Source organism: Geotrypetes seraphini, chromosome 12 (genome assembly GCF_902459505.1).
Source record: "Geotrypetes seraphini chromosome 12, aGeoSer1.1, whole genome shotgun sequence".
Taxonomy (NCBI): Eukaryota; Metazoa; Chordata; class Amphibia; order Gymnophiona; family Dermophiidae; genus Geotrypetes; species Geotrypetes seraphini.
The window spans coordinates 14,703,226-15,194,609 of NC_047095.1; the positions used below are offsets into that span (position 1 = coordinate 14,703,226).

At 43.4% G+C, this 491,384-nt stretch overlaps 6 protein-coding genes across 9 annotated transcripts; 3 read left to right on the forward strand and 3 right to left on the reverse strand.

The window, feature by feature from the left end:
* Positions 1-9,005: 9,005 nt before the first annotated feature.
* RTCA (RNA 3'-terminal phosphate cyclase) lies at positions 9,006-57,374 on the reverse strand. Its single transcript, XM_033916224.1, has 11 exons — positions 57,039-57,374; positions 56,818-56,918; positions 54,608-54,751; positions 43,885-44,008; positions 39,844-39,902; positions 36,228-36,369; positions 31,151-31,275; positions 25,781-25,839; positions 20,415-20,509; positions 20,171-20,275; positions 9,006-9,598 (listed from the first exon to the last, which is right to left on the reverse strand). The coding sequence occupies exons 1-11, from the start codon at positions 57,081-57,083 to the stop codon at positions 9,500-9,502; spliced, it is 1,098 nt and encodes a 365-aa protein (XP_033772115.1). The 5' UTR covers positions 57,084-57,374; the 3' UTR covers positions 9,006-9,499.
* A 56-nt stretch (positions 57,375-57,430) lies between these two features.
* Positions 57,431-116,336, forward strand: DBT (dihydrolipoamide branched chain transacylase E2). Its single transcript, XM_033916223.1, has 11 exons — positions 57,431-57,550; positions 77,202-77,322; positions 78,931-79,006; positions 86,267-86,448; positions 91,232-91,359; positions 93,967-94,210; positions 101,010-101,176; positions 102,167-102,244; positions 102,436-102,627; positions 108,438-108,509; positions 115,736-116,336. Exons 1-11 carry the CDS (start codon positions 57,500-57,502, stop codon positions 115,901-115,903), a joined length of 1,479 nt encoding a protein of 492 aa, XP_033772114.1. The 5' UTR covers positions 57,431-57,499; the 3' UTR covers positions 115,904-116,336.
* An 8,409-nt stretch (positions 116,337-124,745) lies between these two features.
* On the forward strand, positions 124,746-177,569 carry LRRC39 (leucine rich repeat containing 39). 3 transcript variants are annotated; one of them, XM_033915972.1, is made up of 9 exons: positions 124,746-124,846; positions 135,207-135,407; positions 139,589-139,694; positions 143,290-143,446; positions 148,912-149,048; positions 150,396-150,541; positions 155,140-155,292; positions 162,609-162,745; positions 176,699-177,569. In XM_033915972.1, exons 2-9 carry the CDS (start codon positions 135,280-135,282, stop codon positions 176,752-176,754), a joined length of 1,020 nt encoding a protein of 339 aa, XP_033771863.1. In that variant the 5' UTR covers positions 124,746-124,846; positions 135,207-135,279; the 3' UTR covers positions 176,755-177,569. The 3 variants fall into 3 exon arrangements, with proteins under 3 accessions (XP_033771863.1, XP_033771865.1, XP_033771864.1); XM_033915973.1 differs by lacking the exon at positions 124,746-124,846 and adding an exon at positions 130,906-131,126; XM_033915974.1 differs by lacking the exon at positions 155,140-155,292.
* Positions 176,546-202,898, reverse strand: TRMT13 (tRNA methyltransferase 13 homolog). The gene is made up of 11 exons (XM_033915971.1): positions 202,705-202,898; positions 199,862-199,908; positions 199,714-199,780; positions 196,513-196,572; positions 194,379-194,451; positions 190,685-190,791; positions 189,452-189,619; positions 187,625-187,697; positions 186,323-186,397; positions 180,686-181,091; positions 176,546-177,465 (listed from the first exon to the last, which is right to left on the reverse strand). Exons 1-11 carry the CDS (start codon positions 202,843-202,845, stop codon positions 177,276-177,278), a joined length of 1,407 nt encoding a protein of 468 aa, XP_033771862.1. The 5' UTR covers positions 202,846-202,898; the 3' UTR covers positions 176,546-177,275.
* On the forward strand, positions 202,897-378,563 carry SASS6 (SAS-6 centriolar assembly protein). The gene is made up of 17 exons (XM_033915970.1): positions 202,897-203,125; positions 215,537-215,597; positions 242,059-242,138; positions 248,863-248,967; positions 253,277-253,448; positions 257,757-257,834; positions 258,241-258,360; positions 267,840-268,031; positions 272,730-272,924; positions 273,029-273,118; positions 294,600-294,779; positions 302,803-302,884; positions 314,648-314,778; positions 328,628-328,768; positions 342,005-342,093; positions 349,462-349,556; positions 377,228-378,563. Exons 1-17 carry the CDS (start codon positions 203,061-203,063, stop codon positions 377,326-377,328), a joined length of 1,977 nt encoding a protein of 658 aa, XP_033771861.1. The 5' UTR covers positions 202,897-203,060; the 3' UTR covers positions 377,329-378,563.
* Positions 378,564-383,801: 5,238 nt separating this feature from the next.
* On the reverse strand, positions 383,802-467,644 carry MFSD14A (major facilitator superfamily domain containing 14A). 2 transcript variants are annotated; one of them, XM_033916599.1, is made up of 12 exons: positions 467,028-467,644; positions 450,976-451,071; positions 434,479-434,541; positions 427,643-427,770; positions 417,640-417,754; positions 410,383-410,601; positions 408,577-408,690; positions 403,052-403,123; positions 400,193-400,305; positions 399,692-399,789; positions 388,498-388,565; positions 383,802-385,136 (listed from the first exon to the last, which is right to left on the reverse strand). In XM_033916599.1, the coding sequence occupies exons 1-12, from the start codon at positions 467,106-467,108 to the stop codon at positions 384,930-384,932; spliced, it is 1,374 nt and encodes a 457-aa protein (XP_033772490.1). In that variant the 5' UTR covers positions 467,109-467,644; the 3' UTR covers positions 383,802-384,929. The 2 variants fall into 2 exon arrangements, with proteins under 2 accessions (XP_033772490.1, XP_033772489.1); XM_033916598.1 differs by having other exon boundaries at positions 388,498-388,658; positions 467,028-467,640.
* Positions 467,645-491,384: the final 23,740 nt, after the last annotated feature.

Here is a 491,384-nt window from a genome sequence, read left to right on the forward strand (position 1 = left end):
AAACTGTCCATCCCGTCTGGAGAGGGTATCCAGACAATAATGTGAGGTGAATGTGTGAACCGAGGACCAGGTGGCAGCCTTGCAAATTTCCTCGATTGGTGTTGATCTGAGGAATGCTACTGAGGCTGCCATTGCTCTGACCTTATGGGCTGTGACCTTACAAGGAAGTGATAATCCAGCCTGGGCATAGCAGGAAGAGATACAAGCCGCCATCCAATTGGAGATGGTGCGCTTTGATACGGGTCTTCCCAACTTGTTAGGGTCGAAGGAGACAAAAAGTTGAGGAGTGGTTCTGTGTGGCTTGGTGCGATCCAGGTAGAAAGCCAAGGCACGTTTGCAGTCTAGAGTGTGAAGGGCCGATTCTCCGTGGTGAGAATGAGGCTTAGGGAAGAATACTGGAAGTACAATGGATTGGTTGAGATGAAATTCGGAGACCACCTTAGGCAGGAATTTCGGGTGAGTGCGGAGGACCACCTTGTCATGGTGGAATACTGTGAAAGGTGGGTCCGCCATCAACGCCTGGAGTTCGCTGACTCTGCGAGCGGACGTAAGGGCTACAAGGAAAAGCACTTTCCAGGTGAGATACTTCAGAGGGGCCCTGTTGAGTGGTTCAAACGGGGGCTTCATGAGGTGGGAAAGGACTACATTGAGGTCCCAAACTACTGGGGGTGGTTTGAGAGGAGGGTTAACATGGAAGAGTCCTTTCATAAATCTGGCGACCACCGGATGGGCCGAGAGGGGTTTCCCTTGTAGGGGCTGGTGGAACGCCGCAATAGCGCTCAGGTGGACTCGTATGGAAGTGGACTTGAGCCCAGATTGAGATAGGTGTAGGAGATAGTCCAGCACGGAGGATAAGGAAGCTCGCTGAGGTTCCGTTGACTTAGAAACACACCATGAGGAGAATCTGGTCCATTTTTGGGAGTAGCATTGTCGAGTGGCGGGCTTCCTGGAAGCTTCCAAGACCTCCCTCACTTCTTGTGAGAATTGGTGAGGGGTTACGTTGAGAGGAACCAAGCTGTCAGGTGGAGAGCCTGCAGGTTGGGATGAAGTAGTGATCCTTGATGTTGAGTAAGCAGTGAAGGAAACACTGGAAGTAGTACTGGTTCCCTGCTGCTGAGTTGAAGTAGGAGGGAGAACCAAGGTTGTCTGGGCCACCGAGGAGCTATTAGAATCATGGTGGCCCGTTCGAGTTTCAGCTTGACCAGAGTCTTCTGGATCAGCGGGAATGGTGGGAACGCATATAGGAATAGTTTCCCCCAGTTCAGTAGAAAAGCATCTGCCTCGAGGCGATGAGGAGTGTAGATCCTGGAGCAAAACTGAGGCAGTTTGGCGTTGTGGGGAGCCGCAAAGAGGTCTATCTGGGGCGTCCCCCATTGCGTGAAAATTTGGTGAAGGGGGCTGGAATGGAGAGTCCATTCGTGCGGTTGTAGCAGACGGCTTAGTTTGTCTGCTAAGACGTTGTTCTCCCCCTGGATGTATACTGCTCTGAGTAGGGTGTTGTGGCGCACCGCCCAGTCCCAGACTCGTAGAGCTTCCTGGCAAAGGAGGGCCGAGCCCGTGCCTCCTTGCTTGTTGATATAATACATGGCGGCCTGATTGTCTGTGCGAATGAGGATTACCATGTCGTGGAGTAGGTGTTGGAAAGCTTGGAGCGCATTGAAGATGGCTCTGAGTTCCAGTAGATTGATTTGGTGTAGTCTTTCCGCACTGGTCCAGAATCCTTGGGTGCGGAGACCCTCCAGGTGGGCCCCCCATGCGTAGTTCGACGAATAGGTTGTGAGAACTTTCTGATGGGGGGGAGAGTGCATCAGCAAACCTCTGGATAGATTCGAAGAGGTCATCCACCAAAGTAGAGACTGCCGAAGAGCAGGTGTGACTAAGATGCGTTTGGATAGTGGATCGGACGATTGATTCCACTGTGATGCCAGGGTCCACTGGGGGATCCTGAGGTGGAGTCTGGCAAAGGGTGTCACATGTACTGTGGAGGCCATATGGCCCAGGAGCACCATCAGTTGTCTCGCCGGTAGGGTTTGGCGAGTAGACACCGATTGGCTGAGATGAAGAAGAGACTCCATGCGTTGCCGAGGCAGGAATGCTCGGAGTCGGGTGGTGTCCAGGACCGCTCCGATGAAGGGGAGGGACTGGGTGGGTTGTAGATGAGACTTGGAGAAGTTGATCTCGAAGCCCAAATTCTGGAGGAAGTAGGTTGTAGCCAAGGCCGCCGAAGTGACCTCTGGGGCTGACGGGGCCTTGATGAGCCAGTCGTCGAGGTATGGGAATACCTGTAGACCCCTGTCCCGGAGTGCCGCGGCCACTACCACCAGGCACTTTGTGAAGACTCTGGGGGACGAAGATAGGCCGAATGGTAGCACTCGATACTGTAGGTGCAGATTTCCCACCCGAAATCTGAGGAACTTTCGGGAGGCCGGGTGAATGGGGATGTGAGTGTAGGCCTCCTTGAGATCCAGGGAGCATAACCAGTCGTTCTGCTCGAGGAGGGGGTATAGAGAAGCCAAAGTCAACATGCGAAACTTCTCTTTGACCAGGGACTTGTTGAGGGCTCGAAGGTCTAAAATGGGTCGCAGGTCGCCCGTTTTCTTCGGGACGAGGAAGTACCGGGAGTAAAACCCTCGGTTCAATTGGTCTGACGGGACCGGCTCGACAGCCCGAAGCTGAAGTAAGGTTTGGACTTCCTGAAGAAGCAGGGCGGTCTGCGTCGAGCTTGAAGGATACTCTCTTGGAGGATGGTCCGGGGGGACCCGGTGGAATTGAAGAGAGTATCCTTCTCTTATGATGGTGAGGACCCATAGGTCCGTGGTTATGGCCTCCCATCGATGGTAAAAAAGATGGAGGCGGCCCCCTATGGGAGAGGCCGAGGTTATGCTCCCGGGGGGGGCGTCAAAAGGGCTGGGGAGCCTTAGGTACCGCCGGTGGCTGAGGTTTTTGCTGAGACTTCTGGGGAGGTTGTCTCTTCGCAGGCTGTCTCGCAGCAGGCGTTTGTCTGGGCATGTAACGCCGCTGGTAAATCAGGGGTGGCCTGGAAGGTCGAGACTGTTGAGGTTTGGGTTTGGGCCGCAGGATGGATTGAAAGGATTTTTCATGATCCGACAGCTTCTTGGTAACAGTTTCGATAGACTCATCGAACAGGTCAGCTCCAGCACACGGTACGTTGGCGAGTCTGTCCTGTAGGTTGGGATCCATATCGATAGTACGGAGCCATGCCAGGCGACGCATAGCTACCGCGCTTGCGGCGGCGCGTGCCGAGAGTTCGAATGCATCGAAGGAGGATTGCATCAGCTGGAGGCGTAATTGGGAGAGGGAGGCTACCACTTCCTCGAACTCGAATCGAGCTTGGTTGTCTATGAACGGAGTGAACTTGCGGAGCACCGGCAAGAAGAACTCCAGATAGGAAGAGAAAAAGAAGTTGTAGTTTAGCACCCGTGACGCCATCATGGAGTTTTGGTAGAATTTTCTACCAAATTTGTCCATCGTTCTCCCCTCTCGGCCCGGCGGTACAGAGGCGTAGACCTGGGAGGGATGAGAGCGTTTAAGGGAGGACTCGACCAGTAGGGATTGGTGGGAGAGTTGAGGGCCCTCGAACCCTTTATGGTGCACGATGCGGTATCGAGCATCGAGTTTGCTGGGGATCGCCGGTATGGAATACGGCGTTTCGAAGCACTGCATGAAGGTCTGGTCCAGTAATTTATGCAAGGGGAGCCGAAGCGACTCCGTTGGAGGGTTAGGTAAATGCATGGTGTCCAGATACTCTTTGGAGTATCGGGAGCCCGTGTCAAGGGTCACATCCAGGTCCTCCGCCATTTGTCGGAGGAATGATGAGAAGGACAATTGTTCCGCCAGCGTCGGTCTGTGGGACGGGCTGGAGGAGGAGGAGGCCTCCAGGTCCGTGGACATCGGGGAGTGACAAGGAGAATCGGGCGCCAGTGTCTCCTCGTACTCCGGGCCCCTCGGGGGGGACACCTCTGATGAGGAGTATCCCCTACGTTGCAGTTTTTTCTGCGGTGACACCTCCGAATGGCGTGAGGAGTGCCAGGATGAGTGTCTCGATCGGTGCCCGTCTCGGTGGCGGGACGGGGATCGGGATCGTCTGTGCATCGCATGGTCTCCCGAGGCCCCCAAGTGGATAGGGCTGGAAGCGGTGGATCGCAACTGGGTTTGCGATGCGGGTTCTTGCGATGCTACCCAAGTCTGGTAAGGAGTACGGAAGAACTCTTCCTGACTATGCCCAGGGCTTCGAGTATCGATCGGAGGTCTGGTCCCATGTTGGCGCGGAGGCGTAATGGGTTCTAATGGCGGCATATCGGTAATCGAGGTTTGCCGCGTGGGCATCGCCGCCCTCCCCCGTTCGTCCTCGTCGGTTGTCGAGGTCGAACGGTGTGGGGGAGGGGGAGGGGGCGGACCGCCCCTTTGGACCGGTACCGGGAGGTCACCCTGTATGGCAGCGATGAGCCCGGGTCCGATGGTCTGCATGAGCTCAACGAATTGAGCTTCCAGCGCGGACCGTAGCGAAGCCGATAAGGAGGGATCCGCACCGAAAGGGGGTCCTCCTGCACGGACATCGCGCTCCTTCGAGGCCGAGTGCTTCTGCTTAGTAGCTTTCGGCACTTTGATGACCATTGGTGGCACTGTGGAAGGAAGAGGTACCTGAACAGAGGAGACCGGGGCAGGCACCGACGTCGAGCTCGTGGATGGTGTCGGGGTGAGCGATGCCGGTTTCACCACACTCGATGCAGGAGTGGTCGATGCCGGTTTCGCCCGAACCGGGGAGGTATCAGATGAAGTGGAGGCTGAGGGATCCTTAGCTGCGTCCATCTTGAACATCGATTCCCACAATAGGCAACGCCGCTTGAAAGAGCGTGCCGTAAGGGTAGAGCAAGGCCCGCACGATTTCGGGATGTGGTCGGGGCCCAAACACTGCAAACAGCGCCGGTGAGGGTCCGTGAGTGAAATCGCGCGTTGGCACTTGCTGCACTTTTTAAACCCGGTGATTGGCCGGGACATAGGCCGGAAAATCTCCGCCGCTAGGTCGAAGCCAGTGGGCCTGAGCCACGTGGCCGGCCCGTTCGACCTGCCGGAGGAAATAATCTTCTTTTTTTTTTTTTTGAAAAAGAAAAGTACTGTTAACTGTAATTAAAAGAAAACGAAAACGCGGACAAGGAAGGCAAATTTAACTGAATTCAGCTAGCGCATGAAGAAGTTGAACTTCTCAGCTCCGCGGAAAAGAAAGAACTGAGGAGACACGCCCGGATCTCCGGGTAGGAAGGCACCGGCGCATGCGCGGTGCGGGCATCTAGAAACTTTAAGTTTCTACAAGCAACACGTGCTTGTGAGACGTCCGTACCGGGGCTCTGTCTGATGACATCACCCACTAGTGAGAATACCTGCCTGCTTGTCCTGGGATAATGAAGTAATGCTTCTGGGACAGGGTGGTAAAGAGATGAAGCCAGAAGTTGTAGATGTATGGGTGTAAACTTATTGGTCAAAAAGGAAATGACAGTATTAGGCGTAAAACTATTCAAGTCTGATTTGGCTACTTAAACTACATTGTTTAAAGCCAATGCTGACATCTTTTGCTTTTAGAACTGTAGTTCAGGGCATAATTATCTCCAGACTGAACTACTATAATGCACTGTACCTTAGAATAACTAAAACAAGAAGCAGTGTGTTACAGTTGGTCTAAAATGCACCAAAGTTATGGGCGTTGCAAGAAATGAGCACATAACCCTAGTCCTTCAGAAGTTGCACTGGTTACCAGTAGCACAGTGAGGCCAATATAAAGTCATCTTGATTGTTAATCAAACACTTTACCATCCAATACTATCTTTATATTTTAAGCAGTTAAAAAAAATGTTATACTGTCTCGGTAGAGCAGTGTTCAGAAAATGCCACATTCCTTGAAACATTGACTAACGTGTGATATGTTGAGACTAGAGCAGCTGCTTTTTGTGTGGCAGGTGTTAAAGTATGGAAAACATTGATAGGGCAATTACACCTATTTGCTGACAGATTGAAATAATAATAAAAAAAATCTATTGAAAATGAAACTGTTTGTATCTGCTTTCTTATAAGGAAAGATTTTCTATTTGTACAAATAACAGATAAAGTGGGCAAGAAATATAATGAAGACTCAGTTTTTTATAATGTTGATTTCATGTAATAAATGTTTTTTATGGAAACCATCTAGATATAGTCAGTATATACATTCTAAAAACAAGTAAATGCCCTCTATGACAGTGTTTTTCAACCTATGGACCGGCAGAAATAAAATAATTATTCTGTGAACCGGCATCGGTCCGTGGACCAGCGGTTGAAAACACGGGGCTAAGTCGTGGGCCAGACCCAGCCCATCTCTACCCAATCTCCACCCCAGACCCTGCCCCATAATAGTACTAATTGCACCTTGCACGTCTCTTGCCTCATCTGGAAGCCTGCCCTCTGATGTTGCAATGTCAGAGAGAAGGCTTCCGGTTCAGGCGCAGGATGCCCGTAGGAGCCAGTGCCCGTGGCTTTGTGCACTGAATCAGTTAGGAAGAGGGAGTTGGCTTGAAGATAACGCCGCATCAATCGCACCGTAGACCAGCGGTTGAAGAATACTGTTTTGGGCCTGATGCACGTGCTGGCCCTGTGGACCGGCAGGAAATTTCTGTGGACCAGTACCGGTCCATAGACCGGTGGTTGAAGAACACTGCTCTATGATGTTTGTCATCTTTATGTAAATCTTTTCTGGTTCTTCTTTATCTTTTTTTTTTTGGGGATGGGACAAGGATTTCACACAGTACTCCAGGTACAGACACAGCAGAGAAGCATAAAGGTAGTCTCAATTTTTTCACTATTCCTTTTTGAAAAATCCCTTACATTATACTTGCATTTTTGGCAGCTAAGGCCCACTGGGCTAGGAATTTCAAACGTATTGTTCCATTTGACTCTAAGATCTGTGGGAATCTCTAATTCAGAACCTAGCATTTTGTACCTGTAGTGGGATTCTCTTCCCTCTGTGCATTAGAGGCCAACCAAAATTGTCGAATTTGGTTTTAACAAAGGCCAAATCCACAGCCAAAATTGTCTCTTAGATTTAGCTGGAAACAAAGCTAAAAGCAAAACCATCGTGTGTGTGTCCCCCACCCCCGCTGTCTTATTTTAATTCCCAAGAACCATCCAATTCTAGGAAAACTCAAAAATATAAACTTGCCTTTCCTACTGTTAAAAAAATCAAAACTACAGGTAAGTTTTGCCACTCTTTTTGCCTTTTTGTTTCCAAAACTTTGGAATGAACTTCCTTCAAAAGTTAGACTTCTTCCTCAGTTACTAACTTTTTGGAAAATGTTAAAAACTTATCTATTCCAGAAATTTTTAACTGATTCTTCTATTTTAAATTAATGATTGCAGGGTTGAGACTCTCGTTCATACCTTTATTATGTTCGATGATTATTTTTGTTAACCGAGTCGGATTGGACTGGATTGGAAGATATAGAAGATATATCCTAGGCAACAGGTTTGGCAACATGTTTCCCAGCCATACTGTAGTTGCAGAAATGTTCACACCTGATGAAAGAAAAAGAGAATGCAGAAAAAGAATCCTACACAATCAGTGTCCTCTTCCTGATTGGCTGAAGAGCCTATAAATCAAAAATTCATCCTTGGGATGGATGGAAGCTGGGGAGGGTGGGAGGGAATTAAACACTAAAGAGACTTTTCTTAACTGCATCTAAAATACTAAGCTACACTAAAACACTTTTTATATAATACCCTAACAGAGCCTCTAAAGCAGGGGTGTCCAAACTTTTGGCTTCCCTGGGCTGCATTGGCCGAAAAAAATGTTACTGGGGCCGCACAAACGCGCGAACACTCCAGCAAGACAGAGGAGGGAGCCGGCAAGACGGTAAACACCCGGGGGCAGCAGAGGAAAACACTGCATCGCCCTCGACCGGGGCCGCACAAAATACTTCACGGGGCCGCAGTTTGGACACCCCTGCTCTAAAGGCTACATTACTGTCTAAACTGACTGCTGAAAAAGCAGAGTACTGAACTAAAACAGTTTAAAAGAAAGACACCTACTGAACCTACTTAAGCCCAAGTTTACCTTTTCCCCAAGTCTGAATGCTAGCAGGTAGGATATTCCAATGGAATTTTTCTTCCCCTAAGCAGATCTTCTTCCACCAAGCATCAGTGGAATTTGAGTAAGTAATCCTGGGGAACAGGAAAGTGAGAGGCTTTCCAGGGAGTAACTCAACTGTTGATAATTATGGGAACAGACCAAGAACCTTATTCTTGTCAAGAAAAGATTTGCAATTTACAGGAGCCTTGTTAACCAGCAAAAGCACCATACTTGATTAAGTAAGGATTTAAACATGGTGAATTCCCAGGTTTTTAGCTAGCAAAAAAAAAAAAAAAAAAATCAAGTCTCTCTTGGATTTTCCCTTCCTTGTTTCCCTGTCATGAACTTTAGTCTGGGCCCTTTGTTGGATGAATTGTGCCCATCTGGACTATGGACCGAGTTTTGCCCACCAACCAGTGACAACCAAGATCAACAGGTACCCAAACTTTCTTGCTCTCATCTGCTCCTCATGCACCGGACAACTCTTGAACAACTACCCTATTGTGCATTATTAAACCAGACTGCATCTCTCATGGTTTCACTCATTTTATTCTCTCTCCACTTATGCAGATGTTTTTACATTATTACATAGTTTGCAATTAGGTTACTGCAGACTCTCAACTTCCTCCGAGCATTGAATTTTTCCCATATGTTGAAAACGTTCACTCTCACTTACTTGTAAAATACCAACATCTATTTTATCACTCCCTCTCTGAGAAATTCCCTAAACCCTAGTGGTCCTGTTTGTAAGCTCTACTGAGCAAGTATTGTCTCTTAGATGTTGAATGTACACTGCTGTGTACCTCTAGCAACACTACAGAAATTAATAGTGGTAAAGTTATTATACGGGAAAGCTTAATAAAAGCAAAGTTTAATAAATATTCAATTCATGTATGTTTAAATTTGTTTTATTACTGTTTTAACAGAAATGTTTACAGTATGTAAGGGCAAAAGGTGTATTTAATCTCCAAACAATCTGTAACTGTCCAACATTGGAGCTCACCACAATGTAATTCTCTGATTTTATAAGTTTTCTGTAATATTTTATGGCAACGTGGTAACAAGGATAAACACATTCAGTTTGAGAGGGGAGAAAAACACATCTCTGTTTGTACTTTAAGATGCACTCATATGTGTACAGAAAATACAATATTTTCATTTTATTCTGTTGATGTTCCTGCCTGCTTGGTGGTTTGTTTTTTACTTAATATAAACAGTCAAAAGGAAGATCTTGAGAACAGTTCCAGCAACCAAGCTAACCTCTCACCATCATCTTCAAAAGTAAAATTCAATAAGATTTTATCTATCTCCCTAGTCACCATTTTCCAGGTTTGACAACTCAAATTTAGTGCAAGGCTCAAATGGGGCATGCTAAAAAAAAAAAAATTATATATTCAAATTAGCCATCCCAATTCCTTCACATTCAATAATATAGTTTTCTGTGTTGGAATCTTGATCTTCAGATTTTTGTACTGTAAATTTGGCCTGAAAAGAAACAAAAAAGCGTCAAGAACAACAATACTGATTAACATGTAAAGTTTTGGTGCCTTTAAGAGAGATATGGCTTTGGATTTTATTTCCATTCCAAATCAAGTTCAAGATAAGAACATAAGAATAGCCTTACTGGGTCAGAACAATGGTCTATCTAGTCCAGTAGCCCATCTTCACAGTGGCCAATCCAGGTCATTGTGGATATCCTGAAAACCTGACCTGGCTCCGGCTCTCGAGGACCGGAACTGCCTACCCCTGGTCTAGCTCATAGAGAGATTTTTCTCACCAACATAAAGTGGCCTAAACCACCATATCTGTTAGTGGTAGTTAATGTATGCAAATAGCTAATGCAGCACCTGAGCAGTTAGGGCCACCTAACTAAGAGAGAGAGCATGGAATAATAATAATAATAATTTTATTTTTATATACTGCCAAAGCCATGATAGTTTGAGGCGGTTTACAACAAGAGGCATTGGACAATCAGCAAAGTAGTTATAATACAAAGTGATCGAAGTAGTTACAATACAAAGTCGAAGAATTTTCAATGCAAAGTCACTGAAAATAAGGTACAGGTTGTTTTCCAATGTGCATCAAGGTAGTTATTATGCATTAACTTAACAAGGTAGATAACATGGTGCAGCAACACGTCGTCAATATGTGTTGCTAACTGCATCAGGTTCTCTCAATGGAATTATAACACTTAAAATTTTTCTTTTCTTTTTTTTCTTTATAAATTTTCCAATGCAATTCACAGCGAAAAATAAAACTTGGACTGTATCAAACTTATAGTACTTCAAAATAAACAATAGTATGAAACATCAGCATGAAACAATACATCATCTAGTCCACATTAGGAGAGAATCTACCTGAATTACATACTCATATTATTAACAAGCAAAATTAGAATCCCTTTAGTATAATTATCCCAAAAGAAAAATTAAGTAATGTAACAACTAAAACAGATCGGGAATTATGGTGACACATCGATCAATTCTTAAACTAAGTCAGTATTATTTCTTTTGTTGCTCTTGCAAATTCAGAAATTGCTCTATTTGTATGGGGTCCCCAAAAATATATTCCTTTTCTTGAAATTTTATAACACACTTAGAGGGAAATTTCAAGTAGAAAGTGGCTTCTAAAGCTAAAGCACAGTTACTTACCGTAACAGGTGTTATCCAGGGACAGCAGGCAGATATTCTTGACTGATGGGTGACGGCACCGACGGAGCCCCGGTACGGACAATTTTAGAGTGATTGCACTCTAAGAACTTGGAAAGTTCTAGCAGGCCGCTCCGCGCACGCGCGAGTGCCTTCCCGCCCGACAGAGGCGCGCGGTCCCCAGTTAGGATAAGCCAGCTAAGAAGCCAACCCGGGGAGGTGGGTGGGACGCAAGAATATCTGCCCGCTGTCCCTGGATAACACCTGTTACGGTAAGTAACTGTGCTTTATCCCAGGACAAGCAGGCAGCATATTCTTGACTGATGGGTGACCTCCAAGCTAACAAAAAGAGGGATGGAGGGAAGGTTGGCCATTAGGAAAACAAATTTTGCAAAACAGATTGGCCGAAGTGTCCATCCCGTCTGGAGAATGCATCCAGACAATAGTGAGATGTAAAAGTGTGAACTGAGAACCATGTAGCAGCCTTGCAGATTTCCTCAATAGGCGTGGAACGTAGGAAAGCCACAGATGCTGCCATAGCTCTAACTTTATGGGCCGTGACAGAACCTTCCAGTGTCAGTCCGGACTGAGCATAACAAAATGAAATGCACGCTGCAAGCCAATTTGACAATGTACGTTTAGTAACAGGACGTCCTAATTTATTCGGATCAAAGGACAGAAAGAGTTGGGGAGATGATCTGTGGGGCTTAGTACGGTCTAAATAATAAGCTAGAGCCCGCTTACAGTCCAAAGTATGCAGAGCCTGTTCTCCAGAATGCGAGTGAGGTTTCGGAAAAAAGACAGGCAGAACAATGGATTGGTTGAGATGGAATTCAGAGACAACCTTAGGGAGAAACTTTGGATGTGTACGTAGAACCACCTTGTCATGATGGAAGACTGTAAAAGGTTGATCCGCAACTAGTGCATGTAGCTCACTGACCCTCATGGCAGAGGTAAGAGCAATAAGGAAAAGTATCTTCCAAGTGAGAAACTTGAAAGAAGCGGTAGCCAAAGGTTCAAATGGAGGCTTCATTAAGGCGGAAAGAACTACATTGAGATCCCAGATAACAGGAGGGGCTTTAAGAGGTGGTTTCACATTAAAAAGACCCCGCATGAACCTGGACACCAAGGGATGAGCTGAGAGGAGTTTTCCATGAACTGGCTCATGAAAAGCAGCAATAGCACTGAGGTGGACTCTGATTGAAGTAGACTTGAGGCCAGAGTCAGACAAAGAAAGAAGATAATCCAACAAGGTCTCCACTGCAAGGGAAGTGGGATCATGATGATGAAGAAGACACCAGGAAGAAAAACGTGTCCACTTCTGATGGTAACATTGTAGAGTGGCCGGTTTCCTGGAGGCACCCAGAATGGAACGAACGGGCTGAGACAAAAGAGTATCATGAGAAGTCAGCCCGAGAGAAACCAAGCTGTCAGGTGCAGAGACTGAAGGTTGGGATGCAGAAGGGTCTCCTGATGTTGCGTAAGCAGCGAAGGAAACAGTGGAAGAAGAAAAGGCTCCCTGGAACTGAGTTGAAGTAGAAGGGAGACCCAATGTTGCCTGGGCCACCGTGGAGCAATCAGAATCATGGTGGCTCGATCCCTCTTGAGCTTGAACAAGGTTCTTAACATGAGAGGTAGAGGAGGGAAAGCGTATAGGAACAGATTGGACCAATCGAGGAGAAATGCATCCGCTGCCAGACGGTGAGGAGAGTAGAGTCTGGAGCAGAATAGGGGCAGCTGGTGATTGTGAGGAGCTGCAAAGAGGTCTATCTGAGGAGTGCCCCACTGAGCGAAGATGGACTGCAGAGTTAAAGGATTGAGTGTCCACTCGTGAGGCTGGAGAATTCTGCTGAGCTTGTCCGCCAAGGAATTCTGTTCTCCCTGAATGTAGATAGCTTTCAGGAATAGATGGTGATCTGTGGCCCAAGCCCAAATCTTCTGGGCTTCTTGGCACAAGAGGCGAGAGCCTGTCCCACCCTGCTTGTTGATGTAGTACATCGCAACTTGATTGTCTGTGCACAGCAGGAGGACTTGAGGAAAGAGAAGATGTTGGAAGGCCTTGAGGGCATAAAACATTGCTCTGAGTTCCAGGAAATTGATGTGATGCTTCATTTCCTGAGCTGTCCAAAGTCCTTGAGTTTGGAACTCGTTCAAATGAGCCCCCCAGGCATAAGGGGAGGCGTCGGTGGTGATGACAAGTTGATGAGGAGGTAGATGGAACAGAAGACCTCTGGAGAGATTTGAGGATATCAACCACCATTGTAGAGACTGATGAAGAGATGATGTGACAGATATGTGACGTGAGCAAGGATCCATCGCTTGGGACCACTGGGTAGCTAGGGTCCATTGAGGAGTGCGCAGGTGAAGATGTGCAAGTGGTGTGACATGAACTGTGGAGGCCATGTGACCCAAGAGTATCATCATTTGTTTGGCAGAGATGGAACGTTGTGGAAGCACCTGCTGACATAGAGATTAAAGCGTTTGAAGACGGTTGGACGGCAGGAACGCTCTCATGAGGACTGTGTCCAAGACTGCTCCAATGAATTGAAGTCTCTGCGTGGGGATGAGATGAGATTTGGGTAGATTGATCTCGAACCCCAGCAAACGTAGAAATAGGATGGTCTGGTTGGTGGCCTGAAGTACTGTTTGAGATGAATTGGCCTTTATCAACCAATCGTCCAGGTAAGGAAACACCTGAAGGTGGTGGGAACGCAGAAAAGCAGCCACCACAATCAGACATTTGGTGAACACTCTTGGAGAGGAGGCAAGACCGAAGGGTAGTACCTTGTACTGGTAATGACAACGATTGATCATGAAGCGTAGGTACTGTCTGGAGGCCAGATTGATCGGTATGTGAGTGTATGCTTCTTTGAGATCGAGGGAACATAGCCAGTCGCCTTGATTGAGAAGAGGGTAAAGAGTGGCTAAAGAGAGCATTCTGAATTTCTCTTTGACTAAGCATTTGTTGAGATCGCGAAGATCTAGGATGGGTCTGAGATCTCCTGTTTTTTTGGGGACTAGGAAATAACGGGAGTAGAATCCCTGCCCCTTTTGATCTAGAGGAACTTCCTCTATGGCGTTCAGAAGGAGGAGGGATTGAACCTCCTGAAGAAGAAGGAGTGTTCGAAGCAGACTCTCTTGGTAGACTTTGGGCAGGAAGTGTCTGAAAGTTGAGAGAGTAGCCGTGGCGGATGATGTTGAGGACCCACTGATCCGAGGTGATGGTTTCCCAACGGCTTATGAAAAGAGTAAGGCGTCCTCCTATGGGCTGCGGATGGTGGGCAGCAGGAGGGAGACTGGCTATGTCCTGGAGAACTAAGTCAAAAGGGTTGAGTGGATTTTTGTGAAGGGGGAGGCTTCACTTGTTGTTGCTGCTGTGCTGGTCTAGCAGCTTGTCTCTGTTGTTGCCTTTGACGCCTGGGTTGTTGCAGGGCCTGTGGTAAAGGACGAGCCACAAATCTACGCTGGTAGGCCGACTGCTGGCGAAAAGGCCTGGTAGGTGGGGTCTTCTTTTTTGTTTTGAGAAGAGTATCCCACCTGGTCTCATGAGCTGAGAGCTTTTGGGTAGTGGAGTCCATGGATTCTCCAAACAGCTCATCCCCCAGGCAAGGTGCATTAGCCAGTCGATCCTGATGATTGACATCAAGATCTGAAACTCTGAGCCAGGCCAGGCGACGCATGGCCACCGACATAGCCGTGGCCCGAGAGGTCAGCTCAAAGGTGTCATAGATCGATCTGACCATGAACTTACGGAGTTGTAAGAGCGATGAAGAAGTTTGGCGAAAAGCAGATCTTTTACGGTCAGGGAGGTATTTTTCAAAAGATGACAAATTCTGAATGAGATGCTTAAGGTAGAACGAAAAATGAAAAGCATAGTTCCCAGATCTATTAGCTAGCATCGCATTCTGATATAACCGCTTGCCATACTTATCCATGGCCTTACCTTCTCTGCCAGGAGGGACAGAGGCGTACACACTAGCCCCCGTGGATTTCTTTAAAGTAGATTCCACTAGTAAAGACTCATGGGGGAGTTGCGGTTTGTCAAAGCCAGGAATAGGTATGACCTTATACAAGGAGTCCAGTTTGCGAAGAGCTCCTGGAATGGTCAAAGGTGTCTCTAGATTTTTATAGAAAGTCTCTCGCAAAATATCATGGAGAGGCAATTTCAAGAATTCCCTTGGAGGCTGGTCAAAGTCCAGTGCATCGAGAAATGCCTTGGATTTTTTGGATTCAGCCTCCAAGGGAATAGAGAGAGAGTCGCACATTTCTTTGAGAAAAGAGGTAAAAGAAGATGCATCAGGCTTAGAGGACGGATCTAATACAGAAGGGTCCTCATCCCCTGACGAACACTCTCCCTCAGAGAGAAGCGGCTCCTCTGAATCACCCCACAGATCAGGGTCCCTCACCTGAAAACTACGATCCCGAGACTCCGGTGTGGAGGGTTCTAGGTGTCGAGTTTTATGAGTCGACTTACCAGACCTCTGTGAAACGGTACCGGGAGATGTCATCGGGCGTGCCGGTGTCGAAGTTTGCACCGCCTGGTGTAAAGACCTCGGTTCCGGAGCTAAAACTGGCATGGATACCGAGGGAGCTGTTTGTACCGGTACCGACAAAGTGGATGCCGATAAAAGAGGCTGTTCCACTGCCGGTACCGGTAGCTCAGACCGGACCGGGACTGGAAGGCTCGGTGTCAGAAGAGCAGGCAGGAGCTGCTGCAATTGCTCTTTAAGCTGAACTTGCAGGACGGCGGCAATTCGCTCATCCAGTGAAGGCACCGGTACCGCTTTTTTCTTCTGCGGTACCTTTGGTGCCGCTCTACACTCCGAAGAGGAACCCGAGGTCGAAGGGCTAACCTCAATCTGAGCGGAGCGCTTCCGTGGGCGCCTCGAGGTCGGCAGGATTGGGCTCGCTGCCACTGAGACCGGAGGGCGCTCCAGCGGGGAAGGCTTCTTAGCCGGCTTACCTGAGGAATGCGACGCCGGCGCGGTATCGCGCGGTGTCGATGAGGTAGGTGCCGACTGCATCGGGGCCGAAGTCGGAGTCGGTACCGCCGAATCCGACATCTCGGTACCAAACAATAACCGCTGTTGAATTTGGCGGTTTTTAAGAGTTCTCTTTTTCAGAGTGGCACAGCGGGTGCAGGTGGACGCTTGATGGTCAGGACCGAGGCACTGTAAGCACCAGTTGTGCGGGTCGGTGAGAGAAATGGGCCTCGCGCACCACTGGCACTTCTTAAAACCGGGTTGGGGGGGCATGAACGTAAAAACGGCTTCTGCCAAATCGAAGGCCGAGGCCTCGATGGTGGCAGCAGGCCCCGCTGGGGCGAACCCGAAAAAATGAGAAAAAAAGAAAAGAAAATTCTTCTCTGTTTTTTTTTTAAAGAAAATAAGTAAAGAAGGGAAAAATACCGAAAAAGTTTACGCGAGCGGGAAGGCGTTAGAGAAAAGTTTTCAACAGCCATTGAAAGTGCGTCTTCTTAGCTCCGCGGAAACTAAGAAACTGGGGACCGCGCGCCTCTGTCGGGCGGGAAGGCACTCGCGCGTGTGCGGTGCGGCCTGCTAGAACTTTCCAAGTTCTTAGAGTGCAATCAATCTAAAATTGTCCGTACCGGGGCTCCGTCGGTGCCGTCACCCATCAGTCAAGAATATGCTGCCTGCTTGTCCTGGGATAATACTCGAGATTTCAAAAGAAGAAATGCTTTTCTTCTAAGTTGAGTAGCTTTAGCCACATCGGGAAATATTAATACTATGTCCCCACAGAATTTTGTATTCTTGTTCTTAAAATATGTTTTCATAATCAAAACCTTTCCAATTCAGTTGAACAAGTCATCAGAAGGGTGGATCTTGTTAGCACCACATCTTGTGAATCCTCAAGAAATTCAGTTAAATCAAAATCTATTGGAGCTAACTGGTCCACCCCTCATTACATTGAAATCTTTTCTTTTTGTGGGATATAGTAAAAATTGGAAATAGATGAAGAATCTGTGTTTGGTAATCCCAGTATGTCCTTAAAATACTTTTGAAGTAAAATCTCTGGAGATAAGCGAGTCATTGGGAAATTAACAAAACGCAAATTCTTTGAACGAGATATTCAAGTTTGGAATAAATTATATGAGAATCTTTAACTGTAGAGGAAGACACCAACAATCTGTTATCCAATACTTTTAAATTTGAGTCCACATTTTCAAACTTTTGAACAACCTCTTGAGAAAAGTTTGCATTCTGATGACTTCAACAACCCCTCTACTCTTGAGTTAATCAACCATAGATCTTTTAAAGAAATATCCTGTGGGATCTCCTGGGCCCCTTATTCTACAGAACTAACTTCTTGTGATGAAATAATTTTAGGCATGTCTTTAAAGTTATTAAAGAAAATGTCTGAAGATCTAGGGATTCCCTTGGAGAAGTAGTGAGACTGTGTTCAGGACTCACTTCACTAGGAAATATTGGAGGGGGAGAGGAGTTATTTTCAAGGGACAAGTCAGCGTCTCTTTTACTGGAGTCACATTGGGTGGCCTGAGATGTCGATCCATAGGGCCGACTGGAGCAGGAGTCGAGCTTTTAAATTTAACTTTCATTTTCCCCTTACCACCATGTGAGGAGAAAAATTTTCTCTCACCATAAGCTTGATAGCTTCTCGCGGCTCCAAGGGGCCTTGTGTGCCCTTTAGGGCATGCTCCTTTGGCCATGCCCTGAAGCTGTGCGCTGCAATCACAGCATTCTTTTCACTCAGGAAAAAAAAGACCCAAGTGACATCAATCAGGAGTCTTGTCCTGTGTCTGCTAGCAAATTGGCACCATGAAATACCCCACATACTGAAAAGTTCACTCCACTGAACCCCAGAAGCAGGATACAGTCCCTCAATTCAAGAAGCAGTTAAGACATCTGAATTGGCTCAGTCATGGTATCCTTTTCACTCGGAGAAAAAAAAAGACCCAAGTGACGTCAATCAGGAGTCTTGTCCTGTGTCTGCTGTCAAATTGGTACTATGGAATACCCCACATACTGAAAAGTTCACTCCGCTGAGCCCCAGAAGCAGGAAACAGTCCTTCAATTCACACCAAGAAACAGGTAAGACCTCTCCACTTAAAATTTTTCACTGTGTTAACTATGTGGCTAACTGCTGAAAGCACCCCCGATAATTAATGTAGAAGTTTTACAATTATTGTATGTAAAGTTTGGCAATTACCATATGGTTACCTCAAATTAGTAAATAGTCCCTAGAATAGTCAGAGATTTTGTGCGGTTTTCTTTTCTGCTTAGTTCTGCCAAGACCTTGGTCTACAATGTACCTTTCTCCCCCCTCCCCCTTTACAAATCCATGCAGCAAGAGCCCTAACGTCCTTTAAATCTCTATGGGCTTTGGGGTAGTTATCGAAGTGGCGGCCACTAGTGTAGCTTTGTAAAAGGGGAGGTTTATTCTTTATCTATTGTTAATACCCTTCATAGTAACTGAAGATCATATTCTATGGAAATACCAGTTAAATCGGAAAATAGATCTATTGAAATCTGGAATGCTATGCCTTCAAAACAATTAGGATTTCCTGCATGGTGCCTTAGGAAGGACCAAGCAGCTCCCAAAACACAATGTTGCCTCGAAAGATATGAGGGTGGAAAAGGCAACACAAGAAGCTAGGAGGGATGGGATGTAGTGCTGCCCGATTCAGGGAAAAAAAATTTTCAATTCGATTTGGCCTCCAAATTGATCTTTTCCAATTCAATTCACTTTTCCTGCTCAATGGAGCATTTTTTTCAAAAGGTCTGGCAGGTTTATTTTTTGTAGCCTCTTCACTCACCCCCACCCCCCTTTGCCTTCTCCAACCCCATGTCGGTGCTGTGGTGTAAACAAAACAAAAAAGACTTTTCCTTTCTCTATTAGGTCCTAGCTCATGCTCTCACTGTCTAACACCAGCTCTGGCTCTCACTTTCTAACACCAGCTCTGGCAGGATACACACTTCAAATCTGACATATTGTAATCGCAAAACAGAAAATAAAATTATTTTTTCTACCTTTTTTGTCTGGTCATTTTATTATTCAAATCATGTTTGTCCCAGGATCTGGTTTCTGTTAACGCGCTCACCCGGGTCTCTTGCCCTTTTAATGTTTTCTTTTTTCTCCATGCTCACCATTCATCTTTCATCTCTTTACCTTCCCTTTCACTGCCATATTCAACATTTATGTTTCTTTCCCACTATCTACCATCTCTCTCTCTCTCTCTCTGCCTTGTGCCCTGGGTCAAACCTCTCTATTCTCCTCCATGCAGCATCTCTCCCTTCCTCCCCTCCTTTATCATATGCAACATTTCTTTCTTTCTCCCCATGCACCATCTCTCCCTGCCCCCTTACCCTATGTCCAACATTTCACTCTCTCTCTCTTCTCCATTCATGTCTCCATGCCCTTCACCATATGCAAGATTTATCCCTCTCTCCTCTTGCTACTTCTTTGTTGCATCTCTCCCTTCATCTCCTCCACCCCATGTCCAACAATTCTTCCTCTCCTCCCCCCCATCTGCAACAGCTTTTCATTCCTCCCTCCCATACCTTTGAGTAGCTGCCTTCCATCCCTCCTATCCTCCGGTGCTGCACTTCCCGATCGACACCCCCACCCCAAGACCTCAACTTTTGGGCCTCCCAAAGCAGCAGCAGCAGTGAACAGGCTGCTCGCGGCCTGCCAACCAGGACTTCCCACTGCCACATCATCAGCGACACGGCAGAGGGAATACCCCCGCAGGGCAGGTCAGGTGCAGCCTGTTCAGTGCTCTGCTTCTGCCTGCTTGACATTGCTGTTGCTGCTGTCATTTTAGGAGGTCCAGAGGTATTGTCAGGACTCACTCAAATCAGCAAGTCCATTTTTCCAGCAAACTAATCAATTCATTCATCGAAGTGAATCACTGAATCGATTTGAATCAGTGAATCAGGCAGAACTAATGGGAGGAGATGTGAGATTGAGAGACAATGGAGGAGCAATGATCGAGAGGTAAACAAATAAAGACTGAGAGAATAAGGAAAAAAATAGAGACATGAGAAATGAAACCAGTACAAAGGGACATGGTCTCAGTTTTAGCCCAATTTATTTCTGATGCCAACTCTTACCTCCTCTTTCCCAATTCACTCCAGACTCTTAAAAACTGAAAGGCCTGATGTCTCTCCACAACCTTACCTCCAAAGTTTGGTTTAGCTCAGTCTAAATGATTAAGTTACTGGAGGGATTAAAGAGGCAAAACACAGAAACACATAAACCCAATCAAAGATATCGGGTACAATTCTATAAGTTTCTGCGCATGCAGAACCAATGCAAACATGAGAAAGAATAAGGAAAAGGAATTAGAAGAGTAAATAAGACAGCCTCTTGCAGACACTCCACCTTCTTCTCCACAGTGAAACATTTAAAATTTTTCAACTGTTCTTACCTTTGTTAGCTGTTCCGCAAAGTGTATAGCAGTCTGAGTGTGAAGTGTAATTGCTCCTGTTCTCACTCTAGAGACACCATTGGCCAACGCCATGAAAATTATTAACTAGGGAGGAGGAAGATAGAGAAGCAAATGTAATTTCACACTATTACAACAATCTTTCCAAAATTATACTGTAGAAATCTTCCAAAATCAAAAGCACAGTCAAACAAGGAAAGACCTGGCCCTGCATAGTTGGCTTTACCTGGTCCTGAAGATACTCATCCACACAGCCACCATGCCGGAGGTTTCTCATCAGCATCTCGGCAGCTTCAATTCCAACTTTATCTGCTGAAACACCTATGGCAAAAACAGGAAATAACAAGAAAAGCGATTAACTGTAAAACTGCAAGGATAGTTGCAGTATCCTGCTGAAGCAGCTTTCATGGCTGGGGAGGGGACTTTTCCAAATGTGGTACAAGCAGAGTTTTCACACAGATACGACATCACGATTGGACACTCACGGAGCATTTTTAGCCTGATTTTCTTCAAACAGTTGCTCCCCATTTGGTTTATTACCTTAGAGAAACACCAGATACCGAACCCCTGAGGAAGAAGAGTTTTTTGAAACACGGATCGTGTCGGGTCCAAAATTTTAAAACTAAGTGAACCACATTTTCAGCCACAACCTTTTATTGACCTTAATAAAGTCCTAATATCCTGTACATCGTTTCTGCAGTTTCTTTTGGTTTTGTGTTGTTTTGACTATTACTGCAGACCTGTTGGGTTTTTTTTGTTTTGCCTAGAAGCAGAGGAACAAAATGCTCAGAACATGAATTGCAGGTTGTGCAAAATACTGCAGCCAGAATGATTACAGGAGTAGCTTGGAATGAGCATACTTTGCCAGAACTAACAAACCTGCACTGGTTACCAATTCAGTCAAGGATTGAATATAGTCTTGACGATTGTTCATCAGGTAATCTATGGGATGGTACCTTGGTATCAGGCGCAGACATTAAGACGGTATATGCCGTCATGATCATCGAGGTCAGAGTCAATGAGATTGTCAATTGAGGCACTTGGGGGGAAACACATTACAAGAGAACGCAAGCAACAGTTATTTCAGTAGCAAGTCCACATTTTTAGAATGGTTTGCCAGGCTATTTGAGATTGTGTAAGGTCTTTCAAGAAACAATTGAAAACTAATTTATTTGTACAAGTTTTTTTTTTATTAGAATGGAATGTTTTTAAGTGCAATTGATATAATATGATGTTTGTAAGAAAGATGCGAGGAGATAATGTTCTTCCTGTTACGAGTTTGTATGTGGTGGATTATGTTTGTTTTATTGTAATCCACATAGGCTTTAAGTCAGGGGTAGGGAACTCTGGTCCTTGAGAGCCGTATTCCAGTCAGGTTTTCAGGATTTCCCCAATGAATATGCATTGCAAGCAGTGCATGCACATAGATCTCATGCATATTCATTGGGGAAACCCTGAAAACCCAACTGGAATATGGCTCTCGAGGACCGGAGTTTCCTACCCCTACTTTAAGCAGAACAGAAATTTTAAAAATAAAATAAAAGCTAAAGCAGTCCAGGGCTAACTGTCTCTAAAAATATGTTACTGCACATTTCCCAGGTGAGCCACAGAGTAAATAAATCAATAGGAATGGTTTCTAGGCCACATACATCTTTGACACTTGACTGGTTTGATCTCCAAGGCCTCGTTTAAAAACATCAGATTTTTACTAGGGCAACTCCCATACAAGCATACCCAGATTTAAGAGAAAAGCTGTTATAAATTGTGATTAATTCTTAATGGCTAGAGAGCTATGAATTTACAGTTAAAAATATGTAATAAAATATTGGCATTATTGATGCTTATATTGTAACTATATAGTCATGGACATCTTTCTAGATTTGGAGCATTTTGCTTTCCTGGAACAGCATGCTGCACCGACACAAAGAGCAGAAAGAAGAGCTAGTCTGCAATCCTGAAAACAACAATAAAAGCAATCATCTGTAAGAAGCTACCATTCAAAACTAGACTGAAGTGTTCTAACAAAACAACAGTTAGGCTGCAGGCAATTCAAAGCTTTAATTGGCAAACAAACTCTTCTGACGTGGTGCTGCTAGCAAACAGAATATGAATTATCCCTACTGTAGCTGAATCAAACCTACATTAACTATACTCTATCAGTTCTTCATACCCCCTCCTCATTCATATTTTTGTTTATGCATGCTCAAAACAGTATTAACCTAACAGAATGAAGATGCTGTACCAAGATTCAGAGCTCCAAAACATGATCACCAACAGTAACAGAGAAACAGCACGCATAAAAAGGTGACAACTGAAATAGTGTGTGCTCATCCCTGCAGCGAGACTGCTGCTAGAAGCCTAAGAAATAAGAAGGGAGAGTTAGACTATACTGTACTCAATGAAAAGATAGATATAATAGGAATCTCTGAGGCACAGTGGAAGGAAGGTAACCAATGGGACACTGTCATACCGGGGTACAAACAATATCGCAGTGACAGGGTGGGTCGAACTGGTGGAGGCGTAGCTTATTATGTTAAGGAGGACCTTGAATCGAATGGACTGAAAATTCTACAGGAGCAGAAACACACCTTGGAATCCCTATGGTAGAAGTACCATGTATAAAAGTTAAAAGGATAGTGATAGGAGTGTACTACCATCTGCCTGACCAGGATGAATAGATAGATGCTGAAATGTGATTGGAAATTAGGGAAGCTAACAAACTGGGTAACACAACACTTTATACGGGTAAAATTTTTCAGCAGGATCTGAGCTGTCATAGCTTTGCTTTCCTGTCAGTGCCTAATCATTGATTGGCTCAGGAACCAACAGGTAAGGCTTGACAGCTCAGACTCCCACCCCCACAATTTTTTTTTTTTAAAAAGAAGACTCCAGCCTCCCTCCCTCCGATCCTCTCCAGTAATCCATGCCCCCTCCATCATACCAGGACACCCATGCTGAGACCCCTTAGATGCCTGACCCAATCAGGGCCTTAAGCCCCTTCCAGTGCATCCCAGGATGCACTGGGCACAGACCTAAGACCTTGATTGGCTCAGGCGCATAAGGCCCCTACCCTGGTTGGGGTTTTAGGCGTCTGAGCCGATCAAGGCCTTAAGCCCCTCCCAGTGCATCCTAGGATGCATCAGGAAGGGGAAGGCCCGACATTTTGAAGAGGTGGGCCTACCGGCAGGAGGGAGTGAGCATTGCTCTTGCCGGTCTTCATGTTTAAGTTAATGGGGGAGGGGTCAGAGGGAGGGGGATAGCCCACCTTCCTGCCAATTTTTCTTTTTTTATGGGCATAGATGTTGTACATGTATAAAAGCAGCCCCTGGTCTTCCTGACAGCTGGTTTAGCTGATTGGGGCAGGGGAATCTCCAATCAGCTGAACCAGCAGACAGAGAGATCAGGGGCTGCTTTTTTTTTTTTTTTCTTTTTAACAGGGCAAGCAGGAGGAGGAGCTGAGTAAGCACCTGGCACAGTTCCTCCCCTCTTTTACAGGCAATTCTCAGCACAAATAGCATGCATATAATTTGAATGCTATTGTGCTAAGCATCGTTAGTAAAAGAAAAAAAAAATTGCTCCCACCACGGTATTTTTTACTTTGGTGTCGGAGCTTTGTACTTCTGGGCCCTAGTTCTTAGTGAAGCACATAAATTGGTGTGGGAGGTAATGGTACTGAGGCCGCTTGATAACAGTCATCATAACATGATCAGATTTGATATAATCCCTGGAATAAGGTCACACAGGAAATCCAATCAAATAGCATTTAACTTTAAAAAAAGGAGACTAGGAAAACACAAGGAGAATGGATATTATTCAAAAATACCATCCTGGAATCCCAGTCTAGCTATATTCCATGTATTAAAAAACTTGGAAAGAAGACCACACAACAGTCGGTGTAGTTAAAGAGTGAGGTGAGTGAAGTTATTAGAGTTAAGAGAATCCTTCAGTGCTATGTGCGTAATCCTGGCAAGAATCCATATGAGGAGAGCCTATGGACTCCATCACAGCAGGTTTCTAGGCAAAATTTGTAGTTTTGAAGAAGCAGGGAATTTTAGAAGAAGAAAAAAAAAAAAAAAAGATAGCTAAAAATTCAAGATGGCAGCCCTCAAAAAATTTGCACCAAAATCACAATATTTTTCACACTTCCCAAAATGTAAAAATGGCGATTTTAGGATTTTTCAGGAGGAACACAGAAAAAACTCAAAACCCCACTTTTCCAACCTCTCCTGATGTCTCTCACAGGCCGCCAGCCTGTGTATTCACTGTGACATGACAGGATCTGTGCTGCAACCAGCTTTCAGCTCTCTCGCAGTAGCTAAATGAGAAAATTCACTGCCACAATGCTGGGAATGCTTCTACAAACCTGATCTTCAGGCTACCAGTCAGACTCCAATGTCTGACTACACCTCCACCCCTGTGGACCAATGAATGTGCACCAGGATGGGCAGAGACACTGCCAAGCCTCCTAAGGGTGCCTAACAGCCTGGGCTTTACCCCTAACAGTAAGTGAGACTACCTCAGGGACGGCCCTGAGCTCAAGAAAACTAAGCAGGCTGGATATCCTGAGCTCGAGAAAACTATGCAGGCTGGCTAACAGGTACCTAGTGGGATCAGCCTGTCAGCTGCAGACCGAAGTTTATAAATTTTCAAGCAGGCAAAGCTTCCAAATCGCTCCAAGCAATAAATTACATCAAATTAAAATAATAAAATGGGGAGAGCAGAACAAGCACTCTTGCAGGCACACGTGCAGACAGAAAGAACTGAAGGTGGAGCTAGAGAGCCCAGTGAAGTACAACAGAGGCAGAGTGAAAAATCCAGAGTGGATTCCTTCTGCAGTAGCACACTGCTATGGGGAAATAACTCTACTGTCTAGAACAGTGGTACCCAACCCTGTCCTGGAGGACCACCAGCCAGTCAGGTTTTCAGGACAGCCCTAATGAATATGCATGGAGCAGATTTGCATACCTGTCTCCTCCATTATATGCAAATATCTCTATTGCATATTCATTAGGGTTATCCCAAAAACCCAACTGGCTGGTGGTCCTCCAGGACAGGGTTGGGAACAACTGGTCTAGAATGTCTCAGCTATTGCACTGGAAATATATATATTTTTTAAAATATCACTATTTTGATTTCTCAATTAGGATCTTCTTTATTCATTTTCTGAGCAATTCCACTGAAAACTTGCATGACTTATCAAACATTATTGGGTCATGAATGGCCATCAGAATCATTATTCCATAAAGAGGATCAGTAATTAACTCAACTAAAAAAACAAGCTCTTGGTCACATCATCTAAATATGGAAATTTAAGACTGACAATGTACTGGTGGGAAAACGTTTTTAAAAAAATAATAAAGTGAGGAAGGCACCCTGAAACACAGCAAGTACATCAAAAGAAAAAAAGCAGCAGCATCAAAATTAGACCAGAGAACTGAAGGTATCCAGACACTAGTACCACATTGTCCAATGTTTCCAGAACCATGAACAAAACTATCACCAACAACTTCTGTCCTCACCAAGGCCTTTCCCAGACAGATTTTACAAAGCAGAACAGGCAGTCTTGCCATAACTTGGATTTTCTGTTCTTACCTCTTTTACCAAGAGAAGATCCAGCAAACACACAACCAGTTGAAGTCTCTGCAACAATACTAGGGAGGAAAACAAAGCCAGCAAGTCACTTTGTATGCGCATTACAGAAGGTTTTTAAACTAGATTTGAAAGATGCTTGCCCAACTTCAGCTCAGAAGAATATTTCTATTTCCTAATATTCAAATGTTAGGCTATAGGGTGGGAAGAACAAGTCCATGAGTGACACAATGCAATTGTATTTTCAGGATATTCACAATGGATTTGCATCAGTACTTCCTGGAATATCCTGAAATTTTAACTAACTTGTCACACTTGAGAATTGGACTTTCCTCTCTCTTGTCTAATTGTTCATATGCACACTGAGTGGCATAGCCTGAACTTAATTTTTTTAGGTTGTTAACATATTTGGGCACCAGGCAGTGTGGACCCCAAACTACATCCAGTTTCTTGAAAATTGGTTTGTTTCACTGTCACTGACTTAGTGGGCCTGACTCCAAAGCACAGGGGGCCACAGCCCACTCATAGCCACACCTCTGGTGCTCTGCATGGTTTATCATCCCATGCAATTTAATTTCACTGGCAGAGATTTTGTACAATTTTTTTGCCAAAGAGTTAAGTACAATGTAGCATGCATGCAATAGACAAAATTCTCAGGTAGATTGGGAAGCACAAAGCAGGCTGTATCAACCATCTTAGATCTCAGTTATTACATTATAATAAAAACAGGCACATATAAATTTTAATTTAAAAAAAAAAACCAAACCCACTTAAAAAAATACATTAGTTTAGCTTTTTGTTAAAAATAGTATTATTCACTTTGAAACTATTTTAAGTGTGTTTGGTTTTTTTGGTTTTAATTTATTTGGGGCGAGATTCCTAACCATGGCACCCTGTTTTTTGTATATATGATGCTGGCAGAGAAATGACTTGAGATTTCTACTCTACTGTGCCATCATATCATATGGTGGTCTTCCCTTTGCCATGAAGGTTGCTTTGAGTGGATCCCCATGTATGCTTGAATTCTACTTCTATAACCTTTACATCTGATTCAAGTATCCATCTGTAACTCACTGAAAATATATTTTCTCACTTTCCTTTTGTTATACATGACATTTCCCTTGTCCTTTTGTATTTTAGTTAATGTTTTTTCCCCAATTATTCTTCTGGAGCCTTCCAAGCATTTTAATAATTATATTATATCTTTCTTTTCTCTTCTATTTCAATATTAAAGTCTATTTTAATAATATTAATTTCAAGGCAGATTATCATCAATATAATCCCTAATAACAGATTAAACTACAAATTTATCTATACAGAATCATAAAACTGTCATATCAGATTCTCATTATCAATAACTGAAAAAATCCCCAAATAACCCACTTACCATTTAACAATCTCTCATATCAATGAATATCTATCTACTATATCCTAGAATGCTGCCCTCCAGTGGAGTGTGTGGCACAATGGTTAGAGCTACAGCCTCAGTACCTGAGGCTATGGGTTTAAATCTCAAACTGCTCCTCGTGACCCAGAGCAAGTCACTTAATCCCCCATTTGCCCCAGGTACATTAGGCAGAGTGTGAGCCCACCAGGACAGAAAGGAAAAAATGCTGAGTACCTGAATGTAAACCACTTAGGCTATAAGTGGTATATTCCGTATTTTTTTGCACTATTAGACACACCTAGGTTTAGATGAGGAAAACCAAGAAAAAAAACATTCTGAACCAAATTGTGTACTAATATATTTAATAAAATATACCAGGCTCTGCACCCAGCCCCCCTCACTCCCTGCCAGGCTCTGCACCCTGTTCCCCCTCCCTGCCAGGCTCTGCACCCAGCCCCTTTCCCTCCTTGCCCTGCCAGGCTCTGAACCAAGCCCTCTATCAAGCTCTGCACCCAGCCCCCTTCCCTCATTGCCCTACCAGTCTATGCAGCCAGCCTCTGCACCCTGTCCCCCCTCCCTGCCAGGCTCTGTACCCTGTCCCACCACCCTGCCCCCCTCTGGTGGTCTAGTGGTAGGCCGGAACAGGAGGGATCTGTCCCAGCCGGTTAACAATTTTTTTACATCCGCCCTGGCACCTTTTTAAATTCTGGTGGTCCAGCGGTGTGTAAGCAGGAGCGGTGTATCGGGATTCGTGAGAACTGACGGCAGCCATTCAAGGAGTGGCGTGGGGCCGGCTGGAGCGTGAAAAGCTCGCTCTTGCCTTGTGTGCTGCTGGCCGCAAAATATGAGGCAGCCATCCAGCGAGGGAGAGGGGAAAAGCTCACTCCTGCCAATTCACCGCTGGACCACCATAATTTAAAAAGGCACCGGGAGGGGGGGGGGGGGGAATTGTTATATTCACTCCATAAGACGCAAAGACATTTCCACCCACTTTGGGGGGGGGGGGGGGGGAGTGTGTCTTATGGAGCAAAAAATACGGTAAACACTAGAAATAAATAAATATATTACAATCTAAACTTCTGATCTATGGCTGCTTATTATAGATCTATTCTTCCCAGTTTACTTGTTAAAAATGAGACTTCAATCATTAAGTAAGTGAATGAAGAAAATCAACATACAAGATGTAGGAGGTGTTTTTGGGTTGCTTTTTTTTTTTTTGAGAATGTCATTATATAATTAGTGAAAGAACTATTAACTTTCAAGTTTATTGAAAATGTACTATCCTGCCAATTGTATAAAGGCAACTAGGTGGCTTACAATCTAAATACAGGATAGGAAAGAAAAGAAAAGGAGGTGGTCAAGACAAAAAAAGTACACCGGTAGGGGAAAGAACTATGATGTATTAGGATAGCCCACTGCTTAAGAGTACTAAAGCAGAAATTCTCTTTTTTAAATTGCATTTTGATAGCACACACAAAATAAAAGCTCTGACATTTGGCACCAATAATCAAAAGTGTAACTCTGCAATTCTAAGTTAGGCATATTTATACTTTTAGCATAAAGAACAAACAAAACTAGTCAGTCCTTCTCTGATCACAGCAAAACATTAAGACTTCACCAATATATGCAAGTATTGGAAGAAAAACACCTTAAAACAATATGCAAAAAGCTCTTATAAATAAAAAGGCTGATGCAGAAAGAAATCAGCTCAGCACGTGGCTCTATCACAAAACTATAGCTCCAAAATGCTGCTGCATGCTATAAGTAATGTGCATGCAAATTATTTCAAGTTTATAATCATGGTAGTAAATTCTAGAATCCTGCATTAATCCCCAATCTTACTACTACTACTATTTATTATTTCTATAGCGCTGAAAAGCGTACGAAGCGCTGTACATTCTAACACACAACAGAAAGTCCCTGCTCAGAAGAGCTTACAAGCTAATTTAGACAGGACATTTCAGGGTTGGGGAAATTATAGTGGGTATAGATATCTGACAATAGCGAGTGGCAGTTAAGAGTTGAAAGCAGTTTCAAAAAAATGAGCCTTTAGCTTGGATTTGAACACTGCCAGGGACGGAGCATGACATATTGATTGAGGCAGTCTGTTCCAGGTACACGGCCCTCCCACCCCTTGATGTGACCAGCATCAGCAGACTTCCCACCTCCCCAACAGACCAACCAGACTTTGGGCCCTCCCAATTTAAAAAAAAAATAATAATTGCCCTGCTGCTGCTGCCTTTCCCTTCCCCCTCTGACCTGAATTTTAAAAAGGTTCCTAGTATCTAGTGGGGATCTCTAATCCCTTGCCCAGGTATTCCCAATTTTCCCTTTATATAGTAGACTGGTTCCATCAGATGCATCCCAGAATGCACTGCATGGGTTAGGGCATGCTATTTTGGCAATGAAGGTTCAGAGGCAGGAACGAATGGGCATCACTTCTGCCTCATGTAAAGGAAAGTGAAAGGGGATGGGATTTGTTATACTGCCTTTCTGTGGTTACAATCAAAGCAGGTTACATATTATATACAGAGACTTATTTTGTACCGGAAACAACAGAGGGTTAAGTGACTTGCCCAGCTTCACAAGGAGATACAGTGGAAATCCTCTTGATCCCCTGGTTCTCAAGCCACTTCAGTAACCATTAGGATACTCTACCACATCAAGTAATGGTCGGGAGGGGGAGGCCTGTGCAATGGATTGGAGATCCCCACTGGTGCTGCCAGATTCAGGGAAAACGTTTTCAATTTGATTCAGACTAATTGAAACAATTTTGAGATTCGATTCGCTTTTCCTGCCCAGTTGGGTGTTTGTTTTTTTCAAATGTCCTGGTGGGCTTATTTTGTAACCTCTTCACCCACCCCATCCCCTTTGCCCTCTCTTACCCACGCTGGCATTGTGGTGTAAACAAAATAAAAGAGACACTTCCCCTCTCTGTTAGGTCCTAGCTCATACTCGCTAACACGAGCTCTGGCAGGATGCACATTTCAAATCTGAATATTGTAATCACAAAACATAAAATTATTTTGTCTACCACGTCTCCCATCTCAACAGATGATCAAGCTCTCTACATATCTATCACTCCACAAACCAGGAGAGTGACACTCATACCAGAACCTGTAATGTCAAGATCACAACACCAGATATGGCCAATCTTCTTTCCAAACAGCACAAAAGGCCTTCAGGTTGTGGGCAATCGATATGTATTTATTCCGAGACCCGACACAGGTCATGGTTTCAGTCTGTCTGCATCACGGGTCCATAGATATTTGTCAAATCTATGTGGGGCTGCCACAAACAGCCAGAGAAATGACATCATGAATGGATAACCTGCTCGGTCCGAACAAAATTCACTGCTTGAAAGAATATAGCAAATTCATGTCCATTATTTTGGCGCAGTTTGCTATGCTGGCGGTTTCTATCCAGTGCACTATATTGGGGCATTCGCTATATTCTTTCGAACAGTGAGTTTTGTTCGGACCCAGCAGGTCATCCATTAGCGACGTCATTTCTCTGGCTGTTTGTGGTGGACCCATGTAGAGTTGACAAATATCTATAGACCCCTGAAGCAGGCAGACATGCCAAAACATTGTCCATGTCAGGTCTCTTAATAGATACATGTTGATTGTCTACAACCTGAAGGCCTTTTGTGCTTTTTTTTTTTTTTCCCTCTTCTGAGGTTTGGTTTGTACTCTGTTTCCCTCAATCTTCTTTCCAAACCATATACCGCAATCATATGTCTACACGAACACAAACCAAAATATCTATGTCATGAACCCTAATGAAATAATGTAAATCCTGGACACGGCCAGGCTCTTCTAAATTGTAAATCACACTGAACTCCTTCTGGGACATATTAGCAATCCATAAATGCTAATATAATAAAATGTAATTCGTTTTGTGCCCCCTTGGTTTTTGGCAACATGAAACACTTTCGAAGTCCAGTACAGAATAAAATAATACATAGAGAATACGTGTTTTCTCACATTAATCCATTTCCATTGCCAACAGACTTCTCTTTTGGCTCCTGAACAGCTTGAATATTCACATACAGGTCCTTGATATCTTTTCTAATGCACTTCACTGCTGCTGTCGCCATATCTTTTGCAATCTGGTTTGGTAACAAAAACAACAAATCATTTTAATTGCAACGTCTAGAGGATTAGCTGTCTTAGGGGACCTTTTACTAAGATGCAGTAAAAAGTGGCTTTTAGCATACCCATACGCAGGTCTTTTCTGCATGCTAAAATGCCATTTTTACTGCAGCCATAAAAATGTGTAAGCACTTACTGCCACCCATTTTGTAAGCAAGTGCTTCTGCATTATCTTTGTGCTAACCAGTTAGTGCACAACAACTTAGATAACTGGTAACCTGTTAGTGCAGGGATGCCCACTTTCCAATCACGATGTCCCCTCCAAAAATAAAAATGTAGAAAAATATTGTGGCATGTGGCTAGCGCTTGCAGATTTCAATGTTACTGCAGGACCACTGAGCACATCAAGTGGTACTGGGTTTTTTGCTGTATTAGGGCCTAACGCAGCTTAGTAAAAGGACCCCTTAGTGTATAACATTACAACAGAGAGACTGCTGACATATTATAGACTGACCAATCTGAGGTGGGAACTTCTGAATTAAGTGCATTTAAATAATGTGGTTGCTATGTTTAACATATATAAAAACAAAATGTCAAAACATAATTTAGGTGAATTTACAGTTTAGTCTGTATCTAAATATTTTGCTCAGTTTTGTAAACTGACACGTGTTCACTGTGGTAAAAATAAATCACATAAGAACAAAAGAATTGCCGCTGCAGGGTCAGACCAGTGGTCCATCATAGAAACATAGAAAGATGACGGCAGAAAAGGGCTAAAGCCCATCAAGTCTGCCCACTCTACTGTCCCACCCCATTAAGTCAGAGTGCTGCTTGACCCACGTAGAGATCCCACGTGGATGTCCCATTTATTCTTAAAGTCGAGCACGCTAGTGGCCTTGATCACCTGCACCGGTAGTTTGTTCCAGTGATTTACCACCCTTTCTGTAAAGAAATACTTCCTGGTGTCACCACCAAATCTCCCTCCTCTGAGTTTGAGCGGGTGCCCCCTTGTGACTGAAGGTCCCTTAGGAAAGAATATGTCGTTTTCCACCTCGACACGACCTGTGACGTACTTAAATGTCTCAATCATGTCACCCCTCTCCCTGCGCTCTAGAGAGTAGAGCTGCAACTTGCCCAGTCTTTCCTCGTATGAGAGACCCTTGCGTCCGGAGACCATCCTAGTGGCCATTCGCTGGACTGACTCAGCTCGAAGTACATCTTTACGGTAATGTGGCCTCCAGAATTGCACACAGTACTCCAGATGAGGTCTCACCATGGTTCTGTACAGTGGCATTATGACTTCAGGTTTACGGCTGACGAAGCTTCTATTGATACATTCCATCAGTCGCCTTGCCTTGGATGAGGCCTTCTCTACCTGTTTGGCAGCCTTCATGTCTGCACTGATGATTACTCCCAAGTCCCGTTCTTCTGAAGTCATAGCTAGTGTTTCTCCATTCAAGGTGTATGTTCTGCATGGATTTCTGCTGCCGAGATGCATCACCTTACACTTCTTTGCGTTGAAGCCCAGCTGCCATGTCGAGGACCAGTTTTCCAACTTGATCAGATCCTGCGTCATACCATCTGTGAGATCGCTTTCACCTACTATATTACACAGTTTGGCGTCGTCGGCAAACAGCGCTACCTTTCCCTGAAGCCCTCGGGTCAAGTCCCTTATAAATATGTTAAAAAGGGATGGTCCCAGGACTGAGCCCTGTGGCACTCCGCTAGTCACCTCCGATGTCTTAGAGAGGGTGCCATTGACCACCACCCTCGTGCCCAGCAGTCTGCTCACGCGGCAGCCCTCTGTCAAAGACCAGCGCCTTGAGACTAGCCTTACACCTGCGTACGTTCCAGTTCAGCAGGAACTTATCTAACTTTGTCTTGAATCCCTGGAGGGTGTTTTCCCCTATGACAGCCTCCTGAAGAGCGTTCCAGTTTTCCACCACTCTTTCGTACGGAATCTATCCTTTTAATTTTAGAGAGTACCCTCTCGTTCTCTCTACCTTGGAGAGGGTGAACAACCTTCAGTACCTTGAATGTTTCGATCATGTCCCCTCTATTTCCTCTTTTCAAGGGAGAAGAGGCCCAGTTTCTCTAATCTTTTGCTGTACAGCAACTCCTCCAGCCCCTTAACCATCTTAGTCGCTCTTCTCTGGACCCTTTCGAGTAGTACCGTGTCCTTCTTCATATACGGTGACGCAGCATTCCAGGTGGGGGCATACCATGACCCGGTACAGCGGCATGATAACCTTCTCCGATCTCTTTCTGATCCCCTTCTTAATCATTCCTAACGTCCTATTTGCCCTTTTCGCCGCCACCACGCATTGCACGGATGGCTTCATCGACCTGTCAACCAGTACTCCCAAGTCTCTTTCTTGGGGGGGGGGGGGGGTCTCTCCAAGTAATGCCCCGGACATCCTGTATAAGATTTTTGTTGCTGACATGCATCACCTAACACTTATTCACATTGAACCTCATTTGCCTTGTCACGGCCCATTTCTCAAGCGCGTTTATGTCACGTTACAAATCTTTGCAATCCTCTTAATAACTTAGTATCGTCTGCAAATTTAATCACCTCACTCATCGAACCAATTTCCAGATAGTTTATAAATATGTTGAAGAGCACGGGTCCAAGCACCGAACCCTGTGGGACTCCACTGGTGATGCTTTTCCAGTCCGAATATTGTCTATTTACCTCCCACTCTCTTTTTCCTATCCGCCAGCTAGTTTTTAATCCACGTGAGTATTTCACCCTCGATTCCATGGCTTGCAATTTTTCAAAGTAGTCGTTCATGCGGTCAAGTGCATTCTGGAGATACGTCAAGGTCATCTCTGCTTTAATATACAGTAGAATCTCAGTTATCCAGCACCCATGGGGATTGGTGGATACCGGATAACTGTTTTTCTGGTTAATTGAGTGTGTGTTAGAAACGGTGTCTAACACACTCTCAATCCCCCCCCCCCCCATCCCAAAGCACAAGTTTGGCAGCGGTCCTGAGCCATAAAACCTCCTCCCTCCGTCCAGCCCTGACGTGGAATAAGTAGGTGGAGGTCCTGAGCAGCAAACCCCCTCGCTCCCTGCCTAACTTTCTCTTCCTTACTCAAAGCGCTGTGGTCAGCAGGAAGCAGTCTCAAAACAGACTGCTCGCAGCCAGCCCTGGCAGGGCCTTTCCTCTGATGCGTCGGAAGTGACATGGCCACGAGCAGACTATGTCTCCTGCTGACTGCTGTGCTTCGGGTAAGGAAGAGAGAGAGCGAGGGAGTTCGAGGCTCAGGACCGCCACCTGCTTCTGCCATTTCGGGGCTTGAGGGAGGGAGGAGGTTTTATGGCTCAGGACCGCTGCCAAACTGGTGCTTTGGGGCGGGGTGGGGGGGGGTAAATAGATAAAACATTACGGCATAAGTAAACTTAAGGGGAAAGAGTGTGGTGCAGTGGCTAAAACTAGAGCCTTAGCACCCTGAGGTTGTGGGTTCAAACTCATAGTGCTCCTTGTGACCCTGGGCAAGTCCAAAAGAAAACAAACCGTGGAGGAACAGACCACATCATACATGTAAAAGACTACCATGACCAGACACGGGCCGTGTTTCGGCTAGCAAGCCTTTTTCAAGGGTCCAGTCAAAGCAGGTAGTTCATTAAACGGAATTGATTGTAGTCAGAGTGAAGATCGAAACGAGTGCCGAGCTCTGCTGTGCAGTACAACTGGTGCATGCAAGTCACTTAATCCCCCCCCATTGCCCCATTATATATGTTGTGAGCCCACCGGGACAGAGAGGAAAAAATGCTTTGAGTACCTGAACAAATTCATGTAAACCGTTCTCCGAGCACCCTTGGGAGAACGGTATAGAAAATTGAAATAATAAAATAATGGTGTACCATCAAATTACACCTCCCAGCAGTCCTAGTGAATTTTGCAGGATATGAAATTACATTTGACACACTGTACAGGAACAAATCTACCTGTTAAATATAAGAAATGCTAGAGAAAACCAAAAGATCCATTTTAAAAGTGCTCACAAAAATACAAGAAATAGAGGAAAAAAATTGTAACGGTTAGACTTCTCCTTCCATAAAGACACATTTTCAGTCCTAATGGAATGATAAGAATACCTATTTTGAACATTAGTATTAAGTCTGGCTTATATTTACTTAGTCTATCCAGGAAATTATTTAAAACCACAGACGTTAGCGGATAGAGATCTGTAGCGTAATCACAGCCCTCCTCTTCCTTTTAGATTTACAGGGGTGTCCAACCTGCGGCCCAAGGGCCGCATGTGGCCCTGTGAAGTATTTTGTGCGGCCCTGGTCGAGGGCGATGCAGTGTTTTCCTCTGCTGCCCCCGGGTGTTTACCGTCTTGCCGGCTCCCTCCTCTGTCTTGCTGCAGTGTTTGCAGAGCCCCATTTTTTTTGGCCAATGCAGCCCAAGGAAGCCATAAAGTTGGACACCCCTGTTTCAGAATATCCTTGCTGACCTTTGAGTAGAATAGCTATGCAAATCGGTAACACTTATCTTTGGTAATCAACTCGTAGCAGCTGCTGTGCTTTTCAAAGACAACGGCGTCTCGAATTGAATAATATTTCATGCTGCAAAACCCAGATTGCATAGCTATTCTCTGGAAGCACAAGAATGTTGAAGTACTGTAGCACATTTAAAAATCACACTTTATTTTCATTGCATTTTCACATATTGCACACGCATGTTATTTCCCATGATGCTGTGTGTCAAGTGATTTATTAAGCCCTTGGGAAGTCTAAGCAATGAAAGAAATTGAACACAACCTTTACAGGGTGGACACTCTCGTTGCTTATGACTACACACCGAGGAAATACATTCACCATGCATAAATTCAATGTGATTGAGTTATTTTGTTCTTATGTGCCTCCAGAGTTACTAACTTATTTCCTTTGGATTTTTCAAATTGTGAGATTTTTACCTGGCTTAGGAGGGTCCCTATTCGTTGTGATACTTACTTTGTATGGCAGAACCCCAGCAACAAAGGCTCTTCCGTGGATCTTGGTAATGGCACCTCGCTCGGTTAAGTTAATTGGGCTCAGCTGTTTAACAGGTGACATTCGGACTATGATCTCACCACCTCCCCGAGGATAGTAGCCTCTGCAAACATACACAAAGATGATCAGATGAATACCTATATTAGTTGCTGTTACCATCTTTTAAAGAAATAAAAGAAAAACCACATACTAAACCCTTTTCTAACCTTTTTCCTTAGTAGCTTGCTTTGTCTTGTTCTGTAACCAATCAGATTATTTCTGTATTGGTACGATGTCTATAGCAGTGTTCCCCCAATTTGCAAAGCCCAAGGTGCACCAGCTTCTGCAGAGCAGGCAGTGTGGACATAGGAGAAGTCTTTTGAAGCCAGATGACCCCCCCCACCCCCCAAAAAGCAACAAAAGCCCCACCAGAAGCTGGAAGGACTCCAATGAGGTGGTTCAAGAGGATGTAGTGGAGCAGGTGCTATGTGCTGCACAAAGCAGGCCCCAGCTTGCCATGTCATATATGCTGCCTACTAATTTCCATATTCCCAGCCCTTGCTGTATCTAGGAAGGAGAGATACGTGCAACTACATGTGCTCAAAAGGAGCTACTGGTAGTGTCTCTTGTTACTATCAGGTTAATGGTCTGTTCCTGAGCATCTAGCAAGGTTAGGGTTTTTGTTTTTTTTGTGCAGCACACCTGATCGGGTCTCAAGATGCATCAATCTATCATAAAATAACAACTGGGAAACCCTGAAGGTCAAGAAGGTTTAAGGACCAGCAGGAGAATCCTGCCCTAAATTCACAGCCCGTTCTTAGAACAACTCATTGACTCAATTGCCATCAATATGCAACATTAACGACAAATGAGTTGAACAAGTCATTTTAGCAGCGAGTCCCCACAAGAAGTTTGAATAGAGAGTTACATAAAAGCCTATTTTATTCACTTAAATGTCACAAAGACTGAGCTCCCAGGTCATGCTCCAACTCTACGAGTATAAACTAATAGAAGACGCAGGAGGATTGTGATGACCTGCAACAAGACAAACACGCTCGAGTAATGGGCCGTGACATGGCAAATGAAGTTTAATGTGGATAAGTGTAAGATGATGCTTGTCGGTAACAAAAACCTTGTACACGAATACAGGATGTCTGGTGCAGTACTTGAAGAGACCCCCCCATCCCCCCAGGAAAGAGACTTGGTAGCTCTGGTCGAATGAAGCTGTCAGCGCAATGCGCGGCGGTGGTGAAAAGGGGGAACAGAATGCTTGGAATGATTAAAGGGATCACAAACAAATCACAGAAGGTTATCAGGCCGCTGTACCGGGCCATGGTGCGACCCCCACCTGGAATACTGCATCCAGCACTGGTCGCCGAACTTGAAGAAGGACATGGTACTATTCGAAAGGGTCCAGATAAGAGCGACTAAAATGGTTAAGGGGCTGGAGGAGTTGTCGTACAGTGAGAGATTAGAGAAACTGGGCCTCTTCTCCCTTGAAAAGAGGAGACAGAGGGGACATGATTGAAACTTTCAAGATAATGAAGGGAATAGACTTAATAGATAAAGACAGGTTGTTCACCCTCTCCAAGGTAGGGAGAACGAGAGGGCACTCTCTAAAGTTAAAAGGGGATAGATTCCGTACAAACATAAGGAAGTTTTTTTTCACCCAGAGTATGGTGGAAAACTGGAACGCTCTTCCGGAGGCTGTTATAGGGGAAAACACCCTCCAGGGATTCAAGACAAAGTTAGACAAGTTCCGGCTAGACCAGAACGTACGCAGGTAAGGCTAGACTCGGTTAGGGCTCTGGTTCTTTTCCTAAGGGCCGCCCCGGGAGCGGACTGCTGGGCAAAATGGACCACGGGTCTGACCCAGCAGTGACAATTCTTATGTTCTTATATTGCTATCTCTGTTTCAGTATGCCAGAGAGAGCATAAAATATCATGGTAACCTTATCTTACCATGCTCTTAATATGAAATTATTTCTTCTTTTAATAGTTTTTGGGGTTTTTTAAACAAGTTTTATTGAATTTTCACAATGGCAAATACAGCACAAGACAATACAACCAATACACCAGATAGCCAAATCCCCACCCAAAACAAACAGTCATACTGGTACTCTTCAGTATAAGGCAATACTATCCAACCCAAAATTTCCCCCTCCCTCTCCCAACCCCACCACCCTCCTCACACCCCCCTCACAACCCAACAAACGAGTCTCAAATATCAGATAACATGCGAGTGCAGCAAACAAAATACTCAACTAAAGAGGAAAACTACAAGCTTGATAGCCACTTCACATAAGGATCCCAAACCTTTAAAAAGGGGGAAGGTGGTGATGCATTAATAATGTCAATTTAGACATACGAAATATAAAATGTAATTTCCCCAAAAAGTGTTGCCTAGTGGCGGGTGCACCTGCTTCCACTTCGCAGCCAGCTGTAAACACATGAAAAGCCAGGGTCTGGCACGAACGAGTCAGCGCCCTACGGGGCATATGCAACAAAGCACAACCCATGGATTTACAAAATGACTTATGGAAGATCTCTGAAAGAGCATCAAATACCATAGCCCAGTAGGGAACCACTTTCGGACAATCCCACAAGATGTGCAGAAACGTACCCCGCTGCCCACACTGCCTCCAACACAAATCAGTCGTCTGTGGGAACATACGGAGCAGATGGACAGGGGTAAGATACCACTGGTAGAGCATCTTATATCCATTTTCCACCAGGGAACTAGCAATAGAGGTGTGCAGCAAATGTTTGAACAAAGTGGTCCACCATCGAGAAGCATATGTCTGGCCCAATAAAGTCTCCCAAACCTGAATATATTTAATGGGAGGGGCAGTTTGATTAGTTAGGGCCTTATAAAATCTAGTTATACAACCTCCACCACAGCTACCACTCATAGCCCATTCCAACAGTGTTTCCGGTAAGAGCAGCTCTCCTAAGGTCCTATGCTGGAGAAAATCTTTATATATTTTTTTTTCATTTCACTAATCCATGCTGGTTTTTTTGCAGACAAAAATGGGCAGAACAGTGATGTGATAATTTGAGCTTAATCTTTCCAAATGATGAGATAATTTTTCTAACATTGCTATTCCTTGAGGCAATATGATATTGAGAACTTTGGCCTTACCTCTCACAAGCCTAGCTCATTAACTAGCTTTGTCATAATTAGACAGAACAACTTGTGTAGTGATTATTACTACATAGAGGGACAGCAACATTACACAACAATTAGTATCAACTGCTGTCCAGTGAATTTACTACACACAGGAGCAGTACCCACCACCTTACGGGCATCATCAAGCAGAAAAACTAAAAAAACAAGATGGTGCTTATAGCATAAGAACATGAAGAAAAAAGGGTTGAGTTATGCTTTTCAAAGGCAAGCTTTTTGGGCACTTTCAAAATAATTTAGATTTACTCACTTTTCCAAAGTAGGATTCAAGGTGAGTTATACTGCAGATATACTAGGTATTTCCCTGTTTCATGGATGGTGGAGTGGCTCGCACTGGTTTCTACAGGTCTCAGCCCACTGTTCTACTCACTACGCTAATCTAATAGTTTGGCAAATGTTAAATGCCCTTACCTTGTTTTTATGTCACAGTCAAACCGCAAAGAAAACTTTTCCACAATTGATTTAAAGACCTGTGAAATAAGCAAACCATGGTATATAGATACATCAGTCAAAACTTGTTCCAACAACCAAGCTATCAAGTCTCACCACAACAAACATTTACAGGTCCTTTTAAGGTGGATGTGACCTAAGGTCAGTTGACCATTTTTATGGTTCTCTGTAATCTACAAAAACAAAATAAAACCAAAAACCAGAATGCACAATTTTTATTTTTTCTGCATAGAATTCTCAAGGGAGTATAGAAAACTTATGCAGTTATCATTTTCTGTTCTTACCACATTGTTTTATTGTTTTGTTTTTTTAATTAATTCAGTGCCAGCTAATGCACACTTGAAAAGGGCAAGTCAATGTCTGGCCATAAAGTATATGATTAGATTTAGGAGAGAGCCATTGAGAGAACAACCTAAATTTTTCTTGACTTTCTTAAACCAGATAATACTATCAGGAACAAGCCTCAGAAAATGGAATAATTTATCTCATACTGGAATTTCTTCCAAGAGAAGAAAAAGTTTTTTCTCTACTCTTGATGACATCACAGGCTTGAACCCATCCTTTTTACCATTATTTAGATTATCAGTTACTTAATTAATTGCTTTATGTCATATGAGATAAATTACTCTGTTTTCTGAGGCTTGTTCCTGTCAGTATTATCTGGTTTAAGAAAGTCAAGAAAAATGTTCTCTACAATTTAGGTTGTTCCCTCAATGGTTTTGTTGTTTTATATTTTACCATTTAATAAACCATTTAGTTTCAAAGATTTAGGAGAGGCCAGGAGCATTCTAGAATTGGACTCAAACATTTAAGCAGACAGCAGCAATATTCAGACACCATGCATATAAATGTACCAGTTTAGGGAGACTGTGCAAATAACCTAATTAAACAGATAAGCTGAAATTTAAATCTACCTCTTAAAACTTCCTGTGACCAAAATCACCACTCTGCTCGATTTCTGAATTAAATCACCTGTCCAGAGTTACAGTCAGGCAGCGTAATTAGATGCAGAATCACCAGCTGACCAAAATGCCAAGAGGATCACAGAATGTCTCATCAGAACGCACTGGAAAAGGGATAGCTTGGGCTCAAGCACAGAATCCAGGATCCTCCTTGAAAGAAGGGACCTTAAAACATGCCAGAGATAAACCCTGAGGGGGAAATTCTATAAACAGCGCCTAAATTTAGGTATTAGTAGGCACCCTACTGATACCTAAGTAACTGAAAAATGTAGTCAAAAACAGCAGGGTTGAAACGCCTAACGATGCCTAAATAAAAGGCGGACAGAATGCCAGCTGGAATCATGGCTAGGTAGCCACTTTGGGCCACAAAACACCAAAGTAGGCGTGGCCAACACCCAAAGTGGCGTTAGGCGATCTAAAGCAGCTATCTAGCTGCGAATCACGCCAAGAGAGGTGGCTGAAATGTAGGCCTGGAAAACCCTGGTCTACATTTCCGTTGTCTATCTTTGCCTAGATCGGAGCAGCCGTTCCTGGCAGGGAATTCCCCCTCCCCCATCAACTGAGCATCAGGGATTCCCTAAAGCCACAATTCTGTAATGGTTACAGAATAGCAGCTTTGGGTAGTCCCTGCCGTTCAGCTGATGGGGGAGGAGTAATTCCCTGCTGTGATCAGCTGAGAGCAGCCGCAGCAGGGAACCCCCAAACCCCACTGCAAGTTAGCCAGGAGGAGAGATTCTCACTCCCTCCTGTCAGCATTCCCCCCGCTTACATCCCTGGCAGGAGGGTTGCCCAAGCCCTCCTGCCGCCAATCCCCACTAACATCCCTGGTAGGAGAGATGCCCAATCCCTCCTGCCAGCACCCACCTGGACCCTCCCCGTAACTTTTTGTAGAAGGCCAACCGGAGGGATGTCCACTCAGATGGGAGGGGCCTTAGGGATCTGGCCAATTGGAATCTTAGGCCACTTCTAGTGCATCCCAGAATGCAATGGGAAGGAGGCCTAAGGCTCCGGTTGGCCGTTGGGCCTTAGGCACCTGGGCCAATCAAGGCCTTAGGCCCCTCCCCGGTACATCCCAGGATGCACTGGGAAGGGAAAGGCCCGCCATGCGGAAGAGGTAGGCCTGCCGGCCAGAGGGAGTGGGCATCCCTCTGGCTGACCTTCTACAAAAAGGTACGGGGTAGGGTTCAGGTGGGTTTCGGGGGGGGGGAAGAGGGTGCCGGCAGGAGGGATTGGGCATCTCTCCTACCAGGGATGTTAGTGGGGGTTGGCAGCAGGAGGGATTGGGCATCCCTCCTGCCAAGGATGTAAGCGGGGGGAGTGCTGACAGGAGGGAGTGGTAATCTCTCTTCCTGGCTGACTTGCAGGTGGGTTTGGGGGTTCCTTGCTGCGGCTGCTCTCAAATGATCATGGCAGGGGAATTACCCCTCCCCCATCAGTATAAACCACAAACTTTTCATGCTAGACTGCAGCAATGAGTTTTGTTTTTCACTTAACTTTACAATATGCGATGATTGAGTGGTGAGGCAATTTTCTTGGGGCTTCGGCTCCTTGTTTTGCCTTCGTGTCTGAGCATATTTTTGAGTTCTAAGAGTTTATGGCTTATGAATGTAAATTCCATTACTACTTTTATTGAGTGATTTTTTTTATTTTCATAAGCTTCTCTTTAATAACTCTTCCTATTACAGTACCAATTGTTTTGGTTTTCTCTGTACATAATTGGGCAGGAGGTATGCCCAATCCCTCCTGCCAGGGATGTTAGCAGCAGGTTGGGCGCCTGTTACAGAATCGTGACTTGGGGGAGTCCCTGAAACTCAGCTGATGTGCAGGGGGGAATCCCTCTGCCGCGATCGGCTGCTGCAGTCTAGCAGCAAAGATAAGCGGCTGAAATGTAGGGTTTTCCAGGCCTACATTTCAGCCACTTATCTTGGCGCGATTCTGTAACTGGCACCCTGGAATGATTGACAGGTGATCAGTTTGGGTGCAGTTACATAATCTGGCCCTGAGAGCCTGAGGGAGGAGTGCAGCAAGAAAATGGACTCAGGAAGAAGTAATAACATCAGCCATAGGAGAAAGAGGCACAACAAGCTGTGCATACACTGAAATTAGCTGGCTAATAAAACAGCAGGGAGAGCTCTCACTTACAGAGCCTGAAAGCGGGTTTTCAAAATGGCCATGGGTGCCAGCAACTGAGCCACAAGACTGCACGAGAACTCAATGGCCCTACTACCACTAATGCCAAATCTGAAAGCTCTAACACTGAGGGACATTCTGAACCTGCCACTGCTCTTCACTTCCCAGCAAGAAAGCAGCACTTAATAGCCCCAGCTGAGATTAAAAGGAAAAGAAACTTACAGGTGGACTCAACAGTATAAAGGGCTGACAGATCTGAAGCAGTTTGCAGTAGCTCAGAACTAATTCAGCTCCCTTCAAACTGTAGCTGCAAGCATTTAGGTGATACCAAAAAAATGTCCTTTTTTGTGAGGAAGGAGAATGAAGCAGCAGCATTGAGGGAGGATGGGGTGGGGAGAATCCTGGTGCCACCAAGTGTACCTCTTAAAGTAGGCACCACTTTGCCTACACACCCTCAGCTTCACTGATCTCAGAACAGGAGCAAAGTAGCAAAGTCAACCAGGAGCTTGTGAGAGACAGAGAATACAGACTGACATCTTGTGTGAAAGAGCTCAGGTTAATGCTCTCTATCTCCATCTGCTGGTAGATGGTCATAAACCACAAGTATTTGGATTCATTTTCTGCTGTGACAAGGAATACACCAATGTAGCACAAACAGCAGCAAAGGGGACATATTTTGTAGCAAACTATATGTATCCACAAAACAGCAGGTATCTTTAATACAACAAAACTGCAAAATCTTGAAGTTACTAATGTAAAAAAAAAAAAAAATGATAGAAAAAGTTATCAGAAAAAGCAAGAGTCAAAATTAAAATAGAAAGATGATATTTTGAATAATCTACTTGGCCTGACTACTTCAAGCATTTATCTAACATTCACCTACTGAAATAGGTAAGTAACTAAGCTGTACCATAGTTGTGTAGTCTATCTGTGGAGCCATCTCAGCATTTGTTCCACCTTTCAAATGCAGCTCAGAGGGGGAAGCTGCAAACAGCACACAGGGCATCGACACCTGCATGAGTAGACATACACTCCTGAAAAGAGATGGAAATGCAAACACATCAGGATGAGTTGGGGTGTTGTTGTTTTTTTTAAATATAGTCTGGATAAATCGAACCCTTTTCATGCAAGTGTCAAAAAGATTAAATGCAACTTAAATATTAAGACGCTACTTTTGCTTGTAAACGGTAATCTGGAAACAGTTCATTAATCCAGGAGTACCACAGCTAGTAGGCCAAATTCAAGCAGAAAAACTTTTCCCAAAACACTAGCAGAAATCTTGTACTGTAACTATGGCAAATTGTAACCTGTATATTATATATGTAACCTGTTCTGAGCTCTTTGTGGAGAACAGGATGGAAAATTAATTAAATAAATGAAAAGTTTGTGGTCTCTGCTTTCTCCTATATGTCTTAATAACGCAAAGGGAAGGGGATGCCCTGGAAGACAGAGAAATGTTGTCACTACACAAAATGAGAAACTCCATATGCAGCAGTTGCTACAAACTTCATTACTGGGCTATTTCTGCAATATTAGCAAATGGAGAAACAGGAGCAGAGGCACTGGAGGAGCATTTAGTTAGTGCCCGTCTGTCGTTTTATATCCCATCCTTCCGGGAGACCTCAGAACAGGTTACAAGTTTACATACATAGCAAAGCATGTTAAAACATAACATGACAAACATGGTGTGACATAGCATGATGAGCACCGTATGATTAAATATAGGATGGCACCTTAGAATGGCAAACAGTCTTATTGTGTAGTGGACATAGCACATGAATTTGTAGCATGGTAGACATGGTATGGCATATATAGTAAGAAAGATACAATGGTGACTTGGTAGGGTAGAGAATCATAGGATGGGCAATATAAAGTGCGACAGTTCATGGTATGGTGGGCAAAGTGCATCAGCGTTTGAGATTCGTGACAGCAGCTATTCTTTGTAAGGTTTGGGATTTTTCTTACTTCCCACAGCGGCTTTCCTACATCCAATGTTTTATGTCAGGCTAGACCAAAGATTCATTCAGCCCAGCATTCTCTCTCTCCAATGGAGGCCAATATGAGTCAATGGAAATAGCCAGCACACCTAATGAGGAAATCCCTTCCTTGTAGCTCACTCCCGAGGTAGTGGGGGGAGGTGGGGAGCTGGTTTTCCAAAGTCTACTTGGCTATCGTTAACTTTTTTCTAGCTGTGTCCTGCAAACTTTTCGGCCAGAACACACACTAAATCCAGTGCCCTGGCCAGAAGGCACCCGAAGGGCACAGAGGCCCATCTGGCCGCGACCCTGAACCTGTCACTTCGGTGGGGGATCCTAAAGGAGGGGTGAAGTGCGAGGAGAGAGGCCAGCGCAGGCCGACTACCTATAGGATGTTCTTCCCGCCGTGAGAGACATGTATATAAGCAGTCAGCCTGCGCCCCTCCTCCTTATCGGTGTCTTGTTGGGACACGCCTGGAATCTGCTGTGGCACACAGTTTGTGATACACTGCTCTAAATAACTGTCCAAACCTTTTAAACACAGTTTCCCTGCAAGCCATGAAAATGTACTCAGATTTGTTTTACATCTGCTAACTATTGGTTTCAAGAAGTGTCTCCTAGTAATGTAATGTAATGTAATTTATTTCTTATATACCGCTACATCCGTTAGGTTCTAAGCGGTTTACAGAAAATATACATTAAGATTAGAAATAAGAAAGGTACTTGAAAAATTCCCTTACTGTCCCGAAGGCTCACAATCTAACTAAAGTACCTGGAGGGTAATAGAGAAGTGAAAAGTAGAGTTAGAGGAAAAATAAAAATAAAATAAACATTTTAACAAGACAGCATTGATTTAAATCAGGGGTGCCCAACGCGTCGATCGCGATCGACCAGTAGCTCAGGAAGGCAACTCGAGTCGATCGCACTCGTGTTGCCGTCCTGATCTACGGGCCGATCAGCCTTCCTCTCCAGTGTTCTCCCTAGGGCCTTTTAGCTGGGCGGTCCGCCCAGCTGTCATCTGCCGCTGCTGAACATTAAAAAAAAACCCCAAAAAACCGGCTTGGAAATTTCAGCCCCTAGCGAACTTATGCTCCGGGCTCTAACGTGTGCGTGCAGGCTTCTCTTCTCTCCGAAACCGGAAGTTATGTCCGGGGGGGGAGGGGGGGAGAAGGGAAGCCTGCACGCACATGTTGAGAGCCCTGAAGCAAGCGTTCGCTACGGGCTAAGGCGGGAGACATGTTAGTGAAGCATTTCCTCTTCTTGCTGCCGGGTCCTGCCTACTTTCTGTTTCCGCGAAGGCAGGACCCGGCAGCATTTCCCCCAACAGTTCCTCGCGATGCTGGTCGGCCGAAGCAGGGAGAGGTTGGGGCGGCGTCGGCTTTTGGGCGTGTTATTGGCATCGGCTTTCGGGCCTGTTATTGGTGGCGGTTTGGGTCCTGGTCCCCGATGGCAGTTTGGGTCCCCGATGGCAGTGGCAGTGTCTTGGGGGAGGGCAGGGAGAAAGAAAGAAAAAGGGCAGGCAGGGAGACAGAAGGAAAGAAGAGAAACAGAAAAAAAGGAAAGGGAGGCAGAGAGAAAGAAAGGGCAGGGAGAGAGGAAGGAAAAGTTGGGGGAGGGAATGAGGTGTGGAGGAGAGGAAGCATACAGGCTGAAAGAAGGGAAGAAAGACTGGATGCACAGTCAGAAGAAGAAAGTGCAACCAGAGACTCATGAAATCACCAGACAAGGTAGGAAAAATTATTTTATTTTAAATTTAGTGATCGAAATGTGTCTCAATTTATATCTGCTGTCTATATTTTACACTAAGGTCCCCTTTTACTAAACCGCAATAGAGTTTTTTAGCGCAGGGAGCCTATGAGCTTCGAGAGCAGCGCTGGGCATTCAGCGCAGCTCCCTGCGCTCTAAAAACTGCTATCGTGGTTTAGTAAAAAGGGAGGGGGGTATATTTTTGTCTATTTTTGTATGGTTGTTACTGAGGTGATAGTGCATAGAGTCATCTGCTTTGACCTCTTTGAAAAACCCTGGAATAGGAATGATAATTAACATTTTCTATGCGTACAGTGTGCGTTGTGTTTTTTTTAAATTTTATTGTTGGTAGATCATTTTGACTTGGTCATTTTAAAAGTAGCTCGCAAGCCCAAAAAGTGTGGGCACCCCTGATTTAAATACTTTGGAAGGTAGAAGAGAGGAGAGAAAGGAATAGAAGCAGAAGGGGGAGCCGTTGAACAGTAGAATTCTGGAGAAATTTAAATGATAGAAATAGAACAAAACAAAGACAAAAGGCAAAACAATAGATAAGATTAAAGATAAATCATAAGCTGGAAAGAAAAATAAAATAAAACTTTGTCTTCAATCCACGGTTTCAGCGTCAGTGATGAAGTGGAGCAAGTAAGTTTAGGAGGAGCGATTGACGTTTCCAGAAAGGGCTTCTTCAGGGAAGAGACTTGGCAGACAGTCCCAGGATGCCTATTTCTCCTCCCCTGCGATGTTCTCCCATCCATGCATTCCCTCCCAGACACACTGCCCGTGCCCCAGCCGCTCCAAGGAGGCTACCCCAGATGAGGCCCACGGTGAATGCAGGATTCTCTCCTCTGCGGGAAAGCCGCCCGGAGCCGACAGTCGATCTTCTTAGCGGATTGCATGGGGGGAAGAGTTCACACTCTTGGTAGGATCGGGTCTGTGTGCTCTCGGTGGTTGTGGCTGGTCTCGTTGCTGCTTAGGTGTAAAAGCAGTTGATCTCCACTGCTGCTGATATTTAAAAGCAGGCAGATTGATCTCTCCAATGGACTGCAGGGGGAGGAGTTCACACTCCTGGCAGGATCGGGTCTGTGGGCTCTTGGTGGTTGCGGTAGGTCTCGCTGCTGCTTGTATGTAAAAGCAGTTGTTTTTCTACTGCTGCTGATATTTAAAGCAGGTAGATTGATCTCTTAAACGGGATATAGGGGGAGGAGCTCACATGCCTGGTTGGATCGGGGCAAGGGCTCCTATTATAGGCTGCTTAGGTGTAAAAGCAGTTGATCTCCTACTTCTGATAATATTTAAAAGCAAGCATATTGATTTTTCCAACGGAATGCTGGGGGAAGAGCTTACTTGTTTGGCTGGATCAGGGCAAAGAGCTCTCGGTAGTGGTGGCTGGTCCTGTTGCTGCTTAGGTGTAAAAAACAGTTGATCTTCCTAGTGGACTGCAGGGGGAGGTGGAGCTCACACTCTTGGCTGGATCGGGTCTGTGTGCTCTTGGTAGTTGCGGATAGTTCCGCTGCTGCTGAGGTGTAAAAGCAGTTGATTTCCCACTGTTGCTGATATTTAAAAGCAGGTAGATTGATCTCTCCAATGGACTGCAGAGGGAGGAGCTCACATGCCTGGCTGGATCGGGGCAAAGGGCTCTTGGTAGTGGTGGCTGGTCCTGCTGCTGCTTAGGTGTAAAAGCAGTTGATTTTCCTAGCGAACTGCAGGGAGGGTGGAGCTCATATTTTTGCAGGACCGGGATTGTGGGTTTTTGGTGGGTTGGTCCCGTTGATGCTTAGGTGTAAAAGCAATTGATCTCCCACTGCTGCTGATATTTAAAAGCAGGCAGATTGTCCAGGGAGAGGAGCTCTGCACTCAAACTGCCATCCTCCTCGCCTCCAAGTTCCTAGTCTGAGTACTATCTGAAATAGTAAATAACCATACCCTATTTACTCGTTCCATCCTACACATGATTTTATAAACTGCTATCATATGCCATCTTGGTCATGTCTTCTCCAAACTGAAGAGCTCTAGCTTCTATAGCCTTTCTTCAAAGAAAAGCTATTTCTCTAACATTTTAAACTACCTTTCTCTGTATATTTTTTGTGACCAGAACGGCACCCATTATTTGAGGTGGGGTTGCACCAATGCACCATGGATCAATAAAAACATGGAATTTTCTATTCTTTTCCAAATGGAGTGTTAGACTTTAATTGATTTTATTTTACTACCACTGCACATAAGAGTTAAGAATTCAATTTAATATCCTCAATGATTCCAAGTCCCTCTTCAGGGTGATTATTAATATGGAATTTATAATTTTATATATATATATATATATATATATATATATATATACTGTATAATTAGGATTACTTTACCCCACCCATATTTGGTTCATCTGCCATTTAATGTCCCTGTTCCCCATTCTGGTATAGTCCTTCTACAGTTCATCACAGTCCTGTTGTGGTTTTCTTTTTTTAATTAAAAGGCCTTTTACAGAAAAGAACACTAAACTTCATATTTGAATCAAGATACCCATATACTCCTCAATCTTGAGGACATTTCTGGAATCCCTTCTCCTAATTTTTGGATGTGATGAAGTGTTTTAATGGCAAATAGGTCTACATGTCCATCACCAATAATAGATGCTCCTTATATGTGTTCTGAAGGGAACCAATAAAGGCTCTACATACACAAGAAAAAGGTGACGGTGAGGAATATTAGACAATGCTTTGCTTTGTGACCTATCGGAGCCCTGAAGAGCTCAGGGATGCTCAGCAGCAGTAAGGAGCATCCTCTCCTCATGGCCAACTAGGCCTTGAACAAAGAGGCAGAGGGGGGTCTCCCAGGCCATATTGGCCTAATCTGTAAAGTGTGCCGAGAGAACAGGCTAGGGGAGGACTTGGAGCTCTCTAGCTGATTTTCAGCATAAAGTCTAGTGGAACTCACTGGAGTCTACCTGGAGACAGAAAACTGCAGTGGTGGGTTGCTTTCTGTGACCGGAAAAATGCATCCTGGTATTCACTACTTCCTTTGGAATCACTATGACAGGCTACCCAAACAGCAGTATATCAAGTGAAATCAACTAAACCCATGCTGTTCTGTAAGCTCCAGTGCACCATAAGTAGATAAGAATATATTGCAAAACAATACAGAATCTCTCATTTACTTGTGCTTTTCCCCAAGAGATACATATTTTGGAGGGGAGTGATTTTCGAGCTTCTTTCCTCTTCTTACCCACAGAGAGGTATAGATAAGAGGATTACTGCACAGATCCTGGACCTGTTTGGGCCGCCGCACGAACGGACTGCTGGGCACGATGGACCTCAGGTCTGACCCAGTGGAGGCATTTCTTATGTTCTTATGTCCTTCTATAACACAACTTTACAGTTTACCTTCTGAAATCCAAAGACGTATCAACTCACCTTTATCCACAAGGGTTTTTTTTTAAATTGTGTAAACAAAGGTTGGTAAGACAAGACTCCCCCGTTTGCTGAATCTATCTTGGCACTTGCCTGGCCTGGCATTGAAGTAAAAAGCACTTGGCACTTTATCTAGCACTTTAAGAGCACTTCAGCACATTATATAAAAAAATCTTTTTTTTGCACAGTTTGTACTTTTGCACAATCCATTGACGCTGCTATTGACTTTTATTCTTGTTCCATCATGGGTACGATAAAAAATGGTCGGATTTTTTAGACATTGCGATATACTATCTAATCATATGATTAGTTGCAGCATTATTGGAAACTGAATCATTATTTTGTTGGGAATGATAGATGTTTGATTTTAATATATTGGCTTGATAGCTAAAAGACATAATAAAGAGCTGTGATTTAATAAAGAACACTATTATTTTCATCACAGAATCTTAGTGATTTTCTCCCTACTAGTAAATTGCTAATAATCCATAGCCAATGTTCCTTCATCATTCAAGTTTCAAGTTTATTGACTTTTTAATATACCAACCATCACATAGTATCTGGCCGGTTTACAATAAGATTTATAAAAATTTTAAATATAAAATGTAGTGAGTGAACATTAAAACATAATTTGACTAACATGAACGTGTGGATAGGAGGGAAAGGGAGGGGGAAAGTTACATATTTTAGAGAAGAAAGGGAGAAGTAGGGATGGGAAAAAACATATTGGGTAGGATCGCTTTTTTAAAGCGGTTGGATGCATGAATTGGAATCGGAAGAGTTTATGAATAAAGTAAATGAGGAGAAGAGGGAAGAAAAAGAAAAAAAAAAATAAAACTAAGAAAAGGAAAATGCATCTTGAAATAGAAATGTCTTCAAATTGATCTTGAATTTGTCTAGATGTTGTTCTTCTCCAAGTTGTTGAGGTAAAGCATTCCATAATGTAGGGGCAACAACTGTAAAATTTATTTTTCGAGTATTATAGAATTCTTTGATAGAAGGGATTCGTAATAGTTTTTGGTCAGTAGACCTCAGAATTCGTGGAGAGCTATGGGGGATGAGAAGTTTATGAAGAAATAGAGGCTGGTTTGTAAGATTTATTTTGAAAATAAGCAGGATGACTTTATAGGTTATGCGGTGCGCGATTGGTAACCAGTGTGCATCTTTCAAAAGTGGAGTAACATGATCATATTTGCCTATTTTATAAATGAGTTTTATTGCAGTATTTTGTATTAATTGTAAACGGCGGGTTTCTTTTTGTGGGAGACCAGTATAGAGTGAGTTACAATAGTCTAAATGAGAGATGACAAGGGAATGTACTAGAATTGTAATTGCTTCTGTTCCTAAGATCGAGGTTAATGAACGGATAAGACGGAGTTTGAAAAAACAAATTCTTACAACTGAACTGATTTGGTCGTGAAAAGTGAGATCCTTATCGATTATGAATCCCAATAGTTTTATTTTTGTTTCCATTTGTATAGGAGTGGATTTAATAGCAATTTTATCTGGCAAAGATTCACTGTTTTTAATTGGTAGAAGTAGAGCTGAAGATTTTTCGATATTGAGAGACAATTTGTTAGTATATAGCCAGTCATGTATAGTGTCAAGTTTATGATTTATGTCTGTTACGTCTGAAGTATTAGAGGTGCTGATTGGGTGGAGAAGTTGAATGTCATCTGCATAGGCGAAAATAGTGAAACCAATAGATTGAGCTAGTGTGAGGAGAGGAGAAAGGAAAATATTAAATAGTAGTGGGGATAAAATAGATCCTTGTGGAACTCCGTAGGTCAGTGAGATAGGTTGAGAAATTTCATTTTTTACCTGTACTGAAAAACTACGTTCAGTAAAGTAAGAGATGAACCATTGATAAGCTGGACCTGAAATACCGCAGTCTTTGAGTCGATTTAGAAGAAGTGAGTGATCAATAGTATCGAAGGCTGCGGAAAGGTCAAGGGAAATAAGAAGAACCGATTTTTGGTGCTCATGATAGTAGTGAATAGTGGAGATGAGGCCTAGCAAAGACAGTTCGGTCGAGTGTGAAGAGCGAAAGCCTGTTTGACAAGGATGAAGGGCATTAGTTTTTTCAATGAATTCAGTCAATTGGGTATGGATGATTTTTTCTGTGAGTTTAGAGATGAGGGGTAAATTGGCAATGGGACGATAATTTTTTGGCTGAGAAGGGTCTAAGTTGTGCTGTTTTAATTTTGGAATTATAAGTGCTGTTTTCCAAGGAGTAGGAACTATGCGGTCAGAAAAGGATTTAGAGATCATTTCCCAGATAAATGGACCAAAGAAGGAAAAGTATTTTTTGAGGAGGAGAGGGGGTATGCTCTCTGTTAGAGTATTAGAAGTGTTAAGCGATTGAAGAATAAGAAGAAGATTAGCTAAAGAGGGCATTTTGAAATTTGAGCAGATGCTGAAGGAGAGGTAGGAGGAATCGTCTATAGAGTATGAAAGGGGAGGAGTAGGGGAAGGTCCTAAGTTTGACCTGATGTTTTTAATTTTGGTATCGAAGAAGAGTGATAACTCTTTTGCTGAAGGTTGTGCAGCTGTAGGAGTGAATTTCTTTTTAGAGTAATTGGAGAGAGATTGAACTAGATTGAAGAGCAATGATGAGTTACGGGTGGTAGAAATGAGTTTAGAATAGTATTCTTTTTTTGTTTGCTGTATGGAAATTTTGTACTGAGAAGCTTTTTCCTTATAGAGAATTAGAAAATTGTTGAGGCGTGTTTTGCGCCATTTTTGTTCGACAGAGTGAAGTTGTTGGCGAAGTAGGGTAAGTTTATTGTCAAACCAAGGTTGTTGTTTTTTGTTTTTTGAATCTGGTTTGGGATGGGTGCATATTTCTTGCTGAGGTGCTAGTAAGTCAATTAAAGATTTTGTAGAGACTTCCCAAAGGGAGAACTGTTTATCAACAGAGAGTGAAGAAAAGTCATTAAGGTTTAAATTGAAGGAATTTTGAATAGAGGGAAGAGGTATTTTATTAATATTACTGGGAGAGTAGTGGTTTTTATTTGTTTTTTGTTTAAGACAGGGTGAAAAGTCTGGGTAATCCATTTGCCAGTTAATTAGAATGTGATCAGTCCAAGGAAGAGGATGAAATTGAAAGTTTTTAAAGAGGTGACATAGGGAGTCAGGGCAGAAGACCATGTCAATGGTGTTGCCAGCGGAGTGGGTGGGGATAGAGATGAGAGGAGATAATGAAAGATCAGAGATTAAGGTTAAGAGCTCTGCGGTGTTAGAGTGGTTGGGAATATTAAAGTGTATGTTAAAGTCGCCTAAAATGATAGAGTCAGGATAGGCGGTATTAAAGTCTGAGATAGCAGAGATAAGAGAAGAAAAAGAGGTTTTAGTTATAGGAGGGGGGAGATAAATAAGAAGAAAATTAAAGGAGGGGGAGTATTTTAAAGTGAAGTGAAGGGATTCTACTGGAAAGTCTGAGTAAGAGATGGTGGTATTGGTCTGTAGAGGGATCGAGGTATGGAAGATAACAGCTATTCCTCCTCCCTTTTTATTTGGGCGGGGTTGGAGAATTGCCTTGAAATTAGGAGGACATGCTTGGGTCAAATATGCCTCCTCGCCATCGGTAAGCCAGATTTCTGTAAGACAAAGAATATGAAGGTTGTATTGGATAATAATGTCATGTATCAGATGATGTTTATTTTTAATGGATCGTACATTAATCAAAGCTGTGTTTAATTTAGGGGAGAAGTGATGTAAAGCCGGGTGAGAGTTGGGATTAGAGGAGATTGGAACAGTAATGTAGTTCCTGGGCCGAATAGTAGAAGAGTTAGAGGGGGGAAGAGATTTTAAGGGTCTGTGGCCCCAAATGGTAGGGATGGGATCCATAAATTTGGGGCTAGAGTGTAGAAATAGAGATGAATTAGAGTAGGTCAATGTTTGGGGTAATAAGAAAAGAATAGAAATGTAGAGTAAAATAAGAGAAATTCCAATTTGGGATATGGAGTTTAAAGAGATTTTGATGGAAGGAGTATTGTATGATGCGAAGGTAGGTACGGAGGAATGGATAATAGTTTGAAGTAGCTGCGCGGCGGCAATCTCTTTGAGGGAGAAGAAGGCCTGTCGAAATCAAAAAGGACATACATTAGAAGAAAAGCAAAATATAGACCAGGTAAAATGATAAAGAGGATAGGAAGAGTAGATATATATATATATAACAGACGTGTGAAGGAATCAAATAAAATAAGGGAAAATTAATACAGCAGAAGTAATACTTACTGAATGCAATAGGTAACAAGTAAAATCAGGCTAAAATTTAAATTAAACAGAGTAAGAGTAAAAATTAAGACATAAAACAATATATAAGGTAGTATTTAAAAAATATAAGATAAGCCGGTAGGCAGCAAGGTGCAAAGTAAAGTGGCGTGCGCCGCAAAGCAGATGATTTTATAGTCAACGCTACCGGTAATGGGGAGTGGGCGGAGTTGAAGCATTCAGTTGAAGCATTCCTTTCGCTACAAGACTTGCTTTAGATGAGCTGACTTACCCTGCTGTCTTTGTATCTGCTACATGGGTCCCACCCATAATCTTCCCAGGCGTGAAGAGGATTTCTGTTGATCCAATTTCTGCACCTTCAAGGTGACCATTGCATAAGTCTCGAATCATCTCCAATCCAGAGAGATGCTGAGGCCTTCAGGATCAAGAGTACAGATAAAAACATAAATAGCAACCCACCCACCACCTGCATAACATCATGGCATGTGGTGGAGCACAACTCTGTTCCTTTCCCACAATAAGCAGGATCAAAATTTTGATTTATAACTCTATCACTAATGAGAAGGAAAGGAAATCTCTCACAAGAGACATTCCAGAGTATAATCTCTGCAAATAATCCTGCTTCATGTTATAGTATAAAAGTTACATTTATTTACACATCAATGTATGGCTTATTTTATTTTCCTTCCTCTCAAAGCCAATGCCCACGGTAGAACAGATAGGGCCTTGACTTATGCCTGCAATGAGCAACCAGTGCTGTCAGCATATCCTGTCTTAAACATAAGACAGCTGACTGCTACATAGGGTCCGTACTTATGCTTGAAGTGGGCAGCAAGACCAGCTCAACCATTGGACCAGGGTGCCAGAAATAAAGGGCACCAAAATCCCTGGCTCCTGAGCTCACTTTCAGTGCTTCACCTGGTCCAAAGCTTTCTCTCCCTTCTCTCTCAAGCCCCACTCTCCTTCCCCTGCAGCCCTCTAAACATTACCGATAGCAATAGCAAGCTGCTCTAGGCCAACTCTGAGTCTTCCCTCTGCCATGTCCTGATAATATGAAATTGCAGGCTAGAAAGAATCACAACTATGGAGTAACATGAGCTCTCAAAAAAGAAGACATTTACAGATGTATATAATTATAAAAATTGTCATAAATATAAATGTCAAGATAAGCTTAAATGACATCAAAAATATCATATGATTCAAAAGTGTAAAATGATTGCACTTAAAAGTTAAAAGGAGAATAAACAGGATTATAAAAGTGAAATGAAAAACATTAGGCTTTCACATGGAAATGCACAAGTGACACAAACATTAAGAAGGTATCACGAGTATTTTTGTGTGATTTTTGTTATTCTTCATGTTTTGCTTTGGGCTTCTTTTAGATTACAATTAATCAAAAGCAAAAATAAAATAATGGAAAGTTACACTATTCACAAACAAATGAAATTATAGTTACAGAATCCAATGTCTGGTAACTGCATGCCTGTTTATTGAGTTTGAAATCAGTTGAAAATTTGATTTCAGGAAGCTTTTTACTCAGACAGGCAGCATATGATGGACTTCTAAACAGGGCTACTGTACTGTTGATATATTTAGAATTTTAAGGCTCTTTAACAAAATAAATAGCAACAGTATCATGATAAAATTAGTGTTTATAGTTTATTTATTTATTTTAAATTGTTGCATATTATTGGTGTAAATCACCTTCAGCACTTGATTTTTTTTTTTTGTAGAGAAATAAATACAATACATATATGCTACTAAACTTCCAGAAAATAGGCATCATGTGCAGAAGCCATTCTCTATCTTACAAAATTATCTGGAATCTGAAAATCTGAATTTTATAATTAAATATTACTATACCTGTGGAATGTGCTCTATGGTGTTTATGACTAATGTGGGGTGAGGGAAAGGTGAAGAGACTGCATATGAAAGGGAACACAACAAGAGGTGAACAGACTGCACACAGGAGAGACAAATGGAACTAGAAGCAGCATAACTGCACACAAGCACAACTTATGATGAGGTGGGATGGAGTGGGGGAGGCATTCAGAACAAGGCAGTTGCAGTCAAAGCAAAACATCCACACAGTACACCCTTATGTAGGATGTTCTTTTATCATATCCAAATGAAAGTATATAGGAAATAAAGTTTAATACTTTTAAAACTACAGTGCCCAGTTTTGCATTTTTACCAAATTTGTTGTGGGATGATCATAAAATTTTGAGGAAAATAGAGACCCGAGTGTTAACTGCGGGAAGGTCATTTATACCAAATACCTTAGCACTGGCCCTCACTGCATACCAGATATTTGGACACACACTGCACGTGGGTGGAAAGAATGAATGGAAAAGGAGAGTAGGCTGAAAATAAGTTACTGTACGGACGAATAGAGAAGAAAATCGCTACCTTATTTATGAAGAAAGAGAGGGAAAGAAGCAGACACGCACACAAATAAGCAGGCTATGTATGGAGACTTACCGGAGCCCGGGCGTGCTCCTGCCGGCGCGGATGCTGTGTACTCGTAGGGGGAGCCCCAGGAGACAACTCAGGGAAGTGCACACACGCAGGATCTGGCCGCCCTGGAAGAAAAAAAACAAAAACAAAACACCCAACAATCGCCGTTACAGCACGAGATGGGGTACGGGAGAGGCCACTGCAGACCCCGCTGGTCTTTTCCCGAGGCTTCGGACTCCACTCACCCCTTCCATAATGCCGCCGTCGATATCCAGTCTCCCCTCTGCCATGGCGGCGGCCCCTCGCGGACACTCCTCGAGCTCAGCTGCAAAGGCCCTGAGCGGCGGACGAGCACTAGGCTCTCGCGACAGCGAGCGGGCTGCGGCGCGTGAGCTCTTTCCCGGGCTCAGGAGCGCCGCTCTCCACTCGCAGAAGCGCAGACACCGCACGACGCACAGCCCGCCGCCGACCAGCTCAGAGTCCACCCCCGGCGCGCGCGCCGCAGTAACACGCCAGGGCCCCTCGACACATGCGCAGCACCGTCCCAGCAGCTTTTCAGTTTTACCAGCTGAGAATGAGATTCCCCAACCCAGCTCCCGGCTGCGCTGGGGGGGGGGGGGGAGGATGGGCCCGTGCATCTGTTTTTCATTGGTTATCTTGGAGGGGGTGTGCGCACCGCGCGCAAAGTCGTCATTTCCGGGATAAGATGGCAGCGGTGAGATCGCTGAGGCTCTCGTACAGGTCTCTAGGTTACCTGGTAAGGTTGGGAATACGCTGTAGCGAAGAAGAAGCGGAGTGCTGCAGAATTGTTCTCAGCTGAATGGGGTTGGGTGGTTGCAGGGGGAAGAGAGCTTGTCTGAATAGAGAGGCTGCTTGGGAAGTGCAAGAGGTTGTGGGAACACAGTAGCCGGGAAGGAGTAGTGATTGTGCCTAGCTATTGCCTGTAGTTATCTGGCATGTCTTAGTGACTAATAAATAATATATGAACTGACTTCGCATTCAACACAAACCTGTCTATGAAGTGTAGTCAATATGTTTTAAGTTGCTCAGAAATGTGAAACTCAACAAGGGGGGAACGCACCACCCTAGAGTGGGAACAGAGTTTACCTCCCAGTCATTGCAACTGTTTCTGTAGAGATCACACTTCAAGCCAGGATGTTGGTTAATAAAAATTATTACAGTCCTTGAAATGATATAAAGTATAGGATTTTCTCCTTTCTTCTTATACTTGTTTTATACTTGTCAGAACATCACTTATGCATGATTAATAGAATCATAACTTAGCTCAATGAGGGGTTTGGGGTCCCGACGCGGCCCCGTTTCGTGTCCTTCGTCAGGAGACCCACTCACGATTGCTGGAAAACTGGCTGTAGTCTTTTAAACTTCAGTTATGTTAAAGTTAGTGATACGACAACATTTCAAAACTGAAAAGCTCTCACACCACAAAGTGTATTCAAACTGCCAGTTTGAATACACTTTGTGGTGTGAGAGCTTTTCAGTTTTGAAATGTTGTCGTATCACTAACTTTAACATAACTGAAGTTTAAAAGACTACAGCCAGTTTTCCAGCAATCGTGAGTGGGTCTCCTGACGAAGGACACGAAACGGGGCCGCGTCGGGACCCCAAACCCCTCATTGAGCTAAGTTATGATTCTATTAATCATGCATAAGTGATGTTCTGACAAGTATAAAACAAGTATAAGAAGAAAGGAGAAAATCCTATACTTTATATCATTTCAAGGACTGTAATAATTTTTATTAACCAACATCCTGGCTTGAAGTGTGATCTCTACAGAAACAGTTGCAATGACTGGGAGGTAAACTCTGTTCCCACTCTAGGGTGGTGCGTTCCCCCCTTGTTGAGTTTCACATTTCTGAGCAACTTAAAACATATTGATTACACTTCATAGACAGGTTTGTGTTGAATGCGAAGTCAGTTCATATATTATTTATCAAAGCAATTTCTGACTTCTTCTAGTTTTCACTAGTGACATCCCCGCCATCTCATAAGGAAAATTATGTCTTAGTGACTGGCAAGAACGTGTCTTCTGTGGTAATTAGATTAACATATCTAATAGCATTTAAGTGAGTACATTTATTTTACACTGTTACCCATGTCCTTGGCTTCACTTTGTGGAGTTTCATCTGATTGTGTAGTCTGAAATACTGCAAATATGCTCTTTTCCACTTTAATTTTGTTATCTTCTTTTATTTTTATGTCAAATATTGATTTTGTGTTTTTTTTAAGATGGAGTCAGTATCGGGACAAAAGTTCTACCCAGAGCCACCCAATCAGCTGTTATCAGAGTACTGGCAGTATTCAGACTGGTGTTCAGATAACTAACCAGATAAAGTTAGGATACCCGTTTTGCTGGTCTAACTTTATCCGGGTAACATAGAAACATGATGGCAGATAAAGACCAAATGGCCCATCTAGTCTGCCCATCCACAGCATCCATTATCTCCTCATCTCCCTAAGAGATCCTGCATGCCAGTCCCACACTTTTTTGAATTCAGCCACAGTCTTTGTTTCCATCACCTCTAGTAGGAGACTATTCTACAAATCTACCACCTTTTTTGTAAAAATAAAAATTTTCTTAGATTACTCCTGAGCCTAGCACCTCAACTTCATCCTATGCCCTCTGGTTCTGGAACTTCCTTTCAAATTAAAGAGATTTGCCTCATAAGCATTTATGCTACATAGGTATTTAAACATCTCTATCATATCTCCTCTCTCCTGCATTTCTTCCAAAGTATACATATTGAGATAATTAAATTTGCTGATAACACAAAGTTTTTAAATTGCAAGAGGATTGTGAAAAATTGCAGGAAGTCCTTGCAAGACTGGGCATCACAATGGCAGGTGATGTTTAATGTGAGCAAGTGTAAAATGATGCATGTGGGAAAGAGGAATCCAAACTATAGCTACATGGTGCAGGGTTCCATGTTAGGAGCCACCACCCAGGAAAAGGATCTAGATGTCATTGAGGATACAATGAAACCTTCAGTTCATTGTGCAAGGGCAGCTAAGAAAGCAAATAGAATGTAAGAAATTATAAGGAAAGGAATGGAAAACAAAGATGAAAATTTTATAATGCCTTTATATTGCTCTAGGCTTCAGTAGTGTACTTCGAATACTGTGTGCAGTTCTGATCATTGCATCTCGAGAAAGATATAGCGGAATTAGAAAAGATACAGAGAAGGGTCACAAAAATGGTCAAAGGGATGGGATGACGTCTGTATGAGGGAAGGCTAAAGCAGCTAGAGCTCTTCAGCCTGAAGAAGAGATGGCTCAGGGAGAGATATGATAGAGGTGTATAAAATACTGAATGGAAAGGGAAGATGTGAATCGCTTGTTTACTCTTTCCAAAAATATTAGGACTAGAGGGCATGTGAGCTACTAAGTATTAGATTTAAAACAAATAGGAGAAAATATTTCTTCACTCAATGTATAATTAAACTCTGGAATTCATTGCTGGAGAATGTCCTGCCATCATTTGAAACTAAATATGTCCAAGACGGAGCTGCTCCTCTTTCCTCCTAAACCCTATGCTCCTCCTCCTTCTTTTTGCATCTCGGTAAATAATGCTGTCATTATTCCTGTCCCCTCTGCTCGCAACCTTGGAGTGGTCTTCGATTCCGACCTCTAATTTTCTACGCAGTAGAAGTAGAGAATGTGGTGAAAGCAGTTAGCTTAGCAGGGTTTAAAAAAAATATTTTGATAATTTCCATAAACAAAAATCTATAAACAATTATTAAGATGGACTTTGGGAAATCCACTGCTTATTTCTAGGATAAGCAATATGAAATATGTTTTACAGTTCGGAGCATGTGACCTGGTTTGGCTACTTTTGTAAATGGTATACTAGATTTGATGGACCTGTGATCTGTCCCAGTATGGCAATTCTTTAAATTAGGAATAAATACATTATAGATGAAAACTTTGTTTCTCAGATTCACATTTATTAATGATCACTTCTACTTTCAACAAAATAATTGTGAAACACACATAAAAATCCTTATTGTAATGAAACCAATATTGAAATAGAAAATGTTAGCATCATTTTAAATGTGATTTGTGCTTGTTTGTTTGAAACCAATTAGTTTATGTGCAATTCGTTCTCTCTAGTCAGTCTAGAATTGGAAAACAATTTTACTATAAGTGGCTGAAAACTATTAAACCTTTATTGTATTAATAAGAACATACATTAGAGCAAAATTAGACAGGAGGTTGTACATGCTAGGTTTATTTATTACATACATTTCTTGTCCAAAACCCAAGCATAGAAAGATGTACAAACTCAAAATGCAAAATTGATATATTTCAACTATTTTTAAAAAATGGTATGGTAACAAGCACTAAATTCACCAAAAGTTAACAAAAACAGATAGAGATAAAATAAAAAAGGTACCAAAAACAAAATAAGGATGTAATGTAATGTAATTTATTTCTTATATACCGCTACATCCGTTAGGTTCTAAGCGGTTTACAGAAAATATACATTAAGATTAGAAATAAGAAAGGTACTTGAAAAATTCCCTTACTGTCCCGAAGGCTCACAATCTAACTAAAGTACCTGGAGGGTAATAGAGAAGTGAAAAGTAGAGTTAGAGGAAAAATAAAAATAAAATAAACATTTTAACAAGACAGCATTGATCTAAATACTTTGGAAGGTAGAAGAGAGGAGAGAAAGGAATAGAAGCAGAAGGGGGAGCCGTTGAACAGTAGAATTCTGGAGAAATTTAAATGATAGAAATAGAACAAAACAAAGACAAAAGGCAAAACAATAGATAAGATTAAAGATAAATCATAAGCTGGACAGAAAAATAAAATAAAACTTTGTCTTCAATCCACGGTTTCAGCGTCAGTGATGAAGTGGAGCAAGTAAGTTTAGGAGGAGCGATTGACGTTTCCAGAAAGGGCTTCTTCAGGGAAGAGACTTGGCAGACAGTCCCAGGATGCCTAAGTCTCCTCCCCTGCGATGTTCTCCCATCCATGCATTCCCTCCCAGACACACTGCCCGTGCCCCAGCCGCTCCAAGGAGGCTGCCCCAGATGAGGCCCACGGTGAATGCAGGATTCTCTCCTCTGCGAGAAAGCCGTCCGGAGCCGACAGTCGATCTTCTTAGCGGATTGCATGGGGGGAAGAGTTCACACTCTTGGTAGGATCGGGTCTGTGTGCTCTCGGTGGTTGTGGCTGGTCTCGTTGCTGCTTAGGTGTAAAAGCTGTTGATCTCCACTGCTGCTGATATTTAAAAGCAGGCAGATTGATCTCTCCAATGGACTGCAGGGGGAGGAGTTCACACTCCTGGCAGGATCGGGTCTGTGGGCTCTTGGTGGTTGCGGTAGGTCTCGCTGCTGCTTGTATGTAAAAGCAGTTGTTTTTCTACTGCTGCTGATATTTAAAGCAGGTAGATTGATCTCTTAAACGGGATATAGGGGGAGGAGCTCACATGCCTGGTTGGATCGGGGCAAGGGCTCCTATTATAGGCAGCTGGTCTGACAGCCTACTCAAAAACAATCCTCATCAAGCACTGGAGCAACACCTATCAATCTGAAAAGCTGACTACTCAGTTGCAGTACACCTCTTTACAGTATGGCAGGCCAATATACTAAACTGCAAATCTTTTTCAAGGAAGAGACCTATGTTCATGAAAACTCACAGAAAAAATTTAGAAATATGGATGTTTAGGGGTTTTGCCCCAGTTTGTAAAGCATTTCCCAAAACTGGGCCTATTTTAGTAAACTGTTATATGTACATGTGAAATGTTGTATAGATTCCAGTTTGTATATTCAGGTAATATTTGCATGTGCAGGTGGATGATACATGGTAGAATGGAGCAACCCATGTGAGAGAGTTGGCAAATTGGACCACACAAACTGCCTTTTATTTATGCATGTGCAGAGCTACTTGGAGCAGTCCTGCTGTAAAGGAAACCATGGTGCTCTAAAGCAGTGATTCCCAACCCTGTCCTGGAGGAACACCAGGCCAATCGGGTTTTCAGGCTAGCCCTAATGAATATGCATGAGAGAGATTTGCATATGATGGAAGTGAAAGGCATGCAAATTTGCTTCATGCATATTCATTAGGGCTAGCCTGAAAACCCAATTGGCCTGGTGTTCCTCCAGGACAGGGTTGGGAACCACTGCTCTAAAGAATGTCAAAAGTAATGGACAACTGGGGCAATAGTACTGGTGAGGAGACCAGGCCCCATTAGTGGAAGAGATCTTGAGTCAGAGGAATGGCAAGGCTAGCATTGAGGTCTGGTTATATCCCCCATCTCCCTTTATCCTTAGTTACTGATGGGCTTTCTGACTAGTTCATAAATAATGATCTGTTTCAGGGCAAAAACATGCAAAACAGTCCAGTTTTTATAAATGTGCACACTGGTTTTCAATTCTATCTTGAACACCAGTTTTAGCATAAAATTACAACTAAACTTTAAGATGTGTGGTTCTCTGTTGCCTGCCAGACTCCATGGTTAATATTTGTATGCTCTGGAATTCAATTGCACGCTCTTCATAGTTCCAATATTTTGAATGCATAAGAGAGATAATGTATAAATCACTGTAATATGTTCTTTTTTTTTTTTTTTGTAGGGCTGCCCCTTCATATCCTCTATATAAACACAATTTGTTCCACCAGTAATTCAAATCCAGGGTTGTTATATGCTTTGAGTTATTAAAGCAAGGCCTCTTGAGAGGAATTCAAAACTCTAGAGCTAGAGTGCACAAGTTCAGCCTTTGAGGGCTGCAAATAAATCAGGTTCCCAGGAGATTTAATGAATATGCATGAGATAGGTCTGCATGCTTACTACTTCCATTGTCTGCAGAGCTCTCGTGCATATTCATTAGAGATATCATGAAAACTTGACCTATTGGTAGCCCTTAAAGACTGAAGTTGTACACCCCTGTTCTAGAGGGTACATAAATTATGTACTTATTTAGATACATACCACTCTACTTATGTACAGCTTAAAAAAAAAAAAAATCAGTGTCAGGATTTTAAATTGGATGCAGCCCTCAACAGCCAGCCAATGAAATAACTTTGTAAAAGAGTCACAGATCTTCAATATCTTGATGGCATTTATGACACATACAGCTGCAGTCTACTCCATTTGCAAGCGGTATAAGTGTTATGTAAACAAGGAAAGGAAAAGAGGATGGGATTTGCCTTTCTGTGGTTACATTCTGCCTTTCTGTGGTTACATTCAAATGGAGGGTTAAGTGACTTGCCCAGAGTCGCAATAAGCTGCAGTGGGAATTGAACCTAGTTAATTGTACTAGGCCAAGGGTAGGCAATTCCGGTCCTCGAGAGCTGGAGCCAGGTCAGGTTTTCAGGATATCCACAAAAAATATGCATGAGATAGATTTGCATCTCAAGGAGGCAGTGCATGCAAATCCATCTCATGCATATTCATTGTGGAGATCCTGAAAACCTGACCTGGCTCCAGCTCTCGAGGACCGGAATTGCCTACCCCTGTACTAGGCTACTCCAGCAACAAAACATCACAGTAAGTTAGTATAGGAGTTACAAATCATGACTTGTTCTTCTAAAGTCCACCTTTTTCAGATAAGAATGGATATGTCTAATGTACAGTTGGACAAAATTTATTTGGATTTAATTACCACCTCTTTCAAGAAATTCACTCAAGGTGGTATATAAGAACACAAGAATTGCCACTACTGGGTCAGACCAGTGGTCCATCATGCCCAGCAGTCTGCTCACGCGGCGGCCCTCTGGTCAAAGACCAGCACCCTAACTGAGACTATTCCTACCAGCGTATGTCCTTGTTCATTATGAACTTGTCTAACTTTGTCTTGAATCCCTGGAGGGTGTTTTCCCCTATAACAGACTCCAGAAGAGCGTTCCAGTTTTCTACCACGCTCTGGGTGACGAAGAATTTCCTGATGTTTGTGCAGAATCTATCCCCTTTCAATTTTAGAGAGTGCCCTCTCGTTCTCCCTACCTTGGAGAGAGTGAACAACCTGTCCTTATCTACTAAGTCTATTCTTTTCAGTACTTTGAATGTTTCGATCATGCCCCCTCTCAATCTCATCTGTTCGAGGGAGAAGAGGCCCAGTTTCTCCAATCTTACGCTGTACGGCAGCTCCTCCAACCCCTTAACCATCTTAGTCGCTCTTCTCTGGACCTTTTCGAGTAGTACCATGTCCTTCTTCATGTACGGCGACCAGTGCTGGATGCAGTACTCCAAGTGAGGGCGCACCATGGCCCGGAACAGCAGCATGATAACCTTCTCAGATCTGTTCGTGATCCCCTTCTTAATCATTCCTAGCATTCTGTTTGCCCTTTTCACCGTTGCTGCACATTGTGTGGCAGGCTTCATCGACTTGTCGATCAGAACTCCCAAGACCCTTTCCTGAGAGGTCTCTCCAAGTACCGCCCCAGACATCCTGTATTCGTGCGTGAGATTTTTGTTACCGACATGCATCACTTTACACTTATCCACGAAGATAATAGTAGCCAAATGTAATTTTATATTGCCCAGGGCTGACTCCCTAATTGACTTCCTAATTTATGGTACCTCTGATGGCTCTATGTGTAATTAGACTAATTAAAGATTTCCTGTACTGACTGAAAGCGTACAAGGCATTTCATCATCACTGTCAACATAAATCAACTACTTTGTAGCACCCTAACCTAAAAATAGATTAAATTAGTATATATGAAACTGGAATTATTAACACATTACCATTTACATTTAGTCGGAATCGGTACATTTTTTCCAACTGACTCAAGTAGCCGTATAATTGCTTCTGACCCTATGACTAACACCAACTCTACAGACCTGATATTGCTTTTCTCCTCCAGTTTTAATGCTTTGCTTTAGACATGTGAATGCAAATTTGATTCCAAAACATTCAGTACTTCTAAATGAACAGCAAACATTAGAAGTGATAAGGAGGTGATGTACCTGCAGTCCCTGGAGTCAGGTGTTTAAACTTTCAGTCAGATAAGAACAAACTAAATATACTTTCCTTTTCCTTAATGCAATACACTGAACTAATGAATAATTTTTGACTAGAAAAATGAAAAGTAATTGGAGCTGATCTGTTTGAAAAAGCTGCTGCAGGATGTATTCATTTCAGTCAGATTGAGGTTAGACTAAGAGGTAGTCTATGGTAAGGCATCCACCTGTAGCATCTCTGTAAATGGAGCGGGGTGTCAAACTGCAATCCTGAAGGGCCACAAATGAGTCAGATTGTCAGGGTATTCCTAATGAATACGTATTAGATACTGTATGTTTTCATGCAGTGCAAGTCTTCCTCTAAGAATATTCTTAAATCCTGACTGGTTTGTGAGCCTCCGGGATTGCAGGTCATTACCCCTGAACTATAAGATAGCTGATGCAGAAAGCAACCGATTACCGAAAGTTGAATGTTGGTTTTATGTGCTGAAGAATGCATAGAGGACGTGCAGGTGTTAACATGCGGGGAAAACACAGCCCTAAGCTGTATTACAAGGTACACTGATGAGGTAATTATGGTATTCCATGGTATGCAGAGAGTATGCTGCCCACTTTTAATAAGATAATTTTTCCATGAGGGTAGGGGTAGTGTAAATGGTTTTGCAGAGAGGATTTCTTGTCTATCACATTAAGAAACATAGAAACATGATGATAGATAAATGCTGAATAGCCTTTCCAATCTGCCTATCCACTATCTCCTCCTCCTCTCCCTAAGAGATCCTACATACCTATCCTATGCAATCTTGAATTCAGATACAGTCTTCTTCTCCACCACCTCTATCAGGAGATTATTCCATGCATCTACCACCCTTTCTAGAAATAAGTATTTTCTTACATTACTCTTGAGCCTATTGCCTCTTAACTTCAACCTATTCCCTCTCCTTCCGGAGTTTTCCTTCATTTGAAAAAGACTTGCCTCCTGTACATTAATGCCACTGAGATATTTAAATGTTCTCTCCCGCCCTTCCTCCAGAGTATACTGTACATATTAAGATCTCTAAGTCTCTCCTCTTATGACTTATGATTTAAAAAAAACACTAATCATTTATTAGAATGAGGGTGATATAATATTTACATTTAGATCTCTGTCTCCTTTTGCTCTTGTCTGTGATGTGAATTTTAAGATTTTTCGTGTACTCTAAGATGTGTATGTTAATTGTGAGCTGCTTTGGCTAAAAGCGGAATACAAATGTTTTAAATAAAATAGATAAACCAATTTTGTAGCAGCTCTCTGGACCAACTCCATCCTATTTATATCTTTTTGAAGGTGTGGTCTCTAAAATTGCACATGGTATTTCAAATAGGGCTTCAGAGACTTATACAGTGCCATTATCACCTCCCTTTTCCTACTGGCCATTCCTTTCCTTATGTACCCAAACATCTTCCTGGCCTTTTCTACCTGTTTTGCCACCCTGAGATCATTGGATACATTCATCCCCAAGTCCCGCTCTTCTGTGCACAGAAGTCCTTCCCCTTTTATATTATACCGTTCGCCTGGATTTTTGCAGCCCAAGTGCATGATCCTGCATTTTTTTAGCATTAAGTCTTAGTTGCCAATTATACCAGACCATTCTTCAAGCTTCACCAGACCCCGCCTCATGTCAGCCACACCCTTCAGGGTATCTATCCTATTACAGAGCTTGGTATCATCCGCAAAAAGACCAGAGTATTAATAGGTTTTTTGTTTTGTTTTGTTTTTTTATAATTCTTTTTTTTTTTTTTTTCAAATAAAGCTTTTATTGAAATATACACAAAATACATGAAATACAGTGTATATGCAGGAAAAACACAACAAAAAACAGCAGACTGCAAGCAAGGAAACACCAGATATGCTAGCAACAAGAAAAAGAAACATGTGCAATCCCCATACTCCAGTAGGAACAATCAACAACACCCACCAGCCCACAACCAAATCCCCCCCTCCCACCCCCCAGGGACGAAACACTGTACCCACAGCACCCAATAAGGTTATAGAGCTTCCAACCTAAGACAGAGAAAGGAATAGGATTAATGTCTCCCCAGTCCAAAATCCCCCCAGTCCAAAGTCCCCCAGCCCAGCCACAAGCTCAACTCAAAATCCCACTCCACCCCTACCAGACACTCCCACCGTAGCCCGAAATCGACACCAGATACGAGCATAGCCATGCTGCTTACCATTTCGTATGGCCGTTAATTGATAAAGAAGTTGCCAAGTAAGCAAGCGTTGTTCCACCATGTCCCACGTGGGAGGGTGCGCTTGGTTCCATAAGGAGGCCAAAGCCAACCGGGCAGCAGTAAACGCCAACTTACAAAACAAAGAATCTCCCCAGGCCAGGTCCAATTGATGCCAATACAAGAGGGCATGCCGCCAATCATCCGGAATCTGAAAATCAAGAATCCGGGACACCCGAGAAAAAACTTCAGTCCAGAACCCACGCACCCTCCCACATTGCCACCACATATGAAGGTAGGTACCCACCACCCCACAGCCCCTCCAGCACAGAACACTCACTCCACCCCGCCATCGAGCCATAACCTGCGGAGTATAGTACCAACGAAAAATAACCTTATATCCATTCTCAATCAGCAAAGCTGCTATACCCGCCGAGGAAACTTCTTTCCAGATGTCCCCCCAGGTATCCCAAGAAATAGCAGATCCCCAATCACCCTCCCAAGCCAACATATAGGAATGCGGGGTCCCCTGACAATTAAGGCACCTGTAGATAGCAGACAGAGCTCCCTTCCGGAGCACCGGGCCCAACAGCAGCTCAAAGGGAGTCTTACCACCCCTTAAGTCCCCAGGATGCCCGAGGACCGGATATAATGAACCACTTGCAGGTAAGGAAACAGATCCCGGATTCCGAAACCAAAGCGGCCCCGAAGCTCTGAATAGGGTCAAATACGACCCAAAACCGGATCCCACAATTGTCCCACACACACCAAGCCCCGAGACTCCCAAGTAGCAAACACACCCTCCCCCCGCCCCGGTGTAAAAGCAGGATTATGTCGCAACGGGGTGTACCAGGAATGGCGCCTTCCCATCAATAAACCTCCCCGAGTCTGATTCCAAACCCTCAGAGAAGTGCCAACCGAAGACAACTCTCCCGCCAGCCACACCCTACCAGGCAGCCACGGCCGATGTAACAATGGCACCCCTTCAGTTAAACATTGCTCTATCTCCACCCATGATTTCGGGTCCTGCGTCTGCCACTCCAAAAGGGCACGCAACTGAGCCGCCTGATAATATTTTACCACATTGGGAACCCCAAGCCCCCCATCACTCCTCCCCATACATAAAACTTTCCTGCTCACTCGTGGTCTCCGACCAGCCCAAATAAAGTCAAAGACATGCCGTTGAACCCCCTCTAACGTTCTCCTGCTCACCCAGAGCGGTAACACCTGAAATAAAAACAAGACACGAGGCAATATCATCATCTTCACTATTTCCACCCTACCCAACCAAGAAAAATACATATCCTTCCAACTACTCAAGTCCTGACGAATACGACGGAAGAGCGGAGGAAAATTGAGATCATAAAGATCCACTCCCGGCGGTCCAAAATAAACCCCAAGGTACCGCAACGAATGCTGCACCCACCAAAACGCGAACCGGTCCCGAAGGTAAATCACTCTATCAGGGGGCAAGTTAACATTAAGGAGCTCCGATTTCCCAACATTAACACAAAACCCCGACACTTGACCAAAAACCTCCAACTCACGCATAATAGCAGGTAAAGAATTCTCAGGATCCTCCACTGTGAACAAAAGATCATCCGCAAACAAAGACAACTTCCAGTCCCCTCCCGGCACAGTAACCCCCCTGATATCCTGATTCAACCGCACCCGCTGAGCCAGGGGTTCCACCGTCAGGGCAAAGAGGAGCGGGGAGAGAGGACACCCCTGACGTGTTCCCCATGCTAGAGAAAAAGTCTCGGAGTAGCCCCCATTCACCTTAATACAACCGACAGGACAAGTATAAAGAACACGGATCCAGTCCCGCATGCGCGGACCCAAACCCACAAAATCCAATACCCTAAACAAAAAAGGCCAGGAGACCCTATCGAAAGCTTTCTCAGCGTCGATAGATAGAAACACAGTCTCCCGCTGACCACCCCTAGCCCTTTCAAACAAATTATAAACCCAACGAGTATTATCCCCCATCTGCCTACCCACAACAAAGCCTGACTGATCCGGATGGATCAACCGGGGAATCCAGCTCATCAATCTGTCCGCCAAAATCCGCGTGAAGATCTTAGTATCCACCCCCAACAGAGAGATCGGTCTATAGGAAGCACACTGAAGGGGATCCTTCCCCTCCTTAGCCAACACCGTAACGCCCGCCAATCGCATGAAGAATGGAAGGGCACTATTCTCTTGCAAAGAATTAAGAAAACGCAACAAAGGAGGCAGCAAAATGTCCTGAAAGCGCTTATAGTACCTAACAGTAAAGCCATCCAGCCCGGGCGATTTACCAAGCTTCATAGAACGCAGCGCTCCATGAGCCTCAACCATCGTGAGAGGGCGGTCCAACCGCGCCACATCTTCCTACACAATCATGGGCAACTCCACCGAGATCAAATAGGCATCTAGGTCCTGCGAGGACCCAGTTGCTTCCGGAGTATAGAGATGGGAGTAAAACTCCACAAAACGTGTACAAATAGCATTCTCGGTCCGCAACAACTCTCCAGAAGCCACCCGAATCGCAAGGATCTGATTACGCGTCTGCCTCACCTTCAAACGATGGGCCACTAAGCGACTTGCTTTATTAGAAAACTCAAAATATCTCTGTTGTAGGAGCTGCAAATTAAGTTGCAAACGCTCTAAGTCCAACGCCTGGAGATCACGACGAGCTTGGAACAACCGTCCGCGCAGCTCTATATCCTAAGGCCTCCGCTTATGTAAGCTCTCCAACCTGCCAATCAAATTCAGTAAAGTCGCCGCTTCTTCCCTACGTTTACGCTGGCGGGCAGAAGCGAGAGCAATCAACTTGCCCCTAAGCGTAGCCTTTAACCCCTCCCAAACCGCTTCCATCGATGTCCCACACTCCGCATTCAGATCCAAATATTCCTGAAGCCACCCCTCTATTTGAGCCCCCACCTCCGGGTCATTTAGAAGACTATCATTGAAACGCCAAAATTTCCGTCCCGAACCACGCCCCTCCCCCAGAAACCGCAGCCAAATAGGAGCATGATCCGACCATGTAAGTGATTCAATCCCCGCTGATTCCACACAACGAAGCAAACTCCTCTCCACAAATACATAATCAATTCTGGAATAGGAGGCATGCATCCCAGAAAAGTAAGTATAGTCTTTAACCGACGGATGCAGCCACCGCCAGCAGTCCACCACATTAAGGGTAATCATCGCCTCCCGCAACAATTTATGATCCTGTCTCCCATAATGATCCGCCCTCCCCGAATTATCCAAATGGGGGGTCACCGTGAGATTAAAATCCCCCCCCAAGACCAGGGCACCCCCTTAAACCGGAGAATTCGAGGCACCAGCTCCCGAAAGAAGGCCCCCTGACCTTCATTAGGGGCATAAACATTAACCAGGGAGAACAAGCCCCCTTCTATCAAAGCCTCCAACATTATATATCTCCCCTGGGGATCTCTCACACTCTATGCACTTCACAACGAATCCCCTTACGAATAAGAATCCCCACTCCTCCCCTCTTGGAGATACCCACCCGGGAGGCCCAAAAAGCCTGGGGGAATCTGGAATCTTTAGCCAAGGATTCATGGGACTGAAGTAAATGAGTTTCCTGGACAAAACAAATATCAGCCCGTAGGCGGAGTAGCTCCCTATAGAAAGCCCGTCTCTTATTTGGGGAATTAAGGCCTCGGATATTATAAGAGACCAACCTACACCCCTCCATAATCCAAATAAAACAGGAAAAATACAGCCCCAACCCCACCATATTCGTCCCCATATCCCCCTCTCCCCCCCACCAACCCTCCCCCCACCCCCCTCCCCCAAAGTGAGAGTCCACAGATCTCCCACCAACATACAAGGAAATGAACCATCCCCATGGCCCCTTACTCAAACACCACAACCAAACACTAACTATCAATGCTACACCCCCATTAATCCCCCCAAATAAACACAGCAATCAAACAAACCCCTCAAATAGCAGTCCCCCTTCCTCCCCCACCTCAGTACGCTCCACCCCCACAGATCCCAGTTACATTACAAGTATATCACAGTTCCAGCACATATCACAGTAACATCCCCCCAATCCTCCCTCCTCCCACACCCCAGAACCAGACCATGAACATCCCCCACAAGACTCCCACCCAAAACCCAGGAACACAGCCTCAGGGGGTGAGTCCAGAAAATCCCCCACACAGGTGCGGAGGAAACAGAGTTAATACAGCATCAGAACAAACATTGTCTATCAGCCCTCAAGAGGGGCCACTCGAGGAAGAGGCAGTAGCACGAGGAGGTAGTCCTCCCCCTCGGCCTCCCCTTCCGCTCCGGGATCCACTCTCCACTCTCTGCCATCGGGAGGTGGCAGGGGCCCCCACACGGTTGGATACCGCTCCCACCGCAGAAGCCGCCTCCTCAGGGATCTCAATACCTGCTTGTTGCAGCAAGCCATGGGACTCCTGAACTGTGGTTACTTTAGTGTGTACACCATTGATGGAAATGACTACCCCAAAAGGATAAGTCCAGCGGTAGTGCAAATTGCTGCGCTGCAAAGCTTTAGTCACCTCCCGAAATGCCCGGCGTTTCTGGAGCGTGCCAGCAGCCAGGTCCTGATAGAACTCCAACCGATGGCCCTCCCAAGTGACCGTGCCCAACTCCCGGGCTCTGCGGAATATCTGTTCCTTAAGCACAAAACTCTGGAGGCAGAGCACAATATCTTTGGGTTGATCTGTGGTCCGGGGACCCAAAGCTCGATGTGCCCGCTCAAGACCCGGCTCCAGATTGTCGTCCTGCAGAAGCCAGCGAATCAGCTTGATAGTGGTAGCACGAACATCTTTATACTCCGGCAGATCAGGCAGGCCCCGCACCCTCAAGTTATTACGCCGGGTGCGGTTCTCCAGATCCTCGACCTTATCCAGGAGGAGTTGGTAGTCAGCAGAAGCAGTCTCTAAAGATCTTTGCACTCCAGTCACATTTTCCTCACAGCTATCCAGCCGCATCTCCACCACCTCTACCCTCGTGCCCACCTCCACCAGGTCAGTGCGCAGCTCCTGCACTGCCTCCCGGACTTGTACAGCTACAGCAGAGATTTCAGACTTCACCTCAGTAATCCAGCGCTGCATGTCCGCTTTCGTAAGCGGTTCCGGTGAGGCACATTCTTGCACAGGCTTTGCCATCATGTCGGCAACTGCCGCAATTGCGCCGCTCAGTCTCGCCGCCTCCCAACTACTAGTCTCCGGGCCCACGCCGCCACGTGCAGCCCGACCCAGTGCCTGCTCCATCGTGCGCTGGCCGGGTTTATCGCCGGGCAACTTTTTTCGCGTTGCCATGAGGTCCGCTGTCCCCTCCCTCGCTGCACCACCACCCGGGAGAAGAAAATCGCTCCTTTAACACAACTTAAAGATAGTTAGAACGCCGGCCCGAACGGAGCTCTCAGCTCAAGCTCCCATCCGTTGTTTTTTTTTTATAATTCTTTATTGATTTTCCATATTTCAATAGTGCAATACATGAATATATAACGCATAATACATCAATAAAAGCACATTCAACTTACAATTATATATAACCAATCCTTTTCTACCCCTCTCAATGATTATTCAATAAAACACAGCGACATAGATTTTCCCAGTAACCTTACCCTCTTCAGATTAATAATATTCTCCCACCCCAAGTGTAAATAGGAAATTTAGGAAACATCTGAAAACACACCTGTTCCTAAAGTATCTAGACAACTGATCCTCTCTTCTCTCTCCCCTCTATAGCAATTAACTTGTTCTATTGATCACTCTCTCCTCAAAAATGGATTTCCTGTCCTATTAACCCTCTTTCTTCCTCCCCTCTTAAAGTCAATCAATTTGTACCTTTGCTTAATCTTTGTAAACCGCATAGAACTTCACGGTATTGTGGTATATAAGCTGTTATTATTATTATTATTATTAAATACTCTAAGGTCAAATTAGGACAGAAATATCCCCCCTCCCTCCCTATCTTGGATGTGTATGAAAATAAACAAAAACTTGCTTATAATCAGAGACCTGCTATAAAGAAGTAACATATGATGCCAACGGGCCCCAAACCAATTTAAAAAGATTACTGTGCCCCAAACTTTCTGCATTCATTTTCTCATATCCATAGCTGGAGCACAGATTGGCCCACCAGAAAGGGAAATTCAAACGATCATAGTTTTTCCAGTTTCAGGTTATCATCTGTATGGCTATCCCAGTCACTATAAGGAAAAGACGGCATTTATATCGGTCTAAGGGGGGCTTAACATGTAATAATGTTCCGCATATGACCGCCTCATACTTCAGTGGAATTGATGAATCTAATATGATGTTAATTTTTCCCCATATTGACTTCCAGAAGTTGAGAATCAAAGGACAATAAAGAGGATTAACAGTTGTTATACCATTAAAATTTGTACTCATTATATCCAGCTCTGGAAAGAGACTGGAGGGGCAATGCAGAAAGCTTCATGGAAGAGCCATGCATGGATATCTGAGAATGTGGCTTCTTTCCGCTTGCATAACAAGACAAAACTATCTGGCAAAGTTTATTAAAGCCTTTAGAACGAAGCTCACTGTAAAAACTATGATGATGTCCTTGTTATCGTGGCAGCTTAAATCTCATGACCCAGTCCTCCTGCATTTGTTTCTGACATATCATTGATAGAGGTAACTTTACCGATTCATCTCAAGTGGTTCTTAAACCTGTCCTGGGGAAACACCAACCAGTCAATTCTCAGGATTTAGTCAATGAATATGCATTAGAGAAATATATACATTCTGCCTTCATTGCATGCAAACTTATCTAATGTGTATTTATTGTGGATATCCTGAAAAGCTGGCTGGTTGGTGTTCCCCTAGTGCAAATGAGACTGCAGCATTACACTCTTAATCTGGCTTGAAACTGTTGCTGGTTAAATTTCATGAGGAGGATAGGAGTAAAGGGATTAAAGCAAGGAGCACATGCAGCAGAACAGAGTAGAGAAGATTCATTTTCTCTGCTATTCTCCTCTCTCCTGTGTGCAACCAGCAGCACTGGAGGGCAAGAGGGGATGTACAAGCAGAGAATGAAATGGTGACAGAATTTGTTCCCGTCCCCATTCCTGCAGATAAGCGTGGGAAACCATCCCCATGTCATTCATTAAGAAGCGAGAGAAGAATCAGAGTATGAATGGGCACAGCCACTGACCCTCAAGCCATCTATTGAAGAATGCTGGTGAAGGACTGAGTTCAAGATAGACACTAAAGAGTGACATGGGATGTTTTCCCGCAGTTATCCACGGAGACGGTAACACATTCTGTCACTGTGTCATTCTCTGTTTCCTGCTTTAGTCTTTCCACCCAGAATTCCACTTACTGCTATATCTTCTGTCCCCTTGAGATCTATCTCATTCCCTGTTCATCCTCATGAGTTCTGTCCTTCTCCTTGCTCCATTCCTGCAAGCTCTGTTACTTAAAGAGTTTGAGGCTTGTGCTGATGAGGACAGAGTGTGCAGGGATGGGGCAGGGACAAATTTGTCCCTGTGTCATTCTCTGAGGGATGATGGGCTGGACTATTTCCAAACCAGCAGATCACTCTGCTTCCTGTATTTCAGATTCATCTGATATAAGGGAAGAGCGAGTCACCCTGAGCTCCATTAAAGATGAAATACTTTATGAGAAGGGAGGTTGAGGTGAATGCAGTGAGTGAATATTAGAGTAAGACCTAGTAAGCAGATGTAAATTCCTAGAGGAGAAATGATGCAAGAGGGAGTGAATGCTTCTGGGAGGTGTGATATTAAAAGTGGTGAATGCTGGGAACTTGGACTATCTATGCTATCTTTTATGACAAGAATAAGAGTTTATATTTTACAGCACAAATAAGGCCACATGTTGTACTATAGTACGTTCTCTTATTTTGTCTTGTTCCTTTATCTGGTTGCATTACTGTGCAGTTATCAATAAAAACTGTTGACCCTTAAAAGTGGTGAATGCTGGGAAAAGAAGGAGGGAAGGACTTCAATGCTATCTCCTTCCCTGTATCCCTGAGCAAGAACTGTGGATTGGACTGAGTAGCTTTCCCAGGGCTATCAATGCAGTCTGTTCTGCAGCAAGAGTAAGTGGACCAGAACCAGGGTAGGTGAGACTACAGGGATGAGAGAGGGCTGACATGGAAGACTGCATGACAGCCATGTGTGGGGGAGCGGTTGTGTGATATATTATGAGGGACCAGAGAAGGCATGCGAGTGCTATTGATGGGGCGAAAAGCGTTTGAAAGAACTGAGGGAAAGGAAAGGGAGAGTGAATATGAAATAAACCCAGAGATGGTGATAGGGTGGGGCAGGATAAAAGAAGCAAAAATGGGAAGAGAGGCTTAGGCCTTCTTTACCTCTTGCCTTTTCCTCTAAGTATAAATTTTATATAAGGACAGGTTGTTCACTCTCTCCAAGGTAGGGAGTACGAGAGGGCACTCTCTAAAGTTGAAAGGGAATACACTTCCCCCCTCCCCATTCGCGGTTCCTGCACTCGCAGTTTCATATAATCGCAATTTTTTTGGGGGGAGGGGGAAAATTTAAAAAACAGTCTTTTTTCCTCCCTGCCGCCTTCCCGGCCTTACCTGGTGGTCTAGAGGGTTTTCGGGACAGGAGCGATCTTCCTACGCTCCTGCCCCGTGCAGATCGCCATGAGGAAATGGCTGCTGGGAGTTCCCGTAGTCTCTCAAGACTATGTCGGGAACTCCCTACAGCCATTTCCTGATTAAGCCGCGTTAGGGCTTTAATGCGTGGAGTAGCGCGTGCTAGACCTTAATACCAGCATTGAGCTGGCGTTATTTCTAGCCATGTAGCACGGGTTTAGCGTGCGCTAAAATGCGTGGGCTAAAAACGCTAACACAGCTTAGTAAAAGGAGCGCTTAGTTTACTGAGGAATCATCTTTTATCTCAGGCTTCTACTCATTTTTAACTGCAAACTTCAGATGTAACTAAGTAAAAGTAGTAAAAATTGGTGAAATTGTTACTTCAGTAAAAGTAAAGCAGTACAGGAAGCAATTTTACAAGTAAGAATGACAAAACTTTTACTTAAATTCAGTAACTAGTTAACATTAATTTGCACCAGTCTTCCTGCTGGCTATTGCATGCAATCTAAAAAAAAAAAAAAGAATGAATTTATTTTGGGAGCACTGAACATCTTATGTGAATTAGGTTGAAGGATTAAATACAAGTGCATATATGAAATAGTTTCAGATTTACTGCACACCTAAGAAAGAGCTAATTCATATCTACCGCCATTTTAATGGCTCTCTTCTCTAGGTCTGTGTTCACCATATCAGATCTTGCAGTAGGCTGAAGCTTGCAAATCTAGAACACCTTAAATCCAACAAATCCACATTTAAATTAAGCCAGCAGCATCGATTATTTAGAGCAACAGCTGGTAAGTGCACGTGCCCTGTTTTCTTTTGCAAGCCTGATATACGTAGCCTTTGCAATGTACTGTTCAGATCATATATTTCAATTTTATTTTGTAGAGTGCAGAAATCAAGGCTCCTTATTGCAGTATACAATAAAATAATCAGCTTTTACAATTTAAAATGAAGAAACAAAAAAGTTCACTTCAAAGTGCTTCCTGCTAGGATGGAACATTTGTCCTGTGCTCTGTATTCCATATTGTATGTACGGTATATCATTTCCCAAATAAACACTTTTTCTTACAGCATTTCATAAATTTAGTGGTACGGGTATACAGTCTCTTATTGGAAATTCTGAAAACCAAAATGCTTTGAAAGCTGAAAATGTTTTTCATGAAGGTTGTGTATACACTAGAGCACATTTGGTGCCAAACATGCCCCAGTGCGACATATTCTAAACCCCAAAAAGCTGCAGATTCCCCTATGGGTAACAGTGAAAAGTAATGTAGAAGATGAACATTTAACAATTAGAACTGATAAGCCATGCAATATTTTCATTAAGCTCTTAATTCATAATCTTCCTGACTACCAACCATTCTGAAATTTAAAAAAAAAAAAAAATCCAAAATGTCTGGTCCCAAGGATTTCAGATAAAGGACTGTGTACTGTGTGTATGTATATATATAAGTGGAACCTTGGTTTATGAGCATAATTCGTTCCAGAAGCATACTCATAAATCAAATTGCTCGTATATCAAAGCAAGTTTCCCCATAGGAAGTAAGGGAAACTGCTTTGATTGGTTCCACCTCCCCCCCCCCCCCGAGGCTACCGGCGCTGCTCCATTTTCCCCCCCCCTTTGAGGAATCCAACGCTGTTCCAAACCCCTCCCTGCGATCCGGCTTCTCCCCCCTGCGAACCGGTATCCCCCCCGCTCGCATTGCCCCCCCCTCCACCGCAATCCTACTTTCCCCCCTCCCGAGCAGTCAATGACACCCTTTACCCGACTTGACACCAGTGCCGGTGCCCGAAGATCCTACCTCTTCTGGCGTGGCTGGGCGGTGCGTCGGAGATCCTCCTTCTGGTCTAGGCTGGGCTGGACTGGCTTTGAGCATTTGTGCATGCTCAAAGCCTTCTGGTCTGGTCTTCTGGAGAGAGCGAGACCAGAAGGCTTTGAGCATGCACAAATGCTCAAAGCCAGTCCAGCTCAGCCCAGACCAGAAAAAGGAGGATCTCCGACGCACCGCCCAGCCCAGGCCGCGCCAGAAGAGGGAGGATCTTCGGGCACCGGCACTGGTGCCAAGTCGGGTAAAGTGTGTCATTGACTGCTCGGGGGTGGAGGAAGTAGGATCGCGGTGGAGGGGGGTAACGCGAGCGAGGGGGATGCCAGATCGCTGGGGGGGATGCCGGATCGCAGGGGGGGTGCTCGTACAGCGAGGCAAGCTCAGTTTACGAGACACCAAGTTTGCGAATGTTTTGCTCGTCTTGCAAAACACTCGCAAACTGGTGCACTCGTAAACCAAGGTACCACTGTATAATATATATAATGTATATAATGTGACAGATCTTTGGAATGTGCTTTGCTTTGTAATATTCTTACATATCACATTGATTTTTTTTTTCTTATTTGTTTCCAGTTTCAAGTGTGCAGATAGTTCAGTTTAAGCTTTCTGATATTGGAGAAGGCATTACAGAAGTCACTGTGAAAGAATGGTAAGTTACTTTTCCAGTCCATTGGACCTGGCTCAGCATGTACCAATCACATCTCGCTGTTCATTGAACTTATTTTCCAGCTCTGCAGTTCCAGTGCAAGCAGCATGATTTAAACCATTAAGCTGTGAAACTAATTACTTCTGTTCATTGCCTTTTTACTGATCAGTACCTATCTAAAGTACATCTCTTATATTGCCTTTGATGTGAAAGTACCATGACAGTGTTAACATCCATGACGGAAGCACCCTGCTTGCTCCTTTTCTACTGAAGCAGCAGAGGCAGGGTCTCAGCCAGTGATTCTCTTCAGCTGGCAGGGCTTGGGCAAGAGGAGAGAAAAGCTGAGAAGAAATGCTTGCCCCCAGGCCATTCCTGGGCTGCCTCAAAATTGAATTTCTGGCTACATCCTTGGGCTTCCTCTTCCAACTTAACCAGCTCTCTTCCCAGCTCTTTCTTCCTTAGTCCTAGGCTTACTTCCAACAGTGTCTCTTCTTTGCATGCCAAGGCTTGCTCCCCACTACTTCCTCCCTCTTCCTATGTGGCCAACTTTGTGCTTCCCTCCTTTTTTAGCTGAGACTTATTTTGCCAACATGAGGAGGTCAACCTTTCCTTTCCTCCTCTTCTGACCATGCAAGCTAACCAGTGCAATTAAAGAATTCTACACTACAATGTGTAGTTGTATAGAATTGCAGCACAACAAAGAAAAATGGGGAGACCCAATGATCCACAATGAAAACAATCAACCGATTAAAAACAAAAACTGTGGATACAGATGTTCTGGAGATAATTTATTTAATTCAATTAAAAAAGTACAATGATAAAAAATGCTGTGATAAAAATCCAACCGGACCCTACACGATCCGTGTTTCGACGAACACGCCTTCCTCAGGGGTCCAATGGTTTGCAACCTCACATATAAAGAATTGGACTGAAAACAGTCAATTGTCTTTAAACATGTGAGCAAAGAACACCGCTAGCGTTTTTTTTGCTACTTCAGCTTGTCTGCGGTGTTCTTTGCTCACATGTTTAAAGAACTATTATATTTACCCCCTCCCCACCCCCACCGGTGCGCTGAATGCTCTGCGCTTCTCCAGACACTCATAGAGTTCCTATGAGCGTCGAGAGCAGCACAAAGCATTTATCACATCAGCCTGCATTAAAAACCACTATCATGGTTTTGTAAAAGGGGAGGGGAGTGGTGGTAATTCATTTTCTATACTGTCCTTCCAAAAAGAGCTCAGGATGGGTTACAGGTTAACATACATAATATACAGTTATTTAAATATACCAATAGATATACAGTAACTAGACATAAATGGTATATGCTTCTTTTCACAAATTTATTATCAGTTTGCTAAAAGTTGTATCCCCATTTCTTTTTGTCCTTATCTACTAAGCATTTTTCTACAGAGACAAATTAGTCCTTGGCCCCTACATCTCCTGGGAAGTGTAGTTCTCATTGAACATAAACCTGGCCTTCCTTGAGTTTCCTCATGGAGAAAGCCCCAAAGAACTCCCCCCCAGTGGCCTCTGAGCATATACCACCCCTATATCAGCCTTCTCTGGTCATCGAGCTCCCTCCTGTGGTCACTACCTTACATGGCAAGCCCCTTCCAAGTCACAATATAAATGTATGTAATACACACATTACACTGTGAACCAAAAATAATCTACACCAAAATGTTTTTTGACATGTCTTCCACGGAACTCGGCAGATTGATATGAAATTTAGGCCTTCTTTTATTAAGGTGCGCTAAGCGTTTTAGCACGTGTTTATCACATGCTAAATCAATGCACATGCTAACGCATCCATAGGATAACATGCACGCCTTAGCATTTAGCACATGCTAAAAAGCATAGTGCACCTTAGTAAAAGAGAGGGTTAGTGTGTCATGTCCTGAATGAAGTTGATGTAAAATGTTACTGGGTTAGACCAATGGTCCATCAAGCCCAGTATCCTGTTCTCACCACACCACAACTCTATTTATTTAATTCATTGTCTATCCCTTTGTCCCCAGTTTGCTCAGGGTGGTTAAAGGTTAACACAGTGGTCCCCAACCTTTTTGACACCAAGGACCACTTTTATAGAAGTAAATTTTTCCATGGATCAGTAAGGGGGGGGAGGATTTGGGGTGGGTTTGTAGGGCAGTTTTATACACAATATACATTAACAAAATAAATAAAAAAGGCTTTTCCTCTCTCTTTTAGGTCCTAGTTCACGCTTGCTGTCTAACACCAGCTATGGCAGGATACACATTTCAAATGTGACATGTAATCACAAAATAGAAAATAAAATTATTTTTTCTACCTTTTCTTGTCTGGTCATTTTGTTTTTCCATCATCTTGGTCCCGGTTTCTCTTTCTGCTTTTTGTCTATCTTCTACCAATTCTCTTTCCAGTGTCTGCTGTCCATTTTTCTTCTCTTCTCTACTGTTCCATTCTTTCCTTATGCCTGTCTCCAACATATTGATTTTTCCCTTTCAGCTTTCTTAACTTTTTCTTTTCTTTTTTACCTCTGTCCACTCAAATCTTGCCCTCTCTCACCCTTCTTCTTTTTAAATTTTCAGCTACCTCTCAATTCTCCATCTTCTCTCAGTCCCTAGCTCTCCCATTTCCGTCTCACTCCTTTCCCAACCTCCTATTTCCTTCTATCTACTCGCCATTACCACAGTCCTACCACTGTACTCACTGTTCTCTCACTAGTCATCCCCTTTTGACCTCATCCACATGGCTCACCACTTTCAGAACCCCCTCCCTCTCTCCACTGGTCAGGCTAAATCTCCATTCCCTTTCTCTCATCCCCCCATGCAGAAGAACCCCAATGACCCTGCCAACCCATCTCCCTGCGCAGCACTTTCCATCTCTCCCTCCCATCCCCCATGTGCAGCAGAACCCCAACGACCCTTCGAAAGCGAGGCTCCCACATACCTTCATTCTGAGAAATGCAGTGGCGGCAGCACTGAATAGCGGGCTGTGAGAGTATCCAACCCTCCTTCCCATCTCACCTCTGTTCTAAAAAGCACAGCGGCAGCAGCACTGAACAGACTGCTTCGCTGCCTTCCCTGCCAGGACCTTCCCTCTACCGTTGTGTCACTAATGATGTCATCAGTGATGTGGCGGCAGAGGGAAGGCCCCGAGGAAGACAGTGAGGCAGCCTGTTCAGCGCTGCCGCCGCTACGCTTTTCAGAATGGAGGTGGGATGGGAAGGAGAGTTGGATTCTCTCACGGCCCGCTGTTCAGTGCTGCTGCCGCGCTTTTCAGAACGGAGGTGGGATGGGAAGGAGGGATGAATACTTTCATGGCCCGACTGTCAGATGGCAGCGGCTGGGAAGTAGGGATGGATACTCTCGCAGCCTGGCTGTCAGAGGGCCACGGATAGGGGGTTGGAGACCCCTAGGTTAACATACATAATATATAGTTAACAGGTTACATTTGCCATAGTTGTAGTACTTTTTTTTTGTTTGTTTGTTTTGTACAAGATTTTGTCCTAACACGACACATACTAGGGATCCAAATCCCGTATCTGCAATATAGTTTACAGGTTAAAATTGTCACGGTTACAGTACAAGATTTAGCAATACAAGTTTTTATCCTAACGCAACACATATGGAGGAGCTTGTTTCATGGGAGTTAGGTGAACAGATATGTTTTTCTTGCTTTCCTAAAGTTGAGGAGTCCTTCAAGGGTTCTTATCTGCAGGGGCAGTTGATTCCAGAGGGTCGGTGTGAAGTCAGAGTAGGAATGTCATTTGGTGTGCAGTTGAAGGGTATGTCCAGGGGGCGTTTTGAGGCATATTTCATCCTGGAAGTGGAGGGACCTGTTCGGCACATACAGAGGAAGCTTGTCAGTCACGTAGCCCAGCGCCATGTCGTGTGAGGACTTTAACGCCAGCATCAGGCCCTTGAAGACAACGTTTGGCTACAGGCAACCAGTGAGCCAATGATAAGGCCTAAGAGACCGGATTGCGGGGATGGAGATTCTTTAGAAATCTGATTGCCGTGTTTTGTTTAAGCTGAAGACGTCATATGTTCTTCGCTGTGAGACCGTTGAATAGGGCATTACAGTAGTCCATGGTGGGAGAGGACTAAGGCATAGAGTAGCTGGGTGAAGTTAGACTCAGAAAAGTAGTTCTTATTTTTGGGAATTGTGAAAATGAATTCTGAACTGAATAAAAACACATCAAAAAGTTTTATGGTATATCTTGGAGAAAAATGTAAAGTCAAAAAGTAAGCAGATGTTTAAAGTGCATTTCCTTTGCACGAAGGCATGCCCTCAGCCTTGGCCTCCTTTGAGCTATGGTCTTGTCAACAACGCTCTGCTTCAGCTCAGCCCAAACAAAGATAAGGTGCTGTTTAAGGTCTTCAATGTCAGATATCTCTGTCTAGTAGACATGCTCCTGTATCAGTCCCCAGATTCAATAGGCAGCTTGGTTTAGGTCTGGTGAATTTGCAGGCCAGAGGTGAAGTCTAGGGTCTCCCGATGTAGCAGTTCTGTGGTGTCCTGTGCCCAATGTACGGGGCCATTGTCCTGTTGGAAGATAAAGTAGTCTCCCAACATGCAACAGATCACTGGCAAGAGCTTCTACGTCAAGAAGACATCCCAATAGTATGTGCTTTGATCTTAACCCCAGAATCAATGAAGAATAGATTGTGAATCTGAGTTTCAAGATTGCGACCGAGACCATGACTGAAAGTCAGGCAGGTCCATAGTAGGTGTTTGGCATTAATCTCACACTTCAGTGTTGTTGAAGGCATGTACAGTTGATCATTCTGTGTGTTAATTGGTGGAGCTACTATCTTTTTATCTGTAAACCAGATGAAGCTAATGCTGTGCGCTGAGCATGATTTTTACAACATTTTGATTTCAGATCATCATGAATTATCCTAATCATAGTTGTCTGGCTTATTCCTGCTTTTCTTGCTATTTGGCAAGTTCGGTGTGTTTGCAGCGTGTCCTCCTGGCTCAATACAAGATTGCGTACAACGTCAGTGTGCTTTTGTGTTTGAATCAAGCATGGTCGACTGCTGCTTGGCTTACGATCCACAGTGCCCATTGCTTGGATCAAGGCCGTTTTGTTCCAACCCTTCTGTGGGAACTCTTTCAACAATTGTCGACTGCTGTAACCTTTTAGCAGTATCAAGTTCTTTATCGGAATTCAATCTTTTGTAGTGAAAACCATTTTGATACAGAGACTGTTTACAAATTATCATCTGCTTCTGTATATAGCAACAATTCATTTTCACAAGGTAGTGTGTTGCATTTTGATGCGTATTTCATCCTGGGAGCAGAGGGACCTGTTCAGCATGTACAGAGGAAGCGTGGCCAGCGCCATGTCGTGTAAGGACTCAACCGCTAACAACAGGCTAAATTCAGGACATGACACACTAAAAAGAATTGGCTGAGTTCTGTGGAAGATAAAACAAAAAAACATTTTGGTGTGGTTTTTTCAGTTCACTCCCCCCCTCTTCCTCCTCCTTCCAGCCGCACTCATTTCTCTTCACAAAGCCACAGGTAGCAGCTCCTACACACGGCCTGCGGATGACCTGGAAGCCTCTGACGTTGGAGGGAGCTTCCAATGTCTGAAGGAAGGCTTCCGGGTCAGCCACGGGTCATGTGTAGGAACCACTGCCTGTGGCTTTGTGAATAGAAATGACTGAGACTGGAAGGAGGAGGAGAAGGGAACCAAAGAGAAGAAGGTAAACACCTGTGGGAGGGAGGCAGGGGGCACTTTGGGACATGAAAGAGAGGAGGTACATTGGGACACAGAAGGAAGGGAGGGAGCACAAACTTTGGACAAAGGAAGGAGGGAGGGACATGAACTTGGAACATAGAAGGGAGGGAGGGGAGCATGAACTTGGGACATAGGATTGAAGAATGGAGGGGTGAGAGAAAGATAATGAGGTGAGGGAGAGAATAGAAAGGGAGAATTGTTGGACAAATGTGTCTGAGTAAGAGGGAAAGGGAGATGGTGCATATGGGGAAATGAAGAAAGAGGAGAATTGTTTGGCATAGGGAGGGAGAGAGAAATATTGGACATGGTGGTGGGAGAGGCATGAGGTACAAATGAATGGGGAAGAGAGAGATCAGAGGGAGAAATGTTGGATGTGGTGATGGAGAGGGAACAATGGGATGGATGGAAAGGGATGCAAGAGGGGCCTCAAGGAGGTGGAGAAGGTGGGTCAGACTTTGGAAGGGAAAAAGAAAGTTTTCCACTACTCTTTACTCAAAGGGAAGGCTTCTGGGTCAGCTGTGGGCAGTGTATAGGAAACCAGGAAGGGGAAAGCTGCCATTTTGAAGAAGCGGGTCTGCCAGCAGGAGGGAGTGGGCATCTCTCCTGCCAAACTTTGCAACTAAAAGGTATGGAGGAGGAGGGAGGCGGTGGTGGCCACTAGACCACCAGGTGCCTTTTTTCGGAGGGGGCTCAGGGGGAAGGGAGCACTTTTATTTGTGCTGCTTTCTCTGCTGGTCGATCAGCTGAGCCAGCAGGACTCCCCAAATCCACCGTTCAGCAGCTTCAAAGCTTCCACTGCCGCTCAGCTGTTTGGGGCTTCCCTTGTTTGCTGAGCAGGTAGGGGAAGCCCCAAACAGCTGAGTGGCAGGGGAAGCCCCTTAGTTGCTGCAGCTTTGGGGAGTCCTGCCAGTGCTGATTGGTAGGCAAAACGAGCGGCAAAAAAAATTGACAGGGAGAATAGGGAAGAGCTGTGCCTAACGATTGCTCTACTGATCAGGCGCCTGGCACAGTTCTTCCCTCTTTTACAGGCACTGTTCTGAGCGAATAACATGCATATAATGTGCATGCTATTCGTGCTGAGCATCAGCTGTTAAGGGAAAAATCGCTCTTGCCACGGTAATGTTTACTGTGGCATTGGAGTGTTGTGCAGAGGTTTGTTTTGCAGCGACCTCGGTATCGGATCATTGCACTGCAATTACTGGGATATTCCTTTCTTCGGTTTAGAAATGTCTCGCCTCTGAGGCTCTAACATCTGCCCAAATCACTACTTTGGTCATAAACGCGTGTCTACCCAGTTCAGGCCCTGAAGAACAAGATTGAGAAACGCGCTTGGTTGCAAATGGGTCATTCTGTGTCAAAACAACCTTATTTACATCAATCAAAGCAAAACTAACATCAAATAAGTGCTTAAATAATAATGTGGGAATGACTGTGATAGTATTCTCAACTGGCTGATGCCTTAATCTATTTATACTCGCCACTGGAATTACATGGAGTTTAATTATGGTCTCATTCTTTCTATTTTCTTCTAGGTATGTAAAGGAAGGCGACAGTGTGTCACAGTTTGATAGCATTTGTGAGGTGCAGAGTGATAAAGCTTCAGTCACTATCACAAGCCGCTATGATGGAGTCATTAGAAAATTGTACTATAATGTTGATGAGACGGCTTTTGTGGGGAAACCCCTAGTGGACATAGAGACAGATGTTTTGAAAGGTACTTTCATTGTTTCAGTTTTATGTAATGTTTCAATGATCTCTCTCATTGTGAAAGTCCTAAAATCAAGAGGAGAATTTCATTTCTTAAAAAGTGCCAATATTCTTTCTATGGGCCCAGTACAAACCTCTGTTTACAAATCAAAACTGTTATTTGTTGGAATAATGGGTACTGGCCAGTGCTTCTATACTGAGCTTGGACCTTGAATTATCCAAGAAGCTTAATAAGAAATGGGAGGGCAGCCCTTGGTGGTGGGTAGGTGATGGGCAGTAAATTGTCTGCCTCCAAATTCCAGCTGCAAATGAGAATTCTTAGAGCCCCATTTGAATGAAGTCTTTTGATACAACAGAATGACATCATGGTTATAAGTGACAAGCTGAAGACAGTGATCTAAGCACCCAAGTTAGTGTCAAAGGAGATGGCATCTTTGTACTTTTTGCTGCATTATAAAACTCAGATAGCACATCATCTTTTTGGCTAGTTCTTTTTTTTTCTTTCCCAAATCTTTATTATTTTCAAAACTTACAGTAAGTGTAACCATAAATACCACATTTCATACATCAATAACACACACTTAATATTCCATTAATATCCATTACAGAATTAGTCCCCCTTCCCTCCTGAACAATCACAATGCAATCACATAAAATTTCTATAATGAACCCCAATATATCTAAATTTATTAATCTAACAGACCCCCATCCTCCCCCCTCCCGGATGTGCATGACATAGGGAAAAACATTAATTAATCATTACAGTATTTTGCTAATGGCTCCCAAATCTCCTGAAATTTCTTAAAATTCCCTTTCTGAATGGCTAATATTCTTTCCATTTTATACACATGACACAATGAATTCCACCAAAAACTATAATTAAGTCTCATCCAATTCTTCCAATTGCTCATAATTTGTTGTATGGCAACTCCTGTCATTATTAATAAAAGCCTTTTAGATGATATTTGACTTTTAGTTCTCATTGACATGCCAAAAAGCATAGTATCATAAGATAATGCCACTGGATTTTCTAATAAGCAATTTATTTGGCCCCATATTGATTTCCAAAAAGCCAAAATAAATGGACAGTAGAACAATAAATGATCTAAAGTCCCTGCTTCGAGATGACAATGCCAACATTTATTAGACTTAGAGCTGTCCAACTTTTGTAAACGAACAAGGGTCCATAATGCTCTATGTAACAGAAAAAAACAAATTTGTCTCATAGATGCTGACATTGTACATCTCATCCTCCAAGTCCAGATTCGTGGCCATTGAGAATTTGGCTAGTTCTAAAAACCAATATCAGAACCTAGAAAGACTGAAAGTTTCTCCAGGTCCAGTGCTTTCTCTCCTGGTGATTCTTCAGATTTTAAGGCCTTCGGATACCATGCCAACTAAGATGGTTAAGGGGCTGGAGGAGTTGTCGTACAGCGAAAGATTAGAGAAACTGGGCCTCTTCTCCCTCGAACAGAGGAGATTGAGAGGGGACATGATTGAAACATTCAAGGTACTGAAGGGAATAGACTTAGTAGATAAGGACAGGTTGTTCACCCTCTCCAAGGTAGGGAGAACGAGAGGGCACTCTCTAAAGTTAAAAGAGGATAGATTCCGTACAAATGCAAGGAAGTTCTTCTTCACGCAGAGAGTGGTAGAAAACTAGAATGCTCTTCCAGAGGCTGTTATAGGGGAAAACACTCTCCAGGGATTCAAGACAAAGTTAGACAAATTCCTGCTGAACCAGAACGTATTCAGGTAGGGCTAGTCTCAGTTAGGGCGCTGGTCTTTGACTGGAGGACCGCCAAGTGAGCGGACTGCTGGGCACGATGGACTACTGGTCTGACCCAGCAGTGGCAATTTTTATGTTCTTATTTGAGTATTTTTACTTGAGATTTAAAATAGCAGCAGTAGCAGACTTCAATTTTTTTCTCCAAAGCATTTGGTTCGGGTAACCATACCTCTAGTTTTCTGGTCTACAAGGTGATTGCGGCATTGGGAAAGATCACTCTGTCATTCCCTGACAACAGATGGCCCATCACTCATGAATTGCTCTTGCACCTGATAAGGGTTTTGCCAATACTAGAATATTCTCCCTTTGAAGAAAAACTGTTCAAAGCTGAATTTGCTCTGGCATTTTTTTAAAAAATTGCATTAAGAAAAGTGAGCTGCACGTATATTCCTCGGATGTACAATTATCCAGAGTCCTGTTGTTGAGTCACGTTCACTTGGAGGGCGACATATTGAGAGTAAGGGTGGCGTGCTCCAAGACTGATGAGCAAGGGTGAGGTCAAATGGTGGTTTTGCAAAAGGTGCTGGGCAATGTTATGTGCCACTACACACTCAACTAGGGATCAGGGTCTGTAAATTCTGCTTTTTTACTCAAATCAATACCCTATATGGAACTGACTAAAAACTCTGCAAAACTCTGTTATGTGCCCCATCACATTGCTGGGTGACTACCTAGAGGCCCAGCCTCCCGTGGGACGGGTGTTACTGGTCCATGAGTACAGATCCCACCTAACAAGATATTAGTTCCTGGCAGTCATGCACAAGGCTATAGCCCTGCTGGGAGAGGTACCGTCCTGATTTGGGACTCATTCGCTCTACATCGAGGTGGCTGCTAGCGCCAGAGTGGCTGGGTTGTCAGATGTGGGTATTCTGAGTCTGGGAAGGTCGTCATTGAGGGTTTATCAAGGTTTGAGGACCTACTATATAAAGACAAACTGCAATCCTCACAGCATACCCTGAAGAAAACCACAGCATGATGACTGAAACATTGATTCCAGGTCCTTTTCTTGTTCAGGCGCAACTCTGGGTAAGAGCGAACAAGAAAAGGACCTGGGTGTACTGATAGATAGGACCCTGAAGCCGTCGGCACAATGCGCGGCAGCGGCAAAGAAAGCAAACAGAATGTTAGGCATGATAAAGAAAGGAATCACGAGTAGATCGGAGAAAGTCATAATACCGCTTTATAGAGCAATGGTCAGACCACACTTGGAATACTGTGTCCAACATTGGTCTCCCAACCTAAAGAAGGATATAAAACTGTTAGAGAGGGTGCAGAGACGAGCAACGAAGTTAATAAGAGGTATGGAGAACTTGGAATATGAGGAACGACTCAAGAAACTAGGACTGTTCTCCCTTGAGAAGAGAAGGCTGCGAGGGGACATGATCGAGACGTTCAAAATGCTGAAAGGCATCGATAAAATAGAGCAGGAAAATAAATTATTTACATTGTCCAACACGACACGGACAAGAGGACATGGTTTGAAGCTAAGGGGGGACAAGTCCAGGACAAATGTCAGGAAGTTCTGTTTTACGCAGCGAGTGGTAGACGCCTGGAATGCTCTCCCAAAGGAGGTTATCAAGGAATCCACTGTGCTGGGATTCAAAGGCAAATTAGATGCACATCTCCTTATGAGAGGCATAGAGGGATATGGGTGACTAAAACTACATCAGGTGTATACCTGACTGGGCCTCCGCGTGTGCGGATCGCCGGACTTGATGGACCATGGGTCTGATCCGGAGATGGCAGTTCTTATGTTCTTATGTTCTGACAAGATGCAGCGAGACCGGGAATCCTGCAACAAGCATGATGCCAGCTGCAGACACCCTGAGAGTAAGCCACAAATTGATATCCTGCATCCCCCAAGACATGTGGATATTTTCTTCCATTTTGTCCCTGAATGCCTTGTTGAATTCAGTCAAGCCAAACCACTGAAGTGCTGATAAGCATCCAAAACAGAGTCCACATAAGCCAGCAGCAGCCCATATTGCTTGGGGTGTCCTGCAACCTCAAATGCTAGCTAATCTCAGAAAGGACCCGACTGGCTGGCCAACAACAAAAAAGGTTAGAGGGGGGGGGTCCGGGATGGGGTTAGGTTGTGGAGATGGCGCGGTATACAAACCTAAGGTTTAGTTTAGTTTGTGTTCCAGGCAGGAGGGACTGGGCATCCCTCCTTCCACTTTTGATCGGAGGGGGGGTATTCCAGGCAGGAGGGACTGGGCATCCCTCCTGCCATTTTCGTTTGGGGGGCAGCCACTAAACCTATCGTGGCAGGGAGATCTCTCGCCGCAATAAGCTCAGCCATGTCGCTGACTTAGGGAGGCGCATACAGCTGCCACACCCGCACCTAGCTTTAGGCGGGCTTGCGAGCCTCCCGGAGGCGCCTCCAATGTAGGCGGCCTGCCTTGGAAGCTTTTTTTTTTAAAAAAAAACCAACCAAAAACGTGCGTCCTGCTTGGCTGGTTAGACAGTGGTAGGACGCTTACAACGCATACAATCGGGAAGTTGTTTATAAAATCCGGCCCTTGGTGGCTACTTTATATTGGATGTTGCTACAAATGTAACTTACATACTCATTACAGCACAGTTACATATTTACCACCCTTGTCTGGTCTTTTTAAAGTTGGTGGCTTTTTTTATTAAAATGACTTTATAATTTAGTGTGCTGGAAATTCTTTGGTCCACCCCTACTTTGCTTCTTTTGGATTTTTTTCACATAGGTTTTTCTTTTTATCTTTTCTTCCCTTGTATCCAGAATAGTCTACAAATGGGCTTAGTGCAGCTTAGTAAAAGGGCCCCTGAATGAGCTGTTACACAAACTGCTATCTCTTAGGTTATCTTAATTTGAGAAGTGAAAGTCTGATGGCTGGCATTGAGCAGATCTGCTTCTTGCGTTTGACACTGTTCTTTGGGGTTTATTTACAGTAATTTGCAAAAAAATTACAGCAGTCTTAAATAGGACCATGCAGCTCATGGACTCCTATCTTTTCTCTTGACTTTCTAGATGTGGCCCCAGAGGAAGACATCATTGAGACGCCAGCCATGTCACATGATGAGCACACACATCAGGAGATCAAAGGCCATAAAACACAGGCAACACCAGCTGTCCGTCGCCTGGCCATGGAGAACAATGTGAGGCTGTAGTCGTTAACATTGTGGCTAGCTTCTTCCTGTATGAGCACTTATCAGAGTGCCTCAGCAGTAGAGAATGACATGGGGACAAATTTGTCCCCATCCCCGCAGGAACTCAATTTCCCTGTCCTGCCTCCGCAAGTTTTGTCCCTGTCCTGCCCCATTCTTGTAAGCTCTGCTTTAACTGCACAAACCTCAAACACTTACGATATTAAAGTGTTTGAGGTTTATATAGATGAGGATGGAGCTTGCAGGAATAGGGCAGGGCTAGGAAAAGAACTCGGAATGGGAAAATGAGTCCCCGCGAGGACGGGGAAAAATTTATCCCCGTGTCGTTCTCGACTCAGCAGCTTGTAAATGAGGCCATGAGAAGTCGGTGGCAGTAAAGAGGCTATAAAGTGGCAGAAATAACACGGAAAGGGTTGGGTGTGAGTGGATTATTTGATTATGAAAGCTGTGAATCCTCGTGGGGGTTTTGTTAATTGTGAAAGAAATATTGCCTTTAGTAATTAATTTTTCAGCTTTAATCTCTGTGGTTGATGAGGCCTCTGAAGGTCTTTCCAGGAACTCAGCTGGTATTTGAGTAGCTACTGAGCAACAGCTCAACAAGCAGCAATGTGGCGAATGTTATTCAGATAGCACGCTTCAGCTTTTTGCTCTGAATCTGGCTCCGATTTCCCACATCATGTTTACTCTGGGGTAAACGCAGACAAAGCAGTAGAACAAACTAGGAGTTGATTAAGAGATTTGATGCGGCTTGCTTGCTTTCAGTTGGGGGTTAGGGGACAAACCTTTTCCCTCACTTCATTGCAGTGAAACATTTAACTTTCTGAAATGGCACTATTTTTTGTGGAAACTAGTTTAGAGCTGTGATATGTGAAAATAGGTGGCTGCCCTGTGTGTGTATCTATGTTTGGTATGTGGGTTTTCACATCACCTGCTGAGAGATCGGGGTTTGCTCTGACTGTACATTATAGGATTTTCTCATTCTTTCCCATGGGATAGCACTGTTTCTAGTGCAGCATTCTAGAATTTCCTGTTTGAAAGCTAAATTTTTTTTATATCACCATTGCATATTAAAGGGGCTATTTATTAAAGCTTTATTCCCACTATGTCTCTATAGAAAAATGCTTAGTAAATAAGGGCAAAAAAGAAATGGGGGATATAACTTTTAGCAAACTGATAATAAATTTGTGAAAAGAAGCATATACCATTTATGCCTAGTTACTATATATCTACAGTATAATCTCATTATAATGGACTCGCTTATAACGGAATATCGTTTATAGCGGATGAGGTCCATTTGTCCCGGCTGTGCGCCTTTATGAACATGCGGAAAATCACTGCATGTAGCGGACTCGCATATAGCGGACTTTCGCATATAACAGACAAATAATTTGGTCCCCAGAGCCGCTTTTAGCTGTGGTTTTGTTTGGCTATAACAGACATGCAGGCTCTGCCTACAAGGCGCATGGCGTGCCAGTGATATAGTATCAAAATGCAGCCCAGAAGAAAATGACAGATCATTTTTCTTTCCAGTACAGTATGACATAACGCTTTAGAACAGGAGTGTCCAACCTTTTGGCTTCCCTGGGTCACGTTGGCTGAAAAAACTGTTTCTGGGGCCGCGCAAACACTGCAGCAAGACAGAGAAGGGAGCCGTCTTGGGAGCCATCAAGACGGTAAACACCCGGGGGGCAGCAGAGGGAAACACTGCATCGCCTTCAACCGGGGCTGCACAAAATACTTCACGGGGCCACAGGTTGGACACCCCTGCTTTAAAACATCTTTTAGTGTTCCTGATTTTGCAATCATTTCATGCCATACCAATGTTTTGCTGAGTTTTGTTATTGATGTTGCTGATGACTGTTGTTCATTGATTGTAATGTAATGTAATGTAATTTATTTCTTATATACCGCTACATCCGTTAGGTTCTAAGCGGTTTACAGAAAATATACATTAAGATTAGAAATAAGATAGGTACTTGAAAAATTCCCTTACTGTCCCGAAGGCTCACAATCTAACTAAAGTACCTGGAGGGTAATAGAGAAGTGAAAAGTAGAGTTAGAGGAAAAATAAAAATAAAATAAACATTTTAACAAGACAGCATTGATCTAAATACTTTGGAAGGTAGAAGAGAGGAGAGAAAGGAATAGAAGCATGATGAAGTGATGAAGTGGAGCAAGTAAGTTTAGTAGGAGCGATTGACGTTTCCAGAAAGGGCTTCTTCAGGGAAGAGACTTGGCCGACAGTTTGTACATTGTTTTAAGTCGACCTAAATAAAGTTTTTTAAAAAATGCAACTCTGGATATAACGGACTGTTTTTCCAGGTCCCTTGAAATCCGTTATAACGAGCTTATACTCTTGGTATATTTAACCAACTGTATATTATGTATTTTAACCTGCAATCTGTCCTAAGCTCTTTGGAGAGGATGGGATCAAAAATGAATTAAATTAAATAAATAAATAATAGCATAACACCTAAAGTGTCCCGTATCAGTTATTAGAAATTTATACTTTTAACTTTCCAGTCATACAGTGTTTATGAATTATGTGTGTATAAAGATAAGATATGTAATAGTAATATTTTTTTTTCTATCTTTTAGATTAAACTGAGTGAAATTGTTGGAACAGGAAAAGATCAACGTATCCTGAAAGAGGATATCCTTAACTTTTTATCCAAACAGACAGGAGCTATTTTGCCTCCATCTCCAAAACTAGAAATCATCCCACCTCCACCCAAGTCCAAGACCACTCCAGCCACACCAAAGGACAAGGCATTTCTCATGCCCACCCCTCTGTCAAAGCCTGCTGAGTTCACAGGCAAAGATAGAAGTGAACCTTTGAAAGGTACTCTTGCAATGGACAAATGCAGGGCCACTCATGGGTAAATCTTCTCTAAATGCCTCAATTAAGCCTTGCATTGTATGGAACTTTCACTAAGGATGGAATAATATATGCAGCCATGATATTCCAGTTAATTCCCTCTCTCAGTACTACTTCCCACCCCAAACACCAAGTAACAAACTTAATTTTTTGGGCAAACAGGCCGTAGATTTATTAAACAATTTAATAATGTAATAAATTCTGCATATGCAAACCAAAATTTAAACAATCCTTCCTTCATCTTCATTAATGTACAGACGAAGAAGAGTTTGGACAGTTTTCTGGAGGAAAAGTCCATAGTCTGTTATTGAGAAAGACATGGGGCAAGTCATTGAGAAATGAATGGGGCAAGGCTGAAAAATGGGGTAAGCCACTGAAAAATGAATGGGGCAAGGCTGAAAAATGAATTAGCATGGAATGTTGCTACTTTTGGGGTTTTGGCCAGATATGAGTGACCTGGGTTGGCCACCGTGAGGACATAGAAACATAGAAAAATGACGGCAGATAGGGGCCACAGCCCATCAAGTCTGCCCACTCCTGGAGATTACGCTCCTAATGACCCATCCTTAACTCCACCCTCTTAGGGATCCCACATGGCATCCCATTTACCCTTAAAATCTGGCACGCTGTTGGCCTCGATTACCTGTATCGGAAGCTTGTTCCAATGATCAACCAGGCTACTGGGCTTGATGGACCTTTGGTCTGACCCAGTGAGGCTGTTTTGTTCTTACAGGAAGTAAGCCTTTTTCAAATGAAGGAAAACTGTGTAATGAGAGAGCTTAGTAATTCTAAGAAAATACTTTTTTGCAGAAGAGGGTGGTAGATATGTAGAATAGTCTCCCAGTGGAAGTGGAGAAGATCAAGACTGTATCTGAATTCAAGAAAGCATGGAATAGACATGTGGGAATTATCAGGGACAGAAGTAGATAGTAAATGCTGCAGATGGACAGACAGGATTTTTTTTTTTTTTAAATTTAATTTTCTATACAGTTCTCCCAGGAGAGCTCAGAACGGTTTACATGAGTTTATTCAGGTACTCAAGCATTTTCCCAGGCTCACAATCCATCTAATGTGCCTGGGGCAATGGGGGGATTAAGTGACTTGCCCAGGGTCACAAGGAGCAGCGTGGGTTTGAACCCACAACCCCAGTGTGCTGAGGCTGTAGCTTTAACCACTGCGCCACACTCTCTCCATATGGGCCATTTGGCCTTTATCTGCCATCATGTTTATTCAGGTACTCAAGCATTTTCCCTGTCTGTCCCAGCAGGCTCACAATATATCTAATGTACCTGGGGCAATGGGGGGATTAAATGACTTTCCCAGGGTCACAAGGAGCAGCATGGGTTTGAACCCACAACCCCAGTGTGCTGAGGCTGTAGCTTTAACCACTGTGCCATATTCTCCCTATATGGCCCATTTGGCCTTTATCTGTCATTATGTTTCTATCTCAGTAGTTTGCTGAAGTGCCATTTGTACCATTGGACTAACTGGACTGTAACTATGCTCTCGAGTAGACGGTCAAAAAGACTGCATAGATTTTGCAGGAGAAGATTACTGAGGTTTATGAGACTGCTGCTGTTTTTGCTTCTTCTGCTGAGGTCTTGGAGTATTAAATTGTTTAGCAGGATAGCATCGCTGGTAAGACATAGATAGCTTAAAAGGACGTGATGTGGAAGACTTGGGCTTAGGCTTAACTAAAGAGTCCCAAGATTTCTCATGAGCGATGAGCTTTTGAGTGGCATTTTCAGTTGTATCTCCGAAAAGCTCATCCCCAAGACATGGTATGTTAGCCAAGCGATCTTGAAGATTAACATCCATGTCCACCACTCTGAGCCAGGTCAGCCTTCTCATGGCCAAGAACATAGAAGAAGCTCGAGAGGCTAGCTCAAAAGAATCGTAGGTAGATTGTACCAAATGCTGCCAGAGTTGTAGAAGAGTAGAAACCAATTGTTAAAATCCTTTAACATGATGACAAGGAAGATATTTTTGGTACATGGGCAATTGTTTAAACAATTGCTTCAAAAAGAATGTGAAGTGAAAAGTATAGTTGTTTACTCTACTGTTCAGCATAGCATTTTTATAGAGACTCCTACCAAATCAATCCATAGAGCGATTCTCTCTGCCTGGTGGAACCTTAGATGAGGTAGATTTTTAAAGTGTAGATTCTACCACTAAGGATTGGTGAGAAAGCTGGGCTTTATCATATCCTGGAGTAGAAGCAATTTTGTAAGTGGGATCCAGCTTTCTAGGGGCCACTGGCAATGATAAGGGAGATTCCCAGTTCCTAAAGAGAGTGTCTTTCAAAATTGCATGTATAAGAAGCTCAAGCACCTCCTTCGGAGGTTGCTTGATGTCCATAGTCTCCATATATTCAAATGTATATTTGGAGTCAGCTTCTAACTTGAGAGACATGTCTTTACCAAGTTGTCTGATGAAAAGAGAAAAAGAAAGAGACTCTTGAGGAGATGACTCTTTAGGAGATAGAGGTGGTGAACACTCAGGAGAGTCATCAACTTCTGTTGTTGAAGGAGAAGCCTCAAGAGAAGATTGAACATGGAGGTCAGAGTCCACAACTGTTGAATGAGATCTATGCCTCTTACGTCCCCGGTACCGATCCTGGGAAGGAGAAGGGATCTGATGTTTATGCTTTTCCGAATGTTTAGCAGAGACGTGCTTGGACTTGTGAGAGGACTTACTCGAATGAGAGCCTTGAGGAGAAGGCATGGAAGAGCTGCATCTAAAAGTAGTAGTTTTGGATGCATGCCTGGATGATGGACAGTGTCGAAGTCCAGGAGATGGCACTGAAGACTGAGTACTGATACCGGTATCCCTGGTATTGGTACACTCAGGCTGGGCCAGTACCGGCAGAGTCGGTGCTGGTGTTAGAAGATGGAGTCTCTAATCCATACTCCACTAGTTATGGTATCCCTCAAGGATCAATATTGTCACCACTCTTGTTCAATATCTTTCTTTCTCCCCTGCTTTGTATGTGTCAATCAATAGGATTCACCACTTTTACCTATGCCGATGATATTCAATTGCTGCATCCATTGAATCCAGACAACAAAAATGAAATAATTGATATAAATAAAAAATTAGGAGAAATTAAACAATGGCTAAACTCAAACATGTTAGCCTTAAATGTTCAAAAATCCAAAGCACTCTTTTTCCCTTGGAAAAAAGATATACACCTAAATTCTTCGTTTATTTTAGATAATGCACAAATAAACCTAGTAAGCTCCCTAAAAATATTAGGAGTTACAATTGATGATGGATTAACTTTTCATGAACATATTACAAATACAATTAGAATATCTTTTTTTAGATTGCGTATGATCAGATCAATTGCTAAATTTTTAGAGCCTAAATCATTAAACATACTTATTCACTCACTCATTATTTCAAAACTGGATTATTGTAATGCTTTACTATTAAATATCTCTCAGAAAGAGAAAAAACGTCTCCAGATAGTCCAAAACACAGCAATCAAATTAATACATAATTGTAAAAAATTTGACCATGTCACACCACTTTTTATTGAATCTCATTGGCTCCCTATCTCTCATCGTATTACAGTGGTGCCTCGCATAACGGTCGCCTCGCACAGCGGACGCTGCGCACAACGAACTTTATGTCGTGATCCGTATAACGTACTTCGTTTCACACAACGAAGTCGCCCGAGCTGCATCCTTCCGGGGTTCCTGCGGGGTTGGATCGCAGCGGGGTTGGTTGAGGGTAGTCTCCTTCTCCTTACCTGCCCTGTCGCAGCACACAGCCGAACGGAAATCTTCCCGATGTCAGCGCTGACGTCGGAGGGAGGGCTTAAGCAAAGCCCTCCCTTCCTCCGACGTCAGCGCTGACATCAGGAAGACTTCCGGTCGGCTGTGTGCGGCTGCGGCAGGGCAGGTAGGAAGAAGGCAATGGCGAACGAAAGAGGGGGGAGGGGGCGGTCCGCCCCGAAGAATGTGCACAGCTGGTCAGGTCCCCCGATCGACCGACAACAGGCCCGGCCGACAAACCTCCCTGCCCTGTAGCCGCGAATCTAAATTACCTCTTACAGCAGCTTCAATAATCCAGCTGCTGTAAGAAGGTAATTTAGATTCGCGGCTACAGGACAGGGAGATTTGTCCGACCGGGCCTGTTCTGTTGTCGGTCGGGTGCAAAAGCGCCACAAAGGTGGAGGCAGGGAGGGAGGAAAGGTGGAGTGGAGAAGAAAAGACGCTTAAGGGGGGAGAAGGCCGCTGAAAGCACATGTTGGAGCAGGGGATGAGAGGGAGGGAGAGAAGGGGAAATATTGGACAAGGGCAGAAGGGATGCTAAATCATAGGGTGACAGGCAGAGAGAACAACAGGAAAAAGAGTGGAAGCAATCTTGAACCCTGAGGGTGAGGGCAGAGAGAGGTGGTGAGATGATTGATCATGGGGAGAGGGACAAAAGGGAATAGAGATGGGATAGGAAGATAGTGGAAGTAAAAGGACAGGGAGATGTATGTTTTTAGATGTATCTAAATAAAAATAATAACAAAAAATTTATCTTTTTTATGTCATCTTAGCATATTTTATGCTGCAGAACGAATTATTTTTTTTTACATGTATTCCTATGGGAAAACGCGTTTCACATAACGAACGTTTCACATAACAAACTTGCTCCTGGAACCAATTAAGTTCGTTGTGTGAGGCACCACTGTACCTTTAAAATACTACTTTTAGTTTTTAAAACATTGATCTCAAATGAACCTCAATTTATCAATAGACTACTTATCCCATATTGTGCTCCTCGCACTTTAAGATCAACCAACCAAAATCTTCTAACAGTTCCATCACTAAAAATTATTGGAACTCGTCGTACTGATATTTTTTCTGTTATAGCCCCACAATTATGGAATAACTTGCCCCAGTATCTTAGAGTAGAAAAAGATTTGAAGCAGTTTAAAAGTAGCTTAAAAAGTTTCCTTTTTAAAGACGCATATAACGTATGAAACTAATTTTCCTAATTCTTCCTCAACTTATCTTTTTCCTCTTTTCTTTCCCTTACCTCATGTTTTTTTACCTTCAAATCCTTTTGTTTTTTTTTATACAATTGTAATTTTACCCTTCTTTCCTTATGTGTCCGTTAGTCTGTATAATTTTATTTTTAACATTGTATTAAATTTTAACTAACCTGTTATTTGTATTATTTTTTTGTAAATCGCTTAGTAAATTTAAATAAGCGATCCAACAAATCTAAAATAAACTTGAAACTTGAAACTTGAATAAATGGTCATACTTTGCCCAAAAGAACTGTTCAAATTGTTCTTTCAAAGTAGCTAGCGATACCTTTGGCATTGTCGCTGGTACCATCGGTGCTTCTACTTGATCCCTAGAAGGCACTGGTACCTTTGGCTTTGATGCTGGTACCATTGGTGCTGTGACTCGCTCCGAAGAGGATGACTCTGAAAAGGAGAAACCCCTAGATTTTTGAAGCAAGTCGCAAAAAGGGTCATCGTTTGGCCGGCATGACTGGACTCGATGCCTCAGTGGCCGACCCCATCTGGAAGACTGGTGACTTCCTGGTTGGCTTACCTGAAGGAGCGAGTTGTGACTCCGGAGTAGAAGGCAGTGCCAAGGAAGGTCGCAACGCCTTGGAAGACAGTGTCTTTACTGGCAGTGTTGTAGAATGTGGTGACGCGGAATGTGGTGCCTTTGCTTCTGGTACCTTTGAAATCGATGTCCGAGAAGTTGAAGGTGAAGATTGAACTTCTTCCATCATGGCACCGAACAATTGTTTTTGCTGAAGAAGGTGGTTTTTTAAGGTGCAGCTTTTTAAGGTGGAACAATGTGTGCATGAATCGATGCGGTGTTCAGGTCCAAAGCATTGTATACACCAACTGTGTGGGTCTGTCACCAAAATAGTTCTTTGGCACCTGCCACACTTATATTCGGTTAAAGGTCGGGACATGAAATTAGGAAACACCGCCTCAGCCAAATCGAACGCGAGAGGCTGAGGAGGGAGAAAAAGAGAAATTTACACGTAAGCGGGAAGGCAAGCACAAAAATGTTAATGATCGTTCAATGGCGCAACTGAACAGCCCAGAGGAAAACATTGAACTGAGGAGCCTATGTCAGGAGGGCACTCGCGCATGCACAGTGTAGTCGGTCACAAACTTTCTAAAGTTCTTAAAGTGGCGATGCACTTGGGACCTTCAGTACCAGGGCTTCATGGATGACATCATCCACATGTGAGAATATGCTGCCTGCTTGTCCTGAGTTAACTTCAGCTACTGCAAGTCTTGCTTCATGTTACTCACATAGAAAGGAGAGACTTTCCTCTCTCCAGGCTAGTAGCCTATCAGTTGAACACTGACATCATCCAACATCGAGCCCTTGGCTTGTGTACTCCAATCCAGTAATTCCAATCCAGTAATTCAAAATGTTATGCCACTGTTTTCACCACTACAAGGAATGAAGGGAGGAAACGCACCATGAAGGAGTGGGAAAAATGGTGATCCTTGCCTCAAGACAAAGTTGGATAAGTTCCTGCTAAACTTGAACGTACGCAGGTGAGGCTGGACTCATTTAGAGCTCTGGTCTTTGACCTAGGGGGCCGCTGCGTGAGTGGACTACTGGGCACGATGGATCACTGGTCTGACCCAGCAGTGGCAATTCTTATGTTCTCCCTGCCAGACCCTTTCCCCATTCTTTTTCTGGCCAGCCATGGGTATCGTAACACAGTGAAGGGGGATAGAGATGTTGAAGCTAACTGCTCTCTTTGATTTGTGTTACAGGGATCCAGAAGGCAATGGTGAAGACTATGAGTGCTGCCCTGAACATCCCACACTTTGGTTACTGTGATGAGATAGACATGAGCCATGTTGTCAAGCTGCGCAATGAACTGAAGGATGTTGTCAAGTCTCGTGGAATTAAACTCTCCTTTTTACCATTCTTTTTAAAGGTGAGGATTTGGTTGGCATAAGCTAATTATTACACATCCTCTCTTCTTTCTTTAGTTGCGGTGGCTAGTCATTGGTCTCTACAGCTGTTTTGTAAATCCTGTGGTTGTTTTACCTTCCCTCTGTCACTTCTACAAATAGCAGGTGCAAAGTACATGGCTGCTTTTAGTATACATTATTTCTAGCTAAGTAATAAGTGAAAGATACCCATATAGTTCCTTTTTGAATATTAGCTCCAAAATACTTGTGGTTACAGTACCTACATATTTTATAATTACATAGGTCTACTCAAAATTGTCCCCTCTTATCATGAATGGGTTGGTCAAAACTTATAAGAAAAAGTCAAAGTTTATATATAATAAGTGAATATTTTTCACCTCAGAAAGGGTGATGGGTAGGGGCTATCATTTTGGAGCTCTCTATCGAGCAAATCTAATGCTAGCTTTCAAGAGTGTAGTTGACAAATCTTTTGACAGTATCCAGACTAAGAAAAATACTTGCCAGTGGATCAGAGAGGGGGACTCTGTGCAGTAAAGAGTCTTTTTCTCACACTGAATTTCTTGTAGAAAAGCATACTGAAATAACAAAAGTAGTGGTAACATCTCTTTCCTGGTCAGCACATCCTGTTTAGCATGAAAAATGTTTTTCATGAATGGTGAAGAACTCAATGAGCTTGAAATGCAAAGTCTGAAAATGAATGATGGTGAAGGGACTGGTCAGCGCTTGATATAACACACAGGTTTCTAGTGTGTAGCCAAACATCTCCTCACTAGGCCATGCTGGATGGATACTTTACTGAATGTATTTCATACTGCTCAGGATTGCTGCATTGTAACCCTTCACTGATGAGATCAATATTTGTGCTTTGTACAGATTATGGAACACACGGCAACAAGATATGAAGAGGGTCTGATATGGCTGCATTTTGAGAGAGAGGATGCAGCCTCTTTGGCCAGAAATACATATGACACTAATAATGTTTTATTTTATAGGCAGCTTCTTTGGGATTATTGCATTACCCCATCTTGAATGCCTCAGTGGATGAAAAGAATCAGAGTGTCACATATAAGGTTTGTTTAATCATTTATTGTAGATGCAATGCCTTAAACTGAAAGTCTTGTCTTTGAACATATTATAAAACGATCTGTTTCTGGTCAGAAAACAAGTTCAGGTATAAAGAAACTAATTGATCCAGTCTCATACAAAAATATAATAAGTTGCTTCTGTTAGTTTGATATGAGTCTTTTGTGATTTGTTCTAGGCGTCTCATAACATCGGGATTGCTATGGACACACAGCAAGGCTTGATAGTTCCCAACGTGAAGAATGTTCAGGTCTGTAGTATTTTTGAGATCGCTGCTGAGGTCAACCGCTTGCAGACCTTGGGATCTCTGGGGCAGCTAGGAACCAATGACCTTACTGGTGGAACATTCACCCTTTCTAACATCGGAACGGTGAGTTAGTTATTGATGCCTCTATAGCAAAGAAGAAGGGGTTATAAACTGCTGTGAAAGTCTTCATTAGAGTATGTGTGTGTGTGTGTAAGCACCTGATATATTGTTTTTCAGTGGAGAGTTTGTTATATTTTGTGAGCACCTGATATATACAAAGTACTCCATGAATGCCTACTTCGGAAACTGAAGTACCATGGGGTGGAAGGAGACGTACACAGATGGATCAGAAATTGGTTGGCGGGTAGGAGTGAAAGGATCACTACTTGGACTGGAGGAGGGTTACGAGTGGTGTTCCACAGGGGTCGGTGCTTGGGACCGCTGCTGTTCAATGTATTTATAAATGATCTGGAAATAGGAATGAAGTGCGAAGTAATAAAATTTGCAGACGACACCAAACTATTTAATGGGGCTAGGACTAAAGAGGACTGCGAAGATTTGCAAAGGGACCTGAACAAGCTAGGGGAGTGGGTAATAAGATGGCAGATGAAGTTTAATGTAGAGAAATGTAAAGTCTTGCACGTAGGGAACAGAAACCTGAGGTACAGCTACACGATGGGAGGGCTGTTACTGAGTGAGGGTACCCAAGAAAGGGACTTGTGGGTAATAGTGGACAAGTGCGCAGAGGCCGCTAAGAAAGTGAATAGAATGCTAGGTATAATCAGAAGGGTATTACAACCAGAACAAAAGAAGTTATCCTCTCGTATCGGGCGATGGTGCGCCCGCATCTGGAGTACTGCGTCCAATATTGGTTGCCATACCTAAAGAAGGATATGGTGATACTCGAGAGGGTTCAGAAGAGAGCAACACGTTTGATAACAGGTATGGAAAACCTTTCATACGCTGGAAGATTGAAGAAACTGGGGCTCTTTTCCCTGGAGAAGCAGAGACTTAGAGGGGATATGATAGAGACTTACAAAATCATGAAGGGCATAGAGAAAGTGGAGAGGGACAGATTCTTCAAGCTTTTGAAAACTACAAGAACGAGAGGGCATTCAGAAAAATTAAAAGGGTACAGATTTAGAACCAATCCTAGGAAGTTCTTCTTCACCCAACGGCTGGTGGACACCCGGAATGTGCTTCCAGATGGCGTGATAGGACAGGATACGGTATTGGAGTTCAAGAAGGGATTGGACAATTTCCTGAAGGAAAAGGGGATAGAAGGGTATAGATAGAGGGTTACTAACAGGTCCTGGACCTGATGGGCTGCCGCGTGAGCGGACTGCTGGGCATGATGGACCCCTGGTCTGACCCAGTAGAGGCACTGCTTATGTTCTTAAAACCTCGGATTGCAAGTAACTTGGTATGCAAGTGGTTTGCAAGACAAGCAAAACATTTTATTAAATTTTAACTTGGAAACAATCCGCAAGATTCAACAGGCCTTCGGGGATGAAGCAATGTGCACCACACAGATAAAGGAGTGTACAACCGCTTTAGAGATGGCCACACATCAGTGGAGAGTGAAACATGTTCTGGTAGGCCCTCAACATCCAGAAATGAGATCATCATTGACCAAGTGAGGACTATGGTGATGCAGGATCATCAAATCACGATCAGAGAACTTGCAGATGAGGCGAGCATCAGCGTTGGATCCATTCATTCCATTTTGACTGAGGATTTGGGCTTCAGGAGAATTTCAGTGAAGTTCGTACCAAAGCTGCTAATGATCGAGCAGAAGCAACTCCGTTTGGAGATCACACAGGACATGCTGGAGACTGTGAACAGTGATCCAACTTCCTCAGCACAGTGATCACTGGCAATGAGTCCTGGGTTTATGGGTATGACCCAGAAACCAAGTTGATGTCATCCCCAAGGCCAAAAAAAGCAAGGCAGGTTTGCAGCAATGCTGACCGTCTTCTTTGACTCCAGTGGCATGGTTCATCACGAGTGTGTACCACACGCAACAACCATCACCAAGGGGTATTACCAAGAGGTTCTGCGTCACCTTCGTAACGCTGTGAGACGCAAATGGCCGGACCTGTGGGTAGCGGGCAATTGGCCGCTCCATCACAATAACGCACCTGCCCATTCTTCATATTTGATATGGAGTTTCCTGGCCAAACACAACAAACCTGTGATTCCTCAGGCTCCCTACTCTGCCGACATGGCTCCGTGTGACTTCTGGCTTTTCCCAAAGCTGAAAATGCCCCTGAAAGGGACCAGATTTCAGTCAAGAGATCATGTAGAATGCGACAGACCAGTTGCGAGCAATCTCAAAATAGGCGTTTCAGCGCTGCTTCTGACAATGACAGAACCGTTGGAAGAAGTGTGTGGCAGCCCAAGGGGACTACTTTGAAGGAGATTAGTATAAGATTGTTGTATCTGAATACGAGTATTTTTTATGAATAAAGGTCCGATACTTTTTGAACAGCCCTCATACTTGATAGAGTACACACAATTTCCAAAGTTGCTCTTTACATTGACTGCAAATTTTCAAAATGTGTTTGTGGATGGCAAACTTTGGTGTGTGTATGTGTATATATATGTATATATGTATGTATGTATGTATATGTATGTATGTATGTGTATGTATATATATATATATATATATATATATATATATGTACTAGCTTTATAGCCCGTTACATTAATGGGTGCTAGAATATATGTGTGTGTCTGTCTTTATTTCTTTCTCTCTCTGTCTCCTTAGCCACTTTTTCCTGTCCATTCTCCCTTCTTTTTACCTCCCCTATGTCCACCACCACCCCTTCACTGCTCCCCTTATCCAGCAGCAGCCCTTCTCCCTTTGTTTTACCTCCCCCCTGTCCATCAGCACCTCTTCATGCTCCCCCTGTCCAACAATAGGCATCCCTTCCCTTTTTCCCCCCTGTCCATCATCACCTCTTCCTGCTCCCTCTGTCCAGCAGTAGGCCTCCCTTAATTTCCCCCCCCCATTCATCAGCATCTCTTCCTGCTCCCCCTGTCCAGCAGTAGGCCTCCCTTCATTTTTCCCCCCCTGTTCATCAGCACCTCTTCCTGCTCCCCCTGTCCATCAGTAGGCCTCCCTTCATTTCCCCCCCTGTCCATCAGCACCTCTTCCTGCTCCCCCTGTCCAGCAGTAGGCCTCCTTTCATTTCCCCCCCTGTCCATCAGTACCTCTTCCTGCTCCCCCTGTCCAGCAGTAGGCCTCCCTTAATTTCCCCCCCCCCCCGTCCATCAGCATCTCTTCCTGCTCCCTCTGTCCAGCAGTAGGCCTCCCTTCATTTTCCCCCCCTGTCCATCAGCACCTCTTCCTGCTCCCTCTGTCCAGCAGTAGGCCTCCCTTCATTCCCCCCCCTGTCCATCAGCACCTCTTCCTGCTCCCCCTGTCCAGCAGTAGGCCTCCCTTCATTTCCCCCCCCTGTCCATCAGCTCCTCTTCTTGCTCCCCCTGTCCAACAATAGGCCTCCCTTCCTTTTTCCTCCCCTGTCCATCATCACCTCTTCCTGCTCCCCCTGTCCACGGGAGTTAGTACAGGGCCGGTCTCTGCCGTTCTCCCCAGAGTTTTTTATTTACTCGGATAGAGTCCTTGCCGCCCCCCCCCCTTCCCTTCCAGCATACCCGATTACGAACTCGGCGATTCAAGCAGCCTGTGCAGCAGTCTTCACATGCTGCTTCGGGTCCTTGTACTTCCCTGATTTACTCTGGCACGTCCCTGATGACATCATCAGAGACGCGGCAGAGCAAATCAGGGCAGTAGAAGGGCCTGAAGCAGCGTGTGAAGACTGCTGCACAGGCTGCTTGAATTGCCGGGTAGGTAGTCGGGTCAGCGGCAAGGGAAGGGGGGTGAGCGGCAAAGGACTCCTCTGGTCTGTTGCGGAGGGCGGCCCGGCTCCATTTCTCGATTCGTTCTGGAGAGGGGAGGGGGCAAATGCGCTGTGTTGGGGGGAAGGGTAGGCAGACGCGGGGACCGGGTTGTGCGCTCAGTAGATTTCACAGCTTATGTGGTGCCTGAGGTGCAGGAGAGGGAGCAGGTTGTGCGCGGCGGTGGAGGCCCCGACTGCCCCAGCTGCAGCTTCTTCGTTGTCGGTGATGTTGGAGAGGGATTGGACTGGTGAGGAGCTTCGGGGGCTGCTGCTGTTCTTCGCTTTTCCTGAGTGAGGCAGTTGCCATGTGTGACGTAAAAAGCGCGCATGCGCACTCGTGTGGCCACATCCCGACAGAAAAGGGATCAGGGAACACGCGTCGCGAGTGCGCATGCGCGGGCTAGCATTTTATTATTTAAGATGTATGTATGTATATGTGTATTAATCATATACAGTTACAAAATACAATAAGTTATTTGTGCCCTAGAAACATTTTCTATCTGAAGTTATACCAGGTCTTTTGCTACTGTAACTGTGGGCATGTAAATTTAAGGCAAGCCGATACCAGGTTACATAAGCTTGCTGTAATAGAATCTGGGTGCCCAGATGCCATTATAGAATATGGCACCACTGCATTGTGATAAGCAGTTCCTCTTGAAGCTGTGAATGGGGGCCTCATCAAGACAAAATTTGAAGTATTGGAATATATTGACGATAAGTGCTTTACCGAGTCATTGTTTTAAAATTGAGTTATATTGGATTTGTACACTATTGCATTGATTGCATGTACCACACAATGTTATTTATAATTTAAATACTTTATAAAGAGGTTTTTATGACTAAAGGCAGTCCCCAAGTTACAGACACCCAACTTAAGTACGACCCATACTTAAGAACGTGGTTGCGGCTTTATTTGATTTCACCGAGCAGTATTTCCAGTGACATAAGACTCCTACACTTCTTCTGTAGCAGATTAAGGAATGATGCATGGCCACATTAAGAGCAGTGTGTGGTTGTACATGCTGTACCTTAAAAGGAGCACTGATAGGAGCAGTTGGTCCTTTTGTCAGCTGAGAGCAGAGATAAGCAGCAAAATCTATAAGTTCTGAGTTACATACAAATCCAACTTAAGAACAGCTTCTTTTTTTTCCCCAAATCTTTATTCATTTTAACATATACATCAAGTGTACATTAAAATATGAACACAACATATTACATTATCACTTGATAATTCCATAACAATATATACCTAAAAGATTTATATCCCATCTCATATCTATACATGAATAATATAATTCCTATGTATATTAATCAATTAAATTATGCACATATATATTAAATTATCATAACCCACCCATCCCCCATCCCCCCATTCTGTCAATTATCATATAAGGAAAAAGAATAATAAATTAACATTGATCATTATGATAATTTATTATTGGCCTCCACACATCTTTAAATCTATTAAAATGACCATTTTGTATTGCAAGTAAACGTTCCATTTTGTACAGATGACACACTGAGTTCCACCAGAAGCTGTAATTTAGTCTAGAACAATTTTTCCAATTCAATGTTATTTGTTGTATCCCTACTCCTGTAAGGATTATCAAAAGCTTATTATTTACTGCAGATATTTGGCTTTTATTTCTCTTAAGAACAGCTTTAAAAACGTAACTTGTTCTTAACCCGGGATCTGCCTATAATTAAAATCTGAGGTCTTTTCTGCACTACATTACAACAAACAGGCTTGCTTTTTCTTGTTGCAGTTAGTATAGTTTCACTGTAGATTTGTCTCATTTTTGGGGTGGTGTTGGTTTTTTTTCTTTGAGACAAATCAAAAGTTGTGAGTGGTTCTTTGAGTGTGGGGCAACAGTTTATGTGAATGTGTGTGAACCTAAGGCTTTGCATGTGTACTTTTGAGAGACAATTAGAATCATGTGTTTTTTGGTAACAAAACTTTTATGTGAATATGTGTGATATAAAATTATTACATGGATTGTAACTAAATGATGTTATGATCTCTTTTAGATTGGTGGTACTTATGCCAAGCCAGTGATACTCCCTCCTGAAGTAGCTATTGGAGCTCTGGGGAAGATACAGGTTAGTTAAATTTTAAATGGAACTGTTCCCCTTCTGTCTTGGTATTACCTTTAATGGACTATGGGCTAGATTCACTAAGCAAACCGATCGTGTACCAATTGGTTTGCGACCCGATTTCCCTCCGACCCAATTCACTAACTGTGTACCGATCTGATCCTGAGCTGCATATGCAAATGAGGGGGAATGGCATTCAAATGTAGGCAGGCAGCGATTCACTAAACAAAATGAGGGACACCAACTGGATTGACCAATCCAAAAATAAGCGACTGCTGAGGACCAGTCACTCAGGTCCTTTCTAACTGCCCTGCTCTCTGCCCTGCTTCTCTGCACTCTGCCCTGATCTCCTGCTCTCAGCCCCCGACTTTCCAGCTCTGTCTTGCTGCCCTGTTCTGCCCCGATCTCCTGCTCTCAGCCCCCGACTTTCCAGCTCTGTCTTGCCACCCTGCTCAGCCCCGATCTCCTGCTCTGTTCAGCCCCGACTCGCCTGCCCTTCTCCGCAGTGTGAACCCGTGGTTTTAACCCATGAGTTTAAAGCGGGTTAAAACCATAGGCTTGCGAAGTAGAAAAAAAACAGTCAGCTAAATAAGTTAAAAAAAGTTTTAAAAAGTCAGCTAAATAAGTAAAAAATCTCTGCCGAGCACGAAGGGCCAGCGCATGTGCAGACCATCTATAGTCTCAAGGAAGATGGTCTGCGCATGGTCATGGATCGCTGTTCAGCGATTGGTGGGGGACGTGTCAATGATCATCCCCATTTGCACGCAGGCCTTTAGTAAATTCGTCGGCCTGCATTCAATCGCCCACGGATCGGGCACGGAGAGGCAGGTTAGTGAATCTAGCCCTGAAGCCTTGTTATCAGCAGTAGCTTAATTATATTTACATTTCGCTGTCTGAGATTTTCTTTTGATCAGCTAATATAATTGGATATATTGACTACCTTACAATGCAAGTTTGATGCTTTCCTGGTTTCACTATGGGCTAGATTCACTAACCTTACGATCCGTGTCCAATCCATGGGCAAGTTTGTTTATTTAAAACACATGCCACCTCCCTGATTATAGTTGATCAAAGCGGTTTCCAGTTTATTTATTTTTTTCCCAATTCTTTATTATTTTCAAAACTTACAGTAAGTGTAACAATAAATACGGTTTCCAGTTTAAAAAAAAATAACAACCATCCCTCATACATTCATGGCCACAAGTGAAAATAACAGCCTTTTTCCCCAAGGTGAAAACTATGTTTGGCTGAAATAATGATGGAACTAAAGCATAACCCTTGGATGTGCAATACCATTTTTTTTCTTATTCAGAGATGTTCACTGGTATCTGATGTAATAAATAGGCTTAAAAAGAAGCTGTGAAGAAACAGTAGTTTATGAAATGCTGATCAATACAAAAGAACAAAACAGAAAAGAAATCAATGATTTTTCTCTGCAGCGAACATTGTAGTACATGCATGAAATCCCAGTAGCCAGTTCAGCCAGAAATCCTTCTTAAAAAGAATGAATGCTATCGTTGTATACAGAAGCACTTTTAAAGGAAACGTGCAGGAGGGGCGGAGCCTGACTTCCACGGGGAAAGCACGCATGAGTTAACGGCTCCTCCACACCGCGCCCGATTATATTAAAAAAGTGCCTTTTTGGGGAAAAAAAAATTAAAGCCGCAGCGAAAACCAGCACTGCCTTTACCCGGGAACAGAATGTCGCCTCCGAAACCAACAAAATCGGAGTCTGCCGCACCCGCGCCCCTCGGGGGGAAAAGGCCTAAGCCCGATCCGAGCACGCCAAGCACGCCGGAGAAAATGGCGCCCAAGGGAGAGGAGGCTACACTTGACCTGCTCCTCCGAGAAACACGATCAATCCGATCGATTGTGCAGGAGCAGGTTGAAGAATCTAAACTGATTAGAGGGGAGATAGAAGCGCTAAATTCCCAGTTTGTAGATGCGCGCCACCGTCTTGATGCCCTGGAAGAAAAAACGGCGAATTTGCAGTCTACACAAGCCATGGTAAATACGCATGCAAAACTGATTACCAACCTGCAAAGAGATATTGAGGACCTTTCTAATCGCAGCAGGAGATCCAATCTGAGGATTATTGGACTACCGGAATCGACAGAGGGCTCTGATATGATTATCTTCCTGTCTGATTTCCTGCCTAAAATGCTAGGTCTAACCTTCTCTCCAGCACTGGAAATTGAACGTGCTCACCGCGTGCCCTCCCACCTCTCTGCACATGCTACTGCTCCTCGTCCCATAGTGGCAAAACTGCTTAGATTTCAACACACTCTACAGATTCTCACAGCTGCAAAAGCCAAACCCCAACTGCTTTACCAGGGCAAGAAGTTCTTCATTGTGCCTGATCTGGCTAAAACTACAGCATTAAAAAGAAAGGCTTTTTTATCTCACCGCCAGGAGCTTAAAGACATAGGTGCCAAATACGGACTGATGTACCCGGCCAGAATGAAAGTCACCTACAACAATCACACCACTTCATATACTGAGCCGGATGATTTAGTTGCTTTCCTTGATTCTTTGAAAATGCGCTGAAGAGGAAGGCTGCTGCTGGTTAATTTGTTTTTTCCCCTTCACAGTTACAAGTGTATTTACCTGTTTCTTTGACAGGCACATCTTTTTCATGTTTCTGATAATATTTGGGTGGGAGGTTTGCTAGTTGTCTCATCTGTGCTAGTTCCCTGTGCCCATAGGTGCACCCTTGAATTGTTATATTGTACGCATGGCAATGGAGTCCATTTTGACTGCATTACATGCTGATATTTCTAGCTGTCTCTCTTTTTTCTCTTTTCTTTCTCTGTTTTTCCCTTTTCTATTTTCTGACAGGAGTGTCCTTTATTTTTTTCATTATTATTATGCTGAATTTGTGCTTCTTCTGAGCATGGATAGTCTCTTCTGTATTATGATATTACATTTTGTGACCTATGACTGACCTACATGTTTTTTCTTTTAATGTGAATGGTTTGAACCACCCTATTAAAAGAAAAAAGATAACCAATTACGTTTCCAGTAAACACCCTGATGTTATATTTCTACAGGAGACCCACCTCACACCTGCTGCCGCTATGAAATTCCAAATTAAAGGATACTCCACTCATATATACTCACCTGCCACTCAGCGTAAAAAAAATGGAGTGTCAATATTTCTTAATGATAAACTTTCTCCTACTATTCACTCCTCTAAAACTGATACAGAGGGCAGATGGTGTTTGATTCATGCTGCGTTGCACTCGGTGGATTTTGTATTTCTTAATATTTATGCTCCAGTTTTAGATCATCCGGAATTTTTTCAAGATCTTCAGATGGAGTTGATGGGACATGCATCCTGCTCCTTAATACTAGGGGGCGACTTTAATCAAGTTCAGGATGTTTATACCGATAGATCTTCGTCCTGTAAACCTTCAAAATCCAGGTCCTTCGCAGCCCTACAGGCCCTTAAAGACACCTATTCGCTAGTGGACCCCTGGCGATTGCTCAATCCGAAGGGTAGGGAGTATTCTCATTTTTCACCGCCGCATAATACATACACAAGAATAGACTTCTTTCTTCTATCCTCTTCTCTAACTCATGACCTCACAAACACCATTATTCACCCGATCTCTCTCACAGATCATGCACCCATTTCTCTACATCTACTTCTCTCGGCACCCCGCAAAGATTCTCCTTCTTGGAGACTGAATAACACTTTACTTTTAGATACGGAAATAGCTGAAAAAATAAAATCAATTACCACCGAATTCTTTGAACTTAACTCTAAAGATCCTGAGGTTTGTCCTGCCATTGTTTGGGAGGCGTACAAAGCTACCCTTAGAGGTGAATTAATCAAAATTTCATCCTGGAAAAAGAAAAAATCCATGCAGAAAGAGAAGGAATTGGAATCCTCTATTAAAATGTTAGAATTACAACATATGTCTGATCACTTATATGATCCGGCCATGCATCAGCGTATCCAAAACCTTAAATATGAATATAACACCTTGATGTCCCATAACGCTAGGAGAGACATTTTTATTTCAACCTCGGGCCACTACTTAGGTGATAATTTGATGGGTCGTCCACTGGCCAGATATCTTAAAACTAAATCTAAACGCTTGCATATTACAGCTGTTCAAGACTCATCGGGGCTGATGGTTAAGACTAAATCTCTGATTTCCTCTCAATTTGAACAATTCTATACCACTTTGTATAAATCCGAACACTTAGTCTCTGACTCTGAGATAGATTCTTTCCTAGCTCCTTTGGACCACCCATCTTTATCAGAATCTGTAAAATTGGAATTAGACTCTCCTATTACTATACCTGAAATAGAAGCAGCAATTTTATCTCTGCCTAACGGCAAAGCACCAGGCCCAGATGGCTTCACTAATGAATTCTTTAAACAATTTCGGACTCTCCTGGCCCCTTATCTGCATACTTACTACGAATTTCTTCATTCTACCCCAGAAAAACAATTTAATTTTACCGAGGCCACTATTGTGGTTATTCCCAAACCTGACAGGGATCCCACTTTGGTTAAAAATTTTCGCCCCATCTCTCTTCTTAACTTAGATTATAAAATTATGGCAAAACTCCTTTCCCTGAGACTTAATAAAGCAATCCCTTCTCTAATCCATAAGGATCAAGTAGGATTTATTAAACAGAGATTTATCGGTGATAATTTACGTCTTTTTCACCACATTAATGCCCACGCTAAAACCCTCCCGGATCCTGTAATTGGCCTTGCTATTGATGCTGAAAAGGCCTTCGACCGTGTCGAATGGCCTTTTCTCTTTCGAATCATGAAGTGGTACAATTTTGGTACCTCCTTCACGTCATGGGTTGAAACCTTGTACCGACAACCCACAGCTCGCATTTTAATCAACAATTCTCTTTCTAATAAGTTTCCACTTCATAGAGGTACTCGTCAAGGATGCCCACTTTCTCCCCTATTATTCAATTTAGCTCTAGAACCACTCCTTTCGGCCATTCGTCAATGTCCCTTAATTAAAGGCATCTCCACTTCCTCTCGTCATGTCAAGTTAGTGGCCTATGCCGATGATGTTCTCCTCTTCATCCGAGACCCTACTAATTCCCTTCCTGCTCTTGTTGACATTGTCTCTCAATACTCCCTGCTCTCTGGATACTCAGTTAATTGGGAAAAATCAGAGATCTTCCCTCTTAATGATCATATCTCTCCATCGGATCTCGCTCAATTCCCCTTCCCTTGGTCACGTGGGGCTGTGAAGTACCTGGGTGTCTTAATACATAAAGATCCAATTTATGCTCAAGATCTCAACCTGACTAAAATTAAAAATTTAGTTTTGAACACGACATCCCGATGGTCCCCACTCTATTTGTCCTGGTGGGGCAGGATTGCTTCCATCAAAATGACTCTCGCCCCACAGATAAATTACACCCTTTCGATGCTCCCATCTTTATGTAGGAAGACATTTTTTCAATGGCTAGATAAAAAAATTTCTGAATTTGTTTGGAATAAGAAAAAGCCCCGTATTGCACTCACTAAATTAAAAGCCTCCAGAATACATGGCGGTTTAAACCTACCTGATTTTTATTTTTATTATGTAGCATCATTGGCCAAATACGGAGCATATTGGATCACTGACCCTTGTCCCCAAGATCCTCCAACCTGGTTTGAAATGGAGCGATTTCTCTGTACACCATTACATGTTTCCTGTTTGGCAACTATACCTGTTCCTCGAAATTTGAGAGGATACTCTCTGTTGAGTGCAACGCAGCATGCCCTCCATCTATTAGATGCAATAGCAGAAATTTCAATTAAAGACAGTCCATTCCTGTGTATCTGGAATAATCCCAAACTCCAACATAATGGAAAATCAATCTCATGGAAACGTTGGCAGAGGTCTGGGTTGTGGTTCCCTCATCAAATAATTAATCAATCCTCCATTGTTCCCTTTAACATACTCTGCTCCACTTACTCGCTACCCCACTCTACAGCTTCTCAATGGCTTATTCTCACTGGAGCGTTGTCTTCTTTGTCTCTACGATTTGACTTTGAATCATCCATCCACACTATACGCCACTGGTCTTCACTGGCTATACTAAACGGTAAAGCAATCTCCTTATTTTACAGCATACTAAGAGACAATTCCTTTATTTTTTCTTCCAATTCTATGAAACACTGGGAATCCATGCTAACGACCCCTCTTACGGACGTTGACTGGGATCTCTTTTGGTCTTCGACAAACCGTCCTCTCCTGTCCTCCAGAGTTTCACAGTCAATGTTCTTCGTCATGTGGAATGCAGTATGGACTCCTTTTAGGATGTGGAAGGCTAACCTCAAACAAGACTCTGTATGCTGGAACTGTATGAAAGAGACCGGAACCTTGGATCACATGCTTTTCCACTGTACTCCAGTTCGATCCTTCTGGGCTCGCATTTGGGTCACTATAAAACGTATCACCAACTGCTCGGATGAAATTTCCTTAGACATTATTATTCTTCGTTCTCAACACCCATGTTTTACTTTGTCAAACTGTCCTCCCAAACTCATAGATACTATGTTTGTGACTGCCATTATGCATATCTTAAAAAACTGGAAATCCTCTTCCTTATTGGACTATACTTTTTGGTGGAATTCTTTGAGTATGTACCATAAATATGAATCATATGAGAAGAAAAACATTGCTCGCTTTTCCATGAACATGGTACGATGTAATTCTCCTTGGAAATTCTTAGATTTTTATGTTCGTTCTGTTTCATAGACACTCCTGTCTCCTTCTTCCTCTTCTTGTCTTCCTTCCTCCATTCTTTTCTTTCCTTTTTCTTCCCTCCTTTTCTCTCTTTCCTTCTTGTTCTCTTATTGGCGGTTCAAGTATTATGAACTTCTTAAAAAGTTTTGACACGACTATAGTTAATTGCAATTGAAGTTGTACTATATTAAGTGCTTTAGACTTGATGTCCTGATTTTGAACATGTATTTGAAACGTGTATTTGGACCTGTACTTGGACTGTAACTTTTCACAAACATTAATAAAAAACATTGAACTAAAAAAAAAAAAAAAGGAAACGTGCAGGAGGTGAGGTTTGGAGAGAGAGGCATCTCTGTTGGTGAAAAAAGGAAGATGAACACACTGCAGTAAAATTTAGATGCCTCAGCAAGTCATAGAATTGATATTGCAGGCTGGAGGATGTATAAATTGGAGAATGCTGACTGTTTCATATTTCCCTTAGTCATTTCTCCTTTTTCATCTTATTTTCAGGTTCTTCCTCGATTTAATAGTAAAGGTGAAGTAATTAAAGTGCAAATAATGAACGTAAGCTGGTCAGCTGATCATAGAATCATCGATGGAGCCACTATGGCCCGTTTCTCCAATCTCTGGAAGTCATACTTGGAGAACCCTGCATCAATGCTGCTGGATCTGAAGTGAAGTTGCAGAGCACACCCTAGAGTGTCTTGATGTTACAGAGAACGTACAAGGAGCTGGCTTTGCTAGCAACTGGTCTTCAGTTCTCTTAATATTACAATTATGCCACCCTGTAGCTTTACGATTCAGACAAGATCCACTTTTGTGTCTCAAATACAGTGAAATGCGTTTATTCTACAGGGGGCTGTCAAGTTCTGTAGGAGTATGGTGCTGGGATTCGATTTGGTATTCCTAAAATTGATACCATACAGAGTGAGATGGGTCCTATGCAAACAGTTATTTTTTGATATCTGCTTTGAACTGACTTCTCTAATTAGGACATCTTAAATCCTGATTATAGTTGGTTGCAAAGGGACATTTATATTAATATACATAAATGTTTTCACCAGCCCAGTGACACAAACCATGTGTAAATAAAATCCTCTTTGTGGATCTAGCAATGTCTAGTGAGCTTTTGTTGTGTTCTCAGAATGCCTCCTATCAAGTAGTAATAAGAGAAATTCTGTTTTTTTTAATGCATTCAGGCCAGTGTCCTTGAGAACGACCTTCACATCAGACAGCATGTTAAAGCTGTCTAATAATTAGAACCTAGAGGCCAGTGTATTCAAATGCACAGAATAATATGTATTATCTTGAAATAAGGATTTCTATGCAAATGGAGCAGACTAACTTTTCTATTGAAAATTATCAATGCATTTATTATTAAGAAGATTATTGCAGTCTCTACAACTTTTTATAAAAATTAGTCACCTAGATTGAGAGACCTATTTACAGCATTTCCTTTTTTAACTCTTTATTTATGTTTTAACATTTTAAATATAGTTAACTAATACAAAAGCAAAACAAAAAAGAACCAACAAAAACCTGCAGAAAAGGTGTACAACAAGAAAACAAAACAAAACTGCAGGCTAATGTACAGGGTACAGGAATTTATTAAAATAATAAAAAAATGTTAAAAATAAGACAAATACATAAACAACAAAAATACATCCAAAAAACTGGTCCTAATGTTCATGCGGACCGGACCCAACACAGTCCGTGTTTCAAAGAAACACTTCTTCCTCAGGGGTCCCAAAGCCATGTCCTAAAGCCATGCTCGGTTTCCGAGGTACCGATTTTGCAAATGTTTTGCTCGTCTTGCAAAACACTCGCAAACCGGTGCACTCGTAAACCGAGGTACCATTGTACTAGTTAACAAGAAAACAAAACAAAACTGCAGGCTAATGTACAGGGTACAGGAATTTATTAAAATAACAAAAAATTTAAAATAATAAGACAAATACATAAACAACAAAAATACATTCAAAAAACTGGTCCTAATGTTCATGCGGACCGGACCCAACACAGTCCGTGTTTCGAAGAAACACTTCTTCCTCAGGGGTCCCAATCGTAGGTAGTTAGATTATCAGAAAACTAGATTGTATGAAAAAACAAAATCAAAAATAAGCTTGGAGATAACATGTGTAGGCCCAGCACAATGGAGCACGTATGGTTATCGCCAAGCTTACTTTTGATTATGGTTTTTTCATCCAATCTGGTTTTCTGATATTCTAACTACCTACGATTGGGACTCCTCAGGAAGAAGTGTTTCTTCGAAACACAGACTTTGTTGGGTCCGGTCCGCATGAACATTAGGACCAGTTTTTTGAAAGTATTTTTGTTGTTTATGTATTTGTCTTATTATTTTAAATTTTTTGTTATTTTAATAAATTCCTGTACCCTGTACATTAGCCTGCAGTTTTGTTTTGTTTTCTTGTTAACTAGTACAATGGTACCTCGGTTTACGAGTGCACCGGTTTGCGAGTGTTTTGCAAGACGAGCAAAACATTTGCAAAATCGGTGCCTCGGAAACCGAGCATGGCTCATAAGAACATAAGAACATAAGCAGTGCCTCTGCTGGGTCAGACCACAGGTCCATCCTGCCCAGCAGTCCGCTCCCGCGGTGGCCCAAAAACAGGTCAAGACTTGTCTGAATCATCAGAAGGGGCTCCCTTGCCACCTTGGTTTCTCATTTAAGTCCTGCCTTCCTATCGAAGTCCTAGCCCTCCGGTCTTGCACATGCATGACCAGGTTGGTTTATACTCATTACCTGGTTAACTTCCTATACTTGTGTTACATCCCAGCTCCTCCCTCAGTATCCCACGATCCCTTTATCCCTCAGGAATCCATCCAATCTCTGTTTGAATCCATGTACCGTACTCTGCCTGATCACTTCCTCCGGTAGCGCATTCCAAGTGTCCACGACCCTTTGGGTGAAAAAAAACTTCCTTGCATTTGTTTTGAACCTGTCTCCCTTCAGTTTCTCAGAATGCCCCCTCGTATTTGCTGTCCCCTTCAGTCTGAAGAATCTGTCCCTATCCACCCTCTCTATGCCCCTCATGATCTTGAAGGTCTCTATCATATCTCCCCTGAGCCTCCTTTTCTCCAGAGAGAAGAGCCCCAGCCTATCCAGCCTCTCGGTGTATGAGCAGTGTTCCAGCCCTCTTACCATTTTCGTTGCTCTCCTTTGGACTCTCTCAAGTACCGCCATGTCCTTCTTGAGGTGCGGCGACCAATACTGAACGCAGTATTCCAGATGTGGACGCACCATCGCTCGATACAATGGCATGATGACTTCCCGTGTTCTGGTTGCTATGCCCTTCTTTATGATGCCCAGCATCCTGTTGGCTTTTTTCGAGGCTGCTGCGCACTGTGCAGATGGCTTCAGTGATGCATCCACCAGCACACCCAAGTCTCTCTCGAGTCTGCTGTCTCCCAACAATACCCCCCTAATTTGTAACTGAACAACGGGTTCTTTTTCCCTATATGCATGACCTTGCATTTGTCCATGTTGAAGCGCATTTGCCATTTGTTTGCCCAGTCGTCTAGCTTGTCCAGGTCCCTTTGTAGGTCCTCACACTCCTCCCTGGTCCTAACTCTGCCGCACAGTTTGGTATCGTCTGCGAATTTTATAACCTCACACTTTGCCTCCTTTTCCAGGTCATTGATGAATATGTTAAAGAGTAAAGGCCCCAGCACCGATCCCTGTGGCACACCGCTCGTGACTCCCCGCCAGTCAGAATATTGACCCTTTACTCCAACCCTCTGCAGTCTACCCAACAGCCAGTGCTTGATCCATCTGTGCACATCCCCTCCCACCCCGTGGTTCCACAGCTTCTTATGTAGCCTTTCATGTGGCACCTTGTCGAAAGCCTTTTGAAAGTCGAGGTAAATGATGTCTATGGGCTCCCCATTGTCCACCCGACTGTTTATTCCCTCAAAGAAGTACAGAAGGTTCGTTAGGCACGACCTTCCCTTGCAGAATCCGTGCTGGCTTGTTCTCAGTAGGCCATTCCTCTCGATGTGCTCGCAAATGCCGTCCTTGATCATAGCTTCCACCATCTTCCCTATAATTGAAGTCAGGCTCACCGGCCTGTAGTTCCCGGGGTCACCCCTCGATCCCTTCTTGAAGATGGGTGTGACATTTGCCAATTTCCAGTCCTCTGGCACCTCACCAGTTTTCAAGGATAGGTTGCAAACATGTTGGATTGTGCCCGCTATTTCCTGTCTTAGTTCCTTCAGAACCCTTGGGTGGATCCCGTCCAGGCCCGGTGATTTGCCGCATTTTAACCTGTCTATCTGTTGGAGGACTTCCTCCCTACTTACCTCTATGTGCTCTAATTTTTCAGCCTGTTCCCCACTCATGAGCTCCTCTGAGTCTGGTATATTAGATGTGTCTTCGCTCGTGAAAACCGACGAGAAGAACGTGTTCAACCTCTCAGCTACCTCTTTATCCTCCTTAATCACTCCCTTCCTGTCCCCATCGTCCAACGGCCCTACCTCCTCTCTCGCTGGTCGCTTCCCCTTAATGTAACTGAAGAATGCCTTGAAGTTTTTCGCCTCCTTGGCCAGCCCCTCTTCGTATTTCCCTTTTGCTTTTCTAACCTCCCGGTGGCATTCACCAATTTACGAGCACCCCCCTGCACGTTCTGAACGTGAACTCGCAGGCCTTGAGCATGCTCAGATGCTCAAGGCCCAGCAGACGAGGAGTCCGATCTTTTAGAGTTCCCAGATGAGGGTAAGAAGCGGCGGGGGGGTGCCCAATTGTGTCGGGGGGGATGTCCGATCGTGTCGGGGGGGGTGCCCAATCGTGTCAGGGGGGTCGGATCGTGGCGGGGGGGTGCCCAATCGTGGCGGGGGGGGTCGCATCGTGGCGGGGGGGTGCCGGTTCGAGGCAGGGGGGGGTGCCTGATCGCAGGGGGGGGCTTTCGAGGGGAGCAATGCCGGTTCTCAGGGGGGGGAAACGCATCAAAGCGAGTTTCCATTATTTCCTATGGGGAAACTCGCTTTGATAAACGAGCATTTTGGATTACGAGCATGCTCCTGGAACGGATTATACTCGTAATCCAAGGTACTACTGTACAAGCAATCACAACTTATAATACTAAAGAGAAGGGGGAAAGCAAAGTTGCTTACTTATAACAGGTGTTTTCCATAGACAGCAGAGGTTGCATTACCCTGCTTGTCTATTTTCCTATCTCCCACTCCCCCTAGTTCTCAACCAAACCTCTCCTCCCCTCCCAACAAGCTCATGTTTTATTGTCACCTCAGCCTGGGTTCTTAATGGCCTTCAATGATAGTCTGCAATGGCAAAATTGTCATCCTCACTGCCTCCCCTCCTCCCCTGCTTTACAGCATGTCTTTTTTTGTGTGTGTGTCTTTTTTTAAGACAGGTAATATTCTTTGTAATCCCTTAATTAATCAAGTGTTCTAGCTATGGAGCACAAAAATTAGGGGAACAACAAAACCACAAGCAAAAATGCCAAAAATGAAAAGAATGGAATTGTCCAAAGATGAATGATGTGCATTAAAATAGTGTCCACAAACTTATCTGTGAATATGCAAATCTTTATTCTTCAAATATCAGCATAGTCCAATTAATGATTCAATGACTCGACATGTACATGTTTCGGCCAACAGGCCTGCCTCAGGAGTCTTAAGAATCACAGAAAAATTAAATGCTGTGTGAAACGTGGATGGTATTAATATTCCAATAAGATCTGGAAAAATCTGATATAAAGCCTCCTCAGATCTAAAAAACAACTCTTGGCGTGTGTGCGCTATTTGTATTTTTGTATTTGTTTTGTATTTGTATTTGTTTTTGTATTTTTTTGTATTTGTATTCTTTGTATTCTTTGTATTTGTTGTTTTTTTAGATCTGAGGAGGCTTTATATCAGATTTTTCCAGATCTTATTGGAATATTAATAGCATCCACGTTTCACGCAGCATTTAATTTTTCTGTGATTCTTAAGACTCCTGAGGCAGGCCTATTGGTCGAAACATGTACATGTCGAGTCATTGAATCATTGATTGGACTATGCCGATATTTGAAGAATAAAGATTTGCATATTCACAGATAAGTTTGTGGACACTATTTTTATGCACATCATTCATCTTTGGACAATTCCATTCTTTTCATTTCTAGCTATGGAGCAGCATACCAGTTACTCTGGCAGTAAATCCCAAAACCCAATCTACCCGCGATGTCAGAAAATAATTCAAGTTCTGTATTAAACACCTTCTCACCTTGGATGGGTAAAGTACCATTAAAATTTCATAGGAAATGAAGCTACATACAAGGTTTGCCTATTAATTTTGTGAACTCATCTTAGAAAAAGTGCCACATACCTCATTGCTGAATATCACTATGGTCACCTTTGAAGTACTCCCCTAGGGAAACTCTGCACCAACGTCAGTGCCTAGGCCACCCCTCAAAGCAATTTTGGAGCTCTTTTTCTGGAATGCCCATCAGAGCTGTCGTATTACCCTTGATATCCTGAATAGAGAGCAAGTCTGGCTGAGAAACTGCATAAATGAACCCAAACTTACAATGCATTCCGAAAATCAATTAAAATCGCCCTATTTGACAAATTCATTGACTAAAACAGACCACCCTCTCTCTATGATATTCCCCTCTGTAAACGCTATTATAATCTCACAGGAAGCTCCAATTTTCATGTATTCTTTACCCATGGAACTTAAATTAGTATGTAACTTTTCTATTTTAGGCTTCTTGTTATTCGCTGACTGTCCAGTCTTCTTTCAATGTGAACCGCCTAGAAGTCGCTTGACTATGGCGGTATAGAAAAATAAAGTTATTATTATTATTATTATGAATGTCATCCAAATGTCTTCCTTTCAATATTTCCTTTATCTTTGGGTAAAGAAAAAAGTAATTTAAGCTTAGAGTTTAGCCATCAGGAAGCAGGGAAGATTGCAGGGAAGACTTCAGAGTCATAAGGCAAGCAAGCCTCCCACAAGATACAATAGAGAACCCCATCCATATCAGCGGCTGCCTTAAAAGTGGCTACCAGGGAGCGATCCAAGATGGCCGCACGAGGAGTTGTTTGAGCTTCACTCTCCCTGAAGCTCCTTAAAATATCTCTGTTTGCTTTAAAATTTTGTACCTGGTTTGTAATGCCGAAGAGGAGGGGACGCAGCGCTGCTGGAGCCTCGCAGCGCTCCAGAACGGCCGTCTTCGGAAATATCGAGGAGCTGATGAGAATGCAGGGCACGCCGACAGCTTTGGGGAGTTCCCCGCAGGAGACACATGGTGGAGGCGCATCTATGTCGCTCTCCATGGGGCCGGAGACATCGCTGAGCCCCGAAGTGAGAGCACCTCCCCCACGCCCTCAGTCAACCAATTCCCCGCGAGAGGAGGTACTTCCTGAGGTCGGAGTTCACCTCCTCCCGGAGGCTAAGGAGAACAACGGGGGAACTGTGTTGCAGGACTCCCTGCCGGTGCAGAGGAGTCTGAGTGAGGAGACTGAGGAGGAAGCGCTGGGGGATGAGAGAATCCGACAGACTGCCATAGGAGACACGCTGCCAGTAGGTGAGCTAACCAAATTAAAATCAAAATCACAATTACAACTTTTTCAAATTGAGAAGCCCCGAGAGGTTACATTAGATTCTCTGTGGGATCTTGTGGCCAATTTGGCAAGATCTATAAATCCACAACTACAACAATTAGAAAAGAAACTTAATAATCATGAAATTGAGATTAAAAATTTAAAGACTGGACTTGAGGACTCAAATACTTCAATACAGAATGTCCACCAAGAATTAAAAGTCTCCCAACAAATTACTGAGACATTAATTAAAGACAATACTAACCTAAGAAGGAAGATGGAGGCAATGGAAAATTTATCTCGTAATAATAACCTCAGACTGATAAATTTCCCTAGGGTTTCTATGATAGCCCCAAGGGAAATGTTGAAACGCTATAAGACGGAAGTATTGGAACTTCCTGAAGAGTCATTACCACCATTTACGCAGGTCTATTATCTTCTAAATAAGACTCAACAACAACAACAACAGAAAAAGGGACCTGATTTAATGAATATATCTAATATTTTGGAAATGTCTGATAGAGAATTAGTGACCCCAGCTACCTTACTTTTGACAGTAGCTCTCGCACCAGATAAAAACTGGTTGCTGAGACTTTTCTTTAAAAATAAACAAAAATAATTTTTAGGTTGTAAAATTCAGATGTTTCCGGATTTGGCTAAGGATACGCAGAGAAGGAGACGAGAATTTTTATTAAGGAAACCTGGTGTTATATCTCTGGGGGCGACCTTTTACTTGCGACATCCATGTAAATGTGTAATTAATTATCATTCTCATAAATACGTTTTCTTTGAGCCATCTCAGCTGACAACCTTTCTCTCAACTGCATCTCTGGAGAAAGAAAGTGCTTAGTTTAAGAAAGGGTGCTTTAATCTCATTCAACTAGTTATTGCTTGGTTTAAATATAATTACCTTGATTCGCCTATTACCCCTCTTGGATCTAATTGAGGACTTGAGTAGAAATTTATGCTTATATTTGATATTCTTTTATATATGTTTTCAATTGTATTAATTTCATGCTGAATTTCCTTTCTGTACAAGTTTTATGTTTGATTATATTGAAAAAATTCAATAAATATTAACCCTTTCAGGACCATAAGGATCGTAGGCCAATTTTTGTGGTTTTGACGACATTTTTATGGTAAAAAGGGCTTGCAGATGCCAAAAAATTGATTTTTTTTGTGAAATATCATTATTTTTATTTTAAAAAATCACACTTCTGGCTTATGGACAGTGTGGCAAGTGAATCTTCTCGTCAATCTGGCAACGACGCTAATGAATGAATGTCGGAACCAGTTTGTTTACATAAAGGCAGTATCATATGGAATCCGTACATATCAAATTTAGAACTGTAGACTATCCCAATCAAAATTTATAGGATTTTAAAGTTATGGGACAAATATGTCCCTTGGTCCTGAAAGGGTTAAAGTTAAAAAAAAAAAAAAAGTGGCTACCGACTGCATGTCAATCATGCATCAGCGCTTGTTTCAGAATTGCGCCTATAGGGAAAGATAGATGCTGGAAATGTAGGCCAGGAATTTCTGTGCCTATGCTTGTGTGAATTGTACCTACATAGGCATTTTAGGCCACCTAACACCACTTCCAGCTTTGGCCATACTTACTTTGGCATTCAGCAGCCTAAAGCACCTATGTAGGCATGATTCCAGTGCCTTTTACTTAGGCGCTGGTAAGCACTTCAGCCTTGCCATTTCTAACAGCCATTTCTTCAATTAACTTAGGCGCCGATTTTAGAATTTCCCCCTAAGTGGCTTAGTGATTCATTATTAAATCACGGCAAATGTGTTATTTTCTGTGTTACACTGTTGCTATTTCCTTGCTGATCTCGGGAGCTAGATCCAAGGTGAACACCAGCTCCATACAGTGGAAAAGCTTTGATCAGACCATGTGACACTTTATGCTATTCCTAGCGTGGTTCTTGGTTAAAATTAGAACTGCACTGGCGTCGCATTTCATTTTGATGTGCCTTTAGTGAGGGTCTTTGTGGTTTTCATTATTTAACACTCAGCAGGTTCATCTGCAGATGCGAGGCACTAAGCTGGGTGAGTAACTGCATGTTTTGATTCCCACTGCAGCTCCTTGTGACTCAGGCAAGTCACGTAACCCTCCATTAACCCAGGTACAAAATAAGTGCCTGTATATAATATGCAAAGTGCTTTGACTGTAACCACAGAAATGTGGTTTACTGAATCCCATCCCTTTAGGGTAAGAGATTTATATACACAGTAACCCACCAATAAATGATCTGCAGATGGGACACAGAAAATTAGAACTGAATTTGTAACCTCATGCAAACGGACAATGACAAGAGTGCTTGGTTATTAAAATTCTCCTCATACCAGATTTAGAGCAAAATAACTCTGCATCAGCTGTCTAAAATGTGCAGGATGAATGCTTTCACTGTGTGAAACAGCAACAGAAGGGAACATTGCAACTGGGTTAAGGGCCCTGTTTACCCTTTCCCGGGATATGTGAACTTCTTCACAGTATCTAGGTTCAGTCGACTGACTTCCCCACTGGCACTAGCACTCTTGGAGTGGAGGCTAAGATTTCCCTGGGAAAAGGTTGCAAAGAGCTCTGCGCATCCTGTTCTGTTACATTAATTCTGCTCTGGAGTTGTGTAGCATTACATTTAACTAGAAGTCTATGAGAACAGTTTTCAAAGGAATCCAGCTAGCTAGTTAATTAAGGAAATACTTGGCTAGATCGAAGACTGTGAAAACTGACTATCACTAAGCAGCTAAACATACTTTGATAAATTTCCAATCCTTTGATGCCTTCCTGGTTTCACTATGGGCTAGATTCACTAACCTTCCGATCCGTGTCCAAATCCATGGGCGATTGGAGGTAGGCCGACCGATTCACTAACCATCTTCATGCAAATGGGAGTGAGCGCGGGCACGCCCCCCATCCGACAACATGGATCACTGGGTAGCAATCCCGATGCATGTGCAGACCATCTGTAAATGGTCTGTGCATGCTTAAAGAGCAGCGACCTTTTTTCTTTTTCTTTTTTTTACTTTTTATAGTGAGCCCAAGGTTAACCCGCTTTAAACCCGTGGGTTAAAACCACGGGCTTGCATTGCGGGGGAAGGCTGGGGCAGAAGCAGGACAGCGCTGTGCGGCAGCCTTCCCCCGCAATGCAAGCCCGTGGTTTTAACCCACGGGTTTAAAGCGGGTTAACCTTGGGCTCACTATAAAAAGTAAAAAAAAGAAAAAGAAAAAAGGTCGCTGCTCTTTAAGCATGCACAGACCATTTACAGATGGTCTGCACATGCATCGGGATTGCTACCCAGTGATCCATGTTGTCGGATGGGGGGCGTGCCCGCGCTCACTCCCATTTGCATGAAGATGGTTGGTAAATCGGTCGGCCTACCTCCAATCGCCCATGGATTTGGACACGGATCGGAAGGTTAGTGAATCTAGCCCATAGTGAAACCAGGAAGGCATCAAAGGATTGGAAATTTATCAAAGTATGTTTAGCTGCTTAGTGATGGTCAGTTTTCACAGTCTTCGATCTAGCCAAGTATTTCCTTAATTAACTAGCTAGCTGGATTCCTTTGAAAACTGTTCTCATAGACTTCTAGTCAGGGAGGCAGAGAGCAGATCGGGGCAGAGAGCAGGGCGGCAGAAGGCAGGGCAGTCGGAAAGGACCTGAGCGATTGGTCCTCACCAGTTGCTTATTTTTGAATCAGTCATCCCAATTGGTGCCCCTCGTATTTTTTTTGTGAATTGCTGCCTGCCTATATTTGAATGCCGTTCCCCCTCATTTGCATGCGCGGGCGCTGATCGGAGGATGATTGGGACAGAGATTAGTGAATTGGGTCGGAGGGAAATTGGGTCGCTAAGTGGTCTGAACTTGATCAGTGGGCTTAGCCCTATGTTGTCACATTTAGGAATGGGAAACATGAGTAGGAAGGGGTGGAGCGGCAAAGCATATGCCCATTTGATTTTCAAATATGCACACATATTCTCCAGTGTGTAGTGGACTCTTAAAAATAGCAGCTAAAATTAGATCCAATGTATATGAGTGGGAAATACCTACATACCTTTTAGCTGTGTGGATTAGTGAAAATTGCTCTCCAGATCTCAGATCCAGCAAGATATGCAGCTTCTGGAGAAAAAAAAGCAGTAGTTCCTGCTAGTTGAACCCATCTCCCCTGCATGGTGAGACAAAAACAACCTACTTTAACTTGTAACTAGAGTAGACTCACTGTTATCCGGAACTCAAGCAACAGAACTCTCAAGTAGAGAATGACACGGTGAAAAAATTGGTCCCCGTCACCGCCCCGTCCCCGTCTCACCATCCCCGTCACCGCCCCGTCCCTGTCTCACCATCCCCGTCACCGCCCCGTCCCCGTCTCACCATCCTCTTCACCGCCCCGTCACCGCCACTGCCACCCCATTCACCCGTCACCGCCACTGCAATCCCATTCACTTTTCTTTATTTACGTATAAAGGAAACATTCTTTAAAACTTTAAAACTTAGTTAAATATTAGTTAATAACTATACAAAAACAAAACACGCAGAGAAAAAATTAATTAATATAAATTCCCTGACTTCCCTGCACTGTCCCCCCTTGAAGGTCTGTCCCCATCCTGAAAGCCTGATGCCCCCCCCCCGATGTCCGATACATCCCTCCCCCCGAAGGACCGCCGACTCCCCAACAATATCGGGCCAGGAGGGAGCCCAAATCCTCCTGGCCACGGCGACCCCCTAACCCCACCCCGCACTACATTACGGGCAGGAGGGATCCCAGGCCCTCCTGCCCTCGACGCAAACCCCCCTCCCCCCAACGACCGCCCCCCCCAGCCGACCCGCGACCCCCCTGGCGACCCCCACGACCCCCCACCCCCCTTCCCCGTACCTTTGGTAGTTGGCCGGACAGACGGGAGCGAAAACCGCCTGTCCGGCAGGCAGCCAACGAAGGAATGAGGCCGGATTGGCCCATCCATCCTAAAGCTCCGCCTACTGGTGGGGCCTAAGGCGCGTGGGCCAATCAGAATAGGCCCTGGAGCCTTAGGTCCCACCTGGGGGCGCGGCCTGAGGCACATGGTCGGGTTGGGCCCATGTGCCTCAGGCCGCGCCCCCAGGTGGGACCTAAGGCTCCAGGGCCTATTCTGATTGGCCCACGCGCCTTAGGCCCCACCAGTAGGCGGAGCTTTAGGATGGATGGGCCAATCCGGCCTCATTCCTTCGTTGGCTGCCTGCCGGACAGGCGGGTTTGGCTCCCGTCTGTCCGGCCAACTACCAAAGGTACGGGGAAGGGGGGTGGGGGGGTCGTGGGGGTCGTCAGGGGGATCGCGGGTCGGCTGGGGGGGGCGGTCGGAGGTTCTTGGGGGGGGCGGTCGTTGGGAGGGAGGGGGGTTTGCGTCGAGGGCAGGAGGGCCTGGGATCCCTCCTGCCCGTAATGTAGTGCGGGGTGGGGTTAGGGGGTCGCCGTGGCCAGGAGGGTTTGGGCTCCCTTCTGGCCCGATATTGTCGGGAAGTCGGCGGTCCTTCGGGGTGGGGGTGCGAGTGGTCCTGCCGGGGGGGGGATGTATCGGACGTCGGGGAGTCGGCCGGGCAAGAGGGCTTGGGCTCCCTCTTGCTCCGATCGCGGGTGCGGGTGGGAGCGCGTGCGAGCGGTCGTTCGGGGTGGGGGTGCGAGCGGTCCTGCTGGGGGGGTGAATCGGGCGTCGGGCGGTAAATAGCGGTTCCTAGAAGGGGGTACATTGGCCCGCGGGGACAAACCTGTTCACTGTTTCCGCGGTCGGTGAATGGCCTTGTCCCCGTCACCGCAGCGACTGCTAGTTTTCTTCCCCGTTTTCGGCGGTGACCCGCGGCTTAAATGCGGTGGCCGCGGGTAAACCGTCACCGTGTCATTCTCTACTCTCAAGTAACCAGCAAAAAAAAAATTCTAATACTTTATATAAAAATGAAAATAAAATCAATTTCTGGCGGAAATTTAAGTGTAAACTTGGCACGCCACACCTGAGTATGCCCACGCTTTGCCTCTCATATGTCCAGTAATTTGTCTGGAACAGTTTATGGTATCCCCAAAAGTATGGAAGGTCTAACACAGGAGAGTCAAATCCACAATCACAAAATGCAAACTGCAAAGGAGTGGAATGGTCCAAAGGAGACTGGTGAACTCAAATGTATTTCACAAACGTCCTTTATTTCTTCAATAAAACACTTCAACGACTCGACATGTACATGTTTCGGCCAGAACGGCCTGCCTCCGGAGTCTTTTTCTCTTGTTGTTTAATCATATTCACATTCCACATACATTCAGCCGAACGTGATTCCATATGCATATCTAAACAGTAATAGTGCAACATGAAGTACAGATACAGATCCCTTTTTAAAGTTCACGAGCAAACAGGTAGTTATCACATTTCTTATTCTGCACAGCACTCCACAACTGAAATATCCAGTCATCCAGCTTCAGGAAGAGTCTCTCTGAGCTAGGAGGAAGTGACCTACCCGGTACCGCTCTCGAGACGCCACCGCTTGGTACGGCATAAATATGGGATACAGTATTAGGCCTATTTTAAATAGTAACTCTAAAGCAACCAGAAACTACATTTATCCAGCATCTACCAATCCCCATGGGTGCCAATTAACTGAGAGTCTCCTGAATGTATTTGTAACTATGACCTAACTGTATTAGTAACTGTACTGATTTACCTGTATTAACAACCCTCAAACTGTCCGTTGTAACTTCCTGGGTAACTAACCCAACCTCTTGTAATGTAATCCAGCCTTGAACCTCATCCAAACTACCTCAACCAGGCAAAGGAAAGCTCACACCCCATTCACACGTCCTCCAATCAAAGAAGTTAAGCAGAAAAAACTCTATGACGATCTCATACCCACCCAAGCAGCAAAACTAGACAACCAAATCTCCAATCTACTGATAACAACAGACTACAAGACGTTTAGAAAAGAAATAAAGACTACTCTTCAAGAAATCCCTGACAAAGTCTTAACACCACAAGTACCTTCCTTCCCCCCCCCATCTTCTTCCTAGCCCCCCAAATCAACCTGACCTTCTTTTTACCCTCTCTAAAAATAACCATCTATTACTCTTTTGTAATCAGCCTTGAACCGCAAGGTAATGGCGGAATAGAAATCTCTAATCTAATGTAATGTAACTGCATAGGTAAAGGCCAAATAGAAAACCTGATTAACATAACATAACATAACATTTGAAGTTCTGTTTGTGCTAGGTGAAAACAGCATGTCAGGAAGGGTGTTAAAGGCCAAGGCTTGCTGGAACCGTGCCTAGAAAAACGCCGTAAGTTTAGAGCAAGGTCTGAACTCTGAGGGCCTCAGACACACAGCATCTATATGATGTGTACCTGCAAAGAGGTTTGTCATCATACCACTGGCCATAACCTGCCAAACATGATTTTATGGGTTTTTAAAAATTTTTTTATCACATTCAAAATCGATATGCAACTTGATAAAGAAATGTACTATAGAAAAAGAAAAATTACAAGAAAATAATTACCCAAGCATTGTTAAATTATAATGACATGCACCGTTCTGACCACAAAAGGGGAGTAAAGCAAGAAGAAAACCCAAGATTTAATTTAATTTTAATTTAATTCTTATATAACGCTAATAACCGTGAGGTTTCTAAGCATTTTACAAAAATTATGCATTAAAAGATACAATAAATAAAAATAAATAAGATAGGTACTTGGAAATTCCCAAACTATCCCAAAGGCTCACAATCTAACTAAAGTACCTGAAGAAACAATTTATGAAAAGTAAAGATAAAAATATAAAGACAGAGGTAGAGATAGAGATAGAAATGAATATTCCAACAAGATGGTGGCCAGTTAGGTCATCTTCTGTGCTGTCTCCCTTGTCCCCTGCTTTTGTTTTTGTTTTATTTTGCCTTTGTTGATTTTTCTTTTAAATTTTTTTTTTGTTGAATTTTTGTTCTGTCTCTGCTGTTTTCATTTGGGATTTCCAGTCTCGTTGGTGTTTGCTTCTTTTGAGCTCACCTACCAATTTCCAGTTTGACAGTTGCTCCGATCTGGCAGCTGAGGGAGCCATTGCCTGATGCCTGAATGGTTCTATGGTGGCGGTTAAAAGTTGAAGAATTGGGTCCTGTTTCTTTTCGTGGTGGATGGGAGAGTTCTGGCTTTCGGCTCCTTGTGTTCATGTCCAGCCACTAGCGGAGAGGAGTGTGGGAGCACTGCTTCGCCCCCTCCTGAACCAGCATAGGACCAGCTCCGTTGAATTCAAGCTGCAACAACGGCGTGCTGAGGGCAGATGAAGATCTGGAATTAAATAAGAAAAAGGGGTCCTTTCACTAAGCTGTGGTAAGCGCTAGCCTGCATTCACCATAGTTTTAAATGTCTTACTATGGGACACACATAGGCAGTGGAACACTTTTTATTTGGAGTGGGCCCAAAAGTTCCACCCTAGACCTCTCTCTTCGGCTCCTGCTTCCCCCACCTACCTCCTCCTTGGCCGCTCTCATTTTAAATCTTCAGGCAGTGGCAACGAGTGAGCCTGCTGCCGTTGGCCTGCCCTGGAAGTCTTCATTCTGCAGCAACTAGAAGCTGCAGAATGAAGATTTTTGGGGGGGGTACGCTGATGGCAACAGGCTCACTTGTTGCCGCTGCCCGAAGATTTAAAATTAAAGCGATCGGGGAGGAGGTGGGTGGGGAAGGCAGGAGAGTCATCTCTTCTGACTGACTGCCAAATTTTTTTTTTTTTTTTTGGGGGGGGGGCATTCCGACACCCATGGGGACACACTCAGGCATCCTGCAGTAATTTCCTGATCTGCAAGCACAAACCACATGCTAAAAAGATGTTTTATTTTTATCAGAAAGGAGCCTTGTTTTGGGAGTCAGAGTGGGTGCAAGCTCTTCAGAGCAGGGACCATCTATTACATGTCAAAATGTACAGCTCTGTGTAAGCCGTTCAGCACTATATATGTGATAATAACATGTTTAGCATCAGAAATAGTGACCAAGCATTTACAAGGAAATTGCAACTGGTAATGCCCTCACGTAGACATAACCTCTTGATACATAGTAATAAATTTATGTCTTTGCTCTTGAATCAGAAAATATCCATATATTACCCATACATAGCGCAGATCTATGATTGAAAAATATATGTAATACATGATCTTTATGTTGTGGGAAGACAAAGAACACCAATAAAGTTGCCTGCATAATTTCTCCAAAATTGGAATGTTCTAGAACTAATTACGGTAAGTCCAAACCATCAGCAGATAACTCCAAATCATTCTCAGGCCAGGGTTTAATAAATCTCTCTGCTTAGCTGGTATATAATATAGTTTATTAATAGGTAGAAGTGCAATTTCACTGTTGCTACTTTCTTATAAACAAGATGGCAAACCCCACTTTAAAGAAGTGGAAAATCAGAAAACCACGCCCACTCAGGGGCAGAGCAAGACTTTCAATTCACAAGAATGCTGACCATTCAATATTGGTATTCAGTCCCATTGGTTCACAGGTGTTCTAAACAAAAAGCCACTTTTGCTCCTGTTGCAAGAGATATATCAGTCTCTGTTGCCCCCATGTTTATTTGAGGGAATATATTAAAGGGCAAATCATACAAAACTATCAAATGAATGCCTCATAGTTGTGCAATGTGTGATCAAAGGTGCCCTTACTTTCTTCCTTTACACACATTCACACAACGCAAAGTTTTTCCCCACATACAATCTGTTGCAACTGCACTTAAGTATGTAAACCATGAAAGAATATTTGCAAGTGGTTACTGATTTACAATAATATGTCTTTACCATCAGCTGGGTTCACAAAATAAGATACCTCCAGCATACTGTCACTGTGTCACATGATTTGCATGCACCGCATTTGTGATGCCCATTGCTGACCACTTCATCAGAGGGGACAGTCAATTCAGGCAACAATGCTGGTCCCAGCTCTTTCAAATTTTTGTGTCTGGAAAAAGCAACCCTCAAAGTATGCCCATTAAACAATGTGTGCGTTTTCATGATGTCCCAATTCTTTTGTAAGATCCCCGTACCTCCATTCCTGACTAGGTTAAGACATACTTATTTTAGTTTATATTGTGTTTTTTTATTCATTAGTTTTAATGCTTGTAATAGTTACTTAGGATTTACATAAGAACATAAGAAATGCCTCCGCTGGGTCAGACCTGAGGTCCATCGCGCCCAGCAGTTCGCTCACGCGGCGGCCCAACAGGTCCAGGACCTGTGCAGTAAATTTCTATCTATACCCCTCTATCCCCTTTTCCAGCAGGAATTTGTCCAATCCTTTCTTAAACCCCAGTACCGTACTCTGCCCTATAACGTCCTCTGGAATTGCATTCCAGGTATCCACCACACGTTGTGTAAAGAAGAACTTCCTAGCATTTGTTCTGAATTTGTCCCCTTTCAACTTTTCCGAATGCCCTCTTTTTTTTTATTTTCTGAAAGTTTGAAGAATCTGTCCCTCTCTACTCTCTCTATGCCCCTCATGATCTTGTAAGTCTCTATCATATCCCCTCTTAATCTCCTCTTTTCCAGGGAGAAGAGTCCTAGTTTTTCCAATCTCTCAGCATATGAAAGGCTTTCCATCCCCTTAATCAGTCGTGTCGCTCTCCTCTGAACTCTCTCGAATAACGCCATATCCTTCTTAAGGTACGGTGACTAATACTGGACAAAGTACTCAAGATGTGGACGCACCATTGCCCGATACAGCGGCAGGATAACTTCTTTCGTTCTGGTTGTAATACCCTTCTTGATTATACCTAGCATTCTATTCGCTCTCTTAGCGGCAGCTGCGCACTGTGCCGTCGGCTTCATTGTCATGTCCACCATCACCCCCAAGTCCCTTTCTTGGGTACTCTCAGTCAATAACATCCCTCCCATCGTATAATTATACCTCGGGTTTTTGCTTCCCACATGCAATACTTTACACTTCTCAACATTGAATTTCATCTGCCATCTCTCTGCCCATTCCCCTAGTATGTCCAAGTCTCTTTGCAATTCTTCACAGTCCTCCTTTGTCCGAGCTCCACTAAATAGTTTGGTGTCGTCTGCAAATTTTATTATCTCACACTTCGTCCCTGTTTCTAGATCATTTATGAATATGTTAAAAAGCAGCGGCCCGAGCACCGAGCCCTGCGGAACACCACTCGTGACCTTTCTCCAGTCTGAGTAGTGGCCCTTCACCCCTACCCTCTGTTTCCTACCTTCTAACCAGTTTCTGATCCATCTATGCAAGTCTCCGTCCACCCCATGGTTCCTCAGTTTCCGGAGTAGACGTTCATGAGGCACCTTGTCAAAGGCTTTCTGGAAATCTAGGTATATGATGTCTATGGGGTCTCCTCTGTCCATCTGTTTGTTAATTCCTTCGAAGAAGTGCAATAAGTTAGTCAGGCACGATCTCCCCCTGCAGAAGCCATGTTGGCTGGTTATCAGAAGTTCGTTTCTTTCAAAATGTTCATCGATGTTTTCTTTTATCAGTGCTTCCGCCATTTTCCCCGGAACCGAGGTCAGACTCACCGGTCTGTAGTTTCCCGGGTCACCCCTTGATCCCTTTTTAAAGATGGGCATAAAAAGGGCTCAAGGGGTGACCCGGGAAACTACAGACCGGTGAGTCTGTCCTCGGTTCCGGGGAAAATGGCGGAAGCACTGATAAAAGAAAACATCGATGAACATTTTATTATGTATGATGTTATTATTATATTGTATGCTGAGTACCTATTGTATAAACCGTTATGAACTGCTGGTTAGGCAGTATATAAAAATAAATTATTATAAATTATTATTATTATTATTATATTGGTATATATGGTGGCTTTTATTTTTTTATCTCACTTTTTGAAGATTTTGCTTTTGCATTCTGTGAGATCCCTCATCTTTTGACTGTATTGTCTTGCTTGAGGTACCCCCCTCCCCCCTCTCATTTTAAAGTCTCCTCCATCCCTCATCTTCCTATGAACGACCACTGTCTGTGTTTTAATAATGATCTACACATTCGGTACATATCAGGGGTCCTTCCATGGTGACACTGGATACATTCTCCCCATTTGTAAAATGCCAGGTCCATCACCACCTCCTTTGTTATCTCATAAACTAAGAGTGTATAATGTGATATTCTTTAATCTGTACTTCTCAAGCCAAGCGCATATAAATATATAGACAATTTCATTCTTCGAAGCTGGGCTACTGTCATATTCATGCTCTTTTTAGTTAGTTATGATTTAACTGCTTTTTTGAAAAAAAATTCACCCAAGGTGGGATAGGAGGGTGGCTCATAACAGTATGACAGGACTCAGTGCTAGACTGAGACTGGGATTTTGGGCCAAGATGTCACACTGCAAATATCTCTGCTAGTGTCTCCACTAGCTAGCAAACATAAGTAGACTTGATACCTCTCCTTCAATGCCATCAGGTCCAGAAAGAAGAAGATGAAGACATGACTCTGCTGAAAGCAGGAGTCCCTCTGCAAGCAGTGAGGAAGCAGCATGGCTACGACTACAGTTTGCATTGGTTCCTTTACTAGCGTCAAGGCACTTTGGGAGAAAAGAATACAGAAGCAAAAAGAAGAGCTGAGCACAGAACGAGAACACCGACAGAAGGCTTCTCTTTCAAAGTAAGTTCAGGAACAACAGTGTGGTGCAGTGGTCAGAGCTACAGCCTCAGCACCCTGCCATTGTTGGTTCAAACCCCATGCTGCTCCTTGTCACCCTGGGCAAGTCGCTTGGATGGATTGTGAGCCCACTGGGACAGACAGGGAAAATGCTTGAGTACCTGTATGTAAACCACTTTGAATGTGGTTGTGTAACTACAAAAAGGCAATATAGAAAACCCTATCCATTAACATTTAACTAGAGCAGAGGTGGGCAACTCCGGTCCTCGAGGGCCAGAATCCAGTCGGTTTTTCAGGATTTCCCCAATGAATATGCATGAGATCTATTTGCATGCACTGCTTTCAATGCATATTCATTGGGGAAATCCTGAAAACCCGACTGGATTCTGGCCCTCGAGGACCGGAGTTGCCCACCCCTGAACTAGAGGTATATGAAAAGTTCAACTAGGCCAGTGGTTCCCAACCCTGTCCTGGAGGACCACCAGGCCAATCAGGTTTTCAGGATAACCCTAATAAATATGCATGGAGCAGATTTGCATGCCTCTCACTTCCATTATATGCAAATCTCTCTCATGCATATTCATTAGGGCTAGCCTGAAAATCCGATTGGCCTGGTGGTCCTCCAGGACAAGGTTGGGAACCAGTGAACTAGGCATTGGCACTTAACATAGCAAGGAATTTAACAGAGCACTATCTTTATATATATCCTTCAGTCCTTGTACTAATTCTTCAACTTCTTCTAGAAATTACACAATTAGATATTCTTATTTTGTCTAAAGCAGTGGTTCCCAACACTGTCCTGGAGGACCACCAGCCAGTCGGATTTTCGAGATAGCCCTAATGAATATGCATGGAGCGGATTTGCATGCCTGTTATCTCCATTATATGCAAATCTGTCTCATGCATCTTTATTAGGGTTATCCTGAAAACCCGATTGGCTGGTGGTCCTCCAGGACAGGGTTGAGAACCACTGGTCTAAAAGGCATGTAAACCACTGGTTCCAAACCCTGTCCTGGAGGACCACCAGGCCAGTTGGGTTTTCAGGATAGCCCTAATGAATATGCATGGAGCAGATTTGCATGCCTGGCACCTCCATTATATGCAGATCTCTCTCATGCATATTCATTAGGGCTATTCTGAAAATCCGACTGACCTGGTGGTCCTCCAGGAGAGGGTTGGGAACCACTGATGTAAACAGTTCATGGTGAGCATTATACATTTAGATAAAAGTGTCTACCAGAGCAACACATTAGGGAGTTTATTCTAATCTAAACTCTCTTACTTGAGGTCCAGTCATAAACTTTAGAGATTTTTTTTAAAATTGGGCTACACAGCAACACTTTTCTCCTCATTCTATAATTTTATTTGCACATTTTCATGCTTAGTGCAGCACAGACAAAGATATGCTATGACAAAGCAGTTGCTGATTTCCTACGTTGCATGCATAGATATGCACCATGCTGTTTGAAAGCAGTTGTTATAACATTCCTTTTTGGGGGGGCAAATCGACATATGTTTTGGCATATTCTCTAGAGACTAAGATATTTTGACTCCTGAGCATTGTTCCCTCTAAGCTAAGCAGGAGTTCTCCACCTACAGTCCTGCACTGAGGGACAGACAAGCTCTGCAAGACTCCAGGCACCTCTGTCTCTAGAGATTGAAAACATCATAACTGAAGCACCACCCCTTACTGGCTGCAATGCAATTGGAGGACTCCTGCTCAGCTTAGAGTGAACAGTGCTCCTGAGGCAGAGGGTTTTCTGTTGAGTCCCTGTTGAGTCGTATTTATATCTTACTGATTAAACTTGGTTTCTTATTGAAAACCCATTGATCCCACTTTTTTGTTTGGGATACCTGTAATCTGGAGTGGGGTCCTCCTTCCCTTGTGGTTCTTTGTTCTCTTGGTTATAGAATAGCACCAGTTATGCATGTAACAGCCAATAATTGGCAATTATAGGAGTTACTTGATACTGATTGGCCTAATTTGCTGTGACACATGTGACTGCACTTAGGCGCTGTTCTGTAATCTTAGTGCCTAGTTCTATAGCACATAACTGCAAGAGGGTTGTGGATGTGGGCGGGGCATGCGCCGGGCAGGGATGTGCAAAGCAGTTATGTGCATAATACTGCATTGAGTTGTGAGCATTTATACCTGCCATAGAGCTAATGTATGGAGGAGCCAATGTATGAAGTTATGTGCATACGAGTAATTGTCAAACTAGAATTTGTGCTTAGTGCACACAGCATAGGTGCTTAACTCAAGCCAACAGAATTATTCCCTTTATGTCTCAGCAGGCTCTCTCTGTGAATTTTATGACAGCACACTTCTCTGTGGCTTCTTGTTGAGTGGTCTTCCACTAGGGCTTATTATAAATTTCCTGAGTTGTGTACTTGGCAGAATGCTTAGGGATACCACACTGAACTGGAAAAAAAAACAAAAAACCCCACACCAAAATATGTGTTTTTGTTGTATCTTCCACTGATCTCAGCTGATTCGTATGAAATTTAATGTGTTGTATCCTGAATGAAGTTGATATAAAATGTTGTAAATATTTCCCACCGCACCACAACACTACCTTGTGAAAATGAATTGTTGCTATGGGATATGCGCAGAAGCAGACGATAGTTTGTAAACAGTCTCTGTATCAAAATGGTGTTCACTGCAGAAGATTGAATTCTGATAGAGAGCTTGGTAGTGCTAAAAGGTTACAGCAGTCGACAATTGTTGAAAGAGTTCCCACAGAAGGGTTGGAACAAAAACGGCCTTGATGTGCTGCTATGTAATATCTGAGTAAGGGGCGCTGTGGATCGTAAGTCAGGCAGCAGACGACCACGCTTGATTCGCACAAAAGCACCTTGATGTTATACACAATCGTTTACTGAGCCAGGAGGACATGCCACAAACACACAGAACAACTCGCCAAATAGCAAGAGAAGCAGGAATAAGCAAGACAACTATGGTTAGTGATCTGAAATTAAAGTGTCTTAAAAACATTGTGCCCAAGAGTTAATTTTACACAACAAAGACACACGCCTGAAACAGTGCAAGCCGCTTTTGGCCAAGTATTCAGAGCACAGCGTCAGCTTCATCTGGTTTACAGATGAAAAGATGTTTACAGAATGATCACCTATGTGCTTTCAACAACACTGAAGTGTGAGGTTAATGTCATATGCCTACTATGGACCCGCCCGACCTTTAGCTAATCAGTCATGATCTTGGTCGCAATCTTGAAACTCGGATCTTTTCTTCATTGATCCTGGGGTTAAGATCAACTTTGCATAATACAGGGACATCTTCATGATGCAGCAGCTGTTGCCATTGATCTGTTGCATGTCGGGAGACTACTTTGTCTTCCAACAGGACAATGCGCCAGCACATTGGACAAGGGACACCGTAGAACTGCTACACCGGGAGACTCCAGACTTCATTGGTCCAGACATCTGGCCTACGAATTCACCCGTTGACTACCGGATCTGAGGGATGATACAGGAACGCATCTACCAGACAGTGATATCTGACATCAAAGACCTTGAACAGCACCTTATCTCTGGGCTGAACTAAAGCAGAGCATCATTGACAAGCCCATAGATCAGTGGCGGCCAAGGCTGAGATATAAATGGAGCGCACTTTGAACATCTGCTTGATTGAAACATTATTTTTGGACCTTACATTTTTCTGCAAGATATGCCATAAAACTTTTTCATGTGTTTTTATTCAGTTTACAATTCATTTTCACAAGGTGGTTTTGTGGTGTGGTGGGAAATATTTACAACATTTTACATCAACTTCATTCAGGACACACCGCATTAAATTTCATAAGGACTTGACAAAGTTCTGTGGAAGATACGGCAAAAATAATTTTTTTCAGTTCATAGTGTACAGTATATTTGTCTTGTTGTATTTTAAAAATTACATCCAAGTACCAAATACAAGATAATTAAGTAAGCTCCAGGGATATTCAGCCCTATTTATTTCCACCCCTCCCAATCTCTAAGGAGAGTGTTCTTGATGGATATTATTTATCTTGCTAATAAAGTAAACATTAACCCGACTAGTGCAAAGCTTCTTGCTACAGCACATTCTAGTAGTGCCAGGTGGAAAAGGTAGGCCATCCCCAGTGCTTCTCAGGTGCCAGATTGCAGGTTGGAAAACAACAGCATTAAATGATTTGTCTACCTTCCAGACTAGCACATGCATGGGAAGACAGAATCAGCTTAGCCAAACTCAAAACGAAGGTTATCAAGGAGGATGGAAGACTTATTTTAAAGATAGAAAAAGAAGAATGGAAGGTAATATTTGTCAGCTGTTACTGTTTAGCAATGATAATGATTTTAAGTGATTACAAATGTAAGGACATTGCTAAGCACCCTTTGGTGAAATGAGAGGGAATCACAAGCCCAGCCTATAGTCTCCTATCAGAAACAAGAAGATTAATAATTTATATAGCATGACTAGACAGATTTTGGTCACCAAACACCTGTATGGAAACCAATCATCTCATTAGTTTTAGTGGCTGAGGTAGAACATTACCCTTTCCTTTTTAGTGGTATGGGGGAGGCTGTGCGCTTATACACACAAACAGGAATTCAGGATCCTCAGTGGCTGGTCATGCAGTTCTGATATTTGGGCTATCTTGAAGCTAGCATTCTTTAGAAGTGTCATTCCATTGCAATATTCAGTTCAAAATGTTCTGTACAAATCTGATAAGAAGCAGAATACAGTACAGAACATTAATTGTTACGCTAGTATGGGGGATTACTTTTTGTGTCTTTTGGACATTCATAAGAACATAAGCATTGTTTCTGCCGGGTCAGACCAGGGGTCCATCATGCCCAGCATCCGCTCCCGCGTTGGCACCCAGGTCCATGACCTGTAAGTGATCTTTTGCCTAAAACTTTTTATTCCCTAATCATTTAATATCCTGTATAGTAACCCTCTATCTATACCTTTCAATCCCCTTTTCCTTCAGGAAATTATCTAATCCCATTTTGAAACCCATAATCGTACTCTGCCCTACCACCTCTTCTGGAAGCGCATTCCAGGTGTCCACCACCCTCTGAGTGAAGAAGAACTTCCTAGCATTTGTTCTGAATCTGTCTCCTTTCAATTTTTGTGAATGCCCTCTTGTTTTTGTTGCCCCCGCTAGTCTGAAGAATCTGTCCCTTTCTATCTTCTCCATACCCTTCATGATCTTATAAGTTTCTATCATGTCCCCTCTAAGTCTCTGCTTTTCCAGGGAAAAGAGCCCCAGCCTCTCTAGCCTTTCAGCATATGAAAGGTTTTCCATGCCTTTTATCATCCTTGTTGCTCTTCTCTGGATACTCTCGAGTATCGCCATATCCTTCTTAAGGTACGGCGACCAGTATTGAACGCAGTACTCCAGATGCGGGTGCACCATCGCCCAATACAGTGGCAGGATAACTTCCTTCGTTCTGGTATTGATACCTTTTTTGATAATGCCCAACATTCTGTTTGCCTTCTTTGAGGTCGCTGCGCATTGTGCCACCGGTTCATTGTTTTATCCACCAAAACCCCCAAGTCCTTTTCCAGTTTGCCTTCTCCCAGTACCATCCCCCTCATCATGTAGTTATACATCGGGTTTCCTTTCCCTATGTACAAGACTTTACATTTCTCTACATTGAAGCTCATCTGCCATTTATTTGCCCACTCAGTTTGTTCAGGTCCCATTGTAGTTCTTTACATTCCTCCACAGTTTTAACCCTACTGGAGAGTTTTGTATCGTCCACGAATTTTATAACTTCGCACTTCGTCCCTGATTCCAGGTCATTAATGAATATATTGAACAGCAGCGGTCCCAGCACTGACCTCTGCGTGATGCCATTCATGACCCCTTTCCAGTCAGAGTAGTGCCCCTTTATTCTTACCCTCTGTTTCCTGTCTGCCAGCCAATTTCTGATCCATCTGTGCACGTCCCCTTCCACCCCATGTATAAAACTCTAAGGATAAATGTATCAATAGTAGTATCTCTCATTTGAATCTTGATAAAACTCTTCTATGACCTTGAGAACTGTGGAACAGGCAAATGAAAATCAACTGTTTACTCTTCTAAAAGGTACCAACACTAGAGGACACAACTTTAGGGTTACCATATGGCTCCAGAAAAAGGATGATGGATTGAAACATCTGGGTTGTACTTCCACTGAAAGTAATGGAAGTAAAATCTGGATGTCTCAATCCGTCCTCCTTTTTCTAGAGCCATATAGTAACCCTACACAACATGAAACTACTAAAGTAAGACATTTAAAACTCTTAGAAGATATTTTTTCACTCAATGCATAGTTAGGCTCTGGAATTCATTGCCAGATGATAAGGTATGTAAAAGCAGTTAGCATAACTGTGTTTAAAACAGGTTTGGACAAATTCCTGGAGGTAAAGTCCATAACCCATCATTAAGGCAGACCTGCTTATCCCTGGAAGTAGGGGGCATAGCCATAGGGGTCCCCAATTTGTGTTTAGGGCCCCTGGCTAACAGGGGTCCTCATATTTTGCTTGTGGAACTGCTACCTCCACATTGGGCTTCAACACTACACATGCTCAGTTTATGAGTAGTCAAACAAGATGGAGTAAATAAGTCCAAACAAAGACTGGTGAACTCTAAATATTTCCCAAAATTCTTTATTCTTTATTTCAACTTTTGAGTCCATTTATGTTGAAATCTATATATATAAAATCGGAGGTATGTATGTGTGTATGTGCCGCGATCACGCAAAAACGGCTTGACCGATTTGAACGAAACTTGGTATGCAGATCCCTCACTACCTGGGGTGATATGTTCTGGGGGTCTCGTGGCCCACCTGCACACGTGGGCGGAGCTACAAACAGAAAATCAGATTTCACCCATTCATGTCAATGGAAAAAATGTACACAGCTGCCATTCTCACAGTAAATAAAAAACGGCTTGACCGATTTGAACGAAACTTGGTATGCAGATCCCTCACTACCTGGGGTGATATGTTCTGGGGGTCTCTTCACCCAAGAATTTATATGTTCTTGCTCCTGGAGGTGAAACTAAAAATGTTGTTTATAATCAAGTTTTGTGTTTGTTGTATTGTATTCATTTTGTCAAATATTTCACATTATAATTTGAATATTGTACTTTTTATAAAGCTGTAAAAATATAATTTCATTCACCACTATAAAGTATCTTTATTTGAATCCATTTACTTGCTATAATTAAATACCCGTGCAACGCCGGGGCGTCAGCTAGTAAAGAATAAAAAATTTTGCAAAATATTCAGAGTTCACCAGTCTTTGTTTGGACTTACCCACTCCGTCTTATTTGAGTGTTGATCTTGTGGGTTTGACTCTCCTGTGTTTTCCAGGTTATGAGTAGGCCAGCACAAATTGCTTTCCTAGATTTACCCAGACAGCTTATCGAGCTAAATTTAGAGATGCAGATTCAATAGTCTGACTTAAGTTATCTGGAAATCCACTTAAAGAGAAGCAGACTAGCAACCAAGTTAAGTGGATTTCTTACCGTAATTAGGACCTACTTGTTCAAGTTTCCAAGTTTATTATGTATTTGATTAATCGCTTATATCGATTTCTAAGCGATGAACAAAAGATAAAAATATTGGGTTACAATAATCAAAGGGAAACAAATTATATAAATATGACTGACAAGACAAAATTAATTGATACAGAAGGAAGGGGTAGGTGCAGAACTACAATTTTAAAAATAGTAAAGAAGACATAAAGGAAAAAACGTTAGGGAAGGGAAGTGCAATAAGCATGTTTCTTTATCATTCTGGCTTTCCCTGGTGGTTCCTCTGCTGTCCTTACCAGATTTATATCTGAGGGTTGTTCTGGTCTCCTTCCTGGTTTTATATCTGATGGTCTCTCTTCTGTCCTCTCTGACTTCAGACATTGCCATCTTCTGTAGCAAAACTGGACCATCTCCAGGAATGGCAGCTGCATCGAATAAATTTAACAAAGATTCCCACGTTCATTGGAAAGTTTCGTAATCTTCTTGTGTTGGATTTGTCCCGAAATTCAATTGTAGAGATTCCCAGAGAAATTGGTGAGTTGATTATTCTTCTTTGCGAGCTGCATGCTTTCCATAGTTGTATTAATTGCAGAACTAACAGTGCTCAAATGCTTTGATGAGGATATTCTCATGAAAACATCTGTAACCTGCCCCCATAGATCAGATGTCTTGAAGGACTCCTGAACTTTAGGAAAGCAATAAAAACACACCTCTTCACCTAACTCCCTTGCCTACGGGCAGTGGATTACAAAAAAAATGTATATTGATACTTGATCCTTAGTATGTGTTGCGTTTGGATAAAAACCTTGTATTGGAAAATCTTGCACTGTTAACTATGGCAAACCTGTATATTATGAGCTCCTTTTACTAAGGTGTGCTAGGGCTTTAAGCAGCGGAATAGCACACGCTATATTGCCGCGCGTGCTAGACCTTAACGGTTCTAGAAGCGTAGCGCACGGTGTAACATGCGGTAATTTCCTACGTGCACTAAAAACGCTAGCGCAGCTTAGAAAAAGGAGCCCTATGTGTAGTGGTATTAGATTCCTAGTATATGTCAAGTTAGAATAAAAAAAACTTGTATAAAAAACTTAGTATGTCCTTAGTATATACTAGTACTTATAATTTTGTATTTTATTCATTTTCACATCAAAGATCAAAAAGAGAAAACTTTGATACATGCAACAAAATACTTTCAAGAAATTATTATCAAGACATAAATTCCAGTACAATGATCATAGTCCACATTAGGGGAGAGTGAAATCATACACAATCAAGGGTAGTTGAATTAAAGAAAAACTAAACTTGGTCATATTGCATATGCCTCAAATATACAGGGTTCTTGGTTAATTACATTAGGGCCTAAGTAGTTATAATTATAGAGGGGTCAGGAGCCCTAATGGCAGCCTTACCTTCCAAGAAAAATTGCAATTGTTCTGGATCATAAAAGATATACTTATTTGTTTGGTAGGTAATACAATACTAGTACTTATATATCCTTACTTAGTACATACTTAGTATATACTTGGTATATATTAACACTTACAGTTTATTTAAGATTTGATAAAAACGCATATAAAAACCTAAGCGCTGTACATACTAAATCGAGTTCAGTATATTCATTAAAAATACAAGTAAATTATTTTACAAAGGACATAAATACTTACCTAACATTACATAGACAATGACTTATTAACACAATGAGTGACTGATATATGAGCAGTGGAAGGGAAGAACTACAATATTGTAAGAAAAAAAATTACATTTAAGGTAAGAACGAGAGGAAGTGGAGTAGCTTTGGTTGTGGTAAATTTGAAGGAAGGTCTAAGAAGGTCAGATGAAAACCAAAGTCAGGTTTCAAGTTTCAAATGTGTCCTTAAAAAGAAAGGTTATATATGTAACCTGTAAACTGTACCCTGTAAACTGTATATTATGTGTATTGGTATTAGATCCCTAGTATATGTCAAGTTAAGATTAAAAAAACTTGTATAAAAACTTGTGCTGTACTATGGCAAATTGTAACCCGTTAACTATATATTACACGTATGTTAACCTGTAACCCATTCTGAACTCGTTGGGGAGAATGGGATAGAAACCAAATTAAATACATAAATAAAATAAATACTTTATAACTTTTAATATTTCAATTTATTTTGGACACCCCATTTCGCCCTGTTTCTTTGGGCTTTCATCTCCATCAACACCAGACTGGAAATTGGGGCCACGTGCTTTAATTCACAAATATTCCATCCCGGTTTGTTTTGCCTGTTAGAGAATGACACGGTGACATAATTCATCACCGTTCCCGTCCCCGCAGATAATCGCGGGAAACAATCCTGTGTCATTCTTACGTGTCTATCTCAATCTCAGTCCTTCTACACCAACATTCTTCAAGGCAAGGCTTAAGGGTCTGTGGTTGAGCCCATTCATACTCTTGATTCTTCTCTCTCTCCTTGAATAATGACATCGAGATGGTTTCCCGCGGTTATCCACGGGGACGGGGACGGTGATGAATTTTGTCACCATGTCATTCTCTGTCATCTCTATGACAGTGCTCGGCCAGGGTTCATGCCCCGGAACTCCATTAAGATCCCATCCAGCCATTGCATATTACGACTGCCACTTACAGTATTAAAGCATTGCTGTGCACAGTACTGTAGAATGGGGATAAGTGTTCAGGTACAATATGTCTCTGACCCAAAGAATTTCCAATCTAATTGGGTACTGGAAGCAATGGAAGATAATAACTTTCCCAAGGTCACAAGGGATAATTAATGGTACAAACAAGATTTGCATCCCAGCTTCCATGGCTCTCTGTCCATTGCTCTCTATCCATTTGGCGATAAAAACATAAAGCTATGGATACTGATGTTCTGGAATTGATTTATTGTACACTCTTACACATAAAACCATAAAAATACAATGATAAAAGTCCAAACGGACCCTACACGGTCCGTGTTTCGGTGAACACGCCTTCCTCAGGGGTTCTAAAAGGTAGAGGTAATGATGAATAATGAGATAAAAAGGTAAAAAGATAAGAGGTGACGGTGGTGCCGACCATAGAGCATGCATATTAGTGTCTATATACTTGACTACAAGATAAAACGAGTGAGCCAAGTGTGATCATGCAATATAGGAAGGCTTGAAGCATCGACAAGAACATGAGAGGAAAGAAAGTGCCAAAAATGGCCCATAATGAAAAGAAGATGAGAAAATAAAGTACCATAGTGTATATTAGCGATTAAGATCGAGCGCTAAAATCTATAAAGTGCCTAAGAAAAACCATGGGAATAAAAAAATAAGTGGATAAAAGGACCATAATGCATGTTTAAATGTGGAAGCACAAAGGGGTATGTGACACAATGTAATGGAAAAAAAAGACATTATACATACCATTTGGCTACTTGTTCTCCATTGTATGATAAACATATCACTCAAATTTCATACCAGAATTCAAATCTGTGACCAACAAACTTTCCCGCCACATTTCAAATTTGTGACCAACAAACTTTCCCGCCAAAATTCAAATTCATGACCAACAGACCTCCCTGTTCTCAATCAGGTCAATAAATCCACTATATATAAAGACAAACTGCAGACCTCACAGCATACCCTGAAGGAAGCCACAGCGTGATGGCTGAAACATCAGTTCTACTTACCCAGACGCGGCGAGACCCAGAAAACAGCAACAATCATATCTCTTGAATCTCTCCTCTCTCTCCCCAGGAGCTGTGAATACTGCCTCTACAGCATCCCTGGCCCATCTGGGGAGAAGAATTTCTGAGCCTGGAATTGAACCCTAGTCTCTCTGCATAGTAGTATGCAATATTGTCACTTGGGAGCCCATGCAGAAAGTCTCACACCTAAATCCTGTGAACACCCTGACCTGCCCTTGCCCACGCTCCCTTTACAGTCACACAAGAGATAAGTTAGGTGCTCAGTTTACAGAATTGGGGTGTAAGTCAATTACATGCACACATGGCGCCTACATTCATTCTACCACAAAATTAGCACTTCACAAATATTGTGGCATGCTATAAGCAATGAACATACACATTACTGCCATGTTAAACTCAAGGCAGTAATCCACAGCTCATTACTAAATATCACCTTTCTGTCTGTGCTGGAGTGATGATTGGCTCAGGCACTGATAGGTGAGGTAATATTTAAAAAAGAACACATACAAGCATGTCAGGTGGCATTTTGCATTGACTCATCTTTGTGCTCAATGACTCATGATTTGTCAGATCTCCCCCCAACCTGACATCACTTCCTGCACCCAAAAAATTTCCCTGGCACCCTCCCCCCCCCCAGAATGCTGAAAATATCCCTGATGTAAAGAGGCACACCAACCTGACTGAAATAAAGAATAATGAAGATTCTCAGAACTAAAATGCGCCTTTAACGTGCTCGCTAAACCGATTCTAGCTGGTTTAGCATGAATGTATCTTAGCAGTAGATTATCAAAATGGCTTACCGTGGTCTTTTCTGAGTTTTCTAGCAAATGTAGTACAACGAGGTCATTAATATTAAAATGAGCACTCAAGCAATTCTTTATAATCGGCAAGTAATTCCCTGACCTCGTTAGGCAGACCTTCCTCTTTCCGGTGCATCCTGGGATGCACTTGGGAGAGGGCTAAGGCTCTGATTGGCCCAGGTTGCTTAAGGCCCCTCTTATGGGCGGGGCCTTAGGTATCTGGGCCAATCATATCCTTAGGTCTTTCCCCTGCGCATCCCAGGATGCACCAGCTGAAGCGGGGTAGGTGTCCCTCCAGCCAAACTTCCTGAATAAGGTAGGGAGGGGCAGGGGGGTCATTGGGGGAATGGGGGAAGTTGTTGGGGGGGGTTTGGGTGATGGGGTGGGAGTGGGCATCCCTCCCGCTATGTGTGTGTGGGGGATAGAGTTGGGTGATTCTGCGAGCACAGTAGGAGAGAGTGGGCATCTCTCTCAGTGTCAGGGGTGGGTGCCTGGAGGTTATGTGAGCATGGCAGGAGAGAGTGGGCATCTCTCTTGCCGCGATCTTTGATTTTTTTAATTTTTATTTTTAATATGGGGGTGTATTTTGCGCATGTGCTGATTGCTACCACCAGTGACTTATCTCAAATAAATTTAACGAGCCTATGTGGACATCTGCAAACCTCATTTGCATGTGGGGTCTTTTGAGAATGACTTGCCTTTTTGAAATTGTTACAATAGCAACCTCGGTAGCAGCCCATTGGATATTATCATGAAGTTTTGAGAATCTTCCCCCAAATCCCTAGTTTCTAGTAGAACATTCCACCAACCTTAAACTGAGGCAGGAGCGATGCCCACTTGCTTCTGCCTCTGGCACCATCATCATCAAAATGGCGGTCTTGCCCTGCGCTTTGCATCCTGGGATGCAATGAGTGGTGTCAAACTGTCATTTAAGAGAAAAATTCCTGGGGGCAGGAGTGCCACTACATACCAGAGATTCTTTTCAAGGGTTGGGGAGGAGAAAGGATGCCACTACACACCAGGGAATTTTTTTTAGAAGTGGGAGCAGGGAGGGGGCCGCTGATTACCAAAGCAAGTTAAAAAAAAAAATAGTGGGGAGGTCTGGTTTAGGGGGAGAGCTACTGCAGTTTCTTACAGAAAGTAGGATCATTGCAGAAAACAGACCAGGATAGATGCTTGGGCGAGAGAGAGAGAGAGAGATAGTGACGCTAGACACCCACTTCTCTTAAGTAATTCTTCTACGTTCCCCCTAGAATTGGCAAAATGTTTCCCTGTTCACAACGCACCTCATAAACTTTTTTTTTGGTGGGGGGCAGGGCATGGCTGCAGAATTATTAATGACCGCATTACCCTGCATTTTAATATGGTGTGTAGGTTTCTCTGTGAGTTAATACCATGCTGAAATAATTTCTGCATTGGTCTGCCAGTAAAATTAAGTGAAACCCATAGTAATACTTTCTGTATGGGCCCCTAGGACAGCCTATCAGCATCTAATAATGACTTTGGTTTGTATCCCATCATGCAGGGCAATTAATTAAACTCCAAGAACTGCTTGTTAGTTACAATAAAATTAAGGCAGTTCCAAAAGAGCTCAGCAGCTGTGAGAACCTTGAGAAGCTGGACCTGGCTGTGAACAGAGACATATGTGACCTTCCACAGCAGGTACATATTGAACATGCATTTGGCTATTTTACAAGTTAGAAGACTAAGCAGCACCAACCTTATTTGGAAAATCAAATAAGGCATGTTTTTAAGTATGTGCAAGTATAGCTATAGCAATGGCATGAGTGTTTGAGTGGGAAAGACTACAATTGGGCCAGATCTGGCGCATGCCTGGTTTCACACTGATCTGGTTATTTAGCCCATGAAGCAGCCAGTTGGCGAACATTGGCCAAGTCGGGCTCTGTGTTCAAAACCCTCCACTTTTGTTGCATAATAAAGGTGTTTTTGTATTAGTTTTGACTTCTGCAGTCTTTTTGTGGTCTGCTCACTGGATTTTGCCTGCCCGCTTGTTTTGGATAAAGTTAGGATAGCCGAAAATTGGAGGGAGGATAGAGTCAACCATATAATCCAAGAAGCCATTGAAGGAATTTATTTCTAACTGTTAGAAGTCTGCAGCCAGTGGGTGAGAGAGAGGGTAGACAAGTGAGGCATTGTTCTCTCTTACTTTCTATTCCTCATCAAATACATGGCCTACATTTTATTTTTTAAAAATTTATATTTTGCTCATTCCACTGTTCATAACGGATTAGAAAATAACATACACAATTAAGAAGGGAAAGATAGGTACACAAAGATGGATGGTGAGCAAAGAGAAAGAAATGTCAAATGAACAGGAGACCTGGCGAGTGAGTTAAGCGAAAACTGAGGGAAACAGAACCCAGAGCCTGGGACCAACATGACTTGAAAAATAAAATGACCAGATAACAAAAGATAGAAAAATAATTTTATTTTCTATTTTGTAATTAGAATATATGAGAATTGAAATGTTTATCCTGCCAGTGCTAATATTAGACATGGCTAGGACCCAGGGCAAAAATTTGGGAGGGGACCATAAACCCATACCATCTTCAACTTCCATCAGGGTAAGGGCTCTCTCTACACAGATAGCAGTTGCCCTAATTGAACTCCTTCACCTAACACCATCCCTGGCAAGTGTGATCTTTATATTTTGCTCTGTATAGGAGGAAATGGATCTTTCTATTTCTTTGGTGTTGTAGTACATGGAAAGTGTAGCTTCTTGGAATTTTGGCTTATGTTTATAATTTTTGGTCAGCTATTATGTATTTGGTATTTGTGTTTTGTGGAGCTTGGGTGAGGTCTGAGGTGAAGTTTGGGCAGGGTCTACAGTGGCGCTTTTGGGCCCATGAAACAAAACCATTGCCTATGGTTATAATAACTTGCTGGCTATTAGCAAAATATAGTTCCTTAATCATCAAACCTGAAAATGATTCTATCAATCAAGATCCTGGGATCAGTATTTTTAATTTTTGTTTTCTTGAACTCCAGCTCAGCAATTTAAAAAAGCTTTACCATTTGGACCTGAGTATGAATCAGTTTACCACTATCCCGTCTGCTGTCCTGAACATGCCAGCCTTGGAATGGCTGGACATGGGGAGCAACAAACTTCAACAACTGCCAGAAGCGATTGATAGGTACTATAGAGAGATACACAAGCAACATTTCTTGCATGGAAAGAATGAGAACTATTAACCTAAAGTGAAGGATATTATATATTGATGTGTGCATTAATCAGAAGTGACAATGATTTTTGCAAGAGCAAGGGATGAGTAATGAATTAGTAAATTAACAAACATGCACTCCTAGACTAGTTAATATCTGGAGAAATGGAAGGGGACATGAAAATTGTTTTCAGATCCCCTCCTGCCAAATTCAAAACTATATACCCAGTTAGAAGTGGCCGCTAATCAGTTAAACAGCATTTAACTGTGAAGATATAGTAGAACATAACCAGTTATTTCTGTTGAATACTCACGGTTAGTGGCTAAAGATTAACTGGCTATATCATGCAATAACTGGCAATATTCAGTGCTAACTGGCTAAATTTAGTGGGCAAATCGGACTGCCTAAATAGTAGTCCTATTCTTGCCTGTTATAATTTAATTGGTCATAGAAACATAGAAACATAGAAATAGACGGCAGATAAGGGCCACGGCCCATCCAGTCTGCCCACCCTAATGACCCTCCCCTGCCTTTACCCTGAGAATAGATCCCACGTGTCGATCCCATTTGGCCTTAAAATCAGGCACGCTGCTGGTCAGCATTAAATATTGACTTTTCTTGTTAAGTTATAGCCGATCAAAAAACCTCCGGATATTCAAATGCTGGTAACCAGAAATGGCCTGGCATTGAATATCCAGGCTCACCGCTGACTGGGCTGCCCCTCATGGCCTGAATATCGGGCCCAGAGTAATTATTCTAAAGTAAAGGTTGCCTCTGTGGAAATGGTCTTTATTTACCAATATTTTCAGCTACTATATTAGAAGACACCATAGAAACATTAAAATATGCTGCCCCTTTCTACACAAGCGGCACTGTACAAGTGCAAATACGGAGGAGTACAAATGCTGCTCCCAGCTCACCATCTCTTCTCATTGGCAGTGGCAAAGCAGGAGGGCAAGGGGAACACTCATGTGGCAAATTGCACAGAACAAAACTACAGCTTGTTATGATCCTGCGCACAACTATAATGGCTTCCGAGTCACCAAATGTTAGAATTACAGGATAGATTTATTCTAACAGAGCTGATGACCATCAGATCCATATATTAGACTGGAACAAAACAATTTTGGTATAACACATTTAATTGCATAATACAGAATAGTCAGTCCCAATACATTGAATTTCAACCCATAAGGCTTAATATTTCTCCCACTCTGTGCCAGTGGAGAATGTCTTGGAAAAATCAGACCCACAGTCTTTTTCAAGGGATATGAGCAGCTAAAGTTACACATCTGTGGCCTTTGCTTTGCAATATTACATGTTATAAAACCAGTAACTATAAGTATGTTCTATGATGTTTTTCATCATTTGATATAACTGTTATTATATTTTCTGTTGCATGTATTATAGCCCACCTTGAACCTTACTGAAGAGGTAGATGAGAAATTAAAGAAATAAAATTAAGTGTAATAGAAAATAATTGTTCTCCCAAGTTTGTGTTTACATCCTGAGTACTCCTTTTTAAGGGGCCCATTTACTGAAGTGCACTGTGTAGTTAGCGCATGAGTGCAGTAACCATTACCACACTTGCATGATAGCATGTATTACTTCCATACTCTTGTTACGGGGCATGGTATGAGCATATACTGCACAATGCAATCAGCATGTGGTACTTTACTGCATGCTGACACTATTGCAGTTAGTGCATATGTACTTACTGCCCCCTATAGATGAAGTTGTAAATTACTGCACAGTAAAAAACCTGTGTAGTAACTCTTTGGGAACATGCTGAGAATACCTCCAACAATTAGCTTGCGCTTACTGGATATTAGTTTTTGCATCTAATGTGTGATAATTGAAACACTTTATTGCACCCCAGATCCTAAATCTATAATATATACATACTTACATACTTAAAAGCATTCCTGTGTTATTGTGCCAATAAATGATAGTGATTTTATTTGCACTAACCTCTTGGACATACTATAATAAGTAATCCACACTTCTATTCTACATAATACTTTGTCACTTGCACAGATTAAATCTGTTGCATAGTGCATTTCTTTTGAAAAGCCATTCCAGTAATTCATTGTAATATTTGTTTTGTTAGATCTAGTTCAGAAACAAAACCAGCAGATCAGCATAAAAATATATATAAATTCTCAATTGCCCAACATGGCTTTGTTTGCCCCCTCAAGGGCTGCATCAGGGGATGAGACAAAAAAACAGGTCAGCACACTGTCAGGTCAGTAGCAGTCTAATTGTAAGCACAGCACTCTGCTCTTGGAGCTAAAACCCCTGGAGTGGATCTGAGAGATCACTTGCATATTTGTTTACAAAATAAGTACCTGCATATACCATATTTTTCGCTCCATAAGACGCACCTGACCATAAGACGCACCCTAGATATAGAGGTGGAAAACAAGAAAAAAACCCATTCTTACACAAATTCTCCCTGCCAGGATCTGGACTCAAACCCACACTCCTTGCCAAGCTCTGCACCCTGACCCCCTTCCCTGCCAGGCTCTGTACCTTGTCCCCCCTCTGGTGGTCTAGTGGTAGGCTGGGCACAGGGTGGACAGGGCAGGCAGGCAGGGGCCCCCCTGTACCTTTTTTTTAAAAAAACTTTTTTTTATATCCCGGAAGATGTGTCAAGATTGACAGAAGCAGGAGTCTCGGGCCGTTTGTTGTCCACATACTGGCTTCAGACAAACCGGTAAGGAAGGTGTCTTGTTAGCCCCCGGAGCCGTTTAACATTGTTCGCAGTTGCTGACATCCTTCTCTCAGTCAGCTGCAGCATCGAAGGGCTGCCCTCCCCCGATGGTACCTAGCATGGGCCCTGAGGGGAACGGGCCATTGGAAAAAAGAGTGCAGTGTCAGGGATTTGTTAGCCTCTGGAGCCGCTTGGTTTCTGACTGTTTTCTGGCTGTTTCTGCTTGTTTTCTGGCTGTGTTTGCTGACTTCTTTTCCTGTCAGTCAGTTGCGGCAGCGAAAGGTTACCCTTCCCTGGCAGTACCTAGCATGGGCCCTTAGGAGGAGGAGGTATAGAGGACGTGAGCAGTCTCAGCGCGCTTGTAGCACTTATAGTGCAAAGTGAAGTGCAGCCAGAATCAAGCTACCATCCATGGAGTCTTCACAGTGTCAGCCGGCAGGAGCGCGCTCTCTGCGCTCCTGCCTGGGCCACGCTGCTTTTTGAATGGCTGCCATCAGTTCTCACAGAGAACTTGCTCCTGACGGCTGACACACCACTGGACCAATAGGCTATTAGCTGAATTTTAAAAGGTATGGCGGGCTGGGGGGGATTTCGTTTAAAAAAGCAGTTTATAAAGGTATGGGGAATCCATGGATCCGTTTTAAAAAGCTGCAACGAGGGGAAGTTTTAAAAAAGTACGGGGGGGAGGGGTTCAAAATTTGTATCTTCGTTCCATAAGACGCACTGACATTTCCACCCACTTTTGGGTGGAAAAAAAGTGCGTCTTATGGAGCAAAAAATACGGTAATATGTAAACCACTTGGCCTGTAGCCAGAAAGGCGGTATATCAAATCCATCCCCCTTTCCATTTGTATACCACTTTTGAATTAAGAGCCCCTCTTACAAAAGCCACAGTAGCGATTGCCCAGCTGCAAATGCACCGAAGCCCATTCAATTCCTAGGAGCTTCGGTGCATTTGCTGCAGGAGAATCTCTCTTGCAGCTTTGTAAAAGGGGACCTAAGTGTCACAAACAGTTGTATAAAATGGTTTTCTTTTCACTTTAATTTTTTATTTTCAACTTAAATACAGTGTACTCACAGTTATCGGACATGAATATCAAACAGAAAATAGCACAGAGCTTCACAGTTGCGCTGAACCACCTTTTTGTACACATAAGAACATAAGAATTGCCGCTGCTGGGTCAGACCAGTGGTCCATCGTGCCCATTAGTCCGCTCCTGCGGTGGCCCCTAGGTCAAAGACCTATCTGCGTACGTTCCGGTTCAGCAGGAACTTGTCTAACTTTGTCTTGAATCCCTGGAGGGTGTTTTCCCCTATAACAGCCTCCGGAAGAGCGTTCCAGTTTTCCACCACTCTATGGATGAAGAAGAACTTCCTTACGTTTGTACGGAATCTATCCCTTTTTAACTTTAGAGAGTGCCCTCTTGTTCTCCCTACCTAAAACACCGTGTGTGCTTCGTAGAACTGCAGATGCATATTCATGATGTGCTTCGCAGCTATGTGGGTGGTCTACAGGATGGATCAGAGAGTGCAGGCTTTTCACTCAGAAACAAATATCCGGTCCTATATTTTAAGCAAATCATGTACAGGGGCCCTTTTTCCAAAGCATCAATAAGTGGTGTCCAATTATTGTGCCACTTATCTAACTAATATAAAAATTTATAAACTGATGCAGGTAGACTTATTGCGGTTTATTTGTCAAACACTAAATCTGAGTGATCTAGGCTTAAGGTAGATTTTCTTTCCAATTAGGAATTATTAAAGAATCAAATGCAGTAAGGGGTATGGCTATTCTTGTGTTGCAAGGGATAGTTTGCTTAAAAACGTGCATAACGCTCCACATTCTTCACCCAACAGGATGGAGAATTTGCACACCTTCTGGTTGCCAAGGAATGAAATTATGCATTTACCACACACCATCAGCAACATGAACAACCTGAGCATTCTTGTTCTCAGCAGTAACAAGCTGCGGGACATTCCTGTGTGCTTGCTGGACATGCCCAATCTGAGGTAATATGACCACATAACACATTTTGGAGAATGACATGGGGACAAATTCTCCCCATCCCCAGGGGATCTCTCTATTCCTGTCCCATTCCTGCAAGCTCTGTCCTCATCTACACAAGCCTCAAACACTTTAAAATCACAAGTAGCAACATTCTAGGGCTCAGATTGTGATGTCATAATGCCTCATTCCGCCAATGCCTAAGCTCCGTCCTCATCTGCACAAGCCTCAAACACTTTAAAATCATAAGTAGCAACATTCTAGAGTTCAGATTGTGTTGTCATAATGCCTCATTCCGCCAATGCCTAAGCTCCGCCCTCATCTGCACAAGCCTCAAACACTTTAAAATCATAAGTAGCAACATTCTAGGGCTCAGATTGTGATGTCATAATGCCTCATTTTGTCATTGCCTAAGCTCTGCCCTCATCTGCACAAGCCTCAAACACTTTAAAATCATAAGTAGCAACATTCTAGAGCTTAGATTGTGATGTCATAATGCCTCATTCCACCAATGCCTAAGCTCCGTCCTCATCTGCACAAGCCTCAAATACTTTAAAATCATAAGTAGCAACATTCTAGAGCTCAGATTGTGATGTCATAATGCCTCATTCCGCCAATGCCTAAGCTCCGTCCTCATCTGCACAAGCCTCAAACACTTTAAAATCATAAGCGTTCAAGGCTTGTGCAGTTAAGGCAGAACTTACAAGAATGGGACAGGGACATAACTTGTGGGGACAGGATGGAGATATTGAGATACCACAGGGATGGGGGCAAATTTGTCCCTGTGTTATTCTCTACAATATTATTTACAGTTACACTGGCTACCTATTTGTGCTAGAGTTTTGTTTAAATGTGCCTGTGTACTTTTTAAGGTCCTTCATGGGTTAGCTCCATCTTATTTGGCTGAACGCTTTATATTGGCGAATCATTCAAGAATAACCCATAATAGTAACTCTGTTGCTTTTAATTTAATTTAATTCTTATATACCGCTAATAACCGTGAGGTTTCTAAGCGGTTTACAAAAATGATGCATTGAAAGATACAATAAATACAAATAAATAAGATAGGTACTTGGAAATTCCCAAACTATCCCAAAGGCTCACAATCTAACTAAAGTACCTAAAGAAACAATTTATGAAAAGTAAAGATAAAAATATAAAAACAGAGGTAGAGATAGAGATAGAAATGAATATTCCATCAATTTTGTGGTGAATTTAGGGCTAGATTCACTAAGCCCAACAATCATGTCCCGACCACTTAGCAACCCCGACCCGCTTCACTAACCTTCCTCCCGAGTGTATCTGCACCCAATCCGATCCACGCATGCAAATGAGGGGAAACGGCATGCAAAGTAGGAAGGAAGCGATTCACTAACAAAATTCAGGCACACCGACTGGGCTGGCCGACCAAGAAATAAGTGACTGCTGGGGACCAGTCAGCTCACGTCCTTTCCGCTGTCCTACACATTCAAAGGGAAGGGCCGGAAAAAAAAGCAGGAGAGTCAGGGTGGCACGGGCTAGCGAAAAGTAGAAGCAAAATCAGCCACCGGGGATTTGAATGCCAAGCTGTAGGGGCAGATACTTTTTACTCTCCCATGTCCCAGGCCAGCCTGAGCCCCACAAGCTGCTCCCCAGCTCCACTCCCTGATTCAGTCAGAGCCCTTTGCCTTTCTTTCCAGAGTACATCGGAACAACTGCCCTTCCCCGCAGTGCAGCCCCGCTCTAAACGCACGGGTTAAAACCACGGGCTCGCACTGCGGGGAAGGGCAGGCTAGCCTGGGACTTGGGAGAATAAACGGGCTCATGAAAAATGTTTCAGCTCGCGATAAAAAGTAAACAGCCCTTCCTTGCGTGGAGAGCATGCGCAAACCATCTACAGGCAAACAAGATGGTCTGTGCATGCATCAGGATCGCTCTATAGCGATCTGTGTAGTCGCGGTGGGGCATGCCTCCAATCGAGCTGATTTGCATGATGAAGCATCGTGAATCAGTCAGCCATGAAGATTCAGCCACAGATCGGCCACGCAACAGGATATTAGTGAATCTGGCCCTTAGTCAATACTACATTGAGAAGTTGTTGGCATATCAATCAGTATAATATTGGAAAGAGCTAATTGATTATTCTCCTTTTGCTGCATCTTATTTACGGTAACCTTTAGATATCTTTTTGATATGGTACAGTCCCAATTGATGCATTGGTTATTCTTATTATAAATTGCTCAGAACTAATTTGTTAAAACTTTTTATTAGCTTTGAAGTTAAATGTACTTTATAGTTCATATGGTGTGAACTTTTTATTAGCGCTATGCTAGTTTTAGTGAATACATCTGGAAGAATAAGATAGGATGTGTATTTTAGAATGTATTTGAGTATGTTTTGTTTGTGTATGTTTTCTATTGTAACCTGCTTAGGTAAGAAGCGGGTAAGAAATTTTTAAAATAAATAAATCAATTACAAATAAAGGATGATGTAAATTAAGAATAGTCTTACTGGGTCAGACCAATGGTCCATCCAGCCCAGTGGCAAGTCAAATCCGCACAAGACAAATGTGCACAGTCAAACGTGCGCAGACATTTGAGTGTAAGATAAGGAAGCGTGACACAATTGCATGCCCAAGCCCAGTAGCCCTTTCTCACGGTGGCCAATCCAGGTCACTAGCCTGGCCAAAACCTAAAGGGTAGCAACATTCCATGCTACCGATCCAGGGCAAGCAGAGGCTTCCCCCATGTCTTTCTCAATAATAGACTATGGACTTTTCCTCCAGGAATTTGTCCAAACCTTACTTAAAACCAGCTACGCTATCCACTTTTACCACAGCCTCTGGCCAAGTGTTCCAGAGCTTAACTATTCTCTGAGTGAAAAAATATTTCCTCCTATTGGTTTTAAAAGTACAGGGGAACCTTGGTTTACAAGCATAATTTGTTCCAGAAGCACGTTAGTAAACCAATTTACTCGTATATCAAAGCGAGTTTCCCCATAGAAAGTAAGGGAAACTTGCTTGATTCGTTCCACCTCCCCCCCCCAGCCACCGGCGCTGCTCCACCCCACCCCACCACATCCCCAAAAGACCCCCAACCCCGAGGCCACTGGTGCGCTTCCACATTGCCCCCCCCCCTCACAAACAGAGAGAACGAGAGCCAGAAGGCCTTGAGCATGTGCAGATGCTCAAGGCCCAGTTGGAGGAGAGGCACGATCTTCGGGCACCGGCACCTCCTGTGAATTGGTGCTGCGTGCCAGTACCACATTGGGGGGTAAGCTTTCAGTTTGAGCGGGAGATGCCAGTTCACGTGGGAGGGGGGGGGCAGCATTTGTGGGAGGGGTGGGGCGATGCTGGTTAGCGGGCAGGGGGTTTGCGAGTCACGATTTGCGAGAATATTTTGCTCATCTTGCAAAACACTCGCAAACCGAGGTTTGACTGTGTTTCCCTGCACTTTCATCGAGTGTCCCCTAGTCTTTGTAATTTTTGACGGAGTGAAAAATCAATCCACTTGTACCCATTCTACTCCATTCAGGATTTTGTAGACTTCAATCATATCTCCGCCTCAGCCTTCTCTTTTCCAAGCTGAAGAGCCCTAACCTTTTTAATCTTTCCTTATGTGAGAGGAGTTCCATCCCCTTTATCATCTTGGTCGTTCTTCTTTGAACCTTTCTTTCTTGAGATAAGGAGACCAGAATTGAACTCAACACTCCAGGTGAGGTCACACCATGGAGCGATAGAGGCATTATAATATCTTTAGTCTTGTTAACCTTCCCTTTTTAAATAATTCCTAGCATCTTGTTTGCTTTTTTGTTGTCTACAATGATCCCCAGCTCCCTTTCTCGGGTGCTAACCCCCAAGGTTATTATTATTATAAAGGGAACACACCTAGCATTGCTATCACCCAGCCTGAAATTATCCCTTTGTGTGCTTAGATTGCAACTTATAAAGATTTCTCTGTTCCTGATCTTTTTTTTTTTTTTTTTTTACCACATCCAAAGGCAACATTTTTGAATCATAAAACAAAATATTTCAAAATGTCATAGGCAATTCCCAAATTACCCACATAATGCAGACTTTGCAGGTATTTTTACTCACAAAGAGTTCTTGCTATTCACAGGAATTAGGTTCCTAGAAAACCCTGTGAATACCAAAAACACAAATATGGACCCACTGATCCTATGGGAAAAAGGGGATTAGGTTCCAGTGTGACCCTGTTGACTGCACATTGTTGCTTCCTAACACCATAAACTTATCATTTCACGTACTGTTCTTGTAAAGAACAGCTTACATTTATAAATGCACAATTTTATAGGTATTTTATACTGTTCTTTTACAAAAAAAACAACAACCCAAAACCAACCAGTGTATGTAGTCTTTTTATGGCTCTATGAAGATCTTCATCCTCAGGGGAACACACTGTGTAAGCCTATGAATAGCAAGTACGGGTTACACTTTATTTTTATGTGAATAAGAAAATCTGTGCATATGGAACATGTGGATAATGAGAATATACTGTTTCATCTTTGTACAATATGTTCGAAAGGAAATTATATATCACATGTAATTCCACTTTAAAAAGTGCCCTGTTTTTTTTTTTTTCCAAAGAAAAGAACTTGAAGAGTGCAAACATTTTGCATGCCTTCCTTCCCTGAAGCTAAACACATCTCCATGAATTTCACCCAACACCCACATCCTTGATTGGTAGGAGGGATGCCCACTTCCTGCTAACACCCTGACACTCCATGATCAGTAGAAAGGATACCCACTCCCTCCTGCCGCTGGGCCCCCTCAAATCCACGTCACTCCCCACCTAATACCCCCATACCTTTGAAGGTGGCTGGCAAGAGGGATGCCTACTCCCTCCTGCCGGCAGGCCCATCTCTTCCAAAATGGTACATCCGAGGAGGGGCTTAAGGATCTGATTGGCACAGATACCTAAGGCTTCTCCCATAGGAAAGGCCTTAGGCACCTTGGCCAATCTGGGACTTAGGCCTCCTTCCCAGTGCATCCTGAGTTGCTCTCAGAGTGGCCTAAGACCACGATTGGTCCAGATAGCAAAGTCAACTCCCATGGGGAGTGTCAGAGGTTCAGGGGATCAAGGGGGGCCAGCTGCAGGAGGGATTGGACATTTCTCCAGCCGACTGGATGTGGGAGGGGGGGGGTGTGCATCCCTCCTGCTGATCGCAGGGGGTGGGATTGCCAGGGATATTAGGCAGTGGGAGTGGGCATCCCTCCTGCCGATCGCGGATGTGGGTGTTGCCGGGGAAGAGTTTGTGTGCTGCCAGCTCAGTTGATCACAGCAGGGGTATTTTCCCCCTGATCAGCTGAGCCATCAGGACTCCCTGACATTGCAGTTTCAGGGAGTCCTGCCGGCTCAGCTGCTCGGGAATTCTCTTGCTGCAATCAGCTGATGGCTAAGCCATGATTAAGGTATCTGTTCTTTACCGTTTGTAGTTTTTTTTATCATGACTGCAGGGCAGGGTAGATAGAGGATGTTGCAGTAGTCTAGAAGTCCTAGGACTAGGGATATTTGTATCTAATACCATCAACAGATGGGTAACTTGAATGAAGACTTTTCCCGGAGAAAGAGAATGACAGAATCAATTGGAAAGGCAAAGGTGCAGAACCACAAACACTACTAAATATTAACATACATAATTTAAAGTGTTTGAGCTTCTATCGGAAACCAATGCAGTTGTCTCAACAATGGAGTTCTTTCCAATTTGTTTGCCTGGCAGATCAATCTAGCTGCAATATTATGCAGTGTCTGCAGTCTCCTACATAACATCCTTGAACACCCAACATAAATGCTGATTTTTACAAAGCCACGGTAGAGGTTTCTACTGCGAGCCAGTAAGATAAATGCTCCGATGTTCATAGAATTCTTATGAGCATCGGAACATTTACTTTGGCGGCCTGTGATAGAAATCTCTACCGTGGCTTTACAAAAGGAGTCCAAAATAAAATTACACTAATCCAATTTGCTAATTATAAGGACAAGTACTATTACACTGAACTGGATAAAAATAGAAGTATTTTCATGTTCTGCACAATTGCCTTCGTTTCCAGAAAATCTGCTTGGTCAATTGAGCAACATGATTGTCAAAATTTAATACAAGATCACAGGAGATGCAAAGCACCCTCAATGTTGTTTCATTTTACAAGTACATGCTCTTTAAAGGGAATGCACGATCTACGGGTGGTGGTGTCAAAATCCCTAGCCAGATCATTTTTGTTTTATCAGCATTCAGCTTTCAACAATCATTTCATGACCACGATTCAACAACATCCATGGAAGCTCGTACAGATCATGCTGGAATTAAAGTTTTACACTTTATGGACATGAGCAGTGCAATATCATCTGCATAAATAAAGTACTTCCAGAACAACAAGAAATTTATTCAGAGAGCTCATGACAACATTGAAAAGAATAAGGACAAAGGAGACCCCTGTGAGACCCTGCTTACAGCCCTCCACAAATTAGATGGCAAGCTTGGATATTTTACTATACAGGTTCTATTTTCCAAAAAGCCATTTATCCAAGCAAATACTCTTCCAGCTAAACCTATTTCACTTAGCTTAGCATATTCAACAAGATGAAATGGTCTATGACAGGGGTAGGCAATTTCGGTCCTCGAGAGCAGGAGCCAGGTCAGGTTTTCAGGATATCCACAATGAATATGTATGAGATGGATTTGCATGTACTGCCTCCTTGAGATGTAAATTTATCTCATGCATATTTATTGTGGATATCCTGAAAACCCGACCAGGCTCCAGCTCTCGAGGACTGGAATTGCCTACCACTGGTCCATGACATCAAAGGCTGCCAAAAAGTTATTATGTCAGTGCTATTTATGCCCAGCCCTTGAGGGAAGCCAACAGATTTGGTTTCAGGATATGCCTAATGAATATTGTGAAGACCAAGTTCTTTAGGTCTTGAAACCTTCAACTTCAAAGCACACAGCAGAGAAAACAACTGTAGGAAACAGTCAGAAAGGATTTGCATCACAGACAGAATATGAAATAGGTCAGGGGTAGGCAATTCCGGTCCTCAAGAGCCAGAGCCAGGTCAGGTTTTCAGGATATCCCCAATAAATATGTATGAGATGGATTTGCATGCACTGTCTTCTTGAGATGCAAATCTATCTCATGCATATTTATTGTAGATATCCTGAAAACCTGACATGGCTCCGGTTCTTGAGGACCGGAATTGCCTACCCCTGAAATAGGTAAACATAAAGGGAGAAAACACATTTAACAGAGTTCAAATGACTTGTAAAACTATTGCTATATTTTGAATGGAAGGAGCCCTTGTCCTACATTCTTTTGCTGGTTTTCCAGATTTGTGAACTTCATGGATAACCCACTAGAACTGCAAGTATCGCTGCCTCCATGTGAAAGCCCCGAAGAGGAGGAGGAACGCGAGCTGTTCGGAATAGAGTTCATGCATGCCTACATCCAACAGTCCATAGAGCAACGTAAGTACATTTGCTGTGCCAAACTTTGGGCAATCATATGTAGATGTTTACTGCTTTGCTTCCCTTGTCAGAAAACAAAAATGAGCCCAGTATTTACAGAAGAGCACTTAACACAATGTAATGGCTTTATTGCTCTGGAATATTTCACAGCCAAAGACTTTTTCTTAATGAAATAATCTGTATAGTAAAATTGAGAGAGGCAGGAGGCACTTTATAGACTAATCAGTTTATTGAAGCATGACCTTTCAAGGACCAGTCACATCATCTCTATACCACTCTCACAAAAACTACCCTGACAATGTAGACTACTAAAAGGGCTGGTTTTTGTTTTTTTTTTTTTTTTTTTTTTTTTTTCATTATATTTTTATTTTCAAATTTCATAAAAAGTGTACATAATAATAAAATATATTTGATACATGTATGTTATCACTTTTATATCTATCACAATGTATATCTGAATTTGATTTTCCCCTTCACCCTCCCCCCACCCCTTCACCACTTTAATATAATATTTTCAAATTTTATAAAAGTATATAACATATTAGAATACAATTGATAATTATTCAATAATATATTTATATCTAATGCAATATATTCTGGATAAATTTTATTCATTTTCCCTCCCCCCACCCTTCTATTATCCCTTAATCATTTGTTACATTTTGTATCATATATTATAATATATTATATCTAAATTGTTTTCCTTACCCCCCCCTATATGTGTGTCATAAGAAGATCTCTAAAAGAAGAAAGGAAGAAAAAGTATTCTATTATTTAATCATTACAGTATTTTGTCAATGGCCCCCATATTTTTATAAATTTATTATATGTCCCTTTTTGTATTGATATTGTTCTTTCCATTTTAAAAACATGGCATATTGTATTCCACCAAAATGTATAGTTTAGGTTGTTGTAATTTTTCCAATTGTTAGTTATATGTTGAATGGCAACCCCTGTCATAATTAATAAAAGTTTATTATTTTCTGGTGAAATTTGACTTTTTTTTCTCATCATTGTTCCAAATAAAATTGTATCATATGATATTGCAATATGATTTTCCATTAATTTATTAATTTGTGGCCAAATTGAATTCCAAAATATTTTAATATAAGGACAGTAATATAATAAATGATCTAATGTCCCTGGTTCTAGATTACAGTGCCAGCATCTATTAGACTTAGAACTGTCTAGTTTTTGTAAACGAGTAGGGGTCCAAAAAGCTCTATGTAATAAAAAGAACCATGTTTGTCTCATAGATGCTGACACTGTACATCCCATTCTCCAAGACCAAATCAGTGGCCATTGAGATGCATTAATTTGATGTCCAATCTCAATGCTCCAAATGTCTCTTAGACCATTTTTTGGTTTTTTATTCAAATATCCAGATATTAATTTATACCACAATGCGGCTTGATGTCCCAGGAAGTCTGCTTTAAAGCATAAGAACTTTAAACTATATTGATTGTTTAATGATTTCCATTCAGGGAACCCAACCTGAATGGCCTGCTTCAATTGCAACCATTTAAAATTTTGTGTTTTATTAAGACCAAATCTATGTTGCAATTGTGAAAAATCCAGCAGTTTACCTTCTGAAATAATATCATCTAGAGATCTAATTCCTGCAATAATCCAGTTCTTCCAAAGGATTTGGGTTCCGCCTACTTTGATCTTGGAGTTTATCCATATGGATTGATTAGTTGATTTATATATTGGGATGGGTGTTAATTTATCAATAAATCTCAATGTTTTCCAAGTATCCATTATTATTTTATTTTCTCTGTATCTTTTAGGTATATTAATACTTGGTAAATGTACTAAATTTAGGGGAAACATAAGGCGCCATTCCAAATATAACCAATCTGGTGCATTATCTATAAGTTCTGGGAGGATCCAATACATACCCTGACGTAGAATATAGGCTTGATGGTACCTATAGAAATTTGGAAAATTTACCCCTCCCTCCTTAATTGATTTTTGTAAGGTTACTAAAGCTATTCTAGGTGTTTTACCAAGCCAAAGAAATTTTGTTAAAATTCTATTAAGCTTCTTATAAAAGGACCCCTGAAAATAAATAGGTATCATACTCATTTGGTAGCAAACCACAGGCAAGATCATCATTTTAATAGTTTGAACTCTCCCCCACCAAGATATATGTAATGGGTTCCATTGTTCACATAACTCCGTTACTTTTTTTAATACATATTTTTCATTTTCTTTTACCGTATCTTCAATTGTTTTTTTAACTTGAATGCCTAGATATTTAAATCCTTCTTCTTTCCATATGAATGGAAAAATATCAAATAATCCTTTTACACAGTAAACATTCAAGGGTATAATTTCAGATTTATTCCAATTAATTTTATAACCTGAAAATTTGCCAAACTTATCAATTAATTCCAATAAAGAAGATAAGGTAGACTCTGGATTTCTCAAATAAAGCAAAATATCATCAGCATAAGCCGAAATTTTATATTCCATATCTGAATATGGAATTCCTTGTATCTCCCTCGTTTGCTGTATTGCTAACAATAAGGGTTCTAATACAATATCAAATAACAAAGGAGACAAAGGACAACCTTGTCTAACTCCCCTCTGCAATTGAAAACCATCAGATATCTTATTATTAATATTTAATCTTGCAATCGGGAAGCTATACAATGTTTTTACCATTTGTATAAATCCAGAACCTATACCAAACCATTCTAACGCCTGATACATAAAATTCCATTCTACCCTATCAAATGCTTTCTCAGCATCTAATGAAACTGTAAATGCCGGTTCATCCATTTTTTTTGACAAGTTTAGCATGTGAAATAATAGTCTAGAGTTATTGGAGGAATGTCTTTTAGCAACGAAACCCGTTTGATGCATATCTATAATATGTGGGAGAGCTTTGGCTAATCTCAAAGCCAAAATTTTAGCAAAAAGTTTATTATCAACATTTATCAGAGATATAGGCCTGTAGTTCGAAACCAAAGTAGGATCTTTATTTGGCTTAGGTAAAACAATTATTATTGATTCAGCCATAGTACCTTTTATATTACCTTTTATAAGTTGTGTCTGATATAATTTTAATAAATGTGGGGAGAGGATATTTTGAAATGTTTTATAAAATTCTACTGTGTAACCATCACCACCTGGAGCGGATCCAACTTTAAGAGATCTCAATGCTGTTTCTAATTCTTTTAATGATATAGGTTCTTCTAAACTTCGTTTTATATGATCAGGAATCTTAGGTCCATTTATTAAATCTAAAAATTTTTTTCCATCTTTTTGTTTCTCCAAATAAGGTTCGGAGGAATATAGATCCTTATAAAAATTTAAAAATTGTTTTAATATTATATTTGTTTGATTTGTTATTATACCATTATCATCTTTTATTCCATTAATATTAGTTCTCCTTTTTTTTGCCTTAAGATAATTTGCTAATAATTTTCCCGCCTTATTAGAATTTCCATAATACATCGTTTGTTTGGAAAACAAATCTTTTCTTATCATTTTTGAAGTTAATTCATTATATTTACCTTTTACTTTCAAAAGAGTTTGCAAAACTTCATATTCCCATTTGCTTATCAATTTAGCTTCTAATATTTTTATTTCTTTTTCTAATTCTATATGTTGTTTTTTAATTTGTTTCCTAATAAAAGCTGAATATGATATGATATTACCCCTCATAGTTGCTTTAAATGCATCCCATACATTCTCTATAGATGTATCTTCCACTAAATTTATTTGAAAAAATTCATTAATTTGTGTTTTAAAATTTTCCAAAAATTTGTCATCTACAAGCAATGCATTATCAAATCTCCAAAGAGGTCTATTATTTTCTAATTGATCTAATTGTAATTCTATCCATATTCCTGCATGATCCGAAATGATAATAGGATCAATGGAGGCTTTACTCACTTGTTGCACTTTATTTGTTGAAACAAAAATATAATCTATTCTTGAAAATGATTTATGAACCTGTGAACAAAATGAATACTCCTGATCATTAAAATGAAGAATACGCCATATATCTTTCAAATCACATGATCGAACTAAATTATCTAGACCTAAAGATTTAATATTTTTACCTGGTTTTTTATCCAATAATGGATCCATTACAGCATTAAAATCTCCAGCCACCACTAAATTAGAGGCAGCCAGTGGTAATAACATATTTTGTAGCTTTTTGAAAAATTCTGATTGATTCGAATTAGGGGCATATATATTAAATAACGTCAGGGTATCATTTCCCATACCTATATCGATATGTATCCATCTTCCATGTGGATCTGAATTTTTTACCTTTATATTGGCCATACATTTTTTATTTATAAGGATTGCAACCCCTGCTTTTTTACCCACTGCTGGAGCAAAAAAACATTCTTTTATCCATCCACCTGATAATTTCTGTGATTCCTTCATATTAAGATGGGTCTCTTGCAGACAATAAATATCTGCATTTTGTTTTTTTAAATATGTTAATATTTTTTCCCTTTTAATTACGTGATTCAGGCCATTGACATTAATAGAATATATTTTAAAAGACATTATATATTTTAATACTTTTCATTATCTTATTCCTCCTCTCCTCTTTCATATTTAATAACCAAAAAATTTTCTTCATGACACACATATTTAACCCTAATGTATCTCCCTTAATTATTCTAATAAATATTCTTCTTATCCCTCCCTTTCCCACCCAATACATTGGCTGCTTAAGGATACACATTGGAACTATAATCCTAACATTCTCCCCATTCCAGGCAATCAATATTCAATTGTTTAAATAAATTTCCCTTCTATCTATCTATATTGATCTTTTATATTTATTTAATCATTTTCCATAACATTTTATTAATGTATCATTTTCCATTTAACAATATGTTAATTTGTATTTCCTTAGTATTATGATTTCAACATATAATTATTTTAAACTTATATGCAGTGTATTATTTAATAATTTTCATATATTCTGTTCTTTCTTTCATATAATTATTATTGTCTTTTCTTTGTGTTGTTTTCCTCCATTTCTTCAAATATTTCGATATGTTGTATTTCCTAATTTTTCATAGAGTCTTCAAAACCTTTTTAATATATTTTGTTAATATATCATAGGTTCTGGTTTAGAAAGAAACTCTTTTAGTTTTTCGGGATCCTCAAAATATAAAGACTTGTCTCCAGATGACACTCTCATTTTCGCTGGATAGTATAGACCATATTTAAATCCTTTTTCTTTGAGTAGAGGTCTCATATCTAGTAGTCTTTTCCTTTTAGTTGCTGTGTTTTTGGCGAAATCTGGTAAAAACCATAATCTTGATCCTTTATAATTTAAGTTTTTATCTTTTTTTGCAGCATTTAGTATCTCTAGTGCTTGTTGGTATCTCAACATTTTGAAAATGATTGGTCTTGGTCTGTTTTTATTTTCTAAATTTTTTATTGGGATTCTATGCGCCCTTTCAATTTCAATTGTTTGTTTCAAGTCTAATTGTAGAATTTTTGGAATTAAATTTTCAAGGAAAAGGATAGTATTTTTTCCCTCTAAATTTTCTTGTATTCCAAAGAGTTTGATGTTCTTTCTTCTTCCTCTATTCTCGTAATCCTCCAGTTGATCTTTTAATTTATTTAATTCCAGGTTGTCGTTTTTACATCTTTTTGATTCACATTCTATAATTTCCATTTTTGATTCTAGTTCAGTTGTTCTTTTGTTGTTAACTTCCATTTGTCTATGTATATTTAAAATTTCTTCTTTCATTTCAGACATATTAGTAATAGTTTCTTTCAGCATTTGTTTGATTTGTTTTAATTCTTCCATGACTTCAGCTTTGCTTAATGTGTCTGATTCTTCGATAGGAAGTGGTATCTTGCTTGGTGTTATTTGTTCTTGTTTCTGTCTTTTTGCAGATGTACCTGTCTCATTTTTGTTTTGTCTGGTACTTGCCATGTTATTGTTCTCTTTTCCTTGGTTATTATTATTTCTTGTATTTAAATCTTTTAGATTTGGTATTCTTAGGTTTTTAATCTCTTTTCTTCCAAGATTTTGTTATCTCTTTGAATTAGAAATTTTTCTTTTTAAGCTCTTTTCTTTTTCCTTTACCAATATTAGTTTGAAAATTCTTTTCTCACTTTCACTTTTTCAATGATGTAGGGGAACTCTTTTTTTTTTTTTTTTTTTTTCTCTCCTCTTACAAGCCCAATCGCAGCTCTGATTAAGGAGAGCAGCACTTTTTTAGAGTTATTTTTTCTATTTTGACCAACTTTAAGCAATTTTCTTCTGTTTTTTCTCAGCGTCTCTCAAATTCCTCAATATCTTGCTATTTCAGTTTTTTAAAGTTCCGTTGAACCTTTTTTTCTGTCTCCTCTCTCACAAGCCCAATCGCAGCTTTGTCAGAGGAAATTGATATTCATTTCAGTATTTGTTTTTTATTAGTAAGCTGATATTTATTTGTCTTCAGTGCTTCAGCACCCAATTTCTAAGAGAAAATGCAAGTCCTCCTCTCTCTCAATTTTTTTTTTAATCCCCTTTTTTATCAAAGAATAATCTTTTTTTTTCCAATATAACTGGTCAGAACACAAATTCCTTTTTTATAATTTTTCCAGTCAATATTGATCTTTCACTTGTACTTCGCGGTTTCAACGCTGCATTCAATTTCAATGAAACCGCCAAAATCACAAATGGTTCTCTGCCTTCCCGTTTCTTGTCTGCACTTATCTCACTTCAACTGCCGCAATTCAGGTTATATTTTTTTTTTTGGTTATATTTGATCAGATCTCAATCTGGTCTTTCACATTCATCAGCATCAGTATTGCTGCAAAGTCTCTCGAATCAGTTTAAACAAAATGAGTGAAATCAGCTACAAGAAAATATTTTACATTATCAGCTCAATCTTGGTATATGGGGCTAGATAACTCATGTTATCTATAATCCAGCATGGGGAGAGATGAGATGGATATACTGCCAGTTTCTTCTTTGCTTTATTTGGCATAAATCAGATGGCCCTCAAGACCAAATAACCTAGTTCAAGGAGATTTTAAGCCAGTTATAGATTTGTTGAAAGTTCTATCCTCATGCATTCTGGTACCTACAGTGCTGATGTAGAAGCATGGACTACAAATGCCATTGTGCACTGGGATAAAAATTAAATAAAGTAGGATTGGCCAGGACTGCCTCAAGGCAATCTAGATGAACATTCACCATCCTGCACCTTTCCTTCCCACTGTGCATCCCTCCCTTGATGAACAAAACCCACTGGCTCTGTATTCCCCAAGGGAAAATTCCAACCCCACTTTGTGCTCCAATTGTGACCCTCCCGCACCTCCTGCCTTCATTAATTTTTTTGAAAATTTGTTGTAAATGACTGGGTCCAGCATCTCTTCTCCCCCCTCCCTATCTCTCTCTTTTCATATCTCCATGTCCCCCCTTCTCCTCTCTCACAGTGCATCTCTCTCTTCTCCTTCCTGCCATGATCAACATCTCCCCCTCTCAATCCCCTACCATAGTCAGTGTGCCCCCCATTCTTTCATATCAGAATCCCATTTGTTCCCCTCCCCCATCTCCATTTTCTCCCTCCTCCCTGTTCAGTATCTTTCCTTTTCTCCCATCCCTCTTGGTTCAACATCTCTCCCTTCAATACCTTTCCTCCACCCAAAGTCCAGGAAGCCCCTCCTACTTTCCTCAGTGCACTTTCCAACTTGCATTTACTTCTAATCTAAGCACTGCTCGCAGTGGCAGGCAGTGAGTCACACAAGATGGATGCAACACCTTCCTGTTTCCAGCAAGGCAGGATGTATCAGAGGGAACTTCTTCAGGGAAGTTGCAGGCAGTGTGTGTATATTGGTGCCTGCCACTGTTGGCAATGTTAGGAGAAATTGTCTCTTAACTGCTAATTTTCAGTGTTTGAGTCTCTCAGACCATTCTTGATGAGTGGATATATGACCTCCTACCAGCAGAGGGGGAGATTGAGAATGACTGAGTGACTTCAGCTTATAAAGGGGTACAAGGAGGGAGAGTTGTTGCATTGAGGGGGGCAAGGAGAGGAAAAGAAGCTCTGAATTCAGAGTAAGGAGGAAGAGACATGCTGCATGGGGGGATATGGAGAGAGAAAGCAGCTCTGGACTTAGGGCAAGGATCAAGAGAGATACTGTATTAGAGAGAGGGCAAGGAGAGAAAAAGAAGCACTGAACTCAGATGGGCAAGGAGGGAGAGGTGATACATGGGGGCATGGAGAGGGAAAGAGGCGCAGGACTCGGAGGGGGGCAAGGAGGGCAAAAGGTGCTGCATCAGGGCAGGAGGGTGAGTAAGGAGGGAGAGAAGTGCTGCATTGGGAGGACAAGAAGGGAGAGAGAGGCTGGACTTGGGAGGGAAGAGAAAGATCCAGTGAGGAGACTGAGAATGAGGAAACTGGACTCACAGAGGAAGGGAGAGAGATACTGGATGTGAAGAGCGAGTGGAAGGAAAAGAAAACACAAGACACACTGGCCTGGAGGCAAGGGAGAGACCAAAATGGAGCCGAGCCTGATGAGGCTGAGTACAGAGGAAGGAAATGAGGGACTAGGTGGTAGATGAAAAATGGAGAGGAAACTATGAACAAACAAGTTGCTTATGCTTGATTCCAGGAATTTTTGTGTCATATTTTCTTTAAAAACATCTTACATTTTTATATAGCCCTGTGATGTTATCAAGATACTGCATCCTTGGGTTCCCCTTGCTTGTTTTCTTGCTGCTAATAATTCAGTCTATTATATTGTTTTGTTTTAATCTTTCCACAGCATTGCTTCGGCAAGAAGTGGTATCAAGGTGCAGTTTTCACTCTAATTGTTGACTGTTAGAGGGGATGGGGGAGTGGGATTGATGGAGGGAGATATAGTACACATATGATGACAAGGTTGCCTTGTTGTTTTATTGTTGTTTTCTTACAGAGTCATCAATAAAATTGTTGCAACAAAAATATCTTAAATATTAATCATGATTAATTGCTAACACACAATACAATTGTGATTAAATTTTTTAATCTTCCTTCGGCCCTAGATACAGTAGAAGCCCATAAATACTGAGTGAAGTGGAAATGGTAGACATGAACTGCTTGTCTACTCTTTCCAAAAACACAGAGGGAATGCAATGAAGCCACTAAATGGTAAATTTAGAACAAATTGGAGAAAATATTTTTTCACCCAATGTGTAATTAAACTCTGGAATTCATTACCAGAGAATGTGGTAAAAGCAGTTAGCTTAGCAGGGTTTAAAAATGTTTGGATAATTTCCTAAAAGAAAAGTCCATAAGCCATTATTTTAGATGGACTTCTGAAAATTCACTTTTTCTAGAATAAGCGGCATAAAATTTGTTTCACTCCTTTGGAATATTACCAGGTAGTTGTGACCTGGATCGACTACTGTTGTAAACAGAATACTGAGCTTGATGGACTTTTGGTTGGTCCTAGTATAGAAACGTTTATGATCTTATGTAAAGCTGAGGAAGTCAGGCAGAAAGAACTAAGCTTTTCAACCTAAGAAGAGAGTTGAACCATGCTGCCTGAGAAGAGAGCAGAGGTAATTAGACTGAAGAATCAGTGGAACCATCTAGCTTGAGCAAACATCTAATTAGTTTTGAGAAGACAATGGGATATCCAACTAGCGAAAACAGGAGACATATTCAACCAAAGACTAAAAGCTACAGGATTAGTCTAAAATATAGGTGACTGAGTGAAAAATTAAGAAGGCTGGTGACCCTGGTCATCTAGCAACACAAGAAAACTAAGGTTCGTGAAATAGCCAACTATTACTGGCTTTTACTAAACTGCAGTAGAGATTTTTATCACAGGTTGGCGAGGTAAATGCTCTGATGCTCATAGGAATTCAACGAGCATCAGAGCATTTACCTCACCAGCCTGCAGTAAAAAGCTCTATTGTGGTTTAATAAAAAGAGCCCTGTGTTATTTTGATAATAGAGCTGATTGCTAGAGCTATGCAAATAGCTCACTGAATGAACATAAGCAAAGGCTCCAAGTGGCCCAAAGGCCCAAAAACACAAAAGTAAAAAAAGAAAAGAAACTTGACTATTATGAAGGGATAAAAACAACTAATTATGACAAAAGGTGGAGAAAAAAATCCAAAGGAAAGGCACCAAAAAGGTAAAGATTTGATACACTAAGGAGAACTCGAAGCACAGCTTCTCAGCTCTGCGGAAATTGAAGAACTGAAGGTCAAGTGAGCCGACGCTGGTGGGAAGGCACCTACATGAGCGTGTTATGGGCAGTTCCTTAAAAATTTAAAGTGATGGTATCTGTCTGTGCCAGGTCAAAGGGTCTGGCCAAGCTGTAAAATGCCAGTCTTTCAAACATGCTATAGAGAATAATTGCCACACTCACTATCCATATAAAGGTAATTTATTAAATTCAGGAGGAAAAAGACTGAATTTAATAAGTGGATAGTGAGTATGGCAATTATTCTCTATAGCTATATGATCGCTTCACTCAGAAGGAAATTTTTCTCTTATTATTCCATAGACCAATATAAACTGTGAGTCTTTCAAACATGAGCATAAGAATTGCCATACTGGGACAGACCAAAGATCCATCAAGCCCAGTATCCTGTTTTCAATAGTGGTCCACCCAGGTCTCAAGTACCTAACTAGATCCCAAGTAGTAAAACAGATTTTATGCAGTGTCCTTTATTGGCTCAGTCACAGGATTTAGCTCTCTTGCTAAAATGGGAGCGTTTAGTGCCTCAAAATCTTCTGGCTATGTTTTGTTGTGCCTCTTATATTAGCAAAGTTGTCAATCTATAAGATCTCTGTACCATCTGACAGAGCTAACGCTCAGTTCAAGCTTGCAAGTCAGCCATTTTGTCAGCCTGACATGAATCTCCTTTTCCAAGCTGACAGTCTATGGTTTCAACAAATTAGCAGTTTATCAAGCTCGTCAGCCGAGAAATACAATGGTCTTCCTATCCTGGCCCAGTCTGCTTTCTCACCAAACTTGAATTGGTTATCTCTATTCTCTGTGAACAAGCAGGTATAATATTCTCACAGATGACCAATGTTATCTGGGTGCTGCATCCATGTCTAGAAAAACGATGGAATAGATGCGATGTCCATATTTTATTTTTGAAGGCCTCACTAAAAAATTGGAAAAGTAGAAGAAATGAGGATAGTGTTGAGAACCAAATGTCCATAAGCAAACTGGGTAACTGGGTGGGAGGACAGAGAGTGACGGGCTTTGGCACCACTGAGCATTCCCTAGACACGACTCTAAAATTACAATGGAAACTTTGCTCAATACAGGAGCCAATTTGGCTCAAGCCCATCTGGCGAACCCCTTGTTACCAGCTCAGGTATTTAATATTTGAGTTGTGGTGGAGAGGACATCGCACCCAGCCCTTTTGGTGGTAGGCCCTTGGCTATGCCACTAATTTGTGCAGTCCAGAAGTGCAAGTAATGTGGAGCAGCAAAAGGATCGTTGCTCTTTGAGGCAGCTAAGAGAAGTGTGGAAAATAGAAGGAACCAACAAATATCACTCACCTGCTTAAAAAGACATAAATCATGTCAGAAAGTTTGTCTTGCTAAGAAATGCAATTTAAGCCCTTTTAGACTGGTTTGGATACCTTCATAACTGTCTTACAGAGGAGTATATGGAAAGGGGGGTGGGTGGGAGGACTTGGACTACTGAGTGTCATCCAAACTCCAGTAAAGGTTTTATGGGCTAAATTTATCCCTTAGGACACCTTCAGCTCAACTGACACCCAGATACATCTGGGTCAAGAACTGGCTGAGAAGCATCAAAAAGAAGCTGCAAGTTTCCTCAATCATCCTCTGGGATACCCCCCATGGGAAAGGCTCTGAAAGCTGGCAGCTACTTCCTTCTTTAAGAAACATTTCTCAAGATAGTGGGGGAGAGGGCTGAACTATGCTATTCTTAATGGGGGGGGGACACCTGTAGATAAGGAATGTGCACCCCCTGGGGTAGGCATCAAGCTCTGACAGGCAAGCTGCTTGATTTTGGTTTCAATATGTGAATAGAGCAAAAACTGCTTCCTTTGGCTTTAATCTCAATTTTTTTTTCAGGGCCAGAAAACCAAACCCAAGAACTGCACAGTCACTCACCACTGTTAGGAGACTGAAAAATACTGGATGATCCAGGGCTGCACAGTATTTTATAAAATGAAGTCGCTCAGTAGTTCTCAGTCTCCCCCTCTGCTGACAGGAGGTCATAAACCCACTCATCAGGAATGGTCTGGAGAGATGATAAAGAAAAGCAAATTTGAAAGTACATAGAGGGTTGAAGGGAGGACTTATAGGATTTATGGTGGAGAGGTGGAAGGAGAGATGCTAGATTGTGAGGTGGAGGGGACAGAGGAAGGAAAAAAGGTGGATCATGGATGGGGAAGAGCATGAGAGATGACAATTCTTAAAATGATGCTGCCTTAAGTCAACTACCTAATTTGCCTAGTGCTGGCCCTAGGACTGGATATCAGCTTTCCTCCTTAAGCTGTCTGTTAGCTCAGGATATGTAGGAGAATATCTCATTTCAGACAGTTTTGTGGAGCTTATTTTGTAAAAGGTAATTCTTTGCTGCCTTATGCTACTAGTTCCATAATAGGATTTACAACTAAGATTTGCTCCATGTGCCAGTCTCCACAGGGAACACAGCAAGTAAAACCAAGATGTAGCATCAGACACATTCAGGCCCTGATTCTGCAAAGTGCCGTCCTGATTTTAGGCATCTGTAGACGTCCTACAGCTGTCTAATCAACCAATCGGGATGCACGTTTTTTAAAAAAATGCTCCCCAAGCAGGCCACCTATATTGAAGGCGCCTCCGGGAGCCTAAGGAGGCCCGCAAGACGCCTAAGCTCACCTAAGGGCCTTAGGCGAACCTAGGTGGCCCTACGCGTCTCCCTAGTAGAGGAAGAGACGCTTAAAATGTAGGCCAGCAAAATGCTGGTCTACATTGTAAGTAGACGCGGCCGCTATACTTATCGCAGCAAGGGATCTCCCTGTCGCAATAAGTATAGCGGCTGCGGCCGCCTGTCCGATCACCGGCAGGAGGGTACTGAAGCACTCCTGCTGGAATGCCACCCCCTCCAAACTCATAACCGTTGGCAGGAGGGTGCTCAACTCCTCCTACCGAAACACCCCCCCAAACTCGTAATCGCCAGCAGGAGGGTGCCCAACTCCTCCTGCTGGAACACCCCTCCAAACTTGTAATCGCCGGCAGGAGGGTGCCCAACTCCTCCTGCTGGAACACCCCCCCCAAACTTGTAATCGCGGCAGGAGGGTGCCCAACTCCTCCTGCCGGAAAGCCGGACCCCTCTGGACCCCCCATGCTAATGACCTCCCCCACAACTAACCTCCCTCCCCCAACTAACCTTTAAATGTTGGTCAGCTGGACGGGTCTTGCTGGACGGGTCCAGCCGACAGGCCCGCCTCGTCGAAATGAGACGGGCCCGCCCCTTCCCCGCTAAGTCTAAGGCCTGATTGGCCCAGGCTCTAGAAGCCTGGACCAATCAGGCCTTAGGCATAGCGAGTCCACCCATCCCCACTAATCCTAAGGCCTGATTGGCCCAGGTGCCTACGAGCCTGGTTACAGAATCATAGACACTGGTTACAGAATCGGGGTTAGTGTAGGCCTGATTCTGTATAGGTCACCTCTCCCGGGCGTCCTATACAGAATCAGGGCCTCACTGCCTAATGTTTATGCTTGCCTCCCTTTAGCAGAAAGTCAAATGTTATCCAATGACCCTGAGCCCAATGTTATCATGAAGAAATAACCAACTGTAAAAACCGTTCTATATATATTAAAAGAAGGAATCAACACTAGATGAAAATAAACCTCCTAACAGAATCTTTTCTTAATCCAGACGTACAATAGCTTGCATAGTATTTCTGTATAAATAAATGTCCAATATAAAAATAAACAAAACAAATGGTGTTGAAATAGCTAACATCTGAAAATACTGTTGTCTCTCTTTCAGGAAGGACAGATGCCTCCACAGTCGATGTAATGGTCACGATCAACAATGAGGAATAAACAGCATCTTTTGAGGCTACCAAGCTAAATTAAAATACAAGCAGTTTGAAGATGATATTCTAATACCTGCTAGTGACAATATATTACAGAACAAAACATTTATGACCAAAAAAAAGGAAACAATTAAAAAGGTCCATACTAAACAACGGATTGCCTTGTAATGTCCCAGAAGTTGTCTTAAGATTCAGAGAAGTACATAGAGAAAGCATTTTTCTCTTAATCGTGCATTTAGCTGTTGAATGTGCTGCTGAAAGATGTGGTTGAGGCAGTTGGCAGAGCTGGATTTAAAAGGGCTTCGACCAATCCATGGACCAGATGTGAGAAGGTCACCACTTAAATCTGAGAGTCAGCAACAAAAACAGGATCTACTCTTTGGGATCTTATTAAGTGCTTGTGATCTGAACTGGCTACTGTTGGAGATGGGATGCTGGGCTCAAGCAAGGAACCTCCAGCCTTAATACATATCTGTCAGCCAGATTTAAAGGATGCATAAAGCCGGCCTTTTGTCCACTACAGGAGTCTCAGGGCTGAGGTAGTGAGAGCTGAGCCGGGACGGCAGTCAGCAGTACATTTTCTAAGGACACCTGGGTATCCGTGTAATAACACAATGCAGCACTGTACCCCTTCTGTCTCAGGTACCAAAGCCGCCCATGATCAATCAGCAACTTACAGAGACGGCCTATCATTTCTCGCTCTTGTGCTGAAAGTTTCCTGGATAAAGCCAAACACAAACAAACAAGAATATTAAACTGTGGCAATCGTGCTCCTCTTATTTGACAGTGCTTTCTTTCAGTAATAAAATAACCTGAGATACACTTTAGTTTGTATTCTGCATCTGTCTTATTTTGTGAGAAATGTTTTTTAAATGGACCACAAAAGGAGCTCAAAAGCAATGTACCAGTTGTGCTAAGTGATAAAACAGACAGATATTTGTTATCATTCTTTTTTTCTCCATTATTTTATATCCCCACCAGCAAATGCCACAAATTCTCAGCCAGGGTCAAAGCATCAGGGTTCTTTCTGGAGCTCTGCAATTATGGGCCCTCCACCCAGGGCTATAAATACTGCCTTCACAGTCTCCCTCCTCCCCCTCCCCCCTCCCCAGCTGACCCAGAGAAAGAAGAGCAGAGTTAGGAATCCAACCCAAAACACTGCAACTCTTATGTTTGCTGCAGATATGAAAAGATTAGGTTCTTACCTCGGTAATCTTCTATATAGTGGACAGATGCTCCATTTCTGAACATGTGGCTCGCAAGAACTTTCTCGCAAGAATTCTTGTAGGGAGCTTCATCAGCATTCTTTGTTCCACCTCCCACCTTCTGAGCTGTCCTCCAATTCCTCAGTTTGTACCAAAGAACATAAGCAATGCCTCCGTTGGGTCTGACCAGAGGTCCATCGTGCCCAGCAGTCCACACATGCGGCGGCCCAACAGGTCCAGGACCTGTGCAGTAATCCTCTATCTATACCCCTCTATCTTCTTTTCCAGCAGGAAATTGTCCAATTGAACCCCAGTACCGTACGCTGCCCTATTATGCCCTCTGGAAGCGCATTCTAGGTGTCCAACACACGTTGGGTAAAGAAGAACTTCCTAGCATTCGTTTTGAATCTGTCCTCTTTCAACTTTTCCGAATGCCCTCTTGTTCTTTTATTTTCAAAAGTTTGAAGAATCTGTCCCTCTCCACCCTCTCTATGCCTTTCATGATCTTGTAAGTCTCTATCATATCCCCTCTAAGTCTCCTCTTCTCCAGGGAAAAGAGTCCCAGTTTCTCCAATCTTTCAGCGTATGAAAGGTTCTCCATATCTTTTATCAGACGTGTCGTTCTCCTCTGAACCCTCTTGAGTAACGCCATATCCTTCGTAAGGTACGGCGACCAATACTGGACGCAGTACTCCAGATGCGGATGCACCATCGCAGGATAACTTCTTTCGTTCTGGTAGTAATACCTTTCTTGATTATACCTAGCATTCTATTCACTCTCTTAGCGGCCGCTGCACACTGTGCCGTCGGTTTCATTGTCATGTCCACAATTATCCCCAAGTCCCTTTCTTGGGTACTCTCCTTCAATAACATCCCTCCCATCGTATAGCTGTACCTTGGGTTTCTGTTTTCCACATGTAGTACTTTACATTTCTCAATGTTGAACTTCATCTGCCATCTCGTCGCCCATTCCCCTAGTTTGTTCAAGTCTCTTTGCAATTCTTCGCAGTCCTCTTTAGTCCGAGCTCCACTAAATAGTTTGGTGTCGTCCGTGAATTTTATTATCTCATACTTCGTCCCTTTTTCTAGATCATTTATAAATATATTAAATAGCAGCGGCCCGAGCACCGAGCCCTGCGAGAAACCACTCGTGACCCTCCTCCAGTCCAAGTAGTGGCCCTTCACTGCTACCCTCTGTTTCCTACCCGCCAACCAGTTTCTGATCCATCTGTGAACGTCTCCTTCCACCCCATGGTTCTTCAGTTTCCGAAGTAGGCGTTCATGGGGTACCTGGTCAAAGGCATTTTGGAAATCTAATTATATGATGTCTATGGGGTCTCCTCTGTCCATCCGTTTGTTAATTCCTTTGAAGAAGTGCAATAGGTTCGTTAGGCACGATCTCCCCTTGCAGAAACCATGTTGGCTGGTTATCAGAAGTTTGTTTCTTTCAAAATGTTCATCGATGTCTTTTATCAGTGCTTCTGCCATTTTCCCGGGAACCGAGGTCAGACTCACCGGTCTGTAGTTTCCTGGATCACCTTTCAGAGCTCCTTTCTGGGATTTTGTGGCTGTGTCACGGCTGCGCCTTGCCGGGGATGCACTTGTGCTGCTTTCTGGCTCAAATCTAGATCTTTTTACTGACCTACGGATCAACTGGGCACTAATATCCCCCGAGGAACCAGAGGAGGCTAAAGCTAGTGGCTCTTGCCCCTCCTCACATGCTGCGCAGATGGCCATTTATCACAAATGTGGCATGAATTCAAGGTATCCTGGTCTGAGTCCATCACACCTATTTTAAGCAAAATTGAGGTTTTTAGAGGTAGATAAAGGCTTTTATTTTCAAATTGGGAAATCTAAGATGGCCACCGCAGCAGCAATTTTAGTTCCAAAAATGGCCCGAGGGAGCTACAATGGAGACTAACAATTAGCAATTTTAGGATTTTAGAGGTAGGGGAAATCTAACTCTAACCCCAGAACCCCCAAAAATTGATTTTAAAGAACCCCAATTTTGTTTGCCAAACTGTCAGTCTGTTTCTCACTGTGCCATGCAGTGTGCTGGGAGCTGCAACAAGCCTGGAGTCTATATTGCTTGTGTCTTCTGACTGGCTGGAGTCCTCCACCTCCACCGCATCATACCCACGTGAACGTGATGGAAAGCAGTTGGCCCCAATCCTAGAAAAACTGCCATGGAGCCACTCAGCCTGAGCTCAAGCCCACTTTGGACAAACCTGGGGCAAGTCTTACTTCCTGGGGAACAGTTCCTGAGCCCCCGAGCTATTAGTGCAGGCTGTCCAAGTGGGTGCACTGTAAAGCAGTCTGCCCCTAGAAAGCAGTCCCCTCGACTTCAGAGTATGTGCCTTCCTGCAGTCAGTTGTCCCACGAGTGGGATCCTCTGCAGCAACAAAAAAACCTCGCAAACAGTTAGCAAAAAAAAAAAAAAATTATAATAATAATTTAAATGAAAAGAAACATGAACAGACAAAGACAGGCTTCCTACTATCTCACTTGTAGAGAGACAATTGAGGAATCTAAGGATAGCCCAAAAAATGGAAGATGGAGTCAAAGAATGCTAAGAGAATCCTTGCAAGAAGGGATTGATTACCCACACGTTCAGGAATGGAGTATCTGTTGTACTAGAAGTTGCAGTTTAAAATCTAAGGGTACATATCATAAAGGCTGCATCTAGTTTGCTGGCTTTAATCTTTCTGATCTTTATTATTAACTAGCACCTACCCTTGCATCTGATCAGACAGGCCCTCCATATGCTCATATTCGATATGATGTTCTTCAGCCGTGTAGTAGTTGAGTTCAGAATTCCAGGTGCTGGGTGCTTCAGTTCCTGGTTTTTGCATCCCACAGGTGGCCCAACTGGACATTCGCTGATAAAGATTGAAGTCTTCTGCCCCAAGCCCAAGCGTGCAAAAAAATTCTTGCCCTACATAATGTTTCCAGTCACACTTATGATGGCAACACAATGCAATTACAATGCCAGTGACAGGAAACCAGCCCTCTGGCATAGTCTTTCCCTTATCCTCATCATCATTCTTGGTTGTTTCTATTTCTTCTGTCTTTAGCCGCTTTGGTAATGGCTCTTCGTCTTGGGATCCATAAGTTTCAACCAAACACCTAAGTGCAAGATCTGTAAACAAACAATTGTGGAAGAAAAGCAGCAGATATTAGTGTGACCAGTATACAAGCAGGAAATAAATGCCTGGAAAAGCACTGTTAAGCATTAATGGAAATGAACCCCATAACCAGTTATCATTAGACTTTCATTTTCAAAATAGTTATTAAATCAGGCCCCTCCCTCTTCTTCATAAATATTCAACACTAGTGTTTAAGCCTGTTAACATTAACGGGTGCTAATAAACCCTCCTTCCCTTACATATCCCCTATTTTCAGCCCCAGCTATAAACCCATTTTTACCCCCCCCCCAGCCTCCTTCTCCCATCTGTTCCCTTTCAGCCCGAGCCCCCTTTTCTCACCAGCAGCATTTCCCTCCCCACTCCACTTCCCTGTCCAGCAGCACCTCTTCCCTGCTCCCCCTGTCCCTCTTCCTTGCTCCCCGGCCCAGTAGCACCTCTTCCCTGCTCCCCCTATCCTTCTTCCCTGCTCCCACGGTCCAGTAGCACCTCTTCCCTGCTCCCCCTGTCCCTCTTCCTTGCTCCCTGGCCCAGTAGCACCTTCCGCTCCCCCTGTCCCTCTTCCTTGCTCCCCGGCCCAGTAGCACCTCTTCCCTGCTCCCCCTGTCCCTCTTCTCTGCTCCCATGGTCCAGTAGCACCTCTTCCCTGCTCCCATGGTCCAGTAGCACCTCTTCCCTGCTCCCCCTGTCCCTCTTCCTTGCTCCCCTGGTCCAACAGCACCTCTTCCTGGCGGACTGCATGTCGGGAGCGCTGGCTGCTCGGAGCTGCAGGCATCGTCCTGAGGGCCTGCTTTGCGGGCGGGCGTCCGTGGCATTTTCTTCAGTTGGCGCGCAGTGGTTGCATGGGTGGAGCTGTGCGCCGGGCCTTTTCGGCAGAGTCGGCAAGTGTTCTCGGGCTGCCTTCGGGGCTCCATGTCCGTGTTGCTTGTCTTGGAGGGTTGTATCGGGGCGGGGCTCCTGTGTGCAATTCCCTTGTGGTCGGCGCTGTTTTGGGGCTTCTGCTGGGCAGTGGCCTGTTGGCTTGGCATCGTGCGCGTGTGAGAAGTGACAGGGCGGCGAGCAGGGAGAGAGCTTGCCTGTGCTTCCTCCAGCAGTTGGTGAGCGAGGACGAGAGTGGCCAGATTGTTCCCTGCCGCCGCGTTCTAAAATAGAATCCGGCCACTGATCAGAAAACACGGCGGCAGGGAACATTATATAGGACTAGTTTTTTAGCTCGTTACATTAATGGGTGCTAAAATAGATGTGTAGACTTAGGCATTTCTTTCTTTCTCCCTGGCCCCATCTGTATGTCTTTCTTCCTTTCTGTCTTTCCCCCATGTCCAACAGCACCCCTTCCCTGCTCTCCCTTCCTTTTACCACCAATCACACCCCTCCCCCCCCAAGGAAAGCAAGATTGCTCCCTGGGCCCCTTCCCCAGCGCCCCCCCCCCACTCTGTCCTTTACCTAAATCAATGCACAATAGTTAACAGCTTCCCCAGCACACACCCTTCACCCAAAACAAAATGCAAGTATTTTTTTCCTGCCCAGCAAACTGCTTTTTTTAAAAAACAACAAACAACCTTTTCTTCCATGTTGGTGCCTTCGGCAGCAACCGTTAAATGCGCATGCTATTACCACGGAGGTGTTCCAGCTGTAAGGGTATTTTGCTCGTTAGAGTACTGCAAGATCTTTGAATTAAGTGAGAGTGGGTATGTGGTGCAGTAGCGGTATTTTCCTCCCCCTCCACGTCGTCCCTTACCAGATTTTTTTTTGTGTAAAAGTGTCCAGCGGCTTCTCTCAGGATCCCTGCCTGCCTCCCTTAGTCCCTTGCCGCCCCCTTCCCGCGGTCCCGACAAACATCCTTACTCCAGCAGGGGCCGCAGCACTCTAAACACGCTGCTTCATGGCCTTCTACTGGCCTGATTTGCTCTGCTGTGTCAGGCAGAGCAAATTAGGGCAATAGCAGGCCGCGAAGCAGCGTGTTTAGAGTGCTGCGGCCCCTGCTGGAGTAAGGACGTTTGTCGGGACCGTGGGGCGGGAAGAGAAGAGGAGCGGCAGCAAGGGACTAAGGGAGCCGAAGGTAGGGTCGGATGAGAGGCTGAACGGGGGTTCGGGTGTGCCGAGGAGAGGAGCGAAGACGCCGCCGCCGCCGACCGGCCAGAGAGATTCGCGCGCATGCGCACTCCTACCTGAGGTGCCCTACAGCTCATGGAAAACCGGCACACGCAGGTGGGAGTGCGCATGCGCGGCTAGAGCTTTATTATATTAGATGTATGTCTTTCTTTCTCTCTCCCTGGCCCTTTTCTTTCTGTCTCTCTCCCTTGCCCACTGTCTTTTTTTTTTTTTGTTTCTCTCTTTCTTTTCTTGGCTTCTGTCTGTCTATCTTTATTTCTGTCTATCTCTCTCCCTTTCTGTCTGTCTCTCTGTCCCCCTGTCTGTAGATCATTCTTTCTCTCTTTCTCCTTGGCTGCTGGCCGTCTGTATGTCTTTTTTTCTTTCTTTCTTTCTCTCTCCTTGGCCGCTGTCTGTCTCTGTATTTTTTTTCTTTCTCTCTCTCTCTCTCTCCTTGGCTGCGGGCTGTCTGTTTTTCTGGCATCCTGACTGTCTGTCATTGTTTCATTCTCTCTCTCTCTCCTTGGCCGCTGTCTGGATGGCTGTCTGTCTTTATTTCTATCAGTCTCTCTGACCCCTTGTCTGTTTGTCTTTCCTTCTGTCTGTCTTTCTCCCTTTCTGTCTATCTCTCTGGCCCTCTGTCTGTCATTCTTTCTTTCTCTCTGTCTCCTTGGCCGCTGTCTATCTGTCTTGTTTTTTTTCTTTCTCTCTCTGTCCTTGGCTGCTGGCTGTCTGTATGTCTTTCTGGCCCACTGTCTGTCTGTCTGTCTTTCTTTCTCTCTCTTTCCTTGGCCGCTGTGTGGATGGCTGTCTTTCTTTCTGGCTGTCTCTCTGCCTGGCCCCCTGTTTTTCTGTCTCTCTGTCTTTCTGCCTGACTCCTATCTTTCTTTCTGTCTCTGTCTGTCTCTCTGCTTGGCCCCCTGTTTTTCTTTCAGTCTGTCTCTCTGCATGGCCCCCTGTTTTTCTTTCAGTCTGTCTCTCTGCCTGGCCCCCTGTCTCTGTCCTTGGCCCCCTGCCTGCATTTCTCTGTCTCTTCTGGCCCCCTCTGTCTGTCGGCCTCCCAGCACACCCCTCCCTCCAAAGTAGCCCCCTTCCCCTCTCCCCCTCCACTTCCCTGAGCCGAAGTATATATTTTTTTTAAAATCTTATAACAGTTGCTGCACAGCCTCCTACAAAGCAGCACCGGAACCGAATGCCGGCGCTGCCGCTGTCAAACCGCCACCGCAACCGCCACTCTCCCGCCGATCCGACAAATGCGCCTGAAGCCGACCGCCGTTGACACAGCTCCACAGTCGTGCGCCTTCAGCCACAGCACGCGCCTCCAGCCCCTGCAAGCGCCGTGAGGGGTGAAATAGAATACTGCCACAGAAGCACACCTCACGGCGCCAGGAATCACGGATTTTCAAGAGTGCATGCGCGCTCTAGGGTTTTATTATTATAGATGATACTTACATTTTATTCTATTAATACTAGAACAGTGGGAAATGGGCTTCTGAATTCTAGGCCTGCAATGACAATAAAAAATGTGGCCAGTGGTAGCATTGTGGGTTATCAGGCACGAGGAACAGGTTTTGTTCCTGGATCTGGCTCCTGGCATACTGTGGGGTGAAAGGAGCAGTATGTGAAAATTGCTGTAGTCATGCTTCCTAGATGAGGAGCCTTGTCAAACTGACAAGAGAGGGAGAAACAATGAAACTTTCTCTACCCTTACCTATTGGGAATGGCAGCTTATAGAATAGGGGCTCTGGGTAGGCAGAGATCGTTAGAGGCTGGACATTTCCAGGAATAAGCAGAAAAGCTGTCTGGTTATACAGGATTATATATTTTTTAAATCTATGTTCTCACTATGACAGTACTATATTAAGGGGGTAATTTTATATCTATGCACATCATAAAATTATGCGCATAATCTTCTGCTTTGAAAATTAAAATCAGATGGTCCAAGGAAACTAAGCGTTTACATTTGTATCTGCCTGATGTTCAGCTTTTTCTTAACTGTTAACCGCAAGGATCCTCATGGTTTTGTGGTATAGAAATGCTATGTTATGTAATATTCTTAAAGGCAATTTGTGGTAATTCTGTCACAAACATGCATATTTCAAGTCAGATGCTAAATCTGAACAATGCCAAGTCACTATCAGAAAAGAGTTTCAAACCTAGAATCTGTCAAAAACATTCTCTTGATTGTCAACTGTATGTAAGAAAAACCAAAATCAGTCTCTCACCTTTAATATGTCGCAGGCATAACTGACTAGTTATACAAGAGAATGTCTCAGCTTCACAACCTCCAAAATAGAATTCCAGGAAAACTGAATGAAAGGCACCTTCCTATAATCGCTGTTATTTTATGCTTCGGTGTTCTGTTTCATCAGGCCCATATAAGTTTGTCTTATTTACAACATAATACTGAACAATCCTACTTGTTTTCCTACTGAAGTATTATGGATTTTATTTTTGCTTTTCTCAAGTTCTAGTATTTTAGATTTTTGTATGAAAGACTATTAGGATGGACAGAAAAGCTGATATAAATCAGGCGGGCATGATATAAGCCTCAAGTAATTTGTTCCATGGCTAGTAGGATAAAATGTGGTGGATTTAAAATTTTAGATTAACAAGCCCTATTTTCTTTCTAGTGTATCACGCCTTACAAATGCAAGGCCCTTTTACTAAGCTATGGTCTCGAAAGTGTACTTATTGCAGTTTAAAATGGCTACTGCAGGACTCGCTTAGATGGCCTGCAATAATTTTCTTTTTTTTCCAAATTTTTATTCATTTTTACATCTCACAACAAGTGTACAATAATATAACAATTGTTTCATATAGATCACTTGAAAATCTTTTCTATTATCATCATAAATTTAAGTCCCTCCCCTTCCACCAATAATATAATTCAAGCATATTATCCTACAATAATTTCTTAATAAGTGTGTGCTAAAACAAAATATTTTAAAAATTTGTTGGAGGGGGGCAGGACAGGGGGTAGAATAGGTGTTCCTGTGCTAATCAACATGCCCACATTACCATGCACTAATTAGGTAGCACAAGATTACCGCATAAGCCCTTACCGCCTACAAAACAGGTATCGATAAGTGCTGACTATATGCATTAGTATCACTACAAAACAGCTCACGCCTACCTGTTGCAGCACCACATAAATGTTTTCCAATTCCTACCACTGGCAGCTTTTCTTTCATGAGTATGGGGACTCGGTCTGAAAAACATATTTTCAAATTTACTACCTGAATGATTAATTCAGTACTGGGATGAAATAATCTTTTATTACAGCACAGATCCTTCTAACACAGAATTACTGATAGGTTTTACTTGATAGACAGTATACTAATTCATGCGTTACCCAAGGACAACAGTATGTTTTGTCCATCGATTTCTTTCAGTGTTTTCAAGAATATCTGGCATGGTTTAACACTAACCAACTGGTAACACTCTCCACCATGGTATTTTTTTTGTACTAGGTCATCAATTGTATCTTATGAGGGCTTAATTGTGTTATTGCTGTACAGTATGTCTGATAAATGTTTTAATTGGCTTTATAATTATATGCTCTATGTTTAACTAAGTAGCCACTTTGGCCCGGATTCTGTCACTGGCACCGTTGTCAGTGGCCGCCTTAAAAGCAGCCACCAATCACGTGTCAATCACGTGATGCTGCCAGGTACAGAATTGTGCCTCTGGCAAAGGTAGGCGCTGGAAAAGTAGGCTAGGGTTTTCCTAGCCTACATTTCTGGTGCCTACCTATGATGTGAATCACGCCTCTGTAGGTGCTTTAGGCCGCCTAACAGAGGCGTTAGTTAGTCTGGCATTAGTTACTCCTATGGTGGCATTAGGCGACCTAAAGAGCCTACAGAGGCGCGGTTCCGGTGTTGATTTTTTAGGCACCAGTAGGCGCATTGAAACAATTAAAAACATCATTTCAACCACGTTTTTTACTGAGTTTGGGCACACAGAAAACCAGCACCGTTTTAGAGAATCCATGCCTTGTACTTACAGAACGGTGAGTTATGAATCTGGAAGCCAATATTCAGCCATGGCATAGCCACTTAAAGTTAACCACATAAGGTCTCCAGGCAAGCTTTTAAATATTTTGCTAAAATAATGTCTCTTCTACTTAGCAGGTTAATTTTAGGCCAGGTATTTTAACTGCTTCCCCAACATCTCTCACCCATCTTCCATATGTAAGATTTGTTCAGGTAACTCGTGAAGTAACCCTGACAAATCTTTCCAACTATCAGCCTTCCAAGAAATAATAAATTTGATAAATGAAGCTAGAGGGCAAGTAAAACACATGGACAGCATGAAGTTCACATATGCCCAGCCAAACTGAGGATCACATGCACAAGGAGAAGAGATCTAACTCGTGTATAGTTTTAACATGAGCGGCCAGTATTTAAGCACAGCTATGGATGACAAATGGACTTACTTAAACATAAGTGCTGGATATCAATCCGTAGTCTTTCAAACACAGAGTCTCTGTTTGTGTGTTTACCATCTACCTGTGCAAACAAAACCATCAGTGGGATATTATGTAGTCTACGCACACTGTTCTATCACCAGACAGACAGGCTATATACCACAAAAATATTTTAAAAATATTTTCATGAAAAAGTAGAGAAAAATTATTTGATATTCCTCCCAAGAACAAGCTGCTAAGATACAGCTGTTTCCCTGGCTGAGATTCTTTTTTTTTTTTTAATTGGAGACCTCAGAAGTGTAAGTGCTGAGTTTTATTTGCTAATTTACTTTAGCTTTTTACTAAGGTGTGCTAAGCTTTAATGCAGGCTTAGAAACATAGAAATATGATGGCAGATAAAGGCCAAATAGCCTAATCAGTCTGCCCATCTGCATCATTCACTATCTCCTGCTCTCCCTAAGAGATCCCACGTGCCTGTTCCATGCTTTCTTGAATTTAGACACAGACTTGGTCTCCATCACCTTGACCAGGAGACTATTTCACACATTTACCACCCTTTCTCTAAAGAAGTATTCCTTTAGATTACTCCTCAGCCTATCACTTCTTAACTTCATTCTATGCTTGGTGTGCTAAAAAATGCTTATTGCTGACATTACCGCACACTAACTGGTTAATGCAGACAATGCAGGAACCCTTAGTGCCTCCTAAACAGAAGGTGGTAAGGGCTCCCACATTAAGGGCTCCTTTTACAAAGCCAAGGTAGTGATTTCCCCGCAGCAGATGCATCAAAGCCCATTCAATTCAATCTCTTAGTGAATTGGAAATAACTGGAGTCTAAGCTACAGCCTCAGCACTTTGAGGTTGTGGGTTCAAACCCACGCTGCTCCTTGTGACCCTGGGAAAGTCATTTAATCCCCCCATTGCCCCAGGTACGATAGATAGATTGTGAGCTCACTAGGACAGAGAGGGAAAACTGCTTGAGTACCTGAATAAATGCATGTAAACCGTTCTGAGCTCCCCTGGGAGAACGGTATAGAAAATTGAATAAATAAATAAATAAAAAATCTGACAGCTGTTCAATAACAAGTAGAAAATGACCTCTCTAAAAGAAGAATGAGACCTAGTTTTCAGGATTTCTAAAAATGAATATTCACAAGACAAATCTGCATATACAGTATATTTGAACCAAGAACTAGGTCAATTTACCTATTTGGCAATGCTAAAAACCAGGCCCATTTGGGGAACTAAAGAGCCAGAGTTTTCATAAGAACAATTTCCTTGATTTTCCTTGTCCTCTTTGGTCTTATTCCTTTATTTTTCTGCTATTTATTTATTTTGTTTTTTTCCAAATAATATTTTTAAAATAAAATACTAAGGGTGGGGTGGAAGAGGGCAATTCATCCCAGGTGGAGAAAGCTCAGGGGTGCTGGAGTGTTCATGGGTCTGCAGCTGCCTGTGCATGGCTCCATCGGCCCCTACCCTCTCTGACATCAACTTCTTGTTCTGGGGTGGGGGGACCAGCAGAGCCGATGGCTCTGCGCAGGCAGCCTGCGACCCCGGACTGATCCATGCACCTTCCCACTGCCTGGAGGAGGGGTTGCTCTGGCCAGAGGAAGGGGTGCTCCACTCCATGTTCTAGCCCTGCCAGGTTCGCTACTGATAAAAGTTTCCTATCCCAAAATCCCCCTTTCCCTATATCCATCATTCCGCTGTCTGTGTTGTACTCCTGCTTTACACCATAACACTTGTCATAAATGTTGACTTGACCCGAACTGTAAATCAAAACACAATACACGCCCAACCAAAGGGTGCTCCTCTTGGCAAATAGTCCCCTACCTTGAATCTTGTTGTTGCCCTTTCTACAAGCAGGAAGTGAGTACTGGCAGAATCTTGTAAGGCTTTTGCAACCCAGTGAGAGAGTTTCCCTCGTCCAGCTCCAAATTCAACATAACATCTCTTTGGCTTCAGTAAACCTAATTTATCCAGGTTACCTAAAATAGAAGCCTACACACCAAGGAGAGCACATGATGAGACACAGCGAAACTAGAGCTCTTGTATCATATCTACACAGCACCTTTGAAGGGTTTATTTTCTTTTTGTTAGGATAACAAAGCAGATTCCTCCACTATCTATAACCACACTTTGCAAAACCATGAGAGGAAATCATTGACTTCAGTTGTTTTACTGAACAAATACCCTATACCACCTGTCCAAAATAAGGCCTTTTCTCTTTGGTTGCAAAAATAATTTAAGGTGAGCTTTTCCTAGTTTTCGTGCTGGTTGGCGGTACAAGCAGTTTACAAAGCATGAGTAAGGTATTGGGGTTTAAGAAAGGATTGGACAATTTCCTGCTGGAAAGGGGGATAGAAGGGTATAAATAGAGGATCACTGCACAGGTCCTGGACCTGTTGGGGCCGCCGCATGAGTGGGCTGCTGGGCACGATGGACCTCAGGTCTGACCCAGCAGAGGCATTGCTTATGTTCTTATGTTATGTTAATATCAGATTCTGGAATGCTTTTCCTACATGTTCTTTTGTGGAATGAAGTTTACAGGTCTGGCCCTGTACATGTCCTGTTTTCTAGAAAAGTACATAGAGAGGCAAAGATCCGCAATGTTGGGCCTTTTATGATTTACTCATTTTGGAACTTTTAATTTTCAGTTGGCCAGTTTTATCACGTCCTGTTTCCTGCCAGATGTAGTATTTCCTAGCCATCCCCGTGGAATGTCCTTACATGCCTTTGTACATAATCAGGGAACAATACCTTCTTATAGAAATATGCTTGCCCTGTGGAAGGCCGCATACTGGTAAATGTTAAGCAGTACAGACTGATATTGATTAACTATTATAAATATGTCTGCTGTTTAAAAGACAAATCACCAGTCTTAGCAAAAGGGATGCTGGACATACTTTGTACAGAGCAACAAACAGACTGGCAACACAAAGATGTCATCGTTAAAGCCTACAACTGTGACAGATGCTAATCTATAAGGTAGGTAATTCACCAAGACTCCTGATTGTGAGTGCACAGAGATTGGAAAAAGAACCAGAATTCACTTCAGCACCCTACCTGCTGCTTCAAGTGCTTGAAAGCAGACTCTCCATTCTTTGGGTCATGTAAAGCTTCATGTAGTACTGGGTGTGAGAGTGTCCTCTTCTCTAAAGTCTTAGCAAATCCTGTTCATAAACACACAAAGAGCAACTGTATTACCATGTGCATTAAACTTTACAAACACCCAAAGTCAGGTAGACCGGGGTTGTTATAAGGCAAGGGCAAGAAAAGTAATCACCCTGTATGTCAGCTTGGAGATGGGAGGGGACCACACCCCCTTTTTGAATCAGCCTGTGAGCATGTAAGCCAAAAATGAAAGGAAAGCATCAAAAGCAACCCTTGACTAAAGCATCGTTTTCTTCGGTGTTTGTCCTGGGCACAATACACTGCTCCACCTACACTTGTGCAACACTCTGCTAGTGCTGGAGAGATTGAAGAATGAAAACCATATTAGAATCACTGTGCAAATCATAGAATGCAGAGCACTACAATGTAGGTGGGAGCGGTTTGGGGGACCTCCGGTAACAGGAGGGAATGGGCATCCCTCCTGCCTTTTTTTTTGGGGGGGGAGGGATTGTGGGACTTCAGTGGCAGGAGAGAGTGGGTATCTCTCCCACTATTTCTCTCCTGTGGGAGTGGGGGTGGGTGGTCGGCATGGCAGGAGGGAGTGGGCATCACTCCTGCCATTTCTTTCTTATGTGGTGGGGGGCGGCATGGCAGGAGGGAATAGCCTTCCCGCCTGCCAGTTTTCGCTAGCGCAGGGGTGGAGGTGGGATTCCTAGTGCTGCGTTTGTCGGGGAGGAAAGTCTTCGGTGGGGGTAGGGCTTTTCTTTTTTCTTCTATGGGCCAGATATTGTGCGTGTGTAACACACACAGCATCTGTGCCCAGTAAAAAAAAAAAAAATAGGTTTTCTGCCCCGAACAGATGAGTGGCAGGAGGCTGCTTTCGGGGCTTCTCTTGCTGGCTCTGCACTCACAGCGATCAATCGGATGGGAGAGTCGGGGATTACGATGAACCTCCGCGCAAACCATTTGCATGCAAACTTTTTAGTGCATCAAAAGCTCTTTTTGAATTGGCCAAAAACTGGATCGGAGAAGACTCACATGGACTTACCGATCCTCTTTAGTGAATGCAGCCACTTGACTGTTGCAGACTTTCCGAGCTGCATCTTTAGAAATTAGAGGGACAACTATTCCTGACAACATTAACATACTAAATCACACAGGACATCTCACCACCAAAGAAAAAAATTCAGGAGAACTGGAAGATGCAGTAATTACAGATGCCACCAGTGTGGAGGTGAAGTCTTATCCCTGGAATAGAGTGAAAAACCCTCAGGGGAGGGAGCTTTACTGGGCATCCACCTCGCACCACAGGGCACAAAATAAATCACACAGGAAGCAGCAGAAAATTTGATTTGGATGTCCATATTTTTAGCCCCCTACCTAGCTCTGCCCAAAACACACCCATACCACATGGGTGTCCCCTTGCTATATGGACTTACTGCAGTTTTATAAATCCATATCCTGGCTTTACAAAAATCAGGATTTGGACATCCATACAATATAGATGTCTAAATACCAATACATTAATAGAGCTTCTAAAATAAGAGCCTGTGTTAACAGTGTATCAGACTTACATAAGAAAAGAATTGTCAGCAAAACAACTTCATTACAAGCGTACTTCTGGAGGTCTTTTATGAGCCTTGGCTCTGAAGTGGCACCAAAGAGGCATTCCCCTTTGGGTATGCATCTGTGGCCAGGCATTGCAGCACGGCTGGCCCCTGGAGTTCTGGTTATGACATCTGCATGTTTTTCACTCTCTACTCCCCTCCTCTGGATTAAGACTTCAAAGTCTATGCCAGTAGTGTTTGAAGCCAGGCTCTCTTGGGGTCATAAGAACATAAGAATTGCAGCTGCTGGGTCAGACCAGTGGTCCATCGTGCCTAGCAGTCCGCTCCCGCGGTGGCCCCTAGGTCAAAGACCAGCGCCCTAACCGAGACCAGCCCTACCTGCGTATGTTCCAGTTCCTCAGGAACTCGTCTAACTTTGTCTTGAATCCCTGGAGGGTGTTTTCCCCTACGACAGCCTCCGGAAGAGCGTTCCAGTTTTCCACCACTCTCTGGGTGAAAAAGAACTTCCTTACGTTTGCATGGAATCTATCCCCTTCTCTCTCTTCAGTAGGTCTTTCTAGCTCGTTCCTCATTTCTAAGACATGTATTCAAGTATTCCTTAAAACAATATTTAAAAGCTGACATTATATTTTAATTCCCTTCACTATATCAACTGTTGCCTTTAACACGGACACCAAACTTTCAATAGCTGTTTTATAGCACAACATCCTTAAGACAGGAAAGGGATTTTGTTTTATTTTGTAAATAACTAAAGGCATTTTTATTTGGGGAAACTTTTATATACTGCTACCTCTATTCTGTATTTAATATTTGTATGTCACATCTATTTAAGATTGAAATGTTTGTAATTTTAATTATATGTATCTCTGTTTGTTTGTAAACTGCTTTAAACATGTGATAGGTGGGTTAAAAAATAATGAAATGAAATTTGATCAGAAAGCTAATTCATATGCATTAAATTAGAAAAGAAGAACAAAATGGCCCATTGACTTATTTTTCCTCTGTAAGACAGTTAACTCGATTTCCCCAAATAACCTTTCAAGAAGATCCAGGGTGGACCAACAAGATTTGATAGTAGTACTGAATATGGCAGTAGGGAAGCACCGAATTTGGGACAACCTAAGGTCTCTTACAAAGAACAGTTGTTTTAGTAATTAACACATTTGTTGGCTGAAGTTATAATTAGTTCCAGTGGAGGAGGAGTCTAGTGGTTAGTGCAGTGGCTTTTAATCCTGGCAAACTGGGTTCAATTCCCACTGCAGCTCCTTGTGACCTTGGGAAAGTCATTTAATCCTCTATTGCCCCAGTAGAAAACTTAGATTGTGAGCCCACTAGGGATAGCAGAAACACACGTGATGTACAGAAAACTACCACAAAATTGCCAAGAGGCTGAATGTCCTATGCACTTATTTACTAGACTTTTTTTTTTTTTTAAATTTAATATTTATTGAGTTTTAATAATTGACAATAGTTACAAGTCAATAAGCAAACATACACTGTACATTGAAATAAATCACTTTCCAAAATTCTTAAGAAAATCAAACTATACAAAGCATTGTTAGTCCACAATGTATATTGGAGATGAAGTTAAGGAAAAAACTGAAATAAAACATTTAGGAAATTAAATAAAAGACAATAAAGAGGCGATCTGACTGCTCTTGAACAATCTGCTGATAGTTTGGATTTGACTCAGATTTTAGAGAGATCAGATACTGAGATTCAGGTCCCAGCTACTTTAATAGTACAGTTTGCAATTGATTCGGATAGGGACTGGATGCTTAGGATGTTTTTTAAGCATAAAGATGTTCCGTTTATGACAAACATAATTAGGATGTACCCTGATGTATCTCGTCCAACCCAGAGAAGAAAACAGTTTTTGGTATTAAGACCTCAGGCTGTACAAATAGGGGCAACCTTTGTTCTAAGATACCCCTGTAAGTGTGTTATGACATTTGAAGGAAATAGATATGTATTTTATGAACCACAACAGTTATCTAAGTTTATCTCAGATAGAGAGTCATCATGAGCTTCTCTGTTTTCAAATTAGCTCAATTTACTAGACTTTTAACCAGACTCACCACTGCTCGCTTTCCTTAGCTTTCTAATCAAGTTCATTATTTCTTCCTCAGAAAGAGAAGAAAGAGATACTTGCTAAAAAAAAAAAAAAAAAAAAAAGAGAGAGAAAGATGCCAAGATTAATTAATTAGAACTGATTCATGCTTTCTACATTTAGGGCCTGACTCTATAAATAGCACCTAAATTGTTTGAAGTAGAGAATGATATGGGGACAAATTTGTCCCTGTCCCCACAGGAACTCAATTTCCCCGCAAGTTTTGTCACTGTCCATGTCCCATTCCTGTAAGCTCTGCTTTAACCACACAAGCTTGGAACACTTATGATTTTAAAGTGTTTGAGGCTTGTGCAGATGAGGACAGAACTTGCAGGAATAAGGCAGGGACAAGAAAAGAACTCTAAGAACTCTCCAGGATGGGAAAACGAGTTCCCTGTGTCATTCTCTAGTTTGAAGTCTTTAATGAGTAAATCTTTTGAATTTGTGGGAACCAAACTTTGGAATGATCTTCCTACTGAATTAAGGAAAGTTTCTTCATATTATATCTTTTGAAAATTTTTAATAACTCGTTATTTGCTGAGAACTTTGATGTGTTATTTTTAAATATTATTATCTGCCTAGAATCTGACTGAAGATTAGAGCGGGCTATAAATGTTATATAGAATAGAATGAAACGACACATACTGCATGTCATTCAAAGTTAGGTGTTATTTATAGAATCACATCTAAGACACTAGTAGGTGTCAGAAACCTGGGTGCCAGTACAGTACTCCCCTGATATTCGCGGGGGTTCCATTCCAGGAACACCTGCGAATGTTGAAAAACTGTGAATACGTTTTTTAGCAGGGGAGACAGGAGAGGGCAGCCAGAGCGCCGGTGAGTGAAGGAAATCACTCAAAGTATGCTCCGACCGCCTTTGCCTGTACTAAAGTCGGGCCTCACCAATCAGGAGCTGCTTTGACACGCAGCTCCTGAATGGTGAGGCCCGACTTTAGTACAGGAAGAGGCAGTCGGAGCATACTGCAAGTGATTTCCTTCACTCGCCAGCGCTCCATCTGAACTCTCCTGCCCGGTCATTCGCGGTCGGAAAATACCACGAATGACCGGGACCGCAAATTCGTGGGGGAGCATTGTATATTTAGGCCAGGGTTTTCTTGGCCTAAAATACTAGCACCTAATTCAATCCATGTCCAAAATCCACCCTTAACCACACATACTTTTCAGGTAGGTGCCTTGGTGTAGACGCCTACATTGACAACTGAACCAATTAAAAAATTAAGTTAATTGATTAAAATCAGCTAGGTATGATGATCTAGACGCTTGATTGTAGTCATCTTTTATAGAATCAGAGCCTTAGTGACCATGCATTTTGGTAATATTCACCATCACATCAGTATATCAGTATGTATTCTGCATCATTTTTTCAATCAAGTTCCTTACAATCAACTTGATGTATTTTATCTGTTCTATGTATTACTTCTTTCCCTGCCATGCCGTTATTTTCTGCATTATATTGTAAATGCTTTCTGTCTTTATCTGTTTTTAAGTCCATTATTCTAATTTGTATTTTATCTGTATCCCATGTATTAGCTCACTTTGTTGTGAATTGCCTAGAACTTTTTCGGTATGGCGGTATATAAGAAAAAAATTATTATTGTTATATTGGGCAGGTTTTGCAAAATACAGATGAAATACACAACCATTTCTCACATTCAGTATTATTTATAGAAATACTGTTAAAAGTGTGTCATCTGTACAAAATGGAACGTTTACTTGCAATACAAAATGGTCATTTTAATAGATTTAAAGATGTGTGGAGGCCAATAATAAATTATCATAATGATTAATGTTAATTTATTATTCTTTTTCCTTATATGATAATTGAAAGAATGGGGGGGATGGGGGGATGGGTGGGTTATGATAATTTAATATATATGTGCATAATTTAATTGATTAATATACATAGGAATTATATTATTCATGTATAGAAATGAGATTGGGGTGGGATATAAATCTTTTAGTTATATATTGTTATGGAATTATCAAGTGATAATGTAATATGTTGTGTTCATATTTTAATGTACACTTGATGTATATGTTAAAATGAATAAAGATTTGGAAAAAAAAAAATGTAGACTCACTTTTTCCTCTGTTTGTACTGTATCTTTTAAACCTGCATTAATATCTTGAACATAGAATACCTGAAGAATAAAAAAAAAAAACAGAATAAAAATACATCCTACATTAAGTAGAACACATACTTATTTACTATCACAATCTTCAGCTTAGCAAGTAATGATAGAGGTTGATCTAAAGCCTTCACGCATGTCGCTTTGTTTTTCTGCTCAATGGCAGTCTGTGGCAACAGAAAAATTCTCTAGAATTATGTGGCACATTTACCTATTAATCAATTTAACCTAGTATTTTACTTGACAGTTGTTTCTAGCATTTCTTGTGTGGTGGTGATCAATGCTGGAAAGAGATGAGAGGGTGATTGTGGCAGTGCAGCGTTTACCTCTTCATCTGTCTGGGGACAATGTGATGTTTTGAACCATAAAGCACAAAGCTGACCTGCATGGTTCTCAGAGCGTTAATAATAAAGCCCCAAGTGGCAAAGGGGGATGATGATATGTCCAAAGATACAGCTGCTGCTGCGTCCTCTTACTGCCAACACAGCGTTAATATGTGATGAAGCGGGAAAAGCTGCATAAGCTGCTGCCATTTGTTTTTGGACCTCCCCATGTCGCCTGCAAGGCACAGGCAAGAGCTGAATTTTGTAATCCTTATCACGTCCATGAAAATGTAGATCGAAGGGGGGCATACTGATTTAATTGATCAGCGGTAAATTTATGTTTTTAAAATGATAATAGAAAGAAATTCAAGTGATGTGTATAAGTTCAATTGACGTAATATTGTGTACTTGATGTAAGATGAAAAAATGAATAAAGAATTGAAAAAAAAAAAAATAATTGATCAGCAGTGCTGACGGAAACATAGAGGCAGAATAAAATAACACATTGGCAGCTTTCAGATCTCCACATTAAAATGTGCTCTGCATCTTCCTCTATTACTACAGCCGTGGAGGGGCATAATCGAAAGGGACGTCTAAGTCCGTTTATGTCCATCTCGCAAGTCGTCCAAAGTTAAAAAGAGCCTAAGACACATTTTCGAAAGAGACATCCATCTTTTTTTTACTTTCGAAAATCGTCTAATTATACGTCCAAGCCGCTAAATCGTCCATCTTTATACCACATTCCCGTCCAAGTCCAAAACGCCTAGAACAAGCCCTGTTGGACGTGGGAAGGGTCTGCAAAGTGATGGACTGCACACCCAGACATGCCACCTAAATAGTGGGGTACTTTACAGGGCACTGCTGTGAACTTCACAAAAAGGGTGCCATGGCTTCCCCTTCCTCCACCTTATAGGTCACGGTGAGCCCCCCAAACCATGGCTTCTACTCCCTCCTCCTTATAGGTCACGGTGAGCCCCCCAAACCACCTCCAGAATCCCCTAGACCCACTTATCTACCTCCCCAATAGCCCTTATGGCTGCAGGAGCCACTTATATGCCAGTCAAAAAGGGTTTTGGGGGGTGTATAGGGCAGTGCACATGTTTAAGTATCAATGCAGTGATTACAGGGGCTTATGGGCATGGGTCCTCCTCTCTATGGGTCCCTAACCCACCCCCAAGATGACTTAAGCTGCCTCTGGACTGGACGACTAGGTTTTCCTATGCCAGGCGATGATGGTCTGGAGGCTGAAATTTAAAGTTGTGAATAAAATTTTTATGGCTGGGGTTGGAGATCACTGGGGTAGTGTGTGTGGGTCTGTGTTATGTGTTTGCAGTGCTTATCTGGTGAGTTTAAGTGGGTTTTCGCCCAACTCCCGCCCTCGACACGCCTACTGAAACGCCCCGTTTAGCTTTGGATGTTGAGCAGCACTATGAAGGCCTAGGTCGTTTAGAAATACATCCAAAACCGTTTTTATTTTCGGCCGGTTTTTGGACCTTTTTTCTCTTACAATTATGAGCCCCTTAGTATTTTTGGGCACAATTTTTTGCCCCGGAGGCTTTGAATAGTACGCATATCTTAGATCACTGACTCTAGTCTATCCGATTCCTTGAAGTGACTAGCTGGTTGGTAGGTCACGTGACCTCCAGCAGCCTGAAGAAAATGCAAGACCAGGTCAAACCTAGAACCTCAAGATTCCAGATCTACACTAACAACTACACCTAAATAAATAGCTAAACTTTCCAACTAGCTTCTGTAGAGAGGGACTCAAATTAGCTTTCTTTGCCCTGCTCTAGTCTTTCCTTAGGTAACTTTGGAAACGAGATTGGAAACGAGCAAAGAAACATGGACATCTAAAGAAGAGGCATGTGAGATATTGCAAACTAATGCATTTGTAGTTCAAAGAATGGTAAATCCGGTCATCATTCTTTGCTATAATACACAACAGAAATATGGATGGGGCTTTGATCTACATTTGTGGGGCTTTGATATACATTTGTGCAGCTTTAGTGCATGAATTATGTGCTCAGAAACAGCAGCTACAACACCAGCAAACTAACAGAGCTGAAAGGGATTTCTCTAGATTGAGTTTCTGGAAATAGAAGTATGAATCAGAACAAACACACTGTGGCAGAGTCCAGTCCAGACCTTCTGGGAGCACTGCTCACATGCACTCAAAACAACACAAATAACCACTATATAAAGGTGCAATAGCAAGAAAGCTTTTATTTTTCTAGAGACCCAAGTCTGTATCCTCACAGACTCGGGAAAGGCACAAACAATTGCTTAGTTTTCATACCCTTATTTCCGCATTTATTTTCCTTATGGGCTTGACTTACCCTGCTTCAGTAGAGACTAGTTACCCCTGGAGGTTCTTGCACACGTCCCAAATCTTTCCAAGGCTTCCTCAGCCTACAGCTAGGAAAGGGGAAGCTTCTCTCTCCCTGGGACTCCTTCCTTCCTCAGAGATTTTTCTTTCTCGTGGAGACCTCTGAATGATTCTCCTTTGTGGAAGATTAACACCTCCCTGCTAAATCTTGCCCCCTGTCTCAGCAGGGTTATCTTGTTAAGGTGGCTTAGCACTAAGCTGTAAAGCCCAGTGCGGTCTGGACATGTAGTCCGCTCAGACTTAGGCTAGCAGCCCCTGCTGTATGGAGGTGGAATGGTAGTATTAATGGAAGATAACCCCTTACTCTTCCACACACACTTTATAATTTTCACCCCAATTTTCAAAGTCCTGGTTGCAGTGAACTTTCCCATAAACTGCCCCTTCATAACTTATGGTATGTATTGCTCTCCGTAAGACTAGTACATAGAGGAGAACAGCACTAACCGGTTTTGGCTTCTCTCTGGAATTACATTTTTTCAGATGTTTTTCTAGTTGATCTTCATACACAGTACTAAAAAATAAGAATGAGAATAACTATAGCATTACATACAAGCATATAGAGAGTAATGACATTTACAGGGTAACAACTTACTGTTTTGGATCTAATGGACATGGAATCCTTCTTCTGTTGTTTTCATCCTTACATTGATAGAAAAGAAAATATGTATTCAGTTGGATTAAAGGGTTTAGAGTATAATTCAGGCAGATAATATTTCTATTTAAAAATATTCAACATTTTGGCAAGAAAATAGACCCCTGGTAGCCCTAAAGTAATTACTAAAACATGTACCATATTTTTCGCACCAAGACGCACCTAGGTTTAGAGGAGGAAAACCAAGAAAATAAAAACAAACATTCTGAACCTAATTATGTAGTAATATATTTAATAAAATATACCAGGCTCTGCACACAGCACCCCCCTCACTCCCTGCCAGGCTCTGCACCCTGTCCCCACCTGTCCAGTGGTAGGCCGGGACAGGAGGGATCTGTCCCAGCCGACTAAATTTTTTACACTCCCCCCCCTTTTTAAATTATGGTGGTCCAGCAGTGTATCGGCAGAAGTGAGCTTTTCTGTCACCATCTCCCTTGATTTTTCCAGCCCTACATCGATAATCTGGCCCTCTCAAACATAACCCTACCCCCCTGTCTGCATCTCTTCCAGCAATCTTCCTGTGCTCCTACCCTCTCCCTGCGGCTGGATATCTCTTTTACTCCTCCCCGTGGTCGGGCATCCCTCTCTCTCTCTCTTTTCTTCCTCCCTCCCCCGTCAGGTATTTCTCTCCTTTTCTCTCCTTCCTTCCTCCCTCCCTCCCCTCCCCCATGGTTGGGTCTCTCTCCTATCCCTTCATGGTTGGGTCTCTCTCCTCCCTCCTTTCCTCTAACCTCTCATAGCCTGCTGGTATGCTAGTGATTAATCACATTATTACTGGATTAAATGTACAGCCCTAAAATATATAAAAATGGTATTTGAGACTTTAAATGAAACCTTATCACATAACATCAGTCTTCTAAAACAGTTCTATGTACAACACTTTCACTACTACTACTACTATAGTAGTACCAGACGAACACAGTGCTGTACATTAAACACACAAGAGATAGTCCCTGCTCGAGTTTACAAACTAATTAAGAGACACTGGACAAAAATGGTTAATCAATATATGCTGATCATGTAGGAAAATACAAAGGAAGAGAGGGTAGAGGGCTATAGAGGGAATGACAAACAATTGTGGTGCTTTACAAATTGGTTAAGACTTAAATGCAGTTTTGAAAAAGTGGGCCTTCAGCCTGGACTTAAATACAGCCAGAGATGGAGCGCCACGTACCAAGTCAGGCAGGTTGTTCCAGGCATATGGCATAGCAAGGCAGAAGGGACAAAATTAGGAGTTGGCTATGGAGGAGAAGGGTACAGACAAGAGACTTGCCTGACAAACTGAGTTCCCGGGGTGGAATATAGGGAGAGATGAAAGATATTGAGGAGCTCCAGAGTGAATACACTTGTAGGTCATTAGGAGATGTTTGAACTGTATGTGGAAGCGGATACGGAGCCAATGAAGTGACTAGGGGTGGGGGTAAGGTGAACATAATGACCCTGGCGGAATACAAAGCATGCAGCAGAATTTTGAACAGACTGAAGGGGAGATATTTGGCTTAGTTCAGGGGTGTCAAAGTCCATCCTCGAGGGCCGCAATCCAGTCAGGTTTTCAGGATTTCCCCAATGAATATACATGAGATCTATTTGCATGCACTGCTTTCATTGTATGCTAATAGATCTCATGCATATTCATTGGGGAAATCCTGAAAACCCGACTGGATTGCGGCCCTCAAGGAGGGACTTTGACACCGCTGTTGTAATCTAGGCAAGAGCGTGGATAAGGGTCTCGCTGAAAGGTCACTTGGACACATAAAGTCAGAGGCGTGAAGAAAGTACAAGAGGTTTATTACAGCATGCTGGACTCTAGTACAGTGAACAGCCTGCTTACTAGAGTGTTAGAATCAGGAAATGCACGGACTTTTCACTATGCCCTTTTCACTAAACATATGCAAACTAATACAGTGGTGCCTCACACAACGAACTTAATTCGTTCCAGGAGCAAGTTTGTTATGCGAAAAGTTCGTTATGTGAAACGCGTTAAACGCAGTGACTAACGACTGCCTGCAGTGCCTGCGCGGAAGGATGCAATACATCGGCAGCGATCGTGGAAGCTCGGGCGACTTCGTTGTGTGAAACGAAGTTCGTTGTATGAATCAAGATATGAAGTTCGTTGTGTGCAGCGTTCGCTGTGCGAGGCGTTCGTTATGCGAGGCACCACTGTACATGCAAAAACTACAACTTCTCATTTGTTACTTCTATAACTTTTCTACAATTATTATTGGTCCTAAGCCAGCACTTATGATAGGTTCAGGGCTACAACTTATAGTCCTATAGGAAACTAGCTCATTTCTCTGCTTATCTAAATCTTACAGTTCTAAATGTTACATGTACAGGAGGGTAGGGTACATCATGGCTCAAACTCTTATCTATTTAGCTTACAATGTGGTAAGGTAGGGACATACATTTTATTTTAGGCAGATGAGGTCAGTAGATTGTACACTGCTTTCAGCTATGTAGGCCAGAGCAATATTTTAAACAACAGTTAACCATTTCATGACCCTACATTGCGTGTTCAGAAAAGAAAGTCCAGATTTTAGCGATGTTGTATAGAAAGAAGCAACAGATTTGGGCGGTCAGTTGGATTTGTGAAGAGGAGAAAGATGAGTCAAAGATGACTCTGAGGTTGCGAGCCGACTAGACAATTCTAATACAAATTCACAGTGGGACATCCCTGACACTGCCCTTAAAGCATCGAAAAAAAATAGACTTGAAGCCTGCACAGGGGAACGGTGCCCTGCCACTCAGATACAGTACAGAGAAAGCTGCTGCCCCTCACATACATCATTATCCGGGGCCGTGTTCGCATGCTCCCCGCACAGGCTTTTCCCTTCTCCCACAATCATTTTGCAAAACCTCTTCTTCCGTTGCACGAAAAAACCGCATCGCCCCGGGTACGGAGCCGAAGCTCCGACTCCCTCCATGGCCAAAACCGTCTGGAACGCATCGTGACGTCAGTTACGTAACCGGGTCAGAGGTGAATGCGTACCGCGTCAGTACAGGCCGTTGCCCCGCTTTGGCTGTTGCAGTAACGGCGGGCGGTCAGCTGCAACGAAGCGCCAATCTCAAAGCCGGGTGCGGCAGGGCTTTAGGGAATAACGTGGCGCCGCGCCGTAAGGAGAGGGACTATGATTGCAGCATGACGGAGGTTCTCTTCACGCAAGCAGTGCCGGTGCAAGTGAAGTGTAAGGACTGCGAGGACAGGTGAGGGGGGCTGGGAGGAGGCCTCGGACCTGCCGGGTGTTCCCGGAGGGTGGGAGGAGTTGGAGAGGCCAAGAGTGGTGGTCTTGTCTTTAAGCGGGTTGTAAACGGAAATTCTTCAAGGCCCAGAAGTGCTGTGCTTAGGTTCAGAAAAAAAGTGTCCCGCAAATATAGGGACAGGTGTTGACGTTTTTTAAAAGAAAAAAAAAACCAAAACATGCTCACGGTTGTTGCAAGTCGGCGCGGTGAGCGGATATGTAACAGGATATGCATTTTTATGTAGTATTTTTGTTATTAAATTCTTCAAATTGGGTGTTTTTTCTGGTCGTCATATATGGGTTATGTTCAGCAAGTCATGTCTTTTGCTGCATTTGTTTCTTTCCTGTACAAACACCCATCTACAGTAATAGCTGTTTATGCTAGGCTAATATTGTTCCAGATCAAACCTTTTATCCCAGACTGAACTGTTCTGTCCATTATCCAGGCAGATTATAGTTTTTGTATTATTGTAATTTATTATTTCATAATTTTGGATATAGGTAGAGTAACCCATTTTTTTAATGCTTAAAAACTGGACTTCATGGCTCTTGTTTCCTCTTGTGATACTGTTTGCTTGCATACAAAACTGGTGTTCTGTATTATTGGTATTAGAGCATTGACGGAGAGAGATTTTGTGATTGTTATAAATACTGTGACTTAGTTACCGGTAGATCTGCTAATCCATATATCCCTTTTTATCTGATTCTGTGTTTAGTACTGTCTTACATCTGGATTTCTAGAGTTTGCTCATCTACAGAGCATGTCCTTAGCTACTTAAAGAGAAAAAAAAGGCTATTGGTTCAATAAAAAGTTAAAAAAGCATACATAAAAATATAGTGTATACTTTAAAAACAGAATTAAATCAGCTAAAGGAATACGGTAACCACTGATCCTGAGGTTTACAATATAGTATTGTTTTGCTAAAGGCCTCTACTTAATACATAAAATGTTAGTTTTCTGACAGCTATAATGGCAATGCATTTTATAACATTTGGACAACCAAAAGGTTAACCCTGGGAACTCCACAGTAATAAAAATCTGATAAAACCAAAGACACTGTGGAGAAGATGATCAAGATGCAGGCTTTATTAAAAATGTAATCCAGTAATCCACAAAAAGAGATATCTAGGACCCAAATCATTGGGGACTATGGACCCAACAGGGTCCATGTTTCGACAAAACTGTCTTCCACAGGGGTCCTTAAAGGTCCTGGCACAGAAACACATAGATCAGAGACTAAAAGTGACTCTTGGCAAAACTCTGCGCGGTAGCCTCTGATCTACGTGTTTCTGTGCCGGGACCCCTGTGGAAGACAGTTTTGTCAAAACACGTACCATGTTGGGTCCATCCATAGTTCCCAATGATTTGGGTCCTAGATATCTCTTTTCGTGGATTATTGGATTGCATTTTTAATACAGCCTGCATCTTGATCATCTTCTCCACAGTGTCTTTGTTTTTTCCATAACATTTGGTCCATAGATAGGAAGTACTTGTTACAGTCAACAACAAACAATGTAATAATGACAAGAATAATTATTTGACCAAGTATTTTGAAAAAAGATGTTTTCAGTTGAGTTCTAAAATGTTTATAAGAGCAAGCTCCAAGTAATAATGATTGAAATTCTCTATTGTGGGAAGCCGCTTGAAATGCTAGAGCAAGGGTGCCCACACTTTTTGGGCTTGCGAGCTATTTTTAAAATGACCAAGTCAAAATGATCTACCAACAATAAAAAAAAACAACAAAAACAACACAAAGCACACTGTACGCAGAAAAAAATGCTAATTGAGTTTTTTCAAAGAGGTCAAGGCAGATGACTTTATGCAATGTCACCTTGGTAACAACTATACAAAAATAGACAAATATACCCCCTCCCTTTTTACTAAACTGTGATAGCGGTTTTTAGCGCATGGAGCTGCGCTGAATGCCCTGTGCTGCTCTCAATGCTCATAGGCTCCCTGCGCTATTGCAGTTTAGTAAAGGGGGCCATAGTGCAAAATATGGACACATTTTAATCACTAAATTGAAAATAAAATCATGTTTCCTACCTTTGTTGTCTGGTGATTTCATGAGTCTCTGGTTACACTTTCTTCTTCTGACTGCATCCAATATTTCTTCCCTTCTTTCAGCCTCCTGTATGCTTCCTCTTCTCCAGACCTCATTCCCTCCCCAACTTTTTTTCTTTCTCCCTACCCCCTTCTTTCTTTCTGTCTCCGTCTTTCTCTCTCCATGCCCCCTTTCTTTCTTTCTTTCTACCTGTCTTTCTCTCTCCATGCCCCCTTTCTTTCTTTCTGCCTGTCTTTCTCTCTTCATGCCCCCTTTCTTTCTGCCCCTGTCTTTCTTTCTGTTTCCCTTCTTTCTTTGTGTCTCCCTGCCACTCCTTTCTTTTTGTCTTCCTGCCTGCCCCCTTTCTTTCTTTGTCTTTCTTTCTCCATGCCCTTCCCCAAGCCACCGCCACTGCCATCGGGGAGCAGGCCCCCAAGTCACTGCCACCGAGTTCTGCTCTCCCTGCTTCCCGACACCGTAAAGAGGACGTGGGAGTGCTGGGCCAAGCAGTCTTTCCCACTCGACTCGACATCAACTGCCATAAGATTAGGGGTGCAGGAATCCAACAAACAGTATGATTTAGCATATCTACAGAATAATTTGGAAAAATCATCCCATTCTGGATTTTCAAATGTAGATCTGCATGAAATTCTTCTTCCATTGTACTAGTAGGTTAATCGATAATTTCTAGACAAGATGGACAAGAAGATCTTAAATGCAAAACCTTGTAGTTAAAGAAATTCGCTAAGTCATTTGAAGATGGAAGAGGCAACCATAAAGATTGTATTTTTTTTTGGTCACATTAAACACATTGTTGACTAAATGAAATAATTTTTTTACGTTAGTGCTGGTATTTTCTACTTTATCTGAATAGTAAGTTTTTTGTTTCTCCCTTAGTGATGGATATGACGACACACTCGGACTTAGGGTTTGGGGAGTCGGTTTTGCAGATGGCAGCTCCAGTTACCCTCTCGTCATAAGGTCTGCTTTTGAACATATCACTGGTCTGAAATAGTGGGAAGGATGCTGTCGAAGAAGAAATTAGGTCTTACCTGATAATTTTCTTTCCATTAGTCCTTCACACTATACCAGAAGCCTTCCCTCTTTTGATCTCTGCTGCTGTCTTGGGGCGGCCTTGGGTGTTCCTCCTTAGCCCTTTGGAGTTTCTGCCTCCACATTTGAGAAAACATAACAAGCAAATCAGAGGACACAAGGCAAATTTTAGGTATATATGTTAGCATGATTACTAGACTCTGGTTTCCTTATTTTACCCTGCTTATCTATGTTAATACTGAGGAGCTGTGGGGTTCACTAGGTCTTATTAGAGAGTTTCGCAGGGACAGAAATCCAATCCATCCCCGTCTGTCTCTGCTGGAATCCAGTCCGTCCCCGCAAGTAATCTCTTCCATCCCTGCCTATCTTCATCTACTTCAGAAGTAGTTATTTCATTTAATTATGCTACTGAATTAGAGGCTCTGGTATAAACCAATTAAAAATAAGCAAAGATACTTTATTAATTTGGAAATATTAAATGGGAAGGATGCATACTTTGTAAATGGGTCTCTGCCAGATCCTCTAACGCAGGGGTGCCCACACTTTTTGGGCTTGCGAGCTACTTTTAAAATGACCAAGTCAAAATGATCTACCAACAATAAAAATGCTGGTGATCCCGGGATTTTGGGTTCCCGGGATCACCAGAGTAAGACCTCCAAGAGCCCATACTCTTCTGACCCCGGGAACCCAAAATCCCCTCCCCCCCAGCACAGAAAGAGGGAATAGAAGAAGAAGAAGAGAAAGATAAATAACAGACAGTGTCTGATACTGAGCAAAAAAAAAAGGCCACAAGGTTCCTTAAGATAAAATATTCACAAGGAGACTACGACCACGGGGTGATAAGGAAGCCAAATAAGCTCCCCAAATGAGCAAGTAACTCTTCTGACGATGAGTATGACCCACCGCCTCTCATTTATATTTAAAATATATATTGTTTACCTTGCAAAACAGCATGAACATGTATAGCACAATACATTGTACATTTTTGGCCATTACCTTACTCCGATGAAGACGTGGCCTGAATGGAATTAGCTAGAGTTGCGTAGTCCGGACAGTAGTTGCTGATAGCCAGCCTCAAACAGACTTCCAAATGATCATCAGTCATGGTGGAACGGTATTTGGACTTAATAATCTTCATGTGGGAAAAGGCTGATTCGCATAAATAAGTTGAACCGAATAATGCAGTCAAGAATGTAGCACATTTCCTCATGTTTGGGTACTTTTCCTCAGGGAGTAAGTTCCAGAACTGTTCATGAGCCCTAGACTTCAGCTCATTGTCAGCCTGTAGTATGAAAATCTCCTCCTCCACTACAGACGAGTTCAGATGAAACAGCGTTGCAATTTTTGATGCAAGTAAATCAACCTCAACATCTTGCCGCAATGGGTAGCTCGAGTAAAGCAAAGTCTTGAAAGCGTCTGTCAAACTCTGAAAGACAATTGTCAATCTGCTGAGTGTAGCGGTCACTGTCGAGTTGCGCAAAAGCCTTTTGCTGCATCTCCAGCTCTGATGCGAGGTTTTGAAAGTTTCCGAAATCATGATGCTGCAGCTTTGAAGACAGATGTTTCATCTTTCCTTTGAAAGCATTAACTGAGCTGATCAATTTGACCACAGTTTTGTCTTTTCCTTGCAGCTCTACATTGAGATCATTCAACATGTTGGTCAGATCGGTTAAAAATGCCAAGTCTAGCAGCCACTGGTCGTCATTTAGTTGGTTGTATTCTGCATGTTGAGCGACAAGGAGAAACTCCTTTATCTCCGAACATAGCTCTCGAAATCTCTGCAGGAATTTCCCCCTACTGAGCCATCTCACATCAGTGTGTAGTAACAATTCAAGATGGTTGCAGTCAGCTTCCTCCAGATGCGCACGGAACAGACGTCTTTGAAGAGATCTGGCTCGAATAGAACAGGCGATCTTCATTGCCACATCCATTATCTCCTTCATGTTTAGCATTTTTGCGCATAATGCTTGTTGGTGAATTATACAGTGGTAATTAAGGAAGTCAGGGAAAGCCTCATCCTCCCTGCACCTGGCAATAAATCCATTCGAGGAGCCAACCATTGTGGGAGCACCATCCGTGGTGATTGACACCAATTTGCAAACTGGGAGCTGGGTTTGCTCCATAAGTTTTTGAAACACTGAAAAATGTCTTCTCCTCGCGTGTGTCCCTTCAGTGGTAGTATTGTTAACAGCTCCTCTTTTGAAGTCATATCTTTGAACACCATTCGAATAAAAATGCACAACTGTGCTGTGTCGCTTAAGTCTTTTGACTCATCCAATTGCAGCGATAAATACTCACAATCCGCAATGTCCTTCCAAAGCTGCTGCGTCAAATCCTTAGCCATTATTTCACAACGCCATGTAACTGTGTTTCTTGATAGCTGGAGAGCTTTGACTGCAGATAATATCTCTGGTTTGTTTTTGAAGTCCTGAAACAATGAATTAGCTGCTTCAACGAATACTTCTTTTATCATCTGTCCGTCTTGGAAGGATTTCTTGTGTTTAATGATGGCATGACTCACCCTGAACGATGCATCAGTGGCTGCCTTTGCTTTTGAGGTTAGCTGTGAGAAAAATGACTGCTGTCCGGACAACTGTGATTTCAGTTCCCTCACCTTTCTTTTTCTTAGCTCGCTTTTCGGTGGGTAGTCAAGTGTCGTACTTTTTATGAACAATCCGAAAGTGTCGTTCCACATTTCCTTTCTTTGGAATAGCGATGGTAGATTGGCATATCAAACAAACACACTTTGAATATGACATTGTGAAAAAAAAATCCTCCTCCCATTCTGAATGGAAGTAGTACATTTTTGGTTTCCTACTTGGTCCAGCTCTCCCACTCATTTTTAGACCCGTTCTTTAGTATAAATAAACTGGAAGCCGCTAACTAGGGGCAAGATTCTCAAAAGTTTAAAGCCGTCGCTAAACTATTTTCCCGCAGTTTAGCCTGTATGCAGTTTAACAGCAGATTATCAAAACAGATTATTTGCGTCTTTAGTGAGGTTACTATTAGTCTCCGACACTGATATGTGTGGTGGAGTTTTGTAGTAGCTTGAAATAGAATCAAGTGTGCTTTTAACATATACTGAGGTTTTTCCAAGTTCTCCTAACTAGCTGATCAGGAAAAGGCAGCAAGAGATCCACAGCAAACTGGAATGGATCCACAGACACACTGGAGAGAGAAATAAGGGGGAAAAGCCCAGATAAAATTTGATATTAATTGTATTAGTGATTTCAAGACATCTATGCTTGATAACATGATTCTCAACTAATACAACCATTCATATCATTGTGTTTCGTCCTAAACACCAGTATTGGCTTAATTTATTAGTCATTACAAACACTAACTTGTTCCCACTTACTATCATGAGCTCAAATTATCATATTAACAAACCACACACACACACACACAGTATGTTAAAACAACGTCAACTTGCCACACTATTGGGTTCAAATTGTCCCACCTACTCTCTTTTATGTAGCTCACTGGTTTTCAGCTACCATGTTTCCCCCAAAATAAGACAGCGTCTCAAATTAATTTTGGGCCCAAAAAACGCACTAGCTCTTATTTTCGGGGTAGGTCTTATTTTCGAGGAAACACAGTAGTATTCTTTGAATATATAACATTGAAATTTGGACTTTTTTTTCCTATTTTCAACATTCATCTTCTACTAATTTACTGCATGATTTAGTCACTGCTCACTATCCGACATGAACACTTTAAATCACTTATTTCACACCTTGGATTATTCATTTATTTTAAACTTAATTTGGGTCTTTTTATCTTTTCTACAATTCATTTTAAGATGATCTTCTGTGTTTTAAGATCCCACCATGAATGTATAATTTCCTAGTTTTTTTCTCTAGTCTAAGACTGTACTCATTTTTCTTTTGGGTCCGAACTACATGTTCCACCTAATTGCAGGTATCATTTCAGACTGGCCATATTATGTCCTGAAGCAACTCTTCCCAACTAGTGCTGCCCAATTCAGGAAAAAAAAATTTGATTCTATTCAGCCTACTGAATTGATTTTTCGATTTGATTTTCCTGCCCAAGTGAGTGTTTTTTTCAAACATCGTGGTGGGTTTATTTTATAGCCTCTTCACCCCCTTTGCCCTCTCCTACCCACACTGGCACTGTGGTGTAAACAAAATTAACAAAAAAGACTTTTCCTCTCTCTTTTAAATCCTAGCTTACGTTTGCGGTATAACACCACCTCTGGCAAGATACACATTTCAAATTTGACATATTGTAATCACAAAATAGAAAATAAAATTATTTTTTCTACCTTTTGTTGTCTGGTCATTATTCAGATCATGTTGGTCCCAGGCTCTGGTTGTCTTTTGATAACTCACTTGTCAGGGTCTCCTGCCCATTTGTTGTTTTCTTCTTTCACCTTGCTAACCATCCATCTTCCATCTCTGTCCAACCCTTCTGTTTCCCTTCCCTCCCCCCAAGTCTGGCATCTTTCCTTTTTTTTATCACCATCCACAGATCCACCTGTTCTCAACTACCCTTTCATCCTTCATCTCTCCCTCCTTCCCCACCCCCCAGGGTCCACCATCTCTCCCTTTCTCTTCCCAATTACCTTCCTATCCAGTATCTCTATTTCCCCCTCCATACCATCCCTTGTGTCCAACTTCTTCCCTGTCTGTTCCTTCCCTCCCTAAATCCCATTGTCCACCATCTCTCTCCCTCTCCTCTATTTTTAAGACCCATTATTTCTTTCCCCCAAAGTCCGGCATATGCACGTCTCTTTGAACCCCCTTCTCTCCCTCCCTCCATGTACTTATATACCAGAGCCCCCCTCTCCCGAAGGCCTGACCCTCCCTGAAGGTCTGCACATTCCCCCCAAAGGTTGACTCCCCCCTGAAGGCCTGCACTACCCCTTGAAGGACTGCACCCCCCCCCCCTGAAGGCCTATCCTCCCCACATCCATTTACCTAATTCCAGCAGGGAGCAGTCTGCAGAGAGGATCGCTGGTACTTTAGCGATCCTTGCAGGTTGCCATAGGCCTCAGGAGCTGTCTTCCCTCTGCCCAAATCCTGTCTCTGACTCAGAGGAGGGGCAGGACCACGGCAGAGGCCTATGGTAACCTGCAAGAATTGCTAAAGTAACACCTGCCACCGGCCGTCTCCCATTCGTCCTCTTTGGAGATCCCCACAGGAACAAGGAAGTTAAATTAATAGAATACTTAAGCACAGGAAAACAAAGAAATACCTCCAAGAACTGCCCCATAAGAACTGCCTGTCACAATGCTCATTAGTGGAACTGAATAAAAGACAAGTACAATGGATTTAGAAGGGGAGCGATCCGCCCGGGTGCACGGCTTGGAGGGGTGCACAGCCAGCCAGGTCCAGGTCATCCGCCCTTCTTTTCCCCCGGTCTGTGCTCGGGGCTCGCGCCTGCCTGGTCCTGCGCCGACGCTCGAATGGTGCCGTCAACTCCCGCGAGTCTTGCGATAACCAACAGCACCATTTGGGCGGCGGGTGCGAGCCCCGAGCGCAGACTGGTGGAAAGGAAGGGCAGGAGGACCCGGACGGCTGTGCACCCCTCCAAGCTGTGCACCCGGGGCGGGGGCGGACCGCCCCCCCCTCGGTATGCCACTGATTTAAAATTGTATATCGGGCAGCACTAGGCCTCGGCTCTTACCTCAATCATTACAGGCGCTTCTATTTCTTGTGGTGCGCTGAGCTCCGTCCCCCACCGACCTTCACCCCGCCCTTCCAGCACTCTGATTGGCCAGCGTTCTTCAAGAGGCGGGCCAGTCAGGAGGGGAAAAAAGAGAAGGGAAGAAGGGAACCCGCTGTGCGATCGACTGGGGTCGCCTGAGCGAACGACCTGTCGATCGCGATCGACGTGTTGGGCACCCCTGTTCTACACAGTAAGCCACTGTCATTTTATTTTTATACTCCATAGTATTGGCTTTTCTAGGATAGTTCCTACTTTGTTAAACTCTAAAGCAATTCTTTTCAAGAAAATCATGCTTTTGTTTGATCACGAAATTCCTTTTCTTTTTGATTCGTATCTACTCAAGGATAGGTCTGCTTTCAATTGTTAATTGAGTCGACTGCTCCATGTAGGTGAATTAGCCAGTAGTCCCCTCTCATTTGGTTTTGAATTTTTTTTTTAATGTCTCCATCACCTATATTCAGATTCTTCTGACTCTAGGACAGTGGTTCCCAACCCTGTCCTGCAGGACCACCAGGCCAATCGGGTTTTCAGGCTAGCCCTAATGAATATGCATGGATCAGATTGCATGCCTCCCACTTCCATTATATTCAAATCTCTTTCATGCATATTCATTAGGGCTAGCCTGAAAATCCGATTGGCCTAGTGGTCCTCCAGGACAAGGTTGGGAATCACTGCTCTAGGAGGTCTTGTATTTTTATTTTATTTTATTTTTTTTTACAACCTCCATGCACATAGATTTTCTCAGAATCTTCCATTACCTCTAGTAGGGCATGGAGTTCATCGAATCTTTTTTTCCATTAGGTTCCTTCTCTTGCTTCCGTACTCTCGTATCAGATATTGGGTCTAGTTTTTTGCGAGGCAACTAAAATCTTTCTGAGTTTCTTGGAACCCAGCTCTTCCTCCATCCATTTTATTAAAGCTAGGGAGTCCCATATGTGAGAATATTCTTCCTACTTCTCTAAGGATAAAGCACAGTTACTTACTGTAACAGGTATTATCCTGGGACAGCAGGCAGATATTCTCATAACCTGCCCACCTCCCTTAGTTGACTTCTTTTTTGGGCATAGAACTGTCGGATGAAAGGCATTTGCACATGCGCGGTGCGGGCAGTCTAAAAGCTTGCTAAAGCTTAAAGTGATCTACACTTTTCACTGTCTGTACCGGGGCTCGTGAATGATGTCATCCACAAGTGACAATATCTTCCCTGCTGTCCCAGGATAGCACTTTTTACAGTAAGTATCATTAAATATCCAAGACAAAGTTTTGATGTGACCTAGAGGTTAGAGCTACAGCCTCAGCACCCTGAGGCTGTGGGTTCAAACCCTGTGCTGCACCTTGTGACCCTGAGAAAAAGCTACTCAATCCTCCATTGCCCTAGATATGTTAGATAGATTGTAAGTCCACGGGACAGATAGGGAAAATGCTTGAGTACCCAATTGTAAACCACTCAGATAACCTTGATAGGCAGTGTATAAACATCTAATAAAATAAAATTTTTCTTCACACACCTTCTTGGGAAAATGAACATCAGTAATATAATGGGTTTGCTCTCTTATAAAGGCTTTTAATAAACTAAAATATTGTTGGAATGGAGGTGAGTTTCTTAGTGTGTTCTCAGAAATGTTGGAATGCTAATATCACTAATAATAGTCTATGAAAAAAAAAGGGATTAGAAAATATGGCTCTAATCTTGTTTTCTTTTCCAGTTAGCCTAAAGCAAGCACAAAAGGAAAATTATCCCCCTCTTCTATTAAACTGAGCTAGTAGTTTTTAGCAAAGAGAGTCACGCTTCTCCCAATGCTCATAGGAACTCTATGAGCGTTGGGAGCAGCGTGGACCATTCAGCACGACTCCCCGCACTAGAAACTGCTAGCGCAGTTTCGTAGACGAGGGAGGTATGTGTATGTGATCATTCATATATTTGTTGAATCCTTCCCAAAAAGTGAGTTTGTCTCTCATGCTAGCAGACGGAGACAGAATACAAGATAGCTTTCATATATAGGCTGGTACAGTTTGGAACGCCTTCAGTATTTGCCAGTTTTGTTCAAAGTACTTAAGTAAAAATAAATGTAAAGAACACATTTTTAAAAAATTTACTTATGTAAAAGTTATTGCCCAATATAATAATTTAGCAAAAAGTATCATAACTACAATGAATGCAACTACTGTTAAAGTTTTTATTCCAACAACTTTATTTTCTACAATTCAATCCATTTTGATTTTAATAAAACTAAGTTTTGAATATGGCCATCACTCATGCAAATATGCTTGTGAATCATTAAACCAGCACAGCTAAAAAGATGTTCAACAACTGCACTGGCAAAAAGCACAGTTAGAGCCTATATCACTACTGAGTAATCAGACAATATAAATATTATCATGCTTTTTTAATTTGTTTCTACCCATTGTGATTTAGTGTGTATTAACTTAGGACCTTTTGTGGATATTCATAATGTTGCTCATGGTTTATAACCTGAGGGACAATCAGGAATAAGACCTCCATGAAAATGTAGGTGAAGACCCCTATGAGAGCCCCAGGGGATATTTTTAAGAGAGACATTGTGCTGTTGAATGCAGGTTTCTGAATAATGAAAGAATCATATATCTCCCTGTCAGCAGAAACAATATGCTTATGTAAGAGGTTCATCTTTGCTCTAGTAGCTAGCAAAATATCTGCTGACTGTGACAGCATTGGATATTTCGGGACTTTTCAAGAAGACAAACCCAAACAAGATGTCCTACCAACAGTTATCTGCACTGCTGACAAAGCGACAATGAAGCTCAGGAAGGAGGGGGGCCTGCTGTGTCAGAAATTATTGAATTTAGTATTAAGAATGCTTTGTCAGGGGAAATAGAGGAGTCAGATTTGACAGTAGGTGATATCATGCTTCAATATGGCTCCGTGATAAGTATGCAGGCTATACAATCAATAGATATGATAGATGTGACAATCCAATAGAAAGTGAGTATGTAATCTGTAACTAGGTAGTACTGTAGGCTACTGAACTAAATTATATAAGTAGCATACCGGATGGCTTAAGCTTCAGGATGGATCCATAACCAGAAGCCGACTACTCTGTATGTTATCCATTGGCTCAATTTGCTGTACTGTTGTTCCATGTAAGCTGACTTTTGTCTATTACCAATAAACCTATATTATATACAGCAATTGGGTTGTTGTTGCAAGGTCCTTATTTTGAAAAGGTTGGCAGCCAAGAAGTTCAAAGTTGTGAGCCTTTTTTAAATTGGGAGTGGAGCTTGTTTGATTTCTAACCTGAATGTGAGTTGGCTGCACCTTGCTGCTTTGGGTGCTTAGGTTTTTGGGTTCAACATTTTAAGTTATTTGCTTCATTAAAAACTGGAGGAGAGAGATCGCTGCTGAAATAGAACCCCCTTTCTGAGTCGAGGCAACAACATCCTAACCCCCACCTCCCTCCCCACAAATAACCTGTGCAAGACGCCAGCATCTCAGCAGACCTAGATAGGAACATCAGTCATAGATTTGCTGAACTATGGCCATTATACATTATTATTTGTAGTATACATTTTAACATGAATGTACCTAACAATTGCTTTTTGCTCTACAGGAGGGTAAATGTTCGAGTTCATATTGAGCTGCAGTTAGCTTCAAATCCTATTCACAGAAAGGTATGTATTTGATAATGTTGTCAGCTAGCCAATATTTGCATGTGGTTTGGTTATTTTATTTTCAGCTTTTTTTGCCTAATATATTTAACCTTTCCAGTTATATTCTTAAATCATATATTTTAATATATTGAAGGCATGAACTTGGGAGAAAGGAAGGGAGGGAAAGAGATGCTGAGGTGGGGGAGGGAATGGGTTTTTGGACACAGAAGGCATGAACTTGGGAGAGATGAAGGGAGGGAAAGAGATGCTGAGGTGGGGGATGGAATGGGTTTTTGGACACAGAAAGCATGAACTTGAGAGAGAGGAAAAGAGGGAAAGAGATGCTGAGGTGGGGGAGGGAATGGGTTTTTGCACACAGAAGGCATGGACTTGGGAGAGAGGAAGGGAGGGAAAGAGATGCTGAGGTGGGGGATGGAATAGGTTTTTGGACACAGAAAGCATGAACTTAGGAAAGAGGAAAGGAGGGAAAGAGATGCTGAGGTGGGGGAGGGAATGGGTTTTTGGACACAAGGCATGGACTTGGGAGAGAGGAAGGGAGGGAAATAGATGCTGAGGTGGGGGAGGGAATGTGTTTTTGGACACAGAAGGCATGGACTTGGGAGAGAAGAAGGGAGGGAAAGAGATGCTGAGGTGGGGGAGGGAATGGGTTTTTGGACACAGAAGGCAAGGACTTGGGAGAGAGGAAGGGAGGGAAAGAGATGGTTGTGTACATGGGGAATAGAAGAAAGGAGAATTTTTGGTCATAGGGAGGGAGTGAGGTACAGACAGTGGCATACCAAGGGGGGGGTGGGGGCAGTCTGCCCCGGTTTTACGCCCCAAGGGGGTGCACAGCTGGCCACCCTCCAGTGTTCTCCCTAGGCTGGCAAACTGCATCTCTTTAGCCACTTGAGTGCCACCGCCGCCATTGGGAACAGGCCGGTGCCAAGTTCTCCCTGCTTTTCCCTGTGGGGCCGACCAACTCTCGCCACCCGCGTCAATTCTAATGTCAGAGAGGACGTTCTGGGCCAGCCAATCGCTGCCTGGCTGGCCCAGAACGTCCTCTCCGATGTTAGAATTGACGTCGAGTGGCAAGAGTTGGTCGGCCCTGAGGGGAAGAGAAGCAGGGCGAACTTGGCGCCAGCCTGTTCCCGATAGCGGCAGTGGCAGCCTATTCCCCAGTGGCTACTCGTCAATGCTACTCCCAGAAATGGACTAGATTTTCTTCCTGATGTGTTTCCAATTCTAAGGAGCCTCAGCGAGCCTCCCTATCCTCTGTATTGGACTATCTTCTACACCTGTCTCAGTCTGGTCTCAAGTCGACATCTATACGAGTCCACCACCTGAGTGCTATTGCGGCTTTCCATCAGCCTCTACAAGGGAAACCTCTCTCTGCTCATCCTGTGGTTTCCAGATTTATGAAAGGACCTTTTCATGTCAATCCTCCTCTCAAACCTCCTCCAGTGGTTTGGGATCTCAATGTTGTCCTTTCCCAGCTGATGAAACCTCCTTTTGAGCCTCTCAACAAGGCTCCACTAAAGTTTCTCACTTGGAAAGTGGTTTTTCTAGTGGCCCTCACATCTGCTCGCAGGGTCAGTGAGCTTCAGGCCTTAGTGGCGGACCCGCCTTTCACAGTCTTCCATCATGACAAGGTGGTCTTCTGCACTCATCCAAAATTCCTGCCTAAAGTGGTCTCTGAATTTCATGTCAACCAATCCATTGTACTTCCAGTGTTCTTTCCAAAGCCTCATTCTCATCCTGGAGAATCAGCTCTGCATACTCTTGACTGTAAACGTGCTTTGGCTTTCTACTTGGATCGCTCCAAACCACACAGAACTGCTCCTCAACTTTTCGTCTCTTTTGATCCAAACAAGTTGGGACGACCTGTATCGAAGCGCACCATCTCCAACTGGATGGCAGCTTGTATCTCTTTCTGCTATGCCCAGGCTGGTTTACCCCTTTCCTGTAAGGTCACAGCCCATAAGGTCAGAGCAATGGCGGCCTCTGTAGCCTTCCTCAGATCGACACCGATTGAGGAGATTTGTAAGCTGCCACTTGGTCCTCGGTTCATACATTCACCTCTCATTATTGTTTGGATACTTTCTCCAGAAGGGATGGACAGTTTGGCCAAACAGTGTTACAAAATTTATTCTCCTAAGTTGCCAACTCTCCCACCATACCATTGAGGTTAGCTTGGAGGTCACCCACTAGTGAGAATACCTGCCTGCTTGTCCTGGGATAAAGCAATGTTACTTACCGTAACAGTTGTTATCCAGGGACAGCAGGCAGCTATTCTCACGTCCCACCCACCTCCCCTGGGTTGGCTTCTCTGCTAGCTACCTGAACTGAGGAGACACGCCCGGAGCATCGGGCGGGAAGGCACTGGCGCATGCGCGGTGCGGGCATCTCGAAACTTCTGAGTTTCTTCAAGCAAGACATGCTTGCAAGATGTCCGTATCAGGGCTCTGTCGGATGACATCACCCACTAGTGAGAATAGCTACCTGCTGTCCCTGGATAATAACTGTTACGGTAAGTAACATTGCTTTTTGTGCGGCAGTTTGGGCACTCGGGCTCAAAAAGGTTAGCCATCACTGTCCTAGAACTTCCCAGTAAAAGTGTTCAAGATGGTGCTGGTCCTAGCTTCTTAGTGCACAGTTCCTTTGACCGAGTGCCTTGGTTGAGCCAGTGTCCTTGCTTCTGCCCCTAGTCCAGTGATCTCCAATAGAGAATGACATGGAGATAAATTTGTCCCCGTCCCTGCAGTAACTCAATTTTCCCGTCCTGTCTCATTCCTGTAAGCTCTGCCTTATCCGCAGATGCCTCGAATACTTATGATTTTAAAGTGTTTGAGGCTTGTGCAGATGAAGACAGAGCTTGCAAGAATGGGACAGGGATGGGAAAATGAGTTCCTGTGGGGGACGGGGAAAAAATTGTCCCCATGTCATTCTCTAGTCTCCAACATACGGCCCTAAAACGGCTCTTCAAATCCTGTAAATTGTGTTAATTTCAATTTTGCCAGGATCAGAGGTATTTCATATATTAACAAAGGTGGAAAGTGAAAGCGAGAGCTGGTGTGGTTAAAAGGTAATGTGAGAAAGGCTATTAGAGACAAAAGAACATCCCTTAAAGAATGGAAAAAGGACCCAAGTGAAAAAAGAAGCAACATAAGCACTGGCAAGTTAGATGGAAAGCATTGATAAAGAAGGCTAAAAAAGAACATGAAGAGAAACATGCCAATAGGCAAAAACTCTTAGTAACAACTTTTTCAGGTGCATTAGAAGCAGAAAACCTATGAAAGAATAAGTGGGACCATTGGATCATCAAGGGGCACTTGGGGAGGGTAAGGCCATAGCAGAGAGACTGAATGAATTCTTTGCTTCGGTCTTTTGGAAGAAGATGTAAGACAGGGGTGCCCACACTTTTTTGGCTTGCAAGCTACTTTTAAAATGACCAAGTCAAAATGATCTATCAACAATAAAAATACTAAACTACGGTGCACTAGCCAATTTAGCACGCACTAAGTGCTAATTCGCCCATTATATTCTATGGACGCGTTAGCATTTAGAGCGCGCTAAATTGGCTAGCACGCCTTAGTAAAAGACTCCCATATTTATTTATACATATATACCGAGTGCACCTCGTTCCATTCCCCAATCAACATCTCTCTGTCCCTCCAGGAGTCCAACTTTTCTTCCTCTCTTCTCCACCCCTATTGGCAACATGTCTCCCTCTCTCTCCCTCCTCTGTTATGATCTTGCTCAGGGTCTCTCCCCCTCTGTCTCTTCTGTCTGTGCCTCCTATAGTCCAACATCTGCCCCCCCTTTGTTTCAGGTTTCTCCCTCTCTCTATCTTCCTTCTGCTAACATTTTGAGTCTTCCCACCTTTGGCCCAGGTTTTTGTCTCTCTCACTCTGTCTTACCCCTCCCCATGGCCTGGCACCTCTCTCTCCTCGGTTCAGGGTATTTCCCTTCTCTAACCCCTCTAGTAGTCCAGGATCTGCCCTGTCTTCCCTCCCTTTTGGTTCAAGACTGCTTTCCCTCCCCACCTCAAGGTCCTTTTGTCTCCCCCCTAATCCAATGTCTCTAAGGCAACCCCCATCCCCCCTGGGCCCTCACGACGGGCACAGTCTTACCCCAACGTGCGGAGCCTTACCTCCGCTGCTTCCCTCAGACTGGATCATTGAGCAGTTCTTGCCTCTGTTCTTCCCTCTGGGCCTAACTACCACAAGCTTAAAGTAATTACGGCAGCCTGCAGAGCAAACATAGCAGGCTGCCATCGGCATCTGTAGCACGTTCCCTCTGGCGCGGTCCCGCACCTCCTCTGACGTCGGGGCGGGTCCGCCGCAGAGGGAACATGCTACAGAGGCTGACGGCAGACTGCTACATTTACTCTGCAGGCTTCCGTAATTACTTTAAAGGTGAGACAGTGACCATGGGGGAATACGCTAGGGAGAACACTGGCTCTATGACCTACCGGCGTTGCCTTTGCGATCAACTGGTAGATCGCGATCGACGTTTTGGGCACCCCTGATGTAAGAGATCTACTTGAACTGGAAATGGTTTTCAAGGGTGATGATGATGCACACGTACTTAAATGTCTCAATCATGTCACCCCTCTCCCTGCGCTCCTCTAGAGAGTAGAGCTTCAACTTGCCCAGTCTTTCCTCGCATGAGAGACCCTTCAGTCCAGCGAATGGCCACTAGGATGGTCTCCGGACTCAAGGGTCTCTCATACGAGGAAAGACTGGGCAAGTTGCAGCTCTACTCTCTAGAGGAGCGCAGGGAGAGGGGTGACATGATTGAGACATTTAAGTACGTCACAGGTCGTGTCGAGGTGGAAAATGACATATTCTTTCCTAAGGGACCTTCAATCACAAGGGGGCACCCGCTCAAACTCAGAGGAGGGAGATTTGGTGGTGACACCAGGAAGTATTTCTTTACAGAAAGGGTGGTGGATCACTGGAACAAACTACCGGTGCAAGTGATCAAGGCCACTAGCGTGCTCGACTTTAAGAATAAATGGGACATCCACGTGGGATCTCTATGTGGGTCGAGCAGCACTCTGACTTAATGGGGTGGGACAGTAGAGTGGGTAGACTTGATGGGCTTTAGCCCTTTTCTGCCATCATCTTTCTATGTTTCTATGAACTGAAATCGCAGTTAATCTAGAAAGATGTACAGAGCCAAAAAGACACATTAAAGAGTGATAAATCACCTGGACTGGATAATATACATCCCAGGGTATTAAAAGAACTCAAACATGAAAATGCTGGTCTGCTGTTGATCTGTAACCTGTTGCTAAAATTGTTTGTACCTTGTTTTCCCGAAAATAAGCCCTACCCCCAAAATAAGCTCTAGTTAAGATCCCTCCCTCCCATTCCTTTCTGCACCGGAACACTACCGACTAATGCTGCCCGATTCAGGAAAAAAAAATTTGACTCGATTCAGCCTATTGAATTCGATTCAGCCTATTGATTTGATTAGATTTTCCTGTCCAATTGGGTGTTTTTTTCAAACATCTTGGTGGGTTTATTTTATAGCTTCTTCACCCCCTTTGGCTTCTCCTAACCACACTGGCGCTGTGGTGTAAACAAAATAAAGAAACAAAAAGGACTTTTCCTCTCTGTTAAATCCTAGCTCACGTTTGAGGTCTAACACCAGCTCTGGCAGGATACACTTTTCAAATCTGACATATTTTAATCACAAAACAGAAAATAGAATTAGTTTTTCTACCTTTTTGTTGTCTGGTCAATATTCAAATCTTGTTGGTCCCAGGCTCTGGTTGTCTTCTGATAACTTGCTTGCCAGAGTCTCCTTCATTCTTCTTTCTCCGTCCTAACCATCCATCTGCCATCTCTGTCCTCCCCTTCCATTTCCATTCCCTCCCCTGGAGGTCTGGCATCTTTTCTTTTTTTCATCTCCATCCACAGATTCACCTTTTCTCAACTACCTTTTCATCCAGCATCTATCCCTTCTTTCTCACCACCCCAGGGTCCACCATCTCTCCCTTTCTCTTCCCAACTATCCTCCTATCCAGTATCTCTATCCCCCTCTCCACACCATCCCTTGTGTCCAACTTCTCTCTCTTTCTGTTCCTTCCCTCCCTAAATCACCATTGTCCATCATCTCTCTCCCTCTCCTCTATTTTTAGACCCATTATTTCTTCCCCCCCAAAGTCCGGCATATGCATGTTTCTTTGAACTCCCCTTCCTTCCCTCCCTCCGTGTACTTCTACACCAGGGCCCCCTCCCCTGAAGGTCTGTCCCCCCTGAAGGCCTGTGCCACAATCCCTGAAAGCCTGTCCCCCCCTTGAAGGCCTGTCCCCCCCCCTTGAAGGCCTGTCCCCCCCCTTGAAGGCCTGTCCCCCCCCCTTGAAGGCCTGTCCCCCCCCTTGAAGGCCTGTCCCCCCCCTTAAAGGCCTGTCCCCCCCCTTAAAGGCCTGCCCCCCCCCCTTGAAGGCCTGTCCCCCCCCTTGAAGGCCTGTCCCCCCCCTTGAAGGCCTGTCCCCCCCCCCTTGAAGGCCTGTCCCCCCCTTGAAGGCCTGTCCCCCCCTTGAAGGCCTGTCCCCCCCTTGAAGGCCTGTTTCCCCCTTGAAGGCCTGTTTCCCCCTTGAAGGCCTGTTTCCCCCTTGAAGGCCTGTCCCCCCCCCCCTTGAAGGCCTGTCCCCCCCCCTTGAAGGCCTGTCCCCCCCCCTTGAAGGCCTGTCCCCCCCCCTTGAAGGCCTGTCCCCCCCCCTTGAAGGCCTGTCCCCCCCCTTGAAGGTCTGTTTCCCCCTTGAAGGTCTGTTTCCCCCTTGAAGGCCTGTTTCCCCCTTGAAGGCCTGTTTCCCCCTTGAAGGCCTGTTTCCCCCTTGAAGGCCTGTTTCAACCTTGAAGGCCTGTTTCCCCCTTGAAGGCCTGTCCCCCCTTTGAAGTCTTGTCCCCCCTTTGAAGTCTTTTCCCCCCTTGAAGGCCTGCATCTCACCCCTGAAGGCCTGCATCTCACCCCTGAAGGCCTGCATCTCACCCCTGAAGGCCTGCATCTCACCCCTGAAGGCCTGCATCTCACCCCTGAAGGCCTGCATCTCACCCCTGAAGGCCTGCCTGTCCCCCCTGAAGGCCTGTGCCACCATCCCGGAAGGCCTGCCCCCCCCCCTTGAAGGCCTGTCCCCCCCCCTTGAAGGCCTGTCCCCCCCCTTGAAGGCCTGTCCCCCCCCTTGAAGGCCTGTCCCCCCCCCCTTGAAGGCCTGTCCCCCCCCCTTGAAGGCCTGTCCCCCCCCTTGAAGGCCTGTCATCCCCCCCTTGAAGGCCTGTCATCCCCCCCTTGAAGGCCTGTCATCCCCCCCTTGAAGGCATGTCACCCCCCCCTTGAAGGCCTGTCGTCCCCCCTTGAAGGCCTGTCGTCCCCCCTTGAAGGCCTGTCGTCCCCCCTTGAAGGCCTGTCGTCCCCCCTTGAAGGCCTGTCGTCCCCCCTTGAAGGCCTGTCGTCCCCCCTTGAAGGCCTGTCGTCCCCCCTTGAAGGCCTGTCGTCCCCCCTTGAAGGCCTGTCGTCCCCCCTTGAAGGCCTGTCGTCCCCCCTTGAAGGCCTGTCGTCCCCCCTTGAAGGCCTGTCGTCCCCCCTTGAAGGCCTGTCGTCCCCCCTTGAAGGCCTGTCGTCCCCCCTTGAAGGCCTGTCGTCCCCCCTTGAAGGCCTGTCGTCCCCCCTTGAAGGCCTGTCGTCCCCCCTTGAAGGCCTGTCGTCCCCCCTTGAAGGCCTGTCGTCCCCCCTTGAAGGCCTGTCGTCCCCCCTTGAAGGCCTGTCGTCCCCCCTTGAAGGCCTGTCGTCCCCCCTTGAAGGCCTGTCGTCCCCCCTTGAAGGCCTGTCGTCCCCCCCTTGAAGGCCTGTCGTCCCCCCTTGAAGGCCTGTCGTCCCCCCTTGAAGGCCTGTCGTCCCCCCTTGAAGGCCTGTCGTCCCCCCTTGAAGGCCTGTCGTCCCCCCTTGAAGGCCTGTCGTCCCCCCTTGAAGGCCTGTCGTCCCCCCTTGAAGGCCTGTCGTCCCCCCTTGAAGGCCTGTCGTCCCCCCTTGAAGGCCTGTCGTCCCCCCTTGAAGGCCTGTCGTCCCCCCTTGAAGGCCTGTCGTCCCCCCTTGAAGGCCTGTCGTCCCCCCTTGAAGGCCTGTCGTCCCCCCTTGAAGGCCTGTCGTCCCCCCTTGAAGGCCTGTCGTCCCCCCTTGAAGGCCTGTCGTCCCCCCTTGAAGGCCTGTCGTCCCCCCTTGAAGGCCTGTCGTCCCCCCTTGAAGGCCTGTCGTCCCCCCTTGAAGGCCTGTCGTCCCCCCTTGAAGGCCTGTCGTCCCCCCTTGAAGGCCTGTCGTCCCCCCTTGAAGGCCTGTCGTCCCCCCTTGAAGGCCTGTCGTCCCCCCTTGAAGGCCTGTCGTCCCCCCTTGAAGGCCTGTCGTCCCCCCTTGAAGGCCTGTCGTCCCCCCTTGAAGGCCTGTCGTCCCCCCTTGAAGGCCTGTCGTCCCCCCTTGAAGGCCTGTCGTCCCCCCTTGAAGGCCTGTCGTCCCCCCTTGAAGGCCTGTCCTACCCCCCTTGAAGGCCTGTCCTACCCCCTTGAAGGCCTGTCGTCCCCCCTTGAAGGCCTGTCCTACCCCCTTGAAGGCCTGTCCTACCCCCTTGAAGGCCTGTCCTACCCCCTTGAAGGCCTGTCGTCCCCCCTTGAAGGCCTGTCCTACCCCCTTGAAGGCCTGTCCTACCCCCCCGAAGGACTGATCACCCCCCCCCCCCGAAGGCCTGCGTGTTCCCCCTGGCCTCCCACTGGTGTCCGGCTTCCCCCCTGGTCTCCCTGCACCGTTTACTTTTGAGGAGCAGCCTGCAGAGAAGATCGCGGTGCTAGCAATCTTTGCACTGCTTCGGAGCTGTTTCCTCTGCCGCGATCCCGCCCTTCCTCTGACATCAAAGACAGGATCGTGGCAGAGGAAACAGCTCTGAAGCAGTGCAAAGATAAACGGTGCGGGGAGGCTGGGGGGGGAACTAGACGCCAGGGGGGAAACCAATAGCAGCACTTTCTGACTGACCCTCCCCCCTCACCCTCTAAAGCAGGTGCGGTGGCGGCCGGCCAGCAAGAGCAGCGCTGCCCTCCCGCTTTAGGTGGTGAGGGGGAGGGTCAGCTGAATGGGGAAGATGATTTTTTTTTTTTCTTTTGAATCGATTCGAATCAATTCACCTGAAGTGAATCGGTGAACCGATTTGAATTGGGCAGCACTACTACCGACTACCTTACATACTTCTGAAACCTCAAAACCGGTGGTAATGCTCTGAACGGGCTGCTTAATGGCGTTCCCCGCTAGGGCCTTCCCTCTGCTGCATCACTGATGATGTCATCAGTGATATTGATGGTGTTCCGGTGCACAAAGAGATGGGAGGGATAGGTATAACATGGCAAGTGTCGAGGGTAGATATTGTGTTTCCCCGAAAATAAAACATTCTCCGAAAATAAGCCCTAGTGCGTTTTTTGGAGCACAAATTAATATAAGACCTTATCTTATTTTGGGGGAAACACGGTAATACCTGAAGATTGGAGGGTGGCCAATGTTAATGCTGATTTTCTAAAAAAGCCTCCAGGGGTGATCCAGGAAATTACAGACTAGTAAGCCTGACTTCAGTGCCAGGCAAAATAGTCATATTAAAAATAAAAATAAAAAAATAAATTCAAGTGCAAAAGAAATATAGGGCCGGATTCTCAAAAATTGCCAGTAAAATCTGGCGAGTTGATGTAGTGGCCTTAGTGGGAGTGATTTTTATTTTATGGGTGATTCTCAGCATAATAGCATGCAAATTATATGATGCTATTTGTGCGGAGACTCGCCGGTAAAGAGCGTAAGAACATAAGCATTGCCTCTGCTGAGTCAGACTATAGGTCCATTGTGCCCAGCAGCCCGCTCCCGCGGCGGCTCTCCAGGTTAAAGACCTGATAGTGATCTATTACATGCAACATTTTGCCTTGTATAGAATCCCTCTAACCATACCCCTCAATTCCCCTTTCCTTCAGGAATTCGTCCAATCCCTTTTTGAACCCCAAAATCGTACTTTGCTCTATCACCTCCTCTGGAAGCGCGTTCCAGGTATCCACCACCCTCTGAGTGAAGAAGAACTTCCTAGCATTTGTTCTGAATCTGTCTTCCTTCAACTTCCTCGAGTGCCCTCTTGTTATTGTTATCCCCGCAAGTCTGAAGAATCTGTCCCTCTCTACCTTGTCTATACCCTTCATGATCTTGTAAGTTTCTATCATGTCCCCTCTAAGTCTCTGCTTTTCCAAGGAAAAAAGCCCCAGCCTCTCCAGCCTCTCCGCATATGAAAGGTTTTCCATGCCTTTTATCATTTTTGTTGCTCTTCTTTGAACCCTCTCGAGTATCGCCATATCCTTCTTGAGGTACGGTGACCAGTATTGAACGCAGTACTCCAGATGCGGGCGCACCATTGCCCGATACAGCGGCAGGATAACTTCCTTGGTTCTGGTAGTGATACCTTTTTTGATAATGCCCAACATTCTGTTCGCCTTCTTGGAGGCCGCTGCGCATTGTGCCGCCAGCTTCATTGTTTTATCCACCAAGACCCCTTTTCAAGGTTGCCTTCCCCCAATACCTTCCCCCCATCGTGTAGTTGTACATTGGGTTTCCTTTCCCTACGTGCAAGACCTTACATTTCTCTACATTGAAACTCATCTGCCATCTATTTGCCCAATCACTCAGCTTGTTCAGATCCCTTTGCAATTGTTTACATTCCTCAACAGTTCTAACCCTACTGGAGAGTTTCGTGTCATCCGCGAATTTTATAACTTCGCACTTCGACCCTGTTTCCAGGTCATTAATAAATATATTGAACAGCAGTAGTCCCAGCACTGACACCTGCGGGATGCCACTCGTGACCCCTTTCCAGTCAGAATAGTGTCCCTTTACTCCTATCCTCTGCTTCCTGTCCGCCAGCCAATTTCTGATCCATCTGTGCATGTCCCCTTTCACCCCGTGGTTCCACAGTTTCCTTAGTAGGCGCTCGTGGGGTACCTTGTCAAAGGATTTTTGGAAGTCCAGATATATGATGTCTGTGGTGTCACCTTTGTCCAATTGTTTGTTTATCCCTTCAAATAAGTGCAGTAGGTTTGTTTGTCATGATCTTCCTTTACAGAAACCATGCTGGCTGGTTCTCATCAGATTATTTCTTTCTATATGCTCACTGATACTGTCCTTGATTAGTGAGTCAGCCATCTTCCCCGGAACTGAGGTTAAGCTCACCGGTCTGTAGTTCCCTGGGTCGCCTCTGGATCCTTTTTTGAAGATGGGTGTGACATTCGCTATCCTCCAGTCCTCCGGGATTACCCCTGTTTGCAAGGATAGGTTGCATATCTGTTGTAGGAACTCCGCTATTTCATCTCTGAGCTCTTTCAGTGTTCTCGGGTGGATTCCGTCTGGGCCCGGAGACTTGTCAGATTTTAATCTATCTATCTGTTTGAGTACGTCTCCGAGGCTTACCTCCACTGACGATAACTTTTCCCCTTGATCCCCCTTGAAGAATTTTTCTGGTTCCGGCATGTTGGAAGTGTCTTCTTTTGTGAAGACTGACAGAAGAACGTCTGCCACCTCCGTTTCCTCCTTTACCACTCCCTTTCTGTCTCCCTCATCCAGGAGAGATGGACTACACCTGAGCACGGCGGGAATTAGACTACTAGCAAGTAACGTCAGGAGAGGAATAGAGCAAGTTTTAAACTAGGAAGAGGGAAAGCTGACAGTCGACTGTTTGTTGTTTCCCTTTCACATATCGAAAGAATGGTTTAAAATTCCGTGCCTCCTTGGCAAGTTTCTCTTCATACTCTTTTTTTGCTGTTCTGACCAAGCAGTGGCATTCTTTTTGATGCTTTCTATGCTCTTTCCAATTTTCCTCGGTTTTATCCTTTTTCCACTTCCTGAATGATTTTTTTTCTTGTCACCTATCACTTTCCTAACTTCAGTGGATATCCATGCTGGGTCTTTTGTTTGATTCTTTTTGTCCCCTTTTCTAATTCTAGGTATATACAGGTTTTGCGCTTCATTTACTGTGTCCTTGAATGAGGTCCAGGCTTGCTCCACCGACCGTATTTTCCTGGAGCAGTTCCTGAGTTTTCTCCTTACCATTCGTCTCATGGCTTCATAATTCCCTTTCTTGAAGTTAAACGTTGTTGTTATGGTTCTCTTCCCCTTTGGCATTTCTAATTTCACTTTGAACGTTGTGGTCACTATTGCCTAATGGTCCCACTACTTCCATTTCTTGGGCAGGTCCTTTCAGCCCGCTGAGGATCAAATCCAGAATAGCTGTCCCTCTCGTTGGTTCCCTGACAAGCTGCTCCAGGAAGTAGTCCCGTACTGCCTCCAGGAACTCCGTTTCCTTCAAACATTTTGAAGTTCCATGGCTCCAGTCTATCCCTGGATAGTTGAAATCTCCCATAACTATGGTGTTTGCGTTTTTAACCATCTCGCCTCAACTCTGCTCTCAGTTCTTTGTCCTTTGCTTCTGTTTGCCCAGGTGGGTGATAGTACAGTCCCATCTTTATCTCGGCTCCCTTTCTTCCTGGTATTTTAATCCATATTGATTCCAGCTGGTCATTTGTCCCTGTTGCGTCCATTCCGGTCGAGTGAATGGTTTCCTTTATGTAAAGTGCTACTCCTCCTCCTTTCTGATGTGTCTTGTCTCTTTGGTAGAGCTTGTACCCTGGCAGTACTATGTCCCATTTGTTTTCCTCATTCCACCAAGTTTCCGTGATCGCTATGATGTATAGGTCCTCATCTTTGGCCATGATTTCTAGTTCCCCCATTTTGTTCTTCAGGCTTCTTGCGTTAGTGTATATACAACTTAAGTCTTGATATTTTTGTTTTCTTGTTATTCTCCCTTGCGGCTCATTTTTCTTTCCGTCCTCTTCCTGTCTTGCATATTCCTGTTTATTGTCTCTCCTGTCATCCCCTGGTGGTACGATCTTATTTTCCTCCTTTTGTTCCTTCCTTTCCTCTTGTTCCCTTTTGTCCTCCCCTTGTAGTAGACTCCTCCTGTCTTCCTCTTGATTCGTCCGACTCCGTTTGTATTTCATCACCTGTTTTGTGTCTTTGGTGTCTTCCCAACACTGTCCCCGCTCAGTATCCTTTCGGGATACTGTCTTCCGAATCATCGACACCTGGTCGACTGTCGGCTTTCCCCTCTTCCTAGTTTAAAGCTTGCTCTTTTCCTCTCCTGACGTTACTTGCTAGTAGTCTAGTTCCCGCCGTGCTCAGGTGTAGTCCATCTCTCCCGAAGAGCTTGTTCTTGCCCCAAAACGTCCAGTTCCTCACGAATTGAAATCCCTCTTCTTCACACCATCTTCTCATCCACACATTTATTGATTGTAGCTCTGCCTGCCTCTTCATATCAGCCCTCGGTACTGGCAGGATTTCCGAGAACGCTAAACTCTGAGTCCTCATCTTCAGCTTCCTCCCCAAGATCTTGAGCTGTTCAGTGAGTGCATTCCTGCTGTAGTCTGTCCTGGTAACATCATTTGTCCCAACGTGGATTATCACTGCCGTCTCTTCTGTCTCTGCTCCTTCCATGATCCTTTCAATTCTGTCGACGATGTCCTTGGTTCTTGCTCCTGGGAGACAGGTCACCAGCCAATCCTCTCTCCTTCCTGCTATGTGACTGTCCACCTGTCTTAGGGTTGAGTCTCCCACCAGGATTGCAGATTTTCCTTTTTTAAGCCTCCGCTGTGGTCGCAGATCAGTGTCCTTGGTGCCTTTCGTTTCTTCTCCCTCAAGGCACTGGTAGGATCTTGCCTCTTCTTCCTGCAGGTTTCCTCCATGGGATCCTTCTGCCTTGGTATCAGATGGTTCTTGTCCTTCATTTAGTGCATCCTCCTTGTTCCTGTGCTGCTCGTGTTCTTGTTCTTCCACTCTCCTGTAGGCATCCTCGATGAACTTCTCAAGTTCCCTGACTTGTTCCTCAATGTGCCTCTCTCTCATAGGGTAATCGGCTGCCCGAAAAGGGTCTTCTGAGATGTAGAGTTCCTCCAGTTCCTGGACCCTGTGCTTCAGCTGACTGACTTCACTCTTCAAGCTCTTCAGTTCTGACATCGTCTGCAGACATATGACTGTCTCCCCGAGGGAAGTAGTCGTACATGTGGCAGTCCATGCAGTACACTGGAAAGCTCAACCTCTGGGCACCTGCAGCTTCCATTCTTGTCCACCTTCTAGAAGTTCCTATATTCTTTGCTTATGTGCTCTCCTGTTCCTGGCTCTTCCTAATCTTCTTCTTCTTCTGCCTCCTTCCGCTTGGGCATGTGCGCTGTTCTCCTTTTCCTTGCCCTCTGTGCCTGCTAGTACCTTTTGCTTGTGTATGTGTGTGAGTTCTCTCTTGTGGTTGCCTTTTCTTCACCCTTTATTGTTGTCTTCCTGCTTGTGTGTGTATTCTCTGCCTGTGTGTGTGTGTTCTCTTTTTGCCTGTGTATGATCTCTCTGCTGCTGCTCTTTTACACGCTGAGGTGCGTGTGTGCTTCCTCTTGGGCCTACCTCTTGGGCCTCCCCTTTTCTACCTACTGTTCCTGCTGCTTTTCTTCCGCGCCCTCTGTGCCTGCCACTTCTCCTTGTTCTTGTGTGGGTGTGGTCCCTCCTGGGCCTACCTGCTTCTTGTCTTCAGCGCATGCTGTCTCCTTGCTCTACTATGCCTGTATGTGGATTTTCTTCCTCGCGCCAACTACTCCCTTACTGTGCTGTCTTTCCTTGTGTTCTTGGATGAAGTTGCCCGGCCCTTCTTAAGGCCCTTTGCAAAGGTGCCCTTGCTTAGGCGAGCGCCTTTGCCGGGCGCCGAACGCCGGGCGCTGATTCTTTAGATGGCGCACTGCGGTGGGCGGAGCTTACTCTTGCCGCTGCTGCTAACCCCTTCTGGTCTCTTTTCCCTTTTGCTTCCTCCTTCTGGCTACCCCCTCCTCCTCCTGGCCAACTCCTCCTCTTCAGCCACTGCCTGCTCTCACCACCAGCACACGGCCTGTATGCCTTCGCGCCGCGGCTCCCTCCTATTAAGGGGAAGTCTGGGCGCTGACTCTGTAGATGACGTGGTGAGGTGGGTGGAGCTTACTCTCGCCACTGCCGCTAACCCCTCCTGGTCTCTCCTCCCTCTTGCTTCCTCCTTCTGGCTACCTCCTCCCGGCCACCACCTCCTCTTCAGCCGCTGCCTGCTCTCACCACCAGCACGCAGCCTGTGTGCTTTTGCGCTGCGGCTCCCTCCGGGAGGAACTGTTTGCCTGGCGCTTGCTCAGAAGAGCAATTGCTAAGCACAGCTCTTCCCTTCTGTCAAAGCTGCTCGCCTTGCCCTGATCAACTGAGCCACAAGTCTCCGCAAGTCCTGCCTACTCAGCTGATTGACCAGCATAGAGAGCAGCAGAGGGAAATGTTTCTCCCCTCCTGCTGACACCCCTCTTGTCTGCTGCTGCCTACCCCCCCCCACCCTGTACAAGATTGACAGGAGGGATGCCCACTCCTGCCTGCTGCCAGAGTCTCCTGCCCCCTGACAGCCCCACACCTTTAAATTCAAGGATGGCAGGAGAGATGCCTATTTCTGCCTGCCACTAGGGTCCTCTGCCCCCTCTGCCAGGAAGAAACCCTCCCGCTGCAAGGGTTCCCTCCCCCCCACCCTGGCAGGAGGAATGCTAACTCTTGCCGCTGCCAGTGTTCCCCGTCCCCCCTCCCATACATTTATGACGAAGGCCGGGAGAGGTCTGGGCCAATCAGAGCCTTAGATCCCTCCCCAGTGCATCACATGATGCACCAGTAAGGGGAAGGCTTGCCATTGTGAAGAGGCGGGCCTGCAGGCCAGAGGGAGTAGGCATCCCTCTGACTGGCAGGGGGGGTTGTTGGGGAGCAGGGGACCCCTGCGGCAGGAGGGAGTGGGAATCCCACCTGTTGGGGAGGATCAAGGGAGGGGAGTTGGGGGCGTGGGACACCGGAGGTGGGAGGGAATAGGCATTCCTCCTTCTGACCTTCAATTAAAAGGTGCAGGGGTTGTTTGGGGGGATCCTGATGGCGGGAGGAAGTGGGCTGTCCTTCGATTCGGGGTTGTTGAAAAGAAATAGAAAATTTTTTTTTCTACCTCAGTTGTCTGGTTTCTGCTTTCCTTATCTTGTCATTCTATTCCTTCCATCCACTGTCTGCCTTCTCTCTCTTCCATATGGCATCTGCTCTGTTACTGTGCCTTTCCCTTCCATCTCTCCCTCCCCCCATGCTCTGGCATCTCTGACTTTTTCCCTTCCATTTTTCATTCCCTCCCCCAGGTGGTTTTTAGTATCTCTCTCCTCCTTTCCTCCCCTCAGATCTGGTATCTGTATCCCCAATTCAGCATGTACTCTCGGTGTTCTCCCCAGAAATTTTTTCCAGCTGGGTGGCATGAAAAAGTAGCTGGGAGGGGCGGGATAGGGAAATTTGGTGGTTAGAATAGGGCAGGGGTAGGCAATTCCGGTCCTCGAGAGCCGGAGCCAGGTCAGGTTTTCAGGATATCCACAATGAATATGTATGAGATGGATTTGCATGCACTGCCTCCTTGAGATGCAAATCTATTGTGGATATCCTAAAAACCTGAACTGGCTCCGGCTCTCGAGGACCGGAATTGTCTACCCCTGGAATAAGGTCATTAAATCCAGTGGCATGCCTAGTGTATATGACATCCAGTGCTGATCATTTTTAACAACCCTCTCCTCTATATAAAAAAGATATTTTTAGTAATAATCCATGAGTCACACAACAAGGGTGCACCTAGGAAAAGGCAGCATCTTAAACACTGCAGTGAGCACTAGAACACGCTTTCCTCTGCTTCCGGCAGCAGCAGGAGGCTATTAAACTCTATGAAGGGAGCAAGACTCAGGCAACTGGTGTTGGAACCAACAAGGGATCATGCAATACTGGACCTGATACTTACCAATGGAGAAAGTGTCACAGAGGTCTCGGTGGGCGACACATTGGCCTCCAGTGACCACAACATGGTATGGTTCAATCTCAGGAAAGGTTTCACTAAATCTACCACACTGACCAAGGTCCTCAAATTCAAGGACACAAACTTCAAAGAAATGGGAGACTTCGTTCACCAGGCGCTACAAAGCCAAGCAGAAACCGATAATGTGGAAGAAATGTGGTCGACTTTGAAAGCCATCATACAAGAAGCAACAAACCGCTATGTTAAATCAATAAGTAAACGGCGAAGGAACAATAAGCCACAGTGGTTCTCTGCGGAGATTTCGGACCTCATCAAGGAGAAGAAAAAAGCATTCATCTCTTACAAACAATCAGGGAAACAGGACTCTAGGAAAGTCTATCTGGCCAAGTCAAAAGCCGTCAAAACAGCAGTTAGGGAGGCCAAATTCCGCTTAGAGGAGTCTCTAGCGAAGAACATCGAGAAAGGAGATAAATCCTTCTTCAGGTATATCAGTGACAGAAATAAGAACTCAGGCGGGATAGTATGTCTTAGGAAACCAGACGGAGACTATGTAGAAGCGGACTCGGAAAAAGCCCAACTGTTAAATGAATACTTCTGCTCAGTCTTCACCCATGAGGCGCCAGGACTCGGCCCTCAGCTACAGACAAGGGTTGACACAGATGACCCGTTTAGTAATTTCGAGTTTACACCCAGCGGTGTCTACTGCAAGCTGTCAAAGCTTAAGGTTAACAAGGCAATGCGGCCTGACAACCTACACCCCAGGGTGCTCAGGGAGTTGTATGATGTCTTGGCGGAACCGCTATCCACACTCTTCAATCTCTCCCTTAGTACGGGTAACGTCCCGTTGGACTGGAAGACGGCAAACTACAGACCAGTGAGTCTCACATCAATAGTGTGCAAACTAATGGAAACTCTAATCAAAAGCCAATTGGATACGATCCTGAACGAGGAGAATCTACGGGATCCCCGTCAACATGAATTTACTAAGGGGAGATCCTGCCAATCCAACCAGATCAGCTTCTTTGACTGGGTGACGAGGAAGCTGGATGTTGGGGAGTCCCTGGACATCGTATACCTGGACTTCAGTAAAGCATTCGATAGTGTACCACACCGCAGGATGCTGAGCAAGATGAGTTCTATAGGATTGGACGACACATTGACGAAATGGGTTGGGAACTGGCTTGGAGGTAGGCTTCAGAGGGTAGTGGTGAACGGCACCCCCTCCGAAATGACGGAGGTAATCAGTGGAGTGCCGCAGGGCTCGGTCCTGGGCCCGATCCTATTCAACATCTTTATAAGAGACTTGGCAGAAGGGCTGCGAGGTAAAATAACATTATTCGCCGATGACGCCAAACTAAGCAATGTAGTGGGCAAAAGCACAACAGACATAAATTCAATGTCCGAGAACATTATGCACGACCTACTCCTACTGGAGCGCTGGTCTAGGTCCTGGCAACTCAGCTTCAATGCCAAAAAATGCAAAGTCATGCACCTGGGCAGCCAAAATCCATGCAAGACTTACACCCTTAATGGCGAGATCCTAACAAGAACTGAAGCAGAACGAGACTTAGGGGTGATCGTCAGTGAGAACATGAAGACTGCCAATCAAGTGGAGCAAGCTTCATCCAAGGCAAGGCAAATCATAGGTTGAATACGCAGGAGTTTCATCATCCGTAAGCCTGAAGTCATTATGCCATTGTATAGATCCATGGTGAGGCCCCCACCTGGAATACTGTGTGCAATTCTGGAGGCCGCATTACCGTAAGGATGTGCTGAGACTGGAGTCGGTCCAGAGAATGGCCACCCGGATGGTCTCGGGACTGAAGGATCTCCTGTACGAGGAACGGCTGGATAAGTTGCAGCTGTACTCACTCGAGGAACGCAGAGAGAGGGGTGACATGATCGAGACATTCAAGTATCTCACGGGCCGCATCGAGGTGGAAGAAGATATCTTCTTTTTCAAGAGTCCCGCGGCAACAAGGACATCCGTGAAAAATCAGGGGTGGGAAACTGCACGGGGACACCAGGAAATTCTTTTTCACTGAAAGGGTGGTTGATCGCTGGAATAGTCTTTCACTTCAGGTTATTGAGGCCAGCAGCGTGCCTGATTTTAAGGCCAAATGGGATAGACACGTGGGATCTATTCACAGAGAAAGGTAGGGGAGGGTCATTGGGGTGGGCAGATTAGATGGGCCGTGGCTCTTATCTGCCGTCTATTTCTATGTTTCTATGTTTCAATACACGCACTGTAAAACTAAACAAGCCAGATCCTGCACAGTCAATTGATCCTGTACAGTCGTAGCTAATAGAAAGCCATATCCTTTTCATACGCACAGAACACAGATACACCCTCGCCCAATATGGAATAATCACAAACTAAAAATAGAAATATGTAGACAAAAGTTAAACTGAACCAAGAAACCAGACTGTGCATACAATGCAACACCACAGAAACAGTGACACATCCCCTAATACACTTCTCCCTCTGTATCTGCGGATTCGCTTATTTGCGACTTTTCGCTAGCTGACTCTGCCCCCCAAAATTACATCATCATTAAAGTTCTTTTTCCTTTTACTGTACCGATAAAAAAAGTGTATCGCTTACCATTCACTCTGAAAATCTCTGCTACCATGCTGTCTCCAACAAATTTGCTGCTTCTATGCTTCCCAGTATGCATTAAGAAAAACGCTGCTTCCCAGCATCCATAGAGAGAAAGGCTTCTTCCCAGCATGCCTGCCCAGAAATCGCTGTAGAAAAGTTATTTGCAGTTCCAATAATAAAAACGGAAGGCATTTTCTAAAACCCGTGAATAACATTTAAAAAGTTATTTGCGGTTTTTCCATATTCGCGCCTATGGTCCGCCCGCACCCCCGCGAATACGAAGGGAGAAGTGTACTGTGCAAAATATAAAGACAGTAGATGTAAATTTGAAAAAACTGCTACATAACAATCACCACTTTACAAATTAACAAATAGAAATAAAACAAATAATGAGAAATAAGAAAATACCATTTTATTGGGCTAATCCATTTTCAAGTAGCTTTCAGAGGCCAAATCTTTCTTCAAGACAGTACAGTATACTGTTGTTATGGTATACTGTCCTGACCTGAGGAAAGGGGTTTAGTCCCCCCAAAATTGCCTTATTTCCATTTCCTATTTATAAACTTTAATCGATACAGTTACAGTACTACTTGATTCTACATAAAGCAACAACAAAAAATTTTTTCTACCTTTTTGTCGTTTCTTCTTTAATCATCTTCTCTTTGCTCTCTTCTTTCTATACGTTTGTCTTCGCTCCTTTCCATGCAACATGTCCTCTCTCTTTGCCCCTTTCCACCTAGCCTTTGCCCTCTCTCTCTCTCTCTACCCCTTCCATCCACTGTCCACCCTCTCTGCCCTTTCCATGTAGTGCCTGCCCTCTCTGTTCCATATGGCATCTTCCCTCTTTCTATGTCCCTTCAATAAACTGTATATCTTGTGCCCTTTCTCTCCTTTGTACATGATTCGTTTCAGCTTCACCCCTATCTCCATTTTTTTTGTCTCCACCTCCTCCCCTATGCTCTGGCATCTCTCTTCTCTTTTCCTTCCTTCCTTCCTTCCTTCCCACTCCACCCCATGGTCTGGCATCTCTATCTCCTTCCCTTCTCTCCCCCCCATGCCCTGACATCTCTCTCCTCTTCTATCTCTCCCTCTCCCTCCTTCTCTGGCACCTCCTCTCCTTTCTTTCCTTCTGGTCTGGCATTTTATGTCTCCGTAGTTTCCCTTCCCTCCCCCCATGCCTTGGCATCTCTCTCCTCTCCCTCCATCTCCCCCTCCCACTCCATTATCTGGCATCTCTTCTCCTTCCTTTCTCTCCTTCCTTTCTCTCCTTCCTTCCTTTCACCTGGTCTGGCAACTGTCTCCTCCCCTCCCCCCATATGCCCTGACATCTCTTTCCCCCTCCATGGTCTGGTAGCTCATTTACTTTCCCTTCCTCCCATGGTCTTGCCATCTCTTTCCTCTTCTTTCCCTTCCCTGGTCTTCCTTCTCCCTTCCCCAACTGGGGCAGCAGCAGCAGCATTTCTCTTCCCCCTCTCCAACTGGGGGCAGCAGCAGCACTTCTCTTCCCCCTCTCCAACTGGGGGCAGCAGCAGCACTTCTCTTTCGCCTCTCCAACTGGGGGCAGCAGCAGCACTTCTCTTCCCCCTCTCCAACTGGGGGCAGCAGCAGCAGCAGCACTTCTCTTCCCCCTCTCCAACTGGGGGCAGCAGCAGCACTTCTCTTCCCCCTCTCCAACTGGGGGCAGCAGCAGCACTTCTCTTCCCCCTCTCCAACTGGGGGCAGCAGCAGCACTTCTCTTCCCCCTCTCCAACTGGGGGCAGCAGCAGCACTTCTCTTCCCCCTCTCCAACTGGGGGCAGCAGCAGCATTTCTCTTCCCCCTCTCCAACTGGGGGCAGCAGCAGCACTTCTCTTCCCCCTCTCCAACTGGGGGCAGCAGCAGCACTTCTCTTCCCCCTCTCCAACTGGGGGCAGCAGCAGCACTTCTCTTCCCCCTCTCCAACTGGGGGCAGCAGCAGCACTTCTCTTCCCCTTCTCCAACTGGGGGCAGCAGCAGCACTTCTCTTCCCCCTTCTCCAACTGGGGGCAGCAGCAGCACTTCTCTTCCCTCTCTCCAACTGGGGGCAGCAGCAGAACTTCTCTTCCCCCTCTCCAACTGGGGCAGCAGCAGCACTTCTCTTCCCACTCCCCCTCCCCAATTGGGGGCAGCAACACTTCTCTTCCCACTCCCCAATTGGGTGCAGCAGCAGCACTTCTCTTCCCTCTCTCCAACTGGGGGCAGCAGCAGAACTTCTCTTCCCCCTCTCCAACTGGGGCAGCAGCAGCACTTCTCTTCCCACTCCCCCTCCCCAATTGGGGGCAGCAGCACTTCTCTTCCCACTCCCCAATTGGGTGCAGCAGCAGCATTTCTCTTCCCATCCCTCCCACCTCACACCTGTCGGCAGAGTCGCTACAGACTAAGGCAAGTTGTAAGCTTCCCTCCATCGCTGACCTATCTTCCATAGGTCAGCGACGGAGGGAAGCTTACAACTTGCTGCTCTTGCTTGCTTCGGGCCTTCCTCGTTGCCAGGTCCTGCCTTCGTGGAAACAGAAAGTAGGCAGGACCCGGCAGCGAGGAAGGCCCAAAGCAAGCAAGAGCAGCAAGTTGTAAGCTTCGCTCTGTCGCTGACCTGTCTCCCACCTTAGCCTGTAGCGAACTCATGCTCCGGGGCTGTAATGTGTGTGTGCCGGCTTCCCTTCTCTTCTCTCCTCCCCCCCGGGACTTAACTTCTGTTTTCGGAGGGAAGAGAAAGGAAGCTGGCACGCACATGTTAAGAGCCCCGGAGCATGGGTTCAAGTCGCTTGCTGGCGTTAAAAAATTAAGTCAGGCAGGAGTCAGTTACTTTCGGCGGCGATTCAGGCTGTGCCGAGTCAGTCCGGGAAATCTCCAAGCTGGTGAGAAGGTTTTTTAAAAAAAAAAATGTTGAGCAGCGGTGGCAGCAGCAGCAGGATTGCGATCGAGATGACAGGCGGGTGATCATCTAAATTAGCCGGGCGGAGCGCCCGGCTAAAAGGCCCTAGGGAGAACACTGACTCTTTTTTTTTCCTTTATCCCCTCCTTCCATCCAGTATGTGCTTCCCTCTCTCTCTCCTCCCCATTTCCCTTCAGCTTCTGTTCCACTCTCTCCTCCCCATTTCCCTTCAGCTTCTGTTCCACTCTCTCCTTCCCCTCTCTCTCCACTTTCCTTCGGCGCCCTTCACGCGGTCCAGTAGCCTCCTTCCTCCCGATCACCGCGGTCCGGGCATCTCCCTCCCTTCCCCTCATCTTCGCTGGCGATTTTCATTGTCTCCGAGCGGTCCAGGCCTGTTTTTCAAGTCGCATGCGGCTGCCCAAAACTTCTCTGACGCAACTTCCTGTTTCTGGTTGTATCAGAGGAGAAGTTTCAGGCAGCCACATGCGATTTGATAAACAGGCTCGGGCCGCTCAGAGACAATGAAAATTGCACTCATATTAAGAATAGACTCTGCTCAAACAGCAGCTGGTTAATCCAAACTCTGTTGGAGGGAATCTTATCCTACAGGGAGCAAAATATTGGGTTGAGCGGCATCACCTTCTTAAAAACCCCTTGTCAAACTCTGTTATCCACTATAATTCTCTACCATTATAGCTTACCCTCAGTTCTGGTCAGAGGCGGAGCCTCACATGGGTCAGGACTCAGCGTGGTTTCTAATGCTACTGGAAAGGATCCTTCCTCACCCAGCTTCAGGCCTCTGGTTCCTTGCTTGCTTATCAGTGCACCAAGGTTTTCTAGGGTTTGTTGGATGAAGTTTGAAGGTAATGCTTTCTAGGCAGATAGGAGCATAATTTCCCTTTGCATTTCACCATATTATTCCTACAGACTTGAACCCAGCATATCACTGCCGAGCTCCCTGCCACACATCTACCGTATTTTCGCGGATATAACGCGCGCGTTATACGTGATTTTACGTACCGCGCATACCCCTCGCGCGTTATATGGCTGAGCGCGGTATACAAAAGTTTTTAAACATAGTTCCCACCCCGCCCGACGCCCGATTCACCCCCCCAGCAGGACCGCTCGCACCCCCACCCCGAACGACCGCTCGCACGCGCTCCCACCCGCACCCGCATCCACGATCGGAGCAAGAGGGAGCCCAAGCCCTCTTGCCCGGCCGACTCCCCGACGTCCGATACATCCCCCCCCCCGGCAGGACCGCTCGCACCCTCACCCCGAAGGACCGCCGACTCCCCAACAATATCGGGCCAGGAGGGAGCCCAAACCCTCCTGGCCACGGCGACCCCCTAACCCCACCCCGCACTACATTACGGGCAGGAGGGATCCCAGGCCCTCCTGCCCTCGACGCAAACCCCCCCCCCTCCAACGACCGCCCCCCCCCCCAAGAACCTCCGACCGCCCCCCCAGCCGACCCGCGACCCCCCTGGCCGACCCCCCCGACCCCCCCACCCCCCTTCCCCGTACCTTTGGAAGTTGGCCGGACAGACGGGAGCCAAACCCGCCTGTCCGGCAGGCAGCCAACGAAGGAATGAGGCCGGATTGGCCCATCCGTCCTAAAGCTCCGCCTACTGGTGGGGCCTAAGGCGCGTGGGCCAATCAGAATAGGCCCTGGAGCCTTAGGTCCCACCTGGGGGCGCGGCCTGAGGTACATGGGCCAAACCCGACCATGTGTCTCAGGCCGCGCCCCCAGGTGGGACCTAAGGCTCCAGGGCCTATTCTGATTGGCCCACGCGCCTTAGACCCCACCAGTAGGCGGAGCTTTAGGACGGATGGGCCAATCCGGCCTCATTCCTTCGTTGGCTGCCTGCCGGACAGGCGGGTTTGGCTCCCGTCTGTCCGGCCAACTTCCAAAGGTACGGGGAAGGGGGGTGGGGGGGTCGTGGGGGTCGGCCAGGGGGGTCGCGGGTCGGCTGGGGGGGAGGGGGGTTTGCGTCGAGGGCAGGAGGGCCTGGGATCCCTCCTGCCCGTAATGTAGTGCGGGGCGGGGTTAGGGGGTCGCCGTGGCCAGGAGGATTTGGGCTCCCTCCTGGCCCAATATTGTCGGGGAGTCGGCGGTCCTTCGGGGTGGGGGTGCGAGTGGTCCTGCCGAGGGGGGAGAAGAATCGGACGTCGAGGGGGGGCATCAGGCTTTCAGGATGGGGACAGGACTTCAAGGGGGGACAGGCAGATCTTCAAGGGGGACAGGCAGACCTTCAAGGGGGACAGGACTTCAAGGGGGGACAGGCAGACCTTCAAGGGGGGACAGGCAGACCTTCAAGGGGGGACAGGACTTCAAGGGGGACAGGCAGATCTTCAAGGGGGACAGGCAGATCGGGGCAACCAGAGGAGAGTCGGGGCAGTGCACCGAAAGTCAGGGTGAGTCGGGGCAACCAGAGGAGAGTCGGGGCAGTGCACCGAAAGTCAGGGTGAGTCGGGGCAACCAGATGAGAGTCGGGGAGGGCGAAAGGAGAGTCGGGGTGGCCAGAGGAGAGTCGGGCAGCATGCGCGTTATATGCCTGAGCGCGGTATAGAAAAGTTTTTGTACATATCATCGTGATTTCTGCGCGCTATACCCCTGTGCGCGTTTTACAATGGTGCGCGTTATATCCGCGAAAATACGGTACTCAGTCAGCCATGGGTGGGAAACTCTTTATCTAGTTTCTTCTCGGAGGCCTGTCTGATATGGATAGTCCTACTGCATAGCCCTCTGAGTCATCAGAAACCGCAAGCCTCTTCTCCACAGCAAGGTGTTGTCCCTTTGGAGAGCTTATTTTATTTAGATTTCAGTAGTGGTTTAAGGTGAGTTAAATTCAGGTACACTGGGTAACTTCCCTGTCTTCAGAGAGCTTACAATCTAATTTTATGCAATGGAGGATTAATTAATTTGCCCAAGATCACAAGGAACAGTGACAGGATTTGAACTTGGCTTCCTTGGTTATCAGCCCAGTCATCTAATCTCTAGGCTACTCTTCCATTTCAGAATCTACCCATGGAAGCTATGGATGTCAAGGGTTCTTGTTCTGACAAATTCAGAAAGCTAACATAAGAACATAAGAATTGCTGCTGCTAGGTCAGACCTGCGGTCCATCATGCTCAGCAGTCCACTCACACGGTGATCCTCTGGTCAAAGACCAGCGCCCTAACTGAGACTAGCCATACCAGCGCTCGTTCTTGTTTAGCAGGAACTTGCCTAACTTTGTCTTGAATCCCTGGAGGGTGTTTTCCCCTATGACAGACTCCAGAACAGCGTTCCAGTTTTCTAATACTCTCTGGGTGAAGAAGAACTTCCTTATGTTTGTACGGAATCTATCCCCTTTCAACTTTAGAGAGTGCCCTCTCATTCTCCCTACCTTGGAGAGGGTGAACAACCTATCCTTATGTACTCAGTCTATCCCCTTCAGTACCTTGAATGTTTCGATCATGTCCCCTCTCAAATCTCCTCTCTTTGAAGGAGAAGAGGCCCAGTTTCTCTAATCTTTCGCTGTACGGCAGCTCTTCCAATCCCTTAACCATTTTAGTCGCTTTTCTCTTGACCCTTTTGAGTAGTACCGTGTCCTCCATCATGTACGGCGACCAGTGCTATATGCAGTACTCCAGGTGAGTATGTTGTAGCCACTCTGAAGGCAGTTATTGGTGTATGAATTCTCATTATTGGGTTAATGACCACGACATGATTTAGACTGCATCAGATTTGGTTTTAGGTCTGAGTTAGCTCAGAGCTGATTTTTCTCTAGCTTCATTTGCTGACAGGGAGATATAGCCCACTCACCTGGACTGATCTAGCAGGGCTCAAGGAGAGGACATTAACATGTAAATTGAGATTTCCCTTTGAAACATTACGCAATAGAGGGAAATTTAATTACTACAGGATAGAGACCTACAGACCCACTCTATATTAAAATACATACATTTTTTAATATTTAATTAGTGTAGTCTCAGGCCATTGCTAATGCCCTTTGAGGCATGCTGGTGTCTTATCTGCTAAAATGTTTGAAATCTGATACCGAACATTTTTTTATTTCCAGGATTTAATAGTCCAGCTGACTGATGATGCTGATCCTTTTTTTCTATTTAATCTTGTAATATCGGAGGAGGATTTTCAAAGGTGAGATTTATATACAGAAATCGACATAATTTGTGATTGTAGTTAATGGATGACTATGTATTTGGAAGCCTTGACTTGCTGCTATTGACCATTGTTTCTGTGATGCAAGTATTAGTATACAATCTGTTTTTTGGAAAATGTTTAGGAGCAAAAGGCTATTCTGTTACAGGAGTCTGTACATTAGGTGAACAACCTGTGCTCACAAACTGCTTACGGAAGGGTGTTAATCACATCTTTCAGCTCCTTCTCCTTCACTAGTAGCATATACTGCCCTCTTCAGTTTTTTCTATTGCAAGTGAACTTAGAAGTTGTGTTCTGATCTCTGTTTTTTTGTTATTTTGGGGTAATTTTCTTCCATTTCCGGAGGCTTTAGAGTTGGAGGACCCCATTTTGGGGGTTACTCTGCCTGGGAGAGGACACAAATTCTGCAAGGGGAGCTGCAGCTTGTAGGGCAACCTCCAGGTATACCCGTTCAGCTAGCCTGCTTTGTGCATCTGCAAAGCTTGGAGGTCATTTTGCCTTTGAGCCAGCATGCCTTCTGATTTATCAGAGGCTTGAGCACAGGCTGTGGGTCCCCTCTGTGAATCTCTTTGGGTTTCAGGGAGCTGGCTGCATTTTTAAATCTCCCCCCCCCTTTTGCGCCTTGAGGATTTGTGGGGGTAGAAACCTCAGTTGCTGTTTATCTGACTGGTATCCCGAAGATCTCCATTTGTGGACTGTTTTCTACAAGGATTTGAGGCAGAAAGTCCTCCTCGTTCACTCAGGCTGCAGCAAAGCTGACACAGGCAGACACTAGCAAAGCACTGTGTACAGCCCTTTATTCCCTATGAGGAAAATCAAGGTGGGAGGAGAGGTTATGATAGTTAATTTTAAGGTTTTCGGGGGCAGAATAGAAATGTATGAGATCTCTGAGGAAGTTCCTCCCTCCTTTTCTATATCTAATCTTCTATTTGTGAGTCGCATAAACCTGTACAAGCTCTAGGCAACTGATAAAGAAAACAGGGAGATAAGGGGGAGGCAAGCAGGAGAGGGACGGGAAAGGTAGGGGAGGAAGGAGATGATTGCTTTGGTACAAACTGAAGAGGGCATTATCCCAGGACAAGCAGGCAGGTATTCTCACTAGTGGGTGATGTCATCCGACAGAGCCCCGATACGGACGTCTCACAAGCATACTTGCTTGCAGAAACTCAGAAGTTTCGAGATGCCCGTACCGCGCATGAGCCAGTGCCTTCCCGCCCGATGGTCCGGGCGTGTCTCACCTGTTCTTTTCTTTCCGCGGAGCTGAGAAGTTTACTTCAATTCTGCACTAATTGAAAACCCGTTTTTTTGCCTTCTATTGCCGCGGTTTTGAGTTCTTTTACTCTTTATCATGTAATTTATTTCCTTCGCTTCCTGCCTGTGCTTCAGAAGTTTACGCCTTACATTGAGTTTCAGGCTCGCTTCGAGTTCGAGGAGGTGGTCGCCTCGCTGTCCCAGCTGCGCCTTCAATTGATGCAATCCTCCTACGATGCCTTCGAGCTCTCGGCTCGGGCGGCCGCCTGTTCGGTGGCTATGCGTCGCTTGGCGTGGCTGCGGACCATTGACATGGACCCGAACCTCCAGGACAGGCTTGCCAACGTTCCTTGTGCGGGAGCAGATTTGTTTGACGAGTCCATCGAGACCGTGACAAAGAAGCTGTCGGACCATGAGAAATCTTTTCAGTCCATTCTTCGTCCCAAGCTTAAACCGGTGCAGTCTCGCCCTTCTCGACCGCCCTTGATCTATCAGCGACGCTATGCACCCAGGCAGGCTCCTGCTGCGAGACAACCAGCGAAGAGACAGCCTCCACAAAAGGCTCAGCAAAAGCCTCAGCCTTCTACTGTCCCCAAGGCTCCTCAGCCTTTTTGACTCTCTCTTAGGGAGCATAACCAACCTCGTTCTGCCTCTCCCTGTTTTTCCCATTGGGGGTCGCCTCCATCATTTTTATCATCGATGGGCGGCTATCACAACCGACCTCTGGGTCCTTACCATCATCAGGGAAGGGTACTCTCTTCAATTCCATCGGGTCCCCCCGGACCACCCTCCAAGAGAGTATCCTTCCAACTTGACCCAGACCGCCCTTCTTCTTCAGGAAGCTCAGGCTTTGCTCCGGCTTCGGGCCGTCGAGCCGGTCCCTGTGGACCAACACAACCGGGGGTTTTACTCCCGATACTTCCTTGTTCCGAAGAAGACGGGCGATCTGCGTCCAATTCTGGACCTCAGGATCCTCAACAAATTCCTGGTCAAGGAGAGATTTCGCATGCTGACCCTTGCTTCTCTCTACCCCCTCCTCGAGCAAAACGACTGGTTATGCTCTCTGGATCTCAAGGAGGCCTACACTCACATTCCCATTCATCCGGCCTCTCGCAAGTTCCTCAGATTTCGGGTGGGACATCTACATCTGCAGTATCGAGTGCTTCCATTCGGCCTGTCCTCGTCTCCCAGAGTCTTCACGAAGTGTCTGGTAGTAGTGGCCGCTGCACTCCGGAACCAGAGTCTTCAAGTATTTCCCTACCTCGACGACTGGCTCATCAAGGCCGCCTTGGCTCCAGGGATCATCTCGGCGACCCTAACCACTATTTGGTTCCTGCAGAGTTTGGGCTTCGAGATCAACTTTCCCAAATCTCATCTACAACCTACCCAGTCTCTCCCCTTCATCGGGGCGGTTCTGGATACCATTCAACTCCGAGCATTCCTTCCCCCTCAGCGCATGGAGGCTCTTCTTCATCTCTGCCAGTCTGTATCTTCTTGCCCGTCCATCTCGGCGAGACACATGATGGTTCTCCTGGGCCACATGGCCTCTACAGTTCATGTGACGCCTTTTGCCAGACTTCACCTCAGGATTCCTCAGTGGACTCTGGCTTCTCAATGGACACAGGTGTCAGATCCTTTGACTCTGCACATCATTGTCACCCCTGCTCTTCAGCAGTCTCTACTTTGGTGGATGACCTCTTCGAATCTCTCCAGAGGTTTGCTGTTTCACACTCCCCCCACCAGAAGGTTCTCACAACCGATTCCTCGACCTATGCATGGGGAGCTCATCTGGATGGGCTTCGCACTCAGGGATTCTGGACCAGTGCGGACAAACTCCATTAAATCAATCTTCTGGAACTCAGAGCCATCTTCAATGCTCTTCAGGCTTTTCAACATCTGCTTCACGACATGGTGGTCCTCATTCGCACAGACAATCAGGTCGCCATGTATTATGTCAACAGGGGGGCACGGGCTCGGCCTCCCTCTGCCAGGAAGCTCTCAGAGTCTGGAATTGGGCGATTCGCCACAACACCTTCCTCAAGGCTGTCTACATTCAAGGGAAGGACAATGTCTTGGCGGACAACTTAAGTCGTCTCCTCCAGCCTCACGAATGGACACTCCATTCTAGGCCCCTTCATCAGATCTTTTCTCAGTGGGGGACGCCTCAGATAGACCTCTTTGCGGCTCCCCACAACTTCAAGCTGCCTCAATTTTGCTCCAGGATCTACACTCCTCATCGTCTCGAGACAGATGCTTTTCTACTGGATTGGGGGAATTGCTTTCTGTATGCGTTTCCTCCGTTTCCTCTCATTCAAAAGACTCTGGTCAAGCTGAAATCCGACCATGCCACCATGATTCTGATAGCTCCTCGGTGGCCCAGACAACCTTGGTACTCCCTTCTACTTCAACTCAGCAGCAGGGAGCCATTCCTTCTTCCAGTATTTCCTTCGTTGCTTACTCAGCATCAGGGATCTCTACTTCATCCCAACCTGCAGTCTCTCCACCTGACAGCTTGGTTCCTCTCTATGTAACTCCTCACCAGTTTTCCCAGGCTGTGAGGGATGTATTGGAGGCTTCCCGAAAGCCTGCAACTCAACAATGCTACTCCCAAAAATGGACTAGATTTTCTTCCTGGTGTGTTTCTAATCGTAAGGAGCCTCAGCGAGCCTCCCTATCTTCTGTATTGGACTATCTTCTACACCTGTCTCAGTCTGGCCTCAAGTCTACATCTATACGAGTCCACCTGAGTGCTATTGCGGCTTTCCATCAGCCTCTACAAGGGAAACCTCTATCTGCTCATCCTGTGGTTTCCAGATTTATGAAAGGACTTTTCCATGTCAATCCTCCTCTCAAACCTCCTCCGGTGGTTTGGGATCTCAACGTTGTCCTTTCTCAACTTATGAAACCTCCTTTTGAGCCTCTCAACAAGGCTCCGCTGAAGTTTCTCACTTGGAAAGTAGTTTTTCTGGTTGCCCTCACTTCTGCTCGCAGGGTCAGTGAGCTTCAGGCCTTAGTGGCGGATCCACCTTTCACAGTATTCCATCATGACAAGGTGGTCCTTCGCACTCATCCGAAATTCCTGCCTAAAGTGGTCACTGAATTTCATCTCAACCAATCCGTAATTCTTCCTGTGTTTTTTCCAAAGCCTCATTCTCATCCTGGAGAATCAGCTCTTCACACTCTGGACTGTAAACGTGCTTTGGCTTTCTACCTGGATCGCACCAAACCACACAGAACTGCTCCTCAACTTTTCGTCTCCTTTGATCCGAACAAGTTGGGACGCCCTGTCTCGAAGCGTACCATCTCCAACTGGATGGCGGCTTGCATCTCTTTCTGCTATGCCCAGGCTGGATTACCCCTTCCCTGTAAGGTCACAGCCCATAAGGTCAGAGCAATGGCAGCCTCTGTAGCCTTCCTCAGATCGACACCGATTGAGGAGATTTGTAAGGCTGTCACTTGGTCCTCGGTTCATACATTCACCTCTCATTATTGTTTGGATACTTTCTCCAGAAGGGATGGACAGTTTGGCCAAACAGTGTTACAAAATTTATTCTCCTAAGTTGCTAACTCTCCCACCATCCCCTTGAGGTTAGCTTGGAGGTCACCCACTAGTGAGAATACCTGCCTGCTTGTCCTGGGATAAAGCAATGTTACTTACCGTAACAGTTGTTATCCAGGGACAGCAGGCAGCTATTCTCACGTCCCACCCACCTCCCCTGGGTTGGCTTCTCTGCTAGCTACCTGAACTGAGGAGACACGCCCGGAGCATCGGGCGGGAAGGCACTGGCGCATGCGCGGTATGGGCATCTCGAAACTTCTGAGTTTCTGCAAGCAAGTATGCTTGTGAGACGTCCGTATCGGGGCTCTGTCGGATGACATCACCCACTAGTGAGAATAGCTGCCTGCTGTCCCTGGATAACAACTGTTACGGTAAGTAACATTGCTTTATACTCCACTGGTGAAGGAGGAGGCACTGAAAGATGTGATTTAGAGAATGATATGATTTAGAGAATGATTTAGAGAATGACTGTTACCTGTGGGTAGCTTCGGGCAACCCGCCGAAACAGGGAGGAAAAAAACCTGGTTGTCGCTGGTACGGGGACAAAGCCATTAACTGCCCCAAACAAGTCATTGCCTTGACAAGGAATGTTGGCGAGGCGATCCTGAAGATTAGGGTCCATGTCAACAGTGCGAAGCCAGGCAAGCTGGCGCATGGCCACTGAGAAGGCAGTGACCCTTGAGGAAAGCTCAAATGTTTTAAAGGAAGATTGAAGGAGATGCATGCGGAGTTGATTCAGAGTGGTAATGGTATTCTGAAAACCTGCAAGACGATGTTGAGGAACATACTTAAAATATGCAGGCAGTGTGTCAACCAAAAGCTTGAAATAAGAAATGAAGATAAAATTGTAATTCAAAACCCTAGTTGCCATCGGAGAAATCTGATACAAATGGTGACCAGACTTGTCCATGGTCCTGCCTTCTCTTCCAGGGGGGACAGTGACATAAACCTTGTAATGGTTGTTCCTTTTAGAGAGGACTCCATGAGAAGGGATTGATTGGATAATTGAAATTTTGCTCAAAAGAACTTACAATCTAAGCAGATAAGACAGACAGGATGCCATGGATACAGTTAAGGAGAATGGTTTATCTGCTGGCAAGGTTGGTAGGCAGTAGAGAATGACACAGTGACAAAATTCATCACCGTTCCTGTCCCCGCGGATAACCGCGGGAAATAATCTCATGTCATTTTCTAGTATATATTTTAACCTCAGTCCTTCTATATCAGCATTCTTCAAAGCAAAGCTTGTCGGTCAGTGGTTGTGGCCATTCATACTCTGATTCTTCCCTCTCTCATTAAAGAATGACATGAAGATGGTTTCCCACGGTTAATCGCGGAGACGGGAACGGTGATGAATTTTGTCACCGTATCATTCTCTAGTAGGCAGTAACTGTACATATTCAGTGTCACTTAACTGGATAGTGCCATCGAATGTGCACTCTGACTGCCACAGTACTCTGACTGCCATGGTACTATCTTGCTAGTGTTGGGAAAGCCTAGGGATGGAATCTGTGTGGAGCCAGAACTTACCCTGTTAGCAGCAATTCTCAATCTGAGTGGTTGTTTAGATACCAGTCTGAATACTGGCCTACCCAGATAGTCTGTGCCAATGTCTGAATTAGGCCCAGCACTGAATATCTGTGTCAAACTCAGCTGGTAGTTTTCATTGCCTTTAAGAACACCCACAGTCACTAGCTGAATATGCAAAGAAGGGTGGGGGATTGTATTGAAAAATAAATTCAAGTTGATTGGAGGTGAATATCTTCATATATAATTTTAGTTTAACTTTCTCAATTTTAAAATTGTGCAGGTTTCATTGTCTTTGCTTTTAGCTATATTGAATGTTGATTGTTAATTAAATCAATTAAACATCTCTTCCTTTTTGTGTTTAAGTCTAAAATGCCAGCAAGGGCTTCTGGTAGATTTTTCTGCATTTCCACAAAGATTTATAGAACTTCTTCAACATTGCATACGAGAGCAAAGCAAAGATATGCCAAGGTAGGTGCCACTTCTTCCTTCATATTCAAAGATTTATACAGTGCTTGCTTGGAATTTCTATCATACTTGCCTTTTGTTTAAAACAAATTTTTATAGCTTCATAATTGTAAGGAGAAGGTAGTAAAATAACTTTTGTATCTGTGCTTATCGTATAACATGATAATTGAGTAGTTTTTTTTTTCTTGTTTGATATTTTCATGTGTTTTCACCTTCTTGAGCTTTCTACATAGAAGAGCAGGATCACTACATTCATACAAGTGAAGTGAGATCAACAGGACAAGCATAAGTTGGTTTCCCTCTTAGGCCTGTGCATGGTCAGTCAGATCCAACCTTAACGATCACTAAAGTTCAGTCAGTATTTCTAAAATTGAGTAACTTAGCAGGATTAGTATTTTCCATGTCTGATAGTTAACGCTTTTAAAACAGAGAATAGTTACATATCTGGAATCCAGTGTATTACAGAACCTGGGGCAATATGGATTCACTAGAGACAGGTCTTGTCAGACAAATCTGATCAATTTCTTTGACTGAGTTGCCAGAGAATTGGATAGAGGGGGGAGTGGTAGATGTGTATTTAGATTTTAGCAAAGCCTTTGACAAGTGTTCCACACAGGTGATTAATAAATAAACTGAGTGCCCTGGGAATGGGCCCCAAAGTGACAGACTGGGTCAGGAACTGGTTAAGTGTAAGGCGACAGAGGGTAGTGGCCAGTGGAGATCACTCTGAGGAAAGGGATGTTACCAGTGATGTGCCTCAAGGTTTGGTTCTTTGTCCTGCTGTTTAACATTTTTATAAGTGATGACCAGTTTGCTGACCACTTATTTACAGGTGCAGTGCTTCCTGGAACAGGAGATCAGGGATTGTGTGCTGAATCTGCAGATCTCTCTTGGGTTTTGGAACCTGGGGATGATCCCACGGTTCTGCGTCTATTTAAGTCTGCGACTTTACCAGATCTTAATTTGGAGTCTTTGCAGTAGTTGAATTTAGTCACTCAGTCTTCCACCTTTTGCTGTCACCCTGATATGAGCATTCTGATTTCAGAGCAATTTGATTCTCTGGAAGGTTCTCTTAAGATAGCAAGGGCCATGTCTCATTTGTATCCTCTGGCACAGGAGTGCCAATAGCTTCAGAGTCAGCCTAGGGTGGATTCTTTGGCTACACAGGTGACTAAGTGCACCTCTCTACACAGTGAAGGTGGTGTAGTGCTTAAAGATATGCAGGACCGCCATGTGGATGTGGTCCTATGGAGACTTTTAGATGCAGCTGCTTTAGGCATAAAGGCTGCTTCAGCAGCATCCTTTGTCACATATGCTTGTCTCTCTCTACTGCACACTCTGAAGAGTGAGGCTATGGATCATCCTCCTCAACTTCTTTTGGCTGGTTCAGATTATGTTGCTGATGCATTGTATGACCGTATGCAAGTTTTGGCATAGGTGTCGGCGTATTCCATTTCTGTCTGCAGGATGCTCTGGATCAGGCAATGGGCTGTTGATTCCTCTTCCAGGGCTACTTTGACTAGACTTCCCTTTAAGGGGCAGTTATTGTTTGGCAAGGGCATGGACGACTTCAAGAATTTTGTGGTGGATCAACGCCCTAAGACCCTGCCTGACAGCAGACCCAGGACCTCTAGAGGTTCTAGTTGCTCTAATTTTCTTGGCTCCCAGCAATCCTGACCATATGTGAATGCCTCATCACAAAGATTTTCCCAGAGCTCCTAGCCCAGGTATGCCAGCTACAGGCGGTCCCATCCTTCCGCCTACCGTCCTGCACCCTCTGCCCAAAAGGCACAATGACACCAGGCTGAGAGATGCCTCTCTTCAGATAGCTTGAATTTGTCCAACCTCTGATGGACTAGTTTGTGGACTCTCCTCTGAGTCGGTTGGACAAGGCGCTAAAGGTTCAAACCAGTGTTCAACTCTTGCTGAATATTCAAGCTTTAGAGCCAGTGCTGCCCGAACTCTTTGGCGCAGGCAGATACTCTATATATGTTATTGTGCTAAAGAAAGGCTCTGAAGATTGGAGGCCTATTCTGGATCTTTAGCACATGAATGTGGCGCTGAGTTCCCCACTTTTGCATGGAAACAGTGCGATTGGTTATTGAAGCAGTAGCCCCAGGAGAGTTCTTTGCCTTGCTGGATGTCACAGAATTATACTTACACATTCTGATTTTTCCAGCCCACTGCAGATTCTTGTGGTTTCTTGTGGTATCCTAGAACAGGAATACCAGCCCTTCTCAAGTCTAGGAAGTCGTCCACAGTTTCTGTTTACGTTATGGCGTAGAAGGCTTTCTAACATTGGTGCGCTCAGGACCAGATGGACCCCTTATTCGGCTCTGATTTTGGTGATTCTTTCCTTTCTGCAAGCTGCACGTGATAAAGGACTCACTGTGGTGTCTCTTGGGTCCAGGTAGCTGGCCTCTCTTGTTTTAGAGCCGAGGATCGTTGTTCCTCTTTGGCGTCTCATCCTGATGTTGCTAGATTTCTGAAGGGGGCTCTTCACATCAGACTGCCGGTCAAGCAGCCATTCCCTTCTTGGGACCTCAGCGTATCAACATTTGAAAAGCCAGATTGGCTAGATTTCACTCGGCCATTTCGAAGATATGTATAATCTTATTGTTGGTTAGATCCTTATCCTCCAAGTTTCCTTCACATTTTAAATTGAGATTATTTGAATGGATATCTGACTCACTAGATATGGGAAAATTTCCTTTGGAAGATGGTAGCATAATAATTACTCAGATTGTTAAAAATATTAAAGAATCTGTTTCGTTACCATCTAATTACAGACCAGTTGCATCAATCCCTTGTTTTGTAAAAATCATGGAAGGACTTGTTCATTTTCAATTAACAAAATATTTAGAACAACATTCATTACTTCATAATTCACAACCAGGATTTAGATCTCTGCATAGTACCGAAATAATAATAGCTGCTCTGTTAGATTACCTGAATAACTTAATAAGTAAAGGTAAAAGTGCTCTGGTGCTCCAGTTTGATCTAAGTAGTGCCTTTGATCTAGTAGATCATATATATCTTTTAGTATGCATGAATGCTTTAGGATTAGATGGTAAAGTTTATTCATGGTTCAAGGGATTTCTGGAATCAAGATCTTATCAAGTTAGATTCCAGACTCAACTCTCCATGTGGTGTCCCTTAGGGATCCCCATTATCACCTACATTATTCAATGTTTATCTCTCATCCCTTGGTTCGTGCTTAAAAGACTTGGATATTAGATTTAGTTATGCCGATGACATAACAAGAGTCATACCTTATAATTTGGTTCTCTACCACAATTGAAACTGTAATAGAAAGGATGAATCTTAAACTAAATTTAAACTAAAGCTTAATTCTGACAAAACTAAATTTTTTTGTAGCATCCCCTAGTAAAATTACTCATGAACCTTCTATTGAAATTCATTCAACATCTTACAAAATTCACCCTACGATTAAAATATTAGGAATCGTTTTAGACCAACATCTCACGATGAAAAGTCAGATAGAACTGTTGTATGTAAAAGTTATTTTACTTTATGGAGATTGCGAACAATTAGTCCTTACTTTGAATTTTCTGCTTTTAAGCTACTGGTTCAATCACTTTTACTGAGTCTCCTTGACTACTGTAATATCGTTTACTTATCATCACTAAGAAAGAGTTATCAAGACTATCATTAATTCAAAATACAGCAGATTTATGGACTGAAAAAATGTGATCATGTAATGCCGTTTTATTATTATGAACTTCATTGGTTGCCTATGGAGGCTCGGATTTTGTTCAAGCTGACCTGTTTTTGTTATAAGGTTCTTTATGGCTCAGCCCCAATTTATCTGATTGATAGCTTAATTATAGCTACACATAACAATAGTAGAAAAACATACTTTGTTCAATTTCCCTCCCTTAAAAGGTTGTAAAAGTAAGAAATTCCTCAATCATGTCCTAGCATTCCAGGCAGCTTCTCATGAAAAGGAATTTCATTCATTGCTGCTTTCTGCTGATTCTTACAAACATTTTTGGAAGAAGATGAAAACCTATTTTTTCCTTAAATATTTGACCAATTAATCCATTCTTTCTTTGTAATATGTTATAATTAATAATTTTTTGTAAACTGCATAGAACTTTTGGTAATGCGGTTAACAAGTACATTGTAATGTAATGTAATCGATATTGGTCAGTTGCTAAAGCATCGTACGTAAGTTGTCAATATTTTAGGGCAAATTTAAGCTTTTTAGTCATAGGCACAAAATGAGAAATTCCTGTTGTATGAGTGTACATTGCAATTGTATATAACTGTTTCTTCCTTTTTCTTTTAGATTTTTGCTACAGTTGGTTTCTCCAGCATCAGTATTAGATCACACTCCTGCCTTTTTGAATGTGGTTGAGACAAACCCATTTAAACATCTCACCCATCTGTCATTAAAACTTCTGCCAGGAAATGATGCAGAAATAAAAAAGTATTTAGCAGCCTGTCTAAAATGTGTTAAGGTAAGGTGAGAATTTGGTAGTTTGGTAGAACTTTACTTGGATGTGCCATAGAGATGTGTGACCTTGTTCATAGACTGTTTTGTAAACATCTAGTACAAGATCTGTGTAGATATACATTACTAGGGATGTGAAACTTACTGGAACTATGGATCTAATCTAAGCAGAGTAAAGTGAACTCTTGTGAAGTCATTCGAACCTTTCATAGGTATTTATACTGACCTGAGACACTCTTCACAGCATGTTCTGAGAATGCTTTCTAGCAGGGTGAAATTTACAAGATATGCTTACGCTATTGGAAACATCTAGCAACTGAGTGTTCAGAAAATTACAAAATACTTAAAAAGGAAAAATCTTATTTATAGTGCAACAGGTATGTCATTCTGGACAGATGGGTAATATCCCAGTGCTTGATAGCCGTGCAGAAGGAATCCACTCAAACGTTTGAATCCCTCCTTTACTGGAGGGCTCTGCTGCCCCCTTCTGTTCTTCCTTTTCCATGTAAGCCAGAAGGAATCTTTCTGATCTGCTCTCTTTCTTCTTTTTTTTTCTTCTTCAGTTTGTTTCACTATATTTTGACTGCTTTTGGTGCTAAGAGCTCTCCTAGTCGAGGGTCCAGCTCTGCCTGCGTGGAGAAGAAGCAAACTGAGGTCTGCAGCTGACAGGTCAATCCCTCCATGGTACCTGTCAGCCAGCCTGCAGAAACCTTTTGGAGCTCGGGGTCTGTTCCCCTTGTAGCATTGCTTTTCAGCTCCATCCATGTGTCATTACTTCCAGGTGCTAGGCTCCATGGCAGTCACAATAGACATGAATCCCTGGGCGAAGGCTCACATGCATCCTCTGTAGAACGCGTTGCTATTGTGGTGGTAACCTCAATCGGACTCCCTGCAGATGTCTCTGCTGTGGATACTGAAAGCCCAGGTCAGAATGGACAGGTGGCTTTGCCCACAGGAGTTGTCATGAGGGCATGTCCCTCCGAATAGCCTCATGGGTAATTGTGACAACGGATGCCAGCCTGTTCGACTGGGGCTGGTTGGTTTGCCTTCCAAAGGAAGTTGTTGATCAACAGATTAGGAACTTCGAGTCATTCGACTGGCGTTGCAGACTGTAGAAGAATCTGGAGGGACAAGCGGTTCGAGTCTTCTCAGACAGTACTTTAGTGGTAGCATACATCAATCATCAGGAAGGCACCAAGAGTGTGCAGCAGAGCTTCATCTTCAGACTCTCTCAGCAGCACCTGTAGTAGGAGTGGGCAATATCCAAGATAATTTCCTCAACTCTAGTCCGGCTGTGGCTGAAGAGCGAGCTCTTGTATGTGTTTACTCCATGATAGACCGGATTCTCCACAGGATTGCAAGCCACCAGGGAGCAGTCATTCTTGTGGCTCCAGATTGGCCATGCAGTCCTAGTGCATCATAAGACAGGCGCAAGGCTTAGACTATGGGTACAGCCAGGCCTTTTTTCTCAGGGACCAGTGGTCATAGAAGAATCCAGATTGCTTTGTTCTTAAGGTATTGTTCTTGAGTGCATGGGGTTTTGCACAAGGGATACTTGGAGATAGTCATTGCTACTCTACTAAGATCCAAAAAGCCTACGAGGGTCTCTGCTTTTGCTAAGGCATGGGAAATTTTCCAGTAATGGTGCATTAAAGAAAAGGAGGAGCCTTTCTCTGCTCCGATCTTCATGGTTTTAGCCTTCCTCCTTCCTGGTTGGCTTTAATAAAGGGTTTACAGTGGCGTTCAAGAGGCAGGACTCTTGTTTCAGGGCTCAAGATCGAAATACTTTGTTGGTGTCTCATCTGGACATAGCCAGATTCCTATAGGGGGCTTTGTGTCTCAGGCTCCTGGTAAAACTGTTCCCTTCATGGAATCTCTTCTGTCACAGGGTCAGGTTCACAGGGAGAATTCGGAACACTTTGAGTTTTAGCATGGCGCTTGAGCGCTTGGCATTAACGCAGAAGGGCTACTTGGAGGTGGGCAAAGCTAACCTCCTAAAGTCTAAGAAACCAGCAGCTATCCCTGTTTTTCCAGCAGGGAGAGAGATGAGATGGTGTCACAGTAAGGAGAGCAAAACTAATATCAAGTAGAATTATAAGCTAGACCTCAAACACCCAAGGCACTACTTAACATCTTTTTTCGTGCCCTTACTGGGGTGGTGTTCTCATCATTGGTCTTAGCAAAGTGGCTTGTGCAAAGAGATTTTTTTCATCAGTTAATTGTAAACAGGCTCTAAATAGTTTTAATAAAGTATATAGAGCCTGTTTACAATTAATTAATGAAAAAATCTCTTTGCACAAGCCACTTTGCTAAGACCAATGATGAGAACACCACCCCAGTAAGGGCACGAAAAAAGATGTTAAGTAGTGCCTTGGGTGTTTGAGGTCTTGCTTATAATTCTACTTGATATTAGTTTTGTTCTCATTTTGTATTTTGAATCGATATATTAGACAATCTTGAATTTTCCTTATTTCGTTGATTGGTCACAATAAGGAGGCCATGATTTTTGCTCATGCTTATTTTGATTATTTCCTGCTCGGTTTGCAACTACCATTTGTCTTCGATGCCAAAAAGGAGAGCAAAGGTGGCTGCTGCTTCCTGGCAGTCAGAGCTTACCTCAATCTTCTTATCTTCATCTTATCAAGGCATTCCAGCTGGGTTGAATGTGATGAAGACTTCAGCCCTTGGGAGTGATACTTCGCTCGGCTCTATGGAACCAATACATCTCCAGCAGCAGCAAGACCTGGGGACGTCGGGCACAAGGCAGGACACGGTTTTGGCATTGCCTGCAGTGTTCGAGGATATTCTGTGTCCCCAGGAAGAAGAAGCTGCCTTGACATTGTTTGGTGGGGTGAGTGCAGGCACACAAGAGGGAAGAGTAATTCTAGCTATTCTACCTCTATATAAGCCTGCTGAGATAACACTTGAATTGATATGGACAGCATTGAACTCTCTACAAGGTATGTGCAAGAATCTCACCTCTTGTGCAAACACATTCGCAAAGATTATTAAAATGTGAAGAGGATATTTAAGCTCAAGTAGAGAAGTTCAAAGATTTGGATCAGCATTTTCAAGAGACTAAAAACTGCTCCAGTTGCTTTAATGCAGGATAAATTGGTATTGCAAGAATTGAATCTGAGACTTTTGAATTTTCCTAAACTGCTTACAACCTCTAAGGATATTATATAGATTTTTTTTTTTAAATACTATGGAAACTATTTAATAAAGTGATTTAAAAAAAAAAAAAATTCAAGCAAATTTGTTGTATGATATGGTAGATTTTCAAGTGATATTGTATTCTAATTGTTTGATATTTACTGTACACTTGTGAATTATAAAATGAATAAAGAATTAAAAAAAATAAATAAATTCCAGCTATCTTTATCAGTAAACCTACAATTTCTCTTTTATCACCAATCTTTAAATTACCAAAGTACAGAGCAAAATAAGAACATAAGAAAAGCCCTCACCGGATCAGACCGAGGTCCATCCAGTCCGGTGATCCGCACACGCGGCGGCCCCATTAGGTACTCACGAATGGAGACCCAAATATACCATAGCCCTCAATATGATTTGCAAGAAGGTGTGCATCCAACTTACGCTTAAATCCCAGAACAGTAATCTCTGTCACAACATCCTCCGGGAGAGCATTCCAAATTCCCACCACGCGCTGTGTGAAAAAGTACTTCCTGATATCCTCCGTGCAAATCATTTGCATGCAAACTTGATAATAAATCAATCGCTGTTGGAGTATCGGCCAGAGAATTGGCCAACAGCTACTGAGTCACTATCTTTAGTGAATCTAGCCCATAGTTTTGATTTTAAAGGAACTGCTTTAAACAAACTCCTCCTTGAAAGTTAACACAGTAATCAGATTGCCCTAGTGACCTTTGCAGCTGTTCTGTCTTCCTCACAGTGCCTTAACACCCAATTAAGGTTGTTAGCCCTGCTACATCTCTTTCTGGCAAAGAACAGAAAATAACTTCTCCTGTCACAGACCATAGAACTGTATTAACTGAAGCTTTCCTCCTCCCACTCTCGTATTGATAGAATAGATGAGAAATTTTAATAAATTAGACCCTTAATTTTAATTTGCTTTGCAAATGTATATTTTGCCAAAATTAAATGCTCAGTTTTTTAAAATGTAAGCAAGTATGGTATTGGTGTTACCAAATCTATTATGTATAGAGGGTGTCCCCCCCCAACTTCTTTTATATAATGTATGACTTGACAAGAAACAAAATTTGTAACAGGAAGTAATTAGCTATGATTTACTTTTTTATGGTTGGACTTATGGTTGGACTTTTTAAAATAGGAGGAAAAGTTGCTACTGGAACAGAAGCTCACAAAAACAGAAGATGACCTTGGCAGGCAATTGAGTTACACTCAACAGGTGAATAAGCATTCCAGAATTAGGGTTTAACATTGGCTAATCAGTGTTTTTAAAATTATTCATCGTTAGTAATTCTGATTTTTATTAAATATAATTTCATTGTTCTTTCCATCAAAAAATATGATACTTCAGATTTCTTGGCCTTAAAGGCTATTAAAAAGCTATTTTTTCTCTCTATTGAAGATTCTGGATTAGTAAACCAAAATCAAATTTTAGAAATAGAAAGCTTTGCTCTTTTAAACACTGCTTTATACTTTGTCTAAAAATACCCATCTTGTCGTCTCTACTTCTTGTTGTTTATCTTTTATAATTTGCGGTTGATGTAATAATTAGCTATTTTATTTTTTTTGTTTTAAAGAAGTTAGGTAAGGTACTTTACCAGTCTTTCTCTCGCTTTTTTAAACAGACCTTGTCTGAGAAGAGTTGTGAGTTAGACAGATTACGAAGTGACTGGACAGCACAAGCAACAGCACTTACAAACAAGCATTCTCAGGAATTGACCAGTGAGAAGGAAAAGGTGTTACAGGTATGGTATCCACTATAATAAAACCCTAAGCGTGCGTGCGCACTTCAATCTTCGTGATTTTACATCCGTGGTCGCCGCCTCCGTGCGTCCATGCTTAAGGTGCCACACATGTGCAGTAGAAGGAGCCAGCGGTGTTTCCCCATCGCCCTCCCTCGCAACGCGCATCTCTACAAGGACATCTTTACTGCGCATGAAGAGGCACCTTAAGCATGGACGCACGGAGGCGGCGACTCCCCCCCTCCCACCCTCACTCCGTCTAACACAGGCCCCCCAGGTACTATTCTGTGCCCCACGGTCTGGCTGGCTCCCTTACTGAAGTTATTCTTCAGTCCCTTGCCAAAGTTATTTTTGAGTTCAAAGCTACCGCGGCGGCTCCTCTCACAAGCTGCAACTGCGTCGGAAGCCTCTCTGACGTCACGTCAGAAAGAAGGCGTCTGATGCAGGCACGGATTGTGAGAAGAGCCGCAGTGGCGGCTTTGAACTCAAAAATAACTTTGGCAAGGGAGCTGGCCAGAAACGACAAACGGAAATGCTGCTAGCCTGCTGCACAGGGAAGGATGGGTTGGAAATGCTTCTGCACAGGGCAGTAGGGGGGGGGGGAGAAATGCTGCTGCTGCACAGGGAAGTGGGAGGGGAGAATGCTGCTGCTGCTGCTGCACAGGGAAACGGGGGGGATGCTGCTGCTGCACAGGGAAGGGTGGGAAGGAAGGAAATGCTGCTGCTGCTGCACAGGGAAGTTGGGGGGGAGAGGGAAAGGGGGCCAGGGAGCAATCTTGGTTTGCTTTGGGGGGGGGGGAGACAGAAGGGAATCATGGAGAGAGACAGAAAGACAGGCAGGCAGTGCACAAGAACGAAAGAGAGACACAGAAAGAGAGCGGGCAAGGAGAGAGACAGACAGGGGGCTGGAGAGAGAGAGAGACAGACAGAAAGAAAGACAAAAGGGGCCAGGGAGAGAGACAGAAAGAAAGAAAGAAAGAAAGAGACAGGGGCCGGGAGAGACACAGAAAGAAAGACATACAGACATATATTCTAGAACCCGTTAGTGTAACGGGCTTAAACACTAGTTGCTACATAACAAGGCAGTGGGGTTAGACAGTTCTGCATCCTCTCCTCCTGGGGTCCACAATCCAGTATCTTATCCCAGGACAAGCAGGCAGGTATTCTCACTAGTGGGTGACGTCATCCAACGGAGCCAAGATGAGGACATCTCACAAGCATACTTGCTTGTAGAAACTTTTAAAGAAGTTTCGAGTTGCCCACACCGCGCATTTGCGAGTGCCTTCCCGTCCGATACACCGGGCGTGTCTCCTCAGTTCTTTCTCTTCCGCGGAGTTGAGAAGTTTGCCTTTGAAACTCTCTGCGCGAAGTTCCTTTTTGTGCCTTCTGTGCCCGTGGGTTTGGGGTTTTTTTTTGTGCTCATTCCTGTTGGCTCATGTTACGTTTTTGTTGTTTAAAAAAAAAAAAAAAAAATTTTTGTTCGATCGTTCGACCGGGCAGGTCGCGTGGCCGCGGCCCCGCAGCTTCGACCTTGCAGTGGAGCTTTTTCGGCCTATGTCCCGGCCTGTTACCGGTTTTAAAAAGTGTGTCAAGTGCCAGCGCACGATTTCGTTGACGGACCCGCATCAACGCTGTCTTCAGTGTTTCGGGCCTCAACACCTTCCGAAATCGTGCCGGCCTTGCTCCATGCTCACAGCACGTGCGTTTAAGCGTCGCTGTATTTTGTGGGAGTCGCTGTTTGGTATGGAGGCGTCCCCGGTACTGCCCTCTTCCCAGAGCGCCACGCCTTCGACTTCCGATTCTACATCTTCGGCCTCGAGTCTGCTCAAGCCTGCCTCGTTCGTGCCAGCTTCGACCTCGACTCAGGCTGCGGTGCCTTCCGATGTCTCTTCAGGTCAGATAGCGCAGCCTCCTATCCCTCCAGTGGTGCTTAAGGTGCCCAAGGCCTCCAAATCCAAGCTCCCTGGCGGCCGACTGACCGACGTCCGAGCAGGAGGTCCCATTTCTGATGTGGATCCCTCTTTGCCGGCGTCGTTTCATGCCTTGATGGAGAAGTGATTTGTCGAGCTCTTTACCAAAATTGGGCCGACGCTTCTCTCCCAGATCCAGCCTGGGCACGCGGAAGCCTCCCGCAAGGTCGAACCGCCTCCGGTGCCTCCTCGACGCACACTCTCGTTGCTGGGAGCAGAGTCTCGGCGAGTGTCTGGTCTGGCTTTGGGGCATGTCTCGCAGGGAGCAGAGTCTTTGCCCATGCCACCTTTGGAGCCGATACCCTCGATCCATGGCTTCCCTGGTCTGGACCCTTCCTCGGCGATGCCGGGCCTCGAACCTTAGGGAGTGCCTCGGGGGGGCCTCGTCTCAGCCTCTGATGCTTCGATCCACGGCCTCCAGTCCCATCTACTAGGTGGCTGCCTCGTCTGGGCGTCGCTCACCTGGTCGCTCGAGGCCTGCTTCTCGACACAATAATTATGGGTGGTGGAGGAAGGTGAGTGATCTTTCGTTAGCAATGAACTAAGTATTAGTAAATTATTTCCTTAGTGTGTTCCAGAAGAGTCTAGATTTCATCCTAGAGAGACAACACCTAGGACCTAGATAGAGAAGGTTTAATCAGTGGGAGTGAACATGACTTGGGAAATCAGTCTTATCAAACTAATAGTGTTATATTCTGAATTCATTTCCACTTAGCTCATGAAAGGTTTCTTTAATTAGAGTTGAGGTTTTGCTGATCTTTTGACAATATTGAGAATTAGCAGGAATAAATGCTAGAACATAAGCAGCCTGAAGGAGATTTAGCTGAGTAGATATATGTAGACTGAGAGAGAGAAGTAAACTTGTAGCTCCTTTATTAACTCTCAAACATTGCTTATTTGAAGTTTTGAAAATTCTGAGCAATCATGTCCTCCACTTGTAAAGTGTATTTGCCTCCCTTTGGATACTGCTCTTAATGAGCTTATAGGGGTCTTACATGCCCCGATTGGTTCTCCAGTGAGTTCTATCCCTCATTATTTATAATTAGCTAGAAAGATAAAGATATGACACACTGTTTAACCACTACCTTTCTAGCTTATTTTCTTATTTGAAATAGAATTTCTTAGAATTGTGTTTTGGATCTCTTTCTTGTAGCCTGGGAAGGATGGATTTGGAGTATTGATGTCATGCTTTTGTTTTCTTTTTTGCTAAATAAAGTCTTTTTGATATCTGTTGAGTTTCTATTACAAGAATTAAAAAACAGGGGGGCGTGGCTTGGACGCGAATTCTGATAGTCGGGTAAAAGAGTAGCTCCGTGTAGACAAGCTTTATTTATAGAAAAACTACAAAAAATATTAAACTTCAAAGGCAAAAAAGCTGCACAATATCAGATAATGGCATCTAGCAAACAGAACAAAGGAGATTCAGGAGCTGGAGGGTCCGGTACAGGAAGTAATAAGAGATCAAAACCGGAGCCGGGCACTTCTCCTTCAAAAGTTCCGTTGCCATCAGATGAAAGCCCCGACGTTATGGAAGAATTGCGACAAATTAAAGAGATTGTATTAGATAGCAACAAAAAATTACAAAAGGCTATCGACGATGCAGCAGTGCTAACTAAAAGAGTAGATGTAGTGGAAAACAGAATAAATATATTAGAAGACAACTCTGAACAACTAAATCTGGACATGAGACAATGTAAAATAATATGGAAGGAGGTTGAAGAAATTAAAAAAGACCTTGAAGATAGCCGGAACCGTGAAAGAAGAAATAATTTAAGAATTATTGGAATGCCGGAAGGGGTGGAAAAAAACGACCCTATAACTTTCCTGGAACAGTTCCTGCCTAAAGTGCTACCATTAAAATTCAAGACTGCGTTGGAAATAGAAAGGGCACACCGGATACCAGCACAGAAGAAAACCTCACAAACGGGTCCAAGGACTTTAATCTTTAAACTTTTGAGACATCAACAAGCGATGGAAATTTGTCAGTTAGCCAAGGAGAACAAAAATCTCAGATGTCAAGATGCAAAAATACACATTGTCCCTGACTTTGCAAGAGAAACTGCTGCTAAGAGAAAACTGTTTCTGGATATGAGGCCCCAGTTAAAATCGCTAGGGGCTAGATACGGACTCCTTTATCCAGCAATAATGAAAGTGACAATTGCAAATAAAACTCAAACCTTTTCAAACCCTAAAAAGTTACAAGAATTTCTAGAACAACAGGAACAACCAATGACATCCTAAAAGTCATTTTAAAGGAAATTTTTTCAATTAAAACTGATTATTTGTTTTTATTTTTTATTAAACTTTATATATACATTTTGGTCTTACTAACAGAAATGAAAAAGATCTTCGGTTAAGACTTAGAACTTTTATGGATTGGTTTTAAATTTCAACGGAATAGAATCGCACGTGTAAGTGCACAAGCACAAGCATGGAACTATAAGAAGAATAACAATCTAAACAGAAATGAAAGGGGAAAAAAACCACATAAAGATTAACATGATCTTACATTTCTGTAATGAAAGTTTTACAAACTATTAGATAAAAATATACTTGCATGCAAGATCGTGGTAATGGTGGAGATCCAAATGAGTTGTTAACACAGGAAATGAATTTGTTAACCTCAGGAGGGAGAGGCATTGATTGGCTATATATAAACAAGAGGCGTTACTTACAGGGGAGGAGGAGGAAATCTTTAGTAATATTACCAAATACATCGTGAAGTATAATAGGATTGGTTAAAATGAAGTATTTCCTGTTATAAGAAGTACTTCTGTTTTGAGGTTGCGTTTCAAAGTCAGCTTAAAAAAAAAAATGTATACCTAATGGGTTTATATAAGTCATATCCTCCACGAGGAAAGAAAAAAAAGAGCGAGTATGAAATTTAACGTTTAGGGATGTTTTATCTTGGTTTGGAAATATTCTTCTCGATTCCCTTTCATGAATTAAACGAAGGTAAGATTAATGGAGGATTACTTTATACATTTAAGATAAGATTTGAATCAGATAGCTTTCTTCAAGACCCATTATTCTTAAAGCCTAACATAACTTGTAAAGTTTTTGTTTGCTGGATTCAAGAAACAGTTTAGTGCTATATTGAAATAATATACTGGTAGTAACTAAAGTCAAATTCTGTAAAAGCTTGAGGGAGTTATTTATACCTAACCTCATCCTGCTTATCCAAGTTTTCGTATTTAATTGGGGATGGGGGGGAGGGGGTGGGAGGGAGGGATATAGACGGGGGATGGGTGTATCTGGGAATATCATAAATTTATTTGTGTATGGGGAAAATTTACTAGTAAAAATCATTATTTGTTTGATTTTGGATAAAGTATGTTATAAATATATATATGGATCTTAAAATATTATCTTTGAATGTTAATGGTCTGAATCATATGATAAAAAGGAAAAAAGCATTATTATTTTTAAAGATGCAAAATGCGGATATATGCTTCATACAGGAGACCCACCTTTCAAATATTGAATCTAATAAGTTGGAAGGAGGTTGGGTCAAGCACTGTTTTTTCTCACCAGCTATAGGGAAAAAAGCGGGGATTGCTATTCTAGTTAATAAAAAGTGCTCTGCTTCATTCAAATTAAAGGCATCAGATACTCATGGAAGATGGGTAAATGTGGAAATGAGAATGGGAAATACTACCATGACGTTATTTAATATATACGCCCCTAATTCGAATCAGAATGAATTTTTTAAGACTCTTCAACAACTGATTTTACCACTGGCTACTTCAAATTTAATAGTAGCTGGGGATTTTAATGCTGTTATGGATCCCCTAATGGATAAAAACCCAAGTAGATTTATGAAATCTTTGGGATTAGATAATTTGGTACAATCTTGTGATTTGACAGATATTTGGCGAATTCTTCATTTTGATGGACGGGAATTTTCTTTTTGTTCTCATGTTCATAACTCTTTCTCAAGAATAGATTATATTTTTATTTCAAATCATTTGATACATCAGGTGACACAAGCTGCCATTGATCCAATCATTTTATCTGATCATGGTGGAGTGTGGGTTGAAATTAAGATCACAGATCAAAATACTAATAGACCAATTTGGAAAATGGATAATACATTGCTTGCTGATCCAATATTTTGTGAGAACCTTCTAACAAAAATGAAGGATTATTTTCAATTGAATGATAATGATGAGATCTCTATGGAAATATTATGGGATGCTTTTAAGGCTTCAATGAGAGGACAAATAATTTCTTATTCGGCTTATCTTAAAAAATCAGATTAAAAAACAATTTTTAAACTTAGAAAAAGAAATTAAAATTTTAAAATCAAAACTTATAGAAAAATGGGAATATTCAATTCAACAAGAGTTGTTAAAACTTAAAGGTAAATATAATGAGATCTCATCTAAGTTGATTAGGAAAGATTTATTTTTTCAGCAAACATTGTATTATGGTAACTCAAATAAGGCGGGAAGAATATTAGCAAATTATCTTAAAGCGAAGAAAAGAAAATCAAAATTAATTGCCATTAAAGATGAAAATGGTGAAATATGTACACAAATTGAGCCTATTTTAAAACAGTTCCTAAAGTTTTATAGATCTCTTTATTCTTCCGAGACTTATTTAGATAAAGAAAAAGATGGTTTAGAATTTTTGAAAATGTTAGAGGGTCCAAAAATTCCTGAACATGTAAAACGAAGTTTGGAAGAGCCAATATCACTAAAAGAAATAGAAACAGCTTTGAAGTCCCTTAGAGTTGGATCCGCTCCAGGTGGTGATGGATATACAGTGGAGTTTTATAAAACATTTCAAAATTATCTATTGCCTTATTTATTAAATCTTTATCAATACCAACTTAATAAAGGTTCTATTAATGGCACTATAGCAGAATCATTAACTATTGTTTTGCCAAAGCCAAATAAAGATCCCACTTTGGTTTCAAACTATAGGCCAATATCTTTAATAAATGTAGATGGTAAATTATTAGCAAAAATATTAGCGTTAAGATTGGCTAAAGCTCTCCCTCATATTATAGGTATGCATCAAACAGGATTCGTTGCTCAAAGACATTCATCTCATAATACCAGATTAGCATTCCACATGTTATATTTAACAAAGAAAATGAATGAGCCTACTTTTGCTGTTTCTCTAGATGCAGAAAAGGCTTTTGATAGAGTAGAATGGACCTTTATGTATCAGGCATTGGAATGGTTTGGTATAGGTCCTGGATTCATACAAATAATACAAACATTGTATAGCTCCCCTTCTGCTAGATTATATATTAATAATACTTTTTCAGAAAAATTTAATTTACAGAGGGGAGTTAGACAAGGTTGTCCCTTGTCTCCTTTACTGTTTGATATTATTTTAGAACCCTTAATATTAGCTATCCAACAAGTAAAGGAAATACAGGGTATACCACACTCAGATAGAGAATATAAGGTATCTGCTTATGCAGATGACTTACTATTATATTTGAGGAATCCAGAATCTACCATTCCATATTTGCTAGAGTTGATTGAGAAATTTGGAAAGTTTTCCGGATATAAGATAAATTGGAATAAATCAGAAATTCTTCCATTAAATGTACATTGTACAAAAGGTTTATTCGATACTTTCTCTTTTGTTTGGAAGAAGGAGGCTATTAAATATCTGGGAATTTGGATTACAAAAACAGTGGATGAAACAATGAAAAGTAATGAAAAATGCATATTACAAAAGGTGATAGAAATGTGTGAGCAATGGAATCCTTTGCATTTGTCTTGGTGGGGAAGAGTACAAACTGTTAAAATGATGATTTTGCCTGTAGTTTGTTACCAAATGGGGATGATACCAGTTTTCTTTCAAGAATCTTTTTATAAAAAATTAAATAGGATTTTGACAAAATTTATTTGGCTTGGTAAAAATCCCAGAATTGCTTTAGTGTCATTGCAAAAGCCAATTGTGGAGGGCGGGGTAAATTTTCCCAATTTTTATAGGTACCATCAAGCCTATATCTTACGTCAAGGTATGTATTGGATCCTCCCAGAGCCCACTGATAATATTCCAGACTGGTTCTGGTTAGAATGGAGACTTATGTTTCCCTTGCGTATCAGTCACGTAGTTAGTATCAAAATGCCAAGATTATATAAAGAGCATAGAATATTTATGGATACCTGGAAAACTCTAAGATATATAAGTAATCTAACTCCTATTCCAATAAGTAAATCAACAACTCAAACGATTTGGTTAAACCCCAAGATCAAAATTGGCGGTTTTAAAATCATCTGGAAACATTGGATGATAGCAGGTATTCGTATTTTGGATGATGTAATACAAAATGGTAAGTTGCTGGAGTTTTCACAATTGCAACATAAATTTGATATTAATAAGTCACAATATTTTAGATGGTTGCAATTGAAGCAATCCATTCAGGTAGGGTTCCCTGAATGGAAAAATCTTACTAACTATCATAGTTTGGAATTCTTATGTTTCCAGATGGATTCAACAGATCATAAAGCCGCACAGTGGTATAAATTAATATCTGGATTTGTAAATAAAAAACCAAAAAATGGTCTTAGAGACATTTGGAGCATTGAGATAAAGCACCAAATTACTGCATCTCAATGGCCACGACTTTGGTCTTGGAGGTTAAAATGTATGGTGTCAGCATCTATGAGACAAACTTGTTTTTTTTCTTTTACATAGAGCTTTTTGGACCCCTGTTCATTTATAAAAGATAGATAGTTCTAAGTCTAATAGATGCTGGCACTGTCATGTTGAAGTTGGGACATTAGATCACCTTTTATTCTATTGTCCATTCATCTTATCATTCTGGAAATCAATTTGGCCTCAAATCAATAGGATGTTGGAAAATCCGGTAGCCTTGACATATGATACTATTTTATTTGGCACAACTATGAGAGCAAGAAGTCAAATTTCGGCAAGCAACAACAAACTTCTGTTTATTTTAACTGGAATAGCAATGCAGCAAATAACATACAATTGGAAAAAACATGATATGTTAAACTACAATTTTTGGTGGAATTCTGTATGCCATATATACAAAATGGAACTCACCATTGCAACACAAAAAGGCTATGTGAGTAAATTTCAAAAAGTCTGGGGACCGTTAACAGATTTCTGTAATGAATTATTAACTTTTCCCATGATAAGATTTTTGATTAGAGGGAAATGGGGTGGGATTTTATTTCTGATTATTACATACTATATCAATATTAGAATGAATTTACAATAAAGTGGATTATATGTATTACTGATTGGGAGGGAGGGGTGAGGGATTATTATATTCAATAAGAATTATATAAATTTAGATTTCTTGTATAATATTATAACTTTATATAATATTAATTTTTTAAAGAAATGTTAAATTTGATGTTAATATGTGAGTTAATCAAGTGTGTATATTCAAGTTTCTAATGAGTTTATTTGAAACACTTGTAACATAAGAAAACGAATAAAGATTTATAAATAAAAAAAAAATAAAAAAAGAATTAAAAAACAAACAAACCTTCATGCTGTATATTTTTTCAGACGCAGACTCAATGTCAACAACAGTATGAACAGCAAAGAAAAGAAATGGAAAACTTACATCAACGAAACTTCCAACAGCTACAAAGCCGGCTGACTGAACTAGAGCTAGTCAACAAGGATCTGACAGAGAGGAGATACAAGGCAGACTGCACAATCCGAGAGCTTAAAGCCAAACTTTTGGGGCTAGAAGATGTAAGCAGTCTGTTTTTTAAACTATGAACTACTACTTCTAACAGAGGAAGCCATTTGCAATAAATTTCAGATATATCCATGTATGATGAGTATATTCAGAAATGTCAGGCTATGTGGACATTAGGGTAATTTTATAAATGAATGCATGCAAAAATAGTATATGCATACTTCCCCCACCCCAGTGCAAGTACTGATACGTTTTTTAAAATTTACTATAAGGAATTTATATGTGCACACATGCTTTCTGGCATACAGAAATATTCTGGGTTAATTTACATGAAAGCTTGTAAGTGGTGTATAAAAATTTAAAGATGAGGTATTTTCAAAGTGCACATATGTACAAACATCTGCCCATCCCCACCTCCAGGAATCGTGACTAAGTTACTCTTGTACTAGCTAAATTCACCTAATTACACCTGTCAACAACAAAAAAGTTTTTCTTTGCTACTGTGAACTTAAGAGGTGTTCTTAGTTAATTTAATGATGCCGATTTCAGATCTGTAATTGAAATTCAGTTAGCACATCAGGTTTCTGAGATGCACGTTACTGATTTTTTTAGATAGTTTGCCATATCAGCACAATATTGCGAATATGAACTGTGTCCCATCAAACTTGTGGTAAGGAGTTTACTCTGAAAACAAACACGAAGATAATAAGGAGACTTGTTACAGCATATATTTACGCCCCTCTTAACTCACACAAAAGTGATGTCAGCATGTTCAGAAACCTTTGAGATACTTGCTTTTTTATGCTTGTACTGTACATTTGTTTCTTTTTGCAAGAACCAACAGTTGTCTCCCATCATACTGGGCTTGAACTTTCCCTGATATCTGCTTTCCATTACCTTGATATCTTGATGAAATCTTTCCCCATGCTCATCACTGATATCACCATTATTGGGTGGGTAGAAGTTGAGGTGAGAATGTAAGAAGTGCATTTTAAGTAACATTCTGGTACCCATTAGCTGATATGCTGTCAGCATATTCTCCACAAGCTCAGCATAATTCTCTGATCTTTGATTACCAAGCAAATTCTGAACAACCTGCACGAACATGCTTAATCTGGAATAACAGACAGTGCAGCACACATGAAGTGCCCACGCTTTATCTTGGTCACCAGCTTTATAGCCAAAATAATGCTTATATGCACTTTGAAGTCTGCTGGACAGATTCTTTCACTGATCTTATGCAGTAAATTGTCCGCAGCCATAACAAAAATTATCAGGATGGTTAAATCAACCTTGTCTGATCATAATAATTATAATATCTTAGACAAAAACAAACAAAATATAAAAATTCACAGGTAGAAAAAGCAGCACAATCACTTTTTAGTATAAACTCTCAAATTACTGATATGTGATTGATGAGCTGGCCTAAAATGCAATATTGTGGTTCAGAATGCAGCGGCCAAGCTCATCTTCGCTAAAAGTAAATTTGACCATGTCTCCCCGCTCCTGGCCAAGCTTCACTGGCTTCCGATAATCGCCAGGGTCCACTATAAATGCGCCTGTTTAGCTTTCAAAATCCTACACGGTATCTTCCCTTCCTTTATCTCTCTTTCTTGGAATTCTTCATACCCTAATACCACCAGATCCTCCTACAAATTAAAACTATCCTTCCCCTCGCTAAAAGTCATTTCCCACACAGGAAAGCTAGGGACCTCCCTCCACTTCAAAATCACTGAGCTCTGGAACAACCTTACCTCCCCTCTTCGGAACTTGAGCTCTCTCTAAGTTTTCCGCAAACATCTGAAAACCTGGCTTTTCTCAAAAAATGTAAGCCTCTCTCCAACTTAAGAATCAAGAAAACTCTTATATCTGGCATCCCAAGTCCTCTTATATTCTTCTCACTTCTACCTCTAACCCTCTGTTGTAGTTCCTTCCTATTTCATCTACTGTAAACCGCGCCGAGCTCTACGAACTTGGAGATGATGCGGTATAGAAACCTAAGGATTAGATTAGATTAGAAACAGTAAAATGCCGACGCTTCATGGTAGAGTTATTGACAAAACCATATAAACACAAACTGAATCCCACAACAAAAAAGGGAAAAACATCCCCACGTGTAGTAATGTGAACAAAAATAGTCAAGCAAGGGGGATTCATCTTTCAAGTGACGATGGTGAAATTTAAGAGGAGCTGGGAGCTAAAGGTATAAGCAGTAGATAACAATTCTTGAGTAGAAGCCTGTAAATTAAAGGGCTGCAGAGAATTTAAATAATGATGAATCTGCAGATATGCCAAACCATCAGTGGGAGGGAGATCATAGTCCTGTTGCAACTGAGCAAAGGACTTAATTCTCCCATCCTCCTCAACCAGGTGATAAAAATAATGAATCCCCCTCACTTCCCATCGAGCAAATACAGCATTATCCACTCCAGGGGGAAAGTTATTATTAAAACAGAGAGGAAGAAAAGGAGATTCAGAGGAGTGTAAAGAATGAAACTTGCAGACCCCCTGCCACACTCAGCGCAAAGGCCGATACAGGATTTTGTAATGAAGACCAGATGAAGAAGAAGGTATAGAATGAAGATAAGTACTAAAATGAGTGGTACAGAAATGAGAAAGTTCCAAGGAAGTGTTAGTTAAATCAGAGGTTCCTCGAAAAAATCATTAATGCGTCGCATGCCACATCCGACCATCAAAAAGCGTAGCTGCACGTCTATAAGGCAGACGAGCCTGTCTACCCACCCAAAGAAACCCTTGAATTAACCGAATCAGCTGTGCTTCATCTTTATGAGTCAAGAAAAGGGGGAGAACTTGAAAGATATATAACCAACAAGGGTCTATAATCATATTATATAAAGTCACTCGGCTGAGAAGAGAAAGAGGAAGATCCCGCCAAAGACGCAATTTGTTGGCGAGGGACAGAAAGAGAGGTTCTGTATTCAAGGAGTATAGTCGAGAGAGGTCATGAGGGATGAGAACTCCCAAATATCGCAAGGATGAATCGGCCCACTGTAACAGAAATGAGCCTCTCCAAGCAGTTCGAATCTCGGGAAAAGAAGGCATAGCAAAGGACTTATCCAGATTAAGAGATAACCCGGAGTAAAAACCGTACTCGGAAATAAGATCTAACGCTAAAAGCAACGAAACCTTAGGATTGTGAGGACCAGAAACGTCATCTGCAAAGGCTAGAGTCTTAATTTCCCCACCTGCCACATGCAGACCGCTTACAGCAGCAAATGAACGTAAGGTACAAAGCAGGGGTTCTAAAGAAAGAAGAAAAAGGAGAGGAGAAAGGGGGCATCCATGCCTCCTAGTACCCCGCAAGATAGGAAAAGAATCCGTACGAATACCGTTAAATAACAGACACCCGTTAAGATAAAGCCACTGAGGCCTACATATTCAAGAGTATTAAACAAAAAGGACCAATGAATACTATCAAAAGCCTTAGAAGTATCTAGGCCAGTGGTCTCAAACTCAAACCCTTTGCAGGCCACATTTTGGATTTGTAGGTACTTGGAGGACCTCAGAAAAAAATGGTTAATGTCTTATTAAAGAAAAGACAAGTTTGCATGAGGTAAAACTGTATAGTTTATAAATCTTTCCTTTTGGTTAAGTCTTAATAATAATATTGTAATTTATAGCTAAAGAGACATATGATCAAGAAACTGTTTTATTTTACTTTTGTAATTATGATAAAACATACCGAGGGTCTCAAAATAGTACCTGGCGGGCCGCAAATTTGAGACCACTGATCTAGGCTAACAAACAAAGCCGGAACATGATGCTGTTGGCACTGAGCCATAGCAAAGATAACCTTTCGAATATTATAAACTGACTGGCGGCATATTTTTTTTTTTAAATATATGTAGTATTTTCTTTTTTTTTTTTTTTTTTGTAATTCTTTATTCATTTTTAAAAACTTACATCAAGTGTACAATTAATAAAACATTTAAGATAAAATACATCACTTGAATTTTCTTAATATATTCAGATACATAAGATTATTCCCTTCCCACCCACCCATTCCATTCATATTTAATCAAAAATATATAAATATAAATACTTTTATTTATATGTTAAAACCTTCCGTATAATTTAGACAACCCACCCTCCCCCTCTCCCCCCATTTGCAAATATACTTCCAATATAAAACGGCATCTATTCATTACAGTAGGCTGTCAATGGCCTCCAGATCTTTATAAATTTATTATAATTACCTTTTTGTAAAGCAATTATGCTTTCCATTTTATAAATGTGACATAATGAATTCCACCAAAAGGTATAATTTAATCTACTATAATTTTTCCAATTACTTGTTATATGTAGTATTTTCAATAAATTGGTTGTCCTCACAGTTGGTTGATCATGTCCCTTCCCCACTTCTATTTTTGTTCACATAAACAAACTGACGCATAACTTAAAAACAGGATGCAATAGTTGACAACTGTTGGCCCTTGTACAAGTGACAGAACTTCAGTAGCAACATGCTTGTTGACCATTGATTTAGGTGCATGTTAAATGTGCAATTTTAAACACCTATTTCCAGCATGAAGGATTGCTTTTTCATGCAGAAATGGTTTATAAAATTCCTCTCATGCCTTCACTCTTTCATTTTCTCATGTGAAGGCTTTGAAAATAAGGGCTTTTCTCACTTGAGATTGCAACAGTTTGTGACTCATAGTATTGTAGGTGAAAAAACATTTGCTCTGTATAAGATGCAGAATAAGTTTTCTTTTTGCTAAACTTTGCAGGAGTGCCAGAGAGCAAAACAGGAAGTGCTTTCATTGCGTCGAGAGAATTCTACCCTAGATGCTGAATGCCATGAGAAAGAGAAGCTGATCAATCAGTTGCAGACCCGTGTGGCTGTTGTAGAACAAGAGGTCAAAGACAAAGAACAGTTAGTTTTTAGGACGAAAGAAGTGTTAACTGCAACTCAGGAACAAAAGGTTTTGTAATTTCTCATAGTTTAGTTAATTTTAAACATTTTAAAGCCTAATTTAAACATAGTTGTTTCTAAAGAAAACATCTAATTTGATACTGTCAAAAACAGGTGACACTGGAAGAAAGTACTGAGAAGAAGCAAGATCAAATAGGAAAACTTGAAGCAACTATTAAGTCTTTATCAGCAGAGCTGCTAAAGGTAGGCTGCAAGCTAAAGAATCCTTTTATTAAGCTGTGCTAATGGATTTAGCGCATGCTAAGTGCTAGGAAGCTCATTTTTTATCTTTATAAAAGGATCCCTAAGTGGTGAACCATATGAATAATGTATGCAAGTTGATGGAGAGAACATGTAATGTTAAAATGGGCTGAGGTATTCTTTACTTTTCATTTCGCAATTTAAAGTTTTATTGGCTCTTAAATTCTATGTATTCTAAAATCAGTAACATAATGTTAGTAACTTATTTATAGATCCTTTTTGATCAGAACCAAAACTAGTTACGTAATGGTTAGAATAGCTGGCTCAGTATCCTGAGGTTCTGAGTTCGATTCCCACTGCAGCTCCTTTTGACTCTGGGCAAGTCACTTAGCACTTTATCCCAGGACAAGCAGGCAGCATATTCTTGACTGATGGGTGACGGCACCGACGGAGCCCCGGTACGGGCAATTTTAGAGTGATTGCACTCTAAGAACTTGGAAAGTTCTAGCAGGCCGCACCGCGCACGTGCGAGTGCCTTCCTGCCCGACGGAGGCGCGCGGTCCCCAGTTTCTTAGTTTCCGCGGAGCTAAGAAGACGCACTTTCAACGGCTGTTGAAAACTTTTTTCTCATTCGCCTTCCCGCTCGCGTAAACCTTTTCGGAATTTGTATTTCCCTTTTTTCTTTTCTTTTTTTATAATATTTAAAAAAAAAAAAAAAAATTCTCTTTTTTTTCCCTCTCTTTTTCGGGTTCACCCCGGTGGTGCCTGCTGCCACCATCGAGGCCTCGGCCTTCGATTTGGCAGAAGCCGTTTTCACATTCATGCCCCCCCAACCCGGTTTTAAGAAGTGCCAGCGGTGTGCAAGGCCCATTACCCTCACTGACCCGCACAACTGGTGCTTACAGTGCCTGGGTCCTGACCCTCGGGCGTCCACCTGCACCCGCTGTGCCACTCTAAAAAAGAGAACGTTAAAAAACCGCCAGATCCAACAGCAACTTTTATTTGGTACCGAGATGTCGGATTCGGTGGCACCGACGCAGTCGGCACCTACCTCATCGACGCCGCGCGACACCGTGCCGGCGTCGCATCCCTCAGGTAAGCCGGCTAAGAAGCCTTCCCCGCTGGAGCGTCCTCCGGTCTCAGTGGCAGCGAGCCCAATCCTGCCGACCTCGAGGCGCCCGCGGAAGCGCTCCGCTCCGATTGAGGTTAGCCCTTCGACCTCGGGTTCCTCTTCGGAGTGTAGAGCGGCACCAAAGGTACCGCAGAAGAAAAAAGCGGTACCGGTGCCTTCGCTGGATGAGCGAATTGCCGCCGTCCTGCAAGTACAGCTCAAAGAGCAATTGCAGCAGCTCCTGCCTGCTCTTCTGACACCGAGCCTTCCAGTCCCGGTCCGGTCTGAGCTACTGGTACCGGCAGTGGAACAGCCTCTTTTATCGGCATCCACTTTGTCGGTACCGGTACAAACAGCTTCCTCGGTATCCATGCCAGTTTTAGCTCCGGAACCGAGGTCTTTACACCAGGCGGTGCAAACTTCGGCACCGGCACGCCCGATGACATCTCCCGGTACCGTTTCTCAGAGGTCTGGTAAGTCGACTCACAAAACTCGACACCTAGAACCCTCCACACCGGAGTCACGGGACCGTAGCTTTCAAGTGAGGGACCCTGATCTATGGGGTGATTCAGAGGAGCCTTTCCTCTCTGAGGGAGAGTGTTCGTCAGGGGACGAGGATCCTTCTGGTTTAGATCCATCCTCCAAACCTGATGCAACTTCTTTCACCTCTTTTCTCAAAGAGATGTGCGACTCTCTCTCTATTCCCTTGGAGGCTGAATCCAAAAAGTCCAAGGCATTTCTCGATGCACTGGACTTTGACCAGCCTCCAAGGGAATTTCTCAAACTGCCTCTCCATGATAGTTTGCGAGAGACTTTTTACAAAAATCTGGAGACACCCTTGACCATCCCAGGAGCTCCTCGCAAACTGGACTCCTTATATAAGGTCATACCTATTCCGGGCTTTGACAAACCACAACTCCCTCATGAATCGTTGGTGGAATCCACTCTAAAGAAATCCACGGAGGCTAGTGTGTACCTGCTTCTGTACCCAATCTCTATGGCAGAGAAGGTAAGGCCATGGATAAGTTTGACAAGAGGTTGTATCAAAATGCGATGCTGGCAAACAGATCAGGGAACTATGCTTTCCATTTTTCATTCTACCTCAAGCATCTCATTCAGACTTTGTCATCTTTTGAGAAATACCTCCCTGATCGTAAGAGATCCGCCTTTCGCCAGACTTCTGCATCGCTCTTACAACTGCGCAAGTTCATGGTCAGATCAATCTATGACACATTTGAGCTGACCTCTAGGGCCACGGCTATGTCGGTGGCCATGCGGAGGCTGGCATGGCTTAGAGTTTCAGAACTCGACGTCAATCACCAAGATCGACTGGCCAATGCACCTTGCTTAGGGGATGAGCTGTTTGGAGAATACATGGACTCCACTACTCAAAAACTCTCAGCTCATGAGACTCGATGGGACACTCTCCTTAAGACAAAGAAAAAGACCCCACCTACCAGGCCTTTTCGCCAGCAGGCGGCCTATCAACGTAGATTTGTGGCTCGTCCTTTACCACAGGTCCAGCAACAACCCAGGCGTCAGAGGCAACAGCAAAGGCAGGCTGCTAGACCTGCACAGCAGCAACAACAAGTGAAACCTCCTCCTTCACAAAAATCCACTCAACCCTTTTGACTTGGTTCTCCAGGACGTAGCCAGTCTTCCTCCTTCTGTCCACCTCCCACAGCCCATAGGAGGACGCCTTACTCATTTCATAAGCCGTTGGGAAATCATCACCTCGGATCAGTGGGTCCTCAACATCATCCGCCACGGCTACTCTCTCAATTTCCAGACTCTTCCTGCCCAAAGTCTGCCAAGAGAGTCTGCTTTGAACACTCCTCAGTCTTCCCTCCTTCTTCAAGAGGTTCAATCCCTCCTTCTTCTGAACGCCATAGATGAAGTTCCTCTAGATCAAAAGGGGCAGGGATTCTACTCCCGTTATTTTCTGGTCCCCAAAAAAACAGGAGATTTCAGACCCATCCTAGATCTTCGCGATCTCAACAAATGTTTGGTCACAGAGAAATTCAGGATGCTTTCTCTAGCCACTCTTTATCCTCTTCTCAATCACGGCGACTGGCTATGCTCCCTAGATCTCAAAGAAGCATATACTCACATTCCAGTCAATCTGGCCTCCAGACAGTATCTCCGCTTCATGATCAACCATCGTCATTACCAATACAAGGTGCTACCCTTCGGTCTTGCCTCCTCTCCAAGAGTGTTCACCAAATGTCTGATTGTGGTAGCTGCTTTTCTACGCTCTCACCACCTTCAGGTGTTTCCTTACCTGGACGATTGGTTGATAAAGGCCAATTCTTCTCAGACAGTACTCCAGGCCACCAACCAAACCATCCTGTTTACTTCGACTTCTGGGGTTCGAGATCAATCTACCCAAATCTCATCTCATCCCCACTCAGAGACTTCAATTCATTGGAGTGATGCTGGACACAGTCCTGATGAGAGCGTTCCTGCCGTCCAACCGTCTTCAAACTCTTCAATCTCTATGTCAGCAGGTACTTCCACAACGTTCCATCTCTGCCAAGCAAATGATGATACTCTTGGGTCACATGGCCTCTACAGTCCATGTCACACCCTTCACACGTCTTCACCTGCGCACTCCTCAATGGACCCTAGCTACCCAGTGGTCCCAAGCGACGGATCCTTGCTCACGACACATATCTGTGACATCATCTCTGCGTCAGTCTCTACAATGGTGGTTGATATCCTCAAATCTCTCCAGAGGTCTTCTGTTCCATCTACCTCCTCATCAACTTGTCATCACCACCGATGCCTCCCCTTATGCCTGGGGAGCTCATTTGAACGAGTTCCAAACTCAAGGCCTTTGGACAGCCCAGGAAATGAAGCATCACATCAATTTCCTGGAACTCAGAGCGATGTTTTATGCCCTCAAGGCCTTCCAACATCTTCTCTTTCCTCAGGTCCTTCTGCTATGCACAGACAATCAAGTTGCAATGTACTACATCAACAAACAGGGTGGGACAGGCTCTCGCCTCTTGTGCCAGGAAGCCCAGAAGATTTGGGCTTGGGCCACAGATCACCAATTGTTCCTGAAGGCTGTCTACATTCAGGGAGAGCAGAATTCTTTAGCGGACAAACTCAGCAGAATTCTCCAACCTCACGAGTGGACACTCGATCCTTTGACTTTACAGTCCATCTTCACTCAGTGGGGCACTCCTCAGATAGACCTTTTTGCAGCTCCTCACAATCACCAGCTGCCCCTCTTCTGCTCCAGACTCTACACTCCCCAACGTCTGGCAGCAGATGCATTTCTTCTGGATTGGTCCAATCTGTTCCTCTATGCTTTCCCTCCTCTGCCTCTCATGTTACGAACCTTGTTCAAGATCAAGAGGGAACGAGCCACCATGATTCTGATTGCTCCACGGTGGCCCAGGCAACATTGGTTCTCCCTTCTACTTCAGCTCAGTTCCAGGGAACCTATTCTTCTTCCACTGTTTCCTTCTCTGCTTACGCAGCATCAGGAGACCCTTCTGCATCCCAACCTCCAGTCTCTGCACCTGACAGCTTGGTATCTCTCGGGCTGACTTCACATGATTCTCTTCTGTCTCAGCCAGTTCGTTCCATTCTGGTTGCTTCTAGAAAACCGGCCACTTTGCAGTGCTACCATCAGAAGTGGACCCGATTTTCTTCCTGGTGTCTTATCCATCATCATAATCCCACTTCCCTGGCAGTGGAGACTTTGTTGGATTATCTTCTTTCTTTGTCTGACTCTGGTCTCAACCAGTCTACCTCCATCAGTCTACCTCCATCAGAGTCCACCTCAGTGCTATTGCTGCTTTTCATGAACCAGTCCATGGAAAACTCCTTTCAGCTCATCCCTTGGTCTCCAGATTCATGCGAGGTCTTTTTAATGTGAAACCACCTCTTAAACCTCCCCCTGGGATCTTAATGTGGTTCTCTCCGCCTTAATGAAGCCTCCGTTTGAACCTTTGGCCACGGCTTCTTTCAAGTTTCTCACTTGGAAGGTTCTCTTCCTTATTGCTCTCACCTCTGCCAGGAGGGTCAGTGAGCTCCACGCACTAGTTTCTGATCCATCTTTTACAGTCTTTCATCATGACAAGGTGGTTCTGCGTACACATCCAAAGTTTCTCCCTAAGGTTGTCTCTGAATTCCATCTCAACCAATCCATTGTTCTGCCTGTCTTCTTTCCAAAACCTCACTCTCATTCTGGAGAACAGGCTCTGCATACTTTGGACTGTAAGCGGGCTCTAGCTTACTATTTAGAGCGTACTAAGCCCCACAGATCATCTCCCCAACTCTTTCTATCCTTTGATCCGAATAAATTGGGGCGTCCTGTTTCTAAACGTACGTTGTCTAATTGGCTGGCAGCGTGCATTTCATTCTGTTATGCTCAGACCGGACTATCACTGGAAGGTTCTGTCACGGCCCATAAAGTTCGAGCTATGGCAGCATCTGTAGCTTTCCTCTGTTCCACTCCTATTGAGGAAATCTGCAAGGCTGCTACTTGGTCCTCAGTTCATACTTTTACATCTCATTATTGTCTGGATGCTTTCTCCAGACGGGATGGACACTTCGGCCAATCTGTTTTGCAAAATTTGTTTTCTTAATGGCCAACCTTCCCTCCATCCCTCTTTTTGTTAGCTTGGAGGTCACCCATCAGTCAAGAATATGCTGCCTGCTTGTCCTGGGATAAAGCACAGTTACTTACCGTAACAGGTGTTATCCAGGGACAGCAGGCAGATATTCTTGCGTCCCACCCACCTCCCCGGGTTGGCTTCTTAGCTGGCTTATCCTAACTGGGGACCGCGCGCCTCCGTCGGGCGGGAAGGCACTCGCGCGTGCGTGGTGCGGCCTGCTAGAACTTTCCAAGTTCTTAGAGTGCAATCACTCTAAAATTGTCCGTACCGGGGCTCCGTCGGTGCCGTCACCCATCAGTCAAGAATATCTGCCTGCTGTCCCTGGATAACACCTATTACGGTAAGTAACTGTGCTTTATTGCCGCAGGTACAAAATAAGTACCTATCTAAAATATTGTAGCTCCTGGTCTCTTATGATACCCTATGGCTGGTTATGTGCACAGGAGGCAGTCCAGAACATAGTAACATAGTAGATGACGGCAGATAAAGACCCGAATGGTCCATCCAGTCTGCCCAACCTGATTCAATTTAAATTTTTTTTTTTTTTTTTAATTTTTCTTCTTAGCTATTTCTGGGCAAGAATCCAAAGCTTTACCCGGTACTGTGCTTGGGTTCCAACTGTCAAAATCTCTGTTAAGACTTACTCCAGCCTATCTACACCCTCCCAGCCATTGAAGCCCTCCCCTGCCCATCCTCCACCAAATGGCCATACACAGACACAGACCGTGCAAGTCTGCTCAGTAACTGGCCTAGTTCAATATTTAATATTATTTTCTGATTCTAAATCTTCTGTGTTCATCCCACGCCTCTTTGAACTCAGTCACAGTTTTACTCTCCACCACCTCTCTCGGGAGCGCATTCCAGGCATCCACTACCCTCTCCGTAAAGTAGAATTTCCTAACATTTCCCCTGAATCTACCACCCCTCAACCTCAAATTATGTCCTCTGGTTTTACCATTTTCCTTTCTCTGGAAAAGATTTTGTTCTACGTTAATACCCTTCAAGTATTTGAACGTCTGAATCATATCTCCCCTGTCTCTCCTTTCCTCTAGGGTATACATATTCAGGGCTTCCAGTCTCTCTTCATACGTCTTCTGGCGCAAGCCTCCTATCATTTTCGTCACCCTCCTCTGGACTGCCTCAAGTCTTCTTACGTCTTTCGCCAGATACGGTCTCCAAAACTGAACACAATACTCCAAGTGGGGCCTCACCAATGACCTGTACAGGGGCATCAACACCTTCTTCCTTCTACTGACTACGCCTCTCTTTATACAGCCCAGCATCCTTCTGGCAGCAGCCACTGCCTTGTCACACTGTTTTTTCTCCTTTAGATCTTCGGACACTATCACCCCAAGGTCCCTCTCCCCGTCCGTGCATATCAGCTTCTCTTCTCCCAGCATATACGGTTCCTTCCTATTATTAATCCCCAAATGCATTACTCTGCATTTCTTTGCATTGAATTTTAGTTGCCAGGCATTAGACCATTCCTCTAACTTTTGCAGATCCTTTTTTATATTTTCCACTTACTCTTCGGTGTCTACTCTGTTACAAATCTTGGTATCATCTGCAAAAAGGCACACTTTTCCTTCTAACCCTTCAGCAATGTCACTCACATACATATTGAACAGGATTGGCCTCAGCACCGAACCCTGAGGGACTCCACTAGTCACCTTTCCTTCCTTCGAGCGACTTCCATTAACCACCACCCTCTGGCGTTTGTCCGACAGCCAGTTTCTGACCCAGTTCACCACTTTGGGTCCTAATTTCAGCCCTTCAAGTTTGTTCAACAGCCTCCTATGAGGAACTGTATCAAAGACTTTGCTGAAATCCAAGTAAATTACATCTAGCATATGTCCTCGATCCAGCTCTCTGGTCACCCAATCAAAAAATTCAATCAGGTTCGTTTGGCACGATTTACCTTTTGTAAAGCCATGTTGCCTTGGATCCTGTAACCCATTAGATTCAAGGAAGTACACTATCCTTTCTTTCAGCAACACTTCCATTATTTTTCCAACAACTGAAGTGAGGCTCACCGGCCTGTAGTTTCCTGCTTCATCCCTGTGACCACTTTTATGAATAGGGACCACATCCGCTCTCCTCCAATCCCCAGGAATCACTCCCGTCTCCAGAGATTTGTTGAACAAGTCTTTAATAGGACTCGCCAGAACCTCTCTGAGCTCCCTTAGTATCCTGGGATGGATCCCATTTGGTCCCATCGCTTTGTCCACCTTCAGAAGAAACTATCATGTAAAGAGAGGGTAAATAGGACATATAGAAATTCCTCTTTTACCATGTATATTCAGGGTCTGGGACACTGATCCCAGAGCTATATGTATAGAGGTAACCAGCTGCTTAAATAGATTCTCTACCAGCTCACACAAAACTATTAACCAGAGAGAGACAAACTGTTTCTCCCTACTCCCAATTGCCCACTTTCCTTTCTCACATCAACTTCTTTTTCTCTACACAATTCTCAAGTTGAAAAAAACTCTGAATCTGTCAAAAGAGCCAATAGTAGCTCTCTGCTCTTGGCAGTGGGAAGAGTCCACACAGTGTGTATGACATCATAAGAACATAAGAAGAAATATTTTCTCTGGTTTGTTTTAATCTTCTACTTAGTAGCTTCATCGCATGGCCCCTAGTCTTATTATTTTATAGACCTCTATCATCCCCCCTGAGCCATCACTTCTCCAAGCTGAAGAGACCTAGCCGCTTTAGCCTTTCCTCATAGGGAAGTTGTCCCATCACTTTTATCATTTTTGTTGCCTTTCTAATCTAATCTAAATCTTGGATTTATGTACCGTGTCATCCCCACAAAAGTTACTGGACTCAGTTTTCTAATTCTGCTACATCATTTTTGAGATATGGTGACCAGAACTGCTCACCGTATTTGAGGTGCGGCCGTAACATAGAGCGATACAAGGGCATTATAATATTTTCATCTGTTTTCCAATCCTTTCCTGATAATTCTTAACATTCTATTTGCTTTCCTAGCCTGTGTCGCACATTGAACTGAGGGTTTCAATGTATCCTCAATAATGACACCTAGATCCTTTTCCTGGGCAGTGACTCCGAACATAGAACCCAGCATCATGTAGCTATATTTAGGGTTCCTCTTTCCCACATGCGTCACTTGCAGTTGTTTACATTAAATGTCATCTGCCATTTTGATGCCCAGTCTTCCAGTCTCACAAGGTCCTCTTGCAATCTTTCACAATCCTCTTGTGATTGACCAACTTTGTGTCATCAGCAAATTTAGGGGTCCTTTTATTAACAAGTGCTAAAAGCTAAGATGCCCATAGGAATATAATGGATGTCTTAGCATTTAGTGCATGCTAAATTGGTTAGCGCACCTTAATGAAAGGACACCTTAATCATTATAGACCTGTTTGCTGAATTTCTGCACTTTGAAAGATTCGGTGAACAGAGGAATCCCCCTCCTCACAATATGTAAACTGCTCTGATTGCAACCATGCAGAAAAAGCGGTATATCAAGTCCCATCCCCTTGACCCTTCTATTATTCCAATCTCCAGAGCGTTGTCATAGCAAAACAACTAAATGAACACAATACCTATATAGAACTAACAAATTATTTCTTCCCTAATAGTAATCCTTAACAATTAGCTTGCAATAAAATGTTTTGAGGAAAAAGAATCCCATTCTTCTGTTTTTTGTTTTTTTTTTTGAACCACTGAAGAAAATAGAATTTCCGTACCTGAAGGCAAGCTAAAATGAAAAATGAGGAAATTATTTTATGAGAGATTATAGTGATCATACAGATACAAAGACAAATCCTTAAATGATTGAGTACCTGAATGTAATCCACTTAGGCTATAAGTGGTATATAAATACTAAAAATAAGAACATAAGAATAGCCTTACTGGGTCAGATCAATGGTCCATCATGTCCAGTAGCCCGTTCTCACAGTGGCCAATCTAGGTCACTAGTATCTAGCCAAAACACAAGAAGTAGCAATATTCCATGTTACTGATCCAGGGCAAGCAGTAGCTTCCCCGATGTCTTTCTCAATAACAGACTATGGACTTTACCTTTAGGAAATTTTCCAAACCTTTCTTAAAACCAACTATGCTATTCGCTCTTACCACAACCTTTGGCAATGCGTACCAGAGCTTAACTATTCTCTGAGTGTAAAAAACTTCCTCCTATTAGTTTTAAAAGTATTTCCCTGTAACTTTGAGTGTCCCCTAGTCTTTGTAATATTTGATGGACTGAAAAATCGATGCACTTGTACTCCTTTTATACCACTCAGGATTTTGTAGACTTCAATCATATCTCCCCCTCAGCCATCTCTTTTCCAAGCTGAAGAGCCCTAACTGTATTAGTCTTTCCTCATACGAGAGGAGTTCCATCCCCTTCATCAACTTGGTTGCTCTTCTTTGAACCTTTTCTGGCGCCACTATATCTTTCTTGAGATAAGGAGACCAGAATTGAATGCAATACTCCAGATGAGGTCGCACCATGGAGTGATACAGGGTCTTTATAACATTCTTAGTATTGTTAACCATCCCTTTTTTAATAATTCCTAGCATCCTGTTTGATTTTTTGTCTACTACTCCAATTGCCGCACATTGGGTGGAAGGTTTCAATGTATTGTGTAAGATGACATACAGATCCTTTTCTTGTGCACTAACCCCCAAGGTGGACTCTAGTATCTGGTAACTCCCAAGGTGGACTCTAGCATCTGGTTATTCTTCCCAATGTGCATCACTTTGCATTTGTCCACATTAAATTTCATCTGTCCACTTGGACGCCCAGTCTTCCAATTTCCTAAGATCTGCCTGCAATATTTCACAATCCGCATGCGTTTTAACAACTTTGGTTGTTTTTTTAAAAATTCTTTATTCATTTTTAAAAGTTTACAATAAGTGTAACAGCATATATAACATTTTAAACTCAGATACAACACTTAATATTCAGTTAAAATCCATATCAGAATTTATCCCCCCTCCGCCCTAGTCAATAACAGTCTTTAAAGACCGTTTTAACAATTTTGATCAGTTTAGTGTCATCTGCAAATTTAATCACATCACTCATTCCAATTTCTAGATCATTTATAAATAAGTTAAATTGCACCAGTCCAGTATAGTCCCCTGGGGCACTCCACTCTTTACTCTCCTCCATTGAGAAAAATGACCATTTAACCCTACCCTCTGTTTTCTATCCGATAACCAATTCCTAATCCACAACTGAACTTTGCCACCTATCCCATGACTATTTAATTTTCTCAGGAGCCTCTCATGAGGAACTTTATCAAAAGCTTTCTGAAAATCTACATTACATTAGATACACTACATCAACCTCAACCTCGTTTGGGTTTCAGGTCTCTTATCTCTTTGGTTTTCCTCTTATTTTTCTCACTGCACTTTTAGCATAAGCTCTGGAGGATCCTTTGCTGCTATGCTGCTATTGGTTGGCATACGTCAGAGCTCTGTCTTGGGTCCACTCTTTTTCTCCATTTACACTTCTTTCCTTGGTGCCCTAATATCTTTCCATGGCTTCCTGTACCACTTATATGCTGACAAATCGCAATTCTTTAGCACTCTCCAGACCGGTAGAGGTTAATCTTTTCGAGTGGGTATATATCCCAATCATGACCAGCAGATGGAAACTGAAACAAAACTGTGGAATAGTACATAAGAGAGACCTCCCCTATTCCTATCAGTCTCCAGCAGGTGTTGAGTGAGCTGTACCCATCTCCCTTGGTAGGGCTGTTGGAATTTGTTTAGGGGTTTTTAGTCCTTGTTTTTGGCCGGATTGAGCTTGGATGGGCCCTGTTTGGGGATCCGTCTGACCTCAGGGGTGTCAAGCGGGGTCCCTCCCCCCATTTCCTCCACCTCCCCACATTTTTGTAGAGGAGCCTCAGCAGTAAGCCTTGCCCCCTAAATCAAGCAAGGCATACTGCTTTGAGGGCCTGTGGAGTCTGTTCTGTTAACAACAACAACAAAAAATCCTGAGGTAGTGGCAGTCTGGAGGGTTGTTTTCCTTTAAATTTACTGTATTTTTGCACTAACTGGCACTTTAAATCTAGCTATGTCGCGTATGGAGCAGTGAGCACTTCTCAGGGGTAAAAGTGCTCATTGTGTTCCAGACACGAGGCACTCGCGGCCGGCCTGTGCAAGCGGTGTTCAGGCCGGTGCGGTAGAGAAGCTCTGTCGGCAGTGGTTTCAGGCGCCCAAAGCTCCCCACCGATAGTGGTTCGCGAGTCGGCAGGAAGCAGTGGGGAGGCCCGGTCTTCTTCCACTGCCCACGGAGGGATTCCCTTGACCGTGATGGTCAGGGTACAAAGGATTCCCTCTCATGATTTTTTTAACAGCTGATGCCGGCTTACCTGCTTTAGCGGCTAGGACTGTTCAGGCTTCCCAGCCATTACAGGCCCAGGAGGGGTTGTTTTTGGCAGGAACTTCGCCATTTTCTCAGTCTGGCTCCTCCATTTTGTCTGCAATCTTAGGTGACCTTCCCCCTGTATTGGAAAAGCAGCGGCAGTTTCTGCTGGGTCCTGCTGTGGCACCCCAGGGTTTTTTTCCCCTGATTTTGATTTTTTTCTTTGTGCAGAGCCTATTTTCAGGCAGCTGGGGATCCCGTGTGCACCCAGGGGATTTTGAGGAGGGGGGAGGGGGGTGTTTTCTTCCGCACCCTCTGTGGCTTTGCCTCCCTCTTCTTCTTTGGCACCCTCTCCTCCTTCCTCATCCAAGCGTCCGCTGGTGGCTTGGGATGAGGATTTGTGATCTGAGGAACGTGTCGGCCTTGATGAGGACCTGGACCCTTTTGAGGATTTCCAGGATCCTCTCAAGGGGACGGCCACTGGCGGCGGGTTGTCGGGTTTCCCGCCTTCCAGCGAAGAGGCTTCCGTGGTGCGCTTTTTTCAGAGGGATGAGCTACTGGACCTGATTCAACAGGTCTCCTCGGTGCTGTATTTTGAAGAAGTGCCACCGGAGACCCCGCATGCGGGGGACCCCCTGCTTAGGGGGATCTGTTCTATTTCTCGCTCTTTTCCTATGCATCAGGATATTCGGGATATTGTACTGGTGCAGTGGAATATGCCGGAGGCACCATTTCGGTTGGCGCGTGCCATGGCTCATTTGTATCCCATCCTGGAGGGGGATCGGGCTACTTTAAAGTTGCCAGTGGTGGACGCGGTGGTCTCAGCGATTTCTAAGCGGCATACCATGTCTGTTGAGGGCGTCTCTGCCTTACGGGACTCTGAGGAGCGTAAGTTGAAGACCATTCTTAAGCAGAATTTTGAGGTCTCTGCATTAGGGGTCCAGGCGACTATTTGTGGGTGGCTGGTGGCTTGCGCCGTGTTTCGGTGGGCTGAGCGTGTCCTGGTTTGTGAGTCTGATGACTGGTCCTTGGTGGATCAGGAGGTGGCAAAGATCGAGATGGCTGCCTCTTTCCTCTCAGATGCTCTTTATGACTTGGTGCGGACCTCGGCTAAGTCTATGGCCTTTGGAGTGGCCGCACGGCGTACCTTGTGTCTTCGCGCTTGGTCGGCGGATGCCGTGTCCAAAACTAAACTTACTAAATTTTTCTTTCGTTTTTTGTTTGGAGAGGACTTAGATAAGTTGGTTCAGACTCTGACTGACTCTAAGATGCCCCGCCTGCCTGAGGACCGTGCCAGCCTGGCTTCTCAGGGTGGCACTGCCCATGGGCGTCTGCGGGAGTTATGCAAGTATCGCCCTGGGCTTGGGGCTGCTTCTTTCCCGGCTTCATAGTTTTCCTAGGGTTGTTTTTATTGGCGCATGCAGTCCTTTTGGGAGGCCCGTCGGGGGGCTGGGAATCCCTCCGCCGGTTCCCCCGCTGTCCGTCCTTCACAATGACTCCTTGCTGGCGTTCCCTTTGGTTCCGGTGAGTGCCTGGCTGCGTGACTTTTTTCCCCAGTAGGCCGAGATCACGTCCAATCAGTGGGTCCTGGAGGTGGTGCGGGACGGTTATGCTCTGGAGTTTGCCCGCTCTCTGCCAGATCATTTCCTAGCCTCTCCTTGTATGGCGGCATGGAAGACGCAGGCCTTTCGCCAGACCCTTCAGTGTTTGCTAGATCTCAAAGCGGTTGTTCCAGTGCCCCCTCAAGAGTGCGGCACCGGCATGTACTCGTTTTACTTTGTGGTGCCCAAGAAGGAGGGGACCTTTCGACCCATCCTGGATTTGAAAGAGGTCAACAGGGCTCTCAAAATTCCCTCTTTTTGCATAGAAACACTGTGGTCTGTCATTCTGGCGGTTCAGCCGGGGAGTTCCTGACTTCTCTCAATCTGACGGAGGCCTACTTGCATGATCCCATTCGGGCCTTCCATCAGCACTTCCTTCACTTTGCGATCTTGGGTCAGCACTGTCAGTTCTGTGCACTTCTCTTTGGCTTGGCCACGCCTCCCCGGACGTTCATCAAGGTGATGGTGGTCGTCGCAACGGCCTTGCAGTCGGAGGGCATTTTGTTGCACCCCTACCTGGACGACTGGTTGATTCGGGCGAAGACGTTGCAGGAGAGCACCCAGGTTACGGCTCAGGTGGTGGAGTTTCTCCAGTCGCTGGGCAGGGTGGTCACCCTTGCCAAGAGTCGGTTGGTCCCATCTCAGCGTCTGGAGTGCCTTGGGGTACTGTTCAACACCTCCTTGGGGAAGGTCTTCTTTCCGGAGGCCCGAGGTAAGCAAATTGCTATCTCAGATTCGCCTGCTTTTGGCGTCCTGGTGTTCTCGGGCGCAGGATTTCCTCTAAGTCTTGGGGTAGATGGCGGCGTCCCTGGACATAGTGAGGTGGGCGTGGTGAGCCCACATGTGTCCTCTTCAGAATGCTCTGCTCTGGCGGTGGTTGCCCCAGAGGCACAGTTTGGATATCCCTGTTCCTCTGCGGGGCTTCTTGCGCTGCAGTCTTCGTTGGTGGCTCCAGACCTCTCATCTTGTTCATGGGGTGAGTCTGGATCTACCACAATGGACGGTGCTTCTCACGGATGCCAGTCTCCTCGGTTGGGGAGCTAAGTGTCTGGGTCACTCAGCTCAGGGCATCTGGTCCACAGAGGAGGCGTTCTGGTTGATCAATGTGTTGGAGACCAGAGCCGTCCATCTGGCGCTGTTAGCCTTCTGCTCCCTTTTAATGGGCAGAAGTTCTGTCAGACAGTGCCATGGCGGTGGCTTATGTCAATTGTCAGGGAGGCACCAGGAGCACTCAGGTGACTCAGGAGGTGGCTCGGATCATGCTCTGGGCGGAGTTGCATCTTCAGGACATCTCGGCCTCTCACATGGCTGGGGTGAAGAATGATAAGGCGTACTTCCTCAGTTGTCACACCTTAGATCCTGGAGAGTGGTGTCTCAGCCCCATGGCCTTTCAGTTGATAGTACAGGCTTGGGGTCAGCCCCTGATGGACCTGATGACCATGAGTAGCAACGCCAAACTGCCCCGCTTCTTCAGTTGTAGCAGAGATGGTCAGGCCGAGGGCCTGGATGCTCTGGTTCAACCATAGCCAACGGAGGGGCTATTGTATGTGTTCCCTCCGTGACCATTAATGGGCAGAGTTTTCTCCGCATCATTCGCCATCTGGGTCTGGTGGTTCTGGTGGCTCCGGATTGGCCTCAGCGTCCGTGGTACGCAGATCTGGTGAGGCATCTGGTAGCAGATCCTCTTCCTCTGCCTCTCTTGGATGACCTTCTGACGCAGGGTCCCATTCCCATGTTCGATCCGACTCCCTTCTGTCTTACCGCTTGGCTCTTGAAAGGGACCGCCTAGATAAGAAGGGGTATTCGATCAGGTGATCTCTACTCTCTTGGGGTCCCGGAGGCTTTCTACCACTCAGGCTTATGTGAGGGTTTGGCGCCTCTTTGAGGGGTAGTGCCATGCGTGGGGAGTGGTCACTTTTCCCGCTTCCCTGCCTACCATCCTAGAATTCTTGCAAGATGGCCTGAACAGGGGACTGGCTTGGTTTTCTCTCCAGGTTCAGCTTGCGGCCTTGTGAGCCTTTCGTGGGTTGTTGAAAGGTCAGCATTTGACTGCCATTCCTGATGTGATTCGCTTCTTGCAGGCGGCCAAATTGCTCAAGCCTCCTGTACGACCCTCTTCAATCTTGGGATCTGAATCTAGTTCTGTCAGTTCTAGTGAACCCACCTTTTGAACCGTTGGGCGACTGTTCTTTGAAGGACCTTACTCTTAAAGCGGTCTTCTTGGTGGACATTATTTCTGCTAGATGTGTTTCTGAGCTGCAGGCTTTCTCTTGTAGGGCTCCCTTCTTGGAGTTTTCTAGGGAGTGGGTTGTCTTGAGGCCTGTTCATTCCTTTATGCCAAAGGTAGTTTCTCCTTTTCATATCAATCAGGTAGTGGTCCTCCCCGTATGGGTAGCCGGGAGGGCTCTTCCGAGCAGAGACAGTTGCACAGGTTTGATATCAGTCGGGTCATTCGCTCTTATGTATAGAGGACCCAAGAGATCAGAAAATCAGATCATCTCTTTGTCCTTCTAGCGGGTCCTCATAAGGGTGATGGCGCTTCTAAGGCTACTATTGCGTGCTGGATCAAGAAGACTATTACTTTCACCTATTTTTTGCGGCAGAAGCCTGTTCCAGAATTTCTCAAGGCTCATTCCACTCGGGGTCAGGCAGCTTCTTGGGCTGATTCTTCGCTTGTGCCTCCAGTGGACATTTGAAAGGCTGCGGTTTGGTCTTCCTTGCATTCTTTTGTCAGACACTATCGGGTAGAAGTTCAGGCGCGTCGGGACGCGGTGTTCATTGAGCGTGTTCTGGTATCAGCCCTTTGGGGGTCCCACCCGTGATGGGGACTGCTTTGGTATGTCCTACTCGTAAACATTAACCTCTTCCGGTCTGGAGAGTACTAAAGAAGGTGAAATTAGGTTCTTACCTGCTAATTTACTTTCTTTTAGCTTCTCCAGACTGGTTGAAGTCCACACCCTGTCTGTTGTTAAGTTCTTGTGGATGTTGCATGGGCAGTTTTTGGTTTTTTTTGCTGCAGGTTCTAGTATTTTTCTAGGGCCGGGGAGAATTGAAGAACCGTAGCTTTGGCTCGGCTGGCTTAGCTGTCGAGCTGTGGGGACATTGTCTTTCTGGTATCTCTCCTCTGCATTTTCCAACAGCATTTGGGTATGTTAGTTATTACTCCTGTTCGGAGTATTGTTTATTCTGTTTCTAGTTCCTTAGTTCTACTTGGCTATTCAGCAGACTGATAGGAATAGGGGAAGGTATCTCTCATGTACTATTCCACAGTTTTGTTTCAGTCTCCACCTGCTGGTCATGATTGGGATATATACCCACTCGTAAAGATTAATCTCTACTGGTCTAGAGAAGCTAAAAGAAAGTAAATTAGCAGGTAAGAACCTAATTTCTCCATCTACCTCTCTACACCTGAAATTTCTATGGAAATCCAGACCAGAGTATATCTGCCTGCCTGTCTGACATTGCCACCTGGATGTCTCGCCATCATCAAAAATTAAACATAGCCAAGACTGAACTCCTTATCTTTCCTCCTAAATCTGTCTTCCCCTTTCTCTGTCTCATAGATAACACAATCATCTGCCCTATCTCATTGGCTCAAAACCTTGGCATCATCTTTGACTCGTCTCTTCACATATCCAGCAGACCATTCAAAACTTGTAGCTTCTTTCTCTAAAGCATTGCTAAAATCTGACCTCTCCTCCTTTCTGATACACTGCCAAAAACCTCATCTACGCTCTCGTCACCTGTTCCCTGGATTGCTGAAATGTGCTTCTTACAGGTCTTCTTTCCAGCAGGGCACCTAGCATCATCTACACTCCTCCCCCGTTCCAGCAGGGGAGAGAACTACAGGAGGAGCAGCGCTGACAGTGCTCGGCACCAACTGCCAGTTTCACTAGTGGCCAGATCGGGAGCCTTTTCCAGCAGGGCACCTAGCATCATCCACACCCCTCCCCCGTTCCAGCAGGGGAGAGAACTATAAGAGGAGCAGCGCTGACAGTGCTCGGCACCAACTGCCAGTTTCACTAGTGGCCAGATCGCGAGCCCTTTCCAGCAGGGCACCTAGCATCATCTACACCCCTCCCCCATTCCAGTAGGGGAGAGAACTACAGGAGGAGCAGCACTGATGATGCTCGGCACCAACTGCCAGTTTCACTAGTGGCCAGATCCTCGGGAGCCCTTTCCAGCAGGGCACCTAGCATCATCTACTCCCCTCCCCCGTTCCAGCAGGGGAGAGAACTACAGGAGGAGCAGCGCTGACGGTGCTCGGCACCAACTGCCAGTTTCACTAGTAGCCAGATCGGGAGCCCTTTCCAGCAGGGCACCTAGCATCATCTGCACCCCTCCCCCATTCCAGCAGGGGAGAGCCGACAGAGGAGAGCTGCAGTTCGACGCTCAGACCAATGGTCGGTTCGGGAGCCCGTTCCTGCAGGGTACCCGACACCATTTTCACTCCTCCCCCATTCCGAAGGGTCTACCTCTGAGGATCTCGCATCATGTGTGGCAGCGGTGGAGATTACTTTACCAGAGATGTCGCCTGTTCTTGGAGAAAACTCGGGACCCAGATGATAGCCATCGGAACTCGGGTTGATGGCAATTAAAGAATAGAATGGGAATGGTGGTTGAAATGAATTGGGGTGGAGATGGAGGTGGGTATGGAGAGGGATAGGGATATGATGTATTCCGGAAAGGCATTTAAGATCTGGTGTTAAATGATCATAATAATTACAAGTCAAAGATCTTGATGCTTTTTTGGAGTGTGTTTTTGTTTCTCTCTATGCTTATTTTTATCTCTATTTTGTTTACTTTAATTATTATTTTAATTCTATCTTTAAATTATTTATTCATTACTTGTTGGAATATTTCATTTCTATCTCTATTTCTACCTCTGTCTTTTTATTTTTATTTTTCATACTGTTTCTTCAAGTACATTAGTTAGATTGTGAGCCTCTGGGACAGTTATGGAATTTCCAAGTACCTATCTTATTTATTTAGTTTTTATTTATTGTATCTTTAATGCATCATTTTTGTAAACCACTTAGAAACCTCACGGTTATTAGCGGTATATAAAATTAAATTAAATTAAAATTAAAGAGTTCTGCTAAGCCATCTTTCTCCTATCTGTTAAGAATTCTGCTTCACGCCTCATATTCCATCAATGTTGTTGTGCTCATGTTACCCCTTTCCTCTCCTCAAATCACTTTACTGGCTCCCTGTTCTTTTCCACATACAGTGGAGATGAACAGGGAGCTAGTGACCTACAGCTGCTCAGTATCTGTTCTCCCTTGTTTCTCTCTATACTCCGTCCCAGAAGCTCCGTTAGTCAGGTAAGTCTCGTTGATGCCCCTGTCCTCTCCTTCTAACTCCTGACTCCGTCCCTTCTGCCTTGCTGAGCTTTATGCCTGAAACATCCTGCCTGACGCAGTGCATCAGGCCCTCTCTCTCATGATGTTCAAATCCAGGCTAAAAACCCACTTTTTTTTTTAACTGTTTATGCTCTACCCTCCCAACTTGTAAATCACCATATCTGTTTCCATTCCCTCTTTCCTCCCTTCCTTCTATTCCCTCACCTATGTAACATGTATAAGCCTTTATCCCATGTCCGTTTGAATTAGATTGTAAGATCTTTTGTGCAGAGACCATTTATTTTGTCTGTAGTGTTACATGGGTCTGGTAGCACTTTATAAATAGTAGTAGTAATAGTAGTGAGGGTCACTTAGATTGAGATTATGTACTATATATTTTCCTTGTGAGAGCTGTAAGAGTCCTTTGGACTGGTTGGATCTTACGTGGATCAGCATAGGTTTCTAGTTAATTCAGTCTAGGCACTTTTCATTAAGCTAATGTTCATTATGCAGCTGGCATTGGGTGCTGGCCTGAATAAGAACTTTTTTCCCCAAGGTACTATGTTTCCCCAAAAATAAGCCCTAGCATGATTTTCAGGGTAGGTCTTAATATAAGCCTTACCCCAAAAATAAGCCCTAGTCCCTGGATTCGCCGTCAGCAGTGCTGCCCACCGCTGCCGCCCCCTGCTGATCCTCCATGCTTCCCTCCCATCTGAACCCTGCTGACCGCGAGCCATACCTCCCTCCAGAGCAGCATCGGGCTGACAGCACTCTAAACAGGTTGCTTGACAGCCTTCTCCCGGAGCCTTCCATGTGCCGCGTTACTGATGACATCATCAGTGATGCGGCACAGGAAATTTCTCGGCAGGAGAAGGCCGCGAAGCAGCCTGTTTAGAGTACTGCCGGCCCGAGGCTGCTCTGGAGGGAGGTATGGCTCGCGGTCAGCAGGGTTCAGATGGGAGGGAAGCATGGAGGATCAGCAGGGGGCGGCAGCGGTGGGCAGCACTGCTGACGGCGAATCCAGGGACTAGGGCTTATTTTTGGGGTAAGGCTTATATTAAGACCTACCCTGAAAATCATGCTAGGGCTTATTTTTGGGGAAACATAGTACCTTGGGGAAAAAAGTTCTTATTCAGGCCAGCACCCAATGCCAGCTGCATAATGAACATTAGCTTAATGAAAAGTGCCTAGACTGAATTAACTGGAGGGAGGTATGTAGGGCTCGTGGTTGGCGGGGTTTGGATGGAATGGGGGAGGGTCAGCGGGGGTTCGGCTGCGTGGGGGGGGTGCTCAAGGGTTCTGCTGCATGAGGGAGGGAGGGAAGGATAGAAGCTGGGCAAGGGTTCTGCTGCACGAGGGAGGGAGGAAAGGCTAAGAAGTTGGGCAAGGGTTCTGCACAGGGGGATGAGGAGGGAAGGATAGAAAGATGCTGCAGAGGGAAGTCACAAGGGGATGGATGTGAGGGAAGGAAAGATGCTGCACATGTGGGGGAGAGAAAGGAAAGAGGAAAAATTGGGGTGAAGGAGAGGAAGGGAGAGATGATCTTGTACATGAAAAAAATAAGCCCTACCCCGAAAATAACACCTAGTGCATTTTTGGGGCTCAAAATTAATATGACAGTGTCTTATTTTAAGGGAAACACGGTACTGGCATGGATAATTAAATAATGCTTACAGTCTAACCGTAAAAGTTGCAGTAGAGGCAAAATTTAAGCATTGAAAATGTATTTATCTTTAAAACATATCCACTGCATAAAACCTAGGCCGTTTCTATAAAATAAATGACTTAACGACACAACATACGATACAAATACTACTTGACAGGTTGACATATATCCACTTTTACAGTTATATAAATGCTTTTACACAAAAAATTGAGTTTTAGGGAGTTTTTTGATTGTGGCCTGTGATAGTCCAGGGCAGTGTTTAAAGTTATCCACAGAATGGTGATATTCACCCACTTAGTGGATAACCTGGCCATTTAATACCCACTGCACAAATAACAGGAATTGGTTATTCAGTATATAACTGTGTAATTTCACCAATGTGACTTGTATATCATAACTTTGTGTTTGGCTCTTCACTAAAGAGGCCATTAGAAAAATATTGTGATGAATAGGCATCAATTCTTTTCTTTTCCTTTTCTTTCTTAGTTCTATTTAGCACACTCAAGGGGGTGGATTTAATTCAATAAGATATGTTATATATAATATGTTGTATAAAATAGTATATTTTATTTTGTTGAGAATGTGATGAAGGGTGGGTGGGTGGGGATCTTACACTATTAGTTTTTATGTGTTAGATATTACAGTGCTATATTGGAATTACTTTATGATATATTTTTGTGCACTTGTTGATTTGATTTTAAAAATGAATAAAGATTTATATAAAAAAAAAGAGTGACACTAGATTTTTGCTAGATTATCTTTTATCATATGATTTAATAATGTTTTATAGGCGAATGAGATTATTAAGAAGCTACAAGGTGATTTGAAAACGCTAATGGGGAAATTGAAGTTGAAAAACACAGTGACTGTTCAACAAGAGAAGCTATTGGCTGAAAAAGAAGAAAGGCTGAACAGAGAGCAGCAAGAACTGCAAGATATGAAACATCTGCTTCGACTGAAAGAGGAGGAGGTTAGTGTTTAATAGAAAAATCTGGAGATAAATGGGAAAATGAGATCTAAGAAACATTAACATATGGATCTGGAATGGTCGAGTTGCACCCCTATAACCCAACCCACCCCACTTCCCTTACACTTTACTGATACTTTCTCGATCTTTGATAAACCAAGGCCTTAGATAACCTTAGCTATAGTGATTACAAGCAATAGACCACAGATACTTTATTGATGGTAAAATCAGGCCACAGCTTTGTTTATTGGGAAACAATTAAATAAACAATTAACAATTGTTTCATATCCCGAGCTACAAAACATTGAGCTATTGACAAATAGCCCCTGACCCTCCCATGTCAGTTAGAGCCAAGGGGGTAGGCATGAACTACCATGCACCCATTCTGGGTCACCTGCCTCAAAGCATATTTGCTCACCTGAGCTCACTTTCAGTAACCGCTAATCCCCTGATGAGCCTGGGTGTGGACATGGACATCCATACCCCTTTTTGGGTCACCTGACCAAAAGCGCAACCGCTTACCTAAGCATACTTCCAATTAACCGTTCATCTTCTGATGAGCCAAAAACCTTGTAGCTCGGGATTACCGTCACAGGCCTGTAAGAACTTACAGCACCCCCCCCCCAAATAAAAAACACAAAACTGCACTCTAGGGTCCCCAGGATGACAACCGTCTAAAACTTGCAATACTTTTGCCTGCACACCATCACTGGTGGCCTCGTGTGTGCAAATCAAATCAATCAAAACAAAAGTAATAAACCACAATCAGGTGATGATAATAATCAATGTGAAGGATGCAGAACGCACTCAAAGAACCCTCCCCAGCGAGCTCCCACCAAAAATGAAAGTCATAACCAACTTATCTTCAGAGTAAGATGGAACAGTTGAAAATAGCTGGATGTCAGATGACGGGTTCAACCAAGTCCGGTTTCGGGAGATTAACGTCCCTTCCTCAGGAACTCTCAGATGGAATGCAAAGCGATGAACCGAGGAGCCAGCCAGGGGGGAGTTGGACCTTACAGAAGGTCGCACAGCCGCGCTAAAAAGCCGAACAACAGCAACGTCATGAACAGCAACAGCCAATCAAGACACAGGGGGAGGGGTCATGAGCTAAATGATCGTATTCCACTCCATACAATCATTAAGTCCTTCAGGGTATACAGAATGAAGGTGGAAAATCCAAAATTGTTCACGAAGCGGAAGATGGGCCATTTTATCACCCTTAAAAGACCCAGGTAGTTGTTCCAATATAAACCATGTAAGCTCGTGAAAATCATGGCCCTTCTCCAGACAATGAGGAACGAGCGGAGCAGATGTCACAGCCGAATTGATTCTGCTCTTATGCTCAGTTAAACGTGTCCTGATCTTCCTACAAGTACGTCCTACATAGATTAATTCACAGGGGCAAATGATGACATAAATAACCCACTGGGAATCACATGTGGTTCAACTTCTGAGCTGGTATTCACGGTGGGTTTGAGGGTGCTGCCAACTGGCCAGAGATAATGTATTTTGGCACATGTTGCAATGTCCACAAACCTGGTGGCAACCTGTAACATTGGCATTATCCATCTTATTAGATGACAATAGATTTTTTAAATTCTTAGGATGGGAAAATGCCATACGAGGAGCATCATGAAAAACAGAATGGAAACCCAATATGTGCCAGTGTTTTCTGATGATCTTAGCAACTTGCTGGGCCTGATCAGAGTAAGAAATCACACACACTTGACGGTCCGAAGATACAGTGTGCACAGGTTTAAGCAAAAGTTCATGATTAGCATAACGAGCCCTCAAATACACATGCCTGATAGTCCAGTCAGGATAGCCCCGATTTTTGAAACGTTGAGATAATAGTTTAGCTTGGACTTTGAATTCAGCCGTGGTAGAACAAATGCGCCGAATTCTCAGGAACTAACTCACTGGAAGCGACTGTTTAAGCCGGGGCGGATGACAGCTGGAATAGTGAAGATATGTGTTGCGATCTGTAGGCTTCCTGAATACAGAGGTAGTCAATTTACCAGATAATTTGGTAACTACAGTATCCAGGTAAGTAACTGACACGTTATTGGTAATGGCAGAAAATTTCAAGTTGGTGTCGAGTATTGAGCCAAAATAAAAATTCATTGAATTTTTCCGCAGAATCGGTCCATATCAGGAACACATCATCTATAAAGCGAAGCCATATACGTATAGATGACATCCATGAGGAGGAATAAAGAGATGTTACTTCAAAATTGGTGACATACAAGTTGGCAACACTAGGAGCCATTGCCATGCCCTTGGCGATGCCATGGGTCTGGGGATAAAATTGTCCATGCGTTTCAAAAAAATTTTTTTGCAATACAAACGCAGACAGAGTCATCAAAAATGAAGGAGGTATACGATTGTCACTAGGCAAGGACATCAGGTTTTGATATACGATGTTCAGGGCTTCCGCTTGAGGGATGTTGCTGTATAGAGCCTCCAGATCCATGACAACCAGCAAATCAGTATGGTGAACCTCAATGGATCTAATCTTGGTAAGAAAATGTGTTGTATCCAGAATGAAAGACTTAGCCTGAGCAACTACAGGCTTGAGAAAATGGTCAACCATTTTGGATAAAGGTTCCAAGATGGTCCCATGTAAAGAAACAATGGGTCTACCTGGAGGGTTGTCCAAGGTCTTATGTATTTTAGGTACAGAACATGAGTAGGAGTCTGGGTCAAAAATTTGACTTCTTTTTTGGTGATTAAATTATCAGCAAAAGCAGCATAAACCGCCTTATTAATGTCCGCTTGAAGAGAAGGAGAAAGATCAGTGTCAAGTTTAGTGTACCAAGATGTATTAGACACATGAGCTTGAATTTGAGACAAGTACTGTGCTTTGGACTGAACAACAACGGCTCCTCCCTTGTCTGCAGGTTTTATATCCAATTCCGAATTGGATCTTAGCGACTGGAGGGCCTCATATTGGGCACGAGTAAGATTGCTAAATCTCCGATGAGCTGAGGAGATCTGCAGATTGTCAACATCTCTGAGGACCAAATCACGGAATACCTTAATATGAGAGTCAAGGGCACCAGGAGGAACCCATCGGGACCCATGGAGATGCTTACTCCTGGCAGCTGGTGACTTCCTCCACAAGAAAACGCAGAGGACCTAACTCTGTCTCTTTTTCTCCCATACAGGACAGCTCTACATCGACACCTCATATCACCCTTAGGAACAGATATCAGCTGCTACAGGATGGTCTGGAGAAAGAGCTACAAGTAGTTGTTCAGCAGACGGTTCCAGCTCCGGAATCAACAGTACAGCCCACCCCTAAGAAGCGCAGAGTGGTGGTCATCGGAGATTCGCTGCTGAGGGGCACCGAGGGACCAATCTGCAGACCAGACCTACAATCAAGAGAGGTCTGCTGTTTGCCAGGGGCCAGGATCCGGGATGTAACTGCTTGCATTGACAGACTCATCAAGCCCCGAGACCACTTCCCCATGGTTCTAATCCACGTCGGAACCAACGACACCGCAAGGAGCAGCCCGGACAGCATACCTGAAGACTTCAGGGCCCTGGGGGAGAAGCTGAGGAGGATGGATGCGCAGGTAGTCTTCTCCTCGATTCTCCCAGTGAGGGGCAAGGGCAGAGCCAGAGAGGATCGAATACAGAGGGCGAACGACTGGCTGCGAGGATGGTGCAAGGAGATGAACTTCGGGTTTCTGCACCATGGAGAAGCATTGCAAGGACTACATGGACACGACGGGCTACACCTAACCAGAAGAGGGAAGAATGTCCTTGGACACCGCCTAGCCCGCCTACTCCACAGGGCTTTAAACTAGGTAAGTCGGGGGAGGGTACAGGCACAAACAACATACCTGGCGAACTAAAATGCCAATACATTTTTGAGGCTGAGGAAAGTAGTCACCGAAATTCTAGGTCTGGGTCAGGTGTGAGTGCATACACTTTTGAGTCGGGAGTAGGGTCACATCATATTTATGGGTCACATTGTAATTCCGGGTCTAGGGGGAGTACACACTGTAGTTCTGGGTATATGGGGAGTACACATTGTGGTTCTGGGCCTCAGGAAAGCACAAATAACACAAACAATGCTAAAGGTGTTCAAGTAGCTCAAGCAGGAATATCCCCACTGAGACGTAACAAAAATACAACATGGAGGGCTATGTACGTCAACGCACACAGTTTAGGAAACAAGATCCTGGAATTGGAAACAGAAATAAGGAATGCCGACCTGGATGTGGTGGCGATATCCGAAACCTGGCTCACAGACTCCCACGGGTGGGACATGGTCATACCGGGTTACAACTTGCTTCGCCAGGACAGAGAGGGCAGGATGGGAGGAGGTGTAGCATTATATACTAAAGATGACATTAAGGTCACGAGAATCTCAGATGTCCAGTATACTGGGGAATCCCGTTGGGTTAATTTGGCCAGAGGGAAGGACAAATGCTTGTATCTTGGTGTAATTTACAGACCCCCCCAAGACAACAGGATGACCTGGATATGGAAATAATCGAAGATATAGAAAATATCACCTTGCGTGGGGACACAGTATTGCTAGGTGACTTCAACATGCCTGATGTGGATTGGGTTACACTTACCTCTGCTTCCGGCAGCAGCAGGAGGCTATTAAACTCTATGAAAGGAGCAAGCCTCAGGCAACTGGTGTTGGAACCGACAAGGGATCAGGCAATACTGGACCTGATACTTACCAATGGAGAAAGTGTCACAGAGGTCTCGGTGGGCGACACATTGGCCTCCAGTGACCACAACATGGTATGCTTCAATATCAGGAAAGGTTTCACTAAATCTACTACACTAACCAAAGTCCTCAAATTCAAGGACACAAATTTCAAAGAAATGGGAGACTTCGTTCACCAGGCGCTACAAAGCCAAGAAGAAACCGATAACGTGGAAGACATGTGGTCGACTTTGAAAGCAACCATACAAGAAGCAACAAACCGCTATGTAAAATCAGTAAGTAAACGGCGAAGGAACAATAAGCCACAGTGGTTTACTGCAGAGATCTCAGACCTGATCAAGGAGAAGAAAAAAGCATTCATCTCTTACAAACAATCAGTGAAGCAGGACTCTAGAGCAGACTACCTGACCAAATCAAAAGCCGTCAAAACAGCAGTCAGGGAGGCTAAATTCCACATGGAGGAGTCTCTAGCAAAGAACATCCAGAAGGGAGATAAATCCTTCTTCAGGTATATCAGTGATAGAAGAAAAAACTCAGGTGGGATTGTACGTCTTAGGAATCCAGACGGAGACTATGTGGAAAAGGATTCGGAAAAAGCCCAACTATTAAATGAATACTTCTGCTCGGCCCTCAGCTACAGACAAAGGTTGGCCCAGTTGACCTGTTTAGTAACTTTGAGTTTATGCCCAGCAGTGTCTACGGTGAGCTGTCAAAGCTCAAGGTTAACAAAGCAATGGGGCCGGACAACCTGCACCCCAGGGTGCTTAGGGAGCTGAGTGATGTCTTGGCAGAACCACTGTCCGCGCTCTTCAACCTCTCCCTTAGTACAGGCAGCGTCCCGTTGGACTGGAGGATGGCTAACGTCATTCCACTCCACAAGAAAGGCTCAAAGATGGAGACAGCAAACTACAGACCAGTGAGTCTAACATCGATAGTGAGCAAACTAATGGAAACTCTAATCAAACACCAATTGGATAAGATCCTGGATGAGGAGAATCTACAGGATCCCCGACAACATGGATTTACTAAGGGGAGATCATGCCAATCTAACCTGATCAGCTTCTTTGACTGGGTGACGGGAAGCTGGATATTGGGGAGTCCCTGGACATCGTGTACCTGGACTTTAGCAAAGCATTCGATAGCGTACCACACCGCAGGTTGCTGAGCAAGATGAGTTTTATAGGATTAGGTGACACATTGATGAAATGGGTTGGGAGCTGGCTTGGAGGTAGGCTCCAAAGGGTGGTGGTGAACGGCACCCCCTCCGAAACGACGGAGGTGATTAGTGGAGTACCACAGTGCTCAGTCTTGGGCCCAATCCTATTCAACATCTTTATAAGAGACTTGGCAGAAGGGCTTCGAGGTAAAATAACATTATTTGCCGATGACGCCAAACTGAGTAATGTAGTGGGCAAATGCACAACAGACGAAGATTCAATGCCCGACAACATGATGCACGACCTACTCCTACTGGAGCGATGGTCTAGGACATGGCAACTCAACTTCAATGCCAAAAAATGCAAAGTTATGCACCTGGGCAGCCAAAATCCATGCAAGTCTTATACCCTTAATGGCGAGATCCTAGCAAAAACGGTAGCAGAACGAGACTTGGGGGTAATCGTCAGTGAGGACATGAAGTCTGCCAATCAAGTGGAACAGGCTTCGTCCAAGGCAAGACAAATCATGGGCTGCATACGAAGGGGTTTCGTCAGTCGTAAGGCGGAAGTCATTATGCCATTGTATAGATCCATGGTGAGGCCCCACCTGGAATACTGTTTGCAATTCTGGAGGCCGCATTTTCGCAAGGATGTGCTGAGACTGGAGTCGGTGCAAAGAATGGCCACCCGGATGGTCTCGGGACTCAAGGATCTTCCATACGAAAAATGGCTTGACAAATTACAGCTATACTCGCTCGAGGAGCGCAGAGAGAGGGGAGACATGATCGAGACATTCAAGTATCTTATGGGCCGCATCGAGGCGGAGGAAGATATCTTCTTTTTCAAGGGTCCCACGACAACAAGAGGGCATCCGTCGAAAATCAGGGGCGGGAAACTACGAGGTGACACCAGGAAATTCTTTTTCACTGAAAGAGTGATTGATCGCTGGAATAGTCTTCCACTACAGGTGATTGAGGCCAGCAGCATGCCTGATTTTAAGGCCAAATGGGATCGGCACATGGGATCTATTCACAGGGCAAAGGTAGGGGAGGGACATTAGGGTGGGCAGACTAGATGGGCCGTGGGCCCTTATCTGCCGTCTATTTCTATGTTTCTATGACTTAGCATGAAATAAAGACTCATCATTAATATTATCTTATCCTGTAAAAAATAATTTGATTTGTAAGCTCCTAACAAAACGGGCTATATCCCTGTGAATAGTAAATAAATCAAAAGAAGTAGTAGGAACAAAGGATAAGCCTTTGTTTAACAATTGCAGTTGTGAATGAGTTAAAGTGGTACCAGAGATGTTGACCACAGCAGACTCCTCAAGACTACCGGTAGCCACAGGTTCAGTCCTAATGCAAGGAGTATTGATTATGGGAGACCCCTCTATGACTGGAGCCGTGTGACTGGTTGGTTGTATCTCTGCCCAAGATTGAACCCTTGACTTTGGTTGCGGTCGAGTTGCCTGTTCCTAGATAGTAGATAGAAAGAATTGATTTGATGATTTATTTTAAAATACTGGCGATCAGCAATAATGTGGACTAGGATATGATTGATTAGTTTCCTTAAATATTTTGTTGTTCCTTGTAGGGAATTTACATTTGCATTTTTTGTGTTCATTCATGAATGTTTGTTACTAAGGTATTGTAATGAATAATCCAATAAATAAAGATTTAAAAACAACAACAAAAAAAAAACAACAGTCCAAATGACCCGCCTGGAAATACTGCAAAAAGAGGGCTGTGGCTGAGCTCCCCAGATGTAGTAGCACTCTCCAAGCAAAACAAGAAAAACTGCCTACAGGCTATCGACCTGATACAGATATGTTTTCTCTGGGAGAGTCCTCGTACCCCTCCTTATTCTATTTCCTCTTTAGGGCTGACCATCTGCTTTGGTACGAACTGGAGAATTGGAGAAAGCCCAGAGAGATTGGAAGTGGAGTAAAAAAAATTGCTAATGAGGCTCTCTACAGGAATTCTCATGGGAACAGATTGACTACCCAAAGGTTCAGGAATAATGTGTATGTCTACTAGAAAGATTACTGAGGTAAGAACCTAATCTTTCCTCAGGGTTATTTTAGGCCATTTTAATATCATTTTAATTTATATGTAATTTTGAGTATCATTACATTTTCTTTTCTTTCTTTTTTTTTCTCTTCCTGTTTTAGGTGTGTAAACTACAAGAGCAGTTGGGTACAACAATTCAGAAACTCGAGGAAAGCAAGCAACTGCTCAAAACAAATGAAAATGGTATTTATAAGACAGTTATGAACACTTTTAAATGCACTTATGCCATATACCATAAAGTCTGTATGATGCCTGTTCAGTAATTTTTCAGCTGAAATTAGCAATTGTGATTAGGACCATAGTAGCATTTATTGACAAAATGAGAATGATATTACCTTATTATATGACCACGCGTTCATAGCCACATGCTCTCCCTGCTGTTGGTTTTTCATTTGACGTGTGTCATTTCTAGCTATATTATAATATAGGTGATGGTGTTTGGGAGAAGGTTTGTTTATTGTAGCTTGTAATAAGAATTTTGTTGGTACTTCGGCCCAGGTGTGGTGCTGATGTTCTCCAAGGACATGTGAGTGACATCATCTACGGAACCCAGAATGGACACATATCAAGTGCAGTGTCACTTTAAATTTTTTTAAGGCAGTGCATGTGCTGGTATCTTCCTGCTGATGATGGCTTGTGGGACCATCAGTTCATCATATAATCTGGAGCTGATAAGCTCTCTTTTCAGTGTTTTTCTCAGCACGTCAAACATTTTCGATTTTTGAGAGCCTTCCTGTCAATATTTCTCTTTTTTTTGTCATAATTCTTTATTTCCTTTGTGTTCTTTTTACTTTTACTGAGTTTAGCTAATTTCTGTTACCTTTGTTTTTTGGCCTTTGGGTCACTTCGAGCCCTTTTTTCTCCCTGCGAGCATGTGATGCTTTTCAGATTAATTTCTACTCGAGCTTCCCTGGCCATTGAGCTCTTTGACTTTACATCAGCCATTTTTCCCTCCGTATCAAAATCGGTACTTATCAGGTTCAAAAAATGCTCTTGATGCATATAGGACCATTTCAGGCTCTGATCTGCATAACTGGTGCATCCTGTACCTTGGTCCTGAATATTGGGACATTTCCTATGTCCTCTGTCAGTGTATGCAAAAGAGGTCACTTCAAACCCACAAACTTAAATTTGAGAAACTCTTTGGTACCTTATCGGCATAAATATCCCGAAGCTCAAACACCTGTTACATCAGCATTGATATTAGTGCAACTACATAAGGGCATTGATCATTGGGCTTCAAGACTTCTTCCTCTTCGATGCCTCGAGTTTCAAGAAACATACCATGTATGAAAGCTAAGGCACATAAGATTTCTTTTTGTTACATATACACAGGAGTCCGTACTTTAGCTATTAATTCCCACTAATCATGAATTTGCAGAAGGGTGTCACTTTAAGATCTTGAACTCCTCCCCTTCGTAGTAGAGAACAGCTCCCTCTTCATTTTTCCCTTCTGCAAGTGAACTCAAAAGGTGTGTTCTGCTTCTTTTTGTTCTTTTTGGGTATTTTTGCTGTCGATCTTCAGATTTTTTTGCATGGGTTTGGTGCTTGGAGGTCCCCATTCTTGGGCTTACACTGCTGGGGAAAGGACGCAGTCCTGTCTGGGTGGATTGCAGCTCCCAGGCCAATCTCTATAAGTACCTGTGGAGCCAGCTTGCTTTGTCACTTCCGGAGCTCGGGGTCTGTTCCCTTGAGAGCTGCTTGTCTGTTGTTTCATCAAAGGCTTGAGCACAGGCTGTGGGGCTCCTGTGTAACAACTCTCTGGATATCAGGGAGCTGGCTGTGACGTTTATTCCCCCCTCCCCCAACACGATGTGAATTTTCTGATGTGGGAGTCCATGGTCAGTGTCTGCCAGACCAGCAGAACCAAGGATCTCCATCTGAGGACTTGTACTGGCTTTCTTTGAGGCAGAAATCCTTTCCCTGCAGGCGAACTGCTAAGAGTTGACAGACACCAGAAGTCACAGTGAGTACTCCCATTATTCCCTTAGGGGGAAATTTGGGTGTGGGGGGTGGGTGGGACTGAAAACTTTATTTTTAAGGGTTTCTGAAGTTAGGATTAGGTTCCCCCTCCTCCAAAACACTAAAATTGCTATTTAAAAAAAAAATTTTTTTTGTTTAGCTCAACTGGCCTGCCTTTGGTGCAAATTTTCTGCCATCAGCCATCTTTGATGGTTTTTTAGCAATATTTTTTTAAACTTCCCTTTTTGCCTCAAAACAACTTGTTTTGCCTAGAGATCTAGCCTCAGATCTTGCATTTATTGTGCAGACTTACCAGTTGAGGAGCGGCCATGTTCTACATGCCACAGGGGGTACGAGGAAGGGGCAAGCGCTTCGAGTCTTGGAATTCCCGAAATCCCAGAAGATTCAATCTTAAGAGGAAGAGATCCTGTTCAGATGGTCTGAGCAGTGAAGGGGAGAAGCACAAGGGTGTGGTGGTGGACAAAACTACTATTCCCCAGTCCGGAGTCATACAAGGAACCTCAGGTTCTCTGATGCAAGGCTTTTCCAATTTTGTCAGCCTTTTATGGAAAGCTGGACTGAAAAACACTGTTCTTCCTAAGGGTGTGCCGGCTTCACCTCAGAGGGATCCTTCTCCCAATAAGGTGTCTCCAGGGATTCAAGACAAAATTAGACAAGTTCTGCTGAACCGGAACGTATGCAGGTAGGGCTGGTCTCATGACACTGGTCTTTGACCTGGGGGCCGCCGCGGAAGCGGACTGCTGGACACGATGGACCACTGGTCTGACCCAACAGCGGCAACTTCTTATGTTCTTATATCATGTTGACTGCTAGTGATGGTGACCCTTTAGGGCAGAACTGGGATGAGTGGAAGTTTCCTTCCATGCCTTTATTGCCACATGGCTCTTCTGTGTCTGGATGATTGGAGATCCCTGATGGGATCACTTCAGCTCGAAAATACTGAGGGGGATCCTTCTCCTAAGAAGGTGTCTCCACCTCATACCATGTTGGCTGTTAGTGTCTGTGGATGATTGGGGACCCCTGAGAGGGTCCAGGAGACAGGAGTGGAAGTGGATCACTGTGATGTCCTTCAGGGTGTCATCTTTTCAATTCAGCATCTGTTTCCCACGTCAATTCTGACACACTCTCTACTTTGAAGTGCAATTCTCAGCAGCCCTCGTCTTTGCAGTGCTTCATTACATGTGGCCCTAATGCACAGACAACCTTTATTCCTACTCATCTAGACATCACCTCCTTAGACACTGACCAGTGGGAGTCACCTGAAGACTCTCTAAAGATAGCCAAAGCTATGTCTAGGCCAGGGTTGTCCAATATGTCGATCGCGATCGACCGGTAGATCAGGAAGGCAACATGAGTCAATAGCAGAGCCCATCCCGGGCTCTGTGACAGACTCGTGTTGCCGTCCCGGTCAGCCTTCCTCTCCCCAACATCCTCCACCATCCTTCCTGCAGAAGCGTCGGACCGCTGCCTGCCGGCCCGGAACTCCTCTCCGACTTCAAAATTGATGTCAGGGATGCGAATGCTAGTTAGCGCGACGCTTCTGCAGGGAGAGCTTGGGGCAGCGGTGGCTTGGAGGCCTGTTCCCCGATGGTGGTGGCAAACCTAGTGGCTTGAGGGCCTGTTCCCCGATGGCGGCGGTGGCAAATCTAGTGGCTTGGGGGAGGGCAGGGAGAAAGAAAGAAAGGGGGCATGGAGAGAGAGAGAGAGAGAGAAAGGGAGGCAGGGAGACAGAAAGAAAGAAGGGGGCAGGGAGAAAGAAAGAAAAAGTTGGGGGAGAGAATGAGGTCTGGAGGAGAGGAAGCATACAGGAGACTGAAAGAAGGGAAGAAATATTGGATGCACAGTCAGAAGAAGAAAGTGCAACCAGAGACTCATGAAATCACCAGACAACAAAGGTAGGAAAAATGATTTTATTTTCAATTTAGAGATCAAAATGTGTATATTTATATTTACTATCTATATTTTGCACTAAGGCTCCCTTTTTTTTTTAATATTCTTTATTCATTTTTAAAACTTCAATTGTGCACAAAAGATGATGCATTTACATAAATTAATATCATTACAACAGAATATACTTAATAGAATAAAGACAAGACTTATTTTCTCCCACCCACTTTCCAATGTACAAACACCTCATAAAAATACTTGTAATCAACAAAATATTTTTAGTGTTAGTTATCCAAAACTGTAAACATCAACTACTCTGTTCCAGCTGGCATCTGAGATTTTTTTGTGTTAATACTGAGGAATCTATAGTATGGTAGCCCTGTAATTTGGTTCTTGATTAGTAAAATTCAGAACTCAATTTGCATTGCTTTATTCTTAGGGCAAATACGAGAAAATCTTGCTTTTCTTTTTTTTTTTTTTAAATAATTCTTTATTCGTTTTCAAATTGAACAGCAAGTGCACAGAAGAATATATTATACAAATTATTACACAATAGCACATTAATATCTATCACATAAAATCTAGTGATGCAATAACCCCCCTACCACCCATCCTTTATCACATTTTAATAGGAATATACACATATTATATAACATAATATAACATATTATGTAAAATTGTTCCCAACTCCCTCCCCCCTTTAGTGTGCTAAAAAAGAAAAGGAGAAGAGAAGAATTAATGACTATTCACCACAATATTTTGCCAATGGCCCCCATATTTTTATAAAGTTAGTATATGTCCCTCTTTGTATTGCTATTGCTCGTTCCATTTTAAATATATGGTGGGGTAAATTTTCCAAATTTTTATAGGTACCATCAAGCCTATATTTTACATCAGGGTATGTATTGGATCCTCCCAGAACTCATAGACAATGCACCAAATTGGTTATACTTGGAATGGCGCCTTTTGTTCCCTTTGAATTTAGTTCATGTTCCAAGTATTAACATGCCTAGGAGATATAGGGAAAATAAAATGTTAATGGATACTTGGAAAACATTGAAAATCTTGCTTTTCAATTGTGGGTCTCGTTCTATGGAATGGAATACCGGGGCAATACGATTTTGTGAAAATGTACTTCAGTTTAGGAAAATGCTCAAAACATACTTCTTGGGAATGTTGGACTTGGCAATGGAAGATATGGGATCAGTGCAATATGTTTTCCGGGTGGGAAGTTAGAATTTTAAAGTATTGTTTTGTAAATGACTGTGGTAGTGTCTAAAGATACTGTGAATGTAAGATTGTAAGTTGCTTAGTTTTGTTTTTTTTTAAGCGGATTATAAATATTTTAAATAAATAAATTAAATGTCATCTTGCCATTTTGATTCCCATAAGAATTGCCAGTCTAACAAGGTTCTTTTGCAATTTTTCACAATCCTCTAGTGATTTAACAACTTTGAACAACTTTGTGTCATTACTAAAGTTAATTATCTCGCTAGTTATTCCCATCTCTAGATCATTGATAAATATGTTAAAAAGCAGCGGTCCCTGCACAGATTCCTGGGGAACTTAAACCTACTCTGTTTTCTGTCTTTCAACAAATTTTTAATCCATAAAAAGACATTACCTCATATCCCATGACTCTCCAGATCTGTTCCTTGACTCCCCATCCGGACGACCGGAGAAGGAGGCCAGAGTCCGAGTGACAGTGCAACAATTCTTGGACATTCATGCCATAGAACCAGTTCCCCGAAGAAGAATTGGGTTTAGGCAGATACTCTTTATACGTCATAGTGCCCAATAAAGGCACCAAACATTGGAGGCCCATTCTAGATTTGAAGTCAGTAAACGAGGCCTTAAAGGTCCCCCACTTTCACATGGAGACAGTCTGTTCTCTTATAGCAGTGGTGGCTCTGGGAGAATTCCTTGCCTCTCTGGATTTGACGGAGGTATATCTTCACATCCCCATCTTTCAGGATCACAGGAAACATCTAATATTCCACGTAGATGATGATCCTTTGAGGAATCTGACTCTGACATCTCCATCCACTCAGTGGAAGACTTACCAGAATTTTCAGCAGAGGTTTCTTATGGTATACCCTGGGATTCTTCACCTTCACAAAGATGAAAAACAGAGACTTGCTTTTATTGGATTGCTTGAACTTATTTACAACTAGAAAGTTCATGGCTGCTTTTAATACATTTGATGTTTCTTAAGAACATCTGTGGTAGCCATAGCAATGTGTAGGTTGGCCTGGCTGTGCGTCTCAGATCGCAAAACTTCAATACAGGAGTGACTTTCCAATCTCCCCTGCAAGGGCAATGATCTGTTTGAGAGAGAATTGAGAAATCTGCAGATAAAATCAAGAAACATACAGAAATTATGACAACTTTATCTGAAATATAGACATCTTAACTGTCTTTGAGGATACTTCTTTACTTCTAGAAGCTCTTATTACAATGCTAAACATCGCTATAATCAAACTAAGCACGGGAAGAATCCCACTGGACTTGAAAACAGCTAACGTCATTCTGCTCCACAAAAAGGGATGCAAGTCGAAGACTGCAAATTACAGACCGGTAAGTCTCACATCAATAAACTAAACTAAACCTTAAGTTTATATACCGCATCCTCTCCAAGAACTTAAAATATAAGAAGAGAAAGGAAAAGGTTTACATGAGCTTATAGATAGAATGGAAGAGTAAGGGAGAAAATAGAATTACATGTTAGAGAAGAGCCAAGTTTTCAGTTGCTTGCGGAATAGTTGGAGAGAGTCCAGGTTCCGCAACGGGATAGTAAGGTCGTTCCAGAGACCTGTGATTTTGAAGTGAAGAGATTTTCCCAGTTTACCTGCATAGAGAATACCGCGTAGAGAGGGGAAGGATAGTTTATATCTTTGGGTGGGTCTGGTGGAGTCAGGACTCGAGGAGTTAAAGGATAGTGGGATTAGGGGAGGAAGGATGCCGTGAATGATCTTAAAAGCCAGGCAGGAGTATTTGAAATGGATTCTGGAAATCACCGGGAGCCAGTGAAGATTGGACAGGAGTGGGGAGACATGGTCAGATTTGCATTTTGCAAAGATCAACTTGGCTGCAGTATTCTCTTCCACCAAGCAGCCTTATGTGGCAAAGACTTAGACCAACTGCTCTCGCCCACTACTTACGGGGAATTTAGGAAACGCCTAAAAACATACCTATTCCAGAAATACCTAAACAATTGACCCGTTCTCCCCTCTCTCTCCCCCATCAATTATCCCCCTGATTTTACATCACTGTGATATATATAATCTGTTATCTTCATCTAATCGCAATTTTACGTTGCTTAAAATGTACATCTTATATTTTGATCAGCAAATTGTATTCTATACTATTGCCTTCTTAAGGTCTCTGCCCTCTTTATTCCCTCTGAATATCTGCATATTGTATTGCACTGAATGTCCAGCATCCTTGACTGTAAACCGCCTAGAAGTCGTAAGATTATGGCGGTATAGAAGAATAAAGTTATTATTATTATTATTATTCTGGATAAGCTGGAGTCTTTGAAGACATTTTTTGTTAGGCATAAGTAAATGGCATTGCAGTAGTCAAGTTTGGAGAGGATGATGGATTGGACGAGGATGGCGAAATGTTGTAAACTTATGGAAACGTTGATTAATCACAAATTAGATACGATCCTGAGCGACGAGAGGCTGAGGGATCCCCTCCAGCATGCATTTACAAAGGGAAGGTCCTGCCAATCCAATCTAATCAGCTTCTTTGACTGGGTAACGAAAAAGCTAGATATGGGAGAGTCCCTGGATGTCATGTATTTGGACTTCAATAAGGCTTTTAATAGTGTCCCACACCACAGGTTATTGAACAAGATGAGTTCATTGGGACTAGGAGAAACATTGACTGCATGGGTTAAAGACGGGCTCAGTGGCAGACTCCAGAGGGTGGTGGTCAATGGTACTCCCTCTGTAACGTCGGAAGTGATCAGTGGAGTGCCGTAGGGCTTGGTCTTTGGTCCAATCCTATTTAACATCTTTGTACGGGACCTGCCTCAGGGACTTCGAGGTAAATTTGTATTATTTGCCAATGACACTAAACTGTGCAACATAGTGGTTAAAAGCACCATGCCAGACACTATGACGCAGGACCTACACTTACTAGAACAATGGTCCGCAACTTGGCAACTGAGTTTTAATGCCAAAAAGTGTAAGGTTATGCACCTTGGCAGCGGAAATCTACAGAGAACTTACATCTTGAATGGTGAGACCTTAGCAAGAACTATTGCAGAACGGGACCTAGGCGTAATCATCAGTGAAGATATGAAGTCTGCCATTCAAGTAGAGAAAGCATCATCCAAGGCTAGACAAATGCTGGGTTGCATCCGTAGAAGCTTTTGTCAGCCGGAAGCCCGAAATTATAATGCCATTGTACAGGTCCATGGTAAGACCTCATCTGGAATATTATCCTCATCTGGAGGCCACATTATCAAAAGGATGTGCTGAGAATGGAGTCGGTTCAGCGAATGGCCACTAGGATGGTCTCAGGCCTCAAGGATCTCCCATAAGAACATCTGGGTAAGTTGCAGCTATACTCTCTCGAGGAACGCAGAGAGAGGGGAGACATGATAATGACGTTCAAATATGTTACTGGCGGTATTGAGGTAGAAGAAGACATCTTTTTCCTTACAGGACCTACGGCAACAAAAGGGCATCAGTTAAAAATCAAGGGTGGGAGATTTCATGGTGACACTAGGAAGTACTTCTTTACCGAAAGGGTGGTTGATCATTGGAATAATCTTTCACTTCAGGTGAACAACATGCTCGATTTTAAGAAAAAATGGGATAAGCATGTGGGTTCACTTCGAAGAAGTGCTTAGGAAGGGAGGGTTCTAAGAGTGGGCAGACTTGGGCCAGTGTCCCTTTTCTGCTGTCATATTCTATGTTTCTATGTTACCTCTCATCGGGAAGACTTTACTCAAAGTTTTCCAAGAGCAGGCTACAATGATCCTTATAGTGCCATGCTTGCCACATCAGCCTTGGTTTCCTCTTGACTCAAGACCCATTCTGCTTACAGCTGTCCCCAATGCTTCTGACACAAAATGACAGATATCTTCTCCACCCAAACTCAAACTCTCCCTCGTTAGCACTAGCAGCATTGTTTTTTCACTGAACAAGTGAATACCTTCAAACTTCCTTTTTGAGGCAGTCTCTGAGGTATTCAAGTATTCAGAAAACCTTCCACTCAACAATGTTATTTCAAGTGGAACTAGATTCTGTGCTTGTGATATGTGTCATGTTCATTCCTGTCCATTCTGAACTACCTTCTTCATCTCTCTAATTCAGGCCTCAAGACCAACTCGGTTTGAGTATATCTCAATGCCATTGGTGCGTTTCATGCTTTCTTGGACAATAAACCTCTTTCTGTTCATCCCTTGGTATCTAGATTCATGAAATAACTTTCTACAGTAAACAACCTGTCAAGCCTCCACCTGTGGCTTGGGACCTGTGTCATACTGTCTACTCTAATGAAGCCTCCCTATGAGCCACTCTTAACCTGCTCTCAAATTTCTCACCTGGAAAGTTGATTTCCTCATAGCATTCATGTCTGCCCCCTGGAGGAGTGAGCTTCAAGCACTAGTATCTTATCCACCCTATATGAGGTTCTACCATGACTGAGTAGTCCTTCAAACTCATTCAGACTTCCTGCCTAAAGTAATCTAGGTTTTATCTCAACCAGTCCTCCATAGTTCTACTTGTTGTCTTTTGAAAGCCACATTCCAATCCAGATGAGGCAGCTTTACATACCCTTGGACTGCAAAAATGCTCTTGCATTCTACCTAGACTGCACTAAACCTCATAGGTTCCTCCCAGCCTTTTCTAACTTTTGATACTAACAGACTCAGAGTTCCCAATACCAAAAGAACCATCTCCACTTTGATAGTGGACTGTATAACCTTCATATATGCTCAAGCTGAGCTGACACTGCAAGGCCATGTAACAGCACAAAGTCTGAGTGATGGCTGCCTTGGTAGCTATTGAGGACATTTGCAAGGCAGCCGCTTGGTACTCAGTCCATACTTTCACCTCTTGGTACTGTTTACAACACAACTCCAGAAAAGAGAGTTGGTCTGGGCTAGCAGTTCTTCAAAACGTATTTACTTCCTAGATACAACTTTCCTTCCAACTCCTTAGGGTTTTGATAGACTCATAATCCTAGCAGCTTGGGAGTTCCAAATGTGAAAATTATCATACTTGCTTGTCTTTGGTGAAAGCAAAATTACCCACCTGCAGCAGGTATTCTCCAAGTATAGCAAGCATATATTCTCATAGCCCTCTCACCTCTCCTAGTTGGCTTCTTAGCTTTGTTACCTGTATGGACACTGGCTATACAGCAGGGGTGTCCAACCTTTTGGCTTCCCTGGGCCGCATTGGTCGATAAAAATGTTTCTGGGGCCGCGCAAACACTGCAGCAAGACAGAGGAGGGAGCCGGCAAGACGGTAAACACCCGGGAGCAGTAGAGGAAAACACTGCATTGCCCTCGACTGAGGCCGTACAAAATACTTCACGGGGCCGCATGCGGCCCTCGGGCCACAGGTTGGACACCCCTGCTATACAGAGTTGTTGTCTTTTGGTTAACAGCACTTGTTCATATTCTCAGGAGACATCTGTTTTTCCTAGCTATATACATTCTCTTTTTGAGTTGTGGCTAGTGCTATGACATAATCCTGTGATTTTTATTTTTTTTGGATTGGGCAAAGGATTGGGACTTGTATATCGCCTTTTTGTAGTTTTACAACCACACTCAAAGCAGTTTACATACAGGTACTTCAAGCATTTTCCCTGTCTGTCCTGGTGGGCTCATAATCAATCTTAATGTACCTGGGGCAATGGAGGATTAAGTGACTTGCCCAGGGTCACAGGGAGCAGTGTGGGGTTTGAACCCACAACCTCAGAGTGTTGAGGCTGTAGCTCTAACTACTATCCCAGTAGTTTGTGGTTGTTTTTTTTAATACAAATATATTGAACTAGTCATTAAGCCCATTACATTAACCGGTGTCTGTCTGTCTTTCTGTCTCTCTGTCTGTCTTTCTGTCTCTCTCCCTCCCGCTGTCTCTCTCTCTCCCTGGCCCCCTTTCTCTGTCTGTCTTTCTGTCCCTCTCCCTGCCCCTGTGTTTTTCTTCCTTTCTTTCTGTCTCCCTCCCTCCCGCTGTCTGTCTGTGATTCTTTCCCTCCTTTTCCCTGTGCAGCAGCATTTCCATCCCACTTCCCTGTGCAGCAGCAACAGCATTTCCCTCCTTCCCCCCCCTCCACTTTCCTGTGCTGAAGCAGCAGTGGTATTTCCCTTCCCCTCCAGGTCCCTGTGCAGCAGTAGCAGCATTTTCCCCACCCTCCCTTCCCTTCTCTTACCGCGATCTGGCCTGCTCCGTTCAGCCCCTCCCCCTTCTTTTACTGTGTTCTGTCTGGCCTGTTCCATGCCCCTCCCTTCCCTTATTGCAATCCTGTGGCTGGAGTCCATTTCTTTGTCGGCCCCCCCCTTCCCTTCCTGCGGGCTTGCTTGCTGCGGCCAAAGTTTTTTTTTAAAGTTTAAAAGTGCCGCGGCGGTTCCTCTCACAATCCCCGCCAGCGTCGGAAACCTTCTCCGACGCTGGTGCAGCTCGTGAGAGGAGCCAACACCACAGCTTTTAATTTTTGCTTGAGGAGGTGGAGAGCAGGTAGTCCAGCGCTGCAGGCTAGTCCTGGCGGCCACGGAGAGAGGGAGCGATATATGCGCACATTCACACTCCTGCCGCCACAGATCTACTGATCAGAGATCACGGAACACGCAGGTAAGAGTGCGCATGTGCAGCTAGGGTTTTATTATATAGGATGGTTTTATATCCCTTAATCTTAGTCTTTTCTTCAAAGCTTAGATATTGGTAGTCATCCTTCCTTTGCTTTTGTTTTTAACAAATGTAATTTGCTTTAACATCAAAATAGAGTGCCTATTCTCACACTGTTTCTGCATGTTAGAGGAAAAATCAAGCCTTTGATTTTTTAAAAGATGAAGATTATTGATCTTGCCTTTTTCTATTTCCCCCTACCTCTCAGTAATCGCATGGTTAAATAAGCAATTGAATGAGACTCAGTCAACTAAGAAACCAGAAGCGCAGGGAATGTTTGTCAATCCATTGCTTCATTCCAACAGTATCCCTTTCAGACTGGGCCCACTTCCTACTGTGGTAAGAGATCCAAATTCATTTCTATTCAGTGACAAAGATAATAAATTGTGCAGTCTCTGCTTTACAAGACTAAATCTAAGAATATAAATATTGAAGAATTTTCAGCTCTAGCTGGTTTCTTTCAGGTCATTTTTCTCAGTTGGACATATGTCCCTAGTTCCATAAATTTGTCATTCCTTATCACTTACTGTATTCCTGGTATTTCATGTTATCCCACAGATTAATCCAGAGACTTATGAGTTATGCCGATCTACTAGCAGGTGGAGATAGAGAGGATGCTGGAGCTCTGCTATATAGCCTCCTGTGCAGCAGTCTCATTTCCAGTATTCTTGCTGTTTAGCAGGTGGATGGACATAACCTGTGCAGCTCTGGATTGATATTGGCTCCTGCTTTCCTTTAGGTTCAGTTGAGTTCTTGAGAGTTGAGCAGCTGTTGAGTTCTTGAGAGTTGAGCAGCTCTGGGCTCCCAGTCTGTGCGTAGCAGATTTGTTAGGCTATGTTCATAGAACGAACGCAGGTAGGGCTGGTCTCAGTTAGGTCACTGGTCTTTGACCTGGGCGCCGCCGTGTGAGCGGACTGCTGGGTGCGATGGACCACTGGTCTGATCCAGCAGCGCAATTCTTATGTTCTTGATGCTATTAGTACAAATTAGCTATGACAAGGACAATCTGGTTTCTTCAGCATTGTTTCCTGGTTTATTCACTTAGTATGTTTATTGCTTTTGCAAAGACAGGAGATTTCTCTACTTTCTATCTCTACTTCTTTGTTATCAAACTTGTACTGGAAATGAGTTTGCTACACAGGAGGCTATATGGCCGAATTCTTGTAATCTCTATATCTACCTGCTGGTAGATGGGCATAGCCCACAAGTCTCTGGATTGATGCTGCTGGGACTAAAGGAAAGAAAATTATTGGGTAAGAACTAATTTTTCCTTGGCTCCTGGACTCAGCTGGAGAACTGTTTGCCCAGTTGAGCTTTGGCAGACAGAGAAGAGGGTCCTTGAAGTATGCTCCTAGCACTTGGAGAGGTGCTTGGAGGAGCTGTCCTCTATGGTGGCTCCTCTGTTAGCTAGACTCTGCTCCATGCTTAGTTAGGCTGATGTTTTTTGTTTTTATAAAATGTATTATCCCAGGATAAGCAAGCAGCATATTCTCACATGTGGGTGACGTCATCCATGGAGCCCCGATGCGGACAGCTGCACAAGCAGTCTTGCTTGAATAACTTTAGAAGGTTCGCAACTGACCGCACCGCACATGCGTGAGTGCCTTCCTGCCCGACGTAGGGCGCGCATCTCCTCAGTTCTAGTTTTATCCCAGGATAAGCAGGCAGCATATTCTTGACTGATGGGTGACGGCACCGACGGAGCCCCGGTACGGACAATTTTAGAGTGATTGCACTCTAAGAACTTTAGAAAGTTCTAGCTCGGCCGCACCGCGCACGCGCGAGTGCCTTCCCGCCCGACAGAGGCGCGCGGTCCCTCAGTTTCTTAGTTTCCGCGGAGCTAAGAAGACGCGTTTTTCAACGGCTGTTGAAACTTTTTTTCTATTGCCTTCCCGCTCGCGTAAACTTTTGAGTATTTGTATTATTTCTTTTCTTTCTTTTATCGGTAAAAAAAAAAAAAAAAAAAATTTTCTTCAATTTTTCTTTCATTTCATTTTTCCCCGGCGGGGCCTTCTGCCACCATCGAAGCCTCGGCCTTCGATTTGGCTGAAGCCGTTTTTACGTTCATGCCCCCTCAGCCAGGGTTTAAAAAGTGCCAGCGGTGTGCTCGGCCCATATCTCTCACGGACCCACACAACTGGTGTTTACAGTGTTTGGGTCCTGAGCATCAGGCCTCTACTTGCACCCGCTGTGCCACTCTCAAAAAACGGACTTTGAAAAATCGCCAGATCCAGCAGCGATTATTGTTCGGTGCCGAGATGTCCGACCCCGTGCCATCGACTCCAGCTTCGGCACCGATTCAGTCGGCACCCTCTTCTTCGACGCCGCGTGATTCCGCACCGACGTCTCACCAGTCAGGTAAGCCGGCTAAGAAGCCTTCCCCGCTGGAACGTCCTCCGGTCTCGAGTGCAGTGAGTCCAATCCTGCCGACTGTGAGACGCCAGCGGAAGCGCTCCGCCCCTATAGAGGTGAGTCCCTCGACATCGGGCTCCTCATCTCCGGGGCGTCGAGCGGCACCGCAGGTACCGCAGAAGAAAAAGGCGGTACCGGTGCCATCCCTTGATGACCGTATCACGGCCATCCTTCAGGAACAGCTTAAGGACCAGTTAAAACAGCTCCTCCCTGCTATCCTGATTCCGAACCTTCCGGTGCCGGTCCGCACCGAGCTTCCGGTACCGATTGTGGAACAGCCTGTGTTACCTGCTTCCACTATTTCGGTACCGCTTCAATCATCGGTATCGATGCCAGTTCTTGCACCGGAGCCGAGAGCTCACCATCAATCGGTACAAACTTCGGCACCGGTGCGGCCGATAACATCGCCTGACTCGATATCGATGAGGTCGGGTAAGTCGGTGCGCAAAACCCGGCATCTACAATCATCGACACCGGAGTCTCAGGACCATGCTTCCCATGTCAGGGATCCTGATCTGTGGGGGGACTCAGAGGAACCCTTTCTTTCTGAAGGCGAATGTTCCTCGGAGGAGGAGGACTCCACTGTCCCTGACCCATCCTCCAAGCATGTCACTTCCTCTTTCTCTTGCTTTTTGAAAGAGATGTGTGACTCCTTGTCCATTCCTTTGGAGGCTGAATCCAAAAAGTCTAAAGCTTTTTTGGATGCTCTTGATTTTGATCAGCCTCCAAAGGAATATTTGAAACTCCCTCTTCATGACATCTTGAGGGAGACTTTCTATAAGAATTTAGAGACTCCTTTAACTGTCCCAGGGGCCCCTCGTAAACTGGATTCTCTATATAAGGTAATTCCCATTCCTGGGTTCGACAAACCTCAACTGCCACATGAATCCTTATTTGTCGAATCCACCCTTAAAAAATCTTCTGGAGCCAGTGTATATGCATCAGTACCTCCTGGCAGAGAAGGTAGAGCCATGGATAAATTTGGTAAGAGGCTCTATCAAAATGCTATGTTAGCAAATAGAGCTAGCAATTATGCTTTTCATTTTTCTTTTTATTTGAAGCATCTTCTTACCTCCATGGCTTCCTTTGAAAAGTACCTTCCTTCACGCAAGCATCATTCTTTTCATACCTGCTTGTCGTCTCTTTTTCAATTACGTAAGTTCATGGTTAGATCCATATATGACACCTTTGAACTTACGTCCAGAGCGACAGCAATGTCGGTGGCTATGCGTCGCCTGGCCTGGCTTCGGGTATCCGAGCTTGATGTTAATCATCAGGATCGGTTAGCCAACGCCCCTTGCCTAGGGGATGAGCTCTTTGGGGAATCCATGGACTCAACCACACAAAAGCTTTCTGCTCATGAGACACGCTGGGATACCCTGCTTAAAAATAAAAAGAAGCCTCCTCCGCCAAAACCATATAGGCAGCAGTCGGCTTATCAACGACGCTTCGCAGCTCGGCCATTACCTACCAATGCTCAGCAACCCAGGCGTCAGAGGCAGCAACAATGTCAGCTTCCCAGACAGCAGTCACAGCAGCAGCCTGTGAAACCACCTCCTCAGCAGAAGTCACAGCCCTTTTGACTTCATTCTCCACAGTATAGCCAGTATTCCGATTCCTGCTCTCCTGCCTCAACCTATAGGAGGTCGACTTTCTCTGTTCCTCAGCCGGTGGGAAGTTATCACTTCGGACCAATGGGTCCTCAACATCATCCACCACGGCTACTCTCTCAACTTTCAGACTCTTCCGCCCCAAAGCCTGCCAAAAGAGTCTGTTTTGAACAGTCCTCAATCTTCCCTCCTCATTCAGGAAGTTCAATCCCTCCTTCTTCTAAACGCTATAGAGGAAGTTCCTCTAGATCAAAAGGGGCAGGGATTCTACTCCCGTTATTTTCTTGTCCCCAAAAAAACAGGAGATCTCAGACCTATTCTAGATCTTCGCGATCTCAACAAACATCTGGTAAAGGAGAAGTTCAAGATGCTTTCCTTAGCTATTCTATATCCTCTTCTCAACCAAGACGACTGGCTATGCTCCCTCGATCTCAAAGAAGCATACACTCACATACCGATACTTGTAACCTCAAGACAATATCTCCGTTTCATGATCAATCATTGTCATTACCAATACTAGGTGCTGCCCTTCGGTCTTGCCTCCTCTCCAAGGGTCTTCACCAAGTGTCTCATTGTGGTAGCGGCATTTCTACGCTCTCACCACCTCCAGGTCTTTCCTTATCTGGACGACTGGTTAATCAAGGCCACATCCGCTCAAGCAGTTCTACTGGCCACCAACCAAACCATCTTGTTTCTGCGAATTCTGGGGTTCGAGATCAATCTACCCAAATCTCATCTCATCCCCACTCAGAGACTTCAATTCATTGGAGCGATCCTGGACACACTCCTCATGAGAGCTTTCCTACCATCCAATCGTCTTCAGACCCTTCAGTCTCTATGTCAGCAGGTGCTTTCACTACCTTCCATCTCAGCCAGGCAAATGATGGTACTCTTGGGGCACATGGCATCTACAGTTCATGTCACGCCCCTCGCACGTCTTCACCTGCGCACTCCTCAATGGACCCTTGCTACTCAGTGGTCCCAAGCGACGGATCCTTGCTCACGACACATATCTGTGACATCATCTCTTCGTCAGTCTCTTCAATGGTGGTTGGTATCCTCAAATCTATCCAGAGGTCTTCTATTCCATCAACCTCCTCATCAACTAGTCATCACCACCGACGCCTCTCTTTATGCATGGGGAGCCCACTTGAACGAGTTCCAGACTCAAGGTCTTTGGACGGCCCAGGAAAAGAAGCATCAAATCAATTTCCTAGAACTCAGAGCGATGTTTTATGCTCTCAAGGCCTTCCAACATCTTCTCTTTCCTCAGGTTCTTCTGTTGTGCACAGACAATCAGGTTGCGATGTACTACATCAACAAACAGGGTGGGACGGGCTCTCGCCTTTTATGCCAAGAAGCCCAAAAGATCTGGAATTGGGCCATAGATCACCATCTCTTCCTGAAAGCTATCTACATTCAGGGAAAACAGAATTCTTTAGCGGACAAACTCAGCAGAATTCTCCAGCCTCACGAGTGGACACTCGATCCTATAACTCTGCAGTCTATCTTCACTCAATGGGGCACTCCTCAGATAGACCTCTTTGCAGCTCCTCACAATCACCAGCTGCCCCTATTCTGCTCCAGACTTTACTCTCCTCACCGTCTGGCAGCGGATGCTTTTCTCCTAGACTGGTCGAATCTGTTCCTGTACGCCTTCCCTCCTCTGCCTCTAATGTTGAGAACATTATTCAAACTCAAGAGGGAACGAGCCACAATGATTCTGATTGCTCCGAGGTGGCCCAGGCAACATTGGTTCTCCCTTCTACTTCAACTCAGTTCCAGGGAACCTTTTCTTCTTCCTCTGTTTCCTTCTCTGCTTACGCAACAACAGGAAACCCTTCTACATCCCAACCTCCAGTCTCTGCACCTGACAGCTTGGTATCTCTCGGGCTGACATCTCATGATACTCTTTTATCTCAGCCTGTTCGTTCCATTCTGAATGCCTCCAGGAAACCAACCACTCTGCAATGTTACCATCAGAAGTGGACGAGATTTTCCTCCTGGTGTCTTCTTCATCATCTGGATCCAACTTCTCTGGCAGTGGAGACATTGTTGGATTATTTGCTCTCTTTGTCTGACTCTGGCCTTAAGTCCTCTTCCATCAGAGTCCACCTCAGTGCCATTGCAGCTTTTCATGAGCCAGTCCATGGAAAACTTCTCTCAGCTCATCCCCTGGTATCCAGGTTCATGCGAGGGCTTTTCAATGTGAAACCACCTCTTAAAGCCCCTCCTGTTATCTGGGATCTCAATGTGGTTCTTTCCGCCTTAATGAAGCCTCCATTTGAACCTTTGGCTACGTCTCCTTTCAAGTTTCTCACTTGGAAAGTGCTTTTCCTTATTGCTCTAACCTCTGCCAGGAGGGTCAGTGAGCTTCATGCACTTGTCGCAGATCCACCTTTTACGGTTTTTCACCATGACAAGGTGGTTTTGCGTACACATCCAAAGTTTCTCCCTAAGGTTGTCTCTGAATTCCATCTCAACCAATCCATTGTTCTCCCTGTTTTCTTTCCAAAACCTCATTCTCATTCGGGAGAACAAGCTTTACATACTTTGGATTGTAAAAGGGCTCTGGCTTACTATCTAGAGCGTACGAAACCCCACAGATCAGTTCCCCAACTTTTTCTGTCCTTTGATCCAAATAAATTGGGACGTCCCGTTTCTAAACGTACGTTGTCTAATTGGCTGGCAGCATGCATTTCATTCTGTTATGCTCAGACCGGACTGACACTAGAAGGTTCTGTCACGGCCCATAGAGTCAGAGCAATGGCAGCTTCTGTAGCTTTCCTCCGTTCCACTCCTATTGAGGAAATCTGCAAGGCTGCTACTTGGTCCTCAGTTCACACTTTTACATCTCATTATTGTCTGGATGCTTTCTCCAGACGGGATGGTCACTTCGGCCAATCTGTTTTGCAAAATTTGTTTTCCTAATGGCCAACCTTCCCTCCATCCCTCTTTTTGTTAGCTTGGAGGTCACCCATCAGTCAAGAATATGCTGCTTGCTTGTCCTGGGATAAAGCACAGTTACTTACCGTAACAGGTGTTATCCAGGGACAGCAGGCAGATATTCTTGCGTCCCACCCACCTCCCCGGGTTGGCTTCTTAGCTGGCTTATACTAACTGAGGGACCGCGCGCGCCTCTGTCGGGCGGGAAGGCACTCGCGCGTGCGCGGTGCGGCCGAGCTAGAACTTTCTAAAGTTCTTAGAGTGCAATCACTCTAAAATTGTCCGTACCGGGGCTCCGTCGGTGCCGTCACCCATCAGTCAAGAATATCTGCCTGCTGTCCCTGGATAACACCTGTTACGGTAAGTAACTGTGCTTTTCCGCGGAGCCGAGACGTCCATCTTAGAAGTTCTGCATGTTTTTCTTGTGCCTTCTCTGCGGGATTTTTTTCCTATCGGGTTCGTTTTTTGATCATTTGATCTCTCTCTTTTCTTTCTAGAAAATTAAAATAAATAAATATATTCTGTCTTTTTTTCTTTTACGGCCGTTTTCGACGGCTGGGCTTTGTTTTGGCTGAGGTGGAATTTCCGTCCATGTCCCACCTGCTCACCGGCTTTAAAAAATGTAGCAGTTGTTAGCGCACGATTTCCCTCACAGACCCCCCCCCCCCACAAGTGCATCCAGTGCTTGGAGCCAGACCACCGTGTGGAGTCTTCTTCACGCTGTGCCATGCTACAAAACGGGTCCATTAAAAACCGACTTATTCAACAAAGAAACATCTTCAGGACCATGGATGCTGCTTTGGTACCTCCAACACCAGTAAAACCATTGACATTGAAGGCATCGACATTGCCAGAGATATTGGTGTCCAAGTCGGTGTCGCTGTCCCAGTCAGGTAAGCTAGTTAAGAGGCCACCACCTTCCCAGCCAGGGTCTCAGGCCATACAGGTATCTAGTCCATTCGTACCGGCCAAACAAAGACCTCTGATTTGGCTCACCTCCAAGTCTCAAGGTGCATCTTCTTCGATGTCTTCCTCCCTGGAGTGCCACACCAGTGGAACCGGCATCCACATCGCAGGTATCGGTGTACCTTTCAGAGAGAAGCTCGATGCTCTTTCAGTTGGAGCTTGGGAGCATGTTCGTGATGCTCACTCCCATGTCGTCTCCTCCGGTACTGGTCCAACTTGAGCATCGCTCCATGCCAACGGAAGGTACCAAGGTTGCCTCATCGGTACCGCCTTGACGACATTGATCTTCATCATCAAGTCATGCTTCTCGACACCGATCTTCGAGGCATCGATCTAGGTCACCGAAGCATCACTTCTCAAAGCGTTGCTCTCCATCGAAGCGTGATTCTTCATCACCGAAGCATCGATCCTCTTCTTCGAAGCATTCATCATCGAAGCATCGGTCTCCTTCTCCAAAGCATAAATCTGATATGAACCAGTCTGCTTCTTCGGAGCGTCAACAAAAGCACCATCATGCTTCAGGACACAGGCCCAGTCTTTCTAGGAACTCATCTCCACAACCTCCATCCTCAAAATCTGGAAAGCATCTTTCCAGATCCAAGTATCTCTCCTGCACGATCCAAGTATCTCTCCTCTTCCCATCGGAGGTTGCCTAATCCATTACGTTCACCGCTGGGCATTGATCACTTCCGACCTCTGGTGCTCAAAATCATAAAAGAAAGTTCCACCAGATCATCCGCCAAGAGACTTTTCTTCCAACTCTCTGCAGGCCTCCCTTCTTTTCCAAGTAGTTGAAGCTCTGCTCGTTCTCAATGCCATCGAGAAAGTTCCTTTGGAACAGCAGAGCCCCAGAGGGTTTTACTCCTGGTATTTCCTTGTCCCGAAGAAGAAGGGAGGTCTATGACCAATATTAGATCTCGGCTCTCAACAAATTTCTTGTCAAAGAAAAATTTCAGATGCTGTCTCTGGCGTCCTTATACTCCCTTCTGGATAACAATGATTGGTTATGCTCTTTGGATCTCAAGGAGGCTTACACTCATATTCCCATTCATCCAGCCTCTTGCATGTTCCTCAGATTTCGGGTGGGAAATCAACATTACCAATATAAGGTGCTACCTTTCAGCCTGGTTTCATCTCCCGGAGTTTTCACCAAGTGCCTGGCAGTGGTAGCAGCAGCAGCTTTATGAAGTCACGGACTCCAGGTTTTTCCGTATCTGGGCGATTTGCGACACAATAGTCTATTCTGTTCTTACAAAATTTGAAATTAAATGAATTTATGAATTAATGAAATTAAATGAATCAAAAACAAAATTACTCTGGCTCGGCCCAAAATTAGAATACCTGCCCACCCTCTTCACACTACCCACAGACTCCGCTCTGCACCTTGAGTTCTCTAGCAAGGTCCTCGGCATCATTATTGACTCTTCGCTCTCCCTCAACGATCACCTCAATTCCCTGGCAAAATCATGCTTTTTCAGCCTCCACATGCTGAGGAAAGTAAGATCCTACTTTCACCAAAAACATTTTGCCGTCCTTGTCCAATCCATCATCCTCTCTAAACTCAACTACCGTAATGCCATTTATTTATGCCTAACAAAAAAAAGTCTTCAAAGACTCCAGCCAAGCCAAGCCAAGCTGATCTTTGCAAAACGCAAATTTGACCATGTCTCCCCACTCCTAACCAACCTTCACTGGCTCCCAGTGATTCCCAGAATTCATTTCAAATGCTCCTGCCTGGCTTTCAAGATCATTCACAGCATCCTCCCTCCCCTAATCCCACTATCCTTTAACGCCTCGAGGCCTGCTACCACCAGATCTGTCCACAGACATAAACTATCCTTCCCCTCTCTACACGGTATTCTCTACGCAGGCAAACTGGGAAAATCCCTTCTCTTCAAAATCACGGGCCTTTGGAACGATCTCACCACCCCGCTGCAGAACCTGGGCTCCCTCCAATTATTCTGCAAACAACTGAAAACCTGGCTTTTGTCTAACATATAACTTTATTTCCCTGCTTTTATTCCCTCTATTTATATGCTCCTGTAAATCTCTCTCCTTTCTCTTCTTATATTTTTAAGCTTTGTAAACCGTGCCGAGCTCCACTTCCTTGAAGAAGATGCGGTATATAAACTTAGTTTAGTTTGGGATTTGAAATCAATTTTCCCAATCCCATCTACAGCCCTCTCAGACTCTTCAGTTTATTGGAGCTCTTCTAGACACTGTACAACTCAGAGCACTCCTACCCCAGCAGTGTAAAGAGGCTCTAGTAAACCCCTGCCATCAAGTGTCCACCCTTCCTTCTCTCTCAGCGAGAAATATGATGGTTCTCCTAGGTTACATGGCCTCTACAGTTCACGTGATGACTTTTGCCAGACTAGGTCACATGGCCTCTACAGTTCATGTGATGCCTTTTGCCAGATTTCACCTAAGGATTCCTCAGTGGACCCTGGCTTACAGGCGTACAACCTGCTTACCCAACACATTACAGTGACATCTTTTCTACGGCAATCTCTTCAATAGTGGATGCTCTCTTCCAATCTTTCCAAAGGTTTGCTGTTTCAAACGCCCCCTCATTAGAAGGTTCTCACGACAGATTCATCGACCTATGCTTGGGGGGCTTATCTAGAGGGTCTCTGTACTCAAGGGCATTGGTCCACCAAAGATCATCGAAATCACATCAATCCGTTGGAGCTCAGAGCAATCTTCAATACTTTCAAAGCTTTTCAGCATCTTCTTCAAGATCAGGTGGTTCTCATTCGTATAGGCAACCAAGTAGCCATGTACTATGTGAACAAGCAGGGAGGAACAGAGTCTCTTCCCCTTTGCAAGGAAGCTCAGAAGATTTGGAATTGGGTAATCCCTCACAACATTTTTCTGAGAGCTGTCTATATTCAAGGGGAGAAAAATTTACTGGCAGACAAATCGAGTCACATTCTGCAACCTCACGAATGGACACTCAATTCTCTGTCTGTCCATCAAATTTTTTCTCAATGGGGAACTTCTCAAATAGATCTTTTTGCATCTCCCCACAACAACAAACTGCCCCAGACTACTCTCCACTTCTCCTGGAATGGAAGAACAAATTCCTCTTTGCGTTCCCTTCATTTCCTCTTATTCTCAGGACACTTGTCAAACTCAAACAGGAACATGCCACCATGATTATGATAGCTCTTTGGCCCAGACAACCTTGGTTCTTCTTTCTACATCAGCTCAGCAGCAGGGAACCACTACTTCTACCAGTATTTCCGTCTCTACTTACATAGAGTCACGGTTCTTTTCTTCATCCCAACCTGCAGTCTATACATCTGACAGCCTGGTTCCTTTCGACATAGCTTCAAACATTCAGTTTTCTCAATCTATCAGAAACATTTTAGATGCTTCAAGAAAACCTGCCACCAGAAAATGTTACAACCAGAAGTGGACTAGGTTTTCTGCTTGGTGCGATCTACATCACAAGGAGTCTCAGTCTACCTCCTTGTCTTCAGTTCTGGATTTTCTATTCCATTTATCTCAATCTGGCCTCAAATCCATCTCTGTTAGAGTCCATCTCAGTGCAATTGCTGCTTTTCATCAACCACTAGAGGGAAATCCTCTTGTCTGCTCATCCTGTGGTTTCCAGATTTATGAAAGGACTTTTCAATGTCAAAACAACCTCTCAAACCACCTCCAGTGGTTTGGGATCTCAGTGTTCTTTCTAGATTAATGAAGCCTCCATTTGAACCAATGTCTACAGCTCATCTTAAATTTCTTACTTGGAAAGTAGTCTTCCTCATCTCTCTCATGTCTGCTCGCAGAGCCAGTGAGCTACAAACTTTGGTAGCGGATCCACCTTTTACAGTATTCTATCTTGATAAGGTGATACTTAGCACTCATCCAAAGTTGTTACAGAATTTCATCTCAAACAATTGTACTTCCAGTGTTTTTTCCCAAGCCTCATTCTCATCCTGGAGAAACAGCTCTTCATACTCTGGACTGCAAGCATGCTTTGGCCTACTATTTGCAAAGGACTAAATTGCATAGATCTTCTCCTCAACTTTTTGCCTCCTTTGATCCAAACAAGTTGGGATATCCAGTTTCCAAAAGGATGATTTCCATCTCCAGGCTGGGCTGCAACTGGAGGGTCGAATCACAGCCCACAAAGTTAGAGCCACCGTGTTTCCCCGAAAATAAGCCCTAGCATGATTTTCGAGGCAGGTCTTACTATAAGCCCTATTCCCGAAAAGAATCCCTAGTTGCCGGCAGCAGTGCTTCCCCCTGCCCCTTCCCATCTCTCCCTCCCATCCTGTCAGACCGCTTAAGCTGCTCTGTTCAGGAAGTTTGGCAAGTCTCGTGGTTTCCAAGTAGGTTTTCCAGGTATAGGCTATAGTTAACTGCTCATATTTGGGCTCTGCTTTCCAAAAGTTTTTCTTGTTCCAATTAATAAGACTGTTAAAAATCAAACACAAAGTGAAATTTGTCATTGATGTATTGGGGAAACAATCTAATGGCAGAGTCTACAAGATCTATTTTAATATGCCTGTGCCTCATTATTTTACCATGAGCCCCCCAGGCTAAGGCTCCTCTTTGACTTTTAAAAATATTTTTGTATAGCTTTACCCCTATCAACAGCATTATGAAAATATATCCATCAACCCTTATAAGAATAAATATTTTGTAATGTGACATTTTCGTTTGCTTGAATAAAATGGTTGATGTTTCAGCATCATTTATGCTTTTTGAGTTGGCTATATCATACTCCTTTCTTGTTTTGACTTTCTATTCTATTATAACCTTTGTTGCATCATTTTGTTACTCTTCTTATTGTTGTGGGGTGTTTTTTTTTAAAGATATGGATAGGAGTATTCTGGGTCTGTTTGGTATTATGCTATTTTGTGTCTAAATGAAAATGCATGCAGTTTTATGAAGAACCTACTACCGTATTACCCCCAAAATAAGATCTACCCCCAAATAAAATTAATATGGCACTGTCTTATTTTCAGGGAATCACAGTATGGCAGCTTCTGTAGCTTTTTCCTGTGGAGGAAATATGCAGAGCTGTCATTTGGTCCTCGATTCATACATTCACCTCACATTATTGTCTGGATTCCTCTTCCAGACAGGATGGCCATTTTGGCCAAACAATATTACAAAATTTATCCTCCTAAACGCAAACACTCCCACCATCCCATTCTGATTAGCTTGGCGGTCACCCACATATGAGAATATGCTGCCTGCTTGTCCTGGGATAAAGCACAGTTACTTACCATAACAGGTGTTATCCAGAGACAGCAGGCAGAATATCTTACAACCCACCCACCTCCCATGGTTGGCTTCTTAGCTGGCTATCTGAACTGAAGAGACGCACGCCCTACATCGGGTGGGAAGGCACTCACGCATGCGAGATGCAGTCAGTTGCGAACTTTCTAAAGTTCTTCAAGCAAGATTGCTTGTGCAGCTGTTTGCATCGGGGCTTTGTGTATGATGTCACCCACATGTGACAATATCTGCCTGCTGTCCCTGGATAACACCTGTTACGGTAAGTAACTGTTTTCTCCATAGACAGCAGGGGAATGCAGCCACACTTTCCTTCCCAACATCCCCTCTTCTGGACTTGTTATATTGCTAGAGACAAAACTGACAAGACGAGGGGAGGGGCTCTAGGTGTAAGGCATCTTGCACATGCTCAGTAAGCTAAAAGCTTACTATAGCTAAGAGAGAGCACAGACATACTGGCTCAGTTAGAGGACTTCACCAACAAGTGCGGCTGCATTCCCTTGCTGTCTACGGAGAACATTCAGTTGAGGACGGGCTGGGATGGTTAAGATGGGCTGGAGTGAGCTTTGATTGAGACTCCAGTAGATGGAACCTAAGCACACAACTGGGCAGGGCTCTGGGTTTCTGGCCAGAAATATCTAAGAAAAAGAATCATTTAAACTAAATAATTAATTTATGGAGCATGTATGGTTGGGCAGACTGGATGGACTACTCGGCTCTTTATCTGCCATCATTTACTCTGTTACTATGTAACACCTGTTACAGGTAAGAAACTTTGCTTTATCAGTATTGACCAAAGGATTGTATCATTTTAAAACTACATATTAAACAATTTGAACAAATTGCTGACCGGGATTACTTGAACAGGGTGATGTACAGACTGAGGGAGCCACAGTTTTAGAAAATAGGTTGGCAGAGCTTGAGATTCATAGATTTGATCTTATTGTTTCTTTTAATTACATTATCTTAGTTATTTTTCATTTATTTTGTTTCCTGTATAGCCTGAAAACAGATTCCTTTATCCTACCTCAGGCACCAAGTGTCTTGCTCCCTCTGCAATCACTTTCAAAGGTTCTTTGCCACAAATGGCATCCAGCAATCAGCAGTCCTTAGCTGCACATGCTCAGGAATCAGGACCAAAGGTAGGCATTTAACTCTCTTTTTTTTCTGCTATGAATTAATGCAAACCGCTAAGCTGCATTATTGATGCGATCTGCAGTATATCAAGTTTAACAAATAATGATAAGAATACAATATTTATATGATATTTTTTATTGAAATTTTTTTTTTTTAAAATCTTTATTCCTTTTTATTTCTTTCAACAAGTGTACAGTATTATTACAATTAATTTACATAACACACTTGGCATTCTTAAACAATATTATTATACATGTTTTTATTCCCCCCCCCACCTCCCACCCCTTTTCCATATCAATAAAATATTCCTTCCAAATTTATATATAATTATACATCCCTTTTTGATAATACAATTAATCTGACATGAAATCTGTCCCTCCCCCCATCCTTCTTCCTCAAACACTTTAAACATTTTATTATACCCAGTAATGCACAACAATAAATATCTCATCCTATTACATATATCTCCTTATTTTTCATAACAACATCTTTCCAATATTTTTCCCTCCCTATCCCTCCCATCCCATCCCATTTCTATATATTATCCCCTAAGGAAAAAGAATAAACTTTACTCGTTATAATATTCAATTAATGGCCTCCACACCTCTTGAAATCTTTTAAAATACCCCCTCTGTATCGCAAAAAATCTTTCCATCTTATACATATGACAAACTGAGTTCCACCAAAAATTACAATTCAATCTAGAACAGTCTTTCCAATTAGTTGTTATCTGTTGAATTCCCACTCCCGTAAGAATCAACAATAATTTATTGTTTGCTGCAGATATTTGGCATTTGGCCCTCATACACATTCCAAAAATCACTGTGTCATAGGATAAAGCCACATGACTCTCCATCAACATATTAACTTGATCCCATATTGATATCCAAAATGCCTGAATACATGGACAATAAAATAAAAGATGGTCTAGAGTTCCAATTTCAATTTTACAATGCCAGCATCTATTAGACTTAGAGCAATCTAATTTTTGTAATCTAGTAGGGGTCCAGAATGCTCTATGCAACAAAAAGAACCATGTTTGCCTAATAGATGCTGACATCGTACCGTTAATTCTCCAAGACCAAATACGTGGCCATTGAGATGCATTAATCTGATGCTTAATCTCAATGCTCCAAATATCTCTTAATCCATTTTTAGGCTTCTTATTCAAATAATTAGATATAATTTTATACCACTTTGCGGCCTTGTGACCCAGAAAATCTGCCTGGAAACATAAGAATTCTAAGCTGTAATGATCATTTAAAAGATTTCCATTCAGGGAACCCCACCTGAATAGCCTGCTTCAATTGCAACCACTTATAACTTTGTTTTTTATTCAGACCATATTTATGTTGCAATTGTGAAAATTCAAGCATCTTATCATTATTAATTACTTCCGTTAATGATCTTATACCTGCTTTAATCCAATCTTTCCAGACAACCTTAAACCCGCCTATTTGTATCTTGGAGTTTACCCAAATAGTCTGTTGTTTCGATTTTAAAATAGAATCAGTAGTTAATTGTCTACAAACCTAAATGTTTTTCCAAGTATCCATTAATACTCTATTGTCTTTACGTATTCTAGGCACCTTTATACCAAGCAAAAGATCAAGCCTAAGTGGAAAGATAAAGTGATCTCTCCACCCTTAACCACTCTGGTAATTGTTCCAAAAGCTCTGGGAGGACCCAATACATACCTTGGCGCATGATATAGGCCTGAGTGATACCTATAAAAATTGGGAAAATTTACCCCACCCTCCTTAATTGGTCTTTGCAAAGACACTAAAGCCACTCTTGCAATTTTACCCAGCCAAATAAATTTAATCAGAATACTATTTAATTTTTTATAGAAAGGACCCCTGAAAAAAACACTGGTATCATTCCAATTGATAGCAAACCACAGGCAAAATCATCATTTTAACAGTTTGTACTCTTCCCCAGCCAGGGACAAATTTAAAAGGATTCCATTGCTCACACAATTCTGTAACTTTTTGTAATAAAAATTTTTCATTTATTCTTATTGTCCTCTTCAAGTGTTTTATTCAGCCAAATACCTAAGTATTTTATTCCATCCTCTTTCCATATAAAAGGGAAAGTATCAAGTATACCTTTTGTACAATGCACATTTAAAGGTAAAATCTCTGATTTAGTCCAATTTATTTTGTATCCTGAGAATTTTCCAAATGTATCTATGACCTTCAGTAGACATGGGATTGTTGTTTCCGGATTCCTCAAATGAAGCAAGATGTCATCTGCATAAGCAGATACTTTATATTCCACTCCAGCACATGGAATACCCTGTATGTCCTTTGCCTGTCGAATAGCTAATAATAAGGGTTCAAGAACTATATCAAAGAGCAAAGGAGATAATGGACAACCTTGTCTAACTCCCCATCTGCAACTTAAAAACATCCGAAAAATTATTATTTATATATAAGCGAGCAGTTGGGGAGCTGTACAATGCTTGGATCCGGATTTATAAAAATGATACAATACCAAACCATTCCATAGCTTGATACATGAAACTCCATTCTACACGATCAAAAGCCTTCTCAGCATCTAATGAAACCGAAAAAGCCGGATCATTAATTTGTTTTGTTAAATAATACATCTGAAATGCCAGTCTAGTATTATTAGAAGAGTGTCTTTGAGCAACAAATCCAGTTTGATTCATTCCTATTATATGCGGAAGAGCTTTAGCCAATCTTAATGCTAAAATCTTAGCTAATAATTTACCATCTACATTTATTAAAGATATAGGCCTGTAGTTTGAAACCAATGTTGGATCTTTATTTGGCTTTGGCAAAACAATAGTTAAAGATTCTGCCATAGTGCCTGATATACAACCTTTATTCAGTTGATCCTGATATAATTTTAATAAATACGGTAATAGGGAAATTTGAAATTCTTTATAAAACTCTACTGTAAATCCATCTCCACCTGGAGAGGTCCCAACTCTAAGGGATTTCAATGCCATTTGTAACTCTTTTAATGATATAGGTTTATCTAAACTTCTTTTTATATGATCAGGAACCTTAGGACCTTCAACTAAACTCAAAAAATCCATCCCATCTTTCTCTTTATTTAAATAAGCCTCTGAAGAATACAATGACTTATAATATTTTAAAAATTGTTTTAATATATTTCCAATTTGAGAATGAGAATTTCCTAACTCATCTTTAATTATGCTTATTTTCTCCTTCCTTTTCTTTGCTGTTAAATAATTTGCCAATAATCTTCCAGCCTTATTTGCACTACCATAATACACCACCTGCTGAGCAAAAATATCTTTCCTTACTAACCCAGAGGAAATTTCATTATATTCACATTTTTTTTTAAACAATATTTGAAATGTCTCCTGTTCCCATTTATTAACCAATTTTAATTCCAAATTCTTAATTTCTTTTTCCAAATTCACATATTGTTTTCTTAACAGTTTCTTTTTATATGCAGAATATGATATAATTTGTCCTCTCATAGTTGCTTTGAAAGCATCCCATAAAATTCCAATCGAAATTTCCTCTAAATCATTAGGTCTAAAATATTCATTTATTTTATTTTGAAATTCTGTGCAAAATTTAGAATCAGCAAGCAATGTATTATCAAACCTCCATACAGGTTTGGAATTATCTGGATCTACTAAATTAACTTCTATCCATATACCACCATGATCAGATATTACTATTGGTTCTATGTCAGCTTTTATAACTTGCTGTACCATCTGATCTGAAACAAAAATATAATCAATTCTTGAGAACGATTGATGAACATGTGAACAAAATGTAAATTCCCGATCATTAAAATGAAGAATACGCCATATATCTTTTAAATTACATACTTGTACCAAATTATCTAATCCCATTGATTTCATTATTCTACTAGGCTTTTTATCCATTATTGGATCTGTAACAGCATTGAAATCCCCAGCCACCACTAAATTAGTAGTAGCCAGTGGTAAAACTAATTGTTGTAGAGATTTAAAGAATTCACTTTGATTCGAATTAGGTGCATATATATTTAGTAACGCCATTGTATTACTGCCCATGCTCATGTCAACAAGTAACCACCTTCCTTGAGGATCTGCCTTAACCATATTAAATGTTGCTGGACATTTTTTATTAATCAATATTGCAACTCCTGCCTTCTTTTTTACCGCTGGTGCAAATAAACATTGTTTTATCCACTTATCTGTCAGCTTCATAGACTCTGTTCCAGACAAATGTGTCTCTTGCAAGAAACATATATCTATATTTTGTTGTTTAATATATTCCAATACCTTTTTCCTTTTTATAGGGTGATTAAGGCCATTTACATTCAAAGAAAAAATTTTAAAACCCATTTTACAAATAAAATATAAAATACATATATAATCCACTCAAACATAAAATATACATTTTTTCTTTTTCCTTAAACCAATATATGATTCTCCCCCCCTCCCCTCTTTCCCCATCCCCCCTATTCCCATCCCCCACCCTCCCTTCCCCTAACACAAATGCAAACTTCGAAACGCACATATTACTGAGCAAAAATAAACTCCCCACAGGCAATAACATACTCATTTTTCTTTCTCTAATCTTTCAAACAACCAACACTAAATTCTCCTGCAGTCAATCCATTCTTCAATACCCTAAATACCCATATTTACTATAATTCTTTATTACATACTTCCCCTCTCATTCAAATTTCCAAACATTCTTCCATCCTATACCTCTAATATATTTATAAAAGTATATACCCAATATTTCGGAAACCATTTCTTACAATATATATCCCCCCAAGATTAATATTATTATTTTATTTTATTTTTTTGTATAACCTAAGTTTCTCACAACTTCAATGGAACATACATCACTCCATCCTATAATATTCATTTTTTTTTTTTTATCCTTACATCAAAAGAAGGATCAAACATTTCAACCAAGCAGACCTCATATTTTTTAAAACTCTCATTAATTTTCATTGCATCTTCAATCTATTACAGTCTATTCTCCATTCTGCACAACTGTAACACTTGTACATCTTCATCCTGCTGTTTCAGTCTCTTATTCCATCTTCTTGCAGATTGTTATTTCATCTTTCTCCAATAAAGTATTTTTGCAACATCATCCTTATATCTCAGTCAATTTCAGATGCAAATTGTAAATCTAAATAATGCTCAAGTCATTTCCATCAGTCTATCTTCACATCTTCTTCTCTTTACATCAATAGTCTTGTATTTTTCATCTTATTATATTCTAAGTTCCCACATTTCTCCAATGCAGCAGTTATGTGTCCTCATATTATTATCTCAGTCACGCTCAAATGCAAATTATAAACTCACATTAAGAAACCATCCAAATCTTATAATTGTTCCTCATATTTTTTTCTCTTCCTATATGCTCCATCCCTCTTCTTACCTTGTCAAAATCTTCTTTTCTTCTTTTCTTATTGTCTCTTTAAAATTTTCATTTCTATTCTTTAAATCTTGTTTGAAATGTTGATCCCCTTTTAATCTAACCTCAACAATTTTCTAGAAAATATTTTTCTCCTTTTCTATTTTTTTTTTTCCACTTTTTCCTTCTTTATAAAATATCTTTCAATTTTCACTCAAAAATATAAACCAAAAATAATCTAAGTATATTATTTATTACATTTTCTAAATACTTTCATGAAACCATAGGCAAATTATATTGATCTAGAAATTCCTGTAATTTGCTGCTTCTTCAAAATTATAAGTTTTATTCTCATAAGTTACCCTCATAATAGCAGGGTATATCAATCCATATCTTGCTCCCATTGCTCTCAGTTTAGGTCTTAAATCCAAAAGCTGTTTTCTTTTGTAGGCTGTAGCTTTTGCAAAGTCAGGTACTATAAAGATCTTAGAATCCTGGCATTTAAGATCCTTGTTTGTTTTAGCCAGCTTTATAATCTCTACCACCTGCTGATGTCTTAGCAGCTTAAAGATTATTGGACGGGGACCCTTCTGACTATTTGATCTTTTCATCGGTATCCGATGTGCTCTTTCTATCTCCAAAGGAAAAGAACTTTTAAATGGCAAGATCTTTGGGATAAAATTAGTCACAAATTGAATAGGATCATTCTGCTCAATCCCCTCAGGTATCCCAATCAGACGCAAATTATTCCTTCTTTCACGATTTGATAAGTCTTCAAAATCCTTTTTCAACGCCTCTATTTCTCTGTGATCTTTTTTACACACCAGTATCTCTGTCTCAGATTTCTCAGCATGCTTTTCTAACTGCTCAATTTTGAAGTCAACTGCCTGCATTCTATTTGTCAGACTCTCTATTTCCTTCTTCACATCTTTTATATTTTTAGCGTTATCACTTACTATTTCTTTAATTTTCTGAAGTTCATTCATCAAATCACTGTTATCAATTTCTTCCTGAGGCAACGGGACCGCTGTCGGGGATACCGAATCAATTTTTGTTCTTTTTTTACTTCCTGCTCCTGAATTCACCGGATTATTTTTACTAGTTTTACCCGAAGCCATTTCTTACTTCAATTCTCTCTTTTCCTTCACTTTTCTTTAATTTTAACTGCCAAAATCTTAATAAAATTTGCCTGTCACAACAGAGCTAATCCTCTACCCAGCCATCTTTGTGCGCTGCAAAGTTCTAGAATCTTTTTATTGAAATTTTTGTGGGAAGGGTGGGTGGGGAGGGAATAAATTTATGTATTTATGATGACAATAGAAAGAAATTCAAGTGATGTGTAAAAGTTTTAAATGATGTAATATTGTGTATTGATGTAAGATGAAAAATGAATAAAGAATTTTGGAAAAAAGAAAACCCCAAATAATGATTTTCTAGTTTACTATCTTAATTTTAAAATTTATACTAGTGAACTATTATTCACATAACATATTAGTTCTAGAGTCTTAAAGTGGATAGTGAAGAATCTGGAGAAAACACTTTCTGAACCCAGCTTCTTGAGGTATATTTAGTGGTCAATAAGTTATATAAATTATTGTAGGGCAGATGGTACCCTTATAGTCTCAGAAGCTAAAGAAATCTCTAAGATGGCCACTGGATTATTTTATAAGAAGTGGCTACTGAATAGAAAACTGCTTCAGACTTTGCAGGCAGGAATTAGCTCTGCCAAAAGTAACAGCAATGTAACTTAAGTCATTAAACTGCCAGTGTAGGTATGATTCCTTATGACTGGGATCTTTGCTGTTCAAGTCCTCCTTGGTTTTCAGTTAGTGTTTTTCTGCCTTAAGAAATGGCACTTTAATGTTTGTTTGTTTTTCAGAATTAGTTTTCCTCTTGTTTGTGTGTATGTGGGGTTTTTTTTGTTGTTGTTTTATGTTTGGTTAGCCTATTTTCTTGGATTGACATCTTTAATAGACTAGTTTTAGATTGGTTGTTTGATGCAGGAGGAAGTGCATCCTAGGCAAGAAATGATACAGATGGTTTTCTTTTGTAAACTTATATCTGACCCTCATTCATTAGGGAGATGGTCCTGAGCAGGGGCACAATCTACATCTCTCTGGCACTTTATGTGCTTGTACATTGAATTTAGCCAATAGCACTCACTAGTTGAGATTGTCTTATCTAGTAAGCTGTGAATATTATGTCTGCAGCATCCTCGGCCCAGAGTACCTGACTCAAGAGTGAAGCCAGTTTTTTACACATGGCAGCATCCAGCATTCACAGGGCCAGTCCAAGTTCTGTGTTGTTTTTTTTGGTTTATGAAATAAGGAAATTGAAATCCAGAGCTCCAGTAAAGAGCTGAGAATCACTGTTCTACATGTTCACTTTAACAGTTTCCTAGAGACATACTTAACCAATCTAGTTTTCTGGAGAGTCACCCTGAATAGCACAAAAGACTTGCATACACTAGGATTCCAAAGTATGTTTAATTGAGCTTTGCTTCCAGGATATTGTCCTAGAAAATATTTCCCATCTATCCCAGTTCTCAGCTTTTCCTTTTTTGAGTAGTTAGAAGAAAAGCCATTAATTGGAAGCGTCTGAAATAGGAACTAAATTGAAGTAAGATCTGCTGGGCCCTTCTGCTTGTTATGTTCTGATCCATGTCTTCAAACGAAAGACAATTCTGTGACATTCACTCTGGAGAGAAAGAGATAATAGTTATTGCAGATGGGCAGACTTATCTGCCATCATAGTTCTATGTTTTTATGAGTCTGTAACGATAGGTGTTTAACCTCTACCCACAAACCGAGTATTGCAGAAAGCCACACACATTGATTTCTGCTCCTCCTACTTAGCTGAGGATCAGTTTTTTCTTTCTGTGAGTGAACTGTGCAAAAGGTCTGATTTGCTCTGCTTATTTTATTCTTTTTTCCGACATAAGTTTGTTATTTTCGGTGGCTTCAGTGCCTTGAAACCCCTTATTCAGGGGTTATCCGGGGAAGGAAGAGCAGCTTCACAGGGCAAGCTTTAGGTGGACCTGTGGAGCCAACCTTCTGTGTGCCACCTCGGAACTCGGTGTCCATTCCCCTGGGAGTAAGCTTGCCTTCTGACCTTGTCAGAAGCTTAAGCACAGGCTGTAGGTGCCCTGAGATAGAGCCCTTGGGATTCCAAGGCGATTTAATCAAATTTTTAATTAAACTTGAAACTTGAGGTTCTGTGGGGGTGGAGGTTTTGGTTGGGGTCCGTCTGACTGGCAGCCCAAAGATTTTGAAAATTGGTCTGTTTGGAAAAAATTTGAGGCAGAAATTTCTTTCTCCAGAGCATGTGCAGGGTCTCCCACCTCTCTAGGATCCTCCCCCTAAGGCAGGGGTGTCAAAGTCCCTCCTCGAGGGCCGGAATCCAGTCGGGTTTTCAGGATTTCCCCAATGAATATGCATTGAAAGCAGTGCATGCAAATAAATCTCATGCAGATTCATTGGGGAAATCCTGAAAACCCGACTGGATTCTGGCCCTCGAGGACCGACTTTGACACCTGTGCCCTAAGGTGATGGGGTTTTTCTTAGTTGCTCTGCACTGGTCACAGCTCTCCCCTCTCACAAGATTTACTTTTACTACACTTATTTCTTAGAAAAACAAAACAAAACTGAGAAGCCCTAGGTTGAAGGTTTTTTTCCCTTTCACTTTATTCTTCTCTTCCTTTTCTTCCCATAGATGTCTAAGAAAAAAATTCAAACGCATTCTCTCTGCTAAATAGGACTAACACTAGGACCCAGCGGTTTCCTCTACCATTGAATGACCAACAACTTGCAGCAAAGCAAGATTCTGCTGTTCCCTGCCAGAATGGCAGCAAGCCAGCATACCTTGTCAAAGACTTCCTCCCCCCAGGGTCCTGCTTCAGTACCACTAGGGAAGGTTCACTGCCACTTCTGACATCAGACAACAAAAACAAATCGGCAGATGTTGAACAATCCCGCATCGAAAAACAAGTGGAGACTTCCGACAAAGGTACCCTTTCATTGCCAGCCAGCAATTTGCCGATGTTTGAGGGACCCTCTTGTGCTTCATCTTCCAGTCGATCAGCTGGAGGGAAGAAAATTCCTGCGGTCCACTTTTCTATCACAGTCCTCTTCCTTCACAACAGGACCTCCTTCAATATCAAGAGGTTAGCATTCCAAGAATGACTCCTTAGGCCAGTCCTCTACTATCCCAAGTGTTTTCTCTAAGGCATCCATTAAAGGTAAACGTCCAGCATCTATACTATATCAAGAAGTGGACCCTCCCCTACTAAAATGTTCATCTCCACAGCTTACAATGTCTCCAGAGCAATTCATTTAACAATCATCAATACCTCTTTAAGCCTCAGCATTTTTTAACCTATTTCAACAGCTTATGTTGGACAGTGCTGCACTTTTTCATTCAGCCTCTATTCCACTCAAACACATAAATTGGATAACCTTTCTAATCCTTCACATTCAAACCCTCTCTTACTGCTACCTACTCACCCTTGGCAAGATCCTGAGAGGACTCAAGAAGAATTTTACTGTTGTTCTCCATCTCCTACTGACTCACCAGACGTCTGGAATGATCCTGACCTGCATGCGGCAGATGACCGAGGTATAACCCCTCTTCTTCAACCAGCTTCTCCTAGGCAAGTAGAAGAATACTTTTATCCAAAATTCCTTCAAAAGGCGTTTTCCTTTCTAAGTCTTGGAAACACTTCGTTACCTACAACATCAACACTTCTCTACAAACAGGCCTACAAATTGGTGGTCATCAGACCAATCCTGAAAAAAACAATGCTCGACCCTAATGTGCCCGGCAACTTTAGACCTGTCTTTAACCTACCCTTCGTCTCCAAGATCCTGTAAAAAAACAGTATTAAACCAATTTCACTCCTTCATCGACAAACAAGGAGCTCTACCCGCCTTCTAATCTGGATTCTGGAAATACCACAGTACTGAAACCATCCTTCTCGACATTGTCATTGACTGCTGGAAACTCATGGATAAGGGTAATGATGTCCTTCTGGTGTTGCTGAATCTCTCAAAACAACATTCAACACTATTGACCATCTTTGACTCATTGAAAAGCTCTCTGAAATTGGAATTGCAGACATTCCACTAAAATGGTTCACTTCTTTCCTAACAGATCCCGAAGCATTCTGCTCAATGAAGTGCTATCGAAACCAATCAGATATGGTGTTCCACAGGGGTCTCTGCTATCCCCCCTATTATTCAATCTCTACATTAGACCTTTCTTAGACATAGCCTGCAAATATCAAATACAGATTTACTCCTTCGTGGATGACCTCCAACTGTAACTACCACTAAGAGAAGCCCGTGATGCCCAGATTGCGAAACTCCTAAACTGCCTCTCGGAAATCAAAAACTGGATGTCTGTCAACAAATTACAACTAAACCCCTCCAAGACGGAACTCCTTTGGATCTGCAAAGAATGCTGCGACAGTGCCTGTAACATAACATAACTTTATTCTTCTATACCGCCATAACCAAAAACATTGCAGATGAATCTTCCTTAATTTGTGACAGTGCACATCACTCCATATTTCAAAAAACTGCACTGGCTACCAGTCAAGGCCAGAATAATTTTCAAATTTGGTTGCCTATGCTTCAAAACACTATTCGGCACTGCACCTACCTACCTTCTGAAACACTTTGTTCTCCAAGACAAACTCCGCTTCTCATGCAGAACATTATTATTCGCCTTTCTGACTCCCAAAGGATACTAATTCAAAAGATTCCTGGTGTAATTTTTCCAATTTCTGGTGATATGTTGAATGGCAACTCCTGTCATTATTAATAAAAGTTTATTATTGCTAGATGAAATTTGACTTTTTATTCTCATGGACGTTCCAAATAGAATTGTATCATATGATAATGCTAGTTTCAAGTTTATTATTTCTCTTGATTAATCGCTTAATCAAAATTCTAAGCGATGCATAATGCTACATGGTTTTCTAATAAACAATTAATTTGAGACCAAATTAATTTCCAAAATGCCATGATACAGGGACAAAAGAATATAAAATGATCTAAAGTCCCTGCTTCCAGATTACAATGCCAGCATCTATTAGACTTAGAGCTATCTAACTTTTGTAATCTAACTGGGATCCAAAATGCTCTATGTAAAAGAAAAAACCAAGTTTGTCTCATAGATGCAGACACTGTGGATCTCATTCTCTAAGACCAAATTCGTGGCCATTGAGATGCAGTAATTTGATGCTTTCTCTCAATGCTCCAGATGTTCCTAAGTTCATTTTTTGGTTTTTTATTAATAAATCTGTTTATCAATTTATACCACTGTGCAGCTTGGTGACCCAAGAAGTCCACCTGAAAGCATAAGAATTTCAGACTATACTGATTATTGAGATTTTTCCATTCAGAGAACCCCTCCGGAATAGCCTGCTTCAGTTGCAACCATTTGTGATTTATTAAGACCATATTTATGTTGTTACTGTGAAATGTCAAGCAGCTTACCATTTGAAATAACATCGCCCAAAATTCGTATACCTGCAATCATCCAATGCTTCCAGATCACCTTAAATCCGCCAATTTGAATCTTGGAGTTTAACCATATAGTTTGATTTGTTGATTTATAGATTGGAATAGGCGTTAAATTACTAACATATTGGAGAGTTTTCCATGTATCCATAAATATTTTGTTTTCTTTATATAATCTAGGCATTTTAATATTAAGAACATGACATAATCGTAAAGGGAACATGAGTCGCCACTCCAACCACAACCAATCTGGGGTATTATCAGTGAGCTCTGGCCCAAGAACAGAACCTTGAGGCACACCACTGGTAACATCCCTTTCCTCAGAGCGATCTCCATTGATCACTACCCTCTGTCGCCTTCCACTCAACCAGTTCCTGACCCAGCCCGTCACTTTGGGACCCATCTCAAGGATGCTCAGTTTATTTATTAGATGTCTGTGTGGAACACTGTCAAAGGCTTTGCTAAAATCTAAATACACCACATCTAGCGCACATCCTCTATCCAATTCTCTGGTTATCCAGTCAAAGAAATTGATCATATTTGTCTGACAGGACCTACCTCTAGTGAATCCATGTTGCCTCTGGTCCTGTAATCCACAGGATTCCAGAAACTTGACTATTCTCTGTTTTAAAAGCGTTCCCATTAATTTGCTTACCACAGAAGTCAGATTTACCGGCCTGTAATTCCCTACTTCTTCCTTCTATGTCTTTAAAGATACGTGCTTAAGAACTTCAGTTATTATATAGATAAATTAATTGCTGGAAAAAAGTTTAAAGCTTTAAAAAAAAGTTATATTTAAAGAACGGACCAATGAAGAAGTGATGTTCGTGCTTTATGTTATGATGAGCAGTAAACACTGTATACCTCTGGTGGTCCAAAATCACTAAAAGTCACATTTAGAGTGCTGTGTATGCACATTATTTCTGTTCTGGTTCATTTTGCTGCAATGTTCATGCCTGTTTTTCATGTTTCCTGTTTATTGTTCTCTTATATGTTGATGAACAGAATGATGTTAGTTTGCGGGGAAGTTTTCTGTGCTCCCTTATATGTATGCTTTGTTCCAGTGCTGTTATTTTGCTTTTGGACTCAACTGTGTTCCTCAGCTAAGTAGGAGGAGCAGAAAACAATGGGTGTGGATTTTTGCAAGACCTGGTTTGCGGGTAGAGATTAAATTCCTATTATTACAGATTCCTCTGTGGATTTACAAAATGAAGATTATCAAAGATAAGATCCTAATCTTCTCATTTGGTCTTAATATTAAAACAGAATGGAAGTTTAACTTGTTTATATTCATATGCTTTAAAGTAAAATAAGTTGTATGGTGGAAAATTTTCATTTTTGTTTGCAGGTTCAGCTTAATGCCCAGTTCCCAAAAATGAATGCAGTTCCAGCAGATGTTCAGCCTCCAGGACTCTCTACTGCTGCAAATAAAGAAAAGTAGGTAGAGCAGTTTGACTTCATCTAATGGACAGATAAAGTCAGAAAGGTAAAACAGAGTAATAGGAATGTTGCTGCTTAGAGATTTGTATTTCTTGTTTTATTAGTGCTTCACAGCCTTGACATAAGCTGTTTAGCAGCATATTAAGTGATGACGAAAAAAAATCATTTTCTTGCCTACCCAGCTTACTCAGGGTGAATTAAAACAATTTCTTTGGCCCCTCATCAGACTAATCCAGGACCTGCAGGTTGTGTCCATTGACCAGTGGATGGAAACAGAAATAAAATAATTCTTTGATTTAACCTCTTAAGGGCACTGTTGCATCCTTAGCTACTCAAAAGTTTTGTGTCTATGGGAGATAGGGGAGAGATGAAGACCTAGTTGCAGTGGGGGACTGCCTTTAAAGCCTATCGGATTCCGCAAACTATTCTTGGTCTCGCTGACCTGCAGTATTAGCTTTAGGAGCTACTTTTTTCTTGAAATTTCCCTCTAAATGTTTGATTTTTTTTTTTTTTTTAGCTGATGTGAAATATACCATTTTTTTTAAACCAGATTAGTTAGAAAGACACTTAATAACAAGGGAAATTAGTTTTGGATTATATATTAAGGCGATGTTATGACTTAATTTAGTCTTGATTTTCTTTTTGTAATTTCTTTATTTTTATCATGATGTGGACTAGATTGTTGTCTGGGTACTTGTAATTAGTACTCATTTATGAAAATTGTGAAATAAATTAAAAAAATAATTCTGTCTCCAGCAGCTGGTGATAGGTAGACTGGGGTAGCTTCAGGATTGGTTACTGAGGAAGTTCCTGACTGTTAAAATCTTGTGGGTTGTTGTAGTGCCCGTAAATTTCCCGATTCCAAAAACGCAAGAAATCCTGCAAAAACTTTGCATGCTAACGAGCTCCGTGGAATTCCACGGAAATTCTCTCAGATCAGTTGTTGGAGAAAGTGGCAGAATAGTCCACGGGAAGAGGCATAAATGTGAGCATGCACCAAGAAATACTAAGTTGGCATGCATGAGCATAAATAGTAGGCATGCCTTATTGTAGTACATCATATGCGTCGATAGCTGTAAGACGCTTGTGTTGCAGAAGCGATTTAAAAAGCTTAGCACTTTAACAATGTTTTTCCTTCTCACTGGTGTTATATTAGTCTCAAAAGCGATTTGAAACTGCATTTTCACTTTTTACTCCTGTAGCAATAGTTGCAGAAGCGTTTAAAAGTCCAGCGGCGTTTTCAATACTTTGGTGATTTTTTTTTTTTTCATTTGTGGATTTTCACCCATTTTGTTTTTTTGTATAAGTTTGTATTGATTTTTCTTGCTTTAAATCAAATAATTTCCATATACACATGTCCATCAATGCCATAGGTGGAGGGGAAGAGCGGTGAACTACCAGCAAACCATGCAAATTCTTTTTCCAGTGCAATATGTAAGACATTCTAGACAAGTGAATAGTAAACCAATGGCTATGTGCCATATGCAGAAGGAATCCAATCTGGATTTTTTTTCTCTGTGACTCTGCTCTACTTCAGTGTGCTCTCTAACTCCATGTAAAGTTTTTTTTCCTTTTGCATGTGTGCCAGCAGGATGTATGTGTTTTACTCCTTCCTTTTTATTATTTTATTCGGTGTTTTTTGTCAATTTTTTTTAGATTTCTTGTGCTTGGATCGCTTATTTAGCTCTGCCTGCATGGAGAACAAAAGCTCCCTGCTTCTCCAAAATTTCAATTTTTGCTTCCAAACATGTTGGGATGGAGTCCTTGGGCTCTCCTAATGTGGATTCTTGCCAGGATTGTGCAAATGAGGTGCTTTTGGTGCGTTTTTGTTCCACGCATTGTGTGGCACAGCCAGGAATGGCGGCAGTACAAGGCTTTAGCTTCTCCCCTGATTCAGCAGGTGATTAAATGCTCAGCTAGCCCGTCAGGGCAACTTATTTTGCTTGGCTTGGCTTGGCTCAGCTTGACATGGCTGATGGTTCCGCGCACAGGGAAGGACCCTCCGCAGCCTCAGAGCCGCATTCTTCCATCATCTCAGGGTGACTCTCCACCCCAGGAACCGGAGGCCTTCACAGACTTTATGGCATATTTGCAGAATGAATTCCTTCCTGTGCAGTCCCATTCCGTCTCTAAGTGGCATTGCTTCTATGGGTACAAGTTCGGTGAAATGCCTCGACTGCCCTCCCATCGGTCTGGCATCATATATAACAAAGAAAACTTATGTCTTTGGTGGTTTTGACACTGTAGAACAAGAAAAGGCTCAACAATTTCTGGTTAAAGATCCTGCAAACCGGAGAGATGATCCAAACCACCAGTATTTGAAGGAATCAGCATCATCAATGCCAGTAGTCAATGACTCTGCTGAAATAGCAATTGCCTTAATTCAGCAGTATAATTCAAGTCTCACAAAGAATGAGGTATAGAAGCAGGCCCTCTTTTGCCTTGTTGCTCAGCACAGAAAGACCTATCCAGTTTGCTCCAAAGCCTCACTAATGAATACTGCCTGAATGTAGGACTGCTGTTCAGCGTTCACATATAAACATTTTGTATTTACTATGGAATAATGTTAGTTACCAGTCATCACTGAACGTTGAACAATGTATAATAAATCATTAGCAACTAACAAACTGGTAAAGGAACAATAAAGCTACTTCAAATAACTTTTAACCTTAAACGGTGCTCAGAATCCAAGATGGAATTTAAGACCTCAATGTGGGGACTAAACCCCTAAAGAGACTCTTATGGTATCTATCATTGCACCATGTGTACTGTAAAAGATTTTTTGAAGTGCTTAATAGATAAACTCATAATGTTCAATCGTCTATGAAATGCAAAATATTGTCCAACTCTTAAGTGATTTCCAATAGATGAACTTCAAAAATAGTAACTTAGCTGAAAAATTCAGATAGCGTTGATTTAGCTGGGTCCTGACGCGTTTCGCCGCTCTGGCTTCCTCAGAGAACCCGCTTGCAATCTTGAATCTAATACTTTGTCCTGATAAAACAAAAGGACATGATGTGAGTAAGTGTAAAACTGCAATTGTAATAATCATTAGTAATAAAATCATTAGTAATAAAAAACTGTAATAAATCATTAGGCCAAGCAGCCTATTTTCAACTGTAATTTCTTTCCATGTGCATTTGCTCACAATTCAGGTTTAGAGGAAAATATTAATATCAATTCTGTACTTTCATTTTATGTATTAAATTAAAAATTGTTCAGCAACTTCTGAATGTTCACCAAAAATGTTGTACAGTAATTTGGAACAAATAACAGTGGTCAGACATAAAACAAAAATAGATATGTGGAGGTCATGTCCCATGAACTTTATTTTTTTTTTGGGGGGGGGGGTCACCCTATTGTCCATATATTATACTCAGTTTGGAAAGGATAACCTGCCAGGTAAAAATTGAATCTCAGAATAAATTTGATAATGTATAATTATAAGAAAAAAATATAGCATTGAAGTAGAGTGGTTCAATAACTATATGCCAGGATGGGTCTCTTGTCTGGTGGGACTATAGGAAAGAAAATTAGCAAGTAAGATCTACTGTATTTGCTGGCGTATAGGACAAAGATTTTTAAGAAAAAAAATTTTCTACGTTTTTTTTTTTTTCATGAATTTCTATAATGATTTACTGTACTAATTTTATAGTTATTTATGTCTACCAAAATGTAACTAGGGAACACTGTACAGTAGTTAAGTAACTTTTAATCTTCAATCTCAAAACCCAGAAACAATGTGACGCAGATCTCACAATGCCAGAGAGAGCAAGTAGAAACAACATGATGGTATATTAATATAAACTGAAATTTCAACTCGTGATTACCGGCGCCATAAGACGCACCCCATATTTTAAGCGTATTTTGAGGGGAAAAAAGTGTGTCCTATACGCCAGCAAATAACGGCAATTTCTCCTTTCATAGTGTTCTCACCAGACCAGTTCAAAACCTGTGGGATGTGTCAAAACAGTTCCCAGGATGGATGGGACTCCAAAAATATTTTCAATTGCAAATGCAGTATTCACTTGAACTACTTGGAGCCGATAATGGTTCGGAAATGCAAAAAAACAAACAAAACCCCCCCAAACAAAACTAAATAATTTGTCTGCAGCTGCTAAACAGAGTGTCTCTTATCACTCTGCTCATGAAATTGAACACCTCTGGCAGAGTTTTGCAACCTTAGGTCACCTCTTTATGAAAGTAAAAAAGGAGAAATCTGATTTTTCTTAGTCTTTTTTGGATATTAACTACTCTTGTTAAAAGTGATGTTACTGTGAATCAATGTTGGAATACTATTCTTCTGATAACTGCCGATGAAGGTTATTCATTACTGCAGAAAGTCTCTCATTCTCGGTGTTTATTAGATATTTGTCCTGCTTATTTGTTTCCATTTGTACCACTAGCAGTTAATTGGATTACCTTATGTGCTCAGTCTGTTGAAGTTGGGTTCTCTGCTCCCACTAATAGTTAAAGCATCTGGATTAGATTTATCTTTACCTGCCAGCTTTGGTTCAGTTGCAAAATATACCAGTTTTGGGTTTTTTTACTAAACAAATTGAAACTTATGACATTGCTAAATAATCAGATAGGTTTTTCTGTTTATATTCCTCACAGTTTGAATTCAGACTTGCACATAGTATAGAAACTCTGCTACTGGTTTTGTCTCTCACATTGAGTTTAGGTATGCAGACCATATTACTTCAATTCAATATTTCTGCAGCTTTTGATGTTGTGGATCATGCGCTGTTGATGGAAAGATTGAGTGAGATTGGTTTTAAGATATATTTTTTTTAAACTTCATTATAGTTATGATTGGTTTTAAGATATATTTTTTGTAAACTTAATCATAGTTATGTTCAAAAGAATAACTGTTTCTCAGTTCTGGACTCCAGATTGTGGTGTGCCCCACCGTCATCTTTGCTTTCTAACTTTGCCTTTGGGTGATACTGTCAATAGACTGTCTTCTTGCATGGATAGGATTCAGCAATGGGCTCTGAATAATGTGCTGAAGCGGAACACTAATAAAACCAAATTTAATGTACCTAATACTATTCTTTTGTCTCTCTCAGTTGAGCTTTTTAATCAAGAGTTGTGGAAGTTATCCTAGGTTCATCAATGACCCTGGAATTTCAAATCAACCAACTTTGGCAAAAATCTTTAGATCTAGTTAGAACTTATTTTGTCAAAATGTCTCTTGCTTTTTTTAGCTCAGATACTGATTTTACTCCAACTTGATTATTGTGTTGCAATATTCTTTTTGGTTTTGTCTACAAAGTTATTGAATAAGCTTCAGTTTATTCAGAACACTTCATCTTGGCTGGCTTATAAGATTAAGAACTTTGACACTATTTCATCTTTATTCAAAAAATTACACTTGGTTTCCAATACGTGAACAAATTCTGTTCAAATTAGCTTGTTTAGTGTTCCAAATCTTTTATAGGCTTATGTCTGCACTTGTGTTGAATTTATTGAGAATTTCATTATTCAAACATTCTTCTTGTTTGCAAAGTCATTTGCTACTTTGCTCCCTTACCCCTAGAGGCTTGATTTTGATTTTTTTGAGAATTTTTGATACAATATTTTCCTTTTCTGTGGTTTCTTTCTGGGGTTCTTTACCTTTACTTATTAGAGTCAAATTATTTTTTTATTTAAGTAAGAAACTGAAGACCTTTTTATTTGAAAAATACCAACTAGATTATTTTGATTGATTGGTGTAATTTTTATTATTATTATTGGAGTTTTTAAGCTGCTTTTGTTTTAATTAGTATATTTTATTTTAGTATCTGTAAATTGCATTAAATTCTGAGTGGGATATAGTGGTAAATAATACTATGTTAATATTGATAAAAATTAACCCCCTTTCCCCCTTTTACAAAGCTATGGCAGTCTTAACTCCTATGCTCATAGGAATTTGATGAGCATTGGAGTCAATATTGCTGCGGCTGGCGATAAAAAAGCGTAACACAGCTTTATAAAAGGAGCCCTAACTTAGCTACTAGGCAGTGACAGAGTAGAAGTCAGTACACGTCATCTGAAATCTGCAACGTGAAAAACGAATTTGCCTATTCATGGAAATTCTTTGGTCTCTTTAATTTACTTGAATTTCTGGAACACACAATTTAGCATTTGAGGTGCATGGAATAAATAATCCATTGCTTTGCAATTCAAAATACTGAGTAGTTAAGGTTGCATGATGCCCTTAAGGGGCAAATCATACAGAACAATTTTATTTCTCTGTCTCCATCTGCTGCTAGATGGACACAGCCTGCAAGTTCTGGACTGATTTAGTAGACTAAAGAAAAGAAAATTAGCAGGTAAGATCTAATTTCTTTATCCTCTACAACATAATTTTTATTTCAACACCAAGTTTTAATTTGAAATGAAGCATGTATATATGTAAAATAGTTACCCTTTAATGGTTGAGGTAACTGAACTTAAATGACTGCATGCATGCATCATAGCATCATAAATGACATCATAGCATGCATTCCATCCTGTATACTGGGAGAAGTGTAGAGATGCATAGTCTTAGTATGAAAGTTCTAATACATGCAAAAATAATTGTTGAGGGATGGGAGAATTTAATGTTATTTTTAACACTGTATGTAAAGTGTGATTTATGGATTGTAATTTATATTGAGAAGTTTCAGTGATAAGGCAGGAAATGAAATTGAATAACAAAAGGTTGCTGGAATTGAATAACAGATAGTTAAAACCATCTGTCCTATACAGCATCTAAATGAAACTAGTTCTACAATATAAATTCCACTTGTACATTCTGAATTTTCTTAATTGTAACAATGAAGTTAATCCGCTGTGTAGGTTTAAAAAAAAAAAAATACAAGTAATTTATCTACTGATGTGATGCTTCCTTTTGAGGTGGTGCAGGTGATTAGTTAGTATAGTCCCATGAAGATGTACTCTTTGATTGAGGCCCCAAGACTTGCATTAAAGTTGAAGTTGTTGGCTGGGTATTTTAACAAGCCTGTAACTGGTGGTAAATTTTTTGTTGTCTATGCATAAGTCACTTCTTAACCCTCTCCTGGAGGTAGACTTAGCTATTCAGTACTATGAATATGGATGAATAGGTTTTGCATACAATGAGCCTCCAATACTGTATATGTAAAACTAATGTATAATCCATTCTGGTAATCCTGAAAACCTAACTGGTTAGATGTGTTTCCAGAAGAGGGTTGAGAAGTACCGATATACATGATGTACTCCTATGACTGTCCTGAAGATAAAAGCACAATTTGTTGTCAAACTTGCGCATAGTTTGCTGAATTGGAGTCAGTCTGCTAAATGATATTAGAACCTGCCTTAAGATGAAAGAACTGATTTTACCATTTATTTTTCCTTTAGTGGTGAACTTATGGGGCTGGAGCTGAAATATTTTAAAAAAAGAGAAGACAGCATACCCTTACGAGGGCTTAGCCAAAATACATTTAATAATCCAGGTAAGAGATGAGGTTTTTCAGGGTAGAAACACTATAGAAATATCTCATATGTATCTTGTTTATAATAGTGCAAAAATCTAGGGTGGAAACCTATTGTATGGCTGTAGTGTTCCAAGGTTTGGAAGATACTTGAGACAGTGGTATCTCGCTGAATTTGAAGCACCTATGGACTCTTAAAGGAATACTTTTAGAAATGGCTTGAAAGTGCAGAACAGCATCTTACATTAAAAAAAAAAAAACAACAACCCCGCATGCTAAGACAATGATTACTGCAGGTCACAAGTACCTGGCAGATTCCAAAAAGTAGAACAGTTTTTCATAATTTCTTTCCATAGATAAGCAATGACTTTCCAAAGTCTACCTGACTAATCCTTTTCTATGAACTCTCCCTCCAGGAACTTATCCTAACCTCTTTTTCTAGTGCAATAGGCACATCATTCTTGAACCTGTGAGTTGTGTACCTCTGATTGCAAGATCTGGTGTAGAGAACCTCATTTACATTTTTCTGCTCTGCCTCCCCTCATTCTGGACTGCCCTGTAATTCCTCAGTTTTCCTCTCTACACACAAGTTGGTACGAGCCTTTCTGTTCTGCTCGTGTTTATTTTTCGTTTATATTTGGGTTTTTATCAGGTTGTGCGGCTTTTCAGTGCTGCAGAGGATCCCTGTTACAGGACATCTCTAGCTGAAGATAGAAGTCTAGCTCAGAGGCAACTTGCTTTGCAGGGCATCTGCTTGATCAGCCTGCATTAACAGTCTGGGAGCTCAGGGACTGTTACCTTGGGAGTCCAGGTTTTTTCCGCTGAGAGCTTGAGCTCAGATTGAGTGGCCCCATGGCGGTTTTTCACCAAGATTGGCGTTTCTTCCCTCTGACGTTTCACATGTGTTCTGGTGGGGGTTTGAGGTTTCAGCTCAGCCAGTAGGACTGAGGGGGTGTAGTCTAAAGAAGCAAATTGTCTGGGTTTTTGGCTTGTCTGAGGAAGTCTGCTCTTTTCTCTGGTTGCAGTTTCAGCATAAGCAGCTTCTGGCACAGTGAGTACAGGTTGTTACAGCCTATGAAAAAAATAAGGGGTACGGGTCTGTAAAAAGGGGTTTTGAAGGTTCCTGGGGCTAGGAACTGGGTCCCCACCTCTAAAATCCTACTCCAAGTTTTTTTTTTACCCTTTAGCTTCCACTGGTCATTTTTGGTGCTAAAATTCTTCCATGGTGGCCATCTTGGATTTCCTGATTTTAGAATAAAAGCCTCTATTTGCCTAAAAACACCTCAATTTGGCTTAAAATAATGTCTAGATGAAATCCTCAGGACAGGATACCCAGGATTCATGCTTGATTTGCACTGAATGGCCGGCCAAGGACCGTCTGTGACCCACGTGCTACATAGCATGTGAGCTGGTGTGAGAGAACATAAAAATTGCGCTGCTGGGTCAGACCAGTGGTCCATCACACCCAGCAGTCTGCTCACGTGGCGGACCCCAGGTCGAAGACCTGTGCCCTAACCGAGACCAACCCTACCTGCGTTCATTCCGGTTCAGCAGGAACTTGTCCAATCTTGTCTTGAATCCCTGGAGTGTGTTTTCCCTTATAACAGACTCCGGGAGAGCATTCCAGTTCTCCACTACTCTCTGGGTGAAGAAGAACTTCCTTAAGGGGAATCTATCCCCTTTTAACTTTAGAGAGTGCCCTCTCGTTCTCTCTACCTTGGAGAGAGGTGAACAACCTGCCTTTATCCACTAAGTCTATTCCCTTCATTATCTTGAATGTTTTGATCATGTCTCCTCTTTTCAAGGGAGAACAGGCCCAGCTTCTCTAATCTCTTACTGTATGGCTTAGCCTCCTCTAGTCTCTCTGGGGGTATGGGATCCCAGATGGCTCAAGTTCCAGATCAAAAGTCCTAGGTGGAGCTGGAAAATGGTGACAGTGTGTTCCCAATGAAGCAAAGCCATGCATCTTCCTTCCTAGAAGGGACCTCAGGAGCACCTGCAAAGGTATGATGTATGAAGCGTACTTAAATTACAGTGGCCATATGGACTCCTCGGTGGTCATGGTTGTAGTAGCACCAGGGATTCCCCCTCCAAAGCGCAGCTTCCCCACAGAAGTGCCATGTGCAAGATACAGGGGTTCACTCAGAAGACTGGGATGGTGGATTCGGCATCAATGCCTTTACTTTCCCAGTCTAGGTCCTCAGTAGTAGGAGATTCAGCATCACACCTGGGTGAGTCAGGTAAGCGACCAGTTGGGAGCCCTGGATTTCGGGCAGGATCCAACTGTGTGCAGGCTGTTTAAGCCCTTGTGAAAATAATTACCGAGTCTCTCCAAGAATTAAAGATAAAGCCTCCACAGACTTTACTGTTCAATGCTTGCTTATGAGCAGCACCAAGGCTCAGACTATATTCTTTCCCTTCCATCTGGACATTACTAAGATGTTGACAGATCTTTGGGAAATACTGAAGGGTCCCCTTCGGGTGGCCAAGGCCATGACAAAGCTTTACTCGATGGACACTGATTTTCATCAGCTGTTTCTTCTGTCGAAGATGGATTCCCAGTGAAAGAGGAGTAGTGTTGAATGATTCACAGGACCACAGGTTGTTCAGAGGCAATTTGAGGCCACAGTGTTGGGGTTGAAGGCAACATCATATATTGCACTGCTTGCCACTCGAAGTTACGTCATGCTTCAGGATCAGAAGCCAATGCATTTCCTCAGTTCCTTATGTTTTGAGTGGATTTATGGCAAATTCTCTATATGATCTGTTCAAGGTCCTAAGCAAGATATCTGCATAAGCTATTTCCACCCATAGATTGCTTTGAATCAGGCAGTAAACGGGAGATTCATCCTCTAAGGCTACTCTGAGCAAATTGCCTTTTAAAGGTCAATTGCTATTTGATAAAGGTCTTGTCAATCTCATGGCCAGGGTGCAGGATTATAAACCAAAGTCTTTACCAGATAGCAGGCCAAGGACCCCTAGAGGGTCAGGTTAAGGTAATTTTTGTGGCTCTAGGCGCTTTTGCAAGTATTCAAGAGGACCTTTGATACAAAGATAATTTCAGGGCTTGAGACAGATTGGTGGGGGGGAGGGTAGGATCCCCAGTCATTGGGATCCCGCCCCTTAGTGGCCTCTAAGAAGCAGTTACGATGGCAGGTCAAGAGCCGTACCTCCAAGGATAGGAGGAAGATTGTCAGCTTATTGGGATGTGTGGGCGAGGATCACCTCAGCCAGTTGGGTACTGGAAATTATTCAGTAGGTGGGTATAAGCTCAAGTTCTTTCATTCCCTTCTGGACCTCTTTGTGGATTCTCCACCCAAGGGTACTAAAAGAACTGAGAAATGAAATAGCAGAGACACTTCGCCAAATATGTAACCTCTCCCTAAAAACTGGGGAGATCCCAGAGGACTGGAAAATAGCAAATGTCACGCTCATCTTTAAGAAGGGATCAAGGGGTGACCCGGGAAACTACAGGCCTGTGAGCTTGACCTCGGTTCCTGGAAAGATGATGGAAGCAATGGTAAAGGACACAATCTGCGAACACAGAAAACAATGGACAACTGAAGGCGAGCCAGCATGGCTTCTGCAAGGGAAGGTCATGCCTCACGAACTTGCTGTACTTCTTTGAAGGAATAAACAGTCAGATGGATAAGGGTGAATCCATAGACATCATTTACCTTGACTTCCAAAAAGCCTTCGACAAAGTACCACATGAATGGCTACTTAAAAAACTGTGGAACCACAGGGTGCAAGGGGATATCTACCGATGGATCAAACACTGGCTAGCGGGCAGGAAACAGAGGGTTGGAGTCAAGGGCCAATACTCAGATTGGCAATGGGTCACGAGCGGAGTTCCGCAGGGGTCGGTGCTGGGACCTCTACTATTCAATATATTTATTAACGATCTGGAAACGGGGACAAAATGTGAGGTTATCAAATTTGCTGATGACACCAAACTCTGCAGCAGGGTTAAAAACACGGAAGACTGTGAAGACCTACAAAAGGGCATCATCAAAAAGGGTATCACAACCCGGACGAAGGAAGTCATCATGCCGCTGTATCGCGCAATGGTGCGCCTGCACCTGGAGTACTGTGTTTAATACTGGTCGCCGTACCTCAAGAAGGACATGGCGGTACTCGAGGGAGTGCAGAGGAGGGCGACTAAGCTGATAAAAGGTATGGAAAATTTTCCATACGCTGACAGGTTAAAAATGCTGGGGCTGTTCTCCCTGGAGAAGAGGAGACTTAGAGGGGACATGATAGAAACCTTCAAAATCCTTAAGGGCATAGAGAGAGTAAATAAGGACAGATTCTTCAAACTGAGGGGAGCCACAAGCACTAGGGGTCACTCAGAGAAATTGAAAGGGGACAGGTTTAGAACAAATGCTAGAAAATTCTTTTTTACGCAGAGGGTGGTGGACACATGGAACGCGCTTCCGGAGGAAGTGATAGGCCAGAACTCTGTACAGGGGTTCAAGAAGGGTTTGGATAGGTTCCTGGAGGATAAAGGGATAGAGGGGTACAGATAGAACTTGAGGTAGGTTATAAAAGTGGTCAGAAACCACTTCACAGGTTGCAGACCTGATGGGCCGCCGCGGGAGCGGACCGCTGGGCGAGATGGACCTCGGTCTGACCCAGTGGAGGCAACTTCTTATGTTCTTATGTTCTTAAAGCTAGAGAAAGTGGTCAGAATCGAGTGACAGTAAAGAGGTTATTAGATCTAGCAGCCATAAAAGCTGTCCCGGATGCAGAGTTCGACTTAGGCAGATACGTCATAGTGCCCAAAAGAGACTCATAAGACTGGAGACAGATTCTGGATCTGAAGTCAGTCAGTACTGCCCTCAAGATACAGCACATCCACACGGAAACAGTAAGTTCATCATTGTTTCTGTGGTGCCGGAGGAATTCTCACCTTTCTGGATTTGACAGAGACCTATCTGCATATCCCCATTTTTTCGGATCACAGGAAGTTCTTGAGGTTCCACGTTCTGGATCAGCACTTCTCGGCTCTTCTGTTTAGGCTAGCCACGGTGCCTTGCACCTTCACCATGGTGATGGTTGTAGTAGAAGCGTACCTCTCCGCATGGAGAGGATACAAGTGCATCCATACCTGGATGATTGGTTGATACGAGCTCCATCCAAATTAGAAGGAAGGACAGCAGTGAAGCATGTGGTCCAGCTTCTGCAGAGCCTAGGCTGGGTCATAAAATTCTGAAAAAGTCACCTGGAGCCGACGCTGTTCCTGGAGTATCTGGGCATCTGTTTAAGCATGAAGGAGAACAAAATTTTTCTTTTGGAAGCCCGTGGAGTGAAGTTCACATATCAGATCAGGGAGTTCCAGGATAGGCTAGCACAGACATCTTGGCATTACTTGCAGGTGCTGGGGTCAAGGGTGGCTATTGTGGGCCTATTTGCTTTCAAGCATTATTTCCCTCACTGCAAGAGTTAAAGCTGGAAGTTCCACAAGCTTCCTCTTCTTAGTGCTCAGTTATCAGTAATTCTGTGGCTCTGAAGGCGTTTTTTCCCTCAAATCCGGATATCACTAAGATGGTCACAGACCATTGGGAGTCGCCAGAGGGACCCCTTTGAGTTGCTACAGCTATGGCCAAGTTGTATCTGATGGCGCCAGATTATTTCCTGTTCCGAGTTTTGAAGAAATCTCTCCATGGACAGCAGTTTTCAAGTGAAGATGTCAAGGAAGCTGTGACATCATGGTTTGAAGGGCAAACAGAGGAATTCTTTTCAAAGGGGTTAAAGTCATTGCAGGAAAAGTGGATGACATATATAGAGCTATCAGCAGATTACCGTATTTTCACGCAAATAATGCGCACCCGTATAAAACGCGCACACGGGTATAGCGCGCAGAAATCACGATAATATGTACAAAAACTTTGGTATACCGCGGTCACGGGTATACCGCGCATGCTGCCCGACGCTCCTTTCGCCCGCCCTGACTTTCCGTGCGCTGTCCCGACTCTCCGTTCACCCCCCCTGACTTCCGTGCACTGTCCCCCCTTGAAGGTCTGTCCCCATCCTGAAAGCCTGATGCCCCCCCCCGACGTCCGATACATCCCTCCCCCCGAAGGACCGCCGACTCCCCAACAATATCGGGCCAGGAGGGAGCCCAAATCCTCCTGGCCACGGCGACCCCCTAACCCCACCCCGCACTACATTACGGGCAGGAGGGATCCCAGGCCCTCCTGCCCTCGACGCAAACCCCCCTCCCCCCCAACGACTGCCCCCCCCAAGAACCTCTGACCGCCCCCCCAGCCGACCCGCGACCCCCCTGGCGACCCCCACGACCCCCCCACCCCCCTTCCCCGTACCTTTGGTAGTTGGCCGGACAGACGGGAGCCAAACCCGCCTGTCCGGCAGGCAGCCAACGAAGGAATGAGGCCGGATTGGCCCATCCATCCTAAAGCTCCGCCTACTGGTGGGGCCTAAGGCGCGTGGGCCAATCAGAATAGGCCCTGGAGCCTTAGGTCCCACCTGGGGGCGCGGCCTGAGGCACATGGGCCCAACCCGACCATGTGCCTCAGGCCGCGCCCCTAGGTGGGACCTAAGGCTCCAGGGCCTATTCTGATTGGCCCACGCGCCTTAGGCCCCACCAGTAGGCGGAGCTTTAGGATGGATGGGCCAATCCGGCCTCATTCCTTCGTTGGCTGCCTGCCGGACAGGCGGGTTTGGCTCCCGTCTGTCCGGCCAACTACCAAAGGTACGGGGAAGGGGGGTGGGGGGGTCGTGGGGGTCGCCAGGGGGATCGCGGGTCGGCTGGGGGGGGGCGGTCGGAGGTTCTTGGGGGGGGCGGTCGTTGGAGGGAGGGGGGTTTGCGTCGAGGGCAGGAGGGCCTGGGATCCCTCCTGCCCGTAATGTAGTGCGTGGTGGGGTTAGGGGGTCGCCGTGGCCAGGAGGGTTTGGGCTCCCTTCTGGCCCGATATTGTCGGGAAGTCGGCGGTCCTTCGGGGTGGGGGTGCGAGTGCTCCTGCCGGGGGGGGGGGGATGTATCGGACGTCGGGGAGTCGGCCGGGCAAGAGGGCTTGGGCTCCCTCTTGCTCCGATCGTGGATGCGGGTGCGGGTGGGAGCGCGTGCGAGCGGTCGTTCGGGGTGGGGGTGCGAGTGGTCCTGCCGGGGGGGGGATGTATCGGACGTCGGGGAGTCGGCCGGGCAAGAGGGCTTGGGCTCCCTCTTGCTCCGATCGTGGATGCGGGTGCAGGTGGGAGCGCGTGCGAGCGGTCGTTCGGGGTGGGGGTGCGAGCGGTCCTGCTGGGGGGGTGAGTCGGGCGGGGTGGGAACTATGTTGTAAAACTTTTGTATACCGCGCTCACGCATATAACGCGCGAGGGGTATGCGCGGTAGGTAAAAACGCGTATAACGCGCGCGTTATATGCGTGAAAATACGGTATATTGAAAAATAAAACAAATTTTTTTTCCAAAACTTGCCTACTGAGGTAGAAACATTATGGCAGATAAAGGCCAAATGGCCCATCCAGTCTGCCCATTTGCAGTAACCATTATCTCTTCCGCTTTCTAAGGGATCCCATGTGCTTATCCCACACTTTCTTGAATTTAGACAGTCTCTGTCTCTACTACATCTTCCGGGAGACTGTTCCACGCATCTACCACCCTTTCTATAAAAATATATTTCCTTAGATTACTCCTGAGTCTATCATCTCTCAACTTCATCCTATGCCCTCTCATTCCAGAGCTTCCTTTCAAGTGAAAGAGACGCGACTCATGCACATTTACGCCACATAGGTATTTAAATGGTTCTATCATGTCTCCTCTCTCCCGTCTTTCGTCCAAAGTATACATATTGAGATCTTTAAGTTTGTCCCCATACGCCTTATGACGAAGACCACACACCATTTTAGTAGTCTTCCTCTGGACCAACTCCATCCTTTATATAATAATAATAATAATAGTTTATATACCACAGGACCGTGAAGTTCTTTTTTTTTAATATTCTTTATTCATTTTTAAAACTTCAATTGTGCACAAAAGATATGCCTGTATGTTTGAAAGAAATACAAACAGCTTTAAAGTCCCTTAGAGTTGGATCCGCTCCAGGTGGTTATGGTTATACTGTAGAGTTCTATGAATCATTTCAAAATTCCTTATTACCTCATTTATTAAATTTATATCGGACACAACTGAATGAAGGTTTTATATTAGGACCGTGAAGTTCTATGCGGTTTACAATGATTTAAAAATGTTACAGATTGAGTAGTACTAACAGAGTTAAAGTTTAGCGGTCAGTTATTGTGGGGAAAGATTGTGCAATGCAGCTGCCTATGTACTTTAGGAACAGATATGTTTTTAGGTGTTTCCTAAATTCCCCATAAGTATTCGCAAGCATGAGTAATTGTTTTAGATCTTTGCCCCATAATGCTGCCTGATATGAGAAGAGATGTTGAAGATGTCTTTTAAATTTACATCCTCTGACCGGTGGGGAGACAAAATTCAAGTTTGAGCTTCTCATGTGTTGATTGGTTGAGAAAGAGAAAAGGTAAGTTATATATCTGGGGGCTAGGCCGAAAAGTACCTTAAAGCAGAAACATCCAAACTTAAACTTCACACGTGCCTCCATCGGCAGCCAGTGCAGGAGTCGGTAGGAAGGAGTTACATGATCAAACTTCTTCAGCCCAAAAATCAGCCTGACCACCGCATTTTGCACCAGTTGTAATTACTTCAAGTTTTTCTGGGTAATTGCCAGATAGGCGATATTGCAATAGTCAAGTTGGCTTAGTATAAGGGATCGTACCATAATTCTGAATGATGAAGCATCAAAATATGCTCTAATGGGACCGAAGCTTCCAGAGAGTGAAAAAACCCTTTCTGACCAAAGAGTCCACCTGGTCTTTCATGGTTAGGCCCTGGTCTAGTATTACTCCAAATACCTTCATAGTAGATAGGATGGGATAACTAAGTTTGTTGATGCGAAGTGATGTTTTAGTATCAAGTGGGTGTGGTGAGGCTACAAAGAATTTTGTTTTTTCTGAGTTTAGCTTCAATCTAAATTCAGTCATCCATTCTTCCATCACATTTAGTACTTCTGTTGCCATAGGAATAACTTCGGAGAGAGAGGTAGTAAATGGATAATGATCGTGAAGTCATCTGCGTAACTAAAATATTTTATCCCTAGTTGGGACAATTGCGCACCTAGTGATGACATGTAAACATTGGAAAGCAATGGGGGCCCCTGTGGAACACCAGATGGATTACTCCAAGTGTCGGAGAGATTGTAGTTAAAGCATACTTGATAGGTGCGGGACGTAAGGAAACCTCGGAACCAGTCTAACGCCTCGCCTCTGATACCAATTGCATCTAAGCATTGTAACAGTTTCCCATGGTTCACTAAGTCAAAGGCGGAGCTCATATCAAATTGCATAATCAGGGCATTAAGGCCTCTACTAAACAAGGAACGTAAATTATCCAGGATGGCCGCGATTACTGTCTCAGTGCTGAATAGAGGTCTGAAACCAGATTGAGTTTCATGTAAAAGAGAGAACTGATCAAGATATTCCATCAATTGGGTATGTACCAGTCCTTCCATGATTTTTACAAAAAATGGAATGGATGCTATTGGTCTATAGTTGGTTACTAATGCTAGTGATTCTTTACGATTTTTTGGAATTGGGGTTATTATGATGTGGCCATTATTAGTAAGGAATTTTCCATTTTTCAGATTATCGGTCAAATAATTCAACAAAGTTAGTTTAAAGCCTAATGGGGCTGCTTTCATAATTTCTGGGGGACAGGAGTCCAAGACGCAGAATGATTTAGTGTACTTGTTATATAATTTGATATAATTATTCCATTCTAGATCTTGAAAAGAGTTCCAAATCATATCCGCTGGTATTTCATTTATTTGCACGTTAACTATTTTATATCTTTTTAAAGGTGCAGCCTCCAGAATTGTATACAATATTTAAAATGAGGTCTCGCCAGAGTCTTATACAGAGGCATCAATACCTTTTTTTTTCCTACTGGCTTATACCTCCCCTATGCACCCTAGCATCCTTCTAGCTTTCGCTCTCACCTATTCAACCAAAGATAGTGTCTTCTTTTCATATCAATCAGGTAGTGGTCCTCCCCGTGTCGGTAGCCGGGAGGGCTCTTCCGAGCAGAGACAGTTGCACAGGTTGGATGTCGGTCGGGTCCTTCGCTCATATGTGCAGAGGACCCAGGAGAACAGAAAATCAGATCATCTCTTTGTTCTTCTAGCGGGTCCTCATAAGGGGGATGGCGCTTCTAAGGCTACTATTGTGTGCTGGATCAAGGAAACTATTGCTTCCGCGTATCTTCTGAAGAAAAAGTCTGTTCCAGAATTTCTCAAGGCTCATTCCACTTGGAGTCAGGCAGTTTCTTGGACTGAGTCTTCTCTAGTGCCTCCAGTAGATATTTGCAAGGCTGCATTTTGGTCTTCTCTGCATTTCTTTGTCAGACACTACCGTGTGGATGTTCAAGCACGTCGGGACACAGTATTTGGTGAATGTGTTCCGGTGTCAGCCCTTTGGGGGTCCCACCCTTGATGGGTACTGCTTTGGTACGTCCCATTCGTAAGGACTATACCAGTTTACCAGGTGATACAGAAGAAGAAATTAGGTTCTTACCTGCTAATTTTCTTTCTGTTAGCCTGTAGACTGGTATAGTCCCCTACCCTATCTGTCTTTGTGCGGTGATTGCAGGTTTTTGTTTTGCTCGCATGCAGATTTTGTGTTTTTTGCGGGTTCTAGTATTTTTTTCTCCTGCTGGGGAGAAGTAAGAACAGTGGCTATGGCTCAGCTGACTTAGCTGGTGAGATGTGGGGATGTTTTCTATACCAATATTAAGTTCTACACATGTTCCAACAGTTGTTTACAGATATTTGTTGTTTTTCCATTCTGTTCAGAGTGTATTTTACTGTTTTCAGTTGAAGTCTTTCCTAGGTTCTGCTTGGCTATTCAGCAGACTGGGGGAAGCTATCCGGATATACAAGTTTGTTTTCAGTCTCCACGTGCTGGTAGCAATGAGGTATATAACCCATTCGTAAGGACTATACCAGTCTACAGGCTAACAGAAAGAAAATTAGCAGGTAAGAACCTAATTTCTCCTTCTTCCTTACTTCCACTTTTGTGTAGAGGGTCCATATCTGTCCATCTCCATCTTGCCTCATTGCTTTGTCTATCTTTAATTTATCTAGCTCTTCATGAACACAACCGTCTGAAAATCGATCAGGGTCTACTACTCCTCCATCCTTATTCGCGTTTGTCTTCTGCGGTCCTGTTCCCAGCGCTTCAGCCATGATTACAGAACAGAAATATTTGTTAAGCAATTCAGCCTTTTCTTTATCAGCTTCTACATATTTTGCCTCTTCACCTTTGAGTCTTACAATGCCACTTTTCCACTTCTTCCTATCACTGATATATCTAAAAAATGTCTTGTCTTCCCATTTTACCATGTTGGCTATTTTTTCTTCCATTTGCATCTTTGCTTTCCTGACTATACAACCAGCCTCTCTTAACTTTTCCAGATATTTTTGTTTGTCTTCCTCTTTCTGCGATCTAATGTAGTTTATGTAAGCTAACCTCTTATTTCTTACCTTCTCAGCTACTACTTTTAAGCACCAAAGTGGCCTTTTCTTCTTACTTTTACTTACTTGCCTCACAAAAAGGTTTGTCGCCCTTACAATAACTCCTTTCAGAGGGTCGGAGTAAAGGGCCAATATTACATTACATTACATTACATTAGGGGTTTCTATTCCGCCATTACCTTGCGGTTCAAGGCGGATTACAAAAGGTTAATTTAAAAAGGACAGAATTACAATGATTATCTAGAGAGGTAAGTTGTAGATCTTAAGAGCATTTAGAGGTCGTGTTGTTATTGCTGTTTCAGGAATTTCTTGAAAAGTGTGGTTTTTATTTCTTTTCTGAATGTCTTATAGTCTGGGGTGGTCATCAGAAGGTTGGAGATCTGGTTGTCCAGTCTTGCGGCTTGAGTGGCTAGGAGGCCGTCGTGTAGTTTTGTTCTTTTTACTTCTTTGATTGGGGGGGGGTATGAATGGGGAGTGCGTTTTTCTGTGTCTGGTACTGGGTGCTTGGATGAGGCGATTGTTCAGGTATGATGGGCTGTCTCCGTGTAGGGTTTTAAATAATATGCAGTAGAATTTGAAATGGATTCTTTCTTGGATTGGGAGCCAGTGTGAGTTGATGAAGGCTTCAGTGATGTGGTCATGTTTTTTCAATGAGAAGATGAGTCTCAAAGCTGTATTTTGGATTGTTTGGAGTTGTTTTATCGTAGTTGCAGGACATGGAAGGAAGAGTATGTTACAGTAGTCCAATATACCTAGTATTAGTGATTGTACTATAAGTTGGAATTGTGTTCTTTCAAAGAATTTTCGGACTTGTCTCAGGTTTCTCATGATTGCGAAAGATTTTTGAATTGTTTTGTTTATTTGCGGTTGCATTGTGCAGCATCTGTCTATGGTCATGCCTAGTAGTTTTATGGTGGTTTGGATGGGATATTTGGTTGCGTTTATGTCTAGGTTGGTTGTGGTTTGGATCTTGTCATTTTCTAGGAGGATGAATTTGGTTTTGTCTTGGTTGAGTTTAAGTTTGTGATTTTTCATCCAGGATGTGACTGCTTCAAGTGTTTGGTGAAGTTTGTCTGTCATGGTAGGTTTAGAATGGTCATATGGGACGAGGATGGTGATGTCATCCGCATAACTATAGGAGGTTATGCCTAGATTGTCCAGATGCGTTCCTAGAGAAGCAGTGTAGAGATTGAAGAGGGTGGGGGATAGTGGAGATCCTTGTGGTACGCCGCAGGGGTTTGACCAGGATTCTGACTTTTCTTTGTTTGATTTTACACTGTAGGTTCTGAGTTTTAGGAATCCTTCAAACCAGGAGTATACTTTATCTGAGATGCCTATTGCATCTAAGATCTGTAGAAGGATGTTGTGGTCTACTAGGTCGAATGCCGCCGATAGGTCCAGTTGTATGAGTAGCATTTTTTTCCCTGTACTAAGTTGTTGTCTGACGGTATCCATAAGGGAGCCTAGTAGTGTCTCTGTGCTGAAGTTTGTTCTGAAGCCTGATTGCATGGGGTGGAGTAGGTTATGGTCCTCTATGTAATTGGTGAGTAGTTTGGCTACTAGGCCTTCTATAATTTTGACATATAGCGGAATTGAGGCTATAGGTCTGAAGTTAGATGGGAGGTTTTGTGGTGCTTTTGGGTCTTTTTGGATTGGGGTGATGACAATTTCGCTGAGGTCAGCAGGGAATGTGCCTTCTGTGAGCGTGAATTGGATCCATTGTAGAGTTATGGTGCGGAATTTTACACTAGAGGTGGTAAGGAGATATGAGGGGCAATGGTTGAGGTCACAGGAGGCATGGCTGTATTTTTTGTAGCATTTGTTGAATTCTGACCATTGTATGTTAGGGAATTGAGTCCAAATTCTGTCTGCTGCGATTGCCTCTTTTCCTGTAGGGTGGATTGTGATTGGATTTTGATGGGATGGGTTTAGGATGAGTGTGGCTCTGGTGTTGGTGATTTTGTTCTTGAAGTGTTCTGCTAAGAGGGTGGGTGATGGTGGAGGTGTTTTCGAGGAGGTAGTGTATGGTTTGGTGTCTGTTAATTCTTTCAGGATTTGGAATATTTTTTTGGAATCTTGGGTTTCCGTGCCTATGAGATTAGTATAGTAGCTTTTCCTCTTATCTTTTAGTAGATTTTTGTATTGTTTGTTGATTTTTTTCCAATCGGTTTTTGTTTGATCATGGTTCTTTTTTCTCCATTTTCTTTCTAATCTTCTACAATGTCTTTTGAGTTGGAGTAATTCATTATCAAACCATTGGTCTGATTTCCTTCTGGTTCTGGTTTTGGTTTGTAGGGGTGCCAGATCATCAAGGATGTTGGTGGATACATTTTTCCAGTGGGAGATGAAGTTTTTTGGGTCGCAGTCTTGGATAGTTTCGTCTACCTTTGACCAGAAAATGGTTGGGTCGATATGTTTGCGTGAGGTATATGTGGTTTTTTTTGATTGAGGTGTGTGTTTGGTCTTGGTCCAATTGATGTTGAAGTTATAAATGTAGTGGTCTGACCATAGGGATGGGGACCATGTTCCGTTAGGAGTTTGGATTGCTGGATTGGATGGTTGGTGAGACATGAATGCAGCAATGTCCAGTTGATGACCTTTTTCATGAGTGGTTTGTGGGTTTAGGATCTGGAAGGATAAGGCATTGAGGAAGGATAGACAGTTATTTGCTGGTGTGGAGGTTGTGTCTTCTAGGTGTAGGTTTAGGTCTCCTAGGATGAGGTTATATTCAGCTGTTAGTGAGTTTTGGTAGATGAAGTTTTCAAATTCAGGTCTCACTGTGGTCCAGTTTCCTGGTGTTATGTAGCAAAGCAAGCAGTTTAGAGAGTTTTTTAGTGTTGGGTTTGTGAGTTGACACGCTAGGAAATCCATTTGTGGAGTGGATGTTTTCTCAAGTATGTTTAGAGTTAGGGAGTTCTTGAATATTATTGCTAGTCCTCCTCCTCTTTTTTTCTCTCTGCAGGTTACTGTTATTTTGTATCCTGGCGGGCATACTTCTTTTATTCTAGGGTCTGTGTCTGAGGTTAACCAGGTTTCAGTGAGGAATAGGCAGTCAAGTTTTTCTGTGTGCCGCAGGGATCGGTGCTGGGGCCGCTACTCTTCAACATATTTATCAATGACCTGGAAATGGAGGCAAAGTGTGAGGTTATAAAATTTGCAGACGATACCAAACTCTGCGCCAGAGTTAGGACCAGGAAGGAGTGTGAGGAACTGCAAAGGGACCTCGATAAGCTGGAGGACTGGGCAAACAAATGGCAAATGTGCTTTAACGTAGATAAATGCAAGGTCATGCACATAGGGAAAAAGAACCCGTTGTTCGAGTATAAAATGGGGGGGAGATTGCTGGAAGACACCGGACTTGAGAGAGACTTGGGTGTGCTAGTGGATCCATCCATGAAACCATCCGCACAGTGTGCAGCAGCCTCGAAGAAAGCCAACAGGATGCTGGGCATCATCAAGAGGGGCATATCAACCAGGACGCGGGAAGTCATCATGCCGCTGTAGCGAGCGATGGTGCGCTCACATCTGGAATACTGCGTTCAATATTGGTCGCCGCACCTCAAGAAGGACATGGCAGTTCTTGAGAGAGTCCAAAGGAGGGCAACGAAACTGGTAAGAGGGCTGGAAAACTGCCCATATGCCGAGAGGCTGGATAAACTGGGGCTCTTCTCTCTGGAAAAGAGAAGGCTCAGGGGGGATATGATAGAGACCGTCAAAATACTTAGGGGCATAGAGAGGGTGGACAGGGACAGGTTCTTCAGACTAAAAGGGACGACAGGTACGAGGGGGCACTTGGAGAAACTGAAGGGAGATAGGTTCAAATCAAATGTAAGGAAGTTTTTCTTCACCCAAAGGGTCGTGGACAAATGGAATGCGCTCCCGGAGGAAGTGATCCGGCAGAGTACAGTACAGAGATTCAAACAGGGATTGGACAGATTCCTGAGGGAAAAGGGGATCGTGGGGTACTGAGGGAGGTGCTGGGGTGTTGCATAAGTATAGACAGCTCACCAGGTCATGCAGGTGCAAGGCCGGAGAGTTAGGACATTGATGGGAAGATACGACTTCGATGAGAATCCTAGGGGGCAAGGGGGCCCCTTCTGGTGATTAAGGCAGGTCATGACCTGTTGGGCCGCCGCGGGGGCGGACTGCTGGGCGGGATGGACCTCTGGTCTGACCCAGCAGAGGCACTGCTTATGTTCTTATGTTACCCCTCGTACCTCTTGACTGCTTCCAACCAAAAATATGCTGCTTATACTACCAACTGAAAAATGTTTGTGTTAAGTACACACAGTGAAAGCCCAAATCTCCCTCTAGGTGTATTTTAGGGTTGGTGAGGTAGTATTAACACCAACAGCTTACTAGCAGATTATTTTATTAAACTGGCAAGCAATCATATAATGCTGTAACTGATTGGAAGCAATACACTGGCTCCACTAGGGCTGTTGCAATGAACAAATGTGCCCTGTGCGATATTCCCCCAAATGCTTCTGAAATGCTCTGACTCTGTCTACTTTGCTGTAGGAGCGGAAACCATTTGACAGGGCACAAATTTAGTGTCCCGGTTTCCTGTGCACGCTCTGCAGTTGTACAAATTAGCTATGGTTCTGGATTCCACTTGTGCTCCTGCAGATTTTGGTAATCAGCACAGCTTGATATCTGGCTCTGACTAACCCTGGTTGTCTCACTGGAACCAGCAGTTACTCCAGATTGAGCTAACAGCATGGCAGCAAGGTGGTGGTGCCTCCCCCCTCATCATTTTGGCTTTTCAGACCCTTCATGCTGGGGGGGGGGGCTTTTCTCTCCCCCTCCCTTAGAAAAAGGTTTCTGGTAGTATTTGTTTCTTTGACATTGGATGACAGCCAGTGATGATCAGTTTCTCCATCTTGAAGGTAGTATCCCCTTTTTGTGCATATATATTCTTGAAGTGTTAAGGCTGGTTTTCTTTTCATTTTGCCAATACATGTCTTTGCCTACCTATTGTACTCTGTTCTGTATGTTTTCTTAATACACCTTAAACAGGGCGCACATCTTGAAAAGATTTGCATGTATTAGTTCTTATAGACTAATGCAAGTTAGCAATTGTGTACCTAAATTTAGGCATAACCACTTGTGCTGCTTTATAGCAGGTATATGTGTTTGGGCCTTTATGCAGCAGTTGCGTGTGCATGACAGGATTCTACAAAACATGTGCCAACATAGTTGAAATGGCCGTGACCTGCTTACGTTAAAATCCCCCTTTTCAGATGCATGCTATAGCAGTTACATGCTAGATTTTATATAGGTGTTTATTATACTTATGTGCACAACCATTAATAATTGCTAATCTTTGTACTGCCTAGTCTTGATCAAGCTCCTAAACAGGAAGTTATAATGTAGCTTTCTGTTTCAGAGGGGTAAAAGCAGTCAATGGTGTGTGCCTGGTTTCTGTTTCTTTGCAGCCAGATTTGGGAAGGTAGAAGTACTGGTAAAATTGGGGGGGGGAAGAGAGAGAGTTGTGTTAAGGCTGGATTTTGGTAGTGGAGGACAAGGAAAAAAAGATGGGGAAATGCTGGCTGGTGCGGTAAGGGAAAGAAAGAAAGATGGGCTGGTAGGGAATAGAAGGAAAGAGACAGGACAGTTGGGAAGGGAGAGAGGGGTGATGGACAGGAAAATAGAGAGGAGATGCATGCTGGGTGGGGAGAGATATTAATGAGATGCTGCATATCTGGGGGAAGATGCACAACAAAGGCAAATGAATGATAGACATGGAAAGAGAAAAAATATCAAACTCTGGCAAGAGAGTTAAGAAAAGACACAGGAATGCAGAAATCAGATACTGGGATCAACATGATTAGAAAAGTAAAATAACCATCTGACAACCGTAGAAAAAGTAATTTTATTTTTTGATTAGAATATGTATGTCTGTCAAAGCTGGTGTTAAAGTACTTCCATTAAAATATATCTGCTGATTGGCATTCAAGGATAGTTAGTAGAAATTTGTACTGCCTAGTCCTGACAGGATTCTACAAAACATGGCTCGAAGTTGGGAAACACTTCTATATCTATGCATGCAGTTTCTAGAATGAGGGGGGAAAGGGTGTTCTTTAGCACTCTCCAGACCAGTAGAGGTTAATCTTTACAAATGGGTATATATCCAATCATGACCAGCAGGTGGAGACTGAAAACAAAACTGTGGGACAGTATATCATATACTCCCTTCTCTATTTACCTCAGTCTTCTTTCAGTCTCCAGCAGGTGTTGATGTGATCTGTACCCATCTCCCTTGGTAGGGCTGTTGGAATTTGTTTAGGGGGTTTATTGTCCCTGTTTTTGGTCGGACGGAGCTTGGGCGGGCCCTGTTTGGGGGTTTGTCCGACCTCGGGGGTGTCAAACCCAGCGGGTCTTGAGCGGGGTCCCTCCCCCCACTTCCTCCACCTCCCCACATTTTTATAGAGGAGCCTCAGCAGTAAGCCTTGCCCCCTAAATCAAGCAAGGCATATTGCTTCGAGAGCCTGTGGAGTCTGTTCTGTAAAAAAAAAAAAATCCTGAGGTAGTGCTGGTCTGGAGGGTTGTTTCCCTTTAAGAAAACTGTATTTTACTGTATTTTTTCATCTAACCGGCACTTTTTTATAGCTAGGTCGCGTATGGAGCAATGAGCACTTCTAAAGGGAAAAAGTGCTCATTGTGCTCCAGGCGCGAGGCACTCGCGGCCGGCCTGTGCAAGCGGTGTTCAGGCCGGTGCGGTGGAGGAGCTCCGTCGGCAGCGGCTGCAGGCGCCCAGAGCTCCCTGCCGATGGTGCCTCGCGAGTCGGCTGGGAGCAGTGGGGAAGCCCGGTCTTCCCCAACCGCCCACGGAGGGATTCCCCGAGCCGCCGACGGTCGGGTTGTTGGGGATTCCCTCTCAGCTGATGTTTTGACAGCTGATGCCGACTTGCCTGTTTTAGCGGCTGGGACTGTTCAGGTTTCTCAGCCGCTACAGGCTATGGAGGGAGCATTTTTGGCGGGAAAGTCGCCATTTTCTCAGTCTGGCCCCTCCATTTTGTCTTCCACCTCAGGTGACCTTCCCCCTGTATTGGAAAAACAGGGGCAGGTTTCTACTGGGTCCCCTGCTGTGGCAGGGAGTCCCTTGGGACCCTCGGGGGGTTTTTCTCCTTATTTCTTTTTTTCTTTGTGCAGAGCCTTATTTCAGGCGGCTGGGGGTCCCGGATGCGCTCAGGGGGTTTCGGGGAGTGGGGTTTCCTCTGCGCTCCCTGCGGCTTTGCCTCTCTCGTCTGTTGTGGCGTCCCCTCCTCCTCCTCCCTTGTCCAAGCGTCCGCGGGTGTCGTGGGACGAGGATTTATGGTCGGAGGAGCGTGTCGGTCTGGATGAGGACCTGGACCCTTCTGAGGATTTCCAGGACCCTCTCGAGGGGACGGCCGCTGGCGGCGGGTTGTCGGGTTTCCCGTCCTCCGGCGAAGAGGCGTCCGTGGTGCGCCTTTTTCAGAGAGATGAGCTACCGGACCTGATTCAACAGGTTTCTTCTGTGTTGCGTTTTGAGGATGCGCCGCCGGAAACTCCGCGTGTGGGGGACCCTCTGCTACGGGGGATCCGTTCCGTTTCTCGCTCTTTTCCTATGCATCAGGATATTCGGGATATTATACTGGAACAGTGGAAAACGCCGGAGGCGCCATTTCGTTTGGCGCGCAGCATGGCTCGTTTGTATCCCATCCCAGAGGGGGATCGGGCTACTTTAGCATCGCCAGTCGTAGACGCGGTGGTCTCGGCGATTTCTAAGCGGCATACCGTGCCTGTTGAGGGCGGATCTGCCTTGCGGGACTCTGAGGAGCGCAAGTTGGAGAACATCCTTAAGCAAGATTTTCAGGTCTCTGCCTTTGGGGTCTAGGCGGCTATTTGTGGGGGGCTGGTCGCTCGCGCCGTGTTTCGGTTGGCTGAGCGTGTCCTGGATCGGGAGTCTGATGACTGGTCTTTGGTGGATCAGGAGATGGCGAAGATTGAGATGGCTGCCTCGTTCCTCTCAGATGCTCTTTATGACTTGGTGCGGATCTCGGCTAAGTCTATGGCCTTTGGCGTGGCCGCGCGGCATATTTTGTGGCTGCGCGCTTGGTCGGCGGATGCTGCGTCCAAAGCTAAGCTTACTAAATTTCCCTTCCGTGAGTCTTTTTTGTTTGGGGAGGAATTGGATAAGTTGATTCAGACTCTGACGGACTCAAAGGTGTCCCGTCTGCCTGAGGACCGTGCCCGCCCTGTGTCTCGGGGTGGCGCTGCCCGGGGGCGTTTGCGGGAGTTTCGCAAGTATCGCCCTGGGCGTGGGGCTGCTTCTTTCCCGGCTCCAGGGTTTTCCCGGGGTCGGTTCTTCCAGCGTATGCAGCCCTTTCGGGGGGGCCCGTCGGGGGGCAGGGAATCCCTCCGCCGGTTCCCCCGCTTCTCGTCCTGCACAATGACTCCTTGCCGGCGCCCCCTTTGGTTCCGGTGGGGGCCCGGCTGCGCGAATTTTTCCCCAAATGGGCCGAGATCACGTCCGATCAGTGGGTCCTGGAGGTGGTGTGGGATGGTTATGCCCTGGAGTTCGCCCGCTCTCTGCCAGACCTTTTCCTCGCCTCTCCATGTCAGACTCCTTGGAAGACGCAGGCTTTTCGCCAGACCCTTCAGCGCTTGATAGATCTCAAGGCAGTTGTTCCGGTGCCCCCTCCGGAGTGGGGCACCGGCAGGTACTCCATTTACTTTGTGGTGCCCAAGAAGGAGGGGACCTTTCGGCCCATCCTGGATTTGAAAGGGGTCAACAGGGCTCTCAAGATTCCCTCTTTCCGCATGGAAACTCTGCGGTCGGTCATTCTGGCGGTTCAGCCGGGGGAGTTTCTCACTTCTCTCGATCTGACGGAGGCCTACTTGCATGTTCCCATTCAGGCCTCTCATCAGCGCTTCCTTCGCTTTGCGATCTTGGGTCGGCACTATCAATTCTGTGCGCTTCCCTTTGGTCTGGCCACGGCTTCCCGGACGTTCACCAAGGTGATGGTGGTCGTCGCGGCAGCCTTGCGGTCGGAGGGCATTCTGGTACACCCCTACCTGGACGACTGGTTGATTCGGGCAAAGTCGTTGCAGGGAGAGCTCCCGGGTTACGGCTCGGGTGGTGGAGTTTCTCCGGTCGCTGGGCTGGGTGGTCAACCTTTCCAAGAGTCGGTTGGTCCCGGCTCAGCGTCAGGAGTACCTTGGGGTTCTGTTCGACACCTCCTTGGGGAAGGTCTTCCTTCCAGAGGCCCGGGTGAGCAAATTGCAATCTCAGATTCGCCTGCTTTTGGCGTCCCGGTGTCCTTGGGCGCGAGATTTCCTCCAAGTCTTGGGGTCGATGGCGGCGTCCCTGGACGTGGTGAGGTGGGCGCGGGCCCACATGCGTCCTCTCCAGTATGCTCTGCTCCGGCGGTGGTCTCTCCAGAGGCACAGGTTGGATGTTCCTGTTCCCCTGCGAGGCATGGCGCGCTGCAGTCTGCGTTGGTGGCTCCGGACCCCTCACCTGGTTCAGGGGTTGGGTCTGGATCTTCCGCAGTGGACGGTGCTCCTTACGGAAGCGAGTCTCCTCGGTTGGGGGGCTCAGTGTTTGGGTCACTCAGCTCAGGGCACCTGGTCCACGGAGGAGGCCTCCTGGTTGATCAACGTGTTGGAGACCAGAGCGGTCCGTCTGGCGCTGTTAGCTTTCCACTCCCTTTTGTTGGGCAAGTCGGTCAGAGTCCTGTCGGACAATGCCATGGCGGTGGCTTATGTCAATCGTCAGGGGGGCACCAAGAGCACTCAGGAGGCGGCTCGGTTCATGGTTTGGGCGGAGTCCCATCTTCTGGACCTCTCGGCCTCTCACATAGCCGGGGTAGAAAATGTTCAGGCGGACTTCCTCAGTCGTCACTTCCTGGATCCAGGAGAGTGGTGTCTCGGCGCCGTGGCGTTTCAGTTGATAGTGCAGGCTTGGGGGCAGCCCCTGATGGACCTAATGGCCACGAGTGGCAACGCCAAAGTGCCCCGCTTCTTCAGTCGTCGCAGGGACGGTCTGGCCGAGGGTCTGGATGCTCTGGTCCAACCGTGGCCAACGGAGGGGCTGTTGTATGTGTTCCCTCCTGGGCCGTTAGTGGGCAGAGTACTTCTTCGCATTGTTCACCATCCGGGTCTGGTGGTTCTGGTGGCTCCGGATTGGCCTCGACGTCCGTGGTATGCGGATCTGGTGAGGCATCTGGTGGCGGATCCTCTTCCTCTCCCTCTCTTGGACGATCTTCTGACGCAGGGTCCCATTCCCATGTTCGACCCGTCTCCCTTCTGTCTTACGGCTTGGCTCTTGAAAGGGGTCGCCTTAGTAAGAAGGGATATTCAGATAAGGTGATCTCTACACTCTTGGGGTCCCGGAGGTTTTCTACCTCTCAGGCTTATGTGCGGGTTTGGCGTCTCTTTGAGGGATGGTGCCGGGCGCGGGGAGTGGTCTCTTTTCGCGCTTCCCTGCCTAACATTCTAGAGTTCTTGCAGGATGGCCTGGATAGAGGCCTGGCTTGGTCTTCTCTCCGGGTTCAACTTGCGGCCCTGTCGGCTTTTCGAGGGTTGGTGACAGGTCAGCGTTTGTCGGCCATTCCTGATGTGATTCGCTTTTTGTGGGCGGCCAAGTTGCTCAGGCCTCCCCTACGGCCCTCTGTTCCCTCTTGGGATCTCAATCTGGTTCTCTCTGTGTTGGTGCGCCCGCCTTTCGAGCCGTTGGATGGCTGTTCTTTGAAGGACCTTACTCTGAAGGCGGTCTTTTTGGTGGCCATTACTTCCGCTAGGCGAGTTTCTGAGCTTCAGGCTTTCTCTTGTAGGGCTCCCTTCTTGGAATTTTCGAGGGAGCGGGTTGTCTTGCGGCCTGTTCCTTCCTTTCTGCCGAAAGTAGTTTCTCCTTTTCATGTCAATCAATCGGTGGTCTTCCCGGTCTTGGGTAGTCGGGAGGGCTCTTCTGAGCAACGGCAGCTGTGCAAGTTGGATGTCGGTCGGGTCCTCCACTCTTATGTGCAGCGGACCCGGGAATTCCGGAAATCCGATCATCTCTTTGTCCTTCTGGCGGGTCCTCGTCGGGGGGCTGGCACTTCTAAGGCTACTATTGCGCCCTGGATCAAGGAGACGATTGCTTCCGCTTATCTTCTGAGACAGAAGCCTGTTCCGGAGTTTCTCAAGGCTCATTCCACTCGGGGTCAGGCAGCTTCTTGGGCTGAGTCGTCGCTCGTGCCTCCAGTGGATATTTGTAAGGCTGCAGTTTGGTCCTCCTTGCATTCCTTTGTTAGACATTATCGGGTAGATGTTCAGGCGCGTCGGGACGCGGTGTTCGGTGAGCATGTTCTGGTATCGGCCCTTCGGGGGTCCCGCCCGTGAGAGGGACTGCTTTGGTACGTCCCATTTGTAAAGATTAACCTCTACTGGTCTGGAGAGTGCTAAAGAAGGAGAAATTAGGTTCTTACCTGCTAATTTACTTTCTTTTCGCTTCTCCAGACCAGTAGAGGTCCCCACCCTGTCTGTTGTTGTTGTTGTTGTTGGGGCTGTTTCGCGGGCAGTTTTTGTTTTTTGCTACGGGTTCTAGTATTTTTCTAGGGCCGGGGAGAATTGAAGAACAGCGGCTGTGGCTCGGCTGGCTTAGCTGGCGAGCTGTGGGGACATTTTCCTTCGGGTATTTCTCCTCTGCATTTTCCAACAGCACTTGGGTATGTTAGTTGTTACTCCTGTTCAGAGTATTGTTTTCTTTCTGTTTTCTTGGTTCTGCTTGGCTATTCGGCAGACTGAGGTAAATAGAGAAGGGAGTATATGATATACTGTCCCACAGTTTTGTTTTTAGTCTCCACCTGCTGGTCATGATTGGATATATACCCATTTGTAAAGATTAACCTCTACTGGTCTGGAGAAGCTAAAAGAAAGTAAATTAGCAGGTAAGAACCTAATTTTTCCTTCTGTGTGCTAGTCATTCTAAGTTTATAGTATAACTTGTGAACAAAGAGCAAACACAATTATGAATTAAAGATTTTGACTGGATCCATTTCTTTATCTGCTTTTCTACCCTGTGATCTTTTACTTTTTATATCTTGTTGATTATGTCCTTACCTTGATATCTTTTCCAGTAGATAACACACATGTCTAGAATGACTCGCCTATCTCCCAATGAATGCGAGCCAGCCGCAGAAGGAATCCACTCTGGATTTTTTCTGTTACTCTCCTCTACGTTATTGGGAGCTCTACTGCCACCTGTAGTTAGTACCCAAGCAAAAAGAGCTCCATTGATAGTTCCCATTGGGGACCCTACTTCACATACTTTCTCAAGAATCAACCGTTCTGCTCAAATAAGAAACATTAGAACAACAATCATCAAAGAGCCATCAAAGGAGCTCAGGAAGTACCCTTGCATGCACCTTGAACAAATATACAGAATTCTTCAAGGCCCAAAAAGGGCTGACTGGCATCCAAAAATCAAACTTGGAGAAGCTTATTAGAGTGAGACAGTAGGCAGGAAGGATAGGACAGGAGTCTAGAATAATTCACTGATCTATTAGAAAAGATATTTTCAAGGTAAGGATATAATCTCTTTTTCCAGTACAATAGGTGAGTCATTCTAGACATGTGGGATGTACAAAAGCAGTTCCAAACACCTACAGCGGGCTGACTGCGCCAACCCTTAAGATCAAGGACCCAAAAGCAGAGTCCTGTCTTGCAGCCACATCCACTCTGTAAAATTTGGCAAATGCAGAGAGGACCAAGTATCTGCCCTACAGATCTCCACAAGAGAGATCACCCTAGCCTTGGCTCACGAAGAGGCCATACTTCTGGAAGAATGTGCCTTAACAGAAACAGGAGACTGTTTACCGCATAGAATGTAGGCTGCTGAAATGACCTTACGGATCCATCTGGAATTAATGTCCTTGGAAGTGGGAGCGCCCCACTTAGAAGAACAAGTCATCACAGATGGGCAGAGAGGCTAAACTCATTTGTGATCTCTAGATAATGCAGAAGAACGCTGTGGAGGTTCAACTACTTCAAAATGTGGTCCAGTTTCTTAGAACCACTAGGTTGAAAAATAGGCAAACATACTTCCTGATTAACATGGAATGCTAGCACTATCTTCAGCAGGAACTGTGCAGAGAGAGATCCTAAGAAAAGGCTCTCTATTAGATGGAGCTCCAAGACATGTCTTGCTGAAGAATTGGTGATGAGAAAATCTGCCTTCAGCATTGGGTCCAAGAGGGAAGCATCTTTCAGAGGCTCAAACGGAACCTGGGTAAGGCCAGATAAAGTTAAGATCCCACAAAAGGAACAGAGGTTTGATAGGTAGTCTAATACGACAAGCACCTTTCAGAAATCTGGCCACATCAGGGTGAGATGTGAGTAAACAAGAGAGCAGAAGGGAAGCCATGGTGAGGCCCTTATGAAGGCCCACCTGGAGAATGGCCAGCACCACTGAAACAGGAGTGGAATATGGCTCTACTCTTTCCTGGTTGCCTTAGCCTAGGCAGACATAATAGTCCACTTCTTAGACTTCAGAATAATAGAAATGACTATATCAGAGTATCCTTTGTGCTCTAACGCTTCGCGCTCAGTAGCCATGCCATAAGAGCAAAGCAATCTGGATCCTCCATGCAAATTGGACCCTGAGAAGGAAGGGCCCGCAACCAAAGGCTGTGACTTATGCGAAGACACAGATTCATGTACTACAGCCTGCAAGGCCGGTCTGGAGCCACCAAAATGACAGTTCCTTGATAAGTCACAAACAGTCGAAGGACCCGACTTATCATGGGTCAGGGAGGAAAAACAGCAAAACTCCCTGCGGCCTTGGCTGTATTAGAGCATTTAGGCCCTTGCTTCCAGGCTTTGATCTTCAACTGAACAATCGATCTGCTTTCGAGTTCTTCACTGTTGCCATTAAGTTGAAGTAAGGCCGACCCCCAGCACTGCTCAATTGTTTGAAATGCTGCCGAGGACAGCGCCCACTCGCCCGGAGCCAAGGTCTGAGAAAGTCTGCTTTGAATATTGTTGACTCCTACCACATGTGCTGTCGAAAGGGCCTGTAGATGATGATCTACCCAAAGGGCAGGCAGGCTTCCTGAGTCAGAGAAGCATTCTTGGTTTCTCCCTGGCGATTGACATGGCTGTCGTATTGTCAGAGAAGACTGACTGCTTGTCCCTCCAGTCAGCTGCAATTTCATTAGAGTGAATGGCCTGCAGTTCCAACCAGTTGAATGACCATTTTTTGGGAGAGAGTGTTCAATGCCCTTGAATAGGATGATAGTTGCAATGGGCTCAACTGCAGAAACCGGCATCTGGCATCACAGCCACCCAAGAAGCAATCCACAGTAACATGCTTCTGGAGAGGGACTGCGGAAGGAGCCATGAATTCATGCAGGCCTGGGCCTCCAGAGTCTAAAGACGAGCTGTCTGTAGCACTTCATCTGCAGAGCTCAGGATAATAATAATAATTTTATTCTTATATACCGCCAAAGCCATGAAAGTTCGAGGCGGTTTACAACAAGATGTGCTGGACAATCAGCGAAGAGTTTACACTATATTGTTATAAAATATAAGCCATGATGATTCGAGGCAGTTTACAACGAAAGGAGCTGAACAAACAACGAAGTGGTCACAATACAAAGACATCGCATACAAGCTTATAGAAAGGAAGAAAAGGAAAGTTTATAAAAATTCTTAGGTTACAAGATGCACCCTTGTCCAAGGAACCACATTGATTGTGGTCGCCATGGACCCCAGAACTGGAGATAGTCCCACGATGAGGGAGCTGCTTTGTCCACGAAGAAATTCATGCCAAAATCATGATATTTTTCAGTCAGCAAAGTTCGAAAACAGTGATTTTTAGGATTTTTCAGGTCAGAAACATAGGGAGACATGCAGAAACCTTTAAAACCTTGAAATTCAGACCCCCCCATCCCCCCCCCGATTCACTCACAGGCTGTGACAGCCTCACTCACTGTGATCTGTGCTGCAGAAAACTTCAAATGCTTCCTAAGAAACGACCCCCCCCCTTGTTTCTCCTCCATCCCCTACTCCCCCCTTTATTTTATTTTCATCTCGATGTAATTTAATTTCCTGGTGTACTTCCCCATTAATCATTTAAATTTTGTCTATCTTATAACCCCTATTTCTTTTAATATACAATACCTATGTTCATTTTAAGGTATATTTTATGAAACTTATTGTAAACCGTTTAGCCATTTCAGATAAACAGTATATCAAAAACCAATAAACTTGGAACTTAGCCTGCCTCAGCTCTCTTATAGTAGCTGGAATCATAGAATTACTGCTTCATGCTGAGAATGCCTCTTTGGTGCTGATCTTTGGGCTGCCAGACATGGTGCCTGACCGTATCTCTACCACCGTAGACTGATGGACATGCTAAGTGAAAGGTGGAGGTGGAAAAACGCAACCAGCACCCTGAGAGACACCGCTGAGCCTTCTAAGGGAGCCTAACAGCCTGTGCTCGAACCCCTGCTAAACAGTAGGTGAGGAAAAGTAAAGACGGCTCTGAGCTCCAAAGAAACATATGTAGGCTGGCCAACAGCTACCACCAAGGATCAGCTGCAGGCAGAACTGAAGAAAATGCTCTGAGCACAAAGAAAACCCTGGAAAGGGTCAATAAACACTGAACAAAATAAGAAAAAAAGGAGAGCACAACAGAAACTCTTCTTCAGGCTTGTGTGCAGAAGGGAAAATACAGGTGGCAGTAGAGCTCCCAGTGAAGTAGAGAAGAGTTGGAGAAAAAATCCAGAGTGGATTCCTTCTGCAAATGGCTCGTGGTCATTGGGTGATAACCCACATGTCTAGAATGACTCACCTTTTGCACTGGAATAGGATTTAGCTTAACACCTTTTCAGATACAATAGGAATTTCCCTATCCTTGAAACCATGGAGGATTTGCCCAAGGTCAGAGTTCCATAAAATGCAGTTTAAAATGCCTATGACACACCTAAAAGGAGATTTCCTACTCAAAGCAAGCTGTGCTTCTATTTTTCAACTGGACATTTTTAAGTAATGTTTGGGCCAGTTATTTTAAAGCTGGAAAAATGCATTGTGTTCTTGGAGAGCTAGCACAGGACCAAAACTTGTTTATATGCTTTCTTTTGACCCTGTGCTTGGTAATTTTTATTGCAGACCACCAGAAGGTCGCTGCAGTACCTGGACCATTGCAGACTTCCTCCAGACTGGGTGTATCTTCGGCATACTTCCCTGGACTACAAACAACATACTCATGATCAGGAATCTGGGCTGTTTCTCAATAAAGAGCAAATGTTTTAATTTTAATAATAATGCTTTCAACAGTGGTTTATAGCCATTAAAATGGTGCATGTTAAAAGCTCACATGGTCTTTATCTTTAAACCTGGAATTTAAGAATTGGTGCTTCCCTGTGTGTTTTTTATTCAGTTAGTTTAAATCTACTTACCTGTACCTATCTATCTTGTCTTATGTCTTCTGTTGTCTTGCTACCAGGTAGAGAATGACACAGGGACAAATTTTTCTCCATCTCCGCGGGAACTCATTTTCCTGTCCTGGCAAGTTCTTTTCCTGTAAGCTCTGTTCTCATCTGCACAAGCTTCAAACACCTTGAAATCATGTGTTCGAGGATTGTGCTGTTGTGGCAGAGCTTACAGGGATGGGACAGGGACAGGGACAGCAACAAAACGTGTGGGGAAAACTTGTCCCTGTGTCATTCTCTACTACCAGGGCAACTAAATCATGCTTAAGCTGTGTGTTTATATTAATGTCAAGATTGGTACAGCTACAGTGGGTATTAGTTTTCAGCTATGTGCTTCTAAATGTGTGGTGCTCTTGTTTCTGCAAGAATTAACTGGCCAACAGAGCCATACTGAAAAAGGGGATCATCTTTCCCCGTTTTGTTTGTGGATTTTTATGTAATGTTTTCATAGTTAACTAATGTATTTAACACATGCTTTTCTGTCTTCTGCGCCTTAGTCTTTTGTTCGTTCAGACTAAATGTTTCATAGGAAATAATGCTCTTTTCAGCAAAGTAGTTATTCTTGTGGATGAAGAAGTAAAAAAAAAAAAAAAATCCATTAAATTTCTGCCAATTTTACAATACCTGGTAAAGAGTTCATTGGATAAAATGGCAGCATTAATTTATATAGGTCCTTTTTTAAATAATGTTTAAGACAGGATTCTAAAGGTTTGGTATTTTTCCCCCTGAGTTGTGCCAGTCTCTAGTTGTATGCAAGGAAAATGCTCAAAAGTGCCCCTTTTAAGGCAGGTTTATTAAGTTGCTTCTATTTTGTTTGCTCTGTGAATCTAATACAGCAAGTGGCCCAATGACGATTTGTGCTCTCCCTGTGCTACACTGTGTAAGATTTAAAACACACACAGATTGGCTTCATCCTATGTGATACATTGAAAGAATTGCACTGCACTCAACAAGTGAGCTTCATTTACAAATGTTATGGAATGGATATTATTACTCTACCTCTTTTTTGCACATTTATACAGCAGTTAATTATTGTATATTATAAATGGTTTTTGGTGTGTAAAAATTGTAAATTTTGTTTATAATCAATGTTGAATTGTTAATGTATGTCTAATTTGGAAGTGCAAACCAGTTAAGGAAAAATAAAATAACTAAAAGCACTATGGAAGAGTGAGAACTTTGTCTGCAGTTACATCCACTATTTCTTTAAGTGAGACCATTATCAAATGGACTGAGAATTGATATGGGCCTATATCAGCGATCTCAAACTCAAACCCTTTGCAGGGCCACATTTTGGATTTGTAGGTATTTGGAAGGCTGCAGAAAAAATAAGTTAATGTCTTATTAAAGAAATGACAACTATGCATGAAGTAAGTACCTACAAATCCAAAATGTGGATTATCTGAAATTATCAGAAGCAATTAAGGAAAGATTTATAAACTATAGTTTACAAATCTTTCCTTAATTGCTTCTGATAATTTCAGCTATACACAACTGAAAGTAGTTCAACATGCAGAAAGTGAAAAACTTAAGGGCTCCTTTTACGAAGCCGCATTAGCGGTTTAATGCTTGTAATAGTGCGCGCTAGCCGCTACCGCCTCCTCTTGAGCAGGTGGTAGTTTTTCGGCTAGCGCACACTAAAGCCACTAACGCAGCTTCGTAAAAGGAGCCCTAAGTATCAACTGCAAGAGGCAAGATTTTGGACCAACTATTTTGAGGCCTTCTGTATTATAAAGAATGATTCTTTATGGAAAACTTGTGCCTTAAGTGTCTGGTGTCCTCTACTGCCTTCTCCAGCACCGGACACACGCACAAGCTGCACTGCCTCCAATGGTTACCTTACATTCTGGAACAGCGCTTTCCTGCATCTGTACGCAATTGTGAGGTAGAGTGGAGAGGAAAGTTGCGTACAGACGCAGGAAAGTGCTTGCGTAAGGTTATAGCAGTGAGACAGGCAATGTTCCAGAATGTGACTGCCGGAAAAGAGTTTGAGACCACTGATCTATATTTTTGTTTTAGGAGTGTAGTTATCTTCCCTATGTTAAATTATGCTCATGTTTGAAATAAATGGATATCTCAAAATGGCAAATAAAAGGTCCATCTGCAGAAAAAAAAATTCCAAACTGATTTTTGAAAGGCAGAATTTGGATGTTTCACATTAGTTTAGCAATCTTTTAGCAATAATGGAATGGGAAGAAATGTCTAAGACAAAAGATATTTTTACCTAGACCTGTTCAAATCATGTGCAGGATACAAAAAGGTACCCTAATTGAGCAGCTGACCACTGGAGGGATAAACACATGATCTCTCCATCTGCCAGTGGTTACTGACCCTCCTAAGATATGAAAATGTTAGTGGATACCAGGATGTCACAGCTTCAGCTATTATAGCCATTTCTAAGAGAAGCAAGTGTGAGGAGTGGACTTTAAACAGCAGGCTCCAAGTATACTGGAACCTTCTTGGTACAAAGAAATACTGTGCCTGAATTTATAAGACACATGTAAGCATGATGGCTATTGTAGTGGTGGTGTACCTTTAGGTATATAGGCGGCTTGCTTTATTTTCCCCTGGAGGACTCACAACAACATATAAAAGAATTAAGGTGAGATTTGTACATGGTTCTTATTGTTTAAAGTCAACTGCACTGACCACGAAGCTGCTTTTGTTTTACAGGGAAGTGTGTGGCCATTTTTGTGCCTGTTTTTTGGTATATTTTTAGTGCAAGAACATCTATATTTTTGAACAGGCGTTCCAGCTGTTTTGCCTGATAGAAAACATGGCTATGAGACAGATTTATTTTTCTTGCATGTTATGAGCAGGATGCCTCAATTCTCATGTGGCTGTTCTTTCTAAAATGCCCTTCCATTATGTACAAGAAACTACACTGTAATGTGTAGTTAACTTTTTTTTTAAATCCCATTATCAGCTGTCTTATGATTGTGTATAAGGGAGTAGGCATGTTCACAAACTTCAATAACTAAGCTAAACCCATTTTTTGTGAGGTACTATGATCTATAAAATATGACAGTTACTCAGCAGGAGAAGAACTGTAAGGAAGTAGCTTAAGTGTGACCTTCATAAATTATACTATGTTAAAGTACACAGATTGTTTTGATTTCTCTTGTAAAATCAGCCTAATCTTTCACCTTCAATAAAAAGCTGTCACACCTCATGGTTTATAAAGAAACATTTTATGGCAAAGTTATATACATAAAACAGTGAAAATTGTACTCTAGACCAGTGGTTCTTAAACCTGTCCTGGGGAGACCCCCAGTTAGTCAGGTTTTCAAAATATCTAAATAAATATGCATACCTGCTTCTGGACTATACATACATGTAATTCTTGTTGATTTTTGAATTGTACAGACAATGCTATCTTGGACCTTCCATACAAAATGCCCAGTTTATAATTTATAGAACAGTGGCATCACTACAAAAATACATTTTTTGATAGGAATGATATGGCCAGACCTTTAAATGTTCAATAAAATAGCTTTATTAACAATATTTACATAGTTTCCAGCTTAGACATTTTAAGACCTGTTTCAAAGTATTAAGCAGTAACAACAAAACACAATGAAAAAAGTTTTTTAAACTATACAAAACTTTATACACAATATATACAAAGTAACATTTTTTATTTTAAGTGGACACAAAAAATACACAGTGAGAAAGTCACATCAGCAACTGTAAAAAGTTCTCCAATTATGGTCCTGAAAATATAGGACTAAAAAATTAGCATTAAATAGCTTCTGTTAACTATGACAATTGGGAAAGGCCACTCGATAGTAGATAGGTATTTAAGACCCAGGGTTAAATTTAAGTTTTTGGATGCAAGTTCAGAAATCCTCATGATTAAGCAAATATTTTATAGTTAGTACTCCTGGCTTAAATGTATGGGTAGATTCAAACTTTCTTACTTCACCTCCAGCTCAGATATATTTATCTACCATTAAAATTACCCATCCACTAGACTTGATGCTTAACCCTTTTCTGTCTTCTCTGAGCCAATGTTCTAGTGCAGGAGTTATCAATCCAGTCCTGGGGACACACCAACCTGGTCTGATTTTATTGTAAGATATGCCAGTTTCTTACTCATTGTGGGGATCCTGAAACCTTGACTGGCTGGTTGTGTGATATAAACTAAGACTGAGAACCCAAATCCTAGTACCTTGGTCTTTAGTCCCAGGCTTTGAGGGCTGCTTATAGCGGTATCCTGAAAACCTGACCTAATGAAATATGCTTACAGTGGAGCCACTGGTGTTCAGGAAAGAGTAATTTGTGTTACATCTACTACCCTTGCTCATTCTGAAAAGTTAGCTTCCCTGAAAATGGAAGACAGGCATGCAGATCTCTCTCTTGCATAGGCACTAGGAAGATCTGAAAAACTTCACCTACTGGCAAGCCCTAGCACAAAGGTTGGTGTGACTCCTAGATTTATGTAATAAAAAAAATAATGCATTTATAGAAAAGAAGGTATTGAACAATTTGTACAACACACTTCTTGAAGTTTAATAATAATAAAACCTAATGCACCAATTTTTTAACAGTGCATTAAGCATTTAAGGCTTTTAATCATTCAACCCAAGATCTTACAGCTAATGCAAATGGGTCTACGTATGCTGATATGTCTCACTGAGACAAAGCTAACCATTTTAAGAGCAGCAGTAATGGATAGCTTGTTCTAAAGAACAGTTTTCTGGACTTCCCTACTTGACATTGCTTTATTTGTGTTTTGGTCAAAATAGTTATCTATAATTGTCATTTCCAGAATGCAGTGCAAATCTTCCCCTACCATTTCCTATCCTCAGTACTTAACAGCAGCACATAGGAGACTCAAAATTAAAAAAACAGTGCGGATGAAAGTATAAGAAAATGAAAACAGTACTTAATTGGCACTACAAAAATACATTTAGTAAATATACAGGACTGCTGCTTTAAGAAAATGAATTAAGGGATATGAACTGATTTCTGTAATGTTTTATGACTATCATTGCTTTTATACCATATATCCACATCCTCTTATAGTTTGAGAGTTCATCTTCAAATGCAATAATTTCAGACATGAATCTAAACAGATTCAGAATATTAAAACTAATCCCAAAGTGAATTGGATAAAAGATATTGCACTTGGTTAAAATGAGTAGCTAACAGGCTGGATCACCCTTAATTACAGGCAAGAAAACTGGCCACAAAATTAGTAGGTTCTAAATCTGTTGCATCAGAGTAACATGTAAAACAAACATGAATATTACAACTTAATATTTTTCTAAAGTAAACAGTATACATACTTTGTAGTCACAACATTTTGTGATTTTTTCCAATTATAATACAATGCACTTTATCCATATTGTATTCTAAATGACAAGACAGAACTGGAAGTATGAATAGTTTATGTACAAAGGAGCAGGACATACCAGGCTATCAACAGAACTGGCAGTTTAAATCTGAAATGACAGCATTATTGTAGCAGCTTTGTAACTTGAAATTCTGCATTGTATAAACTCAAAAATTAGACACATAGCTATAAAAACAAAAATATACAAATATTGCCACATGTTAAGACCATTTCACACAACTTAGCTCTTATGGAAAAAGATGGTCAATATTCCAGCCTTTAAACAAATGTACTTTGCAATAAGAATTACAAGTAGAACAGAACTTCCTCAATATAAGACCATACAAATTTATTTATTTATTCATTTTTCTATACCGTTCTCCCAGGAGAACAGTTTATATGAATTTATTCAGGTACTCAAGCATTTTACCTGTCTGTCCCGGCGGCTCACAATCTAAGGTACCTGGGGCAATGGGGGGGATTAAGTAATTTGCCCAGGGTCACAGAGGGTGCCGAGGCTGTAGCTTTAGCCACTGCGCCATCGTAATGGTTCAAACCAATAGTTCATCTAGCCACTGTTGGCAAAAGGATGCTGGGATAATCTAAGTTACAAGTACCTGCTATTTATTGGGGATACTGGCTTGACCACTGCTGAGAAAAGGATGCTGGGCTAGATGGGACCTTTGATCCAACCCATTATGGTAATTTTTGTATTCTTATCTGTTTGGATGTTTTTCATGCTTATTGATCTAACTAGCACACACTATCAAAAATATCCCTTCCTGTATGAACCAGATTCCTATTCCATACATTTCAATGTGTGACTATGCTGATGATGGCTGTTCATAACTACACAAACAGTTGCACAATATAATGGAGCACCTATGCCTTTCTTTGCAAATAGGCTATCAGAATAAGAACTAGAATGGTAAACACATTCCTTTTATTCCCTGTAAGTCCTCTTGACAAGTTTATATTACTGTGATAGTTACAAGCAAGTACCTAAACAAGTATGAAAGGGTTATGCTTTATGTAAGAAGGAAATTTAAAAAAAAAATACAAACCACAGCTACTTCCAAAACAGCAACACAGTTTGTGACTAGCTTAACTGTCCAAACAGATTTTTAAAGCTCATCCATCACATAATCTTAAAAGCAGGAATAAATGAAGTTGCATTGTACTACTGAAAGCCCACAGCTTACAAGGTACAGCAGGATACCTACTTTGGCTCTTCCCTTTACAACTGTTACAGAACTTACACCCGTTATGCAAAACTGTTGAGGTCAGATCACCACATTAGCATCTCTTGTGGTACTTTGTTATCCTAGCAGGTGAAAATTTTGGAGAGAAAAAACTATTTGGGAAAGAATGTTATTTTTAGAAACTTTGCCTTCATGTGTCAAAAACACTATAAAGGTAACTTAAAAATGCTCTAGATATAAAAGTATACTAGCCTATAACAAGATAGGAACTTTGAAGAAAATCATAGTTACAGTTAGAAAATTGTAGCCTCAAAACAGTTTTATCTTTTATCTTTATTTTCTTCTTGCTCCTATACAAATTGTTTACCTCCTGTGGCATAAGGAACAACTTACACCAGAACCAAGCCATGATGGTCCACCTTTTTTTCACACTTGTGTCTGAAACTGGTCAGATGACAGTCTCCAAGGTAACTTAGGCCCAAACCTGGTAAGTCATGCACACTGTGCAGAATTCATCCAGGTTATATATGGCTCTGTAACATATCTAAGACTAGAGTCCACCATATAGCTCAAAAGTTATAGAAAAAAAAAATTCAACATGTGTACTCAACATCCTATTTGGTTTAACATGTTTACAATATGACATCTTTGGAGACTTCTGGTTCCCTTTTTCATGGTTCCCACATACTGTCATGCAGGAATTCATTTTTCAAGACTACTTTAAGAAAGTAGAACTTAAATGTAAATGGAATATGCATCCAGAATTGCAGCTGAAAAACTACACACCATTGTACAAGTCCCTAGGAGTCACTAGAAAAATCCCTATAGTCTTTCCTCTGTCATACATTAGTGTCCTGCAATAGAGGCTCTTTGGCCTCCCCAGGGGCCTGAGGACTGTGTGAATGGCCATGGCTTCCAGAGTGCTTCTTCCAGTTACTGGACCGACTATTTAGATTTGTATGCTCTGGAATAAACAAGGCAACAAGTAGAGCCAAGAGCACAGAGCATGCTCCAAACAAGAATGGTGGACCAGGGATGATGGAATTCTGAAAAGAAGAATTGTTTTCATTCATTAGAAACTAACTGGAAATGCACTGGGTATGTTAATTGACTTTTCATGTGAAGATCTTCATTACTGAGAAAGATCACACTAGTAACACTACAAATCAAAAATCCCTATTGCATACCTGTTACTACTGTTTTCTCTAGACAGCAGGATTCAGAAGGCACACAACTGTGTAATGTCATTGCTGGGATGGAGCAGTTTTCCCAAAGTTCAAATCTCAAAATTTTCAGGCACATGTTGCCAAATTAATGCTGTTGTCTACAGAAAACTCCTGTTGCAGGTAGCAGTGATGCTATTTTCCATTAATAAGCAGAACTAATTTTGGCACAAAGCAGGTAACTCCCAAGTTTAGAGCTGCTCACTTCTTTTTGCATTATCTTATATTTAGGGGCAGCCTTGATAGAAAATACAAGAATTGCTACTTCACAGGAGAGACTGGCCAGCAGTTTGACCAAAGGCACCATCTATATTGTAGTTTGGTCCAAGCAATAGTGTAAGTGAACTATGAAGCAAAGGTCATGTCACTGCTTTACAGATTTTATCCAACAAAACACAGCCCAGTGGTGAAGCCAGACAGCCAATTTTGGGTGGGAACAAGGTTTTCTCTGCTACGCTGTATCCACACCTCAAAATATAAATCTTTAGCTCATGTGGATCCCCAAACTCTGTCACTGAAGACTTTCTCTGAAGGTGGCCAGAAATCCCTTTTACCAGGCTTGGTAGGCAGCAGCAATATCCCTAAGCCACAGATGCTTGCAACCGATGCATGCTTAGTTGTTGGTGGCTTAAGGATGCTGTTGCTGACTGCAGAGCTAGGTAGAAGGGAGTTCTAGCCATCTTTGGATCCCCACCAGCTCTACAACAAAGGTCAAACCAGTGTTTTACTTAAAAGGGCCCAAGTCAGAGAACATACCTGAGCTTCAAAGGTTAAAGCTTGATCTAATGTAACACCTAGAATTTTTATTGTGGGATTGATTGAATATTTCATTCCATTTATCAGAAGGGAGGCTTCCATGATTTTATTAGATGGACTTGCAAGAAATACATTTGTTTTTTCTGAGTTCACTTTGAGTTTGAAATTTTTGGTCCATTTTTCAATGAGATCGAATATAGATGTTACATAAGCCTTTGTCTCCTAACAATATTGTGATGAACAACAATTGAGATATCGTCCATGCAAAATATATGCTGGTAAGTGTAGTTTAGATAGTTCTCTTCCCAGAAAGGCTAAAGAGAGAGGGGGATAGTGGTGATCCCTGTGGAACACCACAGGTGTTAGTCCACTTTTTGGAATACACTTCCTTGCTGAATACTTGATAAGTGTGTTTTTTTAGGAAGCCTTCGAACCAGTTCAGAACCTGACCAGCAACTTCCGGTTGCGTCAGAGGAGAAGCTTCTGCCCACAGACGCACACTACTGCTCTCAAGTTCTGACGGCTTTGAACAAGTTACTCAATCTTAAAACGCACCACAAAGGTAAGGGGGAGGGAGGGAGATGCTCAGTCCGTGCGAGGAGTGCCAAAGGGCAGTGAGGTGCTGAGAGGGGAGGGGTTGGAGGAAAGGAACATGCTGAAAAGAAATGGAGAACAGATAGTGGGGAGAAGACGCTGAAGGGAAATGGGGGAAAGACAGAGTGGGGAGAAGACGCTGAAGGGAAATGGGGGAAGACAGAGTGGGGAGAAGACGCTGAAGGGAAATGGGGGAAAGACAGAGTGGGGAGAAGACACTGAAGGGAAATGGGGAACAGAGAGTGGGGAGAAGACACTGAAGGGAAGACAGAGATGCCAGACTATGGGGGAGCGGAAGGAAGAAGATGGGTGCCAGACCAATTTGGGGGGGGGGGGATGAAGGGAGGGGCACAATAACAGAGCAAATGGAAGACGCAGAGAGAAGACAGACAGTGGATGGAAGGAATTGAATGGGAAGATGAGGAAAGCAGAAACCAGACAACAACGGTAGAAAAAAAAATTATATTTATTTTCTTTTTGCTTTAGGATAAAGTAGTATATTAGTTGTGTTGATAAAAATTTATAAACAAAGCCCTGCCAGCTGAGCATCTCTTCCTCTAGTTCAGCAGCCAGAACTTTGATTTATAAGGAAAGAATAAGCTAAATATTGCAGTACTGAGGCTTGTATGGATGCTGCGGGGATAGTAGTCGCAGGGGCAGGGCGGTGACAAATTTTTTCCCCGTGTCATTCTCTACAAATAATGACTTAAGTGGTGCATTTGCTTCACTCACTGGGTTGGATCATCAATTTGGTCAAAAGCAACTTTACTCCATCCCAGTGAAATTTGATACTGCAATGGACAATCTTACTCCCAATTCAGAGAACATAGAAGTTACATGCTCAAGTTTGGTCTCTCAGGCCTGATGATGGGTACCCCAAAAACAAAATCTGTGAAAATTAAGCAGTTGCCTAGGTAGATTTACTAAGTTCTTGTAGTAGAGTTACTAGTCTTTTTATATACATATACTTCGTAGCTTAGTTTGGTATAACCTAATGTAATTCTGCTTGATAAGAGAGGCTTCCTAGCCATGCAGAAATAAGACTTTATAATTCTATTTAGATAAAAATTAGTATAAGATTACTAAGTTACTTTCTCTTTAAAACAATATATTTCTGCTTAAATCTGAAAAGTTTAGGCCATGTCAGCCAGAAGGGCAAACTCTACACATTCTTTTATGTCTGATAAGCATAGAGTAAAAGAAGACCCATTGTTCAGAGGATTAGTCGCCTGCAGGCAGTATTCCCATGTATGGCCATAGATTTCCCTATTGACTGATGGCCAGCCTAGAGCTGAGGGTATAGCCTGCAGTGCCATTTTTTTTTTTTTGGGGGGGGAAGCACCATTTGTTTAAGAAACCTGTAGGGATAAGAGTGACTGGGATTGCTCTTGTCCAGAAGATATCACTAAACCACCAAGTCATTTAAAGATAGGGTGTAGAGGGTGGGGGTTGTGTGGCTAGCCCTTTTCTGGGATGGATTGTGTGCAATGGTGGTGCTGGCTGACACAAGAAGGACCTGCAAGGTGCTATTTTTGGGTCCAGTTCCAGCCAAAACAGAGCAGAAATTTCAGTTGTGGATTCAATTCTGGTTAGCCTCTAATGACACCACCACTTGTGTGCATAAGTCAGTTCTGCTTATTACTGTACTCTAAAATACAACCACCACCAGAAAATAATGAAGAAATAGCACAGAAAACCATGAGTTTTCTAGAATGTAAATGCAGACAAAGTAGTTTGGATGGGGAAACAAACAGGGAACCCAATTCTTAAACACCTTAAATATAATTTTCTATCATCATTTTTATCCTCATTAAAAGTTTTTGTACAGAAGTACCTGTTGTGAATGGTGCGAATTATCTTTATCCTCTGAATTTGTCTCAGTTAGTGGTAGTTCATTCAGTTCTACATGGAATATATAAAATATAAATCCATAGAGTGCTGGACCCAAACCATTACATAGTCCTCGAATTCCAGTTATCATTCCTTGAACAACACCTACAAAACATGCTTAAACAGGTTAGTTGACTTTTGTAGAATAACTGATCATATACATTAAGGGCTAGATCCAAGTGGTAATATAATCTAATGCTAGTTAACATACACACTTGGTTTTCAGCACAGGACCTGAGCGGATACGATCCAAGGAAACAGGGACAACCTAGTTTCCTTAGACCTCCTCTGCTTGTGCTCAGTTGGTTTTGCGGAGGCTACATTCTAGTTTTTTTGTTTTGTTTCAGTAGACACTTGCACTCATGTCTTAACCACTTCCCCTGCATAAGTCATCAGTTTCTCTATAGTTTCTTGAATCCATTCTTCCACAACTAACACACATAGAGGCTGATTTTCAAAGCACTTAGAAACCTATATTTGTGTGTCTAAGTGCTTTAAAAACATAACATAAGAACATAAGCATCGCCTCTGCCGAGTCAGACCACAGGTCCATCATGCCCAGCAGTCCGCTCCAGCAGCGGCCCCCAGGTCAATGACCTCTAAGTTATCTATTATTTAAGACATTTTGCCTGTATAGTATCCCTCTAATTATACCCTTCAATCCCCTTTTCCTTCAAGAAAATGAACCTCAAAGCTTAATTTCAACTGATAAATAAACTAAGTGCTCTTGATCTGGACCAAAAAGTCACTAACTGGGTTAGGAACTGGTTAAGTGGAAGACGATAGAGGGTAGTGATTAACAGAGTTCAATCGTTCAGAGGAAAACAATGTTACCAGTGGAGGCCCTTAGCCTGGCTCTAACATTTTTGTGAGTGATATTGCTGAAGGGCTATCTGGTAAGATTTGCATCTCTGCAAATGATACGAAACATTAATAGGGTAGACACCCCTGATGGTGTAAATAAACATGAGGAGAAATCTAGCTAAACTAGAAGAATGGGCCAGAAATTGGACTTAGTGCTTACAAACGGGGAAAGTGTTTCTAATGTTACGGTGGGTGATCATCTGGATTCCAGTGGTCACTGCATAGTACAGTTTAATATTAAGACAGGTCATAGAGATGGCTCATTCAAAAGTAAAGGTTCTAGACTTAAAAAAAAAACCCTAACTTTGTTTGGATGGGAGATTACACCAAGGAATTGTTGTCTGGATAGGAAAGTCTGGAAGGAGTAGAAATGCAGTGGGCAAAACTGAAAGGACAAACCTTTTTGTGAGGCAAGTAAGTAAAAGGAAAAGAAGGCCGTTATGGTTCTCAAAGGTAGTAGCTGAGAAGGTAAGGAATAAGAGGTTAGCTTTTATAAACTATAAAAAAAGAGGAAGACAGGCAAAAATATCTGGAAAAGTTAAGCGAGGCTGGTCGAGTAGTCAGGAAAGCAAAGATACAAATGGAAGAAAAAATAGCTGACAGTAAAACGGGGAGACAAGACATTTTTTTTTACATATATCAGTGATAAGAAGAAGTGCAAAAGTGGCATTATGAGATTTCAAAGGGGAGAAATATGTAGAAGCTGATAAGCTGTTAAAGAAAAGATTGAATTGCTTAACAAATATTTCTGTTCTGTGTTCACAGCTGAAGCGCCGAGAGCAGAACTGCAGAAGACAAATGCAAATAGGGATGGAGGAGTGGTAGACCCTGATCAATTTTCAGAGGGTTGTGTTCATGAGGAGCTAGGTAAATTAAAGGTGGACAAAGCGATGGGGCCATCCAAGGGGTGTACATCCAAGGGTACTGAAAGAACTTAGGGAAGTTCTGGTGGCTTTGCTGACTGACCTTTTCAATGCTTCTTTAGAGTCAGGAGTGGTACTAGAAGACTGGAGAAGGGCGGATGTGGACCCTCTACACAAAAGCATAAGTAAGGAAGAAGTAGGAAATTACAGGCTGGTAAGTCTGACTTCTGTGGTAAGCAAATTAATGGAAATGCTTTTAAAACAGAGAATAATGAAGTTTCTGGAATCCAGTGGATTACAAGACCAGAGACAACATGGATTCACTAGAGGTAGGTCTTGTCAGACAAATCTGATCAATTTCTTTGACTGGGTAACCAGAGAATTAGATAGAGGGAGTGCACTAGATGTGGTGTATTTAGATTTTAGCAAAGCCTCTGATAGTGTTCCACACAGACATCTAATAAATAAACTGAGTGCCCTTGAGATGGGTCCCAAAGTGATGGACTGGGTCAGCAACTAGTTGAGTGGAAGGCAACAAAGGGTAGTGGTCAATGGAGAGCGCTCTGAGGAAAGGGACATTACCAGTGGTATGCCTCAAAGTTCTGTTTTTTGGCCTGTTCTTAACATTTTTATAAGCGATATTGCTGAAGGGCTGTGAGATAAGATTTGCCGCTTTGTGGATGATATCAAAATCTGCAATAGTGTAGACACCCCGGATGGTATGAACAACATGAAGAAAGACCTAGCGAAGCTTGAAGAATGGTCTGAAATATGGCAGCTAAAATTTATCGTAAAAAAAATGCATGGTCAAAATCACTGTTCCCTCTAAGCTGAGCAGGAGTCCTCCACCCACAGTCTCACCAATAGAGGGTGCTGTTTTACTGTCACATTTTTCAATTGTGAGGGACAGGCAAGTTCTGCAGGACTCCAGGGAACATACCTGTCCTTAGCGACTGAAAATATTCCACCCCCTAGTGGTAGCAATGCAGCTGGAGGACACCTGCTCAGCTTAGAGGGAACACTTTAGCAGGTAGAGGGGGGTGAACACCTTATGTGCACGACAGAAGAGCGGGACTTGGGTGCGATTTTTTGTGATGATCTTAAGGTGGCTAAATAGGTTGAAAAAGGTGACTGTGAAAGCTAGAAGGATGCTAAGTTGCACAGGAAGAGGTATGGCCAGTAGGAAAAAGGAGGTATTGATGCTCCTGTATAAGTCTTGGGGTTAGACCTCATTTAGTATATTGTGTACAATTCTGGAGGCTGCACCTTCAAAAAGATATAAAAAGGATTGAGTCGGTCCAGCGGAAAGCTACTAAAATGGTGTGTGGTCTTTGTCATAAGGCATATGGAGACATACTTAAAGATCTCAATATGTATGCTTTGGAGGAAAGGCGGGAGAGGTGAGATAAGAGATGTTTAAATACCTATGTGGCGTAAATGCGCATAAGTCGTGTCTCACATGAAAGTAAGCTCTGGAATGAGAGGGCATAGGATGAAGTTAAGACGTGATAGGCTCAGGAGTAATCCAAGGAAAAACTTGTTTTACAGAAAGGGTGGTAGATGTGTGGAACAGTCTCTCAGAAGAGGTGGTGGAGACAGAGACTGTATGAATTTAAGAAAGCATGGGATAGGCACATGGGATCTCAGAGAGAGGAAGAGATAATGATTACTGCGGATGGGCAGACTGGATGGGCCATTTGTCCTTTATCTGCCATCATGATTCTAAGTTCTGGATATCACACTTTCAGAAAGATAGAATCAGGATGGAATTGGTCCAGAGGGCAGCTACTAAAATGGTCAGTGGTCTTCACCATAAAAAGTATATAAAGACAGACTTATAGAACTCAATATGTATACTTTGGAAGAAAGGCAAGAGAGAGGGGATGTGACTGAGACATTTAAATATCTCCATGGCATAAATGCACAGGAGGCGGGTCCTCTTGTAACTGAAAGAAAGCTCTGAAACAAGAGGGCATAAGATGAAAGGGGACAGATTCAAAAGTAATCTAAGGAAATACCTCTTTACAGAAAGGGTGGTATATGCGTAGAACAAACACCCAGTAGAGGTGGTAGAGTCGAGGACTGTTCTGAATTCAAGAAAGCATGGTATAAGAATGTGGGATCTCTTAGGGTGATGTGGAAATAGCAGACAATATAAATGGGTAAGCTCAATGGCCCATATAGTTCTTATCTTCTGTTATGTTTTATGCTTACCTATGTAAAATATTGGAATCTGTAATTAAATTGTCCATAATATCCAAATCAAGAATTTTCTCATTTTCTCCTACCAAATTAGACATGTGCTGCTGTACTTTCAAAATTTTGAAATATATCATATACACCAACAAATGAATGTATGGTTCTATCAAATATTTCAAACAGGATTCAGGGGATGGTTAACAAAACTAAGTATGTTATAATGCCCCTCTTATCGTTCCATGGTGCGACCTCACCTGGAGTACTGCATTCAATTCTGGTCTCCTTATCTCAAGATATAGCGGCACTAGAAAATGTTCAAAGAAGAATGACCAAGATGATATAGGGGATGGAACTCCTCTCGTATAAGGAAAAACTAAAAAGGTTAGGGCTCTTCAGCTTGGAAAAGAGATGGTTGAAGGGAGATATATATGATTGAAGTCTACAAAATCCTGAGTGGAGTAGAAAGGGTACAAATGGATCAATTTTTCACGCCATCAAAAATGACAAAGACTAGGGGACACTCAAAGTTACAGAGAAACACTTTTAAAACCAATAGAAGGAAATATTTTTTCACTCAGAGAATAGTTAAGCTCTGGAACGCATAGCCAGAGGTTGTGGTAAGAGCGGATCGCGTAGCTGGTTTTAAGAAAGGTTTGGATAATTTTCTGGAGAAAAAGTCCATAGTCTATCATTGAGAAAGACATGGGGGAAGCCACTGTTTGCCCTGGATAGGTAGCATGGAATGTTGCTACTCCTTGGGTTTTGGCCAGGTACTAGGGACTTGGATTGGCCACTGTGAGAACAGGCTACTGGGCTTGATGGACTATTGGTCTGATCTAGTAAGGTTATTCTTATGTTCTTATGAATTAGTCACTTTGGCCTGGATTCTGTATAGGACACCGGTCCTGGGCGTCCTATACAGAATCGGGCCTACACCCACCCAAAGTTAACCCAGTTCTGTAACCGACGTCCATGTTGCAGACGCCAGTTACAGAATCGGGTTTAACATACCCAACCCCTCTCCCCGGACCTCCCAACGTCCCCCCCATAAGATTGCCGGCAGGAAGGTGCTCAACCCTTCCTGCCGACAGAACCCGCTCCCCTCGACAATCGCGGCAGGAGGGTACCCAACCCCTCCTGCCAACTCCCCCAACGACCCCCATAAGATTGCCGGCAGGATGGTGCCCAACCCCTCCTGCCGGACCTCCCACCGACCCCACCCCCACCCCAGAACCCTCCCCCTTGGTATTACCAGAAGGCCCGCGCGCCTAAGGCCCCTCCTATAGCAGGAGGGGCCTTAGGCGCCTGGACCAATCAGGCCCTTGGATCCTGTGGATTGGGCAGGGGAGAGGCGGGTCGGATGTGCGAGGAGCCGGGCACCTTCCTGCTGGCAATCTTAGGGGGGGCTGTCAGGAGGGGTTGGACACCCTCCTGTCAGCGATATTAGGCTGATTAGACAGCTGTAGGACGCCTACAGCTGCCTACAATCAGGAGCACTTTGCAGAATCAGGGCCATCAGGAAGCTTGTATCATCTATGCAAGAATTTGAAATCCTCGCAGCACAGCATTCTTGGATAAAGTCCTGACATTTAAATGAAACCAAGCAGTACACAAGACTTAAATTGATAAGAAATCTCACAATTATGATTTACATTATTATTTTTTTTTAAATATTCTTTATTCATTTTATATTTACATCAAGTGTACAGAAAATAATAACAGATTAACTTAATACATGTTCCCAAAATAAAATGTATCCCCTTCCCACCCACCATACTAATACAATATAATAAAATCATTCGTACTCTTCATATCGAATACTAAAAAATCAACTCCCCCTCCCAAATCTTTCATTTATTTAAAATCAGGGAAAAACGATAACTATGTTGTTAATGTAAACTAGTTTGACTCTATGATTGCTTTGTTATGTTCTTCAATTTTAACCGCACTGTGTGTAATTCATCTATCTATTGTGAACCGCCTAGAACTCCCTGGGTATGGCGGTATACAAAATAAATTATTATTATTATTATTCTTTACAATAATTTATCAATGGCCCCGACACATTCTTAAACTTATTAAAATAACCTTTTTGAACAGCTAACGCTCTTTCCATTTTATACATGTGACACACTGAATTCCACCAAAAACTATAATTCAGTCTCTTTTCCAATCTTTCCAATTATACGTTATTTGTTGAATGGCAACTCCAGTCAGAATTAATAAAAGTTTATTATTGTTGGAAGATATTTGGCTCTTAGCTCTCATAGACATGCCAAATAAAACTGTGTCATACAACAATGCCACATGATTCTCTAACAAACAATTTATTTGGCCCCAAATCGAATTCCAAAAAGCCAAAATAAATGGACAATAGAACAATAAATGATCTAAAGTCCCTGCTTCGAGATGACAATGCCAACATCTATTAGTCCAGAATGCTCTATGCAACAGGAAAAACCATGTTTGCCTCGTAGATGCAGACATTGTACATTTCATCCTCCAAGACCAAATTCGTGGCCATTGAGACGCAGTAATTTGATGCTTAATCTCAATGCTCCAAATGTCCCTGAGTCCAGTTTTTGGTTTTTTATTCACATATTCAGATATTAATTTGTACCACTGTACGGCCTGGTGTCCCAGGAAGTCTGCCTGAAAGCATAAGAACTCTAAACTAAATTGATTGTTAAGATTTTTCCATTCATGGAACCCCGCCTGAATAGCCTGTTTCAGCTGCAACCACCTATAAAATTTTGTGATTTAGCAAAAACAAATTTTTGTTGCAACTGTGAAAAATCAAGCAATTTACCATTAGATATAGCATCATCTAACGTATGTATACCTGCTTTAATCCAATACTTCCAGACAATCTTGAATCCGCCTATTTGAATCTTGGTGTTTAGCCACATAGTTTGATTTGTAGATTTTTGAATTGGAATAGGTATGAAATTATTGACATACCATAAGGTTTTTCATGTATCTATTAATATTCTGTTTTCTTTATACAGTCTAGGCATTTTAATACTGAGAACATGACCGAGTCTAATAGGGAACATGAGCTGCCATTCCAACCACAACCAGCCTGGGAGCTTTTCCATAAGCTCTGGGAGGACCCAATACATACCCTGACGCATAATATAGGCTTGATGATACCTATAGAAATTGGGAAAATTTACCCCTCCCTCCACAATTGGTTTTTTAAAGACACTAAGGCAATTCTAGCAATTTTACCCAGCCAAATAAATTTTGTAAGAATACTATTTAATTTTTTATAAATAGACTCCTGAAAAAAAACTGGTATCATACCCATTTGATAACAAACAACAGGCAATATCATCATCTTTAATAGTTTGGACTCTCCCCTACCAAGACAGATGTAAAGAATTCCATTGCTCACACAATTCTGTTACCTTTTGCAATAAAGATTTTTCATTTACCTTCATTGTATCTTCTAGCGTGTTTTTTATCCAAATACCTAAATATTTGATACCTTCCTCTTTCCAGATAAAGGGAAATGAATCAAATAGACCTTTTGCACAATATACATTTAGAGGAAGAACTTCTGATTTATTCCAGTTTATTTTATATCCTGAAAATTTTCCAAATTTCTCAGTCAATTCAAGCAAACATGGAATGGTTGTTTCAGGATTCCTCAAATAAAGTAATATATCATCTGCATAAGCAGAGATCTTATACTCTCTACCAGAACGCGGAATACCCTGTATCTTCTTCACCTGTTGAACAGCTAATAATAAGGGTTCTAGTACTATATCAAAAAGTAGAGGAGACAAGGGACATCCTTGTCTAACCCCCCTTTGCAAATTGAAACTCTCTGAGAAATAATTATTAATATATAATCTAGCAACAGGGGAGCTAAACAATGTTTGGATCATTTGTATAAATCCTGAACCTATACCAAACCAATCCATTGCTTGATACATGAAGATCCACTCTACCCTGTTAAAGGCCTTCTCTGCATCCAAGGATACAGAAAAGGCCAGATCTTTCATGGCTTTCGTTAAATACAACATATGAAAAGCCAACCTGGTATTATTTGAAGAGTGTCTCTGAGCAACAAAACCTGTTTGGTGCATACCGATTATATAAGGGAGAGCCTTGGCCAAACGTAAAGCCAAAAGTTTAGCCAATAATTTCCCGTCTACATTAATTAAAGAAATAGGCCTGTAATTTGAAACCAATGTAGGATCTTTATTTGGCTTTGGCAAAACAATAGTTAATGATTCTGCCATAGTACCTGAAATATAACCTTTAGTTAGTTGAAACTGATATAAATTTAATAAATAAGGTAATAGGGTAATTTGAAATGATTTATAGAATTCTACAGTAAAACCATCGCCACCTGGAGCGGTCCCAACTCTAAGAGACTTCAATGCTGTTTGTAATTCTTTTAGTGATATAGGCTCTTCTAGACTTCTTTTTATATGATCAGGAATTTTTGGCCCCTCAATTAATTTTAAAAATTCTAAACCATCCTTTTCTCTATCTAAATAAGGCTCAGAAGAATAAAGGGCTTTATAGAAAATTAAAAATTGTTTTAAAATAGGTCCAATTTGAGAATATGTATCTCCTTTTTCATCTTTAATTACATTTATTTTTGTTTTCCTTTTTTTTGCTTTAAGATAATTTGCCAATAATCTTCCCGCCTTATTTGAGCTTCCATAATACAAAGCTTGTTGAGAAAAAATATCATTCCTTACCAATTTAGAAGAAATCTCATTGTACTTACATTTAGTTTTTAAAAGAGCTTGTAACGTTGAGTGTTCCCATTTTTCAATCAATTTTCGACTCTAAAACTTTAATTTCTTGCTCCAAATTAGAAAATTGCTTTTTTATTTTTGTTTCTTAATAAAAGCTGAAAATGAAATAATTTGTCCTCTCATGGTTGTCTTAAAAGCGTCCCATAAGGTTTCCATCGAGATTTCCTCCGTGTTATTAATTTGAAAGTATTCATTAATTTTTAACTTGAAAATTTTCACAGAATTTTAGATCTGCAAGCAATGTATTATCAAATCTCCATATTGGTCTACTACTATCTTGATCAATAAAATTAAATTCAATCCACACCCCACCATGATCAGACAAAATAATTGGATCTATGGAGGCTTGTGTAATCTGTTGTATTAAATGATCCGAAATAAAAATATAATCTATTCTTGAAAAAGATTTATGAACATGGGAACAAAAAGAAAATTCTCATTCATTAAAATGAAGTATTCGCCATATATCTTTCAAATTACAAGATTGTACAAAATTATCTAGACCTAATGACTTCATAATTTTACTAGGTTTTTTTATCCATTAAAGGATCCATAACAGCATTAAAATCCCCCGCCACTACTAAATTAAAAGCAGCCCGTGGCAATACTAACTGTTGCAGAGTCTTAGAAAACTCAATTTGGTTCGAATTAGGGGCATAGTACATTAAATTGCACCATAGTATTATTGCACCATAGTATTATTGCACCATAGTATTATTATAGTATTATGCTCATGTCTATATGTAACCACCTTCCCAAGGTATCTGAAGCTATTATGTTGAACAATGCATTGCATTTTTTATTCACTAGAATAGCTACTCCAGCCTTTTTCCTCACAGCAGGGGCAAAGAAACAGTGCTTAACCCAGTTACCTTCCAGTTTTTTAGATTCTTCAGCGGACAAATGTGTCTCTTGAAGATAACAGATATCCGCATCCTGTTGCTTTACATTAAATAAGTGCTGGAAAAGAACCTCTGATTTAAATTTTTGCTTTAAAACTTGAAAAAAATAGTTTATATTTACAAAACAATTTTTACATAGGAAAAAAAAAGAGAAAACAATGCTACATTTGTGCTGCACTGAGCCTGCTTCTCTTAGCTAATTAAGAACAAATATTTCTCAAAAATAAAGTTATTTACAATTTTAAATACCAACAGATATTAAAATATGTTTCTTTTTCCAGAAATAGAATATATTTGGAAAAAAATATTAATAAGCATCCTAGTGCATTTTCATATGGGAAAATTGAGGAGGGACATCTGCCTTTTTATTTTGGACTTCTATCATGATCAATAGCTGCTACCAGGGCCGGATTTTCCTATAGGCTAACTAGGCTTCAGCCTAGGGCCTCAAAATCAAGAGGGGCCTACATTCAAATTGTTAGCAAAATTAAAATTACACTATTCTAAAAACAATGAACACTAAAACACTGAACCGAAAATAAGGAGAAATTCTACGCTTCGGGATCGGAACCGGCTCCGGCCACAACGGGGCACCGACTCGGCGTCTCCCTTTCTTTTTCTTGCCCTGGGAGGAAGATCGGGGAGGGAAAGACGTTAGTCCGGAAACAGCTGGGCAAAGCCCAGCCCCGAGGGGAAAGAGAGGCAAAACGTGGATCCGTCAGGACAGGGCGGCCCAGACTGGCATCGGGGGGGGGGGGGGGGAAGTGGGTGGTTTCAGTGGAAGGGGGATTGGAGGCAGGCAGGCTGGCATCGGAAGGGGGGGTGGGGGGTTAATGGAAGGCAGGCAGGCAGGATGGCATGGGGGATGTTCAATGGAAGGGGGATGGGAGGCAGGCGGGCATCGGAGGGGGGGGGGTGAGGTGAGGAAGGACACACTGGGGGCACTATGGACATAGGAAGGGGCAATGTTGTATGTTATGTTTGATTAGTTATTGTTACAAGTACTATATATGGTGCTGAGAATAAATGTCCAAATAAGTGTTCTCGACTTTTTTTTATTTATTATCCGTGTCACATTTTTTATAAAGGTTAGTACCAATAACAACATGTTTCATTTAACATATTGATATATATCACAGTAATGATGTATTTTATTATCTCTCATGTAATTTACAAACTTAAAAATGGGAGGTGAAAGGGCCTCATAAGTGGAATAGCCTAGGGCCTCTTTTCATCTAAATCCGGCCCTGGCTGCTACCACTAGAGTCTCTGGTGATGTTCAATGGACATATTACCAGAACACAGCAATTTTCACTATTATTAAGCTGATAACATCAAGTGCAATAGGGAAAGAGGAGCAGGATTTGGAATCTGAGTGAATCCTGAAGCTGTTTTACTAGTAAATGCACCAGCAAAATATAAATGGTAAATGTGTCCTCATAATGTAACCATCACAAACAATTAATACGAGAACTAGTTAATTCTTCTTGCCTGCCTTTTGAGCATTCCACAGAAAGTTTGTGTGTGTTTACCTTGCTGATCAGCATCAGCAGTTCTTGAAACCAAAGCGCTTACTGCTGGGAAGGTAATACTAGACATTGCTGCCACAGCTCCCGCTGCCCACATCATCCTAGAAGGCACAGAGAAAAAAAACCCCACTGAAAAAAAAGTTGCTGAAAAAGATTGGAAATTGATACTGTACATTGCTTTTTATAAAATATTCTTTTATTAACTATATTCTGATAAGAGGGTTTGGTCAAACTTCTGAATGCTTCTTTCAAGAGGGATATTTCCCTGTGCATTTGAGGTGATCCTAAGAACAAATTAAGTAGGACTATTTAAGTATGAAATCTCCTTTGACACACTATGACAACTGGGGTGTCTTCTATCAATGGCTTTCAAACAAAAGCGGTCCAAGTTGATCAGGACCATCAAAATACAGTCTGCTAAAGGTGCTAATTTTGGTTACCATACAGTCGATTTATAAAAAGCTTTACACATGACATAATCTTTATTAGATGCATTTTACATACCATGGCTCAGAGCCAAATCCATACCAGGCAAGTTGCAATATTTGAAATCCTAGACCCAACAGTATAGTATTTTTGTTTCCAATGGATCTCATAAGTAAGCTCAAAATTATAGTCTGGAAAGAAAACACATTATAAATATTGAATGTAAAACAGGAATGGTCTCTATATCCATATATGCAACAAACCTAATTGTCAATCATTGGCTGATCAAAAGCCTAACTTATTTTAGCAGCACCGGTATCTCAAGCTGAATATCTCTCTGTTGTCCCTCAGGATGAGTGAGCAGTAACACAAACCTCAGAGGAAAATGAAAATAAAGGCAAAGACTTATTAAGCAAAGGCACAAGGATGCATTTATATTTTTATCAGATAGGGGAAAATGCTCGAGTACCTGAATGTAATAACTACTTAGACCAGGGGTGGGCAACGAGAGCCACAAGCCAGTCAGGTTTTCCCCAATGAATATACATGAGATCCATTTGCATACAATGGAAGGCAGTGCATGCAAAAATAGATCTCAAGCATATTCATTGGGGAAATCCTGAAACCCGACTGGATTGCGGCCTTTGTTGCCCACCCCTGACTTAGACAGTATCCATTGATAGGTGATATATAAATACTAATAAAACTTGGAATAACTTCAAATTCAAAGCTTTCACAGTGTTTCTATCACTTTTGTGAATTTTCACTTTCATCTTCTTCAGTAGTGTAGTCATCAAAATATGCAAACTGAAGCAATAGCACTGGCTAATTCACCAACACAGACAGCAACTACTCCTGTATTACCAAGCTCCGTTTCCCTCTAATTTCTTTTAGTATGTTTCCTATTCTTCTTTTCATATTGCATTTGAGAGGAATATGAGGGGAAATGCTGAGTTGCTATCTTAGGTATTGAGATCTTTATTAAACTAATGCAGGTAGGGTTTGATTTATTTTTTTGGTTATTCTCTTATGATACAATATTGTGCATGCTTTAAGAAATCATTAAATAAAAAAAAATAATTAAAAAAAAAGTCTGAATAGGGTACTACTAAATGATATTAAAAAAGCCATTGGAATGCCAAAATCATTCTCCACAAAACATCTGACTACATAGTCCATAGTGGCTTCAAAATTCAGTGCAGTAGTATAGATTTTCATGCAATTAGTAAATCTCTGCATATTAAAAGTGCTCATTGCGAAAACCGCTACTAGGGGAAAACCAAAGTGCCGGTTAGCAATAAAAAACAATTAACCTTAATTGAAGGCTTCCCTTCAGACCAGTATTGCCTCAGGACTTTTCTTTTTGTTAAATAGAACTTTAATTCACACTGGAACAGACCCCACTGGCTCTCAAAGATATATGCCTGGCCTGTATTGGTAGCATGGAATATTGCTACACCTTGGGTTTTTGGCCAGGCACTAGTGACCTGGATTGGCCACCGTGAGAACAGGTTACTGGGCTTGATGGACTATTGGTCTGATCCAGTAAGGCTATTCTAATGTTCTTATGTATCTGGTGGCAAGGCTTACAGCTGAGGCACCTCTACAGTAAAAATTTGTGAAGGTGAGGAAAATGAGGAGAGGGACTCGACCAGTTGAGTGTGGTACTCCTGAGGTAGGATGGACCCCAAAAGAGTCCCCCAAGCTCAATCCGGCACCACAAACAAGGACAAAAAGGCAAATTTAAACAAAATCCAAAACCCCACACTAACCCAGGTAAATAAAGTCTGCAGAAGCGTACCACCTCCACCTGCTGAAGACTGAGAGCAGACTGATTGTACTTGGGGACTTCATAGCTCACTTATACTACAAGCAAAAGTTTTGTTTCTCAGTCTCTACCTTCTGGTAGAGGTGCACTATAACCCATCAGTGCTGTGCCGGTCTGGCATGATAAAGAAACAGATTATTAGCAAGTGCCTTCCCTGTATCACTGCTGTATTGTAGTGATATAAATGAAAAGTTGTGTTCCTTAATGTTCATCTGCTAGAAGAGGACCATAAACCCAGGTGTTTGGACCCACCTAGCAAGACAAGGAATGCAGAGCTACACATCTACATCAAGACAGAAGTGCCAGACTTACACACTTTAAACAGTAGAGGCTGTGTATCCAAATCCAAATCATGTACATTCATTTAGGGCATCCTGAAAATCAATCAGGCTTCAAGACTGAGTTGAAAAACCTATTACACTCCCCCAGCAGGAAGTCATTTCTAGGTCATTTTCCAAGTGTCAATATCCCAAGCAGTAAGAAGCTCAATTGGCAAAACAAAAATGGCTATTCTCTAGGCTTCTAAAGAAAGGATGGATATACAGTCAAACCTCGGTTTGCGAGTAACGCGGATGAGCAAAACACTTGAGAAACTTTAACTTGCAAACTGAGCGTTGACTCGATATGCAAGCCTTACCCCACCCCGGGAACCAGCTTTGCTTCTCCCCTGAGACCACCGGTACTGCTCTCTCCCTTCACAACCGAGATTGCCTCCCTCCTCCCTCCACTGACCAGCCATGTGCTTACCTTAACATCTGTGCAGCGGTGCTGAAAATGCCTGCCACTGTTTCTATGCTGGGCTGCTACAGGGCTCAAGGCCTTCTGGCTCTCACCCACTCCGAGATTCTCGGAGCTCTATGGCCTATGGGGAACTTTGCTTTGAGGAACGAGTTGCCATTATGGCCTATGGGGAACTTTGCTTTGATATACGAGTACTTTGGATTATGAGCATGCTTCTGGAATGAATTATGCTCGCAAACCAAGTTACCACTATACATCTTTCTGTATAGAAGACCAAACCACACCTCAAGTTGATTTTAGATTAAAGTGCCTGGATTAAGAATTTACAAGGCCACAGTATCACTGAAGTCTTACTACTAGATCATTACCTGTGCAATAATAGAGAGAATCCCCAAGACTGCTATAAATGCAGCAACACTTTCAGGTGAGAAATCCATAATCTAAAAGGAGGAAAAGGGAATACTCATGTCAGGTCTAATAAACTGATTAAAAAAAGACAAATATGACAATACCACCTGAAATTAATCTGGAAAAATAAAGTCTACCATAGGCTCAGGACACAGTTTAAATGTATTATATCAAATGAAGTTTATTGTATATACTTGAATATAAGCTAAGAACTTGCGGCAGTCATTCAGCTAGCGTCTCTTCGCTGAGCAGAAATGTGGAAAGATCACTCTTGCTCAGTTCACCGCTGGACCACCAGGTCTTACTGCAGGCTCAGTGGAGACCTGCAAGGCATTGGGAGGGAGGGAGAGGGCTGGATGCAGAGCCTGACATGGCAGGGGAGGGAGTGAGGGAGAGGGGCTGGGTGTAGAGAAGGGCAGGACACTTGAATATTAAACTACTCCCCCCAGGCTTATATATAGTGAGACCAACAGGTCAAAAGAGTCCTGTAGTGGATACACATGTGCATTTGCCAATAGTATCACTTCTATGGTTGCTGTCATAGATCCTAGAACTTGGAGTTAGTGCCACACTGTAGGGGCTGCCATGGCCAGAATGTCTGCTATTTGCTCACAAATCTTCTGTTTGCATGCCTCTGGAAGATAGACATGGCCTTCTACTATGTTGAAAAGAACTCCAAAATACCTGAGAGACTGGGTTAGTACCAGGTGGCTCTTTCAAAAATTCATAATCCAACTCAGGTTCTGTAAGACCTGGATCATCTGTGTTACTGCCTTCTCTCCCTCCGCTTGGGACTTTGATAAGCCAATCATCCAGGTACCTGTAACCCCACTTTGTGGAGGTGCACCACTGCCACCACCATAACTTTGGTGAATGTGTGAGATGCCATTGGAAGTCTGAAGAGAAGTGCTGATATAACTGGTAATGTCTTGGCAGCACATGGAACCTTAAAAACTTCCTGTGCTCTAGAAAAATAGGAATGTGAAGGTAGGCCTTCATCAAATCTAGGAAGGCCAGGAATACCCCAGTGCTACAACTGTAATAATGATGGTTCCCATATTGAATCGTGGGATTTTCAAAGCCACACTGATGGACTTGCGGTCCAAAATAGGCCTCCAACTGTCCAATCATTTCTTGGGCACTACAAAGTATATGGAATATCTGCCCAAGCCCAATTCTTCGGGTGTTATGGATTCTATGGCTTGAATGACCATAGCCTTTGCACTGTAGAAAGAACTTTGTTCACTTTCTCCGGCCTGCTTGCCAGGTAGTTTACAACCAAGTCTAGTAAAGGATGGGTGAATTTGAGGTTGCAGCCCCCTCAAATGATATCTAGCACCCATCTGTCCACAGTTATTTGCTCCCAGGCCTCAATAATAGTCCGATAGCCATCACCTGATTTTTGGGAGGGATGCTGTGGCTCTGGAGACATTGTGCCTTTTTAGTGGTTGTCACTGGGTGAGAACTAGAGGACTGAGGCCTCCTGGCCCCTGTGAATCTCTGACGGGATCCTTGATAGGGTCTCTGAGTCGAGGCTTCTCCTTAATACTCACAAAAATAGCGTGAGCCTCAAAAATTAGATCATCCAGCCCCTATAGGGGGCCTTGGTCTACTGTCTGGTAAAGAACTTGGGTGACGATATGCCACATCTGCCATAAGATCATCCAGCCCTTTTCCAAACATTTGCCCTTTGAAGGGGAGTTTACTGAGTGTAGCTTTAGAAGCCGAGTCTCCTGCCCACTGCCTGATCCAGAGCATTCTATGGGCTGAGACAAAATAAGCAGAGACTTTGCTCATAACTGTGATGATATATAGTGAATCAGCTATATAATCCATACCAGATACTATAAGCGAAGGGAAAGGGTTGGCATTCCCTGAGGGAGTCCAACGAAAATTGTTATGGCAGGCACGTGCCACAAATGAGGCCACCACCGATGCTTTAATTCCCCAAGGCTAAGGCCTCAAACTGTCTCTTAGGAATCACATCCATTCTACAATCCTGTGCATCCTTCAGAACTACGCCTCCCTAACTCTGTGTAAATAATTGCTGATATTCCTGAGTCATGGGATTGAACCTAGATATGGTCTTAGCTACCTTTAAGGGACCTTCAGAAGCATCACAAGGCTCTGTGACTAGGACACCAATGTCAGGGATACCAGGGAAAGGCTATAGGCTGAGAGGTGGATGGGGATTCTAGATTTAGTTCAAGGATTCTTAATAATCTCCAGCAATGCTGTGGAGTTGAACAGGCAGCGCACAGATGGGTCCTCTCCTTGATCAAGTGCTACCACTGGCCTCCTGACTACCAGACCCTAGCTGGGACCCAACGTCTCCCAAGACTGAAGCAAACTCCAAAAATACAAAAAAAGGGATTTTTGGAAGAGGGAGATCCTCAGGGCAACCTTGGAAATTCCAAAAAAGCAGTTTCAGTACCCCCCACCCCTCTGATTTTTCCAAAGTCTATATTCACTGTGACTTGCTGTAAAGATGCCTCTGCTCATGTGTGTAGTTGGACCTTGGGGAAGGATACTGCTCAGCTCCCAAATTCCGAAATCTTCGGGCTGCCAGCTGGAGCGAGACCAGGCTGGACCCCCCCCCACCAAACTGCGCATGTGACAAGGGGAGGCGACACGTAGCTGGCATGAAATTCCCCCATAAGGATCACTACAGATGCCAAATCAGCCTGTGCCCAAGATACTGAAAAAAATCAGGGGGCGAGCTAGCTTTGAGGGGAACAGTCCCCAAGCTCCTAAAATATTAAGCAGGCTGGCTAAAAGGTACAACAGAGGGATTGGTCTACCAACTGCAGACACCAAGTCTGCTTCTTCTCCCAGAAAGAGTTACCCCAGAAATATTGGGACCTCTGGAGTACCAAAAGCCTCCAAAATTTCGAAGGGGAAAAAAAAAGTTTTAAACAGAGCAGAAAGACACATACCTTACTGCAAGCAAGCAGAAGGAAAAACTGAAGGGCAGAATGGGACGATTTGTCACAGTCGTTTCATCGTGGGACATTTCATTGCAGCCGCAGGACCTACTCTGGGACCAGATTCCCTGACAGACTAAACACCACCCTCCGAGTGATTCTTGTTTAACACCTGTAGCAAACCCACCAACCCATGTCTAACCTCCAATCATATTTAACAGCAGCGGTTGAATACAAGATAGGGAGGAGAGGGGGAGGAATCTGCTGCGGACAGTTCACAGACAAGGAGAGGGGGAGGGAAGAATTTTGGGGAGGTTGGGGGGGGCTTCGCCCCTCCAAATGCTGAATCCTTATGCACACTCGCTTCAGGAATGGGATGATTCATTGCAGCCATTCAACACTAAAATGGCTGTACTAAATTGTCCTAGACCCAGTGAAGGGGGCAGCACATTCCACTGAGGAAGGAGGAGGAGTTAAAAACTGTGATTGATATCTTTTGCAAAGCATGCAGGTTTGGATTCACCACCTATTTGTCCAAAATGACACACCTATTACACTAGATACCATTATTAAAATGGACTTGGGAAAATCCACAGCTTATTCCTAGCATAAGCAGCATAAAATCTGTTTTACTCTCTCAGGATCTTACCAGGTATTTGTGACCTGGATTAGCCACTGTTGGAAAGAGGATACTGGGCCTGATGGACCTTCTTCAGTCTGCCCTAGTAGGGCAAAGCTTATGGGAGTGTGTGGTGAAGTGGTTAAAGCTACAGCCTCAGCACCCTGGGGATGTGGGTTCAAGCCCACGCTGCTTTTTGTGACTCTGGGCAAGTCACTTAATCCCCCCATTGCTCCAGGTACATTAGACAGATTGTGAGCCTGACAGGACAAACAGGGGAAAATGCTTGAGTACCTGATAAATTCATGTAAAACCATTCTGAGCTCTCCTGGGAGAACAGTATAGAAAATCGAATAAATAAATAAATGTTCTTATGGTTTTTTGGTTGGTTGGGTTTTTACATTTTGGGTCTCTCTGATTTTCAATGTGGATTGTAATCCACATAAAATTTTAGACTGGTGGAAGAGAAATGGACTGAAATAAACTAAGCTACTCCTCTATACCATACAGGCCTCTATAAGGCTATAACTAAGCTTGCTGCAAAAGTTGCTGATACCTACAAGAAAAATAAATCAGTTGCAGAACAATATTACTAATATTGGATCTTGCAGATCTCTATATCTGCTTTTTCATTATCTTCTAGGAGGTGCAGGTCAAAAATTTTATTGGGGTTTTTTTCCCCCCATTTTAGTACAATTTAGAAAGCGTGCATGCTCTTTCTGAATATTGCTTAGTTTCCAAAACAGGTTTTGGATCATAAATGACAGAAAATGTCATTGACGTTTCCCATGCCATTTCAAACAAATGCATATCTATTGTCTTCCTGTCATAGTACTGCTAAGTTTTGCATTTGCTGTAGAAGTGGATAAAGGCTCTTCCTTCCTGGCCTTAGTTAAAGTGCTTAACAGATACTGCTCCAACACACAACTGCTCTAGATAGGCGGCCATCTCAATCACAAAATCAGTGAACAAGAGCTCCTCAGATGGAAGATACATATTATTGTTGATGTGGGTAGGGATCTGAAGGAAGACCTGGGGACTCCTAATCTGAAAAGACCTCTAATTCTTCCTCAGAGTCAGATTCGTAATGGTACACTAAGGAGATGTTCAGGTCTGTGTATCTTAAATTATACAGTATAATCTCGTTATAACAGACTTCAAGGGACCTGGAAAAGCAGTACGTTATATCCAGAGTTGCATTTTTTAAAAACTTTATTTAGATCAACTTGAAACAACGTACCATCAATGAACAACAGTCACTGCACAAGCATATCAGCAACATTAATAAGAAATCTCATCAAAACATTGGTATGGCACGAAATGATTGCAAAACCAGAACACTAAAAGATGTTCTAAAGCATTATGTCATACTGGAAAGAAAAATACTCTTGTCATTTTCTTCTGGGCTGCATTTTGATATTATATCACCGGCACGCCACGTACCTTGTAGGCGGAGCCTGTATGTCTGTTATAACCGAACAAAACTATAGCTAAAAATGGCTCTGGGGACCAAATTGTTTGTCCGCTATATGTAAAAGTCAGTGATTTTCTGCATGTTCATAAAGGCGTCTGCCTTAGAAGGCTTCCTGGCACACTAGCTAGGTTTACTCCAGGACTGGATTGATACACTAGTATAAATGACCAAATATGATCAGTGAAAATTAATGGCAGAGTATTATACAAATATAAATCAAGTCTATATTGAACTGCCTTAAACCTGATTAGAGGCACCAGTAAGCTAAAATAAGTGCTCAGAGCTTACAGTACATGTGATGCACAGGCCTCTGTATTCTTCCTCAAACAGTAAAGAATCCCATTAACTATTAGGATCTATAGCTTATTCATCTATCAAGTATACTGACATTTCAAATTAACTTTAAAACAACAATACTTTGTTATGAGAAAAAAAGAAACTGTTCAGTTATTTTTAAAAAACTGTTACCTGACGGAGGTATAAGAAGAAGCTGGAATACTGGCCTGCTTCAGGGAGGTAAGAGAGGAAAACTGTAATGCAGATTAGCAGTACTATAGAGTCCTGACCCACTTTCTTTAGCGACTAAAATTAAAAAACAGCAACAAGTCAGTAATATCCATTTTTGAAGTTACGTGTAGAATAAATTTAATCAACTCATTTCATAAGCAACAAGAATCTGTAAACCAATAACAGTCTGATTCAATAAGGTCAATTTTGATATGGATGTACAACCTCTTAGAAATAACTTAAAACAATGCCAAACTATTCCCCTTTTGTTTTTTGTCATTTGACAAATTTCATTTAATCTCTTCAAAGCCCTTTTACTAAGCTGCATTAAGTAGCATTAATTACCACACAGTGGACATTAGTGAGGACCCATGCTACTAACATCTATGAGTCAAAACCATCTATTGCAGTAAAAATCATGTGTTAGCTCCTTACTGTGGGCAGGGGCAGTGAGAGAGCATAACAGGGTTGAGTGGAGGGTGGCCTGTTACAGCAGTACAAAGAAAGAACGAGTGGGAAAGAACACGTCAACCTTAAGACAATCTTTTATTTCTATAAATTCAAGTTTCAAGTTTTCAAGTTTAATAAAATTTTGATTTGATCGCAAAATCTTACTTCAATGCGATTTACAAAAACTGTTAAAAATTGGGGTAACATACTAAGAATAATACATTACTTGGACAATTGATTTACACAACTATATACCAGCCAAACACAAGGAAAAAATAAAATGGATTAAATACAATTTATAAAGTAAATCAAACAGGGTAGGATATTGAAACAAAAGGATAGGTAAAAGATTACCTGCTCGATTTTACTTATAGCTCTTTCTATTTAAAAAAAAAAAAGTCTTGGGGGTATATAAAATGCATGTAACTCAGTTAAAAGCTTCCTTAAAAAGCCAACTTTTTAGTAGGTTTTTAAATTTACCAAGCAATTTTTCATCCCTTATATTAGCTGGGAGGGAATTCCAGATTTGAGGGGCTGTGACAGAAAAGATCGTAGAGTCATCCTAGAGTAGATGACTCTTAGCGAAGGGATTAGGAGTGATTTCTCTTCTGATCTTAAAGATCTTATAGGAGTATAGGGAATTAAAAGTTTTTCTAAAAACACAGGGACTTTGTTTGTTAACACATGAAAACACATGTATAAAAGTCCTTTAGACATGATGTCCTATATAAAAAGGATCCAGTTGATGACCCAACATGGTCTGTGTTTCAGTCCCCAGGTGAAGGCCTGCCTCAGGGGTGTGTCTATTGGTCCACTAGGTGCTGGGAATACAAACTAAAACAACCTTTAAAAAGACTAAACATATGCGATGCTCGTAGAAAAAACACAATCAACAGGGTACACACGAGTCTCCTGCCTGCTGATTGAGTTTTTTGAGTTTTTCTATGAGCATCGCATATGTTTAAAGAATTGCAGGGGCAGTACTTCCCAGTTTGGCAAAGGAAGATAGTCCATATTCTACTAGGCTCAATAAATGTGATGTTGGTGGTGTCTCTCCTGGGCAGAGGACAAAGTAGCTTCCCAATAGCTTTGCAGCACACCTTTTATAACTATTTGTACCCTGGTTGAGAACAGCTGGTCTAAACCATTTAGTTCTCTTGTCTCAAAGATACAACTAGAGGGAAAAAACACAAGCAAATCATCATTATAGAAACATGATGGCAGATAAAAGCCACATGGCCCATCTGCAGCATCCACTATCTCCTACTCTCCCTAAGAGATCCCAGGTGCCTATCCCAAGGTAACAAATGTACTTACTGCAAATGGATCAGCTTGTTCCCAAGAGATTGGAGCTCCCCAGGATGCTGGTCTCATCTTCTCTGGCAAGGACTCAGGTACAGCCACAAGGATAAAACAGATATCCAGCATAGCAATAGCTGTAGCCAAAACGACCACCAAATTATTGCCGTATTCCCGACTCAAGTAGGCCCCAATAGCAGGGCTGGTAACTAAGCTTGCTGCAAAAGTTGCTGATACCTACAAGAAAAATAAATCCGTTTCAGAACAATATTACTAATATTGGATCTTGCAGATCTCTATATCTGCTTTTTCATTATCTTCTAGGAGGTGCAGGTCTCGGCTGCCGAGAGTCCACCGCCCTGACGCAGCCTTTTACAGCGAAACGTTGGCGGGAATGGACCTGTGAGGACAGCAAATTTGTTATTGAGACTTTTAAACTTCTGAACCAGTCCCTGCCTAAGCTAAATTACAGTTTTTGACCATTTACTGTTGTGAGCCAGTGCTATTTAGGCAGGAGGGAGAGGGAGGTCGAAGAGGTTGTTTCCCTTTCTAGTGCAGCTGATAAGCAGACTGCTGGTAGTGCACGGGGATCTGAGGCCTCTTCACTTATAAACGAAACGACTTAGTTCATACTTTATTTGGTTTAGAGATCGGGTTAGTATATTGAACACTGACCATTGGTCCATATTCTAACAGACAGTGTATTTCACAGAGAGTTATTATATTTTGAGGACCCAATACATACCCTGGCGTAAAATATAGGCTTGATGATACCTATAAAAGTTTGGAAAATTTATCCCACCCTCCACAATTGATTTTTGTAAAGATACTAAGGCAATTCTAGGCATTTTACCCAGCCAAATAAATTTTGTAAGAATACTATTTAATTTTTTATAAAAGGACCCCTGAAAAAAAACTGGTATCATACTCATTTGATAACAAACCACAGGCAATATCATCATTTTAATAGTTTGGACTCTCCCCCACCAAGAAAGATGTAAAGAATTCCATTGCTCGCACATTTCTGTTACTTTTTTTAATAAAAATTTTTCATTCTCCTTCATTGTGTCTTCTTGTGTGTTTTTTATTCTAATACCTAAATATTTTAATCCATCTTCTTTCCATACAAATGAGAATGAATCAAATAATCCTTTAGTACAATGCACATTGAGTGGAAGAATTTCTGACTTGCTCCAATTTATCTTATATCCTGAAAACTTTCCAAATTTCTCTATCAATTCAAGTAAGCATGAAATGGTAGTTTCTGGATTCCTCAAATAAAGCAGTATATCATCTGCATTAGCAGAGATTTTATATTCCCAATCTGCATGAGGAATACCCTGTATCCCCTTTGCCTGTTGAATGGCTAATAACAAGGGTTCTAAAACAATATTAAAAAGCAAAGGAGATAAGGGACAACCTTGTCTAACCCCCCTCTGCAAATTAAAACGCTCTGATAAATTATTATTAATGTATAATCTTGCACCAGGGGAGCTATACAACATCTGAATCATTTGTATAAATCCTGAACCTATACCAAACCAATCTAATGCCTGATACATGAAAGTTCATTCAACTCGATCAAAGGCTTTCTCCGCATTCAAAGAGACAGAGAAAGCCGGATCATTCATGTTTTTTGTTAAATTTAGCATATAAAAAGCCAATCTAGTATTGTTAGAAGAATGTCTCTTAGCAACAAATCCTGTTTGGTTCATATCAATAATAAAAGGGAGAGCCTTAGCCAATCGTAAAGCTAATATCTTAGCTAAAAGTTTTCAATCAACATTGATTAGCGAGATAGGCCTGTAGTTTGAAACCAAAGTGGGATCTTTGTTTGGCTTTGGCAAAACAATTGTTAATGATTCTGCCATAGTACCTGTAATGCAACCTTTAGTCAGTTGAAACTGATATAAATTTAATAAATAGGGTAAAAGGATACTTTGAAATGATTTATAAAACTGTACTGTAAAACCATCACCATCTGGAGCGGATCCAACTCTAAGAGACTTCAATGCTGTTTCTAATTCTTTTAGTAATATAGGGCTCCTCTAAACTTCTTTTTATATGTTCAGGAACCTTTGGTCCAATAATTAGATTCAAAAATTCTAAACCATCTTTTTCCCTATCTCCATAAGGCTCAGAAGAATATAAGTCTTTATAAAAATTTAGAAATTGTCTTAAAATATTTTCAATTTCAGTATGCGTTTCTCCATTTTCATCCTTTATTGCAATAATTTTTGTTCTTCTTTTCTTTGCTTTAAGATAATTTGCCAATAATCTTCCCGCCTTATTTGAGTTTCCATAATACTAAGTTTGTTGGAAAAACAAATCTTTCCTTACAAATTTAGAAGATATCTCATTATATTTGCCTTTTGCTTTTAATAAAGCCTGTAGAGTATTTTGCTCCCATTTATCAACTAATTTATTTTCCAAATGTTTAATTTCTTTTTCCAAATTATAAAATTGTTTTTTAAGTTGTTTTCTAATATATGCCGAATATGAAATAATATTACCTCTCATGGTAGCCTCAAATGCATCCCATAACATTTCTATGTTAATATCATCTGAAGTATTAAGTTGGAAAAATTCAATCATTTTTAGTTTAAATTCTTCAAGGAAATTTGAATCCGCAATCAAAGTATTATCAAATCTCCAAACAGACTTACAATAATCTTCCTCATCAAACTGAAATTCAATCCATACACCACCATGATCAGATAAAATGATAGGATCTATGGTGGCTTTTGTCACTTTCTAAACTATTTGATTCGAGACAAAAATATAATCTATTCTTGAAAAAGAATTATGGACCTGTGAACAAAAGGAAAATTCCCGATCATTAAAATGAAGTATACGCCATATATCTATTAAATTACAAGATTGTGCCAAATTGTCTAACCCTAATGACTTCATAATTTTACTTGGTTTTTTTTATCCATTAATGGATCCATTATAGCATCGAAATCTCCAGCCACTATTAGATTAGAAGTAGCCAGTGGGAGTAGTAATTGTTTTAGATTCTTAAAAAATTCCATTTGATTCGTATTCGGGGCATACACATTGAACAGGTCCAGGGTAGTATTTCCCATGCTCATTTTTACATGAACCCACCTACCTAAAGGATCCGAATCAATCAGCTGAAAATTGGCTGTACATTTTTTATTTATTAATATTGCAACCCCCAACTTTCTTGCCAACTGCAGGGGCAAAAAAATTTAATCGAACCCAACCCCCTTCCAATTTTCTTGATTCCATCATTGATAGGTGCGTCTCCTGAATAAAATACAAATCAGCATTTTGCTGTTTTAGGAAAGCTAACATTTTTTTCCTTTTTATTTGATGGTTAAGGCCACTGACATTCAATGAAAATCTCCATCTACTTCCAAATGTATAGTCCACCAATTATATTTAAATTTATTAAATTTAATATAATTAGATACCATTACACAGATAATAACTAATGAAAAATTAGATTGATCTTCTTAAATCCCATTATTCCCTATCCTCCCAACCCTGATTCTGAAAAAAAACCCTCCCTTTTCCCTCCCCCACTTTCCACATAAATTGATTGCCTTGGAACACACATAGGATTAGTAATCACAGTACCCCCCAGGCAACATTCCATCACTTCTTTCTCTTACAATATTTGAAAATATTAGATTTATTCATAATGCATTATGAAACAAGTAATCCCACAATAATCTCTTGTAATAATGTAGTCCTAATTATTTATAGTTTAGAAGATTTTCATAAAACCCATTTTAAAAATTTTCCAATTAAATCAAGTTTTCCAAATCATATCTTATCATTACCATAAATATTTTACAATCTTTTGCAAAAGAAGAAATGATATATATAATCTTTATTATATAGACAATAGTCATAAAACCCTTAAAAACTTTCATCATAAAAACTATTTCATTTTTACATGCCTATCAAATTAACATTGACATTAAATCAATTTACTTTTACCATTTAGTAAAATCTTACTCAGTAGAAATCAAGTCTGAATTTATAGAACCTTTAAAATCAAAGATAAGAATCATCTTTCTTATTAAACAATTCATAATTCCAAAAAATAGCATATGAATTTTTTTTCTAATATCCTGTAAGTAAAATTAATCATCTCTATAGAACAACTTCATATAACAGAATTCAACTTCAAATGTATACATTGTCAAGTTCAAAATATCAATAAAGAAATTAAAAAAAAATAAATAAATAATTCATATTTTCAAAATTTCTTGTATATCCTTTTAAGTTTTACCATGACCATCCCAAAATGCAGAAATATTGACTCCTTTTTCCCTTTTGACTATTCCACTGACTTTTTCAACACACATTAGACCATCATTTTCCTTCAATAATATATATTTCATTAAAATAAAGTTACCATCCATCTAAATCATTACTATAAATAACTTTAGTCTCTAAATCAATCATGTAAATTTCCACTAGAACATCAAATAAAACACCATTAAACAACAATTATATCTTCCTTCTTTGAAATCATTGTTTTAACCTCTTCCTCCTAAATTAGTAACAAATAATTCTAAAAGAAATTAATATATCTGAAATTAAACCCCATGCTTCTTTTGTTATTTAAATATAATTGAATCAAACTGAATATTTAACTCATTACTTTCAATATACACCTAATAATAATTAATGGTTCAGACAATTCATGACATTTACATAACATCTTATTGTATAAAATGAATTTTCAATAAAACCAGTATAATTTTGTAAAAACTTTTAAATTCATTACAGATTAGTCTTCTCCTTAAAATTTATTTAACTAAAGTCAACTTCTTAAATTAAATCATATTAAAAAAACCATATCATATCGTTTCAAAAATGAGTATATACAACTACACAACCTGACAAATAAAAATTAAGCAAATTAGAATTACTTTCTTAAAAATAAAAGCACAAATTAGTCAAATGGTACATTACAAATGTGCTTTTAATTCTTGGTAAGTCACTTGTTCACGTTCTGAAATATTTTCATCTGTCAATTGTCAATTTCAGTATGAAGAGATTTCTTTATCATCTTCTTTAAAAGTTCCAATTTTTACTTAAGCCTTAAACACTTTGGATCAATTCTTAAATAAGTACATCTTTTCCTGTTTCCAATCTTTTGTAACATTTTTATTTTTGATTATATATTCTTTGAAGTCTTTAAAATTTTTGGAATTCTAACCGTTCCTACCTAAGCATTCTTTCGTAGATTCAAAGCATGTATATGAATATTTTCGTTTTCTATCTCCTCCGATACTTTTCCGCAGTTACAAATTTCTGTACTCACTTTTCCTAAAATTAAGAGAGATCTTGTACTTATCAGTCCATACTCATTGCCAAATCTTGAAACTTCTTTCATAAATTTCTTCTGTTCTTCATTATCTGTTTCTTTTATATATTCCTTCATAAGCATGACTGAGTGTTTTTCCAGATGATCTTCATTTTCCTCCAAAGCATCAGAGAAAAGCCTCTCAGATAACTGTAGAACCGTACTTTCCATTTTATTTTTGTCCATATCTTTTGTTGACTGATTTTCCTAAAACCTACATGACAATTACGAAGTTCAGGCTGTTCAAGTTAATTTCTTTTAAATAGACATTGGCTCAGAATTTAACAAGAAGTCTTTTAACTTCTCCGGATCTCATTTTTGCAGGGTAATACAATCCACATTTGAATCCTTTTTCTTTCAATTGAGATCTCAACATGAAGAATTGCTTCCTCGTATTCGCCGTGTTCTTAGCAAAATCAGGCACAAACAACAGTTTGGATCCCTTATAATTTAAATTTCTGTCAGCTTTGGCTAAGTTTAAAATATCTAAAGCCTGCTGAAATCTCAGTAATTTAAAGATCAAAGGTCTTGGTCTCACTTGACTTGCTGACCGTTTTAATGGAATCCTGTGTGCTCGTTCTATTTCTAGGGGATGTTTTAAGTTTAACTGCAATAGTTTAGGCATAAGGTTTTCTAGAAATTGGATAGCATTTCCCCCCTCCAAATTTTCAGCTAATCCAATAATTTTTATATGCTTTCTTCTACTTCTATTTTCGTATTCTTCAAGTTATTTCTTTAATTCCTGCACAGTTAAACCATCATTTTTGCATCGTATCTCAGAGAGTTCCAATCGCTTCATCTTATCTTCTAAGGTCGTCATTCGCTTATTAGCTACTTCCATTTGCCGATTTAAGTTTAACACTTCTTTCACTTCAGTTATGATGCAGCATCTGCTTTATATTTGGCCATTATTTCCTTTTTATTTGGCCATTATTTCCTTTTTATTTAAATTTGGCCATTATTTCCTTTTTATTTAAAACTTCTGTTTCGTCTTCTGGAAGAGGAACCTTTGACGGCGTCATCTGTTCTTGTTTTTGGTGTTTTGCCACTCCTCCTGCCGCATAAGCCGACTCATTTTTAGTTTGCCGTGTATTAGCCATGCTTCTGCACAAAATCTGACACAACGGGTAAGAAAAAAATCAAAGTAACCTTTCAATATTTTTAAACTGTTGCCCAGGTTAGAAGAGCGTCGCGATCACTCCTCCATCTTATGCGCACGCCAAGCCACCAATGCAACTATATGTCAAGGAGTAAGTGAGGTCTGCACCAAGATTGTTTCACATTTTATCATCTATTGTGTGTCATTTATAGTTTAGAATACTGTATGATTATTATACCAACCATTATTTGTTTGTTTTACCAGTACAGTATTTTCTATTAAAGTTTTTGGGTTGTGGAATGAATCGTCTGAGTTTCCATTATTTCTTATGGGGAAATTCGCTTTGATATACAAGTGCTTTGAATTACAAGCATACTTCTGGAACAAATTATGTTCGCAAACCAATGTTTTACTGTATATGTATCGCCCCTGGTGGGTGAAACACAGCAATATCAGGCACTCTTATTTATGATTCTATAATAAAGATTTTTAATACTTTCATTGTGTCTGCATCAACTATTACTGATCATGATCTACACACTCAAACAGATCAGACAAGCTGTAAAAGGAACAAAAATAAATTAATTAATATGACAAAAACAATCTCAAAGTACTCCACAGACAAACTGATCAGGAGTATATCTAATTGGATGAGCAGAGAAAATAAAAACGAAGGAGCTAAGGAGACAACTGCACTAGCTCAGAACTTTAACCTGCTAGAACTGTTCTATCCCAGTGATGTGCATTGATGTGACCCACCTGTGTGCAAGACACAAGATCATATGTTTTATGTGGGAATACTTAAAGAGGAAAGAGAGTTACATACCAGTCCATAAGCCATACTTCTTTCATGCTCTTGTGTTATATCTGCTACATAAGCAAATACTACTGAGAAAGTCACAGCAAACACACCAGAGACAGAAATAACAGCAAAGTACCACCTATGGAGAACATGGAAGAAACAGAAATGCAAAGTCAAATGTTTAAAATATTGTATGTTTTATATTTAAGCATTCATATTGTTTTTGAAGTACAAAATAACATCTTTGTAGATTGCACTTGATTGTGTTAAATCATCTATGTAGACTACAATAATACAGCAAATCTTTATTTAGTTCAATTAAATATGAGACGACCAAATATAAGAGAGATTATGTTCTTGCCTTGATAATATCTTTTCCAGTAGATAGGTGAGACATTCTAGATAAGTGGGTTGTATCCCAATGGCAGTGTGCCATATGTAGAAGAAATCCACTCCAGATTTTTTTCTGTGACTCTTCTGGACTTCACTGGGAGCTATAGCACCACCTACAGTTAGTACCCAAGCACTGAGAGCTCTCTTAGGCAATGTGAAGTAGAGACATCAAAGGGAAAATTCCCAAATACATATAAACTCAAATTGAAACAGCTAACAAAGGCATCAAAAGAGCTCAGGAAAGACCCCTTCAGGCACATGAACATATATACAGAATTCTTCGAAACCTTGAAAGGCTGACTGGCATCCAAGAGCAACTTGGAAAAGCATAAACAGAATAAGACAGTAGGTAGGCGCAGGAAATACAGGGCGGGAGTCTAGAATAACTCACCTATCTACTGGAAAAGATATTATCAAGGTAAAAACAAATCTCTTTTTTCAGTGCAATAGGTGAGACATTCTAGACAAGTGGGACATACAACAGCAGTCCTAAAGAGCTAGGGCAGGCTAACTGTGCCAGCCCTCAAGTCTGAGGACCAGAAGGCAGAGTCCTTTCTCGCCATCACATCCACTCAGTAAAATTTAGACCACATCAATGCCCTGCAAATCTCCTCTGGAAAGACTGCTCTAACATCGCCCCATGAAGAAGCCACACTTCTGATACAATACATCTTTACAGAAACAGGAGACTGTTTCCCGGAAAAAATATAGGCTGACTAAATGGCCCTTCGGATCCACCTAAAAATAGTAGCCTTGGAAGTGGGTGCGCACCACTTGGAAGAATGAGTCAGCATAAACAGATGGTCAGAGACAAAACTTGTTAGTAACCTCCAGATAATGTAGAAGTCTTGCATGTCCAATTTTCTCAAGACACAATCCTGTGTCTTTGAGCCAGAAGGCTGAAAAACAGATAAACGCACCTCCTGATTAACATGAAAAGCCAAAACTACCTTCAGCAGAAAAGAAAGAACCATGTGCAGGGAAATCCCAGTATCCAAGATACTCAGGAAGGGCTCTCAACAAGAAAGAGCCTGGAGTTCTGAGACACGTTTCACTGAAGTAAAGACAACCAGAAAAACAGTCTTGAGCATCAAGTCCAAGAGGAAAGTGTCTCTCAGAGGCTCAAATGTAGCTTTGGTAAGACCAGACAGAACCAAGCTCAGGTCTCAAGAAGGGAACGGTGGTTAGATTGATGGTCTAATGCAAAGAGCATCCTTCAGAAATCTGGCGATGCCAAGGTGAGATGCAAGCGAAGAACGATGATCCCAGGCTCTGAAACAAGACAGTCCAGCAACTTGGACCCGAAGGGATGCTTTTATCCAGGCACACTTGGAGGAAGGCGAGAACCACCAAAATCAAAGCGGAATATGGCTCCATTTTCTTCTGGTTGCACTGATGTTGGAAAAGTTTCCACACCTTAGCATATGCAGAGACAGTAATTGACTTATACGTGAATACAGTAGCAATGACTACATCAGACTGTCCTTTGTGCACTATGTTGGCGCGCTCAATATCCATGCTGTAAGAGCAAAGTGATTCAGATCCTCCATGCATAAGAATGTCTGGATGTGCGTGAAAACAGCATGCCCCAACCCTGACACAAATGCATCAGATCTGTGTACTACGGTCTGTGAGGCCAGTTTGGAGCCACCAGAATGACTTGTCCCAGATGAACTGTTCTATTCCAGTGATGTGCAATCCGCAAAATGACTTTGTCTATCATGAGCCAGGGAGGAAAAACAGGCAGGACTTCCTGTGGCCACTGCTAAACTACAGCATCGAGACCCTCGCTGCCTGGCTCAGTTCTTCGACTGAAGAAGCAATCTGCCTTTTTGTTCTGCACCGTGGCCATGAAGTCGAAGCGAGGCCAACCCCAGTGCAGCACAATGGCTTGGAACGCCACTGAAGACAGCACCCACTTGCCGGGATCGAGAGTATCTGCTGAGAAAGTCTTCTTGAATATTGTTGACTCCTGCCATGTGCCCTGCCAAGAGCACTTGGAGGTAATGCTCCGCCCAGTGAAAGAGTAGGCGGGCCTCCAGTAAACGCCACTGCTGTTGCATTGTCACAGAAGACCCCAACCGCTTGGCCTTCCAGAGTCTTCTGCAATCGCACCAGAGCCAAACTAATGGCCCTCAGTTCCAACCTGTTGATCGACCATTTTCTTTGTGAAGGGGTCAAACACCCTTGAATGGGACGATGATTGCAATGTGCTCCCCAGCTCCGAAGATTGGCATCCATCATCACAACGACCCATGAAGCAATCTGCAGTGGCACGCCTATTGAAAGAGACTGTGGAATGAGTCACCAATTCATGCTGGCTCTGGCCTCAAGAGTCCAAGGAAGAGAGGTCTGCAATGCATCCTTATGCGGAGCCCAGTGGGAGAGCAATGCATGGTGGAGAAGACACATGTGCACCCTCGCCCATTCCACTACATTCAGAGTGGCCACCATGGACCCCAGGACCTGAAAATAGTCCAAAGCTGAAAGAGCTGCCTTCTCTAGAAGAAGAAATCTGAGCACACAGCTTCTGTCTGCGTGCCTCTGGAAGATAGATGCGGCCCGCTGCCGTGTCAAACAGAACACCCAGGTACTCCAATGATTGTGTGGGTAACAAACTGCTCTATTCATAATCCACCTGAGGTCCTCGAGTATCTGGATCACCTGATCCACTGTGCGCTCTCAATAAATGAGGGGGCTCTGATCAGCCAGTCATTAAGTATGGGTGCACCTACAAACCCATTTTCCTCAAGTGAACTGCCACAACCACAATCACCTTGGTGAAGGTCCAAGGAGCCATCACAAAGCCAAACAGCAGAGCTGAGAATTGATAATTCCAAAACATGAAAGTGCAGAAATTTGCAGTAAGCTGGAAAAATCGGGATGTGCAAGTAAGCTTCTGTGAGATTCAGAGAGGCAAAGAACTCTCCCGGTGCCACTGCTGCTATGACAGACTTTACTGTCTCCATACGAAAACGCGGGATCCTGAGAGCCTCATTCATGTGCGTAAGATCCAGAATAGGCCTCCAATCATCTAAGCCAGGGGTGTCCAATGTCGGTCCTCGAGGGCCGCAATCCAGTCGGGTTTTCAGGATTTCCCCAATGAATATGCATGAGATCTATGTGCATGCACTACTTTCAAAGTATATTCATTGGGGAAATCCTGAAAACCCGACTGGATTGCGGCCCTCGAGGACCGACATTGGACACCCCTGATCTAAGCCTATGATGCAGACTAAGTCTAAGATACAGATTAAGAACGGCTAAAAAACTCATTGGGTTGCTGTCTGCATATAAAACTAGTTGAGGCTTTTTTTTTACTTTACTTAAATGGTTTTTCAAAGGATATTTCTACCACTTGGCTTATAACATTGTTGCAACATTTTTTCCTGCAGTTATTTATCTATTTAGATTGTTATTGCTAGTATTGTTTCTAGTTAGACAAAATATATGGAGTATCTCTGCCTGAGCCCGAGAGGGTGGGTGGCACTGGCTCTATGGCCTGAATATCCAGCAATCTTTAAACAGTGGCTTTCACCTTGACAGCTTTGACTGGGTATCCCACGGAGAGTCCACGAACCAATCCATCAGAGGCCAGGCAAATTCTAGCTTGTAGCCCGATCGAATAATGTCCAGAACCCACTGGTTGGACATAATGCATTCCCAGGCCTGCATGAATGCTGAAAGCCTGCCCCCTATCTGAAGAGGGGCATTCCTCAACTTGGTGTCATTGTGCCTTTTTGGCAGAGGGAGCAGAACAGGAGGCGGAAGGCTGGGTATGCCTGTAGCCGTAGAACTGCTGTTTGGAGCTCTATAAAAATCTTGGGGACATGGCACTGGAATATGAGCGGGAACGCCTGGAGCCACAAAAATTAGAGCGCCCGGAACCTCTAGAGGGCTGGGGCCTGCTATCAGGCAGGGTCTTAGGGTGACAGTCCTCCACTGAATTCATGAGATCGTCCAGGCCCTTGCCAAACATAACTGCCCTTTAAAGGGAAGCCTAGCTAGAATAGCCTTGGAAGTGGAATCATCAACCTATTGTCGAATCCAGAGCATTCTGTGAACAGAAATCGAATACGCTGAGACTTTACCCAGGATCCGCATAAGGTCATATAAAAATGTCAGCAACATAATCCCCTCAAGCAACAAGCAGCTGAGGAGGGGGCTCCATAGCCTGACTCTCTAGCGCGCATAGACGAGACAGTCAAGCGCGTACAACAAAGGATGCTGCCGAAGCAGCCTTTATGCCCAAAACCACTGCTTCAAAGAGTCTCCTAAGGACTACATCCACACGGCGGTCCTGTATGTCCTTGAGCAGCACACCACCCTCACTGGGAGGGGAGGTGCACTTAGTCACCTGCGTAACTAACAAGTCCACCTTAGGCTGACCAAAAAGCTGCTGGCACTCCTGCACCATAAGATAGAGAAAGAACATAGCCCTCACAACCCGAAAAGCACCCTTTGGAGAGTCCCACTGATCCAAGATCAGAATGCTCATATCAAGATCCCAGGTAAAAGAGGACTGCGAGTGCACAAAGCCACAAAAAGGAAGTGGACGGAGCCAGCTGAGAGACTAATTTCAATTCCTGTACAGACTTCGACATGAGGTCCCCTGGATCTAAAGCCTCTGAGGGATCCGAAAATCTGCCATACAGCCCTGGATCCCTAACATGGGAAGTGCAGCGCCTGAAAACAGGTCAAGGTCAAGCCTGCCCAGGAACAGTGGCAGACTGCGATGAGGCCGTGCCCTCCGAAGCAGTGCCAGCAAAGGATAAGTCTGAGGCAGAGTAGGAATGCACAGGCGACGAATGGTTGCTCTGAAACGCATTCCACAGGTATATTTTATGACTTCCGTGAAAGCCTCCAGATCAAGGGGCATAGAGTCACCCTTAGATGATCTCACTTTATGTTTCCTGGGCGACGGAAGATCCATGTTTGTCTGCAAGGAGCCTTCAGTTGTACTGAGCCCCAAAAATAGAGAAAGCCACCCGATGGGCTAGCTGTGTGTTTGGTGTGTTTAGCAAGAGCGAGGCTAAGTTTGGTGTTGCCACTTCCCCCCGGTTGCGCCATGTGGCACAAGGACATTCCTGAGGTGCTAAATTTGCGAAATCCTGGCAAGAATTCATATTAGGAGAGCCCAAGGATTCCATTGCAACAAGTTTGAGGCAAGTTTGCAGCGTTGGAAGTGCAGGGAGGTTTTGAAAAAAAGATTGCTAAAAATTTAAGATGGCCACAGTCAAGAAATTCACGTCATAATTGTGATTTTTTTCACAGAAAGCAAACCTCCAAAACAGCGATTTTAAGATTTTTCAGGCAGGGGGGAACACAGGGGGACATGCAGAAACCTCAAAAACTGCCAAATTCAGAGCCCTCCCCAACCACCTCACAGGCTATGACAGCCTTACTCACTATGACCTATGCTGGAAATGTGCTGCAGCCTGCCTCAACTCACTTACAGTAGCTGGAATAAGAAATTCACTGCCTCATGCTGGGAATGCCTCTTCGATGCGGGCGAGCGTACGGACGGACACACTTAGGAAAGGGTGGGGGTGAAAAGTGCAACTGGTACCCTGCGAGACACTGCTGAGTCTCCTAGGTATGCCTAACAGGCTGTGCTCGAACCTCAGTTTGGCAGTAGGAAGAAAAAACACAGGGATGGCCCCGAGCTTCTAAGAAACCAATGCAGGCTGGCTAACATATACCCACTGGAATCTGATTGTCAGCTGCAGGCCAAAGTCTGTGTGACCTCAATTGAGGCAGAGCTTAAGAATTGCTCAGAGCACATAGAAAGCTTAAAAAGGGGACGAAAACACTGACGAAAATAAAAAGGGAGAGCAGAACAGAAACACTCCTTCAGGCACGCATACAGAAGGGAAAAACTGTAGATGGTGCTATAGCTCCCAATGAAGTACATGAGAGTCACAGAAAGTTCTAGCCTGGTTCACATCTTACTTTAGTGATCGTACTTCTACAGTTATCTTCAATAATTCTTCATCTCTACCTTCTCAGATTTCTCATGGGGTTCCACAAGGATCTATTCTTTCACCTTTGCTTTTTAATATTTTTCTAGCACCACTGATGACACTATGCCAATCCATAGGATTTCATGTTTTTGCCTATGCCGATGATATACAATTATTGCACCCCTTAAATAACAATAACATAAGTGAAATTTCGGTCATTAACGGAAAACTTGATCAAGTTCATCAATGGCTAGATAAAAACAGACTGGCCCTCAATATCAAAAAAACTAATGTTATGCTATTTCCTTGGAAGGATAGTTTTCCTCTTGTTTCTCCAATTTCAATTCATAACACTCCCCTACAATTAGTTAAAAATGCAAAAATTTTAGGAGTAATCTTTGATAATAAACTCAATTATCATGATCATATTAGTAACATTGTGAAAACTACCTTTTATAGGTTGCGTAAAATTCGTTCCATCTCTAAATTTCTCTGTCCCAAGGCACTTACTATATTGATTCACTCTATGGTGATGTCTAAAATTGATTACTGCAATTCTTTATTCAAAGGAATTGCGCTATATGAAATTAAACGACTACAAATTATACAAAATACAGCTATAAAATTAATAACTAAGTCTAAAAAATTTGATCATGTAACACCTCTCCTCAAAAAGGCGCATTGGCTCCCTGTTATTCATAGAATCACTTATAAGTTATGCATAATTATTTTTAAAACTCTAAACAATAAGACCCCTGCATTTTTATTTAGGTTACTTATTCCATATTCTACAAAGAGAATTCTAAGATCTAGCGAACAAAATCTGCTTTCTATTCCTTCATTAAAAATTATTAATACGAGGAGACAATTTATTTTTTCATGTACAGCACCACAGACTTGGAACGCCCTCCCTATTTTTTTACAGGAGGAGAAAGAGTTTGGGAAATTTAAAACCGAATTAAAAACCTTCCTTTTTAAAGATGCATTTTCAACATAATTTTATTATTGGAGTATTTTATTTTACTTTTGTTATACCTGTGTTACCTATTTCCCTTTTGTATTTTCCCTCAATGTTTCTTCTTTACTTTATGAATTGTATTTCATCCCTCCTTACCCTATGTTTAGTAATGTTAAAATTAAGAGCAATTTACCGCTATTTAAGTATTTGTATGTATTGTATTGTTTTCTAATAATTGTAAATTTTATAGTGTACATCGCTTAGAATGTTTGATTAAGCGATTAATCAAGTCACCTAATAAACTTGAAACTTAAACTTGAAAAAATCCAGAGTGGATTCCTTCTGCATATGGCATGCGGCCATTGGGATACAACCCACTTGTCTAGAATGCCTCACCTATTGCACTGGAAATACAAATATTAAATACTAAACTATGAGGCCACTATGCAGCAGGAGATAGCCAGGTAGAAGACATTCCTACCTGGTTATCTTCCACTGACCGGGTGATGCCCAATTTTTATTATCCAAGCAGTGCCAGAGCAGTCTAAGGGAGGAGTGAGGAGTCACCTAATTAATGCACCAAAAATCACATGTCCTAGCTGTACAGGTCTAAATATCAGCTAGCACTTCATAACTTCTGGTGACCAGTCAAGATCTGGACATTCAGTGCCAGTGTCTGCAATAGGCCCAGATTGGTCAGTACCTTCAAAAAATAAATTACTGACTGTGGCAGGCTATCAGGCCCCTTCATTGTTTAGCATTTATTACAAGCTTTTGAGATGTGTGCCTCTTATACTTGACTAGCTGTCACTTAATTTGTAAGCCGATATTTAAAATAATATCCAGAAATAATCTTAGTATCCTTGTAAAATGGCTCACAAATCATCATCTCTACACTTAATATATAGTCGACTCCACCTAAGTGTATGTCGGTTAAACGCACGCTTCGGTTATCCGCAGCCTACCACCACGGTCTCATTTTTTTTTACATTAAAGTCAATGGATGTAAACTCAGGATATTTGCAATTTGGATAAGCACACAATCTGCTTATGTGCACTGATGTCATAGGTCTAACCTCTATTCTTTCATGTTATGTTCACTCCGGTTAAATGCAATCACGTTCTGACTGGGAATGGCTAGGCTTCACACAGCAGCTTAAGCGCTGAGACAGCTGGGAAAGTGAGTGCTCTGCTTCCACTCCAGCTGTAGGGCATAGCTTTCCTGTACTTTAGGCTCCAGCAGCCCATGCACCATATTTAAACTGAGCCAGCTTACTACCTACAGCCTCCCCCCACCCTCCCCCCTACTCCTATTACACGCACACTCCGTTTAAGCGCACATAGAGACCCGGTCCAAAGGGCATGCACTTAAGCGGAGTCATCTGTAGTTAACAGTAGAGAGTTGCCAGTAGCTAAGACCATACACAACAATGAACTCCCTAATTGTGCTATCCTTTTTCCTTCTCCTACAAATGATTGTAGTTCTACCTCTCTTCCCTTATGTATTGGTCTGTCCTGTATCTGTCTAAAATATTAATAATATGTTCCCAATTTTATATTTTTTAATGTAAAGTACACCGCTTTGACAATTTTTAAGGCAGTATATCAAAATTTTAATAAACTTGAAAACTCATAGTGAATTCAATATGATTGGGGAAAATATACAACATTTTCTTGAAAAAATGATCTGTCAAAAGACAATATAGAGGATATTCACGGTCGGTCACTCCTCAAAAACTGCATAGGACTGGCTTTGTAGTTATCCATAATGGATATACAGTATAATTTTGTTATAACGGACTCGCTTATAACAGAACCTCACCTATAGCGAACAAGGTCCGCTGGATGTAAACTCAGCCATGCGCCATTATAAACATACAGAAAATCATCGCATATAGCGGACTTGCATATAATGGACTTTCAGATATAACGGACAACCAATTTGGTCCCCAGAGCCGCTTTTAGCTGGAGTTTTCTTTGGCTATAACAGATATGCAGGCTCCACCTACAAGGCGCGTAGTATGCTGGTGATATAGTATCAAAATGCAGCCAAGAAGAAAATGACAGAGTATTTTTCTTTCCAGTACAGTATGACATAATGCTTTAGAACATCTTTTAGTGTTCTGGTTTTGCAACCATTTCGTACCATACCAATATTTTGCTGAGTTTTGTTCTTGATGTTGCTGATATGGTTGTGCAGTGACTGTTGTTCATTGATTGAACGTTGTTTCAAGTTGGCCTAAATAAAGTTTAAAAAAATGCAACTCTGGATATAATGGACTCTGGATATAACGGACCGTTTTTCCAGATCCCTTGAAGTCTGTTATAACAAGATTATACTGCATATGCCAGACAATTAGTACAAGATTCGCTTGCTTTTTTTTAATGTTTTGGTTACCCTGAAAACCAGATTTGTCTGTGATCATCAAAGAACTTTGGGAGATAAATCTCTCTCCTCCACAACCCTCAACCTTTTCCAGTGTATCCTCTTTTTCACCTGAACAGCACTCACACAAAAGATTCAGCTAATGCTCCAAAGCTATGAATATTTTCTCTCTAGTTCGCTATCTTCCATATAACCAACAAAATGAAAATCACAGCGAACTGCTAGAACTGAATCAGGCTTTCCCATTGATTTTTATGGCAGAAATGCATCCTATACAAATATAATTTAACATAATAAAGATGGCAAAGGATTTTAATGCTAACTTACCATGCATCAATCTTCATTAACGGAATGGGAGCACAAGTGAAAAAAACAGTGAGCAGCAAGAAAGACTTCCGGCCCCAAACATCAGAGAGAGCACCTATTAGAGGGGCACTGAGGAATGACAGCAAGCCCTAAATAATATACAAAAGGCAATACACAGTACTGTTTAACATTTAAATTCAGAATTCAGAACTCAAACCCACTTGCTAAGCTCCAATCTGTCTTATCATTCCCTCCTAATTCCCCCACCTGAGCACTGTGTATAGCTGCACCTTCTTGTCCAGTTTATCTGTCTTGATTAGAATGTAAGCTGTTTTGAGCAGGGATTGTCTCTTCTATGTTGATGTACAATACATATGTCTAGTAGAACCATAGAAATGATAAGTAGTAGTACCGTAGTTTTCGCTCCATAAGACTTACTTATGGAGGGAATACACCTCCGCCCCCCCTCCAGTGTTCTGCTGCTGCTCGTCGCCCAACCCTCCCCCCCCCCGGCGTTCTGCTGCTGCTCGCTGCCCTCTTACCCACTCGCCACCGCAGGAAAGGAAGAGAAGGGCCACTAGCATACAATCAGGCCCATAAGTCTTCCCCCCAACATCAATTCTGATGTCAGAAAGAAGATCTGGGCCAGCCACTTGGTGGGCTGGACCTTATCTCCGACGTCAGAATTGACTTCGGGGGAAGGCTTGTGGGCCCCATTACACGCCGCCAGCCCTTCCCTTTGTGGAGTTGCGGCAGCAGTGGACCAGGGAGGAAGGCAGGCTTTGGTGTGGCAGGGAGGACAAAGGCTGGAAGGCAGTGAGGGGGAGGGGGCACAAACTCGGGACATAGGAAGGAGGGAAAAGAAAGAAATTCAACCAAACTGCAATGTTGCTTCTTAAATAAATGTTTAAATTACTGATAAAACAGCTCTCTTCATTTTCTCAAGTTGGTTCCCCTTGAATATTGTAAATATTTTTTAATTATGTTAATCGCTTAGAATTTTGATTAAGCGATTAATCAAATTTTAAATAAAACTTGAAACTATATCTACTATAGAGAACAGAAATCAGTAAAGATACTGTATATGAAGTTGGGAGAGGATTCCTTCATACTTGACTGCTGGAGCAATGCAGTGTCAGCCTACCTCCGAGAACACAGATCACCTCTAGTGCTGTCATCATTCAGACTGGTAGCACTGCAGAAAAGCTGGAAGATACTGTGGTGCAGTAGAGAAGAGTATCATGCCTGCCCACTTGAGAGAGAGGGAGGGGGGCTGCTGGATTCATGAGGGGGGCAATTGCTGCTGCACCTGCAAAGGGGGGGAGGGAGGTGTGGGGTTTTTTTGCCATCTGCCATCAGGAGGAAAGGTGCAAGGGTTGGGGGCAGTTGGACCGGCGATAGGGAGGGGCTGCTGCTGCTGAAGGGGGAAGGGAGTTGCTTGGGCTTCTGGACGTGGACTGGCTAGAGCTGAAGGGAAGGGAGACAGTTGCTAAATCTAGTCTGGGGATTGGAGGGGGGAAGAGAAACACGTGCTGGACCCATGTGGTGGGTGGAATGGAGCTGGAGGGAAGGGAGGGGATAGAGGTGGTGGACCCTTGGAAAGGGGGCTAGAGGGACAAGGAGATGTGCATGACCTGCAGGGGGGAAGAGAGAAAAGGAAAGGGAAAGAGAAAAGCTGAACCAAAGGGATGAAGGAATAGTGAGTGAAATATTGAACATAGCAAAGGGAGGCAGGAAAGAGAGAGAGTGTGAGAGACACATTGGTGTAAGGTAAGAAAGGAGAGAAGCTGGACACAGAAAGATATACAAAAAAAGGGAAGATAGTGGGCATGGATAGGAGCATAGGATCAGCAACAAAAAGGGGAATGCTGCATTTGCATGGGGGTGGTATATGGATACAGAAGGGTAATGCTAGACATGGGATGGTATATGGACACAGAGAGATGGCTAGACATGGGGGAGAATGCAGAAGGAAGATGCTGGACAGGCGGGGCATAGGGATATAGGAGTGATACTGTACACAAGAGGAGGGGATCATAGAATGGTGCTATGATAAAGGCAGAGAGATGGGCACAGGGGAAATACTAGAAAGGGAAGTATAGTAGACAGAGAAGGGAGATGGATGCTTGCTGAACATGGGGGAAAAACATACACAGAGATGGAAGATGAATGGTGAACATGGAGAATGAAGACATGTCAAATGGCCAGTGAGTTAAGAGTAGACAGATGGAAACAGAAACCAGAGCCTGAGACCAATGTGATGTGAAGAATAAAATGACCAGACAACAAAAGGTAGAAAAAATATATATATATATTTCTATTTTGTGATTGGAATATATCAGATTTGAAATATGCATCTTGCTAGAGCTGGTGTTAGACATAACTGGAGCCTGCTCTAACTTCCAGATGGCTTAGGGCTCTTTCTGACCGGGGGTAGTTGCCCTAAGTGCACTCCCCTAACACTGTTCCTGTCATGTGTGACTGCGGTATTCTGTTAGCATGATTTTTCTATGTAGCATTCTGTAATAATTTGGCAGGGGTATTGTTGATCCTTACTCTGTATTATTTGTGTTTATAAAATGACAATTGTACAGAATATTGTTTCTTTTTATACTTTAATAAAATAAGTTAAATATAAATCATAACTATTGTAGGCTTGTGCGAATGGAATCGGATGGTTTGCCAGGACAGGGCGGAGACAGAGCTCGTGGGGACAGGGTGGAGACCGAGCTCGCGGGACGGGGACAAATTTTTTCCCTGTGTTATTCTCTTCACTCTGCAAATCTCCTCAGGAGAGACTGATCTAGCTTCGGCCCATGAAAAAGCACACTCTTGGTAGAATATGCCTTAACAAACAGGAGACTGTTTCCCCGAAAGAATGTGGGCTGATAAAATTGCCCTATGAATCCATCTGTAAATCGTGGCCTTGGAAGCGGGAGAGCCCTGCTTAACTGAATGAGTCAGCACAAACAAATGGTCAGAGAAAAGAAAACTTGTTGGTGACCTCCGAATAATACAGAAGAACTTTGTGCACATCCAGTTTCTTCAACAGGCTGTCCTATGACTTGGAACTTGTCAGTTGAAAGGCAGTGAAATACAATTCTTGAGTGACATGGAAAGTCAAAACTACCTTCAGCAAGAAGGAAGGAACCATCCGAAGCGAAACCCCCATCTCCAAAATACGGAGGAAAGGGTCCCTGAAAGACAAAGCCTGCAGTTCCGACATACAATGCGCCAATGTAATGGCGATCAGAAATACGGTCTTGAGTGTCAAGTCCAAAAAAGTAGCATCTTGAAGGGGCTGCAAAGGAGCCTTGGTAAGGCTAGACATCACCAAGATAAGGTCCCAGGAAGGGAAAGGATACTTAGCTGGTGGTCAGTCACAAAGAGCCCCCTTCAAGAATCTAGCGAAATCAGGATGAGACGCCAAGGAAGACAGATGTTCCCATGATCTAAAACAAGAGAGCCCAGCAACATGGACCTGAAGAGAAACCACAGTGAGGCCTTTATCCAAATCAGCCTGAAGAAAAGCAAGAATTAGCGAGATCGGAGCTGAATAAGGGTCCACCTGGTCCTGGGCACACCAATGTTTGAAGGCCTTCCATGCCTTAGCGTAAGATGACACCATTGCACTGTCATCAGCGCTAGGAGATGATGCTCTGCCCAAAGAAAAAGAAGGCAGGCTTCCTGAGCCAGAGGAGTGCTCTTAGTCCCTCCCTGGCAATTGACATAAGCTATTGCTGTTGCATTGTCAGAGAAGATCCTGACTGCTTGGCCCTCCAGTGTCTTCTGCAATCTCGTCAGTACTAGTCGAATGGCTCTGAGCACCAACCAGGTGAATGACCACTTTCGCTGAGAAGGCGTCCAATACTCCTGAGCAGGACAACGATTGCAATGTGCTCCCTTACTGGAAGGCTGGCATCTGTCATTACTACAATCCAGGAAGCAATGTGTAGTGGTACACCCCTGTGGAACGATTATGGGAGAAGCCACCATTCCATGCTTGCTCGGGCTTCCAGAGTCCAAGGTAGATGGGTCTGTAAGGCAACCCTGTGCAGAGCCCAGTGAGAAAGCAAAGCATGCTGAAGATGCATGTGCGCCCTCACCCAAGCAACCACATCCAGCGTGGCAACCATGGATCCCAGAACCTGAAGATAATCCCATGTCTAAGGAGCCAGCCACAACAGAAGGGAAGAAATATGGGTAAACAGTTTCTGCCTGCAGGCTTCTGGTAGATAGACGCAGCCTGCTGCCATGTCGAAAAGGACTCACAGGTATTCCAGTGATTGCATGGGCATCAGATGGCTTTTCCTGAAGTTGACAATCCAACCCAAGTCTTCCAGCACCTGGAGCCTCCACTCCACTGTATGTTGTCTCTCGACCAACGAGGGAGCTCTGATCAGCCAGGTGTCTATGTAAGGGTGAATCTGGAGACCCATCTTCCGCAGATAAGCTGCTACTACAACCATCACCTTGGTGAAGGTCTGGGGCTCGAAAAATAGGAATGTGCAAGTACGCCTCTGTGAGATCCAGAGATGCAAGAAACTCTCCTGGGGACACTGCTGCAATAACTGAAAGCATGGTCTCCATTCAGAATCAAGGAATCTTAAGAGCCGCATTCACATGCTGAAGATCCAGAATACAAAACTTTATTTTTCTATAACTTTATTCTTCTATACCGCCATAATCAAACAATTTCTAGGCGGTTTACACAGAAGAGGGCTGGAAAATCAGCGAAATACAATTAATTGAAATACAGCAATTTTCCTAAAAAATTCAGTATAAAATTTTAGTTAACAGTAATGTCCTCATTTAGGTAATAAATTTATCAAACAACTTTGACTTGATTACTTTTCGAAATGCATCATAAGATAACACAACTCCACCAATACAATTACCCCACCAGGACTGCTGCTTACTTGCTTGAAATGCAAGAATCCTGTCCAAAAAGGTTTTATATCTGCAGCCAGTAATTTTTGGTTAGGCAAATAAATTGGACTTCCTAGTTATCCTTGCTGGACTATATAACACAAAATGAGATAAAAGGTAATTTGGATCTATATAACACAAAATGAGATAAAAGGTAATTTGGGTCTTCAGCCTCCAGCCCAACTTCCTACCATTCAACCTTACAGCAGGAAGGCTAAGCCTTTTTAAAATTTATTTTCAATTTTCTATATCGTTCTCCCAAGGGAGCTTAGAACGGTTTACATTATTTTATTCAAGTATTCAAGCATTTTTCCCTTTCTTTGGCATGATAAAATAAATGGAGTATCTGCCTGAGCCCAAGTGGTCAGTTGGTACTGGCTCTATAGCTTGAATATCCAGGAAGCGTTGAATGGTGGCTTGAACCCTGAGCGCTTTGTCCAGGCGATCTGAAAGAGAATCCACAAACCAATCTGTTAGAGGTCAAGCAAAATCCAGCTTGTAACCCAAATGAATAATGTCCAAAGACCCACAGGTCGGACGTAATGAGCATCCAGACAGGAAGAAATGCCGAGAGCTGGCCCCCTATCTACAGAGGGGCATCTGTCATACTGGTGTCATTCAGCCTTTCTGGCAGATGCTGCAGAACAGGAGGTGGAAGGCTGGGATCGCTTGTAGCCAGTGTATTGTCATCTGGAACCCTGGGAAAATCTCTGCAACATGGCATTTTCATATGGTCTGGAACATCAGGAGCAACAAAAATTAGAGCATCCAGAATCCCTGGAGGGTCTGGTCTACTATTGGGCAGTCTTAGGGCAACGGTCCATCACTGAATCCATAAGATTATCCAGACCTTTGCTAAACAATAACTGCCCCTTAAAAGGCAGCCTAGCCAAAGTAGCCTTGGAAGTGGAATCACCAGCCCATTGGTGGACCCAGAGCATTCGGCGGGCAGAGATGGAGTACACTGACACTTTTGCCAAAACTCTTATGAGGTAATACAATGCACCTGCCATATAATCTGTCCCAGATATCAGACATTGAGGAGGGGAATCAACTGCCTTACTCTCCTGCCCGGGCAGAGCCACTTGCTAATTGGCTACCGGAAGGTCACTCCTGCCATGGTTCACAGCTGGACCACCAGGGACTTAACAGGTACGCGGAGGGGGCGGGAGGGAGATAAAGTTGTTTAAAGTCAGCCAGAACAGGAGACAGAAGGGATCCCTCCTGTCCACAGCTAGACTAACAGGGATTTTAAAAGGTACTGCTGAGGGGGAGGGGGGGTGGAGATGGCAGGAGGGAGATAAAAGTTGTTTAAAGTCAGCTAGGGCAGGAGACGGAAGGAATCCCTCCTGTCCCACCAGGGATTTAAAAGGTACGCGGGGGGGAGGGGAGGAGAAGAGTAGGAGTTAGTGGGAGGGAGATAAAAATTGTTAAGGTTTGCTGTGACATGAGACAGGAAAGATCCCGCCTGTCCTGGACCACCGCTGGACCACCAGGGCTTATGGGTGGGTCTGGTGGAGCCCTATAAGGCATTGGAAGGGAGGGAAACAGGCTACAGAACCTGGCAGGGCAAGAAGGAAGGAAGTGCAAACAGCGTGCAGAGGGGGAGGGAGGCTGGAAGCAAAGCCTGGTAGAGTATGGCACTGCACTTGAATATTAAACACACACACCCCAGTATATATTTAAGTCAACCTTTTTTCTTCCTCTTTTGGGGGGAAAAAAAGGTTACCTCGGTTTATATTTGAATCAGTTTATATTCAAGTATATACGGTATACTGTAACTCAGTGTTTGCTAGAGCTTGTTTGAGTCCTTTTCCAATCTAAAATGACAGGAGTGCCTATCTCCACATTCACCAGTCCTATACACTACATGTGTGGGCTTATAGTACAGAAAATTATCAATCTGTATTGGGAATATTTCACCTTACCTTGACTCCTTGAATTAAGCCATTCATTAGAAATGTATGTTTTGGAAATGTTTTACGCAAGACCTAAAAAGAAGAAATACACCTGAAAATCCAATATCAGTGCAATTTTACCACAAGCATATAATGTTTCTAACATACTAGAAGTTATGAACAAGGTAATATCAAAGTAAAAACATGAAGTATATCAAAATACAGAACATCATTTAAATCACAATATTTCATATTTATATATTTCTGATCTTACATATATCAAATTTTTAGACAAAGGAAGGAGTGAGGTGCAAGTGTTGATTTCATGTGGGTTATTTTATAGTGAAGATTGAAGGCTGGATAAGTAGTCAAATGAAATATTAGGTTCTTAACTAGATAATCTTCTTTCTGTTAATACACGCAGAAGTCTGTATGTTACCGTATTTTTCGCTCCATAAGACGCACCTGACCATAAGATGCACCCTAGATTTAGAGGAGGAAAACAAGAAAAAAACATTCTGAACCAAATTCTCCCTGCCAGGCTCTGCACCCAACCCCACACTCCTTGCCAGACTCTGTACCCTGTCCCTCCTCTGGTGGTCTAGTGGCCTTATAGCAGATAGGCAGGCAGGCCTAGTAGCAGGCAGGCAGGGCCCTCCCATACCCCCTCTAGCTCCCCGAACTCCCCCCCGTACCTTATTTTAGTACCTCCGGCGGTCCTGCCCTTCCCTCCAGAAACTAGCTGCAGTGTCAGAGCGGCACAAAAGGCAGGCACAAGCTTTTCACTTGCCTGCCTTGTCCCGCGCCACTCCCTGAATGGCTGCTTCAGAAATGTGGTAATCCAATAAAACAAAGTCATCTTATCTTCCAATTTTTTGCTTACTTCATTAATCATTGAACAGCCTGCCACCTGGTTTAGTTGCCAGTTTTCCCAACTTCATGCCTGCTTTGGCAGGCTGCTACTGTCTCCACTCTATCCTGGGACTATAAATACAACCAGTTGCAATGTCCCGATCCCCAACCCAGCTAATGAACCTCCTCTGCCCTCCAAACTGATTTAGCAGTGCCCAACTCCCCTGCTCCGTGGCTCATTAGTTACCTGCTGTACACCAGGCAGTACATGTGGTTGATCTCATGGTCAGAGCAGTACCTGCGATAGTCCTCCCAGACTTCCTTAATGGCGGTGACAGCCAGGATGAAGAGCATGGGGATTAGAGCCAGCTCGGGCTTGAAGGCGTTGAGGAAGGCGATGAAGACGAAGTAGATGTTGGCGAGCCGGTGAAACTGCTCAAAGAGGTTTTTGGGCAGGAAGGAGAGCGCCGTGTATTTGGTGGTTTTGATCTTATTGCTGGCGGTGGGCACAGTGCCCTCGGCTGGCAGGAGCAGAAGTCGCGATCGCACCGTCCTCGTCTTGCCCTCCTTGCTCTTCACCTTCTTCTTCTCCTCCTCCGGCACCCTGCCCTCCTCCCCTGTTCTCCTCTCAGCTCCCGCACCATTTTTTTTTTTTTTTTTGCAGTCCACAATGGTTGAAAAAAAAAAAAAAAAATCCAAAGTAACAGTATTGCTCAAATAGTAGCACTTCAAAGCCAGCTTCCTCTGGAAACCGTTCTTTTGCATAAGAAAATGAAACAGGGTGAAGGCGAAACAGAGGAGCGGAAAGTTTCTGCTCTTAAGGGCTAGCGACTCTGCCCATGCTTGTCATGATAACTTTTTCTGAAGCAATCAGGCCAGGCACAGCAGAACAATTGTGTTAAGAGAAGAAAAAGGGGACAATTAAGACAGCAGGAGGTCCAGCTCAGTAAAGTAAATAGTAAGCATTAAAAAAAAACCAGGAACTTCTTCTCTCGTTTCCTGAAGGGCTCAGGACTGAGCCGTACGTCACTCTTGTGAGCCCAGTTTCTGTTGCAGGCGGGCTTTGGAAATCGATGGTGGATGGGTGGGGGGATCCTAAGCTTTAAAACAAAGTTTGCAACTGATTTCTGCCTTTTTTATCTGTGTGTGCCCAGCTGGTCCTCTGCCTGCTTTTTTGTTACTTTTTTTAGCTTACGGTTTTGTTGGAAGAGGATGGAGAGGGTCAATTCTGTTTTTTCTATTAAGGTCTTGAGAAAGATGCTGCAGCTAGTTTGTAAGTCAGTTAGAGGGAAGGGAAGAACCGCCAGAGGAACTAAAATAAGGTAACGGGGGGGGGGGGGGGATTCGCTCCATAAGACGCACCCTTATTTTCATCCACTTTTTTGGTGAAAAAAGTGTCTTATGAAGCGAAAAATATAATAATTGATCAATCTGTGCTAACAAACTGCTCACAAACTGTTTGTAGAAGGATATCAATCACATCTTTCAGTTTCTCTTCCTCCACCAGTGGTGTATAGTACCCTCTTCAGTTTGAACCATAGCAATCAATCTCCACTGTAACAGAAGAGAGAGGAGGGGCATGGGGAACTTGAGGCAGCCATTTTTTTATAGCGGATCTGCACAAGGCAGGAACACAGGAAGATCACTTCTTCCCTGCTAGACCACCAGGGCTTTAAAGGTAAGCTGTAGAGGGGTCCGGGAGGTGGGAAGGAGTCAGGGTGGGGGGTCTAAAGTTATTTGAAATTTTTTAATATTCATGAGGGAGCTATGCCCTTAACCCCTGCAAATATGAAGGGAGACCTGCACTTCTAGGGAGGCCACCTTCGAGCTCAGCACCTGGAGTTAATACAAGGCCTTGGGATTTGGCATTGCTAAGATCTCTGAAATTTGCTTCCTGTGTTTGTTTGCATGGCTCGGGAAGAAGACGTGGTCTTTCGCCGTGCCAAAACAGACTCCCAAATACTCCAAGCTTTGGGTTGGCTCTAGATGACTCTTTTTTAAGGTTGACTGTCCAGCCCAGATCATTTAGAACAGGGGTGCCCAATACGTCGATCGCGATCGACAGGTCGCTCGCTCAGGCGACCCCAGTCGATCGCAGAGCGGTTTCCCTTCTCTTTTTTCCCCTCCTGACTGGCCCGCTCCTGAATTCTGCTGCTGCCGCCGCTGCTCAACATTTAAAAAAAAAAAAAACGGCTTGGAGAACTTATGCTCCGAGGGCTAACGTGTGCTTGTACCGGCTTCCCTTCTCTTCCCTCTGAAACCGGAAGTTATGTGGGGGGGGAGAAGGGAAGCCGGCACGCACATGTTAGAGCCCCGTTCGCGGGCTAAAGCGGGAGACAGGTCAGTGAAGCTTGCGATTTGCACTTTTTGCTGCCAGGTCCTGCCTACTTTCTGTTTCCTCAAAGGCAGGACCCGGCAGCATTTCTCCTAATAGGTCGATCTTGGGCCAATCAGCCTTCCTCTCCCCGACGTCAATTCTGCCGTTGGAGAGGAAATTCTGGCCAGCGGAACTTCCTCTCCGACGGCAGAATTGACGTCGGGGAGAGGAATGCTGGTGGGTCCGAAGCAGGGAGAGCTTGGCCGGCGGCGGGCGGCTTTGGGGGCCTGTTATTCGATGGCAGTGGCAGTGGCTTGGGAAAGGGCAGGGAGGGAGAAAGAGGGCAGGCAGGGAGACAGAAGGAAAGAAGAGAATCAGAAAAAAGAAAGGGGGCATGAAGAGAGAAAGAAAGAGAGGGCAGGGAGAGAGGAAGAAAACGTTGGGGGGGGGGGGATGAGCTCAGGAGGAGAGGAAGCATACAGGCTAAAAGAAGGGAAGAAAGATTGGATGCACAGTCAGAAGAAGAAAGTGCAACCAGAGACTCATGAAATCACCAGACAAGGTAGGAAAAATGATTTTATTTTAAATTTAGTGAACAAAATGTATCTGAATTTATATCTGCTGTCTATATTTTACACTATGGTCCCCTTTTACTAAACCACAATAGAGGTTTTTAGCGCAGGGAGCCTATGAGCGTCGAGAGCAGCGCTGGGCATTCAGCGCAGCTCCCTGCGCTAAAAACTGCTATCGTGGTTTAGTAAAAAGGGAGGGGGGTATTTGTCTGTTTTGTATGGTTGTTAGTGAGGTGACAGTGCATAGAGTCATCTGCTTTGACCTCTTTGAAAAACCCTGGAATAGGAATGATGATTAACATTTTCTATGCGTACAGTGTGCTTTGTGTTTTTTTTAAATTTTATTGTTGGTAGATCATTTTGACTTGGTCATTTTAAAAGTAGCTCGCAAACCCAAAAAGTGTGGGCACCCCTGATTTAGAAGATCCACAACTTGTCACACTGTCTGCTCGCCCTCCAGCCTTGATGGCACTCTGATCAGTCAATCGTCCAAGTATGGGTGTAATTGTATCAGAGGTGAGCTGCAACCACCACCATGGTGAAGGTGCAGGGGGCCACTGCCAACCTGAAAGGTAGAGCCACAAACTGGAAATGCATATGAAGGACATGGAATCTCAAATATTACTAGTGGTCTGGGAAAATGGAATATGAAAGTACACCTCCATCAGATCTAGGCAGACTAAGAATTCCCCTGGAGCCACCGCTGCAATGACTGACTGAACAATCTCCATGCAAAAGCACAGTATTCTCAGCACTGCATTCACAGACTTTAGATCCAGGATCAATCTCCAGTCTTCTGTGCCTTTCTTGGGCACTATGAAGTATATGGAGTATCTGTCTGAGCCTAATTCTTCTTAAGGAACTGGTTCTATGGCTTGAATGTCCAATAAACTTTGAACCATCACTCTGGCCCTGATCTCTTTTTCATGCCATCAAACTGGTGAATTGATGAGCAGATCTGAAGAAGGGTGATAGAACTCTACCTTGTGACCCTCTCAAATAAGATCTAGAACCCAGCTGTATGAGGAAATTTGCTCCCACTCCCTCCAGAATGCTGACTGCCTTCTACCACGTTCGGGGGCACGGCTGCTGACCTAGCAACCTGGTGACTTCTTGGAGGTTGTGCTGATGCGAGACCCTGAGGATTGCTGGCGTCAGGAGTTGTCAAATCTATGTTTGGATCCCTGATAAGATCTCTGAGCAGAAGAACCTGCGTAGTACTGGCGGAAACATTGTGAGGAATGAAAATTGCCTCTGTCTCTCCTAGTGGGTCAGTGAGGTCTGCTTTCTGGCAGAGATTTAGGGTGGTAATCCACCACTCTGGCTATAAGATCATCCAAGCCTTTACCAAATAGCATCTGTCCTTTGAAGGGCAGTCTGCTTAAAGTGGCTTTCGAGGCTGAATTTCCTGTCTATTGCCTGATCCAGAGCATCCTGAGGGCCAAAGCAGCATAAGCTGACACGTCGCCCAAGACTCTGATGTCATATATAGCATATACCCAAATAACTCAGATATAATGAAAAAACCTTCATTAGAATTAAAACTGAACAAAAATATTAAGGAAATATTGGGAAATTATGGAGTTACATCCCACATTTACTGAAACTCATTTTTGGATTGCTTTTACTAGACAAAAAAATTTGAAAGAACTTTTGATTCACTCTGATGTAAGCAACAATACACACGAGCCTCAGATTTATCCTACTGGACATTATAAATGTGGGACATGTATGACATGTGAAGTGACTTTAGAGTTAACTAACATCTTTATACATCCTCAAATTGGTCAGTCTTTTGACCTTAAACACATCACCTCATGTACAACGTCGTTTGTAGTGTATGTTTTCATGTCTGTGCCTAAAGATCTATGTGGGTCAGACCATGTGCCCTTTTAAGAAGCGGGTCATGGAACATATACACAACACTAGAATACAAGCCCCTCTAGTTGTCCATTGTCTGGAATATAATCATAATTTTACTGTTCTACATTGCTGTGTGATAGATCACATCAAAGAAGGCTGTTTCAACAGATCACAACGATTACTGCAGGCTGAACAGTTTTGGATTCACACTTTGAACAGTGAAGAACCCGTGGGGCTGAATTAAAGATTAGATTGGAGTGCTTTTTATTGAATCATTTTTATTAAATGATCTATAGCTGGTTTAGGGGAATATATTTTTGAACCAAATTATTTTTCACTTTTTATAATAATATGAATTGCCTTATTGCACTTTTTGCACTAAACATAGTTTTTAACATTGCACTATTTTGCACTTTACCACTAGATGAAATTCCTTCTAGTCTGTTATTGAAATCAAAATCACAACAAATCATGTTAAAGAGCAACAGCGTCTTAGCATTTGATGCGTTGCCACTTCCGGTTATGACGTCATCATACTGGGAGTGTTTAAATCCAGTGTGAACATGTAAGGAGCCATCTTAGGATGCAGGAGACGCGTTTAGTGTCCCGTTTTTGAAGGTATGTCTTATGGGCTTTATTTGAGCTGAGGATGATTGAAACACTAAGAAACAATTTTAACGTTTTGTTAATTTTGTTTTTGTTCTAGTCTGATCGGTTGTGTCACACCCTGAGGCAGCAGATTTGTTAAATGCTGGCCACCGTCTGTGTACCGATCAGCTTAAGATAAGTTGATATCATTTTCATCTATCTCAAAAATACAGCACAGAGTCTTTCAATTTTAATTCTAATGAAGGTTTTTTGCCGATGAGGTGATCGCTCAATCACCTTAAGTAACACCACTTTTCAGTGGAGGTGGAAGGGCCCTTTTCCTTCAGTTTGGATTTTTGTAGAACCTGTGCTGTTTTGCTATCATTGAACTTGACATTTATGCATCAATCAGAGTGAAAGTGTTACTGCATATAAAACATAATCCACCCCTTCAAGCACCAGCTGGCGGTAGATGTCCTATTCCACAGCAGGACTCTGCCTTAATCTAGTGTGACAGACACATGCCACAAATGAGGCTGTCGCTGCAGCTTTAATCCTCAAGGATATTGCTTCAAATTGCCTCTTAAGAACCACATCCACCTTGCGATGTTCTGCATCCTTTATCATCACTTCTCCCTCACTAAGGAGGGAGGTACATTTAGTCACTTGAGCCACATGGAATCCACCTTCGGCTGACTAAACAGCTGCTGAAACTCCGGAGCCAAAGGGTAAAGTTTGGACATAGTTTTTGCCACCTTCAGGGAGCCTTCCAGAGTCTCTCATTGTTCAGTGACTAGCAAGGAGATGTCCAGATGCGCAGGAAAAAAGGAGGTCTGAGCATCTGTGTTGCTCATGACCGTGCACTATGAAGTGGATGGCAGCTGGGGCTCTAACTTCAACTCTCTGAGCACATCCGTAATAACCAATGGATCTTCTCCCTGGTAGAAAGCAATTATCACCTTTTGTCTCCTGGTCCCTGACAGGGAACTGGAATCCTCCAGGAAAGTAGCTGAGCCCTGGGGCAATAAAGGCATGGAGTCTGATCTCCAATCTTCCAATCCTGCTCCACAAGATCAATTAGGCTGGGAGTCAGCTTTCTCCACTGCAGGGAGACCTCTGGAAGAAGGATCTCTCCCTGGTCCAATGCCAGCGCACTACCAAGCAGTGCAGAGCATTCTGGATCCACTAAATAAGCTTCCCACAGGAGATTCACAAACTCAGGTAAATCCTTGAACAGGTGGCCTCATAGACCCCTACAGGGCTTCAGACTGGCTTCTTTTGAACTCCACAGCATCCATGCACTTGCATTTCACACCTTTACTGTTTATAGTCTCCAGAAGCGATTTTCTCCCTACCACTCAGAGCCCCTGTGGTTCCCCAGCCCTAGAAGACTCAGAGGAGGCTGAGCCCGAGGCTCCCACCCCTCCCTCACATGCCCTGTGTTACACGGTACACGGAACCTCCTCAACTGACCATCCAGCACAAATCTGGCATGATATAGGGGAAGAACAACCTGAGGAGTCGTCCACCCCAGTCATTGTGAATCAAACTGAGGGGTTCTGAAGTAGATGGAAATGCTTCTTTAAAAAGACTGTTTAAAATCCAAGTTGGCCATTGCCAGCAAATTCATGCTAAAAATGTCCCATGAAGGCTCCCCTGAAGTTTAAAAACTCAGGGAAAGGAGAAGGGGGGACTATAGCTCTGGCCCCAGAAACCCTTAAAAATAACTTTTTCCAACCCCCCCCCCCCCAATAAGAAATAATTGACTGTATTTACTGCGCTTTGCTTCATCTTAACTGAATTGAGACGACTTTCTGCCTCAAATCCTTGTTGAAATTAATCCATAACTGGAGATCTTCGGCTGCCAGTCAGACAAGACACGACTGAGGACTTTACCCCCACAGATCCTTGCAGCGCGACAGGGGAGATTAAAATGCAGCCGGCTCCCTGAAACCCAAAGGGAATCACATAGGGTCCCACAGCCTGCGCTTAATCCTCTAATAAATCAGAAGACAAGCTAGCTCCCAGGGGAACAGCCTTGAAGAGACCCAAAGCAGGCTGGCTCATCAGATACACATGAGGTTTGCCCTGCAAGCTGTAGTCCGCCCTTGCAGAGTCTAAGTCCTCTCTCAAGCAAAGTAGTCCCAAAGCCTTATAAAACCAAAGATAAATACTCAAAAATAATAAAAACAGAGCAGATCAGAACACAACTTCTCAGTTCACATACAGAAGGAAAAACTGAAGAGGGCACTATATTCCACTAATGAAGGAGGAGCTGAAAGATCAAGTTTTATTTTGGTTTGATAAATCGCTTATTTAGTTTTACTAAGCGAGGTAAAAAATTGATAAAAATATAAACATATATTTAGAAATACAATTTAAAATTTAGAATAATGGGTTAGACAAATAGACTTAAAGACAGACTAATACACAAAGTAAGAGGGAACAGAACTACAATTCAGTGTTTTAAAGTACAGAGGAGAGCCATATATGGGAAAAAAACAATAGGGAGGGAAGAGTGCAATCAAAGAAGGAAACTGATATAAAGTTTAATCATAATTTAAAGATTAAAAGCATCTTTAAAAAGAAAATTTTTTAAATTACTTTGAAAACAACTCAAATCATTTTCCTCTCTTAAATGCTGAGGCATAGCATTCCAAAGCTGAGGTGCCATCACTGAAAACATATCATGTCGTCATGTTCCAATAACTTTCAAAGAGAGGACTATTATAAGCTTTTGATTAGTAGACCGGAGAGAACGCGAAGTGCTATAAGGGATAAGTAATTTATCAATAAATTTAGATTCATTAGTAGAAAGGGTTTTGAATACTAAAAGTAAAATTTTGTAGGTAATACGATGGTTAATTAGAAGCCAATGAGATTTAATCAGAAAAGGTATTACAAGATCATATTTTTTACCGTTGTGGATCAGTTTAACGGCAGTATTCTGAATTATCTGAAGGCGCTTTTTGTGATTGATATCCTTCTGCAAACAGTTGACAAGCACGAATTGATTACCCAACGTACAGACTCCTGTGTTTAGGTAACAGAAGACACCTTTATTATGTGGACTTGATATGGCTGTGTTTCGGCCATGATGCTTACATGAGAAGCCCATCAACCAAGCCATTTTTTAACTCACTCAGTGATATGCCTTACATACATCACATAATTGTTGAATAAAATTATTCAGTAGCATCCAGTCAAATAATTGCTCTCTTCAATTCTAAATATTAATTATAGTTTGATCACTGGCTTCCTCAACAAGAGCCCTATCATCATCTTGCCTTTCCACCTTCAATGGCTGTTATTCGATAAAGCCTCAGGTCCCTCTTGATTTCTGACATAGACACATGCACTTATCAGGTTAAAGTTATTCTCTACATCAGGCTTCAATAAATCTTCTTAGCTATCGAGGAGCCCACCCAAAATCAAAGAGCCATTTATAAATTGCCCATTCATAATGTGTTCAAAGTGATGTACAGCAAACTGTTTATTATAGTAGCAAGGAAGACTGGGTAAGAAGCTATTCCTCTCCCCATCGTCCACCTACCTGCAGCCTATCTAGAAATGAAACATGATTTAGTTTGCAGCTCTTGAAGCAATGAGAAAGGAGCAAAAGCAGCAGCTGCTAGCAGTGAGTGCTAAAGCTCCAGCTTATAGGAGTTAGTCCAGGATGCAACCACCCACTCATACACCTACCCCAAGAATCTACTGCATTAGCCTCTCTCCATCACCTATCTGCCTCCAGCAGCCTCAGTTTTAGCCCCTCTCTACTACTTGTTCAGCACCAACGCGGCTACAGCCTAAAATCATATTCAACACTTGCTCAAAATCCCAGTAACAGTTTCATGTCATATCCCAGTAGCCTCTCTGAACCATTCCTTTCTCCATTCAAGCAGTAGTCTCTTACCCCCACCACCTTGGTATACAGTTATCTATCTCTCGTTTTGAAACAGAATATGGCTAAAACTGAACTCCTTATCTTTCCACCTAAACCCACCTCCACTCTCTTGCTGTTCTCTATTTCTGTGAATAACACTTTCCACCTCCCCGTCTCGTCAGCTCGTAACCTAAGAGTGATCTTTTGACTCCTCTCTCTCCCCTTCTCCGCTCAGATCCAACAAATTGCTATAACCTGTCATTTCCTCCTCTACATTACCAAAATCTGACATCTCCTACCTGAACACGCTACCAAAACCCTTTATCTACACTCATCACCTCACGCTTAGACGTACTTCAAGTTTATTTAAATTTTGTTATCTCGCCTTTTCAAAGTTTCAAAGCGGCTAACATTCATAATACATTTGAGTAGAGTAAAGACAATTAAGACAGAATAATGAAATGACATCAAATATTAAAATAACATCAAAGTTTTAAAAAACAAAAACAGCAACAACAACAGGTCTCACACGCTTCTGTCTCTCACCCCTTCACTCTGTTCAAAATACTGCTGCATGACATATTCCACGAGAGCTACTATGCTCACATTATCCCTCTCCTCAAGTTACTTCATTGGCTCCCCATCCATTTTCAAATACAGTTCAAACTCCTCTCACTGCCTTACAAGTGCATTCACTCTGTAGCCTCTCAAATCTCTCTTCCCTATGCTTCCTCCCATGAACTCCATTCATCGGGTAAGTCCTTCTTATCTGTACCCTTTTCCTCAACTGCCAATTCCAGACTTCATCCCTTCTTTCTTGCCGTATGCCTGGAACAGGCTGCCAGACTCAATACGTCGTGTTCCATCTCTTGCAGTATTCAAATCTAAGCTAAAAGCCCACTTTTTTGAAGCTGCTTTCAACTCTTAACTCCCACTTGGCTGTCAGATACCTATACTCATTTATCATTCCTTCTACCAGAATCTCCTCAACCTTGAGATATCCTGTCCTGTCTGCCTGTCCAAATTAGATTGTAAGCTCTTCTGAACAGGGACTGTCTATTGAATGTAAATGTACAGCACTGCGTATGCATTTCAGTGCTATAAAAAATGATAAGCAGTAGTAGTAATTCTCCCCTCCCTCCCATGGCACACAGTTAAGCTCTTCCTTGTTGCCACAGGGGAACCCAAACTCTCACTCTCTCACCCACAGCCTAGTACTAAACACAAACAGAAGAACAGGAGAGCGGCTTAGTGATGGGCTGTCACTGTGCTCTCCTATGCCACCTCAGTGCCAAATGCAAAGTTTTGAGCCTTGTAGTTCAAAATTCTGCATGCAACATCAGGCAGCAAGGAGAGGAAGTTGTGGTCTGTCACACAGCTACTCTTCTTTTCTTCCTCTTCTAAACAGCACTGGAATAGGGATAGGGATAAGAGAAGGGTCCATGTGTGCATCAGAAGAGCCACAGTGGACAGGAGGGAGTTAGAACAAGACTAGAGAGCTGGCTGCTGATGGTGCATGAAGTCTGATTTTTTTTAGTCATTATGGTAACCTCAGATTTGGTGGACCCTGCTCTACATACAAAACACTTCTGGAAATTTTGGAAACTCTATGGTACATTCTTTTTTAAAGGTCAGTTTAAAACAAAATCCTGACATCAAATAAAACCTACAACACTCTGTTGATTAAATGCCAACATGTACTATGCCTAAGAAAATTCTCATGTTTGTATATAGAGAGAGCAATTGCTATTTGAAGTTACTGATTAACTGAAGTACTGTCTCTAGTGAACATGGCTCCTAACACTCCCCAGCAGGGCAAAGAGAGCAGCTGACCTGGACTCCTGCATAAAGGGTGCCTAGACACCCAGTTGTCCTTTGGTAAACATTGTGCCAGTTTGGCATCTTTATGTCTTCTCCACCCCCTTCTTCTACGAGTCCTTCATCCAACTCTTTTTTTCTCCCTTCCTCCCACTCTCATCCATCTTTGTAGTCCTCTGTATTTCTCTGTTACTAGTAACAGCAGCAGCAAATAAGACAGAGGGCCTTCTACCGGTATTAGGGTCTTCTCTTTGGTGTGTCCTGCCCTTCTGATACAATTTCTTGTTACTGCATAGGTGGGATGTGCCATAGGCAGGCAGCTAAGGGGCCCAGTGTACCCTCATTGAATAGATCTGGGTCCCCAAATCTTTTTAGGTTCTCAAAAGAAACCCTGCTTGATTGCTCTTCCAGGGGTTGAAGCCAAAGTTGTGACATCTGTCTGACCAGAAACAGCCCCCATCTTTCAAGTGGCCCATTGCTACCATGGGTCAATGGGAGCTCTTCTGTCACATTTCAAGCAGCTGGAAAGGCCACGCTTTTCCTATCACCAATCAGGATTCAGGAAAGGCTTTAGCACTGAGACAGTCCTAGCCTCGATCCTAAATCACCTATACGGCTTATTCAGCAAAGGAATAAGTGCTCTAATTCTACAGCTAGACTTCAGCAGTGCATTCGATCTAGTTGATCACGAAATAATGATACACTGCCTAGATGCAATAGGAATCATGGGAAAACCAAGGAACTGGATACAGGGCTTCCTAACAAAGAGATCATACCGAGTGGGTAGTGGTGGGACATATTCAAACTCCTGGAGAAACCCCTCGGGAGTACCACAGGGTTCACCACTTTCACCTACACTATTCAACATTTACATATCATTCCTAGGGCACTTACTGCAAAAACTAAACCTGAACTACTACATATATGCAGATGACATTTCCATTTTAATCCCAGTGAACAGCATAACAAACAAACAAACAAAACCTCAAAATACATTTCTCATATTATGACCGAAATAGAACATTGGACAATCAACTTCAAACTGAAACTTAACACAGAAAAAACAAAAATCTTCCTTACAAGCCCAACAGATAAAATTACCAACACAACACTACACATAAAAGACCACGATTACCCGATTACCAACACAATAAAAATATTGGGAGTCCCATTGGATACACACCTGACAATGGTTGAACACACGAATATAGTGGCAAAAAAATGTTTCCTGATATTATGGAAATTAAAGACCATCAAAAAATACTTTGACCCATTATTGTTCAGATTACTAGTGCAATCACTAGTGCTTTCTACTCTGGACTATTGCAATATCGTTTATATGGGTATATCCAAAAAAACAGTGAGGAAACTTAGAATTATTCAGAACACAGCAGTCCGCTTGATATATGGATTAAAAAAGAATGACCATGTCACCCCCTACTACAAACTACTGCACTGGCTGCCAGTCGAGGCACGAATAATATTCAAGTTCTCCTGCATATGTTTCAAGCTAGTTTGGGGACTAGCTCCTACGTACTTGCTATCACACTTCGTATTCTACAGCCCTAAAAGACAAACCAGAAACAGCTATCTTTTTGCATACCCAAGCATTACCAATTGTAAATACAAAACCTTTCTGGACAGAACTTTCATGTACCAAGCAAACAAACAAACAACAACATTGGCTAGACAACTACATTAATAAAGCTGAACTGACCTACAACACTTTTAGAAAACTCATAAAAACTACCTTTTTCGACAGATATATCACCTAAACAGAATCTCATCAAACACTCTGTTCATTTCACTTTCCCAATATGCCCTCTGAAATCCTAATCGAACAGTATTTGTAATTTCGGGACCTTTTTTCTAATATGTTCCCTCTGAAATTCTAAACAAACTGTATATTGTAATTTTCGCTGTTTTTGAAATTCGCGACCTTTCTTTAACAGGTCCTCTCTGAAATTCTTAGCAAACAGTATATTTTGTAATTTCGCTTTCTTAAAGTCTCTGTACTCTGTACTTCCATCTGCCTATCTGCATATTGTAAATCACTGAATGTCCAGCTCTCTTGAAAGTAAACCGCCTAGAAGTTGCAAGATTGTGGCGGTATAGAAGAATAAAGTTATTATTATTAAATCCTCCCCAAACAGCAACTGTACCCAAAAGGGCAGATGGCCAAGGAGCTTCTTAGAGACCATATCTGCTGCCCAACAGTAAAGTTAGAGCCACCTATGGCCAACCACAATCAGGACTAGGAAGGAAGACACATGAAGTCATAAAGGATGTTGTCAGCTAAGAAGACAGCTAACTCTAGGTGAGAAACTTCAGGGAATTTAGGTACCTGCTGCAACCAATGTAGCAAAACCCTTGCCATGGAACAACCACAAATAGCCTGCATATTAGCAGCGCTGGTGGAGCTTAAACTATTGCTTCACCTTCCCTTTGTAAAGTTCCTTGAGAGCTGAGCTACACTGCACAGGAACAGGGTCTTTCGCCATAACCATGGCTTACACCTTGGAGTACACTCCAATACCCGTCTACCTCCTTAGGCAACAAAAGGATACAAATGGTCCAAAATTTTGGACTCTCACCCCACCACAATCATGTGAAAAAGGGCTTCATGAAACACAAAATGTCTCAAGAGGGTCTCATCAAACCCTCCATAATGGGGTCACCCTTGACAGCAAACTGACTAATCTACTGAAGAGGGCTTTTAACTAAAATATCAGGGATGGGTGAACAAAACATTAAATATGTTTATAAAAATGGGGGGAAAAACAGGGTTGTGGTAAGAGTCCCAAATATAAAGCAGAGCTGCTTAACCAACATTTCAGTTCTGTTTTTTACAGATGCAGGGCCTGGAGTAGGACCACAGAGGACAAATGCAAATAAAATGGAAGCATAGTAGATCTTGAATGATTTTCACAAGACTGTTTGCAAAAAGCTAGCTAAACTAACCAACATGGACCTATCCATGTAACTGCCACAGATGGTAGCCTACACCCTTGCAGCTCTGAATGAAAAATCCTACTTTAACTACTGCTCTACTTTCATGAAGTTCATTTCTTTTTCAGTGCTGCTATCATTGCTCCTCCTTCTAGGCTCAACAACACAACTCTTCCTTGCTCCAATAACTGCAGCTCCTACCCAATTTAGGTCTCCCACTGCTGTTCTCTCCAGCCTGGCCTCCAAAACTTCTGTATGTCCCAATGGCTGATGCTATTTCTAGTCTCAGCTTCCAGCTTGTTCAAGTAGGTTGGAGACTTGAACATTGAGGCCAAAAGAATTGCCAGAATGGATTCTCTTTCCCACATGATTGGGCTAAAGACTCTGTTCTGTAAATTCAAATAACAGACGAGGAAAAGCCATGTAAAAACCAAATATGTTTATTGACAGAGCTTCCATAGTCTGGGAAGAGCAAGCCCTCAGAATTTCAGTGCTCTTCAAAGAGAGAAAACAAGGCAAAAAGATTTATACCCTATGTGACATCATTTGTAGTAATTATCATGTTTTAGAATACAATGGCACAGTTGATCACATGACTTCCTTTCCAAAAATGCCTCACGTCAATGTTAATATTAAATGTCCATTCTGTTAAGTTTTTAAAACCCAACAGGTGGCAGTGTTTCACTTTTCTTCCTAAATTACTTTTGATCTTTGTCCTTTCCAAATATCAATCATGTCAGTAAAAAGCCCTACTTCCTGCAGACACATCTTAACTTCTGTATGACCTTCAAAGTAATATTGTATTTTCTATTCTATAAGAAACAGATTCTCTGTAAAACACCCAAATTTCCTGTTCCTCTGAGAACCTTATCCATACATAAATCTATGTCTCTTAAGAGTCACAAAATCAACCTTCTGAACTTCCTAGCATTAGCTGAAATGTAGAATCAGCAATTTAGACAGGGAATGCCAATCTGTGAGCTTAATCTCTTTATTACAAGGCCTCAAGGCTGAGTTTTCAATGTAATGTGCAGATACTGTATTTTAATTTATTCATGTAATTTTGATTCATTCACAATCTCAGTTTTTATATCATTGGTGACAACTGTCACACCTGTAAATTCCAGGACTCTTCAACAAGCTTAAGCCTACTCCTGTTCTTTTCTGTCTAGTGGCAGATGTCAAGTACCAAAGTTTAATTATTTGGGCAAATCTGGCATCTGTTTCTATTTTGAACCCTATCAGCAGATCCACTCATATGTACATTTAAAATTTACTAAGGAACCGTTATGGAAAATACGCCTTCTTCAGAGGAGGGAAGTTATCAGCGCAAGCCATCATTCAAGACATATTATTTTAACATTAACCCCAGTAACTAGCGGCCTCTTTTACAAAGCCGCACTAGCGGCTGCCGTGCAGCAACAGCCCCAAAGCCCTTTAAATCTCTATGGGCTTCAGGGCCGCTAACGCAGCTTTGTAAAAGAGGCCTTAGGTCTCATTGCATAAAATTGGACCAGTGCTAAAACAGCACAAGTCCTGTTGTAAAACAACTCATCCTAAAAGGCAGCCTATGTGAACTACACCTTAAGTCTGTTATACTCAAAATTGGTGTTGCAATGTTTCAGGTATTTTAAACAAAGAGAGAAAGAAAAACATAATTAAAAAAAAAAAAACAACAAACTTACCATTAAGGTGGGTGCTGTTAAAAGTCCCCAAGCAAAGAACTCCAAAAATATAACTATTACTGCATGATAGACACTGGGCGAACCAATTCCTTGAGACTATAATAAAATAGAAAAAAATGTAATGTAATGTAATGTAATTTATTTCTTATATACCAAAAGGCTTTAATTCTACAGAAATAGCTTACTACAGGGAATGCAACACATTTCTTACAGACCAAGGTGCTAGACCAAGGGTGGGCATCCTGCAGCCCACCACTGAATTTTATGGAGGTTGTGTGACCATGGGAAGTATACACAGAAAATGGCCCACAAACTTCATTAACCAGAGTTTTCTTGTCAGTAGAATCATTGAAAGATAAAACAATGGGGTCAAGACTTATCTGACAGAGTTAGCAACTGTTTGGATAGATAGAAGTATAAGTTAAGGAGAAATTAGGTCTTACGTGCTAATTTTCTTTCTTTCTTTTAGTTCCTTCAGACTGGCACAGAGGGATGGGTTTACACTCCTCTGCCAGCAGGTGGAGAACGAGAACACAATGAATTCTAACAGTACAAGTGGGCAGTGCAGTCCCTCATAGAACCAATCTGATGAATAGCCAAGCAGAAACTCAAAACTAAAGCTCTGTCTAGAATAATTTTTTTAAAGGTAACAGTGCTAAACAAAGCACAAGTTGGAAAAGGTTTGGAATAGGTAACCAATACTACCCTCACAGTCTGCCAGCTACCCAGATGAACCAGATGTCACTACTCCACGATAGACCACTGGTCTGACCCAGCTGAGGCAATTCTTATGTTCTATTTATGCTCCTCAGAAAAAGAAAAAGGCAAAAAGAACAAAAGCATATATTTGCAATCCCAAGAAAAAAATGACTCTTCACATCAACAAACACAAAACACTAGGTGGGTTCTGTGCCGGTCTGGAGGGACAAAAAAAAAAAAATTAACATATAAGACCTAATTTCTTCTTCTTTATCATCCCTCTAGACCTGCACAGATGGAAGGGACATACCAAAGCAGTACCCATCAAGCGTGTAAGCCTCAAAGTGCCGGCACAAGAATGGCTCACCAAAAACAGCCTAAATGTCTACTCGATAGTGATGCAAAAAAGAATGCAGAGAAGACCAAACTGCAGCCATACAGATATCCACTGAGAATACAAGAGAGGACTCAGCCCAGGAAGGAAAAGGGGGATTTGTATGCCACCTTTTTGTTGCTTTGGCATTTCAAAACTGACAATCAAAGCAGTGGGCACTGGAGGATTAAGTGACTTGCCTGGGGTCACAAGGAACAGCACCGGGATTTGATCTCACAACCTCTGGGTGCAGAGGCAGTAGGGCAACCAGTGAGCCACAGCCGCCTGACCCAGACTGGAATGAGCTTTGAGAAAATCTGGAACTGCTTTCTTCTGAAGAAAGTATGCCAAAGTGATAGTCTCTTTGATCCAATGCGCAATCAAAGCCTTAGAGCAGTGGTGGCGAACCTATGGCACATGTGCCAGAGGGGGCACTCAAAGCCCTCTCTGTGGGCACAAGCACTGTCACCCCAGCACAGAGTTTGTTACTAGAAAGCCAGAGGGACACGGAGCTGGGCTGCTCCCTTCCCCCACTCCACGCGCGCATGAGGACATTTCTCACATCACCCGCCCCTCTTCCCAGCAGCCCAATGGGAGTGCTTCCTCCCTCCCCTCTCTGGGGTAAGGCGGGCGGTTCACATGAGGATGCCGTGCGGACAGCAGCCTGTTGAGTCTGTGGTGAAGATGATTCCCACAGCGTGGCATAGCCGATGGGAGCAGATTGTTGATTCAGGGAATATCCATTTCTTTAATGTTAACTAACAGTATTAGCTATTTTTGGTATAGAGATAGATTTTGTATTGGATGGTTCATTTTTTAAAAAATTTTGTGTTTTTGTAGACTCTAAGGGCCTGTTTTACAAAGCCACGCTAGGAACTGCTGCGCAGTAACGGCTCCGAAGCCCTTAGAGATTTACAGGGCTTCAGGGCTGTTGCCGTGCGGCTTTGTAAAACAGGCCCCAAGTCTTGAACACCCAAAAACGAATACAGCAAAAAAGCAAGAACAGATAGTGGAAGATCATTGTGGTTTTCTTTTAAGACAAAAGATGTTAATGTATGAGTTGTTTTTTCTAAACTAAAACCTCAGTATTCAGGTTAAATTGCCGTGTTGGCACTTTGTGATAAATAAGTGGGTTTTGGGTTGCAGTTTGGGCACTCGGTCTCTAAAAGGTTCGCCATCACTGCCTTAGAAGCACCTTACCCCTTATGACTACCCGCCAGGAGAATAAAAAGACAATCTGGCTGTCTGAACTCCCAAGTCCGTTTCACATAAGTGTGGAGAACTCTGACGCCATCCAAATTGTGCAACTGCCTCTGCTCTAAATACCCTCCCAAGTACCCAAAACCAGAAGGGCAACAGTCTGAGTCACATGAAAAGGGGAAACAACCTTAGAAAGAAAGGAAGGAACAGAATGCAGCACTACACGCTCCTTCGAAAACTCCAAGAAGGGAGCACAACAAGAAAAGGCTTGTAACAACAACATGTGCCGAGCTGAGGAAATGGCTACAAGAAAAACCATCTTCAAAGTAAGGTCCTCAGTGTTCTCCCCAGAAATATTTCCAGCCGGGTGGCATGAAAAAGTAGCCGGGTGGGGTGGGGAAATTTGGGTGGGGAAAATTAAATTAAATGTGTATTATTTTTATTAGTTAATTATTATTTTCCAATGCTCAATATGACTTCCTTTTTTAAGGTTTGACACTTGTGCCAGAATATTTTTACTAAATATAAGAAGTATCCAATTCTAGAAGTGAATAATTAGTTATTCGCCCTCTTTCAAATGGTATAGAGGTTTAAAAGTCATTAGGCTCAATCTAGCCATTTATTTCTGCATGAATTTAAACAACTTAAAAAAAAAAAAAAAAGGATAAATATAGCTCATCCAGTCATACAAGCAACGGCTCTACAGCACCTCTAATAATGTTTTGATCACTAGGTTCCTTCCTGAGGTCTCACTGAGGATATGAAATAGATACGATCCCCACTTCCAGACCTCTTCCACATAATTTATGGAGAAGTGTTACTGAGCCTTGAAGGAGACCTGTGTGATTGCACTACAGCAAAATAAAAAAGTAGCAGATAAAGATCAAAGTGAAAGCTAGAGCAAAACAGTGTAGGTAAAGATGCAGGTAATAATTAGCAATGTATTAAAAATATTTTATTTTTATTTGATTATAATGTCATTTGAAAGCTGCTTGATGTTAATACAACTTTAATTTAATTCTTTATAGTGTGTGTATGGGGGGGGGGAAGCGGACAACACCTACGTCAATAGTAAAGTTAGAATTGAGTACAGTAGCATTTCTCTTCCCATCCCTCCCATCTCACATACTCGTCTGCAGAGTCACTACAGACTAAGGCAAGTTGTAAGCTTCCCTCCATCGCTAACCTGTCTCCCGCCTTAGCCTGTAGCGAACTCATGCTCCGGGGCTCTAACATGTGCGTGCCGGCTTCCCTTCTCTTCTCTCCCCCCGGGACATAACTTCTGGTTTTTGAGGGAAGAAATGGGAAGCCAGCATGCACAAGTTAGAGCCCCGGAGCATGGGTTCAAGTCGCTTACTGGCGTTAAAAAAAAAAAAAAAGTCAGGCAGGAGTCAAACACTTTCGGCGGCAATTCAGGCTGTGCCGAGTCAGCCCGGGAAATCTCCAAGCCGGTGAGTGGGTTTTTAAAAAAAAAAAGTTGAGTAGCGGCGGCAGCAGTAGGATTTGCGATCGAGATGACAGCCGGGCGGTCATCTAAATTAGCCGGGCGGAGCACCCGGCTAAAAGGCCTTAGGGAGAACACTGGTCCTTCACAGTGCAAGAGCCAAAGGGCTCAAATGGAGGACAAATCAACATGGAAAGTACCAGGTTGAAATCCCAAGCTAGAACCGAAGGGCGAACTGGAGGTAGAATCAACTTCACCATCCTCAAGAAATGGATCATATCAGGAAGAGACTACAACCATCGACCATGCAAGAGATCCCTAAAGAACAAGGCTGCCACCTGACCCCTTAGGGAGGACCAGGCAAAGCCGCACTCCAGGCCGTCTTGCAAAAACTCCAAGATGTGCACAACAGGGACACAGGGGAATGACAGTCTGAGCAAACATTAGTTCTCGAAGAGGCGCCAAATATGCGCACAAGGCTGGTGCTTCCTGGCTCCTATCTTCAACTGAAAAGCCAAATAATTTTCTTATTGGACCTTGACACCATCAGGTCGAACATCAGGCTCACAATGATGTTGAACGCTTCCTGAGATAGAGTCCATTTTCTGGGATCCAGAGTAGAGAGTTGCGTGAGGACTGAAATCCCACCCGTCCCCGTCAAAATCCCACCCGTCCCCACGAGGAATCCCCTCTATCCCCGCCCGTCCCTATAAACTTCAGAAATAGTTATTTCATTTAATTATGCTATTGAATTAAAGGCTCTGGTAGAAACCCATTTACAAATAAGCAAAGAAACTTTATTACAGTGGTACCTCGGTTTACAAGTGCACCGGTTTGCGATTGTTTTGCAAGACGAGCAAAACATTTGCAAAATCGGCGCCTCGGAAACTGAGCGCGCCTCGATTTGCGAGCGCCCCCCCCCCGTGAACCAGCACCCTTTCCCCCGTGATTCGGCACCCCCCGCCGCCATCGGGCACCCCTCCGCCGCGACCTGAGGTCCCCCCAACCTACCCGAACCCTCTTCTTACTTTAGTGTAGCCTCCGCACCGGCACCAGCATGTCCTGTGCGTTGGTGCCGGTGCCCGAAGATCTGTTTCCTGTGCTGTGCTTTGAGCATGTGCGCATGCTCAAGGCCTGAGAGTTCATGTCGAGAGAACCTGTGCTTGAGAAGAGGGCTCTGCACCGGCTGAGCTGGCAGGGGGACAACCGGGTGCTAGGGAGAACACTGCTCATCTGAGGAGGATGGATGCGCAGGTGGTCTTCTCCTCGATCCTCCCAGTGAGGGGCAAGGGCAGTGCCAGAGAGGATCGAGTCCGGAGGGTGAACGACTGGCTGCAGGGATGGTGCAAGGAGATGAACTTTGGGTTCCTACACCACGGAGAGGCACTGCAAGGACTGCTGGGACCAGACGGGTTACACCTGACCAGGAGGGGGAAGAACGTCCTTGGACACCGTCTAGCCCGCCTACTACACAGGGCTTTAAACTAGGTAAGTTGGGGGAGGGTACGGGCACAAACAACCCACCTGACGAGCTAAGCTACCAATACTCTTTTGAGACTGAGCTAAGTAAATTCTATATTTCTGGGACACATTACAATTTTGGGTCTAGGGGGAGGATACATAGCAATTCTGGGTCTAGAGGGAGTACACATTATAATTCTGGGACCAGAGAGAGTGCACACGTTGCAAATTGCACTAAAGGAGCTCGAGTAGCCCAAACGGGAATACCCCCACAGGGTACACACATTACCGAGTCTGAGATAGGAGCACACTATAGTCATGGGGAGTCCGAGACAGGTTCAAGCTTTAGCTCTGGGTCTATGGAGTGTAAGAGACAGGCGAATAATGCTAGGGAGTGTAAGAGACATGCGAATAATGCTAATGGGGTCCTAGTTGATAAAGAGGGATCGTCCCCACTGAGATACAACAAACACACAACGTGGAGGGCTATGTACGTCAACGCCCACAGTCTGGGAAATAAGATCCTAGACTTGGAAACAGAAATGAGGAATGCCGACCTGGATGTAATGGCGATATCTGAGACTTGGCTCACAGACTCCCACGGGTGGGACATGGTCATACCAGGTTACAACTTGCTTCGCCGGGACAGGGAGGGTAAAATGGGAGGTGGTGTAGCATTATATACTAAAGATGACATTAAGGTCACCAGAATCACGGATGTACAGTACACTGGGGAATCCCTTTGGGTAAATTTGGCCACAGGGAAGGACAAATGCCTGTATCTTGGCGTAGTATACAGACCCCCCAAGACATCAAGATGACCTAGATAAGGAATTAATCGGAGATATAGAGAATATCACCTTGCGGGGTGACACAGTATTGGTAGGTGACTTCAACATGCCTGATGTGGATTGGGTCACACTTTCCTCTGCTTCCGGCAACAGCAGGAAGCTATTAAATTCTTTGAATGGAGCAAGACTCAGGCAACTGGTATCTGAACCAACAAGGAATCAGGCAATACTGGACCTAGTACTTACCAATGGGGAAAGTATCACAGAGGTCTCGGTGGGTGAAACTTTGGCCTCCAGTGACCACAATATGATATGGTTCAATCTCAGGAAAGGTTTCAAGAAATCTACCTCAATGACCAAGGTTCTCAAATTCAAAGACACAAACTTCCAAGACATGGGAGACTTCGTTCACCAGGCGCTACAAAGCCAAGCAGACACCGACAGCGTGGAAGAAATGTGGTCAACTCTGAAAGCCACCATACAGGAAACAACAAACCGCTATGTTAAATCAGTAAGCAAACGGAGTAGGAACAACAAGCCACAGTGGTTCTCTACGGAGATCTCGGACATCATCAAAGAGAAGAAAAAAGCATTCATCTCTTACAAACAATCAGGGACACAGGACTCTAGAGTAAAATATCTGGCCAAGTCAAGGGCCGTCAAAGCAGCAGTTAGGGAAGCCAAATTCCGCATGGAGGAGTCTTTTGCAAAGAACATCCAGAAAGGAGATAAATCTTTCTTCAGGTATATCAGTGACAGAAATAAGAACTCGGGCGGGATAGTACGTCTCAGAAAACCAGACGGAGACTATGTAGAAACGGACTCGGAAAAAGCCCAACTGTTAAATAAATACTTCTGCTCAGTCTTCACCCGCGAGGCGCCGGGAATCGGCCCTCAGCCACAGACAAGGGTTAAATCAGTTGACCCGTTTAGTAATTTCAAGTTTACACCCAGCAGCGTCTATTGCGAGCTGTCAAAAATCAAGGTCAACAAGGCAATGGGGCCTGACAACTTACACCCTAGGGTGCTCAGGGAGTTGGGTGATGTCCTAGCAGAACCGCTATCCGCGCTCTTCAATCTCTCCCTTAGTACAGGTAACGTCCCGATGGACTGGAAGACAGCTAACATCATCCCACTCCACAAGAAAGGCTCCAAGATGGAGATGGCAAATTACAGACCAGTGAGTCTCACATCGATAGTGAGCAAACTAATGGAAACCCTAATCAAACACCAATTGGATAGAATCATGGACGAGGAGAAACTACGGGATCCCCGCCAACATGGATTTACTAAGGGGAGATCCTGCCAATCCAACCTGATCAGCTTCTTTGACTGGGTGACGAGGAAGCTGGATCCAGTGAGTCCCTGGACATCGTCTACCTGGATTTCAGCAAAGCATTTGATAGCGTACCACACCGCAGGTTGCTAAGCAAGATGAGTTCTTTAGGTTTGGGCGACACATTGACAAATTGGGTTGGGAACTGGCTTGAAGGTAGGCTTCAGAGGGTAGTGGTGAATGGCACCCCCTCCGAAATGTTGGAGGTGATAAGTGTAGTGCCACAGGGCTCCGTCCTGGGCCCGATCTTGTTCAACATCTACATAAGAGACTTGACAGAAGGGCTCCGAGGAAGAATAACATTATTCGCCGATGATGCCAAGCTAAGCAATGTAGTGAACAAGAGCACAATAGACAATAATTCAATGGCAGATGATATGATGCATGACCTACTTCTACTGGAGCACTGGTCTAGGTCCTGGCAACTCAGTTTCAATGCCAAAAAATGCAAAGTCATGCACCTGGGAAGCCGAAATCCATGCAAGATTTACACCCTAAATGGCGAGATCTTGACAAAAACTGAAGCAGAAAGAGACTTAGGGGTGATTGTCAGGGAAGACATGAAGTCTGCAAATCAAGTTGAGCAAGCTTCATGCAAGGCAAATCATAGGTTGCATACGCAGGAGTTTCGTCAGCCGTAAACCTGAAGTCATTATGCCACTGTATAGATCCATGGTGAGACCGCACCTGGAGTACTGTGTGCAATTTTGGAAGCCACATTACCGCAAGGATGTGCTGAGACTGGAATCGGTCCAGAGAATGGCCACCAGGATGGTCTCGGGACTCAAGGAGCTCCCATACGAGGAGCGATTAGGGAAGTTGCAGCTCTACTCACTCGAGGAACGTAGAGAGAGGGGAGATATGATCAAGACATTCAAGTACCTCACAGGTCGCATCGAAGTGGAAGAGGATATCTTCTTTTTCAAGGGTCCCGCGGCAACAAGGGGGCATCAGTGGAAAATCAGGGGCGGGAAACTGCACGGTGACACTAGGAAGTTCTTCTTCACCGAAAGGGTGGTTGATCGCTGGAATAGTCTTCCACTTCAGGTTATTGAGGCCGGAAGCGTGCCAGATTTCAAGGCCAAATGGGACAAACATGTGGGATCTATCCGCAAAGATAGATAGGGAGGGTCATTGGAGTGGGCAGACTTGATGGGCCGTGGCCCTTATCTGCCGTCTATTTCTATGTTTCTATGATTTTCCTACCTGCCCTGCCGCGAGGCTCGTCTTCCATTTCCTGCCTGCCCTGCCGCAGCACACATAGCCGACCGGAAGTTTTCCATGAGCCCTCCCTCCGATGTCAGCGCTGACATCGGGGAAGACTTCCAATTGGCTATGTGCTGCGGCAGGGCAGGCAGGAAATGGAAGATGAGCCTCGCAGCAGGGCAGGTAGGAAAATCAGACGAGTTGTATTGAACCCTGCGGGATTCCCGAGACCACGAGGGGCATCCCCACAGGATCCCTGCGACACTAGGGGGCGTCCCCACGGGATCCCTGTGACCCTAGGGGGCGTCTTCATGGGATCCCCGTGACCCGAAGGGGGAACCCGCGGGATTCCCGTCATCCCCGTGCAGCTCTCTAATCCAGAGTCTGCTGGCTGAGGAAATCTGCTTGCATACTGTCCACTCCCGCTAAATGTGGCGCTGAGAGTCAACAGGTGGATCTCTGCCCAATGAAAAAGCATTTGGGCCTCCAACCGTAATGGAGCACTCTTGGTGCTTCCCTGCCAATTGACATAAAGCTACCACTGTTGCATTGTCCAAGAAAACTCACTGGAATGTTTGCTTCGCAGCTTTGTAAAAGAAACCCAAAGTAAAGAATGTAGTAACCACAAGACCATACATTCTGATCCATTGTTCACTATATTTAATAGACATTTGTCTCCTGGGGCAAATCTACCTCAAAGGCTTCTTTGAGAGAAAAAAAAGGCTTCAACATATTTTTTAAAAATTTTAAAGTTAGCCTCCAAGCGCAAATTGTGTAGAAGGTAGTTCCAGAGTTTTGGTGCTATAAAGTAGGAAGCTTTATTTCTGGTTGATTCTGAGGGCAGAACTGAGGGTAGACCGTTGTCCTGAAAAGATCCAAGTGTACTTGCTGGCATGTAAAGAATAGTAAGCGCATGTAGGTAAGCTGGAGAACGCAAGAAAAAGGCTCTATGCATTAACAAAAGATTTTTGAATTGAGTCCTATATATAATTGGTAGCCAGTAAAGTTGCAAAAAAAGCAGGTATTACCCTGTCAAAACTTGACCTTTTTTTATTCCTAAGATCTTAAGTGCAGTACTTTGTACTGTATGAAGCCTCCTAAGATTGTTTTTCAAAATTCCCATATAATGTTACAATAGTCAAGTTTGATTTTATAAATGCATAAATCAAGGTACATAAATTTTTTTCCTCAAAAAATCCTCTGACTGCTCACATCGTTCTCAGAGAATAAACGCACTGTTATTGTGTTTAGCAGGGTCTCACATTCATCCAGTAAAACAGTGAAATAATAAAAAAAATCATAAATAGAAAAGTGGAGAAAAACAGATCTCATACACAGACAGCCGGGACTACACTGTACCCTAACGACCTCTTTTACAAAGCTGCGCGGCTTTGTAAAACAGGCCGTAAGCTATCTGTATCATCACTGGTCTGAAAAAAACTCCACAGATGAATATTCAATCAATCAGTCTTTCATTTATCAAATAGACTTCTTTTTCAAAATTTCTTCTCTTTAAAGACTGGAAACTTGTCAATTTTCACCTGCATAAAACTTTTTGATAATGGCTACAGCTGGGAAAAAAATGCCTATGTAATACAAGTCATAAAGAATCAGCGTGAAAAATAGGAGACTTATCTTTAAGCACTCTGACTGGGGCAGTCCATTCCTACTTCTTCATAGGACGCCCCGACTTCTTAATCTCGACAGACAGTAACTTCTGTTTTGCCTCTTCAACGAGGCTACATCAGGGGAAAAAACTTAGCTATTATTTCTCCTGCCACCAATAGGTATCAAAAACACTGTCACACATCTCCAAAGGCAAGTACACAAGGCACTGGCATACTCCCAAAATGGCTGCGGGACCGAGAGACGTGCCCAGCTCATTCAAAAAGAGCCGGGCGTCATGCCGTCCTCATTATCGTGAAGCGTGATTTGCTAGACACTCGGGTAAAGGGAACAAAGCACAAAACCAAAAATACTAACAAAATCCCCAAAACTAAAACATCAAAAAGCAGCAAAAAAAATGTATACGTGCACATGTAAACACTATTCCCATAACACTGACCACTTGTGTACTTGCCTTTGGAGATGCGTGACAGTGTTTTTGATACCTATTGGTGGCAGGAGAAATAATAGCTAAGTTTTTTCCCCCTGATGTAGCCTCATTGAACAGGCGAAACAGAAGTTACTGTCTGTCAGAATTAAGAAGTCGGGGCGTCCTATGAAGAAGTAGAATGGACTGCCACAGTGCTTAAAGATAAGTCTCCTATTTTTCAATCTGATTTTTTTCCCAGCTATAGCCATTATCAAAAAGTTTTATGCAGGTGAAATTGACAAGTTTCCAGTCTTTAAAGAGAAGAAGTTTTGAAAATGAAAGATTGATTGATGGAATGTGGAGATTTTTCAGACCAGTGATGATACGGATAGCTTAAGGCAGTGATTCCCAACCCTGTCCTGGAGGAACACCAGGCCAATCGGGTTTTCAGGCTAGCCCTAATGAATATGCATGAGAGAGATTTGCACATGATGGAAGTGATAGGCATGCAAATTTGCTTCATGCATATTCATTAGGGCTAGCCTGAAAACCCAATTGGCCTGGTGTTCCTCCAGGACAGGGTTGGGAACCACTGGCTTAAGGTACAGTATAGTCCCAGCTGTCCGTGTATGAGGTCTGTTTTTCTCTACTTTTCTATTTATGACTTTTTTATTATTTTGCTGTTTTACTGGATGAATGCGAGTCCCTGCTAAACACAATAACAGTGCGTTTTTTGTTTTGTTCATGCCAATATATACGGCTGTATTCCCTCACTGATTGGTTTAGTCTCAGAGAATAAGAACAGGATAGAGACTTGTTCCTCAAAAGTTAATTGATGATTTACTATTTCTCCCAAATATTTAAAATTAAGTATAGTTGGTATGGTTTTTCCACCCTAAGTTGACAAGTGGTTGAGGATAGTGGCCTGTGACCCAACATGAAATACATTTCTCAATATTATGAACAAGTTTATGCAGGTTTAGCCACTTAAGTCGCTTTCTGCCCTTCTATGATTGCTCCTAGATCCAACTGAACCAGATCAAATTTAGCAGTGATTAAAATGTCATCTGCATAACAACAAACTTTTAGATCAATTTCCTAAATAATAATTAACAAAAGAGCAATGAAGATATTGAACAGAATAGGTGACTATACTGATCCTTGTGGGACTCCGAATAAATTAAGCTGAAAAATTTTGGATGTAGATATATTAGTTCTTTCCTAAGCAACTGAGTTCACATTCAGGTTTCTGTTCTAAGGCAAATTAAATTACACATCATCCAAAAGAGAATCACGGGAATAAGAGAATCATGGGAATGCCAAGATCCTGCAGCCAGAAATGAACACTAGTAACTAATAACTGGTTTGACAAGCTATGCAGAGGACAGATCTAACACCTTCAGATTATGGAATTGAATACGGAATGAGAAAAGCTGTTATACAATATAATACAAAACATTTAGGGCTTAGAAATTAACTATAAAACCGATATAAATACAATCAGTAAGAAAGCTCAAGTTTTCCATACCTGTCTTGCCAAATACTACTACCGGTACTATTAATTATTTCTATAGTACTACCAAACATACACAGCACTGTACAGAGTCACAAAAGGACAGTTTCTGCTCTTAAGAGCTTACAATCTAAACAGACAAGACAAACAGGATGTCATGGATACAGTTAAGGGGAACAGTTAATCTGCTGACTGGGTTGAAGGGCAGTAGGATTTGAAGGATATCAAAAAGGTGGGTTTTCAGTCTGCTTTTAAACAAGGGAAGGCAAGGGGTTTGGCAGACAAACTTTGGTAATTTATTCCAGGCATAGGGGGCAGCTAGATGAAAGGAACGAAGTCTGGAATTGGCAGTGGATGAGAAGGGTACAGCTAAGAGCAGCTTATCTGAGGAACAGAGTTCTCTGGGAGGTATATAAGGAGAGAGGAGAGATATTGAGGGGCAGCAGAATGAACACACTTGTAGGTCAGCAATAGGAGCTTAAATTGTATGTGAAGGCGGATAGGGAGCCAGTGAAGTGATTTAAGGAGAGGAGTGACATGAGTGTAGCAAGGTTGGTAGAAGATGAGTTGTGCAGCAGAGATTTGCACAGATTTCAGGGGGGGTAGGCGGCACTGCAAAATAAAGTACCTGTATTTAATATGTAACCTACTTTGATTGTAACCACAGAAAAGGAGATATATCAAATCCCATTTCCTTTCCTACCAATTTGCACTGACAGTTTAAGTATAAAAGAGCATTATTGTATTACTCTAAACCAGTGCGATGCAAACTTTTTAAGCTGCTGGTAAACTAATCTCGGGGCTGCGGCTTGAAGCCCCCTTTAGGTTTTAGTCAACATGCACTACTAGAGCGAGTTATCTGAACAGTTACAAATCTATCTATCAGAATTTAATTAAAATACAAGGTATGTTGATAATCACAACTAGATAGTGGTAAAAAAAAAAAAAAAAAATGGGTTAGATTATATGGGTCATTTTAATAAGCAGTGGTAAGCATTAGCAGGTGTTTACCCCAGGTTACAAAGGCACTAATGTGGGATGCGCTCAAACATCCCACGGTAGTCCTCGGATTGATGAGTACTAATACTATACTAACAAAATAGGAAATATTTTTTAGTGTGGGGGAATTTTGAGGCAAAGAGTAGACATTCCCTGCACTAATTGGGTAGCACAGGTATGTCGCTTATGCTGCCCAATTAGCGTAGGGTTAGCACAGGCAGGGCAGGATTGACCAATAGGCCAAGTAGGCACGTGCCTAGGGTCCAAAATGATCAGAGGGGCTCGATGAAAGAGGGCATCAACGTTGTTTTTTCCAAACGGCGATGGCCCCCTCCAGCATCGATCGGCAACGCAGCCCCCTCCATCGACGGAAAGAAAGACAAGCAAGCAACGCGGGTAAGAAAGGCAACGGGAACTGTAATTGTGCAAGCGGTGCTGCTTGCCCAAAGCTTCCCTTTGACGCAGCTTCCTGTTTCCTCCTGGACACATGGTAGGGTGGGGAGGGGCAGGGGGCACAGTGTACTTGTGTGCCTAGGGGCCCTCGATGAATTAATCCTACCCTGAGCACAGGAGCCCCTACCACCTACAAAATAGCACATCTGCCCTTACCACCACCTAAAGGCCACACACTAATTTCAAAATTAGCATGTGGCCATTAATAGGAAAAGCAAGCTGCAGCCATTTCAGAACCACACTAAAAAGTGGCCTCAATACACAGGAAACCCACGTGTTAATAACAGTGCAGGCCACATTTTAGTACAGCTTTATAAAAAGGCCCCATAAACTTGATTCAAACGTTCCAAATCAGTTTGCATCCCCTTCAGAAAAGTTTGTACATATGAGAAAAGGTAAACAGGATACAAACTGTTTTATTTTTTTAACAAAAGCATACAACAGAAAAGTTATTAGATTCCCCCAAACTGCAAACTGTAGTTCCTTCATGGTTTCTATCACACACATAAAACAAAAACAGCAGGCAAGATCTGTGGCAAAATATGATCTTTGCTATAGTTTTGTGTAATTTTTTCTCAATCCTGATGTCCATATTCCAGTTACTATCCCTTAAAATGTGCTTCTCCTTAATTCTCCTTCCCCCCCTTCCTTCCTACTCAACTATTTCTGTTAAAAACCCATTTCCTTGTTGATATTTACATGTTCTTTAAAAAAAACCTTAAAAGACAGCTAGAATGCTCAATTCCTTTTGGCTCAAATGCGAGTTAAGTGATTTAAGACATTTTCATTTCACCCACCTTCAGTGAATCTCTTCATAAAGATGGATAATAAATCCAAATAAATAAATAAATAAAAAATTATAAGTTATCATGAATATAAATGAAAGAAGCACACATGGACTGTAGCCAGGGATGAAACATTTGGCACAACTATTTGTTTAGACAGTTTTGGGGGAATGATAGTGATTGAATATTAAACCTGTATTTTATTTTTTAATCTTTATTGATTTTTAAACTAAAAACAGTGCCAAACAATAAAGAACAGTAGGTATTACATACAATGCACTATTATCTGTACAGGCAACTTATAAATCATTCGAGATTTTCAATTACATATATTAAATAATAATACAATTTAACATAATAAATGATTTAAATAATTCTTAAAGTTACCTAAATGTCACCATCAGTATTTATTTATTTCCCTTCCCCCCTCCCCCCTCCCCCCATGGATGTGTAATTAAATAAATATTATAGTCAATGGGCTCCAAACTTGATTAAATACACCACTAAATCCCCCCATTCTGCATTAATTCTTTCATATTTGTATGTAGTGCATACATTCACCCACCAAAAAGCGTAACTTAATCTGTCATGGTTTTTCCAATTACTCATGATCAATTGCATGGCTATGCCCGTCATGATCATAAAATAACCTGTATTATTTAAATATGTACTTTGCTGTAAATATACCATTTTCTCTTATGTGAACTGCATAGAACTATAAGGTATTTGTAGAACAGAAATAAAGTACTGTATTATGTTGTTTAACTTGCTTTTTTACAAAACTGTTCAAAGCATCCTCATACAACCAACAAGAACTAGTTTTAACAACACTAGCTATTCATTATGCTAAAAAACTAATACTACTATAACATTACTATTCCCCTTAAGGTGGAAAAAATGACTTAACAACTAGCTCACACTCACTTTTAACTAAATGGGGCATTTTGAAATGAAATCATGTTCAACAACTTGTAAGAAATTTGCAAGGTTCAGGCAGAGCAAAAGCCAACCAGGGCAACAGTTATTCCCCACCCTTTTTGTATAGTGTAGGAAAGTATTTCACAGAAAGATGTTTCACCTACAGCTCAGCTATATGGTTTCCTATGGCCAAAGCTCCTCTGTATATTCTAATACTATACCCACAATTACGTTTTAAGACCATTCGTTGTATATTTGTTTAAAATTATTGTTATTCCTAATTTCAAAACCTAACTGCCACTTTTAACTAGTTCTTGTGACTTTCTATTCTGTTTTCACACTGAAATATGTACATCACATTACTACTGAACCCTAGATCACATATAAATTAAATGTAAAGGCAAAGGAGGCAAAATACATTATTTCCCTTTTCACAGTCTAGCTATGTAAGCCCTATAGCGCAGGAACCAGCTTTGTCTACTGTCAGTGCTGCGTACATCTAGCAGCGTTATAAAAATTATAAGGGGGAGTAGAAGTGACAGCTTCAGTTTCTAACATTTAAAATAACTCAATTTATGTACCAAACTTGGAAGGACTTTCATGGAGGGAGAAATTAAATAACAAAAAGCAAGTTTGTGAGAGCAAAAAAATGTTTACTTTCAATCCCCTTAGTTTGACGGGTTTAGAGAGCAATAAAAATAACCTCCAGATTACATGTCAGGCAGCCCAGTCGAGGTAATTAAAATAAAAAGAAAGAAACTACCCTGCCTAGGAAAAATAACACGCCCCCTCCCCCCCCCCACCCCCCACTAAACGAACAAGACCAGGGTTCAACTCACCGTGCCACCATCCTTAATAACAATCTTCTTGGCCAGCATTACACTGCGGTGCGCCCGTTTCTTTTTCTTTCCCTGAGTCATTCTACTATCATAGGTTCAACTAGCCCAGTAAAGACCACACAAATGTCACAGCAAGAACTGTAAACCGGAGAAAGCCCCCCTCCCCCCCCCCTCTGCTTTCCATCCGCTCATTCAGGGCCAGCAACCATCATCATTTTGGAAGATCCCAGGCGGGGCGCGCAGGCGCAAGTCACATTCACATGGCGCGATTCACTGACTGGCTGTCACCAGCTCGATTGAACTCCGGAACCGCCTCCCCCACCTGCTGTTGCGTGCCGCCGGAAAGACGCGGCACGCACTGGAAACAGGCGGCCTTGAAATGTAAGAAAAGTGCGCCGCGCGTGGAGGATAATAATAACGTATGCTCAGGCTGTTGTTTTATTTTTTTTTACTTTATGCTTGAAGAGCTTTCATTCAAAGACACGGAAAATTTAGTTTTCGGGGTTTTTTTCAAAACCAATATAATAGATATACTGGCCTGGTCAGACAAATGGTCCATCTAGCCCACTATCCTGTTTCCAATAGTGACCAAGTACAGAAATCCAAATAGTAGCAACATTCCATGCTACCGATCCCAGGGCAAGCAGTCTCAATAGCAGACTACAGACTTTTCCTCCTGACCATGACTTTGTTCAAATCTTTTTTTAAACCCAGCTACATAACTGCTGTTGTTCTTGTACAATTCCTTTGGAGGCTCAACTGGAGGGTTCTTACATCTACTCTTGCCTTGGCTGCAGAACTTACAAACAAATCCACCCCCTCTCCAAGGTAACCTCCTTGGACACTCCCCTCCAAGCTCAGTTTGTTTCTGCAGCCTTGCTGCTGACTTCTAATTTCTTCTGTTTGTGAATTTTTTTCTCAATTTCTAGTCTTTTATTTTGTTCTGTGCTGCGGGTATTGCTCAAGTGCTGCAGATTCACTATGGGGGACCGGCGGAAAATCACAGACTTTTACTTAAAGATTGTCTGCTTCTCAGGGGTGCACTGTTAGCAGAAACTGCAGTAAGCCCCCTAGATAGCCTGCAGGTCATTTCAGGTTCCAGGATCGAGAACCATCTTGCCCCGGGTTGGTATGCAAATGGGTAGAGTGCAGGCTGCTGCAGTTCTGTGGAGGTACGCCGGGATCAGAACCGGACCGCGTGCCTTCCCTAAAATTTCCTGGAGGGTCCGGGTAGTTGCTGTCTTCGGTGACAGGGAAGGTGAGGTGGTCAGAAGATGTGAAAAATCCAGTTTTCCCCAGCTTCCTGAGGTAATAGATCTCCATGCTTGCTTGTCAGCTGGCCTGCCGTTTTTGTTCAATGCAGCACAGACTGGATGCATGTTTGTCATGGCGATTTTGGGGGGTCTTCAAAAGTGGGATTTGGGTGTTTTCCCTGCATGCCCTATCCCCACCCCACCATTTTCCTGGGTCGTTTTAGGGCAAAATTGGCACCCGGGGCAGCCATCTTGGATTTTCTTTAAAACTTTTAAAAGTATATTTTTTTGCCCTTAGAAGCTTCGTTTTTTTCCAAACTTCACAGATGGCCACCTCAAAACAGGATGGCATGAATTCATGCCTCAATTATGGTGGATGGCTTTCGGATTTGTGGGGGGTGAGGTGTATGCAGATTCTACATTTTGCCTCCACTTCTATCAGAGATGCTTTTGATGCGTCTAGTCCCCCTCAAACGAGTGCGAAACGTGCTTCATGGAAGTGCAAGCGCAGTTTCGGGGGGAAAAAGTCTCCTCCTTTGTCTGAGAGAACTACAACTATGGCACGATGAGCGGCTTTTGCTGCCAGTGCATATTTTCCACCTGCAAGTGTTGGATATTGTGTCAGGTTTTTATGGTTGTAAAAAGGTTGCCTGCTTCTTCCAAATTGTATCCAGTGCTGCAGCATGTCTTTGTGTTTCTCTTCAGTGACACCGGAGAGCGGATTGTCGGTTTCCGCCATTGCTTCTGTCCATTTGCTGTTGCAGATTTTTTTTTGCTATGGCATCCACCAAGGTGGTTTTTCTAGTGGATCTTCGGGATCCCACTGCCAGCAGGTCCCCAATGATTGGGGTTGTCCCAGCTATATGCAGGCTCTTTTGGTCTGACCGATGACCTGCCCTCCTTTCTGAGTCTTCAGGTGTTTTACCCTGGTTTCGGACCTCCAGCTGTTAGCAGGCTGTTTCTTCATGAGTGCTCAACGTACACTGCCCACTTTCCTTCTGGACATTCCGAATTGGGATAGGAGTGTCATGGGAGTCCCTGAAGGGTCCCCTTAAATGTGCTAGGGCCATGGCACGGTTGACTCCCATGGAGCCGGAGTTCACCAAGCAACTGGTCCTACCGAAGGCTGTGGCTTAGGTCACTACATGTACTTCTTTACCCTCTGTTGGAGGAGTTGTCCTGAATGGTGTTCAGGCCAGGTTAGTGGATTTTGTGCTCAAGCACCTTTTTGATTTTGCTGTGGCGGGAGTGAGAGCTACAGCGGCCACTTTCTTTGTTACCCGGGTGTGTCGTAAGCTCAGCCAGGATCCCGAGGAGGTTGTCCTTCGGGACCTTGACTTCTTAGTCTCTGGAGTGAATTATTTGGCGGTTGTCCTCAATGACAATGAAAGTTTTTGCTAAGCTTGCTCAGTCTCTGCCTGACGAATGCTGTGGATTCACCAGTGGTCAGGTGATTCTTCGTCTAAGGCTATGTCAAGCATATTGCCTTTCAAGGGTTTGCTCCGGATTGGCCAGGGTTTGAGTCGACCTTATGGCCAGTATTCAGGACTTTACGTTTAAGGTGCTACCTATGTCGAAACCTCATCCTAAAGGGGGTTTGAGACAGCTGACTTCTTCACTGATGGCACTCTCACCAGAATGCTGGACTCTCGGTGACAGGACGCCACTTTGAAACTCTTCCAGTCCTTGCTTTGGGGTTTAAGCCAGACATCCGTCTTCGAACACCCCTTTCAAGGGAAGTTCAGACACCTGGCATGTGACACCTCGCCCTTGGATCAGGGGGAAACTTTTGGCCTATCTACCAGAATGACAGTGGGTGATTTTGAATGCATGGGTCCTCTAAGTGTTCAAAGAGGGTTTTCAAGTACAGTGTTTCCGGCCTCCACAAGACTTCTTCCTGTCTTCTCCCACGGGAAACCTAGACAGAGCCCATAGAGTGCCTGCCATGGTTTGCTGGTTGCTAGGTATGGCGGCCATAGCACCTGTTCCAGAAGATGACTTGGGCTCTGGGAGAAACTAGATACTCTTCATTGTGCCAAAGCAAGCCTTCGAAGATTAGTGACCTATTCTGAACCTGTAGGCAGTGACTCACTGCCTGCAATTTCCGTGTTTCAGGATGAAAACGGTGCATTCCATGGATCTCGCGGAAGCGTACCTCATTTTTCCAGAACTCAGGAGGCTCCCGAGACTTCACGTGCTCTGGAGGCTTTTTCAGTTCGTGACTCTGCCGTTTGGGTTGGCGTCTGCGCCCAGTTCCTTTGCTAACGTCTTGGGGGGTGGCTGCCCATCTGCGCTTGAAGGGTGTGTTTGTACCGTCGTCCCTAGATGACTGGCTATTCAGAGCTCTCTCGCTGGAGGAAGGCCGCAGGGCAGTTCTCCGGTTGGTGCATTTCCTGGAGAGTGTCGGCGAGGTAATCAATCTGTGGAAGAGTCACCTCGATCTGTCGCGGGACTTGGAGTATCTGGGAGTCCAGTTCCTCATGGTCCAGAATCCTGGAAGATCAAGCTTCGGATTACCTTTAGGGCTCTGTTGGGGGTTCAGCCCCAGCGGCCTTACAGTTCTGCTTTGAGTTTCCTGGTAGTGACCATAGACGTGTTTACGTGGGCAAGAGCTCGCCTACGTCCTCTTCCTTTGTCCCTTCTGGATATGTGGAATCCTCAGCAGGTTCACTGGGGGTGAAGTTGCCGTGGTTGCCCCCAGTGGCGTGCGGTGGTTCTGTTCCCTGTTACTCTGGACAGAAGTCTCCCCCTATGGAGTCTTGGACTGGGTGTCCCTGACCCAGGACGCAGGTCTCTCCAGTTGGGGAGAGGTTTGCGGATCTGCTGACCCAGGGCCAATGGACTGCGCTGGAGAGCAGTTGTCGTTCAATCGGCTGTAACTTCAAGTGATCTGTCTGGTCCTGTTGAGGTTCGGCAGTGTCTCCTTCGGGAGGCGACAATGCAACAGCTGTGGCTTGGGTTATACGTCGGGGGGGTTCAAGAGTCCCCTGCTGTGCCTGGAGGCATGGATGCTCTTTCCTCGGCGGAAGGCTTTTGGTGGCCTATTTGCGGCTCCTGTGGCCGGCGTAGACAACTTTAAGGCAGACTTTCTAAGTTGACAGATTCTGGATTCGGGAGAATGGTCCCTGTCCAGGCTTGCATTGAGTCTTTAGTTTGGCGGTAGGGCTTCCACCCTTCAATCTGATTGCGTCCTCCAAGATCGGGAGGTGGCCAGTTTTTCAGCTGCTGCATGGAAGTTGGCAGTGAAGGGCTCCATGCTCTGGTTCTTCTTTGGCCCGAGGGGAACCTTCTGTGTGTCCTTTCCCCGTGGCCTATGTTCGGGTGCGTGCTGTGCCAGGTGGCTTTCTCGTGGGTCCGGTATTCCTAGCGGCCTTGGTACACACACCTCATGCGGTTGAGCTTGGAGCGGGGTCTGCGTCTTCATTGCCACCGGAGGTTGCTCACGCAGGCCCTACAGCGCTTAAAAATCTGGACCACTTTGGTCTTATGGCCTGGCCAATTGTTATCGGCCTCCTTTCCCTAAATGTATTATTGTAATTAGTATTAATTGTTATGTTTCTTTGTCTTTTACTTTTAACTTATGTAAATCGCACTGGATTTGGAGTATGCGAGTAAATCAAAGAATTTAAATAAACTTGAAACTTAACAGCTAAAGGATACTCCTCTGCAGTCATTACTACGCTCCTTCAGAACAAGAGAAAGTTACTGTGTTGGCCTACACCAAAGCCTGGAGGTGCTTTCAGGCTTAATGTGCGGGGGTTCAATTGGATAATCTGCCCCCTCTGGTGACTGTTTTGGACTTTCTGCAGGCTAGCCTCAGGAAGGGTCTGGCTGTTTCTTCTCTCCGTGTTCAGTTTGCGGGATTTTCATGTTTGGGTCCTTCTTCCCTCAGGGGTTCCCTGGTGTCTCACCCGGACATTGTCCGCTTCTTGCGGGGGCAGGGAGGCTGAGGCCTCCCTTGCAACTGCCTTGTCCTGCGTGGAATCTAAATCTGGTTCGTCCGCCCTATGAACCCCTGAATGGGATCTCTCTGTAAGATCTTTCCATCAAGACCATTTTCCTTGTTGCAGTCACTTCTGCATGTAGAGTGTTGGAGCTTCAAACTATCATGCAGAGATACTTTTCTCCGCAGCACAGAGTCTGTGGTGATTTTGAGAACTGCTTTCTCCCGAAAGTGGCTTCCTCATTCCATGTTAAACAGGAAGTTCAGCTGCCTGCCTTTGTTCCCTCGGGCTCCAAGTTGAAGGACCGTATTTTGCAGTCTCAAGATTTGCGTCTCCTTTTGAGATACCTGGAGACCATGAAAGACTTCCGTCTCTCTGACAATCTCTGATCTGGGCTGCCTATGTGTCGGCGGGGAAGAAGTCTCCCCTTGGAGTGAAGGCTCACTCTACTAGAGGCATGGCTTCCTTGTGGGATGAATCACATGCGGTTTCGCCTGAGATTTGTAGGGCGGCCTAGTGGGCTCTCTTCATACATTTAACAAGTTTTACTGACTTGATGTGGCGGATAAACATGATACCGTTTTTGGGGCTTCTGTTCTGTTGGCGGGCTCATTAGACCCCCCCCCCCCAATATGTTAGGACTGCTTTGATACGTCCCTCGAGTTCAGCCTCCAGAGGAATTGTACAAGAATGAAAGATTAGGTTTCTTACCTCTGCTAATCTTTCTTGTAAATCTCCTCTGGAGGCTGAACTTCCACCAGTCTTTTCTGTCCAATTCGCAAGTCGCCTGTTCAGTAACTGGTATGCTGGATTTCTGGCTTTGACCAGCCTCGCTAAGAAACACATCAGTGTCTTTTTAGGTAAGGTTAAGGGGTTTGAGGGGTCTCTAGTGGTGGTCCTGTCTGATCCTCAGGCTGTGTCTCCTTTAGCGTAAAGTTATGCTGTTTATAAATGTTCAAATTTATTGTTAGGCAAATTTGGCCTTATTGGCATTTGTTGGTTGTATATTTGTTTATCATAAACAGAATTGACTTGTAACGGGGAGTCCCCGCACCCCCTCTCTTTTCTTGTTTTTCCTGTTTGTACTATATCTTCCTGGCTTTGCTACCTACTGAGCTTCGAGGGGAGTGTCCAGGGAGGTTACCTCGGAAAGGGGGATGGATTTGTTTGTAAGTTCTGCAGCCAAGGCTAGAGAAGATGCAAGAACCCTCAAGTTCAGCCTCCAGAGGAGATTTACAAGAAAGAAGATTAGCAGAGGTAAGAAACCTAATCTTTCGTTACCACATCTTTCAGCAACCAGTTCTAGAGCTTAACTAGTCACTAAATGAAAAATATTTTCTCTGTTTTAAAAGTATTGTCCTACAACCAGTGGCATAGAAAAGGGGGTTGGGAGGGGGCAATCCACCCTGGGTGACTTTCTTGGTTAGGGTCGGGCATCCATCCTCCTCTCCAACACCCGCTCCTCTCACCGCGCACATGCACACCTTCACTCATATCTCTATATTCACTGGCATGAACAGCAACTCTAACCTGCTGCTTGGGCCAGGCCAGCGTCGGCTCCACCCCATTCCACCCATCAGTTATGCCCTGTTTGGCCCTGTCCTGTTCCGTCATGCTCACACACAAACCCTCGCCTTCCCTGAGCTCAGGGACACATCTGGTGGGTCTCCGAGCATGTGTAGATGCAATGACGTTGCACACATGCATGCACTGTCATATCACATCCACTTATGTTGGAGGCCCCCTCAGACAAGTCCCCGAGCTCAGGCTTTCCAAAATCCAAACTGCCGGGTTTTGGAAATCTGGCTGCACAGTCCTCTCAAAAGAGGACAGCTCTGAGTTTTTCTTGACATCTAGTAACCCTACTTGTACCCAATCTGTACCACTCAGGATTCTGTAGTCTTCAATCATATCTCCCCTCAGCCCTCTCTTTTCCAAGCTGAAAAACCCTAACCTCTTTAGCCTTTTCTCAAATGAGAGTTCCGTCATCCTTTATTATTTTGGGCATTCTTTGAACCTTTTCTAATTCCACAATATCTTTTTTGAGATACGAGGACCAGAATTGAACGCAGTACTCAAGCTGAGGTTACACCATGGAGCAATACATAGGAACAATAATATGCTGGGTCCAAGGCCAGACCTGGCTGGAGTCCCCCATAGGTAGTTTCCTTCAGTCCCTCAGTTAGTGTTCAGTGCTTTCTCCTGGTAAAAGCACAGTTACTTACTGTAACAGGTGTTATCAAGGGAGAGCAGGCAGCTATTCTCACATATGGGTGACGTCATCAACGGAGCCCGGATGCGGAAGCCTCGCAAGCAGACTTGCTTGTAGAAACTAGAAGTTTTGAGTTGACCGCACCGCTCAGTTCAGATAGTTAACAGAGAAGCCAACCAGAGGAGGTGGGTGGGTTGTGAGAATCACTGCCTGCTGTCCCTGGATAACACCTGTTATGGTAAGTAACTGCTTTAACCCAGGACAAGCAGGCAGCCTATTCTCACATATGGGTGACCTCCAGCTGTTAGCAGGCTGTTTCTTCATGAGTGCTCAACGTACACTGCCCACTTTCCTTCTGGACATTCCGAATTGGGATAGGAGTGTCATGGGAGTCCCTGAAGGGTCCCCTTAAATGTGCTAGGGCCATGGCACGGTTGACTCCCATGGAGCCGGAGTTCACCAAGCAACTGGTCCTACCGAAGGCTGTGGCTTAGGTCACTACATGTACTTCTTTACCCTCTGTTGGAGGAGTTGTCCTGAATGGTGTTCAGGCCAGGTTAGTGGATTTTGTGCTCAAGCACCTTTTTGATTTTGCTGTGGCGGGAGTGAGAGCTACAGCGGCCACTTTCTTTGTTACCCGGGTGTGTCGTAAGCTCAGCCAGGATCCCGAGGAGGTTGTCCTTCGGGACCTTGACTTCTTAGTCTCTGGAGTGAATTATTTGGCGGTTGTCCTCAATGACAATGAAAGTTTTTGCTAAGCTTGGAGCTTGCTCAGTCTCTGCCTGACGAATGCTGTGGATTCACCAGTGGTCAGGTGATTCTTCGTCTAAGGCTATGTCAAGCATATTGCCTTTCAAGGGTTTGCTCCGGATTGGCCAGGGTTTGAGTCGACCTTATGGCCAGTATTCAGGACTTTACGTTTAAGGTGCTACCTATGTCGAAACCTCATCCTAAAGGGGGTTTGAGACAGCTGACTTCTTCACTGATGGCACTCTCACCAGAATGCTGGACTCTCGGTGACAGGACGCCACTTTGAAACTCTTCCAGTCCTTGCTTTGGGGTTTAAGCCAGACATCCGTCTTCGAACACCCCTTTCAAGGGAAGTTCAGACACCTGGCATGTGACACCTCGCCCTTGGATCAGGGGGAAACTTTTGGCCTATCTACCAGAATGACAGTGGGTGATTTTGAATGCATGGGTCCTCTAAGTGTTCAAAGAGGGTTTTCAAGTACAGTGTTTCCGGCCTCCACAAGACTTCTTCCTGTCTTCTCCCACGGGAAACCTAGACAGAGCCCATAGAGTGCCTGCCATGGTTTGCTGGTTGCTAGGTATGGCGGCCATAGCACCTGTTCCAGAAGATGACTTGGGCTCTGGGAGAAACTAGATACTCTTCATTGTGCCAAAGCAAGCCTTCGAAGATTAGTGACCTATTCTGAACCTGTAGGCAGTGACTCACTGCCTGCAATTTCCGTGTTTCAGGATGAAAACGGTGCATTCCATGGATCTCGCGGAAGCGTACCTCATTTTTCCAGAACTCAGGAGGCTCCCGAGACTTCACGTGCTCTGGAGGCTTTTTCAGTTCGTGACTCTGCCGTTTGGGTTGGCGTCTGCGCCCAGTTCCTTTGCTAACGTCTTGGGGGGTGGCTGCCCATCTGCGCTTGAAGGGTGTGTTTGTACCGTCGTCCCTAGATGACTGGCTATTCAGAGCTCTCTCGCTGGAGGAAGGCCGCAGGGCAGTTCTCCGGTTGGTGCATTTCCTGGAGAGTGTCGGCGAGGTAATCAATCTGTGGAAGAGTCACCTCGATCTGTCGCGGGACTTGGAGTATCTGGGAGTCCAGTTCCTCATGGTCCAGAATCCTGGAAGATCAAGCTTCGGATTACCTTTAGGGCTCTGTTGGGGGTTCAGCCCCAGCGGCCTTACAGTTCTGCTTTGAGTTTCCTGGTAGTGACCATAGACGTGTTTACGTGGGCAAGAGCTCGCCTACGTCCTCTTCCTTTGTCCCTTCTGGATATGTGGAATCCTCAGCAGGTTCACTGGGGGTGAAGTTGCCGTGGTTGCCCCCAGTGGCGTGCGGTGGTTCTGTTCCCTGTTACTCTGGACAGAAGTCTCCCCCTATGGAGTCTTGGACTGGGTGTCCCTGACCCAGGACGCAGGTCTCTCCAGTTGGGGAGAGGTTTGCGGATCTGCTGACCCAGGGCCAATGGACTGCGCTGGAGAGCAGTTGTCGTTCAATCGGCTGTAACTTCAAGTGATCTGTCTGGTCCTGTTGAGGTTCGGCAGTGTCTCCTTCGGGAGGCGACAATGCAACAGCTGTGGCTTGGGTTATACGTCGGGGGGGTTCAAGAGTCCCCTGCTGTGCCTGGAGGCATGGATGCTCTTTCCTCGGCGGAAGGCTTTTGGTGGCCTATTTGCGGCTCCTGTGGCCGGCGTAGACAACTTTAAGGCAGACTTTCTAAGTTGACAGATTCTGGATTCGGGAGAATGGTCCCTGTCCAGGCTTGCATTGAGTCTTTAGTTTGGCGGTAGGGCTTCCACCCTTCAATCTGATTGCGTCCTCCAAGATCGGGAGGTGGCCAGTTTTTCAGCTGCTGCATGGAAGTTGGCAGTGAAGGGCTCCATGCTCTGGTTCTTCTTTGGCCCGAGGGGAACCTTCTGTGTGTCCTTTCCCCGTGGCCTATGTTCGGGTGCGTGCTGTGCCAGGTGGCTTTCTCGTGGGTCCGGTATTCCTAGCGGCCTTGGTACACACACCTCATGCGGTTGAGCTTGGAGCGGGGTCTGCGTCTTCATTGCCACCGGAGGTTGCTCACGCAGGCCCTACAGCGCTTAAAAATCTGGACCACTTTGGTCTTATGGCCTGGCCAATTGTTATCGGCCTCCTTTCCCTAAATGTATTATTGTAATTAGTATTAATTGTTATGTTTCTTTGTCTTTTACTTTTAACTTATGTAAATCGCACTGGATTTGGAGTATGCGAGTAAATCAAAGAATTTAAATAAACTTGAAACTTAACAGCTAAAGGATACTCCTCTGCAGTCATTACTACGCTCCTTCAGAACAAGAGAAAGTTACTGTGTTGGCCTACACCAAAGCCTGGAGGTGCTTTCAGGCTTAATGTGCGGGGGTTCAATTGGATAATCTGCCCCCTCTGGTGACTGTTTTGGACTTTCTGCAGGCTAGCCTCAGGAAGGGTCTGGCTGTTTCTTCTCTCCGTGTTCAGTTTGCGGGATTTTCATGTTTGGGTCCTTCTTCCCTCAGGGGTTCCCTGGTGTCTCACCCGGACATTGTCCGCTTCTTGCGGGGGCAGGGAGGCTGAGGCCTCCCTTGCAACTGCCTTGTCCTGCGTGGAATCTAAATCTGGTTCGTCCGCCCTATGAACCCCTGAATGGGATCTCTCTGTAAGATCTTTCCATCAAGACCATTTTCCTTGTTGCAGTCACTTCTGCATGTAGAGTGTTGGAGCTTCAAACTATCATGCAGAGATACTTTTCTCCGCAGCACAGAGTCTGTGGTGATTTTGAGAACTGCTTTCTCCCGAAAGTGGCTTCCTCATTCCATGTTAAACAGGAAGTTCAGCTGCCTGCCTTTGTTCCCTCGGGCTCCAAGTTGAAGGACCGTATTTTGCAGTCTCAAGATTTGCGTCTCCTTTTGAGATACCTGGAGACCATGAAAGACTTCCGTCTCTCTGACAATCTCTGATCTGGGCTGCCTATGTGTCGGCGGGGAAGAAGTCTCCCCTTGGAGTGAAGGCTCACTCTACTAGAGGCATGGCTTCCTTGTGGGATGAATCACATGCGGTTTCGCCTGAGATTTGTAGGGCGGCCTAGTGGGCTCTCTTCATACATTTAACAAGTTTTACTGACTTGATGTGGCGGATAAACATGATACCGTTTTTGGGGCTTCTGTTCTGTTGGCGGGCTCATTAGACCCCCCCCCCCAATATGTTAGGACTGCTTTGATACGTCCCTCGAGTTCAGCCTCCAGAGGAATTGTACAAGAATGAAAGATTAGGTTTCTTACCTCTGCTAATCTTTCTTGTAAATCTCCTCTGGAGGCTGAACTTCCACCAGTCTTTTCTGTCCAATTCGCAAGTCGCCTGTTCAGTAACTGGTATGCTGGATTTCTGGCTTTGACCAGCCTCGCTAAGAAACACATCAGTGTCTTTTTAGGTAAGGTTAAGGGGTTTGAGGGGTCTCTAGTGGTGGTCCTGTCTGATCCTCAGGCTGTGTCTCCTTTAGCGTAAAGTTATGCTGTTTATAAATGTTCAAATTTATTGTTAGGCAAATTTGGCCTTATTGGCATTCGTTGGTTGTATATTTGTTTATCATAAACAGAATTGACTTGTAACGGGGAGTCCCCGCACCCCCTCTCTTTTCTTGTTTTTCCTGTTTGTACTATATCTTCCTGGCTTTGCTACCTACTGAGCTTCGAGGGGAGTGTCCAGGGAGGTTACCTCGGAAAGGGGGATGGATTTGTTTGTAAGTTCTGCAGCCAAGGCTAGAGAAGATGCAAGAACCCTCAAGTTCAGCCTCCAGAGGAGATTTACAAGAAAGAAGATTAGCAGAGGTAAGAAACCTAATCTTTCGTTACCACATCTTTCAGCAACCAGTTCTAGAGCTTAACTAGTCACTAAATGAAAAATATTTTCTCTGTTTTAAAAGTATTGTCCTACAACCAGTGGCATAGAAAAGGGGGTTGGGAGGGGGCAATCCACCCTGGGTGACTTTCTTGGTTAGGGTCGGGCATCCATCCTCCTCTCCAACACCCGCTCCTCTCACCGCGCACATGCACACCTTCACTCATATCTCTATATTCACTGGCATGAACAGCAACTCTAACCTGCTGCTTGGGCCAGGCCAGCGTCGGCTCCACCCCATTCCACCCATCAGTTATGCCCTGTTTGGCCCTGTCCTGTTCCGTCATGCTCACACACAAACCCTCGCCTTCCCTGAGCTCAGGGACACATCTGGTGGGTCTCCGAGCATGTGTAGATGCAATGACGTTGCACACATGCATGCACTGTCATATCACATCCACTTATGTTGGAGGCCCCCTCAGACAAGTCCCCGAGCTCAGGCTTTCCAAAATCCAAACTGCCGGGTTTTGGAAATCTGGCTGCACAGTCCTCTCAAAAGAGGACAGCTCTGAGTTTTTCTTGACATCTAGTAACCCTACTTGTACCCAATCTGTACCACTCAGGATTCTGTAGTCTTCAATCATATCTCCCCTCAGCCCTCTCTTTTCCAAGCTGAAAAACCCTAACCTCTTTAGCCTTTTCTCAAATGAGAGTTCCGTCATCCTTTATTATTTTGGGCATTCTTTGAACCTTTTCTAATTCCACAATATCTTTTTTGAGATACGAGGACCAGAATTGAACGCAGTACTCAAGCTGAGGTTACACCATGGAGCAATACATAGGAACAATAATATGCTGGGTCCAAGGCCAGACCTGGCTGGAGTCCCCCATAGGTAGTTTCCTTCAGTCCCTCAGTTAGTGTTCAGTGCTTTCTCCTGGTAAAAGCACAGTTACTTACTGTAACAGGTGTTATCAAGGGAGAGCAGGCAGCTATTCTCACATATGGGTGACGTCATCAACGGAGCCCGGATGCGGAAGCCTCGCAAGCAGACTTGCTTGTAGAAACTAGAAGTTTTGAGTTGACCGCACCGCTCAGTTCAGATAGTTAACAGAGAAGCCAACCAGAGGAGGTGGGTGGGTTGTGAGAATCACTGCCTGCTGTCCCTGGATAACACCTGTTATGGTAAGTAACTGCTTTAACCCAGGACAAGCAGGCAGCCTATTCTCACATATGGGTGACCTCAAAGCTAACCAGAATGGGATGATGGGAGTGTTGGCAATTTAGGAGAATAAATTTTTTAATACTGTCTGGCCAAAATGGCCATCCTGTCTGGAGAAAACATCCAGACAATAGTGAGAAGTGAAAGTATGAACAGAGGACCAAGTAGCAGCCTTGCAAATTTCCTCAATAGGTGTAGATCTGAGGAAAGCTACTGAAGCTGCCATTGCTCTGACTTTATGGGCTGTGACTCTACTGTGTAGGGGTAATCCAGCCTGGGCATAGCAGAATGAGATACAAGCAGCCATCCAGTTGGAGATGGTACACTTATAGATCGGATGTCCCAACTGGTTTGGATCAAAGGAGACAAAAAATTGAGCAGTTCTGTGTGGTTTGGTGTGCGTTCCAAATAGAAGGCCAAAGCACGTTTACAGTCCAGAGTATGAAGAGCTGATTCTCCAGGATGAAAATGAGGCTTTGTGAAGAACACTGGAAGAACAATGGATTGGTTGAGATGAAATTCTGAAACCACTTTAGGGAGGAATTTAGGATGAGTACGGAGGACCAACTTGTCATGATGGAACACAGTGAAAGGTGGATCAGCAACTAAAGCTTGCAGCTCACTGACTCTTTGAGCAGAAGTGAGGGCAATGAGAAACACCACTTTCCAAGTGAGATACTTTAGATGAGCTGTAGATATTGGTTCAAATGGAGGCTTCATCAATTGAGCAAGAACAAAATTGAGGTCCCAAACCACAGGAGGCAGTTTGAGAGGAAGTTTGACACTGAAAAGTCCTTTCATGAATCTGGAAACCACCGGATGAGCAGAGAGGTTTTCCCTTCAATAGGCTGATGGAAATCCGCAATTGCACTGAGATGGACTTGGATCGATGTAGACTAGAGGCCAGAGGTGGATAAGTGCAAAAGGTAATCCAAAACAGAAGATAAGGAGGAATGTTGAGGCTCCTTATGAGAAAAACACCACGTAGAAAATCTAGTCCATTTTTGGTGATAGCATTGTCTAGTGGTAGGTTTCCTAGAAGCCTCTAAAATGTCTGTGATAGGTTGGGAAAACTGAAGATGAATCATGTTGAGAGGTACCAAGCTGTCAGGTGTAGAGACTGCAGGTTGGGATGAAGCAGATATCCCTGACTCTGTGTAAGCAGAGATGGAAAAACTGGTAAAAGGTATGGCTCCCTGCTGCTGAGTTGAAGTAGAAGGGAGTACCAAGGTTGTCACGGCCACCGAGGAGCAATCAGAATCATGTTGGCATAGTCGTTCTTCAACTTGACCAGAGTCTTGAGAATGGAGGGAATGCATACAGGAAGAGATTCGTCCATTCCAGAAGAAAAGCATCTGCCTCAAGACGATGAGGAGAATATATCCTGGAGCAGAACTGAGGCAGTTTGTGGTTGTGGGGAGCTGCAAAGAGATCTATTTGAGGCGTTCCCCACTGTAGAAAAATGTGATGAAGAGGCGAGGAATGGAGTGTCCATTCGTGAGGTTGTAGAAGACTACTCAAGTTGTCCGCCAAGCAATATTTCGCCCCTTGGATATAGACAGCTTTGAGGAAGGTGCTGTGGCGGATTACCCAGTCCAAAACCTTCAGAGCTTCTTGACAAAGGAAGATCCCGTCCCTCCTTATTTGTTGATATAATACATGGAGACTTGGTTGTCCGTTTGAATGAGGACTTCCTTGTCGTGAAGAAGTTGTTGAAAAGCGTTGAGAGCCTTGAAAATTGCTCTGAGTTCCAACAGATTGATGTGACATTGACGATCCGTACTGGTCCAGTGGTCTTGTGTACGGAGACCATCGAGATGAGTGCCCCAAGTGTAGGTCGAAGAATCTGTCGTGAGGACCTTCTGATGGGGGGCATTTGAAAAAGCAAGCCTCTGGAGAGATTGGAAGAGAGCATCCACCAACAGAGAGACTGCTTCAATGAAGGAGTGACTGTTATGTGTCGAGAAAGTGGGTCGCAAATCTGCGTCCACTGAGATGCCAGGGTCCACTGAGGAATTCTGAGGTGAAGTCTGGCAAAAGGAGTGACATGTACTGTGGAGGCCATGTGACCTAGGAGTACCATCATGTGTCTCGCTGAGATGGAAGAGTGGGAAGACACTGTTGAAGGAACACTAACAGAGTTGAAGGAGAGCTTCCAGACATTGTTGCGGAAGGAATGCTCTGAGTTGGATAGTATCCAGAACAGCTCCGATAAATTGTAGATTCTGCGAGGGTTGAAGTTGGGATTTTGGAAAGTTGATTTCGAATCCCAAACTTTGTAGGAACCACGTAGTCCGTTGGGTCGCTACAATAACCCTCTGAGATGTTGAATCTTTGATGAGCCAGTCATCTAGGTAGGGAAATACCTGAAGACCATGGTTCCTTAGAGCTGCTGCTACCACTACCAGGCACTTGGTGAATACTGGGGGAGGAAGTGAGGCCAAAGGGCAGCACTCTGTATTGATAATGCAGATTCCCCAACCGAAATCTGAGGTATTGATGGGAGGCCGGATGAATGGGAATATGAGTGTAGGCCTCCTTGAGATCCAGAGAGCATAACCAGTCGTTCTGATCTAGAAGGGGATAAAGGGATGCCAGGGACAACATTCAGAATTTTTCTTTGACTAAAAATTTGTTGAGAGCCCTGAGATCCAGAATGGGCCACAGATCGTCCGTCTCCTTTGGAACAAGGAAGTAACGGGAGTAAAAAACCCTGTTCTGCTGTTCCAAAGGAACTGGTTCGATGGCATGGAGAAGAAGCAGAGCTTGAGCTTCCTGAAGAAGGGTAGTCTGGGATGGACTGGAAGGATACTCTCTTGGAGGAAGCTCTGGTGGAACCTGAGTGAAATGAAGAGAGTATCCTTCCCTGATGATGGATAGCACCCAGAGGTCGGATGTAATTGTCATCCATCGGTGGTAAAAATAATGGAGATGACCTCCTATAGGGGGAAGAGAAGTCATAGAAACATAGAAAAATGACGGCAGATAAGGGCCATAGCCCATCAAGTCTGCCCACTTCACAGACCCACCCCCCAGAGTCTGCTCTCCTGGAGATCCCTCTCCTAATGACCCATCCTTAACTCCACCCTCTTAAGGATCCCACATGGGCATCCCATTTACCCTTAAAATCTGGCACGCTTTTGGTCTCAATTACCTGTATTGGAAGCTTGTTCCAATGATCAATCACTCTTTCGGTGAAGAAATACTTTCTGGTGACCCCATGAAATTTCCCGCCCCTGAGTTTAAGCGGATGCCTTCTTGTGGCTGAGGGTCCCTGGAAGAGGAAAATATCTTCTTCCACCTCAATACGTCCGGAGATGTATTTAAATGTCTCAATCATGTCTCCCCTCTCCCTACGTTCCTCGAGAGAGTAGAGCCGCAGCTTGTTCAGCCTCTCTTCATATGAGAGATCCTTGAGCCCCGAGACCATCCTGGTGGCCATCCACTGAACTGATTCTGCTCTTAGCACATCTTTACGGTAATGTGGCCTCCAGAATTGCACACAGTATTCCAGATGTGGTCTCACCATGGTTCTGTATAACGGCATGATGACCTCAGGCTTCCGGCTGACGAAACTTCTGCGGATACAACCTAACATTTGTCTTGCCTTAGATGAAGCCTTCTCCATTTGATTGGCAGCTTTCATATCTGCACTGATGATAACTCCCAAATCTCGTTCTGTTACAGTCCTAGCTTAGGTTTCACCATTTAAGGTGTAAGTTCTGCACGGTGGAGGTTATGCTCTGTTTTAAACAGTCAAAAAGGCTGGGTAGCCTTAGGTGCAGCAGAAGGTTGAGATTTTTGTTGCTTCTGAAGCTGCTGTTTCTTAGGAGGAGGGCGAGTGTAAGGAGCCATCCTCGGAGCAAAACGCCTCTGGTAAATGGGAGGAGGGCGTGTAGGCTTGGCAGGAGCTGGCTTTGGCTTAGGTCTGACAATAGAAGCAAAGGATTTTTCATGATCAGACAATTTCTTGGTGGCTGCCTCGATAGATTCATCGAAGAGGTCATTGCCAAGCGGTCCTGAAGATTAGGATCCATATCAATGGTACGAAGCCAGGCAAGGCGACGCATTGCTACAGAACAAGCAGCCGCCCGGGCAGACAACTCAAAGGCATCATAAGAAGACTGAAGTAAATGTAATCTGAGTTGTGATAGAGAAACGATGACTTTCTGAAATTCAAAGTGCTTTTGAGTGTCTAAATAAGTAAGAAATTTAGGCAAAAGAGCAATAAGGAACTCAAAATAAGTGACAAAATGGAAATTATAATTGAGGACTTTAAAGGACATCATGGCAATTTGATAGATGCGACGTCCGAATTTGTCCATAGTTTTCCCTTCCCTTCCAGGAGGAACGGTGGCATAAACCTTGGAAGGATGGGACCTCTTCAAGGAGGACTCGACTAGCAGGGACTGATGAGATAACTGTGAGTTGTCAAATCCTTTGCGATGTACAGTTTTATACCTAGAGTCCAATTTGCCTGGAACAGCTAGTATGGTATAAGGGGTCTCCAGGCATCGACCAAAAGTCTGAGACAAAAGCTTATGAAGAGGAAGCTTAAGTGACTCTGCCAGAGGTTGAGCAAGATGCATGACTTCGAGGTACTCCTTAGAGTATTTGGAGCCAGCATCTAAATTGAAGATCCAAGTCAACAGCCATCTGACAAAGAAAAGATGAAAAAGATAGCTGATCCGCCAATGCTTTACCTCAAGAAGGACTCGAGGACGTCGAGGCAACCTGGGTCGAAAATGAAGCTTCGGCAGGAAAAAAGGCATCAAAAGTGAAGAGTGAAGAGTCGGCGGTCTAGTCGAAGTAGGAGTAGAACTCGGCTTAGTTGAAGAGGGACGTTCTTTAGAAGAAGAACTATGCCTGGAACAGGGGTCTGCAACTTTAAGACATAAAGAGCCACTTGGACCCGTTTTCGAAAAGAAAAAAAAACTTGGAGCCGCAAAACCATTATAAAACAAATCTAACACTGCATATATTGTTTCTTATCTTAATGCTATATACAGGATCACTAAATTGAAAATAAAATCATTTTTCCTACCTTTGCTATTTGGTGATTTCATGAGTCTCTGGTTGCACTTTCTTCTTCTGACTGTGCATCCAATCTTTCTTCCTTTCTTTCAGTCTCCTGTATGTTTCCTCTCCTCCAGACCTCATTCTCTCCCCCAACTTTTTCTTTCTGTCTCCCTGTTCCCCCTTCTTTCTGTCTCCGTGCCGTCCCCCAAGCCACTCAGTTTGCTGCCACCGCAATCGGGAAACAGCCCCCAAGCCACCGCCGTCCCAAGCTTTCCCTGCAGAAGTGTTGCGCTGACCAGCATTCCGCTCCCTGACGTCAATTCTGACGTAGGAGAGGAAGTTCCGGGCCAACAAGGCATTTCTCCTCATTCCATCCAGCCTGAGCCCCATCTCTCCTTGATCCAGCATTTCCCTTCTGTGTCTGTCAGAATTACCATTCCATCTATTTTCCAGCATCACCCTTCTTTGTGTCCATCTCACCTATATCCCTATCTCACCACTTTTTCAGAATCTTCATTTGTCTCTGTCCTTGTCTTTACCCCATGTTCACCATTTGCCCTTTCAATGTCTTTATCTCCCCCCCACACACACACTTTTTCAGTATTACTTCTATGTCTCTATTTCACCTCCTCTTCATGTCCCCTCTGTATCTCTATCCTTATTCAGTAGGTCCTGCTTACCCTTTCTCTTCTTTGTGTCACTATCTCCATTTTCAGCTTTCCCCCCCTTTTCCTTTGTTACTGCACCCTGTAGCTAGAATCTTTCCACCCTCCCTCCACTCAGGCCCAGCCTAGTATGAAATATTTCCTTTTGTTTCCCTCCCCTCTCTCTTTCTCTCTCTCTTCTGCTCCCTCACCCACGAGTCCTGCATCTGGCCCTCTCCCTTCTACCTGCACCTGGCAACACCCCCCTGCTCCGCGGCTCTCTTCAGCAACTCGTCAGCAGCGGTGATCAAGACAAGCTGCCGACATCGAGGCCTTCCCTCTACGAGTCCCGCCTTTGTGGAAAAAGGAAGTTGAAACAAGCGGACCTGATGGGCCGCCGCGGGAGCGGACCGCTGGGCAGGATGGACCTCTGGTCTGACCCAGTGGAGGCAACTTCTTATGTTCTTATGTTCTTATGTTCAAGCGGGACTCGCAGAGGGTAGGCCCCGACGTCAGAAGCTTGTGTCGATCGCTGCTGCTGAGTTGCCGAAGAGAGCCGCAGAGCAGGGGATGTGGCCGGAAGCAGGTAGAAGGGAGAGGGAGATAGGAAGGCTGTAGATCTCCGGAGCAAGACACCGACCCCGGCCAGGATGATTTCTTTTTCAGGCGTGTACCTTACAAGTCCAGCGTCGCGGGGGAAATAGCCATGCTGAGCAGTGAGCTCAGCACTACACAGATAAAAGCCTTGCTTGCTGATTGGTCCGGCGGGGCGGGGCCGCCGGACCAATCAGCAAGCAAGGCTTTCATCTGTGTATGTGCTGAGCTCACTGCTCAGCATGGCTATTTCCCGCCGCGACGCCGGACTTAAGCTGCATGCCTGCGTGACACACTACCGGAGCCGCAGCAAAGGTGGAAAAGAGCCGCATGCGGCTCTGGAGCCGCAGGTTGCCGACCCCCGGCCTGGAAGGATGCCTCGATGAAGGTCTCGATCGTCGGTGAGAACGGTGCTTGGAAGCAGATCTCGAAGATCGAGGAGACTTCGCCCCGGAGAGGGAAGCAGCCGATGCCACCAAAGAATGAATAGGACTGGAGGCTGTGGATCAAAGCTCCAGAGGCTTGATGGAGGAACCTCGATGCACTCCCAAAGACTCTACTCCTTGTATGGAGTGTGAGGATTCCTGCCGAGGCACTTGCAAAGAATCTGCTCCTTGCTTCACGTGCTTAGATGCCAGACCAGATACTCGCAGAGACTCTGCTCCCTGCATAGAGTGTGTAGACTCAAACTGAGGCATAGGAAGAAGCTCGACCTCGCAGGAGTCTGCAGAATGCCCAGGCTGGATTAGAGTAGCTAGCTTCAGTTCCATTTTGGTGAGGAACTGAACAAATTGCTGCTCTAACATGGTCTGAAAAGAAGCCTGCAAGGATGGATCCGTGTCTGAAACCGGACCATCTGCCTTGGCTGGAGGTTCCACCGAGGCAGTGGAAATGTGCTTCGACTTAGAAGTCTTAGGCACCTTAAGCACCACTGGTGGAACTGTCTGCTGAGCTATTTGACCTGAGGAAACAGAAGGAGCTACAGCAGACGTCGTTGAGAAAAGAGCCGCTGCAAATGAAGAAGGTCCGATGAGGCTCGAGGTCGAAGCAGTGGAGGCAGGAGGGCCCTCGGTTGAAGGCGAGACCAAGGTCGGTTTCGGAGTCGAAGAAGTGGTCGATCCATCTGGAAGAGCTTCTCCATTGAAAGTTTAAGGGCTCAAGGTTGAAGAGTAGCACAGCGTTCGCATGACTTTGGATGATGTTGTGCCCAAGGCACTTGAGGCACCTGGTGTGTGCGTCCGTGAGAGAAATCGCACGTTGACACTGGCTACACTTCTTGAAGCCTGTCGCTGGCCGGGACATAGAAGGAAAAACAGTCACTGCAAAGTCGAAGCCCCAGCAGCCGAACTAGAAATTAATTAATTACAGCAATTCGTGAAGAAAAATAACACAAACCCTTGGTGAGAGAAGGCACGAAGTGAGAAAGTTAAAACACAGAGAGTCAAAGACGGACTTCTCAACTCCGCAGAAAACTGAGAACTGAGGAGACGCGCCCTACGCTGGGCGGGAAGGCAATCGCACATGCGCGGAGCAGTCGCCAAAAATTTATAGTTTCTACAAGCAAGTCTGCTTGCGAGGCTTTCGCATCTGGGCTCCGTCGATGACGTCACCCATATGTGAGAATAGGCTGCCTGCTTGTCCTGGGATAAAGAAGTGTTAACAGGTGGGTTCACCCCACTCTCAGGAAAAATCCAAAAAGAACTCCTGTAAACAAAGTTAGCCAATAAATTATGAATACTTTTAATTACACTATGTACACAGGCCTAGTCATGAACAATTTTGAGTAGTTTATATATATATACATACACACACATGTACATACCCTAATCACCACCCATGCAATTTGCCAGTGGCCTGGGCTTTTGATTTAGCTCAGGCCCTAGGTGGGTGTAGCTATATGCTTAACTCCCTCCTCTTTCCTGGCCAGCCCTCCCCACCTTTATTCAGCTCCCAAGTTCTCATCCGATCCATGGAAACTTTCAGGGGTGGGTGGCAGCTGGTTTCCCAGACCTGTGGGCCTAGTTCTGCAGTAGTCTCTTAGGGCCCTTGGTCCTTCCAAAAGTCCCTTCCGTTTCTTTCTACTGGCAGATTCCCAGGGGACCATTCTCCCTCATTGGGTTGCTAGTGCTGACTTACACCCTGGCAACTTGGTTCCTCTGCTGGGCTGCTAATGCTGCTCTGCACTCCAGCAGCCTGGTTCCTCCACTGGGCTGCTAGTACCGATCTCCACCCCAGCAGCCTGGGCTATCAGCCCAACTCTTCAGGAGCGCCCCTAGTGGTCCACCTATGTCTGTGCATAGCATACCAGCCCTGAAAAGAGCTCTGTGTCAGCCAGTGACAGAGTTTCCCATTTATAGAGTCATCTCCCCAACTAAGGAAAAAGCACAGCTATGACTCTAGTCAGTGCAAGCCCATAGACTCTTGCTCAGTGCTCTCAACTTGCGGCCCCCAGGTGCTATTTTGGGGCCCGTGGTCTTGTATGCGATCTCGCACTCTGGGCAGGAAGAGAGGCTCCGGCACCAGCTGACTTGCAACATCCTGCTGCCATTGCATATACACGCAAAGGCAGGAGGCCCGGCATACGTGACGGCAGCAGGAAGTTGCAAGTCAGCTGACGCCAGCGCAATCTCGTACTGGGCAGGAAGAGAGGCTCCAGCACCAGCAGACCTGCAACTTCCTGCTGCTGTCGCGTATGCCAGGACTCCTGCCTTCGCGTATCCGGCAGATATGTGACAGCAGCAGGAAGTTGCAAGTCAGATTGCGCCGAAACCTCTCATCCTGCCCAGTGTGCAAGATCACATACAGACCCCGGCTGCACAATGCAGGTATTGTTGGACAGGGGAGGAAGGAAGGGAGAAGGGGAACTGCTGGACAGGGGGGTATGGAGAAGGGGTACTACTGGACAAGGGGAGTAGGGAAGGGAGAAGGGGTACTGCTGGACCTAGCAGAAAGGGAGGGAAAGGAAAGGTACTACACACTGGAGGGGAGGGTGAGATGGTACATTGGGAGAGAGCATGTTGGGTGGGGGTGGGTGGGAAAGAGGGATGCCACTGAGGGAAGAGGCAAGGACAGAGAGAAAGCAGGCAGGAGGCAGAAAGTGTTGGACTCATGGAGAGGGCGAGATGGAGGGAAAGAGAAATGTTACACTGGGGAAGGGGGAGAAGGCAGAGAGTGAAAAGTTGGACTCATGGAGAGAGGGAGAGAGAGACAGATGTTGTTTGGTTGAGGGAAGGAGGACCAGAGAAGCATGCTTGTTTCAGGCTGCTAAATTGAATATATGGTACAGTAAAATTATGTAAGAGGTCCCTTCTTATTTTGATTTTAGAAAATTGTTAAAGACACAACTATTTGATAGGCTTGTATCATAATATTTCATGTTTAATTTTCTAATAGAGTCCTTTATACTCATAATTTGATGCACTTTTATCTGCTTTGTATGTACTAGCTTCTTTTGTTGTGAACCGCCTAGAACCATTTTGGTCTGGCGGTATATAAGAATAAAATTATTATTATTAAATTATTATTAGTTGCTCCCAAACTTTTAACTGAATCTTCTAAATGGATTGGGACATCTTATATGGATGGTAGATAGGGAAGAATTTGTAGGCCGCAGAGTAGAAAAAGAATAGCAATTGACTTGGTAGCATTTAGTTTCAAGTCATTATCTGATAACAAATTAGGAATAATATTCAGTTTATGAGAAATAACAGCAATAGCTGTAGGGACTGAGAGTAGAGAGGAAAGAGAAGTTGGATATCATCCACATAGATATAGAAGGAAATTCCTAGGATTAATATAAACAAGGCTAGACAGAAAAATATTAAAACAAATGAGTCCCAATACCAAATCCTGTGGGACTCCATATATCAAGGTATATGCTTGGCTAAAGCTTCAGGCCATTGGATCTGAAATGATCTAGTTGTTAAATACGATTGAAACTATGGGCTCCTTTTATCAAGCCACGCTAGCGTGCGTGCCTTTTCATCACGCGCTAACCCCCGCACTGGCCAAAAAATTACCGCCTGCTCAAGGGAGGCATTAGCGGCTATCGCGGCCGGTGGTCTAACGCGCAGTATTAGCGCAGCTTGATAAAAGGAGCCCTATAATTCCTAGGTTTTCCAGATGGCATACTTGTTTGAACTTCTGTAACATGTTTAGTTTTTCACATAAAGGATGGAGTTTGGACTGTTGTATTCCAAATTGTTTATTCTAACAATTAAATAAAACCTCATTTTCTGGAGACTTTAGTCACCTTTTCTCAATATAAGAACATATATATATTGCTTTGTCCTCATACAGGCTATTGTTTTTGCTGGTCTGATAAAAGTTTTAAGTTTCAATTTTATGCCATCACAGCAGTTTATAATATTAAACAAAATTTATAATACGAAGAATAGAAAAATCCTATAGAAAAGGACAAAAAAAGAGATCTATCCTAGAAGGATATGAGTTTTTCTAACCTGGAGGTCCTGCCTCTTTATGTTAGCTACTTAAAATGGTGCTGAATTTCTCCATTTTTTGGAAAGTTATTCTGAATACCAACATTAAAGGGAAACTTTTATAAACGGCTCCTAAGTTAATTGAGAAACACTGTTTAAAATGACAAAAAATATTAACGTTAAAGCACTTACCGGCACCTAAATAACAGACACTGGAATCCCGCTTAACGCCAAAAGTGGAGATAGGCTCCTTAAAGCACCTACATAGGCGCGATTCATGACAAACACAGGCACCGGATATGTAGGTCTGGAAACCACTGGCCTACATTTCCGGTGCCTATCTTTCTTGGAGGCACAATTCTCTATCCGGTACTATTGTGTGATTGATGGCTGCTTTTTAGGCAGCCGCCAATATTGGCGCTGTATAGAGAATCTGGGCCTTTATGCACAGATGTATG

What these genes read in the sequence shown, in the direction of transcription:
- LRRC39 (XM_033915972.1), top strand. Translation starts at nt 135,280, where the DNA reads ATGGCTACGACTACAGTTTGCATTGGTTCCTTTACTAGCGTCAAGGCA. An exon ending in CAGAAGGCTTCTCTTTCAAA is followed by an intron (nt 135,408 to 139,588) that starts GTAAGTTCAGGA and finishes TCTACCTTCCAG; the next exon opens with ACTAGCACATGCATGGGAAG. An exon ending in AGAGATTCCCAGAGAAATTG is followed by an intron (nt 143,447 to 148,911) that starts GTGAGTTGATTA and finishes CCCATCATGCAG; the next exon opens with GGCAATTAATTAAACTCCAA.
- RTCA (XM_033916224.1), bottom strand. Translation starts at nt 57,083, where the DNA reads ATGGCAGAGGGGAGACTGGATATCGACGGCGGCATTATGGAAGGG. An exon ending in GCAGATACAAAGACAGCAGG is followed by an intron (nt 44,009 to 54,607) that starts GTAAGTCAGCTC and finishes ATCTCTTTTCAG; the next exon opens with GAGTGTATGTCTACTCATGC. An exon ending in ATCTTCTCTTGGTAAAAGAG is followed by an intron (nt 20,510 to 25,780) that starts GTAAGAACAGAA and finishes TTTTTGCCATAG; the next exon opens with GTGTTTCAGCAGATAAAGTT.
- DBT (XM_033916223.1), top strand. Translation starts at nt 57,500, where the DNA reads ATGGCAGCGGTGAGATCGCTGAGGCTCTCGTACAGGTCTCTAGGTTAC. An exon ending in GAAGTCACTGTGAAAGAATG is followed by an intron (nt 79,007 to 86,266) that starts GTAAGTTACTTT and finishes ATTTTCTTCTAG; the next exon opens with GTATGTAAAGGAAGGCGACA. An exon ending in AGAGACAGATGTTTTGAAAG is followed by an intron (nt 86,449 to 91,231) that starts GTACTTTCATTG and finishes TTGACTTTCTAG; the next exon opens with ATGTGGCCCCAGAGGAAGAC.
- TRMT13 (XM_033915971.1), bottom strand. Translation starts at nt 202,845, where the DNA reads ATGGAGGGAGTCGGAGCTTCGGCTCCGTACCCGGGGCGATGCGGTTTT. An exon ending in CAGTACAAACAGAGGAAAAA is followed by an intron (nt 194,452 to 196,512) that starts GTGAGTCTACAT and finishes TTTTTTTTTTAG; the next exon opens with CAAGTATCTCTTTCTTCTCT. An exon ending in TTTATGTGGTGCTGCAACAG is followed by an intron (nt 181,092 to 186,322) that starts GTAGGCGTGAGC and finishes GTTTGTTTACAG; the next exon opens with ATCTTGCACTTAGGTGTTTG.
- SASS6 (XM_033915970.1), top strand. Translation starts at nt 203,061, where the DNA reads ATGACGGAGGTTCTCTTCACGCAAGCAGTGCCGGTGCAAGTGAAGTGT. An exon ending in CTGCAACTCAGGAACAAAAG is followed by an intron (nt 272,925 to 273,028) that starts GTTTTGTAATTT and finishes TGTCAAAAACAG; the next exon opens with GTGACACTGGAAGAAAGTAC. An exon ending in TGGGCCCACTTCCTACTGTG is followed by an intron (nt 314,779 to 328,627) that starts GTAAGAGATCCA and finishes TTTCCTGTATAG; the next exon opens with CCTGAAAACAGATTCCTTTA.
- MFSD14A (XM_033916598.1), bottom strand. Translation starts at nt 467,108, where the DNA reads ATGACTCAGGGAAAGAAAAAGAAACGGGCGCACCGCAGTGTAATGCTG. An exon ending in TTATTAAGGATGGTGGCACG is followed by an intron (nt 451,072 to 467,027) that starts GTGAGTTGAACC and finishes ATTTTATTATAG; the next exon opens with TCTCAAGGAATTGGTTCGCC. An exon ending in TAACAGCACCCACCTTAATG is followed by an intron (nt 434,542 to 450,975) that starts GTAAGTTTGTTG and finishes TCTTCTTTTTAG; the next exon opens with GTCTTGCGTAAAACATTTCC.